Here is a 438685-nt window from a genome sequence, read left to right on the forward strand (position 1 = left end):
TCACCTGTGCTATATCCCAATTCACCTACTATCTGTCCTGAATAGTATCCAAGACTAGAATTAGTGTGTCTCAAATCGTAGTGTGCTGAAATGAGTATTCCAAAGGTACCAGGATGGTCTACTATATCCGGTAGATTTCTGAAGTGAGGATCCGTGGACACTTTTTCGGCTAATATTACCCACAACTCCTTGCACGAAGGAGGAGGAGTTTTGTGATGTGCGTTAGAGGACGCATTTTACAGAGGTGTAAATAAAATGTGGAAAAATACACTAAACAAATGGTAAATTAAATTAATTAATATAAATTATGTAAGGAATAATGAGTGAAGAAAAGCTGAAATGCAACGAGGAGTTTGTTTAGAGTGACAGTGTGTGTAACTAGGCAACAACAACATCATCCGTTACATGATGTTACTCAAGCCAGTCCATCTGGTACCAACATCCATGCCAGGGTTAAAGTCACAAAGATAGATAACTGCATGAATGTGCAATTTTACAGGTGTTCCTAATAAAGTGGATGGTGAGTGTAAGTTGCACACTTTGTAGTGATCCCCCAGTTTCTAAATGATTAAAAAAAAATTCCAATTCATTTCAATCCACCAGATTTGGATAATAGGCATGTACAGTAATGCCATGTTGCCTTTGTGTAAACATGTGGGTTGTTTCAGCCAGTGAAACCGTAGCTAAGGCACTAAGGTGGACTGCATCAGCAGAGGCATTGCCTTACTCACCACACTGGCCGAGAACAACGAGTGTTGGGACTGAAATTCATTCATCCATATTTGAGACGACATATTACCACAGCAGCTGCCTCACTCCAGGATCCCCAGTTTGATGTGGTTGCTCTTTATTTTAGTAAAGTCCTAATTAAGCATACACCAATGAAGCAGAAGGCATGTTATGGTTCAAAAACAGAGGGCATTGCAACTATACCTGAAAGGCCACTGTGTCTCCATCAGCCACTTTTAAAAATATGATTGAAATTGTTTTGTGAAACCAATCTGAGAAATAATGACACTCACAATCAATCAGTAATATGATTCCTGAGGCAAAAATAAATAAATAAACGAATAAAATGAAATAAAAAACATTAGATTCGAAAAGGAAGCAATTTATATCTCTTGCCCTGATGTACAGTGCTGTGAAAAAGTATTTGCTGATTTCTTCTGTTTTTGTGTATATCTTATACTAAATATATTTCTAGATCCTCAAACGAAATACAACATAAAACAAAGGCAACCTGAGTAAACACACAATGCAGCTTTGATTCATTTACTTTTTCTTATCGAAGCAAAAATAAGTTATCCAACACCTATCACCAATGTGAAAAAGTAATTGCTCCCTTAAACCTAAAATCTGGTTGTGCCGCCTTTAGCTGCAATAACGGAATCCAAACACTTCCGATAACTGGAGATCAGTCTTCCACTTATTTCTAGGACTAGGATTTACTCCTATACTTTGGAGTGTCTTGCTGCATAATCCAGTTGTGTTTGAGTTTCAATTTACGGACTGAAGACCGGACATTCTCCTTTAGGATTTTCTGGTAGAGAGCAGAATTCATGTTTCCCTCAATTATTGCAAGTTGCCCAGGCCCTGAAGCAGCAAAGCATCCTCACACCATCACACTGCCACCACCATGCTTGACTGTAGGTATGATGATCTTTTTGTGGAATTCTGTGTTGGTTTACACCAGATGTAACGGGACCCTTGTCTTCCAAACAGTTCCACTTTCGACTCATCAGTCCACAGAACATTCTCCCAAAAGGTTTGAGGATCATCAAGGTGTGTTTTGGCAAAATTCAGACGAGCCTTAATGTTCTTCTGGGTTAGCAGTGGTCTTCACCTCGGCACTCTTCCATGGATGCCACTTTTGCCCAGTGTCTTTCTGATAGTGGAGTCATGAACAGTGACCTTTATTGATGCACGTGAGGCCTGTAGTTCCTTTGATGTTGAACAGGGTTTACAGTAATCAGGCCTGGTTGTGTTTAATCCAGCTGAACCCCATTATGAATGCAGTTTCATAGATTTGGGGAATTAGTAACTATGGGGGCAAATGCATTTTGACACAGGTGCTTCAATAAATAACATTATCATTTAAAAACTGTATTTTGCGTTTACTCAGGTTGCCTTTGTTTCATCTTAGATTTTGTTTTAATTTCTGAAACAATTTAGTATGAGAGATACACAAAAACAGAAGAAATACGTTTCAAAGCACTGTACAAGAACTGTTTTATTGAATCCCTGTTAAGTTCACAGGCTCTCGATTCATGGGGGAAACATTCTGGGGGGGGAAAAAAAGAGAGATGTGTGTACTAACATGAGAATGTTGTGATTTTTTTCTGAATATGTTGCTTCATTCAGACTAAATATAATTCAACATTCTACTGTTAGTATACATCTCAAATGTCTCGTACCAAATATCGGCAAAATGAACAGGGTCTCTAAAACAGTGCCTGTATATCAATGCAATGTCACACAGTAACATTTATATTGCTAATGAGAGCTGCGAACAGCTGCTTAGTGTGGTGGAGTTAAATATGCATAACCCATCATGTGGGACATTTTGAAGCATGAACAGTGCAGCTGAATTAATTTTCCTGATAATTTAGTATACAGTATGCTCACATAGGCATGCTAACTAGCTAAGAGAATTAACTAGCAAGGTTATGCCAACTGTCATACAGTATATACACTTTTTTTGAACAAGAAAAAAAGCACTCCTCAAGGGTTTGTGAACGGTTAATTCAATTATTTGTTGCAAGTGTAAGTTGTTAAGTTTCTAGAGTTTGATCACTACTGGGGCACGGGCCTCCCAAGAGTTTTACAAAAGTACTTAAAAATTAAATACTCAGGTGGTCCGGGGGCATGCCTTCCCCAGAAAGAATGTTTTTTTTTTTTTTTTTTTTGTAAAAACAGCACCAGAGCATTAAATTCTGGTGACTTTTGGAGTAGTATTAATTAATTAACTTGATTTCTTTAATCATATTATGTAACAAACATTAATGTATGTGCTGCAGATCATTTAATTAGTTCCATTTACATTTAAATTTACTGTAAATGGCTTAGATAAAATTGCCTACTTAAACATTTTTAGGCATCAAAACTGGTTACTGTTTGGTTGATGACAAACTCCACATTTTAATATCTTCGAACTCTGTTTTACCATGGCGATGTTTAAACAATTACTAACAACATTAACTTCATCAATGCAAGTTTACATTTTATTTGCTACCTGACCATACCTACTTTCTTTTCAAATTCCTGAAATAAATACACACAGGTATACACTCCGTTCAAAACGACAAGAGAAGGAAAAAAAACCTGGCACTTGAAATCCCATCACAATAAAACAGAAGTGACTTTTGAAATACCTATATATATAAAACAAGAAATGTATAAACATTTTCATTACATTTAAAATCTACCCTCTTCAATCCTAGTGCATCAGAGCCCCCAAAACTAATTCATTATGTTTTGTTTACACAAAACACCGAAACTGGGAAATTAGCTTCTAAACTAGGGATGGGCGATTCCAGTCCTGAGGGACACTGCACTATCCTGCAGAGTTTATCTCCATCCATAATCACACACACCTGAAACATTTAACCAAAGTCTTTAGGATTACTTGAAAATTACAGGCAGGTGTGTTTGATTAGCGTTTTCATGACTAAAACCCACTAATTATTAGGGGGCTACCTAAATGAACAAATCTCTTCAAAAAGCTTTCGGTGATGATGACTAAATTACAAGGTTTGTGGCAGAATTACAGATTAGAAGAGATAAGCAAGCATTTAACAGTTAACAAGCTAACGTTATTGATCACATCTATGCCGAGTAAATAGATCTGGAAAAACGGGATGTCCTCATGAAGGGATGAGGAGCACAGTGAAGAGGGCGGGGCTTATGATAGAAGAGGATGTGCCTAATATTTTCACTTCAGTTGCTGGTACAAAGAACCTTCATGTTTTAAATAAGTGAAATGATGTAAATGATAACATTCAGTGAATATGAAAGTCTATTTTCAGACGTATATCTACTGTAATCCACCTCATCAGACAATGTGATAAAGTTTCATAGCATGGTCTCTGTGTCGCAGTTCTGTAGGTCTCTATTTTGTGTCACAACGTACTGGAACAGAATTGTTTTCTGTTCTTGGAAGGCGTTGTTTTGGCCATTCCTAATCACCCCACCTTTTGCCCTCACTCTCTCTCGGTTCTTCTTCTTCTTCTTCTTTGCCTCTGGTAGAATAGACGTCTTTAGTTCTTACATAAACCTACATAATAGATGTTTTGATTTTATCTGTGACCTGTTCCACTTGACATTTATCATTCTTTATTGATATTTATGTGTGTATATATACTGTGCTTTCTGAATATTAAAACTAAGGTTTCACTGAACGATGATGTTGGTGTGACTTCTTCCTGGGCCTAGCCGAGAGGAACTCAGCCAGAGCAGGGTTCAGATTTTGGCTCTGATTGGTATCGGACAAAGAACTTAACACAAGGATTTATCTCTAAACAGATAATTAACTCAAAACACCTGCAAAGGTTTCCTGAGCCTTTAATAGCTCAATCTGGTTCAGTACACATAAACACAATCAATTTTCAGATGAAAGTAAATTTTGCATTTCATTTGGAAATCAAGGTCCCAGAGTCTGGAGGAAGAGTGGAGAGGTACAGAATCCAAGTCCAGTGTGAAGTTTCCACAGTCAGTGATGATTTGGGGTGTTCATCTGTTGATGTTGGTCCAAGTCCAAGTTGTCCAAGTTGGTGTTTTCTCAAGTCGAGAGTCGATGCAGCGTCTACCAGGAGATTTTAGAACACTTCATGCTTCCATCTGCTGACAAGCATCATGGACATGCTAATTTCCTTTTTCCAGCAGGACTTGGCACCTGCCCACAGTGCCAAAACTACTAGTAACTGGTTTGCTGACCATGGTATTACTGTGCTTGATTGGCCAGCTGACTCTCCTGACCTGAACCCCATAGAGAATCTATGAGAGACACCAGACCCAACAATACAGACCAGCTGAAGGCCGCTATCAAAGCAACCTGGACTTCCAGAACACCTCAGCAGTGCCACAGGCTGATCGCCTCCATACCATGCAACACTGATGCAGTAATTTGTGCAAAAGGAGCCTCGACCAAGTACTGAGTGCGTAAATGAACATAATTTTCAGAAGACAACATTTCTGTATTATAAAATTATTTATTCTAATATTTTGAGATACTGGATTTTTGATGTCCATGAGCTGTAAGCTGTAATCATCAAGATTAAAAGGAAAAAGTCTTCAAATATAAAATTGAATATACAGTTCCACTTTCTGAATTTAATTACGGGGAAAAAATGAACTTTTCTACGATAGACTAATTTTTTTTTGAGATGCATCTGTATAGTGTTAACCCATGTCTTTTGAGTCGAGAATTCAGCACTGCCGTGGTATAATATAAAAGTCATTCATGAATTTGATGACGTTTTCTGCTGCAAGAAACTGTGCAGGACATTAAATCCTGACATTTAAATCTCATGCTGTAGTGTAGTGGAGTTAAAAGAGTGAATAAAACACCCACACGAAAAGAATCAACTATTCTTAAATCAATTGTTTTGCCAATTGACACAGTCAGTGGAGCATTCATGTTTCAAGCAGACAGTAGATTAGCAGTGCCTGACTCTGACAAATTTAGTCTCTTCCCTGATTTAACACCCCTGACACAAAGTCATCAGCTAATTACTAAGCTCTGCAGGACTTCACTGGGTGTATTAAAGCAAAGAAAACAGAAAAGACTTAAGCTGTGGCAAGCATGTGCTATGGGATAATATTAAAAATGCTTGTGATGCACACAGTGCCAGATTGCATTCAGTGCTACCTGATGTTTGCTAGCTGACACAGTGTTTGCTGTGCTACGTGTATTTATTTTTCATTTTGTATTCTGAGACAGAGACAGAAGCAGCACAGCAAACAAAATCTCTACTGCCACCACTTGTTCTGTCCGTTATCTGAACAGAACGGTTAACAGGCTGCATGTCCTCAGACACAATTGGCAACCTGATAGTAAATTTTTCAAACATCCACAGTGTTTGTAAAAGAGTTATTATATGTACTTGAGTAGCTTTTTGTATTTGTCAATTTTAGGATAGTTTTAAGTACTTTTAGTTAAAGTACATTTTAGTCAGTCAATCACTCACTTTCAGTCACCACTTTATTCCATGTCAGGCTCGAGCTGTATTCGAAGCATGGCTGCCGGAGCATATTTTAAGTGACATATATATGTCAATATTTTAAGTCAATATTTTAAGTGACATATGCACATATTCTGTATTCTGAATCGATTATAGGAACATTCCTCATATTACATTCTTCAAACAAAGTAAGTAAGGCTAGCTGGGAAAATGTTTAGTGAAACAGACTACAGTGACAAACAGCCTGGTGCAGAATGTGAACATGTCTTTGATTTTTAAAACATATTTTAGAATTCATCCTATCTAACATTGTGAACATTTTTTTTTTTTTTTTTTGCTGTTACTAGCTGCCTGAGGAGTAAAATGCAAAATGAAGCGCATGAGGTCGAAACAAACTACTCTGACGTACAGATGTACCTCTTCTCTAAGACAAAAAGATGATGACAGACCATCCCAAGATCTGGCACATGATATCTAGTTTAATATAATTAATTCGTTCGATTCATTCATTAGTTCAAACTTCATTCAATATTAAAAGCATCAAATTTTGCCCCACCACTTTTGGAGTAGTGGCGCCACCACTGATCTGGAGCGTGTTCCAGGAACACCGGGCGTGAGGCAGGAATACACCGGATGGGAAGCCAGTCCATCACAGAGCAGCATGCAGATACACATTCACACACTCATTCACCTATGGGCAAATTATCTTAGCCGAACCAACTATGTACCTTTTTTTGGAAGGTAGGAGGAAACCAGAGAGCGTGGAGGAACCCGGATAGGCAATTACATGTGAATGTGTGTTTGTGATGCCCTGTGATGAATTAGAGCAGGGGTACTCAATAGGTAGACTCCAGTACGGGTTCGGACCAGAGAAGAGTCCATTTCAGACCGAGATCTAAATCTTTGTGCTAGTTATCTGACACCTGGCTAAGAAGTTGTGTAAGCAAACATATATAAAGGTTTGGTTTGAATTGCCCTTTAAACTCGTGTGTTAAATGTCTGGAACAGAATCATATGAACAAGCAAAAAGATAGCCAGTACTTTCACTCCCCTTCTGTTCTTGGCATGTGACAACAACGTCCAATCAGAGCAGCATCACTATGACAATACAGTATTTCCACACTCTCCTGTCCTAAAGTAACAACATTTGACATTTGTCAGGTAACTAATTTGTTTTGCTGAAAGAGTTACAAAAAAGGTCTGTTCCAAATTTCCAGATCTGAAGAAAAGGAAGGATGAGAGTGAAAACTGTGCGTTTAAAGATGACTGGACAGACAAGTATCCATTTATTCTACCTAACCGAAGCACCAAACCTAGGTAGTTCGTTTGCAACTAGACAGTGGTGATTGTTAAGAATGGTAACGTTACGCGCCACTATGATACAAAGGACATGTATTTTGAGCAACATTACCCACAGTGCACAGAGGTGAGGTGTGTGGACCTTCAACTCAGTGGAAAATTGGTAAGTGGACCACAAAGATTTATATTTGAGTATCCCTGGAGTAGAGTGTGTACCCACCTCAAGCCTAGTGTTTCTGGGAGTGGCTGTGGATCCCCCATGACTCTGACCATGATAACGTGCTATGGAAGATGAACGAATGAATTTATTTTTCAAGTATATTCTCAATGGATCGGTTATGCTCAAGTTTAAATATTTACTACCAAAGCACTATGGTTTTCCAGTGTTACTTTTCTACTAAATCACTTTTTTTTTTTGCCTTTTTGTCCTTCCTTTTGAATCATCCCCTATTCTGTCTCTGTCTCTTTTCTCTTTATATCTCACTATAGCATGGGCTGATTTATTGCTACTATTTCCAAGGAAATCCTCTGTGCTCTGGTTTTGGAGAGACTAGAACGTCACACATCACAGTGTGCATCATGGAGCCAAGACGTTCCATCAGTGCAGAGTTCATGTCTCTCTAGCACTCTGTTCCAGTATGTGTTGGTGATTTTATTTATGCTCCAACACAACTTCATGATCTGATTATGTATGCAAGTTCAAGAAAATCACTAAGCTGTATTTTTAACCGGTAAATGCAATTGTCTTTAAAAAAAAAAAAAAAAGTTCATTTATTTAATCGTCGCATGCTCCTGAATAACTATGCTGCATTGCATGATATTGCCAGCTGAAACATTCCAGCAAAGTTGGATTTATTTGAATTTTAAATTGACAGAAATAAGGTCACTAAGATATGCATAATTAGTTTCACTCTTAAATGAAGTGCAAGAAAACTAGGCAGAATATCAAATGCATAAGCATAATTGCCTATCGAATACATGGGAAGGTATTAACCTAACTGAATGGTAAATTAAGTTAACAATTAGATGTTGAATGGGTCACAGATTGAAATCTTAAGAATGTAAAGTGGATGATAACGCTTGAATAAAGCTTTCTTCACAGTTACAACAGTTCCAATTCTGTACACATTAACCTCTGCTTGAGGAGCAGAACTGGGAGTATCAGACAGACGGATGTCAATCAAATGAGTAATTGGTTCATTTGAATGTGATACCCAAACAAGGAAACATATTCTGTAGTTGATGACTGCATGTTAACAAAGGTGGATGAAATCTTGAAGACGCTGCACACTGCTGACATCAGACCACAGGCATGGCTGCAGAATATCGAGACTAGCACATGCATAAAATAAACTGAAATATTAAGCCGCACTCAGAACACTCTCACCACTGAATGCGCCACTCAAATTTAGTATCACACAAACATTTTTAAGTATTTTACAGTATATGCCATAGCTTGATAACATTTCTCAAAGTAACTCATTATCATTATTACAGTAATATAAAGTTGTAGAAATATTAGGTCCTGTTACCTTTTTATTAATGAAAATTAATATGATGTCGTCTGCCAGATAAGGTGGAGTTCTAGTTTTCAATAAACCAGAGCACGAGGGATTTCTGCAGTGATTGTAACACACCAGAGTGCTTCTCAGAAGAGTAAAGCCACAAAGATCGAAACAGACAAAGAGCCATAATAGACAGCAAATTGAAGAAAAAAAAAAAAAGAAACTCGTTATTATACTCTTGTCTGACATGAGAGTGCAACACTGTAAAATTAGAGTAAACCCTGCAGATATAAAAGTTTGACTCTTTAAGGTGAGATTGGTTTCACTGCTTAGCAAGCTAAAACCTCCCAAGGCTCTGATAGCAGCCTAGAAATTTCACAGCTCCAAAGAATATGTGACATCAGAGAGTCCCCTAATCTAGAGAGTGGAGAAGGGCCCAGAGAGTTACCAGTGAGTTTTAGTCTGGATAAGAAAGCAAGAAATTGTGATTATAACATTACCTGGGAAATAGTCTTACACTGTTGGCTGATACATTGCACACGTTAATAAAATATGGCACAAAAACGTGACTCAAATATTTCACGTTCTTAAAAGATAGATGGACGGATATTGATTCAGGGCCAAGTCTATGCATCTATTGAAAACATATGCCTCTGTAACAATGCCTGAAATATTACATTATTTAAGCTAATGTTTTCTAGATGAAAACTGTGTAACACTTGTATAATTAGCCATCATAAGTGTAAATGATGTGCTAATACAGCAGTGTTTTTGTTTTATATAGCTTGTGTACAGTATGTTTTTTTTTTTTTTTTTAATTATTGCTGTGTTTTAAGAATTCAGTTTGTGCATGTTTAATATTAGTTGTATTAATAGCATTTCCTTGTTATTTGGGGCTGTTGTCTGTATTGTTTGAGGTCCCCCTCAGAAAATTACTCAATAAATGAATTAATTCAGAAAAATACATCGTACATTCTAAAAACTTCAACTATGATGTACTCAATTTTTGTGGTGAAACAGTTTTACACTTAAAAATATTGAGTACATTTTAACGCTGTGAAATCATTGAAATATACCTTATGAATTGAGTAAATGTAAGAATTTTGTTGTTTTTTTTAATGTAAATGTTTGTAACTGAATTTAATTCATACTGGACTTTTAATTATCAAAAATTAATGTTACATTTATTCTTTTTTTTTTTTTTAATCGTATTTACCATTTACTGCAGGAGTACTTTACTGGAGGTCAGTACAGCTAATGAAACCAAATGATAAACATAAATCAACTGTACACACATTAACATTTTAATTAAGCATTTATATGTCAAATTTGACAAGTATAACATGAGATTAAACCTCAGTTCAACCTGGCTTACTTTGCAAATGACATATGTAACAATGTCCAACGCTACAAAAACAGTGAGCTGAATTGAACAAACCTGTATGACTTTTGTCTTCACTGGGACACAAAAGGATATGTAAGGCAGAACGACAGAAGAGACTGATACCCTCAGTCACCGTTCACTATCACTGCATCTTTTTTTCTAAAAATATATGAAAATATATGAATGGTGAGTTAGTACTGAATACTCTGTCTCCCTTTGTTTTCTACAAAAGAAAGACAAACAGGTGTGGACAACATTAGTGTTAGTAGATGACAGGATTTTTTTAAAACTATACCTCACACAGTAGGCGCTTCATAAAGAAATGTTACCCTTGAAAATAGAGCACAGAGAAATAAAATGGATAAATAGTTTTCCTTTGCAATTAACATTTATTTCTGAAGAAAGGCAAGTTCTTGGCTCTTGCAATATTCAGTCGGTTATGTCCATTTTTTATGTTTCCATACATCTAATCCTGAGGAGAACTTGGTGTTAGTCAGCCATCTAGACAAGACAGAGTGAGGTCTGGTGTGATGTAGGTAGGACTGGAATAGATGTCTGTGCAGGCTGACAGGTTAAGATCAACATCTGTAAGTCCTTGATGTCTTTAATTGGGGCTCCCCAAAAACCTGCTATAAAAATGCCCATTACAAACTCTCTCATCTTGTCACAGGAGTATTCCCATCACTGTAGCTCTTATGATACCTATAAACTCCAACAAACATTCTGAATATTCCTTTAACATGGCATTTTGTGAGAAGTTCACTGACCTTGTCATGTTTTAATTTACATATAATTTTCATAAAATATGAATAATGTAAAATAAAAATAAAAGCAGTATTAGAAAGAAAAAAAGTAAATATATTTAGTCTGTAATGTCGTCAGTAGTATCAGTAAGTGCACAGGCATCATATTTGTCTTATTTCCCCTGACACCTGTTCTGAAGGTGTTATTCTACACCATGTATGTTCCATCAATGCATTTACAAATCCCGTCTGGTTAGGTAAAAAAAAAAAAAGCTTACGAAGGTGGACAATTTTAATCAGTGTTATATATCTGAAAGCCTTTACTATTCATTGATGTGCTGTGATGTGGCTCTCTTGAGGAGTTCCTCCTAATAGATAATAATAATAATAATAATAATAATAATAATAATAATAATAATAATTAATTAATTACACAGTGAAACTATATTTCTAACTAACAGTAATGAGGTTTGAGATTAAAAACGCAATAAAAGTTACTACAATGTAAAATATTTTCATCTACACTCACCTCCCACTTTATTAGGAACACATTCATGCAGATGCATATTCATGCAGTTATCTAATCAGCCAATCCTGTGGCAGCAGTGTAATGCATAACAATCATGCAGATACAAGTCAAGAGTTTCAGTTAATGTTTACATCAAACATCAGAATGAGGAAACAGTGACTTTTTCTGTGATTTTAATCATGACATGGATGTTGGTACCAGATGGGCCGGTTTGTGTATTTCAGAAACTGCTGATCTCCTGGGATTTTCACACACAACAGTCTCTAGAGTTTACACAGAATGGTATGAAAAACAAAAGACATCCTGTGAGTGGAGGGTCTGCAGGCTGAAACACCTTGTTGATGAGAGAGATCAGAGGAGAATGACCAGACTGGTCTGAGCTGACAGGATGTCTATAATAACTCAAATAACTACAACAGCAGAAGACCACATCAGCTTCCACTCCTGTCATCCAAGAACAAGAATCTGATTCGATCATGGGCACGGACTCACCGACACATTTTTCCTTAATCTTCAGCTGTCCAGGTTGACTGCATGAATGTGCAGGTTTACAGGTGTTCCTAATAAAGTGGATGGTGAGTGTATGTATCACCATTAACTTACAATTAACAAAGAAGTCTTTTTGCTCACGTCTTCCCTCGGGTATTACATATTGTCAGCAGGCCTGTGTCTGTCATGCTAATACCTGGTAGGGTGTTGGACTTATAAATATTAATCACATGGTATGCATTCGCCCGAACTGATTTGCTGAAATCAAAATGTAGACGGTGAGCGCTAGCCAATGAGATTGCCGCTTGTGCATTAGTTCACTGATGAGGCAACCAGCTGGCAGAGGACTCTGCTTGGTCTTAAAGCCTTCATTTTACACGATGCACATAAAAATATCAAAATAAACTTAACATTACAATGTAATTATTATTTCTCTAAATGTGAGTGGGACAAAGTTATAAAGGTTGCTATGCCCCTGGCCATACGCCATCGCAGCCTTGTGCGAGCGTCATTGGGCTTTTGAGAAAGGCATTAACAGAATTTTGTGTCTCATTTCCACTTGAAATAACCTTACTATCTTAAAGTTTATAAAATGATAAAGTTCTAAAGTAATAAATGTTAAGTCTGTGGTGTTGAAGTTGCCAATTTAAATCATTAAACGGTTCCAGAATTGACCTCAGACTTACCTGCTGCATTACCTTACAGCGATAAATTACAAAATTATGAAGCAGGAACGTTATAAACACTTCAAAAATAACTCAGAAATGATAACATTTAACATTAAACGTGTGAACCACTATATTATAACAACGAACAAAACATACATTTTTGCTTAACTTTACCTCTGCGTGAAGTGGCAGTTGGTCGGACATCCCGTTGCTATCTGGGATATGACAGCATGGCTGAGACAGTATTCAGAAAATTACACTCTCTAGTTGTGTATCCACAAAGACATGGTCAATATTTCATTAACGTTTGCTAGCTGGCTACTTACCAGGATTTGCAAGGAGTCTTCCAGGAGGTTCTTGCCACAGTGTTTACTTGCTTGTTGCCATGTTACAGAGAGAGAAAGGCAGATTTCACTTTCTTTGTGTGTGATTGTTAATTGTGTCCACTTACTCAATTTGTTAAGTTGTTAAAGATGAAGAATATTGATAGGGAATGAGTAATAATTGTAGTTCTTGAAACTGATTGGTATAATTACTCCATTCTCATTTGTTAGTCAAATGCTCATTTCTTTTCATGAAATAAACTTAAACAAAAGATGTAAATTTTAGACAAAATCAACTGCTGGATTTTTAGACGTTTATTTTGGTATGTCCAACTCAAAGAATCACTTCACTGATATTCAGAGATAGCTTACACGCACACGTACGCGCACACACACACATACACACACACACACACACACAGACAGGGTGCATCCAAGTAAAGCATAGTATTACTATAGAAGTAATACTATGCATTAGTTCAGGGGCCAAAATGGCAGTGTGGTGTGTCAGACAGAACCACATCAGTACATGATTTATAATCACAGTATGGCCAATGAATTGGGATCCTGATGTCCTAAAGTCCCTGATGGACAAATGCAAACCAAACAAAATGAGATGGTGATATGGACAAGTTGTATGCCTTAGTCCCTACATTCATACGTTAATATCCAGTAGCCACTTCATCCATTCATCAATGTAGGAATACAACTTGGATGTGACACCAGAAATTTATGACCCAGCATACCACTTCTGAGAAACACATTTCACTCTTAGTGGAAGCAACACTGTTTGAGTGCTCTGACAGAAAAAAAAACTAGGACATTTTGGCTGAAAAGTGGGGGGCAAACATTTGTTCACTAATTAGATACATTTTCCCAAAAGAAAAAAAAATGCAATTTTGGTAGTGTTTGAAAAGCATTCATGCAGTGCTGTACTGTCTACTAGTCTCAGCATGACCCTTAAACAATGCTTTGTAATGTCTTTTCACAATTTCTACTTCCTATTTAATAGGCTCAAGGGCTTGACATACAGTAATAGAGTGGCAAGAACATCTGCACTGTTATATTTTGGGTAAAACAAACACTTTAAGCTTCAAGTGCCCATTACTAGCTCAGGAGCTGCAAACAGGAATGAAAATGTTAAACCAAAAACACTGATAATGTTTCATAGACAGGGGGGAAAACATAGCATAAATATAGTGGTTACCTCACTCCTAATGGTAATCGTTTTGCCAAACTTTGCATTGCTTGCCCTGCGAACTTCAAGACGGTAATGGTCACAATGTAAAACAACACTGGAAATCTCCAGCTTTCATTGAAAATGAATGACTTGCAGAAATTTTTTCATGTTCTATTTGAAAGAGATTCAAAGGATGTTAGACAGAAAAAATACAATGAATGAATGAATGAATAGATCCACCACACTCATATTAACTCATAAGTTCTCTTGCTAAGGCTACGTCCACATTAATCTGGATAAAACTAAAACAGCCTCTTTTCCTGCATGTCTTATGTCCACACTGAAACTGCGTTTTTGTCCAGCGAAAATGGAGCTATTCGAAAACCTTCGATCATTGTGTTTCTCGTTCCACAGTTTTTGATCAGTTGTTTCATCCTCGTGTTTCTGATTCTGGATTCTACCTAGTTTACCCTGTTTGCAGATTGCCTGACTTATCGCTTGTTTTGTTTTTTGTTTTTACAGGTCTTTGCCTTTCGATTTGGAATCGTCTGCCTGTCTCTTTAATAAAACTGCACTTGCATCCATCTCCATCCGAAAGTATATGACACAGTGTAGACGGAGAGCGTTTTAAAACAGAAATGCAGTTTTCAGATCTATCCAGATTAATGTGGACATAGCCTAAATTAAGTTGCAAGGCTGTTCTTCCTCTAAACATGTTTTTTCTTTTTTTTCTTTTTTCTTTTTTTTTTTTACAGACATGCTAATACAATAAGCAGCTTACCCCTATGAGTTAAGAAAAAATACTCAGCAGGGGACTCATCAGCCAGAGCATAATTAATCAAATTGAACATTAATTGTGTGAGTAAAACATGACTGCTAAATGAATATTTAGCTAAGCACTCCTGGTGATATTTTTTCTGGCTGAGGACAATCACTGTTTGTTGGCCACAACAGGGAGGAGAGTGTAAAGCAGAGAAATAACTTTTTGTGTTTGTGTGAAAGACTTTTTTTTTTGTCTTATTAGCTTAAAGCGAGTGAAAAGAGTAAAGCTATTGGGAATGACTGTTTATAGCAGCTTTAATGTAAGTGGTAACAGGAACTAAATTGTCTCGTAGATGTTCCACAATATCCAATGTATGTAACTCTAGGTTAAAAAGCATGGGACGGTAACAGTAGCACCGTTTTGCATTGACCTGCATCACACCACCCTATTGTGGATTATTTTCCTATAACAGCAAACCCTGCCATCTTTTATCCCTTATGTAAAACATTTAGATAAAGTTGACTTGATCTGGAATAAAAATTAAGCATAATATTAGTTGCTTAATCTTCCAGAAAGTCTCTGCCAAGCAGATTGAGGAGGAGAGAAATGAGAGGAAACTGTGTGGGGCATGTGAGAAAAATGAAAGGGATGGGTCAGCACTGCATGTAATGTGACAGAAGGTCATTTCAGATTACCGATAACATTTAGTTCACTGAGCGCGCACACACATAGATACACTCTTTCACCTATCTCTGCTTCCATAGCAACCAGGACTAAAACATGGTGGTTGTATTTAGGCTGGTAGTGGAAGGACTGGAATTAAATTGAGAGAGAGAGAGAGAGAGAGAGAGAGAGAGATCACAAAATCTCTAACAGGCAAGAGCAATTTTGCTAAATTACATACATTACAAGTCATGAGGAACTTCCATACTGCCGTGCATTTTGAAAAAGAAAAAAAAAAAAAAAAGGTATAGGAATATGAAAGAACAGCCAGAAAACCAGCAAAGCTCCTCCCCTCTGTGACTTCACACTTTCACACTTCCAAACTCCATCAAATGTCAACTTTCTTAGATTAAAAACAGACAAAGCAGAAATACTTCTAGTAGATTCCAAAATCCAGATATCCACATGTCTGATTTATCTCTTAACATTACTGGTGTGTCTGTTTACTCTACATTGTCATTTAAACCTCACATTAGCGCTCTTATCAAACCTGCATTTTTCCACGTGCATAACAATGCCTGTCTTAACACTTTTGTACAGTAAATGCCAATGATGCTAAAATACTGTACCAGTTCCTTCGTACATATAGATCAGTGAAAAGCGTCCTTTATTGGTCTACCAGCTATAACCTTAACAAACATCAATATATTTCAATCTCAGCTGCTAGAGTACTAGCACACACTAGCTGGTCTGCTCATAACACACCTATGCTGTATCAGTTACACTGGTTACGTGTTTCTTCCTACAGATTGCTTACAGTGGCAGGTCTTTTAGACCCATATCCCTCAAACTGTGGAATGCACTACCACAATCTCACCAGGACTGTACTTCTGTAGTTTCTTTCAAATCACAGCTGACAACTTTTATCTTCCATAATATTACTCTTCTCTTTCTACTTCTTAAAATTTTTTTCTCTATTGCTCTTCTTCTTTTGTGCTATGTACTTGTAAAGCAACCTTCGGTGTTATAAATGAATAATCAAACAAACAAATAAGTATGGCCTTAATAAGTTTCATGACTCTTGGTGTGAGGTGTGAATCACACACACAGGGTTAAATGTCACAACATTCTTTGAAACTGAATGTTATAAATAGTTGACGCACCATGTAAGAGCATCTCTCCATACCTACAGTTTAGGAGTGAACCCTTTACAGTAGAAAGTTTGCGGCATGTTGTAATAACTGTTTAGTACACTATTACTAATATTCAATCTGACACATTACTACCCTACAAAAACATAGGAAACAAGATACATTTTGTATAATGCGAGAATATCATACATATCCAATGTTAGACACAGCATAAATGTTTAAATAATGGCCAAATCGAAGTAATGGACAGGGAGGACTGGCCATTCCACCTCTATTATACATGGCTGGACCGGATAGAAGCAGCAGCTTCACTTCAGGTTCCGGTCAACGCTGTGGAGCTCCAGCCCGAGGTTAACATGGCAACCTCTGGGCTCCCGTCTGAGGTCAACATGGCGGCCTCAGAGCTCCAACTTGAGACCTACGGGGAGGTCTCAGCTGTGGAGCTCCAGCCTGAGGTTAACAGGGCAACCTCTGGGCCCCCGTCGGAGGTCAACCCGGCGACCCCGGCGCTCCAGCCGGAGGCCTACGGCGAGGTCTCGGCTGTGGAGCTCCCCCCGGAGGTCAATCCGGCGACCTCGGAGCTCCAGAGGTCTCGGCTGTGGAGCTCCCCCCGGAGGTCAACCTGGCGACCTCGGAGCTCCGGCCAGAGACCTACGGGGAGGTCTCATCTGCCGAGGAAGCTGTCCCGCTGTCCAGCCCAGCTGAAGAGGCTGTCCCGCTGCCCTGCCCAGCCGAGGAAGCTGTCCTACTGTCCAGCCCCGCAGAGGACGTCCCTCTGCCTTCCTGCACTGCTGAGTATGCCGCTCTGTTTGACTACTCCACGGAGGACGGTATTCCGTTTGCCTGCCCCACAGAGTACAGTGCTCTGTTTACCTGCGCTGAGGAGGACGTCTCTCTGCTTTCCTGCTTTGCAGAGGAAGTCAACCAGCCTTCTAGTCCCGCTGGGGATGCCGCCCAGCCGTCTGGTCCCGCTGGGGACGCCGCCCAGCCGTCTGGTCCCACTGGGGACGCCGCCCAGCCTTCTAGTCCTGCTGGGGATGCCGCCCAGCCTTCCAGTCCAGGTCTAGTCCCTCCAAGTTCCAGTCCAGGTCCAGTCCCTCCAAGTTCCAGTCCAGGTCCAGTCCCTCCAAGTTCCAGTCCAGGTCCAGTCCCTCCAAGTTCAAGCCCCGCTGGGGACTCTGCCCAGTGTTCCAGCCCTGCTGGGGACTCCGCCCAGCATTCCAGCCCCATCGTGGCAGCAAGTGTCAGCTTTCACGGCGGCCCTGGACCCCCATTGGATGGGGGTTTTTTGGCGCTCCGGGAGGAGCGCCTTTGGTGGGGGGTTCTGTTACGCCACCGCCGGCAGATGGCACTGCGGCGCGGTTGCTATGCGGCTCACGTGACTCTTCGTTGTCATTCGCTTCCTGCCCGAGTTGTAGTTTCTGTTGGAGGATGTCCTTGATTTAACCCAGGTGTCTCTGGTTTAGATTAATCATGCTAGTTATTTAAACCCCTCATGTTGCTGCGCACGTCGCGCGGCACTAACCTGAACTAAACGGAATCTACCCACGTGAATCGGGACTGGACTAAGAGAGACAAAGCTAAAGAGTTGCAGCAAAGCTGAACTTGAATGTTCATGAAATGCCATAGTTGAGTGTTTATGCCATGCCATAGTTGAGTGTTTATGCCATGCCATAGTTGAGTGTTCATGTCATGCCATTGTTGTGCGTTCATGTCAAGCCATAGTTAAGTGTTCATGCCATGCCTAAGTTAGATGAGGGTTTCCTACCTTAATTTAAGGAATGTTCATGTGTTAGTTTAAGGAGTGTTCAGGCCTTAGTTCAATTAGTATTTCCGTTCCATGTCCTCTGTTTGAGTATCAAATAAAGATTTCCCTCCTGCGCTTACTTCCTGTCCCAGTCTCGTTACGTAACAGGTATACTAAAAAAAATGTGAAATATCCATTGGAATATATTTTTATCATATGAATTCATAGGGGTGCCAATAATTGCCAATAACCCCTATATTTAACAAATATATTTTTGGGATAAACCTGTGTTTTGTTTGCAATTGTTTGGTATCCATGAGAGCAGAGTATTTTTGTGAATTTTTTTAACAAAAGATCAAAAGGTTAAACAAAAAAGACAATTTTTCACAGCCTTCTTTGCTCATATTTAACAAGGGTGCCAATATTAGTGAAGGGCACTGTATATATATATATTTTTATATTTTTCATAACACTCTCACATGATGCATTGCCTGTGCAGTTCTTGCCCATCAGAGGGGCAACCACAACAGTGTGTGTGTTTTCTCCCATTTGCTCTGTCCATATGTTCAGCAGCAATGTTTATGTTTTAAGCACCCTAGAAATCAGTGCCATGAAAATCACATCACCCACTCATTCCCACAGCAACGATGCCCGAGATGTAGGCGTACTGGCCCTTCCACATCCAATCATCATAATTTAACCTCATCACTGCATCACTGTTTTGAGGATGACTAACATTAAAATATAGAAAGCTTTTTGTGAAAAAGGGTGACAGCCAGGCTCGTCATATTCTGAGTTGTACACAATTAGCCCCCTAAAGGGAGTTTAAGTGTGTCTTTTGAACCCTTTCTGATTCATAGAACTGATCATGGAACGTTTATACAAACCTTAAGAGTTCCAGATTTTTTACAATTGTTTATTACAAACCCCAGCATTACAGCATCATGGTTCAAGGCTAGTAAGATGCCACTGCCATGCACTTGGACAATGCCAGCAGTTCTTAACCTGCGGGTTGCACCCCCCATGGGGGTCACAAAGCTGTAGCAGTGGGGTCACAGGAAAACTTTTTTAAACGATTGTACACAGAGGTTTAAAGAGAAGCTACTGGCAGATTTTTTTTTCGAATCTGTGCATGCTGAATGCCGAGAACTGAGTGACATAGCATAGAAAGAAAAATCTCCCACTTGCATTGACCTATGTCTGTGAGGATGGTTTTCCAGCGCCGGTGTAATAATGATATCCTCAACCATTTCAAATATCAACTGAGGTGGTATACCCACAATTTTAACTTGAACTCTGAGTTCAGTGAAGCTGGCATGGTATATCCAGAACTATCAGTTACAGAGCTATCAGGGCAAATCCAAACAAATAGATTAGAATTTCTATGATCTGGGTTAATCAACTCTTGAGTATGTTGACCATGAGCAAAGTATATTCATGGTGTACATAAAAACCCTCATCAAGGAAGCACTGATAAATGGATTTACTGGAGCATAAATATTGAGGTCTGAATATCTGAATATGCATCCTATGAATATAGCGTAAAATTTTTGTTTTGTTTTTGTGTTTTTGTTTTTAATCAGAGATGAGGTGCAGTGGTAAAGAATTGCTAAGCAAGTGAATGTGTGAGCCTGCAAAGTTGTATAAAACCTCATTTATTCATTCATCATTGTATAGCCTAGTCAGTAGAGTGGTAGTAATATTTTGTTTGAATTCCACACTTTTTATAGTTTAAGCTGCCTGGGTTTCCAATGTAGAATTTAGCTTAATTGAGTGATAAATGGATTTAGCAAATTGAAAAATGATAAGATAAAAATAAGCCAATGGCATTTTTGTGAAGATATTTTTTGCTTATAGCTGTACCAGTTCCATAATTGGAACCTAATTTCAGGCCTATGCTTATTTTATTAGTTTCACTCTGTAGCCAACAGCAAGAAGGCTGAGGTTGCTAAAAATGTGTGGGGGAACACCACAGCTTACACAAGCAGAGTAGCTGGCACACTGCTCAGTGTGTATCCTTTAAATGATGCCATTATTAGAAACAACCACCTCCAAGGACATGGGCGCCTACATAAAGGTTAGGTATATGAGCATCATCATTAACACCGAATCTTTTGCAGTTGAACTAAAGGAGTTTAGACCTCCAGTAAACAGTCTGGATCACCTTCATCTTCTACTTAGGTAAAAATCTAACCACCATCCTTCCATAGTGACTAATAAACTGCCTGCCACATCAGACTCTCCCACATCTGTATAGTACTGTATTTCTGCCTTGATTTTGCTTGGTTGCTTGAAGTAGCTCTCCTCCACAGTTATGCCCTGCCATTACAGGATGACAGCAAGGATACAGTGTAACATGTTTAACCTCTTAAAAGTGAATGAAGTCAACTGTCTTCTAACTAGTAATGATGAATAAGAGAACTAAATATTTGCCATTTGTGTTGAAAGAAATAAAGAAACATTGAAACAAGATGGAAACATGATGGGATGTTTGGTCTTTATTTGAAATTTATCTCTAGTACCTTTGTGATCACTCTGCTGTCACTGTGGTCAGGAATTGAGGGGTATTATCCCTCTGGTTCGTAGTATGATATGTCTCTCTAATCTCGTTATGTCCATGTTGTATAGGCTAACAATAATATGAAATGTGACCCTGAACTTTACATTGAACTTTTACTACATTTGCTAAATATTCAGTTGCTTGCATAGGTATTCACCCTTCTTGAACATTTTTACATTTTGTAGTGTTACAACCTGGAAATGGATCTGATTTGAATTATATGTCATGAATCTGCACAAAATATTATAGCGGGATTAAAAGTCAAACTCATTTGCAAACTTATTTACAAATAATGATTAAGTACATACCCCCAGTGTGAAATTAGTTCAGGTGCAACCAGTTGTCATCAGAAATCACATTCTGTAATTAATTGGATGGACTTCAACTGTGCACAGTTACAGTTTCACATGATTGGATAAAAGACTATAAAATGTGGAAAAATTCATGGTGAATTCTTATACGTTCGCCTCACACCTCCAGGGTCCGGGGTTCGAGTCCCGCCAGGGCCATGTGTGTGCGGGGGTTTCCTCCGGGTACTCCGGTTTCCTCCCCCAGTCCAAAGACATGCATGGTAGGCTGATTGGCATGTTTAAGGTGTCCGTAGTGTATGAGTGTGAGTGTGTATGTGATTGTGCCCTGCGATGGACTGGCACACAGGGTGTACCCCGTCTCGTGCCCGGTGCTCCCTGGGATAGGCTCCAGGTTCCCCGTGACCCTGAAAAGGAGTAAGTGGTAGAAGATGGATGGATGGATTATGGCCGATTATATCAATTATTGACTGCAGCACATACTTTATATACACACTGCTATCATCTAGAAGATATATGATCTTCTCTGCTCCTCTCACAAATGTCTTATGTATTAGACATACAGTCTTTGAACCTTATGCATATATATATTTATGCATAATATTACTTAGCCCTTAGTAACTAGTTTACAACCATTGCCTGTTTTTATTGTTATCCAACTTCTGTCTTGCCTGTAGTAGTAGTAGTCTGATTTTGTGTGGGTTTGACCCTTGTGTTTGTTATATTGGATTTTGCCTTCAGCACATATGTCTGGCCTCGCTTCATCAATTGCTACAAAGCTTGTTGTCTGTGGAGGAAGAAGAATGTCCCTTGTTTTGCATAATGACTCGGCTTGTTTGTTCTATATTCTTCAAGACCTCCAGAAACTTTTATTTGTGCATTTTGTACACCATTCTCTCTCACTGCATGTTTATGGAAACGATCTGGATGTCTAGGGAGCGTGATACTAAACATTCGGGCACTATATGTGATATATAATGAATTTTGTTGGATTGTTTGCTCAGGAATAGTCCGTCAGTAGAGCTATAATAGCATAATTGTTGGCAATGTAAATAGAATTCTGTCAGACTGAAACCACATTATATGAGTATGTTTTGAATTCTGGCAATTAAAAAGAATTGATGTGTGTTAGCATGGCAGACATGCAAGAAACAAATTGGCATCTTAATGCAAGCAGACACACAGAAGTACACACATCACATTTTCTTTCTCCTTTACCCATACAGGCGAGGATACTCTGTGTGGATCCATCAAGCATATATTGTTGTTCAATAGTCAATTTCCTTTCTGCCAGAGACAGTTTAAATGCAAATTAGTAGGATTGTCTCAAACTTGTCAGAAGCCTGCTGTCCATCTTCTGCTCTGGAAACTCCCGAATATTGTGTCTAATGGAGAGAAAAGCCTCTCATTGGAGCTCGGTTCTTCCCATTTAAACAAATATGTTTACTGCCTGTGGACCGACAGTAAGCAGTTTCTGGCAAGCACTTGGAAAGAAACACTGACTGCTAAAGAATCTGACCTTCAGCATATTGTGTGTGGAGCCCACATGTGTTCAGGACTGAAACAATGCCATACATTTTTGAAAACGTGACAAGCAGTCCTCTTCTTGATCAGCTTATTCCCTTGTGAATTCATGTAAAACCATATCATACACTGTATCTAATGCTCCTAGATTTGGAATTGATGGAATGGTATAAAATCTAGTGGGTATGAACAGCTTTGGGGCAAATCCATTAAATATACAAAAGTCATTAGGTGCAGAACACCAAAGTAAATTTGCTTGAGTTCACTTGGGTATGGGCCTGCATATCTAATGAAAACATGGGCTATTCACTATGTTTAGAAATGTTTTACATACTGTTCAGTCTAGTATAATTAAGAGTTTTCAAGAATGGTCTCAAAAATGATCATATTTAAAATATCTCCCAAAAATCATTCTTATAAGAACTTTGTAAAACCCAGTAGTATTTTGCTCCCAAAATTATTTGCACCCCTAAATAATATAAACAGGGTGCACTGTTGTACACCTCCAAGGTGGGGGGTTCGATTCCCGTCGCTGCCCTGTGTGTGTGGAGTTTGCATATTCCACCCATGCTGCGGGGGTTTCCTCCGGATACTCCGGTTTCCTCCCCCAGTCCAGATACATGCATGGTAGGCTGATTGGCATGTCCAAAGTGTCTGTAGTGTACGATTGGGTGTGTGAATGTGTATGTGATTGTGCCCTGCGATGGATTGGCACCATATCCAGGGTGTACTCTACCTTGTGCATGATGCTCCCTGGGATAAGCTCCAGGTTCTCCTGGAACCCGTAGGATAAGCGGTATAGAAAATGAATGGATGGATAGATTTTCTCGATTTCCTGAAAATAAAAAAGCCATTCAGCACAGTGGTGGCTCAGTGGGCTCTGCACTACTGATCACATGTTTGGACCACTGATGGGTGTTTGAGCAAGACCCTTAACCCTCTCTGCTCTGACCCCAGCTTACAAACAATCTGAAATATGCAAAGAAAAGAATTTCACTATACTATACTTGTATTTGTGCCAAAAAGGGTCACCTAATCATAAATGGCTTACATGTTTCAAAAGTCTGGAACAAGAGGAAACAAGACCATACAAGTTGTGGGTGGATCTTTCAACAAGATCACATATATCCAAATCAACACAGAAATGGCTGTGGTGGTACAAAATGTTTAATAATTATCTGAGTCTCTCAATCTATCAAACACATGGGATCTGAATTGAAAACGGTGTCCACATGCACAAACCAAAGAATTTTAAGGAGCTTGAAATGTTGTGCATGGAGGAGGGATCTTCTAAAGACCCCAACCTTGATGGACATTACTGGAAGAGACTCAGTGCTATTAATCTCTCTTGGGCTGTTATCTGTTAGGGTTCAGAATATTACAAAAACAGTGTTTAAAGATTCAGTAGAATACTTGTGAAATCTTTATTTTTACTGTATTTTTTTTGGGGGGGAAATATGTTAAAATATAATGTGCCTATATATTTGAGCTCAAAATATCCTTCAGGGCATGTGCTATGCATGTTTGGCCAAGAGGTTAACACCTGAACAAAAAGGTTTCCTGCTTTCCTAATATATTACAACAATAAAGAATTCAAACAAGAAGAGAGACCTAGTTTATGAACAAGTTGATGAAATGAAGACATAATAAAAGTAGTATAAAATAGAAATGCATTCATCATAGTGCATTAATGAACAATGAGGCATACATTTTTTAAAAAGTAATATAAAATACATACATACAAGTCAGGAGTTCAAGCCACAGCACTGCCAAGCTACCACTGTTGGGCTCTTGGGCAAGGCCCTTAACCCTCAACTGCTCAGTTGTATAAATTAGATAAATGTAAGTTACTCTGGATGAGGGTGTCTGCAAAAATCATAAATTTTATATATATATATATAAAATATGAACATTCATATTGGTAGATTGTTTCACCAAAATGTTATGATTATTTTGTACAAATTATTTTAGCCCTTCTTTTACTGAAAATACAGTTTGTTTAGTAAGTTAATGGAAAAATATATATATATTTTTAGCAATGCAGCCCTTCTATTTAAATCAGGGTAGTTTCTGAAGTAGGCTTATTACACACTCAAGCACACACACATGTTCTCAACCCACGCACACATCCACACAGCACTAGTTGTGCAACTGTTGTGCGGCTCACACTAACATCATAACTACACAAGTGCTATATGTCACAAACAGAGAACACACACACACACACACACACACACACACACACACAGAGAGAGAGAGTGAGAGAGAGTGAGAGAGAGAGCGAGAGAGAGCGAGAGAGAGCGAGAGAGAGCGAGAGAGAGCGAGAGAGTAGTTAAGTGTTTCTCAGCACTGCTAGGTGGATGGAGTCAGTGAATTGTCTGCAGGTTTTGCTCTTACTGTCAGAGTGTCGATCAAACCACTCAGAGTCTTCTATTTTTACTGCATAAATGGATTTATGTAAATGCATAATTATGTAGGAAGACTATAGCTGTTTTAATCATTCCTACTGTTTTAAAAAAGCAGCTAAACAAAGAAGAATAATAAATAATTCAGTTTGCATCAGTTAGAATTCACCAGATTATTTGCAAAAAATAAATAACAAAATTTTAAAAATGTATTAAATCTTTATATTTAGGTTCCTCAAACTCTCATTACTTGTGCCATTAGATACCATTGTATTGTAAATGTTGACAATTAGCTGGGTGTAAATGTTGGAGCCCACATTTCAGCCTCATTTGTGGATTCTGCTGATTAACCACCAATATTACAAAAAAACCTAAAAAAAAGAAAAAGAAAAAGAAAAACCCTCTTAAATATTCTGGAAATCAAGTAAATCCCTCTCAGGCAGACGTGTTGCTCCAAGCCTCCCTGAACATATATTGGTTGGCTCAGCGGAAATAAAGGACAAGGCCATTATGGTCAATCAGTTTAACAAACATTTTAACTCTGCTGGATCTGTTCAAATGTAGATTTATCTGTACCATGTTCTGTATCTACTGAAAGTGAAGGAAATCTGGATTTGTATGATTTTAAACCTATTTCAGTTGCTCAAGTTTATAAAGCTCTGAAAGATATTGACCTCAAAGTCTGCAAGTCCAGACAATTTGGATCCTTATCTCCTAAAGCTAGCAGCAGATATTATTGCTGAGCCCATTACGTATATTTTTTATTTGTGTCTTATGTCTAATTTTATACCCAAAATTTGGAAAGCTGCTTATGTTCTTCTCTTATTAAAAAGTGGAGATCCTTCAGAGTTGAACAATTATCGTCCCATTTCCAAACTTCCAATACTAGCTAAGCTTTTTGAGTCTCGGGTAAATTTGTTTTAAGTGATTTCAGTCGGGTTTTAGAACTGGTCACAGTACCATCACTGCTGCAATGGTTGTGACAAATGACCTTATTGGTGCATTGGACAGAAAACAGCACTGTGCTGCCTTATTTGTGGATCTATCTAAGGTGTTTGATTCAGTGGACCACAAATTGTTGTTGGACAAGCTTAGGAATGCTGGTCTCAGTTCCAAGGCTGTAAATTGGTTTAAAAACTATTTTGCACACCATACTCAGTGTGTCTATGTTGATTACCAGCGAGCAGATTTTCTTGAGTTAATCTCAGGTGTTCCTCAGGGTTCCATTTTGAGACCCATTTTATTTTCCATTTTTATAAATGATCTTGGAAAGGACATCAACGCAAAATTACACTTGTATTCAGATGATTCTGTTATTTATGCATATGCTTCCTCCATAGTACAGGCAGTGCAAGAGCTTCAGATTGCATTTAATTCATTACAAAATGCTCTGTCGGGTTTCAAATTGACTTTAAATGCACAGAAAGCAAAGTTTATTTTTTTTTTTTCAAAAGCTTGCTCACAGATGCTTGATGATACTAGCATTTTCATGTCCGATTGTAAATCCATTGAAAGGGTGTCCTCATACAAGTACTTGGGAATATGGATAAATGATAAGCTTTCATTTAAATTATATGTTGCTAATTTAGTTAGGAAGCTCAAAATAAAGATTGACTTTTATTTTAGAAATAAATCTTGCTTCACTTTAAATGCCAGGAAAAAACTTGTGGAAGCTACTTTTTTTGCCTGTGATTGATTACGGTGATATATTGTATATGTATGCAGCTACCTCTATTTTACAGAGCCTTGAGTCAGTGTATCATGCGTCTGTGCATTTTATTACAAATGTAAAGTCTCTTACTCATTGCACTCTTTATGATTTAGAGGGTTGGACATCATTGGCTACACGTAGAAAACAGCATTGGTATATCTTTAGCTTTAAAGTTATACATGTTAAACTACCACCCTACCTTTTTAACCTTCTTTTCCTTAGTTCGGGTAGTTATCACTTGCGCTCCTCCAGGTGTTGCTTTTTAATGTACCCCGGGTTCTGACAGATCTGGGGAAAACTGCTTTTTTCCTATTATGCACCTTGGACATGGAAGAAATTGCAAAAAATATTCAAATCTGAATACTCTTATATCTATTGATGAATTTAAGGCAATCAAAAAGAATGTGGTGAAGGAGACGTGTAATTGTTTTTGGCCCAATGTTTCGTTGTTTAAATACATGTTGTACATGTTGTGTTTTTATTGTGAGTTTGCATGGCTGCTACCTTGGCCAGGTCTCTCTTGTAAAAGAGATCATTTGATCTCAGTGGGACTTCCTGATAAAATAAAGGTAAAATTAATTTTTAAAAATAAATATTACAGAAATTTAAGCATAGTAAACATCTACTTATTTGATATAATAGGAACTCATGTCATAAACACTTCAGTATTAAGTCAAGAAGGGTGCTTTTAAAGCCATTTCTGAAGGATGTTTCCACAATGTATGTAATTTAACCCCATCTTTCTACAATTCTGCCATGTGCTAATATGCTAGTTAAGTGCTTAGCTAAGCATTCTGATGAAGGCAAATTTTGTTATTAATAATATGACAAAGTATAATGCATCAACCTTGATATATACTGAACATTTTACACTTATATTACATTTATTAATTTAGCAGATGTTTGAGCGACTCACAAATGAGGAAATACAAGCAAATACTGTACATAGATTGCAAGAAGACACAGCCCCTAAGTAATGCTATTTATGTCTAGTATCGACTGTTATTTTGTTCATAATGTAAACTGCTTCAGGGACCAAGAATTTGAAAATACTCCTTAGTATTCACTGAGTTTTCCAGTATTTTGTGCTTAATTAGTGTTAATACCATACTAAACCATGTCAACAGTGAAGTAAATATGTTCTTTAGTGTGTATGTATTAATTCTTGTTAACTTTAATGATCCTTGCAATTTTCATATACTTACTTATTTGATGTAAATAGATCATAAAATATTTGCAAAAACATATTTGCAGTTTGAAGGACCATATCATGTACAGTACCTCAGAAGCTTCGTCTGGGCTTGACCCATTGCCTCTGGCTAACTTTCTCTGTAAATAGAAAACAAGAAGCAGCCAGTTGCATCAGTTGAATGCAAGCTCTATCGGAGTAAATCAAAACTGCAGCTGTATTCGAGGTTGCGAACAATTACAAAACCAAACGGCTGCACTAAACAGCATAATTTCAATGTACATTCATATTACAACCGACCCATTAGGAGTTGTAACATCTGCTGTGAAAAAATCCATTAACATGTAATGTCTTTTTTCTATCACTCAGCATATCCACAAAGCAGATTAAAGATAGACTCTGCACACCTAAATCTGAACACTTGTTTTGTCATTTGTGAAGTTCTTTTCGAATCTCATTTTGTTCAGATGGAAAACTCGGTCTTTGTGGCACCCAGGCTCTGTAAAAACAGAAAGGTGAAAACACCAATGATTCACTAACATATATAAAAACCTACTTGTATGTTGATCACACTTCCTGTCAATTCAGACAGGTATTGACAGGAAGTTTTTTAGGAGAATGGCTTTGGAGAGAACACTGAGAGGCAAGGCTCTATTTGTTTGGATTTTGATTTTCAAATCAGCTAGCTTCAGGTAACAAAAATGCTGACTGTGCCTTTAAGTTAATAATGAGTCTTTATTAGTCACATGTACATATGCACAGTGAAATTCTTTTCTTTGCATACCCCAGCATGCCAGGAAGTTGGGGTCAGAGCACAGGGTCAGCCATGATACAGCGCCCCTGGAGCAGAGAGGGCTAAGGGCCTTGCACAAGGGCCAAACAGTGGCAGCTTGGCAACCCTGACCTTCCAATCAGTAACCCAAAGCCTTAACCGCTAAGCCACCATTGCCTTATTAGCACTCGCTTGACTATTGTTTAATACCAGTTTGCCATTTTTTAATACCAGTTGAAAACCAAATTGGTACACCGATCTATGTACTATTTGATGATTATCTGTGATCATATAAGTAATGAAAATTGTTTCACTGAGTGACAAGTTTTGGAGCTCTGACTATATTATGCAGAACTGGTCATAAAGCAACTTAATTATCTGTGGAGCAACTGAAATTTCCTCAAGACTTAATCGCAGTCTTTGTAATTGGTCTATATTTATGTTACTTATTTATGCAGAAAGATTTATAATTTGTTCTTTCAGAGAAAGTACTATATTTTCAGATGCATGTTGTAATGTGATACCAACAGTGGCGTCTGGTGGTGATATTAGACAGTTTCTACTTATTATCTCATCATTACAGCTAACATTTTGAAGGAGAGCCATGACCAAGTGGACCAGCCACCAGCCTAATAAAACTGCAAAACCACTCAGACTTTTGTCACTGGTGCAAATGGTCCACTTGCTCACTCAAACATGTCCTCTCTTTAAGGGATAATGCACTAGGTGTGTTTTCAGGCATTGAATCAAAGGGGAGTCAGCTCCTTCATAAGTGGTTCACTAGCAAGGAAACACTGGTATGTGGTATGTAAAGCTTTGCTATTTAGTTCTCTAGGATTTTTTTATTTTTTTTGGACAATCTTTTAATGAGACATGTTGTAATTACAGTATGCCTGGAATGATATTTACAACACATTGTAAATAAACCGTAGAAAGTGACTAACTTTTTAATTAAATGGATGTCAGTTTCTTAAATGAGATATTGAGAAGTATTTAGATTTATGAAACACTTTGACTAAAGATGGAAGTACAACAGAACCACATAACACAGGGTAACAAAGCATAACAAGAGTGAAAATTACCATGCAGAAATGGATGGAAGACATCAGAGACCAGATGCTACAGATTATGTGCACAAAATTGTAATCATTAGAGGTGTGCATCTCCTTAACTGAGACAGTACAAACTGCAACTCTTTACTTTAGCAATGCTATACTATTTTGAGCTGTTTTATTGTAATACAATCTAACACAGTTAACATTGTGCCAACAGTTCAGTTTTAATTACACCTCCTTCACTGTGTCTGATGGCAGGGAGGCTACAATAAGAAGTCCTAATTTAATAGATTCTCAATAAAAGAATGCTAATTTGCATGTGCAAATTGTATGCACAGAAAATGGCCATGTTGGAGGGGATTTATAGTGAGAAAATTACATAAATAATGCTGAATGCAAAGTAGTGGGATTTCAGCTGGTTCCTTGCCTTGGAGAACTGCTTTTTCTTAGCGTGTTCAATACTTATTTCCTGTGTCATTCCACTTTATTACAAATAACTTTATTCATGGACCTTAATGCCCTGCGATGGACTGGTACCCTGTCCAGGGTGTACCCCACCTTGTGCCCGATGCTCACTGGGATAGGCTCCAGGTTCCCCATGACTCCTGAAAAGGAGTAAGCGGTAGAAGATGGATGGATGGACCTTAATGGTGTGAATTCTATGTATTTCCTGATTTCATGAGTTAACACTGATGTCTGGTGAAAATTTCATGCCAATAGACATCACTGAAAACGTGAACACAGAAGGCTTCTGCAAAATCTGCCAAGCCTTCTCTGCTCAAGGCTGTGTAGTTGTCTATGCAACATTAGGAAGCCCCACCAGCCAGCTACAAGTGACGAATCCCAGTACTGTAAGGCAGTGTCCACTCTATGTAACTGACTTCTCTTTGCACAATTTGACACACATATGACAGAGATCCATAGTGCCAAAGTTTCCTACTACCATGTTTATTGGACTTACTAGTTAAACAGCCATGTGGTGAGTATGATTTGTCCAAAAGAACCCACCCTCTTCATCTCCCTCCACTGGTTTCTTGTAGCCGCACACAAGCCCTTGATGCTCACGTACAAGACCTTGTCTGGAACAGCACCCCCTACCTCAACATTGTCCTTGAAGTTTATGTTCTCTCATGCAACCTGCAATCAGTTAACGATTGATGCCTGGTAGTACCTACTCAGTGAGGCACGAGGTCCTTTTCCAGAACCTTCAAACTGACTGTTCAAACAGGTGCATAAATATATAACCCTATTTTATCCACATTATATCAGCTGCCAGTAAAATTTCACTACTAGTGACCTATAAAGCACTAAATGTACCTCACCCCACAGAACTGAAGTGAATGTTTTGTTTTATGATGATCCTCTAGGTCCATTTTAGTCAAAAGGTTCAGGTTTTTTTATGAGTACATAGAATTATGAAAACTACAGTAAGGGGCATTTAGCTTCCTTAGATCCACAATGGATTCCACCTGCCTGTGTTGAATTATAAAATATCATTTAAAAAAAAAGACCCTTGTCAAGTACTTTGGCCTATGCATCTCCATGTTTGTTTCACTAGTGGCAGTTTCACTGCTATAATTACTATAGCCAATCAGTTTGTGTCTGGTATCACTGTGGGACAGAATCCTGTATTTGTGGTCATTGGCAAAAATGTAAATGAACTGTAAAACCCAGTGGACAGCTCTTTTAAATTTGTGCTGTACATAGTGTGGATTTACATGCAGAGCTTCATCAGCCTGTACAACTCATGAGGCAACTTGTATATTTACTGGAAGCATGGATCTCAACCCTAGTGCTTCTTCATCTATCATTGGAGCCATTATGAATTTTCTTTAATCGGGTTGCATATTCAATGCATTCTTTAATGAAATTGGTATATTGTGGAATAACTCAGTCATTTGCTTGGGTGGATGCACTATGAAATGGTTTAGGTAGCTGTATTTGGTAGAGGATCTGAACATCAGAAGGCTCTGATGGCAGACTCTCATCACTGTCCCCCAAAGTCATGGGTCTCAAATTTTTAGAACCAGAAGCAGGCACTGAGAGTATCTCAGGGTCTTTCTCTGTATGCAAGAATGCTATGCTAAGCTCCTCCAAGCTTTTGTCTATATTGCACTGTTATTGCTTACATCTCATTTGATAGTGTAGATTTAACAATAACAGAAATCGGTGTATTATCAAGAAAGGTTTAGAGTACTATATATTAGAGCTTTTGAATCTTCAACTAGTCTATAAGACAAGAGTGGGAAAGTGGACGAATGTGGTGTAGCAGGGAACTTTTATAAGATATAAAAGGTCAAGATGTTAGGTCATGGGTACAAGGTAACACTTGCGCTATTTGTACTCGGCGAGGAAACCACTGCATGGGAAATCTGCATGGGAAAGTAGAAGTCTTACTTTGACCTTCAGATAATTCAGCCAGTGCAATCCTGTCAATAACAATATTCTGTCTGTCATTTTAGCCCATAATCTACTGCTTCCAAGTACAATACTTTATGTAATTGCAATATATAGCTAGCGTTTCTTATATTTGACCATTGATGTGTTAAATTGCTTTGAGTTAGTATGAGAACATACTACCATCAGCTAATACAGCTGAGCAACACAAACTGTTCTGCATCACTGTTCTATCAATGAAAAAAAAAAATGTGTGAGGTCAAGGGAAAAAACTAAAAGTGCTGTTCTGATAAATTCATCCATTAATCAGAGCTATAGATTAATGGTTTTCATTGCAAGCTAAGCAAAAAATAATGGCAGACTACACACAATCCTTACTAGAATACTTACTTAATAAAAAAAAAAAAACCTTAGATAATAACTTTTTGTGATTAATATTCAAAATAATGGCATTTAATTGCCAATTAGTTTAGTTGCAAATTATATACGTTTTCTTTTGCTTGGAATCCCTGACTTTTACATCACCTACTATTAAGGATGACAACAGTAGAAGAAACAAATTACATATGCATATGAGCCAGTTTCTAATATAATAGTGCAGAAATTAAGCAACAAACTGTCTTTTTAACGTACTATAGTTTCCCATCAAATAGAGAGATCACATATTTTGTAGAATTAAAATAAAGCAGTTGTTCTTCTTAGCATCCCACTTTTCCTGCTGGTCTGTTTGTTGTAGGAGGCAAACGCTAAAGCCAAATACAGAAGAAGTCAATTCAAGAAGTCGATTATGTGTACAAATCAACATGGTCAACATATCAAATAACTATATTTAAGCAAAAGTCTAGAGTACGAGTTTTAAAACATACATTTTAAAGTACTAAACCTTTTTTGTGTATAAGAAATACAGTAGATTGGCAGAACTTGAACAATCCTCTGTGTGTACCCTCTTTAGAGTGTTATTAACTTGTGTTTGCTTTAGCTTTTCTGTATTGACATGCTAAACCGATAATAAGAGCAGTACTGACATTCATTGCTAATTCAACATGCTAAATCGCTCAAACAGTCACTAATGAGGCGGCACCAGCAAACATGGTGTGGAACACGCCACAAAAGCTACGGGACCCTACAGTCAACAGTCAGCTTGGTGTGTCTGGGCCTGACACACAGTCTTGTTTGTAATCTTTTAAAGACTACAGCTAATAATGATTCAGATAGTATGCTCTTCCATGTTATCGTTCCTATAACTTACAACCAATAAAAGCGCAGTTTTACTGTCCTTTATAAATATCAATTTAGTGAAGTGTTTGAGAAATTTATCATTTGTAATAAAAACAAAACATCTGGAAAAAGACAGACGAGCATCATCATCCTACTGCTTTTAAACAAATAAACTTCATTAGATTTCAACCCTCACATGGGAATTGTTCACCTCTGTGGGAATGGATTAATAAGATGCTGTGAAAAATAATTAGGTGACATCCATAATTCATCCATGGTAATATAACCTCATGAATTTTCATGTTTTTGCTATGACAAAAATGAAGGGAAAAAATCTTGTTGAATGCAGGACCTCAATATGGAGAAAGCTTTCTCAGAACTTTAAAACTACATCATTTCCCTGTTGAACGTATACATATCAGTTTGATTAGAGTTGGCCCAATCTTTTTCCTATTGCTTCTTGCTTTTAAATTGTTGTGATCTTATTTATTTATTTATTTTATTTGAATTTCATTCCAATTTCAATCACACATGTACACTCAACATTTAGTGTTGTTGTAGGGCTGGGCGATAAAACGGTATCGGTATTTATCGACAATACACCTTTATTGGTAACGATAGATAAAATGTTTGGTATAACGCTCGATAAAATGTAAACGGACATAATGTTTGGTTGCATGAACAACCCTCAAACGTGCACCGTCCCTGGATCATTAACAGCCTATCATATGCCTTGATAAAGGAGTGTGCTACGACTGACAAGCAAACAGCCAATAACAAGTTGTGTATCTGAGGGGTTCGGATGCGTCAACACCATGTGACCTCAGAACACATGAGAAAATGAGTTCAGAGCCTGCCGAGAAGACTGAATAAAGAAGGACGTCAGCTCGCCACTGTGGCAGTTTTTTTTCTTTCTTTTCATCTGACCAACATCTGAACACACTGTGTGTAAGCTTTGCAAAAAAAAAAATTTTAAAAATCCCCCCAAAAAACAGCAAAAAAAACTCCAACACATCCTGGCCAAGGAGAAACAAGCTGCGAGAGACTTGTAGTGGGCATGCGCACATACAAGTACAGTGCGTGTGACTCTGAGGAAATGTTGGATTTTGCCACTTTTTGTGTCTTTTGTTAAAATGTCGGCTCTGGGGAGAACAGAGAACAGGGAGAGTCTTCAGAGCAGGAGCTCGACTTGTCAGGTGTGGACTTCAGCGGAGTCTTATCCGGAAATAAGTGTTAAAGTGGAAGTTTTATACAAGGATAGGCTAACTATGCTAAAAGGCTGAGCACACACCTGTCAAGTAAAGGAGGCACGGACAGAAGCAAGTGCAGGTTAGGTAGTTTAATCCAAAAACAACAAGTACATTTTTGCATTACCCCTTGGACAACGTTAAACAGGCAAGGATCATACGATCAGGCACACAGTCCAAAACAGGCAAGGCAGAGAATCGAGGTCAATGGAGCAAACAAAGTCAAAACCAGAATATCAACACTAAGTAAGGCTTGGTAACGACAGTGACAATAGCAACTTGAGCATATACTTCGCAAAGACATCGCGTTCTAACAGTTCTCATCCTGGGAAATGGAGTCACTGGTTTGCTGTGATGTGACAAAACCCGAGAACCAGGAGTCACATTCTGCGCTATAATGCGATGTTGATCTCCCTTAAAGTTTGCCTTGATTGTTCTTCGTTTACACTTTTACGTTACACACATTTTGTAACATTTTATATACATTAAGTTCAAGAGTTTCTTTATTGAATCTTCATATACGATATAAGAGAAGATATTTGTTTAAATTCGATTTTGTTTTTGACTGTTAAAACTAAAATTATGTGTTGTTTGCTTTAATAAAGGGGTAAATTAAAAATGCAGTGGTAAAATTCAAACCTTTTTTTCCTACTGGTCTTTGTTTAAAAAAGATTTAAATTTATCAATAATTATCTATACCGAATGATAAACAATATATCGTGATATTTTTTTTAGCTGTTCCACCCAGTCCTAAGTTGTTGTCTCTTAAGAACTCAAACATGATATTGACTCAGTTAAGACTTGATATTGACTCATGGGTTATTGCATGTCATGCTTTCAGCCAATAGAGACATTATATTTTGGACTTTGAAGATCTGAGAATAGTATATTCTTTTTGGTAACAGATTAAATAGAAGCACTTCCTGGTGGTGGGCATTTGAACCTGACTATCCATGCAAATATAAGGTTTACTGGTAAACTCTTAATTGGTGACTACTAAATATACGTTATAGTTTACACTCACCGGTCACTTTAACAGGGACACTTGTATGCCTGCTTATTTATGCAGTTATCCAATAATAGAAAAAGACCATGTGATCTTTTTTTAAAAATCTTCAACTGTCCTGTTTCTGTGAGTCTGTGCCCATGATAGCCTCAGATTCCTGTTCTTGACTGACAAGAGTGGAACCCAATGTGGTGTTCTGCTGTCGTAGCCCATCCACATCAAGGTTCAATAATTTGTGCATGCTGAGATGCTTTTCTGCTCACCACAGTTGTAAAGAGTGATTATTTGAGTTACTATAGCCTTTGTCGGCTCAGTGCAGTCTTGTCATTCTCCTCTGAGCTTTCTCATCAACAAGGTGGTTCAGCCTGCAGACCCTCCGCACACAGGATGTTTTTGGCTTTTTGCACAATTTTGTGTAAACCCTGGAGACTGTCGTGTGTGAAAATCCAAGATGATCAGCAGGTTGTGAAATACTCAGTTTCATTCTGATGTAAACATTAACTGAAGCTCTTGACCTGCATCTACGTGATTTTTCATATTGCACTGCTGCCACACGATTGGCCGATTAGATAACTGCATAAATGTTCAGGTGTAAAGGTGTTCCTAATAAAGTAGATATTAAGTGTATACATAGTGATCTCATACAAATATCAAATGCAGGCTTGGAGAAAATGGCTCAAGAAAATCTTACAGAATTTCTTACTGTCTTTTGGTTAGGTCTAGAGAACATCCACATCTACCCAGTCAGAGGATCAAGCAAATTCCTTGAACCTTGTTGCAAATAAAAATAACAAACCTATGCTTAGTATAGCTTCAAATGATACTGGACAAGTTTCATTCCCAATACTAAGGTTCTTTACATCAAATAATTCCTATTATAACACAGTGTACATCAGTAAAATTGTACCTTCCCATAGAAGCTAAGCTGTGTCTATAGCAACAGAAAAGACGCACAGAATTTTACGGATTGAATAGGAGCCAAACAAATCCACTACTGTATTTTTCTGTGAAACACCACCTGGCCTCTGCTTTCAGTTATGGCTGCCTGCCATCACATCCCCACTGAAAACAGTTTGGAGGACCAGCAGGGGTGGTTCTATGGTTTTTTTGATGGGGAAGCCAAGGGGGTACAAACACATTATCAGGGTGGTCTTGTTGAGGCATTAACAGGATGTTCCAGCTAAGGATATACAAATGTAGTGGGCTTGGCAAATTTCAGACAAAGCAATAATATACTTTTATTGCTTTTTTTTTTTATCTAATAACTATTAGACTACACAACATGATATGATATTGTGAGGCAATATAAAAGCAATATCAAGTTAAATGAGGCCAGTATGATTTTACTTAAATCAGATTTATAATAAATAAAACTGCAACCCAGGATTCTCAAAGCTATTTGCTATAAGGCATTTGCCTGTCAAGTCTGCCTTTTTCTCTCATTCATTATTAAACCAGACTGAATACTATAAATACAACTACTAAATAAAGGTTTTTTTATTATTATTATTGCAAACATAAAACCAGTTGTCATTTGATTTTGAATAGCTGTGACTTCCCTCCATTTATACCATTTTCTCAGAGCCTGCTGCAATTCCATATATATAATCTTTTTTTTTTTTAATGGCTATAAGCTTTGTGTCCAATAAAAGCTTTACTGTGCTGTTTTAACAAATGTGCTTTGCTCCTGATGTTTGGAAAGCTTGTCAAGAAATTTTTCATTAAAACTTCATTTAAGTTTTTTTTTTTGCATTTTATATCTTACATACAAGCATGAAAACAAACCATCGATTCTTGGTTTTCCAATGTACCCATGTCTAATTAATAAGAGCATTTGCAAAATGGATTAGACAAAATACAGCCTCTGAGCCCTTCAGCCACACCAAAGAACGTCATGTGTCTTTTTCTGTAATATTTTGGCTTCTGATGCGTCATGCACCTCCCAGAATTTCCTGAATCATTCAACTTATGCATAAAAGCCTAACCTCTTCCTAGGTAATTGGTGGCCAACCACATTATTAGGCCCCCTCTACGTCTACTCCTGAGGATCAGAACATTATTATGCAGCTTTTCTACATACATTCAAGACAACTGAATGTAAGTAAGTAAGCAACATTAGTTAGTCAGCTAAATGCTATTAGTCCTCCTAGAACTTGTATAGAGAATACTGAAGATCAATCGACTGTTCAGAACTTTCAGTATACTATAATTGTGAATATAGTATAGCTCTGTGTAGCCCCGATAAGATTTACATGTGGAGGTGGAGTAGTTCCATCTATTGCAGGTACGACTCTGCCTTTTTTATTTCCACCTGCATTACCATCTGTTTTCAACAAACCCTACAGCAGTCTGATCTTATTTTTCTTGGACCAAATAGACAGCTTTGATTTTACAGGTATTTATCACCTCTTGCATTTGACATGCAGCATTTAGTCAATTAAGAGAAAATATTTCCGTCAACTATGAAATGGTGGATGCCCTAGAAGAAGTTCTAAAACATAGTTTCTGTAAATTTATTCATGTCTTGTCTTTAATGGGAGCTTATAAAAAGAAAACAATGGTAATCAAAAGAAAAAGCACAATCCCACAAGCTGATATCCACAATATCATGATTGTAGTGTTCTATAAATCAAATCAATGCATGATCCAATAATGTGATAATATCATGATGTCTGACACAAACATCTGGTCTCAGAGGAGTTAGAAACTCTCTCAGCTCCTGGCAATTTATAGCCATACGGATGCAAGTATTTCATTACAGAGACACACAATGTATTTTATTACAGATGTCATCCTGTAACTAACACACTTGGGTAAACATGACACAGTTTAAATAAATCAATCAATAAAATAAATAAAAGTAATCACTGAGTAGTAACTCGGTAGAAAGCATAACTCTTTTACCTTGAATAATCTTGTCATTACAATATGAGCACAGACAATTATTTCATTAGTGTTTTGCCAACTAAGGACTTTGAAAATTATTGGCTCTGCAAAGAAATTGTTCAATGTCATATTTAAGCTTTGCTTAATTTGTAAACTAAAGTATGTTTTCTAAATTCCTGACTTGCTATCCAAAGCAGATGGTATGTGGTGACATGAGAAAACCCTTTACATGGGGAAATTTTGGCATTTACTATATAAAGTTCTAAAATCTGTAAGTTTTCTTGAATTTAAAGCTCATGTGCATACGTCTCAACCACGAACAAAGTACGACATTTTATATTCTGGTTAATAAATAAATAAAGAAATAAATAAAAATTTAATAAATAATTTTTTAAAAATAAATGGACAACTAAATGCACTTAGAGATACACAAGACTGTCTAAAGCAACTGCTTTTTCTTAATTTAAGTGTAATAATATTTAATATGCAATAAATAAAATACATAGTTTATAAACATTACCATGAAACCTATCATCTATCGTCAAAGAGCCATAATTCATAGCATACAGATTGATAGACTATTCGGAATTCCTTCCAATGCAGTAATCATTCTTATGTGCACTAGCCTCATTGCTCCAGAAAGATGCTTTGGGCAATAAGCATGCCTTGGCTGATCAAATCCTTTTGGGGTAAGTGGAAAATCCATGTAATTCTTGTGTTTATGCACATTTTCCCCTAAACTATCACTTACATTACATGCTGCAATGCTATTCAGCATTGCTGTAATTTGTACAGGTGGAACCATTCACATAGCAACCAAATTAAAGGTTGCTATGACCAAAATTCAACATCACCAATGCAACAGCCTTGTGTCTGCATTAAAATGTGTGCAACTTAATGTGTGTGCATGTTCCTCCTCCACCAAGTCAAGGTCCCATCAAATCAATTATTGTGGAATTATCATGGTAAACAAAATTATTGATACTATAATTATATTGTAATAATTTTGCCCAATTGGCTTTTGATACCAAATACCAAATGGCCTTATAGGATGACAGAACAGACCTCCTCAACCATTTATGTTTTCTGATACAGCAAAATGTTTTCACATTTTTTAGAATCAAAATGAGCAGTCCTTTTACACTGCCAGCACATGCATGCATTCTTTGCAGAGAAGACAACACTTGAGTGGGGTGGTTGTAGTGTAGATATATTTTGTTCATACAGTGCTACTTTAATGGCTTATCTTCTCCATTGATATTTGGCTCAGGTAGTAGCTCAATGCTGTTTCCTGGCACAGACCCATGTTGTTTTCACTTTGGATAAAAATCTGCTCAATGATCTCTGTTGTTGGAGACTTTTCCTCTCTCGACTCTTGTCTCATAAAACAGACTTTCTGCATCTTGTTAGTTGGTCAAGATTAATGTACCTTAGCTACCATTCACATTTACAAAGTGGTCAGTCATATACAGTAAGAAAACAAAGCAAAATATATAAAAGATTTCCTAGTTCCTCTGGGAAGACTGTTGGGATATATGGTATCATATACTGCATGCATATCATGTAATTCTCCATCAAGTACCAATATTTATCATCAGACACAAAACAATAACCAACACACATCAGACACCAGTATATACTATAAGTAAAGATTCATGCGCAAACAAGTAGCTTTCCCTATCCAGTATGATTTAACATCAATATTCTCCATCAAACACCAAAAATCACTAGTAAACCCAATGCAAGAGTAAAATCACGAACCATCAAAAAACTATTTGCAGTCCTGTTATGACATGTTTCTGGAGTGAAAGTAGTGGTTCAGTGAACAGCTAATCTTAGCCAGCTAGCTAATTTTTTACTTGTGAATGATAAGACATCATGTTGACTGAGCAGCAGAAAAAGCTTCATGCTAGGCCAAAGTTGTAATTGTAGTAATAATAATAATAATAATAATAATAATAATAATAATAATAATAATCAGTTTCTCAATGTTGAGTCTTCTATAAAGATGTGAACCCAGCCCCATGCTCGTTTTCTATCAGCCCTCTATTAAGCCCTTATTAGTGAAAACATAAAATAGTATGAAGTACTGCAGGAGATGTACTATGATTCTCATATCCATATTCTGATAGCAATAGAATTGAATTATTGCAATATGAATATGTAGTGTGGTAAATGTAATACCAGTTCTGATACAGGTATTGTATGTAGCTGCTTGGAAGAAGATTAGTAGATTAGTAGTAAGATACCCATGATCTTGTGCAATTGTATGTATCAGGGAGGACATTCTATTCTGAAGATGGCATGATTAGGTCTCTAATTGGCACGTGATTATTTTCCTGATGACAGGAGGCTGAGTCATCATCAAAAAAGATGGAAAATGTCAAGACAGTTAGTGCAGAGAGTGTAGGATCCTCAGTTTGACAAAATAATTCTGTTCTCATTAGAAAGTGAAATTATAAAAGACTTTTATCTCTATAGTCATGTTTCAGCAGAGTTTCAACAAAAGGCACACACTATGCTTTCTAGTAATTCTTATATTATTAGCTTCTAATCAAAAAACTCTAAATGAATTCAAACATTTCTCCACTGAGAGTTTTCAGGGGTTTTTTTTTTCCCCCCCTCAGCAAATAGAGTGCAATAAGCTCACCTTGCATTCATTGCACCAGATGATTCTGGGGTTGAATCCAGGATTTCTATTCAATGTGATATCAATTAGTTTTGTAAATGAATCAATTCACCTTGCAGCATTTCATGAAGGTGATCCTTGTTGTGTCTGGTACTTTGCCTACAGTACTAATTAGACCATATGGTGGACATCAGACCAACTGTTCACATGACCATCATACCAACTGTTCTGTATAGAAAAGACCTGCGGGCCTTGTCTATATAAAGGCTAGCTCTCTGAATGGTGGATGCCATGGTTCACCATGGTCTACGGGTGAGCTGGAGCCCCAGCTGCAGGGAATTACTTACAGCCTTGACACCTTGCTACCCCAGGATGTCTACACTGCATCTGGGGTCCATATGAACACAGTAATATATTGAACCAGCAATATGATGCACATTACTTAAAAAAGAAATAAAAATGTGGTACAATGAGAGAAATGTTTGTAGCTCATGTTCTTGGAAAATGTGAGCTGCATATGATATATTTTTGGCTCCTTGTAAGATCCTTGTAGTGCAGATCGCTCCTTGTCTGCTGCCAGTTGCAATTTAGACGCATGATTAATACGACTGCAACTAGAGTCAGTATTTGACATCTACAAATGTGCACATCTCTCAAAAGCAGTCACAAAAGCCTCTCTCACTCTCTTTCATATACATGTGGCACACACACACACACACTCCACAACACAGTCACACATCCCATTGGCACCATTAATCATTTTTGCATTTGTGTCTATTTAGCCAATTTTCATACACTTCCCAGGAACAATTATACCCAGATTCACATTTTCATGTTAGTGGTTAATTAACAAGCATTCATCACAATTAACTAACATTGAATATGGCATATGCAATCACAGTCTAATACATATTCTGGGGCCTATCAAACTACAAACAACCTTTTTCATTTTACTGACAATTAATGCTTTTTTCTTCCCAATCCTGTCACAATAAATATTCTACTACTCAGCGTAGTTTTATGTGCCTTTTACACTGTGAATCAGTAATGACAATAAGAAGTGATATATACACTTCAAAAACTGCAGAGTTTTCGAAAGCTTCACATCAAATTTTATGTCTCAGCTGGAAGGTTGGAACTTTTAACAATTAATATTGAAGCGAATGACTCATAATACCATATTTGCCTTCAACCAAACTTTATTTTGTGAACAGATTCAATGCACTTTCTTTGCTCATTTTCTCGACGATACTGCTGGGTGAGCTCATTTAGAAATCGATTGTGATTGGTAGAAAGATGAAGGACTCATTAAGGATTGCAGCAAATTTGAACCACAGACAATGTAGAATCTCTCCAGTTAATGTTTTCAAATTTGAACAAATCTGACTGGATAGCATTATTAATTTTGTTACCCACAATGACTCATGCAGAAGTGGGCGGTGCTTTCCTCTGACTGTATTATGGTACTTAGATGATGCATCAGCAGCAGCACGTAGAACCAGGTGATAGCCTAAGCCCTCCCTGTTGTCTAACAGGGGAGAGCTACCATGACTAAATTCAAGTGTCAAGCAGTCTTTACATTTCTGAAAATTGGTTTCTAAAAAACTCTTTAAAACATGCAGCTGGTTGTGTTTCCATCAACCACTGTTTTGACAATGTCATTAAAAGGACAGCAGCCAAACACATTTATTCCAAACTGTCACGTAATGTAGGGGCAGGACAGAAGCAAGTGCAGGTATGTCAGTTTAATCAAACAACGTCCAAAGGATCAGGCAGAAATCAAAGTAAAGGCAAGCTAGGGTCAAACGATCAGTCAAACAGGCAAACTGACTAGGCAACTGAGCGTAATGACCGGTAGAATGAATGCAGGCTGAGAGATTAACTGGGATAACTGAGATGAACTCACCCTTTGATAGTGTGGTTTGGAAGCCCTGCCAAACCTGCCACCGTCTTTAGAGCTGGTTCGTTCCACTTACTCCTTGCAGTGACGGTCCAGAACTCCAGGGCGTATTCAGGAACACATTGTGAGCCTTGAATCATAGTAAGAAGCTCCTCTCCTGTCTCTGTGACATCGGAAGAATGATCAAAGATGCGCCGGAAATGCCCCGTAAACTGTTCCAAAGAGGAGATGGACTCGTCGCCTTGCTCCCATACTGGTGTAGCCCAGGTGAGAGCCTTACCAGTTAAGAGCTCCATAAAGTAGCTGACCTTACATGTCTCTGGCATGCCAGGATAGCTAGCAAAGAACAAGGAGCATTGTAGAAGGAAACCTTTACATCGTGCCGGATCCCCGGCATACTTCTCCAGTGCAGGTATCGGAGGAAACTGGGTATGAGTTGGCATGACAACCGGTGTGTGGGCTGAGAAAGATGAGTGACCTGCTCAGTCAGATAGGCTAGCTGTTGGTGTTGTTCGCTCATCAGCCGTCCTTGGGCGTCGACTGCTTGCTGCCACTCTGGCTTACCTGCTGCTTCCATGAGGAGGCAAAGTATTCTGTCACATAATGTAGGCGCAGGACAGAAGCAAGTGCAGGTATGGCAGTTTAATCAAACACAGTCCAAAGGATCAGGCAGAAATCAAAGTACAAGGCAGGTTAGGGTCAAACGATCAGGCAAACAGGCAAAACTAGGCAGGGCAGAGGATCGAGGTCAACAGAGTAAACAAGGTCAAAGATCAGAACCGCAAACACGATATAAGGCTTGGAAACACGACAGAGACTAGGCAACTGAGCGTTATACTTCGCATAGTGTTCAAAAGGTCTCTTATAGTGTGGTTGTGAGTGCTGTGAATAGGATGCAGGTGTGTGTGATTAGAACTCTGGAGAAGGTGAACATGTGCGTGTGTGGGAAGTGTAGTCCTCTTAGGCCCTGTTTGTGGTTCATGGTGCTTCTTGGGAAATGGAGTTGCTGGTTTGCTGTGATATGAAACAAACAATCTGTTTTTGTCACATTTTATTGCATCTTGTCTTTATTCCAATAACCAAAACTTTACACGTCATACTTGAGGAAACAATTTTATATTAAGGCAGTTGTCCACATATCAGGCATTTCCATTCAGCTACATAAAAAATTAGTGGATGGGAACTTCACTATTTATACAAAACTATTTGTATTATTTTGAGTATTTATCTCTCTCCCGGTATATAATCAGACAATACTGCATATAAACAGCTTCAAAAATATTCAGAATCAATGGATTAACTTTCTATTCCAAAATACCTGTTGCACAAACATCATTATATCATTGTAGAATGAGTATCAGTTTATATTTTTACAGTTTTATATTGTAATAGATGATCAATTTATAATTTTATTGGTAACATACACAACCATACACAGTATGATGTGCAGTGAATTTATTTATTTTTTTACTGTATGTGACATAAATAGAGTGAACAAAAAGCATAATTTAATTCTACACAGGTAAGAAAGAAAAAAAAATAAAAATATAACATAAGGGATACAAAGATTAGTGGAAGAAACTGTATTTATGAGTAGTCCACATTGACACATTGACAAACCTTCTAAGGTTTTGCTCTGATACATTCACATTTGTGTATAAATGTCATTGCTGTAATTATCTGTCAGCAGTGCAAAACAACCAGCATACACACATTCTTCAGATCAATATCGCTACCTTTATGTGCCACATATATCATGGACAAATAGAAGAAGCACCTTATTGGCGAGACAATCCATTACTACAGCAGCAAAAATCTTTGACACAGAGATAATTTGCTCTGGAGGTCTGCAGTCGAGTTATTTTACAAATTTTATGGCATTTAAACATTGTGAAGTAGAATTTCTCAGAGTTACAGTTCATTTATTTGAGATTATCAAGACTGCATGAATGTGGTAAACATATGAGGACATATGAGAAGCTGCCTTTAAATCTGTCCAAAATAAGGAACCTTATAAGACAGCTGCCCCATGCTGCCTTTTGAATAGGAGAGAAGAATGTTATGTACCTCTTCCTGACAATATTTTTGAAATAATTTGAAATGTCAAACATAATAATTTTCTCTGTGAATACTGAATACTGCAATGCATCATGTAACTGATTATGGGTACATGTCAAGTGCAAACAGATGACTGTAATACAGCATAACTCTGAATGCACTGAACTAACACACTGGCATTTTATAATTTTCTCTGCCCATGATTATCATAACATATCTGTGCTAATGCAAGGTGCGAGCTAAAGCAGCAAAAGTGAACAAAGGACGTGCATAGGGCTGCTTTTCCAAATGCACATAAAGAGAGAACACACACCTTCCTCAGTGTGGTGTGTATAAGAATATTTTCCATAATGGCCTGATAAATACATCAGTGATCTTAACAAGAATAGTGAGTAGGAGAGGCATTACAGAATGTTACCATTTCAAAATATTTCTTAATGTGCAATTCACAAAGGTTTGATTTAATGTCCTTTTGATTTTACAACCCTCTGAAGGATTCCCTTTTCTATTTTCTTTCATCATGTTTCAAGCATCATTAAGTTCTCATCATATATATAGCCATTCAGTTACTACTTCTATGTAATAAAATAGGCAATGACAACAACTATATGACAATAGCTATATTACAGCAATGTGATTCATGACTGTATTAGGGAATAGATGATGATGATGATAATAATAATAATAATAATAATAATAATAATAATAGATAGATAGATAGATAGATAGAGAAGATACAAATACAGATATGCGTAGGAGGCACATTATTCTTTTTGCCAGAAAGGTTCAAAGGGTATCAGGTGTGGACTAGAGGTCTGCAATGGGACTAGGATCCTGTGGGATGCAACTAAATAGTTGCACAAGCTGGAAATTTTTAATTTCATGCAGGTGAGTGGTCAGCTATGAAGCTCATGGGAAAGGGAGGGCAGGGTTCATTAACATGAAGGTGTGGTTCTGTGGAATGCATTTACAACATCCTTAGTAACATCCATCCATCCATCCATCCATCTTCTACCGCTTACTCCTTTTCAGGGTCACGCGGAACCTGGAGCCTATCCCAGGCAGCATCGGGCACAAGGCGGGGTACACCCTGGACAGGGTGCCAGTCCATCGCAGGGCTCCTTAGTAACATGCCTGGTCTAAATATGTTTGAAAATAACTCTGACATTAACAAACAAACAAGATACCTGCATGAGCTAGATTAATAAAACAGTCCTGCAAACATCTAGTTAAGCCCATTATGAACTCAAGTGATGTAGCTGAGCTTGAGGAACAGTCAATCCCTTGCACTGTTATGAAGAGGAATAGTGTTAGGTTTCATATATAGTGCCCTCCACTAATAAATATAAGCAAAGAAGACTGTGAAAAATCTTTATTGTTTTGATCTTTTGTTAAAAAATTCACAAAAATACTTTGTTCTCATGGATATCACACAACTGCAAACACTGTTGTCTTTAATTTATTTATTCATTTTCATATGGTTCATTTACATGTGATTCATTTCCGTATGATTCATTTTCATGTGATTCATATTCATGAGATTCATATTCAAGTGATACATTTTCATGTGATTCATTTACGTATGATTCATTTACATGTGATTCATTTTCATGAGATTCATTTTCATGAGATTCATATTCAAGTGATACATTTTCATGTGATTCATTTACGTATGATTCATTTACATGTGATTCATTTGCTTCTCTTTAAATCCAGTTTTAGACTGTGATATTACAAAGGTCTTTCCAGATTATTACTTGCTACACTGTATGAGATAACCCCAGTAAAACTGCCTGAATTCTATAATATAATTTGTTCACCATGTTAGGTTTAAATCCTCTAAAAACAGATTCGCAATTAAATAACATTACATCCTTCAAAGCATTGGCATGTTCTGCTTACTCTCACAATCCTCCAAACTCCCACACCCAAAGTCTCCATAAACAAATGAGACAGCAGTGTATCCTACAAAAACCGAACGTTGTCCACAATGTGAAAACAACTCGGAGAGTAAGCTGAACTAACCAACAAAATTACCAAGACTGATAAACAGTCTGCACACAATAATAAATATAATGTCCTTACCTTTTAAAGACTTGTAACAAATAATATAACAGTGTAGCACGTAAAGCCGAGGAGATAACACTAATAAAATTAATTAAACAGAAACTCTAACCCGGTCAGAGCATCAAAACAGAGAATCACAATAATACAGAAGTAAATTTAAGAGGAGTGAGTCCACAAAATCTAGGTGGAATAATGCAACGACAATATCTTCAATAAGAATCTGAATTCTGTAGAGCTGGAAGGCCGAGTGCAAAAAATAAAAATAAAAGAAGAGCGAAAAAGACTCCGCTGTGTAGGTGATGCAGTTCACCCCGATATCAAGAGTTTAACATAGTCTCCTGCTTCCTCCGCTGAAATAAAGTGCTTCTGGACACCGTTATATGTAATGCGAAGCCGAGCTGGGTGAAGTATTCCATAGCGAGCGCCCTCAATACCACGAAGTTGACGCCGAACCTCATTAAACGCGGCCCGGGCCCGGGCTGTCTTGGCTGTGTAGTCAGAAAAAACGGAGATGGTCAAATCCCTCACTTTAATCCGCTGGAGCTCTCTCGCACGGCGTAAAATGTCAACACAGTCACTGTGATAGTGGAATCTGCACACAATAGCTCATGGTCGTTCACCAGGCTTGGGCTTCGGCTGATGGGTTCGGTGGGACCGGTCCAGAACCGGCTCCTTCTCCAGACCCAACGCTTCTTTTGACAAGGCCGCTACAGCAGCAGTTGTACAGATGTCAGCGCCCTCTGGAACTCCCACTATCCGAACGTTATTGTGCCGTGACCTCGACTCCAAATCCTCACATTTATTCTCTAATTGAGTCACGGTCGCAGTGAGAGACTCTATAGTAGTCTTCATATGAACTATGTCATTGGTGCAACCGGAGAGCGCGTGCTCCATTTCCCCAACAGTACCTTTCAGTGTTGATATGGTAGCCTCGGTAACGACTTTATCACTAGCCAGCTGTGTCTTCACGGCCTGCAGGTCAAGCTGGATAGTAGACAGCGCACCCCCGAGAGTCTCCTGGAGCTTCTGGAGCTCCTTTTTAAAAATATCGGCGATGTCCTTCCTCAGTAAAGCCAGCAACTCAAGCCTGAGTGCGGCGAAGTCAGGGTCACCGCTCGGCAACGCGGATACAGGGGGAGAAGGGGACTCGCTCGCGGCGCGCACACTTGGCCTCAGTCGTGTCTGAATGCTACCACGGGTTTTCGTGTTCTTTCCAGACATTTTAACGTACCACAAAGTTAAAATTGCAAACAAGGAAACAGAGTAGAATAAGTCAAAATATATTGTATGACCGAAAAGCGCAAATTAATTACAATTTTAATCGAAATCAGACACAACTGCAAACACAACACATAGGTGTGCAACAATTACTGGCACCCCTATGAATTCATATGAGAAAAATTTATTTGAGGTATATTCACATTGGTATTTTACATTTTTTAGTACACCTGGGTGACTAGGAACAGGAAATTGTTCAGCCATGACTTCCTGTTTCATAGGGGTATAAATATGAGGTAACACATAGGCCAAATTCCCTTAGTCATTCATAACAATGGGTAAGACCAAGGAATATAGTTGTGATGTGTGGCAAAAAGCTCAGAAGGCCGACCCTAGGCTAGAGAAAAGTTTCTCCTCTGTATACAGCATTTTTGTAGAACAGTGTGTTCTAATGCGCAAATGGTCTCCTCAGAGTTATGTAGATTTAGACAGTATCTTTCAGATCGTGGTACCTTCTGTATACAGGCAACATGTACTTCAGGTAGCCCATGATCCCCATTGGTCAGGACACTTAGGTATAAGAAGACTTACTCTTGTATTCTTAAATATTTCTTTTGACCTGCTCTTAGGAAATATGTTGTGCAATTCTGTCAGTCTTGCCATGTTTGTCAGTGTAATGGGAGCCAAATCAAGTCACCCCTCCAGCTCCCCTTTGCCCTATCGCTGTAGTTGGGGGGCCTTTTGATCATGTCCTTGTTGATCGTGTTGGCCCTCTGCCTAGTACTAAGTCTGGGAATCAGTACTTACTTATGATAATGTGTGCCACCACCCATTTCCCTGAAGCTGTTCCCTTATGCAGAATTACTAGCCCTGTTGTGGTTAAAGCACTTGGAAAAAATCACTTGTATTTAGTCCTGAAGAACTTGTTTTTGGTCATTCAGTTCGAGGTACTCTGAATGCTGTCAAAGAGAGAGTCCTAGATGGTGGTAAACAGCATAATGTTTTAGACTATGTGAGGAAATTTCATGAGTCTTCATAAAACCTGTACCTTAGCCCATGAAGCCCTAGCAGTGTCTCAAAATTGGATGAAACATTTCCAAGGAAATTACAGTCTGGTGATAGAGTAATGGTTTTACTTACAATTCCTGGTTCATCTCTGTCTGCCCAATGTTTTGGGCCATACCTAGTCAAAGAAAACCTTGGTGACACTGACTATGTCATCTGTACTCCTGACCATAAACGCAAAACTCGTGTCTGTCAAATTAACATGTTGAAAGCATATAATACTCATGAAGACCTCTTCTGGTCCAACGGACATGTGCAATGATAAAGCCTTTTCTGTTGAGTTGATAGTGATACCTGATAGCAGGGAAGAGCATATTGGTGAGGATTCAGATGGGTTAGTGCTACAACGTATACCTCAAACCTTTTGCAGATTTTCAAATTCTGAAATGTTATCTAACCTGTCTTCCCTCCTAGGTCATTTGCCTGACCACCAGAAGGCAGATGGTGAGAGCCTAATTTGTAAGTTCCCTAACATTTTCCAAGATGTTCCTTCCCAGACAATAGTCCTGCAGCATGACATACAAGTTACCACTGAAGTTACCGTTTAAATACAAGTTACCATTAAACAGCATGCTTGCCATATTAATGCAACTAAGAGAGCAGCCATGAAGGAAGAAGTGAAATATTTGTTGGAGCATGGATTAGCCAAACACAGTTGTAACCCATGGAGTTCACCTTGCTTAGTGGATCCTAAGGCTGATCATTCATATCGTCTGTGTACTGATTACTGGCGTGTTAATGCTGTTACAGTCCCTGATTCATATACTTTGCCTAGGATAGAAGACTGTATAGACAATGTTGGTTCAGCTCATTTTGTGTCAAAGTTGGATTTGCTTAAGGGTTATTGGCACGTGCCACTGACTATTCATGCATCAGAAATTTCCGCTTTTGTCATACCTGACAGTTTCCTGCAGTACACCGTTATGCCATTTGGACTTTGAAATGCCCCCTCAACCTTCCAATGACTCTTTAACATTGTGTGGTCAGATGTTCCAAACTGCTCAGCTTATTTAGATGACCTTGTCATTTACACTATGGAGTAGCCCACTCATTTAGATGTGCTAGAGATGGTTTTAAAAGACTAGAACAAGCATCCCTGACACTACACTTGGCAAAGTGTAAGTTTGCCCAAGCAACTGTTACTTGCCTTGGCAAGCATGTAGGTCATGGACAGGTACTACGTCCAGTAGATGCTAAAGTAACTGCCATTTTAAATTTTCCTACTCGCCGTGAGTTAGCATGATTTCTACAGTTGTCTCTTCCCTCATGTTTTTGCTTAGCCTGTCCAAACCCTTTGTTTGGACTCTAAATAGCCAGTTATTGCCAGTTATTTTTCCCACAAATTTAACAAGCACCAAGTACAATACTCTATTATAGAACAGGAAGCTCTAGCATTATTATTAGCTTTGGAATTCTTTGAAGTTCATAACAGTTCCTGTTCTCTACCCATCATTGTGTACACAGACAATAACCCACTGGTGTTTTTGTCCAGTATATATAACCAAAATCAAAGGCTCATTAGATGTACCCTACTAGTACAAAACTATAACACAGAAATAAAGCTCAATAAAGGTTCTGAAAATGTTGTTGCTGATGCACTTTCACATGTCTAAGAGGAACAGAAGCATTTGTGTGGGAACCCTATGTTGTACTTAATTTTATTTATTTTTTTCGCAAACATTTGTTCTCTGTGAATGGCGTGTTAGGTGTCAGTGTGTTAGCATTTGTGTGGTCTCTCTTTGCTCTTTTTTCCACTGTTTGTTTGGTCTCCTGTCACTGGCTGTCTTCTTATAAGCAATCTTAAACTGTTATCGTTCTTAGACTCACCTTACTTTTTGTGGGAACAAAACAAGAGCTTTATGGCAATAAAGACCAGAGGTGGTTTTGGCGCACACAGAGAGGTTGCCATATGGAAGAGTACCGCATGCCCACAGTTAAATATGATGGTGGCTCTTCAATGTTTTTTTTCTGCCAGAGAACCTAGATATTTTGCTAGGATGCATGTCATCTATCAAATATCAACAGATATTAAATGAAACCCTGACTTCCTCTGCCAGAAAGCTTAAAATGGGCCATGGTTGGATCTTCCAGAAGGACAGTGATCCAAATACATCAAAATCAACACAAAAATGGTTTACTGACCACAAAATCAAGGTCATGCCATGGCTATCCCACTCCCCTGACTTAAAACCCACAGAAAAACTGTGGGGTGAATTGAAGAGGAGAGTCCACCAGTGTGGACCTCAAAATCTGAAGGATCTGGAGAGATTCTGTATGGAGGAACACTCTCAGATCCCTTGCCATGTATTCTCCAACTTCATCAGACATTATAGGAGAAGACTCAGAGCAGTTATCTTGGCAAAGGGAGGTAGCACAATGTATTGACTAAAAGGGTGCCAATAATTGTTACACACCTATGTTTAACAAAGTTGTTTGATTGCTTTTTTCCAAATAAACCTGTGTTTTATTTTGCAATTGTTTGATATCCATGAAAGCAGAGTATTTTTATGATTTTTTTAAACAAAAGATCAAAAGGTTAAACAATAAAGACAATTTTTCACAGCCTTCTTTGCTCATACTTACCAAGGGTGCCAATATTAGTGGAGGGCACTGTATATTTAAAAAATAATAATAATAATAAAAAAACAGATACAGATATGGATATTTGAAGCACTAGACATCCATCCATCCATTTTCTGTACTGCTTATCCTACACAGGGCCATGGGGAGCCTGGGGCTTATCCCAGGTGACTTGGGGCACAATGCAGGGGACACCCTGGATGGGATGCCAACCCATTGCAGGGCACAATTGCATACACACTCACACACAATAGACAATTTGGAAATCAGCCTACAGCACATGGACTGGATTGGGGGAGGAAACCGGAGTACCCAGATGAAATGCGCAAAGCACCGGGAGAACATGCAAACAGGGCAGAGGCGGGAATCAATCCCCCAACCCTGGAGGTGTGAGGCAAACATGCTAACCACTAAGCCACCATGCCCCCCTATTTGAAGCACTAAACAAATACAAAAATAGATATAGATGTCATGCCATTGTGTTACAGCCCTAGAGCATATATATGGCAATTAACATGACATAAAGGACCAAGAACCAAATTTATAATTCCATGTCTAATCATTAGTTTCTGAAAAGTTGTTCAGTCAGTCCAATGAGTTCTAATATTTGCAATAAATGGATGCAGACAAGATATGAAAGTCCGCATCACTGGCATGCAGGCACTATCTGATACCTGACAGCTTTAAATATAAACCACAGCATAGTGTAATTATCCGTCATCTAACTGTATATGGCATAAGATATCCTCAATGTCCATGCGGTTAAAATGGGATGTCGTGACACTATGTTATCCACCATATACACAGTCGCTGGTTGAACACTGCATTATTCCACACTAAAATGGTAGATGGGACTATGATAGCTGCACTTTTATCATGTAATGTCTTTATGTTGCTGAACATTCGGGAAGTAATGAGTGAAGCGTAATTAAATTTTGCCATCTTGGCTGGGTGTACAAGTATTTCTATGTGACATTCAATTTACCAGGTACAAAGAGAGCCAGAGAAGTTAATTGAATGGTGATCGGCTGGAAAGCTAGGCTATTGTCATGACACCTATTGTGGACAGTTAAATAATGACCTGTATTGTAAGATGGGGCCACGATTCAATCTGCAGTTCCCCAGGTGCTCCAAACATCAGCGGGGAAATCTTTTATTAACAGCTTTTCCTCAGTCCCTTCAGTCTGCCTACTCTTAATGAAAGCAATCTATGTTACTATATCACATAGCTAATGGGAGTTTTGCTTATCCATTTCTCACTGCAACCATTTCTAAGAGCAGAAAGATTATCCCCACCAGCATTGACTGATCAAATGTCAGAGGATGATCATTATTGGACTCACTGGTTTGACATAAATTCGCCTACAAGAAGACATTGCTGACTATTTTAAAATGGTCCTAATAGCACTTTCAAATATAAATTTTTGCTCTATATTAAATTTTATATCTTGTAGCTTCTTTCTGTGACGAAATTACTTCCCAAAACATGGGGAAAACATATTTTCATGTATTTTAAAATTTTTGCTGCTGGGATGATCAGTTAGGTGAAACAGAGACGAGGTGCTGATTGAGAGGATGGCTAAATAAAGAAACAAGAGACTACTTTAATATACTAAATATCTCAATTTCAGTAATTTTGCATTATGGAAACTCTTAGCTTCAGTAAGAACCAAGCTAGCTAAATTATCTGCTTTAATATAACACAGTTAAATTAAACATTTGGCATGTTCTGCTGGATTTTTTCCTCATGACAGCGGAAACAACTCAAAATCCTCTGTCATTTTTGGCCATACGGATAAGTGTAAGACATCATTAGAAACTATAAAGGGTCTTTTTTGTATTTGGGTACACTCACAATAACAACACAACCTTGTGCTTTTGTAAAATAAAGAAAACAAACAGGGTACACTTTCAGTTGTCTCTGTCTCCGCGAGAATCTTTCTGAAACACGTCAAAAATTTAACTGAAACTCAGCGAATACTTATCACGCAAACATGAAACATATGTCTGAAGAAAGTTTGAAATGTGTACTTTTAAATAAAATAATTCACGTTTAAAAACGAATATTCTCCTCCAATGTAATCTTTATGAAACTGAAGAGATGCATAGTTTCTCCTGACTCCGGACTCCTGAATGCCTAAAAAGCATCAAGTTTCATTATCAGATTCGATCACACAATCGGAGGCAGCAACTGTATCGAAAATCAGAAACAGTAAGTATACATTTACTCACAATTTTACAGATGTTAATTCAATTTTGTTTATATACTTAGTGATAATACAGTATGTCTCTGTGGCTTTAAAAATTGTTTTGTTCTTGTTATGCATGCACTATATTAGAATTAGTGATTGGTAATGTTAATATAATATAGTTTAGTTTTTGCTGTTATCAGCATACTGATTGCTCATCAGTTATGCATGTGCTGAATGGTAGTGTAGGTCTAACGTTTTTACGTAAAGTCTTTATGTAAAGAAAATGTATAGCCAAATTACTTCTTTTAACTTAAACTTGATTTTGTGAATAAGCTACAAACAATACATTCAATCATTAAGTCTCCTCACATTCATTCTTCTAGGTCCCACATTCACATTCCTCAGTGATAGGCCCAGGGAGGGGTCTTTATCTCCTTAGGTGTGAATCACATCAATATTCATGATAATTCACACCACCTCACATACAGCCTTTCTGACACTAAAAGTGTCTTACAAAAGTTAAATAACAATATTGTTTTGTATGAATGAGTGATGAAGATGGTTTTCACATCATTTTGTAGCAAAATCTCAGATCCAGTTCTCAAAAGATGTGTGAACAAATGTTTAGTATGTGTTATATGGCCTTATTTCAGTGACTTTTTTTTTTCTCTTCAAAAACCAAGCATAAATGTTATTTTCTCAAAATACAAACATATACATACATGCTGGTCACATATTATTGTAGCCCTGTTTGTGCTGAATACAGTGTAATCAGACTTTAGCCATTAATATTTTTATAAGCAACTGGAAAAAGCACAAATGTCAAGGCATGTCAAAATTTCTCCAGGGCCCAAAAACACCCTCAGACCCCGAGGGTTAACAGGAATGTATTTTTTATTATACTGTGCGTTTTGTTTAACTTAGATAACTATTGTAAATAGCAGAATTTTCTGCCTTATTGCATATCAGCAACTGCTGAAGAGAGTATCATCAATCCTCTGCATTTTAACAGCTTTCAATATTTCACAATATCCTCTTCAGAAGACAACTAAAGAATGAAACAACAACAAAATCTTCCGTCTGCCAACCTCTACAAAAATTGAACAAATTGTTCATTAATTTCTGGAAACTTCTGGGAGAATTTGAGCTGCTTCAGCAATGCTCACACAACTTATTTTCTTTTGTAATTTTTTTAAGCCACTGTGATTTTTTTTTCCTCTAAATGTTTACTCAAGGTTAATATGTTATAGGTGGATAAAATGTATTGATGCACTATGAAACTAAATGCTCAAGGGCTTATGGCATACAGGTTTGTCTTTATATATGGTTTAAGCTTAGCCTTAGACTTCACAGCACAATACATCCATGGTCATTTCTCTTTCATTTTAGTGTGCAAAGACCTACATATTTTCAGCATATTGTATTGCACATATTCACAGCATACTTCATACCTCCTAACTTTAAGACAACCTTACATTTGGATTTGCATTTAAATGGCCATGAATGGACAAGGCACTCTGAGGGCTAATAGAGATTTCACCGACATTACAGATGTCCTCTTTTTCAGTCCCCCTTCAATAAATCTCTCAATAAAAAGCCCAGAACTTTTCTACGTTGAATATACAAACCCTATTTTTTTTTCACAAGCAAAGAACCAGTAGCCTAATCACTATAAACTTGCAAAAGATTAATGCTAAAAGCAGCAGACCAGGAATTACTCGTTTGAACCACCTGATACATGCCTCAGCTGACATGCAAATGCTACATTTAACAAGTATGTGTCATAATATCTCTCTCTCTCTCTTTCTGTCAAGCTACACATGGTACTCCTGAGATACCAGTGATCCTGACCCCATTTGCTCTCCGGACCTGCCCGATTCATCCTGATGCCCTACTTCTGGTTGGAGTTCTCATCAATTGGAAGTCACATGCTGCTGATGAGGATGGCACCATATGGTGCAGCCTAAAGATCATTGAGATTACTGATGTTGGTACCACTTAAAAACCATAAAGATGGCTTTGGACCTCAACCATGTGAACAGGTATGCTGTGATGGCTAGGACTACAATTGCTGTGATAGCTTGAGGACTGCAATTACCACAGATAGTTTTGCACTCAAGTCTCCATCAGTGAACTGTGAAGAAGTTCAACAAAACAGACTTCATGTAAAAACTGTAATGAATTTTCCTGGTTACACAACTGCACTATTTGACCATGTACATAGTATTAGCACATTTATAGAAGGGATTTATTTATAATCGTACTATCTTGTGTCACCCAGATGAGGATGTGTTCCCTTTTGAGTCTGTTTATATATATATAATACACACCACCAATATACATGTGTTATCTAGAAATTATCTTTTCTATACACGATATATTACTAATTCTACATGGATAGCACTGGTGGATGGTGGTTATTAAAATAGGGGATGCATAGCTAGCTGTTTATATATATTTTAATAAACACCATCCACCAGTGCTAACCATGTAGAATTAGAAATGTACTGTGTATAGAAAACATAATCTCTAGTTGATTAATAAAATGAAATGACAGGATGCAGACAACGCCTCTTCAGAAATGACATTTCCAGTCCTGCTTTTCAGAGCAAATCTGTGAGCCCCTGTCCTTAGACAGCCACCATGTGTCCACTAATCCATTTCTATAACCACAAACCCATACTGTCTGCTCTGTTCTGTAGGGAAACAGTGGATAAATCCAAAAGTTCAGCTCTGGCTCCTCATGAGATGGGTATTGATCTGTTGCCTCAACACGCCTCAGCCTGGTGATGCATTGTGAAAGGTTCAGGCTGTAATCCTTAGCATGGGGATGGAAAACAGACCAGAGAGCCTTTTCAAATCCACTGTCAAGCCAAGGCTAAGAGCAAAAAACACAAATCAATTGTTATTATGGTGTCTCAGACTCTGCCAACAAATGCTGAGTACCATTGGTACAACTGGTCAGATGGCATGAACAACAACAGTATGCAATACAGTTTATAGAGCTATACATTTTTAGGAGTTAGCAGTGTTTACCAACTCAACAAACAGGTTTGTGGTCCAGCAGTTACGGTTAGGATTATCATACAATATGCTCAGGGCCAGATGTACATATGTGAGAATGTGTAGAGCAAAATGCTGTTTGATATGGTTGCAAAAATGCACTTAGCATGTGACTGAAATTATTGTTCAGTTTACTAAGGCTGTAGCTCACTATGCTAATTGCATTCCTGTACATAAGGCACAAATGATGGTTAAAAGCCACTGTGAAGTGGTGGAAAAGGTCAGCCATAGAGCTGAAAAAAAAAAAAAAGATCGGTACTGAAGATAATGCATAAATTAGGTTCTTATTAAATACAGGCTCTTGGGTCAGAGTAATTAAAAAGGCTATTAATATAGCTGATGTTCCATTTGATTACTAATTGGTTTAAGGAAAAGGATGTGCATAGAATACGTCTTACATTACATGGCCAAAAGTTTGTGGACACCCGACCATCACACCCATATGTCGCCAAACAGTTGGCACAAAGTTGGAAGCACATAGTATGTCTTTGCCTGTGGTAGCATTATGATTTCCCTGTGCACAGAGGTCCATGAAGACATGGTTTGCCAAATTTGTCGTGGAAGAACTTGAGAGACCTGCACAGAGCCCTGACCTCAACCCCACTGAATACCTCTGGGATGAACTGGAACCAGGGACGTACAGAAGGGGGGCTCAAGCCCCTGACCTTATTCCAAATGATTTAAAAATGCCCTTCTCAACATGACTTAATAAACAATTATATTATGTAAAAAGCATCCGAATTCAAATTAACATGAGAGCGTGCACAAAACATTAGCAAATTAATCACAAGAAAGAGAATGTTCCTATTTATTTGTCTGACTCGAGTCTGTTGTCAGACAGTCTCATTGTCATGACGCAATCGCGATGCATCTCGCTTCAACAGGCAGACAGGTATGCTGAGACCACTAGCTCTTCTGCTAACCTTTTCATAATATTAGCAGCATTTTATATGCTTATCGCTGGTAGTTTTCAAATTGATTCTAGCCACTCAAGTTTGTTAAATTTCCAGATGTGCTAGTAACCTTGTTATATTAAAGAAAAACTGAATAAGGAGGCAGTGAAAGGGACAGATTCCTTATAAACATGGGTGAAAAAAGGTGAGCTAATATGAGACAGATAGTTACATATGTTTACGAAGAGTTAGGCTTGCTGCGATAGTCTGTGTTACCGTTGTTCTGTTTGGCCATACAGCAATTACCCTTGCCCCCTGTGGCACCACCCCCACTGTCGTTTTGCTTTTTTATATACATAAAAACCATTTAGCTCAGTTGAAGAACGTTCAACGGACACTACAAACTGAAAGAGTTTGCTCCATTCAACATGAGCTGCAGAGTCGCAGCACAGAATAACAATGAACCCACTTTTCATTTTCCTTTTAAAATGAAATTTAGAAGGCAAAAATGACAAGCTTTGAGACTAAAAGGCCAGTTCAGCAAGCAGTGCTGCAGTATTATGGAAATCAAAGTGCTGCTGCCGAATGTAAATTTAATTGTGAAATGAATAGTTTTGCTGACTTTACAGTAAGTGACATACAGTGGGTGTGTCACTACATTTGTGGGTGGTAATACTGTAGCTTTTTTCTTATTTCATAATGTTTCAATTTTCTCTTAAACATTCTTTGGATTCATCTCCCCACTAAAAGTTGCCATTTTGTTGTAATTATTTCTATAAATGTAAAAAAAATAAAATACCATTAGGTTATATTAGTAGTGTCATTCTCATATTCATCATTGTGACATGTAGTGTATTCAAAACATTTTATGGCATTTTTCTTGTGGGCAACATTAACATTCAGAAAATTAATATGGTCTCAATCATCCTGTTTATGCGTTGAAATGATGTGAGGAAATTTATGTATTTGTTTGTGACATAATACCAGGGTTACCAGATCTCCTTAATACAGCAAGCCAATGGACACAGAGTATTAAAATCACAGAAAGCCTGTTAGAATTAGCAACTAACCATTAACCATGACAGACCTGCTCAAATTCCTAGATACACATATCAGCAGCTTGCTTAAGTGGCCCAACTCTACTTCCTCAGAAAAAAAGAACATGTATAGCATAAAGAGGCAGCTGTTGATACAGCAACGACTGTCTGGTACAGCTAATACTTACTATCACACCGAAAGGAAATGTGAATGGATAGTGCAGAAAGGTTTAAAAAATAATCTGATATGATCTCCCAACAGTGCAATCACTGTACATTAAAAACACATTCAGAAAAGAGCTATAAAAATGTTTGCACAGATTATAATTTATCACTGTTAAATCTGTACCCCTAATTCTAGTCATGTCTATTAATGTGTTAATGTGTACAGTGGGCGGAAATAAGTATTCAGACCCTTTTGTTTTTGTTATTTAATATACTTTCAGTGCATATACCCACTTAACACATACACAGAGAATGTATTTTGACTCTGTATTTGTAAATATGTACAGAAACTTATATATTCATAAGTGTAGAAAAGGCATGTTTAAAATTGATAGGGAAAAAAAAGTAATCAGGCGCTAGATTAGAAAAACACATATAGACATAAATGCTACCAAAAATATTCTCATGCCTGGTGACATTATAGACGATGCTGTCCTTGATTGGGAAGATTTCACACAACCAGTAGCAGTCATGGTGAGCTTTCTACAATTCTCAGTGTTATTAAACAACACTTGAATGAAAAAAGGTATAGAGCCATAGCGAAGAGCTTAAATATCCCAGTACAATTGGTTCAATAATGTGCAGGTGCAAAGTTCACTGAACCATAACTAATCATCCCTGGACAGGTGCACCAAGCTTTCAGACTAATGAAATGGAAAGTAAGAGAGAAGCCAGCAGTCACTCAAAAAGAGTTGCAGGATGAATTGAAAGTAGCGAGAACAACAGACAACAACAAACAGTGAACTTTTTCAACAAAAGAACAATCCCAAACATACAGCCACAATAAATCGAACACCTTGCATGGCCTAGCCAATCTCCTCATTTATGGAGGATTTCGAAATTGAGACCATCAGAGGCATCCTTGTAACCTTGGGGAATTGAAAACAATCTGTCAAGAAGAGTGTTCCAACAATGAACCACAATGCTGCAAAAAGCGAATTACTTCTTACCACAGACATCCTGAAGCTAAAATTACCAACAATCTCTTTGCAACAAAAGATATATTAAAAAACAAAAACAATAGGGAAAAACTATTCAAACACTATATTAAATGTGTGTGTGTGTGTGTGTGTGTGTGTTAAATAAAAATAAATCAAGTTCTAGATATAAATGCTGCAAAAAATTTTCTTATGCAAAAAACCTAATGTTGTAATTTGGTGTAACATGTGGTGTTATCAATTTTCTCCTTTTAAACATATCACTGAAATATCACTGGAAGTTAAATAACAAAAACAAAAGTGTCTAAATACTTATTACCCCTCACTGTATTACTGTACTGTTAATGTACTCTTGCACATGTTTGTTCTGACTCCCTAATTATTTAGGCAATGACTACAGTCTACAGTCTGACTATTGTGCAAAAATTTAATTTAAAGAAAATAGCAAAGACATCAACAAAACCTGCACGTCATCTTTCAATGTAATAAATCGTCTATAAACTGTTAGTGTCTTAAGGACTGTTCCACAGGTGCATGTACAATAATTGTTTATGGTCCATTGACCGAGCATGAAAAACATTGTTTAAACCCTTTCCGATAAAGATCTGTAAAGCTTATTTGCATTTGATAAAATTATCTTTAAAATACTGTCTCCTGAGAAAGGGATGTTTCTTTTTTTTTTGCTGAGTATATTTATAGATATACTGTCCACAATCACCCATAGACTCTGCATGACAATCCTAATGAACTTAAAAAAAAAAAATAAAATTCTAAAATACACTACAATGCAGTTAACACAATACATAGATTTACACATAGGTTACATATTATGACATATAAACTCAGGCTATGGGAACAAATGTACACGCTGACCACATACCATAGTTGATTAAAAAAAACTGTGGTTATACCTATACTGTATAACCAGTCTATCTGGATGGAGTCTGATATCCTCAGCATCCCAGTCTATTCCTCTAATTCACCTCCTACAGTGATGTATCCTCAGTTCCATTCTCTCTGTGACTAACATAATTTCTGCTTATATTGTTAACAAAGGCCAAAAATACTACTTAAATGGCATGCTGCACTGACTTAATCTCTTAACAGAACATTAATCATTTATCATGCAGGAAAAAATCCTAGCAAGACAACTGGTCGCTCTTTATTATATAGCTAGATGCAGATGCCAATATTGTCCAGTTCTACATACATACAGTATGCGTATTAAGAATTATAACATGTTGATTTAAACAGACTCTTCCTAGGAGGTATGTTGCTAGAAAATATTTAGCTATGAGCAGGAGAATCATTCCAAAACATATCATAACATTTGATAGTAAAAAGAAAAAGAGAATGAGGAATGGAAAGAGGGAGAGAAATAGATAGAGGAAGGAATTGGGAGCTGTCCTGTGAAACCTGTGGGAAGTGTGACTTTATTAAAATAAGAAAAAGGGGACAGAAAACACAATCTGCCAACTATGAATTTTATGTCCTTAATTTATGTCCTATTAATACCCCCTAATACTGATACTTCCAATTTGCAGGCTTAACTAGGCAAATCATCACCATCAGCCTTATTCTGGACACTCTTGCTTTGGGTAGGCCAATACTCTGTTAGGAAGGCGAAAAAACTCACACCTTTAAAAAGCCCCAATACTCAACATTTCATATATCAGCCACCATATCTAGACAAATTTAGCAGCAGTAGAAGCATCTCATTAGCTAATAAGAGCAAGTCTTCTGAGTAAGTGGCCTATACATGACAGCTGCTTTAAATTGTATGATCTCAGCAGGATGAAACTCTAAGGCTGATAGTCATAGACAAGGCTAATAGCACCACGTAGATGAGACCACACAGTGAAAAATGTGACTTGAATATGCATCTACAATTATGTTCAATTTACTAAGACTGTAGCTAATCACATACACAGCACAAGGGACAGTCCACTAATTTCAGTCTGTACTCCCTCCATGGTCTTGTATTATTACATTTATTGGCAAATAAAGAATATCTGGAGAATAAGTAGACCAATTCCTTACAGCAGCAGACTACAGCAGGGGCAGAGCTTTTTCTTACAAAATCCCTTAGTTATGGTATGTTCTTCCAGTTAGTGTTTGGGACTGAGACACAATCTTAAAGTCTAGGCTGAAAAGCTAATTGTTTAATCAAAGCTTTTGTTAATAGGTTTCTCTTAGTTAAAGGTACAGGTCTGTAGGGTTTATGGGTATATAGAGTTTTGGTAAACTGGGATGTTGTCAACCCACCAACCCAAAACATGTGCCTGTGTTTGTGGCCCCTTCACCCGGCCCCCACCAGTGTAGTGCCGGGCTGTTTTATGTCACAGGGTGCCCTCATGTTACCTGCTGGCCCTCCCTTTTAATTATACTATTATAGCTAGTTATAGCAGCTCTCTCTCTCTCTCACTGTATCTCTCTGTCAAGATACAAACTACTCCTGCTGCCTGATGAGACGCCGGGTGACCTTGACTGTGTGTGTGAAAATGACAGAAAAAGCTGTAAGTCTTCTAAATAACATTGAATAACTCTATCAGTAATTACCATCAGATTTTGTTCAAGCCACAGCCACTTATTTTAAAAAAACCAATAACATAGTATATCCTATTTAACACAGAATCTAAACGAATAAAGGCATTTATGAATTTCAAGTTATTTCAGAACTGAATAGCAATGATTTTTCAGATGTCATCAACAAGAATATAAAGCCCATAAGGATTTAACAGCAGGCTGCCAGCAATTCATTATTTTTATTCTAAAGATATGATGGGAGGCACAGTGACTTAGTGGCCCATTTGCTTCGCACCTTCGGGATTGGGAGTTCGAGTCCCGCCTCCTACCTGTGTGTAAAATTTAAGTGGGGATAAAAATCTAAATTTAAAACTAAATGCAAATGATTTACAAATATGTTTTACAAACATGTCAAATGTAAAAGCTGCTCATAATTATTCACTCCCACAGCTGCAATAACCCTAAACTAGTTCTGCTGCAACCAGGTGCCATTAGACGTCATATAATTAGTTCAGTGGTGTCCATCTGTGTACACATATAAATAAAACCTTTCCTGGAAGGCCCCAGAGTTTGTTAGATAATATAGCTAAACTAAACTTATCCAGAAAACCAAGTAGTTATCAAAACAAGTCTGGAACAAAGTTTTGGAAAAGCATAAATCAAGGGTTGGTTATTAAAAAATAAATAAAATAAAAACTACAAGATCCTGAGAACATCTTCCACAAATTGAAGCATGGTAGTGGTAGCATCATGTTGTGTGGATGCAGTTCATCAGCAGGAACTGGGAAATGAGTATGGGTTGATGGCAAGGTGGACGGAGCCAAATACAGGGCAAACTTAGAAAAAAAAAAATCCTGTTCCAGTTTGCAAGAGACTTGAGACTGGCTCAGAGGTTTGCCTTCCAACAGGACATACTGCATACTGCCAAAGCTACACTGAAGTGGTTCAAAACCAAAAAGCAGAATGTGTTAGAATGGCCCAGACAAAGCCCTACATTGAGAATGTGTGGCAAGACTTGAAAATTGTTCTTTACCAATGCCATCCAATCTCACAGAGCCTGAGCAATTTTCCCAAGAAGAATGGACCAAAATATCAGTATGCAGATGTGCAAAGCTGACAGAGATATCCCTGCTGTAATTGCAGCCAAATGTGGTCCAATCAAGTATTGAGCCAGGGGGTACTTATGCATGGCACAGTTTCGTTTGCTTCATATTGTGGATCTGGTTTTCTTTTGGTTCTTTTGGACTTCAGTACAGCATTTGACATTATGGAACATGATATTTTAATATACCTGTTTGCAAAACATTGGTTTAGACAGACAGTTCTTGCCTGGCCTAGCTATTAGTTGATAAACTGTCAGTAATATTTCCTGGATAAAAAGTGCAGGAAGATGTCCAAAAGTGTTCTGTTTTAGTCCCCCTTTTGTTCTGCTTTTATATCTAGCCTCTTGGACATCTAATTCCCAAACATAATGCTGGCTTCCTCTTCTACACTGATTATACACAATTATACTTATCAGTATAACGTCACAGTATATTATTTGCATTGTTGCATGTCACTTCCAGTCTTCCAGTCATAATGCTGGAGGCATGATCATTTATATTTGCTTAACTTCCATTTAATTTCTCAGTGTAATATTAAGCAACATCCAATCGTAATAACATATTTGGACAAAAGTATTGAGATTCATGATTTGTGTATATAGAGATCCTAGATCTTTAGGTTGGACAGATGCTCTGCCCTGGAAACAGAATATTTTGACCCACTGCATATACAATATGTAGGAAGAGACAACAATGATTTGACTTAATGCAGATGAAGCAAGGGCAAAGAAGGAGATGTTTCGTCCACAAAGTCAAAAACTCTAATACTGCGACACTTCCGGGACACGACATTCATTGTCTTATTCATACCATAGCGACTTGCTAGCAGTATGAATGAACTGAAAACATCTAATTCACAGTCTTTTCATTTACTTGTTTACCCACTCATGTGTCAGTAACCTACCATTACGCAGTTATCGTTATGGTTATGTATTGAAAGTCATTGAAATTAATCCCGTCATTAATTAATTAATTTTCAGTAACTGCTTCATCATGGTCAGAGTCATGGGTTATTGTCACGTAACGAAGTTGAGACGGATGCAAGTGCGGATCTTTAAACATTTAATAAAAAAAACAATGTGCTGATCCCAGAACTCTAATTCACAACAGGCTCATAATGAACATCCGTACTACTATTTACATTTATTCTTCTGAAATAGTATACCATAATGGTTTATAATTCCATTATCATGTGTCAGCCAGAAGAGGCTCGCTTCTCTTTTAAGTCTGGTTCCTCTTAAGGTTTCTCCTGCATGTCATCTCAGAGAATTTGCTCACTAGGGATCTACAGATTTTTGATTACGTTGCTTTGTGACAATTAAAAACGATACAAATTGGATTGAAAAATTAAATGATACAATTGAATTAACCCTTGTTTGGTGTATTGGGCCTTGAGGTCCATTTTCCATGTTTATTAAAAGAAAAATACCACAATCAGTTCTTAGTTCAACCTGACACTCATTGGCCTGTGCCCTGATGAACATGTTAAAAAAAATAACTCATTTTATTGAGTTGCCCCTGTGCACCCACCTACATATTTATATTACACACAAGGTATTCAAGCCTACTGGACCTGCAAGTAATGACAGTAAAGAAATTGTGGGGAAATAACAAGCAACCATGATATAAATGATAAATAAATATTGACTCCTGATGTTCACTTTGTATCCTCCTTACATCTTTATACTCTTTCATTTCTTGCGTGTAAAATTACACACTTACATTTACACACTTACACTTACAAACAACTTGTTTATTCCTGTATTCTCGTATTCTATTTCTCTCTCTCACACACACACACACACACACAGACACACACACACACACACACACACACAAATGTGTACATATAAAGAAAGGAAATTGCAAAAATTTCAAGCACATAGAGATGGTCTATGCCACATTCTACTCTCCCTATTACATGTGTGCCTACAAATTTTCTCACAGGAACCTGCAAAATATAATTTCATTCTATCAGCTGCAAATGGGGGAAGGGGCATAAATATAAATAGCTCTCTCTCTGTGTCAGAGCTGTATCAGTGTATGGCATATCACCATAGTCAGTCAATATGACAAAAATGATCTCGGTTTACTGATCTTTAAAAAGCATTTAAATGTAGAAGGAGATCACCATTTGGAAGATGAAGAAGTTTCTGAACATGAGGATCATGTCTCGATCAGTTCCGTTTCTGGCAGTGAATATTCTCCTCTTCCTAGTGATGAACCAACAAGAATGTTGCCAATGTGATGAGGATGAAACCAGGAACAACATTAATGGCTATTATACTGTATAAGTGCAGGACACAGTCCTCTACAGTGAGGAAACAGTACACATGTACTAAGTGCAAGGGGTACATTTCAGTCATGGCAACTCTCGGAATGAAATCATCACTTTTATTGATAGGAATGGAGTGTAATGGAGGAATGGAGATCTTCAAACGAAATACAACATAAAACAAATACAACTTGAGTATACACACAATACAGTTTTTATTTTTTATTTATTTATATTTTTTTTAACTGAAGGAAAAAAAAAATATCCAACATCTATCACTAATCTGAAAAACAAATTGCTCCCTTAATAACAAATAAAAATCTATTTGTGCCGACTTTAGCAGCAATAACTGCAACCAAAAGCTTCCAACAACTAGAGATCAGTCTTTCACTTTCTTCTAGGACTAGGACTTACTCCTATGGTTTGGATCATTGTCTTGCTGCATAATCCATGAGTTTCAACCTGCATAATCCATGCACATGAGTTTCAACTTACGGACTGAAGACCGGACATTCTCCTTTAGGAGTTTCTGATAGAGAGCAGAATTCATGTTTCTATCCATTATAACAGGTCCTATAACTGCCCAGGTCCTATACTGTATAATTTAAACCAACATGCTGGATTGTTACCAAATTAACCCAATAATGAAGCAAATAACTACCCAATATGTGTAACCCCAGTGGTTGGCTTAAATGAGCAACCCAACATTTTTTTTTTTACTATGCAAGTAACTTACATACTCTAGCATTTTGGCAATTTGAACTCAAATTTCAAGCTGTTAATATAAATTATGGAAGGGTTAACTGTTTTTTTAATCATTGTTAATTGCATATGTTTCAACAAGGACAAAATGTGCATCCTGGCATTGTCAGGTAATATTATTGATTAACAAAATAACATACTGGTCTTTCTTTCCTTATACTCCCTGTATTCAGCTCCAGGCTACCTCTTGTTACATTTTGTTTAATTAGGACTGCTAATAAATTAAACTAATGGGAAATTGCATGCAGACTCACAATGCAATCTTTCCTTCAATTTCCTTACAAATTAACAGCCATTATTACCTGGGTGCTTTTCATGAGATCCTACTGTGACTTGACATGCTTTAACCATGACCAAATCCCATTTGTCTATAATTAGTAACTAATTAATATTGGTCTCTGTGCTTTCAAGAAAACTGCAACAAAACAAAATAATAGTAGTCAGGACACGAGGACTCAGAAGGACTTGCAAACTAATCAAAAGTTGTATTCAGGCTTTCCAATACTGAGAAAGCAAAAAATAAAATAATATAATGAAATAAATAGGTCAAAGGAGATGTGTTAACAATGCCGTTACAGCACAATAATGTACTCTGAGGTAGTTTGACAGAGTTCAACTGTAGCATAGAACAAATACATCTTGTTGGTATGACTTGGAATAGGATGGAAACCTAAAGGCCAATAAAAAAAAAAATAAAAAAAAAACATGAGTGTATGTTAACAGGGAGGTGTGCTCGCTAGGAAAGGATGAGGGTGCAGAGATTATGCTCCTCTACACTGATATTTTAACATTAGCCTCCTATTCACTGTAGGCAAAACCTTTTTTTTTCCACTGGGATGGGCTCATGCTTAGTAGGTCCTAGAGTCCCAGGGAATATGTACCATATGATACCAACCATAAGTGTTATATTAAACATTTAGGAAAGACTGAATTTAAAAATAAACAAAACAAAACAAAAAAACACTGCTGCTCATGTAGTCATGTAACAGGACAGCATAACACACTTGAAAGGAATGTGCTGTCTGCCCTTTTTCACATTCATGAGATAACAGATGTGCATGTGTGTCGTTCTGACAGGGAGAGAAAGTATAGCAATGTTGGGATACCTTTGGTTCCTCAACTAGAATAAAGTGCGGTCAAGGCAGGAAAACTCCCTTTCTTTCTCTCTCTCTCTCTCTCTCTCTCTCTCTCTCTCTCTCTCTCTCACCAGCCAAAGAAAATCTTAAAGTATATGGAACAATAAAGTGTTTTTAATTAGAAGGTAAGCCATGGTGGTGGATGCTTACTCCCCTTTCCTTCTGACAAGTGCAATTAAGATAACCACAATTATGCTGCCTTTCCTTCTCTCCTCTATACATTAGAAACTTGCTAATCTTAGCTGCACTCTCTCACTCAGTTCTAATCCTCTAATTCAATATGACCACATTAGTCTGTGACACAAATTAGCTATGAGCCAAGATCCGATTAAAATAAAACTCTGACAAATGGATGCTGGATAGAGATGCTGTCATTTCTGAGATGAATCTAATATTAAATGTCTTGTCTAAATTATGATAAATCACAAGCCAGTTGTCTTTGGACAGTACATTATTTCAGTCAAGGTAACAATACACAATGTATTCAACAGTAATTAAATATATTAAGCCTTAGACATAATGCTTCCAGGAAGTAAATTCTTCAACTTTGCCATTTACACAGCTGTATGTGATACATATAGACTCGTGCAACATACCGTTGGAAAGCTAAGAATTTTGTGACTCGATTGATATAAAAAGAGTATCTTAGAGAGGCAGAGTCTCTCGGAAGCAAAGATGGGATTGGAATCTGGAAGGAAGCATATGTTGGAAGCATATATACCATTTAGCATTGTTGGTGCCTTTCCAGATGTGCAAGCTGCCCATTCCATAGGCATTAATGCACCCCCATACTATCAGAGATGCAGGTTTTTGAACTGAGCGCTGATAAAAAGCCAGATGGTCCCTCTACTCTTTAGTCCTCTTTAGTTTAGAGGATGCAGCGTCCATGGTTTCCAAAAATAATTTAAAATTTCAATTCGTCTGACCACAGAACAGTTTTCCACTTTGCCTCAGTCCATTTTAAATGAGCTTTGGCCCAGAGAAGAGGGCAGCGTTTCTGGATCATGTTCACATATGGCTTCTTCTTTGAATGATAGAGCTTTAACCAGCATTTGTGGATGGCACGGTGAACTGTGTTCACAGAAAATGAGTTCTGGAGGTGTTTCTGAGCCCATGCAGTGATTTCCTTTACCAGAGTTGGGTGTAACGCACTACTGTGTTCCAATTGCTTTTACTGATAATGCAGTAATTATCTGCATTACATTACATTTTAAATTTGTGTAATTTGATTACAGTTACTGATGTCAATAAAATTACATTACTTGTGTTACAAATTTATTGTTAAGAAAACAATATTAAGTAAAATGCATTTTAAAATAAATCACGTTTTGCCCTGAAGATTTTTTTTTCTTTAGTCCTGAATAATTCTCCACTTGTAACTGAACGTCAGTAAAAGAAGACCGCCTGTAATTTTAGATCTTCAGTGAACGGAGGCGAGACCAATCAGACAGGGTTTACAGGAAAATACCTGGAAACACTTGTGTCTTATTGGCTGACAGTCTCTCAATTCTGCGAAACGCTAGCTCACAGTCAGTGTGAGGAAAAATTTATACACGCCGATTGTTTTTAAACCAGTAAAGGGGAAACTGAAACAGTAACATCCTCTGATGCTGAGCAGGAAAACAAGGTGTGTAAATGTCTATATGAGTTCCAGTTTACATGAACATGATATGAGCAGAGCATAAGGAAAGATAATATACTTTGCATGGCTCTGTAGCAGTTAAACCCATACAATGACAGCTTAGTTGTGCCTCCCCTTGGCTAACAACACCAAACTAGCCTAGTTAGAAAAGTATTTTTTTTTTTGGTCTGGTAGTCCTACAAACTGTGACAACACCCGAGGCATCACGATAAATCTGACTTTTTCTGATCATTCTGTACATTGTCACGCACTAAAATTACTTAAAGAACTATGACTTTTTGTAGATTTGATATGTATTTTTGTAGATTTGATAGGTTTTGAAAGTAACATGAAAGTAATGTAATTAGTTGTCTGATTACTTTTTACATGCAGTAATCAGTAATGTAATCAGATTACCTCTGCCCATCTTCTGAGAGACTCTGCCACTCTAAGATACTCTTTATATACCCAGTCTCTGTTACTGACCTGTTGCCAATTAACCTTCAGCTGTTTCTTTTTAGGAACACTTACTTTTCCAGCCTTTGGTTGCACCCGTCCCAAATTTTTTGAGATGTATTGTGGCAATCAAATTCAAAATCACCTTTTTTTTTCTTAAAATAGTACATTTCCTCAGTTTAATATGTTTTCTATGTTCTATTGTGAATAACATCTGGGTTTATGAGATTTGCAAATCATCGCATTCTGTTTTCATTTACATTTTTCGCAGCATCCCAACTTTTTTGGAATTATTTGAAACATACTCCCATGTCCCCAGGGCTGATCTCAGATCTGAAGCTCTGTTCCGTTTACAAGGGAACTCTGCGTTGTCTCACACTTGACGCTTTGAGAAGGCCCCCTGGGGGAAAAGGTGTCTGAATACCTGTGAAATCTAATTGGCCTGCCTCAGTCAGGTGACTAAGTAGAAACATGTCACGAAGACTATATAAGGCACCCACAAACTACGTCATTCAGCTTCTTTGTTTTCAGGAAGAGCATGTATGTGTACTCTGTGTATATTGTCTGTCCTATTGTTTGTCATGAGCAAAAGAGGTTTTAGAGGTTGTGTTCCGCCATGCTCCCATTTTCTCACTGAGGATGATGGGCACACTTTCTGTGTTAAATGTTTGAAAGCAGAGCACGCTAGGCAAGTCCTCGAGCGGGCTGTCTGCGTGCATTGTGAGAAATTCTCACAAAAAAAAAACTCCGGGCTCGACTGGCTCTCTTCTTGAGTGAAGGGAGCTGGACATTTGCACCTCGTGGTTCGGGACCGGCCACTGTCAAGGTAGCCCCATCTCCAGCCCCGGCAGTGCAATCTCTCCCCTGGAACTGGTAAATCAGCCCGTTACCTCCACCTCTGAGGAGATGGAGCAGGAAGCACAACTCGTGCTGCTCTCTGAATCATATAAAAGGCTGCTAGAATTTGAAAATAGAATGGCCAGCTGAGGAGGAGGTGCCTTGTGGTAGACTGGATGAGTGCTTCCTCACCAGCAGTAAAAAAAATCCTCCCCCCACAAAAAGCTCCCCTTTTTCCCTGAGCTCCAGCAGGTCAGGCTTGTGTGGCTTTGCATACTATGGCTATGCTTCAAGCTTATCAAGCTGACCTGCTAAAAGAGCTCAATAATGGCGAGGGTATTGGTCCCAAGATGGTTGCGGAGCTCCTCAAGCCACAGATTTGTCTCTCCATGCCATGAAGCAGATGGCTGGTGCCATAGACCATTCTATGGCCATAGAGAGGCATTTGTGGCTTGTTCAGCAATGCAGTAAATAAGATCATGGACAGCTTTCAGGAAGTGGAAAAACTGTCAGAGGCATTTGATAGACTCCTCCCTCACCACTTCAAGCTCCCGGGGACTTTGAGTAGTCCTCAGCCTGGGACTAGCACTGATAGGGAGGAACAGAAAACTAGTATGGCTGCCCACCTCCCCCCACGCAGAGGCAGGGGGTCCAGGCAGCCAAGAACCCAGTTCTCCAGAGGCATGAGAATGGATCTGAGGACCATTCTAAGCACTAGAACGAAGAAGTAGTCCCGAGAGGATGATAAAGTGGGGTATCGGGGACATGTTCTTATCTTTCTGTTCAGTGATCTGGGCAGGGAAACGAACTTATGAACTTTCACTTGTAAAAAAAAGTCTCTCTCTCTTGAGTGCAGGAATGCAGCTTAGTCTGGGTCTGCGTTACCTGAAACTGTGCTCATTATACGTGCAGTTATAGCATCAGACCCTGTCACTGAGGTGTGGGGGCTACGAGACGTTTCACAGGCAGGGGGTGTGGCTCCTTATCGGCTTCACAAACACTTTATAATTTAAGTTATATAGTTGCTGTTTAGGTGGTCACATGCTCATTAAGGGGCAAAAGGGATGAGGGAAGGTAGCTGGCTTAGATTGTGTTATTTAAATCAGTGGTTCTGAAACTTTTTCATCATGAGGCCCCCCATTGTGTATGGAGCAATCCCTTTGTGGACCCCTAGAGTCGTCAAATTTTCGCAGTTTCATTTTTTTCACATTAACTTTCTCAGATAAGAGACTACGTCCTGTATCTAAAAACCTATCCATTTTAAATAGTCTCTGTCTATGTTTGGTGTGTCTTAGTGTTCTGTGTATAATTGATTTAATTTATTAATATTTTTCATTTTTATGTACATCATAGTGTAAAGGTTCACAGTCCCAACTTACATACAGGTAAAAATTAATTTAAAAAAATAATAAAATAGTGTACTATAATTACTATGAAGCCCCCCCGGCACAATCTGGTGCCCCCCCAGGGGGGCACAGTCCCCAGTTTGAGAATCATTGATTTAAACCGTGTTCTATTACGTGCGGTTTCTTTATGTTTTATCCAGTTTGGACACTGTTATGTAAAGTCGCTTTTTTCCCATCCCCCCCCCCCCCCCAACCCTACCCTAACCCCCCAGCCCCTGCTCCTCAGTCAAGGCTGTTAGGGCAGTTATGAGTCCATAATATTTCTGAGGGAATATTTTTCTCATATTTAGGAGAAAGTCCTTACCACAGGAAGCCGTATTTTAGGTCACCTGAGAGGTCCTAAAAGTAAAGGGCAGGATTGATCTTGAGGGGTCATCCAGCCTAAGGCTTCTGGGTGGGCCTTTTGGAGTGTAGCTGAGCTTAGATTATGTTACCTGACACTGGGCTCACCATACGTTCAGTTTCAGCATGTTACGCACATTCTATCGTATTGTACGTTCATGTCGTGTACTGATTTGTCACAATAAGATCTAAATGTCGCACACTCCTGCATACATCTCGTTCCCTTCTCAGGGAACAGGGGTAACCCAGACGTTTCTCCTGGCAATTTCACAAATTTAGGGCTGATGAAGAGCAAAAACAGTGAAAGTGTATGACATGGACACCCTGTCTTTGTGTCATTGTGACACATTTTATATTGAATCCCAGCAAGGAATGGTTTTAATAAGCAATGTTGAGTCAGACACAGGGTTCAAACAATGCCAGGCCTTAATACCCATCAACAGATAAGTGTATCTGTGCTGGATACACACACACACACACACACACACACACACACACACAGTAACAGAAGTGTGTTAATTTCCTTTCACTCAAGTTTTATCGACGTGCAGGTTTGATTACGCAAACATTCAAATACACACTTGCTGAGATGCAAACCCTCCAGTTATCTCACAAATAATGAAAACTTTATAGCTGATACTCGACTTCTCTAAAATCGCCATGGCATCCATCAAATGGACGGCACATATTGCTAGGATGAGAAAAAGAGAGAGAGATGTAGGATATACTGACTTATAAGAACAAGACAGCAGAGAGGGGCTCATAAAGAAAGAAAGATGGGGCCTGGAAAGAGAAAAAAAAGTAAAGTGGGTGGGGAGAAAGAGGTAAAATGGAATATGAAGAGATAGTATCAGTCTTCTCTAAAAAAAAAAAGTGCTGAAAGAAGAATGGCTGAGAACTAAAACTGAGCTGCATAACACTCCTTTGCTATTAATGACTACTTGTCTGTAATTATAACTAAGAGGCATCTATCATTTATTGTATAACCATTTTATCCTGGTCAGGGTCACAATGGATTCGGAGCCTATCCCAGGAACACTGGGCATGAGGCAGGAATACATCCTGGAGCTACATTCACACAATTATTCAACCTAGAGTAGCCAATCCACCTACCAGCATGGGAACTGAAGGAAAATGGAGAACTGCAGGCACAGGATGAACATGCAAAACTCCACACTGACAATAAGCTGAACTTATGATTGAACCAGGGACACCAGAGCTATGAGGTGACAATGCTACCTACTGCACTTCTGCGCTGTCCCGAAAATGAAAATACATTTCTTTAAACTGAATGCCTTAACATTACCAGGAATGAATGGGCATCTGATAATCTCACATGACTCAAGAGATGCTCGTATCTACGTATTTCTGCTATTAGACTTCCTTTGCATAATATGAATGGCGCATCCAGAAAATCTACTTAAGTGTGTACATAGATGAAGTCTGAGTGTGCATAAATTTCCCCATGTGAATATTGACTTAAATTTTCTACTTAAGTTTCAGCATAGTCAGTAATTGCATCCAGACTGGTTTCTCTTCCACAATGCAGAGATGAAAAAGCTTTATGTCAATTTCTTCACCTATTGATTTCAGAACATTTACTAATGTCATGTTGCTCTTACTGGTGTCATGTCAAACTTGACCCCATACCTATTTCTAAAGTGGTCTTCTTCTTCTTTTAGGTCATTATTGGATAATGTCCTGAATATAGTCAATAAGTCACCACAGCATGCCATTTTCCCACATGACCCCAAAATATATATTGGCTGGCCTGTGTGAAGAATCTTCTCAGTGATTAATAACTACAGATCTCCAATATGCCATTTCTTGGCAAAATGTTTGAGAAGTACTTTCCATTAGTCAAGAGAAACAATTGCATTGTAAATTTGGTATTGCTGTTGTGCCTCACATAGCACTGAAACAACACTTTTCTACGTTCATACTGATATGAGGGTTAATTCTGGCAGTGTGTCCATCTCGTGTTCTCCTAGACTTGAATGCTGCTTTTGACACATTAGACCACATTAAATGGGTTGGTCTCTCTGAGGTCAATGTCAGACTAGTTCACTGGTCATTATCATGTTGTACTCACACATCCAGGTGTTATATTGCATGTGTGGATTCCTTCATTTAATTGTTTTTTTTTATTGTGGGCACTTCATTATTTAATCTACATACATTAATCCCCTAGCTGGTGTGACAGTAATAAACATCTTTTCATTGCTATGTTAAAAGAAAATGGCATCCATATTTATATGGCTTTAGTACCTTATGCTTATAGTCTACTGGCACATTATTTGAGCATACATTAAATTACATTATTTAATGGATGTCTCAAAAATTCATGCAAACATCTCTGAAAACTACATGCAATTCTTTCCATTGCCGATAATGAAAAACTAATGAAACGTCTTAATACACTGGATACAATATTCATTAATGCTGCCTACCTAAGAGCTTAGTCATTTACACCTTCAGAATGACGATACCACAATCATGTGTACTAAAGTGAGGGATCACATTGTCCTAGCTCTTAAATCCCTTCATTGAGTACTTTAGAATTAATTTAGCACTACAAGACGTACACTACCAAGTCAAAGTAATGCATAGAACAGTTCCTTCATTTCTACTATTTTCCACTGTTTAAGAATGTTAATGAAAATGATAACACTGTGTATTAGCACCTATAGAATTATGCTGTGATTAAGAAAAGTGTCAAACCAATAAACACTATTTGATATTTTAGGTTATTTTTGTATATTTTAGCATTTCTAAGGTTCTAAATGAACTTGTTTGGGAAAATCTAATTCCAAGTAAAAATGTCTTGCTCAAAATAAAAATAAAAACATTTTGATTCAAAACTAAATATATACATGGGCATTAACTTTACTGTTTACATGTGTCTTGTAAACAAAGTCTTTTTCAAAAAAAGTCCCCATCAATCTGAAGGCCTGAGAACCATGATTTTGATTTTGTATGTTGAGATGATAGGTGTTTTTGGAGTTTTGCCGCCCATTTTTGAGCCAAGGTCAACTGTCAGTGGCATTGAAGGTGATGAAGATGTGCAGGGTCATCACCGGAAGCCATTTGATGAGTCTATATGGAAGATATAGTGGTATTACTCACTCATGGAGAAGCCCAAATAGCATATAAAGACAGAACTGTGTTCTCAATCAATCTGAGGTAACAAGTCATTTAGGGTTTGAACAGCTCCAAGTTGGTAAAATATACATCACCCTCTTTCCACCAAAAAACTAAACTTTTATATACAGTATACTGTATATATTTTTTAGAGAACATTTAATTGGTTGAACACAAAACAAGGACAGGACAAGTCACGAAAATCGTTTCCCTAGAAGTGAGGAACTATAAATTTAAAATGAGAATACCTCCAAACCAAATTTATTGCATTTATTTAGATATACTTAACACCGTAAAAAAATATAATAATATTAAATAAATAAATAAATAAATAAATAAATAATGGCTGTAAATTTGACAGTATTTTATTGGCAACAGCATCACCCAACTTCCATGATTGGGACCCTGAGCAAGACCCTTAACCTCTTCTCTTATCAACAAGGCATTTCCATCTGCAGAATTGCTGCTCATTGGATTTTTTTCTTTATTGGATTTATTTCTTTATTTTTCTTTATTGAAAATCCAAAATCAGCAGATATAGAAATACTCAAACCAACCTGTCTGGCACCAGCAGTCATGCCACAGTCAAAATCACTGATCATAGTGATCCCCATTCTGATGGATGATGTGAACATTACCTGAAGCTGCTGGCATAATGTCTGCATGATCTTATGCATTGCACTGCTGCCACATGATTGGCTGATTAGATAATTGCGTGAATGGGTAGGTGTACAGGTGTTCCTAATAAAGCACTCAGTGAGTGTATATTCAGTCTAGTGTGTTCAGATGTTTGACTGGTAGTGTAAGTTCCTGCTAGTGCACTCAGATCATGCACTCAAATCATACCGGGAACTAAATGGCTAAAACATACATCTCTCCAAGATCGGAAATTGTCAACCTGAAAACATGAGATTGACTGATGTTCTTTGAAAAAAACTTTTACATGCTCTTATTTATTACTAGTTTAAATTTTTCTCATTATACTTTTTTTTTTTAAATAAAAACATTTTTAGTCCGCATGCTTGGCAAAAAGTCGGACTCGTTCCAGGTGGGGGTTGGTCTCCGCTAGGGCTGTGCTTTGTCACCAATCCTGTTTGTGATATTCACGGACAGGATATCGAGGCGTAGTCATGGTGGGGAGGGGTTGCGGTTTGGTGACCTGAGGATCTCATCGCTGCTTTTTGCAGATGATGTGATCCTGATGGCATCATCGGCCCGTGACTTCCTGCACTCACTGGATCGGTTCGCAGCCGAGTGCGAAGCGGCTGGGATGAGGATTAGCACCTCTAAATCTGAGGCCATGGTTCTCAGCAGGAAACCGATGGAGTGCCTACTCCGGGTAGGGAATGAGAACATAACCCAAGTGAAGGAGTTCAAGTACCTCGGGGTCTTGTTCACGAGTGAGGGGACATCGGAGCGGGAGATTGGCCGGAGAATCGGAGCAGCGGGAGCGGTATTGCAATCGCTTTACCACACTGTTGTGACGAAAAGAGAGCTGAGCCGGAAGGCAAAACGTTCGGTCTACCGGGCAATTTTCATTCCTACCCTCACCTATGGTCATGAAGGTTGGGTAGTGACCGAAAGAACTAGATCGCGGGTACAAGCGGCCGAAATGGGTTTTCTCAGGAGGGTGGCTGGCCTCTCCCTTAGAGATAGGGCGAGGAGCTCGGCTATCCGAGAGGAACTCAGAGTAGAGCCGCTGCTCCTTTGCGTTGAAAGGAGCCAGTTGAGGTGGTTGGGGCACCTGGTAAGGATGCCCCCTGGGCGCCTCCCTAGGGAGGTGTTCCAGGCACGTCCAGCTGGGAGGAGACCTCGGGGAAGACCCAGGACTAGGTGGAGAGACTATATTTCCACACTGGCCTGGGAACGACTCGGGATCCCCCAGTCAGAGCTGGTTAATGTGGCTCGGGAAAGGGAAGTTTGGGGTCCCTTGCTGGAGCTGCTACCCCCGCGACCCGATTACGGATAAGCGGTTGAGGATGGATGGATGGATGGACGGATTTTTAGTCAGATGTTCTCGTCGTTTTGTTGTGTTATTCTTTTTTTATATGTGTAGATTACTCTATTTTTCTTCCTACAACAGCTCAGACTTGATATATAGTGTTACGATTCCTCGGCAGAGGCAAGCGCGGACGAGCAATCTGGAGTACGTGGGGCAGACGAAAGATGGACCACGGAACGAAATCAAGGTCAGCTAATCGGGCAAACGGGTAATACTGGGCATAGGCCGAATCGTAGTCGAATAACAAGCGAATATCGAAACCAGGTTAAGGGATACGAAATCTACGGCTTGGTACACGAACAGAGACGAGGCTGCTGAGCGTTTACTTCGCAAGAAGCTGAAGTTACCGAGGCCCTTTTAAAACTTTTGATGCAGCGCATGTGTTCGTAATCAAAACTCCGACGAACTCGAGTGCGGGCATGTCTGGGAAGTGTAGTCCTCGTCCGCCATGTCCGTGGGCGGCACTACACGCTGAGAACTGCAGCCGCGAGTTCGCCGTGGTGTAACGTATCGTATATAGTAGTAGTATTCATATATTTATTTATATTTATATTCATAGTAGGACAGTGTGAAAAGAATGACATCTTCCTTATTATTTTATTGTCGTTTTCTGTCTGTTTGTTCTTCTTCTCTTTTTATTTCACTTTAGTTTCATTACTGCTTTATTTAATAGACGTGTTTAAAACTGCATTTGATCCTGACATCGGGTTAATGTTTGTGTGTGTTTTTTATGTTCTGTGACCTCAGAATTCTCTATTTTCCTTCCACCTCCCAAAAACATACCATGTATACTGGCTTCTCAAATTTCCACATAGATGTTAATTAGTGTATGAATGTGTGTGTGCATGTTGCCCTGCAATGAACTGGTATCCCATATTGGCACGATGTATTCCTGCCAGTGTGTCCCTGACCAAAATATACAGCCATTTTATAATGATTTAATGAGAGTCAAAACAATACATACTTTTTCCCTTCCCTAATTAAGTGACGCTAAATCACAGCACATTAAAATAGGCATGCTAACGCACTGTTAGTTATGCACATCTTCAAAGAATGCCTCATCAAACCCAGTGTGTTCTTTGCCTAACTGAGGTAATTACCCATGCGAAATCTGTTTGGTGCTACATTTTACGTTTTTTACATTAATTTGGCAGCTACCTCAGCGACTTACAGACTCAAATCCAAACACAGAACTGAGCAGCTGAATTTTTATTTACTTCTAGTTTTTCAGAAGGTATTTTCAACAATTAATCATCGACAAAGGAATCCACCTCGTTCAGGTTTATTACACCTTCCACTGTATTTCACATGCACCTACATTTATCTCAATCATTACTGATGACCTGTTATGGAGGTAAAGTGGGCTTAAATATATTAGCCCAAATGGACACCAGATCTAGGGGGCATTTCACTGTGTGTAATCACTTAATGCTGTTGCCAATGATACACTGCATGTACAGTAAATCCATCAACCCCAGTTTCTACTTAATATGTGATTTTTTTTTCTTATTACTGCTGATGATTCAATTCAGTTCAATCCAATTTTATTTGTATAGTGCTTTTAACAATGGACACCGTCACAAAGCAGCTGTACAGAAATATATAAATTCCTTAAGGGAAAAGGGAACCCATACTAATCTGTTTAACACCGGATAGTGCAATTATGAAAAAAAGCTCCCTTTTAAAACTGTATACTATATAGGCAAAAAGTGCAATTGTGTAAACAGGAACTTATGAATTTATGAGTAACTTATGAATATGAGCATCAAAGTCATTTCTGAATTCATTAGAGTTTTAGCTTGAAGTCTGTTGAAGTGATCGACTGCTCAACGATAGAGACTTGAGTGCAAAACTGCTCGTAGCAATTGCAGTCCTAAGGCTAACAGAGGAAAACATGAACAGCTATCTTTATGGCTTCTGTATGGTACCATCCACAGTAATCTCATGGTGATCTTTAGGCTGTATATATGGGGCCATCCTTAGCTGCAGCGAGCTAAGGATGGCCCCATACCAGGTGATGATGATGATGATGATGATGATGATACATATGATGATGATGAGAAAACATATCAAATGTTTAAACTGAGGAAATGTACTATTTTAAGAAAAAAAATAAGGTAATTTTGAATTTGATGGCCGCAATACGTCTCAAAAAAGTTGGGACGGGGCAACAAAAGGCTGGAAAAGTAAGTTCCAGTGTGGTGTGTTTGATTAGGGTTGGAACTAAACTCTGCAGGACAGTGGACCTCTAGGGCCGGATGTGAAGATCCCTGATCTATCATGTTGGTACAGGTGTACAGTTGGTATTTAGTAAATATCATAACCCCTTAAATGTGTTCGTCAAAATAAAGTGTTACCAGAGATTATTTTAGAATTGTACCCTTTAGTTTATTTTTATTTATTTTATTTTTTTAGATTGTTGAGTTTCAAAAGCAACTACCTTCATACCACCTTCATAGCACCAATCTGTTTGGAAATGTTGTACAAACCGTGGTGCTGAAAATAATTTTAGCATGACTGACTTATGGCTAAGACTTGGATGTACAATAAATAGATACTTCAGCAAAATAATTATCCCAAATGTCCATTAAAATCAAGAAAGAGACAAAACACAAATAACTTTTTTTGCAACAGTCATCTCTGGTTATACAGCACACTCTGTTAAACTCTTCTGATCTGAAGTGAATAAGGTGTCCACATGCACAATCCTAAGAATATAAAGGCAATTTGTAGATTATGTTAATTATCTTATTTTAATTTCTTATTGAGGTTACATCACTTGAGGCTTTGCTCTGAACTGGTGTCATCACAAGTGCTGTTGTGAAGCTGTTAACGAGCTGATTTAAATATGCTATTTAAAGGAAAGCACAAAAAAGATCTTGCTATAAACCTTGTGTATAAACTTATGTTTAAAATGTCCATACTCCAAGAGACAAAGTTTCCACACACACACCATAGGATGACTATGCTGACTTGAGAATATGCGTACCAACACCAGTGTACACTCAATTTTGCTGGTGTTTGTCAGCTACAAATAATTGGAACTAACAGAATTTTTCTCCATCATTCTTATTATCTAATACCTGCTTTCTCTGTTCTAAGCCATATGGAAAACTAATTGTGAACTCAATTGTGAGCTCATGTGTGTACAAAAGCAGTCTGTTTAAAACAACAATAAGCAATTAGTTTCAATGTGTACAAATAAAAGCATACAGGGAAGGTGACAATATAGAATGACGATAGCTGTTTTGGCACTGTGGGACAACCTAGCAAATAGAAGAATTAGGCAGGAGCATGCATTCAAGGACCATGCATTTATTGGGCCACAAAAATGACCTATAAACCAATCCTGGTTTTTAAGGGCTAAATTGAAGCTGGCAAGTTCTTTAACAAAAAAAATTGTGCTTTACTGGTCAACTGTCTAGACTACACTTCAAGACGTTTATTCTAGTGTAATTATGCTAATGCAAAGTAATATTTTAAGCTGAATTTGTTGAAGCATTGCTTAAAACCAAAATAACAGTATGCCCCAAAGAGATTTTATTCATGATATTTGTTACATTTTATGTTGTGATACATTTAATATATCTGCAAAACAAATTCATTCTTGTTATAATTTATAGCAGCTATAAACAGACATTCCCTCACCATGCTCTCTTTTTTTCTCCTCTTGAAGTTAATAAAACATAGGTTGTCATGTAGACTCTGAGAGTCCTGAAGACTCTGCTGTGCCAGAAAACTTTTATTGTTTTCAACTGTTACAAAGCACTGACGCCCAAGACTCCTTCCATAAATGTTCCATAAACCTCTCCAACAAAAATCATCACTATATCAAGAATTATTTGTGTTTGTTGAATAAAAACCCAGATTTGTCCCTGTAAATTAGCTGTAGTTATAAAAACGATAACATATTAGAATGAGTGCATTAATATAAACCTATGAAATATAATATTAATATCAATTTGAATTGCTCCTGTAACAGACAATTAATCAACCCCGTTTGACCAATCAATTCACCAGTGCTGTCATAAGCAGTTAATAATTAACCTATATGGATACATTTATTATGTCATCAATATCAAATTAACACAGTCAACTTCAGGATATTTCTTAAAGTACACCAAATTATAGATTAAGGTGAATATTTATGTTTTAAACAAAAAAAGATATATTTAAAGATATTATAAATAAAAAGACTGAAGATGCTGTTTATTTGAGTCTAATAGAGCAACTGCCTGTGCACGCTTAACACGAACTCCATTCCTCTCTCAATCACACCCGACAGTCATCCATCTGTCACTCACCAATGCTTAGTTCACACGAATAGCTTATTCATCAAAAGAGCAAAAGAGCAAGAAAGACACAAAATTTTCTGAACAGTTTGTTCCTTCATCGCTTAAACCCTCTTTCTTTCTAACTAACACTTGCACAATCACATATGTTTCTCCACATGAGTGCATACAGATGGACGAGGCTGTGGCACCCGTTGTGGGTCGCTCGTGGCACACATGTCGGCTGAAGTGAAAACTTCTGCGGCACTAATTGGCAGATGTGATGCCCAGCTGTGCGTGCCTGGGGTCAGCCACACTTACACATGGCAGCTCTGCAACTGTGTGTCCGCACTCAGCCTGAAATAAAATTCAATTTCACGCACAGAACCTGCGAGTGAGGAGGAGGCCTCAAGATTGATAGAAAGAAAGTGAAATTGTGTTTGGAGCCGGTTGTATAGAACAAATGCAGAAAAGTAATTCTTTTTCAGACTGTAGCAAGCTTGATGATCTGCAGCCCTTCCTGTCTGAGGATGCTGATTTAATTTGATATGATTTATTGCCACTAAGAAAAAAAAAAAATAATAATAAAACAAAAGTAAGAGATAAACCAATGGGCCTATGTAGTTAACCTTGCCACAAACAATGAAAAACTAGATTATTTGACAGCTTCTGAAAATGCCAAGAAACAATATAAAGTATGCACAAAATCATATACACTTAAGTTAAACAGTAGAGAACTCCGTTTATAATTAGATATATTTGTTCCATAGGCAGGATTTTTATTTTTGCCAAGCTGACATATTTGTTCCATAGAGTCTCTTTATTTTTTATTTAAAAATGTGGCACCGTGTAGCAAATAGAGTAGGAAAAAGCATCTGTCAGGAAGATGCTGAAGATGGATGTAAGTGCAGGTTTACCGAAATACACGCAAACGATCTAAAATGCAATTCCAAAAACAGGGTTCAGAAATTAAGTTCTTAGGCAGTCAAGAATCAGGGTTAACAACACAAACATGAGAGCAAAGTATCAGCTGAACTAACATCAAAATGCATACACAGAATCAAAATGCTGGATAGGAACTGCTAAGGAGTGAGACTTCACAGAGAGTATTTGAAAGTCCATGTTATTTAAAGGTGAGTGTGTTTGGGAACAGATACGGGAGGAATCAGAAGTCTAGTGAACTTGAACATGTGATTGAATCATGGGTAATGGTTTGAAAACTGTGATGTTGATGAGAATTGGAGGTGGTTTCATGAGTGTTGTGCTATAGCGGTGAATTGTGGGAAGTGGAGCTCAAAGCAGAGGCCTCCAAATATTGTTTAGGGACCAATTCTTTCCTCCTTTGTAACTGCTAAAGATCTACCAGAATATCCTGGGAACATGGACACAAGACATGCATATACCCTGGGTGGCAATATACACACAGCATTCACACACTCATTCACACCTACAGTAACCAAACTGGGTAACCTGCAGCTGTAAAGGTTCTCATACTCTTATACACTCCCTGTGTCTGTGTGGGTTTACTATATATGTGTGTAGATTGTTTTTATCCTGTCTCTCCCTTAACTAGGCATTGGGTAAGGACTGATTAGTGCATGCATCTGTGTTTCATTAGTTGAAGCTTAAGCAGTGTGATCATGTGAAAAGACTTGCCTACCATAATCTTTGCTTTCTGTTAAAACCTTGTACTGGTTTTGCATCTCTGCTGTAACATGTTCAGCCTTGCCCATGAGCAATCTCAAAACTTTAAAATAACACAGTGTAAGCCTTGCTAAATTCCCAGTGGGGATTTAAAAATAAGTCTATAGATATAGCACCATCTTGGATTTGTTCATTCCAAACAGATTTCACCATGCATATTACTGTAATTACTTAGTTGGTTTAATTATTGTTTTGGTTTTCTTTATTCTAACACTGTGACTGCATTTGCATATAATTTGGATCTGAACCCACCATGACTGCTTTGTTAAAATGTTAAAATATGCAGATACCAAAAAATGCCTATGGCATTGTTAATGTGGCCTGACAGAGAGCACAAAATTAAGCTGCTTAAGTTTAAGTTTTACCGATCAAATCTTGGTTTCAATCTTTTTGATTTAAATCTTTGAAAGGGTTGAGAAAGGATGGAAATCGTCTGAGCTCCGTGTTTGGGGACCGAACAGAGAGCCAGTGAGATTGAGAACATTTCACACTCGGCTAGTGGTAGTTGGCAGGTTAGTTTTCTGAGTCATTAATTCTTCAAGTCTGGTCACAGACTGGTGGGTTTTAATGAGTGAGGGATGTATGATGGCAGGACTGAACGGAAAAAGAAAGACAACTTTACTCTGTAGGTACTCCTGATCTCACTCTATAGGGGAGACGTTAACTTAGTCACATAATTAATTAAAACAGGATTCGAGTTATTAAAGACAAAAATCTGCCAGACAGCTCACATCTGCACACATTTACATGACTGTGATGTGGTCTGTCTCAGTGTATTATATTTTCCAGACTTACAACGTTATAATGCTAAGCTCCTCGAGTCGGGCAAAACACACAATACCAAAATTAATTATTTGACAGCTATGTCAGTACTTGTCAGTTAACTAAACTGTAATAAATGAGTTATAAGCTAGTAATACATAGTTTACTAAAGAGTAACTACTAATTTTCAATTAATGAATAATTATTGCATATATATATATATATATATATATATATATATATATATATATATACACACACACACACACACACATATGTATGTGCATCCAGAAATTGCACAATAACTACAGTACATGCAGTAACAATGGTGCGTTACTCAGAATTTGTGTAGTAACTAATATATGTGCAGTATGTGTGGATGAGAGGTATGTAGGAAGGGTTGGATGTACTGTAAGAACTTGTCTTTTGTTGCATGCGTATGTGCACAGTATTTTAACTGTCACCTTCTACAGTATGTACAATTCTACATTTTCTACATTATTTGCAGTAACTAAAATGCAATCGCTAAAAACCTTGTGCATACCTCTGAATTTGTGCAAAAACTAATCTATGTGCAATGTGAGTGGACGTAAGGTGGAAGGTGGATTGTATGAATGCTTTTCTCTTGCTCCATCCTTGTGTGTACAACATATTAAATGTAACTTTCTTTGGAGATGCAATTTTGACAATAACCCTTGAAACCTTATAATCACCCGCACAGACAGTGCAGACAGACAGAAACCCTGCCAAGCCTTAAATATATGTTTTCAAATGGCTTAATTAACATGTTTACTAATGTTTCTTGTAAATGAACAAGGATGTACAATGTTTAATTATTAAATAAATAAATAAAAAAATAAATATTGAATATTATATTTACGTATTGTTGGTTGGTGCCAGCAGGATATGGATAAAAAGCTTTGTGTAATGAATAATAAGTAGAAATTTAAAGGTTGATGGACAACTCGTGAGCTTTAAAAGATCAATTTTAGAAGTTCAATTTTAGAGCCGAACAGAGCGTAAGCGGGAAATGAGAGAGAGCAAGAGAGACAGAGAGGCGATCTAACTAAAAGCAAATTTCTCATGTGATATTACTGAAATTGCTATTGGATACAGCTTATTAGCTTGTCACTTTTGCTTTCTGTCTGATAGACCTCATTGGATGGCTTCTACGTTCACACTACACATCAGTCACATAAGTTCTAGCACGTTCCTTGTCATGTAAAACAGCTCTATAATGGCTAATTTTTGACAGTTTTTCTCCAATTTAAACAGTACACAGGAGACAGCGTTACTCTGAAAGCTCCTCATGAAACTCAGTCCTGTGTTAATCTTAACACACTCAGGGGATTTGATGCGCAGCTGAGTAATGTGCATTGGATTAACAGGTGGAGTATTGGGAAAAATAAAAATAGGCATTTCTGATTTTAAGGGTTCACTCAAGCTTCTCTTTTCCTCCATCTGTTTCTGTATAGCTGCCCTCTTGCATTCCTTTCTCCTCCATGTGTCTTTACATTACTCCTAAACAGCTGGGGTTTTTTTGCTTGTTTATTTTTGGCAAACTGTGTGTTTTAAAATGTCCTTCTTCACTAATACAAAATCAAAAATGGTGTATTATCATTGCTCACCGTTAACATATTTTCTTAATATACCGCTAAATGCTGCTAAATGTATTCAGTTATTGATTGTAGTCAGTTGTGTGCTGCTGAGAAATTATGCCCTGCAATTTGGTTACGTTGATTAATTATGGGAGGAAAGTTTTGTGAAGGTGACTTGAGCTGATCACATAATGATAGAGTGGCAATCATCACCAAAAGGGTGTGCTGTCCTAAACCACTTTTAAAATTAAAATGTTGTAAATCACTGTATAGTAAAAGGATGGCTGATAGTAGCAGCTAATCAAGAAATAAGAAACAATGTCATTTATTAATGAAAGGAAATCATGTATTAGCGTGATAATGGATCAAATAAAACTATTCTTGTAAGTGCGCTCAGATGTTTGAACCTTAATATACACAACATAGCCAAAAGTATGTGGACACCTGATCATCACACCCATATGTGAGCCTTTCTCAAGCTGTTGCCACAAAGTTGGAAGCACTTAATTGTATAAGATGTCTTTCTATGCTGCGTTCATTTCTAATCTCTGGAACTAAGAGGACCAAAACTGTTCTAGCATGGCTATACCCCTGTGCACAAAGCAAGGTCCATGAAGACATAGACTGCCACCGCTGGAGTGGAAAAATTCAAGTGGCCTGCACAGCGCCCTGACCTCAATCCCAATGAACATCTTTGGTATATTGGGTTGCCGACTGTGCTCCAGGCCTCCTTGCCCGACATCACTAATGCTTGACTTCACTAAGGTGCTTGTGGTTGAATGGACAAATCCTCATAGCCATGCGCCAAAATCTAGTAGAAAGCCTTTAAAGAAGAGGGAACATTATTATAACAACAAAGGGGAGCTAAATCTAGAATGGGATGGGTGTGATGGTCAGGTGTCCACACACTTTTGACCATATAGTGTATATGATTGTGATTGTGTGTGTGTGTGTGTGTGCAGTGCAATAGTTGCATGGATGCCAAGTCGAGTTGGTCACGGTAACACAGTGATACCACTAGAACATTCCGATGAATGTCTCAATCTGACTTCTCACGCTAACCAGCAGACACACACACACACACACACACGCATGCCTGTGAAACATAATTAAGCATGCATTTGAAAGCAAACACACACACACACACACACACACACACACAAATCAAATACACCATAGATATATTAACACAATGTCTTTCTGACCTTCCTGGCACAGAACATAATGTTTATGCATGTGCGTGTGTGTGTGTGTGTGTGTGTGTGTGTGTAAGTAAATAAGTATAATGCTCTGAAGTGATTAGCAGAGCGACAGATAAACAGAGATGTGGAAATGGGATGTAGACATGCATAGAACTGATAGAGATCAGCAGAAGGCAGGAACGAGGACACAACACTCCTCTGGCCATTGTCTCTCTCTCTCTCTCTCTCTCTCTCTCTTGCTCTCTCTCCAACACACCCACACTTTCTCTTGCTTTCTTCCCTACCTTAATCACCCTTTTTCTTCTCTTCTCTTCTTCCATTCCTTTCTCCATCTCCCAGCTTTACTTTACTTTCCCATCATCTCTCCTCGTTCGGTCATTTCATTTGTATCTCCTTCCCCCTATTCACCACTCATTTTCTTACCTATTGTGCTGTTCCTCAGTTTTTCCACTTTCTTTCTCCTTCCTCCATTCTTTCTCTGTTTGGCCTCCCCTTAGCATGACTTTCTTCTAATGGTGTACTGCAAGGCAAATATACATGCCTGTTTAGTGCTCAAAATATTAGTATTAATATATGTATATGTATTAGTATATGTATTCAGGTCCACATAAAATTACAATTGAAGTTTTGTGACTTTTAGTATGAATATGTTCGCCTTAAGGTTATCTATTAGCTAGTGTGCTTCAAAACAACGACATAATTCACAATTAAAAGATATATGCATTCAAAATTTACAGTCTCTCTCTCTCTACTCACCAAAATGGATCAACAATTTTGATGACATCATTCTGCACTTTGGCTTCTCATCAGATGTTCTGTCCAATCAAATGCCCTTTAGAATCTGAAGTGTCCCACCCCCAACAGCTGTAAGTTTCTTGGCTGTGAGGTAAGCTAAACACTATTGGTTATTTAAAAAGGGGGAGGAGCCACTTTATATGTCCCACCATGACTTCCTGTTTCAGTGGAAATTACGTTAACACATCGAAAAATGCTGCACATTTTAAGGCACTTCTCTGGGACTTTAAACCTGTAGTGGGTGTGGCATAAACTTTATGAACCCTAAACCAGAAACTCCAGATATGCCAGCACTGTCTGTGAATTCTGGCAGTTCCTCATCAATTTATAATTGGTCTGAAGATGTGTGTGGGACTGTTTTCTTAATCAAACTTGTACAGTTGTTATTTTTGTTTGTACCTGCAAAATTTTCTAACAAATTTAGTTAGTTCTATTTCACAAAATACAACAATATATATATAAAAAAAGTAACCTAAGTTAAACCACCATGACCCTGGCCAGCTACTACATAAATGCATTGTGCAGCACTACCTGGGCAGCTGTGGCTCAGGTGGTAGAGCGGGTTGTCCACTAATTGTAGGGTTAGCGGTTCGATTCCCGGCCCATGTGGCTCCACATACCGAAGTGCCCTTGGGCAAGACACTGAACCCCAAGTTGCTCCCAATGGCACCATGCTGCCACCATTGATGTGTTAGTGTGTGTGTGAATGGGTGAATGAGACAGTGTAAAGTGCTTTGGATAAAAGCGCTATATAAGTGCAGACCATTTACCATTCACTGTGCAATCGTGTTAATGAACATGGACTTTCTTTGTCCCACTCATGTCTGCATAAAAGTAAATGCCTCCTGCTCGCGTGACATTTTTGTCCTGTGAGAGCCCTTTCCAGATGCACACATCTACTCTCAACCAAATGCCGGTGAATCTTTTAGCAAGCTTACAAAAATACCTCCTATTTTGTATCTGTTTAGACCACACTATCGGTTCAATATGTATATGTACAAATATGTATTTGTGTTCAGTTACAATCCTACTTTCTTCCTTTTCTGTTTCTTACTGCATTTCTTTCTTATTCTCCCAAAAGTCAGGGGGATAAAGATTTCTTGTTCATCTTTCCCACAAATATTTCACGGTGATTCCAGATTGTGGATCCAGAGTCTATCCCAGGAAGAAGCAGGAACACATCCTGGATGGGATACCATTACAAGGCACCATGCACACACACATTGACATACTCATTCACACCTAGGGGCAATTTAGCAGAGCCAGTCCACCTGCAGGCATGTTTTTGGGAGGTGGAAGGAAACCCACATGGACACAAGAAGAACATGTGAAACCCCGAACAGACAGTAACACAAGCTCAGGATTGAACAAGTAGTTCTGAGGATACAACGCTACCACTGTGCCACAGTGCTGCCTACATTCTTTTTCCCCATGTACTAATACTAATGATATTTTTATTCACCCTCCTCCTAACCACTCTACTATGCTCTTACTATTGTCTCTCTACTTGACTCCTTTTCCTTCCTTCTCCCTCTCTCCATCTCTGAAGCTTTTTTTCCATCAAGGGGAACTGATTGATTGCACCTTTAAATGCACTGTCCAGATGCTCTTACATGCGAGTAATCTTTTGATTTCTCTTCCTAACGCTCATAACTGCCTTTTATGAAGCTCAAGCATTTATTTATAATTTAGTCTGTTCCCTCACTAAATGTGCTAAATGTGTGGGAGCAGGCCAACATTAACTCTCAGAGGGAAAACAATGGGGAGGTTGAAGCTAGAGATCAGCTAACAAGATCTACAACTCTTGTGAGAGGAAACAGGGGTTTGTGCTGTATAATAATTATATATATATGTATGTAATTTACAAATATCCCTATGCATCCTATGCTTCACAATATTTAATGGCATTTATTTTGAATGTTCTGACTGTTAATGTTATTAAGTGCACAACTTGCCATGGAACCATTTTTTCCTTTTAACAATTTAATTTTGAATGTAGGGGAAATGAACACTTTTTATACATTTTTCATACTTACATATATAGTTATACTTATAATTATATAGCTTATATATTTTTTAGAACTTATTGAAATCATTCTCATGGTTGCATCAGGAAACTCTCGCAAGGTTGTGATGGACAGGAAACATGGCAATCAGATCAACAAATTCAAAAAGACTGGAAGACCGTGAAGTGGATATCCACTGACGAATGTACAGCCGACATGGTGCTGGCAAACATAGTCCTCTATGTATGGAGACTTTTGTGACACCCTGTATTTTTTTTCCTCTTATGCTACATTCACACATACTGCGATTTTATCGCTGCAAGTCGCCAGTCGCTGTACTATGCAGGTAGTCGCAGGTAGATCTTCCTACTACTGGTTGCCATAGTAACATGGCTGGCGCAACTAACATTCCACGTTTTACAACAAACCAGTTTTCTTGCTGCTAAAATTAAACATTCTGGAGGGAGAACAATCTTATATGAAATTCACCAGTGTATATATGCATCATATTCTACGAGATGAAGGAGAAGCGGTGTGTGCTTGGCCATCAGTCGCATTGTCGCTCCGTACCTTTAGGGTTTTTTATGATTTGCCAATCATGCACCACAAGCTCATTCTGAGCCTATATGTTATCACTGTATTTGTGGGAAGAAAACAATGAACCATCAACAATACTATCTGTCACAGAGAGGGGTCATATGCAGAAATTCATTGATGCTGAGCAAAATTCACTGGTTTGATGGAAAATACATGAAAACAGCTCCCAAGTGACATTTGCCCTATTGAAAAGCAGAGAGAATTATGGTTTGCATGTTTCATCAAACCTTATCTTGACAGGTCTAGGTCAAAGGTCACCATCAATCATTCTTATCTTGACAGGTGTAGGTTAATGATTATTAATGTTATGTGTTTTCCTGCACATAGATAGATCGAATCAAACTTATCTTGACAGGTGTAGGTTAATGATTATTAATGTTAGGTTTGTTGTAATCTGTTGTGTTTCCACACACACATACATAAGTCTGATGAAATAATAAGCTCATAGGTAAATGATTAATAATAATAGCCCTTCACATATATCAATACATTCAAGAGCATTCCTACACACACATACATAAGGTTCACGCTATTTTGGGAAGATTTGGGAAAAAATTTTGAAAAAAATTTCAGAGCATGAAAAGATTCAATATTGGATAATGGCAAACGGTTCGATGCAGAGAATGTAGACATTGCGCTTTTCAAGTTTTCGGTACCGGGTCACATCCGTTGGAGCCGTGCTACTGAGGCCGTAACTTTTGATGAGTGCGACTGGAAAAAGTTCAGAAAATAGTGTAAGGATTTTGACTACATTGTTAGAATGTTGTTTTTTTCACCAGAGGCCTGGTGAACCGAGAATATTATATGTAGGATAATGATTAATATCGATAGTAACTGGTGACTACGCATAAATTTTATGAAATAATACTCACTGAGAATATTATATGTAGGATAATGATTAATATCGATAGTAACTCTTGACTACGCATAAATTTTATGAAATAATAGTCTCTGAGAATATTATATGTAGGATAATGATTAATATTGATAGTAACTGGTGACCATGCATAAATCTGAAGAAATAATAAAGTCACAGAGAATATTATATGTTGGATAATGATTAATATCGATAATAACTGGTGAATACACATATTTCTGTTTAAATTATAAGTTCTCAGATAAATGATTCACATCTATAGTGCAGTTTCAACGTACACGTATACTTTAAACCAGAATCTGGTGTGTTAACATAATGCTGATAAATAACATGGTCATAGACTAATGATTAATATCGGTAGTACACATACACTTTAGATCAGAATCTGGTGCATTCCCATAATTGCATACATGCATATGCCCTCTCTATAAAAGGCTAATACTCCAGAGAGTTTTTCCACATCTTTAGAAATTCAGCAAAGGATCAAAAGAACTTCCGATCTCTCCTTCAAAACTTTCAGAGACCATGGACTTCTCAGTCGGTAAGAATATGTATTTTAAACAATTAAATTATAATTATATAGCTAATTATAAAAATGAAATAGAATGTATAAGTAAATTTCCATTTTGAAATTAACCTATACAATAATTAATGTATGAAATATTCAGAACATTTCTGATTACAACAGAGATGATCCTTCTACTTATCTGGTCATTTATGTAATCTGGTATGAGACTATACCTAAAGTTTAATCTTCAATACACTTATATTACAGAGCAAGACCGAACTAAGCTCATCTGATTCTAGTGTCTAGGATAACCTAACAAACAAATGCAATCCTACAAAGTAATTTCAAATTGTGTCTTAGATCTGTGTAGTGGGCTAAAAGGTAACGGTTAAGTTACTAAAAGTATATTTTATTTGTTTTCCTGTTTTCAGGCAACAGCGTTGTGATTATTTCTGATGACGAGTTTCCTGAGACATCCATGCAAGGCCATTTGAATCTGACATCATTGGGCAGTATCCAAAGACCATTTACCGATGTAGTACCGCAACCCAGAACAATCTTGCAAAATGCATGTAATTCATAACATAAAAGTATGAATGTTTTATACTGTAAACTCTTTCATTTTTCATATGCATTTATATTTTGTTTGTTTCATGTTCAAAAGTTGAGGACACCATGACTGTCAGTGGTGATGATGATTATTCAAGTGCTTCAGTTGAGATGATATGTATATTTTGCCTTCTATTTTCCCCCCATCCGTTCAGTTCAAAAACTGTTGGGCCCTTGAGCAAGGCCCTTAACCCTCTTTGCTCCAGGGGCAATGTATCATGGATGACCCTGTGCTCTGACCCCAGCTTTCTGACATGCTGGGAATTGTGAAAAAAAAAGAATTTCACTGTGCTGTAATGTATATGTGATTAATAAAGACTCTATCATTAAAAGAACTCTCTCATATTTTCTGTGACTTATAGATACAAGTGCTTTAGAAAATGGTGGTAATATAGAAGAACAAGCGGAATTCAACTCGGAAGTGGCCATTCACCTCGATCACGAATTAGAGGAGATCATCACAACATTGAAAGAATTCTTCCAAGTAAAGACTGCTTTATTGGAAAGCTTTGGACATCTTGATAATACAATTGAATACGGTCCAGGTAGGGAATTTGTCCCTTTACTGTACAACACACTTGAATCATTGAATATATGTGTCACAGTGAACATAAATTTGATAAGAAAATTGTATGTTAGATATGAGACAGAAACGACCGAAATACAATTCGGATACAGACGCTAAAAAAAATTGAACCGAAAATACTCCGACGTCACCCGATGATTTCTGTTATTCGACTGTAACCCAGGAATTAAATTTATTGGGCCACCCCACCCATTTCACCAGGCAAACTTTTTTGCCAGTTCTGAGTCTTTTCAGACAAGATTTTCTCAATTTAAAATGCCTTATCCTTCCCAATAATAAACTTTTGTAACTTAGGTTCAAAAAATGTTCCCTCAATTTTTTCATCATCATAGTCATGGAATTTATATACCAGGGGATCACTCTGTATCTGTTCTGAAATTGTAAAATATTCATCCGTAAAGTTTTGCTCATAGGCTTTTTTTCAAACTGTCATTTTAAATGCGAAATTCCAGCAATATCACTGACTTTAAACTTGAATTTCAGTTTCTTTAATTTAGGTGAGACCAGTCCGTAGAGGGTTTTAAATACTCTCAAGGAATTGGCTTCGTTGACCTCGACAGGCTTCATTTTGATGCTTGAATGGTAATTGTGATTGTACACTTGAACCAAATCCTGTACTATGTCAGTGTATTTTCTCGGGTAAAAAGCTGTAAAATATCTCCACATTCTGGTCTTCAGCTTCCTGTTGAACCTTTCACACACCGACATTTTTGTCCCGTGCCCGTAGCAAAGTGAACAATGTCATGTTTTTTTATTAATGTTTGAAATTTTTTGTTAAAAAACTCTTTCCCTTGGTCAGTTTTGTTACGAATTGGACTCGGACAGGAAGCAAGCGCAGATGAAAGTCTTTATTCACAACTAAAGTCAACGTACAAGAAACGGGAAACGAGGTCCAAACATAAACTAGAACTGAGGCATGAAACACGAAACTAGAACAAGACATGGAAAAGCTACCACTTAGCACAATTACACATTTACACATTTAACTCCGTTAAACCTATAATACTGTGCGTAGTGCGCAGTAACGCAAGGGCTTTAAATAACTAATGTCATTTACCTTAAACGCGGACAGCTGGTAACAACTGAGACGCACCCTCGCATACCCATTAATAACTAAACAAGGAGGAGACAAAACAGAAACAAATATCCTTTGTAAACAAAGTCTCTCTCTGGTTCGTGCACACGCGCGCCCTCCTGTTCTCCGTGCACATCACCGCCACAGCGCCATCTGCTGGCGAGATTGTGACAGAACACCCCTCCAAAGGCGCCTCTCTCGGAGCGCCAAGAAACACTCCCTGTCAATAGCGGTCCTGGTCCCCTGGGTAACCTGTCCTTCGCTGCACCAGGAAACAGAGCGGCCTCCGCCGGGCAGCAGACAGGCGGAGCACCGCCCCCAGCGGGGCTGGGGCACGGGGAGACGTCCTCTGTGGGGCTGGAGCTCGGGGAGATGTCCTCTGCAGGATAGGACAGCGGGACAGCTTTCTCGGCGGTACAAGACAGCGGGACAGCTCCCTCAGCAGCTGAGACCTCCCCGTGGGTCTCCAGCTGGAGCTCTGAGGTCGCCATGTTGACCTGGGGCTGGGACTCCGGAGCTGAGACCTCGTGCAGCTTGCGTTGCACAGTGTAGTCCCCCGGCAGTGGAAAGCCCCAGTAATTCGTGTGGCTCTGCTGCCTGCATAGCGCAGTGTAGTCCTCCGGCAGCAGGAAGCCCCAGTATTTCATGTGGCGCTGCTGCCTGCGTGGCGCAGTGTAGTCCTCCGGCAGCGGGGGCGGGGGAAATTGCGCGGGGGGCGACGTGGCGCATGGCCTGGCCTGCGGCAGCACCGCTCATTGCTCCAGGAAGCGATTGATCTGAGCTAGGCATTCGTTTATTGCGTTACTCTGTTCGTAGAACGATCGACGCCACGTCGCAAATGAGGCAACCCAGGCGGCGTCCATGTTTATCTCCGGCTCTCCGTGCACATCGCCACCTCAGCGCCATCTGCCGGCGAGATCGTGACAAGTTTGTAGTTTTTTGGGGACTCTACCTGTGTTTAGAATGGAATCAAAGGCTTTAATTACCTCAATTCCGGTCTTGTTTTGTAACAGATATACCTAGGCATATTTGGATAAAACATTTCTACATATGATCATAAATTTCTTTTTGTCATTGCTCTCTGACACGTTGCTCATATCAACTAAATCAGCTCACCATTGTTCATCGATGTTCTTTACAAAAACTTTGTAGATACTGGTTTAAGTAGACTGTACTCATCCTGCTCTGCTAACCAGTTTTTTATTTCAGCATAGATTAAGCATTTTATCTCAGAACAGATATGATGTGAGCAAGGTTTATGTAATAAATATTCAATCAGTCAATCAAAGCAACATCAACATTTTCCTTTCTAAACAATTTTAAATCACACATGGGTTACACAGGTTTAGATGCATAATGCATGATTAGTTTTACATTCAAAAGTTTGATCAAAACATGTAAGATAAAACTTGATAGACATAAATGTGTAAAGGACACATGGAATTTACAACGAATCCAAATTTTTTGTAAAATCTCTCACACGGTTCATGAACATTTCTTCAGCAATTTTTGGAGAGCAGAGGTAAACACAGGCTTCAGGCTTTTATGGCATGTTTTGAAGTTTCCCATGTATGTGGCTGGTCAGCAGGTCCCAGAGATGAGTGAAAGGTCCAGTAGTCCACAACATCTTCATACACCCATTCAATGAAAATGTCTTTAGTTTTCTCTTTGACCTCATTCAGAACAGTTTTGATGTGAGGCTTGTCTCGCCATTCACACACAACGGCTTCGACGGTACCTAGAATTTTTTCCAGGGACAGAGTGTGCTTGATACCACACAATTTCAGACCTCTTGCTAACGTGTATTTGAACCACGTTTAAACAGTTTTTTCACCAATCTGTAGGCATTTAGGTGTAGATAGTACTCATCAGGATTGAACAACATGAGTGTTGGAGTTGACTCGGATGATCAATCACGCACAAGCGGCAGTTGTCTTTCAGATCTTGATCAACAATTCTGTCCAACAGTTCTCCCATAACCGCACGTATGATGGCTAGCACGGTGTTGTTTATACACCCATTAGTTTCATCATTCGTTGACAGATAGGTCAGTTTCCATTTTCCTAGGCTTTTGGCAATGTTTTTGCCATCTTCAAAACCTGAACTGGTCATATCCTCATCATCCAGGGTAGCATCAGAGTTGTAAAAAACAGGTCTGAGTTCATGAGCTATATCGCCATCTTCAAAACCCGAACTGATCACATCAGACTCATAGTCAGACTAATTTATACATCATGTGGGAGGAGTCTTGAGGAAGTTGGGGTTTCCGCTCAATCTTGAAAGAGTAGTATATTGATGATCTCAGAAGAGATCATCTAGCCTTATGTTTATTTCTGATGTTTCTTTGTTTCTTCCAAATTTTTGGAATAATTCATCGATTTGTTTAAAGTAGCACTGTAGATCATGCCAGCTGGTACGCTCATACCTCACTTCACAGTTCTCTTTGCTATCAGATGCGTAGTCACTGGTTATAACAGCAAGACAGTGCAGTGAAACCTGGTTCTTGGAGAAATTTGTTGCTCTGATGTGATATTTGTGTTGTGGAGAAGTACTGGTCCATTTATGCCTAAAGGCCTCTGGTGAAAAGAAATCCATTCTAACAATGTAGTCAAAATCCTTACACCATTTTCTGAACTTTTTCCAGTCACACTCATCAAAAGTTATGGTCTCAGTAGCATGGCTCCAGTGGATGTGACCCGGTACTGAGAACTTTTTGCCTTTTCTGCATTGAAAACAAATCCAACACTAGCCAACTGCAGGAGTATTTGAGCTCATGTATGCAGAACAGGGCAGATAGTGTGTTATGTTGTCCTGTGAAGCAGCATGACCAAGAGTTTGAAAAGATGGATGTTGGCTTCACTTGTCTCAGAGGAAGCATGTTTTTGTTCTGCTTACCCACACTGGTTGGTAGCTGCTGTGTGTTAGGGACGAGTTAGCTAGTGGGAGGGAATTGGCAAGATCAAATTGGGGAGAAAATAGGGAAAAAAGGAGCATCATTTCATGAACAACTTGCATAATGATCAATGAGTTTGTGCTAGCTCTGCATCAGAAAGAATGTTCAGCACAGTCAATATACACTTACCCCTTGTGTAACAAAAAAAAAATCTAAACTTCCTGTAGAAAAGCATAATAATTACAGCAATAATGTGTCAAGCAATACCAATGTAAAAGGTAGGGACAGTACTTGAAGCAACACACTGAAAAATGCAGGCATGGCAGCTGTTGAGAAATATATTCTTTGATGTTGCGGTAAGTTTAGTTTATAGGCTCAAATCTACGCTGGCACTAGTGCAACAGTTTTTCCTGTTTTTGTAAGACAGACATTATCAAAGCCTCTTTAACTTTTGAATGGAGCCCAAAGTTTTAGTGGAGAAAGATGGTTAAACTATACAACACAAACTGCAGTGAAGGACGCTAAATGAGGCACACACCGGCTGTTCATCAGTCTTGCTGATTTCTCTGTGTAATTTCAGCCGAGCATCATGGGAACCGCCTGTCGCAGCTTCCTATCTCTACATGAGAGGATCTGTTATAGATGAACTTTAGAAGTAAATCCAATCCATACACTTTATCAAACAGTGTGAAATGCTTAGACACATCCAATATATCTACGAGTTACTATTTAACATGCTGTGTTGCCTTTATGTGGCCTTGATGTATAATGTCTATCAGGTTCAGGAAGAGCCAGCAACATGTAGGTATATGATGTATGCAGAGTTTGTTTATTAGCCATAGACCAGATATATAAATGTTAAGTACTTATTATACTGTAGCTGATGACATTATTCTATACACAGCAACATGGACTATATAAAGAAATAAATACATACATACATTACACATTTGCTCATTTGACTAACTCTTTTGATGTGGTTTTCTCTTTTTACTTTTAGGTGGCTTGAGGTTAAGGTATATGCAAATAAGGCAACACATTCAGTTCAGGAAATCCCGTATTTTCAGAAAAATAATAATGTTTGAATATTTGAAGGTTTTTCCGAAGCCATATACACACCAATGATATTTAATGCTAAATATTTAAATGCTGAATATTTAAAACTTTTGCCTGTCACATGTTAACAAAAGTTTTACAATTGAGGCAACTTTTTATTCTTAGTTCTGAGCAATCTTTTTTTTTTTTTTTTTTGTCAGAGAATACTTTTTACTGTAACTCCTCAACATAGGTGACAGTATGTTTTTTCAAAGAGGTTTTACCACAACTTTCCCATCTTGCATAGTCAAACCCTTCGCCGATACATGTCATATTCTGCCTTATTTTTTCAGAATTATGCAGTGCCAGTCACAGAGTTCATGAAAGAAAAATGAGTGTGGAACTATAATGGATCTAAAGCTCTTTGAAGGCATGAAGAAAGGTAAATCTCCTTGAACGGATAGCTGTGGTCCTTTTTTTTTTCAAGACACAGAGCTTAATAATAGGTTTGTTTCTGCTTATTGAGGATTTCCACTGAGAAATGAAACTCATCACACTGATGATGAAGATGCATTGCCTGTTTGCTTGTTAAGGATTTCTGTGCATAATTAACTCAGATGTGAAGATACTGACTGAATCACATTCCATATCTGGATGCTTCAACTGTTGAACAGGTTCACGTCTTTCATTAAGTTGCATTTGACTGCATATAACCACCATCTGTCTCAGAAGAGACTGTGGTGATTCCCTGCCCATCTTGTGTTCCGGGTTTCTGATCGCAAAATGAGAGAACAGATGTTTAGGACTAATTGTCCAGATGCAGAATTACACCTGGTCCCCAAACTCTGAGTCAGCAAGGAAAATCCATCAAAAATATTTTAGCACTAGCTGTAATGACCAGATTCAACAACATGGCAGGTATTTAATAACGGAATTGCCAGCAAGCAGATCCTTGACAATGTTTAAAGACACAGGCAAGAAATAAAACAACAAGAACAATCAGACGAAACTGGGGGAACTATAAATGGAGAAACTGTCTCAGATTCTCACAGCAAGATAACGGTAAGACTTTATAAAGTATATATAAAATTCTGAAGAAGAAACCAGGGAGAGATTGCAGTGTACTTCAACAATAATAGTAAATGTAGTAAAAGTTAAGTGCAGTACACAAAGTTTCCAAGCACACAATGGACGTTTTGGACAAATGTCCTTCATCAGCCATGCAACCAAAGTGCTATAAAATGGTTGATGTTAGCTGTTGTCAAAATGTCACCTTCATTCCATGGAGCTTCAAAGTTCTGAGAGTGACATATCTGAGACAACTGGTTGTTTATAGATCTTGGAGGCCAAGCATCAGTAAGTGCTATCAATGGCCCTGCACAACTGGGAAGTTTGTACTGAATCACTGGGAGTTTGGGGAGTGGAATGTAACTCTACTTTGGCAGCAAGAACAATGTATTTCTTGTTAGCTATCTAGCTAAGTACACTTTACACCACATGTATATTTAAGTAAAAAAATGTTTTTAAAGGAATAATTGTAGTTACGTGTATGCTAACTGTTGTTGTTAGCTGTTAGCGACAATATAGCAGTGGTAGCTCAGTGGTTAAGACATTGGCCTTCTGCTCGGAAAGTCATGAGTTCAAATCCCAGCACCACCGAGCTGCCACTGCTGGGCCCTTGAGCAAGGCACTTAATTCTCAACTACTCTGTTGTATAAATGAGATAAATATAAATTATTCTGGATAAGGGCATTTGCCAAATGCCGTAAACGTACAACCACCTCCATGCTCTGTTGGCAAGTTAACCATCTAATGATATTCATTTGCAAATACAGTACATACATATGGACCTGTCAGAATGTTTGTACCCATACAGGTAGGCAACACTTCCACATGAATCACTCACATCTAATCTATGATAGAAGTAGCTTGAAACGTTTTATGTAGGAGGATGGTAACATGTGACTAAACCAAAATATTGGCAACATCATATCATATAATTTTTTCATGAAATTTGGTGTGTTGTTTAATAGATGCACCCCAGATGCATTCTGAGACTGATGCATTAACAGATGTTTGGTGCAAGTTCGCATTTCGGATGTGACTGCCAGGATTATGTCATGATTCCTACGGCCATCCGACCCAAACATGCAGTTGATAATATCTCAAAAATGACAGACAAAAATGATCAGGAAAAGACACTAGCCCTAATCTACTTTTGGGATCAGAGACATGTTTACTTCTATTTATGAAAATAAATCTATAAACGCTTACCTACAGGAGCAAGTGTGACCAGTTCCAGTGTTTTCTTACTGATTCTTTAACATACGCATCTCCATCTGGCTCTGGCACATTGCCATTTTTCATTCAGTTGACTGATAGTTTTACCCACTGAAGCAAATAAATGAGCAGCACTTCAAATGTGTGATGTGTGGACTAACAGACCAGCAAGTTACCTTCCAAACTATTAGCTTCAGATCCAGGTTTACATCATACTGTACATCAAGTCTAACATAGCTCTCAACTGCAAAACAAACACCCACATGTGTATTGTTGCTAGGTGCTAGTTCCGTGGTATAAGAGATAAAATCGGGCCAGTCACTAAATATTACGGTGATTCAGGCAAGCTGGAAGGGAGCAATAAAGAAGAGATTTTACTAGCATAATTTATTTCCTCAGCAGTGTTATTGTGTGAAGGTATCTGTTTCTCCAGTGATCAATAACAGCCTGCTCCGAGCAGCGACTCCTAGTTGGGCCATTACAAAGTAGATTCATTCTTTCAGCTCAAATCAGAAACTTTTTGCTATTGTAAAAACACAATGCCGCCAGACACAACAACTGCTTAATACTTTAAGCGATGCCTCCTCATGACCATTCAGTACATATCTTCATCAGTGGAATGAAAGAGTGAGGATAGAGGAGGTGTCCAGGGTGAGGATACAGAGGTGTTAACTACGCAGAAGTCTTGTTGGAGCCATGCATATAATTACATAATTAGAGAACATATATTAAGTTGGAAGCAATTTCTTTTTCACTATAAATATATTAACAGTATTTAATTTCTGTTACATGAAGGAATATCTGTCAAACTCACCTTAATTAAAGTTCTTTATCTTCTTCATTTTGGCCTATGCAAATTAATGCCGTTCAACGTGTTTTGTTTTAAATTGCCAAAAATATAACAATAATAACAATGCATTCTACAGTAATAATAATAAAAAAATCATCATCACCATCATCAACAAAAAAAATGGATCCAAAAAAATGAATAAAAAAGAATAATTGAATAAAGCAAATTTCCATAAAACTTTCCCATATGAGAATCTTTAGTAGATTAAAACATGTATTACTGTGTTTTGCTGTATACTAAGATTATTTATGTTCATTGATTGGCATCAACTGTTCAGTAACTTAGGAATAAAGCACTTTTGGTCATGCCTGGGTGGTGTGAAGCTGAAGTCGGTGTTGCTCCCTGCTTCCCAGAGACATATCAGAATCAGAGTCATGTTTTACTGGCCAAGTATGCCTGAACACACAAGGAATGTGACCTGATTTTCACAGTAGCACTCACTGCCATAAACACAGCACATAAATTAATGATGTAAACACTTAGCAACAAATAACAATGACGGTGATAACAATAACAATGATGGTAAAACTGATGTGCCAGAATGTGAGTACAAATTGAAAATACAATAAACAACTATACATAAATACATAACTATACAGGGTTTTAATGTGTATTAAATCGATGTATAAATGAATTTATTGCACAGTATTTACATGAAAAGAAAAAAAAAACACGGTATACAAGTTGCTATGCGGTGTCAGTGGTTCTGAATTGAAGAATGAAAAGGTCTTGTAAGACCCATGTCTTAAAGGCCCATGTGTTTAAGTCCCATGGGCTTACTGGCTACTGGGAAGAAACTGTTATTTTGTGTGTTTGTTTTGACTCTCAGCCATTTGTAGCATCTGCCAGAAGAAAGAAGTTCAAATATGGAATGTGAGGAGACTGCAATATGTAGTGTATATGTAGTGTGGTTCGAATCTTAATGATAGATGTTAATATGCCTGAGAAAAACTATACATATTTATGAGTGAAATGCAACCAGCACTTCAGGCCAGAAGACTACGAGGGAGATCTGAAATCCGAGGTTATTATGATATCCAGCAATGACAACTATGATTCTATTCATATTCCACATAATACAGCCAACAGACACAAGTTCCTTGCCCTCAGTCTCAGAGCTTTCTGCACTTGTTAAATTTACATTTTGGCTTGTTGTCACCAATGTAAATCGGTCTATGCATGCAGCATTGTCAGGTTTGAAGTGTATCCTGCCACAAACCATTTGTGTAGTTATTTGGTACAATGTGGAAAGACCAAAGAGCCTAATGAGTTAGAGCCAGCTAACTGAGGAAAAGAAAACCGAACACCCAGCACTTTGGCTGTAGACTTTTCAAAATTTACTTAAATCATAGGCCACTACCCAAATCTGGCTTGCAGTAGGCCCCTGGTGATCCTTTTCCATTGATGGAAGGTAAGGTAGAGGAGGGCTGACAAATTGTGCATTGTAATCGTATGCCTGCAAACTCAGCATACAGACCACTTGAGATACAGCAGTATAGGTAAAAACCATCTGAAAGTAAAATATATACATTTATCTTGTTATTTGCATTTATAAGGCTGTTTGGACTGTGATACAAGCTCAATGGGACTGTGATCCAGGAAGATCTGCCAAAATGCAGACAAAAATCCCAATCCCAAATAACCCCTAGATAAATTGTCTGCACTGGAGAAAGCATACATTTATTGAAGTTCAACCTGAGCCCTAAGCTCTTCATGTGGGTGAGAACAACATCTCAATGTTGAATCATCAGTTCCCTGGATAGTGCTAGAATTAACCAGTCATCCATGTAGTTTAGCACACGGTTGGCCTGGAGTCGCAAATAAGCCAGAATGGCATCCACACACTTTGTGAAGGTGAGAGGGAGTAAAGCTAGTCTGATGGGAAGAACCCAATATTGGTACGCGTTGCCTCCAAACATGAACCTCAGGAACTTACTGTGACAGGGCGATATTTTTATGTTGAAATATGCGTCTTTTAGATCTAGCATCACAACTCAGTCCTTGAACTGAATCTGTGGAAAGATAAGTTTGAGCATCAGCATTTTGAACCCGTATGTCCGAAGAGTACGGGATGAATGATGAATGGGAGCGAGGAGTGAAACACTTCCTGAATTCTCGCTCACTCACACTTTTCTCTCTCTCTCTCTCTCTTTTTTAAAGGGACAGAAAAGTAAAGAGATTTTTCTTTCATTTTTTTTTAAAAGATTGAGAGGAATTTAAGAGTCTTTTTGTGAGCATTACACAAACGACCGATATGCAGTCTTGGTGAAGATAATAAGGCTGACGGCGCGGATTACAGGTGCCGTTTTAACGTCACACGACGTGCTTAATTGCCATGTCACCTGATCACGGAAGGCCTATAAATAGGCATGATGTTACACAAGCTTCAGATACCGGTTATGTGCTAGGGCGCTTCCCACAGCGTAAAGCTCATGCAACATTGAGTTCCCTTTGAAAGGAAATGTTAGTACAAGTACACAAGAAATCAGGTATTCCAGAAAATCACGTAAATAAGAAAAACTTTCATATCCTTACTTGTGCTCCTGAGCGTGTGTATATAGTTGTGCATAAGAATACTAACTAATATAAACCACGACTTGAAATCATATTATTTGTATGGATTACTGCACTTTTATATCTGGAATATACTGTCAAGTTTAAATTCCTTATTTTTACTATGTTTACAGCATTTAGCAAATGCCCTTATCTGGAGTATCTTATAGAAGTGCTTTGTAGTCTCTATCAAAAACACATCCTCATGCTAATTCACTAGGTTAGGGATTAAGAATAGCATCAATAAAAAATTGTGAAAACCAGTCATTTTATTTATTGGCATTAATTAAAGAATATAAAAATAAATAAATAAAGTGAGCAAACACAAACCCATAAATGAAAACAAATAAAACTGATCATTCAACTGAGACAAAATTACTGGTGCTGTATAAACGGAGGATGGGCTGGTCTGTCTGCTCATGGCTGTAAGCCATAAACAAATGTCTCAGCTGATGGAAAAATTTGTGCTTGCTTATTATTATAAATATTATATATTATTAAATATTTTATGGCATAGCAGTGAGTCAAGTAACTCACTTCTGTTTTTCAGGCTTTATCCGGATCGATCGTTTTTTCCCCTCACACCTGTGCACTTAAAATTTGACAGAGTATTGTGGACATTACTACATGCAAATCAGCTGTATGCTTGGTCATTTACAGGTGATTGGCATTCATTAACATACACACGCAAGTACGAAGAAAATCAGCATTACAGAAGCTTTTGGTAAATCTGGCAGAAAAGTTTAGTTCGGTTTGGTTTACGTAAACATTTATACACTTTATTAAAAGATAGGTAAACAAGGCCCAATGTTTTCATATATATTTCAATATTCATGAATATTTATATTTCAGTCCACTTACGTTTGCAAAATATTTATGCGTGTGAGTCAGTGTGTTTTCCACAACCACAGATTTTTTGACTTGGATGTTTCATGCCTAATGTGTGCTGTGAGATTTATGCAAATAAATCATGTAAAATGCATGCCCTGGAAGACTTACAAGTGTCATGTTTTAATTAAATTGCTGAAAGGGAAGCCATCAGGCCCTAAATATTCAATTAGAGTGAGTATGAGTAGTGAGTGCAGTCTCCTTCTATTTCTTGCCCACTTTCCTGAAGGATTCTAGCACATCCTTTGGGGTTTTTCTTATATGTTCCAAATGCTAGCATTCATGTCTAGTTCAGTGTTCTCACTAATACGTCATTCATTTTAAAACTAGTCCTCAGAATCTAAGAGTACTTCTTGATTATTTTATTTTTGAGTGCTATACAAGCTGAAAGACCATTTGTATTACCCATAATGCAGTTCAGGTATATGTTCCACATTTATGCATTTGAGAGAGGATGCACTCCAAACACCTGAGGGTTTTGCCCAGGGGTCAACCTGTGGCACACAGCTCCAGAGCGTTTCTGTGCATGTTTTCCGTGTCTGCATTGGCTTTCCTCTGTGTTTTCTGGTTTCCTCCAATCTTCCAACAAAACAAGTGTGAATGCATGTGAGCTGCAATGGACAATGGTCCCATAAATGGTGTATTACTACCTCACACGCATAGGATCTGGATCCACTGTGAATTTTCCAGAGCCTTAACCACTGAGCCATTGCTGGCCCGGTATGGTCTAACCTGACCAGGTTTATCAATAAGAAATAATTAAGCACTGCTTAAAAACATGATGTTCAAACAATTGTGTAATAAGATTGAGAATTAGCTAGCTACATTATCATTTACACATAGCTACATGCCATGCGTTTACTCATTCTACAAGTTCTTACAGTAAAGTCTGTGGTGGACATCTTGGCCATGCTTCCAGGCACTTATGTATATCATACATGACCAGGCTTGTATCTACTTGAATGGAGAGAGAAGATAATAACATGGATTTGAAAAATTGTGTTTCCATGTGAGTTTCCAGCCCCACCCCTTCCCACACATCCTTTAGCACACTGGCTCCCAATGGTGGTCTTGGAGAACATTCACATTTTAGTGTTTTCTCTATTCTAACACATCAATTCAGAAAGGGCAGTAATTAGTTGATTAATTGGATACACCAATACACTAATAAGCATTGGACGGGGGTTCTTTTGATGCAGTGTCTGCAACCTCTGTTTTAACATCTGATGTAATAGATTTTCATCAGATGTTAAATGAACAATGAGCATCATGGCATATGAACCAAAAGTATGAATTTCACTCTGACAGCGAAATGTAGACTATAAATATTTGCATCGAGAGACACTCTGATATGATGTCCTGCTTAATAAAGGATCAATAATATCCTTAGAGAAACATGATGAAACATGAAAAGGGCAATTAGTGTTCTGCTTAGCAACACTGTAAGATTTAAGTAGTCTGTTTCCTGCTTTCCACTTTTATATTCAACACACTGCCACTCTCAGAAGTGTAAAAAAAATTATTCTTGAACTTTTTGTACTATATATCCCCTTGAGCCTTTGCACTTATTCTAGCAAACTCTGTTCCTTTCCTCCTACTGCAATACATCAGCGTGTGCAGAGAGCCAATTTACAGAGACATCGCCAGGTTTCCCTAACTGATCAGAGCAGAAATGAATTGGACTCGAGTGCAAGCAAAGGCTTCAGAAACGATTACAGCTGTGCTCTCAAAGTATGAAGGAGGAGGGCAAACCCTCACCCTTTCACCCTTAATCTGCTGCTAGCGAAGAGAACAATCACCATGATGGATGAGAGATAGACAGAGGAGCTAGAGCAGTGCTTCTGAAGGAACGTCGCCTCCATACAACACCTTTACAAAGTCCCTGAGGCCTAGGCACAAATGAAATCATCCTCGAGGAATTGAAGTGAGCATGGAGATGCAAGACGTGCAGAATGAGGCTAACACGCTCGTGAGGTTTTAGACATGTGTTAGCAGGCTTGTCTGTACTCTCTCTCTGTTACGCACTTCTTTGTCTCTCTCTCTGTTTTTCCTCCTCCCTGTGGCTCTCCTGCTCATTAAAGTGTGTGCCGGCCCCATGGCCTGCTGTTCTGTAGTTAATCTGCCTGTCTCTCGGGTCAGGACTCGGATTAAAAGACCTGCCCTAATGGGCTCAGTGACTACTTCCTCCAAGCACACTCTGTCCATCTGAATGAGAACTAATTAGCCCTGTGGATAGACAACACATGCCCAGATATGCGCACACACACACACACACACACACACACACACACACACACACACACACACAGCACTGCTCAGTGGAATTGTATTCAAAATAATGGCTTGTTGACTTACCATTATTATGTCAACAGAGCCCGGAAGGGTAATACCATTCTATAGTGTTATAGGGTGATGCATCTTTTTTTTTTATTTAATTTAATTTGCATCTATATTTTATTTAGGATGTATGATGAATTCAATTTCTCATGCATGGCATATTAAAAGAAAAGAAAACGATATGTGGAAGACATACATATTACCTTTATGACACATTCATAAGCATTGCGTAAATATTTTATAAAGCAATAGTGGTGAATTTATGAACAGTTTACGCCAAAACACATGGAAAAGAAAACAACAGCCATCAATTATCATTCTGAGTTGACTGAGATGTTGTGTTACTGTACTTTTTTCTGTATCTTTTTATAAGTTACTAGCAATGTTTTTACTAAAGACACATTCATGACACGGGCGCACGGTGGCTTAGTGGTTAGCACGTTTGCCTCACACCTCCAGGGGCGGGGGTTCAATTCCCAAAGTGTGCGGAGTATGCATGTCTTCTTCCGGGTACTCCGGTTTCCTCCCCCAGTCCAAAGACATGCATGGTAGTCTGATTGGCATGTCTAAAGTGTCCAATGGGTGTGTGTATGTGAGTGTGCCCTGCGATGGACAGGCACCCTGTACCCCGCCTTGTGCCCGATGCTTCCTGGGATAGGCTCCAGGTTTCCCTGTGACCCTAAAAAGGATTAAGCGGTATAGAAGATGGATGGACATTCATGACACGTATTCAAGAAACATATTGAGACGACACACATAGTGCTTGTAATTTTGATTAACACTTTAGTTCAACGGCATTCTGATCATTCGTTTAGCTGGCATACTATAAATAAGGAGTTGTATTGATCTGGGACTAAGAAGTAGATACTGTAACTCACAAAAGGTAAGATGGCAGCTGGAGAGATTTTTGCCAATGCTTTATTATGGTATGTACACTATATGGCCAAAAGTATGTGGACACCTGATCACTCACACCCCTATGTGTTTTGCTGTTATAATAACCTTCACACTAGAAAACAGGACATCGTTTTCATAGTCGTGTTTATTATTTGTGTAGTTGATTTATTTTCAGTTAAATTAAATTCAAATTTAATTCACGTATAGCAGTTGCTAGGCAATGAATGTGTTGGTGCATCTAAGTGGAACTTTCATGGAATCTTTAAAAGCAATTTTCTTTAAAATTTTCTTTAAATGTTAGAATTTTACTTTTGATTGAGATACAGTACGCACAAACGAGAAATGTGATTCAGTTCAGCAGTTTCACCAAGGGAAGGGTTTTTCCCAAACTGCCACACATATACCTGCTCCAAGACATATCACTACACAGTTTATTTATGGGACAATTCTGCATTCAAACTTTGTGAGTACGTGTGTCATTAAATGTCAGTAAATGCATCAACCAAGTAGTGATACCAAATCGGCCTAAAGAAAAATGTTATTCAAAGACGGCAAAAGTTGTCAAAGATGGCATCCATGATAACCATATTCATACTGCAAGTGATTTTTCACCTCATGTGTCTCAAATCACTGGTCAGTCATATACGTTAAACCACCATAAATGAGATATCTTCTGGCTAAAATTTTTTATTTGATTTTCATTTTAACCACAATCCAGATGTATTTCTGCTAAAAATATATTTTAAAAAAAATTGTCGTACACTACAAGAACGTGGGTGTCCACTTGTACAACAGACTGGACTGGAAGATCAACAACGACTCTGTGTACAGGAAGGGGATGACCAGACACATTTTTTTATTCAGCTCAAATCTTTCAATGTATGTGGGGGCACCAAGATATACTGGAGCTTTTCTACCAGTTTGTGGTCGCGAGTGCATCAATGTCAGAGATGCCAGCAGGATCAATAAACTCATTTGCAAAGCCTATCATTGGACAAAACCTGGAGATGTTTGAGTCAGTGAGAAGTAGGAGGTCACTGAACAATCTGCCCTCCGTCATGGACAATCCATCTCACCCCATTCATGACGCACTCCAAAGACAGCAGAGCTCATTTTCCAATAGACTCATTCAGCTTTGCTGCCATAAAGAACGTTTTAGGAAATCATTCTTACTTTTCACCATAACACTGTACAACATCTCATCTCTATGTGATAGGTAAACACACTGCACAACCATCTGCACATACTGTTTATGTCATACATGTCTTACATATATTATTCACTGCCATTTTTGCACATCAGTTATTATTGATCCTTTTATTTATATATAACTCTGTTTGATACGTGTCCTTTTGTACATATATTTAATTAATATCCAGTGTGTGTTTTTTTGTTTTGTTTTGTTTCATTTGTAGATCTGCAATTCTGCTTTTAATTGTATTGTTATTTTCTATGCTGCTTTACCGTAACAATTTCCCTCGCAAGAGCAATAAAGTATATATACATATCTATCTATCTACAGAAAAAAAGCCCTAGCACTATTCTGTTTGGGTAAATTACTTCAGACACTGAGTGTCACAGGCAAGTTCAGGAGCTGAAAATAGGTATGCGTGTCAAAATGCCAAAAATTACACTAATTATGTTTCATAGTGGGTGGGAACAAGGACGCATACCACCTCCTTTCACCCCCATTAGCAGTCTCCACAGTGCTTCACTTTATTGTGTTCACTTTACTAATGGACAGCTTCCTGTCAAGGTAGATTGCCAGCTCTCACTGAAAATTGAAACAACTTCCAGCAACTTTGTGACTGCCGGTGTTATAGATTATAGTAAGTCATACCTTAACCACATAAGCAAGTGACATTACTGAAGGATAGGATGTGGTTTGAGGCGTATATTTACAGTGTGGGGGCATTACAGACAATATTTTGGATAAGACCGGTCTTTCTTGCACTGTATGGCGAATAATCCCTCCCACCCATCTCAGAGACTCTTTACCCTCAGGCTTTCCTGGAGAATGTACCAGAACATCTTTCAAAAAATAAAAATAAAAAGCTCACCTTACCTTTATTTGCACCAGCAATCTATTCTACCGAATCGTCCAAATGACTTCCAGATAACATGCTGACTTATCAATTTCTCGTTTATGCTACTACGCCTACTTTTGCTGTTATTTGTGATGGTTTATGACCCCATAATGTCAAATTCTGCTTACTTTGCACTATGCCAACTAGTTTATCGTCATAATGCTCCTGTTGTTATTTGTACTGTCTTCTGACCTGTATTTTACTGCATGTTTATTGTATAGTGCACACGAAGACTGATCAAGTACATCCTGAAATTAAAAACAACAACAAAAAATATTTTTCCTTTCTCTTTCATCCTTTTCTTTCGACTGAGCTGATCAAAGAATCAAGTGTTTGACAGACATTTTAAAACTCTCAGCAGAACGATCATCATGACATTGTAAATATTTACAGCTGGTAACAGGCTTTTTTGTTATCTTGCATTACAGGGCTGGTGCGATAATGAGAAGAGCTTCAGGAGCACATTGACATTTAGCAAAGATAGCAGAGATCGGAACCCTAAAACTGTCACGTTACAAAGATACGGACACGGAAGCAAGCGCAGATCTTCAAACATTTAATAAACAAACAAACAACAAAACAAAGACATGATAACACGGGGCAAAATACCGTGGCAAAAACTAAACACGGAAGTGTGGACAAAAGCATAGAAAGATGATAGTTAGGCGATACGTAAGACAAGGAAGCAGTACAAACAGTGGCTATATATAGGAGTGCTCGTTAAACAAAAAACGTGATACAGGTGCAGGTGATCATGTGACAATGATGTAGTATGGTGCAGTGGCTGCTGGGAAATGAAGTCCAGAGTTCCCTCCTTGATATATGACAAAAACATCAAGTGCCTAAAAACAGGATTATTCCTGAAATGGATTAGAGCTGAAGAATTAAAATCTGCATCTAAAAATGGCCATGTGCAAAATCCTCCTTCTATTGTGGAAACAGAGAGAGTGAGGGAGAGAACAAGAGAAAACTTTCATTCATTATCCAAGTTGGCAGGTGTGAGGCTGTTAATTATCTTTTTCATCAGGAGCTATGAAAAAGCTTCATCTTAACCATGGCTGTTCTCGCTTCTCTGACTCTGAATGAGTTTGAATAAGAGACCGAAATAAAAAAAAAATAAGAGCGAGCAGAGAAAAATGTAAGACAGGAATTGACAGAAAGAAGAGAAAGTCATGACAGTGTGAAAATTCTCTGGAAACAGCCTCCGAGTTTCTTTAAATTAAACTTGTACAGGAGCATACTTAATGCATGACACTAGGAGATCAGTGGTTAAGTTTCTGCGCTAGTGACGAGACGGTTGTGAGTTAAAATCCCAGAACTGCCAGAGAGGCATTGTTAGCATTTAACTCTCAACTATTCAGCTCTATGCTTCGATTGGATGTTGACCATTTTTGAACATTTTCAATTCACGCGTATGTGTTTATTATTTCAAGCAAAGTCATTCTTCCCTGACAGAGCTGCATAGTGAATAAAAATGTAATTGTGATCATGTTTGTTTAGATTATGAGTGTATAAACACACACACACATTTTAGAATAATAATAAAAATCATCCAACTCTGGAATAACACAAATGGAACTATGGGAATAATGTTCCAATATAATTTTGTATTTTAGCATCTTCAAAGTAGACATCGTTTTTGCCTAGAATTTCCAGAAAATTATTCTTGAAATTTTCTCAACCAATTTCTTGAGGAATTTCCCTGAGATGCTTTTTAAACAGTATTAAAGGAGTTCCCACCTACACTGGACACTTATTGGTTGCTTTTCGGAATATTTCATCTATCCGGAATATTATATTTCATAAGTCGTCCATTTAAAAGAATATTTTTTTGCAAATAAATTTTTAGTCTTCTAGTGAAAGAAATGAATATGCTGGCATGATTCTATTCTTGTCTACAACACCGATTTCAAACATTTAATCATACACCATCAGATCAAAAGGTTTTTAAGATCATAAGAAACATTATGTATATATTGTGTATGTATTATGTGTGTGTATATATTATAATATATATATATATATATATATATATATATATATATATATATATATATATATATATATATATACACACACATACACACACACACAACCCCAATTCCCAAAAAGTTGGGACAGTATGGAAAATGCTAATAAAAACAAAGAGGAGTGATTTGTAAATGTACTTTGACTTGCATTTAAACAAAAAACGTATAAAAACAAGGTATTTTACATTTTACCTTATCAACTGCATAGTTTTTTGAAGATAAACATTTATTTATTTATTAAGCAACATGTTCCAAAAATGTTCGAGCAGGGGCAGATTAGGACTAATAACGATGTGGCTCGCCAATCTGCCAACAGATGCATCAGAGAATAATCCAACACTTTGAGAACAACATTCCCCAAAGACAAATCGGTAGGATTTTGGGCATTTCACCTCGTACAGTGCACAATATAATTAAAAGATTCAAGGAATCCGGTCAAATCACGTAAAGGGCAAGGCTAAGAACCACTTCTGAATGTACGTAATCTCCGATCCCTCAGACGTCACTGTCTTAAAACCGTCATGAGTCTGTAATGGATATCCTGACATGGGATTGGGAATACTTTGGTAAACCTTTGTCAGTCAACACCATTCGCCGCTGCATCCACGGATGTTAAGGTTAACGTGTAAAGTTAAGGCTTTACTATGCAAAGCAGAAGCCACACATCAGTACTGTCCAGAAGCACCGTCTCTGGGCTCGGTCTCATCTAAGATGTACAGTAGCACAGTGGAATCATGTTTTTTGGTCCGACGAGTCAAAATTTCAAATAATGTTTGACTAAACAGCTGTCATGTCCTCTGGGCCAAGAAGGAAAAGGACCATCCAAGCTGTTATCAGCATCAGGTCCAAAAGCCAGCGTCTGTCATGGTATGGGGGTGTGTCAGTGCCCATGGCATGGGTAACTTGCACATCTGTGAGGGCATCATTAATGCAGAAAGATATGTACACATTTTGGAGCAACATATGCTGCCATCCAGAGCAGAACAATGCCAAACCCACATTCTGCCCAGATTACAAGCTCATGGTTGCGTAAGCAGAGAGTGCGGGTGCTAGCATGGCCTGCCTGCAGTCCTGACCTGTCTCCGACTGAGAATGTGTGGTGCATTCTGACACGCAAAATAAGACAACGAAAGCCTCATACAGTTGTGCAGCAGAAGAAATGCATAATGGATAAATGGGGGAAATTCAGTGTCTTCAGTGTCCAAACGCTTAATAAGTGTTATTAACAGAAAAGGTGATGTTACACAATGGTAAACAGTCAACTGTCCCAACTTTTTTGGAGTGTGTTGCAGTCATCAGATTTGAAATGAGTGTCTTTTCAAAGATATATTAAATTCACAAAGTAAAACATCAAATAATGTGTTTTCATTATAGTACAGGGTGAATTGAATTTTCAAATGACTCTTTTTGGTCCCAACTTTTTCAGAATTGGGGTTGTGTGTGTGTATATATATATATATATATATATATATATATATATATATATATATATATATATATAACACAATGTAAATGTGCAGTAAAATTATTTTGTTAATAAATAATTGTGATAAATACTCATAATTACTATCTTAGCCATTATCACGCAGCCCGATTCTGCTAATAAAATGCCAATGCCGATATCATCTTGGTTTGCAACATAAGCAACCTCCAATGTAGCTTGCAAATACACTATGTGTGTGTTGCATTTACAAACAAAATAATAAAAATATTATAGTATCCCTGTACAGTCCATATGAGGTCAATGTGATTCTGAAACAAAGAAAAGGAAGGACACAGGGAAGGAAGGAAGGAAGGAAGGAAGGAAGGATTGCAATTTTCTTGCTCCCAGATACACATTTCACCTCCAGTAGTACAAAAATTCCACCTCCTGCACCAGGATTAGCTGGTAGGTTTTATTCATAAGCAATCCACAGACTGGATAATTAAAAGCCAGACTGTGGAAACTGGAGATGAATATCCAACAAAAGACATTTGTCAGAATAAGAATGGAGGGACAAAAAGTAAGTAATCTGTTGCCACTTCTTGTACTTGCTATGGTGAACGCCATCTCGAATGACTGGTTGGTGAACTGCAGTCCGGCAAAACAAGGCTTATTTACTCTCGTTTCAGGCACACATAAATCTGAGCTAGATAAATTGAGCCAGTTGAAGCAGCATGCTGTAGGCGTATTTGCTAAAGGATCCCACTCTCTTTTCTACAAATACTTCTGGTTTACCTGTGTCTCCATTAAATCTCAGTAAATCTCCCAAAGCAAACCAGAGTCTTACCTGAAGCATGGATAAGTAAATTCCTCAGATACTGCCTTAAGTCCACTCTTAAAAACACAAGAAAAAGATGTACTTTGTACACCTACAGTTGCTGGAAAAAGTATCAACCTTTCTTTGCTCAAAAGTTAAAATAACATAGCGGGTCATTATCCCAGATCCATGCCTCTCTGAAATCACATTTAGAAATCACCGATTTATAGTTAGCCATGGTATGCAATGGTATGCAGCAAGTGGATGGATAGATATATCAGCAGTTGAATGGAGAGATAGTGATAAATGGAGGAATGGATGAATGGTACATAAAGTCTAATGAAGATCATGACTAAGTCATCAGTTTTATTGTCACACAATCACTGACACTTATGATTTTACAACTTTACAGAAGCGATCAAATACAATCAATCATATGAGCCATTGGCTATTATCTGCAGTAGCAATAAAAAACATAAAAATCCATAATCCAGAGCTCATTGCCACATCACTACTTCCAGGTATTTTATTCAGTTTAGTTACAATTTAATATTATCATATATCATGTCCATACAATTGACCTACATGTTGTTCAACTCAATGGTCACCACAACCATTTTTATATTCAGTGTCAAATTAAAAAGTATAATGAGTCATTTGGTTGTTCCCTTTCAGAAATCACAGCTTTAAAAGGCCCTTAGAAGTAAATGCAATTCAATTTGGAATAAGCATAGAAATAGCTGCCAGAGGTGGTCCTCTTTTGAAACTCCCTGCATCATAACTTAAGAGTAGACTTACACACACGTACATTTAATCATATGAAAGGTCACAAAGTAAGGTGTGTTAAAGTAGGGAAAGACTGCACTGGCTTACTAGTTCCTACAGCAGCAAACACTCAAATGAAACAAAAGAACGCCAAGATAAAGACACATCAACACACGAGACAGTCGTCCATTTTAATAGATGCATGTATTTGGTTTTGTCTATCTCTTGCCTTTTGCACAAGTCTTTGGTTCAAATTTCAATAACTTGACTGTGCATGACATCCACTGTTTGCACAGTGGGAAGCGTCAATCATGCTCTTAAATCTAATTACCTCAGGATTGCTGATTCCTTACCCAATTTCTGAAAGGCCGACTCAGTTCTACTGAAATGCAGATTTTATTGGCAGTTAGCAATATAATGTTTAATATGTCTGCCAGAACACATTGAGGTTAAAGAGAGAACAAGATGTTTTGCTAACAAAATCATGCATTCCCTGTGAAAAGTAAAATACAATAACATTATCTGCTTATTTGCCAAAAGCTTTGTCTTTCTCCATAGACAACTTACCCCCTATTCATAGGTCAATCTGAAGTTGAAAACATATTTTCCATTAATTAGTATGGAAGAATGACATTAGGAAACTGCATTAGGATTGTATCATGCTTTCTTCCAGGGGCTAATTAGAGGAAGCTCCAGCCTGTAGTACTGTAAAGGACAAGAGTCATTAGTGTGTTGATATTTGGTATCGGACTCTTGAACTCCTCACCCACCTCATTCACCTAGAGAAAGGCGTAAATGGGAGACATGGCAGAGTCTAATATAATTAGGCCCCCATTTTGAGGCATACTTTTAAAACACTAATCCAATTAAAGCTTTGCTTAAACCGGTTTGTGAAGTGGCAAACAAGAAACACACACACACACACACTTCCAGATTTGGAAGGGACTAATAGACCTCTTTGTGTAGTTCTCGTGTTCTTTGATTCCTGGCCATGACTAAAATAAGAATTAAATTAGTGCAGACGAATAATGCACCTCTTAATTAGGGAAACAAGTGAAAACATACAGTAAGGATGTGCAGGTCATTAAAATAATGAGACAGGAAGTAAGCATATGTGAACCTTTATGTGTATGTGTAAAACAGAGGTGACAACATTGCTACGAAGAAAACTCTAGCAGGCACATAACGTCCATGTCCATAACCACTGTAGTAAAAGTTTATTGACTTGTTTGTAGACATTTGTAGATTTAAAAAATAAAAAAGGTACATTCTTAAAATTGCTGTGTATTCTTTTATTACTATCATGGAAGGAAAATCTCAAACAAATCAAACAACTTGTCAGCACAAATAAGAACACACAATACTCAGTATATATATATATATATTTAAAAAAAAAAACACCAACAGCAACAACAACAAAGAAAATTGGCAGCCTATGCACTGAAAGAACATATTAAATGGCAGAGCACAGCACATTCTGCCTTGTGTTTCTATTGAACAACCTGTTCATTCATACGATTTTTATAAAAGCAGAAAATTACATTCTACCATTTTTGGATACAGTTGACTGATTTCAATATCTCCCACTCAGATCCAGCCACACTGTTTTTTTTTTTTGGGGGGGGGGGGGACACCAACAGACTAATTGATCACGTGATACTGTCAAATTGCATGGATAAACATTCTTCTGGCATCATAAATGCTACAGCTGATCTGTGGGCTTAGACATGTCTGTGTGCAGCTTTTGACAGATGATCTCATGCACAGAGACTTACATAAGTCACTAGCGCAAATTGATCAGAGTCTAAAGAAGCCGACATGCTAATGCACTACCAAAAAGAGGAGTCCGTACTGATAAATTAACACTCAGATTAAGTTCAGAATACATCTACAGTAGTCCAGTTTGTGGCACTGTGTTTCATTAATCCCACACTTTATCAAAACAACCCAAAAGTATTAAAATCATTTAGTCGCTTTGGCAGGAAAATGATGAGTTCCTTAACCATCCGTCCATCCATCTTCTATACCGCTTATCCTACATAGGGTCCTGGGGGAGCCCCAGGAAACTCGGGGCACAAGTTGGGGGACACCCTGGACGGGATGACAAACCCATCACAGGGTACAGTTCCTTAACTTTAGAAAAGAATTATCATCGATTTCTGCTGCTACTCCTTGTAAAGTATCATGTGAATTACAAGGATAGCTCACGCTGATAAGACATGCACTTAAACTACTATATGTTCTGATTTGGAAATCTGTCTGTATTCCATTTCAGGTATTGAAATTTCATTTTCAGCAAACAGGAACTGAACATAAACATTAAAATGTTCACTTACCTGACAGAGCAATGGATAGTTGATGTCAAAGCAATGCCTGCTCACCATTAGATGAATATAGACAATGTTTACATTAATATTCTCCCATCCAACAAACACTTTTAAGAGACTTCACTCAGAAGGAATCACATTCAAATACAAACTGCAAATAATTTTTCAATGAATGAATGGATGGATGGATGGATATATAGATGGATGGATAGATGGATGGATGAGGGCTAGTTTTCTTTCTTCTGCTATTTCTGTTTTTACAATGTCTCATATAGGCAGCCAGCTCCATTTCCATGCTAATGAGAAAGTGTTTTGGCCGTACCACCAAAGGGACACCTGTGGATCCAATTCGATTTCCCCAGTGGGTTATTAATCTCTAGTCACACCAGATGTGCATCCCTCAAAGGTACCCAGCAGCTACAACAACTGCATCTTGTGAGTAAAATGCAGAATGAATGGTTTCACGAATGAAAATTAGAATGATTTATGTTTACATCTGCCGAAACTTCATCCATTTATCCATCATTTTGCCATTTTAGTGCTTTCATTAAGGAATCCAATGTCCAATCCATCCGAACTTGACAGAACAGTATATCATGAGCTAGTTAGGATGAGGCTAAAGAAGGTATTGATACCGCCTAACTTTTTCAAAACCTCAACCCTTTAAGCTACAAAATCCAGTGAGCAAAATGTTACACAGCTGACATGAAGACAGCACTCCCTGTCTGTGAAGGAAAAAGGTTTGTACTGGCATATATCTTGCGAAGACATCGAATCAAACACATTCTCAGCTAAGTGATGGACAGCAGTCTGTACTCTTGGCAGATGGTTTTATATTAGCCTGACCTAACTTACTGTGTTGACTAGCGGACTGTCAACTCCAGAATTATTCAAACCCATTTATACAAGATGAAAGAAGCTGTATAAAATAAATATTATGCACAATGATTTAAATGTTCCACTAAAACAATTTGAGAAACTACGTATCTCTAACAAAACATGTATGACAAAATCCTTATCCAATTCTTTATTGTTGCTTTTGAACAAAAATGATGTTGCACACATGGAAAAATCCCTGTGTCATCCATTATCATGTGTAAAACCAGACTTCGACACAAAAGACATTTGTTAGTCTGCACAAAAGATGGTTATTGAACAGCAGTTGCCATTATGTGTTCCAGCACACTATCAGCAGGTTTGCTGAAACAAGGGAAAGCTCAAAATAAAATTACAAAGCACTGCAGCTGTTAATGGCTTCCTGTAAAGAAGTATGTGGATTACAAGGACATGTACGAGCATCAAATACACTATATGGGCAAAAGTATGTGGACAGATGACCATCACACTCATATGTGGGCCTTCCACAAACTGTTGCCACAAAGCTGAAAGCACACAAGTGTCTATAACAGTGGTCACCAACCCTCTTCCTTGAGATCTACCTTACTGCAGGTTTCATCTCCGACCAAAATCTAGCACACATGTTTTAGTTGTTCAAGAACTTATTAAGGCAATAATTAGATGGTCAGGTGGGTATGATTATGGTTGGAGCTAAAGTCTTCAGGAAAGTAGCTCTCCATTTACAGGGTTGGTGACCATTGGTCTAGAATGTCTTTGTATGTTGTAGCTTTGTAGGATTTCCACTGTAAGGTGATTACGATCAAATGATTATGATTAGTTAAGTATAAATAGTGTATCCATAGAAAGGAGGTATTACAATTACAGTAAATGCATGAATGATTATATCATGTTCCGTGTCAACAAGTTGGTCTGCTTATTCTCATAATGATAGTACATGAATGAAATCATGATCATATTAAAACCTTGATGAAATAATTCTTTGTCGGGAACTGTTTTAAACGGACAATATGTCAGACGATGGTCAGGTGGACTTTTCGAGTCTTTGGGAGGTAAAAGAGACAGGAATCGCCAGAGGAAACCATAATAAAACAAAAAGACTAAATGACAACATATTATAATGCACAGTTCCCATATATTGCAGTGTAAGTGTAGAACCTACACAAATCACTGATATAATGCAAAAACAGAATCAATCTCTTAAATATTTACTGAGTGAAGATAAGAAACTGTAAAGTAAATATTAGACATATGATGGAAGACAATCAATATAAAGGGGCAAAATAAAAGAAAAAATAACTCACAGTATTCATTCCGCTCTAGCTAAATGTCTCCTTAATCTGTGCTGCATCACTCAACATAATGGGTATTTAGGATTTCAAGAACAAAATATGTTGCATACATTTCAAGAACATTTACTTTTGATGTCTGGATAACAGCAGGGAATAGGAATTTATTCATCCTATGGTAAACAAAAGAACACACAATATACAAATGAAGCACCAAATCAAACAAGAAAACCAAACTGAGAAAAAGAACCCCGTTTGAAAAAAAGAATTAACAATGTTTTTGCAAACCTAATGGTGCAAAGATACTGAAAAAAGCCGACGCTAAAAGATTCGTCAGATCCCTCCTTGTTCTCACGCACTGAATAATCAGTAAAAATCAAACCAAATTCCTCTGTTCAAGAAGTCAGAGTGCCTCTATAGGGAAATTAGAGTTAACATACCATGTAAATGAATAGACTCAGCAAAATTCCACATTTTTCCATCACTGAGCACATCTTCAAGAGCTAGCCTTTCCATTATCTGTTAGGCAGGTGGTGTAAACATAAATTTAAAAAAAAAAAAAAAAACCCAGATTTCTTCATCATTTCAATATTCAAATATTCAACAGTTCATGTAGCATGAAAAGGCCCTTTACTACTGAAATAGACTGAAAAACATTTTTTTGATATTGTACAGAACCAAACCACCTGCATGAATGCTTTCAAGACTCTTCATCCTCATGAGCACTACCATATAACACTGATGATGTGGTACAAGAGCAGGGGGAATACTAAACTCTGAAGTGCTGCAGCCCTATATGAAACGAGTCCCTATTTTTGTTAGACAAATGCAGTATAAAGTCTGCATTACTAATGAATATGAAAAGGAGCAAAACAGACAACAAGGAGGTTGTGTAAGGTTGTTATACAGGGACAGAAAAACTTATTGCAAAACTCTCAATTGGAGTTTTCCAGTAAGGAAAGTAACTTAGAAACCTACTGCACAGCATTGCCTATAAGACAGAACTATTGTCTCATAGGCAATAGGAACTACTGACAATGAGATACAAAAATATAATGACGATGGCTATACTTTACCATTCTTTTCAGTGCTAGTGTCTCACAATGCACAGAGCAGAGAAAAAGCAAAGCAGAAATTGACATCTCAACACCATGGTGAAACTTTCAGAAAGCAATTTCCACCCACCAGTGATCAGGGCCATAAACTCCAGGAGTCAGAGAGATGACATGACACAGCAGACCAGCTACTGAATCCTCAACTTTCTACTTTTCTGAACCTTTAAACTAAATACCAACCTCTGGGAAAACAATTGGCATGACATAAAATAAATAAGGACACAGAGTGTCATAGATATGGTCCACTGCTCCGGCTCAAGTTCTAATCTTCTTTTAATTTAATTAATTACATTTATTTCTTAATCAATGATGGCTTTACAAAGAAATTTGTGTATAAAATGTGCTATAGAAATAAAATGTCCTATATAACATTATACAATATTTGCCTCTATAGCACTAAATTAAACAGTCCCTCTAGGATTTTGCGATCGCAGAAATTAACACAAAATCAAGCAAACTCCGCAATATTTGGAGGAGCTTAAAATTTTTCTAAATTACTACAGATTTTCAGCAGATTTGGGCCAAGGCGTGCCATGTGACGTCATCACAATGCACATTCAGCCAAAGCCCTCTTTGATTCGTGTGTGTTGAACATGCGTACAAACATCACTGCGAAACAATTTCCTGCAATTGCAATTTCGCCAATTCAAGTAGCGTTCCACAAAAAAAGACAAAAATCTCTGCAAGTTGCATCGCAAATTTTGAAAAAAGCTGATTAAAGTCTTTTTAATATGCCAAAGTCAAGTTCTCAAGGTGCCGCAGTAGCCGCTTCACAGCTCCTTGTTTGATCTTGAGCTCTGTAAGTTATGTGGGTTTCCACTGGGTTTTCCGGTTTCCTCCCACATCCTAAAAATGTGTCAATAGGCAAACTGAAAATGCTAAACTTCTCTTAGCTGTGAACAAGTGTGTGTATGGTGAACTGCAAAGGAACAGTGTCCCATCCAAGGTGTATTCCCACTTCACACCCAGCATTCCTGGGAGACGCTCTAACCCTCAGCAACCGTAACCAGGATAAAGCAGTTACTGAACATGAATAAATGAAAACCAAGATGTACAGTGTATTTGCCACCTGTTACATCTCATAATCTCACATCCGCATAGGTCAGTGTAAAGGAAGTGATATCATTGTAATTATTATATGAAGAAAAAAGTGCTGACGAATAAGCCAGAGTCCACCAGCATATACAGTGTCCATTTCAAACTGAGCAAATAAACCTATAGCAACTCCTGGTGGTTTGGCAGTGTTTGCTTCCATGACTCAGCTAATATAAATGAGTTACACCCGCAAGTTACAAAATTCAGCTGTATCACCCTACAAAGGTAAACCAAATTTCCCTCATACCTAAAATGGAGACGATCAGCTAAGAAATGTTTGGTGTCTAAAATTAGCTTCTTTAGTTATGGAGCTACGAGACCCATGTAGCTAACATGCCAGGCAAGGTTATAGCTGCCAGTTCAGCGACTCCCAAAAAAAAAAAAAAAAAACTCTGAGTGGTTCTAAGCCGGACAATGACTTTTGAAGCGAAAAGACTGATATAAATATACAATGTAGATGAAGCTAATTGGTAGCTGTAATCTTCCCTTACTTGTTAGACACATTAGCCGTCTAGCCCCTGTACAAAATAAAAGTAAGAGAAACCTAAAACTTAAAGCTACTTGCTGATCAAGCTAACTTAACATCAAGTGATATCAAGAAAAATGGTGGAGAATATATAAACAGCATACATGTTTCAAGTACATTCATTCAGGTCTTGATATATTAGTCAGTTCTACATTTTAGAAGGAAGGCAGGAACTTACCCATATGAACTGTGAGGTGTGCCTGTGTCCATTTTTGTTCCTTTTTGTTTGCAACCTTCTCTAACAGTACTGGCATAGCAGGAAAATAGCCACAGCTCCCTCAACTGGTGTGGATGATTAAGAAACATATATATATATATATATATATATATATATATATATATATATATATATATATATATATATTTTTATATGTGTATAATTAAATAAATAAATAAATAACACTAACTGTGCACACAGAGAGAAAAATACCTGCTGCTATCTATAGAGAAGCACAGCTCTTTTCATTTCTTCTCTCTTCTGTCAACAAGACCTCAAGATATGGCACAACAATCTTTAATACAAAGCAGAGCCAAGGCTACTGACAGCAGGCAGACAGCTCTTTTCCCCCTGCTACACACACACCATCCTGAGGCTGATGAGGTGCTGATGGGATGTGAGCGTGACTTTCTCTCCCTCTCTCTTTGACAGCCTCCCAATTACTGGCCTCCCAGCTTCTTCCTCTGTCATTCCCAGATCAAGCTGGATGTGATGGGGACTACTGAAACACAATACCTGAGCAGTGCGGCCAAGAAATGACATTTCAATCCATCCTCCATTCATTTTAAAAGACCAGTCATGGATCATGGATAAGCCTTAATTAGAAGGCTAATATGAATGACAATGATGGGGATAATAGATGTTATTTCTAGTGACTCCCCTTTTGTGAGCAGTCCTCCCGTTATGGGCAAATAAGGGACAAGGGCTGTCAGTTAATAAGGCTACTACACACCACTCGCTTGCTTTCCCTAATTATAAAGCCAGTTCCCCTGTGTAAGTATTCTTTCTGAAAGCAAATATCTTTCCCACACACACCATAAAAATCCATGATTCTTCCAAACTTGCAGTAAAGTGGTGTTAATGGCATCAATCACAGCTTTTGGAAAAAGTATCAGGTTTTATGTGAAGAGTGTCATGTAATCAGGGATTGGAGATGGATGCAAGTGCAGTTAAAGCTTTTAACGAAGAGAGGCAGGCAGACAAATCCAAATCGTAGGGCAAAATTGTGGTTAAAAACAGGCACAAGGTCAGGCGATCGGCAAACAGGGTAGACAGGGCAAAGGTGCAAAGGCAGAACACGAAAAAAGCAAAGACAAAACAGGATCAAACCATGAAATTAGGAACAAAGATCAAAGGCTTGGTACAAGTCTGGCGGAAAACACAGAAACACACAATACTTCGCAACCTGACAATGAAACACAAGGGGTTTAAATGCACATGTAATTTAAGGGTATATCACAGAACAGCTGAGACATTAGGAACAAACCAATTACATAACAAGGGCAGAGACGGGACAGAAATCAAAACAAAACACACGTGTCAAAAGTAAACGCAGCAACGACAGCCCGGAAGCACGCAGCGTCACGCTTAGGGCAGTACATGCGTGCTGAGTGCTGGAGCTGAGTGCCGGAGGGGAAATCCGTGACAAAGACACTATACATTTTGTGTTTGCAATGTTATATCTACCCTTTGATACAGAGTATGTTGTAAAGCACAAACAATTGTGCTTGAAAGTTTGTAAAGCCTTTAGAATTTTCTATATTTTTGCATAAATATGACCTAAAACATCGTCAGTCCTGAAAATAGATAAGGAGAACCCAATTAAACAAATGAGACAAAAATATTATACTTGGTCATTTATTTACTGAGGAAAATGATCCGATATTACATATCTGTGAGTGGCAAAAGTATGTGAACCTTTGCTTTTAGTATCTGGTGTGACTCCCACACTCCCAGTATCTGGTGTGCAGAAATAACCGCAACTAAACATTTCTTGTAACTGTTGATCAGTCCTGCACATCGGCTTGGAGGAGTTTTATCCCGTTCCTCAGTACAGAACAGCTTCAACTCTGGGATGTTGGTGGGTTTCATCACATGAACTGCTCGCTTCAGTTCTTCCACAACATTACTATTGGATTAAGGTCAGGACTTTGATTGGCCATTCCAAAACATTAAATTTATTCTTCTTTAACCGTTCTTTGGTAGAATGACTTGTGTGCTTAGGGTTGTTGTCTTGCTGCATGACCCAATTTCTCTTGAGATTCTCTTGAGATGAAGATGTCGTGACATTTTTCTTTTTTTTTTTTTTTTTCTGGTATAATTCAGAATTCATTGTTCCATCAATGACGACAACTCGTCCTGGCCCAGATGCAGCAAAACAGGCCCAAACCATGATTCTACCACCACTGTGTTTCACAGATGGGATAAGGTTCTTATACTGGAATGCAGTGTTTTCCTTTCTCCAAACTTAATGCTTTTCATTTAAACCAAAAAGTTCTATTTTGGTCTCATTCATCCACAAAACATAGCTTTCTGGCTTGTCTATGTGATCTTTAGCAAACTGCAGATGGGCAGCAATTGTTGTTCAGTGTTTTTCTGATGATGGACTCATGAACATTAACATTAGCCAGTGTGAGAGAGGCCTTTAGTTGATTAGCCGTTACCTTGGGTTCCTTTGTGACCTTGCGGACTATTACACGTCTTGCTCTTGGAGTGATCTTTGTTGGTGGACCACTCCTGGGGAGGGTAACAATGGTCTTAAATTTCCTCCATTTGTACACACTCTGTCTGACTGTGGATTGGTGGAATCCAAACTATTTAGAGATGGTTTTGCAACCTTTTCCAGCCTGATGAGCACCAACAAGTCTTTTTCTCAGGTCCTTGAAAATTAACAGCTGATCCCAGAGGTTCACATACTTTTGCCACTCACAGATATGTAATATTGGATCATTTTCCTTAATAAATAAATGACCAAGTATAATATATTTTCTCATTTGATTAATTGGGTTCTCTTTGTCTACTTTTTTGGATTTGTGTGAAAATCTGATGATGTTTTAGGTCATATTTATGTAGATATATAGAAAATTAACATACTTTCAAGAACCCAACTTTGAGACCAATAAAGCAATCCACAAAACATTTCCAGTTTGGTTGATACATTACCAAGAATAATGTAGTGCATATCTCAAATCATTTAATTCTTATTATTTTTGTTTAGCCTCCCAGATTTTTTTATTGCCTACTAATAGAGTGTAATGAAAACTGAATGGATAGACTCTAGAACAAGATTGATTGATGTACTAAATTAGTATTGGTTTCGTATCATTCATATACTGTTTCTCAGCTTATCTTTGCAAATAAGATGTAACAAGGAGACAAAACAATTGATCACTACAAGAAACTGCCTGTAAGTGATGGAATGGAGGCAAGTGTAGGCTTTTTAATTAGACAAGACAAGAGACAAACAAAACAAACACAGTCAAAACCAAGGAAGACACACACACAGCGAAACAAGAGCTATGGAAACCAAACACACAACAGGCTTCACATTACATATACATAATAACTACACAGAAAATCCTCATAACTTAAACAGGGACACAATTAAGGGTGAAACATCATGGACAGTTGATGGGCATGTGACACAGCTGTGAGGTCTGATAGGAAATGAAGTTGCATCTGGCCATATCACAGCTGAAACCAGTGCTGACGTGACACTGCCCTTTTTCTCCACTGTAGTTTAATATTAAATATAGACTCTATTAGTAGTGCATGGGCAATGACCACAAACAAGAATTTTACATATGGCATGGTTATGCCTGTGTGTTCCCTTAGTGCAAGGGTGTCCAAATAAAATAATAAAATAAAAATAAAGACCATGATTTGAGGGTATTTACATCCAAATCAGGTGATCAGTGTAGGAATTATAACACTTTATATGTGGGCCAGTCCTATTTCAGGGACCAAACGTTGGACAATTGGACAAACTAACAATCATAAATCAAATCTGCACTTTTGTCCGTAGCCATGAGCAAAGATTATTCTTTAATATTAATTAATTTGCAGGTGTAGTCAACATGGTCTGCTGCCATAGTCTGCTGCCACCCTTCAGGTAAAAGGGAAATTGTAATGTGTTGGCCTGGTCCCGCCTATCATATATTCTAATAGAGAAACCACGGGCTGCATTTGGCCCTGGGGTCAGACTTTGGACACTTCTGCCTTAGAGAGAGATGCCACTGCAATTCAATATAAAACAGAGGTTTAACACAATACCACTATGTGTATCGGTATCTTATTCATGCTCCAAATATTCATGTCTATATCTGTATTTGGACTGAAACCTAAAGTGGGTGTGGCCTAAACTTTAAGGATTTTTTTTTTTTGGGTCTATTTTTTTTTTTTTAAATCTCACTCACTCGGTTATCATTTTTGTTTGTACATGCACACAATATTTTCTAACAGATTTAGTTGGTTCTATTTTCTAAAATATAAGCAAAGTAGTAGCTTAATTTAAGCCACGTTTCCCTGACCAGGAAGGATGTAAATGCAACATTAATGTTCACATCAATGAACACGGTCTTTCTTTGTCCTGTGAGCTTAATATCTAACTGCTCGCTTCTGACTACAAGCTTCATATCTACCCCCCCCCTGCTTTTGTTGCATCCCGAGGAGTCCCAGTCCCTTGCACTGGGAGCACAGCTCTAGTTTCAACCAGATGACATGTGAATCTTTCTGGCAACCTTTCCAAACTGAAAAAAAAATGAATGGTGCACTCAATATTCATATCTGTATTTGTATCTGTTTATAATATGCGCATATACAGCACACAACAGTAACACAAATGCCTCTTTATCACATCTTTTCTCAGTGGCTGTTTTGCCACATCACTGTGGCTGATTAGAATATTTATTTTCCAGGCCTGTGCTTCTAGCTGCGCAGTAACAACTTCTCATTTATCACTCTCCACTCCGTGTCCATGCCAGCACCCTGGGCTGCGGCCGAAGGACAGCAATTACAATTTATGGCCCTTTTGATCTGGGATTAATTAAAAAGATTCGTCAAGGTGGTCTCCCTGTCTGTTGCAGTTACTACGTTATGCTGTAGTTGCACAGCAATCAGTCTCAAATGGGGCAGCAGAGCATTGCAGAAATGACCACTGTGATGGTCTCAATAAGAAGAGCCTGGAGAAGCAGACTAAAGCTCAGCACTAAGGTGTTTATCAATCATCCGAGCCCAACGAAGGTTCTCAACCTTAGTTTGCAACCAGGTGCTAGGTAGTAAGTAGGTAATTATATATATATATAAAAAAAGTAATAAGTATTAATATCATTTAATATGTTTCATTTTTAACATTAATAGAAATATTACTTTTTTTTTTTAATTTGATGCATGTAAAAATCTATATTTTTCAGCAATAAATGAAAATACTCAATCAGTAGCAGTTTATGGTTTTGTAATGACGTGATGAGACAAACACACCTGAGATAATTTATTCATTAATAAAACTGCATGCTGTATTAGGCTGATGGTTCTCAGTGATATCTTGCCAGGCATCTCTGGGTCAATATGAAAGCAACCCAGCATTATGTATATTGCCTGGAGTCACTGCCTGTAACCATAGAAACAACTTCCATGCTCTGGCTGGAGTATGGTGGAACTTTTGCATAATTTGTTAGGTTTTGCAGATTTTAGGCTGTCTTTATGTGGTGAAACTTTCTCAGGTATGATCATGCCTGAAAATATATTACCTATCACCTACACGTCGTATTACTGTGGATACTGAATTCTGATCTGACATGGACTATATTTCATTAGTAGTTTGTCTTAAATGACATGATATAGTTTTAATTGTTGTTGTCTATGTAAACAGATATATGTTTATCTAATGTCAGATAGCATGATATAAAATTCGGCTAGTGGTTTTGATTGAAAGCCTGCTAACTTCAAGTCAAGTCAAGTGGCTTGCTTGGGAACTTGACTAATTATATAATGTCAGATAGCTAATGTTAATAACATTAAGGCTAGCTAAGGTAAGTAGTTAGCAGAGTAATGTTAGCAATGTTTTGTTGACCTTTTCTGTTTTTAAAAAGTGCTACACGAATATAGTGACTGAATTGAAAATATATATATAAATATTCAGCCATCATACAGTCTAGAAATACAGTGTTTTATTTATTCATTCCATCGTGCTCTGAGCTCTGAAAAAGACGACCTCCAATTAAACAATAGCTAGCTTGATAAACAGACAAACATAGAGACAGATTCCATTGCAGTTGGTCACGATCTACCTTGGCAAATTCCTAAACATACCCGACATCAGATCAAAACGGCTTCCTTTCCACTAGCTTTTACTTTTGTAAAATCCAGTGTTTTGGGATTTCATATATTTGACAGAAATCTTCCACGTGGTAGTCTACTAGCCCCCCATTTAACAGTAATCTGAAAATTGCTAAAGGGCAAACTACTGCATTAATAAATTAATATTTTTTCAAACAATTTTTTCATTAAAAAATTTTTTTTTTACACACTTTTGTTACACACTTACAATACTTTTTATTTTTTACAATTTGCCATACAAGCATCGGTTTGACATACAGTAGCCATCCACAACTTTCTAAATAAACACACTGGAAGTACGGTTCAAATATCTCTGGAACAGTATTGTAGCAAGACTCGTAATAAGTCTTGGAATAGGGGTTTAATCTACAAAAATAAAAATAAAAAATCCCTCGAGTGTGGTGAATATATATTATACAGGTAGAGTTACAAAGCATTATATTTATCTAAAATTGTGATGATTCATGATCTATATCATAGATAATGAATATTTCTGCACATTAATATGCCTTGATAAGCAGTGATCACCATCCAAAGACACAGCCAGACCTCGGAGCTGTTTCTGTCATATTTACTGTACAAGCCCGTCTGTCTCTATAGTGAGGTTGGAGGTACAAGTAGATATGTGCTGTGTTGGAAGAGACTCAGTCTTGTTATAGCCTAATTAGGCTCATAATGACTGAACATGTCTCAGAAAAACACAGCCAATAGTGGTTATAGATTCAGCACTCACAGTGTTATGGTTTCCAGCACTAGCCATTTGCTAGTGCTGTTTCTAATTGTTTTAAACAAATCACCATGGAAAAGGGGTTTAATTGGCTGCCTAGTTCACAACTCAGCAATCAATAGGGTAAGAGATCTTTGTCGTCAATCCATGAACAGTGTAGGAGTGAAGTACATAAGCCCTAAGGGTTATCACAGTAAGTAGGTAAACATATGTTTATGTATTCAATACAGGCACATTAAGTGCTGTCAGTGCAGCCTGAATGCTTCTAAATTTGAAATGTGTGGTTACTAGGAGTGGGCATGTTTTCTTCTGAGATGATATGTTGCACAGCTTGATTTATGATATATACATTTAAGGCCAGTGATTTAGAGCTGTGTGACATGTGATAATTTAAGTGTCATACCGAGGAGTGGGAAAAGGAGTGGAGTAACATTTCTAAATATTAGTAAACTAGTAATAAGAAAGCTCACAGTGTGGTATTGCACTTTGCTGACACAGAAATGCTCAACTCCATTCAGTAGCCATCGCCTATCAGTGCAGCCATATCATTAAGCTGGTACACCTTTTCCAATCGGCAAGTATTTATACCTTTGTTACTATTTATCAAGAAATTCAGCATAGTGCAGAAACGCCACACAAAAGAGGGGGGGGGGGAAACCCTCAGGCTTTGGGCAGCCTTTTGTGAGGAGACAGATAACTCTGATATGGTAAGGGGTGTTGAAACAGTTTTACCATGCGTAACATTGATAAATCTGGTTTATTTCCCTCCGGTATGGGATCTGCTGTAAGGTAACATCTTGTTTCACACTTAACTGGATAATGGATGCAGGAAGTGATGTTGTCTCTACGAAACATCGGCATCAGGCAGAAATCTCCTTTGACAGGCCGGCTTTTTGTTGAGAGGAAAGTGCTACACAAATTACCCTTCACTTTGTGGTGCAGAGCGTGGACAAGGCAGAGGGGTTTGGAAGGGAGGTTTGAAGAAGATAAGCCGTTTTCTGAATTCCCTCACTGTAATCCCACCAAGCTATGCATCTCTGAGTTGTCCAGATGTGCAGATCTTCTTTACTTGACTATGTGTGCAACAAGCAGCTGCTTCATTAGAGCGGTTCTCATTGATCTGCAGATGACAGAGATGAGCCAGAGCTCTGTTTGCACACATTCATGCAAGCGTGTGTGCGCACAAACACACACACACACACACACACACACACACACACATACACACACACACACACACACCATCAGAAGATGCTCTCTGGAAGAGTGTGGATTTGTGCAGGCTGAATTTCAATAAGAGACAGACAGATACCTTTTTGATCCTGAAAGAAACTGCAGAGTTGCAGCTGAAAAAAGAGACAAGTGATGTGATGTGTGTGAGCACTTGCTGCTTCAGAATACTGCCACTAACAGACTGATCATAACAGCAAACATCTGCCTAGATTGTATAAATTGTAACGCTAGCAGAGACAAAACATGCCCAGGTTTCAAGCAAGTGATTCTTAAAACCTGCTTTTGTTTCTTTTCTTTCTGTTTTTAAAATTGTGATAGAATTATTTGGGCCTGATTATTTTTATCCTGAAATCCACAGTAATATTTGCATACCATATAGCAAGTGGTCTTTAGAAGACTTGTTAGGAAGGAGACTGAAAAACGGATCCACCTTTCTGTGATAGGTTCCCTATCTTATCCACACTGCATTGGCTCCCAGTAAAATTTCACATTGATTATAAAATACTATCAATGACGTATAAAGCACTGAACGGTCTCGCGCCAGAATACCTGAGCGAACTTTTGGTCTTCTATGATCCGCCACGCCTACTTCGATCAAAAGGTGCAGCCTATTTGTTGGTACCTCGAATCGTGAAGGCTAGAACAGGGGGAAGAGCTTTCTCTTACAAAGCCCCACAGTTATGGAACAGCCTTCCAGTTAATTAAATAATTTTTTTTTTTTTTTCAATTCAATTTTATTTGTATAGCGCTCTTTACAATGGACATTGTCTCAAAGCAGCTTTACAGAAACATATAAACACAGGATAAGGTTTTAAATGTGTGACTTTATCCCAGATTCACATTAGAATTAGTCTTCGGGACCCAGACACAGTCTGTGTTTAAGTCTAGGCTGAAAACATATTTTGTTTACTCAAGCTTACCATGAATAGACTTTCTTTTACGCATAGTACACAGTCTTATCCATCACAGGATAGAAAGCATACCTAATAATCTCTTCTTCTCTTTACCTCCCTCTCCGCTTCTGTACAGCCACACATGATATTATGGAGGTGCTAGTGATAGTGACCCTTTCTGCTCTCTGGACCTGCCTGATCCATCCTGATGTCCTACCTCTGCATGGGGCGCTCATCAACTGGAGGCTACAGCCTGGAGATTGCTGAGGACGGTACCGCTTGAAGTACCACGGAAATGGTTTTGGATCTCAATTTCACATGGACATTCTCGCTGTGGTTGCTGGGACTACGGTTGCTACTATGGCCTTGAGACTGCAATTACCACATGCGGTTTTGCACTCAGGTCTCCTTTGGTGAACAGTGGACTAGTTCAAGAAAAAGACTTCATGTTTAAACCATAATGAACTTTCTTTTACTTTCACACTATCCGTTGTCACCCAGATGAGGACGGGTTCCCTTCCGAGTCTGGTTCCTCTCAAGGTTTCTTCCTCATATCATCTTAAGGAGTTTTTCCTTGCCATTGTCGCCACCGGCTCGCTCAATAGGGAAAAATTCACACACTTAAAATTTGTATCCTGTGTTTATATATTTCTGTAAAGCTGCTTTGAGACAATGTCCATTGTTAAAAGTGCTATACAAGTAAAAATTTAATTGAATTGAAGGCAGACTGCAAGGGCAACATAAATGTATTTTTATTCTGTAACACAGGGCACTGGAGACAACTGGATGCAAGTTCATAGTCTCTTTATTAATGTTTTTCTATTAATCAATTAAAAGTGAGAATATTACAGGAAAACAGAATAATCTCATATAGGATGTGATTGGGTGTGTTCATTTACCCATCAGACGCAAAGTGCTTTAGTTTAATCAGGGAGATTCATTAGGGATGCTCCCATCAGGATGTTTACGACCGAAACCGATCCAGATACCAATCTTTTTTTGTTTAAGCTTTAATCAGGAGGTCCGTCATAAACAGTTAAATGTAAGCTCTCTGCTCATGGTCACTGTTAATTGAGTTAAAATAATAGCGATGAGAAATACCGTTGGTTAATTGATAAATAAACAAGCATAAAATATTTATTTTTAAATATCTTAAACAATAAAGAGTCCTAATTAAAAGTAGACTAACACAAAAATTATCCATATTAGGAAAACGGCTAATAGCCCTCTAAGGAAATAGTGAACTAAGCTTAATATCAAATTTATATTAAATGCAACCCATAGTAATTAAACACTCATTTCTCAATTTATTTATATTTTATGAAGTTATTATAATATAATTTTTTTATATTAAATGATTTATAACTAAGAACATTTTCTGTCTTTACATTTTAGTAGTTTTATTTTTGTTTATCAGTTGTTCCTTTTAGATCGGTTTCTCTAGTACAGTGTTGGGGGATTAAATCCGAACATGGAAACTGGAGTTGACTTTTCTAGTGATATCTGGCAACCGTGAGTTTTAAACAAGTCAGTGCTCTAGTAGAGTTGGTGTAGAAGGAGAGCGGCAGTGTACTGTATGTTTACTGACTGAACAGTTGCTACTCTTGATTATGATTGGTGAGGAATTATTTAATAAATACGTTTGAATTAAAACCCACCTTATAGTGTTATCATTATTATTAATTTACTCCGCCCGACGCCGCTGTGTCTACACGAGCAGGTCACAGTCGCATGTTCAGGTCATTTTGCGTGATCAATAAAAGATGGCGGTTTGTGAGATCAGGAAGTTGAGAGAAGCAGATGATGTATAGTGTTACTCTTTTCATCATAATGGCTTCTCTGCAGTATTTACACACTTGTTTGGTTGACTGAGGTGATGAGAAGCAATGTGAAAATTACTGTTGCGCGGTGTAGATGCATTTTGGACTAGTTTTTATTCCGATTGTATTATACAACTCTGAACAGGTCACTCGCACCGGTGCGAATAAATATTTATTCACAGTCGAACAAAGTACTTTTCAGTCGCAAATGTGAGTGAAATGGTCACACTGTAGAGTTTATCTGCAAAGTTTTTTCCTGTTTGGCGTGATGACGTTTAATTTCCCCGACAACCTCTGTAGTGCCATTTAGCATCGTGCTAGTGTCATGATTTCCGAAGCATGTCACGATTCAAAGTACAGACGGAAGCAAGCGCAGATTCTTAAACATTTAATAACAAACGAACATACGAAACACTCTACAACAAGGAAACAAAACACTGTGGCAAAGACAAAATACGGCAGCATAGACAAAGGTATAGTGAGACGATAACGTGAGTGCATTGCAAACCGTGACTATATACAAGAGTGCTAATTACCAGGAACGTGAATCAGGTGCAGGTGGTCATGTGACAATGAAGCAGTGGCTGTTGGGAAATATGGTGGTGGCTCTTTAATGTTTTGGGGCTGTTTTTCTGACAGAGGACCTGGACATTTTGTTAGGATACATGGCATCATGGACTCTATCAAATATCAACAGATATTAAATGAAAATCTGACTGCCTCTGCCAGAAAGCTTCAAATGGGCCATGGTTGGATCTTCCAGAAGGACAATGATCCAAAACATACATTAAAATCAACATAAAATGGTTTACTGACCACAAAATCAAGGTCCTGCCCTGACCATCCCAGTCCCCTGACCTGAACCCCATAGAAAACCTGTGGGGTGAACTGAAGAGGAGAGTCCACCAGAGTGGACCTGGAAATGTGAAGGATCTGGAGAGATTCTGTATGGAGGAACGCTCTCAGATACCTTGCCATGTATTATCCAACCTCATTATAGGAGAAGTGCATTATAGGAGAAGCGCATTATAGGAGAAGCACATTATAGGAGAAGCGCATTATAGGAGAAGTGCATTATAGGAGAAGCGCATTATAGGAGAAGCACATTATAGGAGAAGTGCATTATAGGAGAAGTACATTATAGGAGAAGTGCATTATAGGAGAAGACTCAGAGCTGTTATCTTGGCAAATGGAATTAGCACAAAGTATTGACTAAAAGGATGCCAATAATTGTTCCACACCTATATTTAACAAAGTTTTTTTTTTATATAAACCTGTGTTGTGTTTGCAGTTGTTTGATATCCATGAAAGCAGTGTATTTTTGTAAAATTCTTTAACAAAAAAATCAAAAGGTTAAACAACAAAGACAAATTTTCACAGCCTTTTTTTGCTCATATTTAAAAAGGGTGTCAATATTAGTGTAGGGCGCTGTATATAATAACCTCAGACAAGCTCTTTAAGTCTTTTTGAATAACCCAGGTTTATCTGTCTAAAATTCTACATCTAGGTCAGTTGGCATGCGAATACATTTATTACTCAACTGAAGAATTCATGAGCTGATAAATATGCATGTATGTGTCTCTGATTCACATCTACAAACTATTAAACGTGCTGATACTAATCCCCATTGCATATAATTGATGCAAGATTCCTGCATGTACAATTGCGATTATAAATGTTATTTGCTATTTATATTATTATTATTATTACATGTACTACTCTACTTACTACATTTATTGATGATATTGATATTATTTAACTGCCAATCAAATGAGTTTTGGGGGGATTATATGATACCCACAGACTCTGACCAGAAATGAGTGTGTTTTTTGTACACCAATTGATGAATAACATATCATATTTCATATCATATCACCTATTTCCTCAGTGGATTTTGAAGTTTAACAAGATTCATTCAGCAGCCAGATTAAGAATAATACAGTGGAAATAAAAAAAAAAGTCTACACACCCCTGTTAAAATGGCAAGTTTTTGTGTTGTAAAAAAAAAAAAAAATGAACCCAAGATTAGAAAATTTTCCACCCTCAATGTGAAATCACAACATATAAAAAATACGTGAAAAACAATCAGAAACATTTTAGGGAAAAAAAATATGAAAAATATAAAAGTTACAATTACCTAGTTGCATAAGTGTGCACACTCCTAAACTAATACCTTGTTTAGGAACTTTTTGGATTTATTACATGACTTTTTGGGTAAGCCTCAAAAACATTCTAGATGTTTAATATGCTACTTTCTTTAATGACTTACAGACATTTTTCTGTAATATTTAATTTTGTGCTAGAAAACTAAGATTTGGGAATCTAAAATGGTTTTGTACTGATTTGATAATGTAGAAGTCGTAAAATAAAAAATCTATAACAAAATTTGTGCTACAAAAAAAAAAAAAAAAAATAGTGTGCCTAAAACTTTTTCACAGTACTGTATTCCTGCAGTTCCTTTAATGTTGCCATAGATCTCTTGGCAGCCTCCCTGTTAAGTTTTCGTTTTGTCCATTTATAAATTATAAAAATCATTGTTTCATTTTTTTACATCACAAAAAATTTTAACAGGGGTGTGTGGATTTTTATATCCATTGTAGTTGTATGAACAGCCAAGCAGCTAAGCATTTTTTTTTTTTTGCTACTGTGTATCTCATGATTTGAGTGCCAAGTTCATACGTTATATATCACAAAGAAACCAGTGAGCATCCACTGATTATATAGTCTTAGCACATGGGTTGATTGTAAGCTCCTCAATTTCAATGTACGATTAGAATAATGATATTGCTTTCTTTAATTGATTATGTAACTAATCAGAAGACTAATCAGTGGTGGCTTGTCCATAGGGGCAGGTAAGGCCCCACCATATACATCAGCCGTTCAACAAATGATCATCTTCATAAAGTCTTCATTACCAACTAAACACGTTTTAAATTCTAACAAAATACTAATCACCTCTTTTGAGTGACCAATGATTAGAAACATGTTGCTATTTGACAGACAAGATGTTCCACTGAATTGCTCACCTTTCTAGATGTTGAGCACTTATAGCTTCTATTATTATTGCTCCTAATGTTCAAAAAACAAGAACTGCAACAAACACTAACAGGCCCATCGGGGCAGGAATAACACTGCCCCATGCTCAGGGCAGGAGCAGGTGACAGGACAATTACAGTAATGACAAGGTTGGGCTACTTAAAAAAGCAGCAGCCAAGACCTTGTTTTGTAGCAAATCACAAGTATTAAATATAATACATTTTCTGCATAATGAAATAACCTCAAAGAGAACAAATATATATGTAAATCTGCTCAAAACAAGCTGCTAGACTGTACGCTGGATGACTGTTGTCGACTCTCAACTGCCTATTATGGGGTTACTCTATAAATTCGCCAGGTAGTAGCTTATAGCATACATCTTACTTCATTTTGTATCAGGCTATTTGATGATTAATGTTGCCCTGCCCCACCAAAATCTAGGGTCACAAGCAGCTGCTGATTCTAATAATCTTAAACTGAATAACAGTCACCTATAGCTGACAACTTTCCTTTCTGTCTGTACTGCTGACTTCAAAATGTAAGAAATTGCTTGGGGTATCCCTAAAGAATAAGCCACTTCAAGTCCAGGAGAACCTTGTATACATTTTTTTTATATATACAGTAGATTTAATGGTCAAAATTTCAAAACATCAAGGGTTTTCCTAGAGTGCCTGTCAACTCTAGATCCTTAGCTGATCCACTTTGGACTTCATTCCACTCACAGTCACCTGATTATTAATTTCGATTGGCTGTTTCCTCTCTCATTCACTGGACATATAAACATATATATGTACACTCAGCCATAACATTAAAACGACTGACAGGTGACGTGAATAACACTGATTGTCTCATTACAGTCACACTTGTTAAGGGTTGAGATATATTAGGCAGCAAGTGAACAGGCAGTTCTCAAAGTTGATGTGTTGGAAGCAGGAAAAATGGGCAAGCATATGGATCTGAATGACTAGGTCAGAGCATCTCCAAAATGACAGGTCTTGCGGGGTGTTCCAAGTATGCAGTGGTTAGTACCTACCAAAAGAGTCATACAGGAAGTGTCTTGAAGCCGTCATTACAAACAAAGGCTTCTCTGCATAAATAAAGTATTAAAAAAAATTTAAGTTAGAATTTTCAATACTTTTTTCCTGTCATTCCACGTAACTTTATTTATGGACTTTAATGTTATGAATTCTTTATATTTCCAGATTTCTTGAGTTAATACTGATGTCTGGTGAAAATTTCATGTGCATAGCCTCATTGGAAATATATTTACTGAAAAAAAAATGGTGACATGTTCAGTACTTATTTCCCCCACTGTATATACACTGAGACACACACACACACACACACACACACATCCCTGACTATATTGTGAGTGTTCAAAGGAAAGCAGATTGGCTCTGCTGACTGCACCACTCGCCCCTGAGACTCAGTAGCAGAATGCGTCACATTTTTCAGCCATTCCTCCAACACCTCCCTCTGGCATGAGCAGCAACACAGAAGCATTAAGCCAGCCTGGATCTCACACACTGCTCTGGACTTTAACCTTTAATGCACACATTCAATAAAAATGCTGTCATATTTTTTAACTTGCAAGAGTTTGAATTTACATGATTATCTTTCCTGCACCATTATCTAATGATCGCACCATAATTTCTGTCATTCATTCGTTATCTCTAGATAAGCCATTTTCTAAAGATAATAAACCAAATGATGCTTCAAAATGGCAAGGGCGCAGATCAACACATTCAATTCACTTGATGTTGAAACACTGGCATATCACTTAGAATGCTAGAAAGTTAACAACTTTAATTAATTGCCTGATATTCAAGATCAGAGAGAAAACTGCTGCTAAAGAATTGTTTGTTTTTGCTTGCCATAAATAAACCAAAAAATAGGTTAATTAATAGCTAGCCTTTTAGGCGTATACATCTAATCTGAGTGCAGTGGAGCTCTGTGATAATGAGATGCAACGAGGATCATAGGGCAGATATAACAATTGTATAATGATACATGTCGTCTTTGTACCATGTAGCAATGTAAAACATTGTTTAAAATGTGTGTGCTAAAATTGGGTTTCTGGGATTCTAAAAAATTTCATGTATTTATTATCACATAATATGTATATATATACAGTATCTCACAAAAGTGAGTACACCCCTCACATTTTTGTAAATATTTGATTATATCTTTTCATGTGCCAATACTGAAGAAATGACACGTTGCTACAATGTAAAGTAGTGAGTGTACAGCTTGTGTAACAGTGTAAATTTGCCGTCCCCTCAAAATAACGCAACACACAGCCATTAATGTCTAAACCGCTGGCAACAAAAGTGAGTACACCCCTAAGTGAAAATGTCCAAATTGGGCCCAATTAGCCATTTTCACTCCCCGGTGTCTGTGACTTGTTAGTGTTACAAGGTCTCAGGTGTGAATGGGGAGCAGGTGTGTTAAATTTGGTGTCATCGCTCTCACACTCCATCATACTGGTCACTGGAAGTTCAACATGGCACCACATGGTAAAGAACTCTCTGAGGATCTGAAAAAAAGAATTGTTGCTCTACATAAAGATGGTCTAGGCTATAAGAAGATTGCCAAGACCCTGACACTGAGCTGCAGCACGGTGGCCAAGACCATACAGCGGTTTAACAGGACAGGTTCCACTCAGAACAGGCCTCGCCATGGTCCACCAAAGAAGTTGAGTGCACGTGCTCAGCGTCATATCCAGAGGTTGTGTTTGGGAAATAGACATATGAGTGCTGCCAGCATTGCTGCAGAGGTTGAAGGGGTGGGGGGTCAGCCTGTCAGTGCTCAGACCATACGCCGCACACTGCATCAAATTGGTCTGCATGGCTGTCGTCCCAGAAGGAAGCCTCTTCTAAAGATGATGCACAAGAAAGCCCGCAAACAGTTTGCTGAAGACAAGCAGACCAAGGACATGGATTACTGGAACCATGTCCTGTGGTCTGATGAGACCAAGATAAACTTATTTGGTTCAGATGGTGTCAAGCGTGTGTGGCGGCAACCAGGTGAAGAGTACAAAGACAAGTGTGTCTTGCCTACAGTCAAGCATGGTGGTGGGAGTGTCAGGGTCTGGGGCTGCGTGAGTGCTGCCGGCACTGGGGATCTACAGTTCATCGAGGGAACCATGAATGCCAACATGTACTGTGACGTACTGAAGCAGAGCATGATCCCCTCCCTTCGGAGACTGGGCCACAGGGCAGTATTCCAGTATGATAACGACCCTAAACACACCTCCAAGACGCCACTGCCTTGCCAAAGAAGCTGAGGGTGAAGGTGATGGACTAAACCCTATTGAGCATCTGTGGGGCATCCTCAAACGGAAGGTGGAGGAGCACAAGGTCTCTAACATCCACCTGCTCCGTGATGTCGTCATGGAGGAGTGGAAGAGGACTGCAGTGGCAACCTGCGAAGCTCTGGTGAACTCCATGCCCAAGAGGGTTAAGGCAGTGCTGGAAAATAATGGTGGCCACACAAAATATTGACACTTTGGGCCCAATTTGGACATTTTCACTTAGGGGTGTACTCACTTTTGTTGCCAGCGGTTTCGACATTAATGTCTGTATGTTGAGTTACTTTGAGGGGACAGCAAATTTACACTGTTACACAAGCTGTACACTCACTACTTTACATTGTAGCAAAGTGTCATTTCTTCAGTGTTGGCACATGAAAAGATATAATCAAATATTTACAAAAATGTGAGGGGTGTACTCACTTTTGTGAGATACTGTATATATATATATATATATATATATATATATATATATATATATATATAAAATACTTGCAAGAAGTAGAATTCACCAGCCATTGTGCTATGTCTTTCTGCAGGGTTAGACACCTATTAAATACATCTTTCCGTGTTTTTCCATTAGTAAAATTTTTGTATTTTTAAATCCATTTTAATATCAGCTGGCTCAGAGCCGATGACGTACACTGACACTTAATATTATTTTGGTATGATTTTTACTAAGATGATAAAACAAACATTTTACAAGGATTTGGCCAAAAATACAGACAGTGATCGAGCTGCACTTTTAACGAAGAAAAGATCGTTAAAAAACACCATCCATTTGATTGGAGGTGGGATAAGAAAAGGATAATATAAGCTCATGAAAACAGAGAAGAAGGCCACTTTCATCAATAATCATTAAATCCTTAAAAGCAATTGTGACCATGGACAGCAGGCTGTGAAATCAGATGTGATTACTATTGTGTGGAAGATATAGGTGGTGACAGAGACTGTTGGTCTGTTGGTTCGGTTACACAGCACTTGTAGAATACTAAACCTCGCCTCTGTCTGCATGTGATAAAGCTCAATATCTCTATCTCTCTCTCCCCATATCTCTCCCCCACCTTCTCTCTCTCTTCCCATGTGATTTTCTAGTCACAGGAACAGCCTTGGTCAAGCCGAGTTGAAAGGTTCAGCAAGTTGTCGGTTCAATTTAGCGCTAGACACCCCCTCCCTCCCACCATCCCTCCCTCCCTCTATGGTGACAATTGTTTTCCCATCCGTGAGCCTGTTCTAGTTGGTGCATCTGAAAAACAAATAATCAAATGTGCTCTTTTAGCTTGAAGAGGCATTATAAATAGATTTAATTATTTTCCTGTTTGGCAGTAAAGGGCTTTTGCTGGTTGCTAGCATGTGTGTGTGTGTAACAGAAACTGGTGACACTCATAATTGGTCATTTTCAGCAGAAGCCTGTCTGTCACATGGCAGCTAATGAAGTTAGGAACTGGAAATAGGGCACTTGTAAAGGTGGCCAAAGGAGCTTGAGATGAGTTACATTTCTAACACACTGGAGCAGGCTCCTTTTGGACTTGCTTTACAATTAAATGAGCTATCTCCCTGTCTGAGGTGCAGAAAGTACCGAGTTCAGCATAGGGAATCATAGCAAGGCTAGAATCTGGATATCTATACTGATATATAAGTCAAGAATGAAATGCACACAATTTTCCTCTTACCACAAGAGTAGTCAAAGTTCAAATTCATCCACTCATTCATTGTTTATCTTCCACTAATATTTATTAGTTCATTGTTTATGTACTACTTTATCTCTATTGTAAAGCGTCCTTGAGCTCTGTGAAGGTGCTATATAAATTAAACATATTATTATTATCTACAGTAGATATTTAGAAACATGGTGTATTTATCAGGCTCACAAGTTATTTTAAAATATTAGTATAATGATATGATTCAAGACACATCCTTATTAGGCCATCCACACATTGAGTTTTGTTTACTGAAAGCACAGTAGTTTGACAATGATGCCAGTGCATTTATCCACCGCCTAGCAAAAAGCTTTTTCAGAAAGGTGTAGCTCTTCTTGTGAGACACTACAGTGAATATCTCAGTACATGAGCAACAATCCAGGGAATGAAAGATACAACTAAAACAACCAAGAATTCAGAACAGTAAAACAGTAGAGACATTTCGATGCTATATGACTGCATTATGAAGGCAAACAGCCGTCACCGCGTCAGACGGTCAGACCAAGAGACCATGCCTACTTCACTGGGACAAAGACAGAGAGGTCACGCCTTTTTTTACTGGGACAAAGACAGAAAGGACACAGAGGCCATATCTCCTTCAATAAAACAGAGACAGAGAGGCAACTCCTTCACTGGGACAGAGACGGAGAGGCCACACCTCCTTCATTGGGACAGAGACAAAGAGGAGACGCCTACTTCATTGGGATATACACAGAGGTCACACCTCCTTCACTGGCACAGAGATAAAGAGGTAACACTTATTTCACCAAGATAAATACAGTACAGAAGCCACACCGCCTTCACTGGGATTGATACAGAGGCCACACTTCCTCCACAGAGAAAGTGTTTGTCCAAGTGAAGCCTCCTTCACTTGGACAGACACTAATCAATTCAGCTGCTATCTTCTACTACATTTTGCCTCATATATATTGTTTTGAATCATGGAGCCATATCAAAAATTTATTCAAAACAGTAAATTTATCCTTTTTTTTTTTTTTTTTAAACTATTTGTGCTTTCAAAGGTCCAATTATCAATCTTTTCCAAACTGTTATTAGATATTAGGATGTTTCTCGAGCTTTTTTTTTTTTTTTTTTCTTTTTAATGTAAATCTGTGCAGGATCTAGAGAAAATTTAATCTGGTACTTTATTATTTTTTTTCTGGCTGCAGCACATTAGGAGAAACAATAAGGTAGTTCATACAGCATATCTGAATTTTTAATAGCTCTGCCCATAGCACATTCTTTGCATTACTTTTGCTGAGGAGTAATTGTTTGAGGCATGAATAATTGACAGTGCAGGGGCGAAGCATCAATGTGCGGTGGTGAGAAATGGATGGAAAAGGCTGAGAGAGCGGGCATAGCAGGATGTAGAATGTGACTGCTGAAATGGATTTTCCATTTGAGCCATAATGCCATGAAGTGCTTCCTACTTACCATTGTCTTCATATGATCAAACAAACTTGAAGAAGAGGTCAAGAACATAACAGGACTACATAAGTTTAAGATGAAATTACCATAGCAATTTTAAATTATATAAACTGTAAAAAAGCTGAGAGCATTTTATCTGTGTTGACTTAAAAGAATAAAAGCATACACTCCTTGTCCTTAGACACAGTTCTCTCACAATGAGATCCAGATCTCAAGCCTGTTCCTGGGGTATAGATTTGCATCAGAAATAGTGTGTAACAGAGTGCTTCAGCCAGAATGCTTGTTCTCTATGTGTATATGTATGTGAGTACAGCTGTCCAAGTTTGTTATATATTATAATGATCCTTTTCTTATGTGTTGTGTTTTGGCCTAACTTAATGTACAAAATAAATCTCACATATCTACACTGGATAGATAGCTATCTGACACTGGCTTGTTTGTGCATTTGACATTTTAAGTAGTTCTCAACTAAGATATATATGCATCAGTATCATGAAGTGAATAACATTGATTCATTGGTTACATTGGCACCTGTCAAGGGGTGAGATATATTAGGCAGCGAGTGAACAGTCAATTCTCGAAACTGTGTTTGAAACAGGAAAAATGAGCAAGCGTAAGGATCTGAGCGAATTTGTGAGCCAAATTGTGATAGCTAGATGACAGTTGAAGTATAGGGGGGAAATGACCTGTTTTTCCCTACCAGTTTTGGTGAGCCTGTACCCATGATAGTCTCAGATTCTTGTTCTTGGCTGACAGGAGAGGAACCTGATGTAGTCTTCTGCTGTTGTAGCTCATTCACCTCAAGGTTTGATGTGTTGGGCATACTAAGATGCTTTTCTCCTCACTACAGATGTAAAGAGTGATTATTTAAGTTATTATAAACTTCGTGTCAGCTCAAATCAGTCTGGTCATTCTCCTCTGATCTCTCTCATTAACAAGGAGTTTCAGCTTCCAGTACCTCAGCACACAGGATGTCTTTTGGTATGACCTTTTAACCAACTTCATGCTGTTGAAAAAGTTCTATTTAAGTGTTGATTTGAACAGGGTTTGCAGTATATATATCAGCCCTGATTATATATATATATATATATTTATATATATATATAGAGAGAGAGAGAGAGAGAGAGATCACTCAAGATGTGTATGGAGCTGTAATCGAACTTCTTGTGGCTGTGTCTGCACCAGTCTCATTTTTCATATTCAAAATGCCCTCAAACAAATCTTTTCAAGTGCTCTGACTCAAGTGTTAAGTGGAGCACTATATTTTTGTACCAATGCTCAAGTAATATTAGAGGAATAACAAAGTGGTGTAATATCTGATGTTTGAGGCCGTGCGTTGTCTAATAGAGAAACGGAGAGGCCACAAGTCTCATAGCCTTTACCCATCCTCTATATCCAATGAGGAAATTGTTTTATTACTGTGTTCCTTCTGGTGACATGTACTGTGTATCAAATACGGCCTCGGATCCACTGCCTCCCCTGCAGAACAAATCCATTTCCTTCCATGATTAATTTCATTGTTGGTGTGGATATTATTATTCCCCTATTCTGCTCAGCTTGCTGCTCCGGTCCTGTTTGTAATTCTGGTGAGGTTGAGCTGTTAGGAAGCATTCAGAGGGCCAGCGCTATAATAAGATTCAGAGAATTTGCTTCTCTAGTCAGCAAGCAGAGTGCATTTCTAAAGTTGGCTTGTTCAGTCCTGCTGTACAATATACGAGAATGAATCATTTCATAATAATTACTATGAAATATATCAGAATCAAGGACATCTTTTACTGAATAACTCTTTCCAAAAAAGGTGTTAAGTTCATTTCCTTCAGTCATCTGTGAACAAGAATGAAATTTAGATCGATTTTAAACCAAATAGCCAAATCAGTCAAGTACCACCAATGACATTTAAAATTCGCGAGAAGGCAGTGTGATGATCAGTGTGAGAGTGAGACAGTGAAAATGACTGTGCCAGTAAGGGAAACAATGAGTGAAACTGAACATGAGTCAAAGTGAGACAATGAGTGAAAGTGAGAGAGAAAGTGAGAGAGACAGTGAGTGAGCAGGAGACCGTGAGTCAGACAGCGGGACAGTGAATGAGACAATAAGAGTGAGTGGGAGGGAGACAGTAAGTCAGATAGTGAGTGAGAGTGAGGTTGAGACATAGTGAGTGAGACAGTGAGTGAGAGTGCGAGGGAGACAGTATGAAAGACAGTGCGTGAGAGTGAGGTTGAGAGATAGTGAGTGAGACAGTGAGTGAGAGAGGTTATGGCATAGTGAGTGAGACAGTGAGTGAGAGTGCGAGGGAGACAGTAAGAACTACAGTGTGTAAGAGAGAGACAGTGACTGAGTGAGTGAGACAATGTGTGAAAGCGAGACAGTGAGTGAGACAATTAGTCAGTGCTAAACGTGGTAAACGTCCTGGTAAACGTGTAAGGTAAATGTACATTTAGTCCACCGTTTGAAGTGCTAATGTTTGCCACTGGGAGAGCAGAAGGTAACCAACACCTCCAGTCCTGAAGTCTAAATCAATAAATGCAGAAGGTTCTTTCGGTCATCCCTAAAGCAGGCTTGTTAGTGCTCAGATCGAAGAAGCCTGAAGAGATCCTGTTTTCAATTTCCTGCTCCAATAACCCTCCTGCTTTCCCCAGTAGCCCCAGCTCGTACCTCTAAGGGGTTTTGCTTTAACCGAGTGCACTACCATTTAGCACGACATCTATGTATGCCAGGCTGAATCTTCAAATGAAAAAACATCATTGCTATTAACTGTTTCAGTGAATATGAGGGGTAGCACTAGCTTATGATAGAGGATCATGACAATACTAACTACATGTAAAAATGAACTTTTAACCTTCAGAGTCTCACTTTGTGTGGATGATTGTTTCAACATCCATCATGTATCGTCTCAAAAGGAATGCTGCTATATTACATGTAAGAAGGGGCTAGGTTTTAACTATGGGAGTCTAATATTTAGTTTGGTATCTGTAACTGTGTGAAGCTATTGTAGCTGTGTGTTGCATTAGAGCCACCAGACAAAAGCTGTTATCCTTATAGCAGAGTTTGTTATACCTTACATGATCAGAACTGTTACAACAGTTTACAACCCCGATTCCAAAAAGGTTGGGATGCTGTGTAAAATGTAAATAAATGTAAATTAAAACAGAATGCAATGATTTGCAAATGTCATAAACCCATATGTTATTTACAATAGAACATAGAAAACACATCAAATGTTTAAACTGAGGAAATGTTCCATTTTAAAGAAAAAAAAAATGAGACCATTTTGAATTTGTTGGTTGCAACATGTCTCAAAAAAGTTGGGACGGGGCAACTAAAGGCTGGAAAAGTAACACAAAAAAGTTCTGGCACAACTGTTTACACTGCATACATTTAAACGTCATATGTTTTATACGGTATATACAGTAAAATGCTTAGTATTGGAATGTACAAACCTCTCCAACACAGGATGCGTCCTTTGTGTCAATCCTTCAGATTAGTATATAGAAAATACCTACATGTATAAGATATGGTCTCAAACACAGCTAGTGTGGTGAGGATAGCATTCAAAATATCTCCAAATTAAGGAAATGCTTGAAAGACTATGAAATGGGAAATAAATAATATATTGTGTCCTAATGAGAGTCATGTAAAGAAGTGGAGTTTAAAATAAAGTTAATTGCCTAAGGGCAATTGCACTATAGTTTCCTATTACTTGAAAGGACAAAAATGAAAGGTATCGAGTCTAATCCTGGTCACGGTAGCAGTGTGAAAGATTTGGGAGTCAAATTCAAACTCACTATTTGCTTAGACGCAAATTCATACCTTAGTCATCACTAGTCATATAGCCTGTGTTAATGTAATAAGTCATGTAGTGTATTGTAGTTCCCTTAATGTTGATTATGTACTCCGTAGCTCTGTAGGAGCATAAGATCATGCAATTTCCTCATGCCGTAAATCAACCTCGACACAATACCACAATACAATAATGTAACACAATACCTATCTGATTATGTGCTTTTCTCAGGTGGCAGTTTTAGAATCATGCTTGCACTTTATATACTAACAAAGCTGGAACACCTGAGACCTGGCAGTTCAATCAGATTATTTACATATGCCTACTGTCTATAAAATGTTAGCGAAAAATAAATCTCTCCATCGTGATAGTCAGATGATGTCACATGGAGTTCCACACCCAGACATGTTCACTATGATATATTGCTTTAATCTGATCCTTCCAAGTTACCACCTCAAGCAGGTGCTGCCTGAAATCCATAAAAACCTCATGCTCGTTAACTAACACATCCATACGCATCAAATGGAAAAGAAAAATGAACAGTCAAGAACATTATGTATCAACTCACCCCTACACAATTTACTTTCTCTATAAAAGGTTTGTTATTACATTGTTTACCTGGGAGTGGTCCTAGGCCTTGAGAGAGATGGCAGATGGGAACTAAAGATAATAATGCCTGTTTCAAATGGAGAGGACTTGAGCTGACTTTATAAATGTATCTTCTCCTCTAAGGAAACAGAAATGGTTGGCTGGGGTTCCCTTACTGAATAATGTCAAGATATCATGTCAGGATGATATATACTTTGATATATTTGAGGGTATGGCCTCGCTGTGTGATGGTCCAAGGGCAAGTGGGGCTTCCGCATTGTAGCTCTGCTGATCAGGGAAGCCCAGCTGGTGGCCTACTGGCTGCCACCCGACTCTCCACAGACCCGCAACCCTGCTGCTGACGAGGGAGTTCATCTAGCAGACGCTGACAGGCTGGGAGACAAAGATGAAGTTTGCCATGCTGTAAGCATCTACTCAGCATGTCGACCAGGCAAAATCCTCCCACACTCTTAATAATTCTTTTCTCCACTCTTTTTCCTAGGGTGCTACAGTTGCTCCTCAGTTTGAATGGGGCAGTGGCAGGTCTGCTGGGGCTGCGGACAACAAGGGCACTTTACCCACTTTACAAATAGAAGTGGGTCAGTGCTCTCGGTCTACACAGTTCCACACACCTTCCCCACTCTGGAAGTGACATACAGTGTACTGATCAATACTCAAGGAATTATACATCAGGCCTACTGGTTTCAGCCTGACCCTGATCCACCAAAGCCTGATTCAAGATGAGGTATTGGAAAGGTGTTTGGGAATGAGCTAGAAGCATAATAACTAATGTGGCACACCTGAGCCTTGTTGGCCCACATATATTTATTTGATCTTAAGATCTCTCTCTCTCTCTCTCTCTCTCTCGCTCGCTGAGCGTGTGAAGCAAAACTTTATAAAATCTTTATGTTACTGCTTACCTACCACACCAAGCACACAAATCCAATTTACATTTTTTATGTACTTTTTATGTATTTTACATTTTATGTAATTTTTATGTACACTTTTCCCCTGGATCTGCTGTGTTCTCTGGGAGGTGTACAGCCAAGAAAATTTTACATATTCATAGATCACTTTCAAAGGACTCTGTAAGTGGACTTTTCGAAATTGTTTTTGAAATTGGTAGCCCTGATAAATTCAAGCATCTCTGCCAACCCATTTAAAAAGAGCTAGCTAGGGAAAAAACTAGGGTCAAAAAATGTGGGAAAAAAATTATGATCACAATAACTTGTAGTGCTTAATTACTCTATATTTAACTGCTTTGGAATTTGTAAGAAATTGCGTAATTTATCCATTAGATATAAAGGGCACTCCCACACAAAGCAGCATGTTTCACGCATCCGCATTGCTCAGGGCAATCAGCAGACTTTTCCCTGAGAAGGTTGAATTCTAAGATATGCAAACTGATGCCAAGCTTGTGCGGGCGGTGAATCACTTTTCACCTCAATAAGAGTTCAGTTGTCACATCCATAATACCAGAATGGCCCTACTGTATTGACTTAATACAAGGCTGATTCACCCTCAGAGAGTGAGACTAAACAGTAGTGTTTCAGTTTCCGATCCATTTACCACTGTCAGATACACAGCTCGCGAAAGCAATACAAGGTTTGTGCTCTCTAGTGTACATCCATAGAACTTCTATTCCCAGTTGCACCTGAAATTACCCCAGTCCTAAATGTTAAAATGTCTTCACACTTCAGCAGACAGAGTAGCGCTTGTTATTCATATTTATACCACAGCACGTTGGAATGCTGTTATTTAACAAAGAAAAATATAATCATCAATACGACGAAGCACTCTGCAAGGAGACATTTATTTAACATTTATAGAAGGCCCCCAGTATCAGTGCTTTCTAACTGTCAGTAAGGTTTTTTTTTTCATGACAAGCTACTTTATTTATTTTTTTTTTTTGAAAGGCTGGTGATGGAACAACTCTTTATAGCATTTATAACACAACTGATAGCATGAACTAAGCAGGTAAGAAGCATGATGTCATTCATGAACAAATTAATAATTGTAAAGTAATCACTGGCAAATTGCTGTGGTGTAAGAGCTTCTGGATGAACTTTTATTGGAAAATAATCCACTTCACGGTGGTAACAGTAACCGTTTCACATTGGAGCCTTTCATACCACCATGGTGTTGAATATTTTCCTTTATACCGCAGTATGATTGAATTCTTGAATCAGAAGGGATGCATGTATTTGCTATAACCTCATGGCTGTGACAGTAGTTCTGGCTGTAAAATAAATGATAGGTTGATATTAATTAATTAATACAATCGAGTTTTCGGTTTCTGGTTTCTCAGTCACATGACAAGCGGTGATTTGTCTTATTAATTCCGAGAGAGAGAGAGAGAGAGAGAGAGAGAGAAGAGGCTGGTGAGCAAATGAATGTTTATTATAGTTGCTATAATGTAACTGATAACAGGCACTAACTTGTCTCGTGGACATCCCATGACATTAAATGTAACTATAAACAGTGCATTAAGAAGCGTTATTAAAGTTGAACAAGTCTTAATCATTGGTAAATTGCTGTAGTATAAGTAGAAAAATTAATACAATAATAATACACTCTGCTTTGTGTCTTGCTGTAATGCACCACCCTTGCATGTACTATTTTCTTATAACAGCATGGTCTCGTGTGTTATTCCTTACATAACAAAGTGCATTATCATGTTTTATTCCTTATATAAGTGAGATATGTGAGAGGAAATAAAATACTCCAGGACAACAATTAGGAATCATTAGACATTAATTAATCATCAACAGCACTCTTTAGCAAATAAATGAGATAGTCAAGAATATGACATCACTCAGGGAAATATATTCACAGTGGGAAATATTAGGGAATTAGAGTAATATTGACATACACAGTGTATCATGCCTTAACATGACAGCATTAGCCTTCTGTGTGTGTCAAAAAAGAACGGCTAGAAGCTTAATGTGATATTTTCCACCATTTCTATTCCCTTTTTCATACATTCATTCATTTATACTTTTAAGAACTTATTTTTGTTATTTAAACTCTGGAAATAGAGATTGGCTGGTAGTGACCCGCCTCCTGCGTTATGATTGGCTGGTTCACACTCTGGCGTTTGCCGATTGGACAGCAAAATAAGTAAGTGCCGGAATCTGTCATAGTACCGGACAGAGGTAAACAAACCTCGAACACCAAGCCAAGTCAAATAAACGTTTCCTGTCACTTGTGTATTTATTTATTTGTTTGTTTATCTCTCTATCCAAAAAAAATAAAATAAGCAAATATGCAGGCGCACTGAGACTGTATAAATCACTCCTAATATGCTAGCTGGCATTGTGAAACAGCTGCTTAAGCAGACTAGCATGCTAACAGGCTAAGCGTTAGGTTAATGATTTGCTTACCTAATCATCTTTTTTTTTTTTTTTTTTTTAGGTAGGTTAGATAAAGGGTCGATAGCGCAAACAGCCAAGCAGACGAGAGAACATGACATCGCTTAAATTTTGCGCAAACATCTCCTGGTTGTTCACGGAGCTGCCCGAGTTGAGTGAGAGACTGCGAGCAGCTGCGTGTGCGGGTTTCCAGGCTGTGGAGGCGGCTTGGCTGTACGGCTCTGACCTGAGAGAGCTGCAGAAAGTCCGAGAGGAAAGTGGACTGCAGGTGGCTCTTATTAACACTCCCCCGGGTAAGAGCACACAAACATGTCAGGGACAAGTTCAGCTAAACTTACTCACTGAAATTTACACAGCCGCCAAGCACACCGCCATGGCATGTAAAGTGGCATTCCCACCAATATTTACCTGCTATGGACTGTCTTCTTTTACTTTCTCTCCTCCACTTGTGTTTTCACAGACAGGCTTTGAGAGTTGAGCTTTTCACCTTTAGCGATGAATGGAAGTACGGGTTTCAAGCTCCAGTTTTCTCTGTTCTAACACCTGATTCAAACCCGAAGAGCTTCATAACAACTAGATGGTGTGAGGTTCAGGTGTGGGCTCAAAGGAAGCTTGAACCTGTACAGGGCACTGAGACACCTGACCGACTGTGTGATTCAGGGGTCGCACCGCTACTCCAAAGATGGCAACATTTTTGTCTGAGAGAATATGTACATCTGCCATTGGTCTATAAATCATACAGACACATGTATTTTGCTTTTAGCGCTATATGGAGCCAGGGTCTGTACAATAACACAGTCCCTCCTGGATTTTGCGATCGCAGAAATGAATGCACAATCGAGCAAACTCCGCAATATTCGGAGGAACTTACCATAGGAACAAAATTACCATAGATTTTCTTCAGATTTGGGCCAGGACGCGTCATGTGACTACATCACATGGTCTATTCGGTCAAAGCCCTCTTCGATTCACATGCGTCGAACATGAGTACAACTAAATGCCCTCATTTGCCAACAAACATCACTATGAAAGACTCACTCAGTTTCACTCAATTGCAGTTTTGCCAATTCATGTAGTTTTCTGCAAAAAAACAAACAAAACAAAACAAAAAAAACTGCTAGTCGCATCACAAATTTAGAAAAAAAGCCGCAACAAAATCAAACATTTTTGGCTGCAACACTTCCAAAAAAAAAAAACACTGCAAAATCCTGTTCTGTACAGACTGATAACATTTATTCATTTAGCAGACACTTTTATCCAAAGTGACAAATGAGGAAATACAAGCAAAGCAGAGAAGAATACAATTGGTGCTACCATACGATATTTTTTAATAACAGGGCAAAACACACCTTTTACTGAAAGTCAGAGTAGTTTTTTTCGACCCCACATGCTTCATTTTGCATTTTACTCCTCAGGCAGCTAATAACAGTTCACAAATTAGTTTGATAGCACTCATTCTAAAATATGTTTTAAAAATCAAAGACATGTTCACGTTCTGCAATAGGCCATTTGTCACTGTAATTATCTCTTTTGCTAAACCTTTTCCCATATAGTCTGTCTTACTTTAATTGAAGAACGTAATTTTAGGAATGACTTTACTTTAATCGACTCACAATACAGAATATTTGTCACATCAGATATTGACTTGTTAGCGATACTGATTCAACGCACGATTATTAGCTGAACTGAAAGTTTTGATTGGTTTTTTCAACTGAGTCAGACCTGTGTGTTATTGCCTGAAGTGCTGGGCCATCGCACCATTAGTTTGAAAAGTGCCAGGTCAAATGCCAGGTTGCCCCTGCTGCACTGCTGGCATTCGATTGATTGACTGATTGATTGATTGATGTATTCATTCATCATCGGTAACCGCTTTATCCTGCTCAGAGTCACGGTGAATCCGGAGCCTAGACAGGGCAACACTGTGCATCACAGGGCATCATGCACACATCTATTCACACCTAGAGGCAGTTTATATTTACCAATCCACCAACCGACATGTTTTTAAGAGGTTGGTGGAAACAGAAAAAGAGAAGACAGATCAAATCTGCACACAGACTGAAACTCCAGCTCAGGATCGAACCAGGGACCTTGGATCTGTGCCACTGTGCTGCCTGGATTAAACATTCGCATACTCATCTGCTAAATGCTTTGATCCAAAGCAACTTACAGTTGAGTCTGTGCTTATACTACATGATCAAACATTTAAAAGTGTTCAGAAATACGGCAGCAATTACAGCTAGAATACATCATTTGGAAGTCAGTGGCTGACCAAAAATTGAGTCGCCAATGCATTGTATTTGAAAGCAAAATGCATTTTGTTTTTGTTTTTTTTTTTTATCTGCAGTTCACACATAACAAACTCGAAGTAAACATCTCACTGTGGGGAAAAAAGTATGTCTAGACACGTCTTGATCGTCGCTGTAATACGTCTTGTTTATTTCCGATTGCCGAAGTGTCTGTGATGCAACCAAAACTCTACACTGCGCTAGCGTTAAACTACCTACTATCAACGTACAGCTTCGATTCAACTATCCACCCTGACTAATGATCAAATTATGTTCAACTGGTGGAGTATAGGTGCTCATGCTTACAAAGCGTTATCAGCGATAACACACAACATAATGTAACATAACACGAACACAAATCGTCCCAACAGTATTTAGCTTATAATAACTGAACTCCTTAGAATCCATAGGCAAAATATGAACAGACTGTCGTACTGGTGTTTTATTGTTTACAAATAGACCAGCGGGTTTGGTGTGTTTGTCTTGGCTGACAGGGACTGAGAGTTGGGACTTTCATCCTAACTCTTTCAGTGCAAGGGTGTCCAGCTTCAGGCCTGAAGACCTACTTTTCTGCTCCATTTATAAGCCTTTTCTTTCCTTACAGGGCTTGATAACACTGTGGAGCAGGTCTGTTCGAGCAGGGAAATCTTGAACATTGTACTCTTTTTGAAATGCCCCATCTTGAAACAGAGATTCTCACCACCGCTTAGGATGAATGCCACTTGGGGCCTTGATTAGACTGGTTATATTGGATTTATTTATTTTGGAACAAAATCTTGGGCAGCTGATCTTCATAAGTGGGAATGGGCTGCTATTATAGTACAATAAAATACAGTGGTGCCAAAGAGTGTCTTTGTCTGCTTATTTGGAAAGAAACACTGTCTCTTTGTGGATAACCTCCTGACTCATCTGGATCCTGCTCCTGTCATCCTGAGACACACAAACTCCTGTCCTATTCCTGCATGCGCTTCCGTAACTACACTGTAATGATTGCAGTAATAACTAGTATATTGTATCAAGCCATGAATATTCATTTTGTATATAGATTGTGGACCGACCTTGCCGAGTCTTCGGTTCCGCCCAAGGTTTCTTCTTCCTTTGTTCTATTCTAAAGCATTTTCTTTGCCACTGTCGCTGCCTACTAGGAATTTAGCTACAGTCTGTACTGTAAAAAGCACTATAACACACAAAGCACAATCTGTTCTCTAAGATCAGACAAACTGTTCAGACTTGAGATCTTAAAGAGGTGATGATTGAAGTGACAGAAAAATTCTTACTGTATTGTGGAGGCAGCTTAATTACACGCATGACCTAATTCTAATTTATTGGTGCTTTAAAAGTCAGACTCAACATTACTGAAGTGTGTGTGTGTGTGTGTGTGATTTTTCAGGTGATGTAAAGAATGGTGAGCTGGGCCTGGGTGCTGTGCCTGGGAGAGAGCAGGATTTCAGACAGGGTTTGGCTCAGGCTGTACAGTATGCTAAAGCACTGGACTGCAAGAGGTATTGTTAGTTCGTCGTCGCGTATTTTCTGGACTACAAGATGTATACCTTTAGCAGGTGCTGACAGGATACATAGTTTGTATTAACCTAATGTTATCACTTTTATCTGTTTACGAAATAAATGCAAATGATAAATTCATTGAAATCTCTCTCTCTCTCTCTCTCTCTCTCTCTCTCACTATCAAAAATTTGGACACACAAGGATGAATATATTTTTCATTGACTAGAAGACTTTAAATAAATGAATAATAAGTGGATAATTCTTGTAATTTGAGTCAAATGTAAACAGTGAAGTTATTGGCCATGTTCAAATTTATTTCTAAATCAAAATGTATTTTTTAAAAGTTAGTATTAACTTATAGCATGTAGTTTCTACTTAAAATTAAATAGTTTCCCCAAACAATTAGTTTTCATTTAGAGCTTAGGAGAAGCAATGAGGAGCTTATTAGAGGAAAGGGGGGGGGGCCCTCCTGAGTGACGTTCCCTCTTTGAAGCTGTTTGAGAAGATATAAAGAGTGTGCAAAGGAATACTGTTAAGAATTGAACATAATAAAATAGCTTTGATTTGTTTAACACTTTTCTTGACTCACTGCGTAATTCCATGTTATTTTATAGTGTTGATGTACTCGACAGTTCAATTCACACTGTACATCTTTCTGAAAAGATTTTTTTCCGACGTGCAGCAATTTTGCTTCTTTTTAGCAAGTATTTCAATCCACACCCACGATGAAGGTAACACCAGAGTCCACATGGTGCTGCCTTTGTTTTTTCCTAAAAGTTTCTGCTTTTTTTCACTGACATAAGTGAAACATTAACTCCAGAGTCATTAATTGAGATCCTACAACTACACATTCTATACATAGTGAACTTTATGTAAAATCATACTCATAAAGATGCATATTCTTCTTATTCACTGCCCCACTGTCTTATGTCACATATTTATTGAGCTGTGCTGTAATTGCAGCTGTCCAAACGCCATCTGCTTCCAATCCCTGATGTTTCTTTGACAAGTTTCTACATTTTGGCAATAGTCTTCTTGATAAAAATGAAGAATGATTGTGCTCACAAAGTGTGTGATGTGCTGCTCCAGTGACATAGTCTAGTGGGAATTTGGGGTTACTGTAACAGGACCTTAAATTGGGTGAGATGTCCTGAAGCTAGTAAAATCACTAAGCATTAGACTTGCTAAATTCCATTATCTTATTCCTTTGAATTGGAACTTCTGTTCATTCTGTTCTCTGCAGGATCCATGTGATGGCAGGGCGGGTACCTGCAGGGGCACAGCTGTCTGAGGTTGGTGTGGAAATGGAAACCACCTTTGTGCAGAACCTGAAACATGCTGCTGATATTCTATCAAAGGTAAAACAAGCCTTAAACCCTTCCAGTCTTCTTCTACCAAGGTTTAGTGTAGTATTAGAGAACTGGCCTTGTTTGTGCTGGAGAAGACGCATCTTTTTCTGTGGCAGGTGGTAAATGTTTATGTATGTCTAATGTCAGGATTACAAAATGTCTGAGTAGTAAGGCAAGCCACAACACAAGGACTTGTCTTATAATCTTAGAGATAACAAACTAGCTCTGTAACAAACTAGACTTGATCACAAGCAGTCCGAGTAAGTAAATCTATAGCAGTCAATCTAAAATGGACTCCAAAATCAAAAAGAGGCAGCACACAACTTGTGCAGCTTGTGCATGAGAATAAAAAAAATAAATTAAGACTAGAACATTGTGGATAACAAGGCATACATTTATAAAATAAATAAATAAATAAATAAAACACTGGGGAAAAACAAGTGGGCACACCACTCCTTATATTCACTGACTGTACACACTTTGGAAAGCACAAAGACAAATATACACTGAGTAATGGGTATAAAACTCAGAAACAGCTCAAACACCGATCAAAAACGAGACGGGCTTTATCGTCATCTACATATACTTGTGTACAGTACAGAACGATGTTTTTCTCCGCATGTACCAGGCTGGAATAAAAGTTGGGTTCAGAGCACAGTGTCAGCTCTAGCTTCCCTGTAGTAGTTCAGGGTTAAAGTCCTCGCTCAAGCACTCAACAGTGGCAGTGCTGGAACTTTAATGCTTACCCTACTACTGATGAATAGTCCTTAACTTGATCCATGGAGTCAAAATTGGAAAGGGCAATGATGAAGTAAGAATCAAGAAGAACGCAATAAACATCTGTCAGTTTCTTGAAGGACCGATGCGGTTCCTCTGATAAGTGGAGAGATATTTTAAACATTATAATCCAGCATCCTACTGCTGCACTGACCATGTGACTTGTGGTGGTGGATTTAAGGTGAATCACAGCTACACATCTAGACCTTTTCACATGTCACAAATGGACTTTATTATTTTTGTTTTTTTACTTTGCATAATTTGCTTACATCACATATTAGACTATGAATATGAATGAGGAAAAAACGTACTGCTCATTTTTTATCTGTTAAATGTAATGACTGCATTGCAAACTACGTATTTTTCAGTGTTTGTACTGCTTTGTAGTATACATTTTGAAGCACAGAAAGTGCAATGCTTGTTTAATTTTCAGGAGGGCATTATGGGATTGATTGAGCCTATCAACACAAGGATAACTGACCCTCAATACTTCCTGGACTCGCCACATCAGGGTAACTGTGGATTTCATCTCGAGTCACTGTACTTACTCTGAAATATACATCTTATACAAACTGTAGTTTAGGTCTGAAACAAGGAGCTTACATGGTAAACAAACCCTAGGACGTACATATTTAAAAAGAATATCATTAACTGATGTTTGCCCCCACTGATGTTTGTTACTTCTTATAGCAGCTGCAATCCTTCAGAAAGTTGACCATCCAAACATGAAACTACAGATGGTGAGTCAAAAAAAAAAAAAGATTCATTTACAATGGTTGCTTATAATAACAGGAAATATGCGTATTCAGTCATCTGTTTCTATATTCATTAATAAGATACATTTTATTCTAGTCAGGTATTCTAAATAATACATGCAACAAATCAGTATGACGATGTGTCAGAATAACACAGACTGACAGCACAAAAACCCACAAAATCATTATTTGCAAAAAAAATGCACATTCCTTATATTATATACGAGGGAAAGTTGTATCCTGCTTTAATAAAGTAATGAAGACTAAAAATTGGTTTAAAAAACATTCTAGCATGTTCCCAAACCACACTGGGGAAAGTACTGCATCTACGCTGCAGCGTTATATGGCATTTCATGTCATCCCACAATTCTTAATACTATTCCAACTATACAATAGTGCACATGACTGCACTGCTGATATTCCCAGGAGTACTGATCCATACACACGTATAGTTACAGCAATTAAAGCAGACAGAAATGTCTAAGCCAAGACATTGTCTAATCAAGATCCTGAACAGAACAGTGCCTCGGATATATCGCATTTTCCAGATTATAGGGACACATTTTTTTGTTCAAGCCCAAGGCATTCTGTCTCGTTTCATACAGCCAGTGTGACCTTGCAAAAACACTATCTGGAATTCACAACATATCTGTAGTGTAGTAACCATCTGCATTCCTGTTCTAGCTATCTGTGTTAAGCTATAGGATAGATAATAGGTTAAAAAATAAATAAATAAATAAATGCTCAGGCAGAATTTGAGTTTGACACCCTCGCTCTAAATAATAAAACATTTTAGCCATAGACTATAGGACTGATGTTTAGTAGCATATATAAAGTTGATAATGACATAAAGGTTATAAAGACTGATTAGTCAGGATAGACTATTTCATGCACTGCAAAAGAAATGTCATCTTAGCAGTTGAAAATATCAAATGTATCTAGTATTTCTTATTATAATATTATAATAAATTAAATATGCTTATTAAAGATAGTTCTAGACATTATTACTCATTTGAAGCTTGCAGTTTTCTTATCCTATTGACCGATAGTTTTGTTTCTTTGTAGAAATAAATGCTTAAAATGAGCAAAATGATCTGCCGGTAGAATCGGAAAACTACAAGCTTCAAATGAGTAGATGTCTAGAAATGTGTTTCATAATATTTGCATTATTGTAATCTTATAATAGGAAATACTAAGTAGATTTGACTATATTCAAGGTATTTTCACTTGCAAAAATGGTCATTTTTGGCAGTGTGTGCAGTTGATACTGGTATGGATGGTAATGAAGTGCTCATAACTGTTTTCTGAAGGTAAAGAAACCACATTCCAATAGTTCTTGATTTTGTAGCTAAATAAATCAGATCTGGTGACTTTGTTGTGCAGCCTGAAGGCACAAAGCTAGGCAGCGGAGAAATGGCTATAATGCGTCTCGGCTCACTTTCTGTTGTCAGCTTTTACTCTGAAGAGACATTAGAGCAAGGGGATACAGTGAGATGTGATTAAGGACAGTGAAGATAAAACACCAGTTGAGAAGGATGAGATTTCCCCTAAATCACAGAAGTCTATTGAGGTTTCTATGTGCGCTTGACATTAGCCATCATTTTTCTCCCTCCTGCAGGACATTTTCCACTGGCAGATAATGGACGGGAACCTGACGCAGAACATCCGGAGATATTTCCCCTTAATAGGCAAGGAATACACTCAACATCTAGTTTTGAAATTTCCAGAGGAAATGTATTTGTTATAAGCAAAGCAAAAACCACTCAGTTGTAAGTCTCCGTGGAAGGTGAACTATAAAAGCAATAGAAAGCATTCTTATGTGTTATATGCTCACTTCTGACCAGGCCTTTGAAGCCTTTTGGAAGGTTCAGAAATCACTTTTGAGAGGATCGCTCTCTGAAACAGAAACATCAACCATGCCACAATCCTGTGTAGTGATTAGCCAGTAGTGACGTATGAAGTGGACGGGAAACTCTTATGAGCTTTAATGGAAAGTGCAAAGACCCTACAGTACATTGTTAGTTCTCTTGAGGTTATACTCGATCATCCAACATAGATGTAGTAAAACTGTAGCATCCTTCTCTCCAACAAAACACACGTTTTTACCTATTACTACTTCCTGTTTACTACCTCGCCCCAGTGTAATGGAAACCTGCAAATATCTAAGAACCTCCTACAGATTCTTGCAGAAGTTGGAAGAAGCATAGACCAGCCTCGGGATTGTTAGTAAATCCACAAGTGACATAAAATCTGTTGCTAAACATTCCTAACAAATCGTAGCATGCAGGGGTAATGTTGACTACCTAGCTTATTTGTTTGTTTGTTTGTTGTGTTTTGGATGTACGCAAGGCAATATGTTGTTGTGATGCTATGTGACACGTGACACCTTTTCGGGTTTCTCCAATATCACTGTAGCAAGGGGTTAAAAAAAAAAAATCATAAATGCTATGGCTAGATATTGGCACCACTGCATATTATACTGAATATTTGTGATGGTCAATACATCATGATCAGACCCATTACTGTGTCATCCATGATTTGAGAAATTGATTAATTCAATAGCAGTGATTATATCTAGAAATTGATCATTTTACAACTATAAAGTGTTGCAATAACAGAGAAAATAGGAAATTAGTTCCTAGTGCAGATTAGTCCATTAAGCAGTGACCGGAACCCTGCTTATTTTTACATAATGTTCTAAAGAGTCTTTATCTGCATCCCCTAAGACATACAGTACATTTGCATGTATTGGGTAAGGATCTGATGGCTTATTAAGCAACGGAACAAAAAACCAACCAAACAACAACAACAACAAAAAAACCCCAGAGCGCAGTTTTAAAAACACAGAACCTGTATACAAATGAAGTATAATGACAGCATTAAGCGTTCATTATGACCGAAGAGTGCACGAAAAGATAGAAATTGCTTTTATTTTCTACCTTGGCTTTAAATGTCAGACTGCACATTTTAGATGAACTTTAACTGAAGTCATGCCCTTTCTCATCTTATTACCACTGCAGATGTCAGAGAAGTGCTCTCCTTCACTATGCATTAAAACGTCCCTCTGCCGTACGACGTGCAGTCGAGTAGTGCGTGCTTAAAATCGTTTCAGGATTGTTTGATTTTGAATGTTTTCTTACTTGATCATTTCATTCATCGCATTACTGCTTGTAATTTGTTCTTTTATGACAAGCACTTCGAAATGTGACTGGAAATTGAATGTGCTATGGCTCTGTGCCATAAAGCTTTTTTTTTTTTTTTTTTTTTTTTTAAATAATCAGCTTCATTCAATTATAAATCAGGTTTATTACTATAATAGCTCCTGTGTTTGTGTTTTACATGCAGGTCACATCCAGGTTGCTCAAGTTCCTGATCGCCATGAACCCGATAGTCCTGGAGAGATCAACTTCCCCTACATCTTTAAGCTGCTGGAGGAACTGGGCTACCAGGGATATGTGGGTTGTGAATACAAACCTCTGGGTGAGTGCTTGACTGGCTCTGATTAAAGAGATTTGAGTGTGTGTGTGTCCAGCATTATGTTTTCTATACTTCTGAATTTCACAGTAAAAGAAATGAAGCAGTGGTTCTCAATACTTGTCTTAAGAACCTTACATTTATTTCATTTGGCAGACGGCCTTATCCAGAGCAACTTACATATATTCCATTTATACAACTGAGCAGCTGATGGTTAAGGGCCCGACAGTGGCAGCTTGGTGGTGCTGGGATCATGACCTTCTGGTCAGAAGTCCAATGCCTTAACCACTGAGCTACCACTGCAGCTGCACCACTGCAACAGAAAATATTCGAGATGTGTTTAGATATTTTAGACAGGTAAGCCTACTAGAGCAAGTAAGACTCCGCGGTGCACTGGTATCTTCAGGACGCGATCCTTGAATTCATACAACGAAGCCACAAACATTCCTTTTTTTTTTTTTGCAAATAAAATTTTATTAGTTGTGATACAGTGAAGAACAGTCCAAAACATTGGCTCAAGTAGCTTCTTTGGGCCAATCATATTGTGTGAATTGTCCAGCATCCCCCAGTTCTAGTTTATACGAAGCTCACTTTCAACAAAGATTACAGGGAGAAGAAAAAAATTGTCAGCCGCAAATGCAGCATTGAATTCCCAATTTTATCTTTTTAAAACCCATACTTAGCCCTAGTAATGCTCTGATTTGTAGTTGAAACTCAGAGCCTGTTTTTTTTTTTTTCTTTTCCCAGCAAGTCACTTAGTTTATGCCTGTCAAAGCTTTACAACGGTGCTATTTTTCAGACAAAAGCCTTAAGTTATAGAAGTGTTCTTTGCCAGCATAAAGAGCATCAGGATTGTAAGAAAATAAGCCGTGCATTGTAATCTTAACATCAAGGACGTAAAGAGGCAACTCGGTCACAGCTGCAGATTTATGAATCTGATTATAATTTTATGAAGTGCAAATCCTTAATCAGCTCACAGTATCTGTGTGTGATTACTTCTGACAGGTCGCTGTAGTCTAACCAGCTTCACTGCGATGATCTAAATACACGTATCTTGTTTAAGCTAGTTATATCTTGCTGTGGAACTTTAAAGCAAGCGCACATAGCCGGATAACCAATCAATCATGAATGTTTCATGTTACTTATTCATCGAAGAAGTATGTTTAAAACAAAACTACTCAGAGATATGTGGATAAAGTATAGACTAGCGTAAATATGTTGGCTTCTACCATTTATTATTGGAACAAAAACCTGGAAAATACAAGAGACAGCTGGAGGTTGACTTTGTTGCTTTTTAAATTAGAGCAACAACCAAGAATAAAAGAGAATTGTAATGCAAATGTGAAGTCTTTTATATGAAAGTAGATATTTATTTACTTTTTGTCACAAAGGCCAGTTTGTAATGAATATAAAAATGTTCAAAGAGGTGTGTTTGTTTTTTTTTTTTTGCTGAAATGGTTCTCTACTCTTTGCAGGTTCTACAGAAAATGGCCTGGGTTGGCTGAAAAAGTACCAGGAGAGTAAACACGGACAGTCACATGTGTAAAACCACATCCTGTTCACTACATAGTGCAGTGATTTTGTACACGTCTGTAATCCTCACTCACGAAATCAACAAAGCACCTCAACAAGTAGCTTCCAAACGATGTTATTATAATTGATATGGAAGATCGATAATGACTATCCAAACCGTGGACCTTTGACAACATTTATTTAGATAGGGTCCGTGTGATTAAAATGCTTTCGAACACATCCGCAGCGATCTGATGATGGTGAAACTAGAGCTCCTGACAAAATTATACATGATTGATTTTATTAAAACAGGTCAATCGAATCACATTGTCACTGCGCACTCTTGAGGCGTTGTCTCACCAAAAACACTAACCCCCTGACTTGCTGACACTACAGCAACCATTTTACTAAATTAGAAATTAGTTACTGAGTCTGCTGTAGTCCACCTTGTGGCCTATATAGTTTATAGAGTGTGGTTTGGGACCAGTCCCATGTTTCAGCCTTATTAGAATATAATAGAGCCGTTTCTGTCAGCTACCTGCTGTCAGCAACATTTAATCTAGGAGGAAATCTCTTACTCCCATATACTGTACAGGGAGATTTAGCACGTATCGCCTGCTTCGCAGAAACTAAGGATAGAAAATGTAAGCACATTTTCAGAAATTGGGGCAGTAATTACACAGCTTTACTGATGGGACTGTTTGGATGGAGCCTTTTAGAAGTTTAGGGTGCTCTGTTGAGGACTGACTGTACACCAATACATACTCGAGAGAGATTCTATGATGAAATTGCTATGATGCCGAAGTTTGTAAATTTCACAATGTAGTATTTTGTTAGGAAAGGGACAATAGGTGCACATGGCAAGAGTGTTGTGGTGGATTTTTAAAAACCATGTACACTTTATTAAAACACACTTACCTTGCTAGTCCATATCTTTGTCCAGCACAGTGTGTATGAATCGTGTAAAATCACACTGTGCGTCAGTGTGATTTTTCCCAACCTTAGGATGCTGTTGACTTGAAAAGTTATTAAATCTTATGAATTTTAAGGTCATCTTATCTGTCAATATGTTGTACTTTTGAGCCTACGGTTTAACATCTTGTAGTCTTGTAGTCGCAAATGATCTTTTGAGATTTTTCTGGTTTCACATTTTACGTTTAACGTACTGATCACTGGGTTTACTTAACGTTTGCATAACTTTGTAAGAGAAGGCAAGCAGACAAGAAACTTGGAGTAAAAATGTCCACATTTTACTCGTCAACGCGTTATTTTTCCCTTTTGTTTAGGTCTAAAAGAATTGTAAAAATTATATTTTAAAAACCAGGTCTCACACACACACACACACACACACACACACACACGTTACCATGTCATCGGCACTACTTTGCGGAGAATCCTCCACCACCCGGTCATCTCTGTCCGTCTAAAGGGACGATGATCAATACAGTAACTGTACACCGACAAAGAGACCTAAGTATATGGCAACTCTACGTGGTGTATTCTTAATCCAGGAGTCAGCGATTCAGGTATCAACGTCACTTTTATTGTTACATTGCATACTTACAAATTATTTAGTTATGTACATTATGTACAAGTCATTTCACTCCGATTATAATATTGCCTAAATGCACACGATGAGCCAGTGTCCTTAACTTAAAAGAGAAAATCAGAAGAATGCATGAACATAGTAACATAGTCCTATCCAACAGAGTACAATCAGAAGTACTCAAAAAGGCTCCTTAATATTTGGCTTACACACACAAACCATACAGCTACCACTGAGCTCTAGGGTAGGGTGTGTGTGCGCGTGTGTGCGCGTGTGAGTGTGTGTGTGAGTAGACATCTCCCTGCTGCTTTGCCTGTAAACTGAGACAGACTCTTCATGACACAACAATGACAGAATTAAGCCCAACCAAAATGTGATTTTTCAAAGATCTTCCTCACGACGTTGAGACAACGTAGCAATTTCCTCAAGAAAGAAAAACTAGGCACTTCTGGATTGACCGTAATGGCAGTAAGGGAATTTTGCACATTTTGATGGAAGAAATGGTGATTAGAACTTACTTAGCACTGCTAACATTAACTTTATCACGTATACACCGATGTGTCATCAGGTGTTTAAATGTAACATGCATCCACATTCATTTAGAGGTCAGTCATTAATGTGCATGTGCATCAAACGCCAATGTTAAATCAAATGTGCTTTCGCTCTTTTTTTTGTTTTTAATGGAATTGGTTTAACTTAAAAAAAAAAATTAAAAAAAAAATGAACTGTCATCAGCCAACTAAAGAGGAGAGAACAAAAACAGTCTAATGAAGAAATAAGATGAATAAGACAATTCTGACTTTGGCAAACCATCATGATGCCATTGGACTATTCTACTCACCAATGGCATCTGACAAATAAAGCCATAAATGCAATAAACCCTTCACGTTTAGGAGTTATTCGGTCTGATTCGTTCACTGTGAGGTAGTTCTCCTCTCATTTCAGCAGCACTGGATCCTGTCAGACCACCCTATCAAAGCTCAACCCTCACCCAGCATTCTCCAACCAGTTGGATTGGTGTGTTTGTTAGGAAGTTTCTACAATCCCATTCACACCACTTCATATGATTTTTCAGTAGTAACCTGAAAGCAAGCTAGTAAAATTTAAATTGGTTATGCATGTCCTGGCAGGTAATTTTATACCCAACCCACAGCTAAATGCTCGTCTTCAGATTATAGCGCTTGTGTGTTTCCTGATACAGAGACAGCAGGCTTGTGCATAAATCCTTGATAAATGTTCACAGTGCCTTTTCCTTGTTAAAGCGTGCCCACCTCCATCAGCGTCCTACAGCAGACCCGTCCACAGGTTGTAGCAGGCGGTGTTGATCACGGACTCGAGGTGGTGGTACATGGAGACGAGCTGCGGAGGAGGACTGCCGCTCGGCTGCGCCTGGGACGGCAACGGCTCCCTAAAGACCACTTTCAAGCTCTGTAGGGAGCAGGAGGACGGAGAACAGGAATCTGAACTCGTAAATATGCCTGGTCACTTTTGCTCACAAAATGGAAACGAATAAACGTTCTAAGGACACTATTTGAATAGCTCACCGTTTTTCCTGCCTGGGAATCCAGGAAGACAAGCACGAAGCAATCAGTGAACTTCTGGTTAAGCACAGCCTGGAAAAGAATGACAACATTTTAAATATAGTAATGTTTCAATTTCCCAAAGCTTTTCAGTTAAATTGCACTCTTATCTGCATGACCCATTTAGGGTCAGCTACTGTAGCATTAAAGCATTGCACATGCACTGTTTGTTTGGAAAGTATGGGAGGAAGGAAAAAAAAAAAAATCCAGCATTTCCAAGTCCTTTCTTTTGATCTGGAGTCTCTCATTTAGAGAATTATGCAGAAACGAACCTCCTGACGGTCCAGAGCTGCCGACAATTATTCCATGTTAAATTCCTTCTAATCCCTTCTAAGACTTTAATTTAACATTTTAAAATGGCACGCAAGTGTCACTGCAAACCACAAAGGTCTGAAAATGTGAAATAGATGAGCCTCCTTCTAACAGAGAGTAAGTGTAACAAGCTCAGTTTAATTTAGAAAATTTCAAGGTGACTCAAGGCTTCATGCTGATGAATGATTTCATGCTAATTTGTTGCATAAATTAAAAAAAAAAAAAAAAAAAAGAAGAAGAAGAATCGGATGAAAAGAAAATCCAGGATATAATTAAAACACAAAAGGTAATCGGGATAAAATGTGGATATGTAATTGCAAAGAAGTGGATATAATAGAAGAGTTTCTGTTGCCTAAACGCTCATAACCAAAGTTATTTGAATGTAAATTGTGTTTTTCTGATCACAGATTTCTGCCGGGTGTCTCGGACAACTGGAGGCAAGCGTTTATAATTGTTTTTTTTTTTTGTTGTTGTTGTTTTTTTTTAAACTTACTTATGATGTCAGATCAGATCAGATCAGATTGTGCTATGATACACTTCCACAAACGTGTTGTGTTGTGAAAAGATCACTTTGATAGAAAACAGGGTGGTCATTCACACCTCATCCCATTGATTGAAATCACCTGACTCTAATCCTAGAGGTTCACATACTTTTGCCACTCACAGATATGTAATATCGGATCATTTTCCTCAATAAATAAATAAATAAATGACCAAATGTAATATTTTCGTCTCATTTGTTTAACTGGGTTCTCTTTATCTACTTTAAGGACTTGTGTGAAAATCTGACGAAAGTTTTAGGTCACACTTCTGTAGAAATATCGAAAATTCGAAAGGGTTCACAAAATTTCAAGCACCACTTTAGCTTTTAATTAGTTATTAAAGAGAGAAGGAAAACTAGCCCATGTTCAAATCAGCAAGGTGCTTTAAAAAAAAAAAAAAGGTCAAATGTTATTTCCAACAGTTGTTCACTCTTACTATGCCTTCACATTATCCATACTAAAGACCTGGCGACACAGCTGTATGCTAGCTGAATCATTAGCTTCATTTCCAATAAAATAACAGGGTGAAGTATGTCAGCATTCCTAATGACCTGCTGCTTAGCAGTATTGTTCTTAAACCACTTAAACAACATATGGTTGGTTACACCTCGCATGCCGAAAGCATGAAATCACCAGTTCCATTTGAACACGGCGTTAAACTGCTGAACACTTACCAGGTACTGAATGCCAGAGTCATCCACGAAGTGCCTGCAGCTCTGTGGGAAACGTGAGAGCAGCACCTTGATCAGACTCTGGTACCAGGCCGGATTCATTGTCAGAAAACATTCCTGTCGACACACAAAGATTCACATCAGACTGTCAGAGTATACATATTATTATATATAAGGAATATACGACATGTCAGCTGTTCCTTTCCATATAATAAATAACGTGGAATATCAGATGCATGGAAATGGATAAATAGATATAAATAGATTTTTTAAAAATATTTAGCTCGCGCAGACTACTTAGATTTCAGCGCGTAAGAATAATGCGCAAGGTTACGGAGGCTGGAAGCTAACACACACATATGAATTTCATATATTTGAATTCTCTCAATCGCAGAATTTTGTATTAGTATTGTTTTTAAAGGCAAATCTTACCCCTGGCAAGATCAAAACAGAGATAAAACACTGGCAAAATGTACTTTAAATACACCACAGAAAAAATATATAATCATGTGACGTGTATATAATTAAAATATACAAACTTCACATTCAATTCCTTTTATTAGATCGAAGCTTCATACTAGCGAAACGGCACAATGCTGGAGCGCTTACTGGGTGACTGAAGCCTAATTAGTGGAACAACCATTCCTCCGCTGCTGTTATCTCAGTTGATCCCAATTATCTGGCAGTTAAAAGTTGTCATCTTTAGATAGTTTTTTTTGGTTGCCAACTTTCCTAAAGACAGGTGAATGATGCAAAATCAAATGCACTGATCATTACTGTTCTACTAGTGTGTTATCTCGACGTAACAAAACGTCAGTTACGCTCTTAAGAGCAAAGAACGGAAAGATGTTGATAACGCGTCGCCTCTCTAGACCTCTGTACATTCCGTATAGGACAAATCTTTCACTTCAGCAAGAAACAGGACCATCGGGAAGCTTTGCACACTTTACTCGCAACCTGAATCAGATTTTTAAAGGAAATCTAATTCTTGGCGTCTTTCCTCTCAATGCCTTATCAGCGTGTGCAGAAACACCTCCTCAGGCTCCATCCATCCTGCCATTGTGGGCCTGCCTACGCCTGACAGCCGCGTACATCATCCAAACGAACATATTAGAGGTGGCGTATCTGAGCAGCATCGACTTCGGACTTAATTTTGCGAGGGAAAACAGCAGCGGAGAAGGCATGTGCTCGGTAGTGCTGGCTGTAGGGGCTGTAATCAAAAGCGATTTTTACTCGGGTGAGGACAGACGGCACCAAGAGGAATTAGAGCTGCGTACTAATAACATGCTGGGTATCATTACAAGCGATATATATATATATATATATATATATAACTGCAATGTAAGGGACCTTAGAAAAATGCTGTCCTTATGCCACCTTCTGATCTTGGGAATGCTAACAACGGTAAAACATGCTGCCTACCTAGGCTGCCTTCTTCTAGGGCCTGCGATGGTATTTTTTCCTATTATACTAATATCGTATGTTCTGAATATCATAATAGGTCATGCAAGCAATGATCAACACGTGCCTTTGCTCGGAGTGCCTCCATACATGTTGGCAGTAGGGAAATAAATCACATATACAATCCCAAACACACACTCTTGGACATCGTCATGATCACACACTCACACTCAAACTGACACACAACCAACAGGCCTTAGAAAAACAAGATGCTCAAGACCGTGTTACGCTAGTTTCGGCCAACAGAGATTAGCTAGGAGATTTCATTTGGCATAACTTGTGGAGTAACACACTTACTTAACCCTGCACATGGTGAAAACAGGTTATGTACAGTTGGAATGTCTGACATGTAAGCATGTGCTGTGTGCCATTAAAAAGGGACCTGCTGTGACATTATAGGAATATTAAAGGGTCGAGCTGCTGACTCTCGTTAGGCGTTGGTGTGCTGCTGTGTAATGAGGAGGAGTGTAGTGTTTCCCCCATGGAGCTGTGAGCTACTGCTGCTACCCATCAAAACCACCTGAGCCGTCCAGAACACATCGACACAGGGCAGGAGAGCTGTGTAATGTTCTGGCAATTTCCTAAAGGCTGAATTCCCTGAACACTTTGAATGCATTCTGTGTATGTGTGTGTGTGTGTGTGTGTGTGTGTGTGTGTGAGAGTGAGAGAGAGAGAGAGGAACGAAAGAAAGGGAGGATGGGTGAACAGTGAATCAAGGAGATGAAAGTGTGTGTGTGTGTGTGTGTGTGTGTGTGTGTGTGTGGAGGTTTTCAGTCATCCATGCCATTTTAGACGTATGTACTTGTCTTGTGTCCTGTCCTTCACATCATATTATGCTTTTCTTTTTTTGTTTTAGCTTATTTTGGTGCGTAGTGTAGTACACTACTGTCTCTCCCTACTGGAGTAGCTTTTTGGACATCACTGTAAATCTATTTATGAAGAGACTCACTAATGTGATCCTCGCTTGATTTACATTTACATTTATTCATTCAGCAGACGCTTTTATCCAAAGAGGGAATACGAGCAAAGCGCTATATCAAGCGGAGAACAATACGAGTAGTGCTACCGTACAAGACTTATAATTGAGTTCTAGAGAAGCAAAGTGCGCAGAGTAGAGGTGTAAGCGCCAGAGTAGGGTTTTTTAATTTATTATTATTATTATTATTATTATTATTATTATTTAAATAATGTGGAGGTTAGCAATTTAAGGGGTTATTTACGTGCTCACGGAAGAGGTGGGTGTTTAGCTGTTTTTTGAAGACAGTGACAGATTCTGTGGTCCGGATTGAGGTTGGAAGTTCATTCCACCTCTGAGGAACAGTTAGTCTGAAGGTTCTGGATAGGGACCTTGAGCCACGTTGAGTAGGCACTACTAAAAGTCGGTCGTTAACCGATCGCAGGTTGCGTGAGGCCTATTGCTGGGCTTTAAACTGAATAATAAGCACGAGTTAGCTTTTATATATAGTCTACGCTGCATATTGGTTTCAATTACAAAATATTGAATGACAATTTTGTGAGACTCGGTAGAAGCGGTCCAAAACAAATCCATGAAATATGACAGATAAGACTAGCTATCCAATTAGGACAAACCCTATGAAAGGGGGAAGCGATGGGGTGTGTTTATGGTAGCAAAGATGCTGCAGTGACTGAGCTGCCATACTGTACAATTTAGAACACGCCATGTTTAGGAGGCACGCTTTCACTGAGTAGGTGTCATTTAAATGTTTTTTATTTTTTATTTTAAAGTGTTGCACTTTATGAAGGTTTATGGACGACACTAAATGTAAATCAGCTGTGCCATGAACATGCTGGGTAATTTCCGGGTGATTGACATCGATCAATATACGCACAAGTAAGTCATCACTGTCAAAACATTTGTCAATCTGTCAGGAATTTTCCGTTTTTTTTTTTTTAGTGGAACTGATGAAAACACGTACACGCAATTTGACTGAAGGACCGATAAGCGAGGCCCACTGTGTGTTTTTAAACGGCCGTTTGATTTCATATGCTTAATCATTCAGACTAAACACACTCGCGATGATACTTACATGCTATCTTACATACAGTATCGGAATACATTTTACATACCATATGCATTTCTGTCATCCAAGTGACATTAACTTAATTTAATGTACTGTACTGTCAATTTACTGTCCTCGCTAACTAAACACGTATGGCAAAGACAGCACACTACAGATAACGAGAGACAGTCAACCAGCTGTGAACGGAACTATTTAACAGCTTCTTTTGCTGCACTTTCATTGTAACTTTGCTAAACAACTTCCACATATGAACAAGGACATGATTCAATAATCTTGTCTAAAATATTCAGGTCAGCCACCTCAGCATTCAAGCCAGACTTGCAGACTTCAGCTGCTTTGTGGAGAGAAGCAGCAGCCCCAGGGTTCTGCTTCACATCAACAGCACTGTTTTTGTGTATTAAGTAATATCGTATAATGTGACTTGTCTGTCCACCGGGGAAAGTTTAGATTACGTGTGTGTGTGTGTGTGTGTGTGTATTTACCAGCTGAGGGTCGATCTCTCCGATAGATCGGCTTTGCACTGCATTCAGCAGCTCCTCGAGCTCAGCGAAGGCCAGCTTGCTGAGTTTGAGTTTGTCGAGGGAGGCATGCTCCCCGTGGAAGAGTCTCCGCCACAAGTTATCCCTCCGGCAGTGAGCCATGGCCTCAGTCACGCTGCTCTGGATCTGCTTCCGCGCCGACATCACCTCGCTGTTCAGTAGTGGGAACAGAGGGGACGACGAGTCGGGGAAGTCTGAAGAATCCTCCTCACTCTCGGCTCCTGACGGGTGTTCTCCTGGTTCGGGGTCAAGGTCAAGCTCAGGCTCAGAGGTCAAGGCTAAGGCTGTCTCCTCCCAGAGGTCATGTTCGTATTCCCGCCCTCCCATGATGCCTGGCTCTGTTCTCTCGATATGACCACGTCCACCGAGGTCACCGGGGTCACGGTAGATCTGAGGGAGTTTCTTGAAGCGGCGCATGTCGGCTGTAAGCCGAGGGAACAGTTCTCTCTGACTGGTCATGATCACATAGTAGCGTAGCCTGTAACACACACACACACACATACACATATGTAAAGAGAGCCATCTTCTAACCCATCCATCGATGAGAGAGAAAGAACAGCGAAATTTCGTGTCAGTCAAGATATGGCACCCCTGCAGTAAGTGACGTATACGATAATGTACCTGATAAAATGCCCAATAAATATCCACGTGTCTCTCCTTTCTTAGGCATGTGTGTGTTTACAGGCAGACAAAAACAAAACTGTTCTTATTTGTTACATACACACAAAATCTAAAATGTCCACCGTCACACAGGATAATACTGAGCCCACGTGTCTCTCTCTTCTATTTCGTTTTCTCAGATCCTTCTCTCCGCTGCGAGTACCTCAGCAGGTGTCTCTCTCCCTCGGACTGCTCCTCGAACGGAGCCGCGTCGTGACACACGAGCAGAGAAACATCAAAGTCGTCGTGGTGCCGCAGCCCTTCCAGGTCCTTATATGTGCCAGAACTGAAACAAGAGAGAACAAACATCCAGCTTTGATTCAATTATACAGGACAATGACGAAATACAAAACGTGTGAGAAAATACATGTTCTACTTCACAAGTTCTCTTCCATCACTGGAGAACTCGAACAATGAGAGCAGCTTAATATTCAAAAGTGTTTTTCATCCTGCAAACACTGGCTGGTGACTCGCGAAAAAGAACGCACTGTAATGCATTTATAGCTGCAGGTTTTCAATTAGTTTATTTCAAATAACCAGTGGGTTAAAATATGGTACTGAAAAGAACGTGAGGTTGGCCAGTGCACACTGACGATTATTTATTTTTACCTTATAATGATAAGGAGTCTTTATTGGTCAAATATACATCACAGCACAGTGAAATTCTTTTCTTCACATTCCCCAGCATGTCAGGAAGCTGGGGTCAGACATGATATACAGCGCCCATGGAGGGTTAAGAGCCTTGCTCAAGGGCCCAACAATGGCAGCCTGGCAGTGCTGGGGCTTGAACCCCCGACCTTCCGATCAGTAACCCAGAGCCTTAACCGCCAAGCCACCGCTGCCCCTCATGGTCTCAGTGTTGCACAGCGAAACCCATATTTCGGTACCAAAATATATACCACTGTATATAAAAAGGGCTGTTTCTAGCACTTACATTTAAAAAAGCTACATTCAAGCCCCTTGTGTGAATCCTGATCAACTAATGACATAAAAGCCTAAACTAACTCAAGCTAGTCAAATCAGCAGCAACACTTTTTTTTTTTTTTTTTTTTTTTTTAAACGTTCTCATAAAACCGACTTTGTTTTCATATGATTCAACACTCGGCAGTTAAAGAGATAAAATACACCGGCATCTGTATAAGTAGCCAATCAGCTCTGAGCCAAGCAGCTTTATCAGACACTCACAGCTGTCTCTGGACCAGTTTAAACTGTCTGTCAGTCATTGCCACATTCCAGGCTGAATTTTAGTCCACTTTGGCCTGATTCTGACCGTAAAAGCAGACACCAGACTGAAGGCAAAAATGTTTTAATAGCTATTTTAACTAATCTTACGAAATGTGCAGCAGCTCATTTCACTGCCCAGGGCATAAAATATAAATGAAAGATTATTATGTAAGAACAGGAAAGATGAGAATATATATGGACACTCAGTATAAGCTCTTGTTAGATGTGCTGTTTTTTTTTTTTTCACTTCGGCATTTAATAATACTGTTATTTTTATTAATTCTTCTCACACCCTGTCTTCATTTAATGATTTCCACAAAGCTTTCACGAGAAACGGATGAGTCGTACCTGTTCCACAGAGCCACTAGCGCATACTCATGCAATTCCGCACTTGGCCCACCCTTCTTGTTCTCAATGTTCACTGCAGCCTTGGACATGCGGAGGGGCTTCATGCCGTAAGTCCCAGCGTGATCGGTGATGTAATTGTACAGCTGGTGAGCCGTTATCATTCCCGTGGACATGGAGAAATTCCCTGCGCACACAAGTAACAAACCAAGCTGAAAATCACATCCCAGTATGCTAGCAAAATGAATGATTTGGCAAAAAAAAAAAAAAAAAAAAAAAAAAAAAAAAGTACAGTTCCCCTGTAACACAGTTGATCAACCAAGCCGTGTTCGGTTAATAACGTTTGATGGAGCTTTTGTGATATTACAAGGATCTGTCTCAGGAAGCGCAAATACAAAAGCACTAGAACGGTCACTAAAACGACCTTTTTTTTTTTTTCAATGAAAATTTACAAACAACAGACATTCACCTTTCTACTCACAAATATCCTGAACATACCTTAGTGTTAATGGGGTTTTTAAATATGACTTTTCATGTTCATTAGGCAAATACACACGATCTATTTCAAGCATCATGCACAGAACAGGAGATTTATGCGCTCACCCTGGAAGACGTGGTTGCGGCCAAACTTGGGGATGTCGGGATGATGGGAAATGAAATCCTCCAGGAAACTGGTCAGCTGATAGCCTTGCCTCAGGGTCATGTGACAGCCTAGCAGGTACTGATGCACCACACGCAGGTGGAAATCGTAGCTGAACGAGTGCACATGCATCAGGTCTCGCACTTTATCACACTCCTCGGTGAACAGCATTGACAGCTATTGGGAATACACACACACACACACACACAAAACACATTCCAGCCAAGGCTATATATATATATATACACATATACAACCCCAATTCGAAAAAGTTGGGACAGTATGGAAAATGCTAATGAAAACAAAGAGGAGTGATTTGTAAATGTACTTTGACTTGTATTTAAACAAAAAACATATAAAAACAAGGTATTTAATGTTTTACCTAATCAACTGCATAGTTTTTTTTTTTGAAGATAAACGTTTATTTTGAAATCGATGCATGTAACACTTTCCAAAAAAAGTTGGGACTGGGGCAATTTAGGACCGATAGCGATGTGACAAGTTGAAATAAGAAGGCGATGTGAAACAGTTAAGGCAATCTTCTAATCATAGTATATAAGGAGCCTCCAAAAAAGGGATGGGTCTCCTTCGAGAGCAAGGATGGGCCGAGGCTCGCCAAACTGCCAACTGATGTGTCAGCGAATAATCCAACACTTTGAGAACAACATTTCCCAAAGACAAATCGGTAAGATTCAAAGATTAAAAGATTCAAGGAATCCGGTCAAATCTCGGTGCGTAAAGGGCGAGGCTGAAAACCACTTCTGAATGCGCGTGATCTCCGATCCCTCAGACGTCACTGTCTTAAAAACCGTCATGAGTCTGTAATGGATATCCTGACGTGGACTTGAGAATATTTTGGTAAATCTCTGTCAGTCCACACCATTCGCCGCTGCATCCACAGATGCAAGTCAGGGCTTTACTATACAGAGCAAAAGCCGTACATCAACACTGTCCAGAAGCGCTGCCAACTTCTCTGGGCTCGGTCCCATCTGAGATGGACAGTAGCACACAGTGGAATCGTGTTTTGTGCCAAAGAGGAAAAGGACCATCCAAGCTGTTATCAACATCAGGTGCAAAAGCCAGCGTCTGTCATGTTATGGCGGTGTGTCGGTGCACATGGCATGGGTAACTTGCACATCTGTGAGGGCTCCATTAATGCAGAAAGATATGTACACCTTTTGGAGCAACATGTGCTGCCATCCAGAGCAGAACAACGCCAAACCACATTCTGCCCGGATTACAAGCGCATGGTTGCGTAAGCAGAGTGCGGGTGCTAGCATGGCCTGCCTGCAGTCCTGACTTGTCTCAGATTGAGAATGTGTGGCACATTATGAAGCGTGACATAAGGCACCGAAAGCCTCGTACAATTGCACAGCTGAAGAAATGCATAATGGATGAATGGGGGAAAATTCCGCTTGCTAAACTTAACCAACTGGTGTCTTCGGCGCCAAAACGCTTAAATGTTATTAAAAGAAAAGGTGAAAGGTGATGTTACACAGTGGGAAACAATCGACTGTCCCAACTTTTTTGGAGTGTGTTGCAGTCATCAGGTTTGTGATGAGTGTATATTTTCAAAAATGAATTAAATTCACAAAGTAAGACATCAAATATGTTAATAATGTGTTTAAAATATAGTACAGGGTGAATTGAATGACCTTTTTTTTTTTTTTTTTTGCATTTACCATACTGTCCCAACTTTTTCGGAATTGGGGTTGTATGTTTATAATCAATTACTCTGCTGATTGGTGCTCTGATTTTTCAAATAACCAGATTTCTTTAAAAAAATAAAAATAAAATAAATAAATAAAGAAGGGCAGAATCTCTTCAGCACTGGCACCAACTTTTAAGGACAACATATTTATATATGAAAGCCTTGTTTAGCTTTCCAGCAGTTTCATCATGGCAAAGGGGATTATTTCCAAAGTTGTACCTCTTGTTCTGCCAGCTCTAGACTGCAAGGTTTTCTATCCCCCAGAGACCAAACAGCAGCAGAAGAAATTCTACTTTGGACACGCCACGGCCATTTTCACACATGCACATGCGTTATGATTGAGAAAGCTCATAACATGGACTTGAAAATAGACATTCATGGATAAACTGATCTAAAAGTTATCATCACCATAAAATGCCATGGTACAGTCATTGATTATTCAGGTTAGACTGGAGCTTTAAACAGCTTGATCATCATCCTGGGCTGTTTTTACAGCAATTTGGAAGGATGAGTTTGATGAGTGACTGAATGATCAAATGACTGAATAAGCAGATTATGTATCAGTGGTAAGATCAGACAGCTGCTGATATAGCGGTTACTTTAGGGTATTTTACTTCTCTCATCCAAACCACCCCATGCCCCCAAAAATAACATTTTTGTCCATATCACCATAATAGGTACCTTTACTCTGTAAATTAATAGCATTTCCATAGGTAGTGCATTATACATACTTGTTATTCACTAGTATGTTCGTCCTAGTTGCACTGTTTCTTGCAAAAAAAAAAAAAATCTTAAAAATAAAGTGTTAATTTTGTTAAACAAAATGTTTTGCAAGCAACCCAAATATTGTGGTACACATCTGGTATCAAGAAAATACCTTGGAGTAATCGTTACTGTTTTCCCTTATCGTCCATCTCTACCACCAGACCTTAACTTATAAGCCTATTGTTTATGCAGTGGTTCAGAAAGCCTTTTACTGCTCTGACTACAAACTCAACCACACAATTTTCCAACATCCAATATCCAGCACGGTACATTTTGCATGCTAACAGCCTGGCCATCGCTGCCAAACCAGCCTGTGTGAAACTCTTTTGTAAGCCTCTGTGATATCAGCTCAATAATCGTGCCTTATTTAATTAAATCCACCATCAAAGACTAGCTTACAAAGGCATTAATGGCAAATGCAAATGACTGCAGAGAGGCAACAACCGGGAGTAGTTAAAGCATGGTGGAAAGGTGCGGGGGGGAAGCTAAGCGCGGTTTCTGACTCCGCTTTCATCTTGACCGTTAGCCAGGGGAAAAAAATGCAAATAGGTCTTATCAAATCAAAAAACCAGAGAAACAGCTATTATGTTAACACAGCTGAACCTTTCAACTCTTGTTTGTGTGTGTGCGTGTGTGCGTGTGTGTGTGTGTGTGTGTGTGTGTGTGTGCGCATGCTTGAGAGCGATTTTCTGGTGGTCCACTTCTAACCCACTTCAAATTGAATACTAATGAAGGATAACGATGTTTCTCATCTGCCTGTAAGTAAGCATTTAAAGTTCATCATAAAGAATGCATGAATGGCCGAGACTGTCCAACATTCATTTACCTCTCTGACGCCGCCGAAACATTTGTAAGGCAGTGATCACCCAGACCCGTACTCCACGGGTGTCACATTCCTAGAAACAGCAGCGGCTTGAAGCATTTTTTTTTTTTGTATTTTCACTTCCTGAACCTGATTCTTCTGTGGCCAGATAGAAAAGTTCTTAACTGATCACGTCCTGCCATTAAGTGAAGAATAACAGATTGAGGACAGTGGTAGCACTTAAGGTCAGTGTATATCCTTCACCATCCACAGTAAGAAAAATGGAAAGAGAAACACGTTCTCCTGTACTCCTTCCATTATAGGACCGATTTTCATCTTTCTTGTAGTTATCCCAATCTGTAACATAAAGCTAACCCAATTAATAAGCTAGCAAAAATTAAATAAGCCACTACACTCAAAGTCTAGTCACTGCACTATACTGATACTTTATTTATGTACAACAGAGGTGCCTATAGATGCATACTGTGTTCAAACTGGCTACTATCAATTTAAGCTATCGAGTTTGTAGTATTTGTATCTGTAGTATTTGCCAAATCAATATAATTATATTATACACAATATAACTATATTAAAATTACAGACCCTAGCACTCCAGCTATGCTGATACCAATATTCACGAGGCTGCTGAGGTGCAAACATGTTATAGCCAGCTATAGAAAAAGTAACTGGCATTCATAGAACTGGACTGTAAGGCTCCCGAGTTGGGATCGTCCTAACGTCCAGTTCAAATCCTGACAATGTCACAGCCATCAATAGCCGGGAACCAAGACAGCAAAATTTCCCATGCTCTCTGGGTGGGTGTACTGACTCTCGCTCTCCTGTCAACCATAGCAAAACTAGTCAACGGTCTGTGAGCTCATGTATGCAGAAGAGGGCAGACAGCTCCTTCCTCAAAGTGTGCAAAAGTTATCTGCACATTGATTCACAGAATCTGACGCTGACAACACTGATGGTACACCAACAACAAAGGAAGCCACTTTCCTGTTTTAGCAAAAAATGTTATGGTCAGCTAAAAAACACAAACCTCATAAAAACAGTGACGAGATATATGCCAGAGCTTTCACTTTAAAAACCGAACTCAGAACTTATGGCATCACCTTTCTCCGCTCAAAAGAAAGGTGCACCTCCCGCTCCGCTTGAGAACAGGCGTATTTCATGCTGTGTGAGTTGCCAAACTGTAAAGGGTAAGTGATTTGCTAAGATCTGTAGATGCCCATAAAGGCCAGAAGGTAAGATGAAATGCAAGGTAAAACTAAAAGTGAGTAGCTTTAATCAAAACCATCATCATCATCATCATCATCGTATTTCCTTAACTATACTATACTGCCAAAAGTGTATGGACACCTGACCATCACAGGCATATGAGCCTTCCTTTGCTGTTATAATAACCTCCACACAGATGCTGGAGTTTGACTATGGGGATTTGTCCATTCAGCCACATGAACATTAGTGAGGTCAGGCACTGATGTTAGGTGAGGAAGCCTGGGGTGCAGTCAGTTCCAGTTCTTCCCAAAGGTGTTCAGTGGGGTTCAGGTCAGGTCTCTGTGCAGGCCACTTGAGTTCTTCCACTCCAGCCTTGGTAAAATATTTCTTTATGGATCTCGCTTTGGGACTCAGTTAGAGTAAAGGGAAATCTTAATGCTACAGCATACAAAGTCATCATATTGTGTGTTCCAAACTTCGTGTAACAGTTTAAGGAAAACGCACATATGGGTGTAACGGTCAGGTGATCACATACTTTTGGCCACGTAGCGCCAACTCAGACCCTCTCTCTTTTCATTCAAACAACAATAGCAACATCTGAGTCAGGACCGAAGCAGCATTTATATATGCAAGCTGTCATATATAATAATTTTAGCAGGAAACAGAAGTGTTGGTTAGGACGTTTAAATTTTTTGTCTGCAGAAAAAAGCCACACTGTGCCCTAGAAGAATCCCATCCCGTCTCCCAGATGACATCAGTGAGGAAAACATGAGCGGAGTGAAACCTGCAATGGCAGAATCGTGCAACAGACAGTCGCAGAAAACGAACAGAAGTCATCCCATTCTCTTTGAAAATCGCAAATAGGGGGAAAGGGGCGAGGCTGCAGGCGCAAGGAGAATGAGGGGGAAGAACTAAAGCCTGATTGATGTGAGGGCACAAGCCTGAGGATTCTGGGACATACCACAGAGTCTGAGGAGGCCTCGGGGAACGGCTTGCTACGAGGGGATGGCTCCTGATGGAGAGAGAGGATGAGATGGGACATACAAACATACACACACACACACACACACACACACACACACACACACACACACAGATACAGAGAAACACACAGTGTATAGAAACACTCTATAGAAATGTATACAAAGACCAACGAGAAGCAATGAAACACACGCAGAAGTTACATTTCACACTCACACATGCACACACACATGCATGCACACACACACACACACACACACACACACACACACACACACACACACACACACACACACACACACGGATGCTGTACAGTGTTTTCTGTACTACACTGAGGGTACAATAGCTCAGAACGTCTAATAGGAAGCATGTTGTGAAACTTCCAGTGAACTTCACTTATTTACTCACTATGTTAGCCAGAGCTTTGATTGCACACTGGTTTGATGGTTATATTTTACTATACCAGTAGAAATGACATCCACACGTTAAATGTGCTACAAGAAAAGCACTTTTTAAAGAAGAGTAAATCTATGAAAAGATATTTGTCTATTCAGGTCGATACTGAAGGCCAAGAGCGATTCTCTGAAAAGCTCTGCCATTAATGATATTCTAGCAGTTCCCTAACAGAATTAACATGCCGACCCTTTTATATTTTCATTCACAATTTTTTTTTAAATGTGAAATGTAAAATCTAGGTAATGAGTGAAACATTACTGAACAAAGCGGAAACATTCGAGGTTCTTATGATATTGCCTTCTCGTGACATTCTTCAAAAGTTAATTGTCTTGTGGTTTATGTGATATGACACCAAAGTCGCTTCTGTTCGCCATCTCTGGCGGTATGAATTAAAGTACAATTCAAATGCAATTTTAAAGAAATCCGAAATCTCTAGAATACAAATATCCTGTGCTAAAAAAACCCCCTGATATTAGCCTGAACCATAATCTTACTGTTCCACCCTTTGGGTTAGTTACACAGTACCTATACACAACTCAAACTACGAAGCTGAAACTCTGTCGTTTCTAATTCATGGATAATGGTCAAAGTTCTCATTTATTACGAGGAAGCCGATTTTCACCTGCTAATTAGTCTCAACAATTACCAACCTAGATGAGTGAAGACCACTTGTGAAGCCATGTCAAGTTCACTGTGCTAGGAGGAGAGCACTAACTGTCCTGCATGCTACACTATCAAAGAAGAAGAAGCGTACAAGCCTTTATTTATCACATATACATTACAACACAGTGAATGTCTTTCTCTTTTTTTTTTGCGTATCTCAGTTTGTTAGGAAGTCGGGGTCCGAGCGCAGCATCATCCGTGATATGGTTCCCCTGGAGCAGAGAGGGTTAATGGCCTTGCTCAATGGCCCAACAGTGACAGCTTGGCAGTGCTGGGTTTTGAAACCCCTACCTTCTGATCAGTAACCGAGAGCCTTAACCGTTGAGCCACGACTGTCCCATATAGCTCTATTCATTTTTTTGTTGCTGTTTACAAACATTATTATTATTATTATTATTATTAGTGAACAGTATGCATGAATCAGTTTTAATGTTCATGTTCATTCCGATTGCAACGTTAAACTAATGCAAAGGCTTCACTTTATGTCACAGTACATGCTAGAAGGCAAAATCATGTTATAGACCAGAAAATACAACATTATGTACTGAAACAGAAACTTAATTTCAGCATCAACACTGAAAAAACAAACAGAGATTGTTTACTGTGGTATAAAATAACTGGCATGTTCTGTTATTACTGCGGTCACTGATAACTAACGTGTTAGCGTGCATTACTTCAATGTCAGTAATTTGCCGAATTAGGTGTTTGTTTGTTTTTTAGTACATTGATATCAATTTCACAGAACTAACGGAGCAAATATTCTAAATGACAGAGGATCCTGGTAATTATTACTAATTCTGATAATTATTGCTCCATTAATTCCTTTCAGCATCTGGCTCATCGCTCCAATAACCCATTGTGGCCATTAAACAGGAATATGCTGACCTAAAACACACAGAGGCTTTTCGTTCAGTCACTCCAACTCTTAAGAAAAACAAAAAACAATCGCAAACTGTAACGACTTAATTGTTTGATCTGAGCAGCTGCAATTGTGTGGTACCTCCCACTGAGTGACATCTGGAGACGCTTGGTAAACATGGCAGCCATTTACAAACACTTACATTTAATTAGTCCTCATCTAGAGCTGAGCTGGACCCACTCCAAAGCTAAAAAGCTAACACACCGTAGAAGGACAAGAGAGAGAGGTAGAGACAGAATGAGAGAGAGCGAGCGAGCGAGCGAGCGAGAGAGAGAGAGAGAGAGAGAGAGATAGAGAGCCTGTGATGACTAGTGACCCTTGGCTAGCAGAGCTAGTAGAAACTCCTGATATTAATGGCCTGATCTGAGTGGAATCGAGTGAGTTAAAAAAAAAAAAGATAAAGGTGACAAGAATACAGACACACACAGATAAGACATACACACTCCCATTTCACTTCCACTACAATGCAGAATTACCTGGGAATTAACTGTCTGGCCCATGGGAATCCGTGAGCATTCCAACGCATACTGCTTCACACAGAAGTAAAATCCCTGGAAGAGAGAGAGAGAGAGATTTATCTCAGATGATGACAACACTGATCACCACAACTCCACAAAAAAATATCAATTACTAATCACCAAACATTATTTTGTGACTGCTAGTGTGTGAAGAACGTACTTGAAAGGCCAGTTCCATCAACATGATGCCACCAGGCAGTGCTCTCTGCAGGTGGTATGCCGTAGTGCCTGATCCACTGCTCTGCTGAAACACACGCAAAATATGTATATAAAATATATATATATGAAATCATCAAATTAAAAATGATCTTATTATTTCCTTAAAATGGTACATTTCCTCAGTTTAAACATTTGATATGTTTTCTGTGTTCTATTGTGAATAACATATCGGTTTATGTGCTTTGCAAATCACTGCATTCTGTTTTTTATTGACATTTTACACAGCGTCCCAACTTTTTTGGAATTGGGGTTGTAAAGTGACATAGTGGTATACCGATCTAGTGGGAACTGGCTAGCTGCTATTTAAAAACTGTTTATTTAGACTGGGTAATCCTTAGTGGACGCTCTACTAACATCTAGCACATGGCAGTGTGTTTGTAACGGTGATGAGACAGATGTGTATAATGCTAGGGGCCTGTGTGCTATTACAGGTGTGTGTACCTTTGGACTTTCTTCACTCTTCTGCTTGTTGTAGGAAAAAGAAGAAAAAGAGGATCTGCCCTCTGTGGAGAGAGAGCTCAGCAAGGCCGCCCGGGCACGAGCAATACTGCAAAGAGGGTGAGACAGAGAGAAAGACAAAGTGTGTGTGTGTGTGTGTGTGTGTGTGTGTGTGTGTGTGTGTAGCCTTTTGTTGACCCTGTGAGTAATAAAGCCTCATGCTGTTGGTCAGAGTAAATCACACACAGCCACAATCTGCAGTGTGACCACCTTCACTACACTTCAGAGATATACACACACACACACACACACACACACACACACACACACACAGTTATTATACTTCTTGGAAAAGTCACTGAGCTCAGAGGCAGAACACCATGCAGCCATGTTTTACACTGTGCTGAACTAGAGCTCCACTCTAACGAATGACTCAAATACATACACAGAAAGAGTCACCGCCTCTCTGCTGGGAGTCTTACGGAATGAGGCATAGCCTCAATCAGTCCCTGCATGATCATGCGATTTTGCGATCGCAGAAAATCACGCGAAATCAAGCAACCTCCAGAATAATCGAAGGAGCTTGCAATTTTTCAAAATTACCACCGGTTTTCGGCAGACCCGGGCCAGGACACTTCGCGTGACGTCATCACAACATGCACTCAAGCCAAAGCCCGCTTCGATTCACGTGCGTCGCACATGAGTACGGCTAAAAGGTCTCATTCACCAACGAACGTCACTGCAAAAGACCGCGCGTAACAATTTTGTACAATTGCGATTTCACCAAAAAGCACGAAAAACTCCGCAAGGTGCAAATTTTGAAAAAAAAAATGCAGCAAAATCAAGCATTTTTGGCCGCAACAATCACAAAAAAAACCCCCCAGGAAATCCTGTACGGGCTGCTCAATGTTATCAATTTCAGGAAAGGAGGCGTGGCCTCTGTGATATCAGTCTCATGGAAAGAGGCATTGTCTCTGTGATACCGGTCTCTAAATTCCATGAGGCTTAGGAACGAACTTAGAACTGGAGCCTATGATGATCTGCTGAAAATGGACAAAGCTCTTACTGAGCATTGCAGATTGACATTTTTAGCATATTAGCACCATATAGCACTTAATAAATAAAAATCAGCTTACTTGTGCTGTTATGGAAAAGTTTTATAAGATCATATCATTTGCATTGCCTGTACTGACATTTATGATATTCTGTCATATATTTTATAAAAACACTTCCCAAGTAACAGTTTTGGCATTTTATGCAATCTGCTCACTCAAATTCATTCCCCTTAAAATGCTTTATGCCTAGGAAAACATGTATAGTTTAGAAAGATTTTTAAAAATTCACTACAGGAATTAAGCAGATCACTTTCCACCACTAGAGTGAGTGAGGTGTGTGAGGTGGTGAACAGTGGAGTGTGTTTTGTACTGATCAGAACTGAAGTGGTGTTTGTAGTACTGAGTGGAACGTGTGTGAAATGGAGATCCGAAGGAGTGTGCGGTGTTTCGTCATGGGTTGCGTGTGTGTGTGTGTATACCTGCGTGCAGGTGATGGGGGTCGGACCTGCACTAGAATGAAGCCCAGGCTCTGCAGGTACTGCACATACTGCTGCATAAAAGCGCTGCAGATCTCCTGCTCCTCTTTACAGCGAACAGGAAGCAGCTCGGCCGAGTCTGTGCTGTGACTGCGGTCTCGACCTGAAGCTGCCGAGTCACTGGAGCGATGGCGCTTCTGAGAGACCGAACGAGACAGAATGAGGCAGACAGGGGGAGAGAGAGAGAGAGATGAGATTGAACAATAATTTTATTGTTACCAAAAAATTTTGCTAGTCATATGGATCACCACAATACTGGAGAAACACTCAAGCTAATAAAACAAACATTATGAGATGGACAAATGGAAGATAGCGTTGAAGAATAAGAAAATGAGCACGAGCTCAAAAAGGGAGAGAAATCAAATCTTGACAAAAGAGGAAAATAAGCAACAAGAAAAAAAAGATGGCATGATAGGATTAAAGCAAGAGGAGATAACGGAGAAGGAGAGAAAGATATGGAGAAAGATGAGGAGAGGTGGGAGAGAAAAGAAAAGAAAGGCGCGATACAGTTAGAAAAGCCAGAGCGGCCATGAGGTAAGACGTACAACATGATGACAGTCAGGAGAAATCAAAACTAATTATAAAGCCCTGCTGAACTACATGAAGGGAAAAAAAAAAGAAAGAGGGAGAAAATGACAGAGAGAGACCTTCATTTGGGGCTGTACTCTGAGCTCATCTTGAATCTGTTTCCTGAAGAGTGGGTCAAAGAGCAGAGGAGTAGCGCAGTAATGAACCAACCGAGACGACTGCTTCAGAGTATCCAGATCTGTAGTCTACACACACACACACACACACACACACACACACACACACACACAAACAGTGCTGGGAAATGTATTGAGGAAAGAAAAATAAGGCAGTCTTAAATCACACATCATGCACTCTAGTCTTTGAGCATACTATGTAGATTAGTTAGCAGCACAATAAAATCCCAAATTTAAAATGAAAATTTTACACCAAATATACGTGAAAAATGGCAGTGTGGTGTGTAACATCCTTGTCTGGCAACACTGCAGCCTCCACAGGAACAAACACTGATTTTAAAAACAAAACTGTCCAACCTAAACTTTTTGCTGCTAATTCACTCTGTGTGTGTGTGTGTGTGTGTGTGTGTGTGTGTGCGCAAATGTGAAAAATTCAAACCACTCTACAATTTCATGATTCCCCCATGTTCACCCCCAGTATGAAAGTTAAGACATATCTATAAAAACATACAGTAACATGCACTGTAGCTAATTTACCCCACAAGACTTGTGATAATATATACAAAAATGTTAGTTCTCACGGCTAACGCTAGGCAGCTTATTAACAAAAGATAACTTGACAGAATTTCTAATAAGATTTTGAAGTCATATTTAAAAATGCTAATATTCTCCACTGCTAATGCCAGCCTGATGACTAGCAAAAACTAACCTGAGAGCATTTTTTTTAATAGGACTTCCTATTCTAAATTCACTGCTAATGATATTTACCTAGCTAATAAGAGTGAACCTGACAAAGTTCTGAGGAGATTTAAAATCACATTAAAAATGTTGATAATCTTTACTGCTAAAGCGAACGACCTGGCTAATAAGAGCTAACCGGCCAGACACTCTGTTGATGTTTTAATCAAATTTAAAAAAATGTTCATGTTTACTGATCATGCTATCCATCTGGATAACATAAGCTGACCTGATCGGATTTCTGAGGAGGTTTTAAATATTCAAAAATGATAATGGTCTCCGTTGCTAATGCTAGTCAAACAAAAAATAAACGGACCATTACCATTATTGGTCTTTAATGTTATCAACTAGACATAACATGCCACCATTAGTAGGCAACAAATTACCAATAAAGACCCAGAGGGACCATTACAGTTTCCATTAAACCAATACAATTCCCATTATAACCATTAAAACCATTCCAAATTCTATGAGGGTTTCTATTTTTGTTTCTCAGCAGGGCTGTTAAGGGGCAGGTGTCTAGTTTGTGTCTTTGTGCTTAGTGTGTCTGAAAGACATGTCCACCTATCCCACTGAAAGACGGACATCACTTGAAAATAGGGGAGAATCAGTAAAGAATAAAGGCAGAGAATTTATGGAAATTAACTGTAAATTGTATCTCTTCAATTCCAGTTCCTCTGCTAGTCATGTGGGTACTAGGTACATCACTAACACACCCAGCAGAAAGACTAACCTTTTCTTTGAGTGCAGGAGCTTCTGAGCGTCCCTCGATATTAAAGTTTTCGCTATATGTTAAAATTTGTTTATATTGCCTGGTTCTTCTTACTCATCACATCCTGAGATAAACCACTGTCTGGATTAGGTTATGCTTTTGCTGAAATATGGACAATTTTGAGTGAAACTAATGATCAAACCTGAGACTTGAGTGGTTTTCTCTCTATTAAAAGTCCCTCAGGGGTTTTGTACCTTCCTGTGGAGACAGTTTATCAATGTCTGGCTGCCAACTAAAGTGAACAGGCCCAGTGTTACTTAATTATACACTACAGGGAATGGAGTGAGTATGTTGAGCTCTGCCAATTGGCTAAGCGTAAATGTAAGCTTGTATGGACCAATTTGGGGCTGGGTTTAATTAATACATCAAGGTGTCAGTTTATTAAGAGTTGCTTGGGATTTGCTGATGTATTATTTATTTTTTACATTAAGATTGTGATCGCCCAAGGTGACAGTGACTGATGGAGGCTGTAAATCTTTTAGGCTTTTTTTTTTGTTCTTGAACATCATTTTAAAAATAAATTAATATTTTCCAAGGAGTCTTTATAATCATCATAAACGTGCACAACTGTAAATTACTCTGAACATCTCTATATAATATGATTCCAGCTTTTTTTTCTTTTGCATTCTGAAATCATGAGGTGGAAGTATTCTGGTTAAAATAAACAAACAAATAAAAATAAAAACTCCAAGAACCTCACACAATGAACATGCCGTAGAGCTTTTGAACCATTCCACCACTAAAGAGTCAGTTTGCAGCCAGAAAACTTGGTTTTGTGCCACTCGTTATGGAACTCCCATATCTGATTGCATAATGGGTCAGCTCTTAAGGACAGAAAATTAACAACACCCTTAACCCTCAACTGCTCAGTTGTATAAATGAGATATATTTAAGTCTCTCTGGATAAGGGCGTCTGCCAAATGCCATAAATGTAAATGTAAATGTTAGAAGGCTTACTGGTTCACTAAAGCCACACCAGCTCCTGCACTTTATGTTAGTATTACTAACGCAATACATCATGGCAAACAGAAACAGAAAGATCTGGAAAAACAGCTATGACTTGCTACAGTTGGAGGAATAACCCTTCTACACCACCTTTATCAATCTAAAGAGGCTCTGCCAGCGCCGTCACATCTAAATACAATGAGCTCTGAAAGAAATCAAAGTAAATCCTCTTATCATTTCCCAGAGCTGTAAGATGAGTTGTAAGCAGTGGTTCTCAGTCACAGTCTAGGAGACCCCAGACACATTTTTGTATTTTATCTGCTTGAACACCCACGATTTGACTCACAAATTGAAAGCTGATATGCTGACTCGGGTCAAAAATAGAAAGTGGAGAGTGTGTCCGGGTCGGATGGAACATCATCTTCCTGTGTCGATTAGATTTAGTAAAAATCTGCTATCCTTAGAGATCGTGGACATTTTTAGTCCACCACTGGCATTGTTCCAGCCTCCAGCTGAAATGCTAACGTTGGGAGAAATGTCACTGTTTAGTGGCCATCTACTGCCTAACCAAAAAAAACCCTAGACATGTTATATAAACAGTAAAGACTGAGTAGGGTGAAAGGCAGTAGCTTAGTCAGTTCTGCTCAAACTTTCTACAGCCCGGCAATATGTGGTGTGCATGTTAATGACTTCAATTACAGCTCAGAATTCTGATTTGATAGAAGAAAAAAGATCAGGCGGTACGTCAAACACAATTCCCATTTCCAAATGGACAAGCTGAATCCATTTCTGTTGTCTACGAAATGTTCAGTGACATCAATGAGCTTTCATCTATTGCACTACGGTCTGAGAGACATAGACAGGTGCAAACAGTATCATGCATTTTTTAAGGTTCATTCCTACATACTCTGTTTTTTTTTTTTTTCCCCTCTTAATGCAAATCCTATACTTTCACAAAAGCAAGTTTGGGCTTCGGTCTGATGCACAATCCCAGCATCAACCCTGGATCAAGGCGCAGCCTTGTCAGCCGTGTTAATGAGATGTGGCAGAAGTGTGTGTAAGAGTCAGATGGTGATGGAAAAGTTCCAGAGCCTGATTCCGTATGTCAGTCTCAGAGCTCTAACGGAGGCATGTAATAACGCAATATCCGTCTCGGTAATGCCAACGCTCATGATCCACGGGCATGGGAAACGGGGACGGATAATGGCTGAATGACAGGAACCCTGGGGCCAACAAGCCTAGAGTGTAGCGCATTGAAGCCCAGCTGTCACCGCTGTACTGATCCTACAGAAAAGAACTGCACACACATACATGTATGAAAACTGTGAGAAACTAACTGTTTCCATAATGCTGTAGCACGCTCTGACAGACTGCTGCCACTGCTGTCCCATTAAACTGTCACCTAGATGACTGTGCATGTATGGCTGTTTATGTGCGACACAAGGAGAGACATGGCTGTGTGTGTTTCGGAGAGCAGAGGCAAGTGTTTGTGTATGAGCGCAATGAAAAACTGCACAAGGACCAAAGAAAATCGCATATGCTGAAGGTGTGATGGAGAAATAGTTTCACACACACACACACACACACACACACACACACACACACACACACACACACACACACACACACACACACACACACACACACACACACACACACACACACACACACACACACACACACACACACACACACACACACACACACACACACACACACACACAGCTCTTCCATCCTCTAGTAGCAGGCTGTTTCTCTTGACAACATGAAGTGTCTAAAGTGCATTTTGCTACATGAGGGATTGACAGGTGAGGGTTTGGAGAGTTGAAGCCCACAGGAGGCCATCGACCAAAAAGAAAGAGAGAGCGATCCCAGAAGTGCACTTACAGAAATTGGCATGTTGGACTGAGCCGATCTCTGCTGCCATGTTACAAACAGGTTCTCAACCTTCATCTGCTTTTCCAGCTCTGAAAATAATAACAATAATAATAAAGGAGGAGAAGAAGAAGAAAAATTAGGAAGATGGGGATCATTTTATATTTTATTCCCTAGTGTTTTTTCAAAAAAATTTTGAAACATATTCGTTCACGATTCTTTAAGTAAGTGCTGTTTAACTCCTGGCTGATTTATGATTTATCTGTGCTGAAAACAGTTGTCATAACCTTCTCATATACACTGATCAGTCATAACATTAAAACCACCTGCCTAATATTGTGTAGGCCCCCCATGTGCCACAACACCTTGAACTCTTTGTCATGTCCCGCAAACCATTCCTGAATAAATTCTTGCAGTATGACAGGGCACATTATTCTGCTGAAAGAGGACACTGCACACACACAACACAACAATATTTAGGAAGGTGGTACGTGTCAAAGTAACATCCACATGAATGTCAGGACCCAAGGTTTCCCAGCAGAACATTGCCCAGAGCATCACACTGCCTCAGACAGCTTGCCTTCTTCCCTTAGTGGATCCTGGTGCCATCTCTTCCCCAGGTAAGCAACACACACACACACACACACACACACACACACACACACACACACACACACACACACGGCCCTCCACATGTTGAAAGAAAATGTGATTCATCAGACCAAGCCACTATCTTCCTTTGCTCCATGGTCCAGTTCTGATGCTCACATGCCTATTGTAGGCGCTTTCAGCAGTGGACAGGGGTCAGCATGGGTACTCTAACTGATCTGATACACAGCTCTATTCACAGCAAGCTGTTTCCATCATAGCCAGCATTAACTTTCTCAGCAATTTGTAACTCTTCTCTGAGATCAGACCAGACGGGCTAGCCTTCGTTCCCCATGCGCATCAATGAGCCTTGGGTGCCCATGACCCTCTCATGGGATCACCGGTTGTCCTTCCTTGGACCACTTTTGGTACGCTCGCCCATTTGTCCTGCTTCCAACACATCAACTTCGAGAACTAACTGTTCTGTTGCTGCCTAATATATCCCACCCCTTGACATGTGCCACTGTAATGAGATGTCAGTGTTATTCACTTCACCTGTCAGTGGATATAATGTTACGGCTGATCGATGTATATTTCATTAATCTGTTGAAAATGACTTGGATAGGAACCAAAAGAGGGCAGAAGAGCAGGGAACCTCAATATTGCATAAAATTAAAAAAATATATAAGCCCTTTTTTTACTCCTAAAGAAAATGTTTTTCTGTTTGCAAATGTGAACACATCCGAGGTCTGCATCAATGTGCATCATATGAGAGATTACAGCAGAGTATATTAGTTTGTGTGTGTGTCTCACATCACTGTCTCACCTCTGCGCTCTGCTGCTTTCACCTCGAGCAGCTGTGCCCCATGGCGAGCCACAATGTCGGCTCCCTCCTGATTCGGCAAGCGGCCGGCGCTCACGTCTCTAAGAGCTTCGTCAAAGGGCACGAGCTCAGCAGGAAAGGGCAGATGGGCCAGGCCACGTCCCGAATTACCCAAACGACCGGCATCCTTATTGGGCACTGGCGGTACAGGACTCCGTAGCAGAGCGTCTGCCTCCATCGTGGAGCTGAGGAACGGGTTAGGCTCCTGCTGAGAGTGAGGAAAGGAGAGAAATAGCCAGGTTTGATGTGTGAAAGCTCACCTTTGACTGTTGTCCGTACAAATACAATGGCAGCACTCTCACTAAGAAGAGGGTGTTGCCTCTTTGGCCTGACCCGAAGAAAAGACTGTACAGAATCGATTATACTGCACATTAACAAACCATAAACGTCATTAATACAACATAAACGTTAACAAAAGTAATAAAGCAATAACTCCTGTAATAATTGATGTTTGTTTCTATTATAAATGAATGCACTTGCACTAACTCGTTTATTCAAAGCATCACTAAAAATAACTAATTAGCATAAATTAAACTGCAATGTGTAATATTACTTTTTTACTTATGGAAGAAATATATATTGGTTAGAGCAGCTGTCCATTACTTGACTTACTTCAATATAAAATTATTTCAATGCTCATTATTTGTCGTTTTCAATAAACATTGATTATTACAAGCATTTATTTTCCCCATCACACTGCTTACGGTGTATTAATGCTGCTGTTCATGCTTTGTTAAGTAAGGAATAAAACATGACAGGGTGTGTGTGTGTGTTTATGTTTTTTGTTGCTAAATATCCATTTATTGATTTGTATAGTTTCAATCATGTGGAGCATCCACAATCCAACGCCATGCGAACGAGTTGTTACTGAAGAAATGTTAACATACAGGTATTTATATGAACCTGTAATTTAATAGAAAAATAACGAACACCTTCTCGGCAATCAGATTTGAGAATTTGAACAGTACTGTAATTTTATACTACAGATTTCTTTTGTTTTGTCATAGCAAATTGTTTCAGAAAATAAAACAAAATCTAAGATAAAACAAAGGCAACCCGAATAAACACAAATTGCTGTTAAAATACTTTTTTTTAAAAAAAAAATATATATAAAATATGTTATTTATTGAAGTAAAAAAGTTGTCCAATACGAACTGGGCCTGTGTGAAAATGTATTTGCCCCCATAGTTACTAATTCCCCAAATCTATGAAACTGCATTCATAATGGGGTTCAGCTGGACCGGACACAACCGGGCCTGATTACTGCAAACCCTGTTCAATCACATCAACACTTAAATAGAACTTTTTCAACAGCATGAAGTTGGTTAAAATGTTTTACCCAGTAACACACTATGCTAAAATCAGCACGGTAGCGAACCTTGCCAGAAATGGCCGACCTTCCAAAATTCCTCCAACAGCAACATCTACTACTCATCCAGGAAGTCACAAAAGAGCCAAGGACAATGTCAAAGGAATTACAGACCTCTCTTGCATCAATAAAGTCACTGTTCATGACTCCACTATCAGAAAGACACTGGGCAAAAATGGCATCCACGGAAGAGTGGCGAGGTGAAGACCACTGCTACCCCAGAAGAACATTAAGGCTCGTCTGAATTTGCTAAAACACAACTTGATGATCCTCAAACCTTTTGGGAGAATGTTCTGTGGCTTGATGAGTCGAGAATGGAACTGTTTGGAAGACAAGGGTCCCGTTACATCTGGCATAAACCAAACACCGAATTCCCCAAAAAGAACACCGCAAGTTGAAACTCAAGCGCAACTGGAGTCTTATGCAGCAAGACAATGATCCAAAGCCTCTGAGTAAATCGTAGTCCTAGAAGTAAGTGAAAGACTGATCTCCAGTTATCGGAAGTGTCTGGTTGCAGTTATCGCTGCTAAAGGCGGCACAACCAGATTTTACGTTTAAGGTGGCAATTAGTTTTACACATTGGTGATAGGTGTTGGATAACTTTTTTTTGCTTCAATAAGAAAGGATAAATAAATAAAAACTGTATTGCATGTTTACTCAGGTTGCCTTTGTTTTATATTGTATTTCGTTTGAAGATCTAGAAATATATTTAATATAAGATACACACAAAAACAGAAGAAATCAGGAAATGCATTTTCACAGCACTGTAAATAATGCAGTAAATAATGGTAGTTTATGGTAACTTAGTAAGTTTTAGGCAAGTGTTAAGTATGTTAGGTACTGTATGTGTTACTGACACCTTTAGACTTTTTTTTTTTTAGAAATTTCCCTTGTTTTTCCAATTTATTTCCGTTATGATAATGCTAATTTCTGCTATTACCTCTATTTAAGTTTCAATGTTAGATATATTATCATCAAGTAAGCATCAAGTATTTTTAACTACTGGTCCAGTACTTCAGCAAAGACCTTTTTATTCCTGAAAGTAGCCAGCCTACTATAATGAGGGAAGAGGAAGTACATTTAAATAAAGAAATCTGATCACACGAGTCGCCTAATACAAAGAATTATATAAGAAATGCAAATAAAGCCAGGTCTTTTAAAAGTGCCGCTGTCCTCTTACTGGAGAGCCTGGAGAAACCCTAAGGGATATTTGCTGCAGTCTTCATATACTGCTTCTCCCTTTCATGTCCATGATTGAAGTCTCTCTCAAAGAGCATCAGTGAAACCCATGGCTTTTCACCGTTAACCCTTCAGCAGCCCAAGACTGGGGAAGTTTTTGATCTCGTTTGAACGTAATGCATTTTGAAAGTTAGACACAGAGAGAGAGATTTTGATTGTTGTACATATATCTACAACTACTGCCATCTATCAACAAACAGGTTTCAAATGTAATTATTATGAGATTATTTAATAAATCAGGAATAGACTGCAAAACATTCATTCACTTATATACTGTAACAATAGGCAGGAGGCCGGAACACACCCTGGACAGGTCACCAGTATGTCGCAGGGTTCAACTAACATTTGTAACACGCACACTTGGGTCTGGATAAGCAACTAGCCTGATTTGTCTAATAAGCTGTGATTAGTTCATAGCTATAAATAAGACAATTCAAAGTTAAGTTTTGTTTCAGATTGGCGATTTACGTCACCACTTTTGACTAGCACCAGCCACTCCTATCAGATGAGACATCTGTTTTACATCCGATGCAGGAAGAATAAACACATACAGTGCCCTCCATTAATATTGTCACCCTTGGTAAATATGAGCAAAGAAGGCTGTGAATTTAAAAAAAAAAAAAAAAAAAAAAAATACTTTGGTCTCATGGATATCAAACAATTGCAAACAAAACGCAGGTCTGTCCCAAAAAATAAATAAATCAATCAATCAATCTATATCTCTGTTAAATATAGGTGTGCAATAATTACTGGCAAAAAATATATTTGAAGTATATTCCCATCGGTATTTTACATTTTTTAGTACACTTGGATAACTAGGAACAGGAAATTGTTCAACCATGACTTCCTGTTTCACAGGGGTATAAATATGAGCTAACGCACATGCAAAATTCCCTTAGTCATTCATAACAATGGGTAAGACCAAGGAATATAGCTGTGATGTGCAGCAAAAGGTTGTTGAGCTTCACACAATGGGGCGTGGCTATAAGAAAATAGCACATGCATTGAAATTGTCCATTTCCATCATTAGGGCAATAATTAAGAAGTTCCAGTCAACTGGAAATGTTATGAATCAACCTGGAATTGCACGTGTATATTGTCTTAACATACTGTGAAGAAGATGGTTGAGTCACCTTAAAATCTCCAAGGATCACAGCTGTGTCTTGGGGTCAGAAAGTCTCAAAAACTATAATCTGAAGTGACCTACATCACCACAAGCTGTTTGGAAGGGTTTCAAAAAAAAAGCCTCTACTCTCATCCAAAAACAAACTCAGGGGACTTCAGTTTTCCAGACACTACTGGAACTTCAAATGGGATCGGGTTCTATGGTCAGATGAAACCAAAATATAGCTTTTTGGAAATAAACACCAGAGGTGGTTTTGGTGCACACAGAGAGGTAGCCATATGGAAAAGTACCTCATGCCCACGGTTAAATATGGCGGTGGCTCTTTAATGTTTTGGGGCTGTTTTTCTGACAGAGGACCTGGACATTTTGTTAGAATACATGGCATAATGGACTATCAAATATCAACAGGTATTAAATGAAAACCTTACTGCCTCTGCCAGAAAGCTTCAAATGGGCTGTTGTTGGATTTTCCCGAAGGACAATGATCCAAAACATACATCAAAATCAACAGAAAATGATTTACTGACCACAAAATCAACGTCCTGCCATGGACATCCCAGTCCCCTGACTTAAAACCAACAGAAAGCCTGTGGGGTGAACTGAAGAGGAGAGTCCACCAGCGTGAACCTGGAGAGATTCTGTATGGAGGAACGGTCTCAGATCCCTTGCCATGTATTCTCCAACCTCATCAGGCATTATAGGAGAAGACTCAGAGCTGTTATCTTGGCAAAGGAAGGTAGCACAAAGTATTGACTAAAAGGGTGCCAATAATTGTTGCACACCTATATTTAACAAATATATATATATATATATATATATATATATATATATATATATATATATATATATATATATATATATATATTTTTTTTTTTTTGATAAACCTGTTGTGTTTGCAATTGTTTGATATTCATGACAGTAGAGTATTTTTGTGATTTTTTTTTAACGAAAGATCAAAAGGTTATACTATAAAGACAAATTTTCACAGCCACCTTTGCTCATATTTACCAAGGGTGCCAATATTAGTGAAGGACACTACGGTCAACTTTTCTTTAAACAAACAATTCCATCAGTTCACCAATCAGACCAGAGAGGGTAACTATGAGCAGCGTTCACATAAATAATTTACATAAACACTTGTGATTGGTTAAGCTGCTCAAGAGGATCTGCTAATTGTTCATGTTTAAAAAACTTCTACAGTATTTTTTGCAGTACTCCACTGAAGTACTTTGCTGGTTTATATAGTCAAAAATAACAATTTGCTGAAGTCCACTGAAATACTTTGCTGGTTCAAGTTGATGAACCCTGTAATAAATGTTTATGCTGGCACTGTGTTGATACTGTATGCTGATATCGGTCATGTAGTCATCAGCCAATGAAAACTGTGCATACTGGTTGTTGAATGCCACACTGCGAACTAAAGTCCAGTGTTGGATAAGATGCAAACTAAGTGAAGAATTCACTATTTGGTAATTGAATTATTGAAGTCATTGAGAGAAACCACATCAGTGGTGTCATATCGGTGGATAGCTTGAGCGAACATGGCCAAATTAAGACACAGAAGCGACAGAAAGGAGACTATACACTTCAGGCTGAAATGAAGCATGAACACAGAGAGCTCTAGGCTCTTATTGCTAATGGGATTGCCACTTTTTCTGGAAACTTTTGGGCAATTTAGTGTTCGGGACAGTTGCTAAAGAACTGCAGGGTGGCTAAAAGGCTTTTGAGGGGGTCGGTTTGGAGGAGAGTCAGATGAGGGCACCATAGATGCCCCAGAGTGCCCATGTGTCGATGTAATGGGCTAATTAGGGGCACTGGTGCCTAAAACCCCCCTCCTGGGAGTTTGACAGATGACTGGTGATGAGGGTAAATTTTCCGCAGCTCTGGCTCTGCCTTCTGTCGCCACTCGTTAGTGGAAGAATGATTAAACAAGTGGAACCACTAGCAAGGAAAAAAAAAAATCATCATAATTCAAAAAGTTCTGTACTTTTTCTACTCCGGTGGAAAGTCCAACATTCGCTCCGTTTCTCTTTTAGAGGCAGTTCACCAGAGCTGATTAAAGAAGGGTGACTCATAAAAAAAACAAACAAACAAAAAAACATGTTCGAAAACACGTTATTGCACATTCTGCCCAATGCTGTCCTTCAAGCATGGTGCAAATTGAAGGCTATGAAAAAGGCATTAAATGTATCTATGTGAGCTATACTATTTACTTTGCAAAGGATTTTTAAAAAAATATGAACAGTGTATTTTTTAAAAAAAAAAAAAAAAAAAAAAAAAAAAAAGGCCACAATCTTTAAAGCAGAAGTTAAATCACTACATTAAAAATGCTTTTTAAAAAAAAAAGCAAAGAAAAGAAAAAGAAATTCAAAAGCACAAACTAAGTGTTAACTGGTAAGAGGTTGAATGTTCTGCAGTAACACGTTACACATTCACTCATTCGAACATAGTAACGTTACTTTATTCTGTAAATGTATGACCCTTCTAACATTTATATACAAGTACATGTTCTAACCCCATTACAGTTACTGCTCTCATAAAAACACAATTACTTTAGTGTCTAAATATCGCTAAATATAGCATCAAACGACATATTGGATCAGAATGAATATTTTAGTCAGTTATTGCGCTTCCTTTCTATCGTGCGCCGTCTGACGCGTGGACTCGCGCTCAGTCAGTGAAGTTTAAAGGGGGCTCGCTCGCTCCAATACTGGTGTGGATTTCTAACATTTACAGATAAGGATATAAACGTAAAAACGTCATTCCTGCGCTGAAAAAAACACACGTCTAGAACAGTACACGCATCTGACGCAGCATCTGACATGACAAGCCACGTTAATACACTTACGAGTTTGTTTGAAGCGCTTAATATAAAACACTCATGTTTTGGACAACCTGGATCGTGCACTTTTCCCGCAGCAGCGCACTCCGTGACCTCGGAGTGTTTCAGATGTGTTTTATTCATAGAAATGCATTTTTCACCGTTGTGAAGTGACCTCACTGATTGGGGTTATCCACAGTGATGTCACAGACTCAACTAATCCATAATGAAATTCGTTATTATCGATAATTACTGATTTTATCAATTACTTGTTGCAGCCCTAATGTTATTTAAACTAGTCAAGAAAAACATGCTGCATCTAATCCCAATTTGTCTTCTATTTTTCTTAAGAAAACAGGAACCTACAGATAAAATCATCGACAACTAATATACATTATTTTCTATTTATATTTTCAGCATGCAGCAATTGGCTAAAAAAAAAAAAACATGACAGATGAAGTGATAAACAGCATGCTGATAAGTAGCCAAGTTTAACGAAGCTCTTAAATAAGCAGTTACTGTATGTCAGGTCTTAGCCTTTCTGTTTTATTTAAAGCACAAATCAGGGCATTATGGCCAGACCAACTGTTGTGTAATTTTTTTTTTTAATGGAATTGAATGGTTCAGCTAACGTTACCTAGTTAGCGTGTCTGTGTTTTGCAACAATATTAAGAAAACAACAAGGCAGGTTCCTGTATGACGAGTACTTGATAATTTCTGCAATTGTCTTGCAATGGTATGTCAATTTTTGTACCACACATTCACGCTAACCACTCAATTCATCGCATTCACAGGTCACTAGCGGGCATTCCTATCTTTAGTTTACTGCCAGTTGCCATATTTTCACTGGTCGCACCAGGCTATTGCGATATCCACACAAACAACAATATCCATATACTTTACGGACTAAAAATGTCAATATTCTGCTGCCTATCTGATGGTAAAGTGTTGACGTACCCAATCGGAACAGTGAAAAACATCAATACATCAGCCTGTAGCAGCACAGCAAGCACCACTGACTAGTTGGGAAACCACAAGTACGAATAGATATGTGGAGCCAAATACTACAGCTAATGTTTCTAAGTCGATAGGGAAAAAAGAATCATAAGCGCCACTGAACTTTGTCATGTTGCTTGAGCCTTCAAATCACTGACGGTTGTGTTGCCGTCTGTCGCCATACATTTCCGGCTCTAACTGAGTCGCTGCTTGTGTGAACACGGGATTATTAATGAGTCAGCAATCGATGCATGCGACAGAGATTTGTGTTAAGTAGCTGAAAAAATAGCAATCTTCAGTGTCGTATTTAGACCTATTAGACATATATTGGACCAAATTGACCTAAAGAAGTGTATATACTATTTACTGTAAGTTAATAAACAGCACGAGTGTTTTAAATAACACAAACACAGTCTGAAAGAAAAAATATATATAACTCCTGTAGGCCACACTTATTTCAATTAGAAAGTGCTGGAATACTGATATATGTTTAACCAAACTATCATTAATTACAGGGGGTCCCAAAAGTATCCACACTCACATTTAGCAAAATGCCTTTCAAAATTTTTCAGACTTGGTTAATACAAGGTTTTGTTTTTTTTCAGAATGTCTTAATGCCCTAAGAAGAACATATTGACATGGCTGGGTCGGGAAGCCGCTGCAAGGTTGCGATGGACTAACGGGAAACATGGCGAGCACATCACACATCACTCTGCTGCCAAACTTATTAACAAAAAAGTGTTGCAGACCAACCGAGAAGTGAACGTCCACAAACATCCACTGACGAAGACACCATGGGGCCGACGTGGTGCTAGCAAACATAGCCCCCTATGTATGGAGACTTTTGGGACACCTTTTGGGACAAAGCTTTTTCAGAATTTACACTGAACATTCCACTTCAAATTCCCCCCAAGGCTGACAGTATGATACTACAGTTGTCATAAAATTATACAGAAGCTATATGGAAACTTTTTTACGTGCCTGAGACAAATAATCTAAACAATATCCACCCTGTCCAGCTATTATCTAGCAATAATTATGGGGCTGGACCTAGTTACTACTGCTTTTAAATATTTTACTGTTCTCAGTACTTTCATTACATCAAGTGCATACAGGATAATGGATAAACAAATAAGAAGGCACACTGAGAAACCCAGATAAACAACAGAAAGATAATGTTGCATGTGAGGAGCTGGAGTGATCCTATCTGAGACACACACACACACACACACACACACACACACACACACACACACACACACACACACACACACACACAAAGGCCTAGCAAACAAAGCAGAATCAACAGGAAGCTGACTGGGACAGGTTACAAAAAGAGGGGATGAAACGAGGAGTGAAGAACAGAAGATGCAGTACAGGAAGTGCAGCGAGGGATGACAAACAGAGATAAGAGAGCTAAACTAGGTCAGCATTATCTATCAAAGGCCAGAGAGTAGTGTATCAGACGCTACACTACATCCAATTCGTACGCTCAGATAAACACAAAACATCAAACACATTCAAGGTGAAAAAGCTTCGCCTTCTGATAGAACAGATCCAGGGTCTAGTAAAAATAGTCTCCCGGCATCCGGGCTAAGTGTGTATCTTCCGTCTGACATAACATGAACTTAACTTTGTATCATTGGCATATTCAGGTCTTACTGGGGAAATTCCCAATAAGACCTGAATATACCAATGATACGGAGTTACAAGGATGGCAGTAGTTATGGTTGTGGCTTTCAGGGGTGAAGGGTGTTTGGTAGGTTGGGGGTTGGACTAGTATGGGCTAGAACAAAATCAGCCCCAGTCTCGCTTCTTCATAGCATTCGGTGTATTTTTCTTAAGATCGTTGGTAGTGTTGTGTCTCCACAAAAAAATCTAAAATAATCTGCTTTAATGAATTTGGTAAGAGCAAACCAGATGTGGATGCCAAACATGAAACCTTATATTGATGTCTTTCAATCTGTGGAGTAAAGTCGGTAGCACATTTATACCAGCCATCCCTGGTTCTTCCATGCTGAAACGCATCAGCACGGCGTCACGGAAAAAAAGTCTGACTCGGTATGCTGCAAATACAGCAAGTGTTAGGCCTGATTTACACTTCTGCGTTCATTTATCTCCTTATCGTCACCGTACTTACACATAACGTGACGTGTCCGTGAGGGGACAGAAAATTAATACTTAAATGAACGGCTCACGTTTCACGGCAAAATCAATGAAAAGTATCATAGTCAAAAATAACATAAAATATATGAGATGACAATTCCAATCACTGTATTTTCCAGACTATAAGTTGCAGAGGGTTTTATTTACCACCTTAAAGTTATACCTTGTTTTAACTATATAAAAAACATGAGGATGGATTTACTCAATCGAAAATATATACCAAAATTAGATAGAATTTTTAGGTGAATCTTTTGAATTCTTTTTCTTGAAACATCGCAAAAAAATATCTGAAATGACAACCATTTTTCTTACTTTGAATGTGAAAGATATAAATACACTATCAGAGAAGCCTAGTGTCTTTTATTGCTATGTAGGCCTGTTTCAATTCATGAATGCACATATCACAGTTCCATTATCGCATGTTGTTGCCATATGGCAACAGTTACATTTACCATTCAACAGAATACTCAAAATATATAAACTGGGTTAAATGGCAAAAAATAAATGTTAACTTATCTCAGCGTTTCCATTTTTTCCCTTTACGTTGTTTTGCCTAAATATTGAAAGGTTAATCAAATTTTGAGAGCCTTAATGTGGTGACATATGATTGCAGAAAAGGAAGCGCAAACAGCACTTCCTGGTCATGTGACATGGCATTCTTTTTATGTTAAAGTTAAAGCCCCATTTTTCCAGTTACAGAAAATTGTAGTTTTGTATTATTGCCAAAATATTTTTAAAAATTCTATATTTTGAAGCACGTGTTAGCTTTCAGCCTCCCCAGTTCGCCAAAGAAGAGGTAACTACAAGTAATTAGGAGCAGATGAAATAGATTGAAAAAATTAGTCGGGGTTTTTTTTTTTCCCAAATTCATTTATAGGAAGATGTTAGTATTCAGTGCAAATCAAATTTGATCTTAACATACAGTAAAAATGAACACACCTAATCTTCATATTGTACATTGTAAACATGTAAAAAAAAAAAAAAAATTTATATATATATATATATATAGCACTGATATTTTCTGGTCACTGTAGCAGTGCTGAAACTGTCCATGTTTAAAATTGCTTATATCTGGTACTAAAGGGTAGAAGGGAGCTGACATATAGATTGTGTGTGTGTGTGTGTGTGTGAGAGAGAGAGAGAGAGCATGAAACACCCAACAAAAACTTAAAAACATAACTATCTGTTTGCAAGCATAAAAATAGACCATGACATCTGATGCACAATCTTCAGAAACACCTGCCGTCTCAATCGATAAAAAATAAAAATGTAATAAAAAAAAAAAAAAAAGAAAGCACACAGTGACAGATGCCACCAGGTCTATTCCTGCACAGCCTTCCCGAGTCATGTAAACAAGTTCAATGCAGATTTCTTAAATAAATAAATAACTAACTAACATGCCTTGGGACAACACTCCACTGGGTGAGGATGCGGTGTTAAAGGTAAGCTCCTAGTGTGTGGCGCTTTTTAGTCGCGACTCCCCCACAGAGGTGACAGCTGTCTAATACACTCATGTCAGCCAGCCTCAGGCACTGCCAGGAGTTCAGTGTCAGGACACACTAATGTGGCTCCGTATGCGATGTCTCACACACGCACACACACTTTAACCGAAATTTATATACATTTATATTTATATCGTATATGATGAGCTACAGTGGACAAGAGAGCAGAGTTTTAATGAGCTTTAGCATAAATGCCATTAAGTCCATTCTGACACAGAAGATGTGCAAGCAAAAAGAATAATTTCATGACAAGTCGTCAGATAAAAGGACGACTAAATTATACACGTATTTTAATTGTATACGGATTTAACACATGATGCACTGGTTATGTAGTTTTGAATCCCTAATACACTTTTTTTTTCTTTTTGGAAAAGATCTTTCAATGAACACGACTCATCAGTGTGTAGAACACCAACCTGTTTCAGGTCTTCATGTGTAGGTGTGTCAGCAAAGCAGTAATGGTGAAAGAGGCCCATTTTCTGGGTAAGGAGGCAGCTGATGGTGTGAGCTCGAGCATTCTGCCACTGCACCAGTCTCACCAGGTCACGACTCAGAGATGCACTGACATCCACCGACCAGTTATAGACGTACACACTCAACTACAGCCAGAGAGAGAGAAAGAGAGAGAGAGAAAAAAAAAACCACAGTGTAACAAGTATACAGAGTAAGATGTCAATATGTATTAACACATATTTACATTCTTTACATTTACAGAATTTGGCAGACGCCCTTATCCAGAGCGACTTACATTTATCTCATTTATACAAATGAGCAATTGAGGGTTAAGGGCCTTGCTCAAGGACCCAGCAGTGGCAGCTTGGCAGTGCTGGGATTTGAACTCACAACCTTCCGATTAGTAGTCCAACTGAGCCCTTTTAACACAGATATGTTTACTGAAATACTTATTAAGCCTCTACTACCTTTCACATTATGTGTGTGGGTGTGTATGAATCTATGTACAGTGGTGCTTGAAAGTTTGTGAACCTTCTGCATAAAAGTGACCTAAAACATCATCAGATTTTCACACAAGTCCTAAAAGAGAAAAGAGAACCCAATTAAATTAATGATACAAAAATATTATTGTTGGTCATTTATTTATCGAGGAAAATTATCCAATATTACATATCTGTGAGTGACAAAAGTATGCGAACCCTTGCTTTCACTATCTGGTTTGACCCCCTTGTGCAGCAATAACTGCAACTAAACGTTTCCGGTAACTGTTGATCAGTCCTGCACATCGGCTTGGAGGAATTTTAGCCCGTTCCTCAGTACAGCTTGATCTCTGGGATGTTGGTGGGTTTCGTCACATGAACTGCTTGCATCAGTCATACATTTATGACTTTATGTGACATAAATAGAATGAACATAAAGCAGAATCTTCCACAACATTCCTATTGAATTAAGGTCAGGACTTCAGGACAGGGGTCAAATACATATTTCCCTTCATTAAAATGCAAATCAATTTATAACATTTTTGACATGCGTTTTTCTGGATTTTTTTTGTTGTTATTCTGTCTCTCACTGTTCAAATAAATCTACCATTAAAATTATAGACTGATCATTTCTTTGTCAGTGGGCAAACGTACAAAATCAGCAGGGGATCAAATACTTTTTCCCCCTCACTGTATCCAGTCTGTAAAATCTCAAAAATGTGTGCACAAAGTATTGACTAAAGGTGTGCCAATAATTGTTGCACACCTATATTTAACAAAGATATTTTTTTGATAAACCTGTGTTTTGTTTGCAGTTGTTTGATATCCATGAGAGTATATTTTTGTGAATTTTTTTTAAACAAAAGATCAAAAGGTTAAACAATAAAGAAAATTTTTCACAGCCTTCTTTGCTCATATTTACCAAGGATGACGATATTAGTGGAGGGCGCTGTATGTAATTTTGGATCAATATTTTTTCTCATTTGTTTAATTGGGTTCTCTTTGTCTACTTTTATGTCTTGTGTGAAAATCTGATAATGTTTTAGGTCACATTTATGCAGAAAATTCTAAAGGGTTCACAAACTTTCAAGCACCACTATGTTTTTCATGGCTTATACGTTTCAATCTAAAGGGCTTAGGGTAATAACATATTGTAAATAGTGAAGTTGACTGCATAAAACATTTTTTTTTTTAAATAATGAAAGCAGATTTATGTTAGGTTTAACGTTTCTTTCTCTTATTTGACCTGAGTACTATCTAGGTCAAGGTTATAATTAAGATATATTTATATAAATTAATATATTTTTAATATATCTTAATATATTTTTATTTCAAGTACAAAAACAGCAATTTGCCAATGATTTCAATTTCTTATTTATTAATCGAACGAAACGGAGCACCTTCTTAGTCACTTATCCCTCACCTTCTTATCCACTATACGCATGTGCAAGAACCTCTGGCGTGGCGCCACGCCCTTCCAGGCCTGACCAGGGCTCAGCCAATCACTGTGCTCCAATGCCTCAAACCTCTGTAGACCTTTATGAGCTAAACAGAGACAGTGAGAGATAGAGAGAGAAGAAGAAGAAGAATGGAAAAAATAGAAGAGGCAAAAAAAAAAAAAAACAGAGTGAAAGGCACAGCATGAAAGAGGGAGAAGAGAAGAGAATAGAAGAGAAAACAAGAAAACGATAAATGATCTCCACTGTATACTCCATTGTACCTACAGTTGCTATCAAAATTATTCAACCCCCATTGCAAATCAGGTTTATTGTCAAAATTTACAGACTTTCAGCTGTTTGCAATGAACAAATAATAATATAAAAAAAAAGCAATTGAAATAATTCAACACAATGAATGCTTCAAGGGGTTTCCCCAAATTCAACTGAAAATGCAACTTATAGTGACTTCTCCAGTCTCAAAATTATTCAACCCCTACATGGCAAGCATTTTTAATACTTAGTAGAGCGGCCTTTTACTGTTATGACCTGCTGCAAATGAGATGCATAGCCAGACATCAGCTTCAGCGTTCCTGAGGAATCTCAGCCCATTCCTCATGAGCAATGGCCTCCAGTTCAGTAATATTCTTGGGTTTGCGTGCTGCAACCGCCTTCTTCAAATACTACCAGAGATTCAAGTCAGGTGACTGTGATGGCCCTGTAGAATCTTCCAGGACGACTTCTACAACGAAGCCTTGGTGGAATTTGAGGTATGCTTGGGACCATTGTCCTGTTGGATGATGGCATGGCATGATGTTTTCTCCTAGAATTTCCTGATACTTCAATGAATCCATCTTGCCTTCCACACAGTTTCCAGTGCCAGAAGATGCAAAGCAGCCTCAGAGCATCACCGAGCCACCACCATGCTCGACTGTGGACAGTGCTCTTTCTTTATTCTTCTTCCTCCAGACGTACCGCTGATCCATCGTGCCGAAAAGTTCCAGTTTTCCAGTTGCTCCACAGAACAGAATCCCAAAACTTCTGTGGCTTATTTATATAACTTTGAGCCAACTTTTCTTGTGCTTTTGGGTCAGTAGTGGTGTTTGTCTTGAAGTTCTGGCATGGAAAGCTTCTGCATTTAGCACGCGCCTTACTGTGCTCAATGAAACCTCAGTGCCTGTTGGCACACAACCTGCCTTCTCAGAAATCTGGTTACAACCATTGATAGCTTCCTTGTTCTGCCCCATCCAGGTATTTCATTCATTTTCTGCCCCTAGCCAGTTCAGGTATTTCATGGGTTCATGGGCAACTAATGAAGCCCTTGATTAGTTGCATTAGTTAAGGGGCAGTGGTGGCTTGGCGGTTAAGGCTCTGGGTTACTGATTGGAAGGTCGGGGGTTGGAAGGTCGGGGTTCAAGCCCCAGCACTGCCAAGCTGCCACTGTTGGGCCCCTTGAGCAAGGCCCTTCACCCTCTCTGCTCCAGGGGGCGCTGTATCATGGCTGACCCTGCACTCTGACCTCAACTTCCTAACATGCTGGGGTATATGAAGAAAAGAATTTCACTGTGCTGTAATGTATATGTGACCAATAAAGACTCATTATCATTATCAGGTGTGCTTGAGACAACACCGGCTTTGCATATTTGTGCCACTGTGAGAGATTCTATTCAGGGGGTTGAATAATTTTGAGACTGGAGAAGTCATTATAAGTTGCATTTTGGGAAACCACTTGAAGCATTCATTGTGTTGAAATATTTCTATTGCTTTTGTTTGATTTGTTCATTGCAAACAGTTGAAAGTTTGTAAATTCTGACAATAAACCTGATTTGCAATGGAGGTTGAATAATTTTGATTGCAACTGTAAATCCCCTAATCATGCCCCGAATGTGTCTGTGATTAAAAGTGCAGTGTGCTGTGGAGAGGAAGATATGTAGAGCTCATTACTGCCAAGATTAAATCAGAAATAATTTTCATAATGTCCACAAAAAGAAGGACCTCATCGGTTCTGCCTAAGCCCCTACATCACTGTTTAAAGAGTGTGTTTGATGAAACACAGCTCTGACCTCACAGGCACCCTTCAGCTCAAGAGTTTCACCTGTTCCTATTATTTTTTTACCATTTAAACACTAAACACAAATGCCGGGGCTGCACGATAGGCTCAAAATATACTGTAATTATACTGCATTATATTGCACTATACACCCGGGTCCACTACACACAACTCGTTATATTTAATCAGTTATAAAACTCAGCCACATCCCTATTACTTCAATTTCTGAAGTCTGAAACATTCTATTAATATATTCTTCTTTTTTTTTCCCTTCGAAAAGATGGCATCAAATATTTCATTCAAATGGTAATGTGCACACTGTGCTTTTTAATGTGCGTTGTCATTTGTTGCGTTCATGTGTACTTGCTTGACTTCATCTTTCACTACACAGTTTTATTTCCTGCACATACCCTCATATTGTTGTTGCATCATTACAACATGTAAGTTTATGTCTGTGGCCATATAGTACATGATTTAATCTCATCAATTCATGTCCATGCTCATATAGTACACAATTTATATGTATTCATTTAAAAAAAAAAAAAAAACCTTGTTATATCGTCTTCCATCAAAATGACTTTTGCCCACTTCTAAATATTTCTGTCTTTTTCACTGTCACTTGGCATGTGAGGATGATCGCAGGTTACAAGATTATTACAATGTATTTTATCTCAGTCTGCTCCTACTACCAGCTAACGTTCAGAGAAAATTCGCTGAGGCACTTGGAAATGACACCATGTCAAATATGCCACGTCAGGACCCTTATATTACTGAAGAATGATGTTGGAGAAATATGGGTGGGGAAGTGTGTGTTCGATAACTGACAGAATAAACATAGTTCTTGATAGCAGTCCACATGTATATAGATATAAAGACATATAGCTTCATTTTATCCAAGAGCTACTTACTTGTATGTATTGTTGTAGGGTGTGTGTGTGTGTGTGTGTGTGTGTGTGTGTGTGCCTGAGCGTGTGTGTGTGTGAGTGTTAATGTGTTGCCAGGCAGGGCATCAGTGTTGATGCCTACACTGACTCTGCACAAGTGTCAGACTTACGTGTGAACCTACTAAGCACTGCGGGGTTTTCCTCATCTGAGCTCTCTTCTGTGGGCAAACAGAGATAAGCAGACACACTGCATGGCAACTCTACTACACACTGCTAACGTTATATATAGACAGAGACGCACGCACACACACACACTCATGCATTCACTCAAGTGCCAACATTCCCACATTTGCCTTTCACAAACAGCCAGACGTCGCTTAGTATATGACTAAGACATGGACATAGCACATAGAAAAACATGCGTGTACACACACACACACACACACACACACACACACACACACACACACACACACACACACACACTCTTAGACCTTTTCCAGTGACACTGGGACAGTGCTGGTTCCAGAAACGTGCAAAACCTTTGCACACTCCATTTTTCCACCAAAAATATTTGCTATTAGTTGTTTGTTTGTAAGAAATTTAATATATCAATATATTTCTCCAAAAAAGGGGAACATATTCGCAAGGCCCTATTTTCCCCTTATATTAAGAGAACTATTGTGTGAATTGGGAGGGATTATGTGAAATGAGTCATAAAATAATGGGGGTCAAAAAAAGCTTATACTTCAATACACAGTTAATTGACTAATTTAATAAACAGAACTTTAAACATTCCTCACTGTTAACATAAAATACGCATACAACTCTTCCTTATCTACAGTATTAGTTTTCTATTCATATTTTTAAGCCACAAAGCACCCTAGGGATATAGTGTGCTTTCTCAACAAGTGAACATTGACACCCTAAGATTATAACTGGCTAAATGATCGCTATTATTGTAGGAATAAAAATGACGCAAAAACTGTGAGCTACTGGATCCCCACACCAGCATGGATCCAAGTTTGCTGTCTGAGAACTGGCAGTTTAATGGATAAAAATTCACAGCTCTGGCACTGTGCTGCTGGAAGGTGAAAGGTTCTGTAAAAGTAAAGCGCGCACACACACACACACACACACACACACACACACACACACACACACACACACACAGAGGGAGAGGACGTACACTAGAGCAAGAAAACAAGACGTGAAAACCACACGAGCAGAGAGTAAATAGGGAAAGCGGTTTTAAATAAAGTTAAAATCTTAGCAGCAGAGCAAATACAGTGCAGTAAAGCAAAGGCAGGCAAGCTAAAATCTCAAGAGCAGCTGTTTGAGAATAAATGTGTTCCTCTGAATAGTCAGTTAACCCTTTCATTGTTTACTAATCACCCAATGGAAGAGAGAGAGCATGATTACTTGATTACTGCAGCGAACCCCGTCAGCACACAGCTAGCTGAAGGATCACAAGATTCCACATACCGCATACATGCCTTATATGGTCACATTAGAATTATAGGCAGAAATGAATCATTCCTCAATCGGACATTTGAGAAATGTGCAATTAAATAGTTGGGGAAGGAGGAGCTGGGGGAAATCCCTCTAATTTTAGGGACTAAGTGACCAGCTATTTGTTTATTTGTACCTGGCTCCATGCTGTAGTGCCACTGCTGGAAGTTGCGGCCAACGACGATGAAGTTCCTGGTGGTGGATGGAGGATGACTGACGGGTTGGAAGTGTGACAAAGGGATAAAGAGGTCTCCATGAGGAGAACTGCATGAGACAGGAAGAAATATGACTCCTTAGATTATGAAGGAAAATTACAGTATCCTTATGCACTAAAAAGTTTCATTTGATCGAATTAAGGTTCTGTCCTAAACACTAGAATTCAGGAGTAGTTAGTTTTCTTCCTAGAACATCAAATAGCCCTAATGCTAAAACACATGCATCAGAATCCATTCTGAGAGGTCGACTAGAGGTCGTAACTCGTAATTCCCGATCCCTGACGTCCTCTCAACTCCTCTCGATGTTAAATTGCTATTCTGGAACTCAGGATGGTCTGAACACAGCATCAGCAGCTAACAAAGTAGCACTTCTTATCTTTAAATAGCTTATGCTGTATATACACAAGTAATTACTTTAGAACAATCAACCTACAGACATATTAGCTTGTGAAATCTGTAACAGTGATTATAAAGCTTGCTGTTTTGAAGAGGAAAATATAGATCATGCATCATAGTTAGCTTGTTGCTAACAAACGACAAACACTGAGGCGTCCGTGTTTTTCCCTCACCTTGTAGCTCGAACGCACAGAGGTAAAAAGTGACGTACTTCCAAGCTTCAAATTCCCCAAAACAAATGCAGCTATAATCTTTGTAAAGTGTACTCTCAATGTCTGTCTGTTTTACCCATAGCGCTTTGCAAGAATTGATCAGTTATAAGGTGGCTGTGAGTAGATAGTCTAACATTCAAACGATTATACGATGAGTAGCTAGAGACTATGTTTGAGTGAAAGTGACCTCTGGGTTTATATGATGCAGTATCAATGCGCTGGGAGTGTAACACAGTGCCACCATCTGAATCTGTTTAGCACTTCAAACATCCATTGCTGTAGGGATTAGGATTTAAACTCAAAGTGGGAGTGGCCTAAATCCATTTAAAATAAATTAAATATGAACCTCAGCACACTGCCCCAGAAACCAATACCTCCAGCATTCCACAATTCCACAATAGCAGAAATTAATGCGAAATCAAAAAAAAAAAAAAAGTCCGCAATATTCGAAGGAGCTTGCAATTTTTCAAAATTACAGTAGATTTTCTGCAGATTTAGGCCAAGACACATCATGTGACATCATCACAACGCGCATTCAGTCAAAGCCCTCTCGAATTCACATTCGTCGAACATAAGTACAGCTAAAAGGTCTCATTTACCAACAAACAGCACTACAAACGACCGTGCAAAACAATTTTGTGCAATCGCAATTTTACCAAAGTAGTTTTCAAAAAAAAAAAAGGACCAAAAAAAGTTTTTTAAATTCCCAAAATATAAACAAAGCAGTAGCCTAATTGATCCCACTGACACCCGGACCAGTCGGTTACTAAGGATGATGTAAATACAAGTACACAGTCTCACGCGTTCTTGTTAACATTGCCTTCACATCTGATCGCTAGCTTGTGCTTACATGAAAGTTAAAACCCCTCCCACTCGCGCAAGTTTTTTTTTTTGTGTCCGATGGGATCCTAGACCCAATGCATACCTCTAGTCTCAGCTAGATGCCCTGTAAACCTTTCCGACATGCTTTAAAAAAAACAAGCACGCCTCCTAATCGCATCTGAATTTCATTCAGTATAAAAAAAAAAATCCGTTCAATATGAATAGAGCATTTTATTAATTTACAGATTACAACTTTCCTGATGTGACTTCAATATGAATAGGACTTATTACAGTAAATTCTACTCCAACACTTGAACTTCTAAGACTTGAACACTCCCTTGTGTAACGCATTCTTCCATCATTATTCAATAATTCAAGCCCGAAACGTGTTTTGTTTAATGTAAGCACTAGCAGGACAACAGAAAAGTTTTCCTCTCTCTACCTGGTCCTTTCAAAAACCTTCACAGCAGTGTCTGGGGCTAGAGACGACACCAGATTCACCACCTCCATTATGATGGAAGGAAGGAGGAAGAGAGACGAGATTTCAGTTGTGCAGTGCTGGATGGAAGGACAACCTGAAAAAAAGAAAGAAAGAAAGAAAGAAAGAAAGAAAGAGAGAACGAGAGAGAGAGAGCAAGACAGAGTGAGAGAACAAGAGAGAGAGAGAGAGAGAGAGAGTGAGAGAACAAGAGAGAGAGAGAGAGAGAGAGAGAGAGAGAGAGAGCGCAAGAGAGTTATAATAATTATTGCTGTTAATACAGCTAAAACAATAACAACAAAAATGGCTGCTCAAACACACCATGTACTGAGAGATCGAACCTCACCTAGTCTGGCCATGTAGATGACCCACGGCTGGAAGGAGGACTGATAGAGAGGGTGAAGAGTGCCAATGTCTCCCTCCTCTAACTTAGTCACATGACGCCTGGAGACAGAGAGAGAGAGAGACAGAGAGAGAGACAGAGAGAGAGAGAGAGAGAGAGAGAGAGAGAGAGAGAGAGAGAGAGAGCTTCAGTTACAATGTTTGTAATATTTAATACTAGAGATGCACCGATGTAGGTAAAAATAAAGGCTATTTTTCCCGCTATGGGCTATCGGCCGACAGTTTAAAAACATCCGATGTTCAGGGCCGATTATATCCTGTCAATCAAAAGAGGGCGGGAAAACACATCGATTTCGTGCTGTGTGTAAAGACGATGTCTCTTGTGTGGAATGACGACAAAACTGCAGTTTGTAAGCTCTGTAAGCTCTGCACTGCTAAAATTTTACACCGGACGCTGCAGCAGTGAAGCGGAGTTTCGACGTAGAGTCTATTTTGTTGTTGTTGTTGTTGTTGTTGTGCTGCTCGAGCTGAATTAAAGCGCCAGTACACCATTGAAAGATTTAAATAAAGATGAGTTGACAAAAAAGTATATATATATATATTGCACAGAAAAATATATTTGTAGAGTAGTGTATTTCATATCCAGTTTATATATAAACAAGTTTATATTATATATTACCAGTTTAATGTTCAAAGATGAAGTAGAAATGCTTTTGCTTGTGGTGAGTGCATATGAGTCTAACAGGAGGTTTTTTTTTAGATTTCAGTCAATGTTAAATATTAATTAATAACCTTCAATAAGTTAATAAATCTTACTTTAATCTTCAGAATGGAGTTCATGTGTTAATGTTAATTAGAGTGATGTGTTTTCTGTTCATGAGACCAGTTACTGTCAAACAACTTGTTGAAATGGAGAGAGTAAAGTTTTTATTTGCATTTCTTTCAGAATTGTGAAGTTAATTATTATTCATTTAAAAGAAGGCAGAAAAGGCAGAACTATCGGTATCGGTTTCGGCTGAGAAATTTAGTATCGGTGCATCTCTAATTAATATTTTTTCAAGTATGTCATTTCTGTTGTACGTGTGGCTGTATTTGTGTGCGTATGTACATTTGTGACTGTATGCATGTGAGTGTTTATTAAGACTATCAGAACAAATGGCCAGATTATTTGAACTGTCATAATACAGTACCAAGTTTTAGGAGAACTTCGCCTAATTACACTGTTGCTTGATGTAGAAAAGGAGCTCTGAATAAATGCAGGTCATTAATAGTATAACTCTTTTTTATAGGTTTTAAATAAGCCGTTCATTTTCTTATTCATTTTCCTTCTTTTATGAATTCAAATTCGAACGATATTTGCCCTTGATGTTGTATTAAATGCAGTTATTGAACTATTTCCATCAGGCACTTATTGTGGCCACTGCCTTCAGTGCAATAATGGACAGATTTCCACATCAATTCCAGGTAGCCTTCCAAAGCTAGCTAAATATCAGCAACATTACTGTGGATAAATAAATGAAAAACTCTACTCTCTCCTGACCCCTTCTGCATTCTGATTCTCTACTTCTGGTTGGAGTTCTCATCAATTAGACATCATTCGCTGCTGCTGACGATGGCACCACACAGACAGCCTAAATATCAGTGTGATTACTTAGGATGGTACCACTTAAAACTTAAAAAACCATGAAGACGGCTTTGGGCTGCAACTCATATGAACAGTTTTGCACTCAAGTCTCCATCTTTGAACGGTTGACAACTTCAACAAAATAGACTTCTTGTGAAAACTATAATGAATTTCCTGGTTACACGATTGCGCTCTTTGACCATGTAGTACACAGTTATAAAAGGGATTTATTTATAAATCGCACTATCCGGTGTCACTCGGATGAGGATTGAGGGTTCTCATTTGAGTCCGGTTCCTCGCAAGGTTTCTTCCTCATGTCATCTCAGGGAGTTTTTCCTTGCCACAGTCACCTCTGGCTTACTCATTAGTGACAATGTCCATTGTTAAAAGCGCCGTCGAAATAAAACTGAATCTAATTATGTGCTCTATGTCACACAATAAAGTTACACTTTATAATGATACTATTACTGACTGGAGTCCATCTCTTTTTATACACAGTTCATCAATGGAAAGTGATCATCACTAGGACTTCCACTCAGCAGATATTATTTAAGTATTAATTATTCTCAGCACATCAGCAACAGTGACATGGTAGTGTGTGTGGTGCTAGAAAGAGTGTATGAGGCACAACTGCACCGCTGGCGTCTTAATTTCTGTGTACTGACCCCTACTTTGTCAGTGTACATTACATGAGACTGTAGCTCATCAGGGTCAGTTTCTCACCACAGCACTGATGTCGGCTGGATATTTTGGTTGATGGACTTCTCAACTCAGAATGACTGCCAGTGAGGTGTTGAATTAAAAGCTATAACAATGCTGCTGTACCTGATACACTCATAGCAGCACCACACACACAATACCTTGCCATCACCATAGTGGTGTTATGGCTGTGACGAGAATGAGAGTAGCTCACCACCCAAATAACAGTTCTATGGTGGTCCCATTCTAGTGGCATCCTGTGTGCACACCTACAGTGTGTCTTTAGAAAGACGTGTAACTGACAAAGTGACCGGTGTGTGAGAGTAGATACAAGGTGGGTGTACCTAACAAACAGTTGGACCGTGTGTACCTTTGAGCCTGCTCCCGCTCCACTGCCACAGCTCGCTCATGACTCCACTGCTGTTTCACACTTTCTGTTTTGTGTCTCCGCCGTGACACACGGCTGTCCTCCGCCTTCTCTTGCACAATGTCGTCCGTCGTCTTTGGACTGCCCAGCTCTGACGAGTCTGGTTTACTCTAAACACACACAAATATTGAAATCTATGTATTGTATTCTGCCTCTTTTTTACTATTCACTTTCCAATATTCATATGTGGCTGATTATCATATCCCTACCAGTGTTATATTCTGCTCCGAACTGTCTGATCTCGTGGAGCATTTTTTTTTAATTTTCCTTGCAGCATTAATAAAGTAAGCAAGGATCTGTGTTTGTCTGGCAAACATTCTGTCAATCTGTCTATCAGGATCTGTCTGGCCATCTGTTTGTAGAGCCGTTTAGTCATTTCTATCTATCGGTATCTGCTTGCCTGTTTTTCTACCTGTCTGTCTTTCTCTCAGTTCTGTCTGTTCACTGAAGCCTCGGGAATTACGTGAAAGTAAAGCTGAAGGTCTATGTGTATTTGTGTGTGTGTGTGTGTGTGTGTGTGTGTTGGCTGTTACTAATGATACTCATATGATGCTCATTAAGACACATGTATTCAGCAAGCGTGTGGGACACCCACCAAAATTTCCCAGAAGCTCCGTCGCATGTTTTTTCCGGTGGGCGTGGTCGACTCAGGAGTGTTGGCTCCGGTCGTGGTGGTGGAGCTGGGGGCGGAGCTAAGCATTATTGGGACAGGGCCACTCTTGACTGTGGAGGCCCGTCGAGGGCTTTCTTTTACATCTTTACTCACAGACTGAGGACTGACGCCTGAAACACACAGCATTTTTCAATAAAGACTGACATTGACACAAGAGTAAGAAGAAAAGGAACATATTACATAAAGAGGATGTGAAGTAACAGTCAGGTCCAAGAGCCCACAGTATTTGTTAAATTACCAATGTACGTCTTCGTAGACATAGATAACTGATGATACAATTTTGTAAACAGCAACCTGGCCACAACACTGCTGTGATCTCTCCTCTCAGTAAAACAGCTGTCTATGTAATGTAAACGCACTCCCAAACAATGTAAACGTAAGGGATAATCCATGGCTAGGTGTGCGTTACACTACTTTAATGCACAACGTGGAGGCAAAGAACCACCCGATGCAATGCGGAGTGCATTAAAATCGTGTAACGCACACCTAGCCATAAATTATCCCACTTATACCATGGACACTTGCCAGCATTGACAAGTTAAAGCAGTCATTGATATTTGCAGAACAAATTTGACTGAAAGGATAAAAAAAATAACGATTATTACTTTATACGATTAGTTACTTTATATACGGGTCATTAGAGCTAGAAATCTGCCCGCTCTAATTCATACACAGAGATAAATTAGTGCGAGAAAAGTACATTTATTTGAATAAATTATAGTAAATAGTTATGAGAGAGAGAGAGAGAGAGAGAGAGAGAGAGAGAGAGAGAGAGAGAGAATTATCTGCGTCTGTGCTACTATGGTTGCAGTTGTTTATAGGCAGCCCATTACTTTAGAACAGTGATTAAACTGACCGGAACTATCTGTCGTACGTGCAGTTTTAACGGACACCTTCTAGCCAATCAGAATCGAGTATTCAGACAGACCATGGTATAAACAGAAAATAATGATGCTGGATCTACTGTTTTGTCCTGTGACACCAACCTATTTGTGCTGTGGTGAGTAAGTAAAATAAAAGTTTTACTTCACCACTTTAAAATTTCAAGCTATTGTATAATAGCTACAAAATATTAGCAAGCTTGATCAAATTCTCTGCAAACATTTAATATCGACATTTGCTTATTTATTTAGTTAACCAAGGCAGGTGACTAAGCTAGTATAAAATAAAACAGTATTACAGTATAACATGGACATAGTGGCTCTCTCTAAATGACCAGCACCTAACATTGCCTCTGTGCGTTCTCTGTGTTCTCCACCCTACGGCTGTGAGCCAGTATGAACACACAGTGTTTGAATACTATATTAATAAAAACTATTCTTGTTAATGGACTTTTTGAGGGGAAAAAAAATTTATTATTTCAGGTAAACTAATTAGGTCAGTGTCTTCTCACTTTTATTATTGTCTTTTTGTCCTGCTTCAGGGATGCAGAACGTCTCCAGACACAGCGGGTTTGGCAGGACCTTCATCTCCATGACGAGATCACACAGTGCGTGGCGCAGCGCTGAGCTGAGTTTCTCAGTCAGCTGCAGAGGGCTCACGTTCCCCTGCTCCCAGATATCAAACCGCACCCGTACTGTGTCACCTGAAAACACACACACACACACACACACACACACACACACACACACACACACGGGAGCAGGTGGGTGAAAGTGTTTATAATCTCTGAATATATGAACGATGGGCATATTCTAGTCACTATCTAGCATCCTCGCTCTCGCCTGTGTGAATGTGTATGTTTTCTTTTTTTTTTTTTCCACTGTTTTAGATGTACCCGTGTTCACTGTAGGTGTAACTTTAGCTGGAACACGATTAACTTTTCGCTTTGGCATTTTTAGTTCACTTCTACTATTACACCAATATTCACGCTTGGATCTTCATCGTAATGCCGGCGTAATAACGTAATCACGCCGTGACGTCATGACGTCATCAACCTTCCGGGTCAAAAAATAATAATTAAATAAGTAAGGAATCATAGCAGAGTAATGCCGGTACACCGGCCTTACGGGGATAACGTTTACATTGTAAATCCTCTATATCGGCCTTACGGGGATTTGGCATAGACGACCAAGCCGGTATATCGTCCTTACGGGAATAGATCAAAGACGGGCAAGCCGGTTTTCCGGCCATACGGGGTAAGAGGGTCAAGTGATATTTATGCAGATCTATAGAAAATTCTAAAAGGGTTCAGACATTTTCAAGCACCACTGCAAAACTAAAGTGAATCGAAATTCACTGTCCAATACCTATGCTGTGTTTGTCTGAATCCATTTTCACCACCGATGTGAGGCTCTCGAACTGCTCAGGCTGAAGAGAGATCGAGGCGGAGTCTCCTCTCGGTGTGCCACAATCATAAGCACAGAGATATAGGGGCCGATCCTGAGCATCCACGAAGGACAGTGCAATGCAGGCAATACCTGTAGAAAACATCACACACACACACACACACACACACATTAGAACTGTACTGTAGCAAGTGATTGAGTCTAGTGTAAGAGGCATTTTCTTTAATGCAATTAGCCAGCCAAGACATTCTGTGCACAAGGCAAAGATTAATGCTTATTATGCAAATGCGAGCACAAAGGCTTGTAGAAACATAGTGGGATCTGTAAATTCCTTAAACACAACACAGAAATTAAGTGAGAAGGCAGTGCTTATCCTGTCCACTATGCATTCTATGGAATCCGAGGAGATGATTTTCTTCACTGTGCATGAAACTCAAATCAAGTTAAGTTACGTACTATGATGCCTTTTCGGAAACACAAGTGAATCTATGGTTCGATCAGATCAGAGTTGAGTGTGGGCATCCGGTAGTGCGAGAGGGCAAACAAGTGAATATAAAGCCTTCCGCTTTCAATCTGGGAATAGCTGGAAGCCACCAAAGATTCTCGAGCATTTTTTAAAATAATAGTGCGAGACAGTCAGGGACGTGACTGCCCAGCTGATACAAGCGATAGCCATTTACAGAGCTAGGAGAAATTTAAAACATGGAAATAAAGGTAAGTGTTACTGCAGGATACAAACGACACCGACAACAGAATGTAAGAATTTAAAAACAGATTAAGCACAGATAAATACAGACAAACAAAATTGCGCAAATGCGCTAGTATCTTCGTAATTATTAAAAAGTGCAAAAGTGCCGATGTATGGGAATTGTGCAAAAAATAATCCGGTAAACACTGAATAAAAATGAAAAATAAAACTTTCTGGTATTATTGCAAAACAGTACAGTAACAGTTCAGTTTGAGGAAATGTAGAACAGTCCAAGTATTAATGTCACATGCACATATCTACTAATGATGTTGTACATGAATAATAGTGTTTGTACAGTCTAAAGGCTTAAGGGAGAAAGGATCTGTAAAAGTGGTCCTTTCTGCAGCGATGCGAAAGTAACCTGCTGCTCTGCGAGTCCACTTGTGCTGCACTTAGCTTATCACCCCGCAGCCTTGGCTGGAGGGTGTTAAAAGCACTTGAAAAGTCAAAGAATAACTCTCACAGTGCTCGCCGTCTTCTCATGTGCAACAGGCAGATCACAGCGTCCTCCACACCCGCTCGCGGTCAGTATGCAAACTGCAGGGGGTCCGGTGCTGTACCCTCAACCTAGGGCGAACCAGTCGAGGAACTATATCAGATATGAAGTCAACACCACTGGCTAGTAGTTTAAAACTACTGCAGGACGCTGCTGCTGGTACGCTGCCATCTTGAGGAAAAAAAATCGAATGCACCCGGCATTAACAGCACCTTTTCGTACAGTGCCGATAGGTCGAAAGTAGTTTAATAAGTTATTAGCCAGAATTTGCGGTTGCTTTTTTTGTTTCCAAAAGAACACAACCCTGACACTCCTGCATTCCAGGATGACGGTCAGGTGCATATCTGTGTTACACCCAGACTGGCCGGAAAAATGACCAGACCTCAGTTCCATAGAAAACTTATCGGGTTATTAGGACCAGGAGGTGAAACACCAGTATAAGCATGTAAATAGATGCTGTTATTAAGGTAAGCAGAGTCATAACCACGTGTTAGTAAAATAATGACATACTGTATGTCAGAAAATCATCACCCACAGACCGCGAATTTGAATACTGACAACAACACGGTCGTCTGTGGCCGAGAGTCCAAGAAAGCAAAATTGGCCATGCTCTCAGTGATTCTCTCCTGTCAATCAAAGCAACACTAGCTAATCGAGGGCTGTCTGTGAGTTCACGTACGCCGACAAGGGTGGATAGTGCTTCCCTCGGAGGGTGTTAAGCTGCCCTGTGATGCAGCCTGAGCAGCAGTTCAAAGATGTGGTTGGCTGGCTTCATGTGTCACAGAGGAAGAACATGTTGGCCTTCACCTTCTCTGGTGGGTAGCTGGTCACTGTCATATGATAGGGGACAGTTAGCTGGTGATTGGAAATTGGGTTTGATGCAGTTATTCCAAACAAGGAATATGCAACCAAATGTGAAGAGTTATTTAATTTCATTTACTTCAAGACTTATCTGTTCCTATACTTTTGTCCACAGAAAGCCACACATTGTGGCTGGTCTGATACAAAAGGTTCTATGTTTTGTATTGTTTAACACATCTAGATAGAAATACCACGAAATAAAATCCTAAACTCTCGTCTCATATCCATCTTTTGATCTCAAACTGAAATGGTTTTGGTGAATAGCACAAACAATTGAATTGGCCTTGCTGGTCCAATAGTTTCAGAGGGGGCTGTATACAAATACAGTTGAGCACAAATGGCATGGCGTGTCTTTTAATGCATTGTGTTGAAAAGTTTTTGTCTGTTCTAGTCTTCAATGGGAGACATTGTTTGTGACATAACATCAGTGCTGATTCCTTCCATACTTTTTTCGTCACCTGTACTGCACAACGAACGTTGTAATGCATGTTACCCCACGTTTGTACAGTGTGATTGTACAGTGTGCATGCCCTTATCACAAGGATGTCGGTCCAAAATACGAGGTGGGACACAAAAAATCCCTGGCATTGTTTAAAAAAAAATAATAACTTACAGCATTTCTCCTTTAATCCCCTTCAAAGTACTCTCCTTGTGATGTGATCCACTTGTCCCAGTGTTTCTCCCATTCCTGGAAACGTTTCCTGTAGTCATCTTTTGTCATCACGTCTAGAGCCTCCTACATTTCTTTGTTCTGGATTTCTTACACAGTGGTGAATCGGTCTCATTTTTAATTTTGGGAACAAAAGAAGTTGAAGGAAGAAGATCTGGTGTATACGGTGTGTGTGAGGCGATAACCACGTTGTTTCTGAGTAAAAACTCCTTGGTTCATAATGCAGAGTGTGCAGGCGCATTGTCGTGGTGCAAGATCCAGTACTGGGTGCACCACTTCTCTGAACATTTTCTCCCTGATGCGTTCCTGTAGACGCCTATGCAATTTCAATGTAAAATCACATACGCGTAGGGATTTTTGGGATGCTCAGCTTTCCACATGCCAGACCAGGAGGACGTGAGTGACGTGCCTCTAGTGGAGAGAGAGATTGATGGTTCTCTCACTCTGCAACAAACAGCTGCATTGCAACAGAAGTCAAGTTCAGTCTGTGTGTGTGTGTTTATCTAGGCTGCTGTTATTAGTGCACATCATTAGGACTGTGAGTCATGCTCCTCATATGATGGATGAGTGAGAGGGTCACGCACACCACCTGCAGTCCTCGCTCTATCTCTCCTCTTCATCTTCATCTCATCTCTCCTTCTCACCCTTTCTGTCCTTTTTTCTCCCGTTCTCTCTCAGCCTCACTCAATCACTATCTATCTCCTTTTTACACTTTCTAGCACTCTCTCTCTTGCAGTAGGACATGTATTGCTCACAACCCACACAACCAATAACTGGCCACTTCTCCTTTGCAACCACCGCAATGTGATTTTCGTGTGTATATGTGAGTGTACGACGGAAAGACGGAAAGAGAGAGAGAGAGAGAGAGAGAGAGAGAGACTGTGTGCTGTAAAGTCATTGTAATGATGGAGTGTTCATCCAAGCAGTGCGTCTTCGCAACTTTATTTGGTGAAAGCTCTATTTACCACACAACATTACGAGAGGCTTGATGAGGCCTGACTGGCTCCTCTGTGTCTTGCGTGCCCTCTAGGCAGGAGTGGGTGTTTCTCCAAGACTCATAAGGGCTGAAAATCTAATCTAATCTGTAATCACACCAATAATCTGACAATTATCTAATTTCAGTGGTTACTACTTTATTCACTGCAAAAACGACATCTTGGTAAGTAACAAAACAAAAACAAAACTTGAATATAGTCAAATGAATCTAGCATTTCTTATCTGAAGATCACACTAGACCAAACGTATGATTAATCAATCCTGTTTCTAGACAAATTTGAACTAATTGCAAGCTTGAAATAGTCTTGTTCTCTTGGCATACTACAATGCTTACTTGACATCCTACTACAACATCTTATCCTGAATTCACATCGCACATGTTCAGTAGGCACTACAGCACGCTTCAGTTTTACCTGGAAGACTATCAGTCAAATGTACATCCGTGTCACGGTAACATAGGGACAGGGACGGCCAAAGTTATGCCAGCTGTAATTCTATCACAGCTCCATAAAACTGCAGCATGAGACAGTGGGACAGTGTGTAAAAAAATCTATTAGTGTTTTTTATGGTTAACTGTGAGGATCACTATCACCATGCATCACCATGACACAAACACTTTTCTATGAAACTATGGTTAAAATTAACAGAGTATAGAAACCCAGTATAGTATAGTGTGATCGTGCTATTTCAACGGATTTATTTGGAGTTTATGCTTCACTTAAGATTATGGGGAAAATAAAACTAACATGTGGGTTACACACCTCTGACACGACCGGCACAGATTGAAACGCTTCTTAAATGGAACTCTAAATGCCACGTGTCGATTAAAATCAAGAAGTCTATTAAGGACACCTGGATTTTAATAATCAGGTTCTTCATCATACAACCGATATCGATCGTTTGCCTATGTCAGAGCATGTGTGCAACCATAACTGGATCTATACAGGGACAGCCTGAAGAAGGATCTATCTGCAAAGGCCTTTGTATCATAGGAAATAGCCTTGCGTTAACTGCAAAGTAAACTCCCACAAGATCAGAAAAATTTAGAAAACGCCAACACTGTGTGAAAGTGATGCATTCTGAGCTAGCAGAAAACTTCAACTTCTGAAGTAACGAATAGCAGATGAGGGACTTTCTTGTAAACATTTGCATGTGGCATTATATATATATATATATATATATATATATATATATATATATATATATATATATATATATATATATATATATATATAGTAAAAACACCCCATATTAATCCATGCATTATGCTACAAATACAATATCACTTCATATATTAAAATGATTCTTGATTTCAGGCAAAAAAAAAAAAAAATGCATGCAGCAAAATATAAACTATTCATGATTTTGAAAATGTTTCCTTTGAACCTCCGAAAGCTTGAAGCAAATTTCCACAATACCGACGTAAAGCAAAATTCTGATGATGAACTACAGAACAAACAAAAATAAATGAAATAAATAAATAAATAAATAAATAAATAAATAAACAACTGTGAGCAGACTCTCTCATGCAGGCCCAAGCATGGCTTTGTGGGTTTTAGAACAAATAAGGCACCTTAACAAACTAAACAAAGCTGAATAAGTGAGAGCAGATCCACACGCACATACACACACATACACACACATACACACACATACACACACATACACACACATACACACACATACACACACATACACACACATACACACACATACACACACATACACACACAGCCAGGAGGGGGTGCCAGCACAGGGAAACACTGAAGGGAAATGGAGCTGTGGTACCTTGGAACTGCGAGGGTGGGAAGAGGTTCTGAACAAGCTCCGACATGGTACCTGAGTCACAACAAAAAACACCCACAACAAGAGTGAGCATAGGAAAGAACACACAATGACGCAGAGACTCAACCACTGACACAGGGACAGAGACAAGAAGTGAGGAAATATATAAAGAGACAAAGATGCTTCGAGGATGGAAAATGGATGTGGTACCTCGGGTCCAATTTTTACAATGTTTACATGTTCACATTTCTGATTTTGCTTGGTCACCAGTTTCAGCTGAGTGGGGCTACACTGCAAGTATAGCTAGCTACAAAATTGAATTTTTGAAATTGAAAATTGAAATACTTTTTCTCATGAAAAAGTATGCATGGATTTAGGACTCTCTTAAAATATATATATATTTTTTTTCCAGAGCGGCTGGACTGCAGTGAGACGATCATACCCTTGAGCAGTCACCCTGGATGTACATATGTCCAGTGCTGTAAACGTTACAATTTTTGGTTAGCTAACCTATACATGCTGCAATGACACTAGTGTGCTAGTAGACAGTTAAATATGAGGATAGTAAATCTCATTTTAGTCCTAAAGCACTAACTGTGCCAACGTCTGTACTATTGCAATACCACTTTTAAATCAATCCAGACAAATCCACAGCCATCCAAGAGAACATTAGCAGCCCTACTGTCTGGGTGAGATGATGACATTCCTCTCTCCTCTGTAACACAGGCTAAACTGGTGTTTGGTAGCAAATAAATACACGATAGATCTTCAGTAATCATGGTCAGGGTCACAGTGGATCTGGAGTCTATACCAGGAACATGTGTGAGGCAGGAATACCCCCTGGATTGGATGCCAGTCGATAATAGGACGCCATGAACACAAGCACATTCACAGCTTGAGGCAATGTAGCCAATACACTACCGGAGGTGGAAGGAAACTGGAGAACTCAGAGGAAACCCATGCAAACACAGGGAGAACATGCAATACTCTGCATAAACAGTAACCCGAATTCAGGATGGAACTCACCTGGAGCTTACAGTGTGCCACTCATAGATCACTGCTCGGTTACTTTAAGGAGGTCCGGTGTCTGTAATGTAACCTAGGGTGCTTTCACACCTATTAGCCCAGAGTCTGAATCAGAGCCAAATTGAGACTTCTGGTTTGGTTTATTCTCATAAATACCCATTAATCTCATACATATTCATTGTTTATTTGTGCTTTTTTGTCGATCAGTCCAAATCTCCAGAACACATCACTTTTCCGCAGCACTTAGCTCTGTCCTTTGGCTCAGTCTGACTCGCTTTCTCACCGCAATCAAAGCACACTAGAATTCAATTGCAACCTTCACCACCATGCTGAGATGCTCTCAGACTGGTTGTTTTGGTCTTTACCTGAGTGAGATTGCAGAGTTCTCACCTTTACAAACGAACCAAAGAGGAAAACGCACCAGGGTTCGATTCAAACGGATTAAACACCGCATACGTGTAAAAACCCTTAGTGTCTACAGCCTAACAGTGACTATTAAAATTAAATTGCAATCATAGTAATTAAACATTACTATTGACCACTGAAACCATCATTTCCCCTGTTATAATGAAAGTGTAAAGGTCAGTAAATCAGGCAAACGTGGATTTGAAGCTCCCACTAATTACTATTTGGAGTGACATTTAGGACGTTTAATAAATTTGACAGCACATGAAGGCAGTATTATCTCCCATCCTCCTAGATTGGTAGCTACCACATGATAGGACAGACTTACGTAGCTAAAGAGTGGGATATGAGCTTAAAATTGGATATAAATTTGGTACATCAAAATGGGCCTTAAGAAAAGTGAGATGTAAACGAGAAATAGGTAAGAGGACAGCGGGTTAAAAAGTAAGTGATGGGCTTACTGATAAATTGAGTGTATAGCACGGTATCGAAGAGACAGATTTCTGTATGTCTAGGAGTCTTCAGAATGTGAACACTCAGTGCGGTGTGATACATGAAGGATACTGCTCGACTTTAAAGTCCCGCTAGCATCAGATATCACACCTGTGCTGCACGTATAGAGCACAAAACGCTGCCCACGCTGGTTAATCCGTGACTGCAGCTGAACTAGATTAAACCCACACATCCTGGAACCAATGCCGTCCTTATTATCCAAACCCACACTTCCGCTAAAATTAAGCCTGCTTAATTTTAAGACCCGAGGCACAAAATCAGTACCTGAACGACTCACGATTCACTTGGCCAGTATTTTAAAGAGTCATCATTTAATTAGCTGACAGCCGCTCCAGGCTGGATACACAAGCAGCCACCCTGCTTCTACCTGCCAATTATCCCTTGCCAGCCAGACATATTATTATTATTAGTCAGACATATTATCATATTAAATTACTGAGTCACTTCTCAGTTATGAGCTGGACTCAGCTCTTCTCCTCACAGCCATTTCAGAGCACATAGACTTTTATACAAGGTATAGAAAACATCAGTAACTGCAAGAGCTGGGCATCACCTAAGATCAAAGCAAAATATCAGAGTTAAAGCTATCCTATATAAATGAATCAGTGATGCAGAGAGTGTGTTTAATAAGTCTATGTGTTAGCCTACAGACCTGTGCATAAATAACACTGTCGCAGTAGATGACAACAAATGAGTATTGATATTCATTTTAAAGGAACAGTTTGTCATTTTTCCAGCCCTCTGCGGCGTAAGAATCCAATCGCCTCGCTCTTTCCTAAAAAGACCCATGTAAAATCACATATGCTTCATGAGTTGCTTTTTAAGAAAGAAGCAAAACAGACCAAGCTGAAGCGCCTGGGGGCGGAGCTAATCCTGGTCCGTTCGAATGTAGACAAAAAAGCTGGAACAATGATTCCAGCTAATTCTATTGCATGGCCATTTTTTTCTTATACATCTTTTCAGTGATATAGTTATTATAGGGCAGGCAGCACTTTTATGAATTACAAACTGCATCTTTAAATTAAAAATGGGTTTATTTATTTATTTTTACGTTTACTTTTCATTGTCCATTGTAAAGCCAATTAAAAGTCAGCCAGAAACTAATTTCATGAAGTTTAGTAATGTTTCCTCTACCACTGCTTGTTTATAGGCCAGGTCAGGCCAGTGCAACTCTTCCTAAAATTTTAAAACATGTTATAGCAGGGAACCTATATAGGGACATCATTCAGTAAAAATTATACAAAATTGCTGACTTTTCAGTTTTAATTCACCCGAACGTCTCCCATATTAGTATAAAGTGGGTGGTAAAACTCGTGTAGGCTTCACCCGTACCGAGGCTGATGTCACTTGTCCCACCACAAAGTGTTTATCGATTTGTTTGTGCTTAAATATTCTGAACATACCGTGCAAAATCTACCAAAAGCAAAAATCTTGAAGTCACAACCCATGAATGTGTCATGTGGCAGTGGAACTTCTGTTTGATTCTCAAAGTCAGCCCCGGTAGGTGTGTACATCAAGGGCTGAACAATTCCAGTTTTCCATGACTTGACTGTGTACTTGCTTGCGGGCCAAAGCAGGCTGGGAGTTTTGGAAAGTGGGTTGTCAATGTACTCATTAGAATACAAGACAACTCCTAGACAGTTCTCAGATCAGTCTGATCAGTGAATCCAGCTCATCCGTGAGCAGTGTTTTATCATACTTATATTGGGGTGGGGTTTTTTTTTTTTTTCATTCCATTTTCTTTCATTTAAAGTTTGATATTATATATTAAAAGAAATTAAATATTGTACACTAATGAAATCTAATAGCAGTGCATAGAGTTTAGTGCTTAACATAAATCTGTGCAGATCAAAATGATTAAAATCTCACTTATCATCTATCTCTCCCGCAGCCCGTCTCAGTAATCACCAGTCTCAGTGTTCATCAGTGTTCAGTCATCAGTGTTTCACCCAATGACCATCTCACCCAGTCTTACCCTCTGCCTTCCTCACTCATCATCTGTCACACCCTCTGTGTGCGCCTCACTCATCTGTCTCACCCACTGTCTCCCTCACCTACTGCTGGTCTCATTCATCATCTGTCTCACCCACTGTCTCGCTCACCTACTGCTGGTCTCATTCATCATCTGTCTCACCCACTGTCTCTCTCACCTACTGCTGGTCTCATTCATCATCTGTCTCCCCCACTGTCTCTCTCACCTACTGCTGGTCTCATTCGTCATCCGTCTCACCCACTGTCTCTCTCACCTACTGCTGGTCTCATTCATCATCCGTCTCACCCACTGTCTCTCACCTACTGCTGGTCTTATTCATCATCTGTCTCACCCACTGTCTCTCTCACCTACTGCTGGTCTCATTCATCATCTGTCTCCCCCACTGTCTCTCTCACCTACTGCTGGTCTCATTCATCATCTGTCTCACCCACTGTCTCGCTCACCTACTGCTGGTCTCATTCATCATCTGTCTCACCCACTGTCTCTCTCACCTACTGCTGGTCTCATTCATCATCTGTCTCACCCACTGTCTCTCTCACCTACTGCTGGTCTCATTCATCATCTGTCTCCCCCACTGTCTCTCTCACCTACTGCTGGTCTCATTCATCATCTGTCTCCCCCACTGTCTCTCTCACCTACTGCTGGTCTCATTCATCATCTGTCTCACCCGCTGTCTCTCTCACCTACTGCTGGTCTCATTCATCATCTGTCTCCCCCACTGTCTCTCTCACCTACTGCTGGTCTCATTCATCATCTGTCTCACCCACTGTCTCGCTCACCTACTGCTGGTCTCATTCATCATCTGTCTCCCCCACTGTCTCTCTCACCTACTGCTGGTCTCATTCATCATCTGTCTCACCCACTGTCTCTCTCACCTACTGCTGGTCTCATTCATCATCTGTCTCCCCCACTGTCTCTCTCACCTACTGCTGGTCTCATTCATCATCTGTCTCACCCACTGTCTCTCTCACCTACTGCTGGTCTCATTCATCATCTGTCTCACCCACTGTCTCTCTCACCTACTGCTGGTCTTATTCATCATCTGTCTCACCCTCTTTGAGTCTCACTCATCTGTCCCACCCACTGTCTCTCTTACCTACTGCCGGTATCATTCATCGTCTCACTGTGTCTCTCACCTATCTTTCTCAACCAATTCTTGTCTCACGCTCTGTCCCTTACTCCAGATGACTGTCTCACCCAATGACCATCTCACCCACTTCCTATCTCACTCATCATCTGTCTCACCTGCAGCCTGTCACTCATCCTTCTCACCCACCATGCCATCCATCTCACTTGCTGCCCTTCTCACACGATGCCCGTATCAATCACGGCGCACCAGCAGTACTGGACAGCAGTGGTGCTCTACTTCAGTAACACTACTGCCCTTGTGTTGTTTTTGTAGAAGTAAGGACTTCTGAATAATGAGAAATGGAAATATGGTTTCCTATATTCCCATATCTCCCATATTTGGGAGCCCATGGATATGATTAGGATTAGAATACAGCACATGGGACAGTGACCACAATCTTCTTAATATCTTTTGAATAATTGAACTGATAATATAAAGAACATTTAAAGCTGAGCAAGAGCATGTGCCCAGGGTGGAGCTGCACCATAATGCTAAACTGGCTGAAAGCCAATGAGTATCATACTCATCTTCCGCTGGCAATTTACTGATTAAAGAGCTGCTTGCTGGAAAGAAAGAAGAAAGCATGCCAAATGAACAGTAGGCATATGAAACTGTGCAGTGACAGTTTCCCTTTTACTTGCAACAGATTGCCCGGAAGACCTTTGTCCATTGCCTCACCACTAGAGAATACACACGTGTTTTCTTGCTTCTTTCTATTAAAAATACTGTTGATTTGCTGCTCATCAGTTTCTCAGCGTTCGCTCTTTATTGGGGTCTTCAACCGTCCAATTAGGATTTTTCCAAGGAAAGCCACAGGGTTGTTTTTGTTGCTGGTAGGGATACTACAGTAGTCAACGAATGGAATGTCACTGCTGCATTTCCTGTCGAATTCATACTCCTCCATAACTTGTCTCTCTAAAAAGATAATTCATTCAGTGTAAGGACTCACCTGTTTATTTTCTCAGACAGTTTCATAGCTTTCACTGTAAAAGGCCTCTACTCTCCAGCCAATTATCACCAAACATTGCACAAAACACATCTTGGTTTCCATGGTGCAGGACTGGTGAAGTATTGACACTGCTATACTTTAATGATGTTGAACTCCTAACACGGATTTAAAACTCCCCTGAATGATTTGCACACTGTAACAGTAGCAAAATGTCAGCCTTGTCAGTACACCAAGGCATGATTAATGAAATTACACAGATTCAAAAATATTTCCAGTGTTTAGTTGTGCTCTGGCCTGACTGGCATGAACTGCTGATCTGAGCTGAGAAGAATTTTGTGCCAGACATCTATATAAACCCCTAAAACTCTCAGTCTGTGTGTTTAAACTTGTAACTGTACACCTAGTATTATAAGTTTTACTGGAGTTATTGAATAATTCATAGTAGATACTGAATAATATGTATTTAAGATAAATTACACAATAATGAGCCGGAGTTTTTTTTTTTTTTTTTTAAGGGGTTAAAGTAAAAATCCTATCTCTGCTCCCTAGGCGGTGTTTACAGGCAGCCTGGCAGGAAAATATTAAATGATTATCCTAGATATGTGGGTAAAGCTTTATATTACATAAGATTTACCCAAGATTAGGACCGGTTACTTCCAATCAAAAGAGGAGAAATTCTGGTGAGGTACATTTAGACTAAGTCACTAACTATTCATACACCTTTATACACAAGTAACCACGGTTTCAGGTTTCTATAAGAATTGTGGCTACTCGTTGTACTGCTTACACTGAAGCAATAGCCTTACAGATCAGCATCACTCAGTCAATCCCTAACATTAGTAAACTCTATTCCCTCAAAAACTCTCCATTTAACGTCACAGAAATCACACATTTTCTCCATTCTGATGTTTGAGGTAAACATTAACTGAAGCTCTTGACCTGTATCTGCATAATTATATGCACTGCGCTGCTGCCACAAGATTGGCTGATTGGATAACTGCATGAACGAGCAACTGTCCAGGTGTTCCTATTAAAATGTACGGAGCGTGTATGCAAGTACGCGTTAGTAAGGAGAAATTACAGTCCTCTATCGTGTCAATAAAGCATTCTGTAATAAAACACTGAGAAAGAAAGACAGATAGAAAGAGATAGATAGAGTGAGAAACTGGAAGAAGCAGAAAGTGAGAGTGTGGTGGAGCTGAGAGAATGTACCTTTGCCACCTGTTCCTTGGCCTCCAGGCTTGTTGTAGAGGTAGATATCGGAATCAGGCAGATCACTGCTCACATGGAAGTAATGCTGAAATAGAGAGAGAGAGAGAGAGAGAGAGAGAGAGACAGACAGAGAGAGAAGGAGAGAGAGACAGGTGGGTGGATTTATTGCAGAACACACTGAAAGACTGACTGCTGAGGAAAAAGACAAAGTTACCAGCATATTCAGGTCGAAACTTTTCCACAGCACTTCTCAAAACTATTTTAGGATGTTGAATAGCTGGGATTTGAAAAGAACAGCCCTTCATTAATGCACCCTGACCTAAACCTATTACACCACGCAACATTTTTTTCATCTGTTTTATTTTTTTTTTTCTTTGAAATTCACTATGTAACTCTGGATGTGTGATGCATTCGAGCAAACAGGAAGTCCAGAGTGCATTAAAACCAGCATGTGAGTGGAGTCCGAGCGAAGCAGCAAAGGGCGCACAGACTGTAAATGTTACCTTGAAGTGGTGCTCCATGTTACTGTCTGTGTATTTGGGGATGTGCAGGAAGATGAGTAGATTCTGGCGGAGATAATGGGCCAAGGCGCGGATCCATGGGACGCTGTACTGAGGCAGACCGAACTCCATCACCTCAGTAGGAGCAGAACCAGGAGGCTGAATAAACTGCAGCAAGAGAGAGCGAGAGAAAACATTTACAAAAAATGTGTAAAAAGAAATGCATGTTATAGATGCAGAAGTACACTACACTTGTGTACTGTGAATGTATAACATCGTCTAAGTGCATCGCTGCAATGATGTCGGGTTAATTTTCCACACGTGTATGCTAGGGATGTAACTGAATACAAATCCATTACTCGGAATGAATGTGTTCTATATGGTTACAAACACAGATCAGAATTATTCAACCCCCATCGCAAATCAGGATTATTGTCAAAATTTACAGACTTTCATCTGTTCCTAATTCAACACAATAAAATGCTTCAAGTGGTTTCCCCAAATCCTCCAGTTTCAAAATTATTTAACCTCTTCATGGCAAGCATCTTTAGTAATTAGTAGAGCGGCCTTTTGCTGTTATGACCTGCTGCAAATTATTTAAAATAAATAAATAAATAAATAAAATAATAATTCTAGGCCACACCCACTCCCGGTTCAACTGTGAATGCAGATATAGATAAAGCTACTTGGAGCACTAAACATATTGAAATACAGCGTATGCAACACAGATATTTTACATTTTTATATTACCTTTTGCTTTCAAGCTTCTTGTGAGCTTTGTGAATTATAATTTATACAATCAACTGACACTAAACGCCTCATTCAAAGCGTATACAAAGCAGCCTACAATTCTATGAGCACGATTTTGACAGTCTGCAGCCGCAACTTGTGAATCTTTTTTGTTTTAACCCCGTTTCATGACCTTCGTGCAGTCCCCCTCAGTCAAAACCCTCGAGCTGATTCGTAAATTTAGCATAAATTTATTCAGAAATGAACGCTCTCATTTTGTCATTTATGTATTGTTACTTTTGACAGGAAAATAACTCCATATGCAGGACTCTATTTGGAGGCAGTGAAGATTTCAAAAACCGCTAAGAGACACTGAAGACACTGTGAGTACCTCTACATCTGCAGGGGTCAGTTTGCAGTTTCTAACCAGCATCACAGTGATGATGTCGAGTGTGGCCTCATCCAGTCGCTTTCTAAGAACCTTCACCAACTCGTCTGTGATCTCCGGACCTGCCAATCAGAGCACAGAAGGACCAGGAAAACCTTAACTCTAGAGATACGTACTATTCAAGCTACGCAACTTCGCTACCCAGTGCATGAACAGAACAATCACAGGTGTACTGCAGACTGAACTTTTGTTCCATAATGACAACAGCAATATTTATGAAAGTACAAACCAATATAATAGGTGTTACTGGCTCCATGATACATACACGTGCTAAATTTTAGCTTAGGAAGAGAATAATTTGTTTGTGCCTGCTGTCTGGTCCTACTGGATCACTTGTGAGCTAGCTGCAGGTGCACTCATATCTCAGGCTCCTGGCTGGCTCAAGAGCACATAAATAATAATCACCTTCCTTTTAAACTTCTACTACAAGATTTGTAATTAGCTGCACATTAGCTTAACTACTATTTCCTGTATCACATTCAAACAGGAACTGATCATTTGGCAACCCATTTCTTTCTTGCCCGTATTTTCATATATTGTTGAGTATAGCAAGGAAATATTTTCAGGAAGGTTAAAGAGATGGTGCATAAGTCAGTACATTTCTGCTGTAGTGGACCACACGGTACCACATGGATACCCCGACATTTCATTCATACTATTCATCCTAGTACATGTTGAGACTTGTTGAGACATGTTGAGGTGAGTGATTTAGCCCTTTTAAACTCCCAAAGCTACTACTCTTTTTTATTTTATTTTAAAGCATACTATTCAGTAACTGCTAGAAGTTATTCTGTAACAAGACTGACGGTAATTGGAGAATATGTAGCAATCACTCCACGGAGACTGCTCTGCTTTCCGTCAATGAAGCCTTACGACTAGCAAGAGCAGCCTCTAGATCATCTGTCCGCATCCTACTCGACCTCTCTGCTGCTTTCGACACTGTGAACCATCAGATCCTCCTGTCAACTCTCTCCAGCCTGGGCATGACCGGAACGGTTCTGCGCTAGGTGGAATCCTATCTCTCAGACAGATCCTTCAAGGTATCATGGAGGGGAGGTATTTCTGAAACTCAGCAACTCACAACTGGCGTTCCACAGGGGTCAGTTCTGGGTCCACTGCTCTTTCATATCTACACTACATCTCTTGTTCAGGTGACTGAGTCTCATGGCTTCTCATATCATGGCTATGCTGATGACACCCAGCTCTATTTGTTCTTCCAGCCTGACGATCCATCCGTCTCTGCACGAATCTCTGCTTACCTGTCGGACATCTCGGTCTGGATGAGGGAACACCACCTTAAACTCAGCCTGGCAAAATCTGAGCTTCTCGTCATCCCAGCCTGTCCCTCAATCAACCACAACCTCACTGTACAGCGTGGCTCAAACACACTCAAGCCAACCAGGATGGCCAGGAACCTTGGGGTGATTCTCGATGACAGCTTGACCTTTACAGACCACATCTCAACAACTGCACGGTCCTGTAGGTTCATCCTGTACTACATCAAGAAAATCAGACCCTACCTCACCGAACAGGCTACACAGATACTAGTCCAGGCTCTTATCTCAAAACTGGACTACTGCAACTCACTACTCACTCACAGCTCCATCAAACACCTTCAAATGAGTCAGAATGCAGCAGCACGCCTCGTCTTCAACCAGCCCAAGAGAACCCATGTCACACCCCTCTTCATCTCCCTCCACTGGCTTCCTGTAGCCGCCCGCATCAAATTCAAGGCCTTGATGCTCACCTACAACACCTTGTCTGGAACAGCACCCTCCTACCTCAACTCTCTCCTGAAGGCTTACGTAATCAATCAACGACCAACGCTTAGTAGTGCCTACTCAGCGTGACTCAAGGTCCCTTTCAAGAACATTCAAACTAACTCTTCCTCAGTGGTGGAATGAACTTCTGACCTCAATCCGGACCGCAGAATCTCTCACCATCTTCAAAAAACAGCTAAAGACCCAACTCTTCCGTGAACACCTAACCAACCCATTAAAAAATAAATAAATAAATAAATAAATATTACTCTGGCACTTACACCTCTACTCTGTGCAATTTACTACTTCTGGAACTAAATTAACGGATCTTGTATGGCAGCACAACATGTATTGTTCTCTGCTTGATATGTCGATTTGCTTGTATCTTTCTCATTTGTAACTCGCCTTGGATAAAAGCGTCTGCTAAGTGAATAAAAGTAATGTAAATGTAGTTATGTGTAAGCAATGCAAATCTGAACCCACAGGCAAGTTGCATGGAGCTTAAGGGCTTAAAACACTCATGGAGTGAAGAAACAACAAACCTAAAAGTCGATGAAGAAGAAGAACAGGAGAAATATCTGAAACTTGAAATGGTATAGAAATGGAGGAACTGTTGGCCATGTGTGTCAAGGATGTAATTCCAGCAAACATACAGAGACAAAATGAAGGAATGTTGAAACATTATTTCAACCAAATCCGTTTAATCAGTCTGATCCTGCATGACCTTCACTATGTGATAGAAAATACTTGTCTATTTTCTATTACAGATAAAGGTATACCAAGTTTGATAGTGAAAACACTAAGAAGCATGTCACCTGCTGAGAGACAGTGGGCACTGCAATCCCTCCCATAAACCCTGCACCTCCTACAACACACTCCTAAACCCCACCTCTCACTCCTATATTTACCTCTGTTGTTGTTACTGTTATTATGGTCACCGTCATTACTGTTAATTGTTATACAGTGACTGTTCTCTTGCTATAACCATCATTGCTGCCATCACTATTATTAGTAGTTATTACAGCTATTTTGCTATTATTATTGCCATCTTTCTCACACTGGATTCTGAACCTTGGTCAACATTGTGCTATACACAATCATACCGATCAAATCTTAACAGGATCATATTAAAGTGAGAGAATAAAGGAGAAGAAATAAATGAGAGACAGAGAGACAGAGACAGAGAGAGAGACACACAGAGTGAGTAGACAAAAAGACGAAGTGGTGACATCATGGATTGAACAGTTAAAACGCTGTATGAAGAGCAACAGCATTCCCTAGCAGGATGTGAGCGGTACTGCAGGCATTGAGCCTGCATCAAATTCACAGGGATTATTACTGCATAATGCAACACAGAGACATTTCCTTCACATCTCTGCCACTTTCCCAAAATGTGTAAGGTCTTAAAATTAAGGGTTTTTTTTTTTTTTTTTTTATGAAAGGGGCTGAGAACTAAACCCATACTGAATTAAAGATTTTAAAAATCTGCATTTTTGTAGATTTACTAACTCCCATAATAACACCTTTCTAACAAGATTTTGGCTTAATAGTACTGTATACTTAAACACTGGCCTATTTGTAATAGCGTGAAGATATGTCTTCCAATGAAGATTACAGAACACAGTCACACTCTTTCTCTCTCTCTCTCTCTCTCTCGCTTTCTCACCTGCACGTCCCACTCCATGCACTAACAGCAGAATGTGTTTGTCCACCTGTCCAACTGGCCTTGAGCCCTCCAGAGATGACCGGGAGCCCTGGAAACAAGAAATATATCTAACACACATACACGATATACACACCTGATTTCAATTCTCTCTCACACACACACACACTCGCTCTATCTCACACACACACTCTCTCTCAGTCTCTCACACACACACTCTCTCTCTCTCTCTCTCTCACACACACACATGCACACAACAGTGTAACCTATTTTTCAGTTTACGAAGTGCAGGTTCCTCATAGCTTGCTCTGTGGTTCATACCTCCTTAAGGAGGAATCTCTGACTCTGAGCAGCTCATCAAGCTCATAAACTGAAGGACGTGTTCCTGTTTTATACACAGCAGTGCACATAAATCACCCAGCAGTGACTCTGCTTGCAACCAGAGCCATAATGACTTCTGCAGGCTGCAGTTTCCTGATGCTTAATACATGTGTATAAAAGAAGCCTAAAAATACACTACATATGAAAGCACGTACAGTGAAATGGGTAAACCAGGGATACATGCAACTGCTGCTGAGAAAACACAGATGGCCGTCTTCCCCATTAACATAAAACACTGACTGAAATCATCAGGTAGTACATCGTGCTGGCAGACTGTGTTTTCTTACCCTGTAATACAGAACTAAAATAGAAATTGATGATTTGATATCACAATTAATTTGTCTCTAGCACGGCAAAACAATACTGTTGTTATATACTGTTACATAATAGCTCCTTCAGGCACCGCATTTAATGGCTATGTGTACGAGTCTACGTGCACTCTGTTCAAGCAAATTGCATTAAATTATGAATAAACTTCAAATAATTCCTGTTACGCAAATGTTTTATACAGGTTTTTGTGTCACTGATTAAAATCAGCCAACATACACTGGTAATCTACCTACAGTATCTCACAAAAGTGAGTACACCCCTCACATTTTTGTAAATATTTGATTATATCTTTTCATGTGCCAATACTGAAGAAATGACACTTTGCTACAATGTAAAGTAGTGAGTGTACAGCTTGTGTAACAGTGTAAATTTGCTGTCCCCTCAAAATAACTCAACACACAGCCATTAATGTCTAAACCGCTGGCAACAAAAGTGAGTACACCCCTAAGTGAAAATGTCCAAATTGGGCCCAATTAGCCATTTTCACTCCCCGGTGTCATGTGACTTGTTAGTGTTACAAGGTCTCAGGTATGAATGGGGAGCAGGTGTGTTAAATTTGGTGTCATCGCTCTCACACTCCCTCATACTGGTCACTGGAAGTTCAACATGGCACCTCATGGCAAAGAACTCTCAGAGGATCTGAAAAAAAGAATTGTTGTTCTACATAAAGATGGCCTAGGCTATAAGAAGATTGCCAAGACCCTGACACTGAGCTGCAGCACGGTGGCCAAGACCATACAGCGGTTTAACAGGACAGGTTCCACTCAGAACAGGCCTCGCCATGGTCCACCAAAGAAGTTGAGTACACGTGCTCAGCGTCATATCCAGAGGTTGTGTTTGGGAAATAGACGTATGAGTGCTGCCAGCATTGCTGCAGAGGTTGAAGGGGTGGGGGGTCAGCCTGTCAGTGCTCAGACCATACGCCGCACACTGCATCAAATTGGTCTGCACGGCTGTCGTCCCAGAAGGAAGCCTCTTCTAAAGATGATGCACAAGAAAGCCCACAAACAGTTTGCTGAAGACAAGCAGACTAAGGACATGGATTACTGGAACCATGTCATGTCATGGTGTCAAGCGTGTGTGGCGGCAACCAGGTGAGGAGTACAAAGACAAGTGTGTCTTGCCTACAGTCAAGCATGGTGGTGGGAGTGTCATGGTCTGGGGCTGCACGAGTGCTGCCGGCACTGGAGAGCTACAGTTCATTGAGGGAACCATGAATGCCAACATGTACTGTGACGTACTGAAGCAGAACATGATCCCCTCCCTTCGGAGACTGGTCCGCAGGGCAGTATTCCAGCATGATAACGACCCCAAACACACCTCCAAGACGACCACTGCCTTGCTAAAGAAGCTGAGGGTGAAGGTGATGGACTGACCAAGCATGTCTCCAGACCTAAACTCTATTGAGCATCTGTGGGGCATCCTCAAACGGAAGGTGGAGGAGCACAAGGTCTCTAACATCCACCAGCTCCGTGATGTCATCATGGAGGAGTGGAAGAGGACTCCAGTGGCAACCTGCGAAGCTCTGGTGAACTCCATGCCCAAGAGGGTTAAGGCAGTGCTGGAAAATAATGGCGGCCACACAAAATATTGACACTTTGGGCCCAATTTGGACATTTTCACTTAGGGGTGTACTCACTTTTCTTGTCAGCGGTTTAGACATTAATGGCTGTGTGTTGAGGTATTTTGAGGGGACAGCAAATTTACACGGTTACACAAGCTGTACACTCACTACTTTACATTGTAGCAAAGTGTCATTTCTTCAGTGTTGTCACGTGAAAAAATATAATCAAATGTTTACAAAAATGTGAGGGGTGTACTCACTTTTGTGAGATACTGTACATCCAGTGTGGATTTAAAAAACATCTGAGCATACTGTTGTATAAAAGTCGTAAAAAAAGATTTTTTTAAAATGGAGAGTATTTTACATTTAGCACCAATCAACAATAAAGATCTGGGAATTAGCCGAACATGCAAAGACAAGGAAACAATTTTTTTAATTTACTCATATGGCTGAGCAGCTTAGGGATTAAGGGCCTTGCTCAAGAGCCGAACAGTGGGGGCTCGGGATTTTAATTCACAACCTGATAATCAGCCCAGAGTTTTAGCCACTGAACTACCACTGCCAAATGTGTGCCACTGCCACTCACATCTCTGACCATGTCACGCATCAAGAATTTTTCAGTTATAAGCTCTGATCTTGTTTGACAATACAAGATCTTTATCATTTTAATATTACTATGTGTATTTCAGAAAAAAAACAAAATTTGTAAAAAAATAAATAAAAAAAATAAATAAACATAACATTGCATTAACATATTATATTCATCCAAATCATCTACATTTTAAGGTGGAGCTGCATCATTGGAGGGACTGGATTGGAATCCATCGGATTGGACTGCAAAATTTGAGTACAAAATGCGAACAGATGCAAAGCAACAAAGCTGCTTGATGACTTTCCAAATTTATTTTACTTTACTACAAAAGTAACGTTAAATCCTACTCCACTGTGCAGAATCTTAATTAAGAAAGATTGATAAATTATTGCCTGCCCATATCACTATGAAATAAATAATTAAGTTAAAAAAATTTTTTACATAAAGCTATCATTGGTTACGCCTTTAACTTAGAATAGGAAATCCATTACATCACTGGAAACTTTAACAGTGTGCGTGAACGGTACCGTAAGATCTTCAGATCCCAGAGGCTCCTGACTGCGAGCCAAACTCAGGGATCGAGAAACATGGAGATTCATATCCAGATCACTGTATGCCCCTGTCTGAGAGGTTTCTGACAGTCTGACAAGAGAAGAGAGGAATCAAACCAGTTCAGACAGAAAGATTTAACACCACATTAAGGCCTTCAAAAAAAGTTACATATCAGAAGGAGTAGAAGCCAGCATGAATGAGAGGGTAGATGCCAGATTTAATGGGGGTTATCCGACCAACAGACTGACCTGAGGTAAAAGACAGATTTGGTGGTGCGTTCCTGATACACAAACATGTTCTTGCGGTTGACCACACAGAAGGCACTCAACACTGAACGCAGAGCCTGGATTGCTGATAGAGAACAAAGCAAGAAGAGTTTAAGAGCATCAATAATTAGCAATTAACAATAGCACAAATTATTAACAATAATGCCAAATACGACTGCCCTACAAAACGAAACAAGCAAAATACATAATCTGCACCATGTTGCTGCAATGTGGAGAGAATTTTCTGTTTTCTTCACAGTCTTATTTTTGGCATAACATAATGCCTTTCTTATAACTCTATTTAGCATAATCTATATTGCTTATTTATTTAAATATTACATTTTGGATCAGGTGGGTGGCTGTGGATTTTAACTTAAAACAAGCAACTTGGACTGATAATCTTAACACATACTGTAGACTCTTAAACTTTATTACCACATATACTGTATTTCCAGCAGAAATAGCCTTTCCCATCAAAAACATCGACCTTCACCATCAAACGTTCTCTAACACATACCAACACATACCATCAAACATCACACATGCCGTTAAATATCAACATCAATCACCATCAGACAACATTGACCATCAAACAGAAGAATTTAGCATTAAACAATATCAAACACCAACATTCTCCAACACACACCTACTAAAATCAACATCCACCAACATTTAAAGTCAAACACTATGAAACATCAACATTCACCACCAAACATTCACCACCAAACACATTTAAAAACCAACATTCACCACCAAACACATTTAAAAACCAACATTCACCATCAGACACATTTAAAAACCAACATTCACCATCAGACACATTTAAAAACCAACATTCACCATCAAACACATTTAAAAACCAACATTCACCATCAAACATTAACCATCAAACACATTTAAAAACCAACATTCACCACCAAACATTAACCATCAGACACATTTAAAAACCAACATTCACCATCAAACATTCACCATCAAACACATTTAAAAACCAACATTCACCACAAAACACATTTAAAAACCAACATTCACCACCAAACATTAACCATCAAACATTCACCACTAAACATTAACCATCAAACACATTTAAAAACCAACATTCACCATCAAACACATTTGAAAACCAACATTCACCATCAAACACATTTAAAAACCAACATTCACCACCAAACATTAACCAAACATATTTAAAAACCAACATTCACCACAAAACACATTTAAAAACCAACATTCACCACCAAACATTAACCATCAGACACATTTAAAAACCAACATTCACCACCAAACATTAACCATCAAACACATTTAAAAACCAACATTCACCACCAAACATTAACCATCAGACACATTTAAAAACCAACATTCACCACCAAACATTAACCATCAAACACATTTAAAAACCAACATTCACCACCAAACATTAACCATCAAACACATTTAAAAACCAACATTCACCACCAAACATTAACCATCAAACACATTTAAAAACCAACATTCACCACCAAACATTAACCATCAGACACATTTAAACGCCAGTCACCATCAAATATTCACCATCAAATACATTTACACATCAAATATTCACCATCAAACACATTTAAATGCCAAGAGTCACCATCAAATACATTTATACATCATCAATTATTCAGCATCAAACACATTTAAACACATTCACCATCAAATATTCACCATCAAATACATTTAAACACATTCACCATCAATTATTCAGCATCAAACACATTTAAACACATTCACCATCAAATATTCACCATCAAATACATTAAAACCCAAGTATTTAAATAAGTCAAACACTACCGTTAATAAGTCAACCACCAACATTCAAAAACACCAGTATTCACCACCAAACATTATCAAACACCAACATTAAAAACAAACCCTATCATACACACCAACATTCTCCCACAGCAGCATTCACCGATGTGCATCATCAAATATCATCAAGCAATATTTACAAAAAAAAAAAACACCATCAATCGCCAGCTTACACCAACATACACAAGTACTCATGCCTTTTCTGTTTTAATGTGTCAGTAAAAACAATCTGAATGAACAAAACTGAATAGATGAAACATTCTAAAAGCTTTACTATAATCTCACACACACAGGTAAAACACACCAATCCAATGCTGGCTGGTGAATGCTGGGTCAGATTGGACAGTCAATCCCCATAGGGTTTATATGGCACAGAATTTGAATAACTGGTGGTGTGAATGACTAACACCTACACTACATTTAAATGCACATCAAATTCCATTAAAAGGTCTATCAGAATATTGTCTTAATCTGAACTGGGCAATCGGATTGTGGCATGTACATGACTCAGCACTAATTAGAATATTGCCAAATTCCGATTAATATTGGAATATTGACGTGCATGGAAATGTAGTCAATGCCTGTGGGTGTGTACGTGTGTGTGTGTGTGTGTGTGTGTGTGTGTGTGTGTGTGTGTGTAGTCACCTCGTGCCACTCCCATGTTGGGCCCCATCTTTAGACGTGGGTGGATTTGGATGACGGTGTTCCAAACTACGTCACACGCAAAGTGACCCGGCATGAAGTGCATAGTGGCAGCCAAGTAATCTCTCGGCTGGTAGCTTTCATCCGCATTATAGTCTGTAACAGATGGAAGGGGGGGGGGGGTAATACAAATAATTATAGACAACAATGGATTTAGGAGGTGTAAGGAAGGAAAAAGAAACAAAGAAAAACAACCATACAGAGAGACAGTAAGAGATACAAAAAGAACATTGAGACAGGGAGAAGCAGACGAAGAAGGATGATGAAACAGAATGAAAAAGAGTGAAAGAAAACGAGAAGAGTGAGAGAGAGACTGTTGTAGTGTCTTCAGTATAATAAGGCTATAATAGCGTGTCCCTATCAGTACTCGTGCCTGACGCTGCCCTGGAGAGCCACTGAGGTTTTACAGCACAATTACTCTCTGGATTCAATTCATTTGCACACAGTAGAGCGGAACGATCTGTGCTGTTAGGAAATGAGAGTGCTAATTCAGACCCAACAGCAGCTACAAAAACACAACAAGGGTGGAAAAAGGGCTTCTGCACAAAACCATGAAATATGTCTATCTGTCTGTGTTAGTGCTTGTAACTATACCTACTGGACATTCGGAGTGTTTGACAGCAAGGCCACTATAAATAACAAAGAAATCAGGGTGACTACATTTAAAAATGAGCAATTCCATCACATTGCTCCTGGGAAATCAAGTAGATTGAAAATAATGAAAATATTTTATCGGCAGAGTAGTACAGCAGCAATGTTAAGTGCTGCACTGAATTTTCTTGTTCTTTGGAAGAGAAACTGGGTCCTGTTTACTAGGAGGAGACTATCACATGACCTGAGGGAAAAAAAAGAACATTTAAACTGGCAATTAGTGTTTTCTGAATTGTGTGACTTAAATTCAAGTGAATGAGTGACATTTCAAGCTCATCCCAGCTTAATGCCAAGTCCAAATTGTTCATTTTAGCTCGCTTTGCCATTTTAGTACTGTCAATTGAGGAGACACAGGGGTACTTCTTGAATTTTATAAATAAAGGAAAACTAAAATTAGCTGTCGGTAGGGCTGTTTCTAAAATCACTTGTTCCTGAGGATATGGAGTCAGATCAGTAGTGCTCCTAAAGAGTCATGCCTTAGGGACAGCTGATGAACAACCTCCAAGATCCTAATCAGTCCGAGCGGCACGTTCCACAGAGACTGCCCTTTTGGCACTCACTGAGAAGCTACATGCTGCTACATCAGCCAAATGGTCATCAGTCCTCATTCTCCTCGACCTTTCAGCAGCGTTTCACACAGTCAACCACAAGACTCTCTTGTCCACCCTCATGAGTCTCGGAATTTATGGTGCAGCATGGCATTGATTTGCTTCCTACCTGGAAGGTCGCTCATACCAGGTGACATGGAGGGGATCCACATCTGCTCCTTGCAGAATCTGGTGTCCCACAAGACTCAGTACTAGGTCCTCTCTTGTTCTCCCTCTGTACTCAATCTCTTGGTGAGGTCATATCCTCACATGGGTTTTCATCCCACTGCTATGCGGGTGACACTCAAATCGTCTCCTTCCCTCCCTCAGTCCCTCTTGTTTCTGCTCAGATCTCAACTTTCTGGCAGACAGCTCATCAGCTGAATCTTAATCCCAGCAAAACCGAACTGCTGTTCATCCCAGGTGATTAATCGCCATGTCAGGATCTTGTGATCTCCCTGGACAACTCTCTGATCCCACCTTTGGTTACTGCATGCAACCTTGGCATAACCATGGACAATCAACTGTCCTTTTCCTCTCACATTGCTAATCTGACACACTCATCTAGATTCCTCCTTTACAACATCACAAGGATTCATCCATTTCCATCCATACAGGCCACTCAGGTGCTTGTTCAGTCTCTTGTCATTTCGAGACGGAACTACTGCAACTCACTCCTGGCAGGTCTGCCTCTGAGAGCCACTGATACAGAAAGCAGCTGCTTGACTTGTTTCAACCTTCCGAAGTTCTCCCACACCACCCCATCGCTACGATCCCTCCATTGGCTTCTTGTATCTGCCCACATCAGATTTCAAACACTGATGCTAGCCTACAAAGCCAAAAATGGACCAGCACCCACTTACCTCAAATCACTCATCACACCCCACACTGCACCACGCTCCCGCTGATCCTCTAGCACCACTAGACTGGTGCTACCATGCCTCAGGGTACAAGGCACCTAGTTGGTGGAATAAACTTCCCCTAGATTTCCAAACAGCTGAGTCACTGGCGGTCTTCAAACAACGTCTAAAGACCTACCTCTTTCCTAAAGTACTTCAATTTACACTTTTCGTTAAAAAAAGCTTTGTCTGTGCTGTTCTTATTATATTACCTCGCAACAGAGTTTTTCGACTGACGGTATCTTAGTCTGTGACCTAGTGAACCAGTATTAGGATGTATTTTTTGACAGAGACATCAAAGCACTTCTGTAAGTCGCTCTGGATAAGGACGTCTGCCAAATGCCGTAAATGTAAATGTAAACGATGAGCTCCACTGAATCGGTGTTTACCCCTAATATAGTTATGTAATAATTATTGTATTTACCATCTGAGGTGGCCATTCTCTGCCTGTACAGAGGCTCATTTTTCCAGATGTCTTCCTCACTTTCAGCCACCAGGAGTGAATTACACACGTGACTGTCGTGCAGGTCTTGCAGCAGCAGGCGCTGTTGAAACAAACAGTATATTCATTTAATAATCATAATAGTACGCTTAACACAGCTGCAGCACCAGTAACAAGCAAGCCAAAAGTGACGGACACGCATCACTCATAGATGTTCAAAGCCAGGGAAAAATCATTCAAGATTGGGTCTAGAACTCCGTCACAACCAACATCCAGCAGACAAATTTGAGAGGCCACCAAAAAATATTAAAACAATAAAACAGAAGACAGATACAAAAACAAACATCATACATATATTAAAAAAAAAAAAAAAAAAAAAAAAGGAAAAAGCTCTTGAAACACTGGCCAACACATGCATAGCAAACTCTCAACCAGAAATAGAAATTTTCCTTTACATACTAATGTTCATCTATCACCATTTATCATGAACAAACAACATGCACCATCAAACACCAATAATACAACAATATACATTACAATTTATCATCAAACGACACATATCAACACTCACCAACAACACACCATACATTCAAATTGAAAAACACCAACATCCATAAACTTTCACCAACATACACGAATACCATCACACAGTCTGTGACATTAATATTGTGAAGGACAATACAGCAATGCCTATTAACAAACGATACACTGTGCAAGCCTGCTATGGCCCACAGCTCCTAAATGGAAGCTCAGTTTGCAGATAAGTACGAATGCATTTACCTGATTGACTTTCCTACAGATTTTCCCAATCTCTTCCACAATGAGCTGATGAAGACGCAGGTACTCTGGGATTTCTTCCTCTTCTTCTTCTTCTTCTTCTCCTTCTCCAGAAGACAGTCTCTGCTTTCCAGCATTAAAACTCCTGACAACACATAAAAACAAAAGTATAAATGTACAAAACAGTAGAGGAAAAAGACTTCCTGTCACACTGTAGACTCATATTAAGCATAGAGGCAATATACACATAAGCCCAAATCATAATGGATTAATATTATTGTGTTATTGGTAATGATGACAATCATCACTAATGACTACTGTTCATGAACAATGTTTTTTAGGCAAATTACCTGCTCTCTAATGACAACCAAACGTTACCTCAATCACTTTCACTCTATAAAATACTTTTCAAATTGAAATGATGTGTATAACAGACACAAGTGTGCCTTATGATGAAGTACTGGGCTCTTCAGCTGGCACACATTAGAGAGCATATCAAACCAAATGTGTATGATGTTGGTGGCTCCAATCTCAGGAATGAAAGTACCAGACTGTACCTTTTCCTTGGGGGGGGGGGGGGTAACACTCAAGGGGAGATATTTTGCACCATTAGAATGTACCGTATACCTGAAAATGTTAATGTAGTGTACCTTTAAAATATTTTTTGAAGTAATATTTTAAAAGATTTTTCTTTGAATAATTGGACCTTGAAGTGGTCCTTAAGGCCAAATTATTATTTTTTTAAAATCTTCAAAAGATATTTGAAAAATTTTTTGGAAGATTTAACAATAATAATAATAATAATAATAATAATAATAATAATAAAAACAATAACAACAATAACTGGACCTTAAGGACCACTTCAAGGTATTACATGCACTTTCTAAGGTAAAAGATACACAATAAAGCTCCAAAACATGTCTGCTTTGATGGTACTACTACAGAAACAAGGGAAAGTACTGGCTGTTACTTTTATTTCTGAGCGTGTATAGTATAGTGTGAGACCCAAGCGACTGTAGCATGTGACCCGGGCAGATGTAGTGGGTAATGTGAATGTGGCAAACCTAGAGTGTGAGAAAACCTCCAGTCTGTCCTTCTGGATTTGGATAATGAGCCAGAAATCTGGCATGAGAGGAATCTGGATCTCGTGCTCATCCATGGTGGGTCCGTCACACTCTGAGTCACTGCTTCCCCCATCGTAACCTAACACAAACACAGTATAAGCACAGAGTACTGCATTACTATATTTCTGATTACTATCGTTCACTGCCTCACATAACTGAATCAAATCTAACAGAAATCAAGTCGTGACTCATTCATACAGTTAGTGATGTGTAATAAACACTGCTACCTAGCATGTCTGAGTCCAGGCTCCCCTGGCTGGAGACGACACTCTGAACTCGGCTTGGCCTGATTTTTCCACTGCCTGAGAACACAGACCAACCACAGGACAACTAACCTTTAGGCTCAATCTGAAAGAATCCTTTTAAAAGAACAACACTTTACATACTGTCTGTCCTATATCTGTACTTTTCAGCCCAGAAGTTCTTCACACCCTAATGCTTTCTCAGCAGATAATCGTCAAACTCACAGGAAACAGTGTAAAAAAAATAAATAATTCTTTGAATAGAATACCATGCTTGTTTTAATAAACATGCAGCTAAATTTCTATTGTAAAACAAAGCAGAAATACTCCTTAAACACTGCTGAACTCGCAGATCAGATCAATCCGAGATCACAACGGCACAAGCAGTGAGAAACACGTTAATTCACACCTACATGCACAAAACCTGCCTGATAAACGAGGTGCATTGTGTTGAGATGATTTTTGGAAATACTCGCCATGTGTAATGGACTCCAGACTGATCCCAGAATGAGTTTTTGGAGGGGGGTTGTGGCTGGCACTGCTGCCTGTCTGCTGACTGGTGCTCTGTGAATGACCGTCATCTGTACCAGTTTCTTTGATTCGCTCAGTGACCGAGTCGCTTGTTGAATCTGAGGCTCCTGGCTTCACTTCATCTTCCTTCTCCTCCTCCTCCTCAGTGATATCTTCTTGTTCCTTCTGCTCCTCTGCTTGGTGTTGCATCGGAGTTTCCTCACCTCCTTCAACCTGCTGGATTACAGCATTGTCATTACAAAAGTATAAATGATAGTACACAAGTTATTTTTGCAATTATAAGATGTGCATTTTTTTTTTATATTGTTCACATATTTTTAGAAACTATTTAAAAAATGAAGACATTAACACTCATGTAATAGCACATAGGGAATTATGCATTGACTATAAAACGTGTAAACATTTCATTTAAGATTTTAACTAAACTTAACTAATGTGAGATATAAAATACCTCTGGCTCATCCTCCTTTTTCCGAGGCTCTGCCTCACTGTCTAACCCCTTTGAAAATGGGGCGTGACCGGCTGCTGTTTTCAAGCTGCTATCAGCCTCAGGAAGGTGGCTGGCTGGTTGAGACACGGATCCCTCTCCCTGAGAAAAGGCAGGATTCTTATTTAACTCCCGGGCTGTCTGTAATCTGTGTGAGTGCTGCCGACTTCGAGAGATGTAGTAGAAATTCTGCTTCTCCGCGTTTAGCAAGTAACCAGGAAAAGAAAAACGCCTGAACTCCTACGGAGAAAGAACACATCATCAATACTAACGTTGAGAAAAATATTAAGATATTCTCAATATATTTCAAAAGCACACAGAACTATGATTAATTTAACAACGGAAAAAATATTAAGAACATATAAAACAAATCAATAACTGATCGCACCTCTTTAAACTTCTCCAGCGACTGTTCTGGGCCGAAGACAAACTGCAGAGGGACGAGCTCGTGATGGCAGCCAGGCCTCCCGCTGGAACGAAAGACGTGATCAGCCACCTTCTGCAGGGTGGAGCAGTCCACCACAGACGAGTGACGAAGTGCTGAGACGATCTCGTCCTCCAGCAGCCAGCGGATCTACAGCAGAGGAAAAATAGATGAGAGGAAAAAAAAAAAAAAAAGACATATAAGGAGCGAGAGAGACAGGGAGATATAAACAGACAAAGATGGAGGCGGAGAATGGAGAGCAAAGAGAGTAAAAGGGGGATTAGAGAGAAGTGATGGACAGTGATACAAAAACAGAGTTGGAGAAACCGATAGAAAGAGAGAAATACAGGAAGAAAAAGAGAGAGTGAATGAGTGAGGGGGTTTGAGAAAGCTCGTCATTTAAAAAAAAAACAACAACAAATTAAACAAAAAAAAAATAACAGATCACAAATGGTCCAAGAAGTCTCTAAATATCTAGAAGTCTCTCTCTCTCTCTGCCTATTCTTTGATTAGCAGAATATTTGTCTGTGGATCTGAATACTGTAGTATCTAATCTGTTTCTGGCACCACGTGACTGCATGTCAGCAGCTATAAACTGGTACAAAACAAAAGCAGCATATTTCAGACAACATTCACTCTTGCTACTGACTATACATTTGGAGAGAAACAGTTCTTTTAAATGTGATTCTTCTCCTCCAACTGTGTAACTGCTCTGTCTACATATGCTGCATATTAACCTGCGCCTGTATATACGGGTGAATATGTATAAAAACTATAGGACTGAATTAAAATTCCATCAGAATATTGTATAACCTGGAATTTAAGGTTAGGGTCTTAGAGGAATGAATATATATTTTTTATACATTTTTTGTTTAATGTATATATCTGGATATCAGTTTGGCTTTAAAGGCAGAGAGCAGAGTTAGAACATTCAGCAGGACAGAGTAACTCACTTCATCCATGGTAGCTAGCACGGCCTGTTTGTGAAGCACTGGGAGTTTGGACAGAGGATCACCTGTCATACTGAGAGAACAGACAAGCTTCAATGTCACAATGTCTCTCAGAGTGCTGTTCAAATGAAAATGTAATGGACACACATCATCAGGTACAAAGAAGGATGTATGCCACATTTCTTAGATTACAAAACGCCAAAAAAAAAATTTAAATCCCAGATCTGCACTAGAGTAAATCAGTAATGTTGTCACGGCTGTGATCAATCAAACTAAAGCTGCTTATGAAGTAAATATTTCACCATTAATTGTTTTTCCAGTTCTGACAAAGAGCTTAAGATCAGAATTTGATCAAGGGCTTCAGCATAGGGAACAATACAGCACTGCACTATAGGGAAAAATACTAAAACCTGATAGAGCAGTTCTGTCAGCCATGAGTTTGTAACTTTCATGTTGACTTTCATAAGGTGAACAGAATTTTAGGATTGCCTTCTGAGATGGAAACATGCAATGCTCCTTCAAACTAGTCTCAAATAAGTACAAAATAGAGGCCAAAATAGAACATAGTAAAATGACTAAATTTAGAATGACAATACTGTGAAGTGTAAATAATCAAGATATAGTGGGTAACCAATTATCAGCACACGCCGGGTCCCAGAATTGTATTGTATAAACAAAGTAAACAAACTGACCCATCCATTCCAACCCCACGCAGGCTGTCCAGATTCTCCATGAGCTCCTCGTCTGAGCGGTAGGAAGACGGCTGTCCAGGGGAGCGGTTCATAGACACACTGCTCTCAGAGGTGTACCTGAGTATGCGTGCACACACACACACACACACACACACACAGAGAGAAATAAAGAGAGAGAAAAACAATGGTCAGTAGGTAGAGCACATTTGACATTTGCTAAATATGCACTTCCCAAGACTCCAAAATAGAGATGTAACGGTATGAAAATGTCATATCACGATTATCGTGACATAAACTATCACGGTTAACAGTATTATCATGGTATTGTTAAAATGTGCTGAAAATGGACAAAAAGTACTGAGACACACACTGAAATCATTTTAAACAGGTTTTATTTATATTTCACCATAAAGCTGCTGTTTTGTTGTTGTGTTTTTCATGAAGAATAATAATGAACCAGGGACACAGAGTTCCACAGGGGCAGGGGCTCAAATGTAAGGAAAAAAAAAGAACACAAAAAAAAAAAGAGAGCTAATTTTACTACTTTACTAACTTTCATCCATCCACCCATCCATCCATCCTCAACCGCTTATCCGTTTTAGGGTCGCGGGGGCAGCAGCTCCAACAAGGGACCCCAAACTTCCCTTTCCCAAGCCACATTAACCAGCTCTGACTGGAGGATCCCGAGGCGTTCCCAGGCCAGTGTGGAAATATAGTCTCTCCACCTAGTCCTGGGTCTTCCCCAAGGTCTCCTCCCAGCTGGACATGCCTGGAACACCTGCGCCCAGGGGGCATCCTTACCAGGTGCCCGAACCAGCTCAACTGGCTCCTTTCAACGCAAAGGAGCAACGCCGCCACTTCGAGTTCCTCCCGGATAACCGAGCTTCTCACCCTATCTCTAAGGGAGAGGCCAGCCACCCTCCTGAGAAAACCCATTTCGGCCGCTTGTACCCGCGATCTAGTTCTTTCGGTCACTACCCAGCCTTCATGACCATAGGTGAGGGTAGGAATGAAAATTGCCCGGTAGATCGAGAGCTTTGCCTTCCTTCAGCTCTCTTTTCGTCACAACGGTGTGGTAAAGCGATTGCAATACCGCTCCCGCTGCTCCGATTCTCCGGCCAATCTCCCGCTCCGATGTCCCCTCACTCGTGAACAAGACCCCGAGGTACTTGAACTCCTTCACTTGGGTGAAGTACTCGTTCCCTACCCGGAGTAGGCACTCCATCGGTTTCCTGCTGAGAACCATGGCCTCAGATTTAGAGGTGCTAATCCTCATCCCAGCCGCTTCACACTCAGCTGCGAACCGATCCAGTGAGTGCAGGAGGTCACGGAGCGATGATGCCATCAGGATCACATCATCTGCAAAAAGCAGCGATGAGATCCTCAGGTCACCAAACCACAACCCCTCCCCACCATGACTACGCCTCGATATCCTGTCCGTGAATATCACAAACAGGATTGGTGACAAAGCGCAGCCCTAGAGGAGACCAACCCCCACCTGGAACGAGTCCGACTTTTTGCAGAGCATCCGGACACAGCTCTCGCTTTGGGCGTACAGTGATTGGATAGCCCTAAGAAGGGAACCCCTCACCCCATACTCCCTCAGCACCTCCCATAGTAAACCCCTGGGGACCCGGTCATACGCCTTCTCCAAATCCACAAAACACATGTAGACCAGATAGGCATACTCCCAGGCCCCCTCCAAGACCCTTGCGAGGGTAAAGAGGTGGTCCGTTGTTCCACGACCAGGACGGAATCCGCATTGGTCCTCTTCAATCCGAGGTTCGACTATTGGCCGAACCCTCCGTTTCCAGCACCCTGGAGTAGACTTTACCAGGGAGGCTGAGAAGTGTGATACCCCTATAATTGGTGCACACTCTCTGGTCCTCCTTTTTGAACAGGGGAACCACCACCCCAGTCTGCCCCTCCTTGGGCACTGTCCCCGACTTCCACGCAATGTAAAAGAGGCGTGTCTTTAATTTAACTACATATTCTTATCACCCTGGTAGACATTGTAAACAGACTGTGTGTGGTCACAATGATGAATATGAGAATGACACTACTAATATAACCTAATGGTATTTAATTTTTACATTTATAGAAATAATTACAACAAAACAGCGACTTTTAGTGTAGAGATGAATCCAAAGAATCTTTAAAAGAAAATTTAAACATTATGAAATCTATTACCATCCACAAATGTAGTGACACACCCACTGTATGTCACTTACTGTAAAGTCAATAAAACTATTAATTTCACAATTACATTTACATTCGGCAGCAGCACTCTGATTCCCATAAAACTGCAGCACTGCTTGCTGAGCTGGCTTTTTACTCTCAAAGTTTTAAGCTGTCCATTTCCATGCCTCCTCCTTCAGTTCGTCTTTAAGGCATCGTGCCTTTACTCACTATGTAACATGCATATAATATAACAAGCTTACTTGCGTGTATGGAAATTTAATGAACTTGAGTAGCTAATACTTACCAACACATTCCTTCTCAATCCACTTGAAAACTACCGGTGATGAGCATATAGCTAAAATGCTAATATTACGAAAAGGTTAGCAGAAGAGCTAGTGGTCTCAGCATACCGGTCTGCCTTAGAGGGGCAACTAAGAAAAAGGGTAGGGGCTCGAGCCACCAGAGACCCCCCCCTCTGCACGTCCCTTTAATGAACCCATCATTCAAGCAATTGCCCCCTCCCCGAATTGCCGCTAATTCTTCTATTACGTTTCCCTCAGCATTTTTATAAAATCCAAAATATAACCACACTTCAGATTTGCGTCAGACTCATGCTGGGTGTGCGTGGACAGCATTTACTGCGAGTTTTATAAATCACGATAATCGTGCACAGTTTTAATGATAATTAAATGTGACATGGTAATACTAACCGTCTGGGAATTTTATCGTGAAACCAGTAACCGTTTCATCCCTACTCCAAAAAACCAAAAAGAAAATGATGATATCAGCAAATACAATTGGATTACTTACCTTACGTGATTGATGCCAGTGGCCATGACCTCTATTTCCAGCGGTAACGTCAACACGAAGATGTCCAGAGTGACAGAGAGCTCGTTCAGGTCCATCGACTGAAGAGACTCTGCATTTTCCAGACAGCCGATCAGCTCGCCTGCAACAAAACAACAAATAAATCACTAAAAGAATAGTTTCCCCGACTATATGGTTAAGTTTTATTCATTTAATTAATTACTGTCACACCGTGTCCTAAACCACATCAGCAAATCTGTGTAACATTACTGCAGAACTGGATGCAGTGTGTTGGCAAGAAACTTCACAAGCATTACTTGTATGCTAACTTAAATCAATAGCATCAGTTTGAAACTAAATACGCTTGAGACTTTTTTTTTGGTGCAAGACAAAATTTCTTGAACAGCTCTGTGCTTTGATTGGATTCTCCTTTTTTTTTTTTGAAAATCACCATGATTAAAATGATCATCAAAAGTAATACAGTATACAGTGTGATATGGCACAAAGTAAGGGTCAAATTCGGATATCCAGCCACCCCAGGTTCAAGAAAGATTCCCAAATATTCCGTAATTGATCTGTTCGTTAAGTGTTAATCCGAGTTAACTCCGAGTCAGACAGTGGTTTACATACCCAGGCAGGTGGGCAGTGTCCTAATCGGCATAGAGCCACGGTAGCTTTTTGTGCTAAGCGAGCAGACGAGGTGGACGAATAAAGGAGGCATCTCAGGCTCAGGCGCTTCCAGCACAGAGTCTCCATCCAGGATGCTGAAAGAGTCTTCATCCTGATTGACTGTGTTTGAATCGCTCCCAGAGTCGTCCCCCGCTCCCTCCTCCACGTCTCCTTCCTCAGCTTTCCCGTTCCCTTGGTCCTGATACTCCACCTCCAGATCCGTGTCGCTCTCCGACACCATGCAGCACCCGGACACATTCTCTGAGAATCAGGTTTTAATATAGTTAATAAATATTATTATCAAAACAAGCAGTAATAATACTCTTTGTAAGAAAAATAAAGACAAACACGAAATCGGAACAAAAAATAATAATAATAATAATAATAAATCACTGTAACGCACAACCTCGAGTGGCTTATTGATTTACTTGAGAACACGAAGGTTGAAAGATGTTTTCACTAATCAATCTAGAAACATTTTATTGCATCGACTAACCCTGCCTTTACACTGGCTATAAACAAGTTGCCACTGTTATGGTCATCACTTGTGGGCGTGGCCTGTTCTACTTGTTCTTTTTTTCTAGGTTCCTTTTGTTTATTTACTGCAATTAATACTACAAATTTGTATTAAAACTTTATTTAAAAAAAAAAAAAAAGAAGAATAATATACAATACTGTGCAAAAGTTTTAGGCACATGCAAAGAAATGCTGTAGAGCAAAGATTCCTTCAAAATAATGAAATTAAATGTTTCTACATTTAAAACAAAATAAATAAATACCATGAAGAGCAGTGAACAGTAGTAAATGAAACGGTCAATATTTGGTGTGACTAAAAAAAAAGAAACTGCACAGTTTGTGCAGTTTTATACGGAAATGAGCTGTAAGTTTTATTGAGCATCTTGCAGAACCAGCCACGGTTCTTCTGGAGACTTTGAGTGTCGCACTTGCGTCTTATTTTTCCAGCAGCCATCATTACAGTATGTTTTTTTTATCTGAAAAGTTTCTCTTACGTAATAAGCTGCTTTCTTCACTGACAAACATTTTTTTCTGCAACATTTAATTTTGTACGGGAAAACTAATATTTGGGAATCTAAAATGTTTTTTTTTGTATCGACTCGATGATGTAGACGTCATAAAATAAAAAAATATATATAAAAGTTTGTACTAAAAATTGGCTGCCTAAAACTTTCTTACCATAAATGTAAATGCAAATGTAAAACTCAGGAACAGGTAGGAGATAAATGTGTAGTAGTGGTGCATTTCTCACCATCCTCTGTGGCCAGCTCAGCCTCAGAGACATCACAGTCCTCGCTGGGCCTCCTGTCTCTCTCTTCATCCGAATCCTCCTGGAGTGAGGGATAATATTGAAAAGAAAGAAACAGCTCATGAAGTACTGTAAAAAAAAATAAATAAAAAAATCTAGGTATTGTTAAGACAAAAAATGATGACACAATTTTAGAAATCAACATCTATGTAAGCTCACATCTTTCTTTGAGGCCTGGGGGCAGTAGAAGAAATAATGTGGATTGGAGGGAACAGTTTTAAAATGCTGAGCACCAATGGCCAGGAATTTGTCCTATAAAAGAAATAAAGATATTACTGTTTACACAGTAGATATAACAGTCACTTGATTAATGTCGTTCATTACAACCTGATGTACAACCTGTATGATTTTGTGTAGATCGGGGTACACCTCACACTTCTGCTGCGACTGGAGCAGAGACAGAAGGAATTCTGGGACTCTGAGGGAAGGGGTCTCATCTGGGGCTTCAGGAGAGTTTGGGGTGGACACTTTTCCTTTGGACACCACTTCACTTACATCCTCCAGTTCAACGCTAAACAAAAGACGTTCAACGGATGTGGACAACAGATTCAACACATTGTGGTAAAACTTATTTGGAGTCTTGGCTGCACGGCTCTCTACCTGGCTATTTGAGTCTAAGCTTCCCCCATTCAATCCTGAGCTCAGCTTACTGTGGAGTATCACATGTTTTCCTCATGCGAGTAAGGGTTTTTACAGGTTCTCCAGTTTCCTCCTACCTCCCAAAAACATGGATATATATGATTCATCTACTCTAAATTGCCCCTAGGTGTGAATGAGCGTGTGAATGCGTGGGCGCATGGTGCCCTGCGATGGACTGGCGTTCCATACAGGGTGTTTTCCTGCCTCTCAGCTAGTATTCATGGGAGAGGCTCCAGATTTACCATGACCCTGACCAGGATAAAGTGGTTACGAACATGAATTAACTAACTAACTAACTAACTAACCAATAAACAAAACAAACGAGCACGTGAACTGATCAAATTATTAATTAATTAAATGTTTAGTTACACATTTATTGATTATTGCTGTCATTATTGCAAATATTCATAGCCATGCCAGCTCTTGACATTACCACTAACGTTACAAGTTAAACATTCCTATTATATAATGTATTTATCTTCACACACACAAAGCGATTCATTTCTCCTTTTGTAAATGACATTTTTGTAGTCTACAACGGAACAGGGTGATTTCTGTAGCCATGTCATTAAGGCAGATGAATTTTCCCGTCTCCAGGTCTGTCTCTAAAGTGCCAAATATGTGGTGCAGATGCTTTATCCGTGAAGCCGTTACCTGGATGAGGAAACTAACATCGCTCCGCCTGTTCTCTCATCCTCGTCCTTTCCGATGGTGAAGGTGGCCCCTGATCTCAGGGTTTTCCCTGTGCGCTCTGCTCTCTGGGGTTCGTGTTGCTCGCGGAATGTGCGTACATGACCGCAAAGCGTCTGCAGGAAGGAAGTGATGTCGATCTCCTGCAAAGATTCCTCACAGTAGTCCATCGCGGTCAGGACGTCCTGAGAGGAGATGCTGTATGCTAGCTGCAGACTGCGGAACACACCTGTGAAATAGAGCACGGTATAGAGTACGTTTATACATACATGCATACATAAGAGCATATACACACGCTCACTCACACACGACCAGACAGACACACATGAAAGCCACACACAATGATAACACATATACAGACACAATACACCGCATTTTGTTTCACTGCATGCTGTAACATGATGCTGACTTAACCCTCAGTACACTGTTCACTGCATTAAATAATGCCAGCACAACAAAATATAAAAGCATGCCATCATTTCTAATACATAATGCAAGCACAGAACATTGTGTGTATTTGTGCACGTATGTGTGTGTACCTCGGACGTAGCTCTGGTAGTAGTGTTCTTGCAGCAGGCTACAGTAGTTGGCCAGCTCTTTCTGTTTGTGGGGATGAGTGATCAGCTCCGACCAAGAAGAGGCGCTGCTGCGGTCCTGAGACAGAGACCTGAACCGAGCACACCAACACACGCCATCAGTAATGGACCAACACGCACACTGACAACACACATACACGCTGACGACACCCGTAACAGCCATTAAACAGTCATGCTGAAAGAAGACGACTAGAAAACCATACACATATGCAGTTAAATCTGTATATAAACATTAAAGAGTAAACTAAAGATGTTTAGCAGCCTAGCGCCCTCAGGAGGACTACTAAAATTTACAAACACTGGTGAACGCGCACTGGATCACAATTTTGTATCGTTTAGTTATGTTTGTATTTGTTCTTGGGCACGAACAATATGTAATTCTCGTGATAAGATTCCTTGGATTTGCATAAATATTAAACCCCCACTGACCTTTTTTCCACTTTTTGCAGTGTTGAAATGTTTATCATATGAAGGTACAAAATATCACACAAAATGAAATTAAACCAAAAATCTAAGATTTGTTGGCTGCATAATTTACCAGGGGCAAATACTTAGTGGAATCTTAATAGAACGACTTTTGACTGCAATCACAGACATGTCTCAGTCAGCTTTGCGTCAGTATCTGGATCCTGAGATTTTTTCCCATTCTTCTTGAACTTTGCCGAAGCTCTGGTAGTTTAGATAGAGTTTGTTGTTGAAAAACAATTTCCAAGTCTTGCTACATATTCTTAATCAGACTGAGGTCCGGGCTTTGTATGGGGCATTCGAACATTCAGGTATTTGGTTTGTAATCCATTCCAGTGTATCTTTGGCAGCATGTTTATAATCACTGTCCAATTGGAAGGTGAACCTCTGCCCCCGTCTCAAGACTCTAACAGGTTTTCTTCTAGGGTTCTTCTGGGGTATTTGGCTCCATCCCGCTTTCCCTCAACTCAGTTTCCCAGTCCCTGACGATGAAAAGCACCCCAACAACATGATGCTACCACCATCATGCTTCACTGTGTGGATGATGTTCTCAGGGTGATGAGCAGAACTGGGTTTCCACCAAACATAACGGCTTGTGCCAAAGTCAAAAGGTTCAACCTTGGTCTCGTCACAGCAGAGAGACTTTTTCTTCGTTTTCCAAACAGGATTTCATAACACCCCCCCCCCCAACAATGGCAGTCTTAAATCCCTGACAAGGACCCGTCTCCCATCTTGCATGACTCCACATTTTATATGCCATGATATAGCGATCATATCAGAAAAGCCCTGTGTAATAAAACCTATTAATGTCTGCTTAACTTGTGATCATATCAACCAGCCAATATTATTGTTTATCAGGATTTTTCACTTTCATATCGACCATGTCCCAATTTGTTCCCTGTAATTATCCATGATTGAAGCCTACAGCTACGGACAACCTGATCAAAGAAAGCATAGGTAATCTAGCAGAAACTGGAAGCACTTCAGAACAAATTAAGCGTCTTTAGCCATATTGGGATGAAGCTCATTTCTGAAGGTCACGTCTGGAATCAAATCTGCACATCTCCTTTGTGATAAAACCCAGGAATGTGGAATCTTGGCACTAACCAATGACGTGAACATCTAACAGGTTCCTTTCGCCGTGAACTTCACATTATAACATTATTGGATAATGAGCGCATTCATAGGACACCACACACAATATTGTATCTTGAGTGAATACAAAGTGAGGCTTAATATTATGATTTCTCAATGGGAGAAAAAACCAGCCACACTGCCATTCTGAAACACCTGTAAAGGATGGTGTTATCTCAGCTGCCCATATAAAACTCATTTCATCCAAATAGCACTGTTGTACAGTATATAATATATATATATATATTATTTTTTTTGGAAGCACGCAAGTTAATACAAACGCCACCAAAACAGAAACCAGAAGTTAATCACAAACCCTTTCATTCTTCAGGTGATCTACAGTACAGGGGAAATGCAGCAGTACACATCAGTATGTCCCAATTTGCCTGCTACACACACAGTGGCAAGCAAGCAAGCAGACAGAGAGAAGAGATTGACTTCAGCAGGACAGGAGGTCTGCAGCAGGAGGTGCTAGACTTATAAACTGACCTACAGTCGGGTCACAAATTCTGAGTCCACTGCCAAGTACAAGGCTTATCAAAAGCACATATCTGGTTCGAGTATGACTGGGCTATTACCGGGGTTTATCATTATATTGGCCCAAGTTAAATGCAAACAGGACTGTGCCCAAGGGAGCTGAATGCTCAGCAAAATACAGAGCGTAATTAATTAATCTGTATCTCCTGAGGTAAATGTAACTCGCTTTGAATTTTACTTTTCACTCAGCAGAAATCCATCATTTAAAAATGAGAGGAATCCATTTCTTAACTGTGCGAGAAAATCTCACATGAAAGTGAATCTCTCATACGAATACAATAGCATGTTCCAACACTACTTTATTATTTTATTCATTTTTATCACTATTATAACATTATTGCGAACACATTTATCACCTAAAACAGTAGAACAAACATCTGATACTGACTCAGTATGCTCCTCAATCACTTCCACATCGTCACTGCTGCTTTTATCCAATCATAACACGCATTTGTGTGTTTATACTAATGAAAAATATTGTTTCAGAAATAAACTAAATTTGTGTTTGATAACTGAAAGTGAATTCAGACTTTTAGACATGACTGCATGTGCAAAGTTGGGGTGCTTATTATTACAGTCAGTGTGGGGTTTAAGACCTCATACTCTGTAGGCTGCTGTAGCCACTGTATCAGAGAGAAAGAGAAAGAGAGCGAGGAAAAGCCTTTACATTCCTCAACCCTTCCCATTGTGGGTAATTTTGGCTCAGCAGCAGCAGCTGGAAGCAGTAAGCATTGCTACCTGGACTTCAGCTGCTGATTGACTTCCCAGGACAGTGCATCTTGAGATCTATCCTCATTGAAAGGAAAAAGCAGAGATTAAATGCTATAAACCAATACTATGAAGAAAAGTTCCCTATTTACTCCTCACCTCAAACATTGTCCATCAGTCAAGGCATAGGTGGCATCCAAGCTACGACTTAGATCACTAACAGGTTATGGAAGCTTGTAAGCATTGCTTTAACACCGTTTGTGCCTTCACATTACAGTAAAATCAAGACACTAAACATGGCTTGGCTCATTGACTATATTTGAGATAAAGAGGAAAAATGCTCTTTAAACAAAGAAACAAATACAACATTTCATGGTCACTGAAGCTTGTGTGAGATTTCACAGTATTTTATTGGGCATTTGCCAATTATAAAAGTTCCATGTTGCATTTTTAACCTTCAACACATTTATCACCCTTTAACAAATTTCATAATATTCTATTACTAAACATTTACCGGTACCTGTATATACAAAAATGTAAAGGGGTCGTGAGGGTTTTTTTTGTTTTGCTTTTTTTAGCAATTTTATGTTATCATCTTCCCTGGGGTGTAATTTAAATATTAGTAAAGGGTTTTTTGCACAAAAAAACATGCAAAATGTAGTAATTTATGACCTTTTTCAACCTCTCTCTCTCTCTCTCATATTATATATATATATATATATATATATATATATATATATATATATATATATATATATAGTTAGGTGAAAAAATAAATACACCACATCTAAATTGTTGCCTTTTTTTGACATATTTGGACAAGCAAACATTTGATCATCTTTGAAACAGTGCCTATTAATAAAGTTGATGTACCTGAACAAACCCACAAGGAATATTAGCTTTTTCAATCATTTATTCCATAGAAATATTAATAGATTTGATATTCTTCTGTGGAAAAAGTAAGTACACCCTTGGCCGCAGGAGCAGGTATTGCCCCCTATAGCAGAAAAAACCTCTTGTAGGTGTTTCGTATAATTGTCCACCAGTCATGCTGGAATTTTTCATGCAATATTCTTACAGTTGAGGGTTTTCTTGCATGTACTGCCTGTTTCAAATCCCTCCCACAACCTTTTCAATAGGATTCAAATTCAGGCTTAGACTAATCCATTCCATAACCTTTGATTTCTTGTTTTTGAGCCATTCCTTGGTGGATTTACTAGGGTGTTTGGATCATTTGTTAGGATCATTATTCTGTTGAAAGGTCCACTTTTGGTTCTACTTCACCTTTCGGACAGATGGCCTCACATTATTGATGTGCATTAATATGATGCAAAATTCATAGTTGAATCAATGAATGCAAGCTGTCCGGTCCCTGAGGCAGTGAAGCAACCCCAAGTTGGTATGAGGTGCTTCTCTTGAAAAGCTGTCTTTGGTCTGCACCAAACATGTCTGCTGTTACTGTGGACAAACAACTATCTTTGATTCATCTGTCCAGAGCACATCATTCAAAAAGGCCTGGTCTTTGCCTATATGCTCATCGGCAAACTGTAATCTTGCAAAGGCTATTTCCTGGCATGCCTCCCATGCAGGTCAAATATGTGCAACATCTTTCTGATTGTAGAAGCATGCACTTTGACACCAACACTTGCAAGACTTACTAGCAGATCCTGTGATGAAATTTTGGGGTTCTTGGAGACTTCTTTTTGCATCAGATGTTCTGCTCTTGGGCTGAATTTGCTGAAACGACCAGTCCTGGACAAATTGGCAGTCGTTTGAAATCTGTGACATTTTTAGATTATTTTCCTTACAGTGGAATGTGTATTTCATATCATTTGGAGTGTACAGTGTATTTCAAATAATTTGGAGATATTTTTTAAAATCCCTTGCCAGACTCATGGGCATCCACAACCTTTTTTCGGAGGCCTTTCAGAACTCGTTAGATCTTGGCATGATGACACCACACACCTCAATAGCAAAGAGAACACCAGGCACTAGATGCTGGAGGTTTAAATAAGACAGGTTCCACCTGCACTCCCTAAGATCCTAAGCATCACTGGTATCTTGAACACCTGATTCAAATTTTATGGATTTGAAGGTGTGATAAACGTATGGGGTGTACTTACTTTTTCCATGTGACTGATCTGTTTTTTTGTTCATTTAAACTGTGTAAATTTCTACAAAATGTCAATTTTATGTCATCCGATAGAGTGCTTCACCTTTATTAATAAGCAAAGAGGATCAAATGTTTGTTTGTTTTTTTAAATATATTTGGAAAAGCAATGTACTTATTTTTTCACATGACTCTTCTATACATACATGCATACTTTTATATCAACATATTAACTATAAATGAACTTCTCATTCAGGATTAAACTTCATTGAACATCATGTATCACTTCCAACGTTTGTTACATGTGACCAACCGCTTGCTAGCTTCTCAAACATACATTAAATGTCTATTTAGCTAGAACAAGGAGGGCAAGCTGATGTAGTCTGATGTAGTTCATTATGGAGCCACTGTCGCTGAGAAGTTAAATGGCTGTCTGTTCAATTAAAAAAAAAAAACCTGCTCCCAAATGAAACACCGTGCTGGTGATTATCGTCTAAATTGACACTTGCTCAATCAAATTATAGTCTTAAAAATTTCTCTATCAGTGATTGGTGAAACATCTTTGAGAGAGAATGGTCAAAGTTAAAAAAAACGGGTCAAAGTTAAAGTTACACAAAAGACCTTATGTATGTGTGTGTGTGTGTGTGTGTGTGTGTGTGTGTGTGTGTACCTGAGGAAGACATCTTTGGGCCGGCGGTTGGAGTGCTGTTGGAGCAGTTGGTCTTTGAGCAAGTCCATGCAGCAGTTGTAGATATACACAGGACAGCGGGGACGAGCTGCATCTCCACCACTCTGCTGGGAAAGCTGATGATGGTATTCATGCTTCTGCGGCTCTGAAAACTGCACACTGTCCTTCTCCTCTACGGACGAGACTGAACACACGCCAGTACCGGTGTCAGTGTGAAGGCCCACTCAGGGACAGAGAGAAAGACAGAAGGATGGACAGAAAAAATTCTACATGTGTGTGGAGGGGGGAAGCATTTAGGAAAGATATATGCATGCGTGTGTCTGTGTGTGTGTGTTAGTGTAAACAGAAAAAAACTGAAGTTAATGTGGTTAGCCTTAAATATGGGACTAAACAGACATGTTGTGCTCAGTCAGATACACATGCACACACAGACACGCCTGACGTTGAAGACTGACAACCTGTGGGAGTTTGCTCTGAGCGGTGGTTCTCCTTGTCCTCCAGCTCTCCTGATAGAGCTTCAGCTGCCAACAGGAACGATCCATCACCTGTTTCCACCACAGACTCTGTCTCTGCTAGAGGGCCATTAATTGAGCTGCTGAGGGACCCACACTGTGACTGGCTGTTTTCAAGAGTGAGCGTCTCCTCCTCGTCCTCATCACAAGCACCATTGACTTGGGGTTCGAGTCCCAGACCGAAGGACATCAGGATCTGCACGTCTGAAGCAACGACACAAAATTCCCCACATCCACTACATTTTACAGTTAACCAATTATTTATTTACAAAGATAGAGTGTTAATGATGGTTGTTATTGGTTTTGAAATGGATTCAGCTGGTAACAAACTAACGTTCTCACTCACTCCCTGGTTTGCTACTTCAGTCCCAATTAGTTCCACATCTGAGTGGGAAAATGCCCAGTCCTTTCATAATCTTTCAGAATTTTTTTTTTTTAATTGTGTAGTATATCCATGGCTTTAACTGTTGTGGTGTATGTGTTTCTGAATTTATTTGAATTTCTAAGCTGCCTCTTAGAATTCAGTTTGGTTTGAAATGCTGTAGTTTAGGAGACAGACAATTGTTATGAGGTAATGAGACACACAATGTTGTGCATGTGTTTTTTGGTTTTATTACCGGTGAAGGTGGCTGGGAGGAAGATGAGTAGCACTTGCTGAGCACTGATATATTTAGCATAGCATTTCCACTGAGGAGACAAACTCTCTCTCTCCATCAGCACTGGCTCCTCATCCACCAGATCTGTGTTACTGAAACTCTGCTCACACACACAAACACATAAAAGAACCTCACACATCTATATACATTCACAGATACTTCATTAGACACATTTCTGGTGGCTCTGGTACCATTACTACCATACTAGATCACTGCTCTGCTGAGGAAAACTGTCAACTACCCAAATAATACACTATACGGTAAAAAGTATGTGGACACCTGCCCATCACACCCATATGTGGGTCTTACCTAAACTGTTTCCACAAAGTTAAAAGCACACGCTTGCCTTGAATGTCACTGTATGCTGTAGAAGTGGCGTTTCCTTTCAGTGGAACTAAGCTACCTGAACCTGTTCCAGCATGACAATGTTCCTGTGCACAAAGTGAGATCCATGAAGACATGGCTTGCCAATGGAGTGGAAGAACTTGAGCGGCCCTGACATCAGTACCATGACCTGAACACCCCACTGAACACCGTTGGGATGAATTGGAATGCTGACTGCACCGAAAGCGTTCTCGCCCGACATCAATGCCTGTCCTTTCTAACGTCCTCGTGGCTGACTCCTCACCAACACACTCCAAAATGTAGTGATGCATAGAAGCAAAAGGTGGACGAACAACATGTTAATGCCCATGGTTATGCAAAGGGGTGTTCAACAAGCACATCTGGTTGTCATGGTCGGGTGTCCACATACTTTTGGCTATGTAGTGTATTTGTTATGGGTCAAAGGTGGTCCTATCGTGGTCCTCATACTAATAAAGAGTGCACAGCAACAGATGAGTCAGTAAATATATACCTTCAAAGACCACCATTATGGTAGGTGTAGCAGACAAAATGGCCTACATGGAAGCCTAAATGCACTGATCTGTACAGTTGAATAAAATCTACTCGAAGACAGAATCCAAGCTCAGAGTATAAGAGCTGTGTGACACAGAATGAACTCCATGTAATGAATACAGATATCCATTGGCTAAAACCACTCAGATAAACAGTATGATGTCAGATTGAACCGTCTTGATGAATGGATCGCAACAGAGGATCAGACACCGTGTCAGCATACTGATGGAAGTACTGTAATGAACAAAACACTGCATGATATGAGAGTGTGTGTCTCACCTGCAGAGTACTGGTGGATCCTGTCACCTCTTTACTGCTCCCGACTGTGTGGCTAGACAACACTGTGTCCTGCCTCTCTGTGGGTTTCAGATACTCTTCTATAAACACAAACACACACACAAACATAGTTGTTGTTTTTTTTATTTTGTTTTTTTTTTTAATCTTTGTGTGTTATTTCTTATAACTTGTTTATCGCAGTAGCTAAATAATGCCGATATATTATAGTTAAACTTTTCCCTCAGTAACCAAATGAAAATTTGTATAATTAGAGGGTTTTTGCATTTCGATCATTATGTGGACATTTGTGGACAGCTAAAAACCTGCACATCCATACTAACATGCAATAAAATCTATTCAAAAATGACCATCGGTAAAAGTTGCCTAAGCGGCCAATGCACATATTACTTATGACTACAAGTTAACGAGCAACACCCCAACATCTAAACAATATCAGCGTGCATGCTCAACAGACACGGTTTCATTTATCATTCAGCACTGCCGAGTGTGTTCTTGTTCTACACTGTTGTACAATGTGCACCGTGTGCAGTTGTTGAATTTTGTGTGTTACATCATGATCCTGAAACCTCAAAAGCTCATCCCACAATAGATTTGGGAACACTACTGTCAAACACAGCTACTCAAAACAGCTTCAAATAAGAGGGGGGAAGAAACCTGGTGTGTCTGAGATAATATTTATAGCCAATATTTATAATCTCTGCCTGAAAAACATCTTGTATTTTGACGTGCGGTTACTACATGATCACTGATCAAGAATCCTGCAGATGTCCTCTGCTCAATCAGGGCATTCGGATTATGGCAGAAACAGAGTTATTACATTGTGGACAAACTCACAAGGACAATGAGGGACAACCGCCCCAGTTTTCCATGTAAGGTCCAAACGACAACTAATTTACTGGAGCCATATGCGTTTGACTCAACACTGTACTGCATCATAGTAAACTGGAATAAAATCAAGGAAATCTGTGTTTGTTGGTTGTTACAAAGTCATACCCTGTAACAGGAAGTACCGTGGTGATCTGTGCCTGGCTGTGTGACTGCGGAATAAAACTACTGGACTTACATATACAGTATTTACCAGTTCACTTCTTTTGATCACTTTTGATCACGTCTCTGTGTCACAGTAATCCAGAAGCACTACAACATTTTATAAAAATAAAGAGAGCAATCTAACTCACAAACTTTTCATTATAAGTACACGATTACTCATATGTATGCGACACGTGGCGTGTTGGTGTGCGTTGCGTGTCGTACGTTTGGCAAACAGGAATCCGACTTCGTCTAGACGGTTTAATTACCTTTAATTACAGGTAGCGAGAACGGGGCCGCATGGCCGTCCCTCTCCCGCTCTAGAATGTGATTCATGAAAGTCACGTGATCTCCATCAGCCAGTGTTATCTCACGGTCACTCAGGTCATTCTGTAGAGAGCTGTGGAAAAGGCTGAGCAGCAGATCATTGGGGAGAGAGGGGGCATTCTGCAGCGTGTCTTCGTTCTCTGCTATAGAGGACCGTAGAGAGAAGAGAAGTGTGTGTGAAACAACAACACAGCAACTTAATAAACAATCACAGTCTGATTTTTTTTTTTTTTTTATCTCAGATTTGGAATATTCTGTGGAATGCATTATTAAATACATTATTTTGAATAATGGGAAAGAATATGGCACGACCATGAATAAGAGAGTCCATCCACCAAAGCTCAGTGACCAGTTAAGGAGGGCACTGGTCAGAGGAATCCACCAAGAGGCCAAGGGTAAACCTCAATGTGATGCTACCACCACCATCACTGTGAAGATGGTATTATGCAAAGCACTGTATACAGTAAGTGTTTAAAGGAGTGTATGTAAAGATGGACACAGTAGCAGTACCTTTGCTGAAAGTATAGAAGAAAAGCTCTATCTGCTGACACCTGGGCAGCAGCTTCATCAGGTCAAACTGAAAAGGCACCATATGTATGCTGTCAGCTGGAGCAGCACCTGGGGTCTCACCTGCGGTCACAAATGCAGAAACACAGGCACATTTATTGTTGTTTTTTTAATATATATATTTGCAAAGTAATAGAGAACAGGTATGGGGGAAAAAATGCACAAATTTATTCAAAATAAATAAAAATTAAACAAAAAAGGAAAGAAATGGACACTTTTCTGACCTGTTGCATCTTTGCTGCTGCTAAGAGGCTGTGGCTGATCTTTGTTTTTACACAGCTGTATGAGGTACTCAAACGTCAATAAGGTGGACATGGACAACTGATCACGAGGAAAAATCTACAGAAAAATATGACATTCTGCACTGTAAGTCATGACATACACGATTATTCTTTCCCAGAATATGGTCATTTGCCAATTCCCAAGCTCTAGCCAGATGTTCTCGATCACAAGACAGCTACCGAGCAGAACGCATGAGGACTGGCGCATGGCACATCCTCTGAGATTCGTGAAGCCTGCCAACCACATCATTTCAAACTGCTGCTCATGCGACAACACAGGGCAGCTTAACACGCTCGGAGGAAAGTGAAAACTACCCTCTTCTGCACATATGAACTCACTGACAGCCACGCTCTGATTAACAGGGGAGACTGTAATGCCATCCCTGCTACTCAAAGAGAGTAGCCAAGATTCATTGTAAAGTGGCAGTTTATTTAAATAAACCCTCTCATCAGAGTTGTTCAGATCACACAGATTATTTTTGAATGCTCTGTTTGTTAGAAGATACTGACAGCCTGAGGGATGTCTTGGTAGCTGAGGTCGTGGAAGTGTCGCTGATGCTCCAAGTGGCTCAAAACACTCCCACTCTGAGGCTCCACCCAGCACTCCGTCACCAGGTTCAGCTCCGTCTCAACGTCTATGGCCTCCACCTCTGTGTCATTGTCATCGTCTGTTGAAAAACTGGGAAGACAAGAGCGAAAAATTCACTGGTTTGGATAAGAACCAAAGTCAGTGATAAAGGAGTCAAACTAACAAAACCAGTATAAACATGCAGGTCAGAAAACAGCCAAGCAAAGTGTAGTGATTAAATCCTGCTCGACTCTGCAGTTTAAGGTCCGGGTTAATAAGCAGAGAACAAACAGTTCAGTTTAGCTTTAATTTCCAGCACTCTAATTTTACAGTTATCCATTCAGAAATAATCAGTTCAGTTCAAAGTACAATCAGACTTCATGTAATCTAAAAGAAATAACTATATTTAAAATAAGCAAATAAAAACGACACAATAAAATAAACACTGCACGTGCAAGAGAGAACAAAATAAAATAGAATAAATAAATAAAAATACCCTGATGTGAATGTTCTTACCTGTCCTTAGTGGAGGTAGAGTGAGGAGGAAACAGGACGTACTGGACGATGCACGTGTGAGTCTGTGTATCCTGCACTGCTGGAGTTCCCTACAGACACATTTACACAAGAGACCAGATTAATAAACACTCCACACACAGGAATAAAGCATCGGCTGCTAACCAGTGAGTAGGCACCCGAGAAAATTAGTTGTGTAATAATAAGTTGTGAATATAATAATACTTGAAATCGGTTAATTTTAAGGCTGTATGCAAAAAAAACGACCGTTTTGACAAATGACAACAAACCTAGTCCATCTTGTTACTAATTTGTATGTCTCAAAAACCATTGAAATTTGCTTTAAACAGGAAAGAAGCGACTAAAGAAAAACTATTTTGGACATTTACATTTTGGAATTGATCCAAACAGGGTCACCAACTCATCTGCTGGTTACAGTGATAAATCTACATAAATCCGACAAACATTCCACCACTCGTTCTTGAGATATTGAGCTGATGAGAATCTCGCTGGGGCATGTGGGCTGACTCACAGACAAACCAACTGATGGATGGACACAGGGATGGATGCATGAAGAACTCAAACAAATTCTTTCTTTGCAAACTACCACTTGCCCCTGGTGGTTGAAATTGGTATAACGTTCTAATTGTTACACTTCAGTAAACCCCAACCATGAGAGGAAAATTTGCATCTGTTTTTGTTATGTTTTTGTGTGACTTGAGTACAACCTTTGGTCTTTTGACAGCCATGGGCAGCTCTATCACCATGTTGACGATTCCCTCACCACTGGCAGCAAAGTGGAAGCCCTCAGACAGACGGATCCTGCAGAGAAAGCAGCGCACACACGCACACGCACACGCAAACAGCATGCATTAGTCCACAACACCAATCAATCCAGTGAATATTTACATACAGGAGAAAAGAGCTGAGACAATAAACATGTAAAATGTGTATAAGAGGGTAAAGAAAGTGTAGAGGACTCACTCAGCAAGTGTGGAAAGGATGTGTGCAACAGCATGCAGTGAAACCACACCCCCTGGGCCACTCTGCACTGTCCACACCCAGCGCTGCTGTAGGAAATACCGTGAGAGAAACGCCATCGTGGAGGAGGCGCTGCGGCTCGTGGCCACACTGAGCGGCTGACCCAGTGCCTCCAGGTTCAACATGAAGGGCGTGCGGAAGTCCGTAGGAAGCTTCTCATACCTAAAACACAAGAGCAAAAGAGAGTTTAAAGCAAGTAATTGACTGCGTTCTTTGTTAAAGAGATAAAAGTGGGCAGATGGTGAACTTGTGCCCGCTGTAGTCTCAGATTCCTGTTCTTGGATGACAAGAGTGTAACCGAGTGTGGTCTTCTGCTGTTGTAGCCCATCTACCTCACGGTTCTATGTGTTGTGAATGCTTTTCTGCTCACCATGGTTGTAAAGAGTGATTATTTGCGTTACTATAGTCTTCCTGTCCACTCAAACCAGTCCGGCCATTATCTACTGCCTTCCCTAATCAACATGGCTTTCCGCAATCTGTTGCTCACTGGATGGGTTTTTTTTTGGGTTTTTTTGGCTCATCACACCATTCTGTGTAAATTCTATAGACTGTTATGAGTGAAAGTGCCATGAGATCAGCAGTGTCTATAAATACTCAGACCAGCCGGTCTAGCACAACACACACGGCACGCAAATTTAACTCACTGAAATCTCTTTTTTTTCCCCCATTTTGATGTTTGAGATGAACATTAACTGAAACTGCATCTGAATGATTTTATGCACTGCACTTCTGCCACATGAATGGCCGACTGGATGACTGCATGAATGAGCAAGGGTACAGGTGCTCCTAATAAAGTGGGAGAATGTATAGTGCTGTGAAAATATCTTAGGCAGCCTAAATGTTTGCTAGAATTTTTAAATATTAAAATCTAACATTTTAGAATTCATTTTACAAAACAAAAAATGCTTGTGTGTGATACTGAAGAAATAAATATTATAAGCAATAGACCTGAATAAAAAAACCATCATAGAGGCTGTTTGAGACTTGCAGAGACAGAAGCAAGTAAGAGCAAAGATACCATGATGCCTAAAACCAGCCGATTTTCTCATAAAACTGCACCACAGTGAGCCTGAGAATAGATGCGGTTTTACAGGTAGATTTGATCGCAGCAAATATTGATTCAGTTTAGTTTTGACTGCTAGTCATAGTAAATTTTGGTACTGAGAAACCCTCTATTTCATCATCTTTGAAAGCTTTGCACAGAACTACACAAATGGTATTACTGAGCCAAACAGTGTCTTCTGAGTGACTGTGTGATGGGTCTACTGCTGACCTGATCAGTAGTTTTTCCAGAGGTTTGTTGAAGATGACCACACATGGCCGGTCCGATAGAGCAGGCTTTGGTGCTGGGAGAGGTGGGGACTTGGAAGGAGACGCATTACCCAGATTCTTACGTTTGGTTTTTGGTGTTGCCTCTTTATTTTGCACTCGATGGGGGAAACGAAGTCTGAGAATCTGCTCTCGCAGCTCATCCACAATCTGCCAGCAGAATAATACAGATTTAACAGAGAACATGACCGTCTCTCCCAAAGCACATACTTTGCATACATGTGTGCAATTTTCTTATTAAAATCGTTTAAAAATGGCTTCTAGTTCCTATGGCCTTAAGCTCAAAAATGTTTCAGAGAGAAAATGGTAAAAGCAAACTCTTTTGTAGGGCTTCCAAGCCAAAAGAAATTAGAAGCTGATAAACTTGGACGTTTGCTTAAACCATTGTAAAGCTTTCAGAGAGATAAACATCTGAGCACAAAATGATAAAAGGTCTGATGTCAGACACTGTGTGGCTTCTGTACGGCTTTAATTGTGACTTTAGCATGTGTGCCTTAATGTACCTTGTTCCTGGTGTGGGCAGGGGTTCCTATGGGAAAGCCTAAACGTAGCACCATGCATGGAGCTTTGGAGATGAGACGCACCAGGTAGAAGGAGATCGGCAGGTGGGCAGCAATGCTGTTAGGTAAAAAAAAAAGTGTCATATATATATATAAAATATATGTGTGTGTGTATATATATCTCAATTAAAGGTCCACATCAGGCTTAGTCATTAAATAGATACCAGAATTAATAATTAGGAGTGTACATTATGTTCAGATGAATTTCTTAAGTAGACAAAAAATAGACAAAAAACATTTAAATAAGGTATTTTTGGAATAATGAGGATAACCCAAGTGCAATGTTTTGATCAATAATAAATCGAAAACAACTCAGAACTCTATTACATGGATATAACTATTTCTAATTAAAAGCTGATAATTATCTTGCTGTGGTGTTGATGATTGGTTGCACCTGTAGATGAGTTTGACATAGGAGTAGCCCTCCACCAGGACGAAGCTGCTCCAGTCCCTCAGCAGTGATGTGAGAGCTGAGTGGGCTATTCTGCACTGGATGGTGCTGAACCTGCCGTTATTTCCTGCGCTGTGGACGTGTTTTGGAACGGGACTGTAGGAGAAACGCAGGGCAAATATAGTGTTAATGTTCGGCTCAGTTCAGTTCAGTCGTTTTTAGGCTGCTATTACAGCCTGGGACAATGAGACACAACATATGGAAAGAAAAAAAAAAAAAAAAAGGTAACTCACACATCGTGTTCCAGGATGATGGCGATACGGTGCATGTGTAACCAGCGCTGCCAGAAGTTGGCATCCATGGACAAGATGGGCTTCCAGTAGGAGGCAAACTGTGAATGGCTGGAGTCTTTTGAGCCACTGTGCTGTAAGGAGAGGACCTGAAAGAGAGTGGGCTTGTATTATGAACAGGGATACCTGCAGGGACACCACACTAATCACTTAAGGTAACCTTTAAACTAACTTCTACATCATATACAGCTTTAACCCAGCATAGGATTTTTTACAGAACAAATTTTTTTATTATTATTATTATTATATTTTTCATACTAATGTTCTAAATTCAGTAAAAGTTACCCACCATGGATCCTTTATACCGTGTAACCCAGATAACTATGTCTTTAAAGTTAAAATGTTGTTTATATATCTTCTAACTTCATGCATGTCTACATGTAGAACAGGAACATCAACACAGTCTTATCCTATGTGTAATAGTTGTGAGTCATAGTGAACGGACTCGTGTTTGACTCAAGGATGTTTCTCCGATCATCTGAGGTTCTTTATTAGGCCTATTTAATCGTGACCTCACATGACCTCGCATGTTGGGACAAAAAAGACAAGACACGGTGATAGGTGGATGATAAGTGGTGCATCAGAGAGATTACTGCTCTTACTGGTGTGGTGGATCCAGGTGGGATGTAGAAGAGAGGCACGCCATTTTTAGTGCTTTCAGGAATCGTGTAGTGTTCTGGGATGGAGTTAAAGGACTGCAGATGAACCAGCATTTGGTCTGTCTGGTTAATGCTGCAAGGAAAAACAGACACTGAAGGTCATAAAAGAAATACACAGTATGTTATTGTCCAAAACTAAGTCCAATCCCAAGAATACATTTATGACAAAGCAATACTTATGTTGAACTGTTTTTCTGTGCTTCTGTTTATAATACAAGTCCAATAAAAAGCATGTTTTATTCAGATACATTTCAGTTTCTTTTGAGGATTTCTACAGCTAATGGCTCTCTGTCTCAGTTTTAAACACAAAAGGCATGACCAGAATAACAATTTGGAGTCGTGTTTGATAACTGAATAAAACTCAGATTCGACTGTATCCAGAAATGTTTCTTTCATAAAACACCACCACAACCCCACAATCAGTCAGGCAGCATTTCAGGATGAGCTTTTGTATCTGTGTGTTCTGGCAGGTGTGTGTATTACCCATGCAGCGTGTTCCAGAAGCGGCGAATGACAGCGGTGCGGTACGGGCTGGTGATGGGTTTGCGTAGCGTACAGCTGAGGTCATGCAGGATGTCATAGCTGCCTTCCATAGTCACCTCCATCCACGTGCTGCGCTCGGCAGGGAGGAGCGGCCACGATGCCACGGCCACGTACTCGACGCGCATGTTGTGCTTCCATAGCAACACCAACTTTACCTCCAACTGTGTGCCTCCTAAAGAGAGAGAGAGAGTGTGTGAGGCAGACAGAGTGAGCAGGTCATACCAGCAACCCTACCTATGAACCCACGTATTCTGCTGATCTCACGGATTTGTTTTTTTTTTTTTTCTTAACAGTAATACCTTACTCATGTCTCACTGGATTATTATTGCTGTTACAGTATTCACGTTACTTCTTAGTGTTAGTACACCTTTCCTTTCATCTGTATAATTTCTATTTATGAATATGTTCAGCTTTGGATGTTGTAGAGGTGTAGCAAAACACCAAATTCAAATCTGATACTATTTTGATATGGTAATGTCTCGATACGGCAAAAATAAACATTGCCTGAATATGTGCCTTAGTTTTCCATTTTCACTTTGTTAAAAGATTCGACATTACAAAAGTGCAGTAATTGAAACTTTCAGTCCATTCAGACTCTTTGTTTATTATGAAACAAAAGCTGTGCATTAGAATGGAATAAAATAAAACATAGCTAATTAAAACACAGGCTCGGGGTTGCCAGATCTCAGCAAAAACTACACAAAATGACCTGAAACTATCCGGATTTGGTGAACCGGTTGTGACTCTCTTTTTCAGAGGAGCAGTGTGATTAACTTTAACTGTATATTACAACTGACACAAAATAAGTACTCTTTTATTATAAACAGCCTACTTTATTTTGAAGTATGTTAAATGTATTGCTTGAATCAAGAGCCTTGTACTCAATGCTACGATATGCTGTATCGTTACACCGCTAATATTTTGTACTAAATACAACATGAAAGCCATACCGAAATGAGAGAAACAATCATTAAAAGACAGAGAGCGAGAGAGAGAGTGTGTATTCACCCTTAGTGAAGCTGATGTCACGGATGGTGTAGCCCTCCCTCAGCCTGACTGATAACACACTGATCAGATCTGCATGCACCTCCTTCTCTGTGTGCTTCTTCCTCCGCAGCCCCAAAGCTGGATTCCCGCTCACCGATACTAGGTGTTCGTTAAATAGCCTGTGCTGGGAGACTACACACACGTGATTTTTTTTTTAAATCACAACTTTCTCACATTTGAACACCTGAACACTAACCAATTCATGTTCATCACATCAGCGTGCAGAGTGAACACACACACTTCTATATTTGAAGCTCAGGTGGTTCAAATTAGAGGGGAAAAAAGTGGAAGGACACTTTTTATTTTCTTGTGAGTGGGAGCCAGGTATGAAGCTCAGGGGACAAAGAAAGGTCATGTTCATTAACCTGGTGCTCATTTACTACTTTCCTTCATTCATCATCAGTAACTGTATCCTGGAAAGGCTCACAGTGGTGTAAATTACTAAAAAAAAAAATTATTATTATAAGGAGCAGGCAGTAATGGGAATTCACACACATACACACACACACACACAGTCTCTCACACACACTCACATGCCATATGATTTATCAAGTCTCTTCAAACTTTAATTAACTGACAAAAGTACAAAGAAAGGATAATATTTTCACTGACCAACTTAATTGTATTTTGTAAATATAAACAAATTCAGAATCTGATGACTGCAACACACTCAAAAAAAAGTTGGGACAGAGGCATGTTTACCACCGTGTTACGTCACCCTTCTTTTTAACAACACTTATTAAGCGTTTGGGCGCTGAAGACACCAGTTGGTTAAGTTTAGCAAGCTGAATTTTCATCCATTCATCCATTATGCATTTCTTCAGCTGTGCAACTGTACGGGGCCTTCGTTGCCTTATTTTGCGCTTCATAATGTGCCGCACATTCTCAATCCGAGACAGGTCAGGACTGTAGGCAGGCCATGAGCTTGTAATCCGGGCAGAATGTGGTTTGGCGTTGTCCTGCTCTGGATGGCAGCACTTGTTGCTCCAAAAGGTGTACATATCTTTCTGCATTAATGGTGCTCTCACAGATGTGCAAGTTACCCATGCCATGGGCACCGACACACCACCATAACATTACAGACGCTGGCTTTTGGACCTGACGCTGATAACAGCTTGGTTGGTCCTTTTCCTCTTTGGCCCGGAGAACACGACGGCTGTTTTGTTCAAAAACTATTAGAAATAACTCGTCATACCGCAAAACACGATTCCACTGTACTACTGTCCATCTCAGATGAGACCAAACTTGGCAGCGCTTCTGGACAGTGTTGATGTACGGCTTCTGCTTTGTATAGTAAAGCCCTAACCTGCATCCGTGGATGCAGCGGCGAATGGTGTTGAATGACAAAGGTTTACCAAATTATTCCCGAGCCCACGTCAGGATATCCATTACAGACTCATGACGGTTTTAAGACAGTGACGTGAGGGATCGGAGATCACGCGGATTCAGAAGTGGTTTTCGGCCTTGCCCTTTACGCACCGAGATTTGTAATATTAATAATAATAATAATAATGGCGCACTTATATAGCGCTTTTATCCAAAGCACTTTACACGGCGTCTCATTCAACCATTCACACACACACACACTCACACACCAATGGTAGCAGAGCTGCCACGCAAGGCGCTAACTTGCCATCGGGAGCAACTTGGGGTTCAGTGTCTTCGGCATGTGGAGTCATGCGGGCCGGGAATCGAACTGCCAACCTTACGATTAGTGGACAACCCGCTCTACCACCTGAGCCACAGCCGCCCCCATTTGATTGTATTCCTTGTATCTTTTAATTATATTGTGCACTGTACGAGGTGAAATGCCCAAATTCCTACCAATTTGTCTTTGGGGAATGTTGTTCTCAAAGTGTTGGATTATTCGCTGATGCATCTGTTGGCAGATTGGCGAGCCTCGGCCCATCCTTGCTCTTGAAGGATTAGGTCGTTTTTGGAGGCTCCTTATATACTATGATTAGACGATCGCCTCACCTGTTTCACATCAACGTCTTACTTCAACTCGTCACGTCGCTATCAGTCCTAAATTGCCCCGTCCCAACTTTTTTGTAACGTGTTACATGCATCAATTTCAAAATAAACGTTTACCTTCAAAAAACTATGCAGTTGTTTAGGTAAAACATCAAATACCTAGTTTTCATATGTTTTTTGTTTAAATACAAGTCATATTTACAAATAACTCCTCTTTGTTTTTATTAGTATTTTCCATACTGTCCCAACTTTTTAGAATTGGGGCTGTAATGAATAGTAGAGCTAGAAATGGAATGATACAGAGATTGCAAGTGTTTATCATAATCATTGTTTCATACAGCCATGTGAACAAATAAGTACACCCCATGAAAAATACTGTTTTTTTTTTTTTTTTACATATTTGGACAAGCAAACATTTGATCATCTTTGAAACAGTGCGTATTAATAAAGTTGATGTACATGAACAAAACCACAAGGAATATTAGCTTTTTCAATCCTTTATTCAAAAGTTATATCAATAGATGTGATATTATTCTGTGTAAAAAGTAAGTACTAGCCTCAGAACCCTAGTACTGTCCCCTTTCGCAGAAACAATTCTTGTAAGCATTTTACATAATTGTCCACCAGTCTCTGACGTCTGCTTACTGGAAGTTTTTGACCACTCTTCCATACTTTTAGTTGCACTATATTTGAGGGTTTTCTTGCATGTACTGTCCGTTTCAAATCCCCCACAACATTTCATTGATCCAAATCTGGTCTTTGCCTATATGCTCACTGGCAAATTGTATTCTTGCTCTAATGTTATTTTTAGACAGCAAAGGCTTTTTCCTGGCACGTCTCCCATGCAGGTCAAATTTGTGCAAACTCTTTCTGAGTATAGACACCAATTTGACACCAATAGTAGCAAGACTTACTATCAGATCTAGGGGTGTACTTACTTTTTCCATGTAACTGATCTGTTTTTTTTTTGTTGTTAATTTAAATCGTGAAAATTTTGTGTGTCATTTGATACACTCTATCACCTTTAATAATAGCCAATGTCCATGGGGTGTACTTATTTTTTTCACATGACTGTATCTGACCTGTTAACATATTTGAAAGTAAAAGTAACCGCAGGATAGATAAAAACACAGTCTCACTTCCTGCTGTGTAGTTTCACACAAGGAAAGCAGATGTTAAAAGAGCTCATATCTCAAGCTGTGAAAAACAGAATGGTAGCACTTCTCCAAAATGGCCAAATTTCTTCAGCAGCAGCATCTTTACAAAGAGTGACAGACACAAGCGCTTGAATTTGTATTATGGGAATTGTGTTGTACCTTCAACTAAAACATTCACTATAATAGATATTGGAAAAACCAATAAGGGTAGGGGTAGATATTCTGTTTTCACAAAACTGGCATATTACAAGGGTGAATGAACTGGAAGAATAATCTAGAGGAATCCAGAGACTCTTTAAGAGTTGGACCGCTCACACTGAATGAATCGGAAATCGTGTAGAAAATTTATAAATTTGTTATGACACCTATTTGCAATAAACAACGCAAAAAAAGAAAAGAAAAGATTTTCGTTTGACCCATCCACATATTATATTATATTATCATTTGAATCATCTAAAGTATTATTTCACCTTCAAACCTCCTTTAAAGTAGGAAAGAACACAAATCCAGTCCGTGTTAAATATCCTATTCAAACCCTGCAATTTCATGTCGTCAGCAGGCTGTGTGGTACTTACAGCAGTAGTAGTCGGGGTTGATGGACTCATTCGTGCGGAGAAAAGAGTAGGTAAGGAAGGAGCGATGGTAAGAGTTCATCTCTTGTTCCACCTGTACTGGGTCAGGACACAAGGCCAGGTAGGATCCAAAAGTTGCCATAGAGATGAATTTCATCAGCTCCACGTTTGGAACATAGCCGAAGCTGCAGTCATAGGAGTAAGCTCCGCCCACCTGACAGACAACCAAGTAAAATGATGAATAATAGAACCAAAAAGACAATAATCTACAGTGATAATGCACTGTTGTAAAAATAATAATAATAAAAGGTGCAACAACAACTGTTAATTATTATTATTAGTAGTAGTAGTACAAGTAGAAGTAACAGTAGTATTCACTTTGTGACTAACCTGAACAAAAGAGCAGGCAACGGTTCCACTCCTCAGCTGGTTCAGCAGAGTCTCACACACAGTCACGTCTGGTACACTCATCACTCCATCCGTGATTATTATTATACCTGCAGACAAACGAACTATTGTTTTAACAGAAGCTTCCGCTTTAGGTCAGATCCCTCCTCTTTAATGGATGCTTAATCAAGAAGGTAGCTTCATTAGCATTCAGGTAAATAGATAAATGGCACACATGCCATCAAGTACCTAAGCACATTAAGAATATTTTCATATTCTCATTAACTAGAGTGTCCCGGTGACATTCGTTCATAATATATTGTAGACTTGTAGATGTACCCATTGGGCATTATGTCAGGGAGAGCTGATAATTCTACAATTGTACTTATACATCTGTTGCACATTGTGTCAGCTCTGCTCTACTCTGTCAATCATCAGAAAGAGACCACCATAGGATAACCATTGACCACATATTTTCTGGATGGTGGACCATTTTCCATTCATGGTAGGGTGTGTTGCTGGGGTTTTTTTTAAACAGGGTCAGAGTGAAAACTGTCTGCCAACCGAATATTGCGTGAGCTTTATTAGTCAAGGTGGTGCGGTGTGGTGTTCTCTGACCTGCGCTCGAGTTTGAAGGCAGGAGCTGAAGCGCCAGGATGCCCTGACGCACCATACTGACCAGCCCCATATCCGCGGTCACCATGGAAACGCTCTGCTTCCACCGTGTCAGGTCTTCTGTTGTTTCAGAAGGAATGGAGCCATTACACTGAAAAACACAGAGACAATTCCAGTGTTATGGATGTCACGCTTGAAATTAGCTTTATCATAACAGCAGTGATTGGACTGAAGCTGTAAATGAAGTGAATTACAAGGTTACAGCATTATTGATTTCTTTGCTATTGATCTTGCAATTGTTTACTTACAAAGGCAGTACAAACATTATGGAAAATAAAAATGCCTGTACATTAAGGGGAGCACTAACTACTCAGAAGCATTTAAGACCAAACAGATCAAACTTCTTAAAGTGATTTCTCTTGCCTGCTTATGCTGCTGCTGTAAAACCTCGGCGATGTTATTCTCCACAGCGCGGAGCTGCTGGTAGATCTGATGCAGGAACTGGTCCAGATCTGTGCAATCCAGTTGGCATCCCTGCACTAACACCTGCAAAGCAGAGCCAAGATATGCACTACGCAGTACTGAAAACCACAGAAAATAGCAGCTTTGGCTGTTCGCAGGTATGCGTTTTATTCAGTTTTCCAACTGTAAGTTGGTTAAGATAAAAGAAGTAGATGTTATTTGTGCAATTTCTCAAAAATGAATGGTGTACTAATCAGAGAAACAATATCAAACATTTTTTTCTTATTTTTTTTTTAGTATTTTAAAGGTGTCTTAGGTAAGATTTTTTAAGTCTCTAGCAGTTAGGTGGATTCATCATATGCAAGATTCCCGCCCATGTTCACGAAGCTCTGCCCACCGAACAGTGGCTATAAAATGACTTACAGGAGGCGAATCCAAACACAAACATGCATCCTTGACTGAATGCCAGTTTTCCAAACGGGTTCTCTCAGACACGGCTTTATGCATTGCATTTTATTATGTTCTACATATCTTCCAGGTAACGTCTAAATAATAATCTAATATCGCACCTTTAAGTCCATTGTGGTAAAACAGCATAGTGACATGCAAATGAAGAACAAAAACCCTTAGTGAATCAATAGAAAATCATTTCTACAAATACAGAGAAAAAAGTTCTAATCTTGTGTGTAAGAACCACCAATACACACTAGACAATTAGCATTTATCACACGTCTATTTGGACAATTTTACACAATGGACAGTGTTAAATCCTACACATTCTAACACATTTAGCATCTAGCACATTTACATAAAGAAACAGCCCCAAATCACCATATATGTTAAACAACTTCCCTTTAAAAGATTTACCATTTACATATGTGAAACATGTGATGACATGAAACTCCTTCATTACTGTTTTCTTTCACAATGTTTTCTTTACATAATTAGGTAATGTATGTATAACTAGGTAATCTGTGATTTTACTTCACATTTCATCTGTCACCTCTCTGCACCTTGTTGTGAAAACCATAGTCAGCAATTACCCTATCAATTATGTCGATATGAATAGCAACAAGAGGGCTGGAAACCCCTGATAATCAGTTAACCTGCAGTTACACTTTTCTCCCACTAGGGGTTTAAACTTGCACATGGCCAGGAGGGGTTCTAAATATATACGCACATCCACAGGCACAATAATAACTTGTAAATCACGTCATATGCATAGAATCCGTGCACAGATGATAAACAAGACCCCTGATTCCTATATGTTATTTTCCTATACGTCATGTTGAATATCCAAAAGACAGAGTATTATAATGACCTGGTGTGAGCTGAGGCCAACAATGGAGGAATAAGCGAGGATGGTGATGAAGATCTCTGGCTGAAACAAGAAATCCGTGCCTGGGACTTTAAACTGCGCAGCCAGTCCAGCAAGACATCGTTTCAGAGCATGGAAGACCTCATCAAAGATCATCTCTCCTGTACTGTCATCCTGCGACAGAAATAGAAACATTTGATCCGGTTAAATCGATAAAATATCTCTGATTTCGCACTAAAGCCAAGATATTGTGACTCATAATACGCTCCAAAGACTGACTACTAGTCTGTACAAGACATAATCTATAAACCTAACCAGTTCAAACAGTGAATGTTTGAATTACAATAAATATTATCTCATTCCTGAAGGTACCAGGTGATTGTGTCAAGTGGGTTTTATTGTCATTACTCTATACATCTTGTGTATATTGGAATGGAAGGTCATTTCTCCAGGACCGTGGTGCAACACACAACAGTACGCAAGACTACACAACGGTGTGAGATGAGTCAGAACAAAAAATACACAAAACAATAAATACACAGGAAATGGGCTGCAAACTGTAAACTATTTTGTAGTGTAGCAGCAATAAGTACAGCAGCAATATTGGCAACACTGGTGGCTTTGTGGATGCAGCGGTTCTTGTAAGAGATGTTGATGGTGTGTAAAGAGACCCCAATGATATTTTCAGCTCTTCTCACAGTCCGGTATAGGCTCTTGCGATCGGAGACTGTTTAGTTCAGTTTAAACAGCATCTAATGCAGATGCCTGTATTTTAGCCCAACTGTAAGTTTATTAGTAATAATATCAGTATAATAACACGTACAGCTTTAATCTGGCACATTCAATTTTTCTATACATCTGCCTGTGCAGAAACATAACCAGATAGAGAAGTAAACATCTGCCATGACGTGGTCATGTTGCCCACAGGAAGAACCAATTTGGTCCTAATTAGCATCTGCACTGTGGCAGTGTTCTGGCTGTGTGCGTAGAAAATTCAAACCAAAGGCTCTCCCAAGTGGTGCAGCACTCTTCCGATCGTCAAGAGACTTAGTGATTAAATAGAAAGAAAATGGAGCAGGGGAAACAATTAAAACCAGAGGGTCTCCTCCTGCTCCACTATGTAGGGCAAGCCGAGTACACTGAAAGTAGAAAGGGCCCAGGGGCCACACAGGGCCGGTTATAGTACATTATTTATGTATTAAATCGAGATCTACTCTCAACGTTGTGATACAATTTATCACAATATACTTTTCTGAAATAGCACGGGTAATGAAATTCTTTTCATAACACTTTTTCTTTTGTAATACAATTACAAATACTTATTTGAGGAAGATGCACGGATGTTCGAATTCTGTATGGGAGTCTATAAAATTAGAAAAAGTTTAAGACATAAAAAAATACATAAATAACACTTAATTTTTTAATGGAACATTACTAATTTACTAGCAGACCTAATTCATTAGCAAACCTATATATTGTGATATATATGGGGCGTTGCAGAAATGTCTTCATCGTTCATTCATCAGCAGTAACTGCTTTATCCAGCTAATCGCAGGAACACAAGGCAGAGCACCATGTACACACACACACACACCATTCATACCCAGGGCTAATGTATCATAAAAAAATTCACCTACCAGTATGTTTTTGGAGTAGGCCCGTCACAATAACTACTTTTGTTGGACGATATATTGTTGCAGAAAAAACTGTGATAAATGATATTATTATCATTTTAAGACCATTTTATGCCACTGAAATAATGATAATATAATAGCATAACAATGCTACAGGCCTTCAAAGAGCAATGCACTTTTAATTCTCAAGAGTATTCAGACATTGGAATTGGCATGTCAAAAAAAAAAAAGTCATATCCTAAATAAATGAAATAAAACCACACAACCAAAACAATAAATAAAGTGGATTGTAATAAAATATTGTGAATTCTTTATCCTTTAAGTTCATTATCCCGCTAGTAAAGCGCTTCGGTTTACCGCCGTTCATTCACCGTTCAGTTTCAGCTCACGCAGCCCAAGCGGCTCGGTCCCCGACATTATTGACTGTGACGGGCTTATTTGAAACACTACAACTATTCTTTCTAGACTTTTCTTCTTCGAAAAACAGTGTTAGTTTATTGTTTAAATCTTGCATGTCATTTTTTCCCACGATATGTTTTAATTAAAATCAGTGTTAGTGCTTGGTGCACGTCGTAAATTTGAACGAACACAGTTTTGGCATTCAAATGCGCGTTTTATCTTAAATTTGACGAATATTCAAAGTTCTAATTTGAATTTCTCCGCCCCAGAGCAGACGAGAGGACAGAAGCAGTGCGGATGGCTAAAATGTTGGCGACATTCATTCTTACGTAAACAAACGTGCATATAAAACACAATGGGCAATATCGAGGTCAGCAAAATTGATGAGGTCACGTTCCATATATCGTATGATAAGTCAATAATCACGACAGGAGGGAGGAAACAGAGGGACACTGAGAACAAGTGAAACAGAGACCCGTGCTCATAATTGAACCGAGGACCCTGGGTCTGTGAGATTCAGCTTCAAGTATCATTATATGATCAATTGTAGGCCCCTTACTTTTTAGTATTTATATATGTCCTCTTGGATTGCTCTTAAGATCACTCACGCTTAATTATCACGTCTATGCAGACGATACTCAGATTTATATTCACTCTAAGCCTGGTCAAAATGTGGATGTTAGTTTTCTCTCACATTGTATTTCTGAGATAAAGACATGGATGACTCAGAACTTTTCGTGCCTCAATAGTGATAAGACTGAGGTTTTGCTTATTGGCTCTTCTCGTCTGCTTGGTAAAGCTGGTTCACTAACGTTGAAGGTAGACGGCTCTGCTTTGGAGTTCCAAACTAAATGAAGAAATCTAGGAGTCATATTTGATTCGAGATGATCTTCTGACCCACTCGTACAATCTACCGTCAAGAATTCCTTTTTTCATCTCAGAAGCATCGCTAGACTTCGCCCTATGCTATCTTCTCCTGTGACTGAAAGGCTTATCAACACTTTTGTTTTCTCTCATATTGATTACTGCAGTGCACTTCTTGCTGGGGTTCCTAAAGCCACACTAAATAAACTGCCATGTGTGCAAGAAATTCTGCTGTTAGGATTCTGACTGGTGTCAGGAGGAACGAACGCATCACTCCGATTCTGAAGTGCTTGCGCTGGCTCCTGGTCAGGGTCCGCGTTGATTTTAAAATCCTTACGCTCACATATAAGGTACTGCGTGGTCTGGCCTCTCAGGATCTGTCTGCACTTTTAACTTTATATACTCCCAAGCGTCACTCGCGCTCCTCTCGAGCTGGTTTACTGGCTGTCCCACAGACACGGTTGTGATCTGTAGGGGACAGGCCTTTCTCGTCTTATGCTCCTAGACTCTGGAATGCAATCCTTGCTCATATTAGAGATGCACAGAATTTGAACATTTTTAAATCCAACCTAAAAACTCTTTTTTTTTTTTTTTTAGCTTAGCTTTTTCTTAATGGCTTTAACCATTTTGTATTCAAGTCTGTTTACTGTTTTTGTATGTTTTGTGTTTTTTTCCCCTTGATATTTTCTTATGGTGTAAAGTGCCTTGAGAAACTGCTTTAAAGGCGCTATATAAAAATAAAACTTTATTATTATTATTATTATTATTATGATATTTTTGTCATATTGTCCATCACTAGTACTGAGAGTATACTATATCCTACTAAATATCCAAGCAGGAACTCATTATTTATCCTAAAGATATCAACTTACACAATTTTCGATTAAGCTCTGGTTATCTGTCAGTTTACACTCATTATTCCAGGCCACTCAGTCATGAGACATTTCCTTTACAATAAGCAGTTGAAACTGTAAGCAGCTCTTACCACGATCCCGGTGGAGGGGCTGAGGTCCAGCTCAATGACGAAGCGGTACCTGCGGGCCAGGAAGGTGACTCGCGTGGATGGAACCAGCAGGTACGGCAGCGAGGAAGAAGGAGAATCGGGCTGCCATCCTTTGGGGAGGATGCTCAGGACATCCAGCTCTTTATCTGATTTAAGCTGCAAAAACAAAACCCAGGAAAACTGTAACGTACCAGTAACACTTGAACGATGTACTCAAACGAGGTGTGGCATGCTGGACAGTTTTTTCACTCAGTGGGCACAGTCAGCTTGTAATGACACAGCAGGAACCATCAGAGGGCACTACAATTGAACATTTTGATCAAATTTAGGCCAAGAACACCACTATATGACAGACGGAAATGAAGAGTTCACGTTCACAAAGCCATGTTGGCAATTATCTGAAGACACTGATCGGTGCTTCTGACTTGTCGTAAACGGGATTAACCACGGTTACATGCACAGACAGTCCGATATTAACTCGTTCATTAATGACAATATTCTAATTAGTATGGAGTCGTGTAAATGCCACAAGCTGACTGCCTGATTCAGATTAAGACAGCATTTTTGATTCCCAGCCCTATAATATGCCTGTTTTAATCAGAAATATGTTGCATGTACACACCTTATTCAGAAAATCCTCTAAAAGGAGATCTATGCTCGTGCTGAGTCCGCAAGGAATTGCGGGTGCTGACAGATGCTTAGCGGTAGGCTAGGTATTTAGGAATGGCGACTGAGGCATACTTCCAACAACAATGGACGCAGGAATATTTTGACGATACGCTGTACACATATAAACATCGCACTCGGAATATGAGCGCAACCCAAACATAGCCCTTAAACGGAATTTGACGTGCATGTAAACGTAGTCACGGTTGGGGGTGAAGAGCAAAGTTTTTCCCCTACCATTCGCCTAGGAATTACGTGTCCACTAAACTCTACTTACGCTCCACCCTTGATAACCTCTGATTGGCTGATGCGTGGTTATATCGGAGAAAGCAAATTCAACTCAGGGGAACGTTTTTAAAACGGACTACGCGATGTAATTTTGAATAATGATGATGAGTCTTTATTGATCGCATAAACATTACAGCACAGTGAAATTCTTTTCTTCGCATCTCCCAGCATGTCAGGAAGCTGGGGTCAGAGCGCAGGGTCAGACGTGATACAGCGCCCCCTGGAGGGTCAAACAGTGGCAGCTTAGCAGTGCTGCGGCTTGAACCCCCCCCCTCCCCCCGACCTTCCGTTCAGTAACCCAGAGCCTCAACCGCCAAGCTACCACCGCCCTTGTCTTTTGTCTCTCAAAACATTGAGCTGAAAAACAATGATGTGTTGTGGGATTCTTTTAATTTATCTTATTTATCGGGTGACGAACGCCATCGTGAATGCGTCTTAAAAATAACACATGAATTGATGAGGCATTGCCTTCACTGAATGCGTTAACGGAGTCTAAAATAGTGGTGGGACGATAACGCCTTGATGGTGTATGGTGGATGTTTATTTTTAAAAAGACAGCTGATTGTTTAGGACGGCGACAACCGATCATCGTTCTGTTAAACTCCTAAAGACAAGGCATTATCCTTTAAACAAGTCCGATTTAACCAATACTCTTGTAGCGTCCCTGACTGAATAAATGAGCCTTAGGACGGACACCACAGAGTCACAGGACATCTTTTCAAAAACCGGGGTCGGACATTTGTGACATCGGATGTTTTTAATATTCTTCCACCCGTATCCTGAAGTCAGAAACCCGCTGAGAACGGTCTCACACACCAGCTCGAACTTAGGCGAGGGCCGGATGACCTGGTTGAGTCGGCTGAGGAACCAGGACAGACGCACATTGCGGGATATGTGGTAGTTTTCATTCATCAGCAAGTACACCTGATCAGCCTCCTCCACCTGCAAAAGTAATAAGGACACACACACAGATACACGTTCACCAAGTGCCTGTAAAATTCACCTTCCCCTTGACCATGTTACGGTCTCACACACACACACACACACACACACACACACACACACACACACAATACTAAGGAGGTGTAAATATGTCCAAATGAGCATGCGTGTAGTCATGAAGTCAGAAGATCAGCCTCTGCAGTTAGACACGTCTCTTGTGTTCACATCTTAAACTAGTTGATGACGTGAACTTCTGCATACGACGTCATAACACTGCAGACTGGAAGAAGTGCCGAGACTCTGCAGAAACTGACTCCTAGTTTTAAAACCAAACTAAAGCGTACAGTGGATGTTGTTGTGAACAGACTGAGCTCTCAGGGAGGGGCAGATAAACAGCATGCAGATGACTACACTGGTTTTCCCTTCCTCAGTACAACTAATGATGGCAGACTCTCTTAATAAACACAGGAAACGCCTCCTAATGTCATCGGTCATGTTCTGCAAACTGGAAGCATGGGTCCGAAGCGTCACTTCCCCGACCACTTTAAGGGTTATTGACATCATTTAAAGCTGTTACAAGACATATATACGACCATAAAATAGAACTGGTTGTTCGTGGATGTGTGCACGGTTACAGCTAAATAGAAAATCAGGATTTCTTAGATATCATAAGTAACTGTCCAACAAAAAAAAATCACAGAAAAACAAGTGAGTAAACAAGTTCCATAAATGGGCCAGAAAAGAACAGGGATTACAAGCGCATGCTATTTACAGACTAGCTAAAACATTATGTTCGTTATACTTACCTCATTGTCCTGTTTTTCTGCCATGCCGTGTTTACCATCACTAGCTAATTCGCTGCTCGCACAATAACAACAATATATATATATTTATATTTTAATTCCGTAGCGTTCAACTTAGCCTGTGCTGACAGTGGGTAACTGGCTGAATCCTAAATGCGGGCCTTTCAGATATCTAGTGTACTAGGTAAGGTGAAGAAGCCCATTATTATATAGCCTACATAGTGCACGTATATAGGCGGTCGAAAGCAATTTGGCATTCAATCGTTTCCGACGGAAGACAAAAAAGGGAACACAAACTTCCGCTTTAGCGTTCATAACAATGTCAAAAGAAAAGTCTTGCTTCACTAATAACGGACCCTTATTTGTTCAAAAATGAAACTTGCGATTTATGTAACGTAGAAACAAAACCTATTCAAATAAATGTCATAATAATAATAATAATAATAATAATAATAATAACAGATTGCGCAATACATCCGACTCTGAATAAAAGTAAGATTCGTTTAACTTAAGGATTCTTTAAACTTCCCGTTAGTGCTCATAATTTCTAAATAAAAGAGAGATCCAAATTCCCCAGATCTCAGTCCAATCGAGTATCTGTGGAATGTGCTGGACAGAAAGTCTGATCCATGGTGGCGCAACTCGCAGGACTTAAAGGATCTGCTGTAACGTCTTGGTGCCAGATACCACAGCACACCTTCAGAGGTCTCGTGGAGTCCATGATTTGAAGGGGACAGAGCTGTTTTGGCAGCACAAGGGGACCTATAAATATTATGCAGGTGGGTTTAATGTTGATCAGTGTATTTTCAAAAGTGTGTTATTGCATGCTTTATTATTTTCTTTATTGCTTTCTTTATTCTATTCATTATATTACTTTATAAGTAATAAGATACTGCTAAAAAATATATATATATATTAATTCCCCCCCTAAGAAGTACCAGAATTCACAAATAAAGTTGTTGGTTTTTTTTCCAGTCAATTTCTGGTATCACAAGCTCCTCTACTTCCTGATCCACTTCCCCTGCCCAATCTGGGCCGGGAATGGGACAAGTTGCGTAACACATCACGCACCAAAAAATACCATTTATGAAGAGACTTCCACAAACAAGTAATAAACACTTTCCTGCTGATAGAGATCATAATTAACATATTATGACCATTTACAAATGGTATAGAAAATATGTATGAAGTGTAATCAATGTGTAACTAACATCTGGATATGTTAATAAAGTACAATAAATATGTATAACCAACATTTAGAATTATTACTTAAGCATAATCTAATAAATCGATATTAGTTAACAAGCATAATCTATGTGTATAATCAATATTTAGAAGCATAGTCTAAAACCATACAACACTTTTTACTCGAGTTATGTTCTAAGTGTGTGTTAAGTTTGATGAATTCTCTGTCTTACTGCACAGTAATTGTTTTTCTGTAGAATCCTGCACCTTTCTGCACGGCGATAATTTGGTATTAGATATTCGCTGAAAACTGCTTTTGTAAGTAAACAACCTTGAGGCCTGAAACCAATTAAGGAGTTAGGATAGGGCCTCAGGAAGGGAGGCAGATATCAGCTAGGACGACAGCTAGGAACAGACAAAAGGTCATTGAGATTTAAGACGGGAGTTTTGGTCAGAGAAAAACAATTTAAAACAAACAAACAAAAAAACTGTCTGAGTGAACCCTTTTTTTTTTTTTTTTTTTAAAGTAGACCTTGACCTCATAAAAGCTTTTCAATAAAAACAACTAACTGCGCATGCTCCACAAATTTAAGTGAACAGTCATGGCCAAAAGTTTGCGATCACCAACAATTTCATGCAATTTTTCACAGTTAATTAGGTTTAGCTATGTTTGGGCTAGCTATTGGGCTATTTTGTGTCCGTTTGTGCTTCTTTCACCAAATATTCGCGTAGTCGTGGCGTCTGCTGTGGAAGTTGCGAAGTTGTGTTTTTTTTAAATAATAATTTATAGTTTTTCGCCGTAACAGAGCTTGCAAGGTGAGTTGGTCTCTTGGGATTTCTTTTTGTTTTACTGATCTTGCAATTTGATACGCTGCTGTAATTTTATGCCGAATGAGCGATAATTGACAAACACTGACTTGGGTACTGGACATGCACGCTGAATACTGCTTTTTAATGACTCTCTGTTATCGCTTTCTTGTTTGCAGATTTGATCATGGATCGAGGAAAGGAATTGTCGTAAGAGAAGCGTGCGCAAATCTTCATTTTGCACAAACAGCAGATGTCTAGTAGGGAAATTGCCAAAAAAAACTGAACGTGGCGGAGTCCACTGTTGTCGCCACAGTCAAAAGAGCAACTGAACTATACACACAAATGTATAGTGATCGGAAAATTTTGGCCATGACTGTATACATGAATAATTAATTGTGGTGAAGAAGACTGATCTGTTTTTAATGAGGAAAGGCAAAACCCCGCCTAAGATGAGTACTCTATGGAGAAAGGTATAAAAGGGCTGTGTGTGTTTGCATCATTTAGACTTTCTGCAGACTTTTTACTGTTTCAATAAAGTTTAATTACTTTTTAAAATATACAAACCCTCTGTCTCTGAAGTTTCTGTTAGGCTGGAAAGCTTGTTTGCCACGACAGTAGGAGAAACGCTAAAGAGCAACACAAACAGAAAACCACAAAAGTGATGTGATGAACACTGGGGGGTTCTTTTTTCTGTTTGACATTGGCCCCGCCCATCTGAACCTTTCCACAGCATGGTCTCTTCCCAGGCTGGGAAGAGACCATGAAGGCTGGGATGAAGGCTGGGATGGTTAAACTCACCTGGAGTGGAGGATCATCGAGAGACAAGAGGTAAGATTACACGGGTTCGGCTTTTTGAGTTCAGGGGAAGACTGGGATGCTTTGTATTGCTCAAGACCGTAAGGGTTTGTCCGGCAAAGAAAAATTGTGTGCACAAAGAGGACTCATCACCAGAAATAAAGTGAAGAAGAGTGCGTGTTTTCTTTGGGGCACTGATCTGGTATGGCCGGTTCTTTTCCCTAGACCCTGGGGTGGGGTCTTGTTTCCTGGAAGTGGGGAAATGTTTTATATGTAAATTTTCTGTTATGTGTAGTGTGAATGTTGTGGTTGTGAGGGTTTTCTTTTCTTTTCTTTTCTTTAAGTTGATATGTCCATGTTACTCTGTGTACGCTGGACTGGGGAAATGCTGATTTTTCCACACTGATTAGTGTTTGATGCCGATTTCTATTGTGCCGTGTGGGTCGGGGAATAACCACCAGGGTGCAGTGCTGAGCAGAGTTAGTGTTTTAGTTGTGTATCGCCGTTTGGCCTAGTGAGAGCGTACAGATTATGTTTGTTGAACTTTTTTGAGTGTTTTAATGGTTATATTTTTCTAAATAATATTGTTAATAAATTGATCATTTGCTATAAAGTCCTGGTGGTATGATGTACCCTCTGTTCTCCATAAGTCTGGTTAAATCTCCTTAAAAAATGTGTGTGTGTGAATAAACGTGTTAGCGTTTTGCATCGGTGAGCTGAAACAAATAGGCTTTCATTGATTTCCACAGGATCAACATTGTGTTTCAAATGCCTATTAATTTCTATTGCAGAGATAAGGACGGGAGTGTAATTTTAGCAGTTGGGAAAATTACTACCCTGAAATGTTACCTACTGTATGGCCGGCGTCCTCAGCTTCAGCAGATGTGACTGAAATGAACTCAATCTTCAGAGTATTGTGCAGAACAGCCCAACTTATTTTTTCTTAGATCTTTTGAGTTTGCTGTCTTGATTCTGTAAAGTGGAAATCATTGGCTATCAAAGCGTTTGAGAAATTATCTGTGTAAGAAAAGCAGAAATCACATACATACAGACTGTGTGTTGTGTGTGTGTGTAGTTAGGCAAGAGGAGTGGGATTCTGCAGGACAGTGAGAATTCTGCTGTGGAGTGGAATTGGGACTCTGGAGTGCATTGGGAATTCTGCTGTGGAGTGGAATTGGGACTCTGGAGTGCATTGGGAATTCTGCTGTGGAGTGGAATTGGGATTCTGCTGGGGAGTGGAATTGGGAATAGTGACAGTGAGTGGATTTGGTATTCTATCGGGCAGTGGGAATTGGAATTCTACCAGGAAGTGGAAGTGGAATTCGGCACAACACCACTTTATCCCTTTAATAGGCACACAATGAAATACTTGTGCAAAAATATTTTGTTAATTCTTACTAATTGGATCACATTCAACAGAATTTCATATGGGTTCCCCCCCCCAAAATTCACCCTTTAGATTAGGAGTTATGGACGTCTACCAGCTGGTTGAGTTGCCTGTTTAAGGTAACTGCTACAACACAGGACTCAAGACAGGAAGTAAGCGCAGGAGTGCAGTCTTTATTTGCCACTTAAGTCAACACACGAGGAGGCGGGAAACGAGGTCTAAACATAAAACTCGACGTCAAGCAAAGAACAGGAAACTTAAACAGGGTGTGGGAACTGTACCACATTTACGAAACACATTTCTCCTTTAACTAGAAGTGAGGCAGGAAGCACCAAACTTAGAACCAGACCTTGACATGAAACACTCCTCTAACTATAGCAGGAAACACGCATCTAACTATGGCATGAACACCTCATTTAACTAGAACAAGAACGTTCCTTTAACTTGGGCATGAATACTCATTAAACCAAGACAGAAACACTCCTTACTATGGCATGGCATAAACACTCTTAACAAGGCATAAGCTAAGGAACAGGAAAACAGACAGAGCATGGCAACATCACAACCTGGCACCATTATTCATTCCGTCTTCTCTGTTCGTCCTTTCTCTACTCTACTTTAATGCAGCGCGACGTGTCCAGCCACAAGAGGGGTTTAAATAACCAGTCAGCATTCTCTTAATTGCCGACAGCTGGCAAAACTTGACACAGTTTTAGCGTCCATGCGCACTTCAAGCACGTGCACGTTGTCGCCACAGCGCCATCTGCCGGCGAGATTGTGACAGTAACAGTAAAAACACCTATTTAGCACAATAAATCAGTAGTATGGTTTTACTTTTAGAGCTACAAATTGAATGAATTTTGATAGTAAATATTTCCAAGTGCTTAAATATGAAATTACAATCAAAATGGTTTTAAGTATTTAGTCTCCTACACACAAGCCCATGACAATCACCTCCAATAAGACTTTCTACAAAAAAAAAAGACACAATACAGAAAAAATAAAATGTACTACATATCCTACACACAACTTTAAACTGTATTCTACATATTTTAATATAACGCTCCCAAAAGTTTCATACATAAATACAGGCATGACTTTAATATTATATCTTCATAATGTCAGGAATGGAAAGTCAAAACAAGGTATGTGTTCTGTCTTTTTTTTTTTTTTTTTTTCACTAACTTTTACTGACACTTTAGCTTTGTAACTTGATGGATGAGGAGTAACGCTGCACTGTAAAACCTTATAAGTTCACTGAACTCAAAAAATTTGAGGAAACTAACTACCTCAATTTTTAAGTTGATAAATCAATTTCTTTAAGCCAAATACACTTAAATATAACAAGTTTGAGTTAAATTTTTGTTATATTTAAGTCTATTTGGCTTAAAGAAATTGATTTATCAACTTTAAATGAACTATCCGGTTTTACAGTGTGGTGAAACCACCTCCTAAAAGGAAAAGTTGGAGACGGATGAACACTCCAATCATAAATATGGTCGAGATGTCTGTTAATAGGTTACTGTTCACGGTCTACACAAACCTGCAAAATATGTAAATCGGACAAAAATAACAGTGAGGAGAAAGAGAGACCAAATGATTTAAAACTCCAGTTTAGCAGAGCTCATTCTGTTCTTGTGCAAGCACAGCACAAAGAATTTTCAGATATCTTTTTATTTATTTTGGCTATCCAAAGGCTATTTGAAGGGGGGAAAAACTATTCAAATGATTGTTATCGGTATTGCACACTAGCCTTGTCATTACTTAGTAGCAGGCTGGTAAGTGAACAGTGGTAATTACCTGTCAATACTTCCTCATCAGATTAAATTAATGACACTGAAATGATAGACATGGATGGTGAATGAACTCTGGTTGCAGTCGCCCTGCTTTGTGGTGTGAGTTTTTTTCCTGCTGAACTGGAGTAGACAGAAGCAGAATTTTAAGAGGAAGCTACAGACAGCGAGACAAAAGAGAGAAGCAGGACTCCAGCAGGCCGAGCAAGCTGTGAGCCACTTTAAGGCAGAGATAACACACTACATTCTACTATTTGAACACGCTATAAACGATTGCACGTTTAAACGGTGCTTAAACGATTGCACGTTTTCCTTCTCAGTGAGAGTATTTTTGATTTACTTAGTATAACAAATGTCAACAAGGAAAAATGTGGCAAGACAGCCTTTTATTTCTTTTTAACCAAATAAAATGGAATAATTTCATTTTTAGATGCAGCTACAGATGGTTTTTTTTTTTGTTTAATTAATTTCTGTTTTTTATTTGCATTACTTTTATTATTCATATAATTTTTATATTGTTTGTTTTATTAGTTTTATTTCTATGCATTAACTCCTGTGAAGTACTTTATAAGTACGTAAGAAGCAATTAAATAATATTAACAATAATAACAATTATTATTACTGTGGGAGGCACAGTGCTTTAGGCGTTAACATGTGCTAGACATGCCTAGCATTGCCTAGCACATTTTTGCCTAGCATTGTTTGCATATTCCACCTTCAGGGGTTTTCTCCAGATTCACTGTACACTCCTACCTCTTGTTCTGTATGTGTGTGCCTCTATGAGTGCATGTTTCTGGTGCCTATGTTCCGTTACGTAAGCAAATGATAGAGTAGCCTTGACGTGTCTTGACTTGACTATGAAAATGTATGTATTTTATATATATATATATATATACACAATATATTTGTCTTTTTTTTTTTTAGATTTTGTGTAAGATTATCACTTAGCTAATAAATAAACAGTCCAAGTCATTTTATGAAATTAGACTTTTAATTGTTTCTTTTGCAGAATCCCGGTCTTGATTTTAGTCCCATAGTGGCTCTACCTTTATCTGAGCTGAGCCAGGAAATAAGAGAGGGATCTCTGCAGCCAGATGTTGTGCTCCATGCTTACATAGAAAAGGTTCAGTCCATTTCCTGCCTATTTGAAACATAAGATCCTATATGTAATATATGGCATTTTATATACATCTTACTGTCATGTGTCTTGAGCTGCAGGCTCTGGAGGTGAACAGTAAATTAAACTGTGGCACAGCTCTTCTCACTGAGAGTCTAAAACAGCTGGAGGACATTGAGACCCACAAAGACGGCCTTCTCGGAAACTCACTGATGCAGGGGTCGTACAGTCCGCTCCATACGAGCTGAGGCTCTTCCTCCTGGAGCTCCATCGACTCTTCTCCCGTGAAATTCATCGTTCACAATGCAGAGGTGGTGCAGGAATAATCCCAGAGGTGGTGCAGGAATAATCCCAGAGGTGGTGCAGGAATAATCCCAGAGGTGGTGCAGGAATAATCCAAGTGTTGTAGTAATAATCCAAGTGTAAAAGTCACAGGGTGATCTCGAGCTTGCTTGATATATTATTATTTTTTTTTAATAAACATCCCGAAGATTTAAACACAAACATCCCAAAGACCATCCGCAGTGGCCTGTGACGTCACACGTTATTCGTTCAGTTTTTGAGATAATATATCATGAAAATAAAAATCACGGCTGTCTCGAATATCTGATTTTTAAAAATATATTTTTTCATATACAATGTGTTTATAATTATTATAAATTGTATTGGGCCATATTCGCCTTTTTCACACTTCCGGGTTTCGAGTTTCCGGTGCTCTCCAACCCAGGGTGAATTTACTTCCGGAAACCCCCGCAGCACGGGAAGAACATTTCTTTTTCTTTTCTTTTTTTTACATTGCCGAAAACAGAGGGCAAATTCTGGTTGGGCCACACAAGATAAAAAAAAATAGATGCTCTCCACTTACCCTCTACAGTGATGTAGTCTGTAGGGAGTGTGGTACCTGAAAGTAGCTTTTGATGCATTTTACCAAACTCACTCTTCTCTCTTTTCCATCACATATCAGGCCCATGGGCCTCTGAGTTCTTAAGCCGGGCCTGCATGTCAGTAAAGTGGCTTTGGGTGACAGCTGCCACCCTTCAAATAAGCCCTACCAACCCAATTGCCACTTCAAACTTAATCTACAATCACATTTCTTAGAGAACTATTACTCATGTACAATTCATTTAAACTTAATTAATTATATCTAAGTTGGTTTACACCAGTATGGACGTTTTAGTTATTACAACACTACATTGTATTTGGAGTTGGAGAAATTGTGTTAGCGGCCTCTGTCTTTTTGAGGTGGAACTGCACACAAGTTCCAACTCGAACAGCGGACGCTCCCGAACATTTCCACCGGAGGTTGCTGCAGGGTCGCGCGACGTACCGCGAAAATCCCATGGAACATTTTGGGAAGCATTAAAAACAACGTCCAAAAGACCTTCGTGATGTTGGTTCCGGGGACGTCCCCGATCCGTACTTTTTAGCTAGTTTTATAAGCTGACGTAGAATCCATATAAGTGAGGACGTAGCGTGTATTTTCAGAAGCGGCTCGTTGGTCTAGGGGTATGATTCTCGCTTTGGGTGCGAGAGGTCCCGGGTTCAAATCCCGGACGAGCCCTCATCTTTTTCTACTGAGGATAATGACAATGATTTTTAACACAAGGAAAAAATATATATATAAATGAAGTCTATGGCCCAGGATGTCTGCCTGTTGAAAGAATTATGATTTAAACTTATGTGCAACACAGCCATTATCTAAGAGCAGATATGTCCCTTTCCAACTTTTTTTCCCGCAACATATTTTATGAATTGTGTGTTTGATTTCTCACCAGCAGATGATTTCACATTTGTGTTTTAGATAAAAATGCATGATAGTAGTATTTTGATCATTTTTTATGGGTACATACCTGGGCCTCATTTATGCAATAATTTAAGCACAAAAATGAATTACTTCTATTAACTTCATTAAATTAAAGACAAAAGACTTGTGCATAACAGAGTGGGCATAACAGGGTGGTCAAATAGCTAACAGATAATCAAAAGTTGTTTTAAACTTGCATTTATGGATTTTTTGTTCTTCTCATTACATAAAATTTACTCATGACTTTTGAGAGCTCAAATACTGGTAAAAAAAAAAAATACCATAAATGTCAAAAAAAAAAATGGTAGCTGAAAGACAAAATGGTCCAGTATAAGGCACTGCATTGTGTCTTGTTAAAAAAAAAAAAAAAACAGCATTTAAAACAGATTACATTAAAACCAATTAATAATGATGGTTAACACCTACGTAGTAAAACAGCAATTAAAAGTAAAGCAATTAAAAGTAACAGCAATTTAAAAACTACAAGATAAAAAATACAAAAATAATGTAAAATAAATTTTTACATTATGTCAATCATTTCAAGATTAGAAACATTTTAAATAGCACGTAAAAGCAATTGTTAACATCATGTAAAAAATAGTAACTAAAAGTACTTTTAAAAAAACTTTAAACGTCTTAAAACATAAATTTATACCGCATCAAGCAAGTATAGCAACTATCATATGGCATAATCAAACCTTCTAGGCCCAGCTCTGTGGTTGTAGGTGTGTCAGGAGTAAATTCTGTACAATCCCTGTGGCCTTCACTGAGAACCTTTCTACAAAATAACATTAACAAGAAGCTTATTATACAAGTAGTATCTTTTGTATAAGAATAGTACGGCTTCATAAGCACTTTGCTTACACTTAACCGTCCTTAAAATATTTTTGTTTTGTTAGATTTAGGGAAACAGCAACATTTTTGAGTCAAATTATCTGGAAAATAGAAGTTAGATGGCACCACAGGCCATACTGCTGGCTCATCTATTAGAAATTAGATTACACTACAAATTTCACGAGAGGAAAATATATTTTTTTGAAAGTGCATAGTGCGTACTATATCATGTTGAAATGAAGAAATTATGACAGTTTGGGACACTTTTAGGATCACTATGACCTGTCAGGTGATATGGATCAGCTTACTCTGATCATGCCTTTACATGGATGGAGCTGGGGGAAAGGAACATGACACAAATTTATTCACAGACTTTTAAATCGTTATGCTTCAGAAGAACCAGCAAATACACAAACAAAAGCCTAGGAAGTTTGTTTGCATTAGGGAATATTGTTTCACACATGAACGTAACTAAATAGTGCACCATGTGATTTAAACCATCATGGCTGATTTGTGAGATGATTCGAAAGCGACACAAATCATGTTTACTGGTATGTCAAAACATTACGTAGTATTATAGCAGTATGGAATATTTTGTGAGTAATGTTTGCGATTATGTTTAATGAGTAAATGTTTCCTGAAACAATGATGCTGGGAAGCTTCATTCCTACTTCTGAATAACACCCTACACAGTGAAAACATTCCTGAGAAACACACAACATCATGATGAATCATGGATCACAATTGAATCATGATGCACTACATTGCCAGGTAAAAGCTTTTTACTTTCCTATATTTCAGAATTTGGGGTAAACTCGGTTTACAATTATTGTAAAATGATAAATGCAAAGAAAGGGTAGGTCTAAGTGAATTGAGAAATGCTTTTGATTTTTGAATAGGAAAAGACTATGATGTTGAACCCTGTAATTAGAAATCATTTATGTGTCTTACAGCTAATAAAAGCACCTCCATATCTTCAATGTCTTTTAATTTAGTGCCTCATTAGGATCTTTGTCATAAATCATATGGAAATCCAAATGTTCAAAAAAAGTTTCACTATCAAAAACCCCACTATATTAGGTGTCACCCAAAAAAAAAAACATGGCTCCCTTTTGAGTTTGGTTCCTTTTAAAGATTCTTCCTCATGTTGTCTCAGAGTTTGTCCTCACATAGCTAGACTTGATAAGTGTAGACCTGGATGTATGACCATCATAATTAAAAACACTACACAATTAATACCGAATTGAATTAAATAAATCAGTTTATATCGCAGCAATGTTGAATGCTCAATTCTGATTGGTCAGAGGGCGTTAATTAATTTACTATAACAGCAACTCTGGCACTACTGCTGGCTGCAATTCAAATATCAGGTTTATAATAATGCATTTGTTCAAATGTGTTCTCATTTCTGTAGTAACAACTAGTTCACAGGGACTTGGATAGAAGATGCTCCACATAAACAGATGAAGAAACATGTAATTATTGATATGGTGAAGGTTTCTATGTGGAGAAGTTCTCCAGAGTCAGTGTTTTTACCAGTAAGCAGTAAAGAGGTTCCTTTAAACTGCTTGGCAGTTTCTTAGTAACTTGACAACATGCATTTTTATGGTGACATGCCTTTGTTTTTTCCTATTAACTTCACAAGAGGGGTGGCACTGTGGCAAGGTAGCACTGCTGCCACACAGTTCCTAGGTCCTGGATTTGATCTTGAGCTCAGGTTACTGTCTCTGCATAGTTTTGAATGTTCTCTGCGTGTTTGCATTGGGTTTCCTCTGGGTCTTGTTGGTTTTTTTTTGTTTTTTTTCCACTGTCCAAATAAACATGCAGGTAGGCAGATTGGCCACACTAAATTGCCCCTGGCTGTGAATGAGTGGGTAAGTGTGTACAGTATATGTGTGCGCATGGTGTCCTGCGATGGACTGGCATCCCATGGACTGAGTAAATGAATGAATGAATGAATGAGCAAGAACTAACATGTCTCACAGATGTTCCAGAGCATTATACATAAATATAAATGGATTAAAAAGTACAATGTGTGATTAAAAAAAAAATCATCAATGGTATAAGAGGAATAAAACAATTTTAAGTTATTTCTGTTTTATTATAACGTCATGGTTTCTTCGGTGCATACAATGTCATTATCTATCATTCAATATTGGGCCAATGATAAAAGTTCAGTAAGTTTCAATTCTGGGGGGGGAAAAAAACCTAAAAACTAAAATAAATACCATTCCGAAGAAAAATGTCAAATTTAAAGCCATATTCAAACATAATGTCAGATCTAATCTTCGGTTTAAGAGTAAACTTTGACCACTTCAGAAGCCCAGCGGTTGTAAACAATGGTTACTTGCAAAACATTATGGTGCACTTATATTCTACTGTATGTAGCTCATCTTATCTTGCTATCCAATAACAGCAGTTTTATTAGCGTTAACAAGTCAGATAAATTTTATTGGCTCACATGAAAGAATTCAGATGAAATGCCGGCTACAAGCTTTCTGATTTGTGAGCAAATGCAGCAGTATCATAAAACCAATGCAGTAGTATCATAAAGCAACCAAACCAAATAATAGTGTGTGTGTGTGTGTGTGTGTGTATAAATATATATTAATTAAATGTTTCTATATATATTGAAAAAAGAATACCGTAAAGAGCACTAAACAGTAGTAAATGAAACAATATCAATATTCAAAGTCAATTCAATATTCAAACAATATCAAAGTCAATATTTGGTGTGACAAAGAAATAAAAGTAAAAATAGTTGTCTCCGGTACAATTTCTGGCGTTTTATAAGGAACTGAGCTGTAAGTTTTATAAGGAACTGAGCTGTAAGTTTTATAAGGAAATGAGCTGTAAGTTTTATTGAGCATCTTGCAGAACCAGACACGGTTCTTCTGGAGACTTTGACTGTCGCACGCGCTTCTTATTTTTGCAGCAAAACCCAGCAACCTTCATTGTGTTTCTTATCTGAAAAGTGTCTCTTACATAATAAGCTGCTTTCTTTACTGATATACAAACATTTGTCCTGTAACATTTAATTGTGTGCTAGAAAACTAATGTTTGGGAATCTAAAATGTTTTTTTGTACTGACTTGATAATGTCATAAAATTCATAAATTATATATATGTATATGTAATATACATTTATATAATTTATATATGTATATTTATACATATATAAATATATAAATATATATTTATATATAAATGTATATTTACATATAAATATACATTTATGTATAAATATATATTTATATATAAATATACATTTATATATATATATATTTATATATATATTTACATATATAAATATACATTTATAATTTATATATATTTATATATATATATATATATATATATATATATATATATATGTGTGTGTGTGGGTGTGTGTATGTATATATATATATATATATATATATATATATATATATATATAGAGAGAGAGAGAGAGAGAGAGAGAGAGAGAGAGAGAGAGAGAGAGAGATTTTATCATCAGATTATCATTATCAGAGTTTATATTTATTTTTGAGATTATATAGTTATTAGTCTGCTTTTTTGGTGAATTTAATTTAATTGTTTAACCTAAATCTCAATAACTCAAAAACAAGAAACATTTACATTTACATTTATTCACTTAGCAGACGCTTTTATCCAAAGCGACTTACAAATGAGAAAGATACAAGCAAAGCGATATATCAAGCAGAGAACAATACAAGTAGTGCTACCGTACAAGATCCGTTAATTGAATTCCAGAAGAAGCAAAGTGCACAGAGTAGAGGTGTAAGTGGAATCTTTTAAAAATTTTTATTTATTCATTTATTTATTTATTATTATGAGTTGGTTAGGTGTTCATGGACGAGGTGGGTCTTTAGCTGTTTTTTGAAGATGGTGAGAGATTCTGCGGTCCGGATTAAGATTGGAACTCACAACTGACTCACAACTGACTTAATTTACTCAATTCAAATGTGTACATCAGTTCCATGTGATTGAATTGAGTTACATGAACACAATTTGTTTTTGCACATCCAACATGATTTGAGCATGTATTTTCAAAGCCTTGAATAAAATCAAACTCCATCATTTTACCCGAACTGAGGATCAAAACCAGTTCTCTGGCCTATAGCAACATCCATGTTGCCATATCATGTAAAAGTAATACTACTGTCATAGTTCCCGTCAGTGCCAACATCCTCAAGAGATTTCATAATGTAATTGGTTTACATTAATACTATGTGACTTGATCACACCCAGTCTACATAATTCAATCCAGTAATTAAAAACTTGTTTAAATTAAATTTAGTAAAAGCAATGAAATCATGTTTTGATGAAAAACTTAATATTATTATGTAAACAGCATGTATTTTATTCTCTGAGCAACCACATATAATTCCCCCCCCCCCCCCCCCCCCCCCCCAATGATAGGCCTATAAATAATATCATTTGACAAATGTCTTCTGTCAGTGGAACGTTCAGAAGTAAAATGTTTTATGGCTCCAATAAATAACCGAAATATTATTGCACACATATAATATTTAAACAGTTAGATTAGGTTCATTAAAAAATCTGTATTGAAGAGGCCTATTTTACAATTAAAGGGGTCCCCTGGCTACAACAGGGTTGAAAACCTCTTTGTTGTTGTTGTTATATTTGGTCTGGTGGTACACTGTGTCTGAGTCAGAGTTAAAAAAAAAAAAAGCTAAACACTACTACAGAAAATGTAAGTTCCGTCCACGGGCTACAAAATTTCTCTAAAAGTCTCTAACATTTTAACATGATATCATTTTAACTGTGACTCAGTCAGTGCATCCCAACCCCCAATTTCAAACAGAAACACACATGCTCCCCCAACACACTCTCCACCTGCTCCTATGTGAACAAAGACAACCGCTGGTTACTGGAAAAGAGACCACCCCTTCTATTTTTCCTCTGAACTGGGCTGTCACAAGATCATCTCCTGCTCCGCTGTGCTCTGCGTGTAGTGCAAGACATTCCCCACCACTCCCACTATTCCAAGCAACCTTTAAAAACACACACATACCAGGCAGTCACACAGACAGCAGAACTGGTTCTTCTTCTCACACTGACACACTGACAGTTAGTAGATTGAGCAAACGGCTGGAACGGAGAAACAACAAGCAGCACCTGACAGACAGCTGGTATAGCAGCGCTCCCTCCGCTGTAAGTAATATGTTATCCTCAGTCTCCTTTAATCCTTTTTACACTTTAATGATACCTTTCTGTCTGTGGTTTATGCTTTAAAGGGCAGGACAAAAAGGTGATATGAAGCATCCTTTGGAAAGTTAGATGGAAATTGGGTCTCTATGTTAATTGCAATCTTTCAAAAAAGCTTCAATCTAGAACCATAGAAAGCTTGTTTTGTTCGGGTTGTCCATCTTTCGAAAAGCCTTAAAGGTACTATGTAGAATATTACCGCAGAGGTTTACCCTATAAGAGAGAACTCTTTTAGGAGTCAAAAAAAAATTTAAGCACTCTTAACTATGCAAAGAAGAATTATTATTTCTAGGAGTGTACATGTTTAATCGATTTTAAAATAAGATTCACACACATGATCTAGTGGACTTGTTCAAATTTATCTAAATATGTTAATAAACACTGTTTTTCTGCAGTAGAGAACATGCAAACTGACTGCTTTTACTTTAACAAATCTGCACACTGATATTTTCTGTCTGAAAGGCCAGAACAGGTCAAAGGTTTCCTCCACGAGGTCAAAATCAAATGAATAATTCTGGACTAACAGGTGGCCAACAGCTCCTGGGTAGAATTAAGTATTGTGATGGTAAACACTCTGTAGGACTGGCTGTAGGAGAGGCGACAGCTGTGCCATCTGCTCCTGAATTTTAATGATGATTTTACTGACAATTAATACAGAGCAGATTGTTAGACAAACTCAGTATAAGGCACAAAGTACTTTACAAACTGTAATCTGTAATAGCATATCATTAATAATATTTATATTCAATTTAAGGATATTATACACATTTATTCTGGGGTACCATAATCCATTATCCAGATGAATCTATAAACCAGTGGGCTGTGTAATTTTGACATCTGGGTTAATTTGGCTTTATATTGCAGCATGTTGAGTTAGAAATCAAACAGTGCCTGAGCTTAAAGTGGTAATATAGGGCTAACAAGTATGCTTATTTATTATCTACAGTAGCATTATTAGGCACATGTCTACCCCTAGGTGTGAATGTGTGTGCATGGTGCCATGCAGTGGAGTGGTGTCACACCCAGGGTGTATTTTCACCCCACACCTAGTGTTCTGGTAACTCTGGAACCAGGAAAAAGTAGTTACTGAAGATGAATACATGCCTTTGTGTAAATGTAATTTTTGTATTGTTTGTTTGAGGTGCACATGCAACTCATAGACCTTCTTTTACATGAAGCTGCCATTACGAAAGTGCTGGCACTGGACACAAATAACACCTGCTATGCTTTGTTTGTTCTTTGACAGAGAGAAAGACAAATTAAAGAGACACACCATTGCGCCTGTAAAAGAAATCAGATCATAATTCTAATTAATTACTGAGGAGGACCTACATAAAGAGCAACATTTTCTATTGTGGAACATATTCCAACTGGACCCTCGTCCAATTCCTGTCCTGCACCCTTGCTGGGCTGGTGACATCCTTGAAGGATCTGAATAACCCATTCATATACACTCCTCACACGTTCTCTCTTGGTGCCTGCCTCTTGCGCTCTGTGCCATGGTGCTGAGTGAAGATCACGAGTGTGGCGTGTGCTATGAGCGCTACTCCCGGAGCAAGCACGTTCCCAGAGTGCTCTTCTGCAGCCACACGTTTTGTAGCCCTTGCCTGGAGACCATGGCCTCACAGCGGGGAGGCATGCTGAGCGTCAGGTGCCCGTTGTGCCGCCAAGTGTCTTGTGTGCGACCTGGTCTCACGCTGGAAGCGGCACTGTGGGTCAACAGCCGCCTGTGGGACCGCATACCAGAGGATCGAGAACTGGAAGTAAAGGAGGAGGATTTTGAAGAAGAGAAGAGAAGTAGCGGTGTCGCAAAGGCAGAATCTCCAATGCATCCTCACTGGTGAGCATCTATAGAACAAAATAGAAATACACCGAAACAGTCCAGTAGTAGATCCAGTAGTCTCTAGGGAACCATTTCCTAGTCTGAATAGTGGAAAACCTCTTCTTGATGATGTATTTTGAAGGTTTTAAGACTATACTTCAGTGGGACTAGTTAATCATGGTAGGGAATTCCCATTGGTTCTATGGTGTGTTTGAATAATGCATGATGGGAGAAAAGAAACAACATGTTAAATATTATTTAATATTATTCATCTTTCAGGTTGAGGCTATCACCACAGCATGACCGACTCAGACTACGACTCCCAGGGTTTCTGAGGAGAATGATTGTCCCCAGGCAGTCGCAACAAAGGATAGTCCCTGGATGCAATGTGTGAGTCGTTCTATTATTGTTGCCTTTTGTTCCACACCTTCTCTCAGATTGCTTCAGATGATATTTTGTAACATTACAAAAACATTGATCAATATTCATTTGTCCACTGGATATTTCGGCAATGCAGTCCTATATTTGTTTACTCTAGTCATGTGAAACAAAACATCTCTTGGCATCACAAATGACTCACGTTCACATTCCTCTTTGGCCAAACACAGCATTACAAGATTATATCGATGCTGTTGTGCAAAGTTAAAAGTTAAGTCTACACTAAACTATAGATCATAAACTTTTAAATGTTTTCCTGTGAATGTGATGACAATGTAGTTTTGACTAGTGCTCAGGTTCAAAAGGAGAAATAAGCAGATGCGTGAAAAAGCTGTGTAAACACGTCGTACAAAGCGACGACTGACAAAACCACATCAGCCAAATCATGTCAGATTTATTTTAACCCAACAGTTCGTGAAGCATGACTCAGGCTGCAAAACTCCCATTCATCAACGGGAAATTAAATTCTGCTCAAACATCTGCTGCTCTATTGTCAAAATGCTAATGCTCTCTTTTACATCACAGGCAAATAAAATCGTGGCGAAGACTGTCAGGGGAGGAAATGCCTTGAACTAGGTTATGCCAGACTGACTTCACCACTCTGCATGATGAACTCTCACACTTGCCTTTTCATTGTCATTGAAGACATCGTGCTACGGGCATAGTCAGTAGTCCTGGATTACGAAAGGATCAGGAGCCTCAGCTTGTGACACTGAGCAGGCGTGAAAAAGCGCACCATTCTCCTGACTGTGTTTCTTGAACTGCGATTTCTGCATGAAGGGTTTGACCAGTCTATCTGCGGGGACCTTCTCATTATCCATTCCATCTATAATCTTCTACATCTGCCTCGACGGGATCTGTTTCAGCTGTTCCAACAGAGACAGGGGGAAAAGTAGAAAAAGGGTGAAAGTCCCAGATTGCAGTATGAGGTGAACAGATGGCCTCCTGAGACAGACGCCCTTCCCGACACAAACTAAAACCCCAACAACTTCACAGAAACCTTTTCATTTATTATTATTGTTACTACTTGTTATTTCTAAATTATTTTCAATTAAATATTCTTTTCACTAGACATGTCAGTGTCTATCTTGTGCTTCTCCTGGCTTTCTGGAGCTGCTTCAACTGTGTTTGTAGAGGTTGAATACTTTATAATTGCCCTACTGCTGTCTGTTTGGTTAGCTTAAATTAATGATGGAGTGCTTATGCCATCTGTGAGGCTTTCTTGGGCCAAACCAGCCCCCCAGAGAGGCTGTGTAATGCCAATGAAATGGAAAGTGTTCAGCCAAACTCATAGAGCTTCAGATCCATGGGCACTTGACTTGCAGTTAAGATTTAATTTATGCCTCGCTGCGCTCTTTTGGCATTGCACATGGTCTCAACAGAATCGCACAAAGCAAATGTCACAGGCCTCTTATCAGAAAGAGTCTGCTTTCATATTCACCAGCCTGGCAAACACAGCAAACATCAGCATATGTTGTCTATCAAGAGTTCACACTTGGTTTATATATATATATATATATATATATATATATATATATATATATATATATATATATATGTCATGGTTGAACAATTTCCTGTTCCTAGTCACCAAGGTGCATAAAAAAATATTTCAATATTAATGGGAATATACTTCAAATATATTTTTCTCATATCAATTCATAGGGGTGCCATTAATTGTGTTACATCTATATTTAACAAAGAGGGTTTAAAAAAAAAAAACACCTATGTTGTATCGGCAATTGTTTGATATCCATGACAGCAGAATATTTCTTCTTGTGAACTCTTTGAAAAAAAAGATCAAAAGGTTAAACAATAAAGACAAATTTTCCAATCCTTCTTTGCTCATATTTACCAAGGGTGCCAATATTAGTGGAGGGCACGGTAGGTCTACATCAGCAGTTCGTGGCCACAGATTTATCGAGGCAGGACATTAATAATAACGACGTTACCTCAAACAGGGAGTAGGCTGTAAAAGTTATGCTAGAGTCTACTATCTCGTGAATTTTTAGAGTAACCCTGTAATAATCAGTCGAGAGTCAAAAAACACAGTCATAAAGCATACAGTCTAGCAGCTTGTTTTGATTTGGGTTTACGTGTACCTTTGTTTATCTGTGTTCAGGGTAATATCATTAACCAGGGTTGCCAGGTATCAGCAAATATTTCCTGCCCAAATTTAAAAACACACACACACACAAGACCTGAAACTAGCCTAAAGAAATTCAGGCACTGGAAATCAGCCTCAGCATTTGAGTGGGAAACAAGATCACCATGGGGCACATGTATGATCTATGGACATTACCCACTGCATAACCCCCCCCCCCCCCTTTCAATCTTTTACATCTAGAAAGGCAAACAAAGAAGTATTTCAATGGAATTTAAAATACGTGCAGTTATGAATGAGGACCAGATGTTTATGATGTGTATGCAGGTCAGTTTCCCTGATTTGATAGACACAAAAGCACTCTAATAATATGCACACGTGCAATTTCTCACTATACTCAAATAAATGACCCATCTCTTTTCATTAGTTATCTGATTACTCTTGGTATCAACTTTATTAAAAGCACTGTGGGCAGCTTTATATATTGCTTTAAAAGACCAAACACTAAATAAAAGCATTTAGCCAAACCACGCAGGTAAGCAATGAGAGATCGTGCCAAGTTCAACATTACTTTAAAGATACTGCTTGCAGTTGGGTCTAGGCCAACAGGATCCAAAAACTGGCAATTCACAGCTATTGACAATTCGCTAGAAAGGCTACAAGCCGTTCAGAGTAAAGTTAGGGCTGGGTTCAATATTGAAAATCAAACACCAACACTGAGAACAACCTTTCCATCAATTTAACGTGATGTAAATATGGAAAAAAAAAAAAAAAAAAAAAACCAACCTCACTCTGAAAAAACCCCGAACGCATTTTGTCCTATCATTTTTTCTACAAACTCATCATTGGAGCCAGAAATTTCAATTCAATGCATAGAATTTACCACAGGAGCCAGAGCCTATAGGAGTCAGTGCACCTCTAGTTAATGTTAAAGCTAGTTAGCTAGCTAAAATTAGATCCATAGACACAATACTAATATCTAACTAGTATAATGCCTTTTGACAAAAGTGGAATGTTACTATTATAAAACTTTTTGAAAAGTCAAAAACAAAGCATAAGTACGAGTCCGAGTCAGCTAGCTAGACACTTACACATGCAGTTTCTAACCAAGTCAGATAGCTACTAACATTTATCAGTTTCTAATCAAATCAGTTACCTACCTACTTATGCATACAGTTAACCATGTCAGCTAGTTAGCTATATACGTTTGCCGTTTCCAGCTTTCAGCTAGGTTGTTAGCTACACTTTCAGCACGTCAACACCTAATGGCTTGAGGCACAATTATTGTCTGTTTTACCCTCCAATAAAACCCCAAATGTTGGTAAGGACATTTAAGCAGTCCCTACCTAAATCAACACCTACTGTATGGTTCAGCTGTCATCACTTGGAGCTTTATTTCTATCAGTACTAGAAACCTCACCTTGCTTTTCAAGAACACAGGGCCTAAATACGCAATCAGCAGAGATGATGCATGAGCTCTCAGGAAAGAACCAAAAATGCATGGCACAGGAGATCATGTGCAAAGCATCAAATTTGTAACAAATCAAAATCTTAAAATCTAAACAAGTGGTAGCAGAGTGTCATGCTTTGTTCAGTCTGCTTAGAGCAGTGGGTTCAAAACCAAGTTTAAACTGAGCCATGGCATCAACTGAAATTTACACCGGATGAAAAAAAGCCTCTAGACAACAGTGAAAGACATTCTGTAAGAAGTAGCAAAATCATTAATTATCATATGGATTAAAAAAGTATCACAGCTACAAGAAACCTTAGAATTTAACTTACAATTTTTAAAAAAAATATATATATATGTATTTATTTTTTACAGCTGAATACACATGAAATATGTTCAAATACCTAATCACCATATTGTAAATGACAGTACTGGGAGGTCCTTTGTGTTAGAAAACCAGAAACAACATAACACAAAGGAACCGTTCAGCTGGATAAATGGATAAGAGCCATTTTAATTAAACGCATGTCATCTGTTAATATGTCGGCCATCTGAGAGTTAGTCGTGAGGCTCTATTAGGCTTCTCTGCTGTGCACGTGCTCTTGTACCATCATGGCAAAATATACTATTTGAATCTAAAAACTACTAAGATATAGTCAACAAATGCTAACATCTATAATCTTTTTAACCTGTAAATAAAGCAGAAAGATGTATTTAGACATGCATAATATTCAAAGAGAAATTCCAACTAAGCAATACATTTAAAAAAAAAAAAAAAAATGTTTCTAGAGATTTTAGAGATTCCAAAAAAAGCGATTTTCTGAGTAAATGTATCATGTGTATGTTTCACATAACACAATCAGGAAACACCAGGTAAAACCAGTGTTATGTCATAGTTTCAGTTAGAACCTTGCCAAACCTGTGAAGCTCAAATGACTCAGTGTTGTTTTTCCTGGGGAAACATGCTGTGACATGATAATGAGACTCTCGTAACAATTCATTATCTACTTCTGAGTAACTTCCCAAGATATTTTCGACAAGGAAGTCAGTATGGTTATGGTAATGATTACATTCTACAAACACTATTGACAACTTTCATTCATATTGACAAAGTATTAGATCTAGGATTAATAAATCACAAGTAATGTTAAGAAAGAAGCTCACCTGTATTAATTTGTTTAAATGTTTAAGTGTTAACAAAATACACCTGCAATGACTACTTTTTCAATTCATGACTAAAATTGGTTCACAAAAATGCAGCTACAGCATTTTCCTAAATGCTAACTTGCTGAAATATGGTAAATATTGGAATGTATAAACTTCTGACTTATTTATTTGTTTGTTTTTCAAAAATAAGATAATGTTATAACTATGTTATTGACATACCTCTGGATTAGGGGTGAAACTGAATAATGTAGGCTACTAATTTGTTTATGTATTGGTAAATAGAACCAACAATTTTTTTTTTTAGGAAATACTGGGGGCAGGTACAAACAAAAATAATACCATTCACAGACCATTTAGTGTTCATAATTAAAAAAAAAAAGAAAAGAAAAAAGAAAAAAGGCCACACCCACTTCAGGTTTATATCTGAATACAGATATAGACATTTGGAGCACTAATACAAATGGTACAGATAGATACAGATAAATAATTAAATATACAACAAAAGGAGAACGTTATGAAGATCCACTTTGACCTATTTGATGATTAATATTTTATGAATCAGTGTCTTAATGGATCTTTGTGGACTTGTCAGATAATTATCCGAATTAAAACCAACAAAAGCCAGGTAGGTAACAAGACTTTTTTTTTTTAAATAGTTTTTTTAAATTGATTTTTATTGGTTCAGACAGACATGCTAGATCTCTGTACAGTGTGAATGGAGAGTGAGCTCTGAATCAATCAGACTCAAGTTGAAACATTTACACTAGTAATGGTCTCACTCTCTGAAGCAGGACCCAACATACATACAGACTTTTTTTTTTTCCTTCTTTTTTTTTTTTTTTTTGCCAAGAATGGTGTGTATTACTGTGCCAACAGAAGAATGAACAAATCACAGATTCACTGTTGTTTTGGTACACACCTTATAAGGGCTAGACTATATATATACATCCTGTTCATGCCTAATGATATAGTAGACTCTATCTACACGATGGTGAAAGCACATGATGAAGTGAAAGGTGATACAAGAAGTAAACGAAATGTAAACAAATGTTACAAGGTATCAAAGAAACAGTCAAATAATCAAACAATAAATACCTTCACACCAGAGTTTCATTTTCAGCTGTGTGTGTGCCACCAGGCTATGAGTGTCTGTGCCATTTGAAAACAATCAATGAAGGCATCATGAAAAATAACACAGAGGGCAAAACTGAGATTTGTGTGTCATTAATGAATCAGTGCACAACTGATGCTTGTTTTGCTTCTTCCATGTAGCAGGAGTCCTACAAGACAGTCAGGCAGGTGAGTGAAAACATACAGTGATACAGAGCACAATCCAGTCAGACAGCATATATCTCGACTAGAATTAGCTGGAAGTAGAGATCCATTTCTGCTGCAAGTAGATAAGAACAGAATTGCAAAGCCTCTTCTGCAAAATTCACAGGAAACACTTGTTCATACACAACACGTTATCTGGAATACCACTCTTAAATCTCTTGACTGTTTGATTAGCAGTTAAACTGAACAGCTTGTGTGCTCTGCTCTTAAATTATTCCCCAGAACTCTTGGTTCAACATTAGTATTTGGCTCATTTAATAATAATAATAATAATAATAATAAAAGATAAATGTGAGTCATTTAGTCCTAATTGTGAATAGATGTAGCAGTACTAAAGAGGAGTCATTTGGATAATAGTGACTGGTGAGATATTCTCTACATCAACCTTGAAACATTTACATCTTTCGTTCGAAAGGGCATTAAGGACTGAAATAAAGGTACTCTATATTACTGCGTCGTGAGGTCAGACACGGACACAGGAGCGGACCTCGACGTCCTCGAGAGATGCGAATGTATAAAGCACCTACAGTAGATCTCTGCATAACCCTAACTCTCAGTAGTCAGCTAATGTCGTGTCCGGTGGAATACTACATATTCATCGGTCTTAAAGCATTATTTACAGTGAAGCATGACTATACTATATCAATATGAAAAAGCTTACATGTTCATGTTTGTTTTCTTAATAGGAATGTCAAAGTCGTGAAATCATCTCTTCGGCTCTTCAGTCTGTGTTACAATCTGGAGAGAAATCATACGTCAGACACGTCTTACTGAACAGGCAATATTTGGATTCTATGAATCATCCTCTGGTTTCAAGCGACTTAAATATGAGACGTATGAGAGAAGCTTGTGAAGAGAAGTCTGCCTGTGTGGTGATGAAAAATAAAATGGAACATTTCTCCAGGATGGGATTCAAAGTGTCTAAACTGATGTGGCTGAGCCTCAATCTTCTACACTGGCTCTGTCTGAAGTACATAAAAACACTCACGAACCTTAAAACAATGAAGTTTTCATACAGTGCATAAAGTCACATGTGTGAGTAAGCGTTTACATGGACATAGTGAAAGTCGTGTACACGTATGCCAGCTGACAGAATCGAGTGGAACTATAAAATTCTAAACCGGCGACGAAAACAGGTCTTGCATGCAGGCTTGCTTTGTATTTTCATCCAGTAATTTTTGTTCGGGTTCCCTTCAATCTATACTGGCTGTCGGATGAATCTTCCTCATATGTGTAGCAGTTTTAAACTTCCTGTCATTCTTTCTTTCTTTCTTTCTTTCTTTTTTTTTTTTAAAGAGATTTTCCTTGTGTGTACAAAAATAAAAATCAAAAGGAAAAAAAAAAAAAGAATCCATGATTGGACTTTTTTGTTGTTTTTTTGTTTTTTTTCTGTCCCTTTCAAATTTTTAAGACTTTTTGGCAATTTTGTTAATAAAGTATACTATTTCACAAATGAAATGGACTTAACACTGTTTTCAAGCGGTGACCTCGTGGTCTAACGAGTGCCAAATATCCAATCTCGAAAAACTCAACTGGAACTCAACAGAAAGCAACACAACAAGCACGTGGTGTACATGAAGTAGACTGATTAGCTGTGGGCTATTAACAGGAGCATCCGCCTTCAGTGGTAGTCGGCTCTTGCGGTTTGTCCAGCTTGATGTCGATCACTGAGGAAGGTTGTTAAGGAAGAAACAGCTTCATTATGACTTATTACATACATACATTACACTATCTACATTATTTTACTCTCCACTCCTTCGGGTCTCTTCATTCATTTACACTGTTCAGCCAAGAAATCCTGATATAATGCAATTCATCCTGTCTGTACAGATGGTGTAAAATGAAACTGATTAGATGCAGAATTCATTTCAAGGTAATACAAAATCTTTCATTACTTGTCTACTGATCCAGTAAAGCAGAAGTGTCAAACGCAGGTCCTAAAGGGATAAAATGAGTGTTTTTTTTTCTTCTTCTTCTTCTTTTGAACACACTGAATTCAGCTCGATAATTAGCTGGTGAAGTTAAATCAGACGTGTTAAATGAGGTGTGCAATGCTGTGCAGCCTGGGATCCTGTATTAAGGAATGTCAGGCAAACTGGCCATAAACTATGGATCATTATTGACCCCTGGAGGCAGAAGGACAACATACAGGCTGTAGTACTCTCTCTTATGCTCTAGGAGGCACTGCATTCACAAACACAACACAACGTGTTGTGGAACTGACTGCATATCCAAAATGATGCCATGTACACTTATATATAGTTAATCTAGTGCAGTGTTAAGCACTGCTGTTTGATGGATTTGTCTTAAGTTGTGATTTTACTTATTTACTTACTTATTACCATACTTCCTCATCACCCCTGACATAAATCACACAGACTGACAATTCCCAAATGTTTGGTAAGCTGCTGTCACTTTTCTTATCTGTAGGAAAAGCATATAAAATGTAATTATAATTTTAACTTCACACACTGTTTGACACACAAAATGACACATTTTTCTTCTATCAGTTTTTCTTTCCAAAATGAGCGATATCACCGTCTGTCTTCTGCCAAGGATGCGTTAGTCATCGATCGATAATCGATAAGATCGATTACATCCCATCACTCGCTTCTGCTATAGAACAGATATCATTATTGTGTCATGTGTCTGTCAGAGAGAGGGGCTCGCTTTACTTTAGCTATACAATAAATGTTATTATTGGCATTTATCACGTTATAGGGTGTTAAGATCGTTAAAAAAAAGCAGCTTGCTTAGTTACTTTAACTAATGAAAAAGAATCAGTATTGTGTCAAGACTTATTTGGTGTCTGAAGTCTGCTTTATTTAAGTTTGGACTGGAGCCGTCTCACCCAAAATGTTTACTATAAAAACTTGCCTAAATATTCATAAACGTGTTTTGACATTGTTGAAGTACATAATCTATTACGTTATGCTGTAAAATAGCAGGGATATTTTGTATCAATTATGTTGTGTGATAGCTAGAATATTCTGTGTTGGTAATTCTAAAGTGAAAGTATGTATATTATTGGCATCCAAAATAGAATAAGAGAACTAGAAGCCTGAGATGAGTACTAATGTCTAGGCAAAAATGATTGTAAATTGCAAACTGGTCTTCAAAAACAGGTCACAGAGGTTCGAACAGGGGTAAGACAGGGACAACTTTCTGTTTTGCCCTCACTAATACACGTGCACACACACGCACACACACACACACACACACACACACACAAGCACACTATTTAAATATACACCATGTAACACTGAAAAAACCACTCCAGTGTTATGGGGTCAATATACACTTATTATAGATACATGAAACTAAGAGAGAGAGAGAGAGAGAGAGAGAGAGAGAGAGGGAGTGAGAGAGAGAGAGAGAGCGCTGCTGTTGGAGTGCATGGTTTAACTCAAATGTAAATGAGGGAAGCAATGATTTAATATTCTTATAAAAGCCAAGGAGTAGCCATCTATGCTTTCTGGGACATTTGGAAGAGTAATCTTGTCTGGTATCTCTCTCTCTCTCTCTCTCTCTCTCCCCCCCTCTTTTTTTCTCTGGATCGATACTCAGTAGAGTGCAATAACAGCAGGAGGCCTCAGTGCCATTAAGTCTACACACAGAGACAGTGAGGGTTGGGTAAGCAGTTAGGAAGGACTCTACATCACCCTGACAGGCTGTCATATACACACACGCACACACACACACATACACACACACACACTGACTGACTGAATGTATTGCTATTGATAGATAATGCACCTAACCCTATCTGTAACCTTAGTAACTATAAGGAAACATTTAGGCTTTATTAGCTTTTCAAATAAAAACTGCCTTTTTTTTTTTTAAGAAAAGAAAGGACTAGCCAAGATTCTCACAATGTCCAAACTGCAATGTGTTCCTGTTATCATGGAGATGTTTTGTCCCCACAAAAGTCCATCACACACTGATTCACACACATCTACCCACAAATCAACATTTGAAACCCCCACACACACGTCACCAGCCTGAGATGTCTAACCTTCAAACATAATCAATAAAAATCACACCCACAGGCACTCACAAACCCAGACAAAAGTGGTTTACGGACTCACCTGTCAAGTTGATTAAGTTCTGCGACTGTCACTGCTCTGATTGCTAACGACACGGAGTCAAAATTCCACCAAGAATTGAACCCACTACTAACCTGGGGCATGTAGAACACTCTTGATCTCAACGCCCTTAAAGCACACAACACAATGACTTCAGGAAACTCATCTCCGCCCCCCCCCCCCCCCCCGCTCATCTTCAACAGTTTCTCCGCAGTACAATCACACATTATTGCCCGCTTTCATCCAGAAGAAGTTTTACACATCCTCGACAAAGCAGCAGTTTATAAAGTTTCATCCACTGTGCAATTCTATACTACCATGACAGACAGAATTCTCACACCAGCCCTTATCATCTGCTTCAGTACATCATCCTCCCAGGAAAAGAGGAAATTACGAGACACTATCAGGACAGGAGAGGAAATCATCAGCAGCAGTTTGGAGTCAATACAAAACCTGTGTGCAGGTGTGCAGGAAATAGCACTGATGTCAACTGTCACATCCCACCATCAAAACAGACTACTCCAAAAAATACCACCATCAGAAAGGTGTATTCTCGGATATTGATAACACAATCTGCATGCTATTGTATTAGTTTCTGTCCCCTGATAGTTTCTCTTAATCTTAAACAAACTTGCAAGAGTTTTGGCATCCTGGTCCGCTTCTACTTTTGCTGAGTTGCCAAACGTAAACCATATACAGTTATTATTTCATAAAGCTTTACTTACGCTGTGTTCACAAGTATATTTTGACATTTATGTATGTTGTCACTTGTTGTAGGTTTGTTTTTGGGTTTAGACTGATAAATGGTCAAACATGGATTCTCCTCCCCTGATGTCTGATTGGTTGGCACAGGCTGGTGAACCTTTTAAATGGAAAACAGAGACACAATCGTTTTCAACGCATTGCCATGGTCCGATGTGTGTCGTCTGCTTATAGCAAAGACATGACTTCTTGGATACCAAAAATGTCTTGGTGAGAGTAGCTTTACATACACTATATGGCCAAAAGTATGTGGACACCTGATCATCCCACCCGTACAATATGTGGTCCTTCCCAATGTATTTGTATGCTGTAGCCTTGAGATTTCCCTTCACAGGAACTAAGAGCGCTGAACAAAGACGTTGTTTGCTAAGGTTAATGTGGAAGAACTCGAGTAGCCCGAGCCATGACCTCAACCCACTGAACACCTCTGGGATGAATTAGAAGTCTAACTGCTTATCAGGCCATTTCACTTGACATCAGTGCCTGAACTCACTAATGCTCTTGTGGCTGAATGACCACAAATCCTCATAGCCACGCCCCAAAATCTAGTGGAAAGCCTTCCCAGAAGAGTGGTGGCTGTTATAACAGAAAAGGGGAACTAAATCTGTGTTTATGCCCAGGGTTTTGGAATGGCACATATGGGTATGATAGTCAGGTGTACTTTTGGCCATACCGTGTACATCCATACATATGTATAGTATATTTATTAACGTTACAATATACGAATGTAACTTGAGATGTGAGACAAATTCCTACACCACACACAAATAACATAAAACCTAATTACCTAACCACACCTTTACCAGCAACCAACACCCAAAATGTCAATGTGAGAATCATATTTGATACAAGACTGGTCCAGTGTGAAGACCATTCTCTATAGCGTTTAACCATTAAAAAAAAATGTTTGCATTGTAAAGGGTTCTTAGCATCCTAATCTTCCTCTCAGATTAAAAAAAACAACAACACACTGTTACAATGTTACGGGTTTTCCCATAAAAGACAAATTGAAGACCTCAAGATTTAACTCTAGATTTTATTATTATTATTATTATTATTTTCAAAAGACTGTTTATTGTGTTGCAGACAATACTATCCCTATTTCAGATAAGCTACGTCTTGTCAAGAAGAATTCACTGTAATGCCAAGGAAATATCTTGAATACTCCCTTCCAGCTTCCTATCAGCATTATGTCTGTAGATCAGTCTAGGCATCACTTTGTGACCTTTCACAATTTAAACCTGCCTGAAAGTCAGCACTCCATTTCTCCAGCGTGTGAAAGGGCCACACAAATGCCAGCCGACAGTTCCTATAGGTTACTTTCTCTTTTCGCCAACATGCCATTTCTCTCAGTGCAGTGGGTGTTCAGTACACACATTTTATTCATTAATCATTAATCCACCTTTTCCCAGTTTTCAGATGGAAATTAATATGATTAAAGTGCATGCTGTTCAATTACTGCCAGTTACTCACTGAGAAAATGGGCATGTGAATGATTAGAAATGATGAACTAATGTAGAGTTTCTTAATGTATTAAAGAAGTTCAACAACTACAATAAATGAGTGTTTTCTAAGTAATTTCTCAACTACCCCAATGGATGGTCCACATGCTTGCTCTTTCCAGCTCCTAACTCACTTCAACAAAAGAAACACTGACTAACAACAATGAATATTCAGAGTTCCTTACAGAGTTTAACTGTACTTCCTTGTTTCCTTTCCTTCCAACCCTTCCTCATATCTTAGCTCATTAGGAAGTGAGGAAAGGATCCAAAGATTAGAAGACTTATTGAACAGTTGCACATCTCTATCACACTCGATCAGACAGCACATATCTGCATTTATACAAGATGCGATTAAAAAAAAGGGAAAATCCTTCAAACTATTGCTGCATGTGGACATTTGCATGTCCCGTCGATGTTATAGCATACAATGTTATAGTGTTCATTAGACTACAAGCCAAGCTAAAAATTAAAAGTCAATAAAAATACCATAAAAATATTTATAGCACCAAAATAACTGAAACCCATTTTTGCATGTCTCTGTAGTGCAGAGCTACAATTTAAATATTCATTGGGCATTATCACTCATTTTAGGTCAAACAAATCTGGAATATGAAATATTCTTACTTTGCAACAAACGTTTTTTTGTTTTGTTTTGTTTTGTTTTTTTTTAAAAGGAAATTTTTATATCTATATTGATATTTGGTATTTATAGCACTTTTTTGTTCATTATTCTTTTGGACTTCCTCTGAACACATTTAACTTATTGATAAATCCTTAATGACGTGTGGAGGAGTCGTCACAGAAGAGACAAAAACCCTAGCTTAGTTTGTGTTGGGGTATATACAGTCCTCTCCAAAAGTATTGGAACAACAAGGCCAATCTTATTGTTCTCGCTATACAATGAAAACATTTGGGTTTGAGATCAAAAGATGAATATGAGATAACAGATCAGAATTCCAGCATTCATTTCCTCATATTTACAGCTAGATGTGTTAAACAACTTGGAACATGGCACGTTTTGTTTGAACCCACCAATTTTTTCAACTGATATGTGTTTCTTGCTACCAAGGTGTGGCCTGTTAAATTGTTTGTTTAAACAATTAATAGCTCTGAATGGCTACTCTTGGTTTGAGCCCTAGGTTTCACCTGTGAAGACTGCATTTGTTATTTAAAATGATAAACAAACAGTCAGTGAAATCACACAAAACAACCTTCACAGGGTAGGGTTGAAGGTATCAAAATCCATAATTTGAAGTGCAGAAAGATAGAGGCCATACCACCAGATGAAAAGCAATCATCAGCAGTAAAATCAGAAGGCCTGATTGGAATTCACAGAAATACAGAAATACAGAGATGAGCCACAAAATTTTTGGAACCAAGCCAATGTGTGGAGAAAGAATGGATCTATTCATGATCCTAAACATAGAAGCTCATCAATCAAACATGGTGGAGGTAGTGTCATGGCTTGGGCTTGCATGACTGCTTCTGGAACAGGCTCACGAATCTTTATTGATAATGATGGCATTCGTGATGGTAGCAGCAGAATGAATTCAGAAGTCTAGAATTCAGAAACAACCCGTCTGCCAATTTACACAGAAATGCATCCAATCTAATTGGGAGGAACTTCATCATGCAGGAAGACAATGACCCAAAACACACTGCCAACACAACAAAGGACTTTATAAGGGGAAAAAGTGGAAGGTTTTAGACTGGCCAAGTCATTCACCAGACATTAACCTGGTTGAACAGCATTTCACCTCCTGAAGAGGAGACTAAAGGGAAAAATCCCCCAAAACAAACAACAACTGAAAGAAGCTGCACTACAAGCCCGGAAAAGCCAAAGAAAAGAAAAATGCAACAGTTGGGTGATTTCAGTGGGTCACGGGCTTGATGCAGCTGTTGCAAGCAAGGGATATGCAGCCAAATATTAAGTGTTATTTAATTTCATTTACTTTAAGACTTATCTGCTTCTGTATTGCGCACCTAAAAATTGGGTGGTCTGATACAAATGTTCTAAGGTAAATATCAGGAAATGAAAGCTGAAATTCTGATATAACATCAATTAATTCATCTTTTGATCTCAAACCAAATGTATTCGATGTATAGCAAAAACAAAACAATCAGCCTTGCCGTTCCAATACTTTCAGAAGGGACTGTAAGAAACTGATTTCTTGAATTGAATTCTTGTATTAAATGACATCCCTTGCTCCCTCTGGGTTACAGAAATCCTCAGTAAAAAATGCACTCGAGCTGTCATGGGCTGAAAGAAAAAACCTTGTATGCTGAGCTCTTTTCTTTATGCAGGTAGGGAATGTACATGCATATCTGAAGTCAGCTGGAGTGTATCTGAGTGCAACAAAGACTTCAAGTGACAGCATGCAATCAGCCTCTGATGGTGCTAGTTCTTCAGACCATAAACAGTTTTACTGCACGGTCAAACATATACACGTGTGAAAGAACACAAGTGTTCCATGCTTCTGGTGTTGCTTTTTAGCAGTACAACATCAAAATCCTGAAGATGTTAAGCCACATCTTGGACTTATAAGGTTCTTATATATTATAAGAGCGGGCAGTGGCGGCTTGACGGTTAAGGTTCCGGGTTACTGATCGGAAGGTCTGGGGTTCAAGCCCCAGCACTGCCAGGCTATGAGTCACTGCCAAGCTGCCACTGTTGGGCCACCGAGCAAGGCCCTTAACCCTCTCTGCTCCAGGGGCGCCGTATCATGGCTGACCCTGCGCTCTGACCCCAACCTCCTAACATGCTGGGAAATGCAAAGAAAAACAATTTCACTGTGCTGTGTATATATGTATATTTGACCAATAAAGACTCATTATCATTATATTATCTGGCAAACCTGTCAACTTCAAAATGACTCAGATGACTCTCACTACCTTGCTTTCAGCCTTACCAGAGCAATTTATGGTTACCTTCCATTTCTAAAGTGTTTTGTGTTGTGTAAGAGAACACACAGCACTAATAAAAGGATACTGCCCTCTTTGCTTGTTTCCTGCATACTCTCCATTCCAGGAAGGGCAGAGGCCACACGTCGGAACAGCTGAGAAACAGACAGAGGAGAAAAAGAGAAACACACACACACTATGACACACTGTTATTAAAGGCCTACATTTTGCATTTATGATCGGTGGGTCTGCAGTCATCTCCTGTCACACGCACACAACATCGAGACATCGAATTCAAAGGTTTCACTGTAAGTATAACCTGTTCATTATGTGTTAGAAACACGCCACACACTCTCTTAACCCAGAGCGACTACTCTTACACGGATCATGTTGTTTTTTTTATTACCTTTCTCCTTTCTATTTAATGTATTTTTAATGTCGCCTGACTACTTAGCTCATTGTTTCTGCGGTAATTAAAGGTCTCTGTTGAGATGCCCGTGTAAACAATCATTAAACAAATAAATCCAGATCTAAATTGTATTTAAATGTAATATCCAGCACTGAAGGGAGTCTGGTTTTCCTTTGGGGAAAACATGCAGGTGTACTTTCACAAAGTTATAAACAGAAGCAAATTCCCACGCAGACCATTGTCGCAGACTGTATCTGGTTCGGTTGCAAAACACCTTCCAAGCGTCCATGCGTCAGACGAGAAGCAGACAGGAAACAGCACTTTTGAGAGCTTTTTGAGACTGTGTAGCTCTCGGAGAGCTGGAGAGAAAAGGCGACGAGACACGATGTCTGGAGCAGTGCTATAACTTACCGCCATGTCCACATTGACTTATTCTGATTTACTCCAATATTAGTAGTTTAGTTTAAATGATAAAAAAAAATAAAAAAATTACGAGGTAAGAACCAGTAGGATAGAAATCCCTCTACCACATACATATTTAGATTAACAGACACTCTACTGAATCCTGGGACACGGGATATACACAGAATAATCAATCTTTCTTACACACAGCACTTAGTGTAGTGTATGCACCCACATTCCCTGTCAACAATCACATCACACTGGCCAGGAGGACAGTGGACCATTAGGCAGCAAGTGGCAGTGAAAAGGCAATGTTTGGTTAGCTTCCTCCAGGCAGTTGCTTTTGAAGGGGAAAAAACAAAAAGAGCCATAAAGCACTTTTAAATGGCTGGAACAAAGGCTCAAACATGAGCCAATGCAATTAGAAAACACTCTCTCTCTCTCACGCTCTCTCTTTCACACACACACACACACACACACACACAAACCTGATAGACAGAACCTAAAAGCCTTTAATGAAATGCACCGATCATTACATTGGGCATGTGAAAGGACATGTGGGCATGTGTGCAGGGAGCAAAGGCTAGTCCGTCTGCTCTGATCCCACAGAAGCGCTACTGTAGTACAAATTGTTGAAAAAGTTAATGCTGGCTATGACATAAAAGTGTCAGAACACACAGTGCATTGCAGCTTGCTGCGTATGGGACTGTGTAGTCACAGACTGGTCAGAGTGCCCATGCTGACCCGTGTCCACCACGGAAAGCATCTGCAACGGGCATGTGAGCATCAGAACTGGACCACATGGAGCAATGGAAGAAGGTGGCTCTGGTCTGCCGTTCATGGCAGCGGTTCTCCCTAAAGGCAGTGGCCTCTTTCGGCAGGATAACGTGCCCTTTTGATATATCCTCCGATCGGCCGTAACCTATCTAATATTGTGCCACAAGATCTCTGAAGATGAATAAAATGTCTACTTTTTGAAGAAAGCTTGCCAGAAAGGTTCATGGAGCATCTACTTGAGACTAGAGACAAATTAAAATTGTAAAATAAATTCTAAATACAATTATTTTACATCTCAGTAGTGTTTACACAAAGCCTCAAAATTAGATTTGCTGAAGAGCACATCATACTGTTCTGCTTGAATTGATATTATGGCCAACATTTTTCAATTACCTCTGCACAGTAATCCGTTTATCTGACTCTGCTGGTGTTAAGGATAAGCAAGATAAATAAGCAAATGTATCTATCGATTGCAGTCTTATCACACTAATGAAACTGAGGCTGCAGGGCTCGCAAACTAAAAACTGGGTATTTATTTACTTATTTATTACAGTCAGCCAGAAACAAAGACAAGCCATGCACTGATGGATTGGTTAGTGTGAATGATGCATAAGGCATACAGAAGGCTAATAATGCTTTTGCTGACAGCACTGAGTGGCTCAATCTGCAGTGAGAGATATCAGAGCAATTGGTGTCAGGAATCTGTGTGTCTGCATCGTCACCCTGCACCATCTCTATAAAAAAAAAAAAAAAAAAAAACAGTTAACGCAACAATAAAGCGCTAATGAGCTGAAAGAATGAGAACAGTGTATCTATGCTTAATCAGACCAACAGACACTTCATTCATTACTGCGCACTCAGTTACTGCCCTGACTTACCTCATCTATTTAGCAACATGCTGCTTTATACTGCATGTAACTTTACCATGCATCTACAACCATTACATAAACGTAGGGATCAATATCAGAAGACATGCATGACATAAATACATATTCTGAAGTCTGTTTATTTTTTTTTAGATACCTTTTAAAAGATGTTGCCAGAATAAGATACTTTTATGGGTTAAAAAATTACACAGAAAGCCTATATAAAATTTACAAGCGTATATAAAAAATACAAGTTTCTGTGTACAATGGCAACAAAATCAGGAAAAATCCTATTGGGTAAATGACACTTCACTATCAAGGGATTTTACTTGCAGTTAGTTCATTAACACAATAATATAAATATATATATATATAATACATAAAGATGAATATGAGTGCAAACAATACGTGTGCACGTACATGCCACACTTTTCATGAATTCTAACGACATAACATCGTGACGCCACGATTCTAATGTTATCTGCGAGCTGTGGGACAACACCCCCCATTCGTGTCGCCCTGGGAAAACCTTTCGCATAGTAAAACTTGTGATGATACTTGATATGGCTCAGAAAAGTACAGGCTTTCCTGAACTGAAATATATTGCTATGTTCTTTTGCATGGATCTCAACCACCCGTAAAGTTAATCATTTAAAATCTGGTTATCCCTAAAAAAGTGAAAAGGAAGACAATTCCATTAAAAGATTTCATCCCAGCAGTGCAGGAGGTTCACGGATCTTTTGGCAGCTGATGTCTGATTACTAGGTGAACTGATGGGCATGTAGATATCCAACAACTTGACTTTCTCTGTATGAGAAAAATACACGTAGTTAGCATGGTTTTAGGCATCTTTAAGCCGACTGAATGTTTGTACCACCATGTTTATTAAACTCAAAATGATCTTTGCAGGAACATGGCCTACGCAAGACTTAAAAGTGAATAAAAATTCCACACTGTTTTGGTAAAATATATTCACGATTTATGTTGGAAAATAGTTCCATCCCTTATGTTATCTGTCAAAATGACTGCCACAGTTTAAATACACACAAAACAGTAAAGAACAGCATAAAACAGTAAACTTATATTACGAAGAAATATTTGCAGATAAGTTCATGACCCTAAATGAGGAAAAAGTCAAAGAATTTCAAAGAGAACAAGAGATTAACCAGTATTTCAGACATCTCAAATGTGGAAATTGGTCAAATTGACCCATAACATAATAGGAGGGTTAAGTTAAAGCATGTTGTAGATTGTAAAACTGGGAAAAGCCTGATTTTTCATCATTTTTGGCTGATTGCCAGAATTCAGCCACAGCGACATACAATTGGATTTCCCAGGACTCTGCATATAATGCTTCCAATACCAGTTATCATTAATTAGCCCTGTAGCTCTGGTCCAAATATGAAGAAGTAAACTTTAGACTTTAAAACATATCTTGGTTGAGCGCCATGATATACTTGATTACATTTTTTTGCCTGAGCTTTCCTTTGAATAAGAGCAACAGTCTGGTGTCGACTGACTTAATATTCATTAATTACATAACTTAATTACTTCAAAACCTTACAAAAGCGCAAGAGTGGGAATAAGTGCTTAAAAGCGCAAGGAAATTTATGATTTAGGAAGTTTAACACATGAGAATGCAAGACTCTATAGAGTCCGTACAGGATTTTGGAGTTTTTTTGTTTTTTTCGTGATTGTTGCGGCCAAAAATGCTTGATTTTGCTGCGAATTTTTTCAAAAAATTTTTCGCGGAAAATTGCATGAAATTGTTTTGCACGTTCTTTCGCAGTGATGTCTGTTGGTAAATGAGACCTTTTAGCTGCACTCATGCTCGACGCACGTGAATCGAAGAGGGCTTTGCGCGTTGTGATGTTGTCACATTACGTGTCCTGGCCCAGATCTCGCGGAAAATATGAGGCAATTTAGAAAAATTGAAAGGTCCTCTGAATACCGCGGACTTTTCTTGATTTTGCATTCATTTCTGCGATCGCAAAATCCTGGAGGGACTGATTAGAGAATGTAGACATAGATGGCTGCGTCGAGCCTATCAGCATTCTGAGAATAAGTGTCTCATTTAGATGCAGCCTATGATGCATATAAAACTGTGCCTTAAACTTGCTTCACAGCCCACTCAGTACAGAGGGAGCCAAACACACACACACACACACACACACACACACACTCATCAGAGGGGAGAGAGAAAACATGAGAGACAGAGGGACAGGGCAGCGAGATAGAAAGAAGAAAACAGCTAATCAGAGTTGGCGTCAGTTCTGCGCCTCTTCCACCTCTGCGCTTAGTCATCCTGACTCACTGCTTCGACTGCACCTCAGACGACAAACCCGGACAAACGCAGACTGTTCTCACGCCCACACACATACGCACACACTGCTCTCATCCTGCTGGCTGATTGTGGGCATTAAGGAGAAACTCACCTGCTTGACGTTGTATCCTGTCTTAGCACTGGTCTCGATAAACATCACGCTGAGCTCCTTTGCCCGCTGCTCACCCTCCTCGATCGTGATCTGCCTGTGGAGAGCAAGGCTTATTTCAGTGCTTTGGTTTTCTGTGGGTTTAGCCTAAAATAGATCATAGTACATAATGCTCATTATAATGGAATTGGCAGACTGATCTGAGGACAAATTTGAATGATCAGAAATGTTGTTGGATTTCATTAGAATTAAGTTAAGTTAAGACCGAACACTGACCCCGCCCATAACCCTAGCCTTAATCTTAAAGTGTAAATGTATTTCAAGTTCATGTTGGGTAAAGATGCTCAAATGCAATCAGAACAGCAGTCAACTCCCACAGTGTCATAATACCATGAAGTAATAAATGCAATGCAAGGATTTAGGAATGAACCAATCCCCTTTTTCCATTTACAATACAATAACAATATCAGCTCTCCGAGTATCCCTCGATACATGATACACAACCAATGACATCCTTTTAGCAACCTGACCGAATATCTGCGAGCTCCTGTTGCCAAGTTACAGGAAACGTTAGAGGCAAAATGGTGGCATGCGTTCGAATAAGTTACGTCCAGGGCATGATCAGTGTCAACATCTAATCTCATGGGGCTGGATGTGATCTTGAACAGGAAAATACGTCTGGATACACTAATGAGAAAATGTGGCTTAAGGGCGAGTAGGAACGTAGTGGACACTTTAGTGCCATAACTACATATGTCCGTGGAAAGGATTTGAATATATATCAAAGCATTAAGCATTTCAGACCTGTACCAGCCCTCACACTGACATTTATTATCCAATCAGTACATCCTAGGAATACCGCCCATTAAATCCATATGAACTCTGATAAAATACGGCAGAATAGCACAGACTCAGACTTATCAGTCACTGTCTCTAACCACACTCATAGTCGACTGACGTTAATTAACCGATGCTAAAAAGGCTATCTTGTTAATTAAACCACATTTATATGACACTCTCATATTAAGCCATGTCTGAGAGCAGAGAGCGTTTGTGAAGAATCGAAAGGATAGAGATGGAGAGGGAAGAAAGACTAGAGAGACCGACAGGCAGAGGTTGAGAAAGATGGAGGGAGAAACAGAAACAGAAAAGAGAGAAGTGAGCTCTGAAACCCTCAGAGTACAGACATGACGTAACCAGCAATTTCCTTTGTTCTCGTCCACACTGAGAAACACTTACCTGAGTTCAGTGAGCTCCACTTCTTCCCCAAAGCAAACACACACTGCATGGAGCTGCAGCATGCTAAATATAGCAACTACACATATCTCAGATCTGAGCTCAGGGAACATCTCTGTCTTGTGAGAAATCGGCAAAACGATGCGGAGTCTTTTGTTTTGCACGGCTAACGTTGCTGTAATGTAAGGCTACAATTGACTGTACAGCTTCAAGTTCAACATCAGGAAAGCTGTCCGTCTAAATTATTACACATCTGCCTCAAACCATATTGAGCTGTGTGATATCTCAAGCAGGCTTGCTTATGATTTTTCTATGTTTTATCATTTATTTATTATTATGTTATTATAATAACAAAAAAGTGGATTGTGACATAAGTTATCACGATATCAGTTTTATAACATCACATTGCACTGCCCTACTACTGACAAAACCAGAAGCGACAGGAGCAGGAAAAAGTCTTCCTGAGACAGGATAAGTAGTAAAGCCTGCTGCTTTTTACTATGTAAGAGAAACTGAAACGACTGTAGACGAGAGTATTTTGGAGCTGTATGCGCCATTAACATTCACAACCAGATATCTGTCTGTCAGACCAGAGACAGGAAAAAGCCGTCCATCACACTGGCATTCACACATTCAGTCAGTTCATACTTGACTTGAGATATGATAAGGTTTAACGTAAGCTTAAATGTAAAAGTAAGTTTAAGTTCCTCTCCTGTTGCCTGCTAATAAGACTCTCTCATCCAGCACTGAGATGAGCTGTTCACTAACCCATGACCCCGCAGGGAAAGCATAAGTGAAGCACCAGACAGAATGCAAATGAAAAGATGAAACCATTTTATCAAAGAGATGCGATCCTTTATTACAATGCACTGCATAAGTATCCACCCTCCTTGAGCTTTTCCACACTTTGCAGTGTTATAATCTTGGGATTATCTGTCATGAATCTACACACACACTAACACACACAGACACACACAGACAAATCCATCAATCCATCCATTTTCCGTACCGCTTATCCTACATAGGGAGCCATCACGAGGGAGCCTGGAGCCTATCCCAGGGGACTAGGGGCAACCTATCACAGGGCACAATCACACACACACACACACTCGCACACTCATTCACATACTATGGACAATCTAGAGATGATAATCAGCCTACAGCACAATGTCTTTGGACTGGGAGAGAAAACCAGAGTACCTGGAGGAAACCCCCGAAGCACAGGGAGAACATGCAAACTCTGAACCCCCAACTCCCGAGGTGCGAGGCAAACCCACTGCATAAGTATTTACCCCATTGCTATGAAACCTTTAAATTAGTTCAGGTGCAACCAGTTCAGAAGTCACATGATTTCATGTGTGTGCAATTAGTGTCATGTGATCTCACGGTAAATATATCTGTTCCTGGAAGTCCTCGGAGTTTGTTAGAGAACCGACCTAAACAAGCAGCACCACGAAAGCCAAGGAGCTATGAAAACAGATCTAGGACACAATTCTGGACGACCATCAATCAGTGTTTGGTTATATATATATAAAAAATAAAAAAAAATTATCCCATATTTTGAACATGATGCTGTGCACCATTAAATCCAGTATCAAAACATGACTCTACATAGGAAGCCCAACTTGCTCTGTGTTGATCTGGAGTCTTATTTATCAACCGAGTATGCACATTTCTAAACATATAATGTGACTGATCAAGTGTTTCTTGTGTGTCAGGATGTGTATACTTATGAACGCTCCTACCCCTAGTGGAAGGAAAATGCAATTGCATGTAAATTAATAAGGAGCTCCATCCCACTTATTGTCAATAATCTCAGCATAATTGACAGCGTAATTACAGATTTCAACGCGCATAAGGTGCAGACAGATGACACAGGCAACAATTAAGTTAAAATCCTATAAAAGGTGCATCTAAAGATTGTTTAGGATGATATTTGAAGATTTGGCACACACTGCAAAAAAAAAGAAAAAAGTGCAAACATCGGTGATGATTAGAGATCATCATGCCATCAGAGGTTTTCTAAATCTAACTGGAGAAACAGATCACACACATGTAACTGTAAAATCAAAAGAATAACGATTTCATAGACAAACCCCTCTTAAGAAATAATCCATTTCAATCCAAGTTTATTTTACGTTTATATTCTTAGACCTTTTGGCATGCTCCATGTCTTCTGTAACAGGCATAATCAAAAGCAGGCTACTAGGCTTTTTAAAGGGAAGGTTTTTTTTTTTTATTTGTTTGTCTGTTTGCGTGTATGTTTTACCATATATGGACATTTAGGGGAGTTTCTTTATGCAAATGAGTATGGCCCTGCAAAAGCAGAGCAAATCAGAAGGTCTGGGATTTATTTAACTACTGTATATTGTGTTCAGCTGTGTGTATGTATGCGTATGGGTGATAAATGCGTTTCCTTTCTCGTCCTGGCAGTTCGAACTTGTTCTATGCATGCTTTGATAAATAAGCCCCATGGCCATGAGCCTTCAGTGTTTACAGCCTCCAAAGTTCAGGTCGGATGTGAAGCTTTTCGACATCTCAGGATGTCTGTTAGAGAGATATACTTCCACCCAACAATAATATGAAGTAAGGATGAAGTAGAGCATGAGTGAAAAAGACTGCTGATGAGATAAAATGTCTGCCTAAACCTCTGGTGTGCTTGAAGAAGAAAAGCTTCCACATGCCATGTAGTGCTCATCAATATTTTATAGCGCATCAGCTCAAACTGCAGCTCAGACATGCGGCATGAGCCACTCTGGCCCACAGGGTGATCAAGTTCACATTTCCTTTTCTGACCTTGTCTTTTTGGCTGTGTTTCATTATTCAGGCTTTAAAAGCATCAATGAAGTGCGACGCATCGTGCTATAACAGTGCAGTGCTTACGTAGAGAAATTACATTACACATTAATGACAATAAGTATTCTTTTCAGAGTGACGGGTTGGTGTTACGTTACTGCTGCGTTTCTCTCTCTCTCTCTCTCTCTCTCTCTCTCTCTCTCTCTCTCTTTCTCATTTTGGCTCGAGGAAGGTAATCTCAGCTGATATCAAGCAGGGAATCTGGAACAGACTGGACCCATCTGTTTTTCTGTGAGAATAAATTTTCTCCTCAAAAAAACATAACTTATACTGTGTGAGACAAATAATGGAAACCAATACAACCAACTACTATAATCAATTCTAAATGAACTGGAATTTACTTAGGACCACTGTTTTGTTTTGTTTTTTTTTAGCAGAGTATAGCTAGCTAAGTATTTCAGGTGGTGAAGCACTAAATCCATCTAGGCATGGAAACGGGCGAATGGTTGACGGTGACGGTGATTGCTTTAGGCACACCGGCAGAAAACAAGCAAACACCTGTCACAAGTGTGAGGATAAAAAATTGGTACACTGATATTTCCCTCACTGTTTTAGTGATAAGTCATTCCAGAAACACGTTCATACCTCGTATCCGTGTACATCAATCTGCACTTTAACAAATACACGCACGCACACCTCATATGAGAAATATTCATGCTCAGGCAAACGAGAAGTGACGGCCAGCTCTCTTCTCCAGCCGGTAGTGCTGTACTATGTTAGCATTGTGCTAACCAGGTTCATTATCCTCCAATTACTCCACAGCAGACACCTACACCTGTCACATTCCATCTGAGTTGTCGTGGAAACCGACCCAGAGCTGCATTCGTATTCAGTCACGCCGCAGAAGAGTCCGCAGTTCTCCAGTGGTGATTCATTACAAAATGGCCACACATAATTCAGCCAAGGTTAGGTGCTAAAGGCAGATAAACAGCACTGACGTCATACTTATTCATTTATGTTAGCGTGTCCCAAGCTCAGCTACTTCAGGCTTGCTTTAGGTCAAATCAAGCCTACTATGTCGTCTCATACTGTGTGTACTCAGAATAAATACTGTGCCTCCAGATCCATAGAGCAACATGTAAGACAATACAGCAGCTTTAGTCACAAGATTACATAAACAATGTCAAAAGTATAAGATGGGAACGGTATGTACGATGTCTCATGATGACATGACAGGAGCAGCTTCAGGAAATCCCTTTACAGTACATGGTGCTGGTGCTGGTAACTAGCAAACCATTTCAAAATCCAGCCTGCGTTTCCACTGGTTTAGGAGCCAAGCCTTTATGTAATCAGATGTAGGTGTTTACTAATGCACATCAAAGATGGATAAATAATAAAATCACTAGCTAACTGTCAGGCAAGTGGACGTTTCACTGTGCATACCCAGTCCTATGTTTGGGTTACCCAGAAACCCTCAGCTAAAAGGTGGTTGCTAACATAGTGTAAAAATGTACTGTTAGCTAGTCAGCTAGTTAATTCCATTACAGTCTAAAGGACTTTTCACGCTGTGCTTCTAAACCCTGCTTTTAAACCTGGGCAGAGAAACATTTCACACCTGTAATTTAGAAGTGGAATAAGCACCGCATTTTACCTGGGGTTAAGAAACCCTGCTCCAAAGCCGGGTTAACCTGACACTGTGCTGCCAAACGTGTACAGTGTGAAATGATGCAGCGTCAGAATGCGACGGCTAGATGCTTCGTAACAGGTCACCAACCAGAAATTGCACAGGTCGTGCCTCATCTCACGTGTTTTGTACAGTCACAGAAACCGTGAGTTGCGTAAACAGTAGTCGCAGTGTTTGAGGGAAACGTAAAAACAAATAATAAAATAAACGATGACGCGACTGTACAAGTAAACACAAGTCTCTCCACGTTTAAAAGGAATTGAAAAAAAATATTCATTCAATTTGCTTCTCTGCGTCTTCTTTCTTTTGTCGTTTTGTCTTTGTTTCAAGTCTCAGAAGGCTTAAAAAGCCAAGGAGGATTTACTGTACACGGCCACATTTTTTTCTCACTGATGTAAAAGAGTGAGACAAACCGTTATTTAAACCGGTCACGTGTCGTATTTTATCAAATCATGGTTGTTGACACCGCAAATATGCAAATAAGAACATTACCCCAAGGTTTGGGAATGTACAGTGTGAACCGTCAGATTATGAATATCAAGGATTAATTGTTAACTCTGGGTAAAGTATGAGTAGTGTGAAATGTGAAACAAGATAACCCCGGATCCTGTTTATGCAGGGTTTTTAGAATGACCTGGGGTTGACCCAACTCAAGTGTGAAAAGCCCTAATGAGAAGCAAAGCGTATGAATTGTGTAGTGAATCCTTATATTCACATAAAGTTGTTGGCAAACATTTCGGCAACGAACTGCAGTGTTCTCTCCTCATATCATAAGTAAAAATATTGTTTGAGTCTGGCAGCATTTTATTTTGCTGCCATATGTTTATTTATGAGGTGACATATTGTGCTGTATGAAAGCTTTGCTCTACACTTGTTTTGGTCGTTTTTGTTTTTTTTTGTCGGAGTTTCCATGCATGCTAAATAGTCTGCCTAGTGAAAATCAATCGATCATGTCTTGGCCAATGCAGCACAGCAGGAGGTGGGATTCAGGACTGTTAGCACTTATTGAGGTGTGTCATAAGGGCATTACATTTAAACATATGTATTAAAAAGTTTCCTTTTGCAAACGTCAGTAGGAAGCAGAGTTTATTTTCTTTCGCTGGTTGTTGAACCTACTTGTCCGCTGAAAGCTACAGATAAAAAAAATCTAATATCCTGCAAATGAAAGCTGCTTGCACCACATGCCCAGGCTTGTGATTAGTCCAACCCTGAATACAGCGAAGGATTCCTTTCTGCACAAAGTTTTGTTAGCGTAAACATTAGTAATGCGGCTCCCACTTAGTTGGTTGCAATTTACAGTACACTAATTGTTTCTTTTCCTTGACCAATGATTTATTATAGTGACATCAATTTAGCCGTTTCTTTTTTTTCCTCCATACAGACCCCACCCAGATGGTTTTAACTCGTGTCACCGCCTCTTGATTCAAGTCCATTAGAACCTGGTTTGGTTCCAACACCAACAACTCTTCTGCAAAAGTATACAGCAGTTTCCCCACAAACTCGGGGTCCCACAAGCAGCCCCACAGGGGTCACCTGATTGACAAATGGTGTCCTTCTTTTGCTTTATTAATTTATTTTATAAACTAATATTAGAAATATAACTCTAACTATGAAAACAGATTTCATCTGCTACTAAGGCTAAGGATCCCGTGCTCTCACCATCGCGGTGTGGGTTCGATTCCCAGACAGGGAACCCCAGCCAGTGGGGGCTGCACTCAGTGCCGGTCTCAAGCCCGGATAACATGTAAGAGTTATGTCAGGAAGGGAGTTTGGCATAAAAACCTGTCCCAAATCAAATATGCAGAACAATGATCTGCTGTGGGAGTCATATTCAATCAAGTCACATTTCAATGAGGACTGTGTGTGCTATTTTAGTCTTTTCACCGTCCTCTGACGCTGCACTAAAATGGACAAATTTCCCTGTCCATCTTCCTCTGCTAAACAAACCAGTCTTGTGTCTCAAAGTGCATACTTATGTACTCTTGGCCATTATTGAATACTAACACCGACTGGTTTTCCTACAGTGTTTGAATAAAATAAAAATAAAACCTTCCCATGTAGGCTTCAAACCTACCAACAGGTCTGTTTTGTGTACCAGTCTTCTGGAATTTCTAGTTTAGTAAATACTTCTAAATGTAAGATTTTAAAGAGTTTTGAATTTGAAATGCAGCTCATGACAACAGTCATGATGACAGCAGAAAGTCTTAAAGAAAAACAGTTTCTCTTTAACTTCTGATGAGCTCTGCATACGCACTCTGCAAGTCTACAGCTCGTTGATCATAATTCTTTACAAATCTCTACCCAAATAAGTTTAAGCTCTAAAACCAGATAAAATAACCTGAAGTCACGCTTATCCACTGTGAGGCTTACTTATTACATGGACCTTCAGTGCTTTTGTAATGAATGGTAATGAATGCATAATGCTCTCAGTAGCCATCTCAGAAGATGGCGCAAAAAAAAAAAAGACTAAACACACTACTGAGAGTGCGATACTCGTCTAAATACTAAATGAAAGCTTCCAGAGTGATAAATCGCACCAGCATGCTATAGCTTATACAATCGGAGACTGAAAAGCTGCTTATGCTGTGCTATGGGCTGAATCGGTTTCGCAGTATGGGACAGAGCTGGTTTTTTTCCCCCTTCTGATGGAATATTAGGAGACAGCTGCATTTTGATCAGCTGAAACACACCACGCTGCACAAATACACTTCTGAGGTGACCACATAGCTCAAAGACTAAAGTCAAGACAGGTATATAATCCGATAATCTATAAAGTCTTTTTAAATCAACCATATGTTTGGGATGATAAACGCATATAAGACTAAAATCTGTAGATAAATAAAATAGGGATCAGGGACTGAGTGGTACTATTGGCAATGCTAAATTATAACATTTTTATTTGATAAAAATATTAGAATTAACGAGCTACACTTGTTATTTGGTTGTAACGTGTGGCTATATGAGTTACTGTAGCCTTCCTGTCAGCTTCAACCGGTCTGGCTATTCTCCTCTGATATCTATCTCATCAACAAGGTGTTTCTGCCCACAAAACTGGCCCTTACTGGGTGTTTTTTTTATTTTTTTTTATTCGCACAATTCTACGTAAACACTAGATATTGTTTTATGTGAAAATCGCAGGAGATGAGCAGTTTCTGAAATACTCAAAGCAGCCCGTCCAGCACCAACCACCACGTCACGGTCAAAGTCACTGTGATCGCCATTTTTCCCATGGAAAAGCACAAAGTCTTCTGTCTTGAAGACGTGTCCCATGGCAGAAAACTTACTCAACTTTACAAATGACAGCTGTACCACAATTGTTACGTGCGTGTTTAGCATAGTTTAAGGGCAAACACTGCACGTAGAAATAATAAGCAACATAATGGTCTTATCATGTTTTCACTATACACTATTTTAAAACAAATGTCTGATTTTCCCTTATTAATAAAAGCTTATGCACTGTAGGTTTAATGTAGAAAATAAATAATAGCATTAAAAAAATTTTTTTAAAAAACCCCAAAGCCTCACGATTGTTACTGTAAATTTCCGAGGCATATGTGAGAAGAAACATGTTGGGCTCATTTGCCCCTGATCTTTCCTAATGTTGTGGATGATGGTAATGAATTCAGGACCGCTGCTCATTAGGCGGTGGGAGTGCTCAGCATGAGAGTGAGTGTGCTTAAGCGCAGGGTTCAGATGCTTTATAACAAAAATATGAAGACAGTTGATTAGTCATCTCCTGAGACAGTCTTATTAACTCTCTTCACACAGCTTTTTCTCTTTGTTCCCCTGTTCCCACTGGAGCTGGAGTTGGATTTAAAAACCCTTCCCAAATTTTTTACAATGTTTTGCTTTTACAATGTTTTGGAGCAAGTAACATATGAGAGACAGGCTGTAGATGCTCAAAATGCTGCACACAGCACTTGCACACCCCGGATAAAGGGAGAATACTACACCTACTTTAACTATACTGGCTGCTTCTTTCATTTATAATTGATTTCTAAATACTTTCATTGATTTTCAAAGCTCTTACTATCTTAATGCCTTCATACATCCCAGAATGCCAAGCATATTATGCTGCTCTAAATCGAGTTTTAAGATTACTTCAAGTACATCTCGCAGCCCATCTTTAGAGTTTACAATGTAATCCTACTTGTTTGTTAAACAGTAATTCTCCTTTCCTATTTGTTGTCATTTCTTTTCTTGCTTTTTAAAAGAAAAAAAAAATCTATGCAGTGTTATTAAATTTTATTTCGTTTCAGATGAAGGTTAACAGTGCTTCCTCCAGGATGCATGGAGCCAGTGAAGCTGCGTCTTTTTCGGACTGATGCTCATGCTGCGTCACAGGGCAGTGCAACACACTCGGAAGAAAACGCTATCTGCCCTCTTCCACGTGCATGAGCTCATAGATGCCCACTGTGATCGACAGGGAAGAGAGAATACTCAACCCGTCCCATCGTGTGAGAACGGGCAATCTGGATGGCTGTGGCATCACCGGGATAAAGGAGAAATTGCACAGATTCCTTTGAACCGATCAGGATGAGCCAGAACTTGGAATCTAGAAGCTCTCGAAATCAATTTGTTTAATTGAGCTTCCACTTACTTCCGATTTCAACATGTCTTCAACTCCCCAACACTTATTCAACTGGACGTGATATGCAAAAACATCTGTTCTCTCTAGCTTCACTCTCTGAAGGCGTGCTTGATATTTTTAAAGCTAAAGAAACTACACAGCGGGAAGCCGCATCCAAGTGTGCCTGTAAGCCGCTTCCTGAGTATGAGTATCTCAGGCTCCTTCATTAAACAGAAACTTGCAGAATGGTGTGCAGTACGACTAACCTCTTATCAGCCAGGTCTGTTTTATTGCCCACAAGCATGATGATGACATCACTTCCTCGCTCCGTTCTGACATCATCGATCCATTTGGAGGTTTGCTGGAATGAATTCACATCTGAGAGAGAGAGAGAGAGAGAGAGAGAGAGAGAGAGAGAGAGATGGGACAGTCAATTTTAGTGGAACCTTAAGCTCATCTATAGCTATATGGCTACTAGCACACTATAGCTTTCTGCACAGCTCAGCAATAAGAGCTGGTTCTCAGTAGCTTTCTGGCATTTTTTCCCACAAAACTGCCCAAATTGTTCAGTAAAATATTACTCTTCATTCTGAGTAACGTAATAGCACTATAATTTGCGTGGTATATAAAAAAAATTCGGCTTTCTCAAACACAGTAAGTAATCCTGCATTATTATGTATTACGCTGCTTTACCTGCGCTTAACTTCCAGAATTCAAAGTCGTCCCCTTTTCTCCTCCCAAATACACAACATTCCTCACATACACACACACACACACATACACATAATAAACACAAAATACTGAAGAATTTTCAGCAGAGGAATTTTTCTGCTACCTGTGGTCCCCTGAAAGAGTCGACTCATTTGGAAACAACGCGTCATTACTTTACACACAAAAACAGGCAACAGCAGGCTACACGAAAACGATAGAGGTATCACCTCTCCTGAATGCTGACATTTTTAACATCAGTTGCTGTCCAAAAAGAAACGGAGAGACATTTCTAAATCAGTGCAATAAGTAAGGCTCTTACAGAAAGATTAGATTAGCTCGTGCCGCTGTAATATCAAGATCAACGCCTGGATCTCGTCTAAGAACGATATTAATGGCCTTGCTGCCGCGCCAAGGTCGAACCGACTCGGAGTGTGTCGCTTATAAAATCACAATTTGCTATTCATCTCCCCAGGGTGGCTATATCACATCCCCCATGTTCTTCTGTGCATACACTGTGTCGTGGGATTTAGCGTCAATGAACCTGTCATCTTTTTATGGGAAAGGATAAAATGAAACAGTGGGTCTCTGGGGCTGAAACTCAACAATGACGCAGGTTAGGTTTAAACATGGAAATAGGTCTAATTCTACATGCAAATACATCTGAACTGAGTTGAACTGAACCATCACTTGGCTTGTGTGATATAACAATTTCATCGTCTCGTCTATATATCACTTCTGTGATATCCAGTGAAGTCTACTCTGTTTATATTACACATTTTGTTTAGGAACTCGGCAATTTATCGTCTGAGCACGCTAGCATGCGTTATCATGCCAAAAGAGCTGTCTATGACTCCTCAGTAAAACAGGAGACGAGTCAGTCGACATATTAATCTGGACTGATTTACGCAGGTGTTTTGAACTCTTTCATACTAACCGACGCTGCCTGGAAGTGCGGGCACACCTCGTTTTCCGTCAAGGTAAACGCTGAATGTTTTGAGTTCATTAATATGAAATAAAATCTCTGAATGTACGGCATGTTCGACTTGGCTAGCATTAGACAGATATGTAGTTAACATCTACAGTAACAGTGTTAGATTCGACACATCGTCGGAGGCCTGTTTAATCTTTTTTAGGTAGAAATTTTCATCCTTTTTTTCTCTTTTGGTTGAAAATGGTCAAAAATGGCACTACTGGTTTTTGAGTGAAAGAGGAAAATGGAGTATCCAAACTTTATCCCACCCTGATGACACACACACACACACACACACACACACACACACCTTTACAAATGAGAACAACACCATGGACCACTAATGAGCCTAACTCTGCAGGACTTTGCACATGAACACCTTGCATGTTTAACTGCACATATACACTTTGTCTTGCACATGTATGTATATCCAGTTCCCTCCACTAATATTGGCACCCTTGGTAAATATGAGCAAAGAAGGCTGTGAAAATTCGTCTTTATTGTTTAACCTTTTGTTCGATAAAATCACAAAAATATACAGCGCCTAAGGGAATTTGGCATATTTATACTTGTGTGAAACAGGAAGTCATGGTTGAACAATTTCCCTTTCGTAGTCACCCAGGTGTACTAAAAAAATTTTTAAATATCAATGGGAATATACTTCAAATATACTTTTCAAAAGATCAAAAGGTTAAACAATAAAGACAATTCTCACAGCCTTCTTTACTCATATTTACCAAGGGTGCCAATATTAGTGGAGGGCACTGTATATTGCATATATTGTTCGAGGTTGCTGGGAGGACTCACAGAGTAAGAATTTCATTGTACTTTATGTTTCCTACATATTGTCAATAAACTCTTGGATCTTGATTAAAATATTGAATAAACCTACAACAAAATGTCAGATCTAACACGTTACAAATAATGTTAATGGTGATGTTAATTAGAAAGTGATTAAATACACATTCAAACGCTTTGAGGATCGGAAACAGTGGAAACAATGCTCATCTCCCCGTGCTTTATGAGGCTCTGAGCGATTAAATGGTTCATTGTGATTTTTTGTTTCCATGGTAAACTGCAAGTGCACACGACTAGATGACTCACATGTGTTATGAATATGTTTAAGAGTATGGAGCACGGCAGAACGAGAACTATTAATGAACAATATCTGTTGCTTGATAATCTTTACAGCAATACTTACATTACAGAACAATGAAATAGGCAAATAAGTAGCCTAACATACTTTTTATTGCTCTGTAAGATTCCAGTGAGTCTTTTGACTATCGCATTGATGTGATTTTTTTGCCTGTATGATTACTTTACTATTCATTTTTATGTAGTCTTTAATTAAGTGTTCTTTGTAGCCTGTACGCACTACAGATTAATCATCAACACTAGAAAACAGCACAATAATGTGTGAATGTATGTAGCGTATGTGCATATAAAACACTCACTTGTGATATCATACACCACCACAGCCACAGTGGAGTCTCGTATGTAGCTGGGAATGAGGCTCCTGAAGCGCTCCTGTCCTGCTGTGTCCCACAACTGCAACCGCACCTGCAGGGGAGAACACACAGTCTGAGATAACGACTCCAAACGCGCACACACACACACATATACACATACATACATATACACACACATACACATACATATACATATACACACACCCACACACACACACATAGACACATACATACATATACACACACACACACCACAGAATGGTATGTAAATTTCAGTTCCAGGTCCATGTTTTTAAACCATAAAGTTTTTTTTTTTTTGATTCAGTTTATTTTTCAGTCAAGCAGTACGAGATGGTGTGATTGTTATGGCACTGGCAACAGAAAAGCTGGCCTCTTCCACATCTGATCATAAATATGATTGTAAGCAAAATGCTATCTTTTCAAACGCATCCAATTCTTACTTTTGTATCCTTCAAAATAACTTTCTGTTTATATAAAGCGTATGCCATGCAAGTCGCTGTTGAAGTTGTTTCTATAGAAACCGTAAGTGCCTTAATATCAACCTGCGACTTTTCTTGCAGCAGGTGCTACCGTCAGAACTGCTGTTCAAGAAAATGAACCAACACCTTCTAACCAATCAGAGTCGACCATTCAGCAGCGCTGTGATATAAATCACTGTATGACAGAAATGGGAACTTGAGAAGCACTCAGAATGTAAGAGTCTCACCGTTCTGTCCTCCAGGTACATGGTTTTTGACAGGAAGTCTATTCCAATCGTTGCCTAGAAGGATGAAAAAAAAAAAAAAGACTTAAACAAGACTGATCAGTATCACTCATGCTGGTTAAGGACTGTGCAGAAATTACAAAGCCAGATGTTCAGATGAGTTTTTCTGTGGATGATACACATAAGGGAGCTGCTGATAATGTCGTTAGGATCTGTAGGAATTGACAATTACAGCTATAAACTGTCGTCTGTCATAAGACTGAGGCGTATATCTGCTTTATAGACAGCCTCATTCTAATTTTTATCAATTTGCACCACAATATTTTGTATACACATTCAATGATTTATGCAAAAAAAGATTCACAGCAGAAGCAAAAAAAAAAAAAAAAAAAAAAAAAAACCCTTGCAGCCACCACAGACCTGTTTATGAGTTATCTATATAATATATGATCCTGATGCCGAGCGCCTTTAATCAATGAATCATATCTTTCATTGGCAGATATCCAACATCTACAGATTATCAGTAGCATTTGGGATTTCAGACCCCTTGCTCTAGTGATGCAGAGAACGCCTGAAAAAGTATTCGTTTCTGCTTTCTCAGCTAAAATCAGTCCCTCCGGGATTTAGCGATTTTGTGATCGCAGAAATGAATGCAAAATCAAGGAAACGCCACAATATTCACAGGAGCTTGCAATTTTTCTAAATGATCACAGATTTTCTGCTGATTTGGGCCAAGACGCATCACGTGACGTCGTCACAATGCGCATTCAGCCAAAGCACCCTTCGAGTCACGTGCGCCGAACATGACTACAGCTAAAAGGTCGCGTTTACTGACACACATCACTGCAAAAAGACCGTGCAAAACAATTCCATGCGATTGCAGTTTGCCAATTCAAGTAGTTTTCCACAAAAAAAAAAAAAAAGCACAAAAATCTCTGCATATTGCATCGCAAATTTTGTAAAAAGCTGCAGAAAAAAAAAAAAAAAAAATCAAGCATATTGGGCTGCAACAAACACAAATAAACTCAGCAAAAATCCTGTATGGATTGTAAAGCTGACAAAATGCGAATAAAATGTAAAAGCCAAATCACAAAAGGGGAAAAGCCGTGGGAGCTGGAAGACACATTTGTTTCGGGTACCAACTTTATCTAGGTGACCTGTGAAATTTATGAATCCTGGTCTTGAGAGCCAAAAGAAACAAGTGGGTGGGACGGTGGTGTGTGAACCTTTTTGGTTGGTAAATGGTAAAATTAAATAAATAAATAAATAAATAAATCAATCTAGTAGTAGTAGTAGTAACACCTGACATTTCCTTGATATGCTTTACTGGTGGTTGTAAAAAAAAAAAAAAAAAAAAAAAACATGTGGAAAAAAAAGGTTACCCCTACATTCTCTCCAAAATCATACACGCTGATGTGTACAGCTCATGTTGTCATGTGATCGATTAGTCTATAATCTTCCAAAACGATCCCGGCTTTTAGAATGTTCTTGTTAGCAACGTTGGCAACTGTGCTCATTAGCTTTGCACTTTAAAAAGTAGAAACAGAAGTAGCACCTATAATACACCAAACTTTGAGACGTTCCGAGCAAAACACATCCGTGGTTGCAAAAAGTGACTCTCAGTGAACTCTTTTCAAGTCCTTTTAGAAACATACTGTACGGTGTGCAATGTATTCATCATGGGGTTAGAAGCCAAACAGCTGCAAGCACTAAAGGAGCAATTTGAGAGACAGACAGTTGTACAGAGTGTTTTCATACATCTGAACACTGCAGCCCTGCTAGGATTTTAAGCAGCTTAGTGCAAATATTGAGGTGTGGACAAAGCCTGTTCTGATGGACTGCTGTGCCTCGGGTAGATATGTTGGGACGGATCGATGCAGGAGAGCTGATCAGCAGTGTAATCCCTGACAGTAGATAAGCCAGGAGCTCATCCGCTTTCTGTCTGCTGGTGTGTTGGGCCTGATGCAACACAAAAGAGCTGATAAACAGAACAAGACAAGGCTAAACTGCTGCACTGAATGGCCAACAGATGCCAGTGCTCTGTGCGTGTGTGCGTGTGTGTGTGTAGGAATCTGTACTTCATCTACTCACAATAAACCTAAAGTATTTTAATGAATGAGATTCAGTGTTTATCTATTGATCCTGTCGATTGATATCTTTATTACAGGCAGGCCATAGGATTTGTGGATATAAGCTCAGGACTCTAAACAGCACTCAGCCCTGGTACTCCACCAGTCAAGTCAAGTCCATTTTTATTTATAAAGCACATATGAAGGGAACAGTAGTTGATCCAAAGTGTTGTACAAAACATCATATAACATCGCATTAAATAGCATCATAAGACAAAGAATAAAAATAAGTTTTAAGAGAAGATTTTAAAAATAGCTAAAAGGGGAAAGGGGAGACTGTTCCAGAGTTTGGGACCAACCACAGGAAAGGCTCGATCACCCTTAGTCTTAGTACGACAACGGGGGACAGATAAAAGAGGTTCTGGTAGGAGTGTTCTGGTAGGAGAATAGGGATGAAGGGGGGGTGATGTGACAAAAACATCTTGAATATATTTCCACCATAAATTCTATGTTTCACAATAAAACAGTAGCATTGCTTTTTTTTTTTTTCCCTCGATAAAAACACATTAACATGCAAACAAACATTTTTTTAAAAAAATTTCATTTTAATGTAATATTTTTGAAGATTCAGCAAAACATTTTAACACCAAATTAGCCGCTTCCAATTACTTTCAGATTATTATAAAAAGTACATTCAAATGTGGGTGTTTTCACATATAGTTCTTTTTAAACGAACCGTACTCAGTCCTGTTAAAGTGAACCCGAAAGGGAACTAGTTGCAAGTGGTCTCAGTGCTTTTGGTGTTCACAATACAATTGGACTCAAAAGGGGACTCTGTTCACTTTCTGGAAACTTTAGCGTTGATGAGATCTCAGACCACTTGCCGTTCACACTACAACTCCCTTACCACAGCTTAATAGTGAATATGCCGTTCGAAATGGTTGCTTCACGTGATGCAGTCATTTGGTTGAAATGCTATGGCTTGGTTGAAATACAGATTCACTTCAAAGCAGATTTAAAGTGAAATACCAGAAGCCTTTTTGATGCTGAAAAATCAGCTTATGCTTCATGCCATGGTGCTATTGGCTGATGTGAGTGGTTGGGGTAGGCAAAATGCGTGCACAATGATAAGGAGTCTTTATTGGTCACATATACATTGCAGCACAGTGAAATTCTTTTCTTCACGTTCCCCAGCATGTCAGGAAGTTAGGGTCAGCCATGATACAGCGCCCATGGAGCAGAGAGGGTTAAGGGCTTGGCTCAAGGGCCCAACAATGGCAGCTTGGCAGTGCTGGAGCTCGAACCCCCGACCTTCCGATCAGTAACCCAGAGCCTTAACCGTCAAGCCACCACCGCCCTATATGCTACATATATTACACGCATACTGTATACTAATAGTATTATACAGCAACTATTGTTCCTGTCACTGACACAATACTATTCTTACTGCTGCCTAACAACTTAAGCTCTATAACATAAATGCTATTACCACAGTGGCTCTATTAGCTTATCTGTCATGTTGCTACCTAACATGCTGTCCTTACTGTGGGACCACATGGAAAGCTATTCGAGTTGTTTTTCTGTTCGGTAACAGAAAACTGGAGCTATATATGTGCAGAAAGTCAAGTTCTTCATCTACAAAACAAAATGTGAAGCAGACTGAGACCACTTTGTTTTCACAATGCAAAAATCAATCAAACCGCAACATGAACCATTTGTAGGGGATCTGAGATCATTTGGAGTGTTCACATATACATGTTATAGATATATACATGTTCGAGACCGCTTTGAGTGCTCGAACGAACTAGGTGTGAAAACGCCCTAAAAGAGAAAACAAGATTCCCAACATACCCAAAGTGCATTGGGACAAAACGGATCATGATATCGATATTATATCATCATATTACCCAGCCTTGGCTCACCCAGTGGATGTAGATATAACATGCCATCGTGCAGTGCAAATATTATGGCCTTGAAACAAAGATCTAATGTGTGCTATTATGTCTTAGCAGGCATATGATATTTACTTATTTACGTACGCTTATCTAAAGCTACTGATTTATTCTTCAGTTTTCTGTTATGCGAGTATTCTGCTGAAGACATTTTGCAAAAATGACTTGTTAAACCAGCTAATATGACAATGTTATCAACTTCTCCTTTATGTTGAATACTTATTAAAATACATACAATTCAAATGTGTTGATCAACAACCAATAGTAAATCCAAAAAAAGAAAAGAAAAAGAAATGACAGAGAGAGAGAGAGAGAGAGAGGGAAAAATTGTGCTACCTCTTTAGCTCCGGTGTTAAATATAGAATTCAGTACAGCATGACAGGTGCTCACATGAATATATCTAGAACAAATTATTCATATTCATTTAAATTATTAAGGAGCCCACATGCTTGGTCTAAGTCCCATACAGTGCTGTTTCCTCCTTACACCTCCCGAGCATCACAGGACAGGAAACGAGGAAAGAGCTCATAATGGAGCAGGAGGGAAAATGAGTTCCTGATACATCTAATACTCATTTAGGGCAGTCTACCTGCCAGAGCATTTCATGTGAAGTGTACGTATATAGCGCAGTGTGCATCCTGACTGCAAAAGCGCTTGAGGTATAGTGTGCGCAACTCACATTTCCGCAACTCCAGCATTATGGATGCGGCACCTGAATATTGACCTGCAAAGTGTCTCCTTGCCTGCACAAGCTTAGCAATAATGTGCTTAACTGGTCATGTGATCTTTCAGGAAGAACACTCAGTATGTTTACATGGACAACAATAATCCGATATTAACCCGATTAAGACGATACTCTGATGAAGAAACTCCATGTAAACAGCAATTTTTATTACCTTAATCCAATTAAAGTCATACTCAAAGTAAACACAAATGGAATTAAGACGTGTGGAGTATTCCTGTTTTAGTCGCATTATCGACGTGTGTTCACCTTAATCACACTATTAACGTCGTGTGAGAGTTTTCACCGCATTTTGCGACAGGACACATACACACACGGCAGTGCTCAACAGTTTTATGGCAAACAAGAGAGCACGGCTGCGTCCCAAACCGCGTATACATAATACATTATACGTACATACATTATACATAATACATACATACATTATACATAATACATGTATCTCAGCTACTATACAGTAGGTAAGTACGCGGTTTGGGACGCAGCCCACGGCTTCAAGAAGTCGTCTATTTGCACGTACAGCCTGACAAATAATTAACTGCACCTGAAGCGTTTGTAAAAAAAATAAAAATAAAAACACCCAAAACTGTAAACGGTACTATAACTGTACGCTAATATGTGAAATTCTTTAGGGAACCTCGGATGTCGTGACACGGGGACGTAATGATGTGCTGTGAACATCGATCTATGTTCTATAACCTAAAACGGGAACATGAAAGGAATCTTCTAAAAGCGACTCATGTAAACACCTTAATCACAATATCGTCTTAATCAGAATAAGATCAATATTTAGATTACTGCTGTCCATGTAAACGTAGTCATAGACACACACACACACACACACACACACATTATATATATATATATATAAATAAATGTAGGAGACTGATGTACAAAACACAATGTGGCATGTTTTTATTGGAAAAAAAAGGTCTTTGATTACTGTAGCACATGCAACAGCACATCCTGAAGTGGTTACTTGTTCTGATACCACACCAATTAGCCGACACTAACAATTTTATTTATTAAAGAATGACACGTTATGCAGACCCTCCAGGATTTTGAGATCGCATAAATGAATGCAAAATCAAGCAAATTCTGCAAAATTCGGAGGAGCACGCATTCAGCCAGAGCTCTCTTCGATTCACGTACGTCAAACATGAGTACAGCTAAAATGTCTCATTTTACCAACAAACAGCACGGTGAAAGACCGAGCAAAACAATTTCACGCAGTTGTAATTTCGCCAATTCAAGTAATTTTCCACAAAAATCGTATCGAAAATTTTGGAAAAAGCCACAGCAACATCAAGCATTTTCGGCCACAACAATCACAATGGACTGATTATACTTGGGGGCACAGTGGTGTAATGGTTAGCACATTTGCCTCGAATCTCCGGGGTTGGGGGGTACAAATCTCCGCCCTGTGTGTGTAGAGTTTGCACGTTCTCCCCATGCATCAGGGATTTCCTCTGGATAATCCGGTTTCCTCCCCAGTCCAAGGACATGTGTTGCAGGCGGATAGGCCTGTCCAAATTGTCCATAGTGTGTGTATGTGTGCGTGTGATTGTGCCCTGCGAAGGGTTGGCACGCCGTCCAGGGTGTCCCTCGCCTTGCGCCCCGAGTTAGTTCCCGCTATCACTTACCTTATAGCAGCTTACCTTATATAATTTAATAAGACTATAATAAGACTTCAATAATTGCAGTGTGTCTTGTTACCATGAAATGTGAAAGCACAAAGCCTTCTGTCCTGAAATTCCCGTGTTGGAAAACATAAAGGAACAACTTTACCTCTGACTGCTATAAAGTACTGACACTGGAGAACCCTTCCTAAGTGCTAAATAAATGTCTCCTCTCAGAAAACTTAACCATATCAACAATTGCACAGTTAAAAAAAAAAAAAAAGGTTACTATACTTCTATACATAGTAGAAGTAGTGCATTAATATAAACCTGGCCAATAAGAATCGAGAACGTGGTATAAAGATACATAACAGTTCACCATTATGAATGTGACGTCACACAGACCGAGTTTTTGGGAGAAGTCACGTGTTCAACAAAATCTGAATTTTTACACGTGACTTTTCTGCATTAAGGCATTTGCACATGGAATATATGTGAAAGGGACGTGAATATAAAATTTCAAAAGTGCTGCTCTGGTGTACCCATTTGTGAGGAGAAGGATTGTAGCTAGTGGGATGAACAATGGTGACATTTTACAGGGCTGACAGCTGGAAAAGGGAGCATGGAAATTACAATAAGAAATATATTTCTGAATATATTTAACATACAGTATACAGAACACATGAATTTAAAGGTGGTTTGAGAAAGATGTATTGTTTCAGAGAGGCCAGAATTTTTAGCTGTGTCCTTCCTGGGGAAATTTGGCAATACGAATATGACTTTTATTATTGTTGTTATTGATGGGAAAACATTTTTGTTTGAAAAACGAATTAAAAATGAACAAAGTTGAATTGATACTTACAGCAAGCTATTTCAAAACGATTTGATTCTGTGCTCACTACCTTATTTTTTCACGGTACTAATGACATTTGAATAAAATACATTTTGAGCCACATCAAGAAGCATGTCATAATCTGATACTGTTGCTGTCATGGTAACACACAAATGTGGGATAGACCAAAAAAAAAAAAAAAAAATCATGAATAATAATAAGTATTATTATTATTATTGTTGTTATTTAATATTTCTTATATTTATAATAATATTTGCTTTGTTTATAGCCTGGGCTTTAGAAACACAAATCATGCCTTTGTTTCTCATGAGCAAAAGGTACTCTGAAATTGAAAACCGAAATTGAAATATCTAAAGAGATAAATCAAACGGCACACCGCTAAGTTCCATGAAAAGAGCAATTAAGCACGTGAAAAGAATGAATCGTTTTTTTTTTTTTTTTTTCAAAAACCAGTGATCTTAACATATTATGCAGGCAAATGATGTTTATCTATTTATTCGTGTAGCTGAGCTCTGCCAAAGTGCTTCAAGTATGGCGATATCACACGCACAAAGAACAGAAACACTGCTTTTAGATGATCCTAGCTCTGCTATTAGTAATATAAATTCATATCATTCCTGTGGATCCATAGCTGTAGTCAGTATTAGCTTGGGCAGATTGCACATTTTGACATCAGCAGCATGAATATCTGAAGACAAATAGCCATGTAACAGGAAAATAGCATTTAATTAAGCCTATTGATTAGAAGGCAGCAGCTCAATACAGTGCTAATAAAGAAGGATGACGTCACGCTGAAGAACGAACACCCAGTCGGAGGCATGTACACTATTTTCTGCAGGTGGTAGAACAAGGTTCTGATCGAGGAATTCAAAGAGCTGGCATTTTACACACATTTCACACATGCTGCTGTCTATTCCAGCAGGTAAGCCTTGGGCTGATTCAGCTCGTATTGACTAGCTAACCGATATAGGGAAAAGGTCTGAAGTGCTTCCCTGCGGTCTTAAAGAATACACTACTGTTCCCATTAACAATGTCAATACATGTCAATAGGAAGACTGGTTACTCTAAACTGCCCCTGGGTGTGAATGTGTGTGCATGGTGCCTTGCAATGAACTGGAGACCCATCCAGGGTGTATTCCTGCCTCACACCCAGTGTTCCCGAGATAGGCTCCACGACCCTGACCAGGAAAATGTGCTTAGTGAAAATGAATGGATCTGTCACTCAGCATCATGGTACAGTAGCTGTACCACTTTCCGTTAGTGTATCGTGTGACAAGCTTTGTAATTGTACAGTAGAAACTGTATTCTGAATTAATTGTTACAACAAACATATATATTGCGCATGTAAAAATGGTCCTTTTAAAATACTGATAGGTCTAATATAATAATTATAATGTTATTATAAATTCCATAATAATAATAACGATAATAGTGTTTACCATTTCTACAGGCTGGCCACTGTGCGCAGGATTTTGGGATATATAAGACAGTGAAGGATGAACGTTGGCTTCACAGATTGTCCAGATGAAGGCACCTCACATTCATAAACATTCAATTTGGACGTGACTCAACGCCTTCCTGTCTGGTAATATAGCCAGATGAGGCAGTGTTTCTTACATTTCAGACACTCCCTGTTTTTGTTCTACACTTTTGTTTTGTTATTGGTTCGTTCACTTATTGGCTTCACCTGTATCTTGCTTTCCCCTCATTAGTTTTTGTGTTTCAAATCTCTATGTTTTCATGAGTGTTTGCAAACTCTTGTCACGTATTCAGCCTTCCAGTCTGAGTATTTTTCTGCTGTCTCACCCAGTTCTTAATTTTTGTCTTTTGACAATGGTTATATGATTATGGATTATCTTTTTCTATATGGATTATCTATTACTGATTATCTTTTTCCTGTACTTTCCTAACCCTTTCAGTCATGGTTTGTCAAGGTTATACTTAGCTTGACTCTGACCTGCCCCCTGGTGGACAGCGCATTAATTCTCCCGTAAGTAATGCACACAGGGGAGTATGTGGATGCTTACACAGCTGCCGTGTCCACACGGTCATGCACAATCACACGTTAAGTTTCTCTGGCCTTAATGGTTAAGACCAGAAGGTTGTGAGTTCGAATCCCAGGACTCACAGAGAGATACTTTTAGACCTTTGTGTAAGACCCTTAACTCTCAACTGCTCAGATCTATGGTTGGATTGGATTCTGGTTCAATTGTAATTGACTTTGGATAAAAGTGCCTATCAACTGAATAAATGTGAAGCTATGAGGGATGTAAGATCTGATCAACAGCAGATCTGATTACCGCTTCCACTGTCGGCTCTTTGTGTCTCTTCACTTCAGTATCCTGAAGGCAGCCTCACTACTTTGGATGATTTCAGAGAATTTGGGTGCCTTCTTGTCTCTAAAAACTTCTTGATTTCTCTACAAAACCACTATTTTCTCTGGTCACGTCTCCTCCTTCCCTCATCTCAGCTCTTCACTTCTTTCCCTCTTTGTCTTTGCTACTTTTTTCATTCGACATTCTTTTGTCCATTGTTCCGTCTAAATTTGCCTGGAACGGACGTTTGGAGCCGAGGGACAATGCGAAAAAGACTCCATAGTCCCTTAGCTCACTGAGAGAGGTAAAGCAATAAAGCCTGTGTCAATGCCAGGATTTTCAGAATGACAGTCGAGTGAAAGAAAAAGCAACACATGTGTAATACAGCCACCACTGTTCACTGCTTGCTAATTAACAGCCACCGGTCTCTGGAGGCTGGACAGACAGAGGAGGGCTCGCTAAGAGCTAGCAGAGTATTACGCCTCACCAAGCCGAGCAGCAGGGAACACACACACATCATAACTCCAGGCCTCAGAAAGGCTCTGTTAAACACACACACACTCAAACAAGACACAATTAAACAACTAATATATATATATATATTTTACAATGGTTTTTCCTTCGTATAATCCCACATTTAACACAGTAAGGCTAATAGAAATATTTATGTTATTATCTGTTATCATATTAAAAGGTGTAGTCACTTTTGGGTAGCTTTTAGTTGAAGTTAGATGTTTTGAAACTTAAAATGCAAAGAAACCTAGCCGATCCCAAACTACGCCACACCTCAAAAACCCTGCTGGACTATAACACCTGAATTCCAGTTCAAGAAGAGAAACCTAAAATAACAGGCGATCTAATCAAGGCATCTTCTTGTCCACAAGACTAGACAGTGAGACAGTGAGACAGTGGTATAACAAAATTCTAAGAATGTGAAGATAACATAATAATAACAACAACTTGTTATTTAAAAAAAAAATGTTATGTTTTATAAATCACTGACCCTACCTTTAAGGCAAGTGCAATGCAGTGCTGGTGGAATGTAGTCCATACCATGTAGATGAGCTCTTGATTCACTAAACTGTTCTTCCTCACAGACAGACTGGACTTCACAAAAATGTCAGAAATGTTCATTTTAGCAGATGTAACACCTGGGCATTTTATGCAGCTTGTACCTGGAGTAGATGTGCGTACAGGGACTGGGATCCCGCAGGACCAAATAATAATTTGCAAAGTGTGTTGTTTTTACTCTCCATGCAGGTGGGAGCGGGCGGCCAGATATGAAGGCTGTAAGCCAAATAAAAGCTACAGATGACGGGACACTGGGCGGCACTGAGTGACATGCTTACATTGTTCAGTCAATCATCTTTAGTAATTGCTTTTTCCCGGTCAGGGTCTCTGTGGTTTAAAGAACTAATTCATTTGTGTTTTGGTCTGAATTCCTTTGGGAGTGAATGGCCGGGGGATTTAAAAAAAAACAAAAAAAACACAAACGCCGTGGCTCTTGAGTAGCACAACAGGACATTGAGAGTTCGAATACTGATGATGGATCATGACTTTGAATCCTGACAATGTCACAGCCATCCATGACCAGGAATACCAAGACTGCAAAATCGGCTGTTCTCTCTGGGTGGATGGGATAGCATCACTTCAGCACTTCAATCAAAGCGACCCCAGACAATCACGGGTGTCTGTGAGTTCACGTATACAGAAGGGGTAGATACAGATCCTGTAGTACGAAAAGTACGAAAAGATGTTGGATTAACATATTTTGGAGGAAGCGTGTGTTAGCCTTCCCAGTTGTAGTAGTTTTCATGCATTTGGATTATCAGAATAATATCTGGATGAAGACGCATTTAAAACAATATTTAAATACATTTACGGCATTTGGCAGACACCCTTACCCAGAGCGACTTACAATCATCTCATTTACACAACTGTGCAGCTGAGGGTTAAGTGCTTTGCTGAATGGCCCAACAGTCACAGCATGGTGGTGCTGGGATTTTAACTCGCAACCTTCCGATCAGCAGTCCAGCTCCCTAACCACTGAGCTACCTCTAAGTCTAAAGTGATTTGGAGGTGTGGCTTAGGAGGGAATACTGAATGGATGGGATATGGCTTCACTTAAACAGCATTTTAAGACGGAGGTGATTGCGGCATTAAACTTTAGACTGTGTGAACATCTTCGTGATGCGCCTTTCAATGATGCGTCAAACGATTGTGTTGTGCGGTGTGAGCAATAGGTAAATGACAAGATTTCTGTAGTAGTACAGCGTTAACCTATAATGGATACACAAACACACCAGTTCATATAGCAGCACAGCTGATTCAGCTGATTTCTCTAGTAAACTTAATTTTAATAACAGCCATTAAAAGACAGGATAACTTTAACAGGCACATATGCCTGTGGGATAAACATTGTGCTGTGTATTGAATTAAGAAAGCAGACTGTGTAAGAGCACGTCCCATCAGCCCTCAGACAGCAAGCACTACAGCAGTGATCAGCTCACAAAGCGCTCGTGTAATCTTATTACAGCATGACGCTTTATTACTGCAGTGTGGATCTGAAAGGAGCCGCTTAGGTCATGACACAAAACCCATCCCCGGCTACAGGGTGGGGGGGAGGGGGTGTAAGCGAGCAGCACACAGAGTGGGGAGAGGCTGTGTGTAATGGGATGTAATAGTAAGGATTGACAGCGCAAGTGTGGGCTGATGAGATTCGAGGTTTTAATTTCATACAGCGTGCACAACACATCTAGGACAAAGAGAGAAGGTTAATAATTTCAAGGCTCTTGTGCAGAATATTCCCTTTGATACGGCTTGACATCAGCACTTTCCCCAAACTCCTATTCATGCATTATTCTGGTATGGAGAACCTACCGAAACTCAGAACAGGAGGAAAGAAATAGGCGGAGAGAATGGGAAAATGAAAAATAGTGCAAGGAAGAGAATAAAGAAAGGGGGGGAGAGGGGGGGGGGTAAGGGAGGAAAAAATGCTAGAGTGAAGATGAAAAAGAAAGAGCAACAGAAGGAGAAGGGTGCAGTCGGGAGAATGAGCTTCTGAATGCTGTATAATTATGTAGGATTCTGGCATGTTTATATCTTCTTTAACCCTCCATCCTCTCTCTCACACACACACACACACACACACACACACACACACACACACAAGTCACACATCAATATGTATCTCAGATAAGATATCAAAGCTCCATCCTCTTCCCTGTGAAGGTCCCTTGCAGGTTTAATTGGAAGATATGAACCTCATATTGACTGCAGTTTCCTCAAGAGATGAAAAAAAAAAAAAAACAACTTTCTGGGCTTTCTTCCCTTCACCCTACAGTAAGAAAACAACCAATGCTAAAGCTGAAGGCTCTGCACACAACATGCATATTCAGTAGCAAAGATATTCAGTTGGTCATGTGATCATACATGTGTGATAGTCTGGGGAAAACCCATCAAATATCATGCTTATACACAAGTTCCTTTTAACACACTTAGCACTGCTCGACATTATAGCATGCAGTTATAGAAGAGAGATTTATAATCTAGCTCCCTTTTGAGTCTGGTTGCTCTCAAGGTTTCTTCCTCTTGTCGCCTCAGGCAATTTTTCCTCGCCGCCTCGTCACCTCTGGCTTGCTCATTAGGGAGAAATTTTAATTAAAATTTTGATTGATTAAAATTTTTTTTTTTTTAACTGAATTGAATGTCGCTGTGGCTGAATCCAATCAAACAGCCAAACATGATGGAAAAACAAGGTTTTTTCCTGCCTACATGCAACACTACTGTATACGGCCAGGAGAATGTAACACACACATGGGCACCGTTACATCCATACAGTATGTGTGTTTTCCCCAAACTGTCACAAAGTTGGAAGCACACAACTGTCTAGAATGTCTTTGTATGCTTTAACTTTAATTACTAAACTAAGCAGCCCAAACGTGTTCTAGCATGAGATCAAGATAGACATGGTGTGCCAAGGGTGGAGCCACATTCTGAAAATCTAGTGGAAAGCCTTCCCAGTTGCTGTTAAAGCAGTAAAGACAGGACCAACCCCATATTAATGCCTGTGGTTTTGGAATGGGATGTTCACAACGCACCCAGGGATATGATGGAATGGGATATTCAAGACGCACACAGGGATGATGGTCAGGTGTCCACATACTTTTGGCCATTTAGCGTACATTGACTTATCTACTTTAAGAAACCACAAATATATTTCTTCAATCTATCCATTTCTTTATTAACCTTTTAACTTGACTAGGCTTTGTGCAAAGGTCATCTAAGATAAATAAGCAGACGTTTTTTTTAAAGCCCCCCGACCCCCCTTTTATGCTGTGGCATCATTGGGATTCGAACTCATTTTCCCGACAAAAGACAGACTGAAAATTAAACACTAAAGTGCAAAAGTATATATTTAGCGTCCAATAACTGTCCTACCGTGAGCAACACAGACAACAAGTGCACTGGGACAATCAATAATCAATATTATACTGTAATATTGCCTAGCGCTATTAGATAATCATCCTGCACTTTTATACAGTTCCAAACCTAATAACAAGTAAATGAAGTACAAAAGAATGAACTGTCCTTCCATACGTACTCATTCAGAATGTATAAACTTTGTAAAGGCAGGACATAGCTTCAGTCTGTTCCCTGGCTCTGTAATCGGTTGACACTTCAGCACTCCTCCCTACATTTCTGACTTCTGTGGTGAATATTTAGAGTGTGACAGTCCTTTGACTCTGTACTGTGGGTTTGTAATGAAGGAACATGAACCGGAGCGGCTGACAGGATGACGGCAGAATAAAGCTTCATACCTGATATGTGTTGTCGAAGCTGTCATACATGAACCGTGTGATCAGAGACGTCTTTCCAACTGCAAGAGAACAAAGAGGGGAAGAAGCGTTAAAATGGCAGGCATTCAGAAGCAGACAGGCACTGAGGCATTTCGGGATGGCTGAGCACGCTGGCTGAATTGATTCGATGGCAACGCGGAATAGTGTGTCACGAATCACACAACTGCCAATGGATCTAATTAATGATTGCAAGGCTGACCAGAGGACTGACAATGATGCCAAGGAGTTTGCAGTAATTATAATGATGACCAGTGCAACATCATTATTTTGGCAAAAACTAAGTCAGAAATAACAATCAAATAGGATTAGCACAAGATTTAATCAGCACACCGCCTGTTACACTGAAATACACAGAAGGAAATAGTGATTTTTGCATTTGATTACCTTTCTGTATAATTTACTTTCTGTACAATTCACATATTAAAAGATAACTACGTTATTAGGATATCACACTGTTAAAGTTCCACTTGCCTATCAAAATGATTAGAATGAAATGATTTAAATAATAAAATAATAATAAAATGCATTCCGTGCCTCAAGAAAACAAATAGAAGCTGTCCTTCTTATCATTAAACTGTATGCCTGAAATACTCTTAAAATATCATTCAAACTACCGAAGAAAAACTTTGACCTTGCTGTGACCTTGACCCTGTTTGGATCAATTCCCAACTCTAATCAATTCATCTGCTGGTTACAACGATATTAAACGTTCAACCGCTTGTTCACATCCTACACACCACTTGTTTTCAGATATCATGTTAACGAGAATTTCAGTCCAGCGCACAGCCCGATGGGTGGACAGACGCATGGATAACCCAAAAACAGAATGCCTGCACTCATTAGTGGCAGAGACATTAAAAGATGGAGTGCAATGTGAAATTAGCAGCATGTTAACTATTGTCATTATGCCTTGTGCACCGCATTCAGAGTCATCCACTTAGTCCAAACAATATGTCATTAAACAAGCTGTGAAAGTGATCTGTATTCAGATCTGTGCTCAGCGGGTGCTTAAACTTTCCATTCACTTTATTCAAATGAACATTCATTCAAATAATAAAAGTGCAGTGAACGTTCACCAGCATGTGGCTTAGAGAGGGGTGAAAAAACGGTCTCCTGTGAGGAGTTGCAGCATAAATGTGGGCAATTCATATGAATATATATATATATATATATATATATATATATATATATATATATATAAAATGTATACACACGCTATAGTTTCAACTTACAGACATTCTCCTTTCCTCAATTATTACAAGTTGACCAGGCACTCAAGCAGCAAAGCATCCCCACACCGTCACACTCCACCTCCATGCTTGACCGTAGATATGATGTTCTTTTTGGGGAATTTGGTGTTTGGTTTGCTCCAGATGTAACGGGACCCCTGTCTTTTTACTCATCAGTCCACAGAACATTCTCCCCGAAGATTTGAGGATCATCAAGGTGTGTTTTTGCAAAATTCAGATGATCCTTAATGTTCTTCTGGGTTAGCAGTGGTTTTCAACTCACTACTCTTCCATGCCATTTTTGCCCAGTGTCTTTCTGATAGCGGAGTCATGAACTGTGACCGTTATTGATGCAAGAGAGGCATGTAGGTCCTTTGTTGTTGTCCTTGACTCTTTTGTGATTTCCTGGATGAGTAGATGCTGTGTTCTTGGAGGAATTTTGGAAGGTCGGCCACTTCTGGGAGGTTCACTACAGTGCTGAGTTTTTCCATTTGGAGATAATGTCTCTCACTGTGGTTCTTTGGAGTCCCAGAGCATTTGAAATAGCTTTGTAACCCTTCCCAGACTGATGTATTTCCATCACCTTCTTCCTCATCATTTCTGGAATTTCTTTCAACTTTGGCGTAGTGTGTTACTCCGTAAGACCTTTTAACCAACTTCATGCTGTTGAAAAAGTTCTATTTAAGTGTTGATTTGATTGAACAGGGTTTGCAGTAATCAGGCCTGGTTGCTTCCAGACCAGCTGAACCCCATCATGTATGCAGTTTCATAGATTTGGGGAATTAGTAACTACGGGGGGCAAACACATTTTCACACAGGCCTAGTTGTTATTGGATAACTTTTTTGCTTCAATAAATTACATTATCATTTAAAAACTGTATTGTGTGTTTACTCAGGTTGCCTTTGTTTTATATTAGATTTTGTTTTAATTTCTGAAACAATTTAGTATGAGAGATACACACAAAAACAGAAGAAAGAAATCAGAAAAAAAAAATTTCACAGCACTGTATATAGCACAAAACAGTAATTTATGGGAGAAATATGGGTACAACAATGTTTCAGAAAAGCATATTGCAACATAATTTATTACAATAGCGATGGTATACTATCATATTTTCCACCTCTTAAATCTTGTGATACGGAACTATAGTGTCAGCAAACACCAAAAACAGACAGACACACACACACACACACACACACACACACACACAGATTCAGAGCTTCAGATGAACAACGGGCTGAGAGCTGTATTTCTCGGCACTAACAGGACTTCACAGTGTGTTAGCGATGCCACACAGCTGCAGGTCACAAGTCATTTAAATGCTAATTTGTCCTAAGACACACAGATCATCTGGTTCATCTGGTTCATCTAAAGCTTTTGAGTAAACACAGAAGTATGATTTTAGCTGTGCCATGCTGCTCTTTCAAACAGAGCATGACTATTGATCTTGAGTGAAGTGTGTGTGCGCGTTTGTGTGTGTGTTTTCTCAGGGTGTGGTGCGCACAGAGGGGAGATAATGGCTTACCAGAAGAGCAGTCAAAAGGAGGATGCTGAGAGGAAGGGAAGAGGAAAGCAGTAGGGGAATCATTAAAGATCGCTCACTTTAAATATGAGCAACTCTCTGTGTTCCGATCATTTAGCCCAGTCTGCTGTTTCACCCTCACTCATTTGTTCAGGAGAAGTAATAACGGTGAAAACTGAAGCGAGATTGTTGAGTTTTGCTGAGTAATAAAACTCAAATGAAAATAAAATCTTTCTGAGGCAGGCGGGACCGTCATGCTGCATAACAATGAAAAGTCCTGACAATGTCGCCGCCCCAGCCTTCTCTCTTAGGGCTGTCTTCATGGAGTCTGGAGGCACAAAGAGCTCACACTGCGCTACTGATGGATGGCAGAGCAGCAGGCGTCTAATTTTAGTCCTGTTAAATATTTAATATCGTGTCATTTAGTGAACTAGTAGGGCACGACATTTTTTCAGTTAATCACCCATGCAAGACAGGAGAGGGATGGCCCAATTCAGTGGGTAACATTTCCTCTGACAGATTGTGTGTTTGCAAGACCATGTTTCAGCCTCCATCCAAGCTTTAGCCATTAGCAGAACAGTGCTTGCTGATGGATAATGAAATCTGTGAGAGGATCCGAGTTCCATCTCTCACCACACGGGGCATCAGAATCCTCCGCAGGTGCCAGCGTGTCCGTTATTTCTTCCTCCACATATCGAGGTAACAGAGTTCATGTTCAAGCTTTCTCACCGACTGTGATGCAGTGAAGTGGAGAGGAACTCAAATGTGTCGTGTGTTAGAGCTCCACCGAGACAGAAAAGCAGATTGTGAGAGTCTCTCCTGAGACTCTCCTTCTGGATCAAACAACGCTCTCTAAGCAAGCTCATTTTCTTGTCAAATACTACCTACACATACCTTAAAGCTTCACTGCATCTGTGACTTAGGATGTGATTCTTTCTGAAAGACCATTTGCTCAAATCATTCTGAACAATTTAAAGAGCAAAAAAAAAAAACAGACTGGCAAAAGCATTCACTGTAAAACATACTCATTTGATTTATTCCAGATAGTAACCATGTATGACTGTATAATCACGTTTACTAATGAATGGTTCTTTTGCATGGACGGTAACTGATCTACCCATCAGCCGTACAGTCTACACATCCTCATTGCATGATTATTACAAATCGGTTTTGTTTCCTGGACAAAAACCCAACTCGGTTACTGGACATATTTGTTCGCATTAATTAGAGACAAAATATTTTAGTCAGGTATATTTAGAGACTCGGGTGTAGTAGCCATTTTGTTCTCTGTTTAATGTTCTGTGGTGACATTAACGGTGTATATTCACAAAATTGGGTGAAATCAATGGAACTGAAAAATAATATTGTGACCTTGAGGCTGCGGTATAAAGTGGGTTAAGGAAGACTGCAAACACAAAAGCAATTCTGGCTAGAAAATAACCATGCCGCTTGTTGTGCTATTTCACCTGTATCAGCACTGTAGCTGATGACCATGAAAATAGCAACCGAGTGGAAAGAGAAAAAAAAATACTATTAGCAGAATTATACGCCTATATCACACTGGTGCCTGCTTTTCTATTCTTGCCATTATGGCACAATAATTTGCATAATAAAAAACCCTAAAAACAAATAAATAAGCATACACTTAAATGTCGGGTGGACAAATCAGTAACCCAGGCCCCCAGAACAAGCAGATGACGTGTCTAAGTTATCAGTTTTTAGCAGACTGCTTATATAATGCTTTGAATTACGTTTTCTTTTTCTCCCATTTACTTCCTAGAGAAAGAAAGAAAGAAAAAAAAAACATTTTGCTGACTTTCACAAAGCTTTTTTTAAATTCCAGTTCAACCCAAAAGTGTTCAGTGGGGATGAATAAGGGCTCTGTGTTCAACCGCTCGAGTTCTTCCACACAAACCTTGGCAAATCATGTCTTCACAGGCCTTGGATTGTGCACAAGTGCGTTGTCATGCTAGAACCATAAAGACTCATTATAACTTTGCGGCAACAGTTTGGAGAAGAACCACATTATGGGTGTGATGGTCAGGTGTCTACAAATGTTTTGGCAATGTAGTGCAGCAATTAAAAAACTGCGTTGAACAGCATGGTCGCACGTGTGTGCTATTTATTTCTGAATCCCACCACCTGCTGAACTACACACATCAACATCAAGCACACCTTTTAAGCATTGGTGGTAACTACCTTTTACTAGTTGAATAAATTTAGTTCGTAAGGACGACAGAGAAACGACAGACAAAATACATAACAGTGCAGCACTAACTGCATGATGAGTAAAAAGAAGGATGCAAACAGGCATGAATAACATGTATTTCCATGTGACACCATGAGTAAAAACCAAAGCTTATAGCCAAAATTTTAACCAAAGACTTGCTGCCAGTTTGGAGAGAGAGAAAACATGATATCACACATTATCAGGGTAAATTCAAGACTATGGTTAAGCGGAATCATCCGCTCCTCGGGAACTACTCACTCGTTTCCAAGTTCGTATGAATGCAGCCCGTCATACTGCAGAGGTTTAATTCCATTAGCTACCATTTTCCAGCCTACTTAATGACCTTTCTGGGCAAACTGTACACTGGATCTCTCACTTGACTATTGGGCTAGCTAACATTGTAATATCCACACCTTCTGTCCCATTTAATTAGTTTTTTTCTTCCTCAGGCCAAAGTGTGAGCAGAGTGCTTGTAACATGGATGTTTGTCAGCTGTGTATATCACCTCAAAATGAACCCACAGCACTGTTACAATAATTAACAGAGATTATCCAAAGAGCACTTATCAGACTGACTAATTATCTTCATTTGGGCCGTCTTTTTGTTCCTGTATCTGTCGGGATCTCATTTAGTGCGGTAATGAAAGATTATGCTAATGAACACGTTCTTATTTGTCAAATATCTGTGCACGTTTGGAAAGAGAGGGTCACACCGAGTCGCTCACGAAGTAAATGAGTAGACGGTTAAACATGTGTGCGTCTGCGCTAGACTTTATTCTGGTAAACAAATGAGAGACAGTCTTAGACTGCAGAACGATGGCACAGAAAACTGTATGAGCAAGACAGAACACAGAGGAAGTCTCAGACGTATCCATGGAGACGGTTACTGTGTGCTCATCTCTCTGTGTCGTCGCCGTTTTCTTTTTCTGCAGAGCTTAGCTCACGTCGTAACGTGGACTGTGAACCATCTAAACACTGGAGTGAAAGGGATGTAAAAAAATAAATAAATAAATAAATAAATAAATAAATAAAAAAGAAGCATGGAGCACAATTAGAGGACCATTATTCCGCGAGGCTCTTCAGTCTAAAGTTAAGGCCAACAAGGCAGAGGGAGAGGCTCATTGGAAAGGATGGGTGGTGTGGAGGTGATGAAGAGCCTCTACCTCTTCATCTTACATGGCTGTCATTCTGTCACTGAGCCTCAGAAAGGGTTCAATCTTAAACTGGCAGCTGGTGGCAGGAAGTACCAGCCAGTGACGACTGGCAGTCGCCGGCTCTCGACATGTCTGCCTAATTCCTCACCGTTTCTTGCATTTCAATACCATGCTTTACATGTCCTTCATGACTCGGAAGTGTGCATCACACAGGTTGTCACTTGTTGCATAAGGGACGAGAGTGTACCAAGGCAGTCCACGCAGGAGTTTGTTTTGTTTTTTTCATGATCGGTGTGCCCAGAAATACTTGATTTTCCTGCAGCTTTTTTCAAAAGAGTTTTTGTGCTTTTTTTTGCTGCAGAAAACGACTTGAATTGGCAAAACTGCAATTGCAAGAAATTGTTCTGCATGGTCTTTTGCCGTGATGTTTGTAGTTAAATGAGACCTTTTAGCCGCATTCATGTTTGATGCATGTGAATCAAAGAGGGATTTGGATGAATGTGCGTTGTGACGACCTCACACAACGCGTTTTTGACCCAAAACTGCGGTAATTTCTGCAATCGCAAAATCCTGGAGGGACTGTAGCAAAGAGTGGAGTGCGGTTTAACTGGAACTCTCACTCCTTCAAAGTACGTAGTCATACTTGCTTACTATCTAGCTAGTGAAGTAAAGTTTTGTTAACCATCATGTACAGTACAGGCAAAGCATTGGGCTACATAAAAAAAAAAAAATTTGCTTAATTTATTAATTCTCTAACGAGGAATTAGCTTGATATATTATTTATAGACCCTGAACTATTTGTAGAGTCTCTAAACAACTTCAGAAAGTCCTATGGATAAGGGTGTCTACCAAATGCTGTAAATTTAAATTTACATAGTATATTTACATGTAGCAGCGTAGTAATGTAATGTAGGAATGCAGAATCTTTGAAGAATATTTAGTATGTTATTGTTCTTCATAAGCTTGTGTTATCGTTGACAAGTGTCTACATGTGCTGCAGCTATGTAAGTACCCTTGTTCATGTACTCACTTGCGTACCTTTCATACACCTTGAGGATTAAAAGCTCTGTCGATTAATAGTCATGTCTGCCCTAAAGCGATCCTCTCCAGCACAAATGAAAACCCTTCTTTAACCTCTTCCTCTGATTTTGCACAAGTAGGTAAAAGTTAAGCTGGTGGGAGTGTGGAGAATATGCTAACGTGTATCTGAAACACCAGAGCAGCTCCAACATACACTAGATGGTACACTATATGGTCAAAAGTTTTTGGACACCTGACCATCACACCCATATTGTGGTTCTTCCCCAAACTGTTGCCACAAAGTTGAAAGCACACAGTTTCCTAGAAAGTCTTTGTATGCTATAGCATTTCAATTTCCCTTCACTTGAACTAAGAGGCCCAGACATGTTCCAGCATGACAACGCGCCTGCACTGAGCAAGGTCTTGAGTGGTCTGCACAGAGCCCGGACCTCAATCCCACTGAACACCTTTGGGATGAACTGAACGCTGACTGAGCCACAGGCCTCCTCGCCCAACATCACTGCCTGACCAAACTAATGCTCTTGTGGCTGAATGAGCACAAATTTCTACAGCCACACTCCAAAATCTAGTGGAAAGCCTTCCCAGAAGAGTGGAGTTTATTATAATAGCAAAGGCGGACTAAATCTGGAATGGGAGGCTCAACAAGTAGTGTGAGGGTCAGATGTCATAGATGGCCATATAGTGTATATCAAGCAATTACACCAATCTTGCCATGACAGAGAATCAGACAATACATTTCTCTCATGCTGCTAATAAAAGAAATCGATGACCATTGGTGCTTCATACACTGCCCCCGTCATTTGCATCTGTGTTACTGGAAGTGGGCATAGTCTTTACTGGATGTTTTTTTTTTTTTTTTTTTTTACTTTCTAAACTGTTTGTGGATTTTTTGAGATGCAGTTGTGCTGGGAATTTTGCTTAAATCTTGCAACCCTCCCCACAAGGTTCCACGAGCTGTTCCTTTTTTTTACGTATCTGTATTCATATTCATTGAGGACACGTTATCGGTTCGATCCGAATAAAGTATTTGCATTCAGTTACACCCCTATGGGATACACAGGATACATATAGTAGCCATATTGTATTAGTGTACATCCAGTTAAAAGAAAGTATAACCCTGGTTATAAAACGCTCTCGCTTTCTTTCTTGCTCTCCAGTATTATTCAGTCAGATCTCCAAATGCTCGTCTAAGGAAATTCACTCTGGTCAAAGAGGTTATGAAACAGTGCATCCATTACCAGAAATGAAACTCAAGTCAACAAGGGATCCTGATTTGCTGTCTGTGATGTGTATGATTATCTGCTGACTTCTCAGGATGTCTAATAGCGGTAACCTACTTTCCTGAAGTTAGGTAGAAAAATCTTTTAGGGTCAGTGGCTCCAGGCTCGGTTTTGTATCGCTATAGAGGCAGTGTGAATTGGTCTTCTTGAACCACTCATAGGCCCACACCATAATGCACAAACAAACCCATCCAAGCAGTGCGTGTCCCATTTGTACAGTACAGTACGTCTGAGGTAGAACTCTGAGAGCCCTGAATCCAATTAGAGGCTGGTTGAATGACCAGCTATGTCATTTGTTACCCTGGAAAAACAGAAAGAGTGATAATATCTAGAAGTGTGACCCAGATAGGAGAAAGCTATTTCCCTGAGAGAGTGAAGGCCACCGAAAATCAATGTTTCTGAGCCAGAGATGGACAGTTTCCTTTTACTGCCTTAGCAAACACCTGTGCAAGGGTCAGGACCATAAAGCAGACTCTAAACTAACAGGCGTTACGTTAAAAGAGCTCACCAGCGACATGAATTAACACCCATCCCAGGCGGAAAATTGTGCCGTTGTCTCGAGTGCCATAAAACCCACACAGTTTTAACAGACCTCATAGTGACTGTGGCAGACACAGCATGGGAATGAGTTTTCTGAAGGTCTGGATTCAGAAAGTGTGCCACATGAGACCAAATTCACAATCAAAGCTCCTGATGATATACGCAATACAAGGTGGAACAATGTTACAAAACGGAGCTAAAAACGAACCTGAGGATTTCCAAAAGAACAAATACAAAAACCAACCTACTGTGAATAGTGAGTGATGACAACTGATATACTGTAGATCATTAAACATTTATCAACAATAACGCCACGGATACATCCAACAGATAAATCCAACAATAACAAATCATGACTTACGAATGATTGTGCATTTTCAAAGTGTGCCAGTGTCAAGTATTTTTTTTTTTTTTTTTTTTTTTTTTTTTAGACATTAGACAAAAAGAGGCATTGAATCAGAGAGAAAAGGCTACCTGAAAGCAGCAGAGACTTTGCTGTGCTTGCGTACTCGCATGCTTCTGTGTGTTGCTTCGTGCTTTGTTTACTTTTAGTAACACGAAAAGGTAATGTTGCCACATAAGCATGGATGAGTCTGTGGCATTAGTGCATTGTAGGTGCACAGAACACTGTAATGTTTCGGTCCAAAACTCACTCTCTGTCAGCGTTGTAACTTATGAGGAAACGGAAATGCTCCCTTAAACCATAATTTTTTTTGATGCTGAGCATAGTCAGTGCTGCTTTTCATGAGCTAGTATTTTAGCATGCTAGCATATTAGCTCGTGAAAAACAGCGTGTTTAGGAGAAGACTGCTAGCCTCTCCTGATTTGTGAGAAAAGGGCTTGCTCTATTTTCTCAGGTGTGAGTGTGTGCTTGAACAGTTGAAATGTTTATTTCACACATTTAATATAAAAAGGTATTTTTTAGATGAATGGCATACATTATTATGCAGTCTGATACACAGATGTATCAAATCAAGAGCCTCGTATGAACAATATTATACAACACCGTATCGGTACAAGTCACTGAGGCGTTAAAGCATCGAGGCATTAAACACATCTTAGATGAGGAGCTTTATTCTTGTGGCACGATGAAGAAGCAAACTGACGGCAAAGGAATGTCTTGAAAATCCATTACAAAATGTTCTCCAGAATTTTAACATCCTGTCAGTGAAAATACTGAGAATGTAATTTAATTTTAATGCATACTTGTTTGAATTAATCAAAATTTCAGTGTGCACGATCCCTAGTAAAAATTTAACAGCTGGTCTCGATGAAAAGAAATGAGAATCGCCATTAAACATCATTTTTTCTTGACTCTGGTAATCTTGTGCTCATAATGAATATCTGGAAGACTGGGTCATTCTCAGATCCGTGTTATAAACTCTGATCAGCTCAGGAATATTATCCAAAATGCCTGTATTCAAATAACATAAATGTAACTCTCATATAGCCCGTAATTCATTGGAGAGTGAAAATGTTTTAGTTTTTTTTTAAATCTCTGTAATCCCGCAGTACGGATTGGAAATGAAATAATATTTGAGGTTAAAGTGCAGACAGTCTTCTTCGATAAAAGGCTTCGCAAGACCATAATGCATGACCCGTGTAGGATGTAAAGCCATTTTAACCCTTTCTGGCAGCACATTGGCGTTACATTCCGAAATCAACTCATCTGACATTTTCAATCAGTATAAACCGATGAATTATTTTATCAACGGAAGTCTGTTATAAGACTAGTCGGGCATTGTTGGGTTTCTGTGTGTAGAGTATCGTGACTCTGTGTTTAGCTGCTGGTGAGCAGGGTGATGGGAGAGGAGAGGAATGTGAGCCGTCTGCTGGGCAAACAATTCACACTTCACCACAATAACATTAGGTACAGAGATAAAAATGGACTGTACAACTAAAGCTTTTATATTATATATATATAGTAAAACACCGTATACAACTTCTACAAATTCTTAAAGTCCTACGTGTCTACTTTCATTTGATCCATTAACCACTACTGTGGAGGGTGACATCAGAAATAAATCCAATGCTGAAGTTGGCCACCCCCAAAACAGGCGGAAATTCCATTTTTTGGCCTCAGGTTAAAAGCGTTAATACATATCAATGCATTTATTTAGGCACCGTAAACATCTGGACAGCTGGCTGATGTGATGTTTCTTGGCCACTTGTATGTTCATACAAAAGAAAGCTAACAAAAGCCTCCTCAATAGAGGAACAAATAATTGTGTATGCAATAAAACAGGTCACAGTTCATAAAACAAGACATAGGTCATAGCAACGATTTATAATCGCTCCGGTGTCTACAATGTCTCCTGTTAAAAGGGCTATACCAATAAAGAAAATAAACACAAAAGGAGAAATTTTAGATGTGAAGTTAACTAGTAAGCTAAAAACAAAAGGCCAAAATCCACATATACAGTACCTGTTAAGTTCTGGGAAAGCTGACATAAAAATGAACCTGTTCCAAAGTGCTCACATGAACAGCAGGGCATTGACCACTGTTCAGGGTCAAAATGCGTAATGTTTTTCCAGTGTCCAAGAGAGTCACCTGACTGTGACCCCACTGACTGCATATTTCACATACCGCAAAGAAACACTGACTGCCTGCTGTACAACACATTTTCACTCTTTTCAAGTAATTAAGTCGCATTCAGGGCAAAAACTTTGCGTGTTATGCATTAAAATGATGTACGAGCCTAAATGCAGTTTAAGCACTATGTACAACTCTCTATCTGACTTCTCTCCTTTATACATTTGCATTTGATGGAGGATCTGGCAAAAAAAAGTGGGACGTCAGCACGAAAAGAGGTTGGAGAAAAGGTTGGGAAGTTCAGCTACATATTCCATCCAATGTACTAAACTTCGGGCAATTACTGGCAGCCAGTTTTTATGACATTGACACTGACATTGTGAATTTTCCTAACGTTATATAACCTGCAGTCACTAGTTTAATTGCAGTTTCACACAGCATTCTGTACACAGCATCTGTTTACCTGTTCATTCTTTAATAAGAACTTCATTAATTAAGATAATTAAAACTTTATCTTCATTATGGAACTTGCATTCCTTCATTCTCAAGCTTTCTAAGAGCTCTGTGGTTGACCATTTCCACGACGTTAACATTTAAATTGCGATTTTGCGCTTCATGCAGAGTGCATTCAGTAGGCTGATCCAGGCACGGTATGCATGAAGAGCAAACTTAATTTCAGACGCATTGTACGTGCATTTTGCAGCCACATCAATCTTCATTTTGTGCTGCGCTTCCTGACGTACGTACATATGGCGCTATAGGGGAACTGAAGAATGAAGCATAAGAAGGAGTTAAAATTTGAAAATGATTATAAAAATGAAATTGTCTAATTCCATAGTGTTTCAAATGAGCTGTGATTAGTATGTGGTTCTAACATGTAATATATGCATAATATGTAATAATACATGTGCCGACAGTGCCTTTCACTAGGCACCCTTGGTAAATATGAGCAAAGAAAGCTGTGAAAAATTGTCTTTATTGTTTAACCTATTGATCTTTTGTTGAAAAAATTCAGAAAAACTACTCTGCTCTCACGGATATCAAACAATTGCAAACAAAACACAGGTTTATCAAAAAAAAAAAAAAAAATCTTCCTCCCTTGCTAATTCTTCCACTAAGAAGCAAAAGCAGTGAAAGACTGTTTCATCTGGACATTTGGATAAATCAATACCCCCCCCCCCCCCCCCCGCACCCGAGTCTGGCACTTATCGATCAGCATTAACCTCTAATTACGGCAGAGAGGGGCACTGATCTCTCTTAGCCACCAGAAACGATGTTTTTGAGGAGTTCAGCCCCCACAAGCAGCATGTTTTAAAACCCCTGTAATGATTAGAGAGTCGGGCTCACCATCACATAAATAATAAATAATAAATTATTTATTCATTAAAATTAGTCATTAAATAATAATCTTGTTATGTTGAAATGGCACTGTTGTATATATTTCATTTAGTAATTTTGCTCTCTGTGTTCAATTATGTAGAAATTTCAAAGAGGCAACATGCTGCATAGTAGGTGTGTGATGCCACTATTTGTATCTGTATCTACGGTATTCAGTGCTCCAAATACGTGTATCTGTATTCGGATTTAAACCGGGTGTGGCCTAAACAGGAAATGTATGTATGTATTTATGCATTTATTTATTTATTTATTTTAATTAAATGTGAACCCTACTCAGAAACACAGGAAAAAAAGATGAGATACTGGAGAAAAAAAAAAAAAGTAATTCAAGTATAATAACAAATAACAATTGACATGACATAATTAATTCAATCATGGATTCATAATTCATTCACTCATGAAGTTGTACGGTTCCTCAACCTCAGCTACATCACTCAGGTTCATAATCAACCTTTCTATCTAATGGGACTGAGCAAGTTAAGGAACTCTCTTTCAAAACAACAATGACTTTCCCAAATCAATGAACTATTGTTTTTAGTTAACAATAATGCTTGCTTAATACTATTTTAGTAGATCTACTTTAGCTTTTGGTTTTGTTGCGTTTAAGAAAGATAAGAAAATTTTCACTGAACCCATTACCTACTACGAAGTTGAGACACAGTGCTACCACTAGTCAACATGGGGTCCGCTATGTGCCATTTCACTATAACGCACGTATAATTTTCTGGTAGGTTTTAATTTAATAATGATGAGGAATGAACAAGCATGTTAAGGATTTATAAATGATTTAAATATTTTTTGAGAGCCCAGCAGAGATACTGTATGCTGCCCTGTGCACAGCCTGTGGCCTGTGTGGGCTTTATGGAGTGGAGGCTCTATAAATAAAAGCATATTTCTTTTGTGAATTTTGGGTCAGTTTGTATAGAAATATGGTAGCGACGTGGTTTTATTTGGGAACTCAATAAGACACGGTTTAGGCTGGACTACTAGAATGCATCTCCTATTCACATCTGTATTTGTAACTTCGAAGAATACATTATCTGTTCATTCTATAATGATTCTATCATTCCATCTAGAGTAATGTATTTGTACTCAGTTACGTCCCTAATTTATAGTACTGGTACTTGTACTTGCTGTAGTTTTTGTAGTAAGCATTACAAGCTGTGTCATTAAGACAACAAACTTGGTATCATTAATTATTTTTACGTATGATTAAAAACCACGCTGTGTCGACCCAATACAAGCACCGTCAAGGAGTATAGGTGCACCTGTATTTTTGTTCATGTCACATTCTTCCAGCCTAGTCTCAGACGATGTAACCACGATACACACAGCATCTGATATCGTTTGTGCACTTTTCTGCTCACAAGCTTCAAGATCTCGAAGGCTGCAATCGGCTTGGCTCTCAGCATTTCTGTGTACATAAACTTCCATACAGTGGTTTTCTGAAGACAAAAAATTTTCAGAGCAAAATGTAATAACTAGATTAAAAACAAGCAATTACTGGGGAGTAAACATGACGTCCTTGCGTGCTTGCAGACATGTGCTGGAAAAATCGGTAAAATGGCGTCTTCCTGTGAAAGTACACAGTATGTCGCAATCACTAGGAGAAACATGACCAGTCCATGTAGAACCTAAATCAATGATGGCTAGGAATTCTTAGTGTATAGAAACATCGAATCATTCATATCATCTCGAAAATCTGGTGACAGGCAGAACAATTTTCCCTTTCAAGTCTGGTTCCTTTCAATGATTCTTCCTCATGTCATCTTTCTCCTCATGACTGGTGCCTCTGGGTTGCTCATTAGGGATCTAGATCCAAGTCCAGAATTCCATAAAGCTGCTTTGCCACAACGACTATTGTTATATATACAAATTGTATATATATAACTATACAGCCTTATACCATAAAAATGGAAACAAATTGATTCTCAGCGTTATTATGCACCCCAATCTCCCTTATATAGTCATGTCATTTGCATATGAAATAAATCTCCCATAGTGCTGCTTTAATTAGAGCTGGACATTGCCACAGTGAGTTGGCGTGTTATTTTCTGTGATTTGTTGGCATTTGCAGTGTGATTTAATCCCCTGCTGCACCACTTGGGAATAAAGGCCAACAAAAACAACTGGTAATTTGCTTTAGCAACATAGTAGCATGAACTAATTACAGTTATCCATAGTCTACAGGGACCTGCCCATTTTCTCATTGTCAGGAATATTAAGAAGGTATCTAGAGAAAAAAAAAAACCCCAAACAAATCTTGTGCAATTTCCCAATCTCTCTGGTAGGACTATGTCATCAAATACAGGCCTCAAGAAGGCACAAAGAAAACAATTTGAGAAACTAACTGCTAACTATTACCCAAAAAGCCCTTGGTCTGTGTATGAACCAGTTGGCCCATGGGAGGTCACTGGCAAACAATCAATTTTGTAGAGAAATCATAGACAGCTTAATACACAGGGGCGATGGGCTGAGAGTCTGCAGTCCACCAATTAATAGGCCTCTCCTTTAATTATGGCTGCCCCCTATCAGGCTGTTCAAAGGAACTACAGAGGGAGCCTAATTGTCATGAGGGCCAATTATGGCTGAAACGGGAACATCTGCTGCCCCTGAAAAACCACCCACGAGCATGTCAACCTGCTGTGCTCCAAAACATAGGCTCAGACGGACGAGATGTGATTGAGAGACTGAACCCAAATACAAAAATGGTGCACACACGACACTGTGCCAGACATGAAGCTACAGACAGACACAGAGAATATGTCAGAGTGCTCCATTTAAAAAAATAAAATAAAATAAATGTTGTTATGCTATAATTTTGTGGTGGAAGCTGCTCTAATGATATTCAAATACCAGTTTACAGCACAAACGGACTGGCTCTAATTAAAGTCTGTTTGTTGAATAACAAGGAAAAGGTCACTTGTCTATGCGTTTTCTTTTCTATTGTCTAGGCTGGGTTCTTCTCAGGCTAGATGACTGAATATTAGCAACCCACACATTGTTTACTTTGAATAAAATGTGGCTTGAAGAAAATTGAGGCAGTAAAGTAGAAAAAAAAAATGTGTATAAATAAAGCCACTGGGCTATAAACCACATGTTTGTAACTATTCATGAGCCAGTAAAAGGATTATAGAGAATGATTCACACACTGAACAAATTCAGGAGAGACACTTTCGGGAGAGACATGCTCACTGTGCAAAGCTTTGTTTATTGATTTATCTAGAAATAACTCTCTTTGGATTGTCTCAGCAATATGCAGCTTACTAAAAAAAGGTACTCACTGTCTCAATGTAGCTTTTACTTCACCAACAGGCCTTATTATATATAAAAAAAAACCCCTTCTTTTAATTGTCTAAGCGGTTCTATTTTTTACTCCCCAGCATGCTTTATAAAAAAATTTAAATATTGTATGTTCATAGTAGCTTCTATTGCCCCAATAGACTTTATTTTAAAAAAAGAAAGAAAAAAACCCCCAACTTCTTTAACTTGTCTAAATCAGCTTCCGATAACTGGAGATCAATCTTTCACTTATTTCTAGGACTAGGATTTACTCCTATGCTTTAGATCATTGTCTTGCTGCATAATCCAGTTGTGTTTGAGTTTCAACTTACGGACTGAAGACCAGACATTCTCCTTTAGGATTTTCTGGTAGAGAGCAGAATTCATGTTTCCCTCAATTATTGCAGGTTGCCCAGGCCCTGAAGCAGCAAAGCATCCCCACACCATCACACTGCCACCACCATGCTTGACTGTAGGCAAGATTTTCTTTTTGTGGAAATCTGTGTTTGATTTACGCCACATGTAACAGGACCCCTGTCTTCCAAACAGTTCCACTTTCGACTCATCAATCCACAGAACATACTCCCAAAAGGTTTGAGGATAATCAAGGTGTGTTTTGGTAAAATTCAGACGAGCCTTAATGTTCTCCTGGGTTAGCAGTGGTCTTCACCTCGCCACTCTTCCACGGATGTCATATTTGCCCAGTGTCTTTCTGATAGTGGAGTCATGAACAGTGACCTTTATTGATGCATGCAATAGAGGCCTGTAGGTCCTTGGATGTTATCCTTGGCTCTTTTGTGTCTTGCTGGATGAGTCATCACTGTGCTCTTGGAGGAATTTTGGACGGTCGGCCACTTCTGGGAAGGTTCACTACTGTGCTGAGTTTTTCCATTTGGAGATAATGGCTCTCACTGTAGTTTCTGAAATAGCTTTGTAACCCTTCCCAGATTTATGTATTATTATTCACCTTCTTCCTCATCATTTCTGGAATTCCTTTCAACTTTAGCATAGTGGTATAATGGGTAAGACCTTTTAACCAGCTTCATGCTGTTGAAAAAGTTCTATTTAAGTGTTGATTTGATTGAACAGGGTTTGCAGTAATCAGGCCCGGTTGTGTCCGGTCCAGCTGAACCACATTATGAATGCAATTTCATAGATTTGGGGAATTAGTCACCATGGGCGCAAATACATTTTCACACAGGCCTAGTTGTTATTGGATAACTTTTTTGCTTCAATAAATAACATCATCATTTAAAAACTGTACTTTGTGTTTACTCACAATGCCTTTGTTTTATATTAGACTTAGTTTTCATTTCTGAAACAATTTAGTATGAGAGATACACAAAAACAGAAGAAACGTTTTCACAGCACTGTAACTTTTACATAAAAAAAAAAAGAGAGAGAGAGAGAAAATTGTGTCCAATTACTTTCAAACTTCCAGACACTGTTTAAAACATTATCAGAAGCTCTCTAATATAACCTCCAAAATCAAGGCATGAGGAATAACTTGACAGTCAGTATATAAAGATATTTCAGCACACTGATGTTAAAATACACATATCCCCAAACAGCTTCCTTTACTTAACCACATGAACTCACAGTGTCGAACATATTGATTGATAGAGCTGTGAGAGGCTCTGCTGTACATCTCACGGCTGTCTTTCTCTACTCAGACAGATGCATTTCCTCATCAGAGCCTGAGCTCATCCCCCATGACTGGTGATTTAAGACGAAGGAGCCTTTTAGTGCGCTAAAGCTGACGTACAGCCTCAGAATGAACATGGAGGACGTGGTGCGCTGCGATGGGAGTGAACAGAGCAGCAATACATTCTGGTTTTCTTTAGAGGCTAGTTTATCTGCAGCCATGTTATAATAATAATAGGAATAATAATACTTACTTCATTTGACTAAATGACTGTAAGCATAAAAAGGGCCACTTTTTTTGCTCTGAATTCAAGCTACCTTTAATTGTATGGTTTTTTTTTTTTCCCCACCCTTTTAACACGGCAAAATCAACACCTCTCCCTGTGGAACAGAGTGGCACCGGCTCATCCCTGTGGGCTTCGTCATCAAGCAAAACCGTGAGACAACAAACCAATCCGAAGCCTCGGCCACTCCCTGGCACTGCTTCCCACTCGCAAAGAAAGGGATAAAAATAAACGAGGGTAGGACAGGCATCTTGGCCCTGGCTCCCATGCAAACCTGGCGACATGAGGAGGAAAAATCAAAAATTCAGGGACGGATGGAGGTATAATATCTGAGAGAGGTGGCATGACTGTTTTATATTTCTCTATACATTTGAGGACAAATCAAGATATGCAGCTCAGAAAAACGGGAAAGTGAATAAACTCGGCTGAAATTTTCTTTTCAAACATAAACTGTAATGACTCGAACGCTAAGAGTTGTACAGTGTAACACATAACGTTCCTCTCAGTGCAAATTAAAACCTTCTTAAGGTTGCATTACTTAAATATCCAAAAGATCCCAAATGATATAACTTCAAACAGAATTCACGGTGTAAAATCTGGAGAGTACCTCCATTCTTGCTTTATTTACGTCACGATGGAGAGGTGGAGACGGATGCAAGTGCGGTTGAGTCAGTTTAATGATGACAAATCCAAAGGTACAGGCAAGAGTCGAAGTAAATAAATAGGCAAGGGTCATGCGATCAGTCCAAAACAGGCAAGGTAGAGAATCAAGGTCGAGGGGATAAACACAGCAAAAAAAAACAGAACAGCAACACGAGATCAAGGCTTGGTAAACCCCAGCGATATGATCAACTGAGCATATACTTTGCCAAGACCTTATGAATGAGCAGTCTCTTTCATAAGGTACTGTGTTGTGATGTTTAGTGTGACTGGGAACAGGTGTGTGTGTGGTTAGTCCTTAGGACAAGGTGGTGTCTGTGTGTGTTCGTGGTGCATTCTGGGAAGCAGAGTCACTAGTTTGCCATGACATGACAATTTATAATACTCCAGCATTTTGAAAAATGTATTTAAAGCGATCCAAAAACAGCCAGAGTCAACAAGCTTATTCCACTTTGCAGGCCTGCACAAAACAATTCGACATTCAATGCAGTCAATTCTGCAGCAAACAGAGCAGACTTGTGCATGAGATACACTCGCACACTATGGAAATGTAGAGGAAGGAAATTGTAGCGCACGGCTCCAGAGAGGATTCACCGTGCAATGTGTTTTTTTCAGCAGGTAATGCATGCTTAATTAACTCAGGAGGCATGCAGTGGGTCTGACATAACCTGCTTTCTCCTAACTACACATTCAGAATGAAGAGCACAGGTGTGCAGCATCGCACTCTCTCTAAATGGCCTTTGTTTTAGCAAAATGTGTCATATTCCTGTACAGCTCAACGTGTGTAATCGTCACTTTTTCCGTTCAAAAAAAAAAACGTAAGAGAGAGCCGCTATTGCCGTTTTATATTCCAGCGACATATGCTCATTCCTCCCTTTGCTTCCAGGAACCTCACAGGTTACAGGGTTGTTATTTGTTGAAATGAATTCCTGAAAGAGTATCCAATAACCTGCAATTAGTCCCTCACTGTCAACGAATGACGATCATCAAGAACAACATACTCGGTAAGCACTGTTATTTTTCACCCACCTAGCACTGTCTTTAGACTATTTTTCATGCCGAGTTTTATGTTTAAGATGTTTTATCGGGTTATTTGTATCGTAGGAAGGTAGTGTAGTTCTTCCTCCTGATCATTTCACAGAGCACGGGTTGTAGTCTGCTTTAATATGCTCCTTAATTGTGAAACAGATCGCTGTGATTTCATGTCGTCTGTTTACACTAGCCTCACGTCACACAGTATCACATGGTATCATAGACTGGCGTCGGGACATCTTTTATGAATGCGGGCACAAGTAAATGAGCTCCGGATCGTGGCCGATACTCAATAACAATACCTGTATCGGTATAAATGCATGCCGATGTATAACCATAAACATTCTGCAATTCATTTCAATACAGTTAATGAATATGAATAGTAGTTTCTGAATAATATGACTTAAAATGAAAAACTGAATAATATGCTGGGATATTAAGGGGTAAAGCAAGAGCAGCTCACATTGTGTCCTTTATGAAATGTCCACTGTTGCTTTGCTTTCATACTTTCATACTTTCTCTGTGTTTCTACAAGACTGAATCAATTACAGTAGATTGGATATGACAGCTGTGATGCACTGGTGTCCCAGTGTGTACTTATGCCTTACACCCTGGGGTAGATTCCTTATATACAAGGACCCTGATCAGAGTGAAGGCGTTACTGAAGATGAATGAATGTATGAATGAACGAACGAACATAACGAAAGTTGGCATTTCTACAGTCAAGAGACTCCAACACGAGAGCTGGGGTTAAATTAGTAGGGTTGCAGAAGATGTGGCCTGTGTGTGTGTGTGTGAGATTATTTGTACCAGGATGGTGGCTGCATTTTCTATGAGATTGTGATGAAGCAGTAACCAAAGAAAATGTAAAAATATCATATATCACAGCTATTGTCTCACTGATGCAAAATCTTGGCCCTATTAGTCGGAAGTGTAAAATATACAGAATGTATTTACTGTTTAGAAGAATGAATTAAAACCAACACACACACACACACACACACACACACACTCACATTCACACTCACACATATATATGACAAAAATATCCCATCATGATACTTGAGGACATATGTATAATACACGATGTGTATCACGATATATCATTTAGCTAACAAACTGACTGTGAAACAGTAGTAAAAATAAACTAAGTGAAAAGAAATGACATCAAATCTACAGCATCCATTCAGTATCATTTAAATTGTAATTATTAAAAAACGTTTAAAAAAAAATGCATCACCATACCAACGATATCGCAGAAAAATGTATCGCGTAGTCATTTATCATGATATCGATATTAAATCGATATATATCGCCCAGGCCTATACACGCACACTTCTTTAGCTCTGAATAGAAGCAGTCCTCAGTAGTGCCATCATCTCTTCTTGTGAAAACTAATGAAGCATTTTACTTACACACTCTCCCCCCCCCCTTTTCTCTCTCGTTCTCTCTCTCTCTCTCTCTCTCTCTCTCTCATTCTCTAAAGAAGTAACTACAGAGTCAAAATATATGACGGGTAGGTTTGGAAGTCTTTATGTGTCCTGTATTTCAGCCGGCAAGAGGCTGGCACCACGTTTCAATGTTTAAATTAGATTTCCGTCATACGCGCCTGCCGTCTGACAGCACTTTGGGAATGAAGAAAGCCTCTCTCTCCAAGTGCGTCCAATAAAATCAGATGAGTGTTCCTACTGAGACTGGAAGCGCCCTGATGGAGCTCAGGGCATGACTCTCAGGAGGAAATCAGGTCTATCATGCCTCTTTACATGCATCACAATGTCTAACACTGTGTGTGAGTACGAGTTAAAAGTGTCTGCATGAGGACAGCAAACTGGCTTAAACCAGTGTCTATGGAGACAATGTTCAGTGTCAGTGTGAAAAGGAAGACACTGAAATCAAATCCATTAGGAACCAACTGATCTATCGGATCAAGCTAAATCGTGATATTTTCAATGGCTAGCAAATAATATGAACGAGCAGTTAAAACAAACGGACTGTCTCTCTTTATGTCTCGTTAAACAGCTGTTGTTCTAATGTCCGCCGTCTCCGGCTCAGTGAACACGGAAGGAAAAGGGAAAAAGACTGAGGCACACCTGAAAGGAGTGACCACCTGGGCTCAGGCATAATCATTGATCTGTCTGTCATTTTAAAATAGCAGTGGAATTCACAGAACTTCCCGACACATTATTAACGTGAGCAAATGGTCCCTAAATAGGCAGTGGCCAAAAATGCAACACCCGCATCTGTCGACATGCACAGTCGCGTGCATCAAGGACACACTCCAAGGGCATGAGGCATCTCAAGAGCAATGACAAGCTGACTCCTTCCACTGCAATTATTTTTTCCATTGTTTCTTCCTATGGACTCAGACTGCTGTGCCTTTATTCATTCTTTTCAGACTGATGGCAGCACAAGGGCCTGTCATGGTCCTGACACGAGTCAAATTACAGGACACATTCTGGAGTGTTAATTATACAGGAAGGTTTCCGGAGAGTTCTGTAGAGACTCACCATCCCCCTAAAGTCTCTGAAGTGTACGAGGCCCTGTCATACTCAGTGAAGGCCAGATGAGCTTCAGTCTACCCCCCTCCGTCTGTAGATGAACCCCATCAATTCTCATCTCTTACTTGAGTCTATGTGTTATGTTAAATAAGCACTGGCATTAGTTCACCTCCCCCTCACGGCCTTGTCCCTCTTTGCGGAAGGGTTTTTATGCGCAAGCAGTAATTGATGTTGTGCATAATTTAACCTGATATGGAAACTAAATCCCTAAACGCTGTTAACATTTGGTGTAAAGAAAAGAGGCATAAGGAGAAGATGTGACAGAAACTGATAAAGACGCAACAGTGATGGAAGGAGACACTTTAGAAATAAAGTTCTATGTGGCAACCTAAAAGCAGTCTCTCCAGGATTTTGCGATCGCAGAAATGTGCACAACATCAAGCAAACTCTGCATTATTCAGAGGAGCTTGCAATTTTTCAGAATTACCGCAGATTTTCCACAGATTTGGGTGTCGGATGTGTGTCGAACATGAGTGCGGCTAAAAGGTCTCGTTTACCAACAAATCTCGCCGAGAAAGACCGTGTAATACAATTTCGTGCAATTGCAATTTCGCCAATTCAAGCATTTTTGGCCGCAACAATCACAAAAAAAAAAAATCTGCGAAATTCTGTATGGACTGTAATGGGTTCTTGTTTATCCCCCCTTCACACAAAAGTGGGTTTATCTTTAAGAGAAGGTTCCAAGGAGCTCATTTAAACAGATTTTACAAAGAGTCCTTAAAAGAACGCTTCATACACTTTATACAACCTGCTAGTTTACCAGGTTACATTATCATACCATAGACGTGTGCAATAGGACTGGAACAAAAAAAAAACCCAGTCACAGGAGTGGAAGTCTTTATTTTCATGATCATAGACGTGTGCAATAGGACTACTTTCATGATGGCGGGTGGAAAGCCAACATTCGTTCATATGAGCGTACAGGACATGGTGGGTTGCTCATGCAGTGCTGTGTGACGCTTTTAACATTCATTCATTCATCTTCAATAAATAATGCTATGCAGTTTGTCATGTTTTGTTTTTTGTTGTTGTTTTTCAAGAAGGTTGCCAGTAATTCTGGAGAACACTGCGTATTGCACTTCTGCAAGCAGAAATTGAACAAAAAAGAAACCATGTAGTACACACACACACAAAAAAAAAATAATTTTAGCTTTTTAAATACTGTAACATCAGTTCAATTCAATTTAACTTTAGTTATATAGGACTTTTATCAATGGACATTGTCACAAAGCAGCTTTACACAAATCCAGATATAGATTTAGGTCTCTAATGACAACAGTGGCAAGGAAAAACTCCCTAAGACGACATGAGGAAGAAGCTTTGAGAGGAACCAGACTCAAAAAGAGAACCCATCCTCTTCTAGGTGACACTAGATAGAAACATCGGAGCTATAAGAGCTATAGAAGCACTGACAGTACTCACAATATTCACTTATTCAAAGTTGGATGACTGCATTTGGCTGACGCTTCTTCACAATCTTCAGCATAAGAGTAGACGTAAAGAACAGGCATTTCCTTTGGCTTAAAAAAACGTGTGAAATATCACAGACGTCACACATTTACATGGTATAAAAATCTATCACGGCTCTAACTAGTTTATGAAGCGAAGCATTAGAGCTAAGCTCCTTCTGTCAGATTCACGTCTACAGCCAAGGCCTAAGAAATCATCTCCTCACGTGCCTGTGTCTTCACCCCCTGGATCATCGGTCCCATCTGTGTGGAACTGGTCCCCGTCTGCAGCCCAACCTGCTCTCCCGATAAACCGCATTGCTGGGTTTGAGGACACGAGGGAAAGACAGCTATGGGTCAAACGTAATGATCTGAGCTCAGACATTTGGGGCCGAATGTGCCAGATGAAAGGGGGGGGGGGGGGGGGGTCAAAAAAATAAAATAAATAAATAAATAAATAAAAACACTGACATAACTTCTGTCAAAACAAATTGAAGAAAAAAAAAAAATCACACAAATGAGTAATAGTATCTTATTATTGTATATTATTACAGTAATATTGAATCTTGTATTAAGTGATTTTTAAGGTGATTAGTAAATGAGTGTGAATTTCAGTGCTCGCCTCATGTGTTGAGATAAAGCTACGTGCGACAGAGTTAGCAAATATGGATTTTGCATTATAATTATTCAGCTGTAATTGGGGTCAGTGGCCCATCAATATCAGCAGGTAGCAGGCAAGCAAGCCACAGCTGAAGTCATTTATATCAGTCTAATGACAAGTGTATTCAGCACAATGTAAGAGACACACAGGGAACCTTTGCTGGGATGTAATGAGGCTAAAATGTGATATCACAACTGTAGGTGAATTTCCTTTTCATTTCTGTTGTCTGCCTGCAGCCTGGAGAGAAATTAAGGAGGGAGCTGCATTAAGGGAGATTAAGAGAGAAGCTGCAAGAGGGACTGACTGGGGAGAAAAAGTGAAACAAATACACCGCATTTGGCATCATTAAGAAAAATCGTCCTTGTGCTCGTTTCCCCGGGCATCTCACATATGACTGCAGATTGTGAACACAGCCATCCTTCATCGTGTCAGAAATCCATTTTGGGGAAATAAAACAAATACTGAACAGACTCCATGTCACATACTGTAAACTGTCTGATCTAAGCCATGTTTATGATAATATACATTGACTACGTTTACATGGACAGCGTTAATCTAATTAATGACCTTATCATTATCACAACACACCGTCACCTTGCCTTTAAACACGCCATCGAGTGAAAATGAAGACGCTAATCAGAAAACAACATACTATTTCTGCTAATATATTTATATTGGTTTGAAATAAATCTGGATCTGGGACCTTCGTATTTTCAGGAGTCGGTGTGTAACGCCGCCTCACGAGCTTCAAGAAGACACGTTAACTGCTCAGCACAGCAACCAGCACCTCTCGACGATGTTAAGTCGAAATGCTGTCACGCAAAAAAACGAGAGAACACACAGAGAGCTAAAGAGACATTTTGAAGGGTTGCATTAATATTCAGTGTCTCACGTGACAGGAAGAAACGATAAACATTTCTCTTCTTTCTAGTCATTTAAACTCCACTCCTATCTCACTGTTAGCATCTCCAGTTGGACCAGGAGTGTGTTAATTAAGCATCGAGCTAGTCTTAGCCAGTCCCAGCAGCTCATCGTTTGAGAGTGAGTGTGTTTCTCCCTCCCTTTTCCTGCCCTTCCCAGGAGAAAAGCAGAGTGTGTACACACACTAAATGAGGTGATGAATTGGAAATAAGTTTGTTTCCTTAAATTGACCATCTGGCAGGTGTGTTCTGAGCCTGGAGGTCAGACCTGCTTGTTCAACACCTGGGAGTGTAAACTGTACAAAGCAGCAGAGAAACAGTACTGTGGAAATGGTGTTATCTCTAAACAGGACTTTCATCACAGACAGGAGCACAAAAATCGGCTTACAGAAAATCTCGAAATTGAACACCATTCTCTGTACGACCCGAAGCTGAAAGAAGGGCTGTGGTGTGCAGGGTCACGAGGCCGAGGCCCGGTGTTAGATGGCGGGAGTTCATTAGGCTGCTCAAGGCTGTGTGAGAGCTGGATGAAGGATGTGATCAACACTGGCTCACTGACAGAGGGGCTATTCTCAGGGGGTGAGCTGAGAAAGACAGTAAACACTCACACACTGCAGACGTCGCTGGAGCAGAACGCGGTTAGCATAGCACAGACTGCACAGCAGCACAGCATGGGGCTCAGCTGGACGAGTGACAATAACTTGTTTTTAATAATAAAAGCTCGGACTACAAAGACGAAACACGGGAGCTAGTCCGTTTACAGTCTACTGCATTGACATAGGCAGAACCTGATAGAGAGAACGTATGTGAATAAAATAAAATATAATTAATCAAATTAGAACTAAATGGAGGACCTCTCTTCCAGAAAAAAAGAAGAACAAGGTCTTTACATTCTCATCATCACCATGGAAACACAGAAGCATTCACAAAGCTAAGAAGTATTTTTTTGTAAAATTATTATTCATATCCATATCGTTATATAAGATTTTGTCCATATCACCCAGCCCTGTTACTTATAGCAGTTGAGGGTTACAGGTTTGCTTCTGTAGCACTAGAGCTATGAGCTCACAAGTAATGGAAGTCGATCTCATCCAACACCTGGCTTCAAATGACATTGTTAAACTCTGTAATCTCACTAGGTGTCACTATAATGATAATGAGTCTTTATTGACCACATATACATTACAGAACAGTGAAATTCTTTTCTTCGCATACCGCAGCATTTCAGGAAACTGGGGTCAGAGTGCAGGGTCAGCCATGATATACAGTGCCCATGGAGCAGAAAGGGTTAAGGGCCCAACAGTGGCAACTTGGCAGTGCTGGGGCTTGAACCCCTGACCAGTAACCCACAGCCTTAACCGCTAAGTCAGCACTGCCCCCTAACAGGGTTGTCCCGATACCGAAATTTCAGTAGTCGGTACCAATACCAGTAAAATTCCATGGTACCAATTTCGGTACCAAAGCAAAACACAAAAACATGCTAATTAAATAACACAATATTTTATTAACAAAGTTAAATACCAATACAACACATATTTTTTTTAAATGCCATTCTGTACTTCAAGTATATCATTATGAAAGCTCCTAGAGTTATCCAGACTAGAGTAGAAGAGTAGAAATTCTTTTTCCTGACTGACTGATATTAAAGACATAAACAGTGCTAGCCACACATCTATTATTTTCTAACGCATAAATTTCGGATATATCGCTCATCAGAAAGCCTCTGGTGTGTGATATTATTAAACCCCATCATGTCCTCCCATTTATGTTACCCCAATAAAAGGTAAAGCATTAAATGGTTAATAAGGACTCCCGACCGTATTAGCGTTAAACGCGCGTATGCTAACCATTAAGTAAGCAAAAATACGAGGATGTTTTCTTGCAATAATACACTCCAATTAAACTATGCTGCAACATTCATAATGCAACTGCTACCATCAGTTTAAACTCACCTGCTGGAATAAATACAGCGGGTAAGCAGCCGCTCCTCCTGCCAGCACGGTTAATCTATCTGCACATAAATTTAAGGGGCACGGCTTTTACAATCTTCACGGTAACAGCAACGAAAGCGGAAAACGAGCATCCGTGAGAAATATATGTATTTCGCTTACTATATAGTAGGTAAGTATACAGTAAGCCATAGTAACCGGGAGAGCTGCTGCTGCTTTGGCTCTTCTTGGTGCACGGTGCACCCATGAAAAGTTCGCGTCAGTACCAGGTTGACCCGATACTTATGCAAATCTGGTACCATCAACTTTTTTTCTTTTTAGTACCGAAGTACTGGTACTTTTGACAACCATACCACCTAATAATATCACTTAAATCAATTCCAGCTTTCCAGCACAATTCCACCTACAAATTATGGAAGCTTGTGGCAGAGGGGAGCCCCTAATATGCATGTTTGCCTCGCACCTCTGGGACTGGGGGTTCAAATCCCGCCTCCGCCCTGTGTGTGTGCAGAGTTTACATGTTCTCCCTGTGCTTCGGGGGTTTCCTCCAGGTACTCTGGTTTCCTCCCCCAATCCAAAGACATGTGTTGTAGGCTGATTGGCATTCCCAAATTGTCTGTAGTGTGTGACTGTGTCTGCGACTGTGCCTTGTGATGGGTTGGCACCAGAAACCAGGGTGTCCCTTGCCTTGTGCCACGAGTTCCCTGGGATAGGCTCCAGGCTACCCGTAACCCTGTGTAGAATAATCAATACAGAAAACTAATGGGTGGAGATATACATATACATACATATACATACATATATTTGTGTGTGTGTGTGTGTGTGTGTGTGTGTGTTTACAGCTTACAGAAAGCCATACTATGTCCTAAACCACAAGCAGGTATCCTGAACTTGGGTTACTGTCCCTGTGAAGTTTCACATGTTTTCCCATAACAGTGTGATTTTCCTCTGGGTTCTCCAGGTTCTCTAGCTGTGAATGAGTGTGAATGAGTGTGTGAAGGTGTGTGCGTGGTGACTTGCGATAGTCTGGTATCCCATCCAGGGTATATTCCAGCCTCACACCCAGCATTCCCTGTACAGGCTCCAGATCCACCAACACCCTGACCAGAATGAAGCAGTTACTGAAGATGAATAAATGAATGATTGTGAGACTTTCATTACTTGCTAGCTACATTAGCCTCGTAGCTCCAGTGCAAAAACTTAAGAAGCGACAATATTTTTAGCTGATCGTCTACAATTCTCGGGCTGCCGTTCAACCGCTACCTGACTTTTTTTTTTTTTTGCTGTTCCATGGGACCAAGAAGACATATGCTGGAGGATTCACACATCTCAGATGTTTACATTGATCGGTTCCACTACAAAGAGAATTGGAGAATTGAGAATTGAGAACTGAATGGAGAATTCATGTATTTAAACATTAGTTGGCTAGAGATTGAGGTTCAAGACACAACATTTGACACACCTTTGACTTAGCACTTCCACAGTGTTTCTTTTCTCCTTCAGTTTTTTTTTCTGCTATGATAATGGAGGTAGAGGCTGGAATCCCACTGGCTGGGATCAAGGCTCACTGAAGCGTGTAGCATATGTACTGCACTGCTTGCTATTCAACAGCGGGAAGATTGCTCACTCCAAAAATCAAGGGCAACCCACCAGTTCAGAGAGGAAAACACACACACACACACACACACACACACACACACACACACACATACATGCTGTAGATTTCATAGTTATAATTATTAAGTGTGTCCTGGCATATGCCAGCCGGTTCATTGCTCAATAAATTCGTTTGCTTCCTCACATATCTGGTATTTCTGCAACCGCGCAATGCAGCGAGAGATTTATGGGAATTAGTATAAAATATTCCAGCATCGTTCATAGCCACTCAGTAAATATTTCAATGAAAGTCCCAGCTATGAGGCCCTTAAATGATAAGAGAAGCCTGTCTCTGAGATGCAAAGCAATGCAGAAGGTTCTAGAAAGAATGAAAGCAGAGCAGAAGACAAAAACATGGGTGCGTTTTATAGCTCATGACCAATTACCGCCTATTTCTGGGCAGCCGAGTCAATCGATATTAGATCAAAGCTGCCAGGGAGCTGCGGCCCACAGTCCATCTGAGAGGGTGGGGCACTGCTGCGAGAAAGGGACACTGAGATGTAAAGATCTGTGTTATCTTTAGATGCATCAAAAACTGACTCCCAGCCATTCAGCCGCTTTTGCTTCCAGCACGAAAGGAGAAAAATACTTTTTCCTCTATTACACACACACACACACACACACACACATGCCATAGTCACGTCTACTACAGTCATGTTGGACTGGGTCTTTTTTAATGCTGCAGCAGATGGGACAGCTCTATTTCCTCAGCGGAAGCTTGGCCCAGACTCTGATATCCCATATCTGCACCGGAAACAAACTGTTCCGAAATAAGAAAGGACTCCTAATTCAAAAAAAACAAAAAAAATTTAATGCACTCCTGCTCTTCTACAAACTGAAATAGGTTTTTAAAAGTAATAAATGGCTGGCCAAGAGATCACAAATCCACTAGCATGACGAATTCCTGAGCCTGCCCCTGTGGTCCTCTTCACTGCCAACTCATTGCTAAGCCTGTCATATCCCAGCCCTCGCCTTAATTTGGTGAAGCAGGTTCATGAATTATTGCAGGCAGAGAGCTGGAGGCCTGCTCCATGTCCTTCTCCATCATGGCTGAGAGCCAGCTGAACTGCTCTGCACCGCACAGGCACCAGGGCGGAGAGGAGATAAGCCTAAGCACTCTGCATTTGCGCTAGGATTTATATGTCCATCTCAGCCGGAGATAGCATGTTGTAGGGGCAGTGATAGTGTTCAGTATGCTAGTAGCATTGATCCTGGCCACTCAGGATCAAACTCAGGAGTGGAAACTAGTGGCTGTATGACTACTAACATTTACTAGTCAACGAGTAATTCAAAAACTGTTACAGGTCATGGCATAAGAATAGCAACGAAAGCACCAATCCATACATCAGGTAACGGTCATATACAGGACACAATTAAAATTCCCAGCTTCAGTGCTTTTTAGATGACACTTTTAACATTACCCGTGCAAAACATGTGCCAAATGGTATATTTTATAAAATAGGACATACCAGTCTTTAAAATACATTTTACATCCTTAACGTCTTAACAACAGGTGGATGATGCAGTAGGGTCTGAAAGGATTTTCACCATGTACAACTCCAACCTCAGAAGAAGCTGAAAACCAATCTGGGTCGGGCTCTGATTTGAAACTAGCTGCGTGGGATTGGATAGTGATGTGCAACCCGCAGCTCACACAGCGCTGGGCACGATGTAATTAAATCTTGTTTAGTTTTAAAGGACAACAAAATAACTGCTGGAGCAGTTTTTTTTTTTTTTTTTTTTTTTTTTTTTTTTTAAAAACAAGATCCTCAGACACATCTCTCCACTACATGCAGAATGATATCAAAGTCTGTCCGTTAAACCGAAATAAATTATAAATAAATAAATAACTTTTCGCAGTGTAGTGTTGCGCAGTTGACTGTGGAATTGACTTTATCGCATATGAAATATTTTTGGAATAAAAAATTGCACTTATCCAGCCTTCTTTACCATCTGTCCCAAATAGCTGACATATCCTCATAGCAGCGACTAGTGAACAGTCCCTCCAGGATTTTGTGATTTTGCGATCGCAGAAATTAACGCAAAATCAAGCAAACTCCGCAATATACTAAAGATCTTGCTTTTTTTTTTTTTTTTTTAAATTACTGCACATCTGGGCCAAGACGTGTCACGTGAAGTCATTACAACTCGTGTTCATTCAAAGCCCTCTTCGATTCATCTGCGTTGAACATGAGTACAGCTAAAAGATCTCATTTACCAACAATTTCTAGTCTACTAGTCTAAGCAACCCATAGTGGTTATACAGGAGTGAATATCAAATTAAACATGCAGGTACATAACTGCATAATAAGTTACTAATTACACTGATTTACACCAAGAGCCTATATTTCTATAAGCAAAAGCAAACTCCTCTATACGAACGCATTAAACCCCAAGCTAGCAACTGAACTGGCACTACAAATGGATGTCTCTGATTAGCAGAATCGTGCAAGCCTCACTTCCACCGAGTGCTAATGTGCTTCCAGCAAACACTGAATCACCGTAAGGAAATTACAACCCACTCGTTTTCTTATCATCCCTCACTTTTACTGTTGAGATTTCATTAAGTTCGGCCATACAATCAATACTTTAGCTGTCAATAACTAGGCATATTAAATCCAAATAGAATCTTGTAGGAAATGTTTAAGGTGCTCTGGGGTCAAAAGGGCACAGATAAATTAGAAGAAAAGGCAGCTTCAGAGTAACAAACGACGTCCATTTGCATTAAGTTGCCTTCACAATGTATGATTTTCGAGGCTATTTTGCTGTACAAAATTCGCTCAGCATAAAAGAATTCTTTGGTCATGTGTTTAGATTAGTGGTCTAAGAACACGTAATGTGACACGCTCACCGTTTTAGTGCCAACGAAAACAAAGACAGCCGACAACGGAATTAAAATATCGGCGCGTGACCTCTCCTACGACGCTCATCTGAAAGCCACCAATAGTAGGGTGGTGTAAATTAACGACGCGAATGAATTAATCAGTCTGTGCAGGATTTTGCGTCGTTTTTTTGCGATTGTTGCAGAAAAAAAAAATTCTTTTGCCATGCAAATTGCAAAGTATTTTTGTGCTTTTTTTGAGGAAAAATGTCTTGAATTAGCAAAACTGCAATTGCACGGTCTTTAGCGGCGATGTTCGTTTGTAAACGAGACCTTTTAGCGGTACTCATGTTTGACGCGCTTAAATCGAAGACGGCATTGGCTGAATGCGAATGTGATGACGTCACATGACGAGTCTTGGCCCAAATTTGCGGAAAATCCGCAGTAATTTAGAAAGATTGCAAGCTCCTCCAAATACTGCAGAGGTTGCTTAATTCTGCGATCATGAAATCCTGGAGGGACTGATTAATACATTACCAGCCTACATGCCTTGCCCCTTATACAGCTGAGTTGCAAAGCTACCACAAATGCTCCTGAACTGAAAAGAAATATCCTAATTACCTCAAGCTCGCTTTGAAGAAAGGGCATTCCATGACGTGCTGTCTTCTTTGACCCAGCCACGAGCGGCTCCAAACTCCTCCTGATTTAAAACATGCTTTCTCAAGGTGTAACACTGCTACTGTTACACCAAGGGTTTGTTTCCATTCCTGCACAAACCCGGATAGTGCTGATTGCTGACGTGAGCACAACATAGTACGTTTTCTTTAATGGTAGGTCTACCGGATTCTTCATCGTTTAATTTGTCATGAAAACACGTTATCGCAAAATCTGTTGTTCAGTCTAGATTTTATTGGGATCATCTCATGTAGTGTGACAATTAGTAATCTTGTTTCAAAACCATTTTCAAACAGTATATTAAAAAAATAACTGAAAAAACAGCCAAAATAGTGCACTGTAATTCATAATTACTGTAGATACATTCAATACATTGCAATCTTTCATGATCAGAGCTAGACACATCTGTGCATCAACTTTGTTTTTTTTTTGGTCAGATTTTTAATATAATTTAATATTAACTCGTGCAATACTGATATCACAGAAATACGCAGTTTGTTCGTTATATTAAATTATATAAAATTTATTGTGGTCTGTGAGAATTGTGACCATCTAAAGATCAATAAATTAACATTACACATTAATAAACTTAACATTTTATTAATTTAGTTTCATACGACCGCAGACCAATCAATTACTGTAACATATGACATATTTACCAGTTTATTTTAATATATTGTACAGTAAAGAGTCATAAAAAAAAGGAAAATCTATGTCTGTCTAAAACACTCATTAAATGGTTATCCTGAGCAAAGCATTATGGGAAATCTAGGACACATTACTCCATCTCTCCTGCCACTACAGCATTTACTTTGCGATTTACAGCTCTGGCCTTCTCAGAGTGCTCCAGTTTGGTTACGGTGCTGCTGACCTCGACCTCTGAATCAATACGCTCTGCTTCACCAGTGGCTCCATCAGCAAGCAGCTAGCAAAGGTCGAAGCATTACTGCATTAACTACATACACGGTTCCTGTACGATGCACAGAGCTCATCTTCACAATTCATTATCCAAAGTGCTGAAATAATACATCCCGGAAAGACTACATCCGCCGATTGCACTGGCGACGTGTGCCAGGTTTGGTTTGGTCGCCAACAAGAAATGAGAAACATTTGTCAATAAATTAAAAGAAAAGAAATATCAAGCATTTTTCCTGTCCCCTGCAGGCTTTCAGGTGTTCACCAGCATGAGATCCGATCAGTCAGTGAGGGAGACGGTACACCTCGCAATCTTTCATTTTATATATTCTGACTGGTGCTCATAAACAGTTTTAAGGGCTGCCTGTGAAGTCTTACATCAAGACAGCTTCGGTAATGGCTTCTGGAGAACTGAGAATTTCTCACCCACTATTAACCAATCCTGTGCAGAGAAACTGCCCACATGGAGTACGGGTGAGCCCTGCTGCATTCCCAAAAGGTGACGTCATTTATCAACCACGTCCTATAAATGACTGCCTGGCTGTAATGATTATGGAAATGCATCAATCCTTCCAAAAATATGCATTCTTTTGTCAGCATGTTTATCCAGAGGGGATTATATGATATCAAATCAGAAATCAGGATATTCCTGGCATGGGTAAAATGAATAAACTATAATAAATAAAGAGATTTGACATTTCTATACACTCATATTTTTCTGACTGCCGGTGACATTTTCCATTGTGATGTGCCCATCAGTATAAGAAATCACGGTGGATATAAAGGGTTTGATGTTATTACTGCTGTTTAAAACAGCGTACACACTTTCATACCAGTGTGATATTTGACTGGGGGAAATGACTTTTAATACATTTTAACTTTATAGTATTCACGTTTTTAATATGACATATTGTTGCTCCCGTATTGTATCGTATATACTCAAGTATGCTCCCGTATTGTATTGTATACTCAAGTATGATCCCGTACTGTACCGTATATACTCAAGTATGATCAAGTACTGTCTCCGGTTGGCTAAAATCTATTTTTAAACAAGTCACAATGGGTACAAAATGAACCATTTCACAATGTTAAAAAAAAACATGTTAAGAAATCATACTCAAATGACCACTATGCTGTGTTTGGGTTATTTTCCCTTTGTAGTAAGGTGAAATAAAAATGTTTGTAAAGGTTATGTTGCCATATGAGTCACATTTCTACATCTACCAGCACACACACACACACACCACTTCACTATGTCACTTCCACTGACGTATACAATACTGCGCAAACGTTTAAGGCACCTTTTTGTTTTTTTGTACAAACTTTGTTACAGTTTTTTTTATTCTATGACTTCTACGTAATCGAGTCAGTACAAAAAAACATTTTAGATTCCCAAACATCCATTTTCCAGCACAAAATTAAATGTTACAGAAAAATGTCTGTATGTCAGTAAATAAAGCAGTATATTACACAAGAGACCCCTTTTCAGATAAAAAAAACAAAAAAAAAAAACCCAATGAAGGCTGCTGGGTTTCGCTGCAGAAATAAGACGCAAGTGCGACAGTCAAAGTCTCCAGAAGAACCGTGTCTGGTTCTGCAAGATGACAGCAGGACTGCAGGGCGTATTGTGTTTTGGGACAAGGCCAGAACCAACTCTCATCATGTGATAACCTTGAATATCACCTGTAACCATAGTGACTAGCTCAGAGACATATTTCAACAAAAAAATAAATAAATAAAAACCCTCTAAGATTAAAGAATGACAACATTTTATTTCCCCAATGCTTTATAGCAGTAGGGCTGCACAATTTAGTTTTAACTATTATTGCAGCACTGGCCTTTGCAATACTGATATGCCAATATGCAAATGAGCCTCTAAGTATAACACATACAATAATAATAATAATAATAATAATAATAATAATAATGTTGTTTAAGGTGACATGAGCAGTGCTTGCCACGCCCAAAAGCACTGACACAAGCGCACTGATGTGTTCCAGTGCCTCTCACTGCAGTATTACATACAGCACATAATGGAGATGATGCAGAGTCTTTAAATTATCAAAAAATACAGAATTAAGAATACAATATTCCATAAGTACATAATGGAGATCACATTTTAGAACAGAAATAAAGGTTTGAAAAATGGCCTTTTTTTTGGGGGGGGGGGGGGCGACTCATTTTGGGGACCATTTGTTTAAAATAAATACTGAAGAGGGAGTGAGAAGACAAAGAAAACTCACCAGTGAATCTCATTAAAATGCAAGAGGGAACCACCGAGCACTAAAGGGAAAAGCAAGCTGTGAAGCAACAGACTGTGCATTTTGTAGGTGCGCGCACACACACACACACACCCACACACAAGTATATACAAATAAAGGCACCCGGAGGAGCAAAACCAGACTTTGCAAGCCTGACCAATCAAGTAAGAGTGATGTGTGATTAAAAAGAGCTTTGCAAGTCTGCAGAAAAAAAGGCTCTGGGGAGGGAAGAGTTAACGTGTTATATAGCAAAGGTTCTCAGTTCCAGTTCTGGAGAGCCACTGCTGTGCTCACTGCTCAGTGTGATGTTTTCTCTGCTCCTAGTACACTTGACCCAGCTCCTGTAGGGCTCGATAATTAGCTAATCAGTTTGGTCAGATGTATCAGCAGTATGGAAAACCTGCTGTGAGTGGCCATGACTAGAAGTGCTGAAGCAATTTCTACAACATCTCTTAACAACAGAAGTTTAAAACACAGCTCACAAAATTGCATGCATTTACTGTATTTCTTGGTTGGGTTAGGCTTATTTGCTATTAGGCCTGCAACTAACGATTATTTTTATAATCGATAAGTTGGACGATTAATTAAAAAAAAAAAAACTCGATTAATCGGATAGGGCGGGGCAAACTTTCAGTACCATTTTTTCGTTTATTTAAAATTAAATCCACAAACTGAGTGTTACAAATATAAACTTCAGACTAAAACTTTACACAACTGTTTGTCTAATTATATAAGACTGAAAAGAACCCAATACACACAGACACACACCAGAATATATCTTATTCATTTAGCACTGTAGTTTAATTCAGTGCCATAAAAAAATGCATAAATACTTATATATATATATACACACACACACACACACACACATATATATATATATATATATATATATATATATACACACACATATTATATATACATACATACACACATACATACACACATACATACACACATTATATATATATATAAAATAATAGTATTTATGCATTTTTTTTTATGGCTGCACAAAAAGCACAGAATTACACTACAGTCCTAAATTAATAATTAAAACTCACTGTCTTTAGGAATATTACTTTACTTGTGTTTACTTTTGATCATAATGTTTTAATTAGACATTAGAGATCAGATTACTCGCGCTCCCTCTCTGTATCAGCGCAGGAGCAACGCGGCCTCGTTACTAATAGATCACTTCCGTCATAATAAAGAACATAAGTTACAGTGATACAGCATATAATGACAATAAACTTAAATTAAACTAAACCTTTTAAGCAACTCGTGACAGCATCACTGTTGTGCTACACAAACTCCTCTTTATAAAGTTTATAAATCTTCTCCGCGTTGTTTAATATAAAATGCTTCACTGCCTTAGAGGGCTTGGAGGTTTCTTCCTCGGTCACTTGACGATTTCGCCTCCGTCTGATGGTCATTGAGAGAAAAGAAAGTCATGTACGGTGACTCTGGGTATTAGGCTAAAGCTAGCGCCGTCGCATTACGTGCTATGACGTCATGTAGGAGGCGGCTTATACTTCCAGTTATTAAAAAATCCGCTAGTGTTCCATTTGAGATGATATTACCGTTCTAAAATCCACACACTGGACGGTAGAGTACATAGCGCATAGTGTAAGTGTAGAGTACTTCATTTGGGACACAACTTTAGTATTTACTCTCCGAAGCGTGTTTTCTGAACCGAAGTAACGTACTGGAAAATCTCCCCATGCCGCGCGCAGACCAACTAATCCATAATGAGATTCGTTGACGACGATTTTCATAATCGATTATTATCGATTTTATCGATTAGTTGTTGCAGCTCTATTTGCTATATATCATTCTTCTCAGTTATGAACCCTTCCCCCTCTGAATAAACCTGCAAAACTGCCTCTTGCCTTACTGTGCTCAAGCTTTTTTGACTGTGGGGGTAATTTAATAGATAATTGAGTTTTATCTGCAGGTAAAGTAAAAATGGCCACTACATAAAATGAACTGCAGTCCCAGGAGCCAATGTTACTGTGTCTAGATCAAGGTTTTTAAAAATTAATTAATTAACCCCTACGTGCACTCACAGGAGCACTAGTTTGTGAAATTAAAATAGGAGTAAAGGCAATATCTGGTCAAAGCCAGGTTATTTTACCCAGCTGATATGAAAGAGCTTTAATGTAACACCCGACCGAAACTAGGGCTCTTAAACACCTAGGCATGCTTTTGGACCTACACATAATTAACAGCGTCACTGAATTATTAGCTTAATCTGGACTAATAAAAGTTAAACTAGACTACTGAACCCTGTTGTATTAGTTTTACCAACCAAAAAAAGCACCAAAGGGGCTGTTCAGTTCATTCAATAAAGCAAACAATAACTGGCACCAAAAGGTTCAAGCAAATCAGCACTGTTTCATCTCTCCTCTGTCTGAGAGCTCTTCACAAGTCAAACACAGACAGCATTTAAAATGAGGGAAGCATTTATCTCAGCCATTATCATTAAGATCCTGAGTAAACATTAGAGCAAATCAATCGGCGGAATGGTGGAGTCACATGTGCCAAGTGTACAGAACATTCCAGCTTTCATTTGCCATTTGATTTGCAGAATACTGTTGCCTGGAGACGTGTTGATTAACAGATTTGCCTCCTGATCAGAGCCTACGTGAGCAACCCAATGAGTCAGTAAAACACATACTGCCACTAGCAACTCTGTTACTGCAAAACTAATCCAGTGAATTATAACATCATTTTACTCAGACTACCTGAATGACAACGGATGACCTAAAATTGACTCGACTGGAGAGCAGGACCATCTGCTGACTGGGTGTCAAGGTAAAGTAAGCAATTGGTGTGAACCATTTTACCCAATAGCCTTGTTCATTACACTGAGTCAGGAAGTTGGCAAGAGATTGCTTTGTAAATGAGACTAGGCTTCGCAGACTGCTGAGCAAAAAATTCATCCCTAAATGACTTGCCAACTGGCTTGAAATTCCATGGATTTAACTACAGAAGCTATTTCAACGTGGATGACAGCCAGAGAAATAAAAGACCCTAAGTTCTAGACAAGTCATTCATCATGTTTCCCACTGAACGTTCCAAAGCTCCTGTCCTCATTCTCCTCATTCTGCAACATCATTCTTGAGTTCATCTCTTACAGTACAAGACGTTTCATTTTTAAGTATCAAATGAACGGTGTCTTATTAATGAAGCTTGGTATCTCAACGGCTAAGCTACAGGGGTTGCCGAATTGCCGCTGACAATCGTTTGGATAGTCCTGCTGTGAGAAAGAAATCTTCCACTGAGATTCTCGACTACACAGACAGAAATATTTCACATAAGTAGTCGGCTAATAGTTACCCATCATACACAGACAGGGCTCGGATGCAAGTGCAGGGTTTTATTGAATGAAGCTGACAAATCCAAAACCAAAAATAAACCAAAGTCAGTGACTGCGTTTACATGGACAGCAGTAATCTAATTATTGATCTTATTCTGAATAAGACGATATTCTGATTAAGGTGTTTACATGAGATGCTTTTAGAATACTCCTTTCACGTTCCCGTTTTACATGTTATAGAACATAGATCGATTAACGGCACACGTCATTACGTCCCCACGCCACACCGTCCGACGTTCCCTCCAGAATTTCACGTATCGACATACAGTTCGTCTTCGTTATGGTACCGTATACAGTTTGGGGTGTTTCATTTTTAATTTTACGAAAGCTTCAAGTGCAGTTAATTATTTATCATGTTATACGTGTAAATAGACGACTGCTTGAAGACACGGGCTGCGTCCGAAACCGCGTTCTTACCTACTATATATTATATAGAAATACATGTATTTCACCTACTATATAGTAGTTAAGGACGCAGTTTTGGACGCAGCCGTGTTCTCTTGTTTGCCGTCAAACGGTTGAGCGCTGCCGTGTGTGTACGTGTCCTGTCACAAAATGCGGTGAAAACTCCCACACGACGTTAATAGTGTGATTAAGGTGTGTACGTGTCTGTAATGCACTTCCATAATGCGACTAATATAGGAATACTCCACACGTCTTAATTCCATTTGTGTTTACTTCGAGTATGACTTTAGCTGGATTAATGTCATCAATAATCGCTGTATACATGCTAGTTTCTTAATCAGAGTATTGTCTTAATTGGGTTAATATGGGATTATTGTTGTCCATGTAAACGTACTGAAAAGCTGGGGAAAGTATCAGGTGATCAGCAGAAAGGTCTAAACAAAACAGAAACGATCAACAGTGGAAAAGTGTGCACACAAACAAAAGACTCGATGTTAGGGGCAAGACTTCGCAAAGATATACCGGAAGTCTGAGCCATTTTTAGGGATTGTACTGACTGGGACCAGGTGGTTGTGATCAGAAGTCCAGGATACAGGATCCTAGAATGTCAGAACTCTGTGGACTGGAACATGTTGTGTGCTTGCTGTGCTTTTCATGCATCACCACCATCACTAGTGATAATAAATGATGGCATATGACCAGGTGGGATTCACGGCTGTCTGGCCACCAGCATGCCAACAAATCAAAGTTTGTTACTGGCTAGTCTGCCCAGCATCAGCTAAACACAGAAGGAGGAAAGAGAAAGTCCCTGAGGCAGCCTGGTGTGCCAAAGCATGATAACGGACCACAGTACCGTTATCTCACCCAGACTAATGGGCGATCAGGAGACTGTCTCAGTCTCATCAAGCCCTCTGTTGAAATGCTTAATTCAGAGCACCATCTCGTTTCCAGAATTACAAATAAGCAGGGTTGAGCTGCTTGGGCAGCTCCTTCTGAAGAGTCTTCTAATCTCCCACCACATGTACTATGAGCCTCTTTCCTCTCCGCCCAATGGATTCTCACTGGTCACTTTCCTCTCTTCTTTCTCATCCTTAAATCCCTTATCTGCCTCCCTCTCCAGTCATGCTATCCTATAGATTACTTTCTCTTAATTATCCCTTGGGACTGGTCTATCAAAAAAGCTGAAAGACTTGTTTATATTCCTAAGTATCACTGCTACTAATCGAGGAAAATGTGCATTGGCACTCAATTTAGCAGACAAGTCAAAAGAGGCAGTATGAGCTGTGTGATACTGGGAACATGCCAAGATAAACAGCATACTGCACAAATCAGCAAATACTTAAAGGATGCATTATGAGAGAAATCAAGAATAACAAAGATAACCTTCACTAAGAACACTGACAGCAAAGCCTGTTTAATCTCCTTCATCAGAGTCTAACATGCCCTCACTTACGTCTCGTTATCCATTAAAGTACGTTCACAAAGGATTTTCCTTACCGTTTTTCAGAGGTGCTCTTTCAGCGTGATTGTGGATTGACGCAAAACACAGGCTTGCATCAAAAATCAATACAATGTCTCAAACTGTGAGAACAAAATTGTGTGGCGTTGCTGCTTCACCAGCTATTACAAAGAGATCTGTTGCAGAGGTTATTGACTAAGCATCTAAGTCTAATGGCAGAAATTCATTCAAGGTAACACAACAGAGCAAAAACCTGTCCTTCATGGAACTGAAAACACTTTAGTTCATAGGTCTTGCAGTGAGATGCTGTCATGACGTAAGTTTAGACCAGCAACACAACAGGACATTAAACTAACAGTAAGCTATTCTTCAGTCCCTCCAAGATTTAGCGATTTTGCGATCGCAGAAGAGAATGCAAAATCAAGGAACGTTTCAAAATTACCACAGATTTTCTGCAGATTTGAGCCGAGATGTGTCATGTGACATCATCATAACGTGCCATGCGACGTCATCACAACGCGCATTCAGCCAAAGCCCTCTTTGATTCACGTGCATGAGTACAGCTTAAAGGTCTCATTTTCCAACAAACATCACCGTGCAAAACAATTCTGTGCCATTGTATTTTCGCCAATTCAAGTCTTTTTCCACAAAAACTCTTCTTTGCATTTTTGGCCACAACAATCACAAAATAAAAACCTCTGCGAAATCGTGGACGGGATGATTTTTTTTTTTTTACCATTTTACAATTTAGGCTTGCTACAATTTCTACATAATCGCCTAACTACAATTATTAATTACACATTACAAATTAATAAAACTATGTCACAATTATGGGCACTGATAGAACTTCTGGATCAAAATGGTATCTAAAGTAAAATTTTCTTTAAATTCATCCATGATTTAGGAACTCTTAAATGGTCATTCATGACTACCTGTTTCACCTCTGTTACCTGTTCACCTCTGTTACCTGTTTCACCTCTGTTACCTCTGGGTGACAGAGGCCAAATTGCCTTTATTCATACATCAACATGGGGAAAATCAGAGAATAAACAAACGATTTGAGACAAAAGTTGATAAATCAGACACTGGATTTATCCACTGTTATGGCAATAATTAAGAAATTGAACGCAACTGAAGCTGTAATTGACCTGCCTGGAAGTGCATTTTACCTACACACAGGAGGAGGATGGTTAAAGAGGTAAGAACTTCTCCAAGCATCACTGCTGGAGATTTGCAGAAGATGGCATCGTTTTGGGGTCACCACCTCTCAAAAATCCACAATTAGATGCCTCCTGCATGCCAACTATTTGGAAGGTGTGCCAGCAGAAATCAATTCCTTTCATCTAATAACACAGTGCTTTTTGGCAACAAAAACTCAAGCTGGGTTTGGCATAAAAAGAAGGATTATATATATATATATATATATAAGAACCCACTTCCCACTGTTAAGTATGGTGAAAGATCTGTGATGTTGCAAAGCTGTTTTTCCCCCAAAGACCTGCGAACCTCATTAGGATCACGGCATGATGGACTCCATGAAGTACCATGAGATTTCTGGCTGCGTCTGCATTAGGGATGTCACGAGAACCGATGCTTCGGTACCAAGTCGGTAGCAACATTCTTAAAACGTGGCGGTACTTGTTTTTCTGCAGTAGCATTAGTAACCGTTTGTAACAAAGGTACCGAAAGTACAGAGGTTGCGATTCTTCCGGACCTGATGGGGGCAGCAAATACGCGCAAGTGTTTTAGTCGGTCCACAAGTGGTGAAGAAGAGGAACGCCTACAAGCACACGGGATAAACTACAGAAGATTAGCTTAGCTTAACAAGTTTAGCTCCGCCCCGACTCGTTGAGAGGAAAGCTAGTATCGGTTTCCGGTGTGCAACCGATGCTATCGTTCATTTCAAACAAAGCGAGGAAACACCTGGAATTTGGCGAAGCACCTGAAACACACGCCCTATAGTATATTTGTTTGAGGCAGCTGGCATTGTTGCCGTGAAACCAGCTAACGTTATGCTGCATGTAATGTTTGCGATAGCCTGTTATTTGTTAACGACGCTAACGCATTGCGATGTTATAAACTACCTCTGAATGTTCCACCATGCATCGCCATTCAGCCCGGGTCCTGTCAGCTAAATGTAGCCTAATGTCACTAATAATTATTCACATGTTCATGCTTTTAATAAATCTTTTTGGCCTGCCACCATATCAGTCAATTTAAACTAATGCTTGCATTCAGAGTATAAGGTGTGTGTGTGTGTGTGCGTGCGCGTTTAGGAGTGCACCTCCGGAGACTTATTGTCAGACAGTGTTTGATAACTAAAATACCCCCCCCCCCCCTCCCGGTCGCTCTCTATGCCAGTATCAGCCAGAGGAGGATGTCCTCCAGGAGAGTTTTTTTATTTTATTTTTTACATTTTATTTTTATACCACACAGTGGTATCGACTTTGGTATCGAGTATCGTGTACTTTTGGTGGTATCAGTACGGACTACTAGATTTCTGGTATCGTGACATCCCTAGGCTGCAAGAAGCTACACCTGGGTCGTACTCTGATCTTCCAGCAGGACAATGCTCCAAAACATACATCCAAAATGGTTCCCTGACCACAGACTCAGTCACCTGAACAAAACTCCATTGAAAACCAGTGAAATGAGCTGATGAGGATTTGGAGATTGTGCATAGAGGAGTGCTCGCTTGTACTCTCCAAACTCACCAAGCATTACAGGAGAAGACTCAATACTGTTGTGCTGTGTGGTGTTGTGTTGTGCTACTAAATGTAGTTGTTCCCATAATTGTGATTCATGTGGCTTTGTTAAATAAGTAAGTTTTCTCTTTTATTCAAATAAATTTTATTAAGGGTGGATCAATTAAGGATTCGATCTCCGTCATATTTTCAGTGTGACATTAAGTGCTCTAACCTTTAATGTATTTTATCATATGCTTTTAACCCATTTTTACAATAGATGCCAATAATTCATCCTCCGGTAACTTATTTGAGTATTTCTGTTGTGCATTTAAGTGGCATGAAGTCAAGAGAAAAGACAATTACACATTAATATGAATTGCGATTATGTGCATGACAAATAATAGTTAGTCAGAACGTCATAATTGCAACTACTGCCGTATTTACTGCAACATGTCTTTATTCAATGAAGAGCACGTTGAATAGAAGAAAAATACATTTTGCAATCTTTCAGATGGTTTTAATCAGATTTTTTTTTTTTTCCACACAGATAAAATTCAATCCACATTTTGGCATTAAAATAATTCCCAAATAATCTGATTAAAGAGTGAACTGCAGTATGCTTCCCTTTGGTGTTTTATGTTCCCAAAACCAGTCCAGAGACATAAACCATGTAACAAAACCAATGCCGTACTCTAATATGACCCATAATATTATATGTCACAGTTGAAAGGAGATTCCTTCAAGAGCCACGTTACTGCCGAGAAATCCATCACCAGGAGACTTTTTAGATGCACCAAAGTGTCAGAGGGCTTAGAGCAAGAAATGGTTTATTGGTTAGCACACATTTGTACATCCGTGGCTGTACAAATCCAAGTGACCCGCAGAAGAAGCCACGTCTAATGTTGATCACAGCTTTAGCTTTACTCCTCATTGTTCCTCAAGACAGTGAAGACCAAACGGAGGCGAGATGACATTCCCCAGAGTGAATCCATGGCAACATTATTCCACTGGATGCAAATCTCAATCTCTGGTGAGGCATACAACCAATCTTCAGTCCACTCATCTGAATAAGACCAAGGCACGGCTCTGTATAGCTGATTCATTCAATATACAGCCAAACTGCTCTGTATACTGATAAATGCTTATTTGTCTAGACACCATCGCCAAGTTCTGCCGGTCATCCATGAGAACCTTTTGGGATGCAAACGACCAATTTGACATGGTGACATGGTGACATAGTCAACCCCATCACCAGTATTAGAGACAAGGCTAATGATGTCACTATGAACCATCCTAAACGATACAGCTACTCAAGTTCAGATCAGCCACCAACACTCTGGGTGTGTCTCAGTATCTCTATTATTTATATATTTATTTACACATTCATCCTACACCAAATGCAGCAGCAGTACCATAGAAGGCATCAGAGGAAAATGTCAGACATTCTGTCAGACAGATGTTTTCATCATCTGTACATTATTTATACTGCAGCAGTAAAACTGCCAGTCAGGTATACATATCAATAAACATCATCAAATAACTTTAAATCATTAAACATATAAACATTTTTAAGACATCCAAAAATCAAGGTTTCACGTCTTCAACTGTAATAAAGGGAAACTTATTTAGTTACAGAGGTGCAGTGTGTAACATACTGAACCATCACATGCAAAACAACTTGTTCCAAACTGACACTCACCGCTTTGCTCTCCAAGAAAGACCAGCTTGAATTTCCTTAAAGGGTTCCCGAAGTCGTTGGCCACAGACATGGTTTTATATATATTGTTGTTGTTTTTTTGTTGTGTGTGTGTGTGTGAGAGAGAGAGAGAGAGAGACAGAGAGAGAGCGAGAGAGAGAGTGTGTGTGTGTGCGCGCGCGTGTGTGTGTGTGTGTGTGTGTGTGTGTTTCCACTGATTACAGCCTCCTGTGCTCAGAGTGCTGTCTGTACTAACGGTGCTCCTGCGATGCTGCACCGGACTGCCTGGTAGAGTCACAGCTGCTGCGCATGCGCAGTCTTCAAGAGGCCCCGCCCTCTATCTATGCATAACGTCATGCTGGAACCCCGGTAAGACTTTAATTTTTTATTTGTTTTTATTTATTTTTTATTTTTTTAATAACAAAATAATTGTAGGATTGATTATTTATCGATTATAAATGAATTATATTCGAGCTTTTTTTGTTTGTTTGTTTGTTTGTTTGTTTTTTACATCCCACACAAGTTAGCTTAAAGGTTGCTTTCTTATTCATATATAACATGCAAAAAATTTTCACTATCAGTATAGGGTTTTTTTTTTAAAAAAAAAAAAAACCAAAACCATATATTTCATGCTTGAATACATACTTTTTTTAATTCATATTTCTAGGTACCAAGTAAATGACATTATGTGTGTAAAAAAGTGGATATCTATCTGGAAATATATTAAATAACAAAAACAAATGTTCATACTGTTTATACCGTTGAAGATCTTCGTATGATTGTCTGTTAAATACATTTTCCCATCATTACTGTTAATTACTGTTATTGTTCATGAATCTCACAAAAGTAAAAACAGTATGAAATCTGTAAACATCTTATTTGTAATATCGAACTTTCATATTGACCTGCATAAATAAGTACTGCACTGCTGTTTGACTGAAAATGAATTTTAAATTATTTAATAATAATAATAATAATAATAATAATAATAATAATAATAATAAACTAAAAAAATTAATAATACAAATATTTCCTCATTATTTTTTGTTTGCGACCAAGTAATTAATGATCAGTTCTGAAGGGCCATTTGATATTGATAAACAACAAGAAAAGTTTAAAATGTGTGACATTATTGTGAATGTAACTTCATTTTGTAACTTTCAGAAACCTCTATGTAATTACATTTGAATTTGCTTCTACAGTGCCCTCCACTACTATTGGCACCCTTGGTAAATATGAGCAAAGATTGACTTTATTGTTGAACCATTTGATCTTTTGTTTAAAAAAAAATTCACAAAAATAAATACTCTGCTCTCATGGATATCGAACAATTGCAAACACAACACGGGTTTATCAAAACCAAAATCTTTATTAAATGTAGGTGTGCAACAATTATTGGCACCCCTATGAATTCATATGAGACAAATATATTTGAAGTATATTCCCATTGATATTTTACATTTTTTAGTACACCTGGGTGACTAGGAACAGGTATATAAATATGAGGTAACGCAATATTAGTTATTCATAGCAACGGGTAAGACCAAAGAATATAGCTGTGATGTGTAGCAAAAGGTTGTTGAGCTTCAAAAAAATGGGAAGTGGCTATAAGACAATAGCACAAGCATTGAAAATGTCCATTTCCACCATCAGGGCAATAAATAAGAGGTTCCATCCATCCATCCATCCATTCATCCATTTTCTCTACCGCTTATCTTTCAGGGTCACGGGGAACCTGGAACCTAACCCAGAGTGCATCAGGTACAAGGCATTGTAGGTTCATTCTGTATAACATCAAGAAAATCAGACCCTGTCTCACTGAACAGGCTACACAGCTACTAGTCCAGGCTCTTGTCATTGTCAGTAGTCCAGTCAAAACTGACTGGACTACTGCAACACACTACTCTCAGGTCTCCAAGCCAGCTCCATCAAATCCCTTCATAGGATTCGGAATGCAGTAGCACACCTCATCTTCAACCAGCCCAAGAGAACCCACGTCACACCCCTCTTCATCTCCCTCCACTGGCTTCCTGTAGCCGCCCGCATCAAATTCAAGGCCTTGATGCTCACATACAAGACCTTGTCAGGAACAACACCCAACACTCTCCTGAAGGCTTACGTTCCCTCATCTGCGATCGGTTAACGACCGACGCTTAATAGTGCCTGCTCAGCGTGGCTCAAGGCCCCTTTCCAGAACCTTCAAACTAACTGTCCTTCAGTGGTGGAATGAACTTCCAACCTCAATCCGGACCGCAGAATCTGTCACTATCTTCAAAAAACAGCTAAAGACCCACCTCTTCCGTGAACACGTAACTAACCCCTAAAATGCCAACCCCATTTTATCTTTAAAAAAACAAAACAAAAAACTTTGGCTCTTACACCTCTACCCTGCGCACTTTGCTTTTCTAGAACTAAATAAAAAATTTTGTACGGTAGCACTACATGTATTGTTCTCCGCTTGATATATCGCTTTGCTTGTATTTCCTCATTTGAAAGTCGCTTTGCGTAAAAGCGTCCGCTAAATGAATAAATTTAAATTTAAATGTAAATGTAAGGCTGGATGGGGTGCCCATCCATCGCAGAGCACAATCACGAACACATTCACACATGCACTCGTACACTACGGACACTCTGGACATGTCAATCAGCCTACCATGCATGTCTTTGGACTGGGAGAGGAAACAGGAGTACCCGGAAGAAACACAGAGTGTACCCTGAGCTCATGATCAAACCAGGGACCCTGGAACTGTGAGGCAAAGCTATTATAAACAAAACTATTATAAAGCTATTAAACAAAAATACAAAAGTTATATGTTTATGTATATGTAGCCTCACTGTGCTACTCAGAATATGCTGCAGCTGCATTTTTTTTTTTTTACAACCGCAAGCAAAGTAGAGACAACTTGTGTTCGCAGGATTTTATTACTTGTGAAAAAAATTAAGGTTATACAATATAACCTTCCTAACTTGTACAAAAATACATATTTACAAATATTGAACACACCCATTTCCATCAATAACAAAATATAGTAAACGCTAATAATACATTTAAATGTTTTACTTGCATGACCAATTATAGGCCTCTTAAATATTGTAACTCTATTATAGACAATAAACCTATAAACTTAAATGTGTCATTTTCATGACGTTGTAAGATCCATTACTTATTCTTCACATATCCACCAACTGGAGGGTGAAACCTCTTAATCATGAGTCCACCACAATACATTCAGTACACTTAATAAAGACTGAACAGAGGTACAGGTTTCTTCTTTTTCTTGAGTGAGTAACCAGGACATTCCAACCAGCAGTATATACTTTAATTGTCTAAAAGTCTTTAAAAAAAAAAAAAATCATCTTCTTGAAGAAGAATGAAAAATTAAACGTCTGTCAGAATTAGTATTACAACACGTGAACATTGCTGATCTTTAACTAACAGTTCATAAAGTGAAAAGATGGAACACTGGCACGAACTCTCCAGATTTAGACAGCTTCATCTATAGGATATGGCTGCAAGTCAGTGCAAAGTGGAAGACAACATCCATCCATCCATGCATTACAGAGACACCCTTTCAGGAGGGCCATGAATGAAGATGGCGTGTAATAAAAGGCGTCAATGGTCTGGTTTGCTGAACGGACTCTTGAAGACGGGTATCTCCTACAGAATGAACGTGCTGAGAGGGACTAGAGCATCACAGTGCTCCCTCGGGCCTTTTCTCCAGACTGTACTCTCGGGTTCTTCCAACCTTCCAGCCTATCAGAGCCAGCATGGCGATGCCTATAAGTTTAAACATCACCTGCAAACCAAGATACCTGCAACCCACAGGCGTCACCGTCATCATCTTCTTGAATATCACAAACATCATCATTATTCACTGTCACTATATTACAGTCATCTTCTCAGTGCCATAAAAGGGAGTCAAACACGTGTTTAATAACACAGAGGCTAAGAAGATTCCTTCACCACTTAGGTTTGTGCTCCCATAAACGTCTGTAGTTAATTTTTTTTGCAGAAATGTACATGTGCAGTATTCGTTAGGTTATTATTCTCAGCACCAAACAAACCCGCATGTGCATTTAGGTCAAGTAAAAGCATTCTCATACCTATTTCTAAAGAGGTTGTTGTCATAGTAACCACAGCCAAGCTTTTTCTCACAGATTCTTTTCCACCAAATGCAGGTGGAGTCGATAGTCATCCCAAAAATGGCAGGAGCCGGTAGCCACACTGTACATACACACAGAAAAGCAATTACTTTCACTCCGTGCTCGAGTAGAACCCTGACATGCAGTTTTTAAATGAAATAAATAGAGCCCATTTAGCTGAAGCTTTTACTGTCTGAGCGTGTGCCAGGTAGGCCTTAATGCCCATTTTACCATTTAAACTTTTAACTCCGGTGAATCAGACCTCAGTCCTCTCAGTAAGAGGTCAGGGGTGAAACTAATGCACAAAAGCCCTGTGGTAAGACATCACTTATGAAAGTGATGTGATTTATGGCTGTAGGCTGTTTATGAACCCACTGTTCTCTAATATGGGTTTAAGTTCTCTCTGGCTCGCTTTTCTTTTCTGTTATCCTGTATATATCTACTATGGTATTGGATTACCATTAAATATGATGATAAATTTCCCTATCAGGAAGAATAATTCAAACCATAAAGTAAGTACACACAGTGGAACAACTTAACTGTACTGTACTTCAGTATTATTCATACGTTTATATTACATATATATATATATATATATTTTTTTTTTCAGATAGCCTTTAAGAACGCCTTTGACAAAAGAAGAATGTATTGAAATCATTGTCATGGCTGGATCGGGAAGCTGTCAGAACGTTGCGATGGACTTTAATAGGAAACATGGCGAGCACATCACACACGACAATGTTACCAAACTTATTAACAAATTCAAAAAGACTGGAAGTGTCGCAGACCAACCAGGAAGCGGATGTCTACGAACATCCACCGATGACGGCACAACCGACATGGTGCTGGCAAACATAATCCCCTGTGTATGGAGACTTTTGGGACACCCTGTAGTATTGCTCTGTTATTTATTGTATGTTACTTATCAAACACATTCACTATTAGCTTTCAATAGATCATCGAGGCTGAACCTCTTATTAATGCGCTCTTGTTAATGAGCTGACAAGTTGCATGTGGTGTTTTATATCAGGGAAAGTGCAAATCTATGCAGTGCATGGTGTCTTCAGAACAGGAGGAAACCCTTTAAGCTCACAGAAGTCATCAGTGAGTACAGACTTTCTCATTCCTCACTCTTATAACCATACTGTACATCTTTGCTATTACTGGTAGGCACGGAATCATTTATATTAGTTAATGAATAATGATATTCTTAGAAATAAATAAGAAGCCAGGACTTTAAGGATTTAAGAATCATGCAAAGAATGATATAATGTTAACTGTTTCAGGAATATAAAGATCACAGGATCATTAAGTTGAGAATGAATCCAGTCAGGACTGTCAAATTAAGATTGCACTGCACGGAAATGGACACAAGCGTATTAAATTTATACAAAAAAAAAAGTGCATGACTCACTTTATGTTATGCTGAGCTAATATAAAGACTGTAGATGTTAAATTAACAGTGGGAATATATTGGATGTAAACTCCTATGTTTATGCTTAGAAGCGTAAAGGTTACTGAGTCACCACTAGGGGGTACTAAAATACTTGCAGTAAAACGCACAGACGTTTGGTGGAGTGTATCCTTTTTTCTACTCTAATCTAAGCATTGAGCATGTCAACTTTACCCATTACCTTGTTTTAGGACTGGCCTTAAAAAGAAGGCAGATTTTTTCTTGTGTGACTCATACTCCATCTAAGTCTACTGAGCCCACCTGAATGCAGCTAATCATCCCTATTCATCCCAGTAGCAGTGAGATACAGTGTCTATATCATTACAGTAGGAGACTTGCCAAATGTTCTCAAACCTCTTGCATGTCTACAGAAAGAAAGAAAATATGCTTAACCAGTGCTGAGTGAGGTTTCTACTTACCAAGAACTCTCATGAGTAGGAACTGAACTCCTATGGCAAAAGATTTCTCCTCCTGGGGCACTGTTCTGCATGAAATGAAATACAGATATCATGTTTTCACTGAGTTTCAAACATCTTTGCATCATTGATGAAATCTAAAACCTGGGTCTTGCGAGACTTTATGATTTATACCTCAGAGTTCTTGAATGCTCGATTCTGATTGGTCAGAAGTTGTTGATTAATATTCTGTAACAGCAGCTCAGACAGTAGTTCCAGCTACAGGGTTTATATTAACATGCCCATTTAATTACTCTATTGTTTCTATAGTAACAACGTACACAGAGATGTGCATGTATGAGACTTGTAAGTTTTCTACCCGTGCCAGCGCTTTGTAACAGAGGTAAAACTATAACTTTTATTTTTCAAAAAGCCTTCAGTGCTTCAAATTTCTGGGGTTTCTTTTTGTCTTATTAAATTCTAGAGAAAGAAAAAAAAAAACTGTTTATAGCTGTTGAAACAAGAATTAACTTGTTTTTGGAAGATGTTCCACATCAAAATATAACTATAAATGAATAAAAAGTACTACATGTAGTTAATAAAAAATAAAAACTGACAAACTGCTGTTGAATAATTGCACACTTTATTTCTTATCTCAGTGACTCCTTTTCATTGAAATATACTAAAGTGTGTGCGTGTGTGTGTGTGTGTGTTTGTGTGTGTGTGTGTGAGTTTGTACCTTAGCACCATCATGTAGATAGGGTTGTGTGTGAAACTGGCGATGAAGGCTGCTATAGAGATGAGGAAGATAACGGGCAGGAGGAGGTGAGGGCAGCTGTTGGCACAGTGACCGGGACGTGCACCACCCATACCAGCACCCACCATTACACAGCTGCAGTTATTGAAGGACTGTGTGGACAAATAGAGGAGCTGTCAGAGTGTGCTTACTGCATTTGAAACCACAATTTCCCAAATTTACATCAAAATTCATAGATTAAAATGTTATAGAATAGTGGAATGTGTTTTTCTTAATGGGTTTTTATTTGTGTCTGTGATTATTAGATTAGTGGAATATGGAGTCCCTACTGGTTCCTGATATAATTGTATTCTGATGATGATTATCTATGAAAGACGGCCCTATTCAGTTGTGGTGGTATGTAATGGTAACCAGAAAATCCTCAAAGAAAACTTTAAAAAAAAATTTGTGGAAACGTTCAAGCCGGTTCTCATTAAGATCCGTTATGTTTTGTACATGCACTACAGTATACACATATGCTTCAAGTGGTTTCCACAAAAGCAACTGAAAATGCAACTTACAATGATTTCTCCACTTTCAAAATTATTCAACCCCTTCATGGCAAGCATCTTTAGTAGGCAGTCAAACCAACTATTTAAATATTTACAAAATACTATCATTTCTATCAAAGATGCAAACACAAAAATGCAGTGGAAGGGTATAATTGGAAAATATATAGAGAGCACCCTTTTGCTGTTATGACCTGCTGTATACGAGATGCACAGCTTCTGGCAGCGTTCCTGAGGAATCTTAACCTATTCCTCATGAGCAATGGCCTCCAGTTCAGTAATATCCTTGGGTTTGCGTGCTGCAACCGCTTTCTTCAAATCCCACCAGAGATTTTCTATGGGGTACAAGTCATGTGACTGTGATGGCCCTGTAGAATCTTCCAGGACTTCTGCAACGAAGCCTTGGTTTAATTTGAGGTATGCTTGGGATCATTGTCCTGTTGGAAGATCCAATGACGCCCAAGCTTCAGCTTCCTCACAGACGGCATGACGTTTTCTCCTAGGATTTCCTGATACTTCAATGAATCCATCTTGCCTTCCACACGCTGCAGGTTTCCAGTGCCAGAGGATGCAAAGCAGCCCCAGAGCATCACCGAGCCACCACCATGCGTGACTGTGGACAGAGTTATCTTTCTTCATTGTTCTTCCTCCAGACATACCGCTGATCCATCGTGCAGATAAGTTCCAGTTTTGCTTCATTGCGCCACAGAACAGAATCCCAAAACTTCTGTGGATTATTTATAAGATTTTGAGCCGACTTTTCTTGTGCTTTTGGGTCAGTAGTGGTGAACGTCTTGGAGTCTGGCACGTAAACCTTCTGCATTTAGTACACGCCTTACTGTGCTCACTGAAACCTCAGTGCCTGGTGCCACTGTCTTGCTGCAGGTCTTTTGCAGTCACTCGAGAGTTTTTCACAACCTGCCTTCTCAGAAATCTGGTTGCAGCTGTTGATAGCTTCCTTTTTCTGCCCCAGGTATTTCAAATGTTTTCTACCCCTAGCCAGTTCAGGTATTTCATGTGTTCCAGCTCAAGCACACCTGCTGCAACTAATAAAGCCCTTGATTAGTTGCATCAGATGTGCTTGAGACAACACCTGCTTTGCATATTTGTGCTGTTGTGAGGGATTCTATCCAGAGGGTTAAATAATTTTGAGACTGGAGAAATCATTATAAGTTGCATTTTCAGTTGTATTTAGGGAAACCACTAGAGGCATTCGTTGTGTTGAACTATTTCCATTGCTTTAGTTTGATTTGTACATTGCAATCAGCTGAAAGTCCGTAGATTTTGACAATCAACCTGAATTGCAATGGGGGTTGAATAATTTTGATTGCAACTGTAGTAGTTAATGCCAGCAAGCTTGCTAGAGATGAGGGCTATAGGTTTGCACAATATTATAGCTCTTGGGCTAGGTTTAAATTACAATATTCAGAATATAGCATAAACTGTGTTGTTATTGTTGTAGAAAATCTCTCCAATCTAAGTCAAAAAACTTACAGAGACAAGGGGTTCTAGATGTCAAAAGGTCAAGCTTTATATAAGTCAAATAAAACTGAGACCTCTGCAGATAGTCTGAATGAATACAATAATTTCACAAGCTTTCATACTCTCCTGAAATAATGATCTCATTCAGGCGGGGTTTACCCCCTTTCTCTTTTATTCACACCTCAAGCTTTCGCCACAATTCACTCATTCTGATCATGTGTTGTTTATAATTGTGGCTCAAGCTCAGTCAACTTATTTTCTTAAAAGGTTACCCCTAGGCCAAATTATTCCTAGGCCAAGTCAATCCTAGGCCAAATCTATCCTAGGTCATTGACACAAGCACAAACTTTTACTTATTTATTGCACTTCTGTGGATACAACTTCTTAATCATGTGCTTAAATGCTGATACACTCGTGATCTATTACTTTGTCAGCTTAGCCTTTCCATACTGTCAGCACTGACATTTTCATGACTACAACACACCCAAGGTTATCCTTAGGTTTCTGACAGACACAAAACATTTCTTATTGATTAATTCACCTTTTGATTGAATCTGCTGGATTATACAATAGTTATACCATAACAAGTTTTTAATCAGAAAATACTCTATATATATATTAGCAAACATGGAGCGCTACTAAAGTCAAACAGCTAATGCTGCTCAAGCTGAAGAACAACATTCCAACTACTTAGCTGGCAATATTAGCAATGTGCTGTGTTTAGGAAGATGGCTAACTTAGTTAATGTTGATTGCTAAATATGCGCTTTCTGTGGGTGGACAAAAATGAGTAGGACTTACATGTAGAAGCATAATGTCCCTAGCAATGACTATGGACTATCAGTAAGGGATTCTGTAATTTTGTAATTGATCTTTATTTTATTGAATAGGAGAAACCCCAAGACTGATAACCACACACTTGTCCTTCCATGAGAATCTTTCTAAAATGTACCAGTTGTTTTGTCTACTTAAACTTGTGTAGGCAGCTTATTAGTAATTAACTGAATGTAGCCATTAATTATCAGTGTGCCACTTGGTTGTTGTGCTATTTTTAATCTAGCTGACCTTCAAGCTCCACTGTGGCACTACATGAGCTCCAATAGAATATGAAGGCTCACATTCCCACTAACATTCAGAAAGTATATGTATTTACACATATACTATATGGATAAAAGTATGTGGACACCTAACCATCACACCCATATGTGCTTGTTGAATTTCCCACTCTAAAGCTGGTACTCCTGATGCTACTGTAATAACCACCATTCTTCTGGGAAGACTTTCCACTAGATTTTGGGGTGTGGCTGTGGGAATTCCTGCCCATTTAGGCACATTAGTGTGGTCAGGCACTGAGGTTGGGTGAGGAGGCATGGGGAGCAGTTGGTGTTCCAGTTCTCCCCAAAGGCGTTCAGTGGGCTTGAGGTCAGGGCTCTGTGGGGTCACTCAAGTTGTTCCACTCCAAACTTGGCAAACCATGTCTTCACAGACATTGTTTTGTGCACAGGGTCATTGTCATGCTGGAACAGGTTTGGGTCCCTTAGTTCCAGTGAAGGGAAATTGTAATGCTACAGCATACAAAGACTTTCTATACAATAGTGCGCTTTCAACACTGAGTTTGGGAAAGACCCACGTATGGGGGTCATGGTCAGGTGTCCGCATACTTTTGGCCACATAGTGTAGCTATGTATATAGTGTATTTATGTGCTAAAAAAGCATGGCAGCCACAAACCAAATCAAGAGTTCATTAGTAGGAGTTTTAGTGTCTGGCTTTTAGGGATCTAGTCCTCTCACCTGAATCCAAAATTTGTTTTTGGGGTCCTTGGTAAAGCTTGTGCAGCCTGCATGGCACGGTGAAAGGTACTCAATGTTGTCTTCCCCACACACTGGGTTGAAAACGTTCTTCGGACACGAGCAGTTGGAATTGCAGGATAAAAATAGCCTGTAGGAAGATTTTGTCGTTAATGTAATGCACTGGTAGCATGAATATAGGCAAACAAGGAATGTAGGAATGTCAGACCTCTAACCTAATTAATGTCCCATTCTGTTTTATTTCATTGTAAATTTATTTCGCTGTAAAAAACAGTCCATTGTGTACACTAATCCCCATTTTCTCATTTGGTACCAGTAAGGAGGTAGGTGCAGTATGAGGAGCATATAATATTCTGCATCCTCACAGGACCACTTACCCGAAACTTAAAGGACACTGCAACTGAACCTCATAAGGCCACTGGGAAGGTTTTATGACTTTACATTTATGACTGTGAGTTCCAATGTTGCCAATGACTTTTGCCAGTGACTTTGTTGCTAGATTTGGTGACTTATTATACCCCTTTAATAACTTCCTTTCAAACAACAACCTAGCGACAAATCTAGAGACTTTATCTCACTTTAAACAACTGAGCAGTTGAGGATTAAAAGCCTCGCTCAAGGGTTCAGGAGTGGCAGCTTGGTGGTGCTGGGAATTGAACTTGCACCTTCTGATCAGTAGTCCAACATTTTTAACCACTAAGTTACCACTGCCATTTGTTGTTGTTGTTCCCAACGACCAATAACTGATCACTGCTGTTCCCAACAACCAATCACTGATCACTGTTTGTCTCAAGGACCAATCACTGATCACTGTTGTCCCCAACAACCAGTCATTGATCACTGTTGTTCCCAACAACCAATCACTGATCACTGTTGTTCCCAGTGACTAGTCACTGTGCGCTGTTGTTTGTCACAACCATGCACTTCTTTGTTATTAATTTTGAACACTTTTCTTGGCTGTATTTACAAGTAATCCATCTGTAACCATTTCCATCATGTCTAGTTATACCCTACCACTGCATTTTTGTGTCTGCATTCTTGATAGAAATGATAGTATTTTGTAAATATTTAAAGAGTTGGCTTGACCGCCTTCAGAAAATCTACTGTCCATGTTTTGACATGTGACTTGCTCATGCAAATATTCAAATTAGTCTATGGCATCATCTGGTGACTTCGAGCAACTCACTTCTAGAGTGTTTTAGTACTGCTGGTAAAACCAGCGAGCAGCACTCAACCAGCTGTACAGTTCAAAAAGGCACAGCTGTTTAGAACATTAGCCCAAGCCTGGCTGAACATCTCATTTAAGCCCTACTTATGAAAAAATGCAGGAAGTTCTCATATAAATCAGTGCGATCAGTGGTTATGAGAATCCAAATAAAACATAAAAACACTAAAATAGTTGGAAATGTTCCCCCTCATTGTATATGTAATATGTTTGTTTTGGGATTTTTATGCCAGAGCTGTGTGCTTTTATCTGTGTCAACTCAAGTGTTTGTAATTCCTTAGAACGCTAATAGCATTATCCTCTCCAATGATGAGTGCCACAAAATGAATGTTTACAGCTGAGTACACAGTTAGAGATGCGCTGCACAATGATGAATGGTTTCAGAAGAAACTGGGTCATTTCACAAGGAAGTATACTCTTACGCAGGTTTGCACAAAATAAATTTTTATACAGATGGTTCATCCTTTTTCCTTTCTTTCATTCGTTTCTCTTCAGGCTCAGAGGTTTATCTTGGTCAGAGTCACAGTGGTTCCCGAGCCTATCTCGGGAACGCTGGGCATGAGGCCGGGATTCACCACGAATGGGATGCAGTCAGGGTACCATGCACACATGCACACTTAGGAGCAATTTAGCATAGCTTTTTTTCAGTCAGTTTCTGAAATAATAATGTTAGTTTTTTTAGCTTATTTCCAAGAAACATAGGACGTCATCCTGTAAGTTAGTTTGTATCAGCTCCAGCTGAAATTAGTAAAAGATGCATTAAGTGAAGGTGTCTGAATGACTGTATATTTCTGACGATCACAAAAGACTGAAGTTGGAGAAAGAACTATTCTATTACTCTACTTAAAGTTGACAAACACTTACAGTTCTGTAAAGTAGAAATATTCCCTAAAATACTTAAATACTATAACTAAAGTTTTATTTGTGTGTGTGTGTGTGTTTTTTTATTATTTATTTTTTTTTACTTTTACCCAGGCAGCAATGTTGGCAAAAAACACTTTTCATAACAACCCTGTCAAACTTGACCTAACACTGGCTGAACATGTACAAAGGAGCACTATTGATAACAACCCAATGGCATCCATTGTTGACCCAATGTCAGTTTGCCATCTGGGAACATTTACATTTACAGCATTTATCTAGAGTGACCTCTGACTCACTTTTGTTACAACACACCACTGCCTAAGAGCAATTAAAAGCTTCGGGGTCTATGTTACCTGTTTAATTTTTTTTTTATTTACAATCCCACCTGGGCCATCAAAAGTATGCTGTTTATATCACTAATAACGGAGAGTTATTTTAAGATATATTTTACAACCTTATTGCTATAAAATCTAAGGTGTCATTGGGACCTCCATTTGCTAAATAGTGCAAGGGTGTAAATAGTGGATGCTACATAGATTAATGTAATTATTAGTTCGCTGTGTGTAACTCACCCACTGGATCCCTTGTTTGGGTAAACCCCAGAGACGTTTTGAGTGGAGCAGCCCATGAAGAACAGAGGAACACACAGCACTGTGGAGAGGGTGAGTAATGCCATAGAGAAACGTGGAATGACTCGAAGTGATAGGCCCCAGCGTTTCATAATGACACCCCCGCACAGCATCCCGATGGCTGCTGAAGGCAGATTCACAGCACCTGGACAAGCAACACACACGTTTTCATCATCATGGCAAAATTTAGACTTTTGTGTTGTCAGTGTACAGAGACCACGTATCAGTGTCCATATCTTTTCTCTGCTTGAAGCTATAACACACCTATGAGAAGACTGCTGTAAGCAGCTGAAGTGCTGTATTGCCACTCCAGAAACTTGTTGAGGAAGGTGGCGAGTCCGGCCATCACCGAGGAGAAGCAGCACTGGGTCAGAACCAGCAGCAAGAAGAGTGGACTGAGCAACAGCCGCACAAACATGCGTGGGAACACTGAGCAGAAAACACATGTGCATTTCTAATATATATGGTCTATTTGTTTCTATTTGTTTTCTATTTGGTCATTATAACAACCTGCCTTGGGACTACAGATGAAAATGATCCAATTTGGCTAAATCTGGCATATATTACATTTCTTTTGTATTATTAATGTGTATTGTCCCTGATTAAATAAATAAAGAAAGAAAGAAATAAAATATGTGAACAAGTCATGCTGTCAGAGCTGTTAACCCCTAAGATGTAGTCAGATCCTGTTTCAGCACAACCCAAAGCCAGTATGAGTCAAGAAAGAGCCTGGCAGGCAGCATACTGTGCAATCTACCTGAGTAAGCAATGAGCATATGATTGTTGACAACCTGGGAGCCTGAGTCATGTCACTGCAGACGTGTGGTGGAAATCCTTGTCAGTTGTATTTACAAAACTGTCCGAGCGTGTCACAGTTCCACAAACTGAACCAGTCATGATCGGGAGCAGTGTACTTACTTTTGAGGAACTCCAGCATGGAGATGTCAGAACTCTTGTGGCTGTCTTTCAAAATGTCACGCTCATTTGCAATGCTCTGCAAAATAACACAGTTTTGAAATAAAACCACCTTGTTTTTGTGAATGACCGGTATTCAGCACCTTTGGAACATGTATACATTTTTTTTTTTTTAAACAGGAAGAACTACATTCTGGAGGAAATGTGTGATAATAATAATAATAATAATCTCACATTAGTGACAACGGACAACAAGGTGCTTAACTTCATCTCAGGCCATAGGTTTTACTTAGCAGTATAAGAAGAGACAATATTCTCAGTTTATCAGTATTTCAGAGTATGAGGTAGTCATTCGTACTATTCCTGCAATGGCTTTAAAAATAAAATCCCATATTTCAGGAAGTTTCAGTAGCCAGAGCGAAACAGTGCAAAGGTTGTGTGAAAGTAGATAGGTAATAGCAGGACTCACATTATCTACATGCATGGCCCTGGGGAAGAAAAAGTAGGGGATGGAGGTGAGGAACATCCCCCCAGCAGAGACCAGCAAACCCATCCACCACGCTCCAACCCAGCGAGGGTCAATTGGGGTCAACTCCTGAGCCCCTGCTACAAAAGAAAGAAAGCATGAGTATAGGTTTAAGTACGGCTTCAAGGTTTCATCTCAAGGAAGTCCTAGCCAATTGCTGATTTCTTTTTGGTAGAGCACAATTTTAACAGACACTTTCTCCAGTGAATATGAAAAATATTGTCACTCCTTTGCCAGACATGTATTCAAACGTTTCTGTCCTTCTGGTTATCATCATCAAGTTTCCGCAGACTTCTTCAAGTTGTTCCTCAGGTTTTCTCAACGTTTAGATCTGGGCTCTGACTAGGGAATTTCAAAATATCGATGTTCTTCTTCTGAAGCCGTTCCTATTGTTTTATTTATTTATTTATTTTACTTGGATTTGTGCTTTGGATCAATATCGTGCTGGAAGGTGAAAATCCTCTTTGTCTTCAGCTGTCAAAGAGAAAATAGATAGGCATTTGGAGCTATCCATAATTCCCTCTAACTCCCTAGAGCCCCATCTGAAGAGAAGCAGCCCCACAGCATGATGTTCCCACCACCATGCTTCACTGTGGTTGTGGTGTTCTCTGTTATTATGCCCCAAAATTTCTAACTTGGACCATAACACATTTTGCTAAATGGTTTGGGGTGATTTAGGTGGGCTTGGCTTTTTTGGAGGTTTTTTTTTTTTTTTTTGTGAGAAAGTACTTCCATCTAACCACCCCACAGCTTATATGCTGTATAGAGATAGAGACGGCTGTCATATGCAGGTAGTGACCAGTACTTTACATATACACTATATGGTCAAAAGTTTGTGGACCTGACCATCACACCCATGTGTGCTTTTTGAACATCCCATTTCAGATGTAGTCCCCCTTTGCTGTCATAATAACCTCCAATCTGCCGGGAAGGCTTTCCATTTATTTCCACAGATTACAGTATTAGCATTAATTAAAAATAAAAAGCTAAAAAAAAAAAAAAAATTAACTATATTAATCCAGTTGCTTTGACATCCTTTCTGTATAAATACCAGCCATGTATCATATCTGAGCACTGACAGGTACTGTATATCATTAAGGCATAAGTGGACAGAAATATCCTGCCCATTTAATGTGATATCTGGCATCTGTCATCTCACAGACAGAGCAGCAGAGCTGAAATCAGGACTGGGGCTGTATAAATCTGTCAGGCTTAAAGATGAAATATGCATTTAATTTAGCAGACCCCACAGTATGCAATCCCATGCTCTGCACATCTTTGTCTTCCCTGTGCTAATATCATTCTGCTCCTCAGCCAATCATCAAGCATTTCATCAGGAGCTTTAATCATGAGGGAAGAAATATGAAAATGTGTTCATGGCAGCTGAAACCGAGAACTAATTATTCAATCAGAAGAATTGTCTGTTGAAAAAGAAACTGTACCTGCATTAACTCTGTCCACATCCACATAGATTCTCAGTACCACAGATCCTAGGAGATAACCAAAGGCAGGCCCGAACACGGACACGGCAAAGAGTATGGCTAGAGCAAAGGAATACATTCTTATGAGAAACATAGCACTAATGCATGCGTGTATACCCTCTGCCAAGGCAATATTACAGATCTGAACAGCTAAGTAGTTACCAATGTAGAGTGGGGAGTTGCCAGGCCCAGCAAAGTCATCCACATATGAGATCCCAAAGGGTTGAACTGGGACAGAACCAATTCCAAACATCACTTGGGCCGTGGCCATGAGTACCCACAGCTTTGCATTGTCCACAAACTTGTGGGTGTCCAGCTTACCACATGCCTCAGCAGATGATATATTGACATGTAGAACATGGACACTGCAGATGTCCTGCCTGCTTTCTGTGGGACAGAAAGGCACATGCTAACATGAGTAAATAAGTTGTACCTCAGTATGTAACTGGAACTTTACATGTTGGTTATTGTGCCCAATAAGTTCCAACCACATTATCCAACCACAAGCCAAACAGCAAATCCAGAAACAAAACAGCATTAACTTCAAATGGAAATGTTCAGTCCTTGTTGAAGGTCACATGATTGGCTACAGTGTGCATCTGTCTGAGAGACATGTTTGAATTTGCCTGTTTAAATATGACTGTTTAGTTGCATCCTTACATTAAAAGGTAATAACTACACTGACTGACATAGAGGGTTAACAAGTAGTGCTTCGGTGTTTCTTCTAACCCATGACTAATTTTTTTCTCATTGGTAGTACCAGGTCATATAATTAGCAGATATCACAAGAACATGATAAAAAAAAGGGAGGAAAAATGTGCTATCCATAATTCCAGGGTGCTCTAATCTCCCCTATTTTGTATTTTTTTCATTTGCACTGAGATTAATGTCTTGCAGCTAATGCCTGTTGGGACACAGCCCTCGCAATCTCTAAATACACTCCACACACCTTTTTCATTTACAATCTATGACCTCCTCTCTACTTCTGCCCACACTTCTTATTTTCAGAACTCGTCGACTTTACCCAGTCTTTTATCTTATTTATCTTAACTCTTCATATTTTTGTTTACTTGATTCTAATACAATTTGTTCTTTACTCATGTTCTAATTCTCAAATCTCTCATACTTGCTTATTCAAACCTGTCTTTTTGCTGTGGCGAAGAGGAGATGTAGCTCACCATGGTGCAGAGGCTCTGAAAGCAACTTCCTGTTGCTAAAGGTACAGGAGAGCTCTTAAGACCTTGTCCTGTTTACAATATCTTTCCCATGGGTGGATGTTATTTTAGACCCCCACTATGTTTTGTCTAGTTTTCTAGTTTGCTTTTTGATTCTACGCGTGGTTATTATCTTCACGAGTTCAAGGCCCTGAGGATATGTTTTATAGAGAGTATCTAGAGCAATTTTAAACAGAGTTGAGCCAGTCTAGCCATTTTACTCTGGCACATATCACTGTGGAATGATAGCAATGAGCTCAATAAAGTTGCCTATCACAGGCATGATATGAACCAGAGCTTACAGTTGGCTCACCTTCACCCAATCACCCCCCAAAAAATGAAATGATTGTTAAAAATCATGGTAGGATGTATTTGAGCCGCTTTTAGCCCGGATTCTAAATGCTTAAATGTGGCCACTTAAGCGTAGGCCAAAGGGCTCTTTAGTTTGTCCCTCTGCTTCAACCCGTAAGGTTTGTAAAACTCTACAAAAGAAAATTAAATTTTTAGATACCGTGATAAGATGCGTGAACCTTTAACCATTTAAAAAGAACTGTTGAGAAATTGTTGTTGTTTTTTTCTTAGTGTGTACACCCTCAAGTATTTAAACCGAGAGGAGTCAACTAAAATTTGTCACTTAAAATCGCTTGCATATAAAGGTCCAAATAAGCAACGTGCATGGCGGGATAGTGACCTTTAATGCTTAATTATTAATTAATGATTAGTTCATGACTGTACAGTGGATGTCATAAGTTTACATACGCCTTGCAGAATTTGCAAAATGTTAATAATTAATAATAATAAAAAAAAAAGAGGGATCATGTTTTTTTATTTAGTGCCGCCCTGAATAAGCTATTTCAGATAGCGGATGTTTACATATAGTCCACGAGACACAATAATAACTGAATTTACACAGATGAACCAGTTGAAAAGTTTACATTCTTAATACTTAATACTGTGTGTTGTTACCTGGATGAACAACGACTGTTTTTATGTTTATGTGATAGTTGTTCATGAGTCCCTCGTTTGTCCTGAGCAGTTAAACTGCCCACTGTTCTTCAGAAAGATCTAGCATTTTCCCAGCATCTTCTGCATATTTGAGCCCTTTCCAACGGCGGCAATATGACGTTCAGATCCATCTTTTCACACTGAGGACGACCGAGGGACTCGTACTCGACTATTACAAAAGGTGCAAACATTCACCGATGCTCGAGAAGGCAAAACACTACATTAAGAGCAGGTGGGAAGTAAACTTTTGAACAGGATGATACCCGGTGTAAATTGTTATTATTTTGTCTTCTGGGAAACGATCTCATGTAGCTTCTGAAGGTCAGTACAAAATGAAAATCTTTCAAACAAAACAATAAAAAATGTACACAGTTTTGTTTTGCAGTGGTGCGTCACATGACCGGTTTTGCCTAGTGCATTGAACAGTGAACATTTAAGAACTCGGTTTTGAATTTGATTTAGAGAGGTTAAATGCAAGTTTCTCTGGCCATTGGTCTTTAAACATTATTTCAAACATTAAGTCTGTGAAAGTACAGGAAAATCTGTGAAATCTCCCCCTTTTATGAGCTAATCTCTAGCCCTCCTATTAGTCTCTGGTCCAATGAGTTGTCTTCAGTTAAATAACTTGCATAAATGAATGTGATCGGATAAACCACAACAGAGAACCTGCTACAGAAGCCGAGCTGGTTCATGTGTAGAAAACTGGAGCTGTTAAACTGCGGCTATGTATTTATTGTCTCTGCTACGGTCGTTTTCAAGTACTCGGCTTGGTCCACTGAAATACTTTTCATTCAGTTTAATTTATAAATTACAATGTTGTCACCATGTCAAAGTGGTCAGAGATGCAGGCGGTAGAGTGTGCTCACCTTTCAGGACGGAGTCATAGGAGTATGGTGGAGACAGGAAGTGAGGTAATGTCAGAATCAGGGCACTGATGGACATCATCATGCCTCCGAGTCCAATAAAACGAGGGCGATGGACACGACTTCCTAGGTAACTGACAAACACTATCAGTACCATATTTCCCACCTACACAGAAAACACACACATACACACACGTCTCATTACTCTGCATATATAGGACAGGCTACAGGGGAACTAAACTCTATTTCAGGTTTCCTGCTGAATTGCTAAACAGCAGCAAGGTAAACGTGCTCAGATAGCATATTTTAACTAATTTTACTAACTCAGAGTAGCAATGTTTCGGCAAATCTTGGCTGGGGTTTTAAATGAACGTGAACTAACATTAATTATTCAGTACAGACATCACTTCAAAGAGGATGAACCTTCAGAAGGCAATTTGCTACTGGTGAGAAATATGGCACCATTACATTTTATGTTCGATTGGAAATTTTACAGTTGGCGTTTGAATCACTCTTAGGATCAAAAAGTACCCAGTATATGTGTACGTGTTTCTTTATGTGCTACTTATGACATCTACTGCAGTTCCTGTTGTGATCTAGATGGCAATGTCAAGATGCTGTAAGACGTTTTGTAATAGTGTCTGCAGTTTGAAAGGAAATCATCACGACAGTCATGACAAACCGCACGTGTCATGGAAAAGTGAAACTGAAAAAAGTTAATGGGGATTCATTAAGGGAAATACTAATGTTGCCAAATGTCCAAATTTGGACTGGAAGAAAGAAATTCAAGCCTTAAACTTTTGCTTTCCTGACACTGAACTCAGACTAGTTCATGGTTAAGTTGTGTGGTGTTAATTGCTGTGCATTGAGCACCTCATGAAGGGAGGAGATGGTTCCTGAGGACAGACTGTCAAGACCAAAACGTCTCTCGATGGTCGTGATGGTGCTCTTAAAGTACGCTGTGTGCAGCAGCTGAGTGAGCTGGAGCAGGCCATGGCACAACACGAAGAACTATGAGAGGAGAGAGAGCAGGTCAGCCAATGAGCAAAGAAGAAAAAAAAGATACAATAAACATTTTAGTGTTTGCATTGTATCCAGTAAGATCAACATACTGTCTAAATAAATAGAGACAATGCGGCAGAAATGTCAGTACTAGTCCATTAGCAAGAGACTTTGTCTTTGTCATTTTCAGTCGTATTTTCTCCCCGTGTCCGTGTGGGTTTCCTAAGGGTTCAAAAGTACAATTTTATTTTCCAAAAACATGGCAGTAGGTGGATTATCCATCTATCCTTGTCCTGCACAGGGTCACGGAGAACCAGGAGCCTAACCCAGGGGATATGGGCCACAATTCAGGAGACACCCTGGATGGGGTGCCAACCCATCGCAGGGCACAACTGCATACACTCACACACGCATTCACACACTATGGACAATTTTGAGATGCTAATCAGTCTACAATGCATGTCTTTGGACTGGGGGAGGAAACCGGAGTACCCGAAGGAAACCCCACGAGAAGAAAACGCAATCTCCGGCACAAAGGGCAGCGGCGGGAACCGAATCCCCAAACCCGGAGGTACAAGGCAAATTAGTGACTCTAAATTGCCCCAAGAAGCGAATGTGTGTGTGTGAATGCGTGTGCTCATTAGGAATGCAACCAAATATGAACAAATGACTCATACCAGACAAACAAATACAGATATTAATAGGATGCTTAATATTTTTTTGTTTTTAATACAGGTATGAATATTTGGAGCACTAAACAGATACAGATAGTGGCACTGATTTCGTGTGCATGGTACCCTGCAATGGACTAGCATCCAATCCAGAGCGTACTCTCACGTCACACCTAGTGTTCCCCGGATGGGCTCCGGATACACTGCGGTTACTGAAAATGATGATAAGCAAGTTGAGCACAAAATAATCTTGACCTCAAGACGTACAGAACGATTTCCTCTGTCCCTCATACTGTGCCCACTTCCTCTGTCCCTCATACTGTGCCCACTTCCTCTGTCCCTCACACTGTGCCACTATACAATACTTTGCAAAAGTTTTAGGCAACCTATCTTATTTTTTTTTTAGTACAAACTTTGTTATAGATTTTTTTATTTTATAAAAAAAAAACTTCTACATTATGGAGTCAGTACAAAAACATTTTAGATTCCCAAACATCCCAAAGTTTTCCAGCACGAAATGAAATGTTACAGAAAAATGTTTGTATATCAGTAAATAAAGCAGCGTGTTACATAAGAGACACTTTTCAGATAAGAAACACAATGAAGACCGCTGGGTTTTGCTGCAAAAATAACAAGCATGTGCGACAGTCAAAGTCTCCAGAAGAACCGTGTCTGGTTCTGCAAGATGCTCGATAAAACTTACCGCTCATTTCCTTATAAAACTACGCCAATTGTCCTGGAGACTACTTTTATTATTTTTACTTTTTGTGTCACACCAAATATTGGTTTTGTTTCATTTACTACTGTTTACTGCACTTAACGGTATTTTTTTTTTAACGTAAAAACATTTAATTGAATTATTCCGAAGGCTTCTTTGCTCTACAGCATTTCTTTGCATGCGCCTAACACTTTCGCACAGTACTGTACATAAGCAACGGCAACGTTCCTAAAACAGCACTGAATTGAGGTTAATGCAACACTGTGCCAAAGAGTCACTTGGTAATTGAACAGAGTGTGTATTTCAAATGGAGTGCGAGGCTCTCTGTTTTAAATTACCCAGCTAAACAGCTTTGTCTTCATCAGAGCACGAAAAAAAAAGGCTCCAAGTGTGAAAAATGTTTCTGAAGGATCTATTTTTCAGGTTATTGAGTATGACTGTGCGAAAAGGCAAAGTTCACTCCCCAAAGGTGCAGGGTAAAACGGTGAATCTGTCACATAACAGGCATTTACCAAATAGGGGTTGAAACCATGATAATGCACGCTGTTCAACCTGCGCTTTGCAGTCAGAAGTACTAAACTGTGCAGGTGGGATTGTTTGCTTTGAGGGCTTTTTATTCACATCTTTGTCAAAGATGTGGCAGAGATCAGAGCTCATCAGCTCCCAGAACACTCTGAGAAGGATCGAGAGAGAGAGAGATACACGAAGATGCTACATATTCTCTCACTCATGTCTGGTTTGGAGGACTTGAGACGATATTTCAAAAAGCACAGAAACAAGAGGAAATCTCATAGCACAGATCTGGACTGGATTTATTCTGCGAAACACAAGACAAATTTTGTTCCGTGCCAGCTACGGGCAGGCGCTAAGCCTCCCATCATCTCCTGGAACAGTTCTAAGGTGCTCATTATTTGGTTTACGGTTTGTTGGTGCACACAATAAGCACAATAACCTTTCAGTTGCTAAAGTGTTGCAGCAAATGCTTTTTCATATTCGAACCTGCTCTAATAGTCTTGTTTTGCTCGACTGGCCTTAACGAATGCCTTTGTTAGCGTTCTGAATGGACTGATATGATGTCCTTTTAATTCACTGTATAAACAGAGCAGGAAAATGTTCTTTATTTAGCCTGGCTATGCCAGAGCAAGTCTGGATCATTTCAAGTGTTGTATTGCAACAAAGTTGTAGCAGGGCGTTTTCATCTTTTCAACAGCCGAAGGCTCTCGGATTGACACCGCCACTATAGATAGATAGTTTATCTCCTGAGCTATAAACATTCGTCATAACTTCTGCGTATACTCTATGGTATATTAGCTCTCAGACTCCAAATGGGATCTCTTGCAAGCTACAGCTGGCAGGCTCATTCTCTTATCGTTCTGGGAGACAGTGTGGCGATGACACCTGTACTTATCGCTCATTGAGTCATTAATGACAATCTTACAACTGCCTCGGGTGAGTGCAGACACATATTACTTTCTTTTGTAATGAAGTGATTGTGCAAATAACTTGCAAAGTCTTGGAGGATAACCAGAACCGCGAGCTGTCGTAAAGATTGTTTTCAGATACATATTTCTCTTATCCTCCTGTCAAGCAGTTATGTCCTGGCAGGTCTGCACTCAGCTGTCTAGGAAGCTAGTAAATGGAATGAAAGTTTAAATCTGAGTTTTTATTTTCCTTTGAAAAACATCTTTGCATTTATTCTGTACCAATTCTGATTTTTTTTTTTTTCTTCTTCTTCTACAATCTAGTGTAAGACATGGACCATTCGTTCCATACTGGTGGACTAGCATAACCTTGGTGGTCTTGCTAGTTATGTTATGTTATGTTGGTTATAGCTCTACTGGTCCAGTCTTTTTTTTTAGTTCAATGTATACAGTTATTTCTCATGAATGCCTTCTGAAATTATATGAAAGCTTCAAATCTAACCAGCCCTCTCTGTTCCAGTTCTAGCTCCAGCCTAGGATGCATTCACTTTGAGAACACTATGGATGTGAGGGGAGGAGTGTTTCACATCTTGCGAAAGCATCTCATACTGGCCTCCATTGTGGTGCACCCAGAGCCCTACTGTGAGTGAAGAATCAGGGGAAGGGCTAGCTACAAAATGCTTTAATGTTTCTCTTATCTAATACATGCTAAGCTGAGAAAGGAGAGTTCTGTGTGCCAGACATGTTTAGAACAATAAATAACTCAAAGGTTTTACAGTACAAGTCATTATTTCCACCGTAATGTCTTAGAAATAATCAGTGTGTTCTCTTGCCCAGCATTTGGCTCATAGCTTGCAGAAGATTTTCTTAGGACTGAATTAAGAAAAACAAAGCCATTCTTCTACTCCAGTTGAGCAAGATAAGACATACACTTGTATCATTTAAAGACAATGAAGAATAGGCTGTCTTAAATGAATAACAATTCAACTGACATTTCATCCTTTTCACAGCGTGGTGTAATGGAAAAACAACTTCCAGGAATTACAATGACCAGTCAAACTTACACAGAAATGGACAGGCTTGTACAAGAGTAAAGACCAATTCCTCACACCATCCTGGACTGACCTGTAACCCAGATATATGACACACCTACACCTGTACTAGTTTACACCTGCATACTTTTGCGAATGTAAAACCCCAGAAAATCGAAACAACGCAGGGTTGAAATTGTGCCACACGTTTAAACAGCAAAAACGCGACACAATCCTTATCCGTGTCCGTCACACTCAATCACTGCAGATGACTCACTCACCATGAAATATATTCATTTAGCAAATTTAGGATTTAAAATTTGATTTTAACCAAGATAAACATGTTTCTTGTGCACCAGCCGTTCCCTTCCTCTGCACTGCACAGTGCTGTCAACCATTTAACGTTTCGTATTCAGTTTTTCATCTGCAAGCATACTGATCAGTAGTTTATGCCGAAATTGGAGCGAAACCAACAATAAAACGGAACAATAAAATGTTGGATCCCGCCAACACTTCAAACGGTTATCTTTTAACATTCGAGACAGTGGAATTGTAAGGCTCTACTTTTTTTTTTTCCCTGAAAAATCAGTTAACGTTAGAAACTATACCTGCATTGACGTTATTAATAGACAGAATTTTGCCTCAGTATCTCAAAATCATAGAATTGTCACACAGCACCTTATAACGTCAGAATTTTCATTAGTAGGAAAGTACAGGGACCTTTTTTTTTTCTTTTTTTTTTTACATAGTCACTGAACACTTTGTTCTTTATCTCTGTGTCCCTTCCCTTGCTTCACACACAGGCACGCATATACCGTGACTACTGACTTACACTGAATTAACTCATTCACACAGTATATAAACATGGCAGTACACACTGTTACTGCACAGCACCTTTGAACTGCACAGCAAAATGACCAGCCTGTAAATAACACCGCTGAGTTAACGCTACGTCATAGTCTTGAATTAAGCCTTACGACGTTGATTTATCGCTAGCTCCTCACGTTCATTTATATCAAGATGAACGTTTTGTAAACAGACGCACCACAGAAATACACCACTAGGGATCGTTCTGTGTACACCTTTTCTGGAAGCGTGTCAAGCATAAGTAGTGTGTGTATGATGTACGAAGAAACAGAGGATGAGGTGTAACCCCCCCGTCACCCCCCCCCCTCACCACCCCCCACCCCCCATCACCCGCAGGCAGCAGTGATTTGGATGTAAACAAACCTCAGTACAGCAAAACAGCACACCAACTAAGAGAAGATTTGGACATTAGAGTGCATTCTTCATTAATTATTTAGTTAGTGTAGGAGACTCTGCGCCACACTTTGTCCAGGTTATCTTCTAATACTGACACCAGAACACCGTGTAGTTGAGACAAAATAGAACACATACTCTAGAAAAGCTGGAAGTCACTTGGCACAACACGGCTACAAATAAAATGGACTTGTGTATCACCAGGATACCTTTGTCGAATGATGTTTACACACTACGAACATGACAGAGCTTCAAAGCTAACCAAAGCACAATCAATATGATCTGAACTTCTATTCGGTCTTTAACGATGAGTATTATTTATTTGCAGACACTAACTAGGTGCCATACAGATAAACTAAAGCAGGATAATAAAAGTTTGCGAGTCCACTTTTAATTTCACCTGAACTGCAGTGAACTCTAATTCGGTGCCAGGAAAAAGGCTTGGCTAAGGATCGAAGTTTAATGGCAATTGATCAAGCAAGCAAGATGTACAGAATATGCAAGCAGCAAACCAAATGAAAGCCCTCATGAGAAATGGATAAACAGTTACACACACACACACACAGTTCATAAAAACACAATGTACAGTCAGAGACGTGAATTCACAGAGATACACTCAAAGTATGAAGGCTGTAAATGAATATTTTGTAATATATTCTCTTACGTCTGACCAAAAAATCATTCGATCTTATTTATATTCTACACAGGCTACAGCTGAGTATATAATGACAAATTCTAATTTTAATCACTCTAGAGACAGTCTACAAATGAAATGTATTAAGTGTTCTGGAAAGAATACAGAAAGGTCTTTTCCATAATAACACTTTGGAGAAATGGCTGATGCTCAGTGTGATGTAGGTTCTGTGCAAGGCTCAGTAGCAGACTGTGCAACAGAGGAGTGAAAAACTAAAGCAGGGGTTCTCAGCTCCAATCTTGGACACACTGTCCCGCACGAACAGTTGTTTTTTTTTTTTTTTTTAACCTGTTTAACACAACCTGATCCAGGTCATGCAGGTTTTAAATGTGTTGGATGAGTGTGTGAGTGCAGGATAAACCTGATTGTGTGCAGGACAGTGGGAGCTGAGAAACTCGGAACTAATGCATTAGACATGCTGGTGCCAGAAAGAAGTCAGCCTTGGCTACATTTCAGGTTGGTTAAAAGGCACTGGTGCTGGATACACTTGTGAACCTATTACAGCATACAATACTAAATAAACACATAAAATATTATAACTTATACAGAAATTCTTACTGTGGAACCATATTATTATTATTAATAATAATAATAATAATAATAATAATAATAATAATAATAATTTTGATAATAATTTTGCTAATAATAATAATTTTGCTAATAATAATAATGATAATAATAATAATAATAATAATAATAATAGCAATAATAACAACAACAACAACAATAATGATAATAATAAGAAGAAGAATTTACCTTGATGTTACAAAGTACAGAAGACTTTGGCTTCTTAATGTCATTGCTGTGTATCTCCATGTTTGGTCCTCTTGAGGTCCCTCAGGTAAAGTGTAGTAAAGTAAGTGTGTGTGTGTGTGTGTGTGTGTGTGTGTGTGTGTGTGTGTATGTATGTTTGTGCAGATATACAGTATGAGTCCGGGGCTCTGCACGCTGTTGGGTTTTATGGCACGCGGTGATGTAACACGGGACTCTGCCCACCGCCGCACGCGCTACACCGTGAATTCGGCGCGAGTGAATCAGTATGACTCACGAATCGAGATTCGTTCGATTCACTACTCGGAAAAGGGTGCCTCCAGAGTTAGGTATACAGTACAATACTGTGTGGGGAAAGAAAAGTCACGTGTCCGTCATGCAATAAACGTGTATCTCAGAGGACAAACGTGTTAAGACTACACACGTGCTTTAGATGAGTGACATCGTGTTTGTTTTAGAGTACAGGTGAAAATGCTGCGAGTCGACTCACTTGCACAGAGAGAGAGAGAGAGAGAGAAAGAGAGAACAAAAACCAATCACTCGTCTGACCACATCTGGAGGATGGGACCTGGGCTGCGTCCCAAACCTTATAGTACCATACTAAATAAAATGTCAATATAAATAATACAACACAGGAAGTGTTGTATTTGGACACAAGTCCCTATATGGTAGGGTACAATGCGGTTTGGGACGTCGCCGCGGGTTTTCTCTGCGTGAAGGTACACGATATGCGATGTTTCCGCGTTGTCATTTCTGCAAACTCGCCTTCTCAGTACGTCATTTTGCGCACTCAACTTTGCGTCACGCACTAAGTTAGTTCTGGTAAACCTTGTGAGGACTGATGGCATTTCATAATGAGCGCAGTGCCATCGTGGCACAGGTTGTGATTCCTGACAAGTGTTGTGACTGTAGTAATTTACTAACACAAAACATGATCACTGCTCAGGCTAGTACAACTACAATGTAAACACCCCCAGTGTTTCATTTACACGTTCAGTTTACACGTGCAGTACTAAAAAATGAATTCTTATAGGGTTTAATATAGACTACATGGCCAACAGTATGTGGACACTTCACACCTATATCAGTCAGTACAGGATATCACTGAGGTTTCACACACACACACACACACAAAAAAAATTGTGATTGTTGCTTTAAATGCTTGATTTTGCTGTAGCATTTTTCACAATTTGCAGAGATTTTGGTGCTTTTTTTGTTGTTGTAGAAAACTACTCGAATTGGTGAAATTGCAATTGCGTGAAATTGTTTTGCACGGTCTTTTGCAGTGATGGAATGTTACCTTTTAGCTCTAGTCATGATTGACGCACGTGAATTGAAGAGGGCTTCGGCCGAATGTGCGTTGTTGTAACGTCACACGATGCGTCTTGGCCCAAATCTGCAGAAAATCTGTGGTAATTTCGAGAAATTGCAAGCTCCTCGGAATATTGTGAGGTTTGCATGATTTTGCATTCATTTCTGTAATCGCAAAATTGCGAAATCCTGGAGGGACTGCCTTATGAGCTTGGTGGACATTCCATTCCAAAACCATGGGCATTGGTATGGAGTTGCCTCCTAACCCCCATTTTATGGCTATAACAGCCTCCACTCATCCGAGAAGGCTTTCTACAAGATTTTGGAGTGTGTCCAAAAGAGAATTAATGAGGTCAGGCACTGAAAGGATGAGAAGGCCTGGCTCGCAATCAATGTTCCAGTTTATCCCAAACATGTTTAATGTGGATGAGGTGAGGTCAGGGCTCTGTGCAGGCCAGTGGAGTTCTTACACACCAAACAGAGTAGTATGTCTGAATTCTCAGTATTCATAAAAACAGTAGGCGAGAAATATCCAGATGACCTACTGCTTTTGCTGAGATTCTACAGTATGTAATTGTCTAAAATGTCTTTCTATACTGTAGCATTAACACTATCTTTTACTGGAACTAAGGGGCTCAACTCCTGAAAAACAGGATCAATTAACCTTCCACCAAACCTTATAGCTGGGACTATGCATTCAGGTAGGTAGCGTTTTCCTGCCAAACCCAGATTTATACATCAAACTGCCAGATAGTGAAGCATGATTCATCAGTCCAAAGAAAACGTTTCCACTACTCCAGAGTCCAGTGACGTGGCGTGCTTTACAACATTCCAGCTGATGTTTGGAATTGCATGTAATTATCTTAGGCTTGTGTGCAGCTGTTCAGCCAACGCTGTAGTGAGTAATGCAACAGACGATAGGTGATTTTTACCTGCTACGTGCTTCAGTTCAAAAAAAAACAAAACTTATCAACTACAGAATTACGGCACAATAAATAATGTTAAAGTGATTCAAATTTCTAATGCTTGATGTTTTGAAGGTTGACACATGAAAACCACTTGCTGCTGCTGAGGATGGTCCTACATGGACAACCTAAAGATCAATGAGATTACTGTGGATGGTTCCACATAGAAACTCTAAAGATGGCTGTGGATGTTCTTCCTTGGATAGCCTTAGGACTGCAATCGCTATGAAGAGTTTTGCACTCAAGTCTCCATCATTGAACAGTTCAACAATATAGACTTCAAGTTAAAACTATAATGGAATGATCTGATGCTCATATTCATGAGTTGCTCATAAGTTCCTGGTTACACAATTGCATTTTTTGACTATATAATATACAGTTATAGAAGGGAAATTATTTATGATTGCACTATCAGGTGTCATCCAGGTGAGGACGGGTTCCCTTCTGAGTCTGGTTCCTCTCAAGGTTTCTTCCTCATATCGTCTCAGGGATATAAAATTGAAATGGACTGTTTAGTAAACAATTAAACATCGATTAAGAAAGGTGTTAATGACTTTTTGTTCAAATTAAATATGGTTTATTAAGGCTGAATGTTGATGAATGCTGTAAATGATTTTGATTAAAAGGAGTTCAGTTGTGTAAGCATTGAAATCTACGCATTCTGCTGTGCACATAAAGTGTTACAGTAAAATACCATATTTATACCATATACAGTAAATACTATATACATTTCCCCTTCTTCAGTATCCGCTTTGAAATGTATTTTATTATATATATATATATATATATATATGAGTAAATATAAATATTAACTTCACAACTGTTTTATCCTCTTTGGTTAAGTATCCACACCAGAGTACATCATGTCCAGTTTTGGTATTTGATAGAAGTGTTTATATAATCAGTAGGATCAACATCAGTTACAGAATGATTAAGGAACACAAATGTCACCATAGCAGCTTATTTGTCACGTGCAGTTGCTCAATAGTTTTAATACATGTGGGAGGTTTCCAGTTATATTACTGTTATGAAATAACTAGGGCTTGGGAGAAAAACGTTTTGGAACCCAAAACCCCACCTTCCTCCCAACGTCACTGTGGAGAGGTTTTATCGCCCACCACATCCTTGTTCCTTCATTATTGAGCATAAAAAGGAACCCACACAAGTTCTTAATGTTTCCCCTTTACAGTACCACAAGCACTCCTCACCCCAAACTCACATCAACTCAAGGTATAGTCTGTACCAACAAAATGTCAATGCCACTTTTATCCAAAATGTTCAAATAAAAAAAAAAATAAAATAAAAAAGTGGGCAGTGGTGGTGGTTAAGGCTCTGGGTTACTGATCGGAAGGTCGGGGGTTCAAGCCCCAGCATTGCGAAGCTGCCACCGTTGCCCTTGAGCAAGGCCCTTAACCTTCTCTGCTCCAGGGGCGCTGTATCATGGCTGACCCTGCGCTCTGACCCCAGCTTCCTGACATGCTGGGGTATGCTAAGAAAAGAATTTCATTGTGCTGTAGTGTTTATATGACCAATAAAGACCAATATCAATATCAACTGCAAAACAACTAAATTACTGGCAAGCATCTGAGTTTGAACCCTTAACGTTTTGTAACAGGTACCTTGAATACTAATGCCTACGTGTGACACCGATCAGCCACATAGAAAGGTGTCAGAACACGCAGTGAATTGCAGCTTGCTGCTTGAGCCGGGTGCTCACCTGGGGAAGAGATGGCACCAGGATGCACTATGGGAAGAAGGCAAGCTGGTGGAGGCAGTGTGATGCTCTGGACAGTGTTCAGAGGGAAACTTTGGGTACTGGCATTCATGTAGATGTTACTTTGACACACATCACCTACCTAAACATTATTGCAGACCAAGTACACCGCTTCATGGCAACATTATTCCCTAATGGCAGTGTCCTCGTTCAGCAGGATAATGCACCCTGCCACACTGCAGAAATTGTTCAGGAATGGTTTGAGGAACATGACAAAGTGTTCAATGTGTTGACTCGGCCTCCAAATTCCCCAGCTCTCGATCTCATCAAGCATTTGTGGGATGTACTGAATAAACAACCACGGGGGCGCCTGTGGCTCAGGGGGTAGAGCGGGTTGTCCACTAATCATAGGGTTGGCGGTTTGATTCCCAGCCCGCATGACTCCACATGCCGAAGTGCCCTTGGGCAAGACACTGAACCCCAAGTTGCTCCCCATTAGTGCCTTGCATGGCAGCTCTGCTACCATTAGTGTGTGAGTGTGTGTGTGAATGGGTGAATGAGACACTGTAAAGCGCTTTGGATAAAAACGCTATATAAGTGCAGACCATTTACCAAACAAGTCCGATCCATGGAGACCCCACCTCGCAACTTAAAGGATCTGCTGTTAATGTCTTAGTGCCAGATACCACAGCACACCTTCAGAGGTCTCGTGGAGTCCATGCATCGATGAGTCAGAGCTGTTTTGATGGTACAAGGAGGACCTACACAATATTACGCAGATGGTTTTAATGTTATGGCTGATTGGTGTATGTCATTTAAATAGAATTAAATATATGCTTTATTTGGCACTCTACTCTACAAGTTCTAGTTGCAAGCCTTCTTCACCTTCTGTGTAGCACTCGAGTACTAGCATTGTCTCTAATCCACACTTAATAAAATAAATACAAAATATAACAATAAATGTATCACACAATGCAGCACAAAAACCAACACACCAAGTTAATCAGAAGTTCATATTTGGGTCTAATTCATGTTGGGTTCTGTGGTATTCGAGTCTTGATGCACACCTCACTGGTCTTGAGGCACTTGTGTCATTGTCAGCTTCTGTAACAGCTCTGTGACTACTCTGCATTTACCTGTATGCCACTTTTTATTAAAGCATCTGTGAAATAAATAAATGTGAAAGCTTAGCCATGCCAAGGTTTTTTTGTTTTTTTTTGTAAAAGCCAGTTTAACATCTATGAATACTAAGACGTAATGCATTTTGCATGTAATTGATCATGCTGGTCTGACTTGCTAGACAATGTTACTGAATTCTGAAAATTGGTATAGAAAATGGATGGATGGTTTGATCTACCGTCTACATACAAATCTACAGCAATGAGGATTTATGGGGGAACGTGGTGGAACTTACAAAATTATCATAGTCCATAAATATTTCAACAAACTTTTATTCATGTGCGAGCTTGGCCACATTTTAAATTTCACATAAGGTCAAAAATACAAAGTTGACATGAAAAAGTATAGAGCAAATGTTACACCACATTCATCAAGAAAGAATGGAATCAGCATTACTGGAAGCTGCCCAAGTCAAACAAGAAAGTGTGTGTGGGAGCACCATGTGTCAATCAACCAAAGTTCAACACAGATCACATTGGAAAATACACTAAAAAAAAAAAAAACTCAAAAATTACTAAATAAAGTCCAGCTAAGTACAAGTCTGGATCTCTTTCTAAATCCTATAAAGATTCTGGAACTTCAGTAGTACAGGCCATGCATGAACATGTGCAGATATAGATTGAAACGAAAAGGAAATACACACCTTTAAGTCAAACAGAACCAGCCTTTGTAATGAAATGTCTGATAGAATCGACACAGGAGAACATATAGTTTAATGAACACCTGCAGTGCTGAATGAACTCTTACAGTGTTCTTTTGTGTTTCACTGGACTGATATGAAACTGTCACTTGTGTGATTGGAGTTGTTAATAACATGAACATTCACAAAGCTTGCTCATCGAATACACAGCCATTTCTTTCATAGCTTTACTTACTCGAAAGCTACATTAGGCTTATGGACAATGTACATATACATACATGCATTCATATATACACACATATACATATATATATATATATACACACACACACACACACATTTATTTAATGTAAATAATCCAGCTATGTCTGTGGGTATAATATTTTAGTTATTTATTAAAACCATTGCTGTAAAACTTTATTACCGTTTCACTCACAGAACACGTTTGTTTGAGTTACACAGCTTTAGATTAAACCCGTCCAATTCAAATAACATGTCAAACTCATTATAAATATATATAAACTTAATAATTTGAATAGCCTTGATTATGTTGAGTTGTGATTTCCACCACTGTAACCAAAAATAATTAAAAAAAAATAAAGAAAATCTACAGACCCACTGGCTATGCTTCACGGAGCCCTGGGGATCCTGAGAACCCACTTTAAAGGAAATTACATGAGCAATGTCGAACTAGCTAACAAGGAAGACATTTGCTTAAGCAACCAGCTTTTGTTGCCAATTCACTCTGGGTTTGTCAACAGATTTTTAGGTTTTAAATAACTTTCCATTACATCATCAAGAAGTGCAACCACTCTAGTCTATTCGCGTCATGAAAATGAAGGATGTTATGTATAAACATCTGGTTAATACAGATGTTAAGAAACAACAAAAGTGTCAAATACTGAATAAATTTAAAGCAGCAGATTATATCTGTATGCTGCGTGCATCCAAATAAAATGCACAGTTAATGCGTGTGTTAAACAGAAGGTCATGCATGCTACACATGCTCATAATGGCTCAGATAACATGGTCGGTGCAGAGAAGACCACTGCGTGAGCCACAAATGCCAAAGCACAAAGACAAGCGTGTAAGAGTTTGGAAACCAGACTTCTAACTGAATCTCTTGCTTACATCCGAAGTGCACCTAGAAGATGAATATTTACACTGCAGATTCTCAGTTAGTGTGCTGTCGAAATCAAGTGGCCACACATCGTCAGTGCTCCGGGGTTGCAAACCAGTCACCAAATACTTCAAGGAAATACTTCAGCCAACATATACTTCAAGGAAACCTAGTGAGTTCCTATATCTAAACAAGGAACAGAGAACCAGAGTTAATTCCATGAATCAGTAAGACATACCCATGCTCTAGTGTTCTTAAAAAACACTTGTTAGCATTGTATATTTTTTAAAGCAACTGGTACATATTACAGAAATCACTGAATAAATCAGTATGTTAAGGTTAAGCAATCAAAAGTAGGATCCAATCATGTGTAACCAATATATGAGATCATAAAAGAGAATGTGTTAATCAAAGAAACTAAAAATCAAAGTAGGTCTAGCTGGTGAGATCACTGAGTGGCCATTCTTCAATTACAAATGTATGTTTTTCTTCTAGGCTTGCTCTGTTTTTTCTCAGACAAATCACCCTCTGCCCCTGCATAAAGACACCGAGTTTGTACTGTCTTTTTAAACCTGTATCTTTTTACCAGTTTGATGTTAGTGATTTAACTTAATTGCTGTAAATCCATGTATTGTTGAAATCCATGACATAAGCCGGTAAAATAAAATAAAAAAAAACTTTAAAAAAAATAACCTTGACTGAACACCACCACTATAGATATGAAGAAAGAAACAGAATTGTGGTGAGTGGTCAGAAATTCGAAGACTGATTGCACTGATCAGATGATTTGCAGTCATCTCGGCTTCTACGATTCCTGAATGAAACTCTGATTTCCGGCATCTTAGACCCCTGGAATCGGAGAGATTTTTTATTTTTGGCTAAGGTGATTTTCCACGACAATAGTCACTTGCGTCACAAACAAAAGTTGCGACATTGATAGTTATCCAAGAGGCTAATTAACAAAAAGCAGGATAGCACTTTATATAAACACACTCAGACACCTCTTGAAGTTATATGAAAACCAATTCTTGCTTGCAGTGCATTATGAGAAATATACAGTCGCAGTTATTTTACGCGAGCAACCCTTGTTACAAACGTAACGACTAAAGAGCCGACTTGTTAGAACAGATTCTGCGTCAACATTATTCATAGTTAGAATACAAACTGGTCACATTTTAGTATTTCAAGCTTGCTCTCTATCAGTAATAAAGTTTAAATAAAGACTGGTTTGCTTTTATTTATATTGTAAGGTAGGAATATTGTCAATTAAATATTTTCGACTGAAGAATCATGTGTATTTTTTCTCACTTGCTCTCCAACTTGCGACCTGGTAATTTTGTCAACTTTGGAAGCGCTATACTGTGACCAAAAAAACAATTCTGATGGCAGCGCTGTTGAAAGGTGGCCACATCCTGTAGAATTACGTGTTGAGAAAAAACAAAAAAAACAATCACCAAGCGTTTCAGTTCCCTTTCAACGAATTCTATGAGTTCTAGAATATAGGACATGTTAGAGTAAGAACTTCAGCATTTGGTACCTAGGCCATATCTGTGCAGAGTTTAGTTCCTAACCAAATCTTACACCCTTGCCCCAGTTGGGTGCTGTGTCCTGATTGCTGGAACAGATGTGCTAGATTGGCAATAGAAGTCAACTCTGCAAGAATGCAAATTTTTCTACAAGAAGCGCTGGTAACCACTGCCATAAAAGGAGTTGTTTATTGTAGGAGTTATTTATTGCAGAAGTTGTTTACTGAAGGAGTCGCTTATTGCGAGAGTTGTTTATTGTAGCTCCTGAAGGAACAGAAAGGACATCGGCTCTGTACCAGAGAACTAAACATACTTTCATATATATCCAGTGGAGGTATTCAGTGCATTCAGAAAGTTTTCAGGCGTCTCTCATCAAGCTTCCCAAAACAAACAAAAAACACAATGGAAAAAAGTTTCATTGATCTTCAGTAACTGCTTTTTGTTAGTCAGGGTTGCAGTGGATTGAGAGTGTGTCCGGGGAACACTGAGCGTGAAGTGGTAATACACTCTGGATGTGATTAAAGTCCATTGCGGGACACCAGTCACACACACATTCACGGTTTCAAATCTAGGGGCAATTTAGTGCAGTCGATCGACCTACTGGCACATCTTCGGGCGGTCAGAGGAAACCCGAGAACCTGGAGGAAACCCACACAGACACAGGGAGAACATGTGAAACTCCACACAGACACGAACCCAAGTTCAGGATCAAGCCTATAACGCTGAAGCTGCGAGTTGGTTTTACTCCAAGACTTTCTAGTCTTTCTAATTTTCAGAAAAGTTACCTACTCTCTTTTTGCTCTCTTTTGACAAACCTTTAACTTTTGGTGATTTCACTATACAAATGGAGATGAATAGCATGGGTCTCCATTCTAGATTTTCTTGGTGTTCCTCATAGGTCCCACAAACAAGTTTAAATAACACCCTATAAGGAACTCACATTCGGCATCAGTTTTAGCAAGGCGCTTACATTTCCCTTAAATGAAGCTGGAGCTTATAATATTCTTCATTGTCTTGAATTTCAGAAGGATGCAAATACTGGCATTAGTGAACCACCCTTGCATTTCTGTGTACTACGTGATGTACGATGTTAGCCATTCCAACTTTGAATGATAAATGGATAATTAGACATTGACATTAGACATTGGATGCTTATTAACTTCCTTCTACTTAATTCTGACAAGACAGAAGTGCTTGTACTAGGACCACATGCAGTAAGCTTTCTGATTACACAGTAACTCTGGATGGCCTTTCCGTTTCGTCATGTGCAGCAGTAAAAGACCTTGGAGTGATTATTGACCCCGGTCTTTCATTTGGCGCGCATGTAGATTGTATTACTACGACAGCTTCTTTCATCTCAGAAATACTGCTAAGATAAGAAATATAATGCCAATACATCGTGCAAAAAAATTCGTCCATGCTTTCGTCACCTCTAGACTAGATTATTGTAATGCCTTACATAAACAAGCTCCAGTCAGTCCAGAATGCAGCTGCAAGAGTCCTTACTAGAACCAGAAAGTATGACCACATCACCCCGATCTTATCCACACTGCATTGGCTCCCAGTACAGTTTCGCACTGATTATGAAATACTACTATTGACCCATAAATGGTCTCGCGCCACAATACCTGAGCGAACTTTTGGTCTTTAATGGTCCGCCACGCCTACTTCGATCAAAAGGTACAGGCTATTTGTTGGTACCTCGAACAGTGAAGGCTACAGCAGGGGGAAGAGCTTTCTCTTTCAAAGCCCAACAGTTATGGAACAGCCTTCCAGTTAGTGTTCAGGACTCAGACACAGTCTCAGTGTTTAAGTCCAGAAAACGTATTTGTTTACTCAAGCTTACCATGATTAGATATTTTTTTTACGCAACGTACACAGGCTTATCCATTACGGAATAGTAAGCATACCTAACAAGCTCTCCCTCTCTTTACCTCCCTCTCCCTCTCCGCTTCTGTACAGCCACACATGATATTATGGAGGTGCTAGTGATATTGACCCTTTCTGCTCTCTGGACCTGTCTGATCCATCCTGATGCCCTACCTCTGGATGGAGCTTTCATCAATTGGAGGCTACATTCTGCCATTGAGGACGACCCCAAGCAGTGCAGCCTGGAGACTGCTGAGGATGGTGCCGCTTGAACCACGGAAATGGTTTTGGAGCTCAATTTCACATGGACGTTCTCGCTGTGGTCGCTGGGACTACGGTTGCTGCTACGGGCTAAGGACTGCAATTACCACAACTTTGCACCCAAGTCTCCTTTAGTCATCAGTGGACTAGTTCAACAAACAGACTTCATATTAAACCATAACGAACTTTCTTTTACTTTCACACTATCCGTCGTTACCCAGATGAGGACGGGTTCCCTTCTGAGTCCGGTTCCTCTCAAGGTTTCTTCTTCATATCATCTCAGGGAGTTTTTCCTCGCCCCCATCGCCACCGGCTCGCTCAATAGGGAAAAATTCACACACTTAAAATCTCTATCCTGTGTTTATATGTTTCTGTAAAGCTGCGTTGAGACAACGTCCATTGTTAAAAGCGCTGTACAAATAAAATTGAATTGAACTGAACTGAATAAAATACTTCTCTGTGTTCTACCTTGGACAGCATAGCACCATCTTGTATGAGGAAAAAACAAGCAGAATTGTTGGGGATGCATCCACTGCAGACAAGTCTAATATTTCTTATTGATTTGTATGCCTTGACCATATTTGGATCAATGTGATGGCAAAAATATGGCCTTGGGTACCTGAACATAAAGATCAAATGAATATCTCTCTATGACAAACAGGAAGGTAGCTATTTCAAATATTTGATTTTTACCCTTGACAAACAGACAGACAACTCAAAAACATGAATGCCCCCACCACCTAGTGGCAGAGATAAAAAAAAGAAGAAAAAAAAATTGACTACCTATTCCATGGTACAGTGAACAACCCCCAACAGTGTGAATGAAGATGGCAAAAAAAATATGCTGGAGGTCTTCTGAATAGCATGGAAGAAATCTTACAATAATTAGAATCAGACACGGATCTCAGGCAGAGCAGCATGTAACTCAACAAAAAGAAATGTCTTCTCACATTCAGCTGCTTTCATTTCCAGCAAATTTCTTAACATGTGTAGATATTTTGTAATAACATAAAAAGATACAACATCTGAGACATAAACTGAACAAGTTCCACAGACATTGGACGAACAGAAATGGAATAATGAGTCCCTGAAATAAAAAGGGTGGGCGCGGGAGGTTTACTACAGTGCATCTCATCCTCATGGACTGCACCAGATTGGTCAGTTCTTGCTGTGAGATGTTCCTCCACTCTTCCACCAAGGCATTCGCAAGTTCTTGATCACGTCTGGGGGGGACACATGTAATTTTCCACTGCGAGGACGATCAGCTGTCCTTCCTGTCTCCCTGTAGCACCGTCTCAGGCGTCTTACATTACAGACATTGCCGTTTATTGCTCTGAACACATCTGCAGTCCTCATGTCTCCCTGCAGCAGGCCCATGGCATGTTCACGCAGGTGAGCAGGAACCCTAGGCATCTGTCTTCTGGTGTTTTTCACAGTCAGTAGAAAGGTGTCTTTAGTGTATTAAGTTATTGTAACTGTGACCTTAATTACCTACCGCCTGTGAACTATTAGTGTCTTAAGGACTGTTCAACAGGAGCATGTGCAATAATTGTTTATGGTTCATTGAACAAGCATGAAAAACATTGTTTAAACCCTTTCCGATAAAGATCTGTAAAGCTTATTTGGATTTTACAGAATTATCTTTAAAATACAGTCTCCGGAACAAGGGACCTTTCTTTTTTTTTTTTTTTTTGCTGAGTTTATTTCAAACTTTACAGAAAACAGCATCTGATATAAATTTTTGCACCATTTCATTATTTAATAATGAACAAATGCAGTACCTGATTGAGAAGCCCTTACAAAACATAACTTCATCACTCAGTTTGGGCCAGAACTGGACATTGTTAAGCAACTCTGTAAGAAAGCACATCAACCACATCAACCCCTCCCCCCCCTAACTTCAACACGCTTTTATTATTCTCCAAGTTTCTGGAGAAAGTTGTCCAAACATCTCTCCTTTTCCAAGAAGAAAGAAGCATTGGAAGCATCACAGTACAAAATTAACACGGGCTGAAAAAGTTCACTTAATCTCACTGTTAAAACAAACAGTTACTAGCGTGTTAATATAAACAGAGATTCTTCAGCCTTCAAATTGTTCAAAACCTATAAATTGTGATATACCGTCATCCAAGGTCTCACAAAGTCACTTTTAGGACCCCATTAATCTGTGTTTAGCGTATAATGCCCTTTAGACACATAATTCAGAAACACAATGATGTTTATAACTTCCATGCTGCATATGTTGTCTCTAATTTTCCAAAAAGTTAAACACAGCTAAGTCACATCATCAAGTACTTACATCAGTTTGAGGATAACAAAAACACAGAGCCGTGAGTAGGAAATGGCAAGGGTTTATTGCTGTTCACCACACGAGATCCGCACAGAGGTACGTCCCAGAGTGATCTGAGTAAAAGTCCGCTGAAACGGGGCTCCCTTTTTAAACAGTTGAAACACCCCTGGTTTGTCCAAAATACAATTACATCTGATGTCTGGGTGATGTCCTGTCTGAGTTTTTTTTTTTTAGATTCTTTTCCAATCCGCTTATTTTTGCATCGGACTTCTCGAGACCTGTTGAGTTTGCACTTTTAGGTGCTTTGCTTTTTAAAACCGACTTCTGCTTTTTATGGCATGTCCGAGCTGATTTTGACTGAGGACATTCATCACCCGTGAGCTTTTTCTTCTCCTTTATCACGGGTAAGTGTATGATTTTTCTGCATTGTCATTAGCATATGTACTGTACGATTTAGTAAAATAATCGTCAGCCATTACGTGGTTATTCTGATTACTCCGGGTGTGTGTGTGTGAGTGAGTTCATGCTGTTGGGTGTGTGTGCGCTGTGTGTTACACTTCCTCTTCTTGGTCAGGCCCTACGCCTTGCTATAATTAACTTTTAAGAGACATTGCCTATAAGGAAGAGAGCGTGACTCTGTTCTTTCCCTTATTCTCACTGAATTCTCATTCTCCATATTGTATTGCCCTTGCGTTTTATTTCTATCAAAAATCTGATCCAACACATCCTACAAAGCCTTATCTGTAACCTTTCAAGCTCTGACTGGTTTAGCACTGGGGCATCTTGTTCAGCTTAACAAACTGTAATGTTACGCTTTTCTCAAGCATTGGGATGGAATGGAGTGTCAACGTATCACTATCTTCGGGTCTCTCCGAAGAGGTTTCGTTAGATTCGAGTTTGTGCTTTGGCTCGGACAACCAAGTACATCGAGAATCTCGTCCTGAAGTAGCTCCTGCGTTGTCCTGTCTGGGGGTTTCACTCGACTCTGGGGAGCATTCCTCAGCTGGATTTCCTCACCGATTCATCTGGTAATTTTTCCTCCAGGAAGCCTCCCAAGCCCTAC

At 39.1% G+C, this 438685-nt stretch overlaps 5 protein-coding genes, 2 long non-coding RNA genes and 1 other non-coding gene across 23 annotated transcripts; 4 read left to right on the forward strand and 4 right to left on the reverse strand.

The window, feature by feature from the left end:
* Positions 1 to 150667: 150667 nt before the first annotated feature.
* hyi (hydroxypyruvate isomerase) lies at positions 150668 to 164429 on the forward strand. 4 transcript variants are annotated; one of them, XR_008387060.1, is made up of 9 exons: positions 150668 to 151539; positions 154922 to 155033; positions 156278 to 156392; positions 157594 to 157672; positions 157851 to 157900; positions 159534 to 159603; positions 161261 to 161395; positions 161546 to 161746; positions 162865 to 164429. XR_008387060.1 is itself a non-coding variant. In XM_053635909.1 (9 exons), the coding sequence occupies exons 2-9, from the start codon at positions 151341 to 151343 to the stop codon at positions 162933 to 162935; spliced, it is 831 nt and encodes a 276-aa protein (XP_053491884.1). In that variant the 5' UTR covers positions 150672 to 151084; positions 151290 to 151340; the 3' UTR covers positions 162936 to 164429. The 4 variants fall into 4 exon arrangements, 3 of the variants coding, with proteins under 3 accessions (XP_053491885.1, XP_053491884.1, XP_053491883.1); XM_053635909.1 differs by lacking the exon at positions 161546 to 161746 and having other exon boundaries at positions 150672 to 151084; positions 151290 to 151539; XM_053635910.1 differs by having other exon boundaries at positions 161546 to 164429.
* On the reverse strand, positions 164423 to 286812 carry szt2 (SZT2 subunit of KICSTOR complex). 9 transcript variants are annotated; one of them, XM_053635901.1, is made up of 76 exons: positions 286576 to 286812; positions 285644 to 285769; positions 283856 to 284029; positions 279977 to 280147; positions 278617 to 278739; positions 278197 to 278344; positions 277582 to 277688; positions 277195 to 277405; positions 273450 to 273620; positions 272382 to 272613; positions 271842 to 271971; positions 271183 to 271328; positions 270893 to 271045; positions 270442 to 270556; positions 269883 to 270088; positions 268553 to 268771; positions 268297 to 268390; positions 267572 to 267660; positions 266998 to 267166; positions 266431 to 266545; positions 266150 to 266269; positions 265582 to 265782; positions 264266 to 264363; positions 263051 to 263189; positions 262380 to 262637; positions 261904 to 262105; positions 259154 to 259201; positions 256223 to 256350; positions 255648 to 255912; positions 254694 to 254865; positions 254514 to 254606; positions 254298 to 254376; positions 252992 to 253291; positions 252365 to 252503; positions 249374 to 249490; positions 248685 to 248754; positions 247696 to 247881; positions 247272 to 247547; positions 246766 to 247036; positions 246275 to 246349; positions 245988 to 246126; positions 244927 to 245068; positions 244129 to 244249; positions 241511 to 241663; positions 239015 to 239117; positions 238742 to 238856; positions 235351 to 235438; positions 231868 to 231986; positions 230751 to 230915; positions 230248 to 230332; positions 223024 to 223074; positions 217426 to 217596; positions 216570 to 216761; positions 215099 to 215286; positions 214447 to 214613; positions 211758 to 211855; positions 211376 to 211508; positions 209425 to 209552; positions 207947 to 207994; positions 204830 to 204951; positions 202891 to 203073; positions 191199 to 191460; positions 189797 to 189876; positions 185398 to 185523; positions 184694 to 184887; positions 183163 to 183268; positions 182663 to 182746; positions 182461 to 182535; positions 179927 to 179977; positions 174427 to 174640; positions 173827 to 174010; positions 172418 to 172540; positions 171538 to 172072; positions 167556 to 167669; positions 165992 to 166060; positions 164423 to 165875 (listed from the first exon to the last, which is right to left on the reverse strand). In XM_053635901.1, the coding sequence occupies exons 1-76, from the start codon at positions 286597 to 286599 to the stop codon at positions 165732 to 165734; spliced, it is 11232 nt and encodes a 3743-aa protein (XP_053491876.1). In that variant the 5' UTR covers positions 286600 to 286812; the 3' UTR covers positions 164423 to 165731. The 9 variants fall into 9 exon arrangements, with proteins under 9 accessions (XP_053491876.1, XP_053491875.1, XP_053491873.1 ...); XM_053635900.1 differs by having other exon boundaries at positions 182663 to 182743; positions 191199 to 191463; XM_053635898.1 differs by having other exon boundaries at positions 191199 to 191463.
* On the reverse strand, positions 226995 to 228256 carry LOC128614539 (uncharacterized). The gene is made up of 3 exons (XR_008387061.1): positions 227257 to 228256; positions 227067 to 227162; positions 226995 to 227018 (listed from the first exon to the last, which is right to left on the reverse strand). It is a non-coding gene; the product is annotated as an uncharacterized LOC128614539 (long non-coding RNA).
* Positions 286813 to 286954: 142 nt separating the features above from the next.
* LOC128614540 (uncharacterized) lies at positions 286955 to 290937 on the forward strand. 2 transcript variants are annotated; one of them, XR_008387062.1, is made up of 4 exons: positions 286955 to 287351; positions 287548 to 287680; positions 288744 to 289037; positions 289147 to 290937. It is a non-coding gene; the product is annotated as an uncharacterized LOC128614540 (long non-coding RNA). The 2 variants fall into 2 exon arrangements; XR_008387063.1 differs by lacking the exon at positions 289147 to 290937 and having other exon boundaries at positions 288744 to 289139.
* Positions 290938 to 295148: 4211 nt separating this feature from the next.
* On the forward strand, positions 295149 to 295220 carry trnap-ugg (transfer RNA proline (anticodon UGG)). The gene has a single exon. It is a non-coding gene; the product is annotated as a tRNA-Pro (tRNA).
* A 5977-nt stretch (positions 295221 to 301197) lies between these two features.
* On the forward strand, positions 301198 to 305278 carry im:7152348 (uncharacterized protein LOC559250 homolog). 2 transcript variants are annotated; one of them, XM_053636320.1, is made up of 4 exons: positions 301198 to 301477; positions 302778 to 303371; positions 303633 to 303743; positions 304317 to 304406. In XM_053636320.1, the coding sequence occupies exons 2-4, from the start codon at positions 303031 to 303033 to the stop codon at positions 304360 to 304362; spliced, it is 498 nt and encodes a 165-aa protein (XP_053492295.1). In that variant the 5' UTR covers positions 301198 to 301477; positions 302778 to 303030; the 3' UTR covers positions 304363 to 304406. The 2 variants fall into 2 exon arrangements, with proteins under 2 accessions (XP_053492295.1, XP_053492294.1); XM_053636319.1 differs by lacking the exon at positions 301198 to 301477 and having other exon boundaries at positions 302295 to 303371; positions 303633 to 303741; positions 304317 to 305278.
* A 4524-nt stretch (positions 305279 to 309802) lies between these two features.
* On the reverse strand, positions 309803 to 398932 carry rab6ba (RAB6B, member RAS oncogene family a). 3 transcript variants are annotated; one of them, XM_053637079.1, is made up of 8 exons: positions 397875 to 398914; positions 352514 to 352572; positions 338147 to 338200; positions 337405 to 337510; positions 334536 to 334647; positions 323987 to 324080; positions 319186 to 319252; positions 309803 to 311514 (listed from the first exon to the last, which is right to left on the reverse strand). In XM_053637079.1, exons 1-8 carry the CDS (start codon positions 397942 to 397944, stop codon positions 311450 to 311452), a joined length of 627 nt encoding a protein of 208 aa, XP_053493054.1. In that variant the 5' UTR covers positions 397945 to 398914; the 3' UTR covers positions 309803 to 311449. The 3 variants fall into 3 exon arrangements, with proteins under 3 accessions (XP_053493054.1, XP_053493056.1, XP_053493055.1); XM_053637081.1 differs by lacking the exons at positions 309803 to 311514; positions 319186 to 319252 and adding an exon at positions 319267 to 321419 and having other exon boundaries at positions 397875 to 398923; XM_053637080.1 differs by lacking the exons at positions 309803 to 311514; positions 319186 to 319252 and adding an exon at positions 321981 to 322358 and having other exon boundaries at positions 397875 to 398932.
* A 1842-nt stretch (positions 398933 to 400774) lies between these two features.
* slco2a1 (solute carrier organic anion transporter family, member 2A1) lies at positions 400775 to 425045 on the reverse strand. The gene is made up of 14 exons (XM_053637078.1): positions 424733 to 425045; positions 418053 to 418190; positions 417183 to 417345; positions 414260 to 414484; positions 414059 to 414157; positions 412560 to 412696; positions 412094 to 412169; positions 411440 to 411604; positions 411119 to 411320; positions 408440 to 408587; positions 404602 to 404771; positions 403887 to 403951; positions 401976 to 402096; positions 400775 to 401684 (listed from the first exon to the last, which is right to left on the reverse strand). The coding sequence occupies exons 1-14, from the start codon at positions 424790 to 424792 to the stop codon at positions 401564 to 401566; spliced, it is 1890 nt and encodes a 629-aa protein (XP_053493053.1). The 5' UTR covers positions 424793 to 425045; the 3' UTR covers positions 400775 to 401563.
* Positions 425046 to 438685: the final 13640 nt, after the last annotated feature.

Source organism: Ictalurus furcatus, chromosome 11 (genome assembly GCF_023375685.1).
Source record: "Ictalurus furcatus strain D&B chromosome 11, Billie_1.0, whole genome shotgun sequence".
Taxonomy (NCBI): Eukaryota; Metazoa; Chordata; class Actinopteri; order Siluriformes; family Ictaluridae; genus Ictalurus; species Ictalurus furcatus.

Coding starts and splice junctions, on each gene's coding strand:
- hyi (XM_053635908.1), top strand. CDS start 151,341: ATGACATCGCTTAAATTTTGCGCAAACATCTCCTGGTTGTTCACGGAG. Junction 156,393..157,593: donor CTGCTGATATTCTATCAAAG/GTAAAACAAGCC, acceptor TTTAATTTTCAG/GAGGGCATTATGGGATTGAT. Junction 157,673..157,850: donor CCTGGACTCGCCACATCAGG/GTAACTGTGGAT, acceptor TACTTCTTATAG/CAGCTGCAATCCTTCAGAAA.
- szt2 (XM_053635898.1), bottom strand. CDS start 286,599: ATGGCAGAAAAACAGGACAATGAG. Junction 241,664..244,128: donor GAGAATGGCCACCTCAGATG/GTAAATACAATA, acceptor CATCTGTTACAG/ACTATAATGCGGATGAAAGC. Junction 189,877..191,198: donor GAAAGCAGCAGAGCGCAGAG/GTGAGACAGTGA, acceptor TATTATTTTCAG/AGCTGGAAAAGCAGATGAAG.
- im:7152348 (XM_053636319.1), top strand. CDS start 303,031: ATGGTGCTGAGTGAAGATCACGAGTGTGGCGTGTGCTATGAGCGCTAC. Junction 303,372..303,632: donor TCTCCAATGCATCCTCACTG/GTGAGCATCTAT, acceptor TTCATCTTTCAG/GTTGAGGCTATCACCACAGC. Junction 303,742..304,316: donor GGATAGTCCCTGGATGCAAT/GTGTGAGTCGTT, acceptor TTTACATCACAG/GCAAATAAAATCGTGGCGAA.
- rab6ba (XM_053637079.1), bottom strand. CDS start 397,944: ATGTCTGTGGCCAACGACTTCGGGAACCCTTTAAGGAAATTCAAGCTG. Junction 324,081..334,535: donor ACAGACCTGGCTGATAAGAG/GTTAGTCGTACT, acceptor TGCTCTCCACAG/GCAGATCACGATCGAGGAGG. Junction 311,515..319,185: donor GGAAACAAGCAAAGAGGGCA/GTATCCTTTTAT, acceptor AACCTTCCTCAG/TGATCGACATCAAGCTGGAC.
- slco2a1 (XM_053637078.1), bottom strand. CDS start 424,792: ATGGAGATACACAGCAATGACATTAAGAAGCCAAAGTCTTCTGTACTT. Junction 414,485..417,182: donor CTATGACTCCGTCCTGAAAG/GTGAGCACACTC, acceptor TCTGTCCCACAG/AAAGCAGGCAGGACATCTGC. Junction 401,685..401,975: donor AACAACCTCTTTAGAAATAG/GTATGAGAATGC, acceptor TGTGGGTTGCAG/GTATCTTGGTTTGCAGGTGA.